Source organism: Agelaius tricolor, unplaced genomic scaffold (assembly GCF_023055355.1).
Source record: "Agelaius tricolor isolate 1412-34295 unplaced genomic scaffold, bAgeTri1.0.p SCAF_34, whole genome shotgun sequence".
Taxonomy (NCBI): Eukaryota; Metazoa; Chordata; class Aves; order Passeriformes; family Icteridae; genus Agelaius; species Agelaius tricolor.
In genome coordinates this window covers 1,369,273-1,942,513 of record NW_027269294.1, presented here as the reverse complement: position 1 = coordinate 1,942,513, position 573,241 = coordinate 1,369,273, and the positions used below count along the sequence as shown (strand labels likewise).

The 573,241-nt window shown below is 45.0% G+C and overlaps 11 protein-coding genes and 10 long non-coding RNA genes across 76 annotated transcripts; 9 read left to right on the top strand and 12 right to left on the bottom strand.

Moving 5' to 3' along the window:
* Nucleotides 1-4,487: 4,487 nt before the first annotated feature.
* LOC139602462 (atherin-like) lies at nt 4,488-5,054 on the bottom strand. The gene has a single exon (XM_071452330.1). It carries the CDS (start codon nt 5,052-5,054, stop codon nt 4,488-4,490), a length of 567 nt encoding a protein of 188 aa, XP_071308431.1.
* On the top strand, nt 4,827-51,935 carry TBC1D9 (TBC1 domain family member 9). 4 transcript variants are annotated; one of them, XM_071452439.1, is made up of 21 exons: nt 4,827-5,258; nt 19,029-19,139; nt 23,872-23,990; nt 25,606-25,834; nt 26,821-27,082; nt 28,176-28,383; nt 31,195-31,401; nt 32,794-32,964; nt 33,416-33,566; nt 34,924-35,138; nt 36,552-36,669; nt 37,591-37,876; nt 38,589-38,718; nt 41,616-41,714; nt 41,834-41,902; nt 43,178-43,418; nt 46,588-46,653; nt 47,460-47,546; nt 48,439-48,513; nt 48,654-48,754; nt 49,689-51,935. In XM_071452439.1, the coding sequence occupies exons 1-21, from the start codon at nt 5,132-5,134 to the stop codon at nt 50,406-50,408; spliced, it is 3,792 nt and encodes a 1,263-aa protein (XP_071308540.1). In that variant the 5' UTR covers nt 4,827-5,131; the 3' UTR covers nt 50,409-51,935. The 4 variants fall into 4 exon arrangements, with proteins under 4 accessions (XP_071308540.1, XP_071308539.1, XP_071308542.1 ...); XM_071452438.1 differs by having other exon boundaries at nt 48,651-48,754; XM_071452440.1 differs by lacking the exon at nt 4,827-5,258 and adding an exon at nt 18,638-18,701 and having other exon boundaries at nt 48,651-48,754.
* A 4,540-nt stretch (nt 51,936-56,475) lies between these two features.
* ELMOD2 (ELMO domain containing 2) lies at nt 56,476-63,730 on the bottom strand. The gene is made up of 8 exons (XM_071452442.1): nt 63,471-63,730; nt 62,328-62,356; nt 61,602-61,696; nt 61,000-61,129; nt 60,043-60,176; nt 59,415-59,483; nt 58,225-58,358; nt 56,476-57,867 (listed from the first exon to the last, which is right to left on the bottom strand). The coding sequence occupies exons 1-8, from the start codon at nt 63,613-63,615 to the stop codon at nt 57,710-57,712; spliced, it is 894 nt and encodes a 297-aa protein (XP_071308543.1). The 5' UTR covers nt 63,616-63,730; the 3' UTR covers nt 56,476-57,709.
* LOC139602530 (uncharacterized) lies at nt 63,715-69,155 on the top strand. Its single transcript, XR_011683284.1, has 4 exons — nt 63,715-64,622; nt 66,090-66,171; nt 66,871-66,955; nt 68,933-69,155. It is a non-coding gene; the product is annotated as an uncharacterized lncRNA (long non-coding RNA).
* Nucleotides 69,156-73,507: 4,352 nt separating this feature from the next.
* Nucleotides 73,508-78,583, top strand: LOC139602479 (uncharacterized). 2 transcript variants are annotated; one of them, XR_011683247.1, is made up of 5 exons: nt 73,508-74,807; nt 75,427-75,490; nt 76,130-76,205; nt 76,987-77,108; nt 77,532-78,583. It is a non-coding gene; the product is annotated as an uncharacterized lncRNA (long non-coding RNA). The 2 variants fall into 2 exon arrangements; XR_011683246.1 differs by lacking the exon at nt 77,532-78,583 and having other exon boundaries at nt 76,987-77,295.
* A 3,256-nt stretch (nt 78,584-81,839) lies between these two features.
* LOC139602537 (uncharacterized) lies at nt 81,840-96,647 on the top strand. 5 transcript variants are annotated; one of them, XM_071452444.1, is made up of 20 exons: nt 81,840-85,402; nt 86,273-86,470; nt 89,557-90,219; nt 90,294-90,321; nt 90,557-90,597; nt 90,676-90,761; nt 90,843-91,937; nt 92,016-92,043; nt 92,131-92,144; nt 92,258-92,298; nt 92,382-92,462; nt 92,535-92,590; nt 93,582-93,644; nt 93,721-93,762; nt 93,861-93,904; nt 94,005-94,048; nt 94,130-94,170; nt 94,252-94,388; nt 95,551-95,663; nt 96,218-96,647. In XM_071452444.1, the coding sequence occupies exons 7-20, from the start codon at nt 91,790-91,792 to the stop codon at nt 96,281-96,283; spliced, it is 918 nt and encodes a 305-aa protein (XP_071308545.1). In that variant the 5' UTR covers nt 81,840-85,402; nt 86,273-86,470; nt 89,557-90,219; nt 90,294-90,321; nt 90,557-90,597; nt 90,676-90,761; nt 90,843-91,789; the 3' UTR covers nt 96,284-96,647. The 5 variants fall into 5 exon arrangements, 3 of the variants coding, with proteins under 3 accessions (XP_071308545.1, XP_071308546.1, XP_071308547.1); XR_011683292.1 differs by having other exon boundaries at nt 90,843-92,043; nt 94,252-94,452; nt 95,551-95,643; XR_011683293.1 differs by having other exon boundaries at nt 90,843-92,043; nt 94,252-94,452.
* A 19,818-nt stretch (nt 96,648-116,465) lies between these two features.
* On the top strand, nt 116,466-119,301 carry LOC139602426 (uncharacterized). The gene is made up of 2 exons (XR_011683202.1): nt 116,466-117,370; nt 117,619-119,301. It is a non-coding gene; the product is annotated as an uncharacterized lncRNA (long non-coding RNA).
* A 7,144-nt stretch (nt 119,302-126,445) lies between these two features.
* Nucleotides 126,446-137,212, top strand: LOC139602427 (uncharacterized). 2 transcript variants are annotated; one of them, XR_011683204.1, is made up of 3 exons: nt 126,446-128,802; nt 129,759-129,816; nt 130,907-137,212. It is a non-coding gene; the product is annotated as an uncharacterized lncRNA (long non-coding RNA). The 2 variants fall into 2 exon arrangements; XR_011683203.1 differs by having other exon boundaries at nt 130,806-137,212.
* Nucleotides 137,213-137,831: 619 nt separating this feature from the next.
* MAML3 (mastermind like transcriptional coactivator 3) lies at nt 137,832-366,978 on the bottom strand. Of its 3 annotated transcripts, none has more exons than XM_071452371.1 (5): nt 365,078-366,978; nt 218,913-220,394; nt 146,616-146,852; nt 144,813-144,900; nt 137,832-141,793 (listed from the first exon to the last, which is right to left on the bottom strand). In XM_071452371.1, the coding sequence occupies exons 1-5, from the start codon at nt 365,516-365,518 to the stop codon at nt 140,802-140,804; spliced, it is 3,240 nt and encodes a 1,079-aa protein (XP_071308472.1). In that variant the 5' UTR covers nt 365,519-366,978; the 3' UTR covers nt 137,832-140,801. The 3 variants fall into 3 exon arrangements, with proteins under 3 accessions (XP_071308472.1, XP_071308473.1, XP_071308474.1); XM_071452372.1 differs by having other exon boundaries at nt 144,813-144,897; XM_071452373.1 differs by lacking the exon at nt 365,078-366,978 and adding an exon at nt 341,007-341,144.
* A 48,631-nt stretch (nt 366,979-415,609) lies between these two features.
* SCOC (short coiled-coil protein) lies at nt 415,610-419,475 on the top strand. 2 transcript variants are annotated; one of them, XM_071452514.1, is made up of 4 exons: nt 415,610-415,755; nt 416,411-416,482; nt 416,583-416,666; nt 417,236-419,475. In XM_071452514.1, the coding sequence occupies exons 2-4, from the start codon at nt 416,461-416,463 to the stop codon at nt 417,376-417,378; spliced, it is 249 nt and encodes an 82-aa protein (XP_071308615.1). In that variant the 5' UTR covers nt 415,610-415,755; nt 416,411-416,460; the 3' UTR covers nt 417,379-419,475. The 2 variants fall into 2 exon arrangements, with proteins under 2 accessions (XP_071308615.1, XP_071308614.1); XM_071452513.1 differs by having other exon boundaries at nt 415,657-415,755; nt 416,408-416,482.
* A 1,713-nt stretch (nt 419,476-421,188) lies between these two features.
* On the bottom strand, nt 421,189-443,069 carry CLGN (calmegin). 5 transcript variants are annotated; one of them, XM_071452509.1, is made up of 16 exons: nt 442,843-443,069; nt 438,430-438,600; nt 437,882-437,952; nt 436,075-436,133; nt 435,184-435,325; nt 434,916-434,997; nt 433,996-434,188; nt 432,009-432,198; nt 431,316-431,429; nt 430,588-430,744; nt 429,508-429,723; nt 428,004-428,123; nt 427,688-427,826; nt 425,755-425,835; nt 423,501-423,628; nt 421,189-422,254 (listed from the first exon to the last, which is right to left on the bottom strand). In XM_071452509.1, the coding sequence occupies exons 2-16, from the start codon at nt 438,589-438,591 to the stop codon at nt 422,180-422,182; spliced, it is 1,929 nt and encodes a 642-aa protein (XP_071308610.1). In that variant the 5' UTR covers nt 438,592-438,600; nt 442,843-443,069; the 3' UTR covers nt 421,189-422,179. The 5 variants fall into 5 exon arrangements, with proteins under 5 accessions (XP_071308610.1, XP_071308608.1, XP_071308611.1 ...); XM_071452507.1 differs by lacking the exon at nt 442,843-443,069 and adding an exon at nt 439,237-439,367; XM_071452510.1 differs by lacking the exon at nt 442,843-443,069 and adding an exon at nt 439,237-439,367 and having other exon boundaries at nt 421,189-422,251.
* Nucleotides 443,070-447,434: 4,365 nt separating this feature from the next.
* MGAT4D (MGAT4 family member D) lies at nt 447,435-478,837 on the bottom strand. The gene is made up of 16 exons (XM_071452437.1): nt 478,747-478,837; nt 469,291-469,452; nt 468,896-468,900; nt 467,923-468,052; nt 466,166-466,299; nt 464,530-464,576; nt 462,579-462,692; nt 461,302-461,377; nt 456,407-456,518; nt 455,734-455,864; nt 451,684-451,791; nt 450,663-450,856; nt 448,877-448,955; nt 448,691-448,769; nt 447,979-448,091; nt 447,435-447,461 (listed from the first exon to the last, which is right to left on the bottom strand). The coding sequence occupies exons 1-16, from the start codon at nt 478,835-478,837 to the stop codon at nt 447,435-447,437; spliced, it is 1,602 nt and encodes a 533-aa protein (XP_071308538.1).
* Nucleotides 478,838-479,877: 1,040 nt separating this feature from the next.
* LOC139602425 (uncharacterized) lies at nt 479,878-486,062 on the bottom strand. Its single transcript, XR_011683201.1, has 4 exons — nt 485,250-486,062; nt 483,701-483,782; nt 482,919-483,003; nt 479,878-480,927 (listed from the first exon to the last, which is right to left on the bottom strand). It is a non-coding gene; the product is annotated as an uncharacterized lncRNA (long non-coding RNA).
* Nucleotides 486,063-486,094: 32 nt separating this feature from the next.
* LOC139602423 (ELMO domain-containing protein 2-like) lies at nt 486,095-501,651 on the top strand. Of its 10 annotated transcripts, XR_011683198.1 has the most exons (10): nt 486,095-486,397; nt 487,518-487,546; nt 488,181-488,275; nt 489,039-489,168; nt 489,991-490,124; nt 490,683-490,751; nt 496,420-496,544; nt 497,709-497,786; nt 497,889-498,014; nt 498,631-498,891. XR_011683198.1 is itself a non-coding variant. In XM_071452266.1 (9 exons), the coding sequence occupies exons 1-8, from the start codon at nt 486,253-486,255 to the stop codon at nt 500,618-500,620; spliced, it is 831 nt and encodes a 276-aa protein (XP_071308367.1). In that variant the 5' UTR covers nt 486,096-486,252; the 3' UTR covers nt 500,621-500,642; nt 501,013-501,651. The 10 variants fall into 10 exon arrangements, 7 of the variants coding, with proteins under 7 accessions (XP_071308367.1, XP_071308366.1, XP_071308369.1 ...); XM_071452266.1 differs by lacking the exons at nt 497,709-497,786; nt 497,889-498,014; nt 498,631-498,891 and adding exons at nt 500,517-500,642; nt 501,013-501,651 and having other exon boundaries at nt 486,096-486,397; XM_071452265.1 differs by lacking the exons at nt 497,709-497,786; nt 497,889-498,014; nt 498,631-498,891 and adding exons at nt 500,517-500,642; nt 500,980-501,651 and having other exon boundaries at nt 486,096-486,397.
* LOC139602424 (uncharacterized) lies at nt 494,893-502,759 on the bottom strand. The gene is made up of 3 exons (XR_011683200.1): nt 501,873-502,759; nt 500,565-501,624; nt 494,893-499,994 (listed from the first exon to the last, which is right to left on the bottom strand). It is a non-coding gene; the product is annotated as an uncharacterized lncRNA (long non-coding RNA).
* An 8,253-nt stretch (nt 502,760-511,012) lies between these two features.
* On the bottom strand, nt 511,013-518,381 carry LOC139602453 (uncharacterized). Of its 10 annotated transcripts, none has more exons than XM_071452317.1 (7): nt 517,430-518,381; nt 516,843-516,907; nt 516,160-516,223; nt 515,842-515,868; nt 515,409-515,484; nt 514,512-514,633; nt 511,013-513,382 (listed from the first exon to the last, which is right to left on the bottom strand). In XM_071452317.1, exons 1-6 carry the CDS (start codon nt 517,829-517,831, stop codon nt 514,566-514,568), a joined length of 702 nt encoding a protein of 233 aa, XP_071308418.1. In that variant the 5' UTR covers nt 517,832-518,381; the 3' UTR covers nt 511,013-513,382; nt 514,512-514,565. The 10 variants fall into 10 exon arrangements, 9 of the variants coding, with proteins under 9 accessions (XP_071308418.1, XP_071308423.1, XP_071308415.1 ...); XM_071452314.1 differs by lacking the exon at nt 511,013-513,382 and adding an exon at nt 513,476-514,103 and having other exon boundaries at nt 517,430-518,380; XM_071452315.1 differs by lacking the exon at nt 511,013-513,382 and adding an exon at nt 513,476-513,971 and having other exon boundaries at nt 517,430-518,380.
* A 2,666-nt stretch (nt 518,382-521,047) lies between these two features.
* On the bottom strand, nt 521,048-526,893 carry LOC139602473 (uncharacterized). 12 transcript variants are annotated; one of them, XR_011683240.1, is made up of 13 exons: nt 525,879-526,893; nt 525,773-525,800; nt 525,672-525,685; nt 525,518-525,558; nt 525,354-525,434; nt 525,226-525,281; nt 524,192-524,254; nt 524,074-524,115; nt 523,925-523,984; nt 523,797-523,840; nt 523,504-523,715; nt 521,838-522,341; nt 521,048-521,666 (listed from the first exon to the last, which is right to left on the bottom strand). XR_011683240.1 is itself a non-coding variant. In XM_071452353.1 (13 exons), exons 1-13 carry the CDS (start codon nt 526,024-526,026, stop codon nt 521,651-521,653), a joined length of 918 nt encoding a protein of 305 aa, XP_071308454.1. In that variant the 5' UTR covers nt 526,027-526,893; the 3' UTR covers nt 521,048-521,650. The 12 variants fall into 12 exon arrangements, 10 of the variants coding, with proteins under 10 accessions (XP_071308454.1, XP_071308452.1, XP_071308451.1 ...); XM_071452353.1 differs by having other exon boundaries at nt 522,229-522,341; XM_071452351.1 differs by having other exon boundaries at nt 522,249-522,341.
* Nucleotides 526,894-526,910: 17 nt separating this feature from the next.
* On the bottom strand, nt 526,911-528,153 carry LOC139602476 (uncharacterized). Its single transcript, XR_011683242.1, has 5 exons — nt 527,596-528,153; nt 527,494-527,521; nt 527,218-527,258; nt 527,054-527,139; nt 526,911-526,973 (listed from the first exon to the last, which is right to left on the bottom strand). It is a non-coding gene; the product is annotated as an uncharacterized lncRNA (long non-coding RNA).
* Nucleotides 528,154-536,824: 8,671 nt separating this feature from the next.
* LOC139602533 (uncharacterized) lies at nt 536,825-537,496 on the top strand. The gene is made up of 2 exons (XR_011683288.1): nt 536,825-536,978; nt 537,252-537,496. It is a non-coding gene; the product is annotated as an uncharacterized lncRNA (long non-coding RNA).
* Nucleotides 537,497-546,892: 9,396 nt separating this feature from the next.
* LOC139602439 (uncharacterized) lies at nt 546,893-552,043 on the bottom strand. Of its 9 annotated transcripts, none has more exons than XR_011683209.1 (6): nt 550,226-552,043; nt 549,544-549,607; nt 549,271-549,297; nt 548,838-548,913; nt 547,928-548,049; nt 546,893-547,520 (listed from the first exon to the last, which is right to left on the bottom strand). It is a non-coding gene; the product is annotated as an uncharacterized lncRNA (long non-coding RNA). The 9 variants fall into 9 exon arrangements; XR_011683210.1 differs by lacking the exon at nt 549,271-549,297 and having other exon boundaries at nt 550,226-550,290; nt 550,817-552,043; XR_011683208.1 differs by lacking the exon at nt 549,271-549,297.
* Nucleotides 552,044-554,226: 2,183 nt separating this feature from the next.
* On the bottom strand, nt 554,227-558,763 carry LOC139602440 (uncharacterized). 3 transcript variants are annotated; one of them, XR_011683218.1, is made up of 3 exons: nt 556,275-558,728; nt 554,932-555,890; nt 554,227-554,861 (listed from the first exon to the last, which is right to left on the bottom strand). It is a non-coding gene; the product is annotated as an uncharacterized lncRNA (long non-coding RNA). The 3 variants fall into 3 exon arrangements; XR_011683216.1 differs by lacking the exon at nt 554,227-554,861 and having other exon boundaries at nt 555,344-555,890; nt 556,275-558,763; XR_011683217.1 differs by lacking the exon at nt 554,227-554,861 and having other exon boundaries at nt 555,344-555,890; nt 557,750-558,763.
* Between the last annotated feature and the right edge of the window lie 14,478 nt (nt 558,764-573,241).

Sequence of the window (573,241 nt, the reverse complement as noted above, 5' to 3'; positions counted from 1 at the left end):
CCTGTAGCTATGGTCGTGTAACCACTGGGTTGCATCAGCAGGACTTCTCCATCATCAGAAACAGTACTGGGAGAGGTTTTCTCCTGAGGCGGGAGAACAAGGTAGGAAGGACTAAAACTGCGCTGATTATAAGCAGAACAAAAAGACAGAGACGTCTTGGGGATGGTGCATTATCCCCTGTCATTTTGGAGGGGTTTGTTTTGGTTTTGTTTTTGCCCAGGGTGGTGGCTTTGGCACTGTGATGGGGCTTGCCAGCTGTTTTCTCCAGTGCTCTGCTGTTGGGAAGCCCAGAGCCCGTGCTTGCTGTGCTGGCACCTGTGAACACCCTCATTCCCTGCCAGAGGCTGCAGCTCTGACATCTCAGACACTTAAAATAAACTGGGTAAAATGAAAAAAAAAAAACTAACAGCAGAATAACTTGTGAAATACTTAAGGTAATGATTATTCAACTATACCCCATTTGTCCCTATAAATAACTGCAAATTGACTGAGTTCTGTCAATCCTTTAATACACAAATGTTTAAGTGGACAGACCAGTATCTTGGCTTTTACTTGTTTTAGCAAGTAGGTTTATTCCTCATTTTTCATGGAGTGTTGCTTCTCTAAATTATTTCACATCAGATGTGCACTCTGTTTTAGGATAGCACAGACAAAATCAGAAAAGCAAGGGACATCATGAGAGGGTAAACAAAATTTATTCTGAATTTAAGGATAAACAAACCCAACTACATTATGAGTGGGCAATGTTAATTAAGTCTTATGACACATATCAAAGTATTTAAATTCAGGTACTTGGCATAAGTAATTAATGAAGGGATTCTGGGGTAAGTAGTTACTGAATATTAATACTCTTAAAGCCAAATTAAGTCCAGCTTTTCTCAGTTGTCCAACATAACTTAGGTTGTTCCTCAAGAAATCTGTCATCTCCAACAGGAGCATGTAATGGAACCATCAAAATCTTTGAAAGCAACTTCATTCCTTGCCAGTATTTGTTTTCAAACATTCTCACTCATGTTGTGCTAAAAACAGTGCCAAGGAAGCTGTTGGCTGAACTGGTTTGGTGACTTCTCATCTGCCTGGTTGCTGGTGGCTCCAGAAGGTGCCAAGAGGAAGGTGCAAGATGGATTTGGATCACTGAATTGCAGAAAAAGGGCCAATTCTGCTGGTACCAAGATGTATACCTCCTTTTTTCTTTTCTTTTTTTTTTTTTTTCCTAGCATCACACTGAAGCATGGTAGTTGGGCCTTTTTTAGGGCACTGCTACATTAAAATATCAGCTGCCATCAAATGTTTATTGGCTTTCCATGTATGTTAGTGACTGGCTCAGCTGCATGTAGTCTCCTAAGGCATGTTCAAAGAGCTGTTTTTCTTTTCAGCTTTATCATTGTCAGCTTTGTTATCAGAGGAAATTTATTAGCTTCTTTGGAGTTTTCATTCTTAAACCTTTTCTGTTTTCATTCCCCTGGAATATAGCAGATGTTGGAATTCATACATTTATCTGTATAGTGATGCAGTTTGCACATGTGAAAGCAAGCAGCTCTATTAATTAGCTAGTTAGACTTAACTATGGACTGGTTAGTCTATCACTGAACTTTGTTACAATAACAGAATAATTAATCTGCCACAGTGTTAACAAATACTTCCAGGGTGAGAATATAATTGTTCTTGCACAGTCTTGTGGAAGTAGGTCCTGTCAAACAAAGCTTGCTTCTGTTTTGGCAGGGTGAAAGCTTTGGTCAATAGAAATAGTAGGGTTGATATCATATGTCTGAATTTTGCCAAAGAAGTTTTATTTGTAACAACAGATTGTACAAAAAATTAACTTGGTCATAACGTTTGGGTGTAAAACCAACCCACGGAGATATTGGAGAATAAGGGGATAATAGTTTGCAGGAATGCTGGTAGGAGTTCCTGTATAATTTTAATATTCCACATGATCAATTCTGTGCTAAAGAAACTTGATGACAATTTTTCTGAATGACATAGGGATTGACAAGATAAATAGTGATGTAAGGTCACTGCTATATCAGGACTAGGGTCACTCTACTGGAGTTAAATACAGGGAAACGCTTTTTACCAACCACTAATAAATTCTCCATTTCTCATGAAAGAACGGCAGAACTTCGCACCAAAAAAAAGCCTAAGAAAGCTGCCATTCACAGTAAGAGAAAAAGTGGTGAGTGGCATACTGTAGAACAGTCATAGAGAATTTTTTTAAAAGTGCATTGCAGAAGATGAAACTGTTTTATTTAAGCTTCCTTGGAAAGGTAGATTCCTCATCTAGACTGAAAGCTTGCAGCCAGTCTGTTTCTCCTGAATATATACACCTGTTTTTCCCACCTAAGTAAGCTGTACATTTCTCAAAGATAATCTTTCAAAATTTTGATATTTTAACTTTGCCCCTAGTCAACTGAATGGCTGTCTTGAACCACTAGCAAATGCTAGTTGGCTGTGACTAATGAAGAGGTCTATGGTAAGAAGGTCTTCTGGGGAATAAATTATAAAACGTCTGCTTTATTTAATCTTTTTCCCGCTTAAGTAATGTTAATATTCGTTAGTATGATGATATTAGACAGAATGGTTGTTCTTCTAGAAGCATGTTTATTTTCTTCCTCAGTTTGTATTGATATCTGCTCCTGATTTCTTTATTTTTCAAAAATGAATGACTATATTATAAACTATAATGTTTATAGTCATTCATAGTCATTCATTTTTCAAAAATGAATGACTATATAAAACTATAATGCCACTACATTATAGTTCTAAATGTAGTGGCACAGAGAACTTTAAACAGCCCCATTCAGTGTTAAAAGCACACTGATGTTCCAACTTTGTACATTTTTTTCAACAAAATATCATAAAACACGCAGGCGAAAAAATTCTTTTATTTGCATTTCAGATTTTTCTAAATCCCGATCATAATTCAGGGGACTGACCAGAAGTTCATTCTTTTGTCCTGTCATGGTTTGACACTGGCCAAATGCCAGGCACCCATGAAAGCCACTCATTCACCCTCCCCTGCCACAGCTGGACAGAGGAGAGAAAAAAACAAATCAACGATGGGGTCATGAGCTGAGGTAAGGGAGAAAATACTCCAAGGGTAAAACAGGCTCATTTTAGAGGTACAAAGTGAATTTGTTACTAACAGAGTGAGAGGAGGATAATGAGAAGTAAAATAAGCCCTTAAAAAACCACCTTTTTTCTCCAACCCCTCCCTCCTTCCCACCAACAGCCCAGGGCACAGGGAGGTGGGGGTTTTGGTCAGTTCATCAGTGGAGCTGCTCTTCCACTGCTCTGGCAAAGAGTGAGGAGGCTCTTATGCATTCCCACCAAAGGTGCAGCTGCCCTCTTCCATGATGAACGTTCTCCATGGTGCAGAGGAATGGAGAGCAGAGCTGGCCATTTTTAATTGCACATCAGGGACAGTCACCTCCCCCTCCTGAACTCTTTACCTAGCCAGTAACAACCCCATGACTGCTCCCTCAGACCAGGAGTCACTGCTCCCAGGACCGTGCTTCTGTCCTCACATGATGGACACTGCCTAGCAGCTCCATGCCAGCACCAGCTGATGAAAGGCTGGGCTCCACTATAAAGTACAGCCTGCATGAGCAGTTTGTGCCCAGAACGTGGCTTTGTGTTGTGTTTGGGGCTTAATTTAGCCTTATCAACATCTTTAATAAAACAATGATACATATCTGATTGGAAAGTAACAATTTTATACCTCAGGGGAGGTCAGTGTGTACAATCCTTTCCTGACAACTTAGAAGCCAAATGGCATTCAGAGCTACAAGGGTAGAAAATGTGTTATCAATACACACTAGTGTTCCCTTTGAGTATGCTTTGTTCTAGGGCTCTTCACCTTCTCAGAAATTACCCCCAACTTTAGCAGTAGGCACACGGTGGTCTTCAGCAGCAGAGGTGAATTTGAAAAAGAGTGTGGGGCATGGCAGAGAACAGGTACAGAAAAGGGCTGTGGCAGGAGGGCAGTGTCACCTCCTCTGGTGAATGGCTTCCTTCTGGTTGAGACCAGAGCCTGCTCTTCCTTTTTCCATCAGTTTCACAGACTTCTCCGAGCCACACGGTGAGAAGGCCGAATCTTTCAAGGCAGGCAGTGAAAAGGGGAATCTTAGAACGGTTTGGGTCGGACAGCAGCTTAAAGATCATCTCATTTCAAGCCCCTGCCATGGGCAGGAACACCTCCCACTGGAGCAGCACCGTGCCAGCCTGGCCTTGAACGCTTTGAGGGACGAGGTATCCACAGCTTCTCTGGGCAACCCGTGCCCACTGTCCATTGCTCCTCCACCCTCCTACGGAAGGATTTCTTCCTGGTACCTAATATACACCTACCCTCCTGCAGTCTGAAGCCATCACTCCTTGTCCAGTCAAAAAGTCCCTCTGCCCCTCTCTGGTAGCCCGTTCAGGTACTGAAAGGTGCTATAATGTCTCCATGAGTCTTTTCTTCTCCAGGATGAACAACCAGAACTCTCTCAGACTGTCTGCAGAGGAGGCTGGGACTCCGGCGCTGAGTGCAGCACTTCAGGCGGGGTCTCGCCAGAGCGGAGGGGCAGCATCCCTTTCCTCACCTGCCGCCCACTATGGATGCGCCCAGGACACGTTGGGCTTTCTGGGCGGCGAGCTCGCCTTGCCGGCTCGGGCTCACCTTGCGCTCTGCGGCCAGGGCGGCTCTCGGTGCGCGGCTCCCGCCCGCAGCGTCCCTGCGGAGCGATGCCGGGCGCGGCCCCGCCGCGGGCGTGCCCGTGCCCGTGCCCAGGTGCGCGGAGCGCGCTCCCCACGGGGCGGGAGGAGCGATCGGCGGCGCGCACGGCGCGGGCGCGCGCCGGTCCCGCGGGTTTTGTGCGAGAGGCAGCGCGGAGGGGCCGGGCCGGCGTTGATGTCACCGCTGCGGCGGGAGCTGCCGCCGCCCCCGGCCGCAGCAGCCGCCCCTCCGCGCCCGGTGGAGCGCGGGTAGGCGGCGGGGGCCATGCGGCTGCTGCCTCCGCCCGGTGCCCACCGGTGCCCGCGGGGCTGCGCCGTCCGCCGCGGCGGCCGGGCATGGTGGCGCCTGATGCGGGCGGTGCGTGCGTGAGGCAGCCCCCAGCCCGCCGGGCCTGCTTTTGTCCGCGCCGGGAGCATGTGGGTGAACCCCGAGGAGGTGCTGCTGGCGAACGCGCTGTGGGTGACGGAGCGGGCCAACCCCTACTTCATCCTGCAGAGGAGGAAGGGGCACGGCGGCGATGGCGGCGGCGGGGGACTGGCGGGTAAGGGCGGCGGCGGCGGCGGGGCCGGGCGGGGCCCTCGGTGGCTCCCGGGGCGCGGGGTCCCTCCGGGGCCGGGGCGCGGCGCTCCCCGATCCCGCCGGCCTAAGCCCGAGCTCGGGAATGCGCCAAGGCTGCCACGCGGATTCGGTACGGGAGCCCACCGGTGACCCGTGGCTCCGGACACCAGGGTGGGACTTGCCCCACGTTCTGGGAGAATTTCCTTGCCGAACCTTTAGCGCACGTTCCGTAAAATAAGACAGTGTTGTAATTGAGAAATTTACGAAGAAAACAGATTTGCTTCGGCTTGTCCGTCTTTTTCAGATGTCCTTGTGAAGTATGTTGCCCAAATGCTTTGTTTCCGATTGCTGGCAGCTGGAGACGCTTTAGTAGAGGTTTGGGTCATGCTCATCTAGATCTTAATAATACTGTGCGTGTATGTTCATCGAGGTCTTCCACCCTTTCTTAGGCAATGCATATGTATTTATATGAGATTGGAGATACAGAACCCAATGGTGCTTCCACTGGTACTTCTTGAATTGGTACAGAATAATCAAGCTACTTCTCCTGAAACCTGTGCTCTCTTCTTTGCGCACTTCCATGATGATTAGTACTTCAGGCTAAGCAAAATAAACATACGGACTGCATCTGTGTTTGCTTCAAGGTCCTGTACATGTTTACTGTGAGATTAAGTGTTTCTTCAGACCTCCAATGCTCTATGGACTTGTAAACAGTTCATAATGTAAACTAAGGCACTGCTGTGAGGTGTGTTTTCATTGCAGACTGCTGAGGTCTTCGGTCAGTGTTGTGTGTTGATATATTGCCTCGTTCCTGTGTGGGAAATGACCAGCAGCCGCTCCACATTGGCCGTAGATTTCTACATTTTTTTTAACAATCTTTTGAAGTGTGGACAGGATTGACAAACCCATAAAAAACCTGTTTTGCCTCAGAAGTTCACCCTTGCTCTGCTTACTGAAAAAAATTTTTGCAGGCTCTCCTTTCACGGATTGCCCCCTGGCCTCTCAAGGTCTGAGAAGACATTCTTCTACCTTTCTGACTTCATTATCTTTGAATTAGAGATGGTTTTAGGTAGCCATCAGTTTTCCAGGCATTTCTCAGGTATTGTGGAAACAGGTTGAGAGTTTGGGCTTCTGTTCTTCAACCTGCTTGCCCAGTGCATGCATACCTAAGTCTTCTTGCAGCTGTATGTATAATAATTTGATTGGTGATACCACTTTACAGATGGAGAAAAGACTTCTGAAAGATCTTGTCCTTGTGTGGAAGTAGGATTCATAAATGTGCACTCTTTTTTTAAATTTTTTCTGTGGAGGCCAGAATAAGCCTGTAGCATTTGTTAGAAGTTGAGAATGGGGAAATAGTTATTTGTTTCTGCCTTAACCCCCTGCCTCTTGGAATTTAAATATTGTGTGTGTATCCATTATACAGTGTGCTGTATCCATTATTTTAGTATGTGAATGAAGTCTGTATAGCCTGTATATGAGTATTATTTAGAAGGCGAAGTTCTCCATATATTTTGAAATCTGCTGTCAATGCTCTTAGCTCTTACCTAGTGCCTGTGCTTTGCTGGAATTGCAGCTGCTGTGGCATTGAAGTAGTAGCAACAAGTCCATTTCCAGGGGTTTTGTTTGTTTGTACAGAAAAGGGCTGGTAAAAAGTTGTAGCTTTTTTCAGTATGTTGCCAACACCATAACCAATCAAACCCCTGTAACTGACTAATTTGTTAGAGCCAGCAGTATTCAGAGGAACCTATGGGAAACTTCCCAGACCTCGTGCTGAAATGACAAGGGTTTGTGACACAGTGGCCAACAAAAGGTGGGAGAGGAGGGGAGGGAGGGATGGATGTAGTCTCCAAGCCACTCCCAACGTGACAGGCACAGTAATAAGTGGAACTTAGGTTTATTTTTTTTTTTTTCGTGGAAATGCTGGAATTTTCTGCTGGTTCTGTTAACAGCTGTTCTGCCAGTTGAGAGACAAGGAAGGTGGAGAAAGCCAGTGGATTGTTCTTGGTAGGAAAGACTGATTAAAAGCAAGGTATTGAGGGACCTAGCTGATCATGAGACAAAGAATGAAGCTGCTGACATAGTAAACAGGATGCATAATTTGTAGTAGTCATAGCATTTAGGATGACCCTTTGGAAGCTCCCTAGATGATACTGACCTTGTGACAAGGGTGGAGCTTACCTGGTCAAAAGTAAACAGGGAAAAAAAGAACTTTTGGTGTTGTAGGTTGGATTTTTTTTCTCCTTTATTAGCGACATAATACTGAAATTTGCTCAGATATAATCTAATAAGTTAGCCACCCATGAATATGGTATAAAATTTGGCTTAGTTGCTCTGTGGGAAACTAACTTACATGTCCTTGAAGTTGACTAGAAATATTGTATACAAGATTTTTAACTGTGCTAGGGATGATCTCAATTCCTATTTGCAAGAGAGGATGTAAATACAGCTGTCCTGTTTTTTTGTGATCTAACTTTTGCTGACTTATACTCCCTCATTATTGACTCTTGAAGTCATTTGTCTTGAATTGTGGAGTGAGAATTGACTTTCAAATTGATGGGACTGTGGGTAAGATGACATTAGATGGCTTCACCGTGTAACTTAAGCAGTGGCTAGACAATGAGAAGCATTGATTCTCTGGCACTGCCCTCAAATCTAGGTTTGCCATGAAACTGTCATCACCAGACTGATCAGGGTTAAGTGCAATGCCCTTCTCTCCATCTGTGAACATGGCAAACTTCTTTTGGCACGTCAGTCTAAAGCCAAGTATTTTATGTAGCCTTGGGGGTGGGTGCAAGTACTTCTTGTTGGCTTTATGTTGGAGCAGAAGAACAGTACTGGAGTTACCTGTTCTCCTGGATCCACTCTGAGTGCCTCAGTGCTCTGCAGGAAAAGGAGTATCAGTCACTTTTGGGGGAAGGGGTGAAAAATCTGGTTTTCTCCTCTTGGCCTTGGTTTATGTAGCAGTTGAACAGAGAAACTCTTATTTAAATACTTGTTTGGACATTGGAGACATTTTCTCCACTATGTTGTATTGTAACAAGTTAGGAGAATGATGATGGTGATCTTTTAATGCATTAGGGCAGTGCTGATTAGTGAGTCCATAGAAGTCATCTCTGCTAACAAGGTGTGTTAGATCAATGGTTTACTTCAGAGATGGAGCTTTTCTAGTAAGCACTGTGGATCCATTTTTATACTGAATAAAATCTGGACTCATTTAAGTTATTGTGTCACTGTCATTGCCAGTCACATCAGTGGGGCTTTTCTTCCTAAGCGTGCCTTAATTGAAGGGCTGTTGGGATTTTATTTTCCTTTTTAACAAGAAGAAAATAGAAAAGATTTTAAATTGGATTTTAAATTGGATTTGCATAGCTGTTCTGCAAACTCACATTATCTTGCATCACTGCATTAATCTTCCAGGACAAGACCAAAAAATGTACTTTTCTGCTTTAAAGGTATTTGATGGTTGATGAGCTTTCTCTGTAATTAAATTGTTTCATGCCTTGCACATAATGCCATGCCCATATTTTGCTTCTGTGTGACCCTTGGTCAGGAGTTTCATCTTCCTTTTGTTCACCAACAGGGAAAAAAAGTATTTTCTTTCCTCATATTCTTCTTGCTTCTCTGGGCAGCCGGGTCGTTTGGCCTGTATGACATAATTCCTTCTTCGGAGGAATGTGGTGTATTTATTTCCACAGCAGCCTGCATCATCTGTTGTTGTATGCAGTCTGTAGCAGAGGCATTTGGACAGAACATGAACCCAGATCTCTGCCATCATTTGGGCACTTTGCCCTCTAGGACAGTATTACTTTTATGGATGTAAAGATCTTGAACGTGTCATAAACTTTTCAAACAATCAAAAGGTCATGTTATTAAGTGTATCTTGCATTCAGATGCAACAAATAGGTTTAAAAATGCCTCTTAACTGCTTTCTGCTCTACTGTGATAATGTTTGCCAAACTCTTATAGTTCAAGATATTATAGTAAGGAATTATTGTACCTGGTAATGGATGGCAGAGCAGTGAATTCACTTGGAGCTTACAGGAGGAGAGACTGAGGTGTGGTACAGTGAGCTGGTGGCTACTGTGCTCCTTTTGCCTGTGTACATTTGTGTGTGTGAAGCAGAGATTAAACACTAAGTGACTTTGTTGAAAATGTTATTGTGAGATCTCTGAATCCCAGGGGAAGTAAGTTGTTCTTAGCAAGAACTGCTTTCAGAAGTGAATTATTTTGCAAGTAGGGTATATGTACTTACAGCTGGGACAGTGCCTGTGTGAGAGATGCAGTAGGAGTTGTAAGTCCGTGCCATGTGGCCAAGAATGATTCAAATGTTTAAGCAGAAGAGAGCAGATGGAAATGTGCTGACTTCTGGTGATAAAAGGATCTGATGAAATACTACTTCTCCCCAGATATTTTTGCAAAAGGAGTTGTCATTTAATTTCCACACTGGAAAGGCAAAAAGGAGAGGTTCTGAGCTCGGCTGGCTGATATGACATATCAATGTCAGATCTAATATAATTTTTAATGCTGTGACAGTGTTCTAAATTGAAAAGCTTTTCTGCAGCCTTGCTGGACAACACAATTAGTATTTCTCATTTGGAGCTAAGATTCTGTCTTGCTCACAGCCTCTCAGTTCAGAGAGTTGAGGAAGAGATTGCTTGAAAACTTGTTTATGCTTAAGACTTAGAAAAGCTTTTGGCCAGTTGATCATCTGCCTGAACAAAGTATGGTCCATGTTTTAACAAACCTGACACTTTCTGCCTTTGCTGACTCAAGCAGTTGGGATTTTGCATGTCAGACTTGAGTACAAAGCATGTGCTTTCTGATACTTGAAACACAGTGTTTATCAAAATGGATGCAATTAGCATAATGGATAGGGGTGGTCTGCCTGTCCATCAGCTTTCCATGAGTGTTTTGGCACACAGAGTGGAAGCTGGTCTCTCCTGCTCTGCTGTCATTTGTCGGTACCTCAAATCTACTCTGGTTCCATGAGCTGCTCCTTAGGATCTGCTCTGGGTGTGTTTGCTTCTCCACGCCAGTCCACTTCCACTTCAAGGAACCTGCACATGTCTAGGGCTGAATTGGTGTTTGATTCCCCAGACTGACTCACAGTCTTTCTGTTCAATTCCCAGATGCTTTTCCTAGTTCCTCACTTCCTGCCTGGTACTTCTCTGCATCTCCAGCTCTCCTGTTGGCTCTAGAGACAAGATCTCTAGTGCCTGAGATGTTGCTCGTAGCTTTGCTTCTCCCTCTAATATTTCTTGGTCCAAGACTTTCCTTGCATGATAATTTACCTCTGCTGACACTGTGAGTAGTGTGGCCTCTCCAGGCTGCTGAGCTGAGCTGCCTTTTGCCATTTTTGCCCTTGAAATAATGTTACTGTTTGACACGTGGAATTCCGGGGTGGCCTGCTCATTTTCCTGAGATCTCTGTAGGAAACTCTGTTGGGAATGTTGCACAGGATCACAAGATAGTAAGCAGTCAGTCAGTCTAGGCCACTTAGTGATTTTCTGCATTATAGCAGAGTTTGTATTGCTTACAGGGTTTTTGTTATTGTTCTTTGGTCCTGAAAGGTGTACATGTAGCACTTCTCCACATCAGTTTCCATATTTCCATCACTCCACCGTCCAGTCCTGCATCCTTGTAAGAATGTGTCATATTTCACAGAGGTTTGGGCCCTTGATAATTTCCATTAGATTCCTGCACACCTGAAAAGGGTTCCACGAAGCATGCTGCCATATACTCAGATGGCTTTGGAACTCAATTTGAACGTGTATTCTCATACACTATCTCTTCTTGTATTTGATCCAGGCAGAATCTCCTTGTTTTTATCCTTCACAGTATCACACTTCCTATGGCTTTTCCACAGACAGGAGTTGTCTCTGCCATTGATTTTGCTATAGTATGATGATACCATGTGTATAAAGAGCTGTGAGCATTTGACTGAAATCTTACTTTTCTTTTTAACATTGACCACTAATCATACTTCTGTTGTCTGATCAATGTTGATATTCAGAAATTACATTTGCATTTTGACTTTAAATCTGGTGCTTAGGTGATCTTAGCTTCTAGAGGACTTCTTGCAAATCCTCCCATTTGTTTTCTTTCCAAAAGAAAGGTTGTATTTTCTATGCTGGTTTTGTGATATTTTTTTTTCCCTGAAGTTTCCAGATAGGGGTGTTTGAATTTCTATCCCAGCAGTAATCTTGGATTCAGCCAGTACATGTTTAATGTTTTGGATTTTATTGTTCTTTCCTTATAATCTGTCTTGTTCTTCCCCTCTGTTTTTTCCAGTATTTTATCAGCCAGAGTTATTGGGATCTTCTGTTCAGCATTGCTCATTTCCCTGGTCAAGTGCCTTCTCTGAAAGCTATTGAAATCTATTTGCAGGTGTCCAATCAGAACTATGAACATTTAAAATTCTCTTTTTCTGAAGCTATTGCTTCTTTTCAGATTTAGCTTGTATTTCAACATGCTTCAGGACTGCTCCTTCTGAGTTCAAGCTGAGTTTACTGTGCCCCCTTCAGTCCTCAAACTAGATTCAGTTTACGCTATTTTTTCTTAGGTTAGGAGTGATGTTTGGAGGTTTTTTCTGTTTTCTTGTTGTTTTTTTTTTTTCTTAATTTGCTCATACTTACTTGATTTGTTCTTTCATCTTACACAGTTTATCTGAATCTTATGTTGGTGCAGATTCAGATTTAAATTTTCCTGTTGGATGAAATTTATTAAATTTGCTTATGCTACTCTGACAGAATGGGATACTTTAAAATAATTAGTTGTGAGTGAAGTTCAGTGACTTCTCTGCTGTTTTGGCCTGTGGTACTTGATTATGCTTTTCCTAAGTGTTTTTTACAAACTTATGAGTAATTGTTTATATCACACCTAGAAGGCATTTGATAACTTCATCTCTGTTTTTCTCACCGTTTTCCCATAATTTCATGCAGTCTGGTGTGATTGATATGTAGTATAAATTTTTTTTCAGTAGTGTGAGATAAGTTGTTTGGGGTTTTGTCAAAATATCAGTTTTCTCTGTGATGTGAGCCTTCACATACTTGTAACTGTGGCATGTCGTGTCAGTGCTCATCTCTTTCTCTGAGCTTCAGCTTAGCAGAAGTTACATAAAGCTGAAAAAGCTGAAACCCAACCAGATTTAGCTTCAAGTTAAGGTACAGATTTTTTACAGGGTTGGTCATGAGTTGTTTGGACACCTTAACAAGCACAGCTGATACCTTTCTTTTAAATTACCATGTTTGGAGATAAGCTGATTCAATCACAATTGTTAAACCTGAAGGGTGGATGAAAGCTTTATTGTTTCTTGCTGCTTTATCCCTTGGTAATCAGGCCAGATATCACACTGGCCCCTCCCAAGCTTTTTCTTTAAATATTAGTGGTTGGTTTTTCAGTCTTCTCTCATTTGTGTTCATCAGCTTGAAGACAGAGAAAGTAACTACTGGTTTTGCTGCTTTTCTTACTAAATGTCAGTAGAGTGACAGTTCTTCCTCAGAAGCAGTCTCGCTGAACATGTTTGAAAACTCCTGTGCAAATAAAAGGGTGGCTGGACAAATCTGTGGTCTGTAGAACTGTCTTAGTAGGAAGAGAGAGCAGCAAAGGCAGACATTGGAGAAAACTTAACCAATCCTATTAATTCCATTCTTAATTATTTAAGAGATATATATATTTAAGAAATATATGTAATTATTAATTTATTATTTAATTAAAGAATATTAATTGTTCTAAGTCCAGAGGAAGAATTTTGTTTTCTTGATGCTACATTAGATACCCATATAAGCCACATGGGAAGTCAGTTAGAAAATAAGTCTTTAGAGGTCATTAAACCTTCATTTATATGAATGAACACCTATTAAAAAAGTGTAGCCCTTCATGAAGTTTTAAGGGCAGTGTTCACAATGAAGAGATTATATTCTTACTTTTGTGGGTATTATTGCCAGTATTGGAAGTTTAAGACTCAATTATTTTTGTGTGGTCTATAATATTTTCAATTTACATAGGCATTTCTGTGAAATTAAATCAAGTAGCATTGACCCTCCCTTTAAAAAGGATTTGTCTATGGTATTGCCCATGGAGTTCAGGTTGTTGCTCTAGGTTGAGTTTTGACAGACAAGTAATGGGATGATCTCATCCTGTAATAGCAAATGAGAGAGCTAATCACATAAATTGCCTTGAGAAAGAGTGGAAGAGTGAGGATTCATTATCCTTACTATGAAAAACAATACCTAGTGCTGTATGCTTCAGCTAGGTGTTGTTAGGAGTTGTTTTTATAGCTCAGGAGGCAACACTCGAATTTTACGAAGAGTTTATTCATTGTCCATTAAATCAATATAAAACTGAATGCTCAGGGTGTAAATATGATTTAAATCAGCCCTATTGATTGAAGCTTTCTTAAAGATCAGCTGACATCCACAATCTAAAGAGGTGCCGTGGGTGTTTCAGGTTTGTGACCAGAGCTCATTATGTGTCCATCTTACTTTACTGGAAAGAGGAGTCATCAGCATGCTTTAAATACTGAGGACCTTTCAAGCAGTATGTTTTTGATTCAGTGTTGGAATGTCACAGTGCCCGTTCTGAAAAGTTCTTGCTTGTGACACATGTGACGTTGCAAGTTTTCCTGGTTGTGGTGTTGGGCTCCTACACAAACAGGCTGCTGACATTCATGAGACTCTTTGAGTGACAGCTCATCAGCCTGACTCTGAGAGCCACAGTCTGACCTGTATTATACCTCAGCTCTTTTGCAGGGTATTATTTTGTATTTACTCCAAACAAAAGGTGTTTTGAGGTACGGATTCGTGTCGACCTGGCAGGAGGATGAGTCAGGGCAGGGCTCCTCTCGCTGTGAAGAGCCACGTGAATGGTGTATGTTGGCACACTGGGGGAAGGGAGGGCACAGCAGTCAGTGGCACCAGCTGCAGGGCGATGTCCTTCAGCTCGAGGCACAGTGTGACACAAGTTGCCAGTGTCACTGAAGAATGGATGTGTCACAGGTCCCTGGTGTGTGCTGAAAGCACTTCTACTCTGAGGTTGGAGATTACTAGGGAGCACCACTGTCTGTAACTATCCCAGGCTTTTTGGTGCTTGCTGTGCAACAAAGCCGTGGCTGCTGGTGGTTCTTGAGCTTTGAAGTGTCATTATTTATTATCATTCGTTGGCTTCAGTGTTTTGATAAGGCACACTAGAGGTAATGTATAATCCAGAGCCTCACTTCTGAATATGTAATCCAATTTCATTTGAACAGGTAAAACACAAAAGCTCTCAATTATAATACTGCTGTGAGGGGGACTGTAGAAGGGTGATAAAGACTACTCAGTCTTTGTGGTTTTAAATGAAAACGTGGCTTTCTGTAGAAAAGGGTTACTGTTTGTCATAAGAAAATCCTTTGCTAATAAAGAGTTTGTTCATGTGTACAGTGCATAAACTTGCTTTTCCTTTAAAAACCCGGGTAACTGATGTGTTACAAAGACACTTGCAAGTTATTATGCAAGATAAAAGAAAGAAAAGAAAGAGAGAGAAGTATTCCTGCAGCAAAGATGTGTGCCATGAATATCCAAATAGTCACAGATATTGTGACTTAGGGCAGGTGTTCGAGTCATGTACTCTGAGGTGTGCATGCTTAAAATGTACCAGCTTGATTCTCCAGGGCATCACTTGCTTTCATTGCTGTCTGTGGGCAGTTTGTAATCAGTCTGGACTGTAAGTCATCTGAAATCCTGGTCTCTAAGGAGCAAGGACCGCAGTGGTGCTTGGAAGAATCTCAACTGGCTGAAGCTATTGGCTTAGTTTTCAAACCAAGATGACCTATCTTTCTGAAAAATACCCTTTGGTGAGATAGGAATAATTTGTGAAGGGGGTCTGTGTTATGGAGGAGGTCAGGCTTCATGTGGTCATAATCCCTTCTAGAAAAAACAACAGGTTGAAAATTGGTTGCTGTTGTAAGGACGCGAGTAGAGCACATCATACATTAATTAATGAATATAAACTACTAATCTGTCCTTTCTGCAAGGGTTACAGGCTCCCCCCTCCAGCTTATGACTAAATGTGAGCCACCACTGAATGTGGTCAGGTAAGTAAAATGTAGTGTGATTTCTTCCTTCAGCACAAAGTGCATTGGGTAACTGAACCTCTTTTCCAGTAATTCCCTCTAGTGCATTGTATGTCCTTCCAGTAACATGATGCAAGAGCAATTGCCCAGGCCCTCAGCCAATTGTGGCTTTGTATTCCCTGGTTCCAAATACTACATATCATTATTTTTCCTCTGCTAATGCCTGTGTTTTACAGAAAAGAATGAGAGTACTGATCAATCTTCTGGACCTTTGCTTTAGAATTCAAGTTTTCAAAAGAGGAACCTGACTTTATTAAAAAGTTGTATCAAGCAAAGTGAAGGCATTACGCCTCCCTTTTCCCCTCCTGCCCCATGGACAGGTATGGTTGCTGTAGAAATTTGGCACGTGTGTGTGAGGGGACTGTTTGTCCCCTTGTGGTTACTCATGCTTGAGTGCCTTCAGAATTGGGTCTCCCATCAGTTAGTAGATGCTAATCTTACAAATTACACCATGTGCTTTAAATAAAACTTGTCTCATGAAAACCTCTTGCTTCAACAAGGGCTTGTGGATATAGTATTCTTACTTTGGAAATTTCTCCCCTTATTTCATTATGCAGTCAGAAACCTGATGAAATAATGGGAAAGAATTTGCAGTCAGTATAGTCATGTGATTTGATGCCTGGGTAATTCACTGGCTCTTGCCCAAGGGCCAGTCTAATATAAGGAATATGATTCTTGGTTGCCTGTTCTGTTTCTATAGAAACTCAGTTACTTAATCATGTCTGAAAGGGTACTTGCTCCGTGAAGAATTCATGAGCTAATGAACAGTATTAAAATTCTCTTTCTCTTAATTTTTTTTTTTTTTTTTTTTTTTTAATTTTTATTTTCATTTCTACTTCATGTAGAAAATCCTCAAATAGATTATCTGTATGAGCTGCTGTGATTTCATTCTGGTTGCATCACATGTCTGCATTGCAAAAAAAACCCAACCAGACAACAAATACCCAAACCCAAAACAACCAACACTGACCTAACAACACGAAAAGGAACAGTTCATGAAGGAGAGCAAGCAGGCCCAGCTGCATGATTGCACGAGTTTCCATGTGATAAAAACACATGCTTTTTTTTAATATCACACGTATCATCTGTCCAAACAGCTATTGCATGATACAAGTAAATATTACTGATAAACTGTCAGTCGCAGTTAACTTGCTAAGCTCGGATTTGAATTTCCCTGCGATGTTCTGGAATTCTGTCAGATTTCTTCTTTTGACCTCACTACATGGTTATTTTTGTCAATTTGTTTATTGAAAAACCACTGAACAGCTCCTACTTACTGCACCATTGGAAAGTAGTCTTTGTTTTCTTTTCTTTTCCTACCTGCCATCTGCTGTTTCAGTCACTGCTGGCTTCTCTCTTTTGTTGGTGTTTTTTTTTTTTTTTCGTAGTGCTCTTCATATTTCTTAAATACATTGCTCTTTCTTACAGTGTCTGGTGGCACAGGGGGATGTTCCTCTCCTGTCTACCATATCCAGGGGAGAAGAAAGTAGGATGGGAAGTTCCTTTGAAACTGATGTTGCTCTAGAAGTCAGTTAGTTTATTCTGATTTTCTAGTCTTACCTGCCTATCCCAGTTTTTACAGCACTCCAAGAACTAGGGGCAGAATTGTTTGGCAGGACCACTCACATGCTAATGAATTTGGAAATACAGCAGGAGGAAAGAAACAAGCATGTTTTTAAGAATACAGGGAATGAGCAGTGTTTCTGTATCTCAGAGAAGATTGCATTTGGCCAGCATACAACTTTATTTAGATATTACATCATGCCTGTTGCATATTTATTACTGTCAGTAGTCATGTGAAGCTGAAAAGCAAAGAGAAAATATTCCTGCTGTATTTGCAGCAAACCCAGATAATGAACAGTGTGTGGTGTCTGGCTTGGTCCCCACTTTAGTTGAGCAGTACTGGCAGCTTTATGCTGTACCTTGGTTGAGGTGACATGTGCTTTCTGGGCCAGGGCCATACTGCATTTGTGAAGCTCAGATGGAGAGGAAAAAAAAACAATTATAGGTACAATTTAACCTGCTTCATTCTCCTGAGTTTGACCGGAGCCAGGGTGTATCTAGAAGGGCTGGTGGAGAATTGTTCAGAGGAAGCTTGTACAGCCCGTAAGCAAAATGTGTGAGAGATGAGGGGCAGCTGAAGCTAGAGAGACTAATGTACATGGGGATATTTTACATTCATGTTTTGTGTTTGTATCCTGTAATTGCCAGATAGCTTTGTAGCACACCTTACTACTAATGGCCTGATGTGCCCAGACTTGTTTCTCACGTCTTGCGTAATTCTTGGATTAACAAGTGGTGCATGTTAACTCATTGAGCAGAAAGAGATTACAGTTGATCCAACATGAGAAGATCTGTATATAACAAAATACAAAGAAAGGAGATACAATGGGAGAAATACAAAATCACTGCTAGGTGGGGTATTTCTTAGTGTCAGTTTCAGATCACATTTGGGGAATCTACTGAGATGGAAAAAGGGTACTGCTTTTATATCTTTATGATGCACAGTACCATAAAGGTGGAACAGCACCACAGAAGGAACAGCAAGGGAAGCAGTATTGCATATACCAGTTTCAGCAGAGAAAAAGGAGGAACTAATAAAAACTATGACAATAAAAGAGACTTGAAAGGACAAGAGAACTTCTAACAGGAGAGTTTTAAAATGCTTTTGGTGCATGCAGTTTATTTCAGCTGTTTGAAAAAAACCTCTAATTTCTGCCCTAATAAATTATTTTCACAAAAAAATCTCTGAAAGTTCATCCATTTGTTGTTTATATATTTCAAATTTTTTTTCCCAAACAATTTTCTGAGAACTTCAGCATGAAAATTTAAATCTGACATTGCTGCAGGGGAGATGAAAATTCGTTTTGGAGATGAAAAATGGGAAAACTTTTACATAGTTTAAAAATAAACTATGTAAAAAGAACTTCTCTTCTTGCAGAGAGTTTGGGAGGGTAGAGTTTTGTTTTATGTGTAGTTTATTTTAAAAATAGGATCTAGAAATTTTGGAAATAGAGTTAGGCATTATTGGTAGCTGTTGGTATGCGATTGTTGGTGGCTCTCTCGGTAGCAAAGAATTTTCAAAGCTATTTCTGGAAAACAGTATGGCTTTGTCTTTGCTCAGTATCCTTTCATCTGAAAACCAGCTTGACTCTTAAGGCATTTTAATCCTTCCTACCCTAAATAATCAGACTGTTAAGTAGCACAATTATTTTTGCTGGAAGTTTTACCAAGCTGACATTCAAGTTTTGAACCCTTAGAGGATGTATTGTCTGGGATTTCTTGTTGCTGTTGGAGGAGGCTTTGTAGTTGGTAGGTTTTTTACTGCTCAGGGTTCCAGCAGTGCATGAAACACAGGAGAGAACTAAAGAATGTTTAAACATGAATTTATAACACAACTACCCTCTGCTTTTCTTCAATTTGCCTGTCTTTATGCTAGCATTTATGTACATTAAAGAGTTGAAGTCTTGTTTGAGCTGACGATGTTTCCCTGTTAAATCATTCTTCCTCTTTACAGCCTGAGACATCAAGTGTGAGGATGAATATGCAGGTCTGCGTTTTGCTGTGGAGGGTGAAATGGAATGGGCGGGGGCTGCAGAGCCCTCTCCTGTGATTTCATCAGGATTTCCTCTCCTACAGGTCTCCTTGTGGGTACTCTTGATGTTGTGTTGGACTCCAGTGCCAGAGTGGCACCATATCGAATCCTCTACCAAGCACCGGACTCCTTGGTCTACTGGACCATTGCCTGTGGTAAGGACAAATGCACTGATGTGGATTTTTATTCTTCCTGGACACTGTGTCACATAACTTAGTAAGAGAGCATCCTTCCTGCTGAGCACAGTCATGTCAGGACAAATAAATGGGTCAGAAGGAAAACTTGCTGTAGTGCTAAAATTCGGTGGCACTGGAGTTTCTGCTAGTCAGACTTGGAATGCCAGCATGGAGGGGAGCACAATGACTGAATGGAAACAGAAATGGAGCAGGGATGAAACATCTATTTTTTCCCCCACTTTTCTTCTCCCAAAGGTGATCCCAGCAGTACCCATTCCTCCGCCTTGCATGCTCTTCTCCATGCCCGGGGCTCACTCCTAGAGCACTTCTAAAGTGCAGCATTCCTGGGTGATGTGGTGGGAGGAGTAGCTGGGTTATAGCACCCCAGTTACCCAGACAGGGCACCTGGCTTCCCTTGCAATGGTAACCAGGAAGAAAATGCAGCAGCAGCACTCACATAAATACTGAATAGCAAACAGTGACACATTTCCTGTGTCCTCCAGGATAAATACCATCTACATCCCAGGGATGCCCTGCCTCCTGGATGTTTATTTCAGACAGTGTGTGGTCTTTCTATGTATGATGTACTTAGAACTCAGCAAGATGCTAGCTAGGTTAAAGTTAACTATAGAACTGTATGTTCTTACACAGATGCAACAACCTTTAAGAGTTTTGGTCTTTAATGCTCCAACTTGGACAGATCTAGCAGTAAGACTGTTCCTTTTGTCATTATAGTAGTGAAAACAATTGAGTTGATATTTTTTGTGCATTAAATAGGATTTTTGCATGTATCAGATCCTGTACTAAATGCTTATTTCTGTGGTCAGGTACCTATTGCAAGTAACATAAAACAGAATGGAGTTAGTCTCTGGTTTTGTCTGCTGTCCCTGAAAATAGTGTCTGGCGTTCAATGCAGAAGATGCAGGTCATTTAGCTTTGATTTCAGTCTTAGCAAATGAAAACTTTTCAGTGCAGCTCCTCCAGCTCAAAAGTTTCACTGGCAACAAAGTTTTTTGCACCAGCCAAAACTCCATTAATTTGGAAGAGAATTGAGAAGAGAGAACAGACAAGTGCCTACATGCCTATCATCTTTTTAATGGCCTGGTAACCTCCAGCACCCCCACTGCTGCCTGACATTCAAAAATACTGGTTAATGATGCTGTAGGCTTCTTCTCAACTAACTGTGCCACTTCATTAGTGCCCATTCTCCCACTGAATTTTGACATTTAGATTATTTGGATGACTTTTCTTCCAGACAAATACCCTCTTGGGCAGGAAAGAGAAGGAAGAACAGATGAAGGTGTGCTGTAGGTCTAATTATTTTAGTTCAGACCAGGCTCTGTTTTTAGGAGGATATGATTTCTGTGTCTGGCAAAGGTGATATCAAAGCTGTGTCACCTTCTGAATCCAAAAGGAAGTTTTGCTAATAGCTCTTATTAGCACAAGTATTTCTTACTATTTTTGATAGTATCAGACCTGAAAGAAAGCATCAGTTCAAACAACCTTTTTCCCCTCTACACCCTTTTGTACTGACTCCCTGAAGATTTTAAAATTCATATACCATAATTTACCTTTGCTGGCAGCTAATACTAATACCAGATATTAAAAAAGTTGTCAATGTTATGAAGGTTGTTCCCAAATCTTCATTTAACAGCTTTTTACTGTCATCTACTCTGTTGTGACCATAAGTCATGCATGTCAGCTTTCCATGGATCCCAGAAGAGAAAGAATGGTGCCAGTACTTGCCTGTATGTTTATTTTTTTTCACCCAGATGTCAGTGCACAGCTGTTGCCACTTATCACAGTACTCTGTGAATTAACCAGCCCCTGGGTTGGCTGCCAGGGGCCTTGCCCCATCACATCTCTCCTAAGGCTGCAGGTATTTCACTGGCCAGAGGCTGAAGGATTGTAGGGGTCAGACTAATGACAATATCCAGACCAGATTTTTCAAATGCCCTTTATAAGGGAAGGGCTTGAGAATAAGCTCTGCCTGTTGCCACATGAAGATCTGAGTGAGTGGTCTCTTGGTCTCCAACTTACTCTGCCCCCCAAAGTCAACATTACACACAGCAATTAGTAACCACCTCCATCCCATAAACTTGAAAGGGGGCAGCTGAGGACACAAGTTTTCTTGCTATTTGCAGACTCCCTTTCAAAGTAAATAGCATATCACAAAGTAGTGTTTCTTCAAAGACCCTTATACTGTGCATGTATTCAGAAATTATTTTTAAGTCTTTGGAAATAGGCCATGTGACTTCAGGTTTTTTTGCATGACACCTATAGATAATGACTGTAATTTTATACCCACACTGTGTCCTCAAGATAAGCAGGGGCATAAAATGGAAGGAATAGTTATGAGTTATGGTCCCATAATAAATAAATGCACCATACAGGTAGAAATGTATGGTGCTGCTGAACTGTGAGAATTTTGTTTTTCTTTTGAGAAAGATATTATGGATTTTATGCCAAAGTACTCTGTCTTCATTTAAGCTAGTATTAATCAACATGCTCTTCAATTATGAATCTTAGCCCTAGTTGAAATTGCTGGTGTAGTTAATTTATATATCTGTGATTTCTGTTTGTGGAGTATTTCTTAAATGTTTAGTCCCCTAATACCTGGTTGATAGTTTAGTTGTTTTGATCAAATTAAAAGACTGCATTAGTGTAGTCTTGTCACTTGACTTGAGGGGAATAGTGTGGATCTTGCAGGGAGATAAAATTTTACAGAGAGCAAATAATTCATCTATTCAACCTTGAAGCTGAGCAGCCCAGAGTTCCCTAAGGCTCTGTGCTGTGGTTATTTTATGAATTTGCAACTAAAGCAATTCTTTCTGAGCTGATCAAGGGTTGTTAAAGTTATACAGGTTACTAAGGGCTTTGGCTGCTTTTAGCTATGCAACTCTAATTTGTTCTGCACTGTTCTCTAAGGGTAGACTGCTGGTTATTTGGTACTTGTAATCTGTTTTTACAGAAATTTGCCTTTTTCTCCTGCCTTCAGTAAAGAAATAATCTCCATCTTCAGTAAGTAGCTGTACAGAGTGACTTGAAGAAATGCAATTGTTTTGTGATCTGTTTGTGACATTTGGTCTTGCTCAGTGCAAGAGTATTCTGAGGATGAAAGTAATCCAGGGGGGTTTGTCTGCTCTAAAATGACTGTTTGGACAGATTTGGATGTGAAATGTCTTGGATATTAACACTACTGATCTAGGCCCTGTGAGGATTCTGGCTGGTGAATCTGCAGCCTTATGGCTCTGGAGAGAAGCCTTGTGAACAGCCCTTTCTCCAGTGCAGGGTTAAGTTAAAGGTGTCACAGCTTAGAGTTCTGTTTATTGAATTATATAGGAGAATTTTTATTTACTTTTCAAGAACAGTTGATGGTCTAGGAATGCAAAATGCTGTACACAATCTTTGATATTGTAGTAGCACTTCTGTGTCCCATGCCAGTGTCCCTCCCAGTGTGCTGTGCTCAGTTTAAGGTGAAAATGGTGCTATATCTAAATTCTGTTTGGAAGTGAACAACTTTTTTAGATCCTTCTCCACCTATAAAGTCAATTCTTCTAACAGTGGCTTGGTGTGTTTTTCAGTTATAGAACTGTTGTAGGATTTTTGTGATAATGGTAACTATATGCGTTTTCATGCAAGTTGCTATGTTGTAGCTATTTTCATTTTTATTTTCTGCCAGTCTTGAGGGCTCTGTATTTTGAAGTGCAGTTTTTTAACTGTTAAATTTGGTTTTAACTGTTAAATTTGGTTTCTTCCCCTTTCCTGAGAGTCGGAGTTATTGATTAATTTACCTAAAAGGCTAATGTTGGTTAAATGGTGAATACTTTTAATATGCTAAGATAGGTAAAAACTTTCCAGTAATAGTGATAAAATAACCTGTAATTTAAAACATTGCAGCAAGTATGTATTTTAGCCCTGAACAAAGCAAAGAGAAAGACCTAGCCTGTCATTATGAATTGTTGAGAACTGGGGTGCAGGTTTTGGGGCTGATTGTGTGATCTGCTGCAGGGGAGACTGGGAGAGTAAATAGTGAGATGATGGAGACAAAAAGCAGTGGGGAAAAAAAGAGATGTGTTGTTACAGGTTGAGAGTTATCAGCCAAAGCAGTTTCAGAAGAAGTGAGGAAAAATAATTGAGGAACCACAAACCAGAAAGAGACAGCTTTAAGAAACAGTTCATCATGATGGTGTGTCTGCACTGCTTGTCACTGCTCTTACAAGCTAAGCAATTTTTCTGATGACAGTTTAGTTTTGTATACATAGCTCATGCATTTAATCATTGCTTTTTACAGCAGTGTTGTAGCCAAGAGGAGATAAAATAGTGTTCAGACCACCTCCTGAGTTCTAGAAAGGTCTGGTTGCATCCAGTAGTTTTAAGGAGAAGCAGCAGTGGTGATCATTTGTGATTCTAAAATATTGATAACATACCTAGGCTGTTCTGCAGCATGATTTATGTATCTGTACTAGAACCAGAATTGTGACATTCCCCTGGAGGTTGCAGAGAATGTTGTGTTCTCTTGCCTTCATTGGAGCTGTTAAGTTAAATACAAATGGGAGAAAATTTTGGAATTTCCAGAAGTACAGCATCTAATGAAATATTGCATCTCCACTTACTGGCAAGTTTTCTTAGAGTTTTTTGTTTGTGATTAAAGGGACATTGACGCTAGTGAATTATTTATTTTGTGACTTTTGGTTTGTTTTTTATATAGGTTGCTCGAGGAAGGAAATCACTGAACACTGGGAATGGCTGGAACAGAATTTGTTGCAAACTCTTTCCATCTTTGAAAATGAGAATGACATAAATACATTTGTCAGAGGAAAAATACAGGTAGTGTGTTAATTACTGCAAATGTTGTTAGTGATAAATATGACTGGGGAAAGAAAAGTGATATGAATTTGAAATAAATTGGAGGTGGTAGTTCCCAGGCTGCTCTGCCTTTTTGAAGGACTACCAGATGCTAAGCAGCAACATGTGTGTAAAAATCAGGGAAACTGGGAATAGTGCATGCAGCTTAGAACAGTGTGATTTTTAAAAAAAACATATAAATATATAGGCAGGTCTTAAGGCATTGTAAGTTCTAAAATTAATTGCACTGTCTTAAACTTTGACAGTTGTCTGTGCTACTGTTTTTCCATTGCAAGGCTTAATTTTAATTTTATTCATGCACTCATAATGTCTCCTCCCCCCCTTCTATGTAGTTAAGTCCTGCAGTATTGGCATTTGCACTTCCTATAGGTGTTAGGGTTGCTGGTTCATTGATTTGTTTCCTTGGTGGCAAGTGGGAGTGTTGGTTTTCTCAGAATTTCTTTTTCCTCTTTATAGGTCAGATAATAACTATACTGGCAAAAAGTACTTTTTTTGTGCTAAGAATTATCTAAAAATACATACTTTTCTCAAAGATTGTAAGAAGAATTGCTGTATTGATTGGTGTCTGTTCAAAGTATTGGCTCTGTCTCATTCCTCTTTTAACATTTTGTATCCTAAGTCAGCTCTCTTACAAATCCCACCGTTGCTTGTGTTTCCCAAGTGAATCAGGTATGAGTGCCATAGATGGTCATGGAAATACCTTCTATGTGTGTTTTGAAATATAATCCTTAAGGAAATTGTTGCTCCTTACATTTGGATGAATACTAAATGTGAATGATGTTTCTCTCTTATACTCTGCTCTTCACCTAAATATGGAGCAAGTTGAAGGCAAAAAGTCACAAAAAAGGCAAAAATTTTTTAACTTTTATATAAAAGACAATAGAGATTCAGAAAACAAGCAAATAAAACAGAGCTTCAGTATAGAACAGAAGGAACTGTAGTCTTTAAAAATATCAAAAAACATCTTTTGACCTGTTGCCTCTTCAAATTTCATGAGGGTCACCTGCACCTGAAAGTGGGAATTTTTTTTCCACTCTATTAGTAAATCTAATTGAAGATTTTTTTTCTTCTTTCTCCCCCTCCCCCCCCCACCCCCACCCTTTTTGCTCTTTTATGCTCAAGGTCCAATGAGAGGGGTCATAGAAGTAATATAAAATTTTCTGTAAAGAAGAACAGTTCCTTTTTTTTCTTCCCTTCAGAAGAATTTGATGTGAAATCCTATGTGTGTCTCCCCAGGAAGGAAGAGGAAAATACTGCAGGCCATAGGTGCCTCATAGGGGCTGTTAGGAGTGTTGGAGTTAGGTTGGTTAATTTAAAACAAGGTGCTGGCAAGGGGTTGGTGTTTGGCTGCTTTTGACATGGGCACAGCAGGGAGTAAGGTCATCAGAAAGAAAGCCTTGAATAAAGTAAACAACTCCATAAGCCAAAGAGTGAGCAGAAGAGTAAGAGCTCACTGAACAACCTCCTTGGCATTGCAATAACCATTGTGCCCTGTGGCCTGGATAGCAATGGGAATTAGGATATCCAATAGCCCATGGCCACTAACAGGATGTGTTCTGTTTTTATTCCCTGCCAGGGCATCATTGCTGAGTACAACAAGATCAATGGCATCAAAGAGGATGACGACACTGAAAAATTCAAGGAAGCCATAGTGAAATTTCACAAGCTGTTTGGGATGCCAGAGGAAGAGAAATTAGTGAATTACTACTCCTGCAGTTACTGGAAGGGAAAGGTTCCCCGTCAGGGCTGGGTGTATCTCAGCATTAATCACCTTTGCTTTTACTCTTTTCTCATGGGGAGGGAAGGTATGTTTTCAGTGGAATGGTAATTTGTGCATCTCAGAAGGGTTAGGAAATGTCCTGTAGCTTGTTTCTTTTCACATACTGATCACTGAGGGTACAAAGACACTACTGAGGAAAAGAGAAGCAGGGAGCAATTCCCTGATTTGTCACACTGCTGAACTGTGTGCTTGTTCCCTTGTTTGTTTGGTCTTTTCAAAGTAGTTCTCTGTGAAACAGTACTTGGCATTGTCTAGGGACATGGCTCACCTCAGGAGCTATGCCCAAAAGGAAATAGGGACAAGATCACACCAGTTCTGACTTTCCCTTCTGCTCTTACACAATCCTCAAGTACTACTCTGGCAGACTTTGCAACCTTAAATGACACATCTACATTTGTTCAACACCAGAACATCAAAAAGGTTTCAGAGGAGACCCAGAATAGAGAACTGCATAGTGTGGATGCAACCAGTCTGCTCCACAGGGAGTTAATTCAAGGCACAGTGGAGTTGAGCAATTCAGCACTATTTGGTTATGGGCAATGGATCAGTCTTGGGATTTAGCCCCTGCTTTAAGGACACCACCTGTGTTGGTCTTGGGAGAAAAGCTTAGGTTGTGTTGTGGCTGTACTATTTGAAACTTTTTGCTGTATAAAAATAAGACAAGCCTGTCTGATGTGTTTGGACTGTGTTTCTTTTCTTCCATAGGAAAAGAGGACAGCAGAGTCTGAGCTAGTGCAGTGACAATGATAAGTCACGTTAGCTTACCTGGCTTTGTAATGCTTGTGTGGTGTTCTGTAAATAAAGTAAATGATATTTAAACTCTTTTTATCTCCTGTTTGTCAGGTGACAGTGGTTTGTCTGTACAAACTTGATCTATTTATGCTGTACTCCCAACTTTTCAGGGTGCTAGAAAAAGTCAGTTGAATGCATTTTATAGGAAGAGGAAGCTAAAAGCTCCTGAATATGCTCATTTTTGTACTGAATCTTGTTTTTTTGTTTGCTCCTGTTCAGCAAAGTTAGTTATCCGTTGGGTTGATATCACTCAGCTTGAGAAGAATGCAACGCTGCTCTTCCCTGATATGATCAAAGTGAGCACAAGGTCAAGTGAACATTTCTTCTCAGTATTCCTTAATATCAGTGAGACATTTAAATTAATGGAACAGCTTGCCAACATAGCTATGCGACAGCTTTTGGACAATGAAGGATTTGAGCAAGACAGGTCACTACCCAAACTGAAAAAGAAATCCCCCAAAAAAGTGTCTGCTCTAAAACGGTAGGTAGCATTGGCTCTCACTCATTTGTTCCTCCTCAGTCCTTTTACTTGCAGGATTTTGTCCAAAAGTTTTCTAATGTTGTGGCCATTTACTGCTACTCCAAAAGGAATGATTGATTCCAACAGTGGCAAAATGTGAATAATTATTTAAATATAATTACTTGGTATCTTGTTGAAACAGGAGTATGAGCATGTTGCAGAAATAAGCTTTCTTGAGCCAAATGCTTATTTGGCTCTTTAGTGTATCTCCTGATACTGGCCACATTTTGGTATCTGTTGTAAGGCCATTTTATGTCTGTATGGGAAGGTAATAAAGTGATTAATGTGCTATTAAGAACTATGCCTAGCATTCATACTTGGTCTTATCGCTGGAATTGAGAACTTAGAGTCTAGATTATTAATTCTGTCTGGAATATAGTTTAGGTAACAGCAATCCAAAAATTGACATAAAACTCTAAGGGATGAAAAGTTATCTGGAAAACATTTCTTCTTCTTTTATATCACACTTCAGCTTGTTAATTTCTTTTTCATTTTTTCTTTATATGTCATTCATGTTAGTGTACCATGCAGAATTATAGCCAGTGCTTGTTTATATTTCTCATTATTCAGTGACGTCTGACACGCATTATATCGCTTTTGTTTGTCCTTACTGTTGAGTGTTTTGCACTGAATGCATTATCAAGAGTAAGTCTTGAAATTGTTACCGAACTTGAACCTTAAGGATTCCATAATGTTCATAAAAAAGCCTCAAAGAAGCATTTTTTATTACTATTAGCAAAAAACTGGATTCACTGTATATGTTCTCAGAAAGTGCGGCTGAATATGGAAAGCTCACTCAGACTTTCCTCTCTGAGAAGTGAGAATGAATGTCTGAGTCACTCATGGCAGACTTTTTTTCAAGTAGTTTTAGAACCTTCCAAAAGTGAAGACTGTATCTCCACTATAGGCAAATTATTTCCAGCTTTTTGCTGTACACTCCTTGCTTAGCTGAGTTATGTGTTGCAGGTAACTTGCAATGATTTGCATAAAATACATCTTAAAATATATGAATACATTCCCTAAACCAAGGAAATCTTTCTGTGGGTTTTTTTAGAGATCTTGATGCCAGAGCAAAGAGTGAGAGATACCGTGCATTGTTCCGACTCCCCAAGGATGAGAAATTAGATGGACACACAGACTGTACTCTTTGGACTCCTTTCAACAAAATGCATATTTTGGGTCAGATGTTTGTTTCTACAAACTACATTTGCTTTACTAGTAAAGAAGAGAACTTGTGCAGCCTTATTATCCCTCTTCGAGAGGTAAATACTTGTATTTTTTAATTTATTTGGCAATATAAATAAGCAGTGTCTTATTAGATATTTCACCCTAGCTTTGATTTTTTTTTTATTTTGGTGGGGTTTTTTTACATTTTTTTTAATTCTTTTTGGAGAAAAGCCTCTTTTCATCCTTTTTATCTCTTGTGAGCGTGCCATACTGATGTGTTCTAGGTAATATTTAATGACTGCCTATCTTAGTTCATGGTTCCTGCTACTGAAGCTCACATGGAATTTTTTCTATCAGTTTTCATAACCCTTGTGAATTCTTCCTCTCTCATAACTTGTATTCTGATTTGCAGCCCAATTTTACATTTTTTGTGCCTCATGGGGAGGAGTGGAGGGTGAAACTTCCTAGAGTGGATAAGTGGAAATTCTGTTAAAGAATCTGTCAGATAAGATTTACTTTTGTCAGATGTAAAAAGATTCATAAAATCCTAAAGTTTTGAGTTGCCTCTTCACACAGACTTGCAATTTTTTATTCTTGTATGTGGAAAATATTTTGTCTGTGTTTTTCAAGTTGGTGTGTTTCCCTTTTTAAAGCTGGTTACTTAAAGCAGATCATCAGTAAGAAGAGTTTGTTTGATGCAATAAAAAAATAATTATGTTGGGGAGTTTTTTTATGGTTGACTTGATTTGTGGGTTAATGGAAAATTGTGGTAAGTAAGTTTTGGAAGTAGTAGCAAAGCTGATGTTACCAAGGACAGTTTGGCTTGACTGAAGAACCCTGGAATGTTTCGAGGCACTGTTTTCCCCTGCAAATCATAAAGAGTAAAACGAGTACATCTTCAGAAACTTTTGAAGTACGGCTTCTCAGCAGCTTGTTGCAACAACTTTGGTTGTTTGGGATGAGACATTCAATTATGATTTCACTGTTTGTCTGAAAATCGAAGGGAATGGCAGTCCTGCAGATAAAGTGGTGGAGGAGGAGTCAAAGTCTTCATTTAACAGGTCCTCTTTTCCTGAATGCAGATTCAGCAACTGCTTTTGATAGCCACAGTCACAGAAGCACAGGATTCAGGGCAGCTCTAAAGCTTTGAGAGACAGAAGTAGGTGAAGGAATAAATGCTTCTGTTTGAACAGCTTTGAGTCTCAGCACCAGCAAGGAGAGCAGTAAACCAGGGGGGTAGTGCCAGTCCTCAGAACATCTGATCAGTACCGTAGTAATTAAAGGAAACCTTTCTATCTAATGAAAGCTTTGGGTTAAACTGTAAGTTAATTCCAGTGTTCTGTAATACCCTGGAGGTGTTTTGACAGATGAGACAATAGCAAAGCATTGATTCAGAAATTATGAAGGGGAAAGATGTTTTCCAGGAGCTGATTGCACTGCTCACTGCACCTTCAGCAGGTGCCCTCTCTAAGACAAAGCACTTCAGATATGTGCGTGTCTCTGTTGAATAGGAAATAAGTGGATATCAGCTCTCATTATAGCAGAGCTATAATTAGGCTTGCTTTAGTAATGTCTGTCCTGTGCCTTTAGAACTTGTCTGTATTGTGTGCTAATTGCACTCAAACAGCTTTTAAGTGGAACAGGAAACATAGGGAAGACTTTTTAGCTAACTTCAATATGCTGTTAGTGAAGTCTTTTAAGTTAACAAGTAACTAGTAGATTTGTAGTTAACAGAAAAATAAAAGGAGGTGGGGAGAACAGAGAAGTGGTTTAGCCCCTGAGCAGTGCACTGCAGTCTTTAAGTCTTCAAAGAGAATGCATGAAAAATGGTTACCCTATCCATTTAGCTAGAGCTATTAATATTGTAGTACTCATGTCTTACCATTGATTTCTGTTTCTAAAAAGGTTAAAGGAGCAAGAGTCCAAGTCCTAGCAAAATTAAATGTCCTGCTTTCTATTCTGAAGGCAGTAAGTCAGTTTTCATTAAGAAATCATCTAAAGTAATAAAAGCAGTAGTTAAAAATATTTATAATTGTGATTTGTGTTTTGTTCAGTGTATAAACTACACAAACTTGATGGACTGATATGTTTATAAGGTAATAGTTGGTAATGTTTAGGACACACAACTCTTACATAATTCATCAACGGTCTATGTATGACTTATCCCTGAGATTTCTTTGTGTTAATGTGCCTTACCAAAACCTCAGGGAGCTCATTCCCTGTATTCAGTAGATGGTGGTATGAGTACTGTTTACAGGTTGGAGTTCAGTTAGATGAGTGATTGTTTCTCTAACAGCTGAAGGCCATTCAGAAACCTCCACCTCACAGGGCTGGATATTTTCCTTTGTAAGGGAAGACATAGGGCTAATTTCCCTTGGTTGCAAGTTCCTGTGTACTGTGAAAATGCATTTAAAATACCACTATGCAACTGTATTCACAGAATGCAGCTATAGCACAGTTGTACAGGAGCATCATCTCAAAAATAGTTTATTCACATGTATTGGCAGTAAAAGGTAGGCCAAGGTTTCTGTGACCTGTGCTGACGATGTTAGGAAGCAGGAGAGGGATTTGGAAGTCCTGCAAAAAAGCTGATAGGTTTGTATCCCACAGATGAAATTTTGTTTTACTGATTCTTTTAAAATATGGTCTGAGGAAAATCAGCTAAGTGTAGCGCAGGGGAGTTTTGATGGAAAATGTACTGAAACCAGTTGTTTAAAGGGATTACAGCCTTTATCTTTCAGGCTTGTAAGCCCTTGTATGCAAACCATGTTTTCTGGCAAAGGTGTGTCCATTGGGATTTGATGTAAGGGTGGAAGGAGCATGGGTTTGTTGTATTAAGATTGTTTCTTAAACCAAGCAGCTTGCTTAACTAAAGATCTTAAACTGTAGCAACTGTTTGTTCCTAGGTGACAATAGTGGAAAAGGCAGACAGCTCCAGTGTGCTGCCCAGCCCACTGTCAATCAGCACAAAAAACAGAATGACATTCCTCTTTGCCAACTTGAAAGACAGGGACTTCCTTGTACAGAGGATCTCAGACTTTCTGCAACAAACCACTTCAAAAATATACCTGGATAAAAATATTTCTGGAAGCTATATCAGCTCGGATGATGAGGTATGTGAAAGAACATGAATAATTTACTAGAAAAGGATTTTAACTGGTGTGGGGAGAGGAAACACCTTTACATTTTTGTACAGCTAAACCCTTAGGCACAGAATTGTGACCTCTTTTTTGTTAATGCCTTTGAGCTGAAGTGTTAAAATTTGTCAGTTAGGATATCTCTCTTTTTCATGTTAACCTAAGAGAAGTGTCATAGTTAATTAACTGGTTAATTGAATAGTACTTTTAATATCTATTTACTTGTCCAACTGAAATGTAATTCTGGAAATTTAATAATTTGAAGAAATTATCAGTTGGCATGAAAGTCCTTTTATTCAAGACTTTAGCTGCTAAATCCCATCTTTTGATTCTTCTGAAAGCAATGCCTGAGCTGAGCTGGTTTGTATGTGCACTGCTAGTGAACTTTGGAACATTTGACCTAACAGGAAAAAAACAGCTCTGTCCTGAGCATCAAATGACCCTATTCTGAACCACCTCCTTAGATATGTGTGCAATGTAAATAGTTCTTAAAAGTTATGAGTAGATATACTTCTTTAGGTGCTTTGAATGTCAAGCCTTCTGCTGAATTCCAGCTTTTATGTATGAAATTCAGATCATATAACAACCTCATCAGTTCTGTTAAACCCAGCAAAGTATAATAATTCAGATCTCAGAGTAGAAGAGGCTTTTGTGGTGTATCATTTTGGTATTATGTTGGTGTATCTCACATTCCAAGTCTGTCCTAAGCCATACCTTAGTACTGTCCTGTGGAGCCCTACCCTGTTTGCAATGTGTGTCTGAAAAGAATTTTTCTACTTGCTTTGTTGAGGGTGAGGTATAATTACTTTGTTGTATAGCAGAGCATGTAGGCATGTATAGTGCTGGAACTTTTACTGTAAATGGATCTAAGTGTTCTACCTACTGAATTATAAACACAAATTAAGTGTAAGCATTTACTACAATTTGTAATATGACTACATAGCTAGAGATGCATGACTGACTTGCGATTTCAGGCATTTGGTGTGAACTGCTCCATGAGATTTTACTATGATACAGTTTCAAAGCTGTTTGAGAAGTCAGAAAATCCTTTTTCTTCAAAATACTTTTCTTCCAAATCACAATCTAGTATCCTATGATGTTGACAGATCAAGGGAGCTGGTTCAATTGTCCAGGGCTACTTAGGGGTAACATTACCCTAGCCATTCTAGTTCTAGAATTTGGTTGTGCTTCAGGAGAGCTGTTGAGAAACTGGAAGCTATTTCATTATTCTCTCTCTACTGGTCTAATTTCTGCTGGCTTATGTTTTTGTTAACCGTTAGCATGTATACATTGCAAAGTAAAGTGAAGTAAAAAGTCCAGATACTGGCTCATCTTTGTGCCTGTACTGCTTGTGACTGCTTTCTACAGGTGTTTACAAGGTCAAGTAGTTTAATTTCTGCCAGCCCTCACAAAAGCCTGAGCTCTGAGTCGGAGGGAGAGCGACAATTCAACCTCAATGATAACGGTATTCCAACAGCAACTCAAGCTTTAATGACCATGTATCGGCGCAGGTCACCTGAGGAGTTCAACCCTAAGCTGGTAAAGTACACTTCTGAGTGCTCCACCTGTCTGAAAAGGCTGTCTAATGGTGTTTGCTTTAAAACCCATGTTGCTGACCCAGAAGAGTTTCATTCTGCCAGACAGTTAAGTAGGGGCAGTATTTTTCACAGAAGTAAAGGCTTGAACATACTGTTGTTTTACCAGTACAAATAACTTCACTACATAAAAGCAAACTTGGATGTAATTCAAGGGGATGTTGTATTCCTGCTCTTAAGTATAACTGCTTCTCTTAGCAGCAAGGTCTACTGGCATAGAAACTCAGGAATGGGAGGAGGCAGCCCATTAAGAAGCTAACTGGACTGCAGCCAAGTTATTTCTTGCTCACTTGGAAGGCTAGGATATTGCAGGCTTTTTAGCACTCAAGATTTTAGTGGGTCAGAGTGTTAGAAAGAGAAGCTGCATCTTTCTGCCTGCCTTCCTTTGCTTTTAGGCCAAGGAGTTCCTGAAGGAGCAGGCCTGGAAGATTCACTTCGCTGAATATGGCCAAGGGGTCTGTATGTATCGTACAGAGAAAACAAGAGACCTTGTGCTAAAGGGCATTCCAGAAAGCATGAGAGGGGAACTTTGGCTGCTCTTTTCAGGTAGGTTTCCCTTTGAATGTGTCTGTGGGATATAAGCAAAAGCATGAGGGAAGAAGGGAATTCAAAGGTGATTAAAGGTGCACATAATAAGTGAAAATATTTGGAGTAAGTAAGGCTGTGATTGTTAGAGGGTACCAGACAAGTTTAGACAAGATTTCTGTTAGCAAATGCCCTTTCTCAAACAGGCTCACATAATTAAGGAAGAATACATGAAAAGCAGAACACATGCTTGGTAACCAGAAGCCAGCAGTTTAGAGACCTTCTAGATGTTCAGCAACCACCAGCAAGCCTAATTCCCATTTATTTAATAATTTCTGGATCCACTTAAGCTTTTAGCTTTCACAGCAATTTTAGCAAGGAGTTCCAAAGTTTAGGCCTGTTGCATGGAACCACACTCTTTTTTTTTGTTGTTGATATTAAAAAAAAAGCTACTCTAACATTTTATTAGGTGCTTCCATTATGTGAAAAAATGGTATGAAAATATTTGTCTGGGATTCTGTGCCATAAACGATTCTCTAGCTATGTGTCCACTTAAAGTTGGGGTTTTTTTGAAGTTGAAGAATTTTATTACTAGTTATATGGAAATCCATCCTACTTCAGGCATTAATTTGCATTTTCTCTTTGCTGCTGGGCACTAGAGGAATGTTTTTGGAAGATAGCCACAGCAATGCAGAGCTCTGTTTTGTGTCCTATTAACAGCTAGTTTGGACTAATGCTCACTGTGTATCTATAACTCATATTTTCTGTGTGGATTACTTTGTGCTACTGACACTTGAATTTGTTTCCAGAGAAGTTGTAAAGTCAGTAGTGAAATCTCATAGCAACTCTGTGAGCATGTAGTGGTGTCCCTAAGGCTGAGTGCCCTGCCCAAGATAACAGCGTCATTTTCACAAGTAGGAATAGAACTCCTGAGTTTTTGTCTCGTGCTTTTGGCTGACATGTCATACCCTCTGCAACCAGACATTAATCTACTCTGTTTCCAGGGCAAGTAGCTTTCTCAGAGACAAGTTTTGAGTTATTTAGGATAACCAAACCCACAGCCAGCTGCAGAGGGAGCTCATGATACCATGTGACTGCACAGTTGGTTTGTTCTTCACACCTCCTGTTGTGTTCTGGCTGAGAGGGATTTTAACCTCCTTATAAAAATGCCTGTAGAGAAGACAGGAAGGGCTGATAATCACCAAAGCACATACTTTGAAATTTTTTAATCACCTTTAAAGAAATAATATTTTCATATTTGCTTTCAAAGTTCTTGGTGACACTCGGAATGGAAGGGGAGCAGATTATCATGTTCAAGTACTGTACCTGCTAAACCTTCCATTTTCTCCTGGTTTTAATACTGTTCTCCTACTCCTAGGAGCCATTAATGAAATGACCACTCATCCTGGCTATTATGAGGACCTAGTGGAGAAATCTATGGGAAAATACAATCTTGCTACAGAAGAGATAGAGAGGGATCTGCACCGCTCCCTTCCAGAACACCCTGCATTCCAGAATGAGATGGGTATTGCTGCTTTAAGGAGAGTCTTGACAGCTTATGCTTTCAGAAATCCAAACATAGGCTATTGTCAGGTAATGGAAATACCCTGCTCTCCTTCAGTTTCTGGAATTCCAGTTCTTTCCTTGCAGTGCTGTTCCTTCAGTCATGCACGTGAGGGTTTGGCTGTGTGAAGCACACTGAGGCGTGGATGGTGCTGTGAGCTCAGTGCTGCAGAAAGGCAGGGATGCTGAGGCCAGAGGGATGTCACACAAGGACCTGCTCTAACAGCAGTATTAGCAGCACACATTGAGAGATTTTCTGTAGGCATAATTTCTGCTCATAAATCTAGAAACTGGACAGATGATAACAGAGCTGTCTACAGAAAATGACAATGTAAACTGAAGAAAGGTTATTTTCATATTAACAAAAAATCCCCTCAAAACCAAAACACATTGTGTTCAGCCTTAAATTTTTATCTATTTTTATCTGTCCATCTTATAATGACATGTTATTGAATGTATTAGTTATAACCCTCTAGAACCTTCTTTCCTCTTTCAATGATGCCATGTCATCATTCAAAACAATGAAAAGAAAGAAAACCAGAAAACAACCGAAAAACCAAGCAAAACACCCCCAAACACTTTGCAAAAAAAATAAAGTATCCTAGGAGATATCACTGGGAGTCCTAACCATATATCTGTGGAGTTAATGCTGACCCCAGTGCATGGTTTTGAGGTTCTTATGCCCATAATTCAAGTCACGTTAGTTTCTGGTCCTAAATAATTCTTTCATACTATATAATTTTGATTTATCACTGGGGCCTTTTTTTACCTTCCTACATACTTTTGCAAAGAAGAAACTTAGATTTTTTAGTATTAAGAAGCCTTATTAATGTCTAACTTTTAAGACTTCCAGATGCAACTTGAGTAAGTGCAAGCAGTTGTAACAAGATACCATCATATATTATTTAATAGCACATGAGGTACTAAGTAATACCTACAACATTTTTAAAGATTATTTAACAGAGAAGCAGTAGAAAGACATTTCAGTTGTGGTCCCTAAAACTGTCACAGTAATTAATAACCTTGAGATTTGGTTCATCTACAGTGAGAATTCAGGCACCTCACTAGTGCTGTGGGAGGTGTTTTGTCTGCACCAGACCCAGATTCCCCAAGAGCACCTATGGCAGAATATCAGTAGCAGTGTAACAGATGCTTGCAGACCTGGGTCAGCCTTCTTAAAAAACAAAATCTGCAACACAAAACAAACAACCCAAAAAAACCCACCAAAAAGCCCCAGTGAATCAACAACAAAATGAAAGAAAAGCCTTACAATTTTCTGTGATTTGAAGTTTTCTGAAGAGCACTGGGGAAACACTTCTGTTTTTACAGGGAAGTACTTGAACAGTTTGGGATCTGCAGGGAGAGATGTAGCTCATTTCCTAACCACTTTTCTGCCCAGGTACAGTGCTAGATTTTAAATCATTGTATTTCCCTTTCTTTTAGGCTATGAATATTGTCACTTCAGTGCTCCTCCTTTATGCAAAAGAGGAGGAAGCTTTCTGGCTGCTGGTGGCTCTGTGTGAGCGTATGCTGCCTGACTACTACAACACAAGAGTTGTTGGTATGCTTTGGGGACATTTTTGAAATGACAGTATAAAACCTAACCAAATTGACTGGTGTTATTTGTACTGAAACAAATAGATGGGTAGATGCATCTGTGCATGCTAGTGAGGAGCCAGCTTGCTCAGGAGAATAAAGGCAATTTCCTAAAGAGGTGATGTTATTGTTAATAGCTTATCACCTACTTAGGATCAGGTGACATTCTAAATTGGGGTTAAGTAAAGTAGATTGTTAAGAAAAGATGGGAGGCTAAAATTTGAGTTTGAAATGATCCAAGTAGCTGATTAAGGTAAGGTGGAAACAGGAGCTTTAGGAGTTTGCAGTAGAAGTCTTGGTGGCTGTACCTCTGATGTGAAAGGGCACAAGTATCAGAAAGCTGTTGTTGTCAGATGAGCTTCCTTGTGTATGTCAAAGACAGTGACTTCAATTTATCATGGAATCTGTTTTTACCATATCTCACAAATACTTGAGATACTCAGCCTTAGAAATTCTTCTTCCTGGCCTGCTTAAAACACTGATGTTGTGGCATGGGAATGTATAATACAGGGTTCTCTTGAAGTAAATCTGAGCCCTCAGCATCACCCTGGCCTCATTCAACAGGTGATGCTGAGGTCTTGCTCCAATTAGGAATGGTAATATAAAGCCACTATGTAACTTCTCCTAGTGCTAGACCAAATTACTCTGTTCTTATTTATAATGAAGTGTATTATTAAAACAGAAAAAAACTTATTACAGTTCAATTTGTGTAGTGTAATGGAGTCTGTTACTCATTTGAAAGTGAGAAAATGTGCATAAGCACCGTGCAAAATATTCTTAGGTTTTTTTATTTATACACATAAAATATATAGGAGTTTTTTTCCTCCCCTAAATGGCCATGTATCAGTTGCTCCTGAATTAATTCAACCTTATTTATCTTCAACAGGAGCATTGGTGGATCAGGGTGTCTTTGAAGAGCTGGCTCGTGACTACATTCCACAGCTTTATGACTGCATGCAGGATTTGGGTGTCATCTCCACCATCTCCCTGTCCTGGTTCCTCACTCTTTTCCTCAGTGTAATGCCATTTGAAAGTGCAGTGGTAGTTGTGGATTGTTTCTTCTGTGAAGGAATAAAGGTGATATTTCAGTTAGCACTCGCTGTCCTCGAAGCTAATGTAGACAAGTTGCTTAACTGTAAAGATGATGGAGAAGCCATGACAGTCTTGGGAAGGTATTTATTACAGAAAATTAAGTATCTTCGTGTTTGTGGTTTTGTTTGGTTTTTTTGCCTGCTTTTCTGATTTGTATTCTATGTTGAAATACTAAATTTAAACCAGTATCATATATGTAAATCTTTTACCTACTTGTAGTCTCCTTTCATCCATGTAAGGTACTCCTTATATTATTTTAAAATAATGCTAACTGACCAACAAGATACAAATTCTTCTTTCAAGACATTTGAATAAACTTCCCAAACCTAGTTATAGAAATTTAACTTGATTCATTATTTTAGTGAATTACATGGGTTTTGTGACTTCAGCCTGCTACCTTTTAAGTATTAAGAAAAAGCCTTGGTGTTAAGGAAAATTGTTTTGGGAATAGACTAACTTGGACTCAGAAGAATTAGGTAGGATCTTGAAAAAATAGATTTCAGTGGCTTGAGTCATTTCATCAGAGCTAGTGCTGCTGAGTGTAACCTCTGATTTTCTTGGGCTTGGTAGTGGTGTTGAGTTTTCCATATGCTTCTGGAACTTTGGAATTTTTTCATAATAAATTTCAGTAGTATAACCTTAAAGCCATTCTCTTGCTAGAGAATGGCTTTATCACTTCTACATGTAATAATCAATATGTAACCTGTATGCTGTTAACCCTCAGGAGGGAGGGCATACAAATTTATCTTGAATTTCTCATTTCTCTTTTTTTTTTTTTTTTTTCCCCACCAGATACTTGGACAGTGTAACTAATAAGGACAGTACTCTTCCTCCCATTCCTCATCTTCACTCCCTGCTCAGTGATGATGTAGAGCCTTATCCTGAGGTGGATATCTTCAGGCTAATCAGGTCTTCCTATGAGGTAGGATAAGACTTCTTAACGGGAACTTACCAACTAACACAATTTCTGCTTCACAGAGGAATTTGATAGTCTAGTTTGGCTTTGCTTGAAACAGAAAGAACATAAAAGAAATGCAGACTCATCTGAGAAGCCTGAAATTGAGCAAGGAAGAGGAGTTAGACTTTCTTCTTCTTTTAACCAAGACTTTTAATTGGAGCTGTTTTCAGAGAAGTGTGAGGCCTCAAAGAGAGCAGCCCACAACCAAAAAGTGATTTACAAACAAAAGGCTCAACTTTTAATTTGAAAGGAGTTAATTCTCATTTAAGCTTTTTTGTGCTTTTCCAAACTGAAACAATAGTGAAATCTGTATGATTTCAGAAGACCTTTCTTTTATCAGTGAAACTTTGTTTCTTTTGCCTTTCATTTACTTAAAAGTGCTGATTGTGACCATGGGCCACTATCTTCTCTACTATCACCAAAGCTAAAAGAAAATCCAAGTGAAAGGAGCTGCTAATAACTAATATCTATTAAAGGACAGGACAAAGCCTGCAAAACCAGCTAAAATCTGCAGACTGGTTTAATTGTCCTTAAATTAAAAAAAAAAAAAAAAGCCATCAGTTAATATATGTCTGGTTACACTGATATACCCATATTTTATAAAAATCAAGGAAAACTGTAACATTTTTTTCTCTTTAAGTTCCATTATTCCCTTCCATTGACATGGAGTTGATTTCTATAATATAAACTAAATGAGCATCTTTTTGGTAATTTTTAGAAATTAAATTGCTAAGAGTCCTTGCTGGTGTGACCATCTATTCTTAATATTGTAGACATTTATAATTTAAAAATAATAGGAAGACCTACAGCTGAGGAAAACATGGGGTTTTTGAGACCTTTGCCTTCCCTCAAGCATACACACACCATCCCCAAGGAGAGGGGAAGACCTTGTCTCTTCCAGATGGTCCTGTGTGATATTTGTCATGGAAATGTGATGAGTCTGAGAACTTGATGGCTCTGGCCAAGTCACAATGCATGAATTGTTTTATGAACATCATGCTCTGACACTGTCCAGCTCTTAGGTAATCGTGTCAGATGCATCTATGAGAGGTCTCCAGTGAAAGTTGAAAGGATGCAGAAGAATTGCTTGGTAATAAGTGATTAGCCCCCCTCTCTGATGATATTGAGCAGACTTTCTACTTTCAAAGCAGAAATTGTCTTTAAAGAAGAGAATATACATAACAAGGGCATTTTATACTGCCAGTAATTTCTTAATTTACTGAAAATAGTTTTCAGTAAGAAATCTCTTATCCTTTCATTCAATTTGCATGTAATTCAGAAGCCATAGATCCTGGTTTCATAATAATTATAGTAGAAGTGACTGAAATAATGCATAATAACTGCAGTTTTAAAAGCCTGTGCACAGCTCACTAGCTGTCTGTGGAGTGTAGACTCATAATCAGAGCTGTTACATGTTTAACTCATTTAATTTGTGTGTTAGCTAGTTAGCTAGGAAAAAAAATTGGCCTTCAACATTTCAGCTGTGTGTGGAGTGGTATCTGGCCATACTAACTAAAGAACTGACACTGGAAGGTCTGTGCTGTGGAAAGGTTTGATACAGTTTTGACTTTGAACAGGTGACATCTTTGCAACAACTCCTTGTACAATTTGAAATTTAGCACGGACAAAGGACCATTCCCAGAAGGCAATCATCTGCAACCTTCCTCTTTTGAAGGCTACATGAGTTTTAGTTTTATGGATGTGGACAGACCATCTTATTTGGCCTTCCAGTCCAGTAAATAAACTGATTACTGGAATAGGTGTGGCCTCAGAAGATCTGTCCTTCTAAGGTTTTGTGAATACCTGAAATGCCTCTTTGATGCCTGATATTCATGAATATCTACATTCTACATGTTTATCTCCATTCTATTTTTGTCAAAAGACTTGTTTATCTGCAACATGCTCACAAGTACATAAAGCATATTTTTACTCCCTAGGTACATGATAAAGATGAACACCTTTATAGATAAATGAAGCTTTAGCATTAATTTCATTTTACAAGGATATGCCAGCATATTATGACCTGCTTATGTAAATGCACTTGCACTGGAAATATAAATACATCTTGTATGAAAGTGTGTCCTGCCAGCCCTTTATGCGTTAGATGTGGTGTAGTTGATATTTGGCATTGTTGTTCCTGCTGATCATCTGTGCATTCCTAGGTGTGTGAATTTTGGATGGCAAGAAATTTCTGCTTATAATACTTGTGCAAAAATGAATCTTAGGGATTAGGCATTCCTCTGCATATGAAAACATGGAATATTATTCCTAATAGGTTTTCCCCCTATGATGCTTTTGTAGTATGTGCAGGAGCTCCCTGACACTGTTCTGTGCATTATGGAAAAAACTTCTGAAAATAAGACTTGGGTATTAAAGAGCCTATTTTCCTAGTGGAAATTGCATTCTTGCAACTTTGTTTCAGATCCTCAGAGGGTAAGGACTGCTGTACTGTCTCAGCCATTAGAGATCCCCAGTTAGTTTAATATTCTCTTTCTGTTGGGATTATGAGACATTCCAGGACAAGCTGAAATATAACTCTGCAGGAGGACTTATGAAACAATCTATTCACAGAGATTTGCCAAGCAAGAAGTTTCTACGTACTGAGATTACAGTTTGAAATGAGAGAGTTTGAAATTGAATAAAGACCTTTCAAATTAAAATAAGTTATTGGGAAAAATAAAATCTAGTGATATACTCCTAAAGTCTTTGTAATTTTGTAATGTGTTTGAAAAACGCGTTAACAGCAGTTTCATTTGTGGTGCATCATATAATTAAATTAATTTTTCTAATAAATTAAAGGCAAGCTGAATATTCTGAATATTAATACACAGACAATCATGTACTGCTTTTTCTCTTTCAAGAAATTTGGAAGTATCCGGGCAGATTTAATTGAACAAATGAGATTCAAACAAAGACTGAAAGTCATCCAAACCCTCGAAGATACGACAAAGCGCAATGTGGTCAGTACTGAAATAATGTTCTCTGCACATAATAAGTTGAGTCAGTTTCTGAACTTAACTTAGCTTTTCAGTGAAACATGAATTTCAAATCTGTAACTGTTAATGTTGTGTTTCAAAAGGTACGGACTATTGTGACAGAGACTTCTTTTACTATCGATGAACTGGAGGAACTCTATGCGCTTTTCAAGGTAAAGCTGAGTGAAGATAACATCATGTGCCTCTAGGAAGTGTAAATGTTCATTTTTGCTGTGGGACTCTGTCTTTTCTAAGCACCAAGTCAAGTCTGTCAGTTATTATTTGGTATCTTGATGCAAACTTGAATTAGCTGCTGTATTGCTGATATACAAAGAAATCCTAAACTCAAGCAGTTTTTAAAACATTGAGAAAGGTTTAGTTCACTAATTGATTTCTCCATGGAAAAAAAAACATATACTGGTAAAAAAATAAAATGAAAAACTGGATAGAGGCTTTTGATCAGTCATTAGAAACTAAACATGTGTCTCTCTAGCTGACCCAAGTTTTGGAATTTATCACAATTATTCTGTTATCTCAGATAGTTAATACTTTTGTGTAGCAGTAGCTGATTTTTGCCATTGTTAATGCTTTAATGCATTAAATGGGAATTTAATGCCACAAAGTGATGTGTTTTTGTAATTTGGTTGTACAGCAGTGCCATTAGATCCACAGATTTAAAGGTGAGCATTTAAATGTGTTAGCTTCACTTTCATGCACATCTTAAATTACTTTCTTCCTCTGTTTTAACTGGAGATTTTTTTTAATATCATGAAGAATTTATGTCCTGTAATTTCCCATCTGTAACAAGAAGTCCAAATTGTCCAAATCCTGCAGTGCCTTCTTTCAGTCTTCCATGAAATCAGTGAGACCAAGTCTGACAGTCTTCCCTGGTTAATCACTGTGCAGTGCTGGCATCTTTTTCTTTAAGCTTCTGAGTTGTTTTGAGTTAGATTCTGGCAAAATCAGCCCCAGAACCTCCACTGACTTCAGTAAGACTGAAAGAACAGTACATTATTCACAGTTTTTGAGAATCTACAAAAAAATATTTCAAATAAACAGCTATTTTAATATGAGTAGAGATTAAATAAAGATTTCATGAGCCTTCTGACTTAGCCGCATGATGAGGGTGACCAAGTACAACAAGCCTGGGAAGTCACAGTTCTGGCCAAAACAGGTATTTCATGTTTCATCTACCTGAAGGCAGAAAAAGTTTTGCTTTATCTTCTTTTTTCCTTTTTTTTTTTAAATAGAGGGGATGTTTTTTTATGCTGTTTAGAGGAGAAACCCCTTCCAAAAGCAGAAGGGCTGGATAAATTGAAATGCATCTGTTATCTCGCACTGTTTTAAGAATGCATGTGGAAGAGTTGTTTGGCATTGTTTTTATCCTGGAGAGGGATGAGTTGTGTCTAGAGGTGCTGACCGTGTCGTGGTGTTTACCTTGTGTTCAGGCAGAGCACCTGACGAGCTGCTACTGGGGAGGGAACAGCAATGCCACGGAGCGGCACGACCCCAGCCTGCCTTACCTGGAGCAGTACCGCATTGACTTCGAGCAGTTCAAGGGCATGTTTGCCCTCCTCTTCCCCTGGGCCTGTGGCACTCACTCAGACACGCTGGCTGCACGCTTGTTCAGGCTTCTGGATGAAAATGGAGATCTGCTCATCAACTTCCGTGAATTCGTCTCTGGACTGAGTAAGGAGGATCCGCGGCGCTTTCAGACTAACGTGACAGACCAGTTTGTTTCTGTTCAGCTCATTTTATCGTGCCTGTGACAGTGGTTCCTTCAGACCTTAGTAGGTGAAGCTGCCTTAGGCAGTGGTGTATCACACTGGGAGAAGGACAATACATGAACAGATCCATAAGGATCTGAGGATTCCACCGACTGCTAACTCTCAACACAAAATCTAACTGAAACACAGGTGCTTAACGTCGGTGTATTTCCCCTAGGCATTACTTAGAGTGGGAGGTACTGCCTCTCTTGCTTCTGAAATCAGTAACCAAAACTGCAGAGAGCAGTTAGGAAGTCCCCTGAAAAGGAGAAAATGGAGGTGCAGGTCAGAGAGGGAGGCTGAATGTTTTTAGTCTTGAAGAAGCAAGATTTCAGGACATGAAAACCGACATTGCAAGCCCCAGGATTAGTGTGAGGAAGCCAAGATGAGGCAGGAGCTGGCCCCTCCTTTTTTAAATATAGCAGGAGTTGTTTGCTGTAAGTGACCAACATCTCACCACCTACCATGTGTCATTTCAGGGCAATGTGGAATTTCTGCCAGCTCTATATTTTGATTCTTTTTGAGAGTGAAAAGGTTTCCTCGTCTGGCTTTCAGCAACTCTTTGTTAATTAACACTATGTTTAAGCATTAGGGCTCCAAATGCAGCCTTGCATTAAAACCTCTGTGCAGGAGTAGTAGCACTAGTTCTCTTGTAAGTGCAAAACAGCTCTGACAATAAAACTGGCTGCACACCTCCCTTTCACACTACCCCAAAAATCCCAGTGTTTCCTGTGATGCAGTGATTTGTATTTGAGGCACTGTTCCATGTAACACACTGGGGCCTTTTGACGACCCAGAAATTAACTACTCTTCCAGTTTACAGGATGCTGTCAGGAACAGTCAACCAGCTATTGATGGAGACAGCAAATTTTGGAACCAATAATAAGTAATAAGAACAAGGGCCAGTATTGAGCACTGTGAACAGAAATGTATGTAAAATGCACAGATGTGGCTATAAGCCAACATGACTGAACTGAAATTTTCAATGGGCAAAAGAATCAAATATGCTCATTCTGAAATCTCGTATTTTTCAGAAACTAAGCCCACTGTGGTGTAATTTAAAAACCTTCTGTTTTTTTCCCCCTAAAAAGTAAATCAACCCTGCTGACACCTTTTTCAGTTGAGAAGCACATGAGTGGTAAGAAGGACAACACAGTCAACAAAAGAACAATGGGACCTGTTTGAGCATATTTCACCCTGCCCCAGGACTTTTAATCATTCAGTTTCTTTTTCATTGTCCCTTCAAAAAATAGCTCAAGAACCTCCTACTTCAGGTGCCTCTAGGGCCTCAGCTGAGCAAAAATGGAATAACTTCGTGTATTCTTTATGTTTACTGTCATGCTATAATCCAGTTAACAGTGCCCTCTTAAAATAATATAGTCCAAATATAGGAGTGGTTTGCCCCATGAGTTGTGCTGCTCAGAAGAGGTTTTCAGCCTTGGTTAGGAGCTCTTTAAGTTATTCACTCTTGAAAAAGCTCCCTTGCCCCCCTGTAACACACTGGATTATAGCATGACAGCTGTTGACTGCACATCCAAGTAAGCTACAGAGATCTCTACATGGATTCCAAGTGGCCTCCTGCCTCCCATCATGTTTTTGCAGTACTCCCTTCTCAGAGCACACAGCTCCCCATTCCCCAGTGGCTGCTGCTGACTGCAGTACTTGGCACAGCCTCCTGTCCAAGTCAGCACCCTGAAAGCTGTGTCTTGCAAGGACTACTTGAGTGTATTTTTTTTTTTTAATTTTTTGCAAGCAGGGTTTTTTCAACCACAGAATGCAGGAGGATACTCAAAAAGCAGAGTGGTAACCTCACCACTCCTCCGTGCCTTTCAGAGGCAGGATCACCTCCCTTGACCTGCTGGCAATACTCTTCCTAATTTTGAGCAAAAAGGAAAAGGGATGCATGTAGGAGGAAGGAAGAGTGTGCATCAGGAAGCACATACAGATTTTTCTCCAACTGTAGCTATGGAGATTTTCAGTTCTCTACAAATCTGGGGACAGAGAGAGCAACCAGCCTACACGTGTCACCCTGTGCCCTGAATCCTATTTTGCAGTTCCCTGTTGATGGAGGAGGCAGAAGTGCAGCCCGTTCTGTCCTTTGGTTATGTCACGTTGCCTTTACCAGAAGAGAATGCATTATCTGCATGGTGTGATAACACCAGATGGGAACATCATGAGGTTCTGTGCTTTAAAAGGACCATGTTGAAAGCAAAATGGCTAATGTAGTTGTGCTCAACTTGGTTTTGGCCTAACATCTGTATTTATTGGAGTGTTAAGCTTTACAAGAGACTGTGATTGTTAGTACTTGCCACACCACACTCTGTAGTTTGCATAGCAGAGGTACACTGACACGGTCACCTATAAGGTCAAATAAATCTCTGCACAATCTAATTAGTAGAAGTTAGTTCATTTATTTATGGATGGCATGTCACAACAAGTAAGATGTATGAAAAAGTCTAATTATCTATTATTTAGTTACTTGAAAATTAACTACTGTCCATTTAATTAATTGGAAGGAGGGGCTTCAATAGACCTCTTGGATTTCATACAGCTAATTCTAGTGTAGACCAGAAACAAGTAAGGGGTTGATGTGGAAAAATCACTAGAAAGCATTGCCTGAGCATCAATTTAGCCCATGGCTAAGCTATGATCAATGCTGTTTATTTGAATTTATCTCTTTTTTTTTTTTTTTTTTTTTTTTGGTAAATATCTTACTGCTCTGAGACATGTGATGTTGTTATTAGATCCTCAGATCAGAAAGTTTGAATTCAACACAAAAAAGGTCTTGTTAAGTTCCAGCTGGAGGCCTTTCTGAGTGATAATGCCATAACCATAGACAGAGTTTTATGAAATAGGCATTTAAAAAAGGACCCAAGATTCAAGTATGAAATTCAGGGTAGATTGGTAGATTGGTCTGTGTTCTCTTACTGTTTTTACTGTATGAAGTCGAGTGACTGCCTTATGATCTTGAGCTTGAAAGGGTAAAGTAGTACAGTACTTCCCAGAGTGAATGTAGCAGCTGTTATTGTGCAATAACAAATAAAATGGTACAGAATGCTGACTAGTAACACACTGCATTTAATGTTGTTCAGGTGCAGCATGCCATGGAGATCTTACAGAGAAGCTGAAGCTACTGTATAAAATGCATGTTTTGCCTGGTAAGTAAATCATATTAAAATAGCTCTTGTTTAGCTGAGAACAGGAATTTGGAGCAGAGTTGTTTATGACTGGCTTTCCCAATTAAAAATTAATTTGTGGGAATTACTGTATCTGTTTATGCAGCAGTAAAGTAAGGGAAAGCTAAAGTAAAGAAAGCTTCTACTCTAACCAGACAGATTTGGAAAGTCTGAAAGCACCCTCACAGCCCTCAATTGCTCCCTCCACAAGCATATAAATGTGCACATCTACATGCTGTGGTAAACATATCTAAAAACTTTGAGAGGACATTCCCATTTGTCTACTTTGAACATGGCTGATTGCTCCCAGCTGGTTTTGCTTGGAGGTAGGCCTGAGTGATTCAGTAATTTAATTGGGAAAAAATACTTCAAATACTTTCTAAAAATACTTAAAATTAAAAAAGACATTGAACTATTACCAAAAATACCTGGTGTTAAGAATGCAGTTTCTCATATCTGGGGACTGGCAAGCTCATTCCAAATGATGACAGGTTGTTTCAAGGTAGGAAAGAGGGCAAACCCTGCAGTAAGTAATGGAAGTTTGCATGGGAAGATGGGTAAGCCAGCCTCTAGAAGCAAACACTCCTTGTGGTACAGTATTGGATGTTGGGAAGGAGACAATTCAGGTGCAGTTGTTCATCTCCTATGAGCTGAAAAGAGATGATTCTTAGCACATCACACCCTCGTACTTCTAGAAATCTACATTCGAAATGTATTAATGGAAATATCTCTCAGTTTTTAATTAAAGAGTGAAATTTTTAATGAAAGAATCTTGCTATGTTGCTTAGATCCATCCCCTGAGCAAGAAGAGCCAGACTCTGCTTTTGAAGCTACTCAGTACTTTTTTGAGGACATCACACCAGACTGTACACATGGTAGGCATCTTTTGTCTCGGGCATGAGAAGATGAGGTGATGCATTTCAATCAGCATGTCTTTTTAGGGAGCTACTTTTTAATGGGATTAAACTTTGTTAGCAAAGTATTCTCTGTGAAAAGTGTTATGGAGCATTTGTGTATGTGTTGCCATCTTGAGAGGTGCAGGTATGTGTACACTCAGAGCCCCCCTGAATTGTGCATTGCAGAAGTACTTGTAGAATAACTCAGTGTGTTGTAGTAGAAGTAATTTTGTGAAGAACAAGAATAAATAGATTGGCTTTCAAGATGTATTTGCATCAGAACTTAAAACATTCTAAAACACCAAGAGCAAAAGATACATCAAAATGTAGTTCAGCAGTTTGAAATCTCATGTGCCCTAATGAGAGCCAGGGTCTCATCACTTCTGCTTTATTGACTTTCTCTTTCTTGTTGTACTTGATGTGAAGTTTCTTTTTGATTCAAGAAAAATATAACCCATCCTTCAGGTTATGAGTGGGAGGAAAGTTGTTTGAAAATACAGGTAAGAGTTAATAGTCTAGAAATGGCAATTTCAAGTCCTGAGAGGCAAAAGAGGATGCACTTGTATAATCACCAAACATGTATCATGCTAGGAGGTGTGTTGTGTCAGCATGGGTTAATCATTGTACCATGTGGACAAAACCTAAGGTTGTCCCAGCCTAAGTAGTGATAGTATAAATTAAATGGAATTTATGGGCAGGTTTAAGGGTAAACAAAGCCATAATTTATACCTGTAATTTTTACTCTGCTTTTTTTTTGCAGAGCTTGTAAATATTTGTAAACATTTTGTTATTTTGCACTGTACACGTGAAAACAATGTGTGTATCTAAACCCACACTGATCTCTCTCTCCCCCTGCCCCTCCACTTCCTAGTTGTTGGCCTAGACAGCAGGAACAAACATGGAGTAGATGATGGGTTTGTTACAGTGAGTCTGAAAACAGACAAAGGTATGCTTGGTCTCTCCTTGTGAGTTACATCTTTTCATTTCATGTAAAGATGCTCCTTTTGAAAATGGGGAATAAAGGTAATAATTTGAGGTTTCTTCATGGACTTTTTCCTCCACCTCTGGGTAATTTGTTGGCAATAGGCAAGAAGAGCTCACAAGAGAATCGAAATTACCTGAGAATGTGGAGCCAAGAGAATAAATCCAAAGCAAAAAACACAAAGGACTTACCCAAGCTGAATCAGGTACTTCCGCTGCCACTTTTCATTAAATTTAAACTTTCTTCACGTATCTATAAATATTCAATGTATTAACACTGAACAGAGGTTTTATTTTGAACAGATGCTTTTTTACCAGAGTAGCCATCAGCTGATTGCAGAAGTTTATTGTTTACAAAATACTTTTAACTGGCATTCAGCTCCCAAAACATCCCAAAAATGAGATACACACATACAGGAATGGTAAAACATATTATTTTGATCTTTAGACAAAGGATGTGATGCTGAATATCACTAGCCAGCTCTTAATGTCTAATAAGCATAACCTGAAAGTAGTATTTTATGTTTTGTAATTTGTACTGCTAATCTCATTCCCCTTAGATCCACAGCTGCTGAGGAGGAGGAGACCCATTGGGATAGCTCTTTCCTCCAGAGCATGTAGGGAAGGTTTATTTCCTGTACAACAGTGATTCTTACTTAAGGTAGCCCTGAGCAAATCTTCCCATCTAATTTATCAGTTTTGAATTTCAAATACTTGTATCCAACTAAGTTACTCCTGTCAGCTAAGTGCTGCAGGACTTCATTTTTCATTACTTCTCATCAGTTTTAGCAAACCCTTAGTTATACTTAGCATCGTTCCTACAAGAAAATCCACCAAAATCAATGCAAAGTGTCTCACTGCTCACCCTCTGTTGCCCTCCTGTGGCTGCAGAGAAGTGTATTTGTGGTATGTTGGACAAAACATCCAATAATTTATTCTAAATACCTTTTAGAGATGCAACATATGTGACTGCCCAGTCATAGAATATGCTTCGTAGACTGCGCCTGCATTATGTAAAATTTCGCTTTAGTCACGTAAACTCTTGTGTCCTGCCTCAATCCCAGTGTTTTAAAACTGCTTTGGAAGATGTCAGCGCAATTTTTTCCTGCTCTTGTTAATGCTCCTTCCCCCTGCGTTTAGGGGCAGTTCATTGAGCTGTGCAAGACCATGTACAACATGTTCAGTGAAGACCCCAACGAGCAGGACCTGTACCACGCTACAGCTGCCGTGACCAGCTTGCTCCTGGAGATCGGGGAGGTTGGCAAGCTCTTCAGCATGCAGCCCCCCAGCGACACAGACAGCAGCAACTGCAGCAAAGCCGTTCAGGGCGAGCTGTTCCAGAAGAAGGAGCACCACCAGTATCCCCTGGAGCAGCACAAGGCCTTCCGGGGCAGCCTGGTGGCCGGCGAGGAGGAGGCCGCTGGCACCGACAGCGCCCTGGGCATGCAGATGGAAGACATTAAGCTGGAAGACTCTTCCCCCAGGGACAACGGGGCCTGCTCTTCCATGCTCATTTCCGACGACGACACCAAGGACGACAGTTCCATGTCCTCGTACTCGGTGCTGAGCGCGGGCTCGCACGAGGAGGAGAAGCTGCACTGCGAGGACATCGGGGAGGACACGGTGCTGGTGCGCAGCCACCACAGCCCTGCCCTGCGCAGGAGCACCAGCATCGACAGGGACTGGGCCATCACCTTCGAACAGTTTCTGGCCTCCCTCTTGACTGAGCCAGCGCTGGTCAGGTACTTTGACAAGCCTGTGTCCATGATGGCCAGGATCACTAATGCTAAAAACATCAGGATGAGGGGTAAGCCAATAACCTCGGCCAGTGACTATGAAATCTCTACTATGTCGGGATAAAAGGCAGTCGGGTTTTTTATTTCATTTTTTCTTTTTATTCTCTATTTATTGGTACCTGGCAGAGGCCCTGGTATTTTCAAAACGTAGTTGTTTTCACTAATGTGAAAATGTTGGGGTGCAGACATAATTATCTTCAAGTATAATCACTCTTTCTGTGGGAAATGTTACACATGCAAATTTTATTCAAAATACAGAAAAAAAATGCTTGTCAGTGAAGTGTGTGTATTATTAATATTGCTGTCCGTGTATAATGGTAAAGATTAGTTCTTAATTTCTAAATGTAAACTTAATGCCAATATTTATGAGCATTTTTAAAATAGGCATATATAGAGATGGGGGAAAAAAACCCCAACAAAATGGGAATAACCTAAAATTTAAAGGGACGCTGTCAACCTGAAAAGGACCTCAGGTGAAAATAAGTTCCAGGCAACATTCTTGAATCATAATTTTATTTAGTATTCTTTTTGGTTTTTTTCCAAAGAGGAATGCTTTGATTTTACTTTTCTGAATATATGAAAGACCACTTCAGTGACACCTGCCTGGCTCCTAACTTCCTGTGCCTGAGACTGGTATGCTCAGGTGAAAGTGAGAAGTCCATCCCAACCTAGCCGCCAAATCAGGCAAATGTGGGTAAATATGATGGTTTCTGCCCGTTTGCCTTTCCCTGGGTTCAGCAGAGACAAAGCCCTTTCCCAGCTGGGGCCACCAAAGGAAGATCTCCAGCATGAGCCTGCCCAGGGCTGTATTCCTCACCAGTGCACTGGGAAGCTTTGCTGGTGTTCTCCAAAGACAGTGTATGCAGGTCCCAGAACAGATTGGTAGAGTCTCTTTTCAAAATTTGAAGTCTGTTTTTAAAAGCTTAGGAAAAAAAAAAAAAAGTATATATATATATCTGCTTCTAAGGCTGGATCTACAGCACATATAGCTTAGTTCTTAAAACTAACCTTTACCACCAACCTATCATATCCTTGTTAGATTAAGAAAATAAAAGCCTGTATTGCATAAGTCTTTATTTACTACAGTGTAAAGCAGCAGTAATGAAACAAAATCTGCAAGATAATGTAACTGAATGTTTAAATCTTACTGAGAACACTGTCACTTTATATGAAATTAATAGTATCCTGTATTGACTTACTGAAAAATGTGTTAAAATGAAAACTGGAGCACCTGCACTTTGAATCCTTGCTTTTTTATACAGGTATTTGGGATTTTTTTTTAGATTTTGTTAGCTGTTTTTTAATTCATATTTGTTTATTTCAGGATCATGCCTACATGCCTAATCTTTATTTGCTGTTTTGAGAATATTTTCTGTAGAATACTGTTGATTTTTATACTCCTGTAAAATACTGCATCCACGTAACTTGCAGATTTTTTTAGCACAAGCTATGTTCAATTATTTTGTTTTAAAAGAATGCTTTTAAACTGTCAGATGAAGTGGTTTTTAACCACGAATAGGTAATGTGAACAAATAAAGTACACTCTGCACAGATTTGATTTTTAACTATTAAAGTCATGCTAGAGGGAAAATGAGGTGGTTGTGCTTTATTACACAGACAAATGTTAGTATGTCTACTGTTGATTTATTTAATGACAAAGCCAGAAACTGGCCTGACATCAAATAATAACAAAAATATGCAGTGAACATTACTCTGGAAAATGGTTAATAATAGAACATGGCAACATGTGCTGATAGCAGCAGCACTGCTGTGCAAGAGTGGTTGAGAGCTGGGAATACAAGCTGTGAAATACAGCTTAGTCATGTCCTAACAGCAGTGCAAGATGTTCCTCATAAATGGTGGCAGATAGCTCAGAAGTATGTCACTTCAAAAGACAATTAATATTTGGTTCTTCTCTTTCCTGTGGTGCTCAGTATCTCAGTTTAAATTTCCTGAATAGCTGCCTGCTTGTCCTATTTTCTAAAAGAACACATTTGCATAACTGATCAATCTGACATTCGGAGCTTGGGATGTTGCTGTAGTGGCAAGGCCTCTTCTGTGCTTCTGCAGAAATAAAAAACCACTATGGATGAGATCTTGTAGCTCTCATGGAATGGCACTTCAGGACATTAATAGAAGCATTTGCTCTTCAGAATTCAGGAGGAGAAATAAAGGCTGCCTGAGAGATACAAATAAACTAAAAAAACCCGAGCAAATTATTTAACAGAGCTTGTATGAAGGCATGCCAGAAGATACGGAGTCTGAAAAAAAAACCAACCAACCAGCAACAGCTGAGGGTTTCTATCTCTAGAGCTGTTCTCCAGCTTTTAAATTGTGTTCCTCCTGAGCAAAAATGCTCAGATGTTGAGTTGCCTCTGAGAGTTAACTTCCAGGTCCTTCAAATAAAGTCATTGTTGTGGGGTTTTGGGGGGGTTTGGGTTTGGTAGGGGCTTTTTTTGTGTTGTGGATTTGTTTTAAATTTATTTTTTTTAAGCTTGAGACAGGGCTTCTTTTCAAGTGAAGATTTTAAAAGCAACTGGAACGAAGCAGTCATGACCCTCTACCACTTGCAGCAGAGTACAGCAGCCATCTGCGAAACAGGATTGAGAACCAAGGACCTCTTAGCAAGCTGGAGGCAAGTTAAGAGGATGGGGGCAAGAACAAACTAGGATAAAGCTTTCACTCATATCCCAGTGCAGGTGCATGAAACTGAAAATTGTTCCATTTTCTAGCAGGCCAAAGACACGACTGCTGACAATATTTTGGACTAACCCGTTCTTTATTTGCTACCATTGTAAACATCTCTATTACACAGACATCACAGTATACATTATTGCTTTTGTATTGTGGTAAACAGGAATTCCTATTAGTATGCAGCTGTCTAAGCACAGTGTCAAAAGAAGAAAATGCCCCCAAGTTGTCTTGGGCTGGGTTGTTGTCAGTTCCCTAGGGAAAGACAGTATCTAGAATGGCACAAGAACCATCAGTCCAAAGATGGGTCACCATGGTACTACAGCAACACAAACTAGAACGACAGGGGGAAACCACAGGCTACGTCCTCACCACACATCACTAGCAGTATTATTGTCAAGGATGCTGATTGCTCAGCTCCCACCTAACTAAACACAAACTTTTTCAGTATAATTCCTAAAAAAAGGCTGTTATTTCTCCTGTGAAATTTTATTTAAATTAGGACGGAAAATCCAGAAAACCAGTGGAGCTACGTGTGTGTTTAATTTTTCTTGCATTTTTCGAAGATTGTTTCGTTTGATGTTGCATTTTTGTTTTGTTTTTCAAAGACTGAAAGTCTGAAACTATTTACCTGGGGTGTTTAAATTGGCCCCTTTTACTATTGCCCTTTAGGACAAAATGCCCTATTCTTTACACGGCTGTATCAGCTGACTGAAGCACGGCCAGTTTAAAAAGATTCTTTCTTTCTTCCTATGTAACACTGTCTTCACATGGCTTTCCAATCAAGTTCCTTACCTCTGGAACACTATGTTTACTTAGTGAAAGACCAGATTTTACATTTGCTTGTAGTAAACTTCTGCTTATCTCCAGATTAATTTGTTCATAGAGTGGCACCATGTTTCAAGCATACACTAAACAACAAAAGTGAAGGTAGTCTGTTAAAACATTTGCTACAGGAACAACAACAAATTTAGAAAACCACCTTTTCTCCAGTTTTAATTTTTTTTTACTACTATTGCATAAAAGCTTTCACATAGTGAATGTTTTAAAGAGGCAGCAAGTTAGAAAACTAACAGCACTTGCAAGTTCTAATAAGATAATCTGTATTTAAAACATGATGGTTAATAAAAAATAATTTACCGAGTTTTTAAGACTCTTAGAATAACCTGTGAGCAACAAATTCTGATGTTCAAGATTATACCAACTTGCAGAAAAGTGGCCTACCTCCATTTCCAGTCTTCCATAACCTTAGGATTGTCACGTTACAACAGAGTTAGCACAAAATAGCACTGACTAGTAAAGCCTTGTCCTTGCCTTCTCTAAGCACAATCTGACCTATTTCAATACATTTTCTAGCTACCACCATAACACAGTTAACCTACCAGGGGTGCAAACAGGGAGAGCCAGTATTAGTCTACATATAGTGAGTGACTCCTAGACAGAATTACTGGGCTAGCTGATCATACAAAACCACATGCAAATAAATTCTAACTGTTTCCTGGGAAGGTGCACTGGAGTCTAAGCTAAACATTCACCTTAATTACTACATGCAAACTAATGCATTCCCTTATGTCTCACTCACCTGATGATGGTTGGGTTTACTGCCACAGTTTACTTCCCAGATCAACCATTGATTTAACAAAAAAAAACTAGCAAAGATGCATTTTATTAAAAGCTTGAACTACTACTACATCTCAGGTGTGTGATAGAAACCCTGAGACTCGATGGTTGGGCTTTAGAAGCCTCAGCAATAATTAAATGTCAGTCTCCCAGAGAACAGGAGCCCAGTGAAAGTTTCAGTGCTGGTAAGACAAGGGTGTAGATGAATTTTGCAACTGTAGGAGAAAACAGAAAAAAAAAGCTTGCAGATGTAGCTCAGGGGAGCCTTTAGAGATGGCTCAAACCATTTTGTAACTAGCTAGCAGGCAGATGATGATAACAAATAGCATCTCCTTGGCTGCTACTGCCAAACAATTGGGATCACTTCTGGAATTCAAAAAGTCAGTTGTGTTTTGCTTGCAAAGGAGATCTACAAGCAGTAGAGAAAGTTACTAATGCAGACGAACTCAATAGAAGATGGGGCTAGAAAGTAACCACCTGGGCTGCTTTCCACTTCCTTCCTTGAATTTTTGGCATGTCCAGGGTCTGCAAAGCTCAGAGAAACAGAGCTACGCCCCAGGACCCGAATCCCAGAATGCTCTCCACAGGAGCTCAGCTCTTCATTGGCGAGTATTCCAGGACCCACATCCAGGGGAGCAACAAATAACTATAGCAGAGGTGGCCTTTGAGTCCTAGCAAAATGCATGTATTGTACCTGAATATCTGTATAGAGGCTTTGCCCTGGTTGTCCTTGATGGGCTGCAGCTGTGACCAATGGAGATAACTGGGATAAAAGGGGGGGGGGGGGGGGGGGGGGGGGGGGGGGGGTGGGTTGGCCTAACAGGGAGAGCCTTGGAGGAGCCCTGAATTGAGAGGGAGCTGCATGCAGAAGAAGCAGTCTGTGCTGTCAAGATCTGCAGCCATGAGAACACACCAAGGAGGTATGGGATTTTAGAGATCTGATAGCAACAGTGTGGGACTCTAGAAATAGAACAACATCAAATAACTGGGTCTCCCACTGTCAGTTTGGATCTAATCTGGTCAGTTCAGCTGTTCAGTTCACAAGCCAGGACAAACCATAAATACTCTCCCTGTGTACATCTTCACAGTGCTGGTGTTGTTGGTTTTGGGGTTTTTTTCTATTGGTAGAGCAGCATCACCCCAGCAGAGGTGAGACTGAGCCCTTCCCCACCCTGAACACACTCAGCTTGTCTGACTCTGGTCTGTATCTCAGGTACCATAAAAAGACAAGAGAACTGTGGGCCCCCATAGACGTGTCCTGTGTACCCTGGTCAGGAGCTTCCCCACAAGCAAGAGCTGCCTGCATTTAAGGGACTGGGAGCACAAGGGTGGATGCAGTGCAAGGAGTCACTACTTACACAACACAGACTCACAGGATTACTGGGGTAGGAAGGCACCTCTGGCGATCACCAAGCCCAGCCCCTTGCCTAAAGCACGGCCCCTCAAAGGAGGCTGCTTAGGGCTATGTCCAGGTGGGATTTGATGATCTCCAAGAAATGCAGTATTACATATTATATTTCATACTTATCTAGTGTAATAACACTCATTACAAAGAGGAGGTTGTCTTTTCTTTTTTGTTTTTCCTCGTGCTTCCTTTCATTGTGTTCAATGCTTATATTCTTCAGGAATCTCTTCTGGAGTAGTCATTGACTAGAAATTAACTAGTTTACCTGAGATGATTAAAAAAAATACATGAAAGCTTGTATAACATACAAATTTTGTGCCACTGTGAACCATTTATAAGGTGAAAAAAATCTTTCTCAAATTACTCAAGTTTCTAAGGCTGTGATCTAGTTAGAAGACTGAAAATAAAAAGCTGATTGAAAACAGCAGAAGGCACTTATTTAATAGAAGGTCTTAGAAAACAAAGTGATGGTCATACCAAATCCATTTCAAGTTGCTCTGAGCAATAATTAGTCAGAATACAGACATGAAGTTCTATCTATTAGATTGTCTGAGGATGGCAAGATTAAGGAATACATCCAAGTTGCATCCCTTCCATGGAAAATACATCTTTTTTAGACTTGTACTCAGATGTGAAGTTATTTTTACAAAATAAGGATTGTAGCTGCAATAAAGGGGGTTTTTTTTAATTTCTAAAAGGGCTAAAGTAAATCTGTTGTACCTCCCACTAGGAATGCCCCCTTAGCTGCTAAAAGAAAGGGCTGACAACAGATTCTGAGTCAATCATTCTCATCATTTGAAGTCAGATTAGAAAGAATCAAAAGTTTTTGCAATAGGAATACTTTTAAAAGAGTAGCTTTAGCCTGAGGATCTTATCCTCATGCTGATGACACGTGGTTCTTTTTGTTTGTTTGGAAACTAAACTTGTTTCAAGCATAGGAATTGGCTGGTACAAATCCATAGATAAATTTCCTTTTCCAGAAGTAATTTCTAGTAAGTACTAGAATACAAGTAAGTACAATATGCTGATGGATGAAGCCCCTTTTCCAAAATTATAAACAAATAATACATCTCCTTTGAGGACCTCTTAATTACAAAGAAATTTAACATTGTTGAGTGGAATGATCAATGACATATAAAAGAACAAGAGCACAAAAAAATCTAAAACCACAATAATTTCAACTAAAAGCTGAACCTCAACCATTACGTTCGAAGGTTGGAATTTAAATTCAAATTTGAAAAGCACAACTTAAACTGTCTTTTAAAAGACCGTTAACAGTCAAACCCATTCATAGAAAATAGGATGCAGCATAAATATCTGCTTCACGTTTCTGCACCAAGAAGTATAAAAGAAAATGTAAAAGTAAGCAATCCAGAGGTTCTTGAGATTTGTGGTTTGTTTTTTTGTGTTGGTTTGTTGGTTGGGTTTTGTTTCGTTTTCAAAAAGCTGCCCTTTGGAGAATAGCATAAAAATTCCTGTAAACAGAGGTTGATTGTCCAAGCTTCCCTAACTGAATTTTGCTAATTTTCTTTTTCTTAATGTAAAAAAAAAAGTTCTATTGTTAGACAGTTTTTGGTGAAACACAGAAAATTTCCATCCAAATGCATCACTCAATTTTTAATACAGAACCTCATAATACTGCAGAGGAATTAAGGTTTCTTTGTATCTTGTAAGGTCAGTACCACATTGTAATCCAGCAGAAGTCCCTTAATTTTTTCATGGAATTTCTCTCTGTACTGGTTGAAGTGCATAATGCTTTCTGGTTCCTCTTCAAACCAGAACTTGTCAAACTCATAAACTAGATAACCTGTGAAGAAAATAAAATACAGCCAGTCCTAGAGTGCTCCTTTAGACTCTGTTCAACCCCTGAAAACAAGGACTGTCCCATCCTGATGTACAGCAAGCTTTTGGATGCTTTAATAATAAATAAAAAAATCTGCAAACACTGAGTTTTCAGACTGGAATATCTAAAATATAGGAAGCCCCAGAAATTATCCTTAAATGTACATTGCTGCAGCACAATGTTTAGGCAACAGGTGCATTTCCAATACAGAAGACAAACAGCTTGCTCTGGCTCATGAGGAAAGAGTGGAAATGCACTCCAAGGAGCCCAGACTCCGTGTTGTGGCCAGCCCTGAGTGCCAGAGCAGCTACAGGTACTTACAGTAAAACTGATGGAAGTGCTCCATCTGTGGCAACCCAGAGACCAAGTTGTAGAGATGACCCTTCAAAGCACCATTCTTGAGCAAGCTGTATGCCATCTCTGTCAGATTGATCCCAACTATGGCATAGGAGTATCTGCAACACAAATCATGGGTTTGCATTATGGACTGGGAGACTTAAAAGGTTCCCTGGCACACTCTGCTCTAGCATAGCTCTGACAGTCCACAATTTTCCTGTAATACTTGTAAAAGTTACTGTGAGATTGAGATGGCAAAGCTAATCAACTGACTTCAACTTACTCATTTGAAATCCTCAGATCTGCTGGAATATTAAAAATTGGATGTGAAAAATTGCTGCAGTGTAAATGGAATGTCTACTTCAACCTGCTGCTCAAGCTGAAAGAATCTGATTTTCTGTTGCATGGTATAAAAAGTATTATAATAGAAATTCTTAAACAACAAGTGTTTGTAGAGGAAGAAAAAGTAAAAATTAATTTATTTCTACCAATTATATACTCACTTAATTGAGCAAAAAGTCTCACATAAGCTGTTCATGACAGAGTTGCACAGGGTAATGTTATTTACAATTCAAGTCGTGAAGGGCTCCTGTTTTTTGGTAGGTCATCAAGTTAACAACGAGCTAGACAGATCACATTATTATATCTGACTGGTTTGAGAGCATATTTCTCTGTAAAAACAGCTAAATGCTTAAATATGCCAAGTTTTTGAAAACAAATTTAAACAAACAAGCCACCTGTTTGTAAATACTTATTACACAGCAGAAACCTAAAGGGAAAAAAAGGACCTTAAGGGTAATCTTAAACTATCCCAACACAGGATCAGTAAGAAGGTGAAAAACAAGTATGAATTTCTAAATCTAATCGAAGTCCACTATAAATAAAACTAACTACAACGTTAAAGGCATTTACTATGTTAAGTAAAGATGATATTTTGCAACATTTTTGCCCCAACAAATCTGTTCTGGGGGAAAAAAAAAAGCTGCACTTAGTTCCCAGCTAGAAATTGCTTTCTGTGTTTGGTTTCTCACACCTTTCTATTTTGACCCTTTTTTTCATTCTTTAATGGAAAAAGCCCACATGTATTTTTCTCTTTACCTTCTGGACACATGTTTAACAGTCTTCACTTAAGTTCTTACATAGAAGCAGCCAGGAAAAATTCTGGAGTGACTTACCCCAGCTTTGGGTGGTTTGACCGAGAAAGGATCTGACGAGCTTCATTGGTGTAATGCTTACTGAAATACCTGGAGGTGTAAAATGTTATTTTAAATTCTTTGGAAAAAAAAATACTGTGCTCATGTCAGCATTAAAATCTGTACCTTTAAACTAAAGGTGAAAATTAGCTTTGAATTGGAAAATGGCACAAAATGAAAACCATGGAAAAGGCAGCAAAATAAACTATATTCAGCGTGAACTAATACTGTAAAAAAAAAATCATTGTGATCTGAACATCAAATATGAAGTTCAACCTAGTCCAGAAAGTTAGCTTAGCAAAGATTTGTAAACTTGTCTATTGTTCATTACAGCAGGAATTTTTAAAGCTTTTGACAAGTTCAGTACAACCTACCGACTCTATCATAAGGCAACAACAAAACAAGGTGTCTTGGGCAGATTTCTGTCCCTCCCCTCATTTCTTACCTTACCCAAGCCCATCACATGTTTACAAAGTGCAGCCCCTAGAGATGTTGAACATGATACTTTCTATTTGCCTCTGCTCAGTTTTTATTGGAAATAGCATTAACGAGAGGAAAGACAGACACTGAAAATGAGTTACCAAGAGAAAGAAATGCCTCTTTCACTTACAGCAGATTGAGCAAGCCCAGCAGCCCCATTCCTCTGAAGTCTGTTTTAGGATCCTCGCCCTGGAAGCCGATGTCGCACCACTGCTTGCTGATTCTGGCCCTCAGGTTCTCGTGAGGCATCAGCAGGTTCCAGAGCTGCACAAACACACTGCCCTGTCAGGCTGCCCAAGTGTTCCAGGGACAGAAGGCAGAGCCCTTGCTGTGCTGCTGCAGCCTGGAACCATTCCCCAGGCACTGAGCAGGGCACAGGCTGCAAGCTGCTTTGTTCCCTTGGTGCAACCTGGGCTCTGCTACAATGGCTCACTTCAGCAGTCATGGAAGTTATTGTATTTAAGATTAAGTGGGGTATTTTCCCTTCACAGACAAAGATGCTGTGTGGATACCAAAGAAACAAAGACTTGTTTCACTGCAGAAATGAACTCATGCATTATTTTGTAATAGGACAGCTATAAACTGAAATATAGATTCTCAATGAATACTCATTTAACATGTCAGTGCTGGGGCTTCCATAGCAAGCTGAGATAATTATCAAGTTTTATCTTCCAGCACCAAACTACCTTCCTTGATATTGACTGGGATGCAGTAATAAGAAAAAATTAGTGTCTTTTTTATTTAGTAATTAGTGGTTTACAAAATTAGACATGTGCATAAGGTTATAAATCTTTTTAGTAGTGATTCTTCAGTGATGCATCACAAACTCATTTTTCTACATATATATTGTTGTGTCTGATTTCACACAAAATAACTCCACTGCATGTAGCTCTAGTTTTTTTCTCTGAGGTTTTATTTCAATGTGTCATTTCTGCAGTTTGCAGTTCTGCTTTGCAGTTTGTGAGTAGAAAAGAGCTTTAAACAGGCCAGCTGGTAAGAATGCTACCAATAAGTTCTTTCAAGGTGTTGGACTTAGAAGGGGGGGGAAACCAAACAAACAGGACATGTATTTTAAAAATTATTTCACCTCAATTAACTGTTCCTCGTGTTCTTCATTCTCTGAATCATATGGGACCTTCCTTAGGTTCTCCACAGCCAAATACAATTTTTTATAACCTGATATCTGTAGCAAGGATATTTGCAAGTTTGTCTTAAACCTGAAACAATGACAAAACACCATAGAGGAGATTTAAATAGGCCTACTCAGCCATAAATTCTAGCTTGAATTACAAAATAAGACCTTTCTTATGTAAACACCAGAATTAGGAAGTGCTTTGTGTGTACCTTTACAAACTACAGCCTTTATGTGCATCTTTACAAGCTGCAGCATACTGTAGTTAAGTGCACTTACATACTTTAAACATCTCTAGCTTATTCCAGTGCTGCAGTCAGACACTATTGCCTTCACACTTATGGGGAAGAAAAAAAAAGAAAAGAAAGGCAAAAAAAAAAGCTAAAATCAACTCCATAGATCATCCTGACCACTGTACCTTCACCCACCCCCAAACTTATTGTAACTCTTTGCAAATTTCATTCTGAGTACTTGTGTTGAATATAAACATGGCACCAGGTTAAGCAGCTGGAAGAACATGGAAACAAGTGAGAACAGAGAAAGGTCTCCAAACACACCTTGTGTCCTTCTGTCCAATCTTCTTTTCTTTCATTACATCTCTGACACACTTCTCCACTTCAGCTTCTTCAACGTGCACAGCATTTCTTAAAACCTGGGCAGTTAACACAGCAGAGGACTTCATGAGGAATGAAGACTTTATTATAATAATCAAGTCTAATAAATTATCTACTTTATTATTACTGCTCAGCCTCTCTGTGTCTGTTGTGTGTATTATTTGCTCCAAGAGGAGAAGGGTCTGTTCAAGGCAATTGCTTACAATGCACTGCCTCAAACTGCATCTAAAAGATCTGCAATAATTACATGAGAGGGTGATTTGTACTTTGTCAGGCTGTAAACAGCAATGTTTACATAGGAGCTGCACAAAGAATAAATACAAAGCTGGAGAGTTGCTTGCTCTAGGTTCCTGCTTGCTTTCAGCTGCTGAATTATGTTTTCCTAATCCAACTGAAACAAGTGCAGCCAAGAAAATGTTCCTGAATTAGAAGACAGGTAGCTAACAAAGCTGAGATTTCACTGAAACAAATGTTGGAAGGGCCATGGGATTATTGTTGAGAAACCTTAAATAAACCCAGCACACAGAACACAAAATTCCAAGTTCTCTTCCCTCTGTCCTTTACACATCTTCAGTTTGCCCCTCTCAAAAAGTGAATGCATGTGTTATTTTTCTGGGATCTGTCTCTGAAAAAAGGTTTTATTACACTTTCATCTCTGCTATCTCTTACCTTATTTTTGGATGATTCCAGTGAATGTTCTGCAATATGGAAAAAAGTAGATTTCAATGTTAAATTGAACTGGTTTAAATAATTGTCAGTAAGTGTTCTTGCAGTATGTAACGATTATAAAATTCTGCATCCCTTTTATACATGTTATAAAAAATTAACCTTAAAATGAACAGTTTATCAGGTAACAGAATGTCTTAATTTACAGAGATTTTTCTTTGTAACTCTTCAGTACAACGCTGAAAGTAGATTTGGATTTTTTAAAGCATCAATTACATGTACAAAACAAAGACAAATTTGAAAAGGTGTCAGGAGAGAAATATGTCAATTGATATCTTGCTGTTTCGTGTTTATTACTGAAGAGTAAGGAAGCACGGTCACTTCCTTAGTTTATTGTAAAACCACAAAAATGTTCAGCAGTTTCTTCAACTGCTATTTTTGATCAAAATTCTGCATCAAGCACAGCTGTAAGTTAAATCACTCTTCCTCACCTCCAAGAAAATCCATTTATGTCTATACAATGTCAATTTTTTTAGTAAAGGAAGGTAAAAACATATACCCAAAGTGATGGGAGGACTCTAGTGAAGTATGATTTCTGATTTGCTTTTTGATGGCACTGGAATTCCCTCAGCAAGGAGACAAGGACGCTGGTGCTGGCACTGATTTAGAGTTCTCACAGGCTAGCTGGGCTGGCAGGAAGGTGACAATACAATTCTGGGGATGCACGCCAGGTACCGGTGTGCAAGCAGGCGGCTCAGGGGGGCTGGATCGCTCCCCACAACACCTGCGATGGGGCAGGAGGGGGCCGATCCCTTCTGCCGGGTGACAGGAGGACAGGGAACGTCCTCGGGTGGTGCCAGGGGAGGTTCAGGTTGGATATGAGGGCAAATGCCAGCACCGACAGGGCTGTCAAGCACTGAACAGGCTGCCCGGGGCAGTGGTTCAGTCACCACCATTCCCGGAGAGATTTAAAGCACGGGTGCATGCGGCACTGGGAGACACGGTTTAACGCTGGGTTTGTTCGGCAGTGCCGGGTTAATGGCCGGAATCGATGATCACGGGGGTCTTTCCCAGGCTAAACGATGCCGCCACTGCTGCCGCACCCGCCGCTCCCGAGGCGCTCCCGCGGCCCCGGCCCCTCCTTACCTACGCTCAGCGTCCTTCGCGCGCCCGCCTCCGCGCCGCCCAGGAGGCGCTGCAGCTCGCACTTGCCCGTCAGCAGCCGCAGGACCCACTTGAGCCAGAACCGAAAGTAGTTGCTGTACAGGAACCCCCAGACGTGCGCCCACATCTTCCGCGGGGCCGGCGGGGCCCGAGCGCGGCCCGGCCCCGGCCGCGGCCCCCGCGCGCTGCCCCCTCGCGGCGGGGCCGCCGCGGCCCTCAGAGCGCGGCGGGCAGCGAGCGGGGCCCGGCCGCGGCCCGCGTCCCGCCGGAAGCCGGATCCCGACCTGGAAGCGATCGCGGGCACGGCGGGCGGCGGAAGTGGCGCCTGGGAGGAGGCTTCCCTTGGGAAGGGGCTTCCCTTGGGAAGGGGCTTCCCTTTCGCCGCGGCCCTCAGCGGCTCCGGGCGCGGCTGCTCCCTCGCCCGCTGCCCGCCCGCCTCCTGCCCGCCGCGCCGGGCAGCGCTGTCACTGCTGCCCGCAGATCCGGGCTGGGCTGAGCCGACCGTGAGAGAGAGACATCGAGTGCCCGTTTCAGAGTTGCACAACCCTGGGTGCTTCATCCACAGATAATCCACAGATCAAGCGCTCCAGCTATCAGAACTTTTTCCTATTTGTACATTTTAGCAAACAAAGGGATTGCTGTTCGTTGGCTGCAAGTTACACAGTTCTTGCAATACTAATCGGTATTCTGTCTGCTGCTGGTTAATGGTCCTCTCACCTCTGTGCTCATTAACCCCGGGCTCCGTCTCCCTCCTGTGTGGCCGGTGCTCTGTGAGGCGGTCGGGATCTGCCCCTGCCGCAATTCCCTGTTACCCAGTGGGAGCCGATTTCAGCACAATTACTGAGTTACCTGCATTTGTTTCTTCCTCACCTTGGGAGCTCTGCCCGATGTCCCTGTGGCCCCTAAATTCTGCATTTATTGTGGGCACTATGGGCACCCGCTTTGTCCACAGCAGTGCCTCCTTCTTCCCAAGCTTTGTTAACCTCCCCTGGCTCGGGGAACATTGAAGCCTGTCCAGCCCTAAACCTTAACAAGACAATTCCACCAACGAATAATTTTTGGTAGAACACCTGGACATCACCTAGAGCTTGTTGGATGCTCTCTGTTTCACGACTTAAATCTCCCCTCTTGCTGGTTAGTCTTGAAAGTAGATAAAGCTCAAAACACCAAAGGATATTCTTTCTGAAGAAAATTTTTACATATTCCACATCTTGCAACAGTTGGGCTGGATGATTTCAAGGAGTGTGTTACCATGGATCTTGCCTTGCCTTTGCTGAATGAAGGTTCAGCCTGAGTGTTCCATTTAGTTTCAGTCACTACTGCCATTGTATTACAATTTATTGTTTCAGTAAACATGGGTTGAACACTGAATTGTATGCAAAATTTGGAGTGTTGTAAGGGAGCTGGCAGACGTGCTTGACTGCATTCTGATCTATTTTTTGATGTGTGGAAATTGAACTTACTTTTACACTAAATCAAAAGGCACACAGCAGGTCTGATGGCCTATGTCCCACAGAGGATTTCAGAGCACAGACCAGCTTGCTTGGCATCCTCTCTCTGGGTTCTGCACTCACAGGGGTGCAAGGTTTCATGTGGGGAAGCCACTGGCATGTGAACTTCAATTGTTTGCATGTCTTATTCCTACACTTAAAACCTGTGAGGAGAGCTGGTGCCTGTTGCATGTTCAGAGGCAATGTAACTGCTTAGTTGTAATGCAATCTGACTTTCAAAGCATTGGGGCATTGTGTGGAAATAAGCTGGAAAGTATTTATCTCTGTTTAAAAGTATTCTTGGTGACAAGAGACATCACGATTTTATCACATTACCTCTGTATAAGTTGTTCCAAGCCAAACCTCAGGAAACATGTAATTAAAAAATTAAAGATCCAGTGCCTAAGAACTGGTAACAGAAACTAGAGGAAAGAAATTTGTCTGTATGGCAGGACCTGGGTGTAAACTATAGCTTTTCCCACCTAGTTTGTAGATGAAACAATTCTGAGCAAACCCTCAGGGAGGAGAAGATTGTGCTGTCCCTGCCATCTGAGAGCTGGGCAGCTGCTGTGATGTTCAAACAGAGCTGGGCTGAGCCCCTCTTGTCAGAGGAGCCCTGGCTACCCCAGCAGCTGAAGGGCATCCCTTGGGTGTTGGAAGGCAGAGGAATTGCAGCCATGTGAAGAAATGTCGGGGTGGTCAGGTCCTGACACAAGGATTTCACTGAGGAGTTCATTAAAGTGTGAGCTACTGACATTTTAGCAAGTCCAGCAGGTGCATCCCTGAAGTGTGGGTGTGAACAAATAACACAGGGAAATTTCCAGCTGATGAGACTTTTCTTGATTTTTAATACCAAAATTAAACTGTGCTGCTGATTCAAGGGTTTTACTTTCCATGGGATCTTTTAAGAGATTAAATAGCTTCATACCAATATGAATATTTTTTATTATATTTATGCTTAAACAGAAATTACACTTCGTGTAGAATGTTAAGAACCAAAGTAACTTTTACTATAATTTTTGGAATTTGTTCCACTTTCTATTGTGATTTACTGTAACAATACATACACACAGTACAGGATTATTGTTTTATCAGTTCTTTTTGCTTCCAGTCTCCAGGACTGATGTGGAGAATATCTGGTATTGACAGAACATTGCACAACACTTCTCTGTGACATAATTAGATTTGTTGAGGTAAGCATGGCAGATTTTAAGGTCTTGGTTTAAATTAAGCCCTTCTGAAATGTGAGTTTAAAAGATGCAAGCTTTAGTCTTACACTTATTTTTGCTTATATGATGTTTCCTTCACTTGAAATCTGTATTTTAAAGTAAAATCTGTTACCAATTAATGATTTAAAAATATTATAGCATGCTTTTTTGACTGGATTTTTTTCACAGCTTTTTGTAAATTGCAAGACAGCAAGCATGTTTGATTTTGTACAAATGTTAGCACTTGAATCATGCAAGATGCTTCTGTATCATCATGTGCAGTCAGTTAATAAATTATATTAAGACAGTAAAAAATACCATGCAGTAGCTTAAAAAAAAATCCACCTTCCTCTTGTATTCAGTATTTGCCTTCAGGTTTTGCCTTCACAGAGATTTTGGTTGAAGTAAAGATCATAACCTGTTTACTTTTCTAAATCCCATATCTTGGGTGACCAGCAGGGCAAATATCCAGCAGCTGGATCCCCCTCTCTGGTCAGAAAACTTTCCATGGCAGCAGCCATTACCTGTTATTACTGGTGGTTATTCTTTGCTCCTGTACCTTTGCAGATGAAGGACATGGAAAATAATCTACTGCTTGGCTCAGCCAGAAGCCTGGATAATGTCAAATATTTATTTAATGTTTCTTTTATCTACCCTTGCTTACACATGGATGTGTGAAAACAGTATAAAAACGTGGAGCAATCATCTGAGCAGGAAGAGACGTTCACTTCCCAAGCACAAGGACCAGCTTAGGAGCTCTCTCTTGCAGGTGAGGAGAGCCAGCCCACTGAATCACTTGCTTGGTGTTAAGAATTACAGGTTATTCAGCAAGGTGTCCTTCTCTGGAGTCTTTGTAAAGATAATCCATGTGCAGAGATGCAGGAGGGCTGCTGATGGGAGGGGAAATTGCTCTGAAACAATTGGCAGCCCCAGAGCCCCAGCACAACTTACTCCAGTTATACACAGCTCCTGAGCATGTGAAATGAGGTATGGAGGGAGCCCTGGGAGGGAGACACTGTGGAAGCATGAAGCAGATAAGGGACCCTGTTTGCCAGTAGGTCCAAGTGCTGTGGAAATTCATGGCAGTTTCACTCATGAGATTTCTGATTTGTTTTTTTGAGGAACACTTAATGCACGACCTCATTGAAAGTTAATGACCTGGTCCATGGAGTGAGCATCAAGTAAATGATCCCCACAGCTCAGCATGGCTGAGGAACTGTATCTGCTGCCTTCATAAACAACATCAAATGCAGTCAAGGGCAGCCTCCAGGGACCTTCCCCCCACACTGTGTCACTTGGTTATTAGTTTCTGGAAATACATCACGGTCTCATCTTTTTTTTTTTCCCCTTACTTGCTCTGAACATAAGCTAAAATGAAATGTGTGTTAGATTTCTGTTAATCCTATCTTCAGCAGCCCTCCTGCTTGACCACATCATTTACATGTTCGTTTTAGCTTTATTACAGATAGAACACCAACCAATAAAGATATTTTATTCATTACTTGGGGGGTGTTTAATGCTCATTTGTTCTTTTTAGTTCTTAATCTCTATTTTCCTGCAAATGTGCCAAAATCTACATTGACCCCCCATCAAAATTTGTGCCCTGAGCTTTTAGTTTATTAAGTGGGAGAGGGGAATGGTGATGGGGAGGCAGTAAAGAGGATTGTGTTGTGATTGCACTGCATCTTATTAGCCAATTATAAATGCATTTCCAAAGTGTCATTTAAAGAAGATTTCTCAGTAAAATATTTCCATGACACAGAAACAGAAGGTAGGGGGAAGTTCCTAAGAAATGGAATAGGACAGGAATAATGAGGTCTTACTCAAGGCTTCACAGCAATTCATGGAGCCACACTGAGATTTTTAGTTCACGTATATACTGACACAGTTTACTAGCAGTCTCCTGCATTTTTAATGAATAATAACATTTATAATTCAAAGTAATTAGTAAACAGAGATATAGACCCATCCATATCACAATTCAAACACAGGAAGGTCATGCTAACCTTGCCAGAGCAGCAATATTCAATTTGTGAGGTCTAAAATTTCCAGAACGGACATAGTTCTACTGTTGTTAGTATAAAGAGTGGCATATAAAGGCAGCATTGATATTAGGACTCCAGCACACCTGTGTCAGGACACATCTGTTGTAGGATTTGGCATTGCTTTGCACCACACCATTCATTCTGCACACAAAATGATTTGGGGGTTTGGTACAAAATGAGGTAAATTGTTAAGTAAGCAAATGGAGAAAGGGAAGGAAGAGATGCTGTATTAATAATACAAGCATATTTTTAGAAAACAAATTGTCTAGATTACCATCTCCTCTGGGTAAGCAAGGTAATGAATTATATATGCATTAAGAAGTAGATAACAGTTTAGATAGCAAAGAGCTTTCTGCTTTTGAGAGCCGCCCAAGCCCAGTCTGATTTCTGAAGCTGTCCTTTGCATGTTTGCAGCACAGAGCAGGAAAGCATGTTTTCTTGGTCACAGCTGTAGAATGAAAGGTAGATTTGTGAGCAGGTAGAGAACATGGCAAAGCAAAAGCCACTAAACACCTGCTCATCAGGTATGAGAAGGAGGAACCATTTGTCTATAAAACATGGGTGGTTTATTTAGAACTGTGTTGCTGTAAGTGGTTCCAGGAACCTTGGTAAACGAGGTATTGTTCCCTTTATAAACTATTGTTGTAGGAGATGTATTCTAAGCAGTGACTATTCTTTTGTTTTCTTATGGATTGCTGAAGACCCAAAAAGGCAACAGGTGTGTGTGTGCCTGAATGGAAATGCCCATGTGTGGAGCAAGGTACAATGGCTGCAGGATAATGCTGTTATCAAGGGAGAGGTACCAGTGCACCATTAGACTTGGATCCGCTGGGATTTTGCACCTGCTCGCCCTCCTTGCTCTCCAAAGGTGAACTGAAAAGCTTGGTTTATTTACCTGATTCTGTGACTGTGCTAAATGCATGTATTAATTGGACACAGCTTGGCTTCCTGATACTACTCAAGCTTCTTATTCATAACATTATGACTCCGGCTAAACAGCACCTGCCCAAGTGCCGGTCCGAGACGTTTTTGTCGCGGGCAGTCGATCCTTGCGGCAGCCTTGGGGTTTTTCGGTGCGGCTCCGAGCCTCGGGAGAGCGGAGGGCAGGCGGGGAGGGCCCTGCCAGGGGCTCCGCAGCGGGCACTGCCGTGGGCACGGGGCCGGTGCTGTGTCCCGGGCAAGGCCGGGCGGCGGGAGGAGCGGCTGCCCGTGCGCAGGGACTCGCGAAGCGCCCGCGCCCCGGGGAGCGCCGGTGTGCGGCGGGAGGGCTCGGAGCTTGGCTTTGTTTGCTGCAGGTGTAAACACAGAGATGTGGTAGGGCTAGCTGGGCTGCTGGAGTTTTGGGTGTTAATTTATGAGATGGCTTTTGTTCAATGCAGTTTTGAATTGTTGAAAGGGTTTTTAATGTAGTGGTTTTAAGGCGGTTTTTAAGAATTGTTTGTATGGTTTCACGTTGTTTGTAGTTGGTGTATGATCAGGGATATGGTGGAACTTCTTGAACGTTCTGGTTTTAGTGTTCCTAAGTTCCGATTTCTTTCTGGTTTGGTTTTTTTTTTTTTTAGTTTTATTTTTAGAGACAGGGGCATGTATATGGTGGGTTTTTATACAATATGTTTCTAAATTAGGGTAGTGATATTTTTTAGTATTTTAGTAGTTTAGATTTTTTGTTTTCATGCTTTTATTTATTTTTTTAATTTTTAAAATAATTTTTATACATTATTGGTTATTATTTGTGAGTTAGCATAAAGGTAGAGCTTTGGAGGCTTTTTTAGTAATGTTTAGGGTCAGTTGTAGGGTTTTGAGTTTAGTGAGTTGGTTGGATTTAATTTTTAATGGGTGTTTGTTTTTACTAGCAGTTCTGTCATTTTCCATGTGTATCTGAGTTTTTTGGGTTTCTGAGCCATTGGTTTAGGAGGAAGTTTATGATGAGAATGTACAGAGCTTTTGGGCTAGTTATAGTGGGATTTAAAGTTTCTTTACAGTTCGGTTGGTTTGAGTTTTCCTTAGGGTTAAATGTCGTGGGGTCTTTGTTCTGTTAGTCCTAGAAATAGGTTTGGTTTGGATATGCTGCGATGGGATGAGCGTGGGCTGCGTACCGGTGCTGACGAAGGTGCAGGATTTGTGTGGTTCTGATGCGTTGGGTTAATGAATTGATATGGTCTAATATATAGATTAATTAAAGTAGAAATAAATATAAAAATAAATATAAAATGATAGTGGTAAACATTAATATAGAAAACAAATACATAAACACCTAAAACTATAATATATAGTATATTATTGTAACATATCCTAATATATAGAAATGATAGTCTATTTTATATATATATATATACAAAGATATATAAAGATAGGTTGTAAATATAAAAATATTTAGATAGAGTTAAAATAAGTTGGGGATTTTTTTGGTTTTTATTAGGTCATAGGCTGGGGTTTTTTTCATAAATAGAAATAATATAAAAATAAAAATCCAGATATACAAATATATAATACATATACCGATATCTATAAATATTTAATATAAATAAATAGAAGTAAAAGAATATATAGGATATAAAAATAATATATCTATTATTATATTGAAAGGGTATTCTCTCTAATATATATATACAAATATAATAAATAAAAATTATAAATCTAAATGTGAATAGAACTATGAAAAATAAAATTATTTTTAGAATTTTAAATATGGTTTAAATCAAGGGGTGTCTTTGGTTTTTATTTGGTTAAAGGCAGGGATTTTATTTGAAATAATAGAAGTATTAGAGAAATGTGAATCTTAAGATGGAAATCTATAATAAATATAGAAAGAGAAATTACAAAACTATGGATATAAATTTAAATCTAAATCTATGTCAGTAATATGAAGAGTTGTAGTATAGAATAGAAATGACCTTATGTGGCAATATAAATGATAAATGGGAATAGAAATAGAAAAATATGTAAATATAATTTGAAAGAAAGGGAATTTTTTGGCTTTTATTCTAGTAGAGGCAGGGGTTTTATTTTAAATAATACAAGTGTTACAGAAGTGAAAATCTTAACACAGAAATAGATAATCAATAAATCAAAATATGTATAAAATATAGAAATAAGTCCTCGGAATAGATGTAATATAGAGTATAAATTTATTTATAATTTGACATTTATAAAGATAAATGTATAAGTAAGCAATACACATTGATCTACATATAAAAATAAATGTAATTATAAATAGGAAATCATAGGGGTAAAATCTATTTAAATATTGTCTAGAAGAAAGGGTTGGGGTTTTTTTTGGTTCTTATTGGGTTAGAGGCAGAGTTTTTATTTTAAATAATATGAATATAGATATTACTCTTACCTGTTTTGAAAAATTGAGATAGATAATCAAGATATAAATACATATATAAATATAAAATATAAGTAAATATAAATAATAGGAAGAGATGTAATATAGAATGCAAATAACAGTATACATCGATATACATTTTAAATGTAAATGTGAATATGAACCTGAAAAATACAATTTAAAAAAAGATTGAAATAGAGTTGAAAAGAAAGGGGTTCTTTTTGGCTTGAATTTGGGTAGAGGCAGGGGTTTTATTTTAAATAATGTAAGCGTTACAGAAGTAAAAATCCTAACACAGAAATATATATTAAATATAGAAAGATATGAATAAAAAGATATAAATAAATAGAAGAAATAGGAACAGATGTAAAATAGAATATAAATTTATAAATAAATCGGAAATTATAAATGTAAAAATAAACATTATACATCAATATACATTTGAAATATGAATGTGGATATACATATGAAAAAAATTATTTTTTTACAAATTTAAATACAGTCGAAATTAAAGGGGTTCTTTTTGGCTTTCATACGGGTAGAGGCAGGGGAATTATTTTAAATACTGTAAGCATTACAGAAGCAAAAGTCCTAACAAATATATACTTACTATGTAAAAATATGTATAAAAATATATAAATACATTTAAGTACTAGGGATAGATGTAATATCGAATATAAATTTATTTATAAATAGACATGTATAAATATAAATCAATATAGATCAATATAGATTATAAATAGAAAGGTGAATATCAATATGAAAAAATATTTTTTAAAATATTTAAATATTTTTTAAAAGAAATTGTTGGGTTTGGGTTTGGTTTTTTTTTATACTATTAGGTTAGAGGCAGGAGGTTTTTTTTCTTCTTCCTGGTTGTTTTGGGGCATTTATTTCAGAGCAGTTTTTTGGGGGGGATCGCCCCTGTTCTTTTTTGCCGCCTTGGCCGCCCGCAGCCCCGAGGCGCGCGGCGCCCCCGGCTGGGGTGGGCGGCAGTGCTGCCACCCTGTGGGCAGAGCGCGGTACTGCAGCCCGCCGCCGCCAGGCAGCCCTCTTGGGCGTGGCGCGTGGCAGACTTTGTTTGACCGTCTCAACAACGCGGAGAAAAGGGCGGGAAAATAGAGGACCCCCGGCGGATTAATCGGAATGCCTGCACGGAACACCGACGCGGGCGCGGCCCCGGCGGGATTTTCTGTGGCGTTTCAATTGCGGTGGTGGCATTCCGGTTCGCCTGAAGGGTTCGGCGTCGCGGGAAATCGTTTCTAGGGCTCGAGGTGGGTGTCGGCATTTTGATCAGGCAGCTGGCAAAACAGCTACGCCTTGGGGTCTTTCCAAGGGGCGCTGGGGGCGTGTCCAAGGCGGGGCGGGGCGCCGGGTGACGGGGTGACTTCATTACGCGGCACTCTGCCTGCAGTTCGCCGGTGCAGACGGCAGGGGGCGCTGTGCCTGCAGTGCGCCCATGCAGACGGCAGGGGGCGATTTATAAACAGAGTATAAACTATACAGAAGAAGAAGTAAAAGCTCTACGTCACCTGCAGCTGTAGAAAATTTCAGGCTCCCGTAGAGGAAACAGTTTTCCTAAAATCATTACCGTTTTGGGGTTTTTTGCACTCCCAGGTAGCCTGAACGTTTCTACTGCTGCTTTTTTATTCTAAAGCTAGAATGGAAAGCCAAGATTAGAAATACAGGGAAAGAAAGAAAAGAAAAGAAAACGAAAGAAAGAAAGAAAAGAAAAGAAAACGAAAGAAAGAAAGAAAGAAAGAAAAAGAAAATTGAAAAAGGAAAACGGTGAGAGTGAAAAAGGAAGAGTGAGAGTGTAAAAGGGGGTGAAAAACAGAGTGAAAAAAAGAAGAAAGAGTTGGAGTGGAAAAGAAAGGACATTCGGGAGGGGCGGTGCTGCCTAAGGTGCTTCCGCGCCCGGGAGCGAAGGAGCCGCTGGATCCCCTGGCGGGAGCGCAGCTCCCGGTGGCGGAAAACGGAGCGGTGGCTGTCAGCCTGAGACTCCAACTCCCAGCAGGCCCTGCGGCCGTAAAGCGCGGCGTCTGACGCAACGGCCGACGCGCCGTAGGAGTGGCTGGCGGCCCGAGGCGGCCGCGCGCCGGGGGAGCGGGCTGGGCGCGGGGAGCTCCCGGCGCCTGTCCCACGCGGGACGGAGCCGAGCGGCGCGGAAGGGGCGTCCGCCCGGCGCCTCGGCCTCGCTCAGCGGTCCCGGTGGCGGGGGCTCAGCTCGGGCGGGGCGCGCTGCCGCCCGCCGATGGCGGAGCGCCGGGCGGTGCTTTGCTGCCGCGGGCCGGGAGCTGCAGGAGCCGCCCCGGGCGAGCGGCGCCGGGCGCTGCCGCGGTCACTGTGCGGCGGCTGCCCTCGGGCTGGCGGAGGCGCGGGAGCCGCCGAGCTGCAGCGTCTCCCTCGGGCCGCTGCCGCTGCTGCGGGCGGGGGCGGACGAGCGGCTGCGGAGGCGGCTCCGCGGCGGGCTCAGCCTTGCGAGCAGAGAGCGCTCGACATCGCTGGCATGACACGGCTGCTGAGTGCCTCAGTGCTCGTGGCTCTTCCTTCCACGCAAACGGATGGAGCGGCATCGCTGAGCAGTAAAACACAGCGATGGCCCGGAGAATGGCGAGCGCAAGGAGCGCCGGGCAGGATCCTTCTGATGGCACAGGTGCGATCGGCAAACTCAGCCCCTTGTGCCCCTGCCCTCCCGACCCCCAGGGGAAATGCTCTCCAGCCTCGAGCTGCTGAGAGACAAAACGTGTGATTTGACACTAGGGTCCGGAAAAGGTTTCCGTTTAGATTAGCAAATGCCTCAATTGTTCTTGGTTACATCCTAGGATCGGTTTTAGGCAGTGACTTTCTACCGCTTGTCGGATTTTCTTGTGCAATGGTAAGAAAACAGGCAGGTCTGATACTGGTTTCGCTTTTTTTCTACTTCATGTTCCATGAGCTGCTTTTATCCAAGCAATTGTTTTAAAGTTCTACTGTAGGCGTTTATGGTTCACTTTTTTTTTTCTTTGCAGCACCCGTGACTTTTTTTTTTCTCTAAATCGGCAGTAAATGTAGCTGAGTAAAATTACCTTGGTTTTCTTCCTTCTTTTTTAACTGAAATGTTTTTATTGATAATCCTATTTGAATATGCAGAACAAGTGGGTATGTCCTGTAATATAGCCTAGCTTTTCTTGTTTACAGGGTACTCAGAAAATATTTTTCCCTTAGAGTCCCACTGAAACATTCTCAGTGCAATCTCCATTAAGGTATGGATTTACAAATAAGCCACCATCAGTTGAGATATTTGCCTGTGTACCTTTTCCTGTAATTCAGAGCTTGCGTTCTGTGGTTTTTATGACAAACCTATCAAACCTGTAATAACTGTTTTGCAAGTCTTAATCGTTGAAGGCAGCAAGAAGTGGTTTTAAAGCCTGTTCTTGACCAGACAAAGGGAAAAAGTGTGAATTTGATGCTGAACTTGTCATTTTTCATTTGACTTGCCTTGAATTATTTAGGAAGAGAGAGAACTAGAAAAAGAGAGAAATAGAATTGGTTCTTGAGCCCTCCTAAAATGCTCCCCGTGATTCTGTGTGGAGCCCAAGTGAAGGGTGATGGAACAGAGCCCTGTGCTTTAGAAGGAAATCAATTTCAACCTGATCTCCACCCTGAGTCTCCCTAATTTCTGTTTTTAAAATGCAAACTCAGTTTAGGAAGTGTTGGGAGTCAGTATTTTGGGGGAGAAATGGCAGTTGCACAAACCGTTCCATTTCCCAGAGGCTCTGGGAAGGATTCATTTTGTAAGCGCTGTAACTGCCATCGGTTGGTGGTTCGGGGTTGGAATGTGCACTTGCCCTCCTATAAAGCACTCGTTCATTTGTATTTCAGTGCCAGGAGTCTGGAGAAACTGGAGAAGAGCCCAAGAGACATTTTTCATCCTGAGATACAAAAGGTAGGAAGTGACTTTTCTTTGTTTGGTTCTTTTTCTTTATGATTTCCTGGAAATAGAAGTAATTAAGTATAGATACTACTGGTTTGTTTCTTCCAGTAGCTAATAAGAATAATAATAATAATCTAATACTACTTAAACTGTCTCTTTATCCATTGAACTGGCCATTTCAAATGTAAACTTCTAAACACAAATAAAACCATCATCCTTGTAGAATCTTTAAGAGGACGGGGCTAAAGATGCTGTTTTTGTTGACAGGATTTATTGGTTCTTGAAGGGCAAGAGGTGAGTACAAGCCTGACTACTTCTTGCTCACAGACCCGTCCAGTGAATACAGCTTTGTATTTTGATGGGCTTTTGATGACTTGGAAATCAATTGCTCGTTACAGTAAAAAGAAGTCATGTTTTTTTGAACCTGACAGCAAAAATAACTTGAAGCACCAACTTAATAATAATAGAGCACCAATATAAGTTAATGATTTTATGCTATACTATCAAAGTTTAAAGGTAAATCATTATGTATTAGGAGATGGTATAAAATGTATGTTCTAATGTGTAGGATGTATGCAAAGATTACAGGAAACAAATTTTTATGTCTTCTGTTTGACTGTTTACCAAATAATATTTGGTTTTATTTTCCAGGGATCGGTGAATTTTAAATTTGGAGTCCTCTATGCTAAGGATGGTCAGCTTACAGGTGATGAAATGTTCAGTCATGGTCAGTTTTCCACCTTCTCCTTAATTGTTTTGCTCATCTGAAAAAAAAAAAAGGCAAGGTAAAAAAAAAAGGTATGTTTATTATTTGTTACCCTGTTCTGTTCATTTCCTCAGTATTTGCTGGAGCTCTGCTTACCCAAGCTTTGGGTAAAACAAGCTTTGGGTTCCTTCTGTCCCACTGGGAGTTGCCCAGTTTGGTTGCATCTGGTGAAATTCACCCTGAGCCCTTACAGAACCAGCTCAAACCAGGTGAGAGCCATTCGCAGCTCTCTCAGGACACCCGGAGGAGGATGGGTGACGTTTCTGAGCATCTGGCAAGTGCACTTCTATCAAAACCCGGCCTGTGACATTGCTGGGGAAAACCCTTCTGTATCCTGAAGGGTTCCTCAAACTCTGTTGAGGATCCAGTTAGCAGTTGCTCACCTGGATGGTTCCAGCTCCTCAAGCTAACACTTGTACTCTTGCCCTGTAGTTTAGATCTATTGTAGTTTTGGTATTTTGCAAGATTTGACGTCTTGGGACAATAATGTGCATTTCACTCTTTGGAACCTCTGGGATCATTCCTTGGTGCAGCAGCACCTAATGGGACACTTGGCTGCTGTGCTGAAGGGCTTGGTTACTGGAATTGTAAATCCCGGAGAGTTTGTCAGTCTTCTGTCCCCAGGGAGGTGTCACGCTTTGTTCACCGTTGCTCTGTTTGTCGGGTGCTGCTTCTCGTCGGAGGTATTAACTTCAAACTGCCCTGTTCTTTTTTGAACTTTTTTTCCTGGTTCTCTCCATAGGGCAGGGAAGGACTCTCGTATCCCGGTCGTCAGACTCAGCGCTGCCCAAGAAGATACAGAGACTGTAAAAATCATAAGGAGCAAATATGACTGCAGAGGAAACAAACTGGAGAGAACAAAAGGTGATATTGTTCTCCTTAGCCTGGATTAGAAACATCCACTGCGCTTTGATGCCGGTGGCTGCCAGGGGCTCGTTAGGTCTCTTTAGGCAGGTGTAGGTGTTCACTTGTAGGTTCTATTTTTTGGCAAAGGACCACGAGAGAAGTTTATTTATAGATCCAAATAAACATTCATCTTATCTGAACATAACCTGTCATCCCATTTCTGACGTTAAGGACTCCTGTATAAATACTTGGGGAGGTTTTCTCTGTCATTTCTGAATGGTTCCATTTTGGTTCCATCTACCTGCCGGATACTTGAACAAGTCTGAGGTGGTTTAATTGCAGACTGCTTCCTTGAAATTCTGTTGGTCTCTGCTTGGAACCCTTCTTGTACTGCTTAATGAAAGACTTCTGATGGTGTTTTCTTGCCTGTTTGTGTTCAAGGTCGTGCTCTGATGCATTTACAGAAGCCATGGCAGGAGAGAGTCAGCTGCTGGAGAAGAGGAGACAGTACTATCCCTGTGCAGCACAGAACTGTGCTACTGCTGTGTCATCAGCTGTGTCTGCACTGAAAGTAGCCACCTTCACCTGTAGGCAGCTCCTTGGTGCTTTAGGACACACTGAGGGATTTATTCCTTTTGGGATCCACGATGAGAATTCCCAAGAGAGGTAGTAATAAGGTATGAGACTGGAAAAAAGCCTGTGTCCTTGGAATGTTGTTGTTGTCGTCCAAAGTTAATTTTTCCTTCTTTCTTAGCCAGTAGTCAGCTTTTTGCTTTATTTTTTGTGATATCAGTATTTGATTGTTTAAAAAATTGCTTCAAAATAACTGCAGTGGCTGGCCACCAGGACCTTGTTCAGATTTGCCTATTTGCTTGTAGCTAAAACGTTTCCATATTGTTTATCATTCTATTGAAGAAACTGCTGCCCAGTCAACTAAGAACTGAACATCTCTCTGTCTGGGACATGGGGAGAGGATTTAGGTCATGTCTTTGTTTCCAGAAAAAAGTTCCAGTGTAGTTTCTAACTAGAGGAAAAGGGGGGGTGCAGACTCGGGGCTCTGATGCCGTTGGGGGCACCCCGAGGTGCCCAGGAGAGGGAGCCCCACTGCGGTGCAGGAGCAGGTATGTTATCACGTACTAGAGAGCAAATTATAAATGGAAATATGAAAATTATAAATATAAAAATATTTTTTAAGTCATTAAATAAAGCGGTTTTTTTTACTTGTCAATAGGCAGGGTTTTGATGATAAAAATTATAAATACAAAGAATATGAAGGTAGAAATCTAAGTCTAGAAATATATCATAAATACATACAGATATATATAGAATTTAAAAATATAAGAAAAAATTAGTTGTAGCAGTAGATACGATACAGAATATAATTAAGCTTTTAAATATATTTTTCGAATTTTATATATATTATATATAATTATTTATATAATGCATCAAAGAAACTATAAATAAAAATGTGGATATAATTATGCAAAGTATAAATTAAAATATTTCGGTATCGTTTAAAAGAAGGCTTTTATTGTATTTATTTGGTTAGAGATGGGGTTTTTATTTGGAATAATAGAAGTATTCTAGAAATATAAATCTAACTATAGAAAGATACAATCGATAGAGGAGGATATTTCCAAAACCACAACCGAACGCCGCCGCCTTCGGGGGAATCGCACGAGCTCGGCCGAAGCAAGGCGAGAGCGGCCGACCCTGACGGCCTCGAGCGAACCGAGGCGAGGCTTCCGAGGCTGCCTGAAGCGAAGCGAGCCGAGCTCAGGCGAAGAGGCGAAGGCAGGCGACAAGAGCCGACAGTAGCCGAGTTTGGCCGACAATAGGCGAGTTTAGCCGACAAGAGCCGACTCGAGCCGAGCGTCTCCGGAGCGAGCCGAGCTCCGCCGAGCGCAGCGTCCCGTGCAGGGCGAGGCGCCGGGCCGGGCTCGGGCTGCAGCCGAGGCTCTGGGAGGCTTCCCCGCCTGTCCCTCTCTCTAGCCCTCCTTCCTTCTCCCCGTATTCGCCTTCTCTCGCTCCCTTTCCCCCATTCCCTCTCCCCCCACAAACCCGGCTCCTTCCTGTCCTGTCCCTAGCCCGCTACTCCCTTCTGTTCCCCCTCTCTCCTTCCTCTGCCCAACCTCCCTGTACCCTCGTCCCGGGCTTTCCCTTCCCGTGCCGCTTTCCTGCACAGCCCGAGCTCCCTCGCCGCCCTTTGTCATGCCCTGCTCTCGCTCCTCTCTTCCCGTGCCCCCTTTCCTTCTTTGCCCCGCAGCCGCGGGGCTCGGGCTGCCGGAGAATAAAGCCCCGAGGGCCGGAGCCCGGCGCCCCTGGGCCCTTGCGGGAGTCCCCGCGCGGGGCCGGAGGCTCTCGGCGGATCCCCCCGTGCCGCTCAAGCAGCGCGGCCGACAGCGCCGGAGCTGCGGCTTTGCCGGCATCGCGCTGAGAGCGGCCCCCGCTCCGTGCCGGGCCGTCCCCGCCGTCCGTGCCGCTCCCTCTCTCGCTGCCCCTGGCCCGTGACAGCGAGGCTGGGCAGGAACCTCAAGCCTTCTGGGGGCTGCCCCCCCTTTCTTGTTGCAGCAGAATCCCTTGCTGGGGCCATGCACGTGTGGGAAGGGCTTGGGGGAAGCGCTGCGCTGCTGTCCAGGGCAGTCGGACTCGTTCTGAGCCTTCTTTGGGGGTCAGGAAAAGGGGGGGTGAAGGCTCGGTGCTCTGATGCCGTTGGGGGCAGCCCAAGGTGCCCAGGAGAGGGAGCCCCACTGCGGTGCAGGAGCCGGTGGGGGGCGGGCGAGGGGCGGGGGTCACGCTGGGTGCCGTCCCCCAGAGGGACCCAAAGCTGCCACCAAATGCACAGGGAGGGGTGAGTGGGTGTAGGATGCTAAAACCTGGCAAGGCATTCGGTTTTCTAGGTATTGCTAAAGAATAGGAATTGGTCTCTAAACTCAGCTGGGGAGAAACCCTCTCTCTGCACTCATTTGTTTACAGGAATGTAGAAGGTTCCGACTGGAGATGGGTTGTAGTTCTGAAGATATTGCCGTGAGGTTTTGATCTAGGAACGGACCGAGCTGTGCCCTGGAACCCTCAGAACAGCTGCAGGGGCTGAAGGCGATAGAAAGGGCTCTCTGGCACCTTTTGCCTCCGTTCTCTGCCAGCGCCCAAAGCGTGTCGCAGTCCCGGAAGAGGCGCTTGTCATCCCGAGAGCCAAAAGGAAGACGTGTCAAATCCCAGCTCTGCCTTGTGTTTCGTGTGGGTTTTTTACTTCGTATTGATGTCATTCCAGAGAGCAAGGAAATCAGAAATGTGACCGGCTCCCACTATTGCTGTGTGAAGGCTTTTTTGAAAGGCTGCTGTATTTATATTGTCTTTTCCCACTCCAAGCTTGACTTTTGCCCTCGTTTTTCGAGCTCTGCTGCATTGGGTGTCCCAAGGAGGGCGGGGTTCCTCAGCAGGGCTCTTAGGAGGTGGCGCTGATTCTGCTTTTTCTGAAGGCGTCTCAAAGCGTGCTACCAGAATGACAGTTTTGTGCCCTGGAAAGCTTTCCCTCAATGCCATCAGCGCACGTCCGTGTCTGAATTGTGGAAGCAGATGGACTAAGAACAGCCAGCACCCGGAGCAGATTTCTGTTGGCTCTGTGTCTGTGAGAAGCGGGCTGTGTGCTGGACGGGGAGAGGCGCTGTTGGAGAGTGGCATCAGCGCCAGGTGTGAGCTGTGAGGATGATGGGGGGCTCGGAGCAGCCCCAGGTGTGAGCTGTGAGGATGATGAGGGGCCGGCTCCTGCCGGGGGTGGGGGCGAGGCTGTTTTAGGGGGAGGCTTTGCCCCAGCTGCCTTTTGCATGGAGCTGCTGAGTAGAGGGGTTCATGGGGGGCTCCCGGGGCTGTCTCATGGAAGGACTGCGAGAGCTGCTGGCAGCGTCTGGGCGAACACCTGGATACGCGCTTGGATCCGCGGAGCATCGCTTCAAGGAGGTGCCGAGGGACGAATCTTTGTGCCGGGAAGCAGCAGCTGAACGGGTGAGCGCGTGTGGATTTGGAGCGGGGACTTTGGTCCTTTCCCTTTTCAATTGGATCTTGGCAGTCCCCCCTCCCCGGTTCCCCAGGAACAAAAACGGAGCTTGTGAAGACAAAAGAAATGAAGGAGAGGCAAGCAGCTACTCTCCTAATATTGTCTGTGTTTGAACTGGGAGGGATCCGCCTTCGCCTGCGGTTCGAAGGGTGTTGATTGAAGGAAAAGCTGCCTTTTCCCGGCTGTTAGGGGTATCCCAGGGGTGACAGGGAATCCCTGCGTTCCATTTGAACTGGAATGGGCAAAGTATTGTTGTCATCGGATGGCTTTGATTTGAAGGTAGCCAGCCCATTTTCATCATCCTAAGGTTTAAATGGAGGGGACAGCGCTGGTGTCCCTCCTTTGCAAGGGTTTGAATGGAGGTCAAAATTCCCCTTTGCACATGGCTTGAAGGATTTCATTGGAGGAAAGCCCCTTCTTTTCTGCTCTCCTAGGGGATGAACTTGAAGGGGAGAAGCCATTTCTTTGCCCTTGTTGAAGCGAGGTGAGCGCCGCCCGCGGCGTCAGTTTCGGGGTTGAGTTGCGGGCAGCCGCAGCTCTGGCGGCGTTTGCAGGGCTGCAGTCGGGCTGTGCCGCTGCATTTGAGGGCGCTTCTTGTGGCCGCGGCCCGGCCCGGAGCGTTGCCGCTCGGGAGCGCTGCCGGCCCGGGCCGGGCGGGTGCCGAGGCGCCCGGGGAATTTGGCGCGGCAGCGGCGGAGCCGCTTTGCCGGTGCAGCCGCCGTGCGGAGCCGAGGGCAGCTGGCGCCGGGCCGGCCAAGGGCGGCAGAGGCGGCGCGGGCGCTGCTGCGCCGGCCCGGCCGGTGCCGGCCGCTCTGTCCGCTCCGGGCGCGGGGCTCGGGCGCCGCCGGGGCCCCCCGGGCAGGGGGAGCGGGCGGGGGCGGGGGGGTCTCCGGGGCGGCGCCGCCCCTGCGCGCCGGAGCAGCCGCCGGAGGAGCCGCTTTGCCGCCGGGAGCCGCGCTCCGTCCGGGGCCGGCAGCGCGGGGTTGGGCTGCCGCAAGTTCTGGGGTGTCGTGGTTCGGAGGTGGCTTTGTAGGGATCGATCGCACGGGTTTGTTCTGGTCGCAGTGGGTGTGCGCTAAGGGCTATGGCGTTCTTCCTGACCGGTACGGTTCTCGGTTCGGGTGGTGACGATAAAGGTTTGGTTTGAATCGAGTTCTGTACTCGGATATTTTTTTTGCCGGGCTCTTCTGTTTTTAAAGGCGTGCAATGGTTTCTACGGGTCGTTGCGTGAAGCAGCGGCTCGGATTTTAATTCTGTCGCGGTGGCTTTTATTAGCGTGGGCGTGTAGCGTTTGTTTCGGTGGGTTCGAGGTGGCGTCGTGTCGTTAATAGCAGCGGGGTTTTTAAAATCTCTCTAATTGCGTTTGTGTTTCTCGTCTTCCAGGGCTTTTATTTATTTGGTTGTTTGATTGTAGTGTATGTTTTATTGTTACGGATCATTTGGGAGATCTTGTGAATGGTTACGTTTCTCTTTCGGCTTTGTGTTTATTTCTGGGTGGTATTTTTATTTTGACAGAATGAGGCTCTATGCGTTTATTCTGCAGTTGGGAATAATTTTTTGTTGTAAATTAAAGTTGATTTGGTTTGGGGGATTTTTTTTTTACAAAAGTGTTTTCTTTTCTTTTTTTTTTTTTTCCTTTTTTTTTTGTCCTTTGACGTATTTGGTGGTTGTTGATCAGTTTTATTTTTGGGAACGTGGGTATTTATATGGTGGGTCTTTTTAAGTAGTTTTTTAAATTTGGGTAGTTATTTTCTTATTTTTTAGTGGTTGAGTTTTTTTTTTTTTCTATTTCGTTCATTAGTTTGCTTTCTAAAGTTCTTTTGACAGAGTATTGCTTATTCTTTGAGTTAGTGTAGATGTAGAATTTTGGTTATTTTTTTTTAATAACGTTCAGGGTCAGTGGCACTGTTCGGAGTTGAGTGAGTTGGTTTGGTTTTTTTTAGAGGTTTTTGTGATTTGCTGCGTGTGTTTCTCAAGGGTTTTCTTTTCGTTTGGTTCCATTTTTCTGATGTGATGAGAACTGTTAGTGAAAAGAGTGTTGTGTGTTTTTTTCGCTGGCAGCTGTTTGGCTGGTGGAGGTATCTTGATGGTTTTGGAAGACATTGGTGGGAATTCGATGCTGTTTGTTTTGTCATTGCATTTAGGAATTGGATTTTAAACGTGAAATTCTAAAGATAGCTATATTTAAACAAAACAAGTAGGTGTGTAGGAATGGGAATAAACTTTTATTTTGATCTATTCGATCTATATTTAAAATTTAACAGGTAACATAAGTCGTGATATATTCCAATAAGACATTGTATTTTTTAAAAGAGTATTGTATGTGTTTATAGATATATCAATAGAGATGATAAATATAAACACAACTCAAAGGAAATTTTAAATATAGAAATGTATTCCGATTCTATGCAGTTATAGATATAAAATTATTAAACGATTGTAAATATAAAGTGACATAAATCCATACAACACGTAATACAAGTGATACTGTATATATCTTCCTATAATATATTATAGGAAGTACCTATAAAATAGTTATAAATATAGTACATCACTATGATATAATATATAAAACATTATAGATATGGTAAATATAAATACAACAATATTATTAAAAGTAGTTTAAAAGAAAGGATGGTTTTGGTTTTTATTTGCCAAAAGCAGGGGTTTTATTATAAAAACTACAAATACAAATAATAGGAAGGTAGAAATCTAATTGTAAAAATATCTCATGAATACATCAAGCTTGATATAAAAATTGAAAATATTAGAAAAAATAAGTTGTAGCAGTAGATATGGTACATGATAAAAATAATAATGTATCTATATGATGTGAATAATATATATGTGATATGTAATTATGAATAGAATGCATCAGTATAAACTGTGAATATAAATGTGAATATAATTATGCAAACTATAAATATAAAAATATTTCAATATAGTTTAAAAGAAGGGTTTTTTGGTATTTGTTTGGTTAGAGATGGGATTTTCATTTGGAATAATAAAAGTATGATAGAAATCTAAATCGAAGTATAGAAATATACAATCAATATATAATGATATTGATAAAACCACAAAATATGAATAAATACAGATAATAGGAATAGACATAATAGATTGTATAAATGACGTAACACATCGATGTCCGGTATAAATATACGTGTGAATAGAACTAGGAAAACTAGAAATATAAAATTTATTTACAGAAGGCTTGAAAGAAAGGGGGCTTGTTTGGTTCTTGTTTGGTAAGAGGCAGGTTTTTGGCATTTATTTTTAGAGGAGTTTTTTGGGGGGGATCGCCCCTGTTCTTTTTTGCCGCCTTGGCCGCTCGCAGCCCCGAGGCGCGCGGCGCCCCCGGCTGGGGTGGGCGGCAGTGCTGCCGCCTTGTGGGCAGAGCGCGGTACTGCAGCCCGCCGCCGCCAGGCAGCCCTCTTGGGCGTGGCGTGTGGCGGAGTTTGTTTGACCTTCTGAAAATGGCGGCCAAAAGGGCGGGAAAACGGAGGACCCCGATCTGTCTTTATGGACTGCCTGCACGGAACACCAACGCCGGCGCGGCCCTGGTGGGATTTTCTCTTGCGTTTCAGGTGTACCCGACACGGGCTGTGGGCACAGCGGCGCCTTGGGCGGGCGTATTTCGGCGGGTTCCTGACCGGCATCTGAATAACCGCCTCTCTCGGCCGAGGGGGGGGGGGGGGGGGTGTTCTCTCTCGCCTGCCATGTTGGGAGTGGCGCGTCGCCAATGTCGAGGAGTTTGTTTGACATTCTCAAAATGGTGGCCAAAAGGGCGGGAAAATCGCGGACCCGGGAGTCTGCCGCCCTGTGGCCAGAGAGCGGTACTGCAGCCCCCCGAGCCAGCGCCCTGCCCCTCGCCGCTGGCTGCCGGGGGCGGGGCAAGGACGCGGCTGCCGAGCGAGGCAAGGGCGAGGGGCGGGAGCGAGCGGCGGGCGGAGCGGGCTCGGTAAATGGCCGGGAGGGGTGAAAGACGTTCAGGAGTGCAAAAGGGACACGATGGCTGAGAAGAATGGCCGGGGAGGGGGGCGGCCCGGCGGGGCCGCTTTCGGCGGGCGGCGGAGGCGCGGTCGCAGCGCTCCGCGGGCCGGGGGCAGCGAGCGGGGGCGGGCGAGCGCCGTCGGAACAGGGCTGCAGCCCCCCGAGCCCGCGCACGCCCCTCTCCAGGCGGCGGAAGCGACGGCAGGCCGGAAAATCCCGGCGGGGCGGCGGCGCTGCCCGCCCTCTGTGCCGCCAACTTTGCAAGGTAAGACCGCCCGCCCCGCCCCGTCCCGCTGCCTCCCGGTGTCTGTAAACTTCTCTCTGGCTTCGCAGGTCCGTGCTGGAGAGTGGGAGAAAGGTCCCTGCTGGTTGCCGTGTCCTCGGTGGGCAGAGAGCTCTGACCTTGGCCGGATGGGCTGCTGAGGATTGGATCCATGGGGATGTGCTTTGATGCATTTAGTGACCTTTACAGATTTCTTTCCCCGCTTTTTTCAGTTCACAGACTCATGGAATAATTCAGGTTGGAAGGGGCTCTAAAGATCACCTCATTCCAAGGCTGCTGCCGCCGTGGGCAGGGACGTGCTTCCATCGAGCAGCTTGCTCAGAGCCTCATCCCAGAGCACCGACGGGCCTTGAACACTTGCAGCGATGGGGCAGCCCCAGCACCTCTGAGCAACCTGTGCCCTGTGCCAGCCAGGTGCCAGAGGAGGAAGGAAGCCCTTCCCACCTGGAGCAGAGGCTGCTGCAGCTTGGCGTAGCCTTGTGTCACCGAGCGTGTGAGACAGAAAGGCCCTTCCTTTCTGGAGGGGTAACAACACTCAAAGCTCTTTCTCGGGACAAGCAGAGCAATGGAAGGCCAAAGTAGCCTTCAGTTCTTCCAGCAGCTTTGGGAACAACTTGAAGGAGGAGCAGAGCTGGCCTGGTGCCTGCCGGCTCTGCAGGCAGTGGGCATGGCGAAGCTGCAATTATCTGTCTTCTTGGCTGTAGTTCCTTTTCAGGCATGACGTGCAAGTTGCCCCTAGAAGTCCAAAGGCAGCTGTTTTCTTAGCAGAAGGAAGTCAGGAGGAGGCAAAGCTATCAGGTAAGTCTGGATAAAAAACTTGGCTAACCTCTTTTCCCCCCCTCCTCCAAACAGGCAATTGTGAAGCACTCAGCAGAGATCTGCCCGGGAGGAAAAGCAGAGCCAATCTCTGAGAAGAAGGGACGTGCGAGCTCTGGCGAGGACGGCTGCTCCCCCTGGCCTTGGTGTGGGACCTCCTGAGCTGCCATTCCTGTGGTGGGAGTGTTTCTCCTCTCCTCCAGCCAAGCCAGAGACCGCCTAGGGAAGGAGCAGGTAAGGTTGAAGCACTGAGATCTCCCAGGTAAGAAGTGACACGGCAAAAGGAAATGGCCTCAACTTGCAGCAGGGAAGGCTTAGATTGGATTGGAGGGAAAATTTCTTCCCTGAAAGGGTGCTCAGGCATAGGAGCAGGCTGCCCAGGGAAGTCCCCATGCCTGGAGACATGTCAAGGATGTCAAGATGTGGTGTTTAGGGACCTGATTTGGGGGGGCAGCTTGGCAGTGCTGGGGCAGCAGCTGGGCTCGATGACCTTAGAAGGCTTTTCCAACCGCAAGAATCCTCTGGTTCTGGAAAGCCTTGACCCCTCTGGCTCTAGCACAGCACCTGGATGCTGACAAAATGAGGCTGGTCCTAGAGCCTGGAGGTCCCTGTGCCACAGGGAGAGGACAAGCCGGTGTCACCTGCAGGGAGGGTCTCGTCCCCAGAGAGCAGTCAGTGACTCCGTCCCTGCCCGGGGCTCTGGGTGCACCCTCAGGGTGGGGGGGACACACCTGCCCTCCTTGCTGCTCTCGTCCTTATCCCATATGGATTTAGCAGCAATCTTCTGTCTTTGCTTTCAAACTGTCCTTGGGAGAGTTCCAAGAGAGGGTCATCAGTTATTTCAAAGCCTACATCTTTTACCTATTGGCACTGAAGAGAAAAGACACAAACCTGCTTTGCATCCTTCTGCCTGGAAGTCATTGTGACGCAGGGAAGGGAGGAAGGGGCTGGCCGGGGTCAGCCTCTGCTGAGCCTCAGCTCTGGCTGCTCCTGCTCACAGGGTAAACCCAAAAGCTGTCGTGATCAAAAACGCAGGCACCCTTCTGACCTGAGTCACAGGGGCCGTTTCTTCTGAATGACTCAAGATGGGAAATCATTCTTGGAGCTTCAGAAGAAAAAAAACCCCAAAACCATAGGTACATTTGTAAGAGTGTGTATGTACGTACATTTCCTTCGATGAAGAAGAAAATCTTAGAAATATCATGTCACGTCTGGCTTCCTAGAGAAGATCCTGAACTCTGGGCTTCTGAAAGCAAATGGCTGTGCATTTATAGGAGTGTTTCCCTTCTTTTTATATGCCTCCCCCAGTAATCTTCTACCCTTGCCCACGGCAAGGAGAGTGCGGTGATTTGGCTGCTCCGCTCTGCCGAGGTTGTTGCAGGCTGTGTAGCAGGGAGTGAGGCCTTTGTGGCTGCTCATCAGACATTTTCCTACAGCATTCTCCCTGCAATGATAAAATTAGACTTGTGTTAGTGAGCAGTCAAGTAGAGCAGGTAACATTAGAAAAGAATTGTTTCTGAGCTGCTGTTCACTAGCACGTGTTTCCCCTTTCCGGCAGAGCGCGCATCATTGCGGGCTTGGGATCGATTGAAATGCGCTAAGGAAACCAGCTCTGGGGAGGGAGGGAGGGAGGGAAATGCTCTCTTAACATGTGCCAATGCTTCTGTCAAACTCATCAGGGCAGGACAGCGTTCAGACTGAAAGTGTAAGAAGATGTGGAGGGAGACAGAGAATCTGACAGGAGCACCGGACTCACAAGTGCACGAATTTTGCTTTTGGCTTGGATTGAAACTCAGAAGTTGTAAGGAATTTGGGAAGGAGAAGGGACATTTCAGAAGGAGAAGAAGAAAAACAAATGGTTGTTGTTACAGCCCTGGCAAAATCTTTGGTTCAAGCGAATAAAGGAAGTTAGTTGAAATAAAAAAAAGAAAGAAACGTGGGTTTTTTCCCTCGCTGTTGTATTCGTTGGTGGTATATGGTGTGTTGTTTTATTTCTTGGTCTTATTAACTCTGTGTAAATAGGTTTTTTGAGTGAAGCTCACTTTCTGGACGGGTTGGTTTGTATTTGAGGTAGGAATAATTTCAAGAGGTTTCTTTCCTAGACTTCTGACAGGTATTCCTGGGATTTTGGTTTTTTGTTTACTGTATGTATCAACAGAGAGATTTGGTAGGGCCAGCTGGGCTGCTGGAGTTTTGGGTGTTAATTTATTAGATGGCTTTTGTTAAACACAGAATAATTATGTAAGTTAACAGCAAATTACCCAATTTATCGTATGCTACCTAAACACAATGCTTTATGTCTTACCATTTTTCTGTTGTTCTGCTCCAAGTAGTTGTGTCAAAAGAGAAAGCTCCGTTATTTTTCTGAAGAGCTTTCTTCTATAACAAGGCCTTTACCCCCTTTGAATTTGAGTCAGAGGAGCCAAACAGCTGCAGCTGCTCTGAGGGCTTTTCTATTCAGTGGGATTCGCCCCCTCCCTTTTCCCAGGCATCATGGGAATGGGAGGCGGGCACCATCAGGGGTATATTAACCCCAGCCTTTGCTGAGGGGTTTCATTCCCTCTCTGGGATGTGCGGGGGTAAGGGCTCTCCTGTCATTTCAGTGAAGAGCCTCTTTCAGCTTATCTCAGCTTGCTTTCAGCAGGTGTTTCTGGGCATCTAAAGGAATAGAGGCTTGGGAGATCCTGTGAAGAAAATGGCATGGAATACAGGGAGTATTTTAGTTGACGATTTTGGGTTTTGTGTTTAGGGGTGGTAAAGCGCATTTGCAATTTCTGGTTTTGTTCTTGTTTTGTGTTTTTATTGTTTTTAGGAGGTGCACAGCTTCCAGAGATGCCAGGTTGTGTCAAGCACAGCACTTCTTTCAGCAGATGGATCATGTCACAGGAGGCATCTGCCCAGTGTCAAAAATGATGTTTGAGATGGAGGCTTCAGGTGAGTTGAGGGTTGTGACTGGGAGAGGGAGGGTGAGCAGGTGTCCAGTTAGGAGTTATTGGGGGGCAGGGGGGTTTGCAGGCAGCAGGGTGAGAAAGGGTGTTTATTTGAGGGCCCGCCCACACAGGGCTTTTCAGAAGCACAGCAGAGGCATTCCCATGTCTTCCTCACACAAGGTCATCCACTGCACTCACAGGAATGCCATTTAACTTTGCTTTTCTCTAACCCAGGTGTCACTCATAATAATGCCCACAGCCTTGGAATCAGGATGAAGGTGGAGCCTGAAGGAGCCAGGCACACTCAGGAGAGGGCAAGTAGCTGACTTGCTGGGATTTGGCCCACATAACTCTGAACTCATACATTGGTTTTGGTTTTCTTTATTGTAGCTGACCAAGAGGCTAACAGGTGATCACGGGGCCCTCCGAGGCAGACTCATTTCAGGTGCAACGTGGATTCACATCGCTGATCATCCAAAAGATAAGTCTGGGTCACGGCCTGGAGAAGGGAGAGCAGCGGGTTGGGAGTTCCTGGGACAGATTGAAAAATTAGCAGAGGGAAAAGCAATCTTCTCCAAGGGGCCTCTTAGGAGAGCTAAAGGGAGAGACTCCACATTTGATGGCAGCGTGCAGGCGGGCAGGGCAGAGCAGTTCCGGTCCGCGTCGTGTTGTCGGGTGTACCGTGTTACCTACTGTGTCTTTGGGGTCCCTTTTGCCTTTTCCCCTCGAGGCCCTCACCACAAGCATCATGTGTCGTGTTTAACGTCCCCCCGTTGGTCACGTTCTGTGTCATGGGTGTCTGCACATGTTTGTGCCGGAGCTGCTCTGCCCTGCCGCAGAGGCTGCTGCAACAGGACAATGCTCAGGGACACGCAGTTTGTGGGGTGTGGCCGGACTCTAGATGATATTCCTAGATAGACAGAAGATGTTTGGAGCTGTGAAGATATCCTGCAGCCCTTTGACGTTTGTCCTCGCTTTCTTTCAGACGCAGAAGGATAAAATCCAGGGCAAAATCCATCCACCCATCCCGAGTGAGGAGGTTCCCCCGAGCAGGTCAGTCACTGTTTGTCTCTGCAGGGAGAGTGTCAAGTGTGACTCTGTTACAGCTCTGTTCTTTTTCTTTTTAGGAAGTAAAGCCGGACATCAGCAGTCAAGGTGAGCTGGGCAAGGTGAGCATTGAGTAGCGTACAGAAGCAGTTGTTATTGCTCCAGTCTCACTTTGTGGTGCAGCTCTAAGCATCTGTTCCTGTTTCTGCGCTTTAGGCAATCCACTCGGAGTAGGCCAAGCCCCAGTCACCAACCGGCCGACGCGCCGGGTTTGCCGCTCTCCCGAGCCCTGGGGAAGAATCCCAGGACTCGGCGATGAAGCCTCTGCCTTTTCTGTTTAAAGGTGTCACCAGGGCAGCCTTCAGCAATGGCCGAGGAGTTGCGGTGAGTCAGGGAAGTAGGGAGGAGGAGCGAGGCTCCGCTCAGGTTTCAGCAGCGCCACATCACCTCGTCTCCTCTTAGCCCAGGCGTGCCCCACGACGATGGCGTCAGCCTCCGAGTGCGGCTGAAGCGTGCGGCCCCAGGAGCCGGGCGTTCTTGGGAAAAGAGTGAGTGGCAGAATTTGTTGGGTTTTGGCCAATGTGCTGCTGAGGTTATGCATTGATATTTTGTTTTCTTTATTGGAGCAGACGAAGAAACAACAGGAAGTTGTTTAACAAGAGTGCCAGCAGGACCTTCCCAGCTGTCGAGGCAGCCTTCCCTTGCACCTGACACAGACCGGCATCCCGAGATGTCTGAGAGATAAGTAGAGGGCTACGACCCACAGAGGGGATGAAACCAGGGCGCAGGGCAGGGACCCACCGGGAGGGGTTTTTGAATCCACTTTGGAGACGGGGGTGTGCACGAAGCGGCCCCTTAGGCCTGGGGGGGAAATAAAAGCAAAGTCTCACTTTTGATCACAGTGCTGAGGTGCGCAGGGCAGAGCAGTGCCGGTGTGTACTGTGTCATTTGTCTATTGTGTGTTCTGTGTGGTTGCATGTGTCATGTCCTTTACCTTAGGCCTTTGAGGAGCCTAGCAGAAACCCTGGCATCATTGTTAGCATCTGTAATCTCTGCATTCTTTGGCCTGGTACCCAGGCCATTGAACTTTTGACTCGGGAGCTCCGACAGGCATCAGAATTGCATCTCTCTTTGGAAGCATCCAGTCAGGTGGCTTTTCAGGTCTTGTTCTGAGCTGCACGGACAGCCGTGCTCCTCAGTGCTCCATTTCAACGGATTAGGCTTTGTAAGAATGCGAGGTTAGGGAGAGGATTCTGACCGTAGGATTCTTTGCAGTTCATGGAATAAATCCTTCAGCCAGCATCTTCCTCCAGGGTTCACTGAGCCTCATCAGTTTGCCATCTGTCTCACTTCGGTCATCTCCTTTTGCGTTCTCTCAGTCCATGCAGCCATTTTCCTTGCCAGGAGATTTCTGTTCCTGTTGTGTCCCCCCTGTCTGTCATGTCCTGTCTGTCCTGTGTCACGGGTGTGTGCACACATTTGTGCCGGAGCTGCTCTGCCCTGCTGCATAGCCTGGTGCCCTAGGAGAAGTCCCAGGGACATGGCGTTTGTAATGTGGAGTGTAGTTGGACTCTAGATGGGATTTGTAGATGGACACAAGATATCTGGAGCTCTGAAGTTATCCTGCAACAGTTTGACTCTTGCCCTAACTTTTTTTTCAGATTCAGATGGATTAAATGTGTGCCAGAGGGCCCCATCCCGGGTGAGGGGTTTCCCCCAAGCAGGTGAGGCACCGTTTGTCTCTGCAGCAGAAGTGTATATGGTGACTCTGTTACAGCACTGTTCTTTGTCTTTCTTTTTAGGAAGTAAATGTGGATACCAGCTGTCAAGGTGAGCAGTGGAGAGAAGTAGTTGTTATTGCTCAGGTCTCAATTTCTGGTGCAGCTCTAAGCTTCCATTCTCGTTTGTGTACTTTAGGCAATCCACTCAGAGTATGCCAAGCCCCCGTCACCAACCGGCCGATGCTCTGGGTTTCCTGCAAATGTGAGCCCTGTGGATGCATTACAGGACTTGGTGATGAAGCCCTGAACTTTCCTATTTAAAGGTGCCATCCAGGTGGCCTTCGGCAGCTGCCCAGGAGTTGCAGTGAGTCGGGGAAGTAGGGGGGAGGAGCGAGGGTCCACTCAGGTTTCAGCCGTGCCAAATCACCTCATCTCCTCTGAACCCAGGCGTCCCCTGTGGCAACGGCCTCGGTCTCTGAGTGTGCCCAAAGCGTGCGGCCCGAGCAGCTGAGCGTTCTTAGGAGCACGGTGAGTAGCAGACTTGTGGGGTTTTGGCCGAGGGGCTGCCAAGACCAGGTACTGATGTTTGGTTCTCTTTAGTACAGCTGTCTAAGAGACAACAGCCTGGTGCCAGCAGGAGCTTCCCAGCTGACGAGGTGGCCTTTCTTTGCACCTGAGACCGGCATCCCCAGATGTCTGAGAGAGAAGTAGAGGGCCATGACCCCCAGGGGGGATGAAAGCAGGGTGCTGGTTTGGGAATTACTGGGAGGGGGGCTTTGAGTCCTCTTTGGAGGTGAGTAGCTTTGGAGGTGAGGAGTGTCCATGAAGTGGCCCCTTAGGCCCCATAAAAGCAAAATCTCACTTTTGATCCCAGTGCTGAGGTGAGCAGGGCAGAGCAGTCCCAGTGTGTATTGTGTCCCTTGTCTTTTGTGTATTATGTGTTGTTGGATATCTCATGTCTCTTATCATAGCCCTTTGAGGGGTCAAAGGTCAGAAACCTTGGCACCAGTCTTAGCATCTGTACTCTCAGCGTTCCTTGCCCTGGCACCGATGCCATGGAACTTTTAACTCAGCAGCTCAGACAGGTATCAGAATGGCAACTCTTCTTCGAAGCATCCGGCCAGATGTCGTTTCAGGTCTTGTTCTGAGCTGTACGGACAGCTGCACCCTGCAAGGTTCTGTTATGATGGATTAGGACTTGTAAGAATGTGGGGACAGGTAGAGGCTTCTGACCGTAGGATTCTCGGGCATCCATCTTTGCAGTTCTTGGAATAAATCATTCAGTTAGCATCTTGTTCCTCCAGGGTTCTCTGAACTTCATCAGCCCGCCATCAGTTTCACCTCGGTCTTCTAATTTTGCATCCTCTCGGTCCTTGCTGTCATTTTCCTTACCCAGAGATTTCTGTTCCTGTTGTGTCCCCGTTGTTTGTCCCGTCCTGTCCTGTGTCACGGGTGTCTGCACACATTTGTGCCAGAGCTGCTCTGCCCTGCCGCATAGCCTGGTGCCCTAGGAGAAGTCCCGGGGACTCGATGTTTGTAATGTGGGGTGTAGTTGGACTCTAGGTGGGATGTGTAGATGGACACAAGATATCTGGAGCTCTGAAGTTATCCTGCAGCTCTTTGACTTTTGTCCTAACTTTCTTTCAGGTGCAGAAGGATAAAATCCAGGGCAGAGCCCCTCATCCCGGGTGAGGGGATTCCCCCGGGCAGGTCAGTCACTGTTTGTCTCTGCGGAGGGAGCATAAATGATGGCTGTTAGAGCAGTCTTCTTTGTCTCTCTTTTTAGGAAGTCAAGGCTGAGAGCAGCAGTCAAGGCCGAGTGGGCAAGGTGAGCATTGAGTAGTGTACAGAAGCAGTTGTTTTTGCTGATATCTCAGTTTCTGGTGCAGCTCTAAGCATCTCCACTTTTTTTTTTTTTTATTCTAGGTGGTCCGCTTGCCATCTATCCTGGCCGAGCATGCCCATTCCAGGTGTGTGCAGCTTAAGGTATCAGTGTGGCATCCTTGTCAGGTTAGGGAGGTTGTGTTTTCACAGTATCTCAGCATGCTTTTCTGCTTTGTTTCTTTGCAGGTGCTGTCGCTGCCCTAGGCATGCCAAGGAACGGAGGAGGGCAGGTGAGTCGGTGTTTAGGCAGGCTGACTCACAGGTGAGTGTTACACAGCAGCATGCTAAGTGTGTACCTTTTCTCTTTGCAGGTATCTTCTGGGCACCCTCTGGAGTCAAATCAAGATTTGAGGTGAGCTGGGGCAGGGGTGCGGAGGAGCCCTGGGGGTTACTGTTTTTGAGGGCAATAGTCACCTTTTCTGTTTTGTCTTAGGTACCCTGAGGAGCCTCGTAGCCAAAGGCTGGAAAGGACAGCACCGAGGCACACATGGAGCACATTTCAACATCCACGTCCGACCGAGGATGGATTTTGTCTGCTCCTTTTCCAAAAGCGAAGTGTCGGGGCCAGTGGTTGGGAGAAGGGGAAAAACCTTTACTATCACAGGAGGCAATCAGTTGTCAGCTTAGCAGAGAGGTCGGTAGTGGGGTGGGCTCTCTGGAAGTAAAGGGAGAGGGTTTCCCCTCAGCCTCGCCAGGGCCTTTGCCGGGCAGGGCAGTTCTGACCCATCTCCACATTTTTGTGTACTTTGCATCGTCCGCCTTCCTCGACTCAACACCGTCACGGATGTTTCCCCCGAGGAGCTCGCCTTCACGTCCGGAGCTACAGCCACGGTCACCTGGCCGTCGGCTTCCTTCTCTAGGCTCGCTGAGCCTCTCGAGCATCCTCTTAACTGCTTTGGCACTAACTTCTTTTAATGAGTTACATTTCATCATCACGTGCTATCATCATAGGGCTTCCTCTCCTTTGGCATCATCAGCCTCTGGCTCATCTTGCGCTAGGCATCTCTGGTCCCTAAGGGGACAGTGCCAGGCAGTTGCCACTTGTCTCTGTGTTATGTCGCCTGTGTCTGTGTTATGTTGTCCGTGTCTGTGTCCGTTGTCTTCCACGTCATAGGCCTTTGTTACGTCTCGATGCTTTATCGGCACTATTCTGTGCCATCTAGGCCGTATTCTACTCACGTTCCTTTCTGGATATCCCGTATTCTGGCATCTTTACATTTTTACTCTTTGAGACAGGAATGTCTCAAAGGGAGAAGATGTTCTCATCCATCTTCCTTCTCACTACCAGCTTTGGTAGTGCCTTTTTTTCCATGCCCTTCTCTTGGACTGCTAGAGGGAGTGTCTTACACCCTCCTCATGTGACTGCAGTACTTCTATAGGTTCCATCTTCTCAAGGGTATAGGACTCAAGAATTCATCTTCCAGTGAGTTATCTCAAGTCCTGGCTTTTATATTGTGTGTACCTGTGCTGGCTTATACTGTATGTACCTACCCTCTATGTACACTTGCACTGTATGCATCGACTTACATTGTTGTGTGTACTTATATTGTACCACTTATGGTTGGAGCTGCCCTGCCTGGGCACGTAGTCACAGTTAGGTAGAACAGTTATAAAAACTTTACTGTTCGTCTGTCTTTTATGGGATTTTGGGTAGAAAACTTATTGGTCCAGAGTGGAGACAAGTCCTAGCTGTCAGATAGCCACTCGTTGACCGCTTCCTGTCGTCTCACAGGTCCCCGAGGCTACCGATTTCCCCAGAACCTACCAACTGATGTCAAGGAGCGCAGCCGGAAGATGTGTGGCAGCACGTTCTTCAGCGTCTCGAGTAAGGGCCGCAGCGAGTGTGTAAGTGGGAAGAGCGTGTGAGCGTGTGTGAGAGCACGTGTCTGTGTCTGTCTGCGTCTGCTCGTCTCTGCGTGTGTCAGCGCATGCCGACTGGATTTAACCTTGTGTGTGTGACTTTTGCTTTTCAAGTTTTTCAACTCATTTTTAAATTTAGAATAAAAAATCCCCAGCTGGGTTTCCCCCCCCCACCCCCCCAGCTGTTTTTTTTTTCCTCGGTCCCGGTCGGTCTGTGAGGTGACGTTCATCACCAGAGTTTGGGCGCGGACTGTCCAGGGACCGGGGTTTTTGTCAGGCAGGAGGATTTTTTTGAGGCTCCCGGGAACCACGTTCCCAAGGACCAGTGATTGCTGGGGTGTAATTTAGCAGTTGTGATGAGAGGGATGGTGACTTCGTGTGTCATCTGAAGGGGGTGTTAATGGTAGATGAGTGTTGTTTTTTGTGTGCTTTTGTTGTTTTGGGTTTCCTATAACAATAAATCCACATGTAATGAAAATAGAACAAGGTTCTCATCTTGTGTTAATATGTGTATTGTGTTGTATTGCTCTGTATTACAGGGTGAGCACAGGGTGAACTCTCTCCTCCTTGCTGTGACACCTGGGCTGGCAGGGATGACACAGTGACCTCAGCCGGCCCATGCTGCCTGTGCCATCACCTGGCACTGACGTGTTTGATGAAAATCCTTTTGCTGGGATTTTTCTCCTGAGAAGCCTCAGAACAGAAATGGAACCAGTAACAATCTGCTGGCTGTGGAGTGTGGGCTGGAGATGGTTTAGCAACAGGGGCATCTTGGATTGGTCTCCTGTGCAGTTTCTACTTGATGACCAATCATGGTCCAGCTGCGTCGGGGCTGTGAGCAGTCCCAGGTTTTTATTATTCATTCCTTTCCAGCCTTCTGATGTCTCCTTGCTCTTTTAGTATAGTTCTACTATCTCATTTTCTTTTAATGTAATAGAGATCATAAAATAATATTTCAGCCTTCTGAAAGGTGGAGTCAAGATTCTCGTCTCTTCCCCTTCCCTCGTCCTGGGGACCCTCAAACACCGCCACAATCAGCGGCCGAGCGGGTTTGTGCGAGCCTCTCAGTAACCCTCGGCCAGTCCTGAGTCGTCAGACACCGGGGGGCAGCCCTGACACGGCCGAGAGCGGGGAGACACTGTCTGTGCCCCGAGGGTGCTGAGGGCACCTGGGCTGGGGGGAGACACTGTCTCTGCCCCGAGGGTACTGAGGGCACCTGCGCTGGGGGGAGACACTCTCTGTGTGTGCCCCGAGGGAACTGAGGGCACCTGGGCTGGGGGGAGACACTCTCTGTGCCCCGAGGGTGCTGAGGGCACCTGGCCTGGGGGCAGACACTGTCTGTGCCCCGAGGGTGCTGAGGGCACCTGGGCTGGGGGGAGACACTGTCTGTGCCCCGAGGGTGCTGAGGGCACCTGGGCTGGGGGGAGACACTCTCTGTGCCCTGAGGGTGCTGAGGGCACCTGGGCTGGGGGGAGACACTCTCTGTGCCCCGAGGGTGCTGAGGGCACCTGGGCTGGGCCCCTGTGCAGCACAAGAGACACCAGAGACAGCGGTAGAAGATAAAGGGCTGACTCTTAGCAGGGGTTAATCCAAGGTTTTATTAGGAGTCCCAAAGGAGCTCCTGCACCTCAGGGGCCTCCTGCCACGAGCCCCAGGGAGATGTGCCAAGGTCACATTTAAAGGGAGGTGGAAACCCAAAGTAGATAACATTTTACCAACCATTAAGTGACCCTAAGGGATGGGTGCTGGGGGACAGACATACAGGACAGCGTATGGGGCAAGGCTTGGGGGGCTGACCCCTGGCCTCTGGCTGATCACTGGACGACTTGGACCGAAACTTCTGCATGGAGGGGATGGGAGGCTGAGTGATTGACAGAGAGCCAGGGTGGGGGTTTGGGGATGATCTCATCCCGGGAGAGGGATAACACAGGGAGAAGGAGGGGGGTACAGTTTGGGATAAACCATTTGGGAAAAATATGGGGATACAAAACAGAACTACTTCAAAGTATTACAAAGTATAAAAATGCTCTACAGCAGGTTTGGGCAGCACCAAATAAAATGTAATAAAATGCTTTAAAAATAGAAAAATTAAAAATAAAAATTAAATAAAATTAAAAAAACAAAATTAATTTAAAATAAATGAAAAACCAAATAAAAACTGTAAAATGCTGTAAAGTTCTGTAAGAGTTCCAGAAAAGGTAGTGCCGTAATGCAAGACCCTCAAACACCACCACAATCACCAGCTTGAGTTGGTCTGGGCAGCACTAAATAAACAAAACCAAAAACCTTTAAAAATAGATAAATTAAAAATAAAAAATAAAAAATTAAAAAATTAAATAAAAACTTTAAAAATAGAAAAATTAAAAATAAAAAATAAATAAAAAATAAAATTAGAAAAATAAAATAAAAGCTTTAAAATAGGAAAATAAAAAATAAAATTACAAAATAAAATAAATGCTTTAAAAATAGAAAAATTAAAAATTAAATAAAAATAAAATTAGGAAAATAAAATAAAAGCTTTAAAGGTAGAAAAAAAACCTTAAAAAATAAAATTAAAGCTCTAAAAATAAAAAAATTAAAAATAAAAATTAAATAAAAAATAAAAATAAAAAAATAAATGCTTTAAAAATAGATAAATTTAAACTTAAAAAAATTAAAAAAAAAAAATATTTAGAAATAGAAAAATTAAAAATAGAAATAAAAAATAAAAAGCTTTAAAAATAGAAAAATAAAAATAAGTAATAAAAAATAAAGTTAAAAAATAAAATAACAATGCTTTAAAAATAGAAAAATTGAAAATAAAAATTAAATAACATTAAAAAAACAAAATTAATTTAAAATAAATGAAAAACAAAATAAAAACTATAAAGTGCTGTAAAGTGCTGTAAGAATTCCATAAAAGGTAGTGCCGTAATGCAAGACCCTCAAACACCACCAGAATCACCAGCTTGAGTTGGTCTGGGCAGCACTAAATAAAAAAAAAATAAAATCCTTTAAAAATAGAAAAATTAAAAATAAAAAATAAAATTAAAAAAATTAAATAAAAACTTTAAAAATAGAAAAATTAAAAATAAAAAATTAATAAAAAAAAAAAAAATAAACGCTTTAAAAATAGAAAAATTAAAAATAAGAATAAAATTAAAAATAAAATTAGAAAAATAAAATAAAAGCTTTAAAAAATGAACAATAAAAAATAAAATTAAAAAATAAAATTAAAGCACTAAAAATACAAAAATTAAAAATAAAAATTAAATGAAAAATAAAAATAAAAAATAAATGCTTTAAAAATAGAAAAAACTTAAATAAAAAATAAAATTAAAATAAAAAGCTTTAGAAATAGAAAAATTAAAAATAGTAAATAAAAAATAAAATTAAAAAAATAAAATAAAAAGCTTTAAATATAGAAAAATTAAAACTAATAAGTAAATAAAAAATAGAAAAATAAAATAAAAGCTTTAAAAATAGAAAAATTAAAAATAGAAATTAAATTAAAAATTAAATTAAAAAATGAAATAAAAAGCTTTAAAAATAGAAAAATTAAAAATAAGTAAATAAAAAAAATTTAAAAAATAAAATAACGTGCTTTAAAAATAAAAAAATCAAAATTAAATAAAATTCCAAAAACAAAATTAATTTAAAATATATGAAAAACAAAATAAAAACTGTAAATTGCTGTAAAGTGCTGTAAGAGTTCCAGAAAAGGTAGTGCCGTAATGCAAGACCTCAAACACCACCACAATCACCAGCTTGAGTTGGTCTTGGCAGCACTAAATAAAAAAAAAAACCTATAAAAATTGAAAAATTAAAATAAAAATTTAATAAAAAATAAAATTAAAAAATAAAATAAAGCTCTAAAAATAGAAAAATTAAAAAGAAAAATTAAATTAAAAATAAAATGGTTTAAAAATAGAAAACTTAAAAATTAAATAAAAAATAAAATTTAAAAAATAAAATAAAAAGCTTTTGAAATAGAAAAATTAAAAATTATAAGTAAATAAAACTTAAAAAATAAAATAAAAGCTTTAAAAATAGAAAAATTAAAAATTATAAGTAAATAAAACTTAAAAAATAAAATAAAAAGCTTTAAAAAAGAAAAATTAAAAATAAACATTAAGTAAAAAAAAATTTAAAAAATAAAATAAATTAAAAATAAATGAAAAACAAAATAAAAACCGTAAAGTGCTGTAAAGTGCCATAAAAGTTCCATAAAAGGGTAATGCCATAAAGCACGACTGTCGTAAAAGGTGCCGTAAAGCGCGACTGCCGCAAAAGGTGCCGTAAAGCGCGACTGTCGCAAAAGGCGCCGTAAAGCGCGACTGTCGCAAAAGGTGCCGTAAAGCGCGACTGTCGTAAAAGGTGCCGTAAAGCGCGGCTGTCGCAAAAGGTGCCGTGAAGCGCGACTGTCGCAAAACGTGTCGTAACGCGCGACTGTCGTAAAACTGCCGTAAAGCGCGACTGTCGCAAAAGGTGCCGTAAAGCGCAAATGCAGTAAAACTGCCGTAAGGCGCGACTGCCATAAAATTGTGCCGTACAGGCTGGCGGCGCCCTGGCCGACACGGGGTGCCGTACAACATGGCAGCGCCGCGGCCGTCGCGGAATGCCGTACAAGATGGCGACGGCCGCCCGAGTGGGCGTGTCCGGGGCGGGGCGCCGTGTCGACGGGCTGACGTCATTACGCGGCACTCTGCCTGCAGTGCGCCGATGCAGACGGCAGGGGGCGCTGTGCCTGCAGTTCGCCGGTGCAGACGGCAGGGGGCGCTGTGCCTGCAGTTCGCCGATGCAGACGGCAGGGGGCGCTGTGCCTGCAGTGCGCCCACGCAGACGGCAGGGGGCGCTGTATAAATACAGTATAAAGTATAAACTATACAGAAGAAGAAATAAAAGCTCTATGTCATCTGCAGCTGTAGAAAATTTGAGGCTCCCATGGAGGAAATAGTTTTCCTAAAATCATTACCGTTTGGGGGTTTTTTGCACTCCCCGGTAGCCTGAACGTTTCTACTGCTGCTTTTTCATTCTAAAGCTAGAATGGAAAGCCAAGATTAGAAATACAGGGAAAGAAAGAGAGAAAGAATTAAAGGAGAAAGAAAGAAAGAGAGACAGAGAGAAAGAGAGAGAGACAGAAAGAAAAAGAGAGAGACAGAAAGAAAGAGAGAGAAAGAAAGAAAAAAAGAAAGAGAGACAGAAAGAGAGCGAGAGAAAGAAAGAGAGAGAAAGAGAGACAGAGACAGAGAGTGAGAGAACGAAAGAGAGAGAGAGAGAGAGAGAGAGAAAGAAATAGAGAGACAGACAGAAAGAGAGAGAAAGAGAGCGAGAGAAAGAGAGAGAGAGAGACAGAAAGAAAGAGAGACAGAAAGAGAGCGAGAGAAAGAAAGAGAGAAAGAAATAGAGAGAAACAGAAAGAGAGCGAGAGTAAGAAAAAAGAGAGAGAGAGAGAAAGAAATAGAGAGACAGACAGAAAGAGAGAGACAGAGAGCGAGAGAAAGAAAGAAAGAGAGAGAGAAATAAAGAGAGACAGAAAGAAAAAGACAGAAAGAGAGCGAGAGAAAGAGAGAGAGACAGAAAGAAAGAGAGACAGAAAGAAAGAGAGAGAGACAGAAAGAGAGAAAGAGAGAGCAAAAGAAAAGGAAAAAGGAAAGGAAGAAAAAAAAAGAAGGAAGAGAAAGGAAGAAAAAAAAAAGAAAAAGGAAAAGGGTGAGAGTGAAAAAGAAAGAGCGAAAGTGGAAAAGGGGGTGAAAAACAGAGTGAAAAAAAGAAAAAAGAGTTGGAGTGGAAAAGAAAGGACATTCGGGAGGGGCGGTGCTGCCTAAGGTGCTTCCGCGCCCAGGAGCGAAGGAGCCGTTTGATGCCCTGGCGGGAGCGCAGCTCCCGGTGGCGGCAAACGGAGCGGTGGCTGTCAGTCCGAGACTCCAACTCCCGGCAGGCCCTGCGGCCGTAAAGCGCGGCGTCTGACGCAACGGCCGACGCGCCGTAGGAGTGGCTGGCGGCCCGAGGCGGCCGCGCGCCGGGGGAGCGGGCTGGGCGCGGGGAGCTCCCGGCGCCTGTCCCGCGCGGGACGGAGCCGCGGCAGCGACGCTGGAGGGGCGAAGCCTCCGTCCGGCCGCCCGCACGGAGCCGAGCGCCGCGGAAGGGGCGTCCGCCCGGTGCCTCGGCCTCGCTCAGCGGTCCCGGTGGCGGGGGCTGAGCTCGGGCGGGGCGCGCTGCCGCCCGCCGATGGCGGAGCGCCGGGCGGTGCTTTGCTGCCGCGGGCCGGGAGCTGCAGGAGCCGCCCCGGGCGAGCGGCGCCGGGCGCTGCCGCGGTCACTGTGCGGCGGCTGCCCTCGGGCTGGCGGAGGCGCGGGAGCCGCCGAGCTGCAGCGTCTCCCTCGGGCCGCTGCCGCTGCTGCGGGCGGGGGCGGACGAGCGGCTGCGGAGGCGGCTCCGCGGCGGGCTCAGCCTTGCGAGCAAAGAGCGCTCGACATCGCTGGCATGACACGGCTGCTGAGTGCCTCAGTGCTCGTGGCTCTTCCTTCCACGCAAACAGATGGAGCGGCATCGCTGAGCAGTAAAACACAGCGATGGCCCGGAGAATGGCGAGCGCAAGGAGCGCCGGGCTGGATCCTTCTGATGGCACAGGTGCGATCGGCAAACTCAGCCCCTTGTGCCCCTGCCCTCCCGACCCCCAGGGGAAATGCTCTCCAGCCTCGAGCTGCTGAGAGACAAAACGTGTGATTTGACACTAGGGTCCGGAAAAGGTTTCCGTTTAGATTAGCAAATGCCTCAATTGTTCTTGGTTACATCCTAGGATCGGTTTTAGGCAGTGACTTTCTACCGCTTGTCGGATTTTCTTGTGCAATGGTAAGAAAACAGGCAGGTCTGATACTGGTTTCGCTTTTTTTCTACTTCATGTTCCATGAGCTGCTTTTATCCGAGCAATTGTTTTAAAGTTCTACTGTAGGCGTTTATGGTTCACTTTTTTTTTTTCTTTGCAGCACCCGTGACTTTTTTTTTTCTCTAAATCGGCAGTAAATGTAGCTGAGTAAAATTACCTTGGTTTTCTTCCTTCTTTTTTAACTGAAATGTTTTTATTGATAATCCTATTTGAATATGCAGAACAAGTGGGTATGTCCTGTAATATATCCCAGCTTTTCTTGTTTACAGGGTACTCAGGAAATATTTTTCCCTTAGAGTCCCACTGAAACATTCTCAGTGCAATCTCCATTAAGGTATGGATTGACAAATAAGCCACCATCAGTTGAGATATTTGCCTGTGTACCTTTTCCTGTAATTCAGAGCTTGCGTTCTGTGGTTTTTATGACAAACCTATCAAACCTGTAATAACTGTTTTGCAAGTCATAATCGTTGAAGGCAGCAAGAAGTGGTTTTAAAGCCTGTTCTTGAGCAGTCAAAGGGAAAAAGTGTGAATTTGATGCTGAACTTGTCATTTTTCATTTGACTTACCTTGAATTATTTAGGAAGAGAGAGAACTAGAAAAAGAGAGAAATAGAGTTGGTTCTTGAGCCCTCCTAAAATGCTCCCCGTGATTCTGTGTGGAGCCCAAGTGAAGGGTGATGGAACAGAGCCCTGTGCTTTAGAAGGAAATCAATTTCAACCTGATCTCCACCCTGAGTCTCCCTAATTTCTGTTTTTAAAATGCAAACTCAGTTTAGGAAGTGTTGGGAGTCAGTATTTTGGGGAAGAAATGGCAGTTGCACAAACCGTTCCATTTCCCAGAGGCTCTGGGAAGGATTCATTTTGTAAGCGCTGTAACTGCCATCGGTTGGGGGTTCGGGGTTGGAATGTGCACTTGCCCTCCTATAAAGCACTCGTTCATTTGCATTTCAGTGCCAGGAGTCTGGAGAAACTGGAGAAGAGCCCAAGAGACATTTTTCATCCTGAGATACAAAAGGTAGGAAGGGACTTTTCTTTGTTTGGTTCTTTTTCTTTATGATTTCCTGGAAATAGAAGTAATTAAGTATAGATACCACTGGTTTGTTTCTTCCAGTAGCTGATAATAATAATAATAATAATAATAATAATCTAATACTACTTAAACTGTCTCTTTATCCATTGAACTGGCCATTTCAAATGTAAACTTCTAAACACAAATAAAACCATCATCCTTGTAGAATCTTTAATAGGAGGGGGCTAAAGATGCTGTTTTTGTTGACAGGATTTATTGGTTCTGGAAGGGCAAGAGGTGAGTACAAGCCTGACTACTTCTTGCTCACAGACCCGTCCAGTGAATACAGCTTTTTATTTTGATGGGCTTTTGATGACTTCTAAATCAATTGCTCGTTACAGTAAAAATAAGTCATGTTTTTTTGAACATGACAGCAAAAATAACTTTAAGCACCAACTTAACAATAATAGAGCAACAATTTAAGTTCATGATTTGATGCTATACTCTCAAAGTTTAAAGGTAAATTATTATGTATTGGGAGATGGTATAAAATGTATGTTCTAATGTGTAGCATGTATACAAAGATACGTACATACGTGAAAGTCCTTGGAGGAAACAAATTCTTACGTCTTCTTTTTGACTGTTTATCATACAATATTTGGTTTGATTTCCCAGGGATTGGTGAATTTTCAATTTGGAGTCCTCTATGCTAAGGATGGTCAGCTTACAGGTGATGAAATGTTCAGTCATGGTCAGTTTTTCACCTTCTCCTTAATTGTTTTGCTCACCTACATTAAAAAAAAAACAAGTATGTTTATTATTTGTTACCCTGTTCTGTCCGTTTCCTCAGTATTTGCTGGAGCTCTGCTTACCCAAGCTTTGGGTAAAACAAGCTTTGGGTTCCTTCTGTCCCACTGGGTGTTGCCCAGTTTGGTTGCATCTGGTGAAATTCACCCTGAGCCCTTACAGAACCAGCTCAAACCACGTGAGAGCCATTCGCAGCTCTCTCAGGACACCCGGAGGAGGATGGGTGACGTTTCTGAGCATCTGGCAAGTGCACTTCTATCAAAACTCGGCCTGTGACATTGCTGGGGAAAACCCTTCTGTATCCTGAAGGGTTCCTCAAACTCTGTTGAGGATCCAGTTAGCAGTTGCTCACCTGGATGGTTCCAGCTCCTCAAGTTAACACTTGTACTCTTGCCATGTAGTTTAGATCTATTGTAGTTTTGGTATTTTGCAAGATTTTACGTCTTGGGACAATAATGTGCACTCTTTGGAACCTCTGGGATCATTCCTTGGTGCAGCAGCACCTAATGGGACACTTGGCTGCTGTGCTGAAGGGCTTGGTTACTGGAATTGTAAATCCCGGAGAGTTTGTCAGTCTTCTGTCCCCAGGGAGGTGTCACGCTTTGTTCACCGTTGCTCTGTTTGTCGGGTGCTGCTTCTCGTCGGAGGTATTAACTTCAAACTGCCCTGTTCTTTTTTGAACTTTTTTTCCTGGTTCTCTCCATAGGGCAGGGAAGGACTCTCGTATCCCGGTCGTCAGACTCAGCGCTGCCCGAGAAGATACAGAGACTGTAAAAATCATAAGGAGCAAATGTGACTGCAGAGGAAACAAACTGGAGAGAACAAAAGGTGACATTGTTCTCCTTAGCCTGGATTAGAAACATCCACTGCGCTTTGATGCCGGTGGCTGCCAGGGGCTCGTTAGGTCTCTTTAGGCAGGTGTAGGTGTTCACTTGTAGGTTCTATTTTTTGGCAAAGGACCACGAGAGAAGTTTATTTATAGATCCAAATAAACATTCATCTTATCTGAACATAACCTGTCATCCCCTTTCTGACATTAAGGACTCCTGTATAAATACTTGGGGAGGTTTTCTCTGTCATTTCTGAATGGTTCCATTTTGGTTCCATCTACCTGCCGGATACTTGAACGAGTCTGAGGGGGTTTAATTGCAGACTGCTTCCTTGAAATTCTGTTGGTCTCTGCTTGGAACCCTTCTTGTACTGCTTAATGAAAGACTTCTGATGGTGTTTTCTTGCCTGTTTGTGTTCAAGGTCGTGCTCTGATGCATTTACAGAAGCCATGGCAGGAGAGAGTCAGCTGCTGGAGAAGAGGAGACAGTACTATCCCTGTGCAGCACAGAACTGTGCTACTGCTGTGTCATCAGCTGTGTCTGCACTGAAAGTAGCCACCTTCACCTGTAGGCAGCTACTTTGTGCTTTAGGACACTCTGAGGGATTTATTCCTTTTGGGATCCACGATGAGAATTCCCAAGAGAGGTAGTAGTAATAAGGTATGAGACTGGAAAAAAGCCTGTGTCCTTGGAATGTTGTTGTTGTCGTCAAAAGTTAATTTTTCCTTCTTCCTTAGCCAGTAGTCAGCTTTTTGCTTTATTTTTTGTGATATCAGTATTTGATTGTTTAAAAAATTGCTTCAGAAGAACTGCAGTGGCTGGCCACCAGGACCTTGTTCAGATTTGCCTATTTGCTTGTAGCTAAAACGTTTCCATATTGTTTATCATTCTATTGAAGAAACTGCTGCCCAGTCAACTAAGAACTGAACATCTCTCTGTCTGGGACATGGGGAGAGGATTTAGGTCATGTCTTTGTTTCCAGAAAAAAGTTCCAGTGTAGTTTCTAACTAGAGGAAAAGTGGGGGGGTGAAGACTCGGGGCTCTGATGCCGTTGGGGGCACCCCGAGGTGCCCAGGAGAGGGAGCCCCACTGCGGTGCAGGAGCAGGTATGTTATCACGTACTAGAGAGCAAATTATAAACAGAAATATGAAAATTATAAATATAAAAATATTTTTACAGTCATTAAATAAAGCGGGTTTTTTTACTTGTAAATACGCAGGGTTTTGATGATAAAAATTATAAATACAAACAATATGAAGGTAAAAATCGAAGTCTAGAAATATATCATAAATACATACAGATATATATAGAATTTAAAAATATAAGAAAAAATTAGTTGTAGCAGTAGATACGATACAAAATATAAATAAGCTTTTAAATATATTTTTCGAATTTTATATATATTATATATAATTATTTATATAATGCATCAAAGAAACTATAAATAAAAATGTGAATATAATTATGCAAAGTATAAATTAAAATATTTCGATATCGTTTAAAAGAAGGCTTTTATTGTATTTATTTGGTTAGAGATGGGGTTTATATTTGGAATAACAGTATTCTAGAAATATAAATCTAACTATAGAAAGATCCAATCGATAGAGGAGGATATTTCTAAAACCACAACCGAACGCCGCCGCCTTCGGGGGAATCGCACGAGCTCGGCCGAAGCAAGGCGAGAGCGGCCGACCCTGACGGCCTCGAGCGAACCGAGGCGAGGCTTCCGAGGCTGCCTGAAGCGAAGCGAGCCGAGCTCAGGCGAAGCGAGCCTGCTGCTCTCGTGCGCGCTGCTTAGCGCCAGTGCGCTCCCAGCCTAATGAGCTCCTGCCCGAGCCCGCGCTCCCGGTCGTGTCCGCGCCATGGCCGGGCCGCCCGCGGGACGCGGCAGCGGGAGAGCCCCGAGCCGGGCGAGCTGAACGGGAGGCGGCGGCGCTTGCCCGCCCGCCCTCAGGGAGCCGAGGCGAGGCGAGCGGAGCCGAGGCGCGCCGAAGGCACAGAGCGGCTGGGAGTTGGGCCGAAGCGAGGCGAGCTCGGCCGAAGAGGCGAATGCAGGCGCCAAGAGCCGAGTTGAGGCGACAGTAGCCGAATTTAGCCGACAAGAGCCGACTCGAGCCGAGCGTCTCCGGAGCGAGCCGAGCTCCGCCGAGCGCCGCAGCATCCCGGGCAGGGCGAGGCGCCGGGCCGGGCTCGGGGTGCAGCCGGGGCTCTGGGAGGCTTCCCCGCCTGTCCCTCTCTCTAGCCCTCCTTCCTTCTCCCCGTATTCGCCTTCTCTTGCTCCCTTTCCCCCATTCCCTCTCCTCCCACAAACCCGGCTCCTTCCTGTCCTGTCCCTACCCCGCTACTCCCTTCTGTTCCCCCTCTCTCCTTCCTCTGCCCAGCCTCCCTGTACCCTCGTCCCGGGCTTTCCCTTCCCGTGCCGCTTTCCTGCACAGCCCGAGCTGCCTCGCCGCCCTTTCTCGTGCCCTGCTCTCGCTCCTCTCTTCCCGTGCCCCCTTTCCTTCTTTGCCCCGCAGCCGCGGGGCTCGGGCTGCCGGAGAATAAAGCCCCGAGGGCCGGAGCCCGGCGCCCCTGGGCCCTTGCGGGAGTCCCCGCGCGGGGCCGGAGGCTCTCGGCGGATCCCCCCGTGCCGCTCAAGCAGCGCGGCCGACAGCGCCGGAGCTGCGGCTTTGCCGGCATCGCGCTGAGAGCGGCCCCCGCTCCGTGCCGGGCCGTCCCCGCCGCCTGTGCCGCTCCCTCTCTCGCTGCCCCTGGCCCGGGACAGCGAGGCTGGGCAGGAACCTCAAGCCTTCTGGGGGCTGCCCCCCCTTTCTTGTTGCAGCAGAATCCCTTGCTGGGGCCATGCACGTGTGGGAAGGGCTTGGTTTAGTTTAAAAAATAAAAAAGAAAAAAAAAGTGGGTTTTCTTCCTTCACTGTTCTATTTGTTGGTGGTAGATGGTGTGTTGTTTTATTTCTTGGTCTTATTAATTTCTTGGTCTGTGTAAATAGTTTTTTGAGTGAAGCTCACTTTCTGCACGGGTTGGTTTGTATTTGAGGGAGGATTAATTTCAAGAGGTTTCTTTCCTAGACTTCTGATAGGTATTCCTGGGATTTTGGTTTTGTTTACTGCATGTATCAACAGAGAGATTTGGTAGGGCCAGCTGGGCTGCTGGAGTTTTGGGTGTTAATTTATGAGATGGCTTTTGTTCAATGCAGTTTTGAATTGTTGAAAGGGTTTTTAATTGTAGTTGTTTTAAGGCAGTTTTTAAGAATTGTTTGTATTGTTTCATGTTGTTTGTAGTCGGTGTATGATCAGGGATATGGTGGAACTTCTTGAACGTTCTGGTTTTAGCGTTCCTAAGTTCCGATTTCTTTCTGGTTTGTTTTTTGTTTTAGTTTTAGTTTTAGAGACAGGGGCATTTATATGGTGGGTTTTTATAGGCAATATGTTTCTAAATTAGGGTAGTGATATTTTTTAGTATTTTAGTAGTTTAGATTTTTTATTTTCATGCTTTTATTTATTTTTTAAAATAATTTTTATAGATTATTGGTTATTATTTGTGAGTTAGCATAAAGGTAGACCTTTGGAGGCTTTTTCAGCAATGTTTAGGGTCAGTTGTAGGGTTTTGAGTTTAGTGAGTTGGTTGGATTTAATTTTTAATGGGTGTTTGTTTTTACTAGCAGTTCTGTCATTTTCCATGTGTATCTGAGTTTTTTGGGGTTTTGAGCCATTGCTTTAGGAGGAAGTTTATGATGAGAATGTACGGAGCTTTTGGGCTAGTTATAGTGGGGTTTAAAGTTTCTTTATAGTTAGGTTGGTTTGAGTTTTTCTTAGGGTTAAATGTCGTGGGGTCTTTGTTCTGTTAGTCCTAGAAATAGGTTTGGTTTGGATACGCTGCGATGGGATGAGCGTGGGCTGCGTACCGGTGCTGACGAAGGTGCAGGATTTTTGTGGTTCTGATGTGTTGGGTTAATGAATTGATACGGTCTAATATATAGATTAAAGTAGAAATAAATACAAATATAAAAATAAATATAAAATGATAGTGGTAAACATAAATATAGAAAACAGATAGATAAATATAAAAAACTATAATATATAGTATATTATTGTAACACACCATAATATATATAAATGATGGTCTATTATATATATATATCTAAAGATATATAAATATAGATTGTAAATATAAAAATATTTAAATATAGTTAAAATAAATTGGGGTTTTTTGGATTTGATTTGGTTATAGGCTGGGTTTTTTTATAAATAATATAAATAATATAAAAATAGAAATACAACTATACAACTATATATTATATATACTGATATCTATAAATATTTATTATAAATAAATATAAGAAATATACAATATAAAAATGATATATCTATTTTTATATTATTTATTAAAAACCCCCCTTCTCTGTGCAGTCTGTCACAGTTGCCCACAGTCTGTTGTGCTGCTTACAGAAGTGCCAAAAGCCAAAACCTTGAGGAACAGACCTTAATGTGACTCTATAAATGGCTTTAACAATCCCCTCCTTTCTTGTTTTCTTTTGGAGGCAATCCTGATTGCCTTTGGTTTTCTCCAGCCAGAGTTAATCCAAAATCTGTCTCTTCAGGCCCCTTTCTGGCCTTGCCTAGAGCACAGCACACTTTGTTCCCCCTTGAATGTTTCTCCTGGCTGGTGAGGCCATGAAAGGAGTGGGAGATGATGTGAGAGGAGCTCAGTGCGGGGCAATTGCAGAGTTCCTCGCTCTCCCCTGTGCAATAAGGAGGGGAGCAGTGCCCAGCAGGCAGACGATGGAACGAGTGGAGATGCCTTGTGAGGAAGGCAGAAGGAATTAATGTCTGCAGGAGCCCAGGGAGCGCTGGGGCTGTAACTGGGAGATGCACAGCAGACATTCTCCCCACACAGGGCAGGGCCGGTTTCTCCTGTTTCTGGGCAATGCCGGGGTGGCTGTCACTGCTGCTGCCACTGGAACTCTCAGCCCAGGGCTCAGGCCATCATCGCCAGCAATCATCTCTGCCAGCTCATGGGCATTGCTGAATGTCTCCTGTGCTGCTCAGTGACGCTCAGCAGCCTCAGTTCTGGTCAAAATCATTTCAGTGGGAGCTATGAGGCACAAAAATGCTGAGACCGATTTCACAGAGCCACCTGTCCCTCGTGAGTGCAGGGTGCAATCCCAGCAGAGCAGGGGCAGCTCTCCCTGGCTGTGCTTTCTCTCAGCACCTGAATGACCCTCAGTGGTTGGCAGGAAAGGGGCTCCAGTAAAGTGCCTCCTTTCTCCTCTTCCTGGAGTCCCAGCTGCAGAAAGAACTGAGCAGTGGGGTGCAATCCTTGTTTGAAATGGCTGAGAATGAACCTCGATCCCAGCCTCAGAACTGAGCCCCGATCGTTGCGTTTGCCTTCTCCTGGGTGCGCTGCAGTCGCTGCCGTGCCCCAGGGCAGGGATTTGTGTGCCAGCCTTAGCAGGCTGAAGTGTTGGAGATCTCTGGGTGGGCAGGAAATGGAATGGGCTGCCTTGGCCGCACCTGCTCCTGCCAGCTGGATCCAATATCCATGGGGGCCTTTGCAGGCACCGCGTGCGTCAGTCCCGCTCCTTAGGACAGGCTCCCAGCTCTGCCCTGGCACTGATCCGGGAGCTCTGGGACACCAAAGGTTTGGAGCGGCCCCTGAGCCTCGGCAATGCCTGCAGGGCTGGAGGCTTCCCTGGGCCAGGGCAGGGAATCCCTGCTCGTTCCCAGGCGGGAATGCCCGGGCTGGAGCAGCTGGGAGGCGTGGCCCATGGAAAGGGACGCGAGCTAAAGGCCGAGAGCTCCGGGGAAAGCAGCGGCTGCCGAGGGAGCTGAGCCAGAGGCAGCCCGGGCAGGGCAGAGGATGGGAATCCTGAAAGGTGAACGTGCCCAGGCCGGCAGAGGGCAGAAAGCAAAAGTCCAAGCCAGCAAAAGACAACGTAAACCGTGGAGATAAAAAGACTCTTGAATTTGCCTTTTCATAATGAAATAAATCCAGCTGGAACAACAGAAATAAAAGCAGTGGGAAGGATCATACCAACAGGTGGGGTTTTGCTCAGCTCTGCTTTGCTTTGATTCCACTACAAAAGATCAAGGCTTCTCAGGAAGATGGAAATGAACACATAGGTTGATCCAAGAGCAGTGAAAAGTGGGAATCAGGCACTTTTAGCCCCAGGAATGGCTCTGCCCTTGTGAGCTAAGAGAGCTTCAGCAGCAATTCCCGCTTTGGTGACATTTTCCAACAACGTGGATTTTCTACAGGGGCAGACTTGGAAAAGAGCAGCTCCACATTGAGATCATGTTGAGAGCTGCTCCTGAGTGTCACAGCTGCAGCTCCCCAGAAGCTGAACTGTTCACTGCAGAAAGAAGGAGAGGCAATTTGTTTTGCCATTCTCAGTGTGCTAACAATGTGTGCCATGCAAAGGTCACGAGCAGAGATGGCAGCAGGCTTTGCTCTGAGAAGCAGAACAGGTTGGATTTAGGGCATCCTAAGGAGATTGGAGTGAGACAAAAGCTCAGCTGCTAGGAGCAGAGGAGCACGTGGATCCATCCAGGGATTTCTGTCATGGAAAGCTAAATAGGCAAAGATCTGGCATCAGCTTTAATTGATGGCTGTCAGCTTTCCGCTTTTGAGACCTAGTCAGTGGCACGGTATTGGCCAGAGTTTTAAACAGAAAATGGCATCAGGTGTTATGAATCTTAGCTAGGTGTGATTGCGTAAAGAAGGAAAGGAGAACAGCGCTGTTTCTCTTTGTTTTGGAGCCTGCAGCCATGGTGGCTGCTTTGCACAGTGCACGTTGGTAGCGGTCGGTGTGCGAGAGTCTGTCAAATGAATATGAAAGCTTCTGGCCATGCCTTGATCCCGCGCAAGGAGCACAGAGCGAGTTCTCCCCTCAGGAGCAGCCCTGTCGGCCGGCAGTGCCGGCTCCTCCCGGGCACTGCCATGCGCCTCCTCCTCCTGGCGGAGCCCGAGCAGAGAGCCCGCGTCCCCGAGTCCCCGGGCGGGATGCGAGTCCCGGGCTCGGGCCCGTCCCTCTGCTCCCGCTCAGTGCAAGGGGCTCGGTGCCGGCTGCTGCCGAGCCCCGGCCGCTGGGGCTCCGCTTCCTCTGCCAAAGCTGCCGCTGTCCCTGAGCGAGGCGGGGCAGCTGCCGTGGCCCGGGAGCGCGGCCATCCTTGGCGAGCTGCTCCTTCCCGGCGGCGGCAGCTGGGAGCTGCCTCAGCCTGAGCTCAGGAGCCGGGCAGGAGCGCCCGGATCGTCACCCGCTGCTGCCCGCTCCGGCCCGGGCACCGGGCACCCCTTCGCTTCCCCCGGGCCGAGCGGATCCGGGGCTGTTCCCCGCGCCGCGGCAGCGCCTGGAGCCACGAGCGGCATCGCTCCGTGAGCCGGAGGCGGAGCAACAAACCCGGCTGGGGATAATGGGATATCGCAGTGCTGGGATAACGCGGTATTGCAGACAGGCTGCATTTGATGGCATCCTTTCAGGGCAGGCTTCCTACCTTCTAATGCCACGGGTGGGTTTTTTGCTAGCCTGAAGCAGTTCTCCCAGGAGAATCAAATGTGTGAGAGGTCCATTCCCTGTGACCATCTGTGGGGATGTCCGCAGTCAATTCCACGACCCTGGGAACTGAGACTAATAAATTGGGCATTTTTCTCGTCTCAGAATCGAAGTCTTAAGTCCTGTGAGTTGTTTGGGTTTTTTTTTTTTTGGTTTTTTTTTGTTTGTTTGTTTGGTTGGTTTTTTTTTTGTGGTGGTGAAGGTGAGGAGGGCTCAGGGACAAAGTCCTCCGCTGCTGGCACTTGGACCCAGTCGCAGCTGGCCAGGCCGAGGGCTGTGAAGCCGGGACTTGAGCCCTGTGTTTCGGGGGTGCAGAACGAGGCTCGCCCAGGCCTCGAGCAGAGGCCGAGTCCTGCATTTTGGGGCCCGGGGCCAGAGCCCAAATGCTGCGTGCGAGTGCTCGGAAGGCGGAGCCCCGGCCCGGCGCTGTCCGGGCCCGGCCCCGGCCTGACGGGGGCGGCTTCGGGGCTGAGAGAAGCGCTCAGGCGCTCCCTCGTGGCGCTCGGCAGCGGAGGCCGAGCTCCGGCCGAGGCTCTTCCCGGAGCCGGGACACTCGTGGGGCCTCTCCCCGGTGCCGATGGGCGGGGGGTGAGGAGCCGGGAGCGCGGCGTTGCGGAGCCCGTGGGGCCGGCGTTCGGGGGCTCGGGCCCAGCCCCCGCCGCGGTCTCGGGTGCCGGAGGCCCCGGGGCCGTTGCCGGGCGGGCGGGGAGGTGCCGGGGGCAGGAGGCGGGGCGGGAGCCGCGGTGTCCCCGGGCCTGGGCGGGTCCCGGCCGGGGCTCGGCGAGCCCGGGCCCGACGGAGCGGGACGGGAAGGCGCGGCCGGCGGTTGCCGCTCCCTGCCCGCCACTCCCGCCCGCGGCGCCGGGACACGGAAGGTGACACCGGGACGGGGCTCTGCGGGCTCAGGAGAGCCAGGCCCCTCCCGCCCCACAGCGATGCCAGTCCCGATGGCGACGGGGGAGAGGCGGCACCGCCCAGGGCTCCCCGGCAGAGCCGGGCAGCGCTCGGCCCCCGCAGCCCGGGCCACGGTCACGGCCCCGCCGCAGCGGCCCGGGCTCCGAGCGGTCCCCGGCGGGAGCAGCCGTCGGGCGGGGCTCGCACAGCGCCGAGCGAGGCTCCCGAGCGATGGCCCCGGGCCCGGGGAAGACAGTGGGGCGGGGCCGTCACAGGTGTGAGGGGCGGGGCCACGGAGCGCGGGCACGGGGCGATGCGACGGTGCCACCGCCACCGTGGCCGGGGGTGGGGGGCAGAGCGCCGCTGGGGTGTGCCGGGCGGTGCCGCCTCTCCCCCGTCGGGCGGATGGAAGCGGCATCGGGCCCGGGACCGGTCTGGGGCCCGGGATGGCCGCGGGCACGGGGCGCTGCCGGGTGCGGGATCGCGGCCGTTCCCCGGTGCGGAGCCGCCGTGTGGGGCCGGGACCCCGCAGGGCGCCCTCTGGCGGACACGGAGCGCGGTGCGAGCGCGGCGCCCCCGCCTGGCGGGGGACAGCGGTGCGGGGGGCGAGGCCTGAAAACAGGGGGCGGGGACAGGGGCGGAACCGGGCGGCACAAGGGACGGGGCCTGAGAGAACGGGGGCGGGGCCAGGCGGCACAAAGGGCGGGACCAGGGGCGGGGCCGGCTCAGGTGTGCACGGCGAGCGCGGCTCAGGTGTGCGGGGCCCCAGAGCGGCTGCGCGGGGCGGGGCCGAGGTGTTTTAAACCCCGGAAATCGCTTCGGCCGCCATTTGCTCACTCAGAGCACGGTGCGGACGGGAGCTCCGTGTGCGGGCTCCGCAGGTAAGGCGCAGAGGCTTCGGCCTCCCTTTCTGTCCCTCTCTCTACCCCTCCTTCCTTACCCGCGTATTCCCTTTCTTCTTCCCCCTTTCCTCTCGCCCTAAAACGCTCCTTTCCTCTCCTCCCAAACCCGACTCCCCCCACTCGTTCCTGTCGTGTCCCTTCCCGCTACTCCCTTCTATTCCTCCTCTTTCCACCGTCCCTCTTGTCCCCCCTCGGCCTTTCCCTTCCTGTCCCGCTTCCCTCGTCACTCCGACCCCTCTCCCTCCCCGTCCTCACCACCCCCATCTCTCCTGTCTCCCCGTCCTCCCCTCTCCTCCTTTTCTCGCAGGCGCGGGGCTCGGGGTGCCGGGCAATAATAAAGCCCTGAGGGCCGGAGCCCGGCGCCCCCGGCCTCGCTGGGGTCCCCACACGGGGCCGGAGCCGCTCTGCGGATCCCCCCATTGCAGTCGAACACACCGCCCGACACTGCCGGGGCTCCGGCTTTCCCAACATCACACTGGGGGGGTCCTGGGGTGGGGGGCCCGAGTTACAGGGGCCCCCTCATTAGGAGGGGGTCCCAGGGGGGAGGGGGGGTTAGGAGGGGCCCCCTCATTAGGAGGGGGTCCCAGGGGGGAGGGGGGGGTTAGGAGGGGCCCCCTCATTAGGGGGGGGTCCCAGGGGGGAGGGGGGGTTAGGAGGGGCCCCCTCCGGAGGAGGGGGTCCCTGGGGGGGGTCGGGGAGGGCCCCCTCCGGAGGAGGGGGTCCAGGGGAGGGGGCGGGGCCTGGGGGGGCAATTCCCCCTCCAGGCTCCGCCCCCTTCCCCGGACCCCCTCCTCCGGACGGGGTCCCACCCCGGCCCCCTCCAGGGACCCCCTCCTCCGGACCGGGGCCCGGGAGGGGGGGCGGGCGGGTGGGGTGGGGGGGAAGCAGGGGGGGGGGCACGTCACTCTGCAGCGTGAACACACGTTAAAAAAAAAAAAAAACAAATTGCCAGACACACGACCGTCCGCTGCGGTCCTGTCCCCGCCCGCCCCACCCTCCCCCCCTCCCGGACCCCGGTCCGGAGGAGGGGGTCCCTGGAGGGGGCCGGGGCGGGACCCCGTCCGGAGGAGGGGGTCCGGGGAAGGGGGCGGAGCCTGGAGGGGGAATTACCCCCCCAGGCCCCGCCCCCTCCCCTGGACCCCCTCCTCCGGAGGGGGCCCTCCCCCACCCCCCCCCCAGGGACCCCCTCCTCCGGAGGGGGCCCCTCCTAACCCCCCTCCCCCCTGGGACCCCCCTCCTAATGAGGGGGCCCCTCCTAACCCCCCCTCCCCCCTGGGACCCCCTCCTAATGAGGGGGCCTCTCCTAACCCCCCCTCCCCCCTGGGACCCCCTCCTAATGAGGGGGCCCCTGTAACTCGGACCCCCACCCCAGGACCCCCCCAGTGTGATGTTGGGAAAGCCGGAGCCCCGGCAGTGTCGGGCGGTGTGTTCGACTGCAATGGGGGGACCCGCAGAGCGGCTCCGGCCCCGTGTGGGGACCCCAGCGAGGCCGGGGGCGCCGGGCTCCGGCCCTCAGGGCTTTATTATTGCCCGGCACCCCGAGCCCCGCGCCTGCGAGAAAAGGAGGAGAGCGGGGAATGGAAAACAAGAACAGGGGAACGGAGAAGAAGGTGGGGAGAGATCGGGGTGTGCAGGACAGCAGAGGACGGGGCTGGGGGGAAGGCAGGCTGGAAGAAGGAGCGGGATTGAGGGCGGGTGGGGAGCGACTGGTGGGGGGGAAGGGGGAGCTGGGAGCGGGGTCAGGGGGGAGTCAGGCTGGGGAGGGAAGGCAGAGGATGGGAAAGTAGGGTAGGGTAGGTAGGGTAGAGAATGAGAGAGGGGCGGCCGCAGGGGGGGAGGGAGGGGAGGGCTAGGGGGGAGAGGGAGGGGGGGGGTTTGGGGGGGGGGAGGGTGTAGGGGGTGGGGGAGGGGTGGAAGGGAGGGTAGAAAGGAGAAATACACAGAAATACAACACAACAGAAACGCAGGAAAAAAGAAACGCAGAGAAAAAGACATATAGGGCCCCGGCCAGCAGCAACCTCCCTCACCCAACGCCGAGGAGCAAATGGCTCCACCGTGCCCTCCCCGCGCCTTAAATCCCCCAAGGCCCCGCCCCGCGCAGCCGCACTGGGGTCCCTCACACCTGTGCAGGCCCCGCCCCTCGCACCTGTGCAGGCCCCGCCCCCGGGGCCCCGCCTGCCCCCCGCCCCCCGCCCGCCCATAAATCCCGGCGGATCGACGCCTGTCCCGTTTCCTACGGGGGATGCTCATCTCGGGAAGCGGCGGGAGCGTCGGTCGGAGCGCTGTGCGGAGATCCGGATCGGGAGTTGCTGCTGGTGCTGCGCGGGATCCAAGCTGCTCGGGTGGGACCGGGACCGGCACGGGGATCTAGGCTTGCGTGTTCGCATCCTGGTCCTGCCGGTATTTCCTGTGGTAGCTGGGCCAAGCTGCTTCTTCCTTGGCGAGCAGGGTATGGGTGCCGAGACCGGAGGATCGAGGTAGGATTGGGGCTGGGATCGGGACCACTATCGTTGCGGTCGGGAAAAGCCGCTTCAGGACAGGCGCTGCCGCTCCGGTTGCGGCCAGCGCGGGGCTGGGTCTCGCCGGGGCTCCAGGCACGCTCCGGCTGCGGCGGTAGGGAGCCGGTGCTGTGCCGCTGCCATGCTCGCCAGGAGGACGACGCTTCCCCGGAGCAGCCTCTGGATCACGGCTGGCAGCGGGAAGGACACCGAGACCGCCCGTACCGGCCCCGGGACCCCATGGGCATCGCCGCTCGCTCAGCGCCGCCGCCCGCCCCGCGGGGCGCCCCCTGGCGGTCACGGCGCCGCCCCGCAGCCCCCCCGGCCCGGTAACGCCACGAGCGCCGCGCTCCCCTACGAGCCCCAGCGCCCGCAGCCCCTGCTCCGTGCCCGCAGCCCCTGCTGGGGGCTGCAGCTTCCCAGCCACGAGCAGCCGCTCTGGGACGGCCGCTGGGGCCGAGGCGTTGCTGCTCCCGCTCCCATTGTGCCTGGGGTGGGACTGGAGCCCCAGGGAAATGCTAGGAAAAACCCCATGGGTTAAAAAAACCAGTGCAAACGATTTGTTCTTTATTTCCAGAGCCGTGAGAATCATCAAGTCAAATGTGAGAAGTGACTGGCCCAGCTGTGCATCAAACCCAGAATTTTGACCTTCTCAGCACCCTGCTCCAAACACCTGAGCCAATCCCAGGGCTGTTCCAAAGGCCCTGTGTGGGATGGGAATGACTGCTGCCACTAAGAGAACTCCTCTGCAAATGCAGCTCCTTCCCTTCTGCTACTGCTGCTTTGCACAGCAGCCCCTGCAATGGCTGTGGGGCAGAACTGGCTGGCACTCAACATGGCAGCACCAAACTCTTCCCCATAGCCCTAATTGTTCTGCCCTTGCCAGGATTTCCCCAGCAGCTGTAAATGTGCTCCCACAATGTCCCTTTGTTTCCCCAGGAAGAAGCCAACAAGACAAGCCCTGAGGGTTACCTTGCTCCGTGGCCAAAGCTCTTCTGGAGAGTGCCGGGGGGCGTTGCCTGCAGGTGAGTGTTGCCAGCTCCAAACCATGCTGGCTGCTGAGGCCAGGGCTGTTTTTCTGGCCCAGGGGCCTCGGTGTCTCCTGCTGGCTGCCAGCCATGCTCCTTGGTGTTCCCTGGCTGTGTCCCAGCTGGCTGGGAGCGCAGGGCAGGAGGAGGCCAGGAGCTCCTGAAAGGCAGCAGCACCTCGTGTCTTTGGCATCTGCAGGGGAGGAGCTGTGCCTGCACCGTGGCTCCTGGGCCAGGGGCTGCTCTGAGCAGGCCCCTGGAAATGCTTCAGCCCGGACAGAGACCACCAGCAGCCCAGCAGGACCCCAAGGAGCAGCTGGCATTGCTGGGAATGGAGGCACGGGCCCTTTGCAGAGGGGCTCAGCAGCAACTCCTGGCTCAGAGCTCCCACACAGCTGCCAGCTGTGGCCCAGCCACCCCAAATCCCTTCTCTCCTCCCCAGCCTGAGGCCATTGGCCATCAGCAGCATTAAAGCCAAGGCCATCTTCCCCCACAGGTGTGCAATCCCAGGCAGCAGCCCTCAGAGGTACCTGAAAATCAGTGGGATGGAGTTTAGAGTTTTCCAGGGATCCAGCTGGAAGTGCAGAAGTGATGGAAAGCTTTCCCAGGTAGGTGCCACTGGAGGTGTGCTGAAGACAAAGCTGTGCATCCCTTTCCTGAGAGAAAAGAATTTGTAGAGGCCCCTGCTGAGGCTCTGAAAGGAGCTGAGCTTCTGCAGGGAGAGATGTCCCCCCCTGGGCACAGGGGCTGCCTCAGCTCAGGCCGGGAGCACATCTGGCCACTGCCTTCTCCTGCTCTAAACCATCCACTGGATCTTCTCCATCCTGGAGCTCAGGGGGGTGAAATGGGCTCCATTCCAGGCAGCTCTGGCCAGTGAGCCCAGGGACACCATTGGGCTGAGGGTTCTCAACAGCCACTTCTATGGAATAGAACCCTGGCCTTGGCCCTGTGCTGCTGAGCTTCCTTGGAAGCTCTGCTGGCTCCTGACACAGCTGCTGTCCAAGGCAGCAGCTCTGCATGGGAATGCCCCCACTCCATGGGGCACTGGGAGGTTACTGCAGTGGGAATGGAGCAGGGAATTTGGGGCTATGGGTAGAATTCATCAGAACTGGCACAGCTGACAGGGAACCCCAAATCTGGGCACCACACAGAGAACAATCTTTGTCCTGCCCTGTCAGCTCCAACCCCTGGGCTGAGAAGTTTTGGGAATTAAATGGATGGAATGATACAAACCACAGCAAGTGGCATCACCCAGAGGGACAATCCAGGTCCCAGACAAGTGCTCCACAATCCACTATGGGGGAAAACACCCTGTGCCTGCCAGGAGCTCTGACTCTGCTTCTCTACCAGCTCCTGAGCAGTGTCAGAGCCACCATGAGGGCCTTAAAATCCAAACAAACCCCCTATCCCACACAGTGAATAATCCAAATAAAGAAATGCATTCTTGTCATCAAAGCTCCAAACTGTGTCAGGAGCTCTGCCAACAAGTTAATGGGATTCCCAGGAATCTCATTAATGCTCTTGGTTTCATTTTTATGTATTTTTAGTCCCTCAGTGGGCAGCCTGTACATCTTACCCTGGGATTTAGAGACTGAGCAGGGCTGGCTTTGGGTTGACCCCCACCTCTGGCCCCAGCCTGTGCAAACACACCTTGTGCCAGGCTGGGTGAACTCCTCACCTCAGCGTTTCCCTCCTAAATATCCCCTCCTTATCTCTCTGGAGATTCACTGACATTTTGCCCAAACCATGCACTCCTCACCTCCATGTGGCCTCCAAGTGTCCATTCTGTTCCTCACAGGTGCCCTGGTGCCACCGTGTTGGTCCCTTGGCCTTTCTCCAGCCCGAGGCTGCTCCTCTGCTCGCTCTCTGCAGTCTCATCCCACAGGGATCCTCTTCTCCCTTCCCTGCTGGCTGCTGCCAAGGAAGGAGGCCACAGGGAGTCTCCAGTGCTGCCCCCTCAGCCCTGGAGAGTCCTGGCTGTGGGCCCGAGGAGCCTGGGATTTCCCAGGGAAATTGTCTGCTGGTCTCTCTTCAATGACCTCAGCAATTCCCTCCAAAATGCCACCTCACTGCCCCTGACATCCCCTCACATTCCATTGCCCTACACAAACAGTTCTTGGATCCCCTCTAGATCACACCAGGTTTTCAGCCACATGAATGGCATCACCTGTGCCCACTGCTGGTTAGTGACTCAACCAAAATCAAGAGCAAATGTTGGTTGGGCTTTAATAACAACTTGAAATAACTTTACAGCAAAATAACTCACCTTTTTTTTTCTGGGTTTTTTTTCCCTTCAGCTGCTGGGCTTCCCTGTGAGGATGTGTGCTGAGCTCTGGGTGGAGGGGACTGTCAGGCTGAAGGGCTGTGGGTTTGTGTTCTTCTCCCTGGGCATCAGCCACTGCCCCAATCCCTTTGCCCAGGCTGTTCCCTGTGCCTGTGCTCAGGCTGGGGCAGCACAGGCAGACGCAGCTCTCAGCACTCCCTGCTCCAAACACAGCTCTGGCCTCCACTGCAATCTGGCTCTGCTGGGAGGTTTGCTCCTAGAGAAATCCAAGAATTGCTCATGGCAATGTGGAGAATCAATCTCCACAAAGGGAGGTAAGGAATAAAATCCTGCTCTGGGAGCCCTTGGGATCTGCAGGGCTGCTGAGGGAAGGGGACATTCCCTGCCTGCAGTGCACACAGCCCCACCTGCAGCAGCCAGCCCAGCCTGCCAGCTGGGCTCTGCCAGCCCCTCTCTGAGCACCCTCCCTGTGCTGCTCCCTCTCGGTGCCTTTGGCAATCCCAGCCTGAGCCTGAGCAACCCAAAGCTCTGGCTGGCAGCCCAGGGACAAAGGGACGCTCCCAGGGATGGGGCACATTCCCAGCAAACGCTCCCAGTAGGGCCCAGAGGCACCCCTGGAGCTCCTGGCTGGGGCTGGCAGGAGGGCACAGCCCCCAGCTGGGCTGGCAGTGACAGCAGTGACAGCAGCCAAGTGCCACGCTCTGGTGGCACAGCACAGACACCCAGGCCAGCACTGCCCGTGGGAGGGGCACAATGAATGCTGCTCCCTGTGCTGCCCCATGCCAGCAGGAAAGCTCCAGGGGCATGGAAACTCCTGCCCCTTCCCCCCAGCCCAGATGAGCACTCCTCAGTTCCCAACACCCAGTTCTCACCTCCAGCCTGCTCCCGGGGCTGCTGCCACATTCCTGACAAGGTGCCAAAGGCCCCTGGGCACAGGGCTCCCTCTGTGTCTCAGGGCTTGGGCACGGCAGGGACCAGGCTGCTCCAGCAAGGACAGCCTGGAAGCAGAGCAGATGTCCCAGGGCTGGCAACGGGCTGGGGACAGCAGTTCTGAAACCCAGAGTGCTGAAAACAGCCCCCAAAGTGTTCTATGGTCACACCTTGAACATGGCTCCAAAGGGCAGCAGCTCTGGTGCCAGAGCAGCACCTGCACCATTCCCTGTGCCAGCCCTGGCTCACTGAAAAACAAAACAAATCAACCACACCCAGGCCTTGTTTGCACAATTCCTGATCCAAACCTTCACCTTTGCTGCCCAGCACTGAGGCAAATCTGACACAGCATTGAGAAGTGACCTTTGCTGAGAGCAGCCATCATCCCAGTCCTCCAGCCTTGGCAAGATTGTGCAGTGAATGGACCTCAGCTCTACTCCTAAACCTCAATTTCTGTCAGTTTTTGTTAGAAAGATACTGGACAGGAAATCATGCAGCAGAATTTGCAAATTGCACAAGGAATAACAAGGCCCAGAGCAAAGCCAACCACCCCCATCACTGCTGCAGCCCAATTCTGGGCGAAATGCTGATCTCATTTCTAAATACTGCCCTTCCCTCCCACTCAGTCCTTCCCTGCACATCCCTGCAGAGCATGGACTCCATCTTTTGCTGCCAACAGCACCTCTCCAGCCCAGAGCCCACTGCTCACAGACACAAACTGAGCAAGCCTAAGGCAATGTTCCCAGCAGCAGATGCAATTCCTGAACTCCCTTTTCCCTGGATTCTGAGCCCTTGCAGGAAACTCAGCTCAGCCCAGAGTCTGTTCTGCTTTCCCAGAGGGAAATACAGCCTGATGGGCCCCAGCTCTGGCACCACATTGCCCTTGTTCCTGCTGCCCTGGAAAGGCACAGGCAAAGCCAGTCCCTCAGAGCCCATCCCTGGGCCCCAGGAGAGCTGGAGCTGCTCCCAGATGCCAGGGCCCTGCAGGGCTGTGCTGACACGAGCACAGGCTGACCCCTGTGCCCAGCACCACCCCTCACTCTGCTCCCACGGCTCCCAAATGCTGCCAGCCCTGCCCCTGCCCCTGTGCCAGGGCCGTGCCTGCCCCCAGCCCCAGCAGAGGCTGTCACCCAGCCCTGCAGCGGCTGCCAGCCCTGGCAGAGCTGGGCATGCACTGAGAGCTCCCCAAGGAAGGCCCAGAGCAGCCCTGGGCTGCACAGACAATGCCCAAGCTGCCCTCAGGGCACAGCCAGCACCACAGCTCCAGCAGCCCCAGGCAACTCTGGCACTGCCTCTGCACCTCTGCCCTTCTCCAGCAGGCACAGCTGGGGCTGGGCTGGCAGCAATGGCATTGCCATGGCAGCTCATGCCAGCAGAGAGGAAAAGGGGAGCCCTGTGTCCCTCTGACTCACCCCACAGCGTGGGCAGGACCAGAGCCCTCCAGCGCAGAGCCCTGCTGCTGAAGCCTCTTGCCTTTGGCTGCTCCAACACCAAAGCTTCGGGCAAACGTGGGAGGAGTTGGATGATTTTTCCTGCCCTGAAAGAGAGGAGAAAAGAAAATTAAGTCCACTGTGGAAGTCCAAGGATCCCAGCTCTCATAGCTCTGCTCTGCTGGCTCACTATGGGGTTTTACCCAGGAGAGGTGACACCAATTCAAACACAAACGTGTCCTTTGCCAGCACTTTTATTCCTGACTATTTCAGACAATGAAAGGATGCTCATTTTTCATCTTGCATTCTCTGCCTCATTTGAACAGAACCATTTTTATCCCAGAGCCCACGTGGCAGCCATTCCATCCTTTCCCATTGGACTTGGCACAAAGGAAGGGACACCCGGGATGCTGCACCACAAGAAATCCCAAAGAGAATCCCCTCCAAAACCTCCCAGGGAAAGGTTTTTTGCTTTTGGGACACAAGAAAGGCCTTGGGCCATTTGCACCCACATGGAAAGCCCACACTGAGCACTTGCTTTTAAAGATGTTGCACTTGAAGTTACAGACACGGAATTGCTTTGGGATTTGGCATTTCCTGCACCCACACAAACACATTCAAGGAATTAAGCGCAGAGTCCTGAAGTTTGGTTATTCCAGTGCTGTTTTGGTAGTGCCACTTGACACACCAAAATCCACAGCAACACTTCAAAAAATGCAAAGCAACTTTCACCCCCACAGCCCCCTTCCTTTCCATTTTGCAGTTTTGGGCTCCTCTTAAGAACAGGTTAAAGAAAAGAAGAGAAAAGCCCAGGACCTGCTCCCAGCCAGTGCCCCAGCCACCTGTTTGCCAGAGATTCTCCTTACAGCTGATGGCTTTTCTAAGAAAGCTCCAGCTCAGCCTTATCACAATGCCCTGGCAGCCCTCACCATCAGCCCCAAAGGCCAGGGCACATCTGTGTGCTGCCTCAGGAAGCTCAGGGGCTCTCTGGGGGACAAAACCTGGTTTGGGCCCCAGAGCTGACTCTGCTCCCTGCTGGCTGAACTGTGCAGCTGTGGGATGCAGCTGGGTGCTGCAGGGCAGAGTGTGTCACCCTCTGTGCCAGCCAGGCTCCAAAGGCAGCCCTTGGTGCCCCAGCAGCGCTGCTGGAAGCGCTGGCAGCGCTTGGCACGGATGGGATGGAGCCTTCCCACAGCTCTGTGCCCTGGCACCGAGGCTGGCACAGCAGAGAGGCCGATGGCAGCAGAACAAACCCAGCTGGCTTTCCATGGGCACTGATGGGACTGAGAGCCCCAGGCCAGAGCTGCTCCCTGCCCAGCCCAGGAGCTCCCAGTGCTGCTGCAGGGCACGGGCTCTGAGGGAACCCTGCAGCTGGGACAGGAACGCAGCAGCGACAATTCCCAGGCACAAAGAGATCCCCACCTGCTCCAGCAACTGAACCTCTGGGGCTCAGCCCCACGGGCTGTCCCTGCTCCAGGCAGGAGGAGCCACACAGCCCCCGAGGCTGGGCTCACCCCCTGCCCTGCCAGCAGGAAACAAGGGCTTCATGAAGCTCTGGGGACACCTTCTGTCCCCAGAGGGCTCTGACACAACATCCAGCAGTGTGGATCTTTAATAAAGACACCTCGGACCTATCCTTGCCACACACTCGCCTTTGTTATTGCCTCACAGTCTCTGCTTTAAAATGTTTTGCTATTACAAGTGTTTAAACAAGACTGACCGTGAGCCCTGCACCCTTGCCGTGCTCCAAGCCCTAAGGCAGAGCTGGATATCCTCACACTCCTCCAGCCTGAGGGAGCTGCTGCAGCATTTAAAACATTTACAAACCACCCCTGCCCTGAGGCTGTGCAGCCCTGGGAGGTGCCTGGGTGCCAGCCCAGCATTAGAGATGGGACATCAGGAGAGCGAGCAGACAACGCCCACTGCAGCCTCTGCACTCTCGGCGCTGCAGCTGCACGATCCTCACTGCTCAGCGACTCTCAGCTCTGATTCCAGGACTCCCGCCAGGAAACTGAGGGCCCTTTCCAGATGCAAATCCCCACAGAGCCACTGCTCTCCTCTCCACCCACCCTCCTGCTCCACCTTTTACCCCTTTGGTAGCCACCACCCCACCCAGGACACAGAGGAGGCTCTCGGGTGCCAACTGAGACCCAAATCGATCCAGGTGCCTCAGGAAATAAATACAAACAAACTCGTCCCTTCTAGGCTAACAAAATGTCCCGGTGCCCAGTTCCTGTTTCCTAAGGCAAAACCCACGGATCAGGGGAAAATGGCAAGTCCCAAACCCAACCAAACCTGCTTTGGCATCGGTTTCCATCAGGACCGTTCAGGTTTCCCAGTGCCCCTCAGCTGCAGCCACAGGAGCAGCTTCTCTCTGGGACCCAGGGGGGTGGGCACAGGGACACCCATCCCGCTGCTTCCCGGCAAACAGAGCTCAGCCCAGCCCAGAATGGAACAGAACAAATGCAGTTCTTGCCCTTGCCATTTATGTCTGAGCTCTGGCACGGTGTTATTGAGCACAAAACTCCCGAGAGGGGACAGTCTGTAACTACTGCTCTGGATCAAGGATCATCTGTCAGTTCGTGTATGCACTGCACAGCTTTCATAAACAGCACTGTAACAGATACTATTTTAGACTGTAATACTATAATAGACTATAATAGAGACTGTGAAATGTTCAAATGCTGTTACATGTAAGGAACTCAGAAAATGGTGTCAGATAATGAGGTGATTTCCCACAGCTGGGGACAATCTTATCTGAAACACAAGATAACAGAAACAGAAACCAGAGCACTGAAAAAAAAAGGAAAAATTTACTGACCCTCGTTATCAAATAACGAGGGAGTGAAAATAAAACAGGATGGCACCACAGGAAGAAATAAAGTATATTGGTTTAATCCACAAGATGGCACGAAGGTTCAAACCAAGCAAAAGAACATCTAAACTGAAAGGACTCTTTGAATATGTATAAACTCTAATGAATATGCACACCCCACTGCAATGGAACAGAATCTAGAGAACACGGTTTAAGGGAACCGGGTGCTCCTGGCAAACAGCCAAGCACCCCAGCGCTGCCTTTTATCCCTTAACAAACGTGTAAAAATTCTAGAGAGTGAACTCTGTTTCTCACCCAATAAAACGCTGTTCCCGCAGCTGGGACGAGCCCCAGCTTTGTTCCACGGCACACGATCCCAGAGAGCCGCAAGGCCCGGGACAGAGCCGTGCCACCCGCAGCGGGTCCCACGCAGCAGCGCCCAAAGCAGCCCCGGCCCCCTGTGGGTGCCCCCGGCCCCGGTGCCCCCGGCCCAGCTCCCTCCCCTCCGGCCGCTCACCTGAGGGCACCGCCCGCTGCCTCCCGGCGCTGCTGCCGAGCCGAGGGCATTGTCCCCGCTCCTGGCCCAAAGGCCGCGTTCTGCGCTGCAGGGCGCGCTCCGGGGGACGCGGGGCCGGGCAGGGACAGGGTGAGCTGGGCTGAGGCGGCTGTCGCAGCGCTCTGTCCCCTCCCGGGGCTCAGGCCGGGGAGCGGGGCCCTGCCAGCGGCCGCCATTGCAGCGCGGAGCAGAGTCAGGTAGGGCCGAGTGGAGCCCAGTGTGGCCGAGTGGAGCCGACAACAGCCGAGTGTGGCCGAGTGGAGCCGACAACAGCCGAGTGTGGCCGAGTGGAGCCGACAACAGCCGAGTGTGGCCGAGTGGAGCCGACAACAGCCGAGTCTGGCCGAGTGAAGCCGACAACAACCGAGTCTGGCCGACAGCAGCCGACAACAGCCGAGCCTACCCGAACGGCCGACTCTGGCCGCGATTTGCCGAATCCATCCGAGTTTAGCTGAGGTGAACGGAACGGAACGCGACGGAACCGCGTTCAGCCCAACCGAACTAGATAAGCCCGACCGAACTAGATAAGCCCGACCGAACTAGATAAGCCGAACCAACGCGAGATCAGCCGAACCCACCTGAACATTACGGCGTCGCTCACTCACCCATCTCTCAGTGTGGGCAGGCACCCTCAGCTCCAAGGAGCCGTGCAGAGCGAGCGCTCCGTCCCTTGGGAAGCACGGAGTGATCAGCCCCAGGGACAGGAAAGTACAGACAAATGCCGTGGTCAGCCCTGAGGATTCAGGAGGATTCCGAGCCAGTGGCCCAGAACCTGCCACAATTCTATCTACATTTGCAATGTAATTACGGTGGGACAGTGCAAGGCTGGAGTTCAGAGAGCTCAGCCGTTCCACCGGGGCTGGGGACATGACTGAGGGGGTTTTGTGTCAGTCTGATGGGCCTGAGCAGCACCAAGAACCAAAAGGAAATTTTACAGAAATGTTTTGAGACGGATTGTCCCAAAAACTTGGGCTGCTTCTAGGGGGACAAAAGATTGAAAAAGCTTTCTGTTGAATTCCTGTCAGAAAGTCCAGACCCACTGGTTCAGCTATGGAAGGGATGGATATGATGCACCACAGAAAGAGACAAAAGCAGAAAGGTAAAAAGGTCTATCTCCCATCCTTCCCCAAACACGCTCCAAGGAAAAAGTTTCAGACCATGAAATAACAAAGAACTGGTTCCTACCTCTGGAGTTCAGTCCTACATTTTGTCCTTCCTTGGAAGGCAGAGACAGGAGAACATTGCCCTCCATCTTCTCTGCAGCTGCCCTCCATACTCGTGCAGCCCCTGCTGGGGCACTTGGGCTCTCCATTCCAGGCAGGCTGGAGCTCCCGTGCAAACCCAGCACTCGCCGGGTCCCCTCTAGGATGGAATGGCAAGGAAAGGACACAGCACTGCGTAGAAAACGTGAACTTTACTCTTGACTACTTGAACTTAACTTGACTACTTGCAAAATCTACAACACAGGGTGACTAGAAGACTGCGGGGTAAGAAACTTCTGCCTAAAATACTTTGAGAAAGGGAACGCCGAGGGAAATGTCAACTTCTTGTGGAAAGGTGTCGGGGAATGCTATGACTGAGGACGGGGTGTCTCGAACTCCTGTGATGGGGATGTCGCAGTGCCCGGGCTGGGCACTGGTCACACATTCCCGCAAGGCTCCGCACCGTGCTGGGGCTGGAGGTCAGCGCTGAGCGAGGCCGGGATCTCCTTACTCTCTCACCGGGCCCTGGTGCTGAGCGAGGCTGGGATCTCCTTAATCTCTCACCGGGCCCTGGTGCTGGGCGAGGCCGGAGTCTGCTCCTCTCTCACCGGGCCCTGGTGCTGAGCGAGGCCGGAGTCTGCTCCTCTGTCACCGGGCCCTGGTGCTGAGCAAGGCCAGAGTCTGCTCCTCTCTCACCGGGCCCTGGTGCTGAGCGAGGCCGGAGTCTGCTCCTCTGTCACCGGGCCCTGGTGCTGAGCGAGGCCGGAGTCTGCTCCTCTCTCACCGGGCCCTGGTGCTGAGCGAGGCCGGAGTCTGCTCCTCTGTCACCCGGCCCCCAGTGCTGCTCTCCTGGCTCTGGGTCTCTGCCGAGGGCGGTGCCGCAGGCAGAGCCGCAGCAGGGCGCGGTTTTGCCTCAGCAGCTGGAGCAGCTTCCCGGGACAGCCGCGGCCCCGGCGGCAGCAGCAGCGGCGGGGCCCTGCCCGGGCCGAGCGGCTCCGGAGCTTCTCCTGCAAGGCAAAACGCGGGGGTCCCGATGGGAGGGGCGGAGCGGGGCCAAGGCCTCTGCCAGAGAGGCTGGGCCCGGCCGGGCTGCCCGGGGCAGAGGCTGCACCGAGCAGAGCTGCGGCCGCCCGTGCCCGGTGCCGTCCCTGGGCTCAGCCTTAGGCCCCGTTCCTGCCCGGAGGCTCCGCTCCCCTCCGCCGCGGGGCCTTGGCCAAGCGGCTGCCCAGGAGGCCCAGCAGCCTCGGGGTCTGTGCCGTCCTGCCCCTTTCCCTCACCTCTCTCCAGCGTCTCCAGCGTCTCCAGAGCCTTCTGCCAAGGTAGCATCCCAGGACAATGCCCATGATCAGCAGCTCCAGCAGGAAGCACGTCCAGGACGCCAGCGCAAGTCCACCCACGGGGCAGCCTCAGGGTCCATGTCCTGCAGCTCCAGCTCCTCGGGAAGCAGACCCAAGGTGCCCAGGTCCCGCTCAGGACGGCTGGAAGGGTCGAGTGGATGGACCAGAAGCATCAGCAGGTACACCTGCAGCGTCCAGGAGAAGCCCTGGCCAGCCATGGTGCTTTCTTCCTTTTGCTCCTCACTTCACTTTTCTATTTCTATCTGAATTTCCATCTGTCTCTAACCCTTTGTTTCTGTTTCTCACTCTTTCTGACACTGTGTCTCTGCTTCTGTAACTCTGTTTCCATCGGCTTCCTTTTTTCTGTTTGTCCATTTCACTATTTCTTTCTGACTGTATTTATTTTTCTCTCTTTTGTCCATACTTTGAACCTTATTTCTTTTTCTTTATAACTTTGACCCTCACTCTTCTTGCTTCTTTTTCTCCCTGTTCTCCTTTTCCTTGGTTTGTCTTTTTTGCTCTTAGTCTTTTCCTTTTTCACTCTACCCCTAAGTTTTCACTTTAAGTCTAATCCTAACCACTTTCTTTTCCCTCTAACTCCTGTCCTTCTTCAGTTTTCCCACCCTCCTTTTCTTCTCTGTCTCCTGTTCTGTTGAAGAAACCTAACCGCCAACACTAGCAAATGCCAAAAAAAAAAATTTTAATTAAGTAACATCACAATGATGACCATAAGAAATCTAAAATGGACACATTTTCAAAATTATCTAAAATGCTTTTGTTTCCTTTTGAACATTCCTAAATCATGAATAATGCTGAATGTACAATGTAATGCTGAAACTGTACAACCCGAAGTACATTCTGATATTCTCTGTCCATGGTCACACTGTGCTTATTTCAGGTTACAAGTGTTTTATAACACTGCTTATTCAGTCATGCCCATGGATAGTAATGCACCCATGCTCTATCCACCAGGGCAACTAAGCACAATTTATATGTTGATGCACTTGCAAGTTAAGATAGTTAATAGGAAATGCTACTTACCGATCTGCATTTCCAGATTTTGTCAGATAGGCATTCCCCCACCAATTTATTTATTTATTGCTCTATTTATTTTCTCCAGTCATTTTTCTTTTAGATTACCTGAGCAAGGCTTCCTAAAGGAACAGTACCTATCAGAGAAAATCAACCAAAAGGTGAGCCTTAGTCCTTCTCTAGGGGAACAATGGGTTACAAATCTTTAGGGGGTCTGTCACCTATTTGGAGAGCAGCATGTAAATTTGCCATTGGCACACTTCTGGTTCTTTTTATCTTGGTCCTTTCTAAAAGAGACATTGACAAATAAAGTGTTGTCATGTCTCAAGTGCCATGGGCAAGGACTCCACGTGAAAGCACCAATAAGCAGAGGAGAGCAAGGACAGGAGCACTTTACACATGTTGCTGATTGCACAGAGAAGAACCAGGCCACTGAGATCCAGGACTGTGAAATGTGTAAGGCTGGTTAGGCACAGGCAGAAATGGGACATTCTATTTCATATGGATAGAACACATAATAATAACAACAACAACAATGCAGTTTTCCACACGCATCCTCTTACTCCTCAGGAAAATAACTAATGGATTTTGCAAGATGAGGGGCTTTTTTACTGTCAGAGGAAAGAGTGGAATGGAAGGAAATATGATTGCTGTGTACAGCAGGGAAAAGTGCTGCACCCTCATCTTAGAGGCCCCAGATCTCAGTGGAAGACACTTATGACTCTGTCTCTGAAGAAGATGAAAGTAGCTCTTATGCTGAGAAAGGGAACAAAAAGCCTTACCTAAAAATAAATATCTCAACTCAATGCCACCTATTTCTACATTCCCTGTTTCAGAGCTGGCTAGATTAACTATATCAAGAAACATTTGGCTTGTTTATAGAGTAATAAGGCCTTTCTGCAACTGGAATGGCTTTTACCCTAAAATCTGATAATTTATCAGCAGTTTTCTGTACTCTGCAATATCATCTCTCTCTGAGTTGAGAAAGGCAAGTCAGCCAGCACAATATGTTGGCTGATTCAGACAGGGACCGAGGTGAGGACAGGGAAATTGCACTCCCTTGTTTCATGGTTTAATTCTTGGGAGCATCCACATGAGACTTAGCAGGTTATGAGTTGAACTGATACTGCTCCAATTCTGTTTCCACCAGAAAACAGAGAGGGATTTTCAAGATGAATAAGTCTGAAAACTACCCCTGGCCTGGCTATGCTCATCCAAGGATTTCAAAGCACTCTTCAAATCTCTTTTCAGAGTTTCACAAAACTCCTGATTTGCAAGGTATGGAACCCAACCAGCATCCAGCACGTCCACGGCCACTGCTGAGTAGGTGGAACTGGGAAACTCTCTCAGATCTCTGTTTGCCTCTGGAGCAGTCTGTGCTTAGAAAGGGCACAGGGTAAAAGGAACAAAAACCCACAAAGAATGTACTTTTCTCCTGGTTGGTGTAGATTCAGGAGAGAAATGGCTGACAGCGGGTCATTACTGCAGATCTCTTTTATTCTGGTTTGATTTCAGAGAACTCCCTCTTAAACAACTTACCTGCCTAGGCGAAGTGTGCCTGATTTGGAGCTTGTTTTCTTTCTCTGAGGAACAGCAGGTCCACAGTCTCCTTTCTCTACTGGTGCAATCTCACAGAAATGCAAGATGCCCCTTCCTTGTAGCTATGTAGTACCTCAGAACTGAGCCTTAATTTCTGTAAAGGACTTCATTTCAAGGCCTTTCAAAGGTCTTAATTCCATAAAGCCATTTGAAAAAGGCTGTCCTCAATAAGGCTGGTTGTGGGAAGATCTTTAAATGGATTCAGGATCACCCCCTAACTGCTTTTAGGCTGAGATTTGCAGCTGTCTCTACTCAGTATGAAGATAAGTGGGTGGATGTCGTGCAGGCAATATGCTGCAGAGCTGTGGTCAGAAAGCATCTCTGCATCCAATTCCAACTATTATAAATACACAAGCAATAACTCAATATACTGTCTGAGTGGCGTGGTAACAAACGGACTCTGTGTGACAGTCACTTGCTGAACAAAACCACAAATCTCGCTTGCCAGCCAGGCATCCAGAGCTCCCAAAGCAGTAATTTCATAGGATAAAGGAGAGGAAATCCCGAGAGTTCCCGTGGCAGAAGGCCACACCAGTAGTTCTGGCATGCCCCAGCAGAGGGCAATGGCAGATGTACATCTGAGTCTGGCACTGCAAAGCACCCCTACAATAGAAAACTAAGTTTTCCCTTGCCTTCCAGACCTTGTCACAAAGGGAATAAATCCTACCTAGGGCTGAATCAAGGCCCAGTAGAAAACCTGGCAGTGTGTAATTAGCCAGCAGCATGTGTGAAGCTCTCCAGATCTGGCCTGAGTGACTACAGTTTGTTAAGTAAAGAAAGGTCTCAGCAGCATTTTCACTGCAAGATCAGAAAACACTTGGGGTCTGGCTTTCTTACTGTGCTTCTCTTTTGGAGAAAAGGGATAAGGGAAGCTGTGTGTCTTCTTTGGTGCACCCACAAATGCAGACCAGAAAGACTGAGCTGGAAGTGGTGAGTGTGGAGGAGGAAATGGCAAACAGGAAACACCCTGGCAGCTTTATCTCTGTTAATGGAAGCATTTTTGTTCTGAAATCTCGGTGTTAGACCCAGGGTCCTCCTGAAGGGGACAGCAAGTCATTCAGAACAGCCTTTTTTAGGCATATGTGCACCTAGACAGGAGAAGCACAATTTGAGGTGGTTAAGGCAGACTTGCTTACACTGTATTTTTCCACTTCTGAATGTAAAACCTTGTATGTCTCAATTTGGGGCTGAAAAATAGAAACACTCAGAACCAGGAACCACTTTAAAAAACCACCAATAAAACTGTATGTCACTTACACTGAAATGCAGTGACCATCCATTAATTATGTAGGCATGCTACAAAAGCATAAAATGATATCTGTTTTGACCGTGGAAGGAAGTGAAGAAATGTTTACAAATCCTTTCAGGACAATAACCATAAATAACAAGTAAACAGCGACAGGAACAAGTGCTTCAGTAATATTGCTGTCATTTGTTGTGCCTGCATCAGCAGACACTGCAAGGGAAAATGGTGTTGGAGGAGAGAGAAAGAGGTTGCCAAGCAACACCAGACCCCATCCAGGGCACCCCCTCCCCTGCTCAGGAGCAGACAAAGCTTCCTGGTCCAGCTGCTCTGGAAGCTGAGCTGGCATCCATCAGGGGAAAGTGGGCATGTTGTGGGGTGAGAGAACAGCAAAGGGGCAGGGGGCAGAGCTTCTAGCTGGCAAGGTGAGGCTGTGGAGACCCAGGGAAGAAATGCCAGTTGTGCCAAGGGTGGGGGTGAAGGAAAGAGCCGAGGACAGACAGGATAGACAGAAGCCAATCCAGGATGAAGTGGTCAACCTGGGAATTGTGGCTGCTTCAGAAGCACTTGGATCCAACCCTGCTCCAGTGTGCAAGGGCTGAACGTGAGTGGGGCTTTCCTGGCTGGAGAGAGAGATGGAGGAGCATGGTATAGAAGGACTCTGGAGAGGTTTTATTGTTTTTAAAACATGTCCATGTAAATATGGCACTCACAACATCAGCTACTTGGGTTATTTTTCTCAAGGAGATGACATCTATGCCTTGCATGCTCTGCAGCCTGCCTGATAGCAGCATGAGAGTACTGGATGGAACATCATGAGCCAATTCTTTGCTGTCTCATATACAATATTGATGGAGGTGACACAAGGCTGCAGAAGGTGCAGTTCAGGGAAAAATCCAAACCTCTGTCTACTACTGTATTTAATCCTTCTGAATTTGCTCTGCTGCTGCCATCATGCACGAGTTCATCATCCCCAGAGGATGGGGATGACAAATGAGATCAGTTGTGGTAACACTGCCACAAAGCAGGGACTCTGGACAGCTAGACCTTAAACTGAACTGGATAAAATGGACTATTTGTCCTTCCTCTGAAACCCCACACAAAGTACATATGAAAAAACACCAGATATGGATTACAAATGGTATTTAGGGGGCAGAAAGAGGGAACAATTGAAGGAATAAGCATATTTTCTTCCTCTTTTACTTGTCTTATAGTTCTGATAAATTTAAAGCTGAGTATGATCCAGTGCCACACAGACCCATGTTCTTGGTAATGTATTGCTGAAAAGCAAAGTAAAGTAATAAACTGCAGAGCCCACTACTGTTACTACTGTAGCTGGACTGATTTTGTCACACAAGCCAGCCTCATACATTGTAATGCATTGATTTACCCTATAAACATTTCCAGTGAAATACATGAGAGTTCAGGTATGTTTTCCCTTCCACCCAGAGTAGCCTCTCTGTTCTTCAGAGCCTGACTTCTAGGAGGTGTTGAAGAATAAAAGATGCTGCACTGCCACTTGTGGCTGATCTTCAACAAGTTGCACCCCAGCACAGGCTGAGCATTGCCCTTTGCAAAGCTCTTTTCAGCTCTTCCAGAGTCAAAACCTGGACAGCTCTGGCAGAGTAATTCCATTAGAAGTGCTTATTTGATCAGTCTGGTTTGATGCTTAGAATGCTTTTGGTCTCACCACCCCAGCCATCTGCTCTGTCATGACAGCAGCTCCTCCTGAGAGAAGAGCCAGCCTCTTTGGCACAGTCACCAAGAGGCAGTGAAATAGTGCCCTTTGCAAACAGGACAGACTTACATTGGCTCAGACACCACCAGTGTCTCTGAATTACATGACACTTCACTGCTCAGAACCTCTGTTCCTGCCTCCTTTTATGTCCATCTTTGCTGGATTTTATCTCTTTCACCATCTTGAAATTGGCATCTTCTGAATGAAGTCAGAAAAAAAAATACATCTTCAATGTCATCTGGCCTTAAATTGTTTAGCCCTTGTGTTTTTAACTTTTCAAATGACCAGCTCTGTTAGAGTTTTCCTTCACATTTATCTGTCAGTAAGGTGACAATGCTTGGAACACTTGTGCTCCAGCTCCTAAAAATCACAGAGACTGTGTGGTCAGAAAGTCAATCCATACTACACCAAGAACTGCAATTAAGAGGCTTAAATCAGCAATTAAAGAGTTACTAAGTACAAACATCAAACTTCTGTTATTACAGTATATCTACTCCTCCAATCTTTAGAAAGAACAATATTAACACCCAAGAAAGTAAAATTTGCCAAGGTAAAATAACTTCTTTAAAGTTTTTTTTACGTTAGCCCTTAAAATTAGCCAGTTTGGTGAAAGGCAATGCAATATCTCACTTTAACATCAGCTGTAGGAAGTCAAAATAAACATTATATTGGTTTTGTTCTAGTGGTCTTATGGGATAGTAAAGGCTAATGGCATTAAGACTTCTGTTAGCTAGGTGATGAAAAAATGTCCCTTTAGAGAAGCTCATGCCTAGCCTCAAAACCAGGCTATAAGCTACAGGTAGTGTGTTCCAGGCAGTAGGGTGAGGGGAGGCATTCCTTTCTCTCTTTACCCCTTGTTTTACCCTCTGGACCATTCTGAGCAGTTCCTTTCTGCAGGCTGACTGCTCCTGTCTCTCGTGCTGCCCATCAGAGCCGACATCCTGCACGCCCAGCAGAACCTGCAAATCAAGAGTAAATCAAGAGTGGGGACAGCACAAAGCTCTGCTCCTCCCTCCGTGTCCCACACCAGCTGCTTCTGACAGCACTGCTGGTGATGGACACAGACCCTTTACAAAAACAGAACAAAAAGGCTTTGCTCCCAAGGAGGCTGCGACTGAAATCTAAAGATAAAGGAGCAGCTGAATCCACAGAGGCAAGAAAGGCTGGTTTTGTTCTTTCTGTGCTTTCAAACAGGCAAGAAGTAGGCAGGGCTCAACTTTTCCAGGAACAAAACGTGGCTGTAATCTTGCACTCCTGTTTGGAGAAGCTGGTCTGTTTTATTTCCGGGGCAGGCCTTTGTTGCAATGCTGGACAGCACTCGAAGGCCCCCAGCTGTTGTTTCACCTTATTGCTCGCTGAAGAGCTCTCTCCCATGCACACATCCTGTTGGCACACACAAACTGCTGGGAACATGGCTGGTGATTGAGTTCTGCTCTCAGCTGGCAGCTGTCCCTCTTCTTTCCACCTTCCAGCAATGTAAGAAAGAGCTGTGGGCTGCATGACTGGGGTTTGGGGAGGTTTCCACTGGTTCTGAAGAATGGGAATTATTTTATGATCAACTGGTTGCTCTACAACTTGAATTTCTGAGAAATCCTAAAAGTTTTCTCACCAGAGCATTGTTTACTCTCTCTGCAGTCTGAGAGGGATTTGGCTCAGTGGGACAGATTACTTTTCCCTGTTGGATAAACAAATTTGTTTTCAATTCTCTTTTGTTTGTTGACTTCTTGGAACCATGCTATTATCAGAGCTTCTAACTAGCTGTAAAGTTATCCCAAAGCCATGTTGTGTCTTGATTTGAATTGTATTTAGGCACCTACACAACTGAAAACCTCAAAAATGAGAGTAAATCTGTGAAATCAAATACACCAGTATTGGACTGAAAGTGCTGTAAAAAAATGTTTCCAGTAACAAAGTCACATACTCAGTATCTGAAATGAAATAAGAAAGCAAATCTTTACATCAGGCAACAAGATTATCAGATATTGCATCTTAAGTTCTCATCATTACAGTTCTTTAAGAGGTAAATGAGCTTATTTTATGCCCTGCTGATATACCTCTGAGAATCAAGGAACAGGCTGCCCAGGGAAGTGGTGGAACACTTCCATCCCTGGAAGTGTTCAAAAGGCACGTGGATGTGGCTCTTGGGGATATGGCTTAGTGGTGACCATGGCAGTGCTGCCTTGAGGGTTGTACTCAAGGATCTCAGAGGTCTTTTCCTCCCTCAGTGCTTCTGTTACTAGAAGGGGGCTAGTCTGAGAAGGTCCTTTTGCTGTGCAGCAGTCAAAAACTGCAGTACAATTTTTTAATGCTTGACATTATTTTCTTTGAAATATGTTGATTCGTATCATTTTGTTTACACCAGGGAACAAGACACATTTTGAAGGCATTTGTGCTATACTAGCTTGAGATTTAGAGCAAGTTAAAAATAATTACTCTGCCTTTTTTCTGAGATAGCACTGCCACCTTATCTAGCAACCCATCGATGTGGCTTGATTATTTTTTTGTTTGTTGTCAAAGCCTCAGCTACTGAAAAAAACATTTGTACCCAGCAGAAAGAAAAAGTTTGAGAATGTGACCCATCCAGTTGAAAAAACCCAAAACAACACAACAGAAGGCAAATAAAAAGCACTGAAAAATCACATCCTCTTTCTCTGTCATCAGATCAGCTCCAATATACCCTGTGATCTTAATGTTTCTGTCTGGTGGTAATGCTTATCATCAGCTTCTGAGAAAGTGTATATATATGTATATACATATATATACATACATATCTATATATGAGTGTGTGTGTATATATATATGTATGTATGTATGTATATTCTAGTAAATAAGTCTTATTCCTTTTGCCATATCTTTGCCTAAAACCCCTGTAATTTCCAAGTTATAATAATTTGTAGGGATAATTAAGTTATAATAATTTGTAGGGGGTAATATTTTCCTTTCCAAGGGAGGTTTCCCCCTTCCTTGGCGGACACCTTTCTTCCAAACCTACAGACAGAGGCAGCAAGAAACACTGCAGCCAGAACCAAAACCAAGACAAAGCTCCAAACAATGTAACAGAGTCAAAATACAGACTAGAGGAGGTCCAAAGCCCACCTACTGATTCAAATAGGTCTTTCTTTGACTCTGAAATTATTCCAAGCTTACCTGTTATAGTGCTTTGATGTTTTACCTTCTCTTCTCTCTTCTTGATGTTTTCTCTTCTCTTCTCTCTTCTCTTCTCTCCTCTCTCTTCCTCACCTTCCCTCCCTTGCTCTCCCCATGTATGGACAGCCAATACACGTCCAACACATGCACGTTCCTAAAGGCTTCTGACAAGACAATTCTCACGCTGTTGTAGTGGTGGGTGATAGGGAATTCCCTAAGCCTGTGTCTTGATCCTTCTCCAGTTTTCCTGTTTTCTCCAACTTTTATGTCCAGCTACACGTTTCCCTTCTCCCTCCCCCAGCTTGTCTCCATCTTGTCTCCTGCCCTGGAAGCACTTCCCCACTCCCTATTTCTGCTGATTCCGACCTGCCTGCAGCTCCCCTCCCCTCCATGGAAGAATGCTCACTGAGGCGCAAGTGGGGCAAGACATGATCCATATACACCAGGTATATGACTCATAGAACCATCTTTTATTGGTTTGGTTGGTTTTTTTGTTTTGTTTTGTTTGTTCTTCTTTTGTTTCTTTTTCTTTAAAAGCAACATCAGGTATTTTTCTACGTTTTCAGACTCTGTACAGGTCTTAAAAGGAAATAAGCAATGCTTAATGTACAAAGTAAAACCAGAAAACTAGAAAAATCTGAATAAAATGGAGCAAGTTGCTGTCAGGAATACAGTACAAATTAGTAATTGGATGTCATCTGAAGTGCAATACCACTGCAGTAAGGATGAGTCAAGGAATGAAATAAAAATACTCTATTTTAAACAAACAGTATATATATATATATATATATTTATATATATATATTTATATGTATATATTTTACAGATAGTAGACCCAGTGATATCTGTAGAATTGTAAAAACATATTTACAAGTGACTTTTTTTAAAACATTACATGTACATCAGCACCATTGTAAGAAAGAAAAAAAAAACCAAAAACCCCAATCAACCCAAATCTAAGAAAATCTGTTCTCTAGTACTTGATCCCAGTATGGAGTATTTGGAGGAAGCTTCACAAAGACAACAGAGGCTCACCTTGACCACCATGTATGACCCAGGCCTGCATCTCCGCAGTGCACACCAGCTTGCACTGGCTGCTGTGTGGTGGCTGTGTGTGTCTCAGCTCCCCTTTGCCCGCTCTGTGCCGAGTCCTGGTGGCTCTCAGCCCAGGTGTGGGTGCTGTGCTGTCCCCAGCACTGTGCCCTGCCCAGCAGCAGGATGGCTGCCCTGCACCCTGTCACAGCTCTGGCACACACGTGTGTGCCCCGTGCTCGCACCGACACACATGGAGCCACAGCCCCCTGCTCCCCTCAGGGCCCTGCCTGTCCCTTCCAGCCTGCCCAAGAGATGCTGACCCACAGGATCAACCAAAAACTTGGGCTGGTGCTCCCTTTCACTGAATTAGGGCCCAACCTGGCTCCTACTGAAGCAGCAGGCATGCTAATCGTGCTCATCATCCTCAGCAGGAGCTGGAATTGGCCCTTGTGCTGTGTTTTATAAAGGGGCCAGCTAAAAGAGATGAGATTAAAGCCATTTTAAAAAATGTAGCAGTCAGGGCAGGTAGGATTGATGGCTCCCCTTTAACACATTAAAAATGCAGCTTGTCCTGCTGCATCGCAGCATTTAGAACAGGTAATTCCCCCCACTAGGCAAGCCCAGCAAGGGAAATTGCTCAAAAGGGAGCCTCAAGGGGGCACAGAGATGGTCCCAGACTCACTTGCTCTCCCTCTTTAATGTGATGCCTGTCTGTGCTCCACGGGGAAAGGCAGGACATGAAAGTGCCAAGGCCCTCAGCCTCCTTGGAATTCAGGGGCTCAGCACTTGGCATCACTGGGCCCAGGGAGAACAGCACAAAAGGAGGTGACCAGGAGCTGGGGAATTGGGCCTGGCACTAGTACACTGCTGCAGAGCACAGCTCATGGCTCTCAGAGGCCAGCACTAGGCCAGAGGGTGCTACAGCTCTGGACTGTGGGTGATGTTAACATTTTTTATGTGCACAACTATATAACCTGATAAGCAGCCCTCAGCTGAAAACACTAAAGAGGTAATAGGTTCCAGAAAACAGCCTCCAAGTGCAATTTGGGAACCCTGCTGTACACACTCAGAATGGCTGGTGACTTCAGTGTTGTGTGAGATCTATCACAACTTCATCACAGGTCCAAACAGTGGAGATAGTGATACACCCCTATTATCTAAAACCTTATTGGGGCAGATCCCATGTTTGCCATATCAATTATTTTACCCACTCATGAATGTTCTTTACAGTAGTCCCTCACTGACTCCTGTTCTTGAAATACTGCAGTGAATTTTATCCCAGCAAACCAGAGAGATTAGACCCAACACCTGTTTAAAACTGAATGTATCACATCGAGAGCCCAGACACCCTGGGGTAATACTACCTGCCAAACCTGGGCTTTTCAAGAGGGGAGGAGAAGGTCTTCCTGTGTGCCAAACCCTCACTGGATGTTTTCTCACTCCTGTTATATCCTGCCCTGCCTGGCCCTCTGTGGCTTGCCTGAAAAAAAAAAAGTGCAGCCAGCTCAGCTTGCTTCACACTGAAGGAACAGGAGGGGAAGGGAGTGAACTGAGAACACCCTGGGGAGGAAGGAGAGGGAGGGACCAGCTGAGGAGCTCTGCTCATGTCTCTTGGTACCTCTCAGCCCTTCAACAGCCCAGACAGCTGGGCCATGCCAAGTGCTCTGACTTGGGAAGCACAATTTCAAGTCCCAAGGGGACTAAGCAGTTCATTAAGTTAACCCACCACTAGGCTGTCTCCAGCAGCAGTCACATAATCAATCTGCCCTCACAACACTGCCAAATTTATGTTCTTCTGCACTTGTAGTGGGGTTTATCACTCTGCAGTGAAAACTGTGACCTCCCTGTGATGGTTTAGGTTTGCCATGTGAGTGCTGTGCATTCCCTCAGGACAGCCCACAGCCAGCCCCCTCGGCCTGGCCATGGCTCCCCCAGACCTGCTTGCCCCGGGGTTAAGCCCATTTCTGACCAGGGCTGTGCCATCACCCCTGAGTATCTGTGGGCTTGGCTCCCAGCTCTTCCCTCTGCTTCCCTGGAAGCTGCAATGTGCACAGTCATAAGAGGTGGGACATACCAGGACCATCCCTCACCACTGTGCAATGAAGCCTTGTTGTAACTGGGGGAGAACGAATCTTCCCAGCAACAAAGATTCCTTGGTGACAGTTTTGGGATGTTGATGTTTTCATCGTCCCCTGAATCTTCCAAAGTTGGCTACAGATCGGCTTGGTTTGCACAATTAAAAACAAAAAAAAAAAACCCAAAATAACCCCAAACCAAACCAACACAAAAACCAACGATCCAGGGATGGGGAGAACATCTGACTTCCTCTTTGCTTGTTCAAACGTAACAAAACATAACCCAAGCTCCAGACTATACAACACCATTCACTGGGGGTTTCCAAACAACTCATCCAGTTCTTGAATCCACTCATCCCCTGGTCCGCTTTTAATAATGGAGTCCACAAGGTCTGTGCCCTCTGCTAAACTGGAGAACGACCCCCCTGCTCCTCCATTACTGTAGTTGTAAGAAATGTCCTGAGTGGGATTCCTCTCATAGGCCTGGCCTTGGCTGCTCTGAGCAAAGGTGCCACCTGGCATTTGCTGCGTTGGGGGCTGACTGAAGCCCGCCATGGCAGGGACCCCTTGGCCCATTGCTGGCATCACCACGGGCCTGGCCTGGCCGCCTGCCTGTTGCCCAGGCAGTGGCTGCAGCAGCTGCCTGCCCAGCGCTGGGTTGACGGCTCTCGCCGTGCCAGCCGTGTCCACAGCTGTCTGACTGAGGCCCTGGGGGAAGTGCTGCTTGGACAGCCGGGGCTGCCCAGCTGGCACGGCGTAGGTGGTGCCGTTGTTGAAGGGCCCCATTTCGCCACTAGTCCTTCCAGGTATGCCTGGCAGGCCTCGCTGCTGCCAGTTTGGTGTTCCCTGAGGGACAGTCCCCATCAGGTTTTGAAGTCGTGGCGCTTGTGGCCTTGGCAAGACCTGGCCCACAGGTCCTTTCATCTGCTGCTGATGCTGGGGAAGAGCAGAGTTTACCAGCATGTTCTGACCAAAATTGCCAACCATTCCCACTGCTTGTCCGGAGGCAGGCTGCCTTGTTCCCTGGCCCGTGCTCTGTGCCAGGTTCATGCCACTTTGGTTTGGGTGCTGCAACATTTGGCTGATGCCCGTGCTGATGCTGTACATTCCTGGCTGGCTGGAGGAGGCATTGCTGTAAGGAGTCATGCCCATATCTGGCTGGCCTGCAGTGCTGAGCAGCGTGCTCGAGTTCTGGGAGGGACCCATGGCCATCATGCTCGCGTTCTGGGCCATCATTCGCGATGTTCTCATGCTCTGCAGTGCTACCTGGTTCCTCACAGCCACTATATCCTGGGGTGAACCTGCACCAAAAAGGGAGGAAGGTAAGAAAAAGCCCACAAACCTGCAAATCTTCATTAACACACTTTTGCATAAGAGACAATCTGTAGGAGCATCCTGAGCAGCACTTATCTTCTTCAGCTTCACCTAATTCAGCTTCTAGTAAGCAAACAGAAAAACTTACACTGGTCTTCTTTGTTAGCAGCAAAGCAGCCGAACTTCAGTTTATCATTTGAAGCTTTCCTTTAAATATCTCCATTGTCTTTCAAAAGTAAGCCTTGAAAATGGAAATGTCAGTCTCAGAAGGCCAATCAATTTTTTTAATAGCTCAGGAGGCATTAATGAATGGATTTTCTATAGCATAGCTACTGATTAATTCTATGGAAAGAAGAAAAATCGGGTTTTTGTGGACATTTAAAGCAGGGAGAGTGTATTAGTGAATCAATACTATAAGCACATTTTACTTCACCTTAGGCCAGTGATGGGAAACCAGAAAATCCTAGCCTTGTTAAATTCCACACTGTGACAGATAACTTAACCATGCTTGTGTCTTACTTTCAGGGGTAGGGGAGAGCTATTGATTTCCGGGAAGCCAATATGCTTCTATATTTACTACCTTTAAATAAAGACAGTTACCTGGAGCTCAGATTATGCCATGGGTTCATTGTGGATTTGAGTCACTACCTAATACACCGGTCAGAGTCACTAACTAAATAGTCAGATTCTGCAGATTTGAGTCACTGACTAAATACAACACTCGGCAGGTGAAGCTCAGAGTCTATGAGGCATACCACTGTTCCAGGCTCAAGTGTTATTAAATGCCAGGAGTAAATATAAAATCATTGCTTAAGAGTTCAGAACCGTACAACAGAATCTCAATGTTCTTAAACCTGCTCCTATTTGTTGGCCCTCAGTGGCAGACAACATCCCTGAACATCCGTGGGGAGAGGAGAGCACTGGTCCCTGTTATTGATGGTGGCTTGGTTTCCATGAGAAACAGCTGGATAAAGGAAGGACCATTTCTATACGTGTAATTCTATTATCTAAGGCAGAGGTTGGCTACAACTCCATTTTCTGCAGCACCACAAGCTTCTGGTGGATGCTTTGAGCTCCAGCACACAGCTGGAAATGAAACATTTTGTAGCATGAAGTGAGACCATCTGGATCTCACTGGAACAGGCCACATGTAGTGGCAGCTTTTACTTTATTCGTGCCATCACACTGTGTTGTTGTTCAATTTCTGGAGTCCCATACTGCTGTTATCAGATCTCTAAAGTCCCATACCTCCTTGGTGTGTTCTTATGGCTGCAGATCTCCACAGCACAGACTCCTTCTTCTGCATGTTGCTCTCTCTCAGATCAGGACTCCTCCAAGGCTCTCCCTGACTGGCCAGCCCACCCCCTTTTATCCCAGTCATCTTCAATGGTCACAGCTGCAGCCCAATGAAGGACATGGCAGCTGCAGCCCATCAAGGACAACCAGGATGTCCCGGGACAAAGCCTATATACAGATATTCAAGTACAATACATGCATTTTTCCAGGACTCAAAGGCCACCTCTACTATAACACTGCTTTCTTAATGATTGGCACTGGGGTTCCCTTGATTTTTCTTAACTTAGATCAGCTCCTTTCATGATTAGAAACAGTCTTTTTATGATGACTCGAGCAAGTGCTTAAGAAACAGATAATGTTAAAATCTTAATGCATCTTTAGCTATTTTTTAATTGAGAATGGCAGGTGAAAACCTCCAAAAGAGTCACTAACAGCAAGTAGCTCACATACTACTTTTGTTAACTACTGTACGTGGCATAAGTGACAGGAGATCAGACAAGGAGTAGTTAAAAGAGAGATGCAACAGATTTCAAGGTTTTAGGCCACCTTCTGGTCTCATTTACACATAACCTACTGCACTGGATTACATTCATGTGACTAAAAAGGTGAACTATTTAAATTAGTTCATTTATGAAAATGAATTCATTGCTCTGTCAGATTAGCCTAAACTCTTCTCTCTTTATTTTAAATAATACATACCAAGGCAGTGTTTCAAAGAAGCATGAATGCAGAGAGATTGTATGCGTGCATCTCAGTGCATGGCTGTGCACACACACCTCTTGATTTTGGAAATGAATTATTGGGGGAAAAAGTAATTCCATACAGAACTTATGGTGCCAAAGATAAAAATGAGGAGGTGATTAGAAGAAGCCCCCCTGATATATGCCAGCAGAAGATGTGGCTGCCTGTTCACATCCTGGGAACCAGGATGGCACTGTGGAATGTCCAGAACTGCCTCCCTTGTTTTCTGCTGCATCTATATGGTATTATCATGAATATGCAGCACAAGTGTGTGTTCATTTAATGTCTATATAGAAATCATGGTTAGTGAAGACTTCAGCTGATGCTTTTCACCTAAAAAAGCTCAGAGTTAACTTCTTTTCCTAAGCCAAAATGAGTGCACTTACATTCTTCAGTACCTGGAAGCACATCAAAATAATATTTGTGCTTTTTTTGAGATCATTAAAAAAACCTCTATTTACATCTCACATATTTTACTGTGTTTCCCACACCTGACATTTATCAGTCCCTTCTCTAGATAAGGATGACCTCTCTTAAATTCTCTGCTCATCCAATTAGATAAAGTGGGGAATGAAGGAAGGGCAAAACCAAGATACAGTCAGAAATGCTAGCAGAAAAAAAAAACTCATAAGAGTAGAGGTCAACAAGATAAATCTATGAATGAAGTGATGACATCTGGATGTTAAAGAGGCAAAACAAATGTCATTTAAAAAAAGGAGAAAAAAAAGGGAAAAAAAAAAGAAAAAGCAAGCAGTTTTCACTGAAGAGAGCAGAAAGGAAAATACAAACTTAACTGAATAGGCAAACTTGGGCATTTGTCTTTGGTAAAATATGTGGTGTGTGCAACAGCCTGTATTCCTCTTTTGGTACACTGCTTTAAACCAAGTAGTCACAAACTGCACAAGCTTTCACACATTTGCTACCTTTAGGGCATTGACTCCAAAACTGGAAAAACAATTGGATTTTTACCTTGGAATTGGTTGACCTGTTGCACCGGATATGGGCTTCGCTGTTGATGCAGATGCTGCCGAGGCAAATGTGGCTGCTGCTGCATCTGCTGAAAATGAAGGACAGAAAGAAAGCAGAAGAGAAAGAGATGATTAATTCATTAACAGGCTGGTGGCAAAACTGCAGAACCTGCAGTGGTTATTTGGTGAGGTGTTCTGGAGAGACAGGCAGAGTCATCTGGAGAGTCCTCCTCAGAGCACTTGGGCTGCTCAGCACTCAGACTCTTTGTGGCTCAAAAAGGAACATGCGCTGAGGCCAACATCATCATCACTCCTTGCTTACAGCCATTTCTCCCTGACCTCTACAGCATGAGCTGAACTGTCTTCAGGCAGAAAGAAGAGGGAGGGATGTGGACTAACTTTGCCCATCTAGGTCTAAGGGCAGCTGTAGCCACAAACACACTTTCTTTCCCTCAGTCCTGCCAAGGTCCAGAGGTTTATGCTCCTGGTGCAAGACTTTGCTCCAGGTCTGCACTTATAACACTCAGCTGCGAGGATTACTGCATCCTGACCCAAGCACTGCAGCCTTGGAGCATTCCTGAGCCAAAACAGAAATATGGATTACTAAGGCACATTTCCTCTTGTGCTTCACTGAATGATATTTGGGGAGTGGTGACTGCAAAATGCTCCCTTGATCCAGACCACGTTGATCCTCTGTGGTTGTTTTCTATGAATACTTGTGAATATTTTAAAACAGAATCAAGGGCTGGTTATAAAAACAGAGCTTTCAGATGCCACAGTGTACTCAGCTAAGGGCTGAAAGGGCATGTCTGGGAGCATCACCTGCAGCTGTACAAATATTGTGTCCAAAACCAATGATGTGTAACAAAGGTAGGAGAATGGCAGAGATAGGAAAGAAGGAAGTACTAATCACTGCATTCATAACTATGTGTTACACACTCTCAAAAAGAAAGAGGGACTCTTGTTAGGCACAAACTACCCCAAAGCTGGGAGCCTGAGGAATGTGACTTTACTGTTTTTCATCTCTGAAAGGTGTGTCAACACACCTGAAGCCTCAGCTTGGTGGCCTTTTAACACTTTTAGGCTTGCCTTCAGCATCCAAGTGGCTCTTGGCTCTTACTGGCTCTTGGCTTTATGCATGTGAATTGGCCCAATCCATGGGATGCATTACTGCATCCTCACTCTCAGGGACTTGTTCACGCTTGAATCAGCTCAGGCTTCTTTATCCTAAATATTTCTAGGAGCATCCTTCCTGTTCACTGAGAGTAACTTTTTCTGTTTCTCAGGGGCAGCAAGAGAAAGGGGGGATTTCTGTGGTTACATGGCATGCATGTGTTCTAACACAAATTTAAGCAGAGGGACTTAAGCTGTTTTTCCTTAGCAAGAGAGGAGAAGAGGAGCTTAAAGGAACTGCTGACCTACCAGAGCATTATCTAAATAACAATAGGGAGCTGCAACTTTAAAATGTAAAACCACAATCAGAGCTAGGGGAGAGGACCTGTGACTGTACCTGCAGCTGAGTCTGCTTCTGCTGGACTAAATGCACCATTAGACACCAGGTCAAGAGCTAACTTTTCCAGTGCCTAAAATCCAACGTGACTATTAAGTGCACCATTGGAAACACGGGTAATATTTGCCAAGCTAATGGTAGGACTGATTGCTGCCTCTTTGACGACCATTGCTGAAATACCCTGACAGGACCCACAGAGAGAGAATTCCCAAATCTAGAAGGAAGGGCTGGTGCTGCACTGCCTGCAGTGCTCATGCCCATCCCAGATGCACTGGAGACAGATGGATACTGTACCTGCTCCGCTAGGATCTGCTGCTGCTGCCTCTGCTCCCGGAGAAACTGCTGTTTCTGCTGCTCCATCACGTGGAGCTGCGCCCTCTGCTCCATCAGCATCTGCTTCATGATGGCTGCCTGGGGCTGGCTGCCCAGGAAGTGTCCCCCGGAGCTGGTGCCTGTGGCCATGCTGCTGGAGCCTGCCGGGACAGACGGCGGCATGGGCCCTGCGGGCCGTGACAGGCCCACCTGGTGCTCCTGTGCAGAGAGACAGGAATGCCTTGTTACTGCCTGCTTCACAGGCAGGGAATGCACCTCACCAGGCTGAGGGGGCACAGAGCATCCCACCTGGTGCTCCTGTGCAGAGAGACAGGAATGCCTTGTTACTGCCTGCTTCACAGGCAGGGAATGCAGCTCACCAGGCTGAGGGGGCACAGAGGCACAGTGCATCCCACCTGGTGCTCCTGTGCACAGAGACAGGAATGCCTTGTTACTGCCTGCTCCACAGGCAGGGAATGCACCTCACCAGGCTGAGGGGGCACAGAGGCACAGTGCATCCCACCTGGTGCTCCTGTGCAGAGAGACAGGAATGCCTGGTTACTGCCTGCTTCACAGGCAGGGAATGCACCTCACCAGGCTGAGGGGGCACAGAGCATCCCACCTGGTGCTCCTGTGCAGAGAGACAGGAATGCCTTGTTACTGCCTGCTTCACAGGCAGGGAATGCAGCTCACCAGGCTGAGGGGGCACAGAGGCACAGTGCATCCCACCTGGTGCTCCTGTGCACAGAGACAGGAATGCCTTGTTACTGCCTGCTCCACAGGCAGGGAATGCACCTCACCAGGCTGAGGGGGCACAGAGGCACAGTGCATCCCACCTGGTGCTCCTGTGCACAGAGACAGGAATGCCTTGTTACTGCCTGCTCCACAGGCAGGGAATGCAGCTCACCAGGCTGAGGGGGCACAGTGCATCCCACCTGGTGCTCCTGTGCAGAGAGACAGGAATGCCTTGTTACTGCCTGCTCCACAGGCCGGGAATGCACCTCACCAGGCTGAGGGGGCACAGAGGCTGTGCGTGAAGCCTGGAGCTTGGAGAAAGACGGAGCCTTGGACTGCTCCCCAGAGGGAATAGGTTCCCCTTTTCTCCTGGAATTCAAAGCCCCTCAAGTAAAGCAGGAGCACTTTTATAATTAATTACTAGTGAAATAATGAAGTTGTGAGCTAAGTTTTTTTCCTGCTTCAGAGTAATGTTTTTCTAAACTTTTTCTCCCTTCAAGAGAGACAAGTATATGTTCTCTTCCTTTCTGTTTCCCTCTCTTCATTTAACATAGCAATTTACCATAGCCCCCTGGATTGAGGAGCCAAGGTGTTAGGTGCACGCAACAAATACTGGGAGCTGGCAGCACTAATTCTTCTCCAGAACCTCAGGATTTAACTCCATTATGTCTTTATAAAAGATTTCCATCCTGCAGCACTGCACCAGTGTGTGTGGCTGGAAGGAATCAGGGCAAACGCCTTCCCTGCACACACCCCATTCTCTCTTTGTGTTCTAAATCCAATTTGCTGCCCTTTAGTGCTGGGAAAAGCACCGAGGAAAGGTCGGGAGGGAAATCCTGCAGGTGTCCCGGTGGAAGGAAGTGAAGGAAGGGAAGGGAAGGGAAGGGAAGGGAAGGGAAGGGAAGGGAAGGGAAGGGAAGGGAAGGGAAGGGAAGGGAAGGGAAGGGAAGGGAAGGGAAGGGAAGGGAAGGGAAGGGAAGGGAAGGGAAGGGAAGGGAAGGGAAGGGAAGGGAAGGGAAGGGAAGGGAAGGGAAGGGAAGGGAAGGGAAGGACGGGATGAGGGCCCGGCTGACGGAGCGGTCCCGGCGCTGCCGGCAGGCGGCGCTGCTGACCCGCGGCCCTGCCCGGGCGGAGCCGAGCGGCGCCCGCCGCTTCCCGGCCCTCGGGAGCATTCCCGGAACTCGGTGCCCCCCCGCGCAGCCCCAGGCTGTCCCGGGCCCTCAGAAGCATTCCCGGGACTCTCCGAGCCGCCCTCGCCCAGCCCCAGGCTGGCTGTCCCAGGCTGGCGGCCCGGGCAATCCGGCCTCACCGGCAGCGCTCCCTGGGGGCCCGGCTCGGCACCACGCCGCTCTCGGTGCTGAATTTGAAAACTGCGTGCCCGGTCCCTATCTCGGGTGATAAGAGCCCCTAGAACCTCTTTAACCGATGAATAGAGAGGGCAGGTACTTATTCAAAACCACCAACTTGATGGAAAGGACCTGTGTCGCTTTAGCATCCTTTGTGTAAGGCCTGCCAGGGTGAGGTTGGGATTCACCTGCCTCACTGGGCGTTTGAGTTCTGTCATCACTTTGTAATCTGGGCATACAGAAAGGGGATCTTGCAGCACCCACGCCCACCCAGTCAGGGAAAGGGTTAAGTTCAATGCTGGAGTGTAGCTTGGGAAATAAGGATCAGCCTTTCTGCATGAAGGTCGGGTTTTCAAGGACCCTCCCGTGGAAATAACAAATACAATTTGTCCACATCTCTGCTTTTCACAGATACTCCCTGAAGGGCTCTGCTGAAAGGCAGCTCTCCAATGTTTAGGTTCTTTCTCCTTTTAACATCTGTATTGGCTTGAAAGTTCTCTCCCTGTTCCTCTTTCCACTTCTCCCCCAGTCCCATCTCCCACTGCACTTTGCACTTTACAACCTGGTCAAGCATGGTCCCTGCAGCACCCTAAGGGCCAGGGCTGCAGCAGTGGCTTGGTCTCCCCCAAGCTGGGGTCAAGGAATCACTAAGGATCCCTCAGCTGCTCCCAAACCCTTCACCCACCACCCCTGTCACTGAGCTCCTGCTTTCTTTCCTTTGGGGGGACACACACACTTATTGGCTGTCTCCAGCAGAGCTGATGGCAAAAGCCTTTTCCTACCACCCCTGGCCCTCCCCCGGCTTCTGATGAAGTAATCAAGCTACCAGTTGCATAACTGATGCACAGGACTATCCTGTGTTATACTGGGATAATGGCCAACTGCTTCCATTTATAGACAGAAGCAAGGCCAAATAATGGAGGCTTTGCTACAAGGTGAAGAAGAAGGAGGGGGAAAAGCCCAGGAGCCGAGGGGCATGCTGTGACATCCCTTGGAGCTTCCTCTGCGAGCTTCAGTGCACAGCTGCCTTTGGGGCTGCAGCCCAAGTCCTCACTGAATTGCCTTAAAAAAAAAATCTTCCTACAGAACTCCTGTCCTGGCTCCTACTGCACACACAGGTATAGCTGAGGGACAGCTTACCCCACACAGAAAGCACTCCATTCTCTGATGTTATAAATTAATTCTGGAGGTTAAAAGGAAGAAAGTTTTGAAAGGAGCCCCACCAGCTGACATGAGCCCGGTGAACTGTGCAGCAGCTGAAGGAAATAGAAGATTAGCACACAGGTGTCACTTCCAGTGTTGTGTGTTTAGTCATTTTGAGGTACATCATGAAAACTTCCTGTTGCTCTCAAAGCCAGGCCTTCTTCATCTAGACCACCCTCCTGCCTAGAACATTTCTTCTCCTTTCCTTTTTTTTCTTGGCAAAACTCTTCCCAACTGATGATGAAAGGCCCTTCTGAGATCACTGGGAGCAGCTCTGGGTTGTGTGTCCTGAAAATAAGAGCACAGCCCAGGCATGAAGTGTCTGTAGGAAAATGCCCCCTGGCACCTGGGAGCTTTGGCCCTGCAGCTGGCACTGCTGCTGTTGTGCTCTGTGTGGAGATGACACCTGGCAGTGTGGCAGGGCACTGGGCATGGAGGAACAACTCTGGACTCTACAGGGCTGCCTCCTCCAAGCCACGGCAGCTCCAGACCCAGGTGCAGTCCCACCACAGGGGTGAACACCAAGCCAAACAACTCAGGCCCAAGTGCAGCACTTTTACATTGACAGAGCTTAAAAACCAAACTAATGCAAGCTTCACTGACAGCCCTCTTTGCTCCTGCTCTGCCTGACTGTTCCCTCATCCTCCTACGGCACCCTGAGCCTTCCTGCTCCTCCTCCTCCTCATTCCTTGCTATCCCTTTCTCCTTCCTACACCCTCTGCTTTTTCTTTCCTCTGCATTTTCCTCTCTCCACCAACTGGCACTGCTGCCTCTTGCTTCACTCTCCAGACACCCCCATCAGCTCCCAGCCTGTGGATACATCTCACCCCTCTGATCTCCCTGTGGCCCACGCACACAGCTTGGCTCACCCTGTAACTGCAGGGATCTGCAGCAGCAAGGGCACTGCCCAGCTCCTTCCCCCAGTGCTCATATGTGCCCAGGGCTGCTCTGTGGGCAGGTCATGCCTGAGGAGAGTGACAAGATGCCCTGGAAGGGGAAACACAGATTGTATTCTCAGGTTGTGATATCTGGGAAAATGGTACAATGTGGTTTCTCACTTGTCACTCTGGCTCTTTTTAACACCACTCCAAGCCGCTGTGTGCTGCTCTCAGGCTGCAAACAGCTCTCTCCTGCTCACAGTGGCTCCAGCAGAGCCACAGGCATTCCAGTCGGGAACAGTGGTGCTGCAGCGCCACTGCAGGGTCCTCACCCAGGCACAGGTGAGGCCAAGAGCTGCTGACATAAAGGGAGAATGGTGCCAAGGCCCCTCAGCTGTGACACGGAGCAAGCTCAAACACAGGCTGGCCCTACATCAGCCTCCTGGGAGCCCTCCTGCCCCTGCAGCCTCAGCTGTCCACTTTTAAGGCAGCCCGGGACAGAATTAAGAGTTTGGCCCCTGGGAACAGAAGCAGGTACTGAAGGAGCCAAAGAGCTGCCTGTTCACAGAGCTGAAATGTGACCAAATGGTCAGCACAACACACCTGGACAGGCTTGTAGGTTTGGACAGGTGAGGTGCAGGGCACTGGGTGAGATGAACTTGTGCAGGGATCTGACTGCTTACTTAATGCCTCCACAGGAGCTGCCCCCTGTGGATAATCCAATCCTTAGTTAAGCAACAGGAAGATAAATCCTGTGTCCTCCCAGTGTATTTCCAGGGCTCTGCTGGAGTGATGGAATACTCTGCAGGAGCTCAGAGTAACATGTGTGATATGTACAGTTATGCACAGTAAAATGATAACAAAGGGGAGTGGAAATGAGATTTTCCTCTTTGTCTCAAATCTTACGTGCCTCTTCCTTATCATGCAGTGATTTATTCCCTGCACATGTCATTCAATCCCCCAACTGCAGCTAAAAGCAATCACACAATTTCCCTTCAGAACAAGCAGAACGACCACCAGCTGAAGCCCCAAGAACCAGCTGGGGACACCCAAGCCTGCCCATTATCCATCCCTCTGTGCACACAGGCTGATGCATTTGGAGGAGCCAGCTCTGCTCCTGCTGAAGGCCAGGGGGCCAAAGAGGCACCTCAGGGAAATGGGGGCTGTTCCAGGCAACTGCTGGCAGGAATCAACAGAGGATGGGCATTCCACGTCTCGGAGCAAAGCACTGCCCAACAAGCTGCAAGAAACATAGACTGGAAAGCAGGGTTGGGAATGTGTAAAACAGACAAACAAACATCATTTTCTGTGCTGTTCTGTGTCATGTGAGCAAATGGATATTGAATATAAAAAGCAAATAGAAGCCAGGAGGTAGCTTATCCTGCACACTGCATCAGAAGAATGACACTCGAAAAATGTATGCAATCAGACATCTACATTTTAGAGTCAGAGCAGAAAAAGTAGACAAAAAAAAAAAAACCGATTTGTGGCAGAAAATGCCTGCCAGCGAGTGACTTAAAGAGCTCAATCCATTTAGCTTACCACAAAAAGAACGGAGAGATGCTTTTGACCATGGTGGATAAAAATACCTTCGTGAGGGAAGAAATTCCTTAAAGAGCTCTTTTTATCCAGCGAAGAAGGCAAAACCAGATACAAGGACTGGAAGCTGAAGACAGATTCAAATCAGAAAGAAGAATCCCATTTTTACCCTCTGATTCTATTACCCATCAGAAATGGCAGATCTGCACCATTTGAAGGATGCATGCCCTCCTGGATAAGCACGGCAGCCGTGCAATGGGGTGGGTGTGATGCACAAGGGGGTGTGCAGTGCTGCTGAACAGCCCTGCCTGCCCTCAGCTCTGCACAGCCCTGGGCTGCTGCTGGGCACACAGGCACTGCCTGCATGTCCCTGTGTGTGCATGGGGCTCTCTGATAAGGAGGGGGATCTCCAGCCTATTGCTGGGATCAAAAATATGACTCCATTTCCATACACTAGGTCACAGTAAAACATCATCACTACCCAGTGTTTTCAGAGCAGCCTGAAAGCACATTCCTGTACTCCCTCAGAAATATTCCTATTGAATTCTTTGTAATGTTGTGACTTATTGTGTCTCACAGGGATCTTAATCCTCTCTCTAAATCAGACTGCCCTTAGCAAAGCCACCTTTCTCAGAATGGTACCATCTGACAGACTAAGGAAATTACAAATCCATTCATTTCAGACTTCTGGGGGTGTTTTTTGCCTCAGAAACAATGGTGTGCAGGAAGAAGGGATGGAATCCGCTGGTTCCCAGCTCCAGCAGCAGGCTCAGCAGAGCAGATTGCTTCACCTATTTCCTCTGCCATCCAGCCTCAGGGAGGGGCTGCAAACCTCTCCTCCCCCCCAGGCCGCCGGTTGCCATGGTCTCTCATACAGTATCTGAGCAAACAAGATCCCTCTGATGTTTGACACCAGATCTCTGCATGCAGCTCATTTGTTTTCCTTTCACCTCTCTTCACCTGCATCTCTCCTCCCTGTGCTTTCCATACAGTTTATTCTGCCCACAGAACACACAGGATCTGTCACACTTTGGTGTAGTTTTTTTTTTTTTCTTCTAGGAATTTTCCAGTGTCTTCATTTCTGGTGATGAAGTAGGTAACAAAGGGCTCTAAAAGGGGCAACTGTTTTTCTAACACTGTTTAAGAGCTAAAGGCCAGCAGAAGTCCTTCTCCAAGCCTGTGAGGAGAAGGGGCTTTGCTGGCACCTCCCCACACACCCACTTCTGCTCCAGCCCAGGGGTTTCACTCCACAAACCCTGAGCACAACCGATGGGATTCAGGAATGACGGATTCAGGAATGTAGCATTTCAACAGAATGCGACTAAACTTCAACCAGCTTGATAAAACCAGCTTCATTTTCTCTTTTACAAACAATAGCTCTGGTGATCTCTCCCTTCTCTCAAGAAAGAAACCTTTGCAGGGGAAATCAGTCCTACTTTCAGTTTTGTTTACCCCCAGTTTCACCAGCACACCATAAGACCATGGTATGGAGTGTAAGGATATAACGGGTGGGTTTGTGCACTGACAAGTATTCATTTATTTTCCTTGCAATTGCAATTTTAATTGGTATTATTTTTTTTAAGAGGGGAAAAAAAAAGTGGATCAGCCCAAATTCAAACCAAAATACCCTCCTTACATCCATATCTTAAAAAAAAAGGAAAAGAAAAAGAAAGAAGCACTGGCCTTCAGGCAAGGCTGGTGGCAGGGAAGAGGGCGAGGATTTGAAGAAACACTCAAGTGCCCAACCTTATATTTTAGGCCTATTGTGAAGGCTGTAATTACTCCACTCAAAGGGTGCTGTGTGAAGCTGTGCCACCATGGCATTCCACAGTGTGGTCTAGCACTCAGAAAGCAAGAGGGAACCTTCAGGGAGCAAAAGGCAGGGGAAGGGAGTTGAAAACCTGGCCCATGCCAAAGCTTTTCCACGCCACATCCCTGCTGCCTTCTCCCAGAGCTGAGGGCTTCCAAGGATACAAACCAACCCCTCCAGAGGAGCTGTGACTTGGCATTTCAGTGTCTTAGGAGATGTCCTGGGACTTTGGAAACTGATCCTGGAGAAAAACGAAAAGTGAGAGCTGAGCTCATGGAAGCCACTGGACCCTGAAGCTGGTGCCTGACAGAAATTTTCCTGCTGCAGGTTTTAGCTTTAATCAATGCCTCCTTCAAGCCCGTCCTGGAGCAGGAGGGAGAAAAGCTAATGTGAATTGTAAGGATAATCACAGCTAGAGAGCTCCTGGAAAGAGGGAGAGAAGAAAAATGGAAGATGAAAGCAGGCAAATGGTTTAAACAAACACTCACACAGGGCCAATGAAAAGGGGGAAGAGAGGCAAAATGGCACAATAAAAATAAATGATGTAAGAGAAAGAAAAGCTTCTAAGCACACACAGGGAAAAATATGGGGCTTGGAAAAAGCAAAAGTGTAAGAAAAAGATGCTCTAATGGAGCTCTCTAGAAGTTAACATTCTACATTATCAGGCAGCCCCTTCCCTTCTAATGGCCCGAGCCTGTACCACATTATCACCTTGGACCCCGTGGAGCTCCCTGGTTGCTGAGGTATTTTGAAGAGCCTGGCTCTAGCTCATGCCTGGCACAAGCTGCCTCAAGTCTCCTGTGGATGACTGCAGAGAGTTTTTTTTTTTTACTCTAGCTGCAAATTTTTTAAACTTCCTCTTGGTTGTTTTGTTTGAGCATAAACAAAAGGTATTTTTTCACACTTAAAGGTGGTTTTCAGATCATTTTCTCTGTGCTGTGATGAATTAAATCTTGCATTTTTAGAAATTCCAACTTGGCACTTGTGTTGCTCCTCAGCAAGCAGTGTGTAATTTGCCAAGCCTGAAAGAATCCTGGCTGAGAAATAAACACACTGTGGGCCATATGCTCTCCTTCCCCTATGCAGAAGGCACCTTACCTCAGAAATTGGGAAGAAGCTGCACTACTCACCCCCATGGTGTTGCTTCTGCCAAGGCAAAAAAAAAAAAACAACCCCACAGAAAAATGGCAAAAGGCAAAAAAAATGGCAAATGGGTACACAGTGACTCAGAGCCCTGGTGGCCTTCAGCAGATTATGATAAAGGCTAAAGGCATTGGTGCTTATGAAGAATGTTCATCTGTATCTATTTGTGCATAAATTCCATGATCTTCCTTGGCCTGACAGTGACTTCAAAGAGCTGGAATAACTCCCTTGCCTTGTTTGCCATGTGCTTGTGTGTGCAGCCCCTCTGGAGGTGGGACTCCCATCTCAAATCAAGAGCCAAATATTTCCATAAGGTAGCTGGCAGGCCCAAGGGAAGTGGTCCAGGTGCCTGGCAAAGCAACAGGATCTTTGCTGTGGTTTCACATGACTAACTGCTGATAAAGCAGGCTGGTTGGGATGGCACAACCAGGTGTAGGGTTTCATTAGCTAGTTCTTTTAGCACCCTTGAATCCAAGCAACCCAGACCACCTGGTTCCAGCACCTGAAACTCTTGATTTCTCTGCCCTCTTGGGTGTTGTTTTTGTGTTTCCTTTAGCCACCTGGCCTTTACTTTGACACAGTCATCTTAGCCTTACTGAAAACTGAATTAAGCATTCTGATTTGGGCTATGCCTAGCTCGTCTTTAAGGTCTTTAACCTCAATATGTCCAGTAATGTATGGCTCCCTCTATTTATACAAGTAAGGAAAACCTCACCATTGAATTCATTTCCTTTGCAAGGCCTAACTCAGTTCAAGTTTTAGAAGAACTGACTTTATCCCAGCACAACCCCAGTGTTGGACTCACTTCTGAAGCCCTGCCTTCGCTGGACTTTGCACAGGATTGTGCTGATCTCTCCCATAAGAGACTTAGAGCAAGCCATGATCTCCCTCTGCTCCCACTTCCCGTCCTGCCCAGCTCCCTGCTCCTGCCCACAGAAGAGGTGGCCTCATCAGTGGTCCCCAGCCCTTATTCTTGTCCTACAACATCACTGGGCCCTCTCTTCTCATTTCTCTTGCCCCCATCTGCCTTCTCCTTTTGTATCTCTCTCTCTCCTCTTGCTCTTTCCCATTGCAGCACAAACAGGCTTTATCTTCATGTGTAAAACAAAATCCAAACAACCTTTGACTCCTAGTGGCTCTCCAGCTCTCTATTTCTTCTCACTGTCAGCTCTAAGGTTATTGAGTCTGCTGCTGCTGATTTATATGATTTAGACTGAATTTAGGCTCCATCTCCAACAGATTCTTTCTCAAACGGGCTTTCACATCTCTCCTGTCACAGAAGCAGAATCAGAGAGTTTCTAATTTTCTTTGTCTGGCTGCAGCTCTGCACTACACCAGGCTCTCTGTCATAGCCTGTCAGCTCCTTCTGGAAACCTGGTCCTCCTTTCCCAGTGCTCCTACTTGACTCCAGCACCTTCCTTTGCTTGCTCAGGGTTACTCAGACTAGTTTGTCACTGCTCACCCTCCCCCCTGCTGCTGTTCTTTGCCTCTGTGTCCTCCTTCCTTGTCTCCTTTCCTTCTCCCTTGTGTCTCAGAGCGAGTTCTCCCTGTGCACACTCAGGAACCTTCTCTGCCCCAGTGACTCGCCGTCCTGCCTCTTGTGGATATCTGTCAGCTCAAGCTCAAAGTAGGCTCTCATTTTACTCCCTGGGCCCGCTGTCCTTCCTGTCCTTCATTCCCCACGGCCTGGCTGTCACTCAGTCCGTGGCCTGGCTGTTACCTGTGCCCCCATGCTCTGTGCAGTGCCACAGCCAGGCTCCTGCTGCCCTCACACCCTGACACTTGCAATCCCACCCTGCTTGTAGACTGCCCAAGTTCTGCTGTCCTGCTCCTGGTTTTGGCCTGTCATCCTGCTTGTGCTATCTCTCTCCTTGTGGCCCTCTCCTGGATTCCCTTCACTCTGGATTTCCACACCCTCCCTTGCTCTCAAATTCAGCTGCAGCATATGCCACCTCACACATCATCTCTCTTTCACTGCTGAGACTCTCTGTCACCCCATCACAACCCACTCTTTTCCACAAGTTACATTTGAGCTGTAAGTGCCTTCATGCTTTCCTCCCTGCTGGATGTCATTCTAGGGAGGAGAGTCTCCAAACCACCCAAATCTGACCCTGAACTGTGCCCCAGTCTAGTTATATTTGTAGAAGTTTCTGTCTCCACGATGTCCAGAAGTCTTCTGTTTCCTTGTACTCCCTGGTGTGTTTGTCTCCCTGCATTATCTCTTATCTTGCTCTTAGGTTAGACGTATTTGTGGGGAAGGAAACATATTTACATCCTGCATCTGCAGAGAGCCCAGAACAATGAGACTCCTAAACTGGGACTACAGCTCAGAGGTGCACTAAATAGTGTAACAAATCCAACTTCAATCTGCATACAGCCAAATACACTATTTTATATTCTGTAGGTGTAAAAATACCATTATTTCACTGTGCCCTTGTTTCACTACTTCTTCTCTTAAAGAACACAATATAAGGATGAGCTATCATGTGCTGAAAAAGCCAGGAAATGTTAAGTTACAGTTCCCATGGCAATTGCAACTCAGCCCCCTCCAGTGCTGTACAAAGGTTATCACCACGTACAATAACAGGGGATGCTGAACACATGCAAAGTGACCAAATTACTGTTGTGGCAGATAACCAGGTCTTTGAACTTCTGTGCAGGTAAAATCTTAGGCATTTACTGGGCTTTTAGCATTTAAGTCTGAAAATGTGAAGTCCAATAGGCTATAAATACAAGTCAGAATTATGTTGGATAGCAATAGCTGGTGCTGGCTTGGAGTCCTCCTTGAAAAGACACAGCTAATGGCAATAAGAAATATTTTCATTACTTTATGAGCTCTGGTAGCTGTCAGCTGAGAGAGGGATCTGCCGATCAGAGAAATCTGGGGAGACATCAGTGTGTCAGCACAAGTGAAAAGACTTGACACAGAAGGCACATTTTTGTTGAGCAATTTGCATTAGCACTTCTGGACAAATTCTACATTTCACATGCAATTCACAAACCAACAGCAGCATTGCTAATTGGTGCAGTTGCCAGTCAACTCTGGTGCCTTGTTTGAGCTATCACTAACGGGAATGAAGAGTACAGTCTTTCTTTAGAAAAAAATGCAGCAATTATTTTCCAGACTTTGAGTTGCGTTCCCCCTGCCCCCACTTTTCATCCTTGTAATTTCATTATCTCAGTAACTTAAAAAGGACGTGGAATAGAAAAATGCAAATCTCAGAAAAGTCCTGCTGGAGTTATTAATTAAAACCACCACTGTTTGCAAAGAATGATGCCCTTCATTAATACAACCTGCCATCACTGTGAATTTGACCATGTCTCAGAGTCCCAATGCAAAGCTGTTTGTGTATGTGAAAAAAACCCCAGGAAGTGGCAGAGCACTGGTGACTCAAATCCCAGTCACCAAACCAAGGCCGGGCTCTGCGAAAATCTAAAATGCTGATGGAATGACAGAATCTCTCTGCTCCCTCTTAGGTGATATTAGAAATTATTTAACTGAAAACAGAGCAGATCTCCCATCCATCATTCTTTATCCCTTGTAAAGTTCAGTCTCCCGAGAAAAGGAAAAAGCATCCATAATGCAGCTATTACCACTGCTCAGAATGCTCAGGCAGCTGCAGCTCAGCTGAAGGAAGGTTTGGCTGACTCATTTTTGTAAGTTAGATGGCTATTTTTAGGGAACATTTCCTTTAGGTCCCTACAGTGCAAAATCCAAAGGAGCTAATGACATTGGCAGGTGCCTAGGTTGTTAGTGACCTCCTCTAGCTGAGCATTCACATTTCCTTACTACTTTTTTTCATAATGTATAGTGAAAAAGGGAACAACCTACAATTAAAGATCTTCCAAAGCAGCTTCAATACCTTTTCTATTCAAATGCTCAATGAGGGACCAATGTGCAATAGCAAAAAATGGAACAGCACAAGAAAAACTCATGTACAGAAAAACAGATATACCTCAAGCTAAATAGACCTAATTCTGAAGAAAGTGGTGCTAATGGAGTATTTTGATTGCTTCTCTATGGATGAATAAGTGTCTGTAATGCCCTTGCATTCTGACCCTGATCTTTCTGCAGCTGCAAGAGCCCCATCCCCTTTCTTGTTTCCCTTGAGACCTTCTTGGCCTCACCCTAAGGTCCAGCCTGGCTGTTGTGGGAGTCACTAGCAAAATCCACATCTTATCCACATCTCCCAGCTGTGCTCTCCTCAGAAGGAATAAGAAAAGCTACAGTAAAGCCAGGAACTCCCAATCCTGATCGTGAGAGGTCTGTCCTGGACACTGCTTTATTTTCTGCTTTATTTTCTGCAGTGAGGCACAAAGCAGGTTGTTGGGCAGACTCCTGTAGTACAACTTTCTGGTGTAAGTACCTCTCCTTGGGCTTCCTTCTGCTACACCCTGGGTTACTGGCACAGCAGCCACCTTTCCCTGTGACTAAATCCTCATTTGGAGGCCCAATTGTTTTGAGTCTGACTGCAGAGTTTTCTTGGCAATCAGTGCTATGCACACCCCCTGCTCCCCAGGCTGAATCAGTTGGTATTTGTGGAAACAGGGGCTGGCTGGGAGCTCTGTTTGTGCCCTGTCCCAAACACAGGTCCCTCTCTGAGCATCCCACCTGGTGAGCCATGGAAAAAGGGAGGCTCTGAAATCCCCAGTGATATGGCTTGCCTCCTTCCTTCCAGCTACTTTGTCCTTTGTCTGTATTCAAAACAGACAAAGGATGAAGTAGCTGATGCCTCAAACCTTTCACAAAGCAAAGCCCAAGTGGCTTTGTGAAACCATGGGCTGTACTTCCCAATCATAGAGCAGGGCTCCAATTTACCAACACATGGTGTGGCTGTCAGCTGTGAGTCTACAAATACTACAGAAGATAGCTTTGGACCTCTTAATACCTTATTTCTGATATGTGGAGGGACTGGGAAGTTTGCAGCTTCCCACCTGCTTAAATATAATTCACTATAAAATATCAAAGAGATGCATTCAGCCTTTTGTAGACATACCACTACCTTATGTGTTCATGTAACACACATCTGTAGCATATTGGCAATGCACCTAGTTGATGTGTGGGAGACTCCTAGGTTCAAAGTCTCCAGTGCTTCTTTTGCTCTCTAATGAATCCTTCTTTTGTTTAGCTCCACCTCCCCTTAGGTTTTAGCTGTAACTCTCTCATTAGCATCTGAGTTTTTTTTTTTTCCTCCAACACTACCTACAACACTGCAATAGACTGGGCACCTGGTAGGAAACACCTAAATGAATCACAATTCTCACTTCAGACAGGTTTAACAGGTCTGGGTCACTTTTTAGCAGTACTGTTGCTCCATTAGCAAAGTTATTAACCAAATATTCCCCCTAACACCATGTGAGGTGAGATTCCTGTGCTATATTCTAGCTGGTAAGCTGAATTCATAATGTTTCAAATAAAAGATGCAGTCATCACTACTAGGAGTGTCACAATTTTTGTGAGTTTCTGAAGACTCTCATCTGCTTCTTAGTGTCCAAAAATCAAAGCACTCAGACATCTCCACAGTAGCTCCTGAAAATGTTGACCTGTATCCTTTGGGTGCAAACATTTTGTTGAATTTTCACTGGATTTCATCCTCCCACACCTGATTTTCTAGCTATTATGTATGAAAACACGTGTAAGACTGAGATATCTCTGGCACACAGACTGGCAACTGTGATGTCCATCACAATCACCATCCATCCTGGTGCTGGCATCTTTCTTGGCTTCACCAAAATCTACCAGCAAGCTCTGGGAAATAAGCAGCTGAAGATGCTGCTACGGATTTGCTACCACAGACAGGCACAAAGACAGAAAGTGTTCACCCATTTGGCTGTGAATGAAATGCAGTGGGGGTTTTGCTTTCAGAAAAATGCCAAGTTTATATCCACTGAGTTACTGTGCTGACTCAGTGGGCTGACTCCAGGTTTTGCCAAAGTTGCCAGGCCTCTTCTCCAAGACATCCTAGGAGATGCCAAGGCTCAGGAGTGAGCTGGGGCATTTCCTCTGTGAGCAATGCAGCAGTCAGGCAGGAGGGCCACACCACTGGCACAAGTGTTGGGACTCTCCAGTGCTGTGCTGCTTTCACGTGTCCTGGACATCTCTGGCACTCAGAGCTTGCACTTCCTTGTGCTGCAGCCAGAATACCTGAGCACCCTCGAAAGGCAGGCCAGCTGCACAAAAAGGATGGGGATTTTAGCATGATGGCACATGTCTAACTTTGCCAGACATCTCCAAATTGTAACAGAGCCATCAGACTTCAGCGTTCAGTTTGTCACTGCAAAACCATCATCTCTTTAACAAGCACAACACATCAGCAATGTGCATTGTTGCCCTATACTCATCAACCACAAGTATTATTTTTATTTAACTATAAGTGGCATGTTTTCTTTGCTGGCTTCCTTCCAAATGATTCTGTTACTCTGAGCTGAGGTAGTAGTGCGTGTTTTCACTGCTTACAATGAGACATTTCTCTTTTAAGAGATATAAACACACCATTGCCAGAAAAAGGCATGGTGACAATGATCAGGAAAAAAACCCCCAAGCATAAGTAAACCTCATTCTTCCTCTCCCTAACAATCCTGCAGCAAACTCCAGCTGCTTTGGCTAGCCACTAAAATCAGCAAAGATGCAAGTCAAGGCAGAGCCACAAGCCTTCAAAAGCTGCTGGGGGAAGTGGTACAGGAAGCTTGTGGAGTGGCTCTGTATTCCTGCTGTTTGTCCTCACAGCACACTGTGAACCTCTGTCCTGTAGCTCTCCACGGTGACTGTAAGTGCAGTGACAGCCATAGCTGTCACCTGGAAGCACCCTTCCCTTGGAAAACCAAACAGCTCTACACTCACACAGACCAAAAGCCAAATGCAAATGCAGAGGGGGAAAGCTGCTGCGTCTTCAGTAGGTGCTGGGCACGGACACAGCTGTTTGCAGGAGAAAATGACTGGAGATTTATAATGGCAAAATCAAGGTGCACAACCTGAAGGACTAATTAGCTCTGTTTGATTCCCTCAAAATATTTCCTTATGATCTAAGCTGTGTGGCAGCGATTCGGCAGTTTGGTGACTGTATGTGAAACAAACCAGTGTTGTCTGTCTCATTTCCAGGTTTTTACTGTTATTATCCCTCAGTAAACTTGGACTGCTTCAAAATTTATTTTCTCAACTTTCCTTAAGGCTGTGGCCTTATACAAGTGAAAACCTACAGCACTGTTTTGCAGCCAAAATCCGCCTGGAGGGTGAAAACCTTCATCTGCAATGGTCACACGGCATTTTCTAGAGGTGTACAAACAAGATAAACACAGAGAGGTCCAAAGATTGGTTAAATACCAAAACAAATTATTTGCCTAATTAATTGAACTAGGCAGCACCTCCTCCAGAATGATTCATCCCTTTCAGCACTGGAAAAGGCTGATGTTGACACTGCCCCTGTTTGTCTGGCTGCATATCAGCTCAGGAAAGTATATTTAGCTCCAGTGCACTTGCAGGATTGCATCTCACAGCTCCACAGGAAATCTCTGGAGTCAGAGCTAAAGATATCACTGCACACTTGGAAATTCATGGCCAGCTGTAAAAGTGGGGCTTCAGTGGTGGTCAGAGCGCTCAACAGCCTCCTTTCAAATGAGCGAGGAGGCCGAATAAAACACTTCACTGTGCTGGGTTCACGGCAGGCAGGGTGCACCCTGGAGCCCGAAATAGCAACAGCTATCTCTTGCTGGGATAAGGCTGAATTGATGCATCCTGTTCCCAATCCCATGCCCATGAGTAGATGGGAGGGGGAGAGGTCTGAGGAGAGAGAACTAGAGACTAGTGCTGAATAAGCACACAGAGACCTCTTCCTCCTCCTCTGAAGCTTTCAGAAATGTTAAGAGTTGTCAGATCCATTTCAAGAGAGAGAAATCATAAAAGAGAACACACATCTAAGATAGGCTTTCTTTTCCATAAAGAGTATCTGCACATGGGTTGTGGTACCAATTCCAGGGCAAGTGAACAGACAGAGAATCCCATCAAATCCTTGTCCCTGATGTTTTTAGATGGCATTTTGCCCAATGCTCTCATGGCTCCTGTGCAACCACTCCAGCACAGGGCACCTTGGCCACAACCTCACCTACTGCCTTTGTCTTGGAGAAGGATCAGGGCCCTTCACTTCATGAAAACAACACAGAATCTTTTCCTCCTGAGATAATGAAAAAGCAGGATGCAAAACCAGCTCCTGTTTTCTGTTAATAAGTGCTTTCTTTATGTTATATTTTTTTCTCAAGTGGCAGCTAGCTGACTGCATTTCATCTCAGCTTTGGGAATGCTCTGTACTGTCCAAGTAATTCCAGTCAGCCAGAGCACACCTCTCTTTGCTCAGGGACAGGACAGCTCTGTGTGCTTATGAAGCAAGATCAAAAAGGACTAAATGTAAACAAGTTGTGCCTCTTTGAAGAGCTCCTTGGGATCCAGAGCATTCTGTCAATAGCAATGTAAGGAAGTACTGTGGCCTTAGGGTCCTGCATGCGGTTGATACGGGGGGAAAAAAGGAACTTATTTCAGAATCTTATTTGGATCAACCTGTTTTCTTTCAGGCAAAAAGCCTGGGGTGCCACCTTGCCTATAGCTAACTGGTCTCCCAAGAGCAGATACATTTCTTTGCTTCCAGACAGGTCATTAGCTGGTGGAAAGGGTACAGGTGGGTGTATGCAGCTCTAGGAAGTGTGCAGGATATGTTTTTATTAACCCTACACAGGAGAAGATGTTGTAAGACTGGGTTTTGGCAGCCTGATACATTCACAGTGCAGATTTTGGACAAATCACTACTGTGCCTGATGCCTTAGCATCTCCACCCCTACACAACAGTGACAGTTCCTCCGATTCCAGCAAACTGCCCCAGCCCCAGCAAGGCAACAGGATCCAGGGAGCTACAGTGCCTGCATGCTTTAGTTACATTCTCAGATAAAACATTTTCTCCAAATTAAAGCCCAGAATTGTATTTCTCGTCTTCATGCACCTAGACAAATCAACTGACAAAAAAGCCTTCCTCAAGACTCAAGGAAGAAAATAAATTTCTCTATCCTATGTGCTTTCCATTTCCTTTGAGCAATGTCACAAAAAACATAGGTTAAGGAGCAGGCAGGAGAAGGACAACAGGATTCTTGGCTAAAACTGCGGGATTTCCTGTGGCCCAGCAGTGGGCCACAAGCACCTCCGTATATCTGCCAGGGTGAGATGGAGCAGCAGAGCGCCACGAATCCATCATGGCTGTAGGGAGCTGACAGCTGCGTGCTCCCCCTCCAGCAAACTGCTTCCCCTTTGTCAGGTGTCACCTGAGTGCTGCACGCCACCAGGCACGCACCTGGCCCCTCCTCAGGGCCACCCCTGCCATGCCACAGCAAGGCCCAGTGGCTGTCAGGAGATTCAAGGGAGATGTGAAGAGGAGGGCCAGGGCTGGCCATGGCTGCTGCTCTGGGCTGCTTTCAGCAGTGCTGCTGGTGTCTCTCGGGCTGTGCTACACCACCAGCACCCACTCCCAGCTGTGTCCACTGGAAGCAAAGTTTAGTGAACAGGAGATCCCCCCAAGCAGGGAGTAACCCCAGAGGTCACCCACGAGTGGAAGAGCTGAGGAAGGGATGGAGCCCTTCTGCACCAAGGCTCTGGTCCAGCTGCCAGAGCGTGTTCCAGGGTATGATGCTGCTCAGCAGCCTGCTCTCCTGGGGCGGCTCTTCAGCGTGGTGACAGCTCTCTGCAGAGCAAGGCACCATGCTCTCACAGGGCTGCCATGCCAAGCCACAACCTGAGTGGCAGACAATGGGAGCTGAGCCACAGTCCCCTGAGTACCACCACATGCTTAGACTGCAAAACCCCTGCTTTGGTTAAGCCGTCTGCACCTTCTATTATGTGATTTGCTTTGAACTAGAAAGCCTTTCCTTGCATAATCCCAGCATTTCAGACCTGTACTGCCAGCAGTGCTCTCTAAGGGCAGTGTTTAGAGAAGTGTCACACACAAACGACATGGAATCACAGAAGGCAGTGATGGAGAAGATCAGCTAGCTCATCTCCCAGCTCCCATGAGGACTTTTTAGTCCAACACACTGGAATTACTGTAACGAGACCATCTTGCAGCACATCAATGCTCCTTAACAAACAATAAAAGGCCTGGGAAGAGGAGGTGATCAAGAAGTTTGTGATATGTGCCCATTAGCAGACAGGTCCTTCTAGAGACGGCCTGGGGAGTGCTCTTGTTCAAAGCCAATTGGATGAGTGACATTAAAAAAAAAAAGGATACATGTGTCACTTTTCCACAGCTTCCCCCTGGATCAGTTCAGACAATTATGGCATAACCACCAGGGCTAAGTTGAAGCTTTCCACTGTGTCAGAGTACAAGAGAGGGACACTGTCAACTTCTTTGGGTGTTGAAATCTCATTTGCAGGAAGGGAAGGCATCCTCTGCCAGCTCTTTCTTTCACGTCTGAAAGAGGAAAGGCCAAGTGGGTACAAAGGAAAAACGTGGTGGGTGTTTTTTCCCAAGCAGCCTTTTCCTGTGGTCTTTCATTCGCATGGCTGCTGGGACAGGAGCCTCCTCAGAGGCTCTCTGGAGTAAAACTGCCTCGCCATCTCACAATAGGGAATGCTGTCTTCCCTACAAGCCTCCTTCTGATGAGCTTCATCAGAAGCTTTCCAACATGCCCCAAGCTTGCTGGGTCCCAGCCCAATGAGGGGGGCACATGCCAGCGGGTACAGGCAGGAGGTGCCAGGAGAAGCTGCACAGCTCAAAGCCCTGTTGCAGTTCTGGGCTCATCTGAAGTAATAATCTCACTCATAATTCAGGTTTGTCAACATCCTTAATCGCTGGGTACAGCAGTAAACCTCTCAATAAGTACCTGTGTCAGGAAACAGAACTGTGCTTGTGTTCAGGTCCAGGCTACTGAGAGTTTCAGCAGCCAGATTGGTTAGGAAAAGAATCCCACCAGGATCTATTTACAGATCCACGTACCCACCAGCTGGATTTTATTTTCATCCACAGTGGGATCTTCCATCTATATAGCCTTTGAAATGTGAATCTCAAACTTTATGCTGGAGGGCAGAATTCAAAATCATTTGTTACCCAGTGTCATGCTCTTGAGTTTATTTCAACTATTTTTCCTTAACTGTGCTAAAATAATGAATAATAAATACTGGTGGCAGTGGCAGCAAGAGCAGATGAACCAAAGAGCAGATCCAAACCAAATCCAAGCTACAAAAGGAAACAAGTAATAAAATTTCTCTCCTTCTCCTTTACTTTCTTTTCCCATTTTTTTCTAAATATTCTACTGTCATTATTGTACATTTAATCTTTTGGTTTCCCTGCTCCTTTCTGCCAAGGGCTGTGAAGGACTGTAAGAGGTCAGAGGATTTCACATCAGTCCTCCACTTATTTTAGGTACTGACTGCTCCTGGAATATGTATTTAAATCCTAACAACTGGGTAAGAAGAAGATGGCCCTATCAAACTTTGCTCTGAAATACTAAATCTGTGAAATACTAAATCTGTGACTTTCATACAAGGTGCAGGAAGTGTCCTGTTGGATCTCTGTGCCAGGCTGGTTTCTGGATCCTCCTTCCCTAGAACAGCCACAGTAACATTCTATGAGCTCTCTAAGATGTCCTGGTTAATGTACTGTTCACTATGTAAATGTAATGATTTTGTTTCCTTAAAGGATACCAAGAATGAAACAAGCAGTCCTGACAAGCCATCCATGAGTGATCATGGGTCTGCTGAGGGACAAAAAGTGCCCTATGAGCACTGCAGGTCTGACCATCTGCCTCTGCCCAATAACAAATGGTTTGGGAAGGACTCTACACAAATTAGGGGGGAATGAGAACAAAAACTGAGGAAGTTCAAAGAGGGACTCCATGAAAAAGAAAAGCATTTGCTGAGGAAGGACAACTGAGAGGGACATCTGCTGGGATGTCCTGAAAAATCTGCTGGAGGTATCATCTGCTGGGTAGGCAGGTGTGCATGGGCACCGCCGATTTAAAATATTTTTAATCACAGGGACTGTCCCTCCTGTTAATAAAGAAAACTTGGTTTGCCACTGGCCATGTGCTGCAAGAGGAAGTCAAAGAGATTTGTCCAAACTCAGGCCAGCTGACCACAAGTTAGTACTTGCAGCCTTCAGCCCAGTGCAGGAGCAGGAAGCTGTCAGACGTGAGACTGGGGAAAGGGAACAACTCTGTGGCCAAGCCTTGGAAGGCAGACATGAGAGTGTCCAGGAAGGAAACAGAGGAGTTCCTAGTTCTGTCACTGTTGCCAGTCTTGCTTGAGATTTGGAAGCTTCAGAGAGTTAACTTTCATTACAGTCTTCCACTCAGTAAATGTACAAGAATCAGTGTGAGGGATCTGGAGGAAGGGAGATGCCAGTTGTCAGCCGGGGCACATCAGGGAACCAGAGCCCTTCCTTAGCCATTGTGTGTGGCTTTCTTTGCACATTAGTGTCTAAGGTCACAATGTAAGATGGAACACAAAAAAACCAAACCAAACCAAACCCCCCCCCAAAAAAAACAAAAACCAAAACAAACAAACAAACAAAAAAACCCCCAAAAACCAAAAAACAAAAACCAAAACACCAAAAACAAACAAAAAACCCACAAAAACAAACAGAAACCAAATCGAAACAACAACAAAAACCACCCAACCTCCCCCCCAGGAACAACAAAGAAACCCACAAAACCAACAAAACAAACAAAAAAGTATTCCATCATCATCTCCATAAGCTGTTAAAACCAAGTGGGGAAGTGTTCTTTATCTCTTCCATGACTCATCCCTGATAGCTCGAGGGGATATCTTGTGCTAATGGGCCCTCAAAGTCTCACTGCATGACTCTTAAAATTACACCATCCCACTGGGAGATGCTCTGCCCAGAGGGAGGAGCCAAGCATTGCTACCTGGATATAGCCTGAGATTTGGAGCTCCACAAGCAGCCTTATCTATTGGATTCCCAGAGGACAAGAGCCACATAAACACCACTGGACATTGAGAGGAAGACCAGGCCTTGCTCCAGGATCACGGCTCCAACCTGTGACTACAGGAGGGCTGCAGCCACCATTCAATGGGACTGCTGCCAACACCCTGACCCACAGGGTGTCAGGTCTCTCTGTCAGGTTGAGCCAGTGAGGTTTTTTTGCATTTATTTTCATTTTCCTATTAAATTGTAGTTCTGACTTGGAGTCTCCCACTGGTTTGCTTTCAATTAGGTACAATTAGGAAGGCTGACAAGAGCAGCTTTACTGGTGAGTTGTATTTTTTTTACCATGACAGTAGTTTGGAATCAAGTTACCCTCTGAAGCTGGCAAATACAGACAATGAAAATACATGTTCTGCTGCCCCTTGCTCTCTCACAAGTGCTTTTCTCTATAGACAAACAGACGCATTTAAAAATTAGGCAAGAAAAATTGTCCTACATTTGAATTTTATAATCATCAAGCTAGGGGACTTGTGCAAGGGCATTTTGTTTATCAGAACTAGATTGTTGACAGGAAAATGCTGTAGCTGATTGGTTTCTTTAAAAAAAAAAAAAGAAAGAAGAAAGTAACATGCAGAAATTATAGAGGGAGTCCTTCAGAGCAGGCATCAAGAGAGCTGGCAGTTTTCTCTGGCTGTGTAGCTCAGTGTGACTAACAGGACCAAATGTCAACACATGCTCCCTAAACCCTCAACCAGCCTAATCCAGCAGGGACTGTCCTCGGCAATGAGGAGCTCCTTAAATCAAGGATCCAAGCATCGGCGTGATGGATGCGCCGCTCCAAGCGATGCGGAGCACGGCCACGCTGGGTGAGCTGACAAAGAGCCACCCAGGGCTGATGAGACCTGCCTGCTCCTCTCTGGCACGGCTGCAGTGCTGTATCCAGGGCTCACAGCACAGAAACGTGCTGCGGAGCCCAAGCCTGCGCTGGACCCCTCCTCCTGCCTGAAGTGAAGGGCTGTGAGAACCACTTGGCCTCCTCATTTGCAGTCAGGCTCTGCTCTCCCCTGCTGAACACCTACGTCCCTGCCTCCCAGCTCTCCGTGATGGGACAGCCCAAACTGACAGGCTGCTCTGCAATCAGCACAGAGGGGGGCAGCTCTCAGCTGCCACTTGCTGCAACTGCCAGGGAGTGTTTGTTGGGGTGGCTGGTGGCAGACCTCTGCATAACTGGGAGTGAATGTGCCTTTCATGCCTTTGTGTACAAGTGAAGTGTGGGACAATGAGAATGGAAACATTTTTCCTGTTCTTGACATCCAACTGCCTCCTGGAGGATACAGTCTCCACCAGACAGATGGCTAATTTCTTTACCCTAACCTCCTCCTCCAGCACTCCAGTGTTAGTACGATGTTCTGCCCTGGAGTGAAGCCCTAATTGCTGTCAAACGTTCAGAGACAAAAGTGCTTGTCTATGTATCATTCATGCAAGTGTTGTTACCAGGGTGTGAATTAAACAGCAGAAGCCACTTGTCAATTGACTCCAACCTGAGCCATTTTGCTCAAAACCTGGCTTGTGTTTTAAAGGATCAAGGACGATTTTTATTTCAGTGCAGGCAGGGACCAGAAGATGCCGCACCATTCACTGAAGGACCCTCAGCTGCTCTGCCTTCATTAGGCTTACAAAGGACATGGGGTGCTCTTTCCCCTGATCATTCAGAAATCCTCCCATGGCAGAAAAACGTTCATTTTCCTTTGTCCTCACCAGCTAAACCCAAGGGGCTGTTCAGCATGAAATGCACACTGAGCACAAAGCCAAGACGTAGAGTTCCTCATTTGTCTCGCTCACATATAAGACGTATTTTTGGGACCAACAAAGTTCTTGTTTCCCGAAGCTGCAGCTACCATTGAACAGACAGGTAATACTAATGGCCAGACAGTGACAGTCAGCTATTGGGAGGCTGATTAGATGCACATTTATTGTCTAATTATGTTGTGTGACAGCACAGGCTGCTGAACACCATTTTAACATGCAGAGTAACACCTCAGGAGGCTCTTCATTATGCATTCAGTGGGCTATTTTCAGACTAAACAGCATGTCAGTGGCTGTGTTTATCCTTTTCCACCTGGGCAGAGGAAACAGTTCAATGTTCCTCCAGGGAATTAATACATATTACAACCCACACGTTCATTTTCCTCAACAGACAGAAATGGCCAGGCATATTACATGTTTCCAGAAAATACTGAGGTCCTGACAAAGAGGGATTGCTGGGGGAAAAAATGAGTTTGAGCAGAGATCCTGAATTTAAAGGAAGCCAAATTCCCCAGGATCAGCACAAAACCCTGCCTGCTTTCCCCCCCATGCTGAGGTGCATATGCACAAGTGGAACATGGGCATGCAGAGCCTCTTGTGTAACAGCTTCTGACAGCACTGTGAGAGGGGAATGCTTTTCCTGGGTCTGAACGTGGTGGTGGGAGTCCTGCGAGCCAAACCACATCAGTGTCTGCCCTGGAATGCTGCTGGGCTGAGAAGGCAGCATCTGCAATGGGGCTCATGGGGGCCTTCCCCCTCTCCCTGTCTCTTTCCCACCATGATTTACTTCCACTTGCTGAGAATACTTCATCTCATACCCTTTAACAAATTCTGCCAGTGGCTTCCTGGGAATGGATTCATTCCCATGCCTGTAATTCCACAGCAGTGGCTGAAAAATGAACAAATCAGTATTCTTCCTCTTCTTTTTCTTCCCTTAACCCAAACAGCTTTGATAAAAAATGGTACCTGCACGAAGCTACACTCCCCAAACCTTGGATAAGCCTTATGGCAAGAGAGTGGTACTGAGGGCAAGTCTTCTTGGGGAGATCATGGCCTGGCACAGACTGGGAGGTGCAAACAGGAACCTGAGCCCTGAAGGCAACACCCAGGTCTCAGCCCACCTTGTCAAACTCCCAGCAGGGATTCAAGCCAAGATGCTGACTCTGCCATTTTTTTATTCCCAGATTTTTAAGTGGCTGCTCTACAGTACTTAAAGAGTTTGGCACAGTCTGGGCTCAAAGCAGCATGAGATCCAAACGGAGCCACTGCTAATTATACACCTCTAATTAAACACAGAGACATGGTGGGTGGTGCTTGAAGTCCCTGAGATGAAGACCACTGAAAGCTCAGAGAGTCTCTTGGGGAAAGCTCTTTTCATTGCCCTCTCATGGCCTCACATTGCTCCCAAGGCATTGGCTTCCACGCACTGTCCAGGATGGGATGCTGGGTTGGGATGCCAGGTCCATGGGCTCAGGCTGGTCCCTTGTCAGGTGCTTAATGTCATTCCCTCCTGCCCCCCCCAAAACCCCATTTTCAGGACACAGGAGGGCAGCAAAGAAGGAAGCAACATGTATTCTGTGAGCAGCTCTGACATGGGAGACTGCAAGGTCAGCGGCTCCTCCTCTCCACCAATAAAACCTAAACCCAGCTTGAAATGAAAGAGTGTTTATTAAAATTGACATTTCTATGGTGTCTGCCCAGCTGATTAGAAGTAACAGCTGTGAAGCCAGCAGTGAGGAGGCCCAATATCCCAGAAGCTTCAAAACCACTTTATATCCTGCTTTATTACTGATTTAACAGCTACCTGAAGAGATTTAGAGTCAAGTTTCTGCAGACTGAGAGGAGCACACAGCTCCCCGTAAGCACCTGCAGCACCTCTCTGGGGCTGGGACACACACCAGGAATGGTCATGCGAGCATCCATGGGACCTAGGAGGGTCTGCTAGCACCTGCAGAAGGTGGAGGTGATTCCCAGCTGCTCCAGGTTGGGCAGTGAAGGATGGAGGTGCTGCTGGCAGTGCCTCAGAGGCAGGTATGCTCCTCCTCAAAGTGATGGCAAAGCACATTTGGGAAGGTTTTCTGTGGCAGAGGAATATTGGATTCATTATGCTTCAGGGAAAAACTCAGAGGTTAAAATGAAATGGCAGCAGGTGCACCTAATAAGATTACAAGGTTCCCCTGGGATGCACTGGGAGAGCAGTTTCACTGCGTATTTCAAACAAAGCTATACTGTTGAAATCAACAGGATTTCAGTTGCAAAAGGCAAGCTAATTGGGAATTCAGTTCCTAATTATTCAGGTATAAGGCATAACACAGCCAGAGATGTGCTCAAATAAAATCTGCTTGATCCAAGTTAGGAAGAACAAAGTGGATGTACCTCCTGAGTACAAACGTATGAGACCTGAGTATGGAGATACAGGTGGAAAGTACACCTTGCAGAGATTTCTGTACTGTCATTAAAAAGACATTACAGTGAAAACAGAATGAAATAGATCATGCTAAAATACCATTTAGATTCTGAGCCTCTCTGCTTTAATACCTTGCACAGCCTCAGAGGAGGGGCCAGATATGCCAGCATATCACCCTGAACTAACCAAGCAGTTTCCAGATCTGTAGCTTACAGAAAACCTTATGCAATGAACTGAAATAAACCTTGGACATTATTCTACCATATCTGTAAAAAAATTAGAACAAACTGTAATTCTGCCACGCTGCATCTAAGCAGAACCTGTACAGCCACCTTTCTGATGTGCTTATAAGGCAGAACTGACAGCCTGAATGGAAGAGATGCTCTGAAGATCCTATAGAACCCTCAAATAAATCTCTGAATTTCTATTTGTGCCAATCAATCTGGCTTTCCAGGTGTCAGCTGGTAACACATCTGTCAGCATCCAAGTGCTGCAGTTACAGGGTAAGCTGCATTCACAGCTGGAAACTTAGTTTAGTGATTGCTTACACTTGAGTGAAAGATAACCCTGGATTATGCATTTCACACCATAGGGGTTAAAAACAGGACTGGGGTTTGTGTTCATGTCAGTACAATGTTTCTCTCTGACCCCAAGCACATGTAATAATGTTTTCCCTCAGTTCCACCCTCTGTGCTGTCCAGGAAAAATAAGGGAGAGCTCTCACTGCAACAAAGGGACTCACCTGCACAGCTTGTAGCTCCAAAAGGAGATAGCTTAAACTGTAAAAAATCCTATCCTATTCTCTGTGGGAAGCTTCCAGCTTTGGTCTGAGAGCATACATTTGCTTACCTTTATATCACACATTGGCTTGCATGCTGAGAGCTGCTATTGATATCAACACAAGGCATCCAAGCACCCCTGGGATCCTACCAGCCCTCATGAGCCCATAGGGCTCAGGCTAGGAGAGCATCTCTGAATGTTCTACCTGACAAGAGGGCAGTGAAGTGGACATGTCAGCTAGCTAAGTAGAAATCAGAGCCCTAGTAAAGTCTTCAGGAAGAGACAAAGATTATTTTAAAATCCAGCAAGTAAGGAAACAACTTTACCATGACTCAGAAGCACTTGAAGGGGTTACAATGCATCAGTTAACAGGAATGATCACACATTTAACTGTAAAAGAGATGTAGATTATTCTACACTTTCAGTGAAGGTGTCCCAGAGCTTTATTCACAAAGGAGCACTCTTTAGCTCTCTGGGAGGTACCTGGGAGGTAAGTGCAGCAGCCTGGGTCTATGGGGGAATCTAGCCCAGTTTTCTGGACAGCCATCCTGTGAAGCAGCATCCCTGCATTCAGCAGTGTAACCAATGAAACACCTGGCAGCTGGCCCTGGGATGGCTTCTGGAACTGCTAGGAGAAAGAGACAGGCCCTCTCTCCAGGCTGTCCTCCTTTTCCCTCTGACTGGGAGCTCCCACAGTGCCTCACCCTCTGTCTCTCCCCCAGAGAGACTGGAACCACTCTCTCACCATCAGGGAGAGCTGCCAGTGACTCAGTGCAGCTCCCAGTGAGGCTGTCCAGAGGCTGGAGCAGGGAGCAGGCACAGTTCACCCCCTCTCCCATGCCAGCCCTCAGCATCACTGAGCCTGGCTGCAAGGGTGGGATGGTGGCCCCCGAGGTGACAGTCCTCACTAAGTGACACAAGGGGTTTCATCACGTCTGTCCTAAGGGCTGCAGGGTAGGAAATCAGCCCTTCCCCATCACACCACATGGGAACTGCCAGTTTTTCCACCCAGTCAGCAGCTTCCTTAGAACTGCGACCCACCATGAAACAGAATGTGGGTGCAGATATTTGAACACCATTTTATGATTTCTAACAGCTTCACCTCAAAGGCAAGGTGCTTTTTAATTCTGGTTCATTTTTAAACAGCAGGAAATGTAGTTTAATACATTTTACACAAGTGGTAAGAACAGAAAAGAAAAATGTAAGCAATTGGGAGAATAAATGGAACAGGAAACTGAATGCTGTACCTGCAAGACAGTATGTACTTTTCATGCAGAACTGATTAGAATGAAGCAGAGGGTTTAAGAAAGCAAGAAGTGTGTACTAGAGAAATAGTAGGATGCCACTGCTGACACAGAGATCTTTATCCCAAACTACTTCACTCTTGGCTCTTTACCTCTTTGTGTCCCAGTTTTCCTAAAAGGGAAACCAACTCCTTCCTTTCTGATAATTAGGAGGATAACCCCATCACTAACTGGTGCTGTTGGCACAACCAGTGGTGATGACAGAGGGGGGCTGTGCCAGGAGGGCTCCCCAGGCTTGGCCCAGCGTGTGTGGGAAGCAGGCTAAAATCCCTGCACTCTGCTGCAGCAGGCAAGCTCGCTCACTCCCCTTCCCTCTGCCAGTGAGCTCTCCAGCACTGACTGATGAGCCTGGGGCTGTGTCCATCCCACTACACTCCCCACCTGTGTGACAGGGAGAGCTTCATTGCTGGAAAAGCCTCTCCTGCACGGCTGCAGCCCATTAAGGCCAACTGCAGTCTGTGCCAGTTCACCTTAATGTGCTGGGCTGTGAGCTATGGCTGCTCAGGAGCTGATTCAAAAATGATTAAGTGGCTCTTGCTCCAAGGGCAGCTACTTTGGGATCAGGGATGGATGACAGCCGGGCACAGCAACTTCCTCTGCTGCTGCACATTAACTCACACACGTTTCCAGGCCAAGGCCCTCCTCAGAAGGAGGGAGGGTGGCTGAGGTTCTTAGCACAGTCTGCTTCAATACAGACCCTGTCAGGTATGCACATGTGTGTAACACACACACACACGTGTAAGGCCATGTGCCAAACCTTTGCAGTTGTTCTCCCACACACCTTGACTCATTCCCACTCACAAACAATTTCCCCCCCATAAACTAATTTTTTTTCTCTCTGTTGCAAGTACCTGTGTGTTTTTAAAGAGAGAGAGGAGTGCCTGAAGGGCATGGAAGTGGCAACCCAAAAAGTGGGGCATGCTACGGGCTCTGAGGGCCATTCCCAGAGCTTGGCACTTGTGGCACCTGGGAATGAGCAGCAGGGGAATGTACAGTGAGCACATCTTTGTCCCCTCTTCTCAGCCCAGAGACTGTGCTGGGAACAGCACAAGCAACCTGTCTGGGAGCCTGACTCCAGCTGCCAGTCAGCCATGCTGGCTGCACTCCTTTGTTCCTCAGCCTTTCTCTTCGGGCCCTGCTCAGAGAGAGACTGCAGCATGCGCTCAGCAGCTGGGCTCCATGCCCACACAAAAGGAAGGGAATGAGATGTCTGACACACTGGCAGAGCAGCTTGTTTGTGGCAAGGAAAAGAGGCCATGGCAGCTCTGGCTCTGCTCTAGGAATGGCAGTGGGCTTCCCCTGTGGAGATCAGCAGAACAAGCGGGTGCCACAGAACCAATTGGCGCAGGTTGTATTTTCAAGCTAAACTGCTGAACAGCAATACTCACCTGCAAGGCAGCAGGCTCACACAGAGAAGCAGCAGCACACTTATGAGATGCTGAAAGCCAGCATGTCACTGCTCCCACAGCAGTGGCTCTTGTGCCACCATGCAACTCTGCTGCCCAGCTCACATATCCCTCCCATAACCCAGAGGCTGCTCCAGGAGGGCTCCAAGGGGTGGTGGGCTCAGGGGAGGGGAGTCTGGTCCAGTGGCAGAAGAGGAACATAAGCCAGACCTCCAGGCTCCCACTCTGGTCCTCATGCCTGTCACCTTTAGCTCCCTTGTTCATATGAACTGACTCTATTTTATATATAATTTACTTTTTTATTCTTAGCCACAGCTATGCCTCCAACACTACTCAGACCACTGGGGCTTGACAAACGCTTAAGAAAAGCTCATTTTGCAGCAGCAGTTGCAGATTTAGACTAAATATGATAACAACTACACCCCGCTGCTTCTACCGTGAAAGCGAAGGATTGCATCGAGCAATGCCCTTTTTTGTGGAGTTTGTGGCCGGTGGCCACTCCTGTAGTGCTGCTTCACATCCCTGTTATTTTATTATCCCCATCTTTAAGAGTTCCCAGGGAAAGTGCAATCACAGCTCTGCGGCTTCCTGGAGCAGCTGTCCCCCTGCACTGCTGCAGCCAAAAAAGCTGACACCAGAGCCTGGCGCTCTGCTTTTTATTGCCGTTCTACTCCTAATTGGAGCAACAAGGAGCATGCAGAGTCATGTACCAACCCAAGGAGATATTAGCTAATTGAAATTGTGCCCCACTGCACTAAACGCCAGCCACTTAAATCAATCTCTTCCTTCTTCCTCTCACCTCCATCTCATTCTCTCCACCTTCCCCGCGCCTTCATCCTTCCCTCCCCCTCTCCTTCTCAGCCCCTCCTTCCCCAAATCCTCCCCCACCGCCTGACTTCTAATCCCTCTAGGGCAATTAGAAGCAGGACCAACAACAAAGGGAAGGCAGCAGGAAGCCCTATCATTCATCCTCGGGTGTGCGGCACCCACCCACCCACCCTGCTGCAGGGTCCCCCGTTCCAGCCGGGGTACCTGCGGCGCCGTGCAGCGGCTGCGGGCGGGCGCCTTCCCCCCGCCCTGCGCCCAAGAGCCGCTCGTCTTTCTCAGAGCAATTACCACACATGATTTATGTGGCCAGTCAAGAGGGCCTGCCAGGGTTCTTATTTCATCTCTGAGAAAAGGAACTCTGCTGGAATTTTATCAGGGAGCTTGGATTAAATTGACAGCTGCCTTTTGTTTTGTTTTTAAAGACCTTTCCTTCAGAGCACAGCATTCTGCCTGGATTTCGGCGGGGGGAGGAAATCCAACACCATGCAAGGGTACAAGCCCCTCCTTTAAGAGAAAAATCCATTTACTTCACTCCATATATATTTTAAGTGAGGCCATTTTTAAGGACCTGACATCTGCAAAGCGATCCCCACTCCCACTGACTTGAAGCGGCGCTTTATTTCCCTTCGCTGAAGCCACGAAGGCAACAGCTTTTCCTCCCCGGTGCAAGTGTCAGGCAGGCTGACAGAGGGAAACGACGGAGTCCTCAGCTCACCACGAGCACAGTCATCTTCAAATGCCGCCAGCCCCGCCGCACACAACGCATCCCGCATCCCCTCCCACGGCCAGGCAAGCGAGGCACAGGGAGAGCTGCGCTCAGGCAGCCGGGGACAGCCGCAGGAGCACAGGGAGGCAGGTCCCGGCAGGCTGCAGAGCCCAGGAAGAGACACAGCAGAGCAGAGCCCATGCAGGCAGGGACACAGCAGAGCAGAGCCCATGCGGGCAGGGACACAGCAGAGCAGAGCCCATGCGGGCAGGGACACAGCAGAGCAGAGCCCATGCGGGCAGGGACACAGCAGAGCAGAGCCCATGCAGGGACACAGCAGAGCAGAGCCCATGCGGGCAGGGACACAGCAGAGCAGAGCCCATGCATGCAGATATGCAGGGACACAGCAGAGCAGAGCCCATGCAGACAGACATGCTGAGACACTGTGACAGTGTTCACAGGGGTTCTTGGATGAGGGAAGAGGCGAGGATCTGACTCCATGTTTCAGAAGGCTTGATTTATTATTTTATGATATATGTTTGTTAGAACTATACTAAAAGAATAGAAGAAAGGATTTCCTCAGAAGGCTGGCTAAGAATAGAATAGGAAAGAATGACAACAAAGGTTTGTGGCTCGGACTCTCTGCCTGAGCCAGCTGGATGTGATTGGCCATTAATTACAAACATCCAACATGGGCCAATCCCAGATCCACCTGTTGCATTCCACAACAGCAGATAATCAATGTTTACATTTTGTTCCTGAGGCCTCTCAGCTTCCCAGGAGGAAAAACCCTAAGGAAAGGCTTTTCCATCAAAGATGTCTGTGACAGGACACACGGAGCAGAGCCCGTGCCGAGCAGGCAGGCACAGCACCCGAGCCCTGCGCGCAGGCGGGAGCCGTGCCAGCAGACAGGCAGCTACACACAAACCATCCCAACTGGGTGTGCCCAAAAGGGCACATGCATGGGCAGAAGGCATAGAGAGACACACAGACAGAGCTGATTGCAACTCCAGGCACTGCCAACAGCAAGAAGTATTAACAAATATTTAACCAAGTCAGCTGCCTCTTGCCTTCCTTGCTTTAGTGGCTGGTTCTTCCACACCCTTTGAACAGATTTGAAAGCATTTGTTCTCTAGATAACACAATTTGGGCTTTGTATATATATATTTGGGAGGCAAAGTCTAACACAAGGACATAAAATTATTGAGGATGCCAGCAGAGATTACAGCATTAGTGCTAAGAAGTCTAGATGCATATTTATTGCCTTAAAAACAATTCTCAGTTTGGTACAAAGCAGCAGTCTTTCTCTGTACTGCAGGGTGGTAGGGAGGAGGAGAAGGGTATGTTAATTCTGTATTAAAAGAATACAAAATAGAGATGGCAGTCTAATAACAATGCTAAAAAGGTGCAGAAAGAGGATGCAGGGTGGTAAGGTTCACACAAAGGAAAGGCATATCTCATGGCAAAGGACTCTGTCAACCTGAAATCCAGGCATTTCACAGACATAAGCTACAGTATTTTCAATAAATTTACCTACCCAGATGCCTGCTCTCACTTCTGGTTTTTTGCTATTGATGTTTTCATACTTTCAGATGATTCTCTGCCTGCCACCACTTTGCACAAGAGCTAAATAAGCATTTGGGGGATAGAAAGAGCTTGGACACCAATGACATGTGTGCTGCTCAGTGCACCAAGACATTTGATAGGGGAAAAAAATAAAACCACTGGTTTGCCTCATACTTTTCCTCTTGGCACTTTAGATTTTCCTAACATCAATAGTAACCCTAACTGATTTCAGAAGAAGAAACATTTAAAAGCCAGCTGGCATCCTTTTAAAACCTTTAAGCTACATGTGTTTTTTTGCTACTCCATCCACAGGACCTGCATTCAAAAAATGCTATTTCATTTATTACAAAATGGCCACATTTTCTTACTCCCTCCTGCCTCCCATCACTGCTTTTTCTCTAAGTGAGCATACAGAGACTTGAGGACTTCCAGCCTCAATATCCCAGGAAAATGATGCCCTTGGTACAGGCTATAGCTGCTCTCCTCAAGGCAGGGCAGAATGCTTCGGTGTTCAAGGGCCAAGCTGGCAGCATCCTCACCCCCAATCTCTTATAAAGATTGCACCAAGACCAGTCACTGCTCCCTGCCTCTGGTCACATCACTTGGATAAAAGAGGAGAGCTGAGTACTCTGTTAAACAAAGAGGGTTATGCTAATTTTATGCTAATTAGGTGTATCAATGCAGCCCTGCTATAGAATTGCTTCCCTCTGCCCAGGCCTTCTTCAGCTGCAGAAAGGATGACAGGGGGAGCTGACAAGGCACAGCAAGGATGAATGCAATGCAGAGAGTCCAGCTGCACTCAGAAAAAGAAAAAAACTCTGTTACTTTTGGTGGGTTTACTCTCTTTGTGGCTCCATTCCCTTCCAATGCAACCCTTGGCAAGGCTGCCAAGCTCTCAGCCCCAGAAATAGCATGTCAAGTAGCAGAAAAACCAGAGGGGAGGGGGAGATGCAGATAAAAATAGAGAGAAATGTTGATTGCATTGTTACTGCTTCAATTAAGCTCAGACACTTCAGCCTGATGAGTCAACAGCAATGACAAGAGGGCACAGACAACAAGAGCAACTGCAGTGCAAACCAGTTAATCAGTGCAACTAATGTGGAGAGCACTGAACTCCCAAACCAGTCCCTGTGCTAGGGAAAGGAGGAAGTGCTCCAACATTGTCCTTCCTGCCCCAGTCTGGCCACAGCAGCAGAGGCCACAGAAAGGGGGTGAGTTAATAATGACTGGGCAGGAGAGCTGATGGCTTGGAGCAGAGCAGCCCTCCCCAGCCCAGCACGCAGCACCACAAGTGGGGCTCTGGAAGCCAACTTGGCTTGCTCAAATTGCAGCCATTGTCTTCTCCAGGGGCTTAAATCACACTTGTGATCCTTTGTGTGTTTCAGCAGCACCGGCAGAGACGGGGAAGTAACAGATGGGTATAATTGCAGGGACCAAGCCACAGTCCCTTCTCCATCACTCCATGTGATGCACATTTTCTCTATGAGAATAGACTGCCTCGCACCCCCCCATGAGTGGGGGTGATCCAACTTCCTCCTCCTTCCACCTCTGCTGTTGGGAACTGACAGAGCAGGGATTTTGGTCAGGGCAGCAGTGCAAATACAACAGATGCTGAGTGAGAGGGAGGACCAGTAGCACTACAGAGTGGGAAGCTGGGTGGGAGCAGCCACCAAGCTGCCTCTGTCAGTCCCTCCCTGAGTCAGTGAGTTCTCCCTCAGAGGACAGGCATGGGCCTGAGGCAGGAGGCAGCGGGGTGGAGGGTGGGCAAAACCTCTCAAATAAGCTTTGGTTGGGGTTGTCTGTGGTTGTCTGTGTCACCCACTATGTAAAGTCACCTCTGAAAAGAAAGGAAGAGATGCAGTTGGTCCTAACTTCAAACAGTCTGTCTCTCAGCCCTGCCACACCAGTCCCTGGGAAATGTTCACCTCTCCCTGTGAAGTAGTTTACAACACATATAACATCAGCATTTATTGCACCATCTGCCAGCACTCCTCCTTTTACCAACCCCATCAAAGGAATGCTGAGGAAGTCATGCATGGAACCACTTATGACCAGCAGCAGTGCCATAAAGCTCTGCTCTGCAGCCTGGGCTATCCCACCATGTTCCAGTTCATTCCAACCTTGTCCTGCCAGTGCAACATCATGTTCTTACACTCAGAGGTTTTGTTAGCCCAGTGTCCCGTCTCTGACAGCAGCCAGCCACAAATTCTTAGGAAAAGGGTAAAAGGAGCAAGGAGGGATGCACAGTAAGCTGGCCCCTGGGATCCCTCCCAGCATCAAGCAATTGGGATTAAGAGCATCCTGTGCTGGTGACTGTATACATCCCAACACCCTTGTTCTTACCTGCAAAGCTCTCCTTGGTGCATTTAAACAATTCCTTTTACATACAATCTCTGCAGCAGTGTGCAGCAGGGAATTCTGCATATTGTTGTGCTGTGCATCAGTTGATGCTGTGCAGAAAAACAAACAAAACAACCCCAAAACATTCTTCTGCTTTAAACCTCCTACCCATTTCTGTGCTGCTGAAATGCTCCAGAGACATTACATTATCATGCTCTTTTTCCTTGACAGTGGGGAAATCACACATTTGGGACAGTTCCCTGGGTACCCAGCTGTCTCCTGAAGTTCCACCCATGTCTCCCTTAAGGAACAGCTTTTCAAGTGATTCCCACCTGTTTGTCACTGACTGGCCAGCCACAATCATGGCAAGGATATACAATTTTAGGATGATGCTATGCCTAGGTTAAGAAAGTCCCTTTTGAACCTAGAGGCCCATCAATCTGCATGGTTTGGGCTTGCTGTGCCTGCTGCTATTGGAGAAAGAAACGGTGCCAAGCCTCTGTCTCCTTTGTCCAGGAGGGGAGGAGCCCAGTTCCATGGGGTGGCTCACTGGGGTGGCACTTGGCAGGAGTATGGAAACAGGCTCTCTGGCATAGCCTGGCACAGCCTGGCACTCCACTACCAGTCCCTCCCAGGCCACAACTCACAGGGAGTACAGGGTAACACCAGAGTTTGCTGAGCAGGGCTAACACCACTGTGGGAGAAAGGAAATGCCATGGTGAGCAAGGGGGCTCACCATGGGAATAGCAAGTGCACCTGGGAATGGCTCTGGACCTTCTCAAGTGGGGCGGCATGAAAGGAAAATAAGCACACGTGGAAATACTCGGTAGCACCTGAGGTGAAAACCTGCACAGCCCACTGCACAGGGCAAACACAGTTATGTGCTCCTGAGACATGGATCAGTCAGAGAGGAAAGGGGCTGGCACAGGATTAGAGAGAGCAACATTTGAAAGTCCTCAGATCCTGTGTTTGCACACAGGCGGGGCCACATCCAAGGTTCACAGTCTTGCTGGTAGCTATTCATCAAAACATTTGCACTGCCAATTTGGACAACATTTGTTAAAAAAAATCTATGTTCGGTTCACAAGGCTTGCACCAGACTGTCCAAACAAATGACTGAATAATCTCCTTTGTTAATGTTATCTCCCAGTATTTAGGATTACTTCGTGCCAGATACGGCACTGACGGAGGGAGGAGGGGAGAGGGGGCGGCTCAGGGGAAGAGCCCAGCCGATATTCATTCTGCTTCTGTTCCATTCCCCTGTGAGAGCCTCTCCACCACACTACTGAGCACAACACAATTAGTGAAAAGGGCCCATTTTTCCTCCAGGAGCCAAGGTCCCAAAAAGGTACAGCTTCAACATCATTAGCAGTTCATCTTCTTAAACCTCCGGGCAGCCCCTAGGCAGATCCCCTCATGCAAACCCCACACCCCTCCCCCTTTTTGGTGTCTGCTTATCAAACTAATGAAGCACATCTACACGGGAAGGTCTTGAGGTAGAAGACAGCAGCTTAACCATGATTCAGTACATGTCCTTTCCCCTCCTCCTCTTTATCAAATAAAGCAAGCAGAATTTCCTACACTTAAATGGAAAGGAGGAGGAAGGAAGGAGGGCAAGGGGAGGGAGACATTTGTCTAATAATTCCCAGCAGAAGGAGATGTCCGTTTACTTTCTTTGACTAAGCACTTGCATATTAAAAAGGCTCAGTTCCTTAGTGGACAGGATTTATCAGTGCCACATTTTCTACTTAATAGGCCAGGGCTGGCAATGCCTGCTCCAGGTAGCTGGAGACAGAAACAACTTTGTGTGACCTCCCCTTGCCCTTCTGTGAGTCTCCTCTGCACAGGGGAGCCAGCAGAGGATGCAGAGGGAGCTGAGAGCCGAGGGCCATGTGCTGGGGAAGGGATGCTTGGTGTGCCTTAGTGCTTAAGCAAGAAGACCACTGCAAAAACAGTGAAAACACAAGGCTCCATTAGCTTTTTTCCATTCAGTGATATCCGGAAAGGCAATTTCCAGCTTTAGATAAAAGCACATAAACATCTTTCATCATGTCACTGACCTAAATATAGATGATTACTTCAAGGCAAGAGAAATAAAAAAAAAAAAAAAAAAAGGAAAGAAAGCCCTATTCTTATACCTTCAGAAGCTATGAAGCCCTACAAGCAAACTGCAGTAAAGAGGAGCAATAGATAAGCAGTCAGATGTAAAGAGAGCGAGAAAGGAACACGTGTTCTCGAGTGACTGTCCTGATGGAGCAGTGTCCTGGGCCCAGCTTTCACCTGCCCTGTGACACAGGCTTTGTCCATGTCCTCCTGGAAGGAACCTTGGCTGTCTCCTGGGCTGCCTCCTCCCAGCACCCAGAGCCTTTCCCTGCAGCACAGTACAGCAAGCAGCACCTGTGCTTTGCTACAGAGCCTCTGGAGTTCGGATTCACATTAATCCCACCTTAACCAGGCCATTATGCTGCCCTCAAGGGTCAGGCCATGTTTTTCAAAGGGACATAAGGCTATCCTTGGGCCTAGGGACACACTTTGAAACATGTCAAATCTGCACAGGAACCAAAGTAGTGCCAGACTCCAGCAGCACTTGAGCATGAACCTAGGACTGCTTGATTGTGTTTCCTCCAGGGTCAGCCCCACATCACACAGTAAGGCTGCACTGCTCTTGTGAAGGATAAGTGGTTTTGCTCTCATATCATATTGCCAGGGACTCACCATTAGCAAGCTAGGGGGTGCCTGCTGCTTCCAGGGTGGGTGCTGCTGTGTCCCAGTAACACACACCCTGGAAGCACAGGGATTTGCAGGAAAGCTCTTTCCACTAACACAACCCAACATTAAACATCAGTGACAAGTCAAGATGATCCATATTTAATGCATGTCCTACCATTCAGAACCACAGAATCCCATTTTATGACTCTCACTGGTATGTGCTGGGGACAGAATTGGGTGCTTAACTGCTCCCTGCCTCAGTTTACCCCATCTGTAAATGGTACATTGTCAGAGTATGCAGAAAAAGTACCACCTTAGGATGCTGTGTAAACTGTCACAGGTAATTGCAAAGACAGATGTGCATTAGGTGATCAGCTGCTGTTTTTTTTCAAATCAAGTAACATGCACTTAAATCCTATATGCAGCCTTCCAGTACATTATAGCACCCTGCAGTAGCTAAGTAAGGGAGAGCCCACAGAGAGCTGGACAGGGACACTTTACAAGGGCACATAGTGACAGGACAACAGGGAATGGCTTCACTGACAGAGGGTCAGTTTAGATTGGACATTAGGAACAAATTCTTTTCTGTGAGGGGGGTGAGGCACTGGCACAGGTTGCCCAGGGAAGCTGTGGATGCCCCACCCCTGGGAATGTTCAAGGCCAGGCTGGATGGGGCTCTGAGCAGCTTGGTCTAGTGGAAGGTGTCCCTGCCCATGGCAGGATCATTGGAATGAAATGATCTTTGGGGTTCCTTCCAATGCAAACCATTCTGTGATTCTGTGATAGCTGATGTCACGGTTTCAACTCAGTCTTCCTTCTGCTGGGTCAGGGGGAGCTTTGCCTGAGAAAGGGCTTTGGGAGCATGAAAGCGGTTGTTTAGACAGTAAAAAAAAAAGCCATTCTTGTCAAATAAACTGTATACTATTTTTAAAAGAGTTCAGTAGGGATAGTTCATTGTCATAAGCACTTGCTGCTGTACAGTGTCTTCTGAAGTGTTGTGCAATTGTCACTACCAGGGATTGACACACCACTGCCAGAAACTGCCAATGTTTAGACCCAAACAGAAACTCCCTCTTTCTCCCTAACGAGACCAACCTGCACTTGCAGCAATAGGTTTGGTTCTTCTGAGACAAGGCAAAAGCTCAACCAATCCATTGTACCTGCTTTGCAATTTTACTGTATTGCCAAGACATAACAAACCTCAAGTTTTGCCTCTTGAAAGGCAGGGACCAGATGAAACCAGCCACAAATACCATGCAAGTATCAACTTCACTGCAGACCAACCATGCAGAGTACAATGTTGACTGAAACCCAAGGAACCCACAGGACCTTTTTTATTAAATAAGTTTGAAAAATCATAACCAATGACTATTTTTTCCCTCCCAATAATGTGGGTTAAGAGTGCTTTCCACTAATGCAGGTGAGACAAGTGTCAAAAGGAAAAAAAATATAAACAGAAAGGAAGGAGCTGGAAGCAGATAGCTCAGGAAAGTCCTCCTTGGGGAACATAAGGTTTGCAGAGAACCAGCACTGACAGAAGTCCATGGAAGTGTTACTGCTGATGTGAATGGCTCTGCCAGACATGCATGGCCACCCCAACTGGCAGATCTTGGGGTCAGTGGGTTTAGTGAGGTCATGGGCCCCAGCTACACCCATGTGCCTTGCTCCCTTCACTAATTGCCAGGCAGAAATAAGCCTTGGCCAGAAATAGCTGCACAACAAAACTGTGACAAAGCTCTGTACTTCTTGCCTCATAAAATACCTACTACTTAAACTGTCAGAGGAAACCAAAAGCTACACTCTCAACTCCATAGCATAATTTGCTTTATTTTTTCCTCCCTGTGGAAATGCACACACTTGCACTAAAGGCTACTTCTCATGTCTCATTATATGGTCTTTGACTCAAAGAAATCTGCATGACCGTGTTTGTAAAATTTGCTGCTGGTCTGATAAGACTCAGAAGCCTTTTCTAGCACTGTCAGTCCTGTGCACATACCCAGATGAGCTGAAAGACTACTGGAAAAGCTCTGGTGCCCTCCATGATGGATACTTGCAGTTCTGTGTTTCCTGACTTTCAGGCCAGCATGGGGATTGCTCAGTGCATGTGTCCACACAAGTGAAAAGAGCTTTGTGGCAGGGTAGAGAAACCCACTGCATGATGATTTGCTTTCAAGGGTAGGCACCAGCTGGGTTATTATTTCTCTCTTGTGTTTCACTATGGCTATTCTGAGAGGTACCCATGAAGCTGCAGCCCAATCCCAAATTTTTGTGTCCTTTAAAATCTTTAATCAACCACCCCATGGGCTGAAGATGGCAGCAGGCCAATGCCTTATCCACAAATCAGCAGAGGATTGTTTTGGGTTATGATACTGTTCTCTAGTTTCCACACATCCAGTGTATTTACACACTTCACTGTGCTATTTTGCCTCTTTACCATTGTAGCTCGAGGTAAAAAACTTAGTCCTCCACGAAAGAGCTGCTTTTTGCCATCATCACTGAATGTATCTCAGCACTATTAGCACTCTGAAGAGGCGCAATTCGAAGTTAAGCTTGCTGAGTGAAAGCCAGGGAAACTAATGGGACACTTCTCATCAAAACTGCCCTGGGGAAACAATGTGTCTCTTCAGGAAATTTGTGTGAAAATAAACCACAAGTGCACGCAAGCACACACACACAGAGGCAGAAGGACTACCTGCATGATTTGCCTATAAGCGCTCTGACACACAAACACTGACAATAGCCAGAAGCATCAAAAACACACACATACCAAAAAGTGTTTGCTCTACATCTCCTTCCTGTTTGTGCCACCAGGAGGTTTCTGCTGATAGGAACTGGTGCCTGGTCACGGTGTTGAGCTCTAAGTGAAGCCAAGTTCAGCATTAGAGGCCGAGAGCCAGGCTGGCCCTGTGGGTCTCTGTGCCCCCTGCCTTGGTGTGGAGCACTGGCAGGAAACCCTCAGCAGCAGCAGCTGAAGCAGCACCACTGGAGAGCTGCCAGCGCTCAGATGCACAGCGTTCAGGAGCTAAAGGAATGGAAAACCTGGATGGATATAGCCTGAAAGTATGTATCAATAATGTTAAGGGAGAAAATTCCTTCAACTGTAGAATCATAGAATGGTTTTGGGTTGGAAGAGACCTTAAATATCATCTCATTCCAACCCTCCACATACAGGGACACCTTCCACTAGATAAATTAAATGTATCCATTTTCTGTACTTGGCAGAGACAAGAATGCTCTGCAAAATGAGCAGGTTCTGGTTTTGCTCCTTTTAAGTTTGTACTGGTGGTTGGATTGCAGTTCCTATCTGAGTCAGATGGGCACCTTTCTGAGAGTGGCTGTGTTTGTTGTCAGCTTGTGTGCATTATCACATTGTAACCAATCCAACAGTCTATCTCTTATGTAAAATATAAATACTAATTTGAGGGCTCAGGGAGAACAGCTATTTTAGTTTCAGTTAAAGAAAGAAGAAAAAAGAAAGGAGGAGGCTGGGCATCATAACAGTAATTTATGATTTTACTGGTGTATTATCATCGGGTAATAAGAGCAACTTGAAACTGCCAATTATCTCATAAGAGGGGTATCACCTTTTCCATTTTGAATGACTCCATCGACAAGTGCAGGCTGTGCTTGCTAACAATCCATCACATCATCAGGGGCCGTGCAGCGGGACAGACCGCACGAGCGAGGGAGGCAAAGCAACCTGCACGCACACACACACACACACACACACACACACACACCCACAAACACTGGCTGTGAGTGAGAGCCAGGGCAGGGCGAGACTGGGGCTGGGGGGAAGCGCCTGCAGCAGGCGGCAGGTCACACACACACAGCAAACTCCGTTTACAAAGAGACATCTGTTCCATTACTTCCATGCATTGTGGCTAATTACATCCTGGCCCATCTGTGAAATGACAGCCACTTATTCTCCAGTGAACCATAAAATCTGTACATGTTCGGTGTGGGCAGTGGGGAGTGAGAGGAGGGCAGGGGAGTAGGGGAGGGGGGAGGATGGAGAGGGGAGAACAGGAGAGTGGCACCAGGGCGAAGCACCAAGAAAACACCATATCTCTCACTCCTGTCTGGTGTCAGCCAGGAAAGAGGGAACTCTGGAAGAAAGCACTGCCATTTTGATGCAGAGCTGCAAAACTTGCTCTAACCCAAAGCTCCTCACTCTCCCCACTTTTGCATGTGTAGGAGAATGAGATGTGCCAGCAGCCAAAATTATTCCAGACCTCCATCCCTGTGCTTTACATGAGGATTTCTACAGTGTTTCTGCCATTGCTGCTTATATCATCTCTACCTGCTGGTCACACAGCTTTGTTAGAGGCTATTCTCCTGTACATAAATTAAGGTTTAGGCTCAGAGGAATTAAAACCAAGGACTTATCTCCCACCATCTCCAAGAGATTTTTAGAAAAATGAAAGAGACTGCAAGAAAATGAATCTCACCTCAACTTTTCTACACGTAACAAAAAGAACCTTGCACTCAGGCATGACTGCAAGCCCCCAAGTTACATAAGACAAGGCACATCCTATTTCCATACCTAGAGTAGATAAGCCAAAGTATGGCATTCAGCACCATACCAGCTAAGAAGAGTTAAATCCTGATCCTGGTAAGTCTGTCAGGAAACCTGCAAACTTTTCAGTAAAGTTGTGTCAGATCTCGGCCGAAGGCTGCAAAGATTTGACAGCAAGTTTTGTTAGGGGAACGGCAGCTTGGCTTGAGGCTAGCACAGATCCCTCACAGCAGCAGCTCCACCAGCAGCTGTCAACAATTGGTGACTTCTGATCTCACACCCAGCCACAATCCCCACAATCCTGCTGCACAAACTTCTGCAAAATTCCCTCTTTTGGTGCCTCTGGTGAACAGGGCTCCAGGGTGATGGAAGCAGCCAAACTATTACAAGGCAATTAAAAAATGGCTGTGGGGTTAAGGGCAGGACACAGACTAGAAACAGAGCTGGGTTACTCAGTGCTAGCTTGGTAAATGGGGGCACTGCTTTTGTTCCAGCATTTCTGGTGTAAAAGCATCACTTCCCCAATAACTGTGTGGGTTTGGGCAGAATTTGCTCAGTCTGATGAACTGCTCACCCCCAAAATATCAGCAAAACTAAGCACAAAAGGAAGGAGGGTAAGGAGGATTGCTCATATCATCTACAAGCCAAAGCTGTGGAAATCTGATGGAGTCTAAAAGCAGTATTGCAAAAGCCAAACTAAAGAAAGCTAGGATGCTTTGGGATGGGATTTCTTGCATTTGGCCATGGGCTAAAGGAAGATATTAATCCATGTGAATCCCTGACTGAACCATATCCTGCAGGTGTTACAGCTACTCAAGATAGCCAGGTCTAGAGAGGAAGAAAAATACAATTAATCTAGGTTCACTCAATGATACACAAACAGATGAAAAAAAAGGGAAGCACTACAGGAGGCTGGCTTGTGTTCACAGCCTAAAGCAAATCCATCTGAGGCTGAAACATCAGGATAAATAGTGAGAACTTGGTTGTTTTGCTCCAGCTTTAAAACTGGCCTCAGTAGCTGTTGACAAACCAATATAATAGGGATGAAAATGGATCAGGACCAGAAAAATGGAGAAAGCACAGATAGATGCAGAAAGCCCCTCCACCCTTGAGCTCTGCTGGTGGTTAGCATATGCCACAGTTTGTGAATCTTAAAGGTGAAGCACAGCTCTTCTGGAACACTTGCTTTGGCTGACAGATTTGAAGCAAGTGGCTCCATCTTACTCTACTTGACAAAACCTGCAAAACTACTGAAAGGCAAAAACTACTGAGTGGTGTCAGTCTAATTTAGAATGGATTTTACATCCATGTTACCAATTTCACCGCACAACAGGCAGTCAGAGAAGGCAGACCAAGGGGAAGGAGAGGGCTGACTGAGCTGAATTCAATCTTGCAGTGGGTTCTACTGCTGGAACAGCTGGTGCTTAGTCTATGGATAAATACAGGATTTAATTTTCCATGGACATCAGGCTGCCTTTCCTCACCAGTGCTAAACTCAGCCCCACAAAAGAAAAGATTAACAGAAAAAGAAGCTCACAGTGTGAAACTCTACAAAGAGCTTACAGGAAGGATTTGTAGTAAATTAATATCACTAGCAACCATACAGTTCCAGAAGCTCACAAGCTTTTGGTATAAACTGTGGTTTAGTTGGCTCACATGTTAGGTGTAGGATCCAGCAACCTCAGTTGCACAGAGGGACCTCCTTTCACACTGCCTTAACAAGGAGCTTGGTCTCAGCCAAGGTTTTGTTGGATGTATTGACCTGTCACTTCTGATCATGCATCTGGGAGTGATGGCCAGCACAGCATCTTAGCCTGCCCTCAGACCTGAAGCATTAATGTTTTACAGTAGGTTCCCACAGAAGCAACTTAATGAGCATCAAGTAAATGTACCAGGTGTGGATCCTGACCATTCTGATCTGGAAAGATTAAAAGAGATATCCCCTCTCCTCTATTTTATTTTTCCCTTACTTCTGACATTGATTATGGACACCCAAGGTGAGTTTCTCCTCTCTTCTCCAGCAAAAGCTATGACAACTAGAGAAGAGAAAATGGGTGACATCACAGGAGTCACAAGTGAAAAATTAAGCAATGGCAGAAGGCAAGATTTTTAATAATTCCATTTAAAATGCTGCTTCCCCCTGAGTTTGTGTGGCATCAATTCTTCCTCACATCTATTTCAATAAGAGCTGAAGAATTTGCAACAAAGGACATCTGTTCTGTAAATGTAAAACTTGCAGCTTTTCAATAAAGATGAAAAAAATGTCTTTGAGACTTTCAGGAGTTTCTCTGTCAGAAAGCAGAGATATCCTTGAGGCCCATACAGCAAAGTGAAAGCTACCTGCTCTCTTTCAGAATCCACCCCTTCTCCCCCCAGCTGTTGCCTGTTGTGAAATTCTTTTCAAGTCATTTTCTCCACCTGTAAAACAAAGGTGACCAGTTGCAGTGTTTCAAAGATAGGGATCTATGCTTCCTCTTTACCCTCTGAAGGGTAAATTCTTTTAAGGCAAGGGAGGTATGACTTTGCAAAAGCTGAAAGCATTCCCAACCAGCAGCTGGAAAGAATAAAGTGCTAAATTCCTCCCCTGAGAACTCTGCCTGTTCACAGAGAGATGCCACCTTTCTGAGCCTTCCTGGTTGGAAACACCCCCCACACTTCCTGAGCTGATGATGCTTATCTCTAAGGCAGGGCCGACGTAGGCACTGATTTTTCTTATGGAAGGAGACAGCAAGCCAGCTGCTAGTTATTCCCCCATTACCTAGTTACAGTCCTGCTGCCAGGGTGATTAGAAAACAATGCATGAAGAAGCCAGTTGAAAATAACTAAACAATCATTTTGCCTGAACAGGAAAGACTGGAGGGGCACATATTTGTCTACATTTGAAGGCTGACACAAGCAACACGTGAACTGGCTTTAAAATATTAGTTGCTAACCTCTTATGCTGGCAGAAAGCTGGTTACTTCAGTATAAAAAGGATAGAGGACGAGAGAAAACTTTGGGAATATGTATTAATTAACAAGTCAGCAGGGGAAGGGTTTTTGGTAAATGAATGCCATGTTCACTAAGGGAAAAAAACCTGGAAGAGGCATTAAGAATATTTGTGCACATAGACAAAATATGCAACAGGGCTGCTAGGTGCATCACTGCTTGGGGCCCTGCAGTCAAATGCTGGGTGTTCTGTTCACAAATGCCACCTGTAAGTAAATCTGGATAGGGGCTGCTTCTGAAAATGTAGAGCAAGGCAAATGACACGTACTTTACAGCTGCACACAAAAATCACAAGTTCCAGATGCTTCACAAAAGCCATCCCAGGGAACAAATGAAACACAGGCACAAGCCCTAGTGGAAAAACCTCTTCACATGTGAGCTTGCATGAGAGGGGAAGAGGGAAGGAGAGGGGCTATATTTTGGCAGAGGACAGGCTCAGCTTTCCTTTTCCTAAGTACACATAAACCCAAACTTCAAATAAAACACCTGTCACACAGAGCTGACTTGTGCTTGCAGCCACATGGCATAAAGTGATGCCATACACTCAGATTTATTTCCCCAGCAGCAAGGGTGCCAAGCGGTCTAACAGGAAGAGCTTACCCATTTCGAAAGCCAGTCCTTGGAAAGCATAATTTCAAGGAATACAGAGCATTTAATGCTATTCAAATAAGCCTACTGTGAGTGTGGTAGCTTGGAGGAAAAGGCTGTGTCTAATTGTGAGGAGCACACTGGGAAGCGATAGCACAGCTGGGCTGCCCAGGATGTCTGAAGAAGAGCTCTGCCTCCCAGTCCTTGGCCACTGAGCTTGGAGTTTCAGCTTCCAGAGTGTAACACTCAGCTACTGGAATGGCATAGTAAAAATCACAAGCTCAAGTCCCTCAGTGAGTCTGCTGTACAGCAGCTGCCAGTGCTGATTCCTGGAGATGGAGGAATATGCAGCTGGATCTGGAGTGCAGGGGGCTGCTGAGGACACGGATCCCAGGACAGCAGCCCAGCCAGGCACAACTAGCAGTGTTGGACAGTGAGAGACCCAAGCCATTAGCTGGCATGGAAACTTAATCACCTGTCCACTCTAACAGAAGGGATGGTCCCTACAGGAGAAGGGCTGGTGGCTGGGATCACTCAGGGGAGAGAGTCTGTTCTCTAAGTGGTGTCCTATGAATAAATCAACGTCCAAATCCCAGGGCTTCTCAGCCTCTCCAAACAAAACCACTCCGAAAGCATATACATTAAAAACCTATTCTGAATAAAAATGCTCCTGAGCCCCAGCTTTCCATTACCATCTCCCTGCTTAACCCTTCCCTGCCCAGACTGCCCTGAATGTCTCTGTTTTGTCGTTCCCCTATGTCCTGGGGTGACTTCATGATGCTCGTATCCCTATTCATCTGTGTAGCCCAGAAATAAGTTTTGCACCTGGTTCTGAGAGTGAAAGGGTGGGGTTGGGGGGAAGAAGGAGCACAGAGTTTCTTATCAGAAACTGCACTCCCTCCTCCACATTCCCTCTCCTGGACTGTCTGCGGACGGATGGACAGATGGCAGGACAGAGCTCTCCTTTGCTTTTAGTTAGTTTTTAGCTAGCTGAGACAGAGAGGTTCCCTGGACTTCAGTTTTCCTTTTCCTTGGAGCTGTTTAACCCTGCTCTGGACTGAACACCCAGCAGAGCACGGGCAGCTGCACCTGTGGCCATCACGGCGTTTCCAGCCCTGAGGGACTGATAACAAACTGATAACAAACTGATAACAGAGTGAGTGAGCTGAGCTACAGCCCACCAAGGGCACCTCCTGAGTTCCTCATCTCTTCAGAGTGGCAAGAAGTTTTATTGTTTCGTATTGCTCATTTTTTTGTGCTGGTGAATGCTGCTTTGCCTGTTAGATAAACAGGGGTTTTTTCCACTTTTCTCCAAGGAAATCTTTTCCTGAACTGGTTGGGGGAGGGGCTGCTTGAATCTGCTTTTTAGAGGAACCCCTTCGGAGGTTCTCTCCCAAATTTGCCCTAAACCAGGACACCATAGTACATTATTTGTTGAAATAAATATGGAGATAAGTCTGAGCAAGACAGCCAAGACAGCCAGACTGAAATAAATTCATCACTCACGGGCTCTCAAGGGAAGAAAACCATGCATTTTTTCTAAATGATTATTTCTGAAGCGCTGAAGGAATGGCTATATCACTAATGAGGCCAGTGCTCCATGACTGCTGATTATAAATGACCTAAAAAGAGACAAGGGGATGGTGTATGTGTGTACAGGGGGATGGGAAAGGGGATGGATTGTTCTTCCTTCGAGTGTGGAATTGACTCCCTGGGCTTCTCAAAAGTCTGAGAGCATTTGTAGTTCACCACAAAGGCAGGCCTGGCATATTTACTGCCACACAAGGAAGTTTGGACTGCAGTGCTGGGCTATTCTAACAAGTAGACACACAATTCCTCTCCTCCCATGATAGGTCACCATCTACTCACTGCAATAATAATTAAAAAGGAAAACAAGCTTTCTCAGTCCCCCACAGGTCTAAATTATAGGGCCTGCAGGTTGATGCAGGCAGACTTGAGGCTAAAGCAAGGAATAAGATTGACTTATGTCTTCTCTCACTCACTAATTCCCATGGAAACAAGAAACTCTTGACAAATGACTCAAATATGCTTGCAAAAAATCTTACTCCTATGTTTGGTTGGCTACCTTCCCCCATGCTTTCAGGCTGAATGATTACAGGTGCATTACACATGCAGCAATCCCAGGGCAGCTGGTGGTGGAACAGAGCAGGATGGCTGCATGTTAAGGAGGGCCGGATGCCAGCCACGAGCAGGAAAATTAGTAATGTGAATTCAGAGAATTGTATCACAGTTTGGCCATAAAAATCTTCAGCTTTCAGATTCCTAGCAGTATTATTTATATCACATGGTATGTAGAAGTGAGAGCACTTAGAAATAAAAGATACCTAAGGAACAGCCCCGATATAAAATCTGACTTGAGGGTGCTGAGAAGATGGGGATTACTTATTTATTTAATGGCTTGGTTTATACACAGAAATTACTCAGGAGACCATGGAGAGAAGAGATCTGAAAATGATCTTCTGCAGAAGCTCAGACAAAGGAGCCCTGACAAATATTAAATGGATTCTAGTCACATGCCACTGCCAGAGGTTTCCTAGTTCTTTGTGAAGACTGTCCCCTTTTTGCAGGCAGCAACATCCTCTTGCCTCACCTGACAGAATTTGGTCGGTGCAGCTTTGTTTCCACACAAAACTGTTCCAAGGTGTGTGTGTGGATCTAGGGTAGCAAATGGGAATATTCTCAGTGCAGATGCTCAGATCAGGGCCCTGACAATTGCCTAGAGTCTCTATTTTAGGTGACTCAGGCAGCTCATCACTAATACTTATTGCAGTCTCCATGGGGAATTCCAGAAGGGTTTCTCCCCCCCTTGGGAGATGCCCTTTCCTGGGAGCTTAGGATCACTCACTGAGCTCCTCACAGATACCCATCTTTACAAAGATGGAAAGCCTGCACAGACTTAGCACAGCTGCTAAATCTAGGGGTGGAGGCAGGGAAGAAAAGTTTAACTAAGTTTCCCTCCTTCACATAGGTCTTTTGTCACAACCCTTTATAGCTAATAACCCTTCTGTAAAATTTATAAGCCAATTACAGAACAGGGAAATAATTCACTAATAGCCTATATAAGATGGTTTAGAAATCTTGTAGGAAAAAAACTCCAATATATTAAATGCCACAGGTTTCGGAAGCAAATGCTGTAGGTGACACTCTTTTCAAGACTTTTCAGTTCAGGAGTCCCAAATCAATGCAAGATCTGTTTGAGCCTAGCCAGTGCCACAGCTCTTTCCTCAGAAGCATCACTGCTGGGTGCTGGGGCCACCAGCCAGCTGCACACAACCTGTGCTGGAGCCTGTTTCCTTTCCATCTCTCAAGGTCTGCAGACAGAGTTACCTTCCCTATCTCTAAGTCATCCTACAGATAAATGAAGCACCTCGTTTGCTTTTCCAACAGTCACTATTTCACCACAGAAAATAAATCTGACAAGCAAGTGAAGATCATCCACTGGGCTACACTGTCTCTCTCCCTCTTGCTTGGAGCAGAGAGCATGAAGAAATCAGCCCAGATGCTGTATCACTATAATTACAGATGTTCTCTAATGAATCTGAGCCCAGGTTGGAGCTTTAAAAGACTGCAGTGGTGTGTCAGCATAAACAGCCAAAACTAGTGTCATGTCAAGTGGTGACAAGGCCACTTCTGTTTTTACAAGCACCATGCACTCAGCAGATAAAAATTAGCATCCTATCCAAGCCAGCACAAGTCACCCTTATCACTGGCAAGGAGAAGCAATGTCCCTGCATGACTGCTGCTACTTGGGGCCACTGAGAGCAAGTCCAATTCCTTACAAGCTCTCCCTTAGTATGATGCAGGGACAAATAGCCACCAAACAGGGGGTTTTATCTTTTCTTTTTCCTCTTCTCGGTCCCCTGGCATGGACCTGCTAATAGCTTTCTGGGGCTCCTTTAAACAAACACAACTAATGACCCTGCACAATGATACCGTGGCTCACAGATAACTCATTACATCATGGAGGGCTTCCTTAACACGTACGTTTCTTTGCAGAGGGCCACGTCTAACACCAAGCCAATTAATTCAGCCTTTATGCTATCAGCTGGTACAAAAATGACACTGAGTACAGGGCAGATCTAGATCCCACAACTTCAGCAGGCAAGCTCTCCCAGGAGGCTGAAAAACAGCACATGGAGTGCCCATATTCCAGAGCATGTGTGGCTGCAAGCCTCCTGTGGCACCATGGCACAGACTGGCACTGTTGTGTAAATAAAGCTCTGCTTCTCTTCACTCGTGGTTGCTCTATGTTGCACAGACAATCACCACTTGCTCTGCCTTCTGCCCTGACTGCATGCCTTGCTGGAGGAATAATGGAAATCCGAGGCCAAAAAAAAAAAAAGAGCACACAGAACTGAACAGATGGGCAATGTGAAAGAAGAAAAGATACATTGGGAAACTGTTCAACTAGCTAGAGATGAAGAAAAAGACAAGTTAAGTGACTCACTGTATGTTATGTGGACAGCTGTGTGTTAGAGGCTGGAAACAAACTTAGGATTTCCTGACACCCACTCCCTGCTTAGACAGGGATAGCACCAAACCAAAACAAATTTTTTAAAAATAGACTTTGCAGACAGATATCTAACTAACAATACAGGTTCATGTCAAATTATTCAAAGTGGATGTGACTGAATGCCTTTTTGTGCTCCTGCAAACCTAAAAAGACTTTGCTCTTGAAAGCAAGATGCTGGGTGAGAGGATTTTTAAGGTGTGCAGCCCCCTTCCTTCCCACTCCCTGCAGAAACAGCAAATGAAAGCATTTGATTTGCAAGCATTTCTGGACAGCCACACTGTACAACGCAGTAACTCCTTCTCTTCAGGGACAATATCCTGAAAGGATGAAGCAAGGACACCTCACAAACCACACTCATAATGATCCTTAGCATTAACAAGAGTTATATGCATAAAAAGCAGCATATATCTTATTAAGCAGGTGACAGTGGCAGATGAACTGATAGAGGAGGGCAGAATACCTTATCCACAGCTATTAGCTGACTGGTCAAAACACCTGAGTAGAAATGTATGTTCAATTACACATGTGTTCAACTTTTGGACATGTATCATGACCACCTACACCTCCACGAAGAACATGGCCCTTAACTTGCTGTTTGAGGCATTTGAGTCAATGGTCTTCATAAGAGAATGACAGCCTTGACAAAGGGGCTTCAAAAATCTCATCAAAGATGTTTCCTGCCATTCTCTAAGGCTCTGCCTTTCCCTTCACACAAGAGAATGATTTTTACAGGGAGCAAACTGAAGCTTGCTGTAGAACTGCAGCAGAAACAGGAGACAGAGATTTCTCAGGGACCAGGCTGACCTTGGTGAGCAGCTCCAGATGAAAGCTACAGAGCTTGGTCTCCCACTATGAGTTTCAGAGGTGGGTCACTTCACTTGTATCTCTCCCTGTAGCTCTAGCAGAGATGACAGCTCTAGCAGAGATGACACACTCTCAGAGGGCTCCCCTTCACAAAAGAAACCATTAGAAGATGACAGGACAGGCACAGAGAACTCTGACCTGAAAGTCAGGAAAAAACCCACATGAATGAGACAAAGAACAAGGCTGCACCATGAGCTGGGTTCCTCAACACGCCCCTGCAGCATGATGCCATGAAGATGGGATCTCCTGCTGTAGGCCACAAGACTTTAGGTAGAAAGTGGCCAAACCAACCTGGTGAGAGCTGTGAAATGTCAGGCACAAGGAGGTTCTTCGTTACAGTTATCATCACTCACCTCCATTTTGTGCTGCCCAACTCTGATAACTCAAGGGACAACAAAAGGAGAATGGAATCTGGACAAGCTGATTAAAGCATGGAAAAACATGCCAGTCCTGAAATAGAACTTCTGCTCAGAGCCACCTTCTCTTTCTTTAAGCCTCTGATTTTCAGAACAATTTAAAGGAAACTTTATGTACCTCCACAGCAGCAATACCCATGACCTAGTTAGTGACTCCCAAAGGAAATGCTCAAGTTTCTTACAGCACTTTTGTTACTCTTATGCAAGGGAGATTAAAAGACCATCACAGAACAGCCAACCCTGAACTTTTAAAAATCAGGAAGCAAATCTCCAAAATCATAGAATATCCTGAGTTGGAAAGGACCCACAAGGATCATAGAGTCCAACTCCTGGCCCTGCACAGGATATCCTAGGAGTCACACATGAGAGCACACTCCATGGACTCTGTCAGGCTCAGTGCTGTGACCACTGCCCTGTGGAGTCTGTTCCAGGCTCAACCATCCTTGGGGTGAAAAACTTTATCCTGACACTGAACCTCCCTGACTCAGCTTCAGGCCATTCCCTCAGGTATTGTCTCTGGTCACCAGAGAAAAGAAACCAGACCTCACTATTTCTTCTTGGTATCATGTTTTGTCCTTTTCTCCTTTGCCCATTATTGCATGTGTCTGGTTCAAACTTTCCTTTCCTAGAAGATGCTCTTCCTAAAACACAAAAATGAAGTTGCACGATCTGAGACCTTCCAATGAAGACACCAAATAAAAACTCCATGTTAAAATGTAAGCTGGAGAACATGGATTGCCTTCTGACAAAGCATGGTTCTCACTCATCAACCTTTCTGAGACACAGGAATAGGCAAGAGTCACATGGGACTTTTCAAATGAAATCCCATTGCTTGAGTCCCCAAGGCCAGTGACTGCATGTGGAAAAAAGGGGAGAATAAACAATTTCATGCAGTCTGATACCCTACTCCTGCTCTACCCACCCTGTGTTAACCTACCCATTGAAGTTATTGGGGTAGCAAATCATGTAACACATGGATCTTTAGCTGTTTTAAGTGAGTATAGGATTCATATATGCATTTTCCCTCCAAAGAATGAAGCTGTAGAGGGCACAGCAAGGCACATTTTGTTCTGTGAAAGCAGTCTGGAAGTGGTGAGGAGAACCTTTGCCTTCTGACATTACAGACAGAGGCATGAAAGGAGAGCAGGCTCCTGGTGCCTCCACACGTGCAGGTGACCCTGAGTGAGTGCAGAGATCCACGCTCTGATCACAAGGCAGCACTGAAGGATGCCAAAACTGCCAAAGAGCCCCACGCCTGCAGGCAAGCAGTGATTTCCCTCTGCCTTTAGGACTCACGTCTTCAAAGGGATAGCCCAAAGAGGAGTCCAAAAATGAGCAACACACTAAAACTTTCTTCCACAAAGGGGAAATCATCTTCCAATGGCTTGACTGTGTCTGAACCAGAGATCACCTCCTGTGTGCAGCTGCCCAGGGAAACCAAATTCCCCAGAGGATGCAGTTCCACACGGGTGAATGGCATATGTGGTGCTACTGACAGGCAGCCTGAAAATTTGGCATTTTTTCCACGTTTTAATCCCTCAAGCTTTAGCACTGTGGGATTCATACTTCAGAAGCCATGATTCTTGGCAACAGCATTTAATTTACAAAGGGGCTCTGCACCTTTCCTCTTCCCTTTCTCTTCTGGATTTTTATACAGGATTTTAATTCTTTTCCTTCCCTTCCCCTCCCACCCCCAGCTGCTTTAAGTTGATACAGGAGAAAGTAGAGGTCACAGGAAGAGTGAAGACACATAATCTAATTTTCATTTTGTCCATTAATCATGCATGATTTCAGCCAGCCATTTAACAAGGTGGAACTCTAAAGTGATCACTCTCTGGAGTGATGGGGGAAAATTCACTCTAATTCCCATTGCTGCTCCACACTCCTGATCATGCTGCACAGAACCGCCTCTCCTTCTCACAGAGAAAAATGGATCTACATGTCCCAAAAAACATATGCTGTCCTGGAAATCTTCTTAAGAGCTTTTTACTATATTTAAAAGTGTCAAGCTGAAGCTGTTGGTGCTTCATTTGTGGGTGGCTGGATTTTGTGGAGGTGTGGCTCAAAGCAAATCAAATAGGAGGCTTTCTATTTTAGTACATTTTGCTATGGAGTTGTAACTATTGTTACACATTATTCTAGCCCCCAAGTCAGAAAGCCTAGAAGCAGCTCTGTGTCTGCACCCCTTATATACTCTCTGCTATGTCTCAGACTCCCAGCTAGTCAGGATCAGATCTCCTAAAGTGAGACAATTGTGGAAATTACAGAGATGTGCACTAAGGAGATGGGATCTATCGGGCCCTGCACGTTCCACAGGTGAGGCAGAGAAAGGCACCTCCTTTCTCTGCTGGACTTGGATGAGTACTGCAACAATTGCCATCTTGCAAGATGATATCTCAGCCCCTCTCTTTATCTCACCTTTGTTTAATTCTTTGGCAAAGTGACTGCAGTGTGCAGAGGGGAAGAAATCCCTCTCTGGTTTAAGAACAGTCCTTAGCAGCTGTGTTGGGAGTGGGGACTGAAGAACCCAAGGAGAACTGCAGCAAGGCACAGCTCTCAGTGAGTGTCTGTCTGCAGGCAGGAGGGACCTGGCCTTCTCTCCATGCCCACGGATGAGCTCTGGACGTCCCAGTTACTCCATAGCCAAGGAAGGTTCTGTATTTCAGAAGGTTTCTATGCCAGCTGTGAATGCCCCAGTCTCCCTCCACTCACTGTGATTTTGTCAGAGAAAGAGAGCTTATCCTGAACTTTGAGGTACCCAAGGACACTCCCTCGGACGGGGGGGGGGTAAAAAACGGGTTTTCTATACCAAAAAGGTGATAAGCCTGAGAAGTGTTATCTTTCTCAGAGGCCACTCAAGGGCATCATTCAACAGAAAGTAAGCATCAGCAGTACATTCCTTTGCCCTTTCAAGGTTCCAAAGAAACAGTGGGATGTTTAAAGGAAGAGGAGTGCAGGTACACAGAAGCAGGATGAGATTTGAGTATGCCAAAGACTGAGTTGCTGACAAGCACTGTTTTGGAGGGACCCTAAGCAGTTCAGCTCTGCAATGGAAAAGGCATTTGCCAAGGCAGCATTGCCACTCTGGAGTCTTCTGCTCTACTCTGATGACAAAGGGATGCTCATTGGTTCTAGGGAAAAAAAACCACCTGTGTCCTGCAGGTGGCTGCCCATCTTTCTCCAAAAAATTGCAACCTTGTTTCTAGGAGGTCTCTCTATAAAGATCAGTGACTCAAGTAAAGGGGCTGTGATTCCTAAGCCAAATTGTTATGTCCCCAGAACTACAGGGATTTCCCAAAATGCCAATTTGGGAATCATCCCTGACACAGGCTATGGAGAGGTGTCATGGGGACCAAAAGCCCCTTTAGGGCAACTCTGATAGAAAAAGGGTGACAAAGAGGTGAAATGAAAGATTTGTTACATTTTGTTTCCCAGTTCTTAAGGGCTAACAGCTAATGCCTGTGAAACCAGGAACACGGGAAGGGTAGGAGAGGTTATATTTATCTGTCAGTGTTTCTAATCAAATTTACCAACTGTGGAAGATGTTTGGGCATTCTTGTCTAGTCAAACCAAAATGATAAAGATAAAGAGAGAAATTTTTAAAAGAAGAAATGAGAATTAGAGACTCAATCACATAACTGCACTCAGTTTCTGTGGGATTTGGGAGCATCACTGCCTTTGTGAAAACTTCCCTTGGCATGTGAAGAACACAGCTGGGTGAACTGAAATACTGCACCTGCTGTCAAGAGTATGGAACAAGAACAGGCAGACTGGCTTGGTGCTTATGATTCTACTAACTCAAGTTTTAGTACTCCAAAATACAATTACCATGAAGTTCAGGAGCAATTATGTGTAACAATTAAAAGAATTTTCATAATACCATTACTGAGCAAGCCCTCTGTATTACAAGCAACTTTATTAGCTGCTGAGCTAACACGTATTTCACAAGGCAAAAACCTGATCAGGCCACATTTGCCAGGTGAGTATTATGTAGTGTTTCCTTTCCAGGGACTTGATCTGAGAGCAGCAGCACAGGGTTGAAATTTTGTTTGCTTGGTTTGATTTTTGCTATGTATGTTTTCAGTTTTTTTCAAGCAACTCCTGGATGCACAACCCCACCTCTCCTAACAGCTTTTCTACTCTGACAGGGACACTCAACAGCATGAAATAATCCCCTGCAATTTACAAAAGAAGCTCCCAGTCTCTGAGTTTTAAACTATTAGTGATCCATCACTTGCAACAAAACCCCACATGGATACTCTATGAACAGCCTGCATTTAAAATATTTGCTATTGACTGTGTGCAGGAATGACTGACTGTGCTCTGGCTTCCAGGGACACCGTCAAAAACAAGAGGGGATTGTGTAAGTGGACTATTTCCTGGTTTAAGTATTTAAATCAGTTCCCTCTTTTCCCCCATCACACATTATTCTAAGCAAGAGGATATAACTCTGCCTGCAGGAGGAAAACAAGAAGCAGATGATGCAACAGAAAAGCAGAGACAGATATGCATAGAGGCCCATTAATTTTTTTTAATTACACCACCATTTGAATGCAAAATGCAAAGAGAAATGACACTAAACACCCAAGCTTGCTTCTAAAGTAATGAATAAGCCCAAAAATCCTTCAAAAAGATTGTATTGAAAAAAAATCTGGCACATGCCTTTAATTAGATAAAGCAGTTCAACTTTGGAGTGACTGAAACACAGCTTATCATAACCTAGATTTTGTACTTGGATCCAGATACTATGACAGAAAATATTTGATAGCAAATAGAAAAAAAATACAACAGGTCCCCATTCCTGAACAATAATGATACAAAATATGTGCATAGGATTTGAAGAACAACATCAACAAATTCTTTAAATCCTTGTGTATCTTCTGCAACTGAGTCAGGACATTTTCCAAAATAAGCCTGAAAAAGGTTTTTAACTTTTTAATCATGTGTTGCCTTTAGACATTTTAAATTTGTGTTTCTCTCCTATACCCAAATACTTCATTTGAGGGAAAGCAAAAGTAAACATACAAAAGAAATTGAATGAGCACGGTAAAAAGTCAGTGATATCATCTTTTTTGTGGATACTGGGAACATTGTGCCATTTTAAAAATCAAGCCTAACTGAATGCTGCTAAGGCATCCAAAACTGCACCAAAAAAATTATGGTCCTACCCTATTAATTTGTGTTTTCCAAGGATTGCTGCTGATATAATGTATTGGAAGACATGACCTAGTTCCTGTATTTTCAGAGAATACAAATAAGGAAGATCTCATTGCTAAATATATTTTAAAACCAGAAGAAAGAGAGGGGAGTCACAAGAAGTAGGGCAGAGAGGTGGGCTTGAGGGAGGTAGAGGCATTTTGCCAGAGAAGACAAAACCTTCCTGGTTTTCGCTACTGATCAGGACTTTTTTTAACAAGGGCGCAGCACTTACATAAATGCCAAGCCACTGGCAATAAGAGAATGGCATCATGTGTTCTCCCCTGTCTGGTCTGGAAGAAGAACATGCCTTGGCACAGTGCTTGGCCACCTGAAGCTGCTCCCAAACTCTGCTGGCCAGGGGCTGCCTGTGCCGGGGCTCGAGGGACCCACGGCTGCACTCCAAGCCTTGGGATTTGCTTCTGTCATTAAAGGATATCAGACTCCTGTGAGCAGGGGTGGCTCTGGAGCAAACCTGAGGCTTAGTTTGCTGTAGGCTACCTCCTGGGGTCCCCATGTGAAAAAGGCTCCCAAACATCCCTTGGGTACTGACTGCTGCTGCCTCTGCTCTCCAAGTCAGCACTTGTTCCCCCATTTAAAAGCCCCACAGCTCTGAAGCAGTGTATGACCTGTTTCTGCAGTAATGGACATGAACTGCTCAGAACTATTTATCAGAGGCAGTATACACCTTCTCCACAAATCCATCTGAACACTCAAGCTTTACTAAATACACTCTGTTCCCTGGCCAAGCTACATGGGCCTGGTTTTCCTGCACAGGATGAGGTAGGATCTTGCCGCTACCAAAGCTGAAAGCCCCAAATGCAACATGACTAAGAACTGAATTGCCCTGTTTCCAGAGCTAAGGCAGGCTCCACATGCTAATTCTCTGCTAAGCCAAAGCATGGGGCTTTGATTTCCTAACCTCAGAATGTTATCTGGCTCTGGTGTAGGATTACCATTAGCTCTGTGCATCTGTCCTTACAGTAGGGTCACTGTCACACCATATGTCACTTGAACAACCTTTATTTTTTCTAGATTTTTGTCTTTTTAAAATCAGTGTTCATCTGGAAGAGCCTGGATTCCCTTGGCTTTCAAAATCTGCTTTGCATTGCTAATGCATGAAGCTGTAGGCAAAGTTGCATTAGTGAGACAGAGAAAGACACAGAGAGAGATACTAAAAACCTGCTAAGACAAAATGTTTTCAGGTTGCTCTTCTCTTCAATACTAACAAAACAGAACTCCAACCGCCCAAACAAAACATCAGAGCAGGTTTATTCCATTTCCATTTACCAAACTAATGACCACATTTTTTTTTCTGAAATGCTTCTGCATAAGTTCATTATCCAATGAATATTCCTGACTTGCAGCAGAGTAACAAGAGAGAGTCTGACCTAGAAAGAGCAGGGCAGGCTCCACATGGAAGCCATCACAGGGTGGGAAGTCACAGCCTCAGTACATGCAAGGTGTGCCAATCTTTTGATGCAGCAGGAAAAAACTCCTGCAAAATTCATGGACAATTAATTCTCCCTCTCTCCTCTCTAGTACTGTGCTAAGAGAAAGGGTCATCAGCCTCTAGATTGTCACTCTCTCAGAGGAACAACAAAAGAAAGAAATCAGGGGATCTGGAGGGAGAAATTAAATGGGTCTTCCAAGATCAATGGCCAGCCTTGTGGGGCCTGATGAGGATTTTACACTTCTAGAGGAGCTTTCATCCCGCAGGAACTCAAACACCTCTCAAAATGACATCCTGATCTCACATGAAGGCTGCAGGCAGTGAAAGGCAGCAGAGAAAACCATGTCTGTGCAGGTGGTCACAGGACAGCTCCTGTGCTGGAAGGAGCACAGGAACACCTACAGGGGTTTAATCAGCCTGGACCCCACCATGGAACACAGACCTGTGCAAGGCAGTGTAGGGGAAAAGAAGATTTCCAAAACACAGGGAGACCAGCAGGAAAGAGAAAAGCCATCCATAGCTTGCTTCAGAGGGGAAAGACATCAAGTCAAACCACATCTATAAGAAGCAAATGGAAAGACTCCTCAGCCACTCAGAAACAAAAGCGAGACCTGAAGAATTGTACTGAAGCTGGAAGGGAGATCCAGGGCACATTCCTGTTGTAGAGGAAGACAACAGGGCTTTTCCTACCAGCTTAAGAATGAGCAAATCACAGCAGAGTTCAGAGTCAAGATGAAGACACTGAAGAGACTGTCTCTCACTGAAACCCACAAAGGTTCCCTGCCTCACTTCTATGCCTCATCTTCGACTGCTTTTCCAATGACAAAGTTCACCATGGAATGCAGACAGAAGAGCAGCGTTAGCTCCAACCCTCCCCGGGTACCCAGTGGATTAAAGGTGCTCCCAGTGGATTAAAGGTGCTCCTGCAGCCCAGGCTCAAGCTGGGCAGATCAAAAGCTTCATTGGAGAGCTCATGCAAAGAGTTTTCAAACAAATTGAGCTACACTCAGTCGCAAGGATACATCAAGTATAATCTGGTAGTGTTCCACCCAGAGTAAATCCTCACCTAAGCCTCAATTGTTAAAAATTAGTCTAAACTGTTCATCCTCCTGTGCCCCTTGTATTTCCTATCTCCTTGCAGTCTGGGGCATCCAGGTGTGACTGTGATCATCCCCATGAGGGGATGGTAAGATGCAAATGACAGAGGAAGAGACTACAGGTTGACCTCATTGTCAGATAAAATCCATTATGTGTGATTAAAACTTAACAAAATGCAGTCACATTAAAAATTACTATCATGAAGCGCACCGTGATTTACTGACTAAAAGAATGAGAAATTTATCTGAATAAAATAGTCTTAGCCCTCCTGCATTGGCAATGCATGATAAATTGCTGATTGTGAGAAGATCATTGCTTGCTGTTGGATGACTTACACACATTGATTTTTCCTAATAACACTAATTATCATAATAGTTTCTCCACATATATTACATAAAGTTTCCTCTCAGCAAGCAAAAATTTTTTCAGGTCTTCAAGTCCCAGATTGCAAAGAATAAAGATTGGAAAGGAAGGATTTACAAACTACCTCCTTGCCTTTTATTATGCAGATCAAAGGTCCAACCCACTGGATCTTACTTAATCTTGAAGAGATGGGAACAACATTCAAGAAAGCACAGGCATTGTGCAACGAAGCTGTGATCACAGTGGGTTGTTTTTTGCAAAGTTGTGATCTAATTTTGTGAGGCCAAAAAAAGTCTTTGAGAAAGGAGAACGCAATTCCAAAGAACAAGGGGGGAAAAACCCCCACAATTTCTCCAATTTCATTAAGATGCACAGGGGCAGACTGTGCAGTCCTTATGTAAGTGCTCCCATTGACTAAGGTTGTGTAGGTGAGAAATCTCTCGCTAAGTTGAAAAGGAAAAGCACAGTCTATTAATAGGAAATTAAAAGTGGTGGAATAGATAAGAAAAATGGAGGAGAGAAAGAGAGACCACGTATTGTATTCTCAATTAACTGAAAATCAATCACAATAATCCATGTTCTTTTCTTTGAGAAATCTAAGAGGTGGTAAAACACCACCTTGAAAAAAACCCAATGTCCTGCCATTCAGTGTCCTCTCCAGTACCTGCATTTCAGACTCACCCATGAGGGTTTTCCAGAAGTCCATGATTTTTACAGAGGAATGTGCTGCTCAGGAGCATGAATAATGACACTATGGTTTTGGGTTTTGTGACCCAGTACACTGTATCTAAAGCAGAGAGCCTGGGCAGGAGCAGACACATCAGCAGCCTTTGCTGAAAGAGCAATGCCAGAGTACACCCAGGAGAGCTCCCAGTCCGTGCTGGCCACTCCACAGCTGCTGTCTGCTGTAGGAAGCACAAAGCTGGGAGCTGTGCTTAAGTTACAGCCCTGACATTTCCCCTCCACTCTGCCCTGTGCTGCCCAGAAGCCAGAGGCCTCTCTGGCACAGTGCTTGCCAAGTAGCTGGGAAGCAGAGCAGGCAAGCAGGATGCTTCAGACAGGTGAGTGGATAATAAGGCATAAGGGTTCTGTTGGTGTTTATTGCCCTTTCCCAGGCCAGCTGCAGTGGGGAACAATGCAGGATTGCTGCAACAATGCTGTACTGCTGTGCATGGTGTGAGCACTGCAGCTTTTACTGAAAGGCAGAAAGGCTTGGGGGCCCTGTTCTTTCCACAGGCTGCTTTCTCCTCAAGGGCTGCACTGGTACCTCTGGTTTTCCCCCTCCCTGACCCCCAGTCCTTGCCAAACTGGGGCCTTTTCCACTGCTCCATGAGCACAAAAATCCCAGGCTGTCGGTGCATCTATCCAGCCAAAGCAGGCTCTGTGCAAGTGTGCCTGCAGGTGACACCCGTGTCCCTTTCAGCAGGGCACTTGGACAACAGCCCACCCCTTATGTAACCTGAGTCAAGGATTTTTTTTTTTTGTTTTGGGCAGCAGTTTTCACTCCTATCTGCACCTTGGGAAGGACTGGGGGTGTAACCCCTGTGCTATTTGCAGAGCGGGTGCAGGGATGGGTAAGTGCAGAGGGGAATTTCTAGAGCGGCACAGCTGGAGACTTCTCCTGTGTCACGGCGAGAAACCTCAGACATCTCCCACTGACACCCAGAGCTTCACCACTGCAGACACACAAGCTTCTTGGTACATACAGTTTCCCCATTGTGCTTCTTTTACCTGGGGGGATGTGAGCAGGTGTTTGGGGAAACACAGAAATGATTCTCCTTGATTCTTGACTAGCAGCCCCCATGGAGTCAGATAAATAAAGTGAATGCATCTTCACACTGACCACATACACTAAATTTGACAACACATCCATGTGCATTGTGGGGTTTGTGATACATGCAGTAATTATTCCAGAAATGCCTTAAAAGGCTTTAAATGTTTCTGTTCTATGCACGTCTGTGAGAACAGAGAAGTTGTCTTCAAGTGATGGGACCAGCTTCGCATGATATGAAGGGTTTAAAAGTTACTCTCCCAAAAAAACCGCTTCAAATTGCTTCTCCATCTGCAAGACTGCAAGGGTTTGTAACCCTCACTTACTGCATTCTCCTGCCATAGACAAATCCTCTAGGGTGTGCACGTCCCATGCCACTTAGCAATATAAAATTCCTACCTATTTCGTTTTGTTTTAGCCATCTGTGATAAGGGCACACTGCAAATAATCTTGATCCAGTGAAGCTGTTCCATAGTCTGGAACACTGCAATTCTGGCTGAGATGGATTAGCAGTCAGACTGCAGGTGTAGAGGCCAAATTCATCTCATGGACGGTGCTACAACATTAGTGAGATTATAGCTGAGATTGCCCAGTTCTTCACCTGTCCCATGAGTGGTTAAAAAACCATTTATTATGACAACAAATATTTCATACTATTTCCATCTGCCAGAGGTATACAGACCACAGAAAGCCATGGTGTCTGCAGTAATTTCCTGTGAACTGTGACAGTACCAAAAAAAGGTCCTGTGCTACTAAAGGGGTAAGAAGGGGAAGCAGAGAGATAAAAGCTGGATGAGGAGAAACAGGAGGTAAACTTCAGCAGGGAACTTAGAGAGAGAGAAAGAAAAATGCCTTATGGAGTAGTGGGAGAGAGAAAAGAAGCAGACAAATAATATAGGACAGATTAAAACCAAAAAAACAACAGAAATAAAAAATCCCCCCCAACCTGCTGGATTCAGAGGGAAATAAGTACACACTGGAAAAATAATTCCCTGGAAAGTGCATGTTGGGCAGGCTCAGGAATCTTGCTTTCTCTAGGCAATACTATGGACAAAAATGATTTTAAAATTCAGATTCTTTTGAGGATGTTTACTCTTCAAGGAATGTCATGTCACAAAAGGAGGAGTCATCTCAGGACAGACCCTACACTCCCTTTAGGTAGACACTTTCAAATTTTTTTCTTTCTGTTTTTCAGACACTGACTTTTCTCCAGTTTCTCCAAACACCATATGCAAACAAAAGGCATTTTACACGTTTACCTGTTTTTCAAACCAGAGTTTAACCAGAAGTGAGAGATCTGACAGAACAGATACTACAGAAGGGTGCTAGCATGAGCCAAAGACAAAGCCTCTGGAGTGAGTAATCAGCTTTAATACTGCCCAAGTGTGAAAGAGAAGTGAAAAGGAGACAGAGGAAACCTGATTTTGTGGCAATGCTGCTAAACTTGGGCTTGCTTTCTCCTGAGGTACTTGGTCCTCTCTAGGCAGCTCCTCTCTTACTGTAGAGGAAGAGCTGCTAACAAGCTCCCACCGGGTGTAAATGAGGGAGCACCTCTTTGGAAGATGTGTTGCCACAGAATGGGTGGTTTTGTCCCAGTGTGTAAGATATGCTTGCAGGCTAATGCATGCAAAATGTTCCTCTCACACATGAAAAAGGGGCTGAGTGTGAGTGGGAGGACTCCAGAATGCAGCAAGAGAACAAAGAACGTAGGGAGCGACAGATCTGTTCCTCTCCTTATTAACAAATTTGGCTGTTGCAGACAACACTAAGCTGCTGAACATGAACATAGAGAGGGCAAGCTTCCCATTGCCCATGAGGAATGAAATCCTTGCTGAGAGAGCAGAAGCCACATTCTTTAGCAAATTAGATGCATCAGCTGGGATTTGGCAGAACCTCCTGAGCAAAGGACTCCAAATCTGCACTTAACCACTTACTTGGACAGCCTTTCAAGAGATCTTAAGTGTTCCTCCTATGGGCACACACACGCTGCAACATTGGGAAATCTTTCTAGACGGAATACACATCCCAATAACCTAATGCTTCTAGGTAGCATAAGGCTTGACTATTTAGAAATGTTTTGGAAAGCATCAGAAATAGGATCCACATGGATAAAATGAAAGACAAAGTAGGAAGTCAGAAGTGGGAGGTACACCTTGCTGCTGATCTGGAACATCCTAGCCATCCAGGGAGTATAGGCTGACCATCAGAGAGCACTCCTTCACACAGACACAGCTCAGGTGGAGCTGAGCTCAGAGCTTTGAACGGATGCTGACACTGGTCCTGGTATCACTGCTCTGGGATCAGGTGGCCAAGCCCTCTGGTGAGGCACAACCAGGCTGTAAGTCATACTAGAGAAGGGATAAAAACCCCTCCTGCTAAGATGTGTCCAAAGAGCAGTACTAGCTACCAAGGAGTATGGAAACACGAGTTTAAAAGGGCTGTTGGGGTCCACATGGAACTCCAGAAAACACAGTGATGTTCAGAACACTCCTGAGCTACGGTCATGAAGTGCAGTAAAGAAAGGTGAGCAAAACTGAGCCCTTAAAGATGGGACTACTACTTTTCCTTGGAAAATATGAGCTTTACTTGGTCCTAAGTTCCTGCCTGGAACATTAGTCAGTACTTAATGATGTTCTCCTCAAGCAAAAGAGCTGGGAGATGCTCCTGGGAGAAACAAACTTTCAGGGCCATCAAAATGTTCTTGGGGGGCAGGTGGGTGGAGGAAGGACATGTAAGGAACACATTTAAGGATTACAACAGAGCAGGGGATTTTCTCTTTCTGGCAGTGCTTAGTCTGCAGACTTCTCTTGGTGTCTTTCTTCCTCCTTTGCCCTTCTCGCACCTTATGGAGCAGCACAGATAATTGTGGACACGCCAATTGTGGCATTTCTGATTGTCAGACCTCCTCACAGTGCTACCCAAAATGAAGCTGTCACTGTGTGGACTCTACTTAGCTGCAACACCCCTGAGGTGGGCACTCCCTCTTCTCACATGTGGCTCGGACACCCTCCACAGCAGCAACACCTGGATTTCCTTCCCTCACAACATTGCTTCTTTTTAGCAGTGGATCAGGTGCACAGGACTGCCTGAAGGAGCAGCTGGGAAAGGATGGCCATGCATTCCCCCATTCCCAAAGGAGCCCTTTTCCCAGTTACACTGGTCACTGGTGATGGGTACATGGGGAGAGGAGCCCTGCAGTTTGCCCTGCTCCCTGGGCTGGCTCCTGATGTGCACCAGCCCTTCTGGCCTGCCCTCCACAAAAGCCAGTGCCATTCCCAGCTGGCCTGCAAACAGGAAAGGGGAGGTGATACAGGAGACAGCATAGAAGGATGTGGACAGCATGGGGAACAATGAGCAATCTAGTTCAAAGCAGTATTTTTAATTAGAGGATACCCTATAACCTTTATCCTTATCAATTGATTATTTGACAAGTTTTCTTTGCTGCAAGCTCCTTAACAGAGAGAAATCAGAGCAGAGGGAGAATGCAGAGAAAGAAAAGGAGGTCCCTGGCAGAGCAGGCTGGCTCATCACTGTGGAGCAGAAACTACATGAAACCAATTTAAGTGAGTTAAACAGCAAAGGCATTCCATCCTTCATGCAGTAAAGAGAGCACAAGGGAGGATACTGCTCGTGCAAGAACAACTCCTGTTGCAAGAATATTTCTATATGTACAATTAAACTCTTCTTGAAATACTACTGAAAAATCTAAATTTCAGGTTGGCTTGGAATTAAATCTCAGCTTGCATATGCCCCTACTATGGAGGGAGACAAAAAGAGATGGAAAGAGTTAATTTTTAATCCAGTTTCTTGTTCCCTTTACAAAGAGTGGGAAAGACAATGACACTATGCTTAAATTGAAAAATAAACTCCCAGCCTACCCAGCAAAGGCTTTCCTAGCAAAGGGATTTGCTAACAATTTGTTTCCTGCAGAACAGAATAGTCAAAAGGCAATTTTCAATCTAATGTCGGCAGAGATACATGAAATGGCACTGAGGCTTAGAAATGCTGCTCAGGGTGGAAATGCAGCCTGAAAGGAGACAGTTTGTTTCATCTCTTATAATCAGTACAGAGAGCAGTAGGGGCCCCAGATCTCAATAATCTCAAGTTCATTGTTATATGCCTGATGAAGGCAGATGATTCATTGATTATTGACTTTATATTCAGATCTTTAGAAACTATAAGGACACCCCCACCCCCCCTTTAAATGGCTATTCTGTTGAAATAAGATAGGTCTGAGTGTGTTCAGATCCAAAACAGAGCCAGAGAAAAGGGGTGGACAACTGCAAAGCCTTCCTTTGGCCTTTCCAGCAAAGCCTATTCTCTTCCAAAATGGGCTGCAAGGCTTGCCTGGCTCCCACTGCCAGCAAGGGAAAGCTGACCACCAATCTCATTGGCTGGCCTGAGACCTGGGAGATGGGCAGAGAAGGGAGATCTTGCCTGTCCCTCCGAAAAAGAGATGAAGTAGAGAGATCTTCCTGGCCCTGGATGCATGCTGTTGAATCCAGCCAGGACCTGCTGCTGATTCTATCACTGCTGCAAAGTACAGGGCCCAGGAAATCCACTGCTCTCACAGCCTTCTTGCTGTGGCAGATGAAGGTTGAGCAATTACTTCACCTGTGTATTCAGTATGGACTGCACCTTGGAAGCAATGTCATTTCCTTTTGTGATGTGTACTTTCTAAAAGGACTATGTCACGCCACAGAAATACAAACACAGCCAAAGGGGAGCGTCCAAGGAGGAGGTCTGGAGTTGCACCAGAACCTTGAGGGTACATTTGTGTAAAAGAACAGGTTGGGTTGGAATGGTGGTAATGAAAATCCCCAGCATTACATGATCTTATCATTACAAGATTCATAATTTCACATGTTTTCCCTTCACTTTAATATTCTGAAGCCAAAAGTGGAAGGAAAAATCAAAGCTTTACTCTAAAAAGCAAACTCCTGTTCCAGATGGATAAAGACCAGCTGGAAGTCAAGAATCCTAGGAGTTCAGAAAACAGGAAGATAACTACTGCCTTATCCCCAATATGTATTAATTTTATGAGCTCATGATTTCAAAGCAATTTTAGAATTTCTGAGTATTTCCAACCAGCAGTGTTGTGAGGCACAAATTGACCTTTGTTTTAGGCATTTCAGACTTCTATATTTATGAACTTAAACACAGGAATATACATTCCTGTAAAATTAAGGTCTGATTAATGTTTTTGAGATGTTGAGAAGCAAATTGTCAAACCTAGGAATTGTAGAAGGGAAATGAATAAATACAGGGGGTGTCCTGGTTTGATAAGGAAGTGAGTTTTTTGGGAGGTTGTGGTCAAAGCAATTGGTGCTCAGATTTGAATATTGGCACCTGAGTTCTATGTGTGTTTCTTTTACATATTGTAAGTTAATAAAGTTGGGTTTTTTTCTTTATTCCTAGGTTGGAGCCTGCTTTGCTCTATTTCTGGTCACATCTCACAGCAGACACTAGGGAGAATGCATTTTCATGGGGGCACTGGCATTGTGCCAGCATCAAACTATGATAAGGGACAAGAAGAATTCTAAGTGTCTACACTCCAGGAAAAGGTAAAGATATGGACTTACAAAATTTACAAAAGGACAAATCTAAAACTCAAATATTGTCTAAGGGCAAGCTATGATTCAATGTGCATCATGGCTGGGTATTGCAAGATCCCAGACTGGAGAAAAAGGAACCAGAGCAAATCAAACCAAAATGCTCAGACAAGAGCTCTGTGAGTTCTGGCAACCAGGAGTGAGGTACCAAAGGCTAAGCAGACAAAGTGCTTTCAAGGATAGGAACCTTACTCTTTCCAAGAAGTAAGAAGACTTGGAATAAGTCTTCTCTCAAAATAAAAATGGAAAAAAACAAAATCCAACTTATGACCTGAACTCACTGTCTACATGAAAACAGGACAGTTTATTGGTTTGCAGTGAACACAGAGAGCTACAAAGGCCCATGGACAATAAGAAGTTGGTTATGGCTGGTGTTGCTGGAAGCAGGTAGAATGGGCTACGAGATTGGAAAGCTAAAACTGATGATGCTAACTCGCACTTTCAGGAAAAAAAAGGCACAAAAAATCACCAGGAAAGGGTAGCACTCTATGTAAAAATATGCTGCTACTGGCTGCAGACATTCAAAACCACAGTGCTTCACAACTGCAGGTGTAATGAATAAAACTGAAGGAGAGTTGATTGGCATTGAATCATTGAACTATTGGAACTATTGAACTGTTGGATCTTACTCAATAACAGGACAAACTGCTCTTCACATAGCAACCTAGATCACGTAGGAAGGAAAAGTGTAAGGAAAAGAAGTAAAATAGAGGACATTTAATATACAATTTGTGCAGTCAGTAACACAAAGTATCTGCTTCTAAAAAAAACATAGGACATTTTCTTTACAGATGTGAATAATACACACTATAAGTCTTCAGGAAACTTGACAAGAAGAAAATCACACAACACTATATTTTTATAAATCTTAAACAAATGGAGAAGTTTCTATGAATCAAAGAGTTACCACTACAACTGTGTTTTATAAAGTGGAAAAGACCAGTTATTCTGACAGACTCTCTAGCAAAGCAATGGAACAACTGGTTTGCAGCTCTCTACCAGCAGGAACTTGGAGGATTTAGCAGTGAATACTCATCAGCATGGTTTCAGGACAGTAGGTTTCACCAAAGAAATTCATAGGACCATAGGGTTATTTCGGCTGGAAAAGAACTCTAAGATCACCGAGTGCAGCCTTTAACTCAACATTGCCCTTAGGGCCACACATGTGAATGTCTTTTAAACACCCCCAGGGCTGGTGAATCAACCACTTGCCTGGGCAGTCTGTTCCCATTTCCTTAAAACAGGATGAGTGGTTTAGCTGGGACATGGGAGCAATGCTCTTAGACTTGGATTTTGCAAGGTCTTGGCTGGAGAGAAAAAACATTGGTATGGAAGAGAAAACATTGCCAAATGAAAGGAACAAAGTCTGTATTACATTAATAACTACACACCCACAGGTCACAAAATGAGGAAACACCAACAAAATTGGTTTTTAGGATTATGCCATGGAGATCTTAGCCAAATGCTATCCAGTGTTTGTTTCTAGTGATTTATGCTAACATGGCCTCCTTTACAACACAATGGGCAGATGCCAGCAGGCATGGTAAGAAGGCTAGACCATGCTCACAAATTGCCTAGTAAGATGGTCAGAATCCATCTGAGTGTGGTTTGTTAACCCATCTGTCCTTGAAAGTCTACTGGAGACTGATTTCCAAGGAGCACCTTGGGACTTCTGTAAAAGGCAGGCATAGCCTCTAAACCCCAAGTCAAAGCTTTTGTGGAAAGCAGCGTCTGCAAGTCAAACATAACACAGACAGGCATTCACCAGAGCTCTGTAGGCTGCTCAGCAAGTCATCCTCACTACCTCCTTCATTATTTCCATTCCAGCCTGTGTCCCCTAAAATCTGCTAAGACAGGTGTTTCTCTGGCACACTTTCATGCAGCGAATACAAATCTTTCTTATTTACTTCCAGGCAGGCTTTTTAAAAAGGCCAAATTCCAGAACATCAACAGTCTCTTTGTCTTACTATCTCAAAGATAACCTTCAAACAAGTGTACAATCTCTTTTACCATTTCAGAGAGAAGCACACCCTTTCACTTCTAAAGGGCAATGATAATTATGTTTTGGAAGTTCTCAGGACACAGCTCCCCCTTTATCTTTGGCATGCAAAACCAGACTGAGCAGATGATGCATCTTGATTGCATTAGATAAAAACAAAGGACAGATAATTAAATATGAAATATGCTTGCAGGATGGTGTCATTTCTCTCCTTCATTCACATCTCTACAATTTTAAGCAAAATAAGTAGTGGTTTCATTAGGAAATAATTGCAGCATTCTCACAGTCCCATGCAGGCAAATAGCTGCAGTCTAGTTTTACTTTTCTTATGCCCACAGAGAATTCTGTTTTGTTTTGACCTCTCATTACTTTCCCTCGCACACTTGGCTCCAAACATCAAATTCTGCCTCAGCCATTCAACGGTTATTCCTTTGGGCTGCTTTTTTTCCTTACCATTATGCATTCATATAGAACAGCTGGAACTAAGAAAAAGCACAATTAATTATTCCTAAATTTCCCAAAGAAAACCTTTTTACTTTTCCTCAGTTTGAAATTACTTTTTGGTTTGAGGAACAAGAGAAAAACTGCCTCCCATAAAACCTTGCATAGATCTCAAAAACTTAATGGAACATTTTAGCCTAAAAAACAGTGTAATTTTTGAGAAGGAGGTGGGTTCAGGTTTTCTTCCTTTTATTTCTAAAATTGTATAAAAAGTCCTAACAAAGCGATTGTTGCATTTTGGGGGGGAACTGATTTCTTTTATTATGACATGAGAGCCAGAAGAGAAGAGAATCTCTACCCCTCAAATATCAAGCAGGTTACCAGCCCTGTGAAAATCTACTTGCTGGATTAGCCTATGAGCCCCAGCCAAACAAGAATGGAAGAACTGCACAGAAAAAACAAGAGCAAAAACGGGCAACACCTGCCACATACTCACAAACTAACAAATGGTTATAGGGCAGACCTCTGAAAAAATCCCTGCCTCAAAAACCCAAACCAGTATCTGCTTTGTGTAAAAACACCCCAACCGGTGCTCCTGAGAAGAGAAACAAGGTATAAAATAAGATACAGGACTTAATGGTTCAGGGCACATGGGTCCTTCAGCAAGGGTGTGCTGAGGGCTACAGTGCCAGTACCAGTCCTGAACGTCCACAGAAAGATACATTCACTTTACATTCAGAAATGTACTTCAAACACAAGAGTGCAATATTCTTATTTTTCCTCTGTGACTATCAGCATGTAGTAAGTTGTAGAACCAGATAATCTGCATCAGTCTGCATTTAACCTAACAATACCAATATTTTTACCACTTTTGCAAAAACACTAAGTTCTATCAAGCACATCTTGCCATCATAGGCTTTCTACCTTTCCACAGGAAAATGCTTTTCAGGGAAGCAGGAGAAAAAGAAGAAATTGATTGCAGTTAGAAACTTATTACTTCAACCTTTCTCATCAAAATAAATCCCTTCAATGTAGGCAAGTGAGTTCCACAAGTAGTAAAGGGACCTTTTGATGTCTACACAAAAGCAAGAAGTCCCTCATCCTGGATGGATCAATACATGGGTATTGCACATAATATATAACAAACTATGTATGGCTCTGCCTTAAGTTTCTTCTTTGTATGTCACAGAAATGACTTAATATCTGGACTTGTTTATGAAAGAACATCTAATTCTATCCAAATATCTAGCTTTTCCTACACTTAAAAAAAAAAGGAACTGAATGAGATAAGTGAAACCTTGGCTACCCATTCATATTGTGGAATTGCAGAGAGATATTAACATGAATTTCTCGACTTAGGAAATGGAGGAGATGGCATTAACTCTTTCCCACAGGCAGATCATCCTCTCAGCTCTTTGATGGGTCTTTGAGTTCAGCGGATTTAACAAAAGCAAAAGCAAGAAACAATAAAGCATTGGCAGTATGACCAAGCATCCTCTGCCTCTTAGTTACAAAATGGCAAATCTGTAGCTACAATTACAGTCTGAGTTCTAAGTCATTATTGCAATATATCTCTAGATAAGCCTTTCCCAAAAGAAGAGGCTTTAGTTCACCTATGTCTAATAAAATAGGCAAGCAGAATTAATATAAAAATATGAACCTTTGAGCTGTCACCATACATCCTGAACCAAAACCAGGAGGCAGATGAACATTTCTTTTTGTTTTGCAATTAACCTTAAATAATATGTGATGTGGTCTGACCTGGTAAAGCTCCTTCTTCTCCTTATTGGCTGATCCCCAAACTCCATAAGCTGAAGGAATAACAAAATTTGCTGTATTTCCACATGCATTACAGTGTGAGTCACAGTTAAACCATGCTCAGAATGAAGCATTCCCTGTAGGTGGTGTGGAAACAGCTGATTTGGTGAAAAGCTGTTATGCTAAAATGATCAACCAACAATTCTATTTGTGTATTGTACACTATTAGTGTGTATCAGACTTCTTGACATGTTTTGGTGGCACATAACTTCTGCGAAGGCATCACTTACTTTGAGAATTGATTATTAACTTCAATCCATTTTAAAACTCTCAATACAACATCTAGAAAATTTGTTCTTGAACCTCTCCATGACACCGGTGGGCAGATCTTTACAAGGGCTGCCCAACTAAGAATACCCTGCTGACCCAGGAGGTGAGAGGGCATTAATGTAACCACTATTCCAACTGGTTATTAACTCATTACAGAGTATTCCCCAGGCCTGGCGACTGCTGCACCAGAGCTTAGCACGGAATACTCATGAGACGGTGATACCAAGGCTCTGAAGCCAACATGGCTTTAGCCTCTTGCTGAAAGACAAAATACTTGGTGTTGCTAAAGACTGCTTGAAAGTCCCAGAATAAACCATGTCATCATCATGGCCCAAGCACCATTAAAAGCATTCTGTTATTCTTATTTTTCCCAGTTAAAACCAAAGACACTCAGAACCCAAATGTTCTACCTTTGCCTCCAGAGCCAAAATGCCAAAAAATGCTGTTTAAAGGTGGCTTGTTCTCTGCCCCAAGAAGAAGGGACCAAGTGCTCCATCTTTTCGTTACAATGCTAACTACAATGTGGTAAACTAAGCCATGCAGTGGTTTGGGATCCACAACCGCCAAGTCTCGCATTATGAAAAAAAACGAAATAAACCCTCCAAGGAAGAGTGACTTCTAACTCAAAATTTCCCAGAGTGGCCCCAAGCACTCATCAGAAGCGGCACAGGGAAAGAGCAGTGAATCAACAACAGATCTGAAGTATAATGCAACATAATTTCAGTTGTTGCTTAAAATAATCAGGCTCCAATACCACATGAAAAATCCAAGAAGCATCTGCAACAACATTCCATACTTTCCAGGACAAAGAGGAGGCGAATGGAGGAGACTGGACAAAGAGATGTCAGCCTCTGTAGAGCCCAATACAAGAGGCTCACTGTACAGAGCCTTTGTATCGGCCTCTTGTGTAATGCACTCACACTTACCTGAGCGAGGGCAGGGAGTGCTGCATATCCCATGGGCTGATTCATCATTCCTTTCTGCTTCATGATGAGCATGCGCTTCTGCTCCTCGCTCAGGTGGCCCACCTGAGCCGGCATCTGCGCCTGCTGGGCCTGCTGCTGCTGCTGCATGTACGGCATCATGGTGTTCTTCCCGGGGTTTGCCATGGCCGGGGCCATCATCTGACCCAGCTCAGAGTTGAAATGGGTCAGAGGTTTGGTGTTGCCATAAGAAAGCATGTTGGGCTGTTTGCCCAAGGAGTTTGTGACCAAATTATTTGGCTGCTGACTGATCATGTTCATGTGATTTTGAGGGAGGTAGTTATTAATTGTGGTCTTCTGGGGATTGTTTGCCATAGGAGGCACTACAGGGTTTTGGTTGTTAAAGGCTTGAGAGTACATCATGGGACTATTTGGTTTGTCTGCACTGAAGGGTCCTCCGTAGGGACTAGATGGAGGCCCCCCTGGTGACCAGCTTGAGGGCTGATTGGGATGCTGCTGCTGCTTCTGCTGCATGAGCTTGGCCCTTTGCTGCTGCTGGGCTGCCATCTGCTTGAGCTGCTCAGCTGGGGACAGGTCAGCGCTGGGCAGGGCCCCCGGCCCCGATCCTGCCACGGCCGATGCTGGGTTCATCAGGAAGCCGTTCCCGGAGCGCCCCTGCGTCTGCCCGGGCGTGTGAGCCTGGCTGGGAGTCTGAGGGGACTGCACAACACAGTTTGCTGGTGATCCAGCAGGGACTGGGGCCAGCGGTGCGCTGGACGCAGAAGCAATGCTGGAGCCTGAGGAGATGTTGGAAAATGGAGGACCGGAAGAAGATGGTCTGACCTGGGGAGAGCCTAATGGGACATGAGCAAATGGAGAATGGGATGGATCGCTTTTTACACTCGCACTCTCCTGAGCCTCTGTGGCAGGCCTGGGAAATTCGGGCTCCTTCTTCTCTTCAAAGTCTTCATTGAACAAATCCTGTATATCGTCTTCTGGGACAGTGTTCGCCAGCTCATCTATGAGCTCCTGCCACTCCTGATCATTTAGGTTAATGTCTGAGAAGAGCTTGTTCTGATTGGAAAGAGATGTTTCAGAGGTGTCTATGCAGTTGGAGTCATCCAGAGGCTCTTGCTTTAGCTCCTTGCTGTGCAGGATGTTAAAACCATCATCCAGCTCGCTGCAGCCGTTAACAGGGAGCTTTATCTCAGAAAGGCCACCATTTTCACCCAAGTCTTCTAGACCACTCCTGTGAGTTCCACTGTTCTGCAGGAGCAGAGGAGCTTTCATGTCAAGCTGGTGAAGAGGAGACACAGCAGGCAAAGGCAAATTAATGGGCAAGCTGTTGATTGCCTCGATGCCTGGCACATCCTTGCGTGTCCGCTTGCTGGTTGGAGAAAAGTTCCCATCACAAACTCCATTCTGCTGTTCTCCATTGAGAGGTGAACGTGCGCCTTCCAACTTCCTTTTGACTGTCTCTTGAAGCTTAAAGAAAACAAGAGAAAAGAAAAAAAATTAACCATTTGCAGATGCAAAAGAAGTTCTCATGGGCACTGTGACAAGAGACTCCTCATCGAGCCAGTGACAATCAGTTTTAAAACTGCTTAGGAAGTTTCTCTGATTTCATTCTTATGCCTTGATCAATTTGAAAACACAGTCTAAAAACCCCCAACCAACCAAACACCTCCCACTGCCGCAAACCAAACCTTCCCTCGACTAGGAAAGCAGAACTGTAAAATATGTCTGTGCTTTCCAAGCTGAATCTGTGCTAACTTCCAAGAAATTTAGGGAACAAGTTGACTCATTTGACATTTTAGTGCCTAATACAAAGATAAGATTTAAACAGCATGCCTAACACAGTGAGGAGTCTTAAAATGGAATTTAAAAAAAGACAAAAAAGGAATCACTAAAACTTACTAGTCACTCCAATTTTTTTTCTGAAAGCTTCTATAAGCTTTTTTAAAAAATAACTGCAATATAATTGATTGACTACTTATATTGAAATGTGTTGTTGACAAAAAAAATTACATAGTTTCATTTGCTTAGCCCTGTGTTCTTGGCTAACACATTGAGAATCACTTTTAAGGGAGAAAAAAAAATCCACCCTAGAAAACAGAAGGTGCTTTGCATAACTTTAACTCAATCAAATAATGAAAAAAAAAAGAAATCAACTATGTGCTAAGAGCTAACATAAAACATAAATAGCTAACAGAAATAATGGCTAGACAAGTCTACAGAAAAGCAAATAAATTGGAATATAAGAATTTTAGGAAAAAATGGTGTATTAACATCAGTTTTAAGTCAGGTTGTAGCAGCAGAGCAAAGAACTGTAGCAAGCAGCAGTCCTCCCCACTCGCGCCCAAGCCGAGTCCTTTACTTATGTACGAGGCTAAAAAAAGCATCTCTCTTCACCAAGGCAAAAAACAATAGTGGGGAGGGGAGGAAGCAAAGAGGTCACAGCTCTAGCAAACGCCTTCAGGACACACTTGCATCCTTGATACTAGAACAATAGAAGACAAAATACTGAAAGATTTTATCAGTTTTTAAAGTATTCTTACTGGTAGGAAAGTCCCAGATATGCAACTCCCACCCCTTCCCTAACCTAGAGGTCCTCAACCTTCTTTCTTCTCATAATCCAGATCCCATTTATTTCTCCCATCCCAGAGGGCTGGTTCCCCTTTCATCCCATGTGTAAGACAGGCAAGCAAATCCGTATCTCGCCCGGGTTTTGGAGGGAGTGGTTCTGGGAGGGCTGGGCCCTTCTCCTGCCCCTCAGGCCAGCCTGGCCTCTTTCAGCACACAATGCAGAGGGATGTGGCCAGCACAGGCATTGCTGCAGCCACAGTTCAGCATGCCTGGGACACCAAGCTACTGGGAGGCTGCTCTTCTGCAGAGAACCAAGCAGAAAGGCACTGCCATGAGTCTAAACAGACCATCAACCCCTCGATTTTCACTGGAGCAGAACAGCTTTTTAATGTGGGAAAACAATTAAAATGTGATTAAGAGTCCCCAGTGGGTCACTGTTGGCATAAGTGGCCGAGACTTTGCTGCCTGTTCCACCCTGCACAAAGCCAGAGTGTGCCAGGCCTCCCGCAGGCAGAAATTCCTCCACCTTGTGGCTCCTGTGGTGCCACACAGACCAGCTGCTCTGTAGGCACAGCCTCTGCCCCATGGCTGGGCTCCTTTTCCGGTCTCTGCTCTTAAAACCCTGAATTTGGAGAGCTGTGCATGTTCACCTTGGAGATGAGAAAGTTCTGGGCAGACCTTTATAGCGCCTTCCAGTACCCAGAGGGCCTACAAGAAAAGGACTTCTATAAGTGATAGGACAAGGGGTAATGGATTCAAACTGACAGAGGGTGGGTTTAGGTTAGATATTAGTAAGAAATTCTTCCCAGTGAGGACGGTGAGGTGTTAGCACAGATTGCCCAGGGAAGCTGTGGGTGTCCCATCCCTGGAAGAGTTCAAGGCCAGGCTAGATGAGGCTCTGAGCAGCCTGGTCTAGTGGAAGGTCCCTGCCCACGGCAAGGGGGTTAGAACTAGAAGGTTTTTAAGGTCCCTTCCAACCCTTCCTAAATTCTGTGAATTTATGCCTATGCAGCTCTGTAGCAGCTGTCCACACCCTGAGTCTCTTCCCAGTTTCTGGAGATAAGGGAACAGGCACAGCCAGTGGTTTGCACCAAGAAGTTCCTCTCCCTGTGTTGCAGGTTGTGATTTGGAACCCCTTTTTTTAAGGCCTCCCTATCAAGTCTCTGTCACTCCATTCCCACTCCTTTCTCAAGCGCAGCAGCTCTTGTCCCCATGAGCTGCACAGGTGCAGGTGGGAATGCACACTGTGCCACTCTCTCTGCATTAGAGCCTGGCACAGTCGCGCTCAGCAACCACAGCCTGCAGGGGGAACCCGCCAGGCCGCAGAGCACAGAGCCCTGCAGGAGAGGATCGCCTTCTGTCCACCCCTTCTCATCTCTCTGTGCCACGGCAGCAGAGCTCTGCCAGCCACAGGGGCTTGCCCAGAGGTGGCAATTGCCTCAGTCTGTGCCAGTGGGCAGCCATGTGGAAAGGGAGTCCAGGACTAGGGGCAAGGATCAAAATTGGATTCCACGAGGACACTTAGGTACGGCTCTCACCTCTGCTGCCTCCCTCCCCTAAAAACCCATGTTAAGCTGAAATTGGTGTGCGGCATTACAGCTCCCTGATGCTCTGTGAGTCCTGTATCTGCTGTGCTGCAGATTCCTACAGCTGAGTTGGTTCCACTGATCTTGCTATAACCCTGGATCAGACCCTGGAGACAGGAAAGGATGGTACAGATGTGGTAACGGTGCCGCTTCACAAGTACAACAGCACAGCTCCAGGGCAAGGCAAGAAAGAGCACAAGCTGGCCTCAAGTGCAGGTGGTCAGTTGATGTAATGGGTTAAAATAGCATATTTATGTCAATATAAAAATAGCATATTTAAATACTGCCCTTCATGGGCCACTCCCACAATTTGCAGCTGAAATCACCCATTTCAACTCCTAAGCCATCACACTGCCAAGTCCCTATTGCCACACCAGAAAAACATTGTCCCAACAGCAAGTGACTCAAGACCAAGCTCAATGGGAATGCACTGGCAAAACCAGGATTTGAAGAAGTGTTCAAAATGTGTCATGGCCCTTCACCCCAGGTTCATATTGACCAATGCTGGGCTAAAGTAAGAACAGGACATGGTGGCAGGCTTCTCATCATGAGGTAAAGTTCCATAAGGAAAAGATGGGAAAAAAATTTGCCTTAATGACAAGGCAGGGACCAGTGAGAGTCATTATCTCCTGAGGAATATAAGTGAACTGACTCCATACATTTTGCAAGTTTGAATGAATACTTGACAAAAATATTGGTGAAAGTGATATACTTTTACATGATTTCACACCTTCAGGTTTTAAAACATTTACCATTTCATCCTGAATCTATCACCTTATTTGTATATGAATGTTTACCAAAATAATCACAATTATCTAGTGGCAAATAACCAGCCCTAAAAATATCAGTTCCTAAAGTTTCATCATGTGCTGGAACTTGGATGTCCCCGTGTACAAATAGACAGTGACTTTAGCCCAGTATATAAATATTCATAATCATGTTTATTATGCATTACAACAAAAAGCAGCTTGACGTGAAAACTATTTTCTATGAAATATGAAACATACCGAAGTTGCGCCTCATTGCAAAAAGAAATTAAATTAAATCTATTCTAAGTCTGTTTATCCACATCGTTCTCCTTGAGAAACTTTAGGATTTGGGGGGCTAACAGGCACTAATATTTTTGTCTTCTTTGTTTGCTCATTGAAAAACTGTAGGTAGACAGAGACTTAACATGAAAGGTTTGTTAGAAGGCAACGTGCTGGGTACAACCTTGGCAGGTGGGGAAGCCTCTTGATTGCAGCATTTTGGGGGAGCTGGGAACCATAACAATAAATGCATCTCCTTTTTTTGAGGTACAACACAGATATAATCTCATCAAATTATTTCAATGAAAAATTTCCTTTTCCTATCTTGATTTAATTCCCAATCACCATATTAACTCTTGAATGGTTTGGATATCCTACACTGAGCATACATGGGCAAACAGTTCACCACAATCAGGATTCCAGAGTGTCTCAGAGTAAAACCCCAGCACTTCCCCTTCCCTCTATAAACACAACCCCTGAAGTAAAATAGTACCTTTTAAAGTACCCTCCCTCTCCTTCTTAGTACAAGTACACAGTCTGTGGATGTTTTATGGCATGCATTGTGAAGATATTAGCAGGAGCTGATAGATTTATGTCTAGGAACAGAAGATTGTTGACAGATAGAATAAAAATAAAAGGAAAATATCAAAACCAAAGGAAAATATTGAAATAAAACAACCTCCTTTCAGCTTCATAAGTTTTTAGCTTTATTCACACAAAATATTTGGCTGATGAATCTTCATTGCACTGCAGTTTTCTACCCCAAATCACAAGAGGGTGAAGCAGGACTCTTGATTCTTTATATGCCTTGGAAAAAAACTCCAGTTGCAGAGTGAGAAAAGGTCAGATTTTGGCAGGTTGACTTTTTAAATGACTTGCAGTCGGAGGAGAGGCCGGGGGACAGCGTGCGCGCACGCAAACGCGCACCGAGCCCAACGGTGGGATCCAACCATGCCCAAATCCTCGGCAGAGCCGCTCGGACAGGCCGTGACAGACCCAAGGGATCAACGGGAGCGTGGGGAGGCTGCTGGCAGGGCTTTCATCTGGGAGGAGGAGGAGCTGCTCCGCTTCATCTCACCAGCAGCGATTCATTTTCCAGGAGGAAGGAGACAGAGGTGCTGTTGTTATAGCAACAGCCGAGCGCTCCAGCCCATCCTCCACCGTGGAGCTGCCTTGGGTGGGCGGCTGCTCCGGTCCCCGGGCACGGCAGCGACTGAGGCTGCGGCAGCACGGCATCCTTGGCTTGCTCCTTCAAAGAACAGCACAAAAACCAGGGGGAGGTGGGGAAGCCGAGAGGCCAAATTCTCTCTGTGCCAGTGGAAGCCGTTCACAGGGCCTAGCACAGGTCCACTGCTCCTCTGAGCCCCCAGAAAAGGAGGCTGATGTCACTTGGTCACTTCTGCAGATGTTTTTGTGTACCAGCTGCATGTAGCCACTGACTTTCCTCCGCCTAGGGCACCTCCAGCCGCATCAGTACAAGACAAGGGCAACAATTCTGAGAGGCTTGGTCCGCTTGGCTCCCCAGCTCTGCTGGAATGTGCCCTGCTCTGGAGTTATCTTTGCTCCCTGTGGGAAAAAAGAGAAACTAGCCAAAGCCCAAAGTCCATCTTACTCAGAGGGTATCCATGCTTACAAAAAACAAGGGTTATCATCTTCTCCACATGCTCTTCTGTGACTCTTTCTGTTAAAAACTGATCTCCTCAGTTCTTCATGTTGAATCAGTCTGGCCCACCAGTAACCATGACCTTCAGTTCCTTTCCATGAAACGAATTCAAGTCTTGGGCCTTCCTCTAGGGTTTCTACTCTTCCTTCCACCAGTGTGCCTGCTCCTGACTTTGCCCCCTCTTTCTTCTCCCTTCTTCTCCTAGAGCTTCTATACAAAGATCTTGATACTTCTTACCTCCAACAGGGAGTAGTTACCATGAGCTCTGCCAAATCAGCAGTCTCCAGCCTGCACCCTAAAGACTGAGTAAAGTTTGCTACTTAACTTCTTGTGCTGCGCTTAAATCCTATCAACAATTCAGCAAGTGTCCCAGGGGTGGCTATGAAGTGACACTAAGCAAGTGGATTTGACATGACAGCATCTAAGATCAGTAAGGAATAATCAGCATTGCCATTTGCATGCCAAAAAAATCAGCTTCAGCCTTTGAAAGCATTTTTTGCACACACGTCCTTGCTGTACCACCTCTGACACTGCCATTCAAAAGCCAAAGTTGCCAGAGTGCCACTGCCTGAGGTACAGCCACATCTTGTCACCAGTCTACTGGGAGATCAAGCAGAGCACAGGGAAGAAGGCTAACAAAAAAAGGCACTGCACAAGAGCAAAATAGCAACAGCACTGGGGAAGTCAAACCAGGTAAACGCAGTGACTCCACCTGCCCTCAGTCAGCCAGGTAAGGATGCTGGTGTGTGCTAAAGCAGCTTGAGAAAAGCTGAGTGCAAAGACACTGCACAGCAAGTTAAACTGAACTTTGGAGCATAAACTATTTCATGGATGGAATGCTGTTATCACTGTCAAAGAGCCTTCCTGCCCCAGTCTGTGATCTACATGGTTCACTCCTCTTCAGAGCTATCTCATTTCATCCTGCTTTGGCCCACTGGGGTAAACACTGGCAAAGCAGTAACCTCACTGCAGTGCCAGCACTGCTCCATTTGTGCAAAAGTCTCAGGCAGGTGTAGGAGCCTGTAAGCTGAACTACTGAGCTGGCAGTACCTATTCCTGCCTCTCACACCCAGCAGCTGAGATCTGCTCTCTCTGAAATTGTCCTTGCAGATGGCATGAGCTGCATCTTCAGGGTGTGTTATGAGAATTTAGTGTTAAGAGAATTTAGCCTCCAATTGACTTGTCTGGGAGTTGTTCTGCTGAGTCTTCACCTTTTCCAATCTGCTTTGTATCTGGACAGAAGAGACGGTAATGATAAAAAGCAGACACTGGAGATTATTAAAGCTGTGCCTCCCAAAGAACCACAAATCAGGATTGAAAAAATGCAGGAACCTCTTGTGTTTTAAACTAAGAAGAAGCAAAACAACACACCTAGTGCTGTTGCACATGCACCATAGCTACTCTTTAAACTGTGCATGTGACACTAGGAATGGTTTCCTGGGAAAAATCTTGTCCCAGTTCATCCCTGGATGAGCACAAGTTGTAGCAGGCTAGTGAAGTATGTTGATGGCATCCTGCCTGCCTAGCAAAGGGCTATGTGGGACATGAAAGCCTTCCTGTCCTCTGCAAAGGAGGAGCAGCTCTGTGACACAGGCTCTGTTTCCCTCATCATTAAGGCACCAGTAGCATGTGAGCTCTGTTCCTGACTTGAGAACTGACAGACTAAAACCTTGTCTAACTGATGTAAGGGAAAAGCCCTTCCTGTGCTTAGGGCAAGCAAATTATCTTCCAGCTGCTTGCAAAACACTGCCATGGCACAATCTACATACATAATATATTAGTCCAGACTATTCTCAGAGAAACTCTGAAGGAAGAGCCAGAAGAGACGGCGGAGGCACGACAGCAATCCCCCAATGACACCACAGATTTCCATGGACTACTGTGAGTTCCTACTGGATCTCTTGTCCTACTGAAGCCTGTCTAGTGCATGATCTCTGGAAGACAGACAGCAAGCTGGCACAAGGCTGAAATCAGAAATGGCACCCTCGGCTTCCGTTCCTATCGCCGGTGTTCACTCCCAACACACATCCCCTCGTGGCAACATCTGGCAGCACCTGCCAGCTCCTCAAATCACTGTGGGCTAAGTGATTCCAGGGGTTCTTGCACATGGCTGAGTTCAGGTTAATGCTTTCTGAAGCAATGAGTTTCATACAATTGGAAAGGGAAGGAAATGAGAGCCACAGAGTCTACACACTGTACCTGTTCAAGCCCACACGTTTTAGTCACCTTCTTGAGGTAACATCATAAATGAAGCTTCCATTTGAAAATAATTTAAATATCAGATTAACAGATTTCCACAACTAACACATGAAAAGAAAAATCTTGTGACTAAGTCATACTGTGCTGCAAACAAAATGGTAAATTTAGCCTCCTTTTTCCCATCTGTTCCCTGAATAGGCAGCTTGGCCGAGGACATAGGTCAGCTGAAGATTTCCCTGCAAGGACAAATACCTTTAAAGGAGTACAGGTGATCTAAGTACAGCTTGAACAATTAACAATACAGTAAGAATTCCAAAGGAAACCCAAGCATGGCGGAAGGAGAGGGAAATGAATGCTTTGCATGGTAATTAATTATCATATTTTTTCCACATTTTCATTGTTTGCATAGTAATGAGACGTGTCTTTTGGGGAAAGGAAAAAAAATCCAGCATGGGACAGATGAGTTTGGAAATAAATTTGTGCTAAGCTACTGACCATTTTAAAAAAAGAATAAAATCAAATAACTGAAAATCCCAAAATAGAAAAGCTAACAGAAAGGTCTGGGTTGGAAGGGACCTTAGAGGGCATCCTGTTCCAACACCCCAGACCACCTTATTCAGGACCCCATCCAGCCTAGCCTTGAACACACTCAGGGTGAATCCCATTAAGTTCACCAGGAATTAGGGGTGCATTGATAAGGCCGTTTGTTCTGCATCCACATTTCTTCAGAGATAGACACTATGTCTGATGGAACAACTCCTCTTTACATTCATTCCTTGATTTCAATACAAGTTATAGCCAGTACTGGGAAAAAAAAAAAAAAAAAAAAAAAAAGCAGGATCATTGAAGATCTGTGAAGACTCGAGGAATCCAAGGACTGTATAGGATGCCCCAGACATGTTCTGCATTATTCTGAGCACAGTTTGGGAACTATTTGCCATGGGCTGAAGGCCAGACAGCACTGAACAGCAGACTGGCCCTAAACATGGCCAAGTAAACCATACAAACTTGAGCTCTTTGTGGCCTCAGCACCTTCACGTCAAGCTGATCTCAGGTCTCACAAAGGCACAGAGCACAAGTCATGGAAAAGCACATCTGGTCTCCCAGCTCCCAGCAATTACCAGAGTCACAGACACCCAAGACTGGACCTGCTGTGTGGTGTGAACTGCAAATGTACCATTTAAGTCTACTGATGAAGTGTAAAGAAAAAGATTTTAAGCGAATGAAGGCCCTGATTCAGCACAATATTTAACACGTGGTTCACCTTGAGTGTACTAAGCAACCCAAAATACAAAGGATGGTTTATCCAATAAATGACAACATCAGACCAAGACCTTTGTCCAGGTCTTACCTTCTTCATTTCATCCACAGCAGCTGTCTTCATCCCAGGATAAGCCTCATCCTCTCTCCCATCCTACTATGAATATACATACAGTGTAGTGCTGGACTCATGGCAGCAGTGGCAGGAAGATTCCCAAATCCCACAGGTGTGTAAGGCTTGGAGATCTCTCCCCACAAACCAGACAGATTACCAGGAGAAGGGTGGGCAGTGTTCTGCCAAACAGGTTACATTCCCAGCCAGCTCTGGGTGTGCAGCACGTTACAACCAGGCACTTTTATCTATTTGTGTATTTTGAAAACAGCCCTTCAAGGGAAGGAATTGCAACTCATAATGCTGTACATGTCTGTACATTCCCAGTGTACACAACACAGTTTTTTCCTTATTTTTTTCCTTTTGCTGTCAGAAAAAAAGTCTGTGGTTTTTCCACACAAGTGCACACACACACACGTAGTCACTGCCCACTCGCATGGGTTTTCATCTCAGCCATCTATGCATGCTAAGCATATATTAGCAGCTAATTAAAATTAAATTTAGACTTCAAGTCCCATTCACCACTGAAAGCTTGTGCCCTTAACAGTGCTAAACAAGCAAAAGGTAATAAAGCACGTGTTGGTGTAGGTAAAGACCAAGTCACAGAGAACAGCACAGTTCTTTCCTAAAGCCCTTGAAGGTCTGAAGCACTCATCATTGTTTACTGTGAGATAAGGCATGGAAATGCATTATAAACCAGAGTGAATTCATGACATGGACTTCCTCTAATCTTATGTTTCTTTTTAAAGGACTTCTTCTCTCCTTTTTCTCCTATTGTAGGAATGATAAGCCACCTAGTACTCAGTGGTTTTAATTTGTTAGTCTGAGGACACAATACCCTTGGTCTGCTGCCATAATTATGTGGATTTTGGTCTCAGAAAAAAACCTAAGTGAGATGAATCTAAAAAGAAAAACAAACTTAATTGTGTGTCAACCCCTCCCCTCCCTCCGTCATTTATGACATGATATCATTCAGATGCAAACATACATAAAATCTCTAAATTCACTTCAGAAAACAGAGCAGGGAGCTGCCTAAAGCTGCATATTAAGTCAGTGGCAGGGTTAGAAATGGACTCAGATCTCCCAAATCCTGTTCCCAGCCAATGGGAATACAAAATTCTTTATATCTTGTCAAATCAATGTGCCTTCATGTCTCCTTTTTTGTTATTCAGGAAAAACAAGGGCTGTGAGCAGGGAGCTATGAACAGGAGTCTGGGAATCCAGGAGTAGGCACCATAAGAAAGGTGCAGGCAAAACCAGGTCAAGTCAGTGCAGTCCTAAGAAAGCAATTCATACCCCCTACACCAGGCCAAGATGGGATGAGATAAATCACGCTCCAGAAAGTGTCTTTTTCTTTTCCCTGACCTTAAAGGGAGCCTTGGTAACTAGCAGAAAAAGACACATGCACAGTCAGAGCCTCCATCTGGACCCTCCCCAAGCCACCATTATTTGCCCAGTCACAATTAGGGCACTAATTACATGCTACTGCTGTTGACATCTGTGTTTAATAAAGATTTCTGTCTGTGTGGGTTGGGTCTTCCCCCCAATTTCATTTCCAGAGGCTTCAGTTTTGTTCCACTAAACTCTAAGAAAATAAGCTGGAAATCTTCATAGTTTGGCCTATAATAATGATACCACATTTACTCTTTGCAACTTCCTTGCTTCGCCAAGGAAAAGAAGGCTTTGCAGCTCCAGGTCCTTGCTTGCTAACTAACTTGCACGTTCAATCACTGCTGGGTTATTTAAGAGAGGCAAGGAGAGGGGAGAGCTAGCAGGAGGAGCTTCCCTTGAAATCCCAGATAAACAGTGAGTAGTGTTACAACCATGATGGTCTAAGCAAAGCCTGTAGTGGGGGGGAAAAAAAAATCATTTTTAATTAGACACACAGGGAACCACAGACAAGCTTTGGGGTAAGCACCCACCTCCTCCTTCTTGAATGACAGTTATAATAACCTTAGTAACAACTGTAACAATGAACAAACATGCTAAAGAAATTATATAAAATCACATTGACATTGCACATATAGGATTGGGTGCAAATCTGCTGAGTGATAAGTTTCACGCAGCACAAAATTTTGTTTTTAAAGGAAATTACATGGGCAGCAGGTTGAGGTTTTTCCTAGGGCTATTTCTAAAACTCCTTTATTTTTCCTCCTTTCTTCTAAGCTTTTCAAAACAGTCAAATGAAAATAAAAGCCTGGCAATTAGCATATTTCAGAATTACAGTAAGGGCCCAGCTTTAAAAGGCACAGCTGCCTGAGACTGACTTTTTTTCAGTGCCAGGTGGATGATATGAGGCCAAGAACAACCTTGAACAGTGTGGGTCCTGATGGCTGCAGGATTTGCAGGGAATCATGATTTCAGTGTATCTGGGGACATAAGTCACTACTGTTTTCTTTCCTTTTTTTCCCCAAAACCCAAAAGCTTTCTGATATTGCCAAACTCCAAATTCAGACCTGCAAAATGATATTAGAAACATTCAAGGCTGCAAACAGAGGATTTTCCTGACTCATCAGTAAAGTAGTGGCAGCCTTCTCCTCTCCCTGCTAATGAGGAAGGACTGCAGTGCCTGGAACTAAAGCAGGGATTTTCCCCATGGAGTGTTCCCAACATCTCTCTACAGCAGCGTAACCTACCAAACAAAGCTTTCTCTCCATGGGGCATGGAAATGCTACCAAACAGGGAACTACCAAGCAGGCCCCGCGTAAAAGGCTCCCAAAGGGGCTGTGGGGGAGCACAGCAGGGCACAGCACCCTGCTTGGGAGTGCTGTCTTCCCAGGTAGCTACTGGATTCAGCTTCATAGGGATTCAGAAGTGCAGAGATTCTCCTCTTGGTCCCAGCACAGCAGGGCTGCAGCCAGCCTGGGTGCTCTGGCATTGCTGGCTCCAAGCTCTCCCAGCAAAGGCCAGAGGCAGGAATCCCCCCTGGGGATAGGGCTGCTCTTGTGCTGCTGCCTCAGAGCCACAGCTGGTGCCTGCCTCCTCTGCTGTCCCAGAGCCCTGCTGGAGCTCTCACAAGGGGGGCAGCAGCGATTGATCAGAGGAGGCTTTGGCTATCGAGTGGCAAAGGGTCTGTGCAGTGATGGGGGGCTGCAGGGAGCTGGGTAGGACATGTGCATCAGGCAGGTGGGGAACATTTGCTCCCCCCTTGCACAGTCCCACCTTTTTCCCTCTCCTGTTCCAGCTCAGATCTCACAGCCTCAGAGCGTGAGCCTTGCGCAGCCTCACAAGGCAAGGCAGCCTTAGGACACGAGCCCTCACTGGGACACCGAGGGGCCTCTGCTTGCCTGCTGCACACTCCTATTCTTCAAACCCCTTCTCCCCACCTTTCCAGCTGCTGGTATTCTTCAAGCCCCTTCTCCCCACCTTTCCAACTGCTGGTATTCTTCAAACCACTTCTCCCCACCTTTCCAATTGCCTTTTTTCCCCAGCTCTGCTGGTGTTTATGGTCTTGAATAAAGCCACGAGGAAAACTGACCTCATTAGCAGTTTCCTCAAAAGGTGAATTGGAGCAGGGCATTCATCTCCTCCAGCAATTTTCAAACTCACATGAAAAGCATGAAAGGAGACAAAGCCTAGGGTTGCTCCAGGAATTCCATCTACTGCCCTGATGAGAGGAATTTGCATAACATGCCCCCCATGTGCAGTGCAAACAAGAAGCTTCTGCTACAGCTGCTTTCTTGGCTTTCCTCATTTCACCCCACTCTTCAGGAACAAGAAGAAACCTTCTTCACACGTGCAGGGGGCTGTGTACAGATGGGCTCAGCAAGAGGTTTTCAGACCTGGCACAGCTGAAAGATGTGCCAGGGAAGGCTGACTGTGTGCCTGCTCTCTTTCTCACACTCCACTTGCCTACTGAGAGGACACTGGGCTAAATTGCCCTTTGAGATGACCCAGTACAACTGCTCCTGTACCCAAGTGCCTGCAGAAGAAATGCTACTTAAAAGGTTTTCACTGAAATAAAACAAACAGAACCCTCCCTCTATGAGGCTTTCAATGTCCTCTTATGAAGCATTTTGATGGTAATACATGACTTTATAAAGCAGCAGCTATACAACGCAATGTGGTAGAAACTCATTTCCAGCAGCCCCTAAATAAAGACAAACTGGTGCAAAATAACAAGCTTAATCCCTTGCTTTAGTGCTTTTTGAACAGGGACTGAATGCCAGATTGTGCTCATCCAGTCAGAAGATAACCAATTGACCATACTTTCTCCTCTTCCCCTGTTCATCCCCCACCTCCACCCAAACTTGCAGCTCCAACACAACCAAAACCTACCTATCTGATTTTGGATTTTGAAAGACTGTTCTTACAATTTGGAAGAAGGAAGGACTGCAATGACTACCAGATTAAACATGAGGAGGCATAAATAAGCAATTTTAGGTGTTAGGAACTCAACATCCTTCCTAAAGAGAACTCCTCTCGCTAATATCCAGTGCATACAATGTAATTAAAAGCTATTTTTTTCATATATACAGAGTATCTCTTTCACATGGAAAGTGAAAGCCAGAGATGACCAAGAGCCTTGAGGCCAAAATCCTCAAAGTGCTGAGGCCCCTGAAATAAATGGTGATGTCCTGTTGAAAAATTAGGTTTTGCTAGAGAACAGACCAGTCACATCACAGATAAAAAGTCACAGAACTGATAAAAGTCACTTAAGGAAATGTGAATTGTCATGATACTCAAAACACATTTTCTCTGCCTTGTATGATGGGATCCTCCCTGAAAATGAAATCTAATAGAATTTAGTTAAACCATAAGCTCCTTGAATTTTTGACAACATAGAAGAAGAAAAATATGGTGATCCTAGAAAGGCAAAGAGACTATTTTTTTCTTTTTCCTAGGTTTCCTTGCTTTTCACATATGATGTTGTGACTCAAATTAACTCCACATAAATTCTGAATATAAAAAGATCACCAAATTAATTTTTTAATAGGGAAGGAAAAAAAATCAACCTCGTTGGCAGAACTTGAACTCCATTCCTCAGAATAATTAGTTTGGCCACTGGAGGGCTCCAATATTGTTTCATAAAACCAAAAAGAAAGTTTACTAGGAAGGATAAACACATAACAAATAGCCCGGGCAATAAAATTCAAACACAACACACAGTTTGAACCAAGATCTATGGGCTTGAGAGCATTTTGTAAGAGTCAGGACTAATTTTACTGTTGCTTTGCTCTTGTGGCTTAAAAGGATTTGAAGAAGAATGATTTTCCTACGGTTTGGCCATAAACGTCTCCTTCAATGCACCGCCTACTAAAAAGGTTTTTGTGTGCAATTGCAGAATGGTTAGATGTCTGCAGGAAAGCAAAACCCGTAGGTTTTCCTAGGACGTGCTTGTAACACACTTGTTTACGAAAGCCCGGGGCTGCAGAGCACAAAAGAAGCACATTCTCTGTCCCTGTCATGACTCCAGTGTTCCCAATGGAAGTTTACAGAGATAAATCAGGCAAGCCAGCAACTGGGAGCACAGCGGGGTGCTCCCACTGCATAAAGTCCTGGAGGGCTCTTCTTTGGCCAAGCCATTGTTGAGAGCTGCCTTTTATTTTTCAAGGCGATTTCTATGTTCAGGTACAGGAAGTCAGGGAATACCTGGCTCTAAAACTGATGGGTCTTTTCCCATAACATGGCAGTCAAGATCCTATCAGAAAAATGTCATGTGGTCCTGCAGAAGCAAGTGCAGGCACTGATGTCAGTTGATAAGCTAATGACTGCAGCTTATCAGCTGATAAGCTAATGACTGCAGCGCTCCAGTTAAGGATAAAACAAAAGCTATTTCAATATAGGAGCATGAGAAAAGGTATTTTGGACATCATTCTACCTACAAACTTATGGGAGGGGAAAAAAAGTCTAAGTACCCCCTGGACTCACTAATCCTTCTAGTTGGGGGTGGGGAGGACTAATCCTGGGCTGAGACGCTGAAAGTTGGAGGTTTCACACTGAGCCAAACTTTACAATTGACTTGAACAGTGCTGAAAATAAAGGAGGTTTATTGGAAATACTAAAAGATGCTAGTGGGTGCTATGATAAGCCCAACTGAGCACTGTTCTTGTTTGATGAAGTGCACTGTATTGGGCTGATGCACAAAATATCATGGTTTGCTGGCACTCTCTATTTTTTTTTTTCTGCTTCTTCAATGTAAAGGAAAAAGGAAAGAAAAAAACTCCTCTTGCTTAAAATATCTCTGCTGCTCTCCTGCAGCCCCTTCCTCCAGCACATCACACATTAGTGCCAATCTTCTGGGAGACCGCAATTGGAACATAATGAGATAGTAATGAGCTTTGCACATGTCCCCAGATCCGAGCGTTCCCCCCTCCGCAGCTCATTTCTCACAAACCTACCGAGATGTTTCGCTTGTTTTCCTGACGCTGCAGTTGTGGCTCGCCCATGCTGCCCCCCTCCCGGCCAACCCCCGCTGCACCCTTCCCCTCAGGCTGCCAGCTCTGAAGAGCACCAAATGGGCTGGCACTGTCTTGTTTCCTGGGCTAATGGATGCTTGTTTAAACACTGGAGCTGTTTGCATTGCTGCGGCTCGCTGCATGTTAAACACCGTCCTCTGAAACCCTATGCCAATCCAATAAAGGGAGCAGCAGTTCAGCGTGGGGAGGCAATTACTGCAAAGTCCCAAGCGTGCCTTCTAAGCTCAGGGAAGGGAAATTTGATTGAACAACTAAAAGCAAAAGCTGATTTCGGTTCAGCATCGCTAGGAAGACACAAGGTTTCACCGAAGCCAGGCCTGCGGAGGGCAGGAGGAAGTCAATGGGTGAGCTGGGGAGAGCAACTGCACCTTGTTCAGAGGGCCTGGTAGCAATGCTCTCCTACCCCCAGAGAGCTCCTTTCCTCTCCATCTGCATACCCACTTGTGCTCTCTTTCCTCCCTGCCCCCACCTTTCATTCTTTTTTTTTAATTTTAAATTATATGCTGCCAATTTTGTTTCATCCTTCATCGATTCTTGAAACAATTCTTCCTCTGGTAAAGGTCCTTTCCTCTGTACAAACTCATTGTCATATCAAAGTGGAAGTGTTACACAGGAGCAGCTATGATAGAGGGCTGATGGTAACCAAAAAAAGATCTGTGCTTCATTGAGAGATGAAAAAAATCCAAATCTCAGACTAATGATAGTCAATAATTCAATGGACCTGCTCTTTACCTGGCTGAGGGCAGAAAGTCAAGAGAGAAAGAAGATGCATTTCAGTTCATTTAATACACAGAAACAAAGCTGCTTTCAAGTGTTCTACTTCCTTTACTTTTAAGTGAAAGAGAAGGAGAGGAGGTAGCAAGGGAATGTTTTCTTTTTATCCTCTATATTTTTTCTTTAGTTTTAAGCAGACTTTTTAAGATGACTTCACTCTGACAGCGGCTTTGCAAATGATATGGAAAGTTTTCCAAGCCTTTCTTGTGGCCACAGCTACCCTCAGGAACCTAGGAAAAGGGCATTTGCCACACCAGCTGAGGCCAGCAAGCCAGGAAGCTGGGCATCCTGCCCCTAGCTGTGCTCCACAGCCCCAGGGCTGTGCGGGGCTAAAACTTTGCTCTTCCCTCCATGCTGCTGGGAAGGGATTCTGTGTACAGCTGGGAATCAGGAGAAAAATCCTTGAGGGTGAACCTGTCTGCCTCAGTACTGGGGGCCAAGTCTGCCCTGTAGGAGGGCACGAGCAGCAGAACACAGCTGGCACCAGCCCATTCCCAGAGCTCCTGACCAGTGCCCTGCCAGGGCTGGCATCTGGCTGATAGGCTTAAGGACCAAGCTGGCCCTACACAGCCACGTTCTCACAGGTCAAAACCCCAGTGTGATGCTAACAAGTGTTGCAGGCTGAAAAGCAAAGAGTTGTGCCAATTAGCTGATTACTGAGGGATGACCATCATCCCACTGCCATCCCTGCCACTGTCAGGGAGAAACTGCCATTCTCCACACTGCAGCAAGGAGGACAGGGAAAAGAAGCACTGGCTAGCTTTGGAAAGGCTATCAGCAGGGGACACTACTTATTTATTTGTTTTCTTACCATTTAGGAAAACAACTTTTGGGAGCAGGATGGAGTGAATCCCCAAATCTCACCCTTCCTGCTTTAGAATTAGTCTTAGAGCTGCAACCCCTCTGTGGACCCCAAACTCAGGGCAAGCAACAGGATGCCACAGGCAGCCTGAGTACAGCTAGCTAGAGAGTGATGCCTGATGGCTGCTTTGACAGAAATGAGGAGCTTTAAACCAAGAGGGTAAAAGTATTGGGAAATGTTTGTTTATTAAAAAAAAAAAAAAAAAAGAAAAAGCACAGTAACTTCCTTGTTTTCAGTTTTACAGCAAAACACAAACAAACAAACAGCACTTGTTTTTGCTGGTATTCCTTGCCAGAGCTGGGGCAGGGAGGAGGATGAGCTGGAGACATCATGTCTAGGTAAAGGGGGAATCCTTCCACACACTGCTCTGCACTTCAGGCTTGTAATTCAGAGATTTACTTTCCACACCTTAGAACAGGAATTGTTACTAAGAAGAATGGGCAAAGAGCACCATTGTCCCGGGGGATCAATGCAGCAGCCAGAGCCTGACCAATACCCAAAACAAAAACCAGGCTGTCTTGAAAGCATCACAGCCAGAGATCCCCAAGAGGATTGTCATATTATATATTGTCTATTCTCTAGAATCTATTATATCTAGAATGTCTCTAGAATATATTATATATATTATTGTCTCTAGAACATATTCTATATATTCTATATATAGAACTCCTTGCCTCTCTTGAAGCTGAGAACACAGTTCATGTGAGGCCTTGAGAAACCCACTCACCTACTCACCAGTGGCAAGTGGAATGATTCCCTGATGAGACTAGGGACAGATGTGGCTCTTAAAATCATCACCTGCTGCAGAAGCTAGGCTTTAGTCTAAACAAAACAACACAACAAGACCAAAACCCGCGGCCCATGTGATTGCACAGATAACTTGTCAAACATGACCACCGATGTGCTCGTGTTTCTGAGTCTGCAGACAGGCTCCTGCTGTTCCCGAGAAGCTGCACGGTGAAATCAATAAGGCTCATTAAGGATAATCAGTACCCTATGGGCAGCAGCAAGAAGCCGGCCAGTTTTGTCCTTCTACTGTTACTGGGAAGCTCTGATGGACAAGAAAGGCCCATTTCCCTCTTGCTTACATTCAGCAGGGAGAGGAAGCTGCAGATGCAGTCCTGAGGGAAGGGCTAGCCACAGCATCCCACAAGGAACAGCAGCATTTGCTCCAGTCAGAGAAGGGCTTGGCAATCTCACCATCACCTACACATGTGTGTCATCCCTCTGCAACGTGGGATGAGACTGCTATCTCCTTTTGCATCCTGGTATTCTGCTTTTCCTTCAACTCCTCAACAAGCTTTCCTGCCTCCTGCCACCCCACCATGCTGGTGAGCTGATAACCTTCATTTCCCCAGCTCTGAGATGCACAGGGTAGCATGACAGACAGACTAGGCTGTCAAATAACACAAGGTGTGCTGGAGGTTATATTCATTCTCTTAACTCTAGCACTGCAACTGGAGGATCTGCCACCCATTGTCCTCCCATGAGCCACTGAGGAGATATCCTGGGACTCAAGGGAGGGACCCAGCGCTCCCTTCAGCTTGGTCAGGGTCTGCCTCTCCTCAGCTCCCATCTCATTTCAGTGACTTCCAGTTTTCACTTGTTCCCTGCAGCCTAGAACGTCCTTGGGCACTGAGCTGGCCCTGGACCACAGAACATGCTCTCTGACACACACTAGCACAAGTGACAAAACAGGTGTGTAGGAAGGGTCACTGAAGATTAATCCCCAAGGAGATTTTAATTTCAGAATGAAATTACTACCAACTTTTAAAGATTCAGTTACTTTAAGGCATACATTAAATACCTGTTACTTGTTTAACACATATTCCACTATTTGATTTGAAATGGTACCTCTGAAGGGTCTGACTGGTTTCCTTCTTTGAGACATGACTCCAGGAAATGCACAAAGAACACAAAGTTTAAAGCAAGCATTTCCTCCTTCCCATCCCCTTTTACTAAAACGCACCATGACAGCATAGTTATACATTTACAGTGTAAATTGATCATTCCTCAGAATAAAATAGCTTTCTCCAGGAACCTAGAACCTAGCTTTACACAACAGAGAGAGTTTCCTATTAATCAATACTGCGGAAGAAAAGTGTAATAAATTGCTTTACATCCAATGTCTGTAATCTGTTCAGATAAAAAACCCAAACACTCTTATAATTCACACTTTCAAGGGAAATAAATGGAAGGATTGACAGAAACCACATTTGTCAGGAGAAAAACCATGGGGAAAGAAAAACATCCCCTGAGTGCTCCTCAAGCATAGTATCATCCCATCAGAAGATGCACAGGGTGACGCTGAGGTAGAGGAAATTGAGAAGATTCCATTTCCTGCTTCATTTCCTGCAGGGAGAACCTGGAGGTAGGTTTCATCACTACAGATCCAAACCACCACAGGCAGGCCAAATGCTTTGTTTACAGTCCCAGGCCTCCAAGGTAAGCACCTGGTTCCAAGTGAGAGTGGTTGGGCTCTGCTGCTGTGAAGTGGAAAGGCAGCAAGAGAAAGGGGAGGTGTAAAGAGTAAGGAATGGGGGCTGTCACTTCCCATCTTGGTTTCTAGGTCCTGAGCAGGGTAAGTACAAGCTCCACTACAGAAGATATACTTAACTGGCCTGGGAAAACGAATTTCATGTTGTCAGTTACAGAAACAAGAGATGAAACAAACCCCAAAACACCAAAAGCAACCACCTACATTTTCATTTCCAGAACAGTTCAAATAGGAAATGTGTTTCAGCTACACATATAGAGGAGCCAGGTTTTGAAAAACCACATTTCTGAACATGAGACTTTTGCACACCAGCACCTTTGAACAGGTACCCCAGAAGTGAAAGACGTTTCTGGAACTTTTTTTGTTCCTGCCAGTTCACATCAGTAGTCACTGCCTCGAAATCAGCAACTGGCACTCAATGTCACTAACCACACAAAAACCAGCCACCTAACAGTGCACAAAAATGGCAAGTCATCACTTGTACTTCACTAAAGGTACCTAATGAGAAAGTTATGATATGGCAAGCATTAATAAATTTACACCAGGAACTGCTGACTACATGTGATTTTGGCTGGGCTCTTAAGAAGCCTGAAGAATGGAGACAAATTAGATGCTATCGGAAAGCACTTGGCAGAGCACCCTGAGAGTGGCCCACGGGGCAGAATTTGGAAAGCACACTAGGGATTGATGGGCTTTGTGTTACAGACAGACAAGGGAGGCTGGTTTGGTTTCAACCAGCTGAAAACATCCCCACTTTTCATCATGTCTCACACTGGAACCTTTGGTGTTGTACCTCAACCATCTCCTCAGATTCCTGCAACTCATAGTACAGCATTTAAAGCAAACTGAAAACAGTAGCAGGTCCACCTTAAAACGCTTCACTGCAATAATTTCTGAAGTGGATTCTGGTACCTCCCCAAATAAAGCCTGTGACAGAGCCCAAGTGTTTCACTTGCAGTGATGCTTGTTTAAAACATATTTTAAAGGACTGGGCATGGCCAGACTTTGCCATAAGGACTGGATCTGGCCTCTGCAAGGTGCTTTTTCTTGGTGCCCATGTCAGCAGGGCAAACCAATGACCATTTTCAGCATGTTTCTGGTGTCCTGAGCACTGCCAGCAGATTGAAAGGATTTGCACTCGTAAAAAGGATTGCAGCGGATCAGGGCACCAGGCCTTGTTCTACCAACCCAATGGAACAACTGCCTTCTTTGGCCTGAGACACCAGATTTCTAGATCCTACCATGTAGATTTAAGGGCATCCAGTAGTGTATACTTTCTCTTTTCTCTGTGGCATATTTAGATAATCAGAGGAATGGTTATTAGTGGTAACAACAAAGCAAATAAAGCAATACATCAGAATAATGCAATTCCAGTAACTGGCAAGGATAACTTAGGGATCAAAATTCAGATGTCAACCTAAAACTCAGATTTCAAAGGCATTTTTCAGAAGCCATGCTATTCATAAACAATTAATACTGATGCCTACAGGAAACCTAGGCCAGCTGTGGGACAGATATCCCGTCTCCTCCAAGTCACTCCAGCTCCACAGTGGCCACAGAACTCCAGCTTACACCTCTTTGGACATGCTGTGAGAGTGCTCTTATACAGGCAACACCTTCACACACCCCCTTTCCTGTAACAGCTTCCCTCCTCTCTCTGAGCTCACAGGGGCGTGTGCTGACGTGGATGCATGGCCATGCATGAGAAAGTTCACTACACATTTCAGCTCCCAGTTAATTACCCAGTTGGCCCATGTTCCACTGTACTTCTGCCTTGCATCTGTTTCACCCAAGGAAATCCTGTAGAAAGCTTTGAGGATGGGGGAAAAAAAAAAAATCCAGGCAAATCTAATGTTTCTCTTGGCACTTCTGCATTAGTGGCCAGGCTGATAGTTCTGCCTATGGAAGTGACAAAATTTGCATTGTTTGGCCTTCATTTCTCCTTCAGAAGAAAGCACAGAAACTATCAGTGGCAATGTTGTACAGACTGAAAGAAACAATATAAACCTGTCCAAAGCCTTCCCTGGAAGCTCTTCCAATAAAAGTTGAGGGGCTGAGGGATTATTTGCTTGCAGTTTGAACAAGTGATCACTCCAAACCAGAGTTCGCAGAATTTAAGTAGTCTTGTATAAAATATATATACATATTATATATATAACATATATAATAATATATAATATATATTATATATAATATATATATATAATAAAATACATAATATAATTCTGGATTGTGAGCTACACTTCACATAAATCCCCTACGTGAGTAACAGCTGCAAATCAAAACCACCACAGACATCATGGCTAGGCCAAGTAAATGATTTTGGCAGCCAATACCTGCAGAAGCTTCTGTCTTCCTGCTCCTTGCTGGGCAGAATGACCTCAGGATGGGAAGCTGGCAGATTCTGCAAGTAACACACGGTGCTGAAGACTCAGATCCACTGGGGGCCAAGTCCCTTGTGTTGGCTGCAACCCAGCTGTGAACACCACAAAGTTAGGGAGTACTTGAGTTGCACTTTTCCTGCACTCTGCCCTCCTCCACCCTGCCTCATTTTGATTACTTTGTCTTCATTCAAGCTTACAAAGCATCTCCGGCTGGTGGACTGACCAAAAGAGAGCCAGTAACAAAGCAGCCTAATATTGACTTAGTTTTCTAATTTTGTAATTGAAAATTTGCTAATTTTCAATTAGAAAATTCTCCTCAGAAGAATAAGTGACAGGAGGGAAGCCCCATGGGGCACCAAGGCTGTGCTGATGTTAGCTCTGCATCTCCAGCTCCTGTTGGTGTTTATTCCTGAAGCGTGTCAGTAACGACAGGAACATCAGCCAGCACTGATTTGAAGAAGGGAGAGAACGCAGAATGCCATTTTTCTTCTCTCCCTCATTCAGCTGCCATGTCCAGCCCCTGCTGGACCAGCTCTCTGTGTCTGGGGCTCGGCCAAGAGGCTGTGCCCTGGCTCAGGGCAGGGAATACCCTGCATGGCTGTCCTGGCATTTGCTGGCCTTTTGCCCAGCTATTGGTGCCTTACCCCATCATATATTACATATTACACACTCCATGATGTTTACAGGCTGGACAGCTACATATTTGCCTGATCTGGTTTACCCAATCCAACTTTGGGTCTGATAATTTATTTAGTAACAGGTGACTCTTGACCCTTTGGGGCTTCCTGCTTCTAGAGGTCCATGATGGGTGTGTTGTGAAACCAGAGCCTGGCTGTCACTGCACTGGGGGCTGGGAAGAGAAGGTGACAGAGAGCTACTTCTAAGCCAGACCTGCCATAATTTTTGTCTCAGCTGGGAAGATTTACACGCCAGACTGAAGCTTCCAGCACTACCATTTATAGGAGGAAGGAGCCAGACAGAGCTCCATTCTCTCCAGTGCTTCCCTGCTTCTCCCTTGCACCCATCTACACTTCCCAGGGGAGCTGGAGAACACAAGGTCTCAGGGCGTCTCTTTTCCTCTTGGCCATTCCTGCTAGACCAAGCCTGAGGTGCCAGGAGTACATTGAGGAGAGAAAGAACAGCATTAACACAGCTCTCCTTAAAGGACCATACTGGTACCTTAACTAGGAGTAAGGAGATAAAAAAAATTCATCACTTAATTAAGTGTCCTCACTTGAAACTACCTCTGAAGCAGGACCTTGAAAGAGATGGGATTGAGAGAGACCAAAAATACTCTGTGTATGAAGCCCTCTGCCTAGTCTGCTTCAGTAAGTCAGTACTTCTCAGCAGAAAGCAGTCAAATTCATGCAAGTGCCTTCATGGAAATAGAACAGCCTATAGCAAAGAAACTCTGCTTTATCATTCACCTAATGACCTTGGGAAGGTATTAGTCAAAACATTTATTCTATGAAGCTCCATTAAATCAACAGTTTCAATCCCTTCTTCTCCAAAAGCTTTGGTCTGTGTGGAAGAGCTTTTCTCTACACATTCCACAGAAAGACAGGACAACCAGTCTCCTCTTTTCTTCACAAATATTCTGTTAATCCTTACTAGTTTATTATTTTTATCTCTAACAATCAGATTGTTACGCAATTCCTAACAGCAGCAAGAACTGTATAAAGACCAATGCCTAGATCTCACTGACAAAGGATTCTAACATCTTAGAGTATGTTTAAAGAAACATAAGCACAACAGAGTACTTCTAAGCAAAATATTCATTCTACCTTCCCAGATGACGCTTAGAATAGATAAGGAAAGAACTGGAATGTCAAAATATGGCCTGTAATTAATAAATTCATGTCAACAATTTCTTTCCTTCACAGTGTCAAGTATTGCTTGAGCCAAGAATCCCACATCACAGGGAAAGCAGGGACAAGTGAGGTTTTATTTGTTCAACTTTCAGATAGCAGCGCTACTCAGGCAAGTTTCTAGAAACTGAGGGACCTTCAGGATTTCAAAAAAGGAGGAAACTTTCCATCCTTTCTATAGGAGATGAGCACACTCCTCACAGGAAGGCAGCTGTGATACTCTTAAAGCCATGAAACGCAGCACACAGGCAAAATAGCACCTCCTGATCCTGAATTATTTAACCCATGCCCAGCCTTTGGGGTTGCTCATTATTGTAGCAGTAATTTTCTAGTCAGGTGCTGGAATGTCTTTGAGAATGTCTTTGGCTCTGGCTAAATTCAAAATGTTTTCAATTATTATTATTTCCAAGTAGAGTCTCTCTCTTTTGGGATTTTGCAAGTGGCACCTGTATACACTTTCTGCTCATTGGGTAAGCAGTCTCAGGAGAATCCTTACATCATGTCGGAGTCTCATGGGAACAGCAAATAGTTTACCCTAGATAGATGAATTCATATCGTTACATTATAAAAGCTTTCGCACAAAGAATACTTGCTAGCAGGTGTCAAGCTTCTGTACTGTGTAGTCTATCATCAAATCTCAAAGACATCTGGCCAATTATTTTATTTTCCTTTTAAAAATCAAGGAGGGGAAATAAAAGCAAATTTAACATTTACATTACTATTTGTGGAAGTGAAAATAATGTTTTTTCCAGCAGGTTACGTCCTATTTACTTTTTAGTGCAACATGTTGGCAAATTAAATATTTTAGAGAAAAATTCTCTTACCATTTAAAAATGGGGATTTTTCCACTTTATGACAGCTTTAATCAATGTTAAAATAAAATTTTTAAAAAGGTGGGCAAACACTGCTCACTTGGAATTACTTCGTTTCCTTGGGGAATCTTTTCCTAGGTGCAGACTGGATATGGACTTTCAAATTCCTTTGTTTGACCAGACAGGTCAGCATACCTTGGCCCTGCTTCATTCCCCCAGCATGTGACTGGTGCTGAGCACCAAAACCTTCTCCTGCCATAGCATGGGAACAGCAGCAATGCAGATTTCATGGACTAACTCCAATGGGAACTCAGGCCTGCACTTGCATTTGAGTGTAATTCAGGCTGTAATCCTTACCCTCAGCAACAGGCAGGACCATGCAAATGGTGCTGTCCAAGGAAGAAACACGGATCCCTCCACACAGCTCTGTTTGGGGAGAGGTCACGTTCTTTATGCTGCTTAAACTCAAACTCTTTGCTGCCACAAGTTACCTTGCATGCACACACAGCTCAAGGAGACAGGTAACAACTCCTCTGCATGAGGGAAAGAGTCCTTCAGAAACCACAAACACAAACCACCCACTCCTCATTTTCCCTGACCCTTCCTTGTTTCCTATTTTCTAAACATTTTTCTCTGCAGCCTTAAGATCTTTGCTGTCCACGTCCAAAATCCATTCACAGCACCCAACACTACTCCCTGCAGCAAAGCATGCTAACCTCTGCAAAATGCACCCCAATTCCATGATTAGGACAAAAGACTCCTTAGAGCTTGGCAATTCTTGTAGGCAAATGGCAGCTAGCTCTTAAGGCAGGGAGGTTAAATCATGTGCCTCTTTTCATTGCTTTTGGATGCAAAACTTGCTAAACTTACCAGTTCTGCAATCCTCTAGCAGCTACCTATTCATAAGCAGCAAATAGAGATCCATATTAAAAATCTGAGCAGATCAATTGCAGTGTAATGAAAAAGTGAATTGCAAGTTGCAGGAAGGGGGAAAAAGTAAAAAGGAAGGAAAAAAAAAGCAACAAAGCAACAGCAACCAGCGACAACTTCCTCCTGACATTGATTAATTTCAGCTGGTGAGAAGTTCCACGCTGGGAACCACACAGATACTATTGCTGGTTTTGTCAGAGAATCCTTCTCAAGTTTCACCTAACCCATTTAAACTCCTGCTGCTGTTGCAAAAGCATCATAAAAATAGCAGCAAAACTGTGCTTTCTGAAGCAAGCAGTGCAGAAAAATATCCTTCACAAAAGCAAAGTTTGCAGCACGCTGTAATTAAGCTCCCATCCTGACAGTGGGAGCATGGAGTTTCATTCTAAATATAGCAGAAGGCTCTCCAATGTACAGCCCCATTTCTAATGCAGGATTTACAAAATCAGTCAGTACATGCCAGCCTCCTCCAGGAATTCCTGAAGAAATATTTGGGGTTCCAGTGCAGGGAACTTTACAGCAGGGATTCAGTGGAGTCTTTGGTGTCACTAATTTGGGTGGGTTTATTCCTTGCCTACAGAGTGCTTGGATCAGGGCATCCCCTACTCACAGGCAGGAAGGGCAGCCTCTGCCAGGCCTGTTGGCTCACACACAACACAAAGACAAATCCCCCAAACCCTTCACTTTCCCCCTAATATTGATCTCTATCCAGCTTCCAGCAACTGCTTCTCATGGCCTTTTACCTGGAGCTGGGAAGGCAGTAAGGACTCTGTCAGCTTTGGATTGTCTTTCTTTAATTCGGTGTAAAGCAGAGATTTAGGCCAGCTTGGACTGGCTCATACTAAAATGCAGCATGACTAACAGGCATGAAAAAGACCACACCAAATGATGGTTTGGAAACCATCTTCTTAATGAGATATTCCTGATGTCAGGAAAATAATCCATGATGTCAGAAGTTTATGTCCAAAAAGGAGACAGTGGAGTCCTGTAACTTTATTACAGGAATAAAAGGAGAGGCCATGGGGCATCACCCTGGGGTCTCTCAAATTGCTAGAGGATGCAGCTTCCTTTTTATCCTAATTTCCCAGCCATGTCTCCCTCTCTCTTTCCCTATTGGTGAGGTACTTGGGAGGTGCAGACTTCCCAAATGGCCTAACACAGACCCCCTCCCTCCAATGTGCATTCCCCCCCTCCCTCCCTTCTTTTTCTTTTTGTCTCTGTTCTTTTTCTCCAAGCCCAGGAATTTAGCACAGCCTTGGGTGAGCAACAGTCTGTGTCAATTAGTGCAGTTCCTATGGAATTCATGGAATTTATGGTTAGCCCTATTGCTTTTTTCAAATATCATCATCTGGGTTTATCTACCTGCAGGCTCACAGTTTGTTTGTAAAGACACCTCTCTCTCATTCCGTTCATTAGTATAGATCAGCTCCGAATCCTGACTGCACAATCTGATGGCAGAATAACTAATAACTTCCACTAAAACTGTCTTTTAACTCTGGAGAAATGGGACTCTGGCCTGTGTTTTGTCTGTGTTTCTGGTCCAGCTTTCAGGTCTTCTCATCTGCATCTTGTACCATTTCTGGGGCAAACGAAAAAGGGAGGAAGCTCTGGGCCAAGCCTCCATGGCAGTGCCCAGGTTGTTGGAACTTCTTGGGGGTGGCTAAGTGGCCATGGGTGACAGCATCTGAAGAGGTGGGCCCAGCTCTGAGGTTTGACAACACCAGGCAGGATGAGTGTTTGCAAGAAGGCGTGCACTATGACTGCTTTGGACAGCTGGAATGGCTCCAAAGCAGCTGGGTAAACTGTAAAAATAGCCATGTGCTCCCAGCAAAATCCATTTTTGATGGAGTCCAGCCTGCTCCTCCCTGAACTCTGTAAGCTGAGCCCAGGTGCTGGCAATGTGCAGCTCAAAGCTGGGCTCTGGGCTTTGTGGCCAATTCCATGGACCTGTAGAGCACCTAAGCAAGCTCAGCAGAAACAGAATCCAGCTCCTCAGCTCCTTCCCTGATGGCTAACTATGCTAGGACTACAGGAGCATGGGGATACCCTGGACATACTACCAAGATACCAACACACATTTCAAAGTCCATACCACCTACAAGAGAAGCATGTTGCCCCAGTCTATGCTGCCCTGGATCAGCACCTTGTTCTGCCCTCCCTTTCCCAGCATTTAATCTGTGCCAAGTTCAGGCCTGCTGCAGTGCACAGCATTTAAAGCTGATCTGCACACTACATCATTCACCTTCCTGAAGGTGGGCACAACAGTGACAGCACAGAGCATCAGAGCCTGGGACATCCCAAGCTGTCTTGTGGATGGATGGATGGATGGCCAAATTTCCTGACACAAAACCCAGGACCCACGTGCCCATGGCTGCTGTTCTTCTTGGAAGTCTTAATATTTCTGCTGTTCCATACAGCACCTTGCAGGATGAACCCCTCTCCTACTGCATGTACCCAAAGTCACGTGGAAAAGCGAGCAGTGTCACAGTCTGTATCAATGCCCTTCAAAAACTGAATTTAGGAAGAGGCTACACAGGCTCTGTGTGGAAGCTGTGAACATTTAACAGTGAGCAAATCCACTGTTTACCCAAGGCTGTTTTCCTTGTGGTTGTTTCTTTTTTTCAGCAGCATGCATGCATGCCCTTGGTGTTTAATGTCAGCAATTTTCAATATGCTGACATGGCTAAAGTGACCACAAAGCCAAAGCAAGCAGGCAAAGAGGATAAGCACAAGTAGAACTGTCAGGAGGCGCAGACTCTGACTTTGCAGTCCTGCAGAGCTAAGGACCAAGGCTCTCAGGGAGAAGAGCTGGATCCCTTTGTCACAGTGCTCAGAACTCGTGTCGGGGAGGAAAGAGCACAGCAGGGCAGATGCCAGCCCCTCCCTGTCCTCTGAGGCTGTGTCTGGAGAATCAATAGCTTTGCCAAGCAGGGTCTGACATGCCAGCCCACAGGATCAATTCAGAGCCACGATTTCACAGCTACTCTGCTGCAGACTCCCTGCAATCCCAGCAGTGATTTCAGAGCTGTCCTGAGAGCAGAGCCATGATCTCTCCTTACTGGAGGCAAGATGTGAGTTCCCTCAAAGTGACCCTCAGCCTGTCTTCTTCCTGGGCTGTGGCACAACCACCACCTTCTGCTTACAGATACAGCTTCAGATGCAACAACACAAACTAATTCCACCATGGAATTAAAGGGGCAAGGGGAGGCCTTCAAAAAATACCTGGACCTGATAAAATAGCTGCCCCCAGCAAATATTTGGCCCATACAGCACCCTGATACAAGTGCTGGAGGATTAGAAACAAGCTTGTGTTCGTTCATTTAAAAAAAACATTTATTTTCCAAGGCCAGTCATTGTATGAAATTTTTCAGGTTTAAATTTTTCCACCCTCACAGCTGTTTTCAGTCCAAGATATCAAAAAGATAGACATAACTATGATTAACATTGTCCATTTTCCTTTGTCCAACGACTTGCAGATTTGGAGCAACTTCTGTGCACACATGTGCCAGAGGAGCAAAAAATGATTTTTATTAATGTCCTCCATAATTATGGAGAGCAGAATTATTTATGGAGCAAAACATGACCACGAATTCTATGAAAATACACAGAGAATCTCTTACTTTTTGAGGAACATCTGCATCAATGGCAAAGAGAAAGAAAAATGAGAAATGCTGGGTTCATGAAGACTTCCCAGTATTACTTCAGGCATTAGTCCAGTCAAGTATAGTGAATATAGCCCACTTGGTAGTGGACAGGGATAGGAGCCTCTAACTTAGTTCCTGCTCCAGAAATGCCTCTGGCAGCCATGAAAACAACCAGGATCTACCTGGTTTGGACTGATCAGCACAGCAGCGGTGTTCTGCACTGCTTTGTCGCTCAGTCTCTTTCTTAGCCCTTCCTAAACTGCAGTAAAAACATTTCCCCAAACTGAAGCCAGCAGGGCAACACAATTACGATAAGACTCGCAAAATATAATCATTTGCATATCCGTGACTGACACAGAAGATCATTAATTAGGCATTCTGAGTATATGTATATATGTATAAATTAGCATCTATTCATCATTTAGACTGTAATAGGTTTTTTTATATCTGAATATTAACTATGTAGGAAAATTACTAAGTTTTCCATGGAAGGGCATCCAACAAGAAATTTCATCAGCAAAAATAAAACGAGAACTACAAAAATAATCAAAATAGTGGAGTGAACACTGAAGAATCTGACCTTGGTAGTGCGTGTCCCTGCTCTGTTCCACCTCACTTGTTGCAAGCTCTCTGCTACCCAAGCACATGCATCCCCAACAATTCTTTGTGGTAGGAGCATTTTCAGCAGCGCTATTTTGGACTGAATTTAAAAGGCAATGTAGAAACCTTCAGGATTTCACACATCTGCTATCCACAATCCCTACACCTCATTAAGATGAAAGAGGACACAGACTGAGAGCAGAGCTTCTAACTTCACCGCCAGCTAGCAGAGCTCCCAAAGACACACATCTTGCACCAGTGCAGACTAATTCTAACTGGGGAGCATAATTAGAAGCAAACGGAACTTTTAAATTTTTTAAAAAGCTGGATGTAACCTCTTTGCAGGGAGTAAAAGACACTTCAAAGACTGCACTTTCGCAAGTGAAAGAAATCTGGTGACTTTGGAAGTGTGAGATGACAGCTTGAAAATTACCAAAGCTTACAGCTCTTGAACAGAAATAAACAAGGCAGCAATGTTGGTAGCATTTATAGGCAAGACAGAAACTAATGAAGATATAACTGTCAATGATAATATTAATAAAGTTTGCTCAGGGCTATAAAATGCACAAAAGGGAGACCAAAAAAAACATAACAAGGGGGTATCAGGTGGCAAAAGCAGAAGCAGCTGCTTTGCTCTGCTGCTTTACCCTTTCCAAGCACCAGGCCAGCACTTTTAAGAACACTGATGCTTACAGTCAAGCAGTGGAATTGAAAACCAATTGAGAAATGCAAAATGAACAGAAACAGCATCCTCCAAAGGGTAGCTATTTATCTAGCAGAAAATGAAGATGAACTTCATAACATGGAAGTTTTTACTGGGCTACCCACATGGGATCATATTAGTAAACACAGGAAATGGAAAGCACACTAGCAAAAGAACAAAGTGGGAAACCTCTGTTTTGTTATTTTTCTGCTTCCCAAGTAGGGATCACTGACTGTTCCCTGTCCATCACAGTGGTGGCTCCTATGTGTAACAGTTAGGAGCTGCCATCCCAGCATCTTCTGCATTGGTAGAGATGGAAAATCCATTATCACATTATGTAATTTAGTTCTGTGTGATATCATTGAGAGCAGTGCAACTGTGGGACTGATACTTAAGTTATTTAAGCTGGACAATGAAATTGATATCTGTGGGGAGGGGGGAGAAGGAAAAAAAAAAGAAAGAAATTTAAAGACTATCTGATTTTCTTTTTTTTTTAATGCAGGTTTGTGATTCAAGTTTCCTGAATTCAGCTAAATTTAGATTCAGGGAGAGCAAGCACAAAGTATGTACTCTTACAAGCCCTCCTCATGCCTCCTACTCTTTGACCTCATCAGTGTGCATGCCCACTGACCTTAGTCAGCATCTCTGCCCCACCCTATTATTACTATGGTATCACCTTTAAAATATCCATATACAGAACTCATTTCAATATTGTAAACTCACTGAAGCACATACACACACACATCCAAAAGAAGCACAACTGGTAGCAGCATTTAGTGGTCTAGGTTTCTTCTCTTCAACATAAAAAGACAAAAAACTAAATGTAGGAAGGAAACCCTGGCTTGATTTTCTGCCTTTCTGCAAATGCCAAACTGTCTGTCATACATCATCTCTGCATCTTGGGGTTGTTTTCAGCTCTCAAGCTCCAGGTCTGATCTAGACAGTGGTGGAGCACTAGCAGTTCCCACTAAACACACACAAGAACGACTCCAGCTTTGCCAGAATGAAGCAGGGGATGGGTACAACTTCCTAAAGGCCCTTCAAAACAAACAGAAGGAACTTGTGATTTTCTGCATGCCAGCTTTCGAGTGCGTGCCTGCTGAGCACGATCCCTAAAATTGCATGGCTCATGAAAGCAGGGACAAGACAGGTCACAGCTACGTCCTGGGGTCACACAAAGCTGCACTGAGTGATGTGTGGATGAAGGTCATAGAGTATCATAGAGAAATAACATATAGACAAGCAAAGATCATTCCTCCTGTTGTTAAGGCATCAATTTTAACCATCAAAACTAAGAAGATCATTTACTGTGCCAAGAAAATCCACCCACCAATCCAGACTAATACCTACCAGGCAACAAGCCATAGGAACCACACAAATAAACCAGAAAATTCAACTACGTAGCAAAGTGAAAACTGATGAGGCAAACAGGCGTAACTTGGACCAGGTGGGTCTTTTCAAATGCCGTGCTTAAATATGAACAGAACATGTAAGGGTAGTCTACAGCACCCAGTGCTCAAAGTCGATTTAGAGAAGTGGAAGGTTCCTGTTTCAGCCTTTAATGAAAGAGCAAAGGCAAGTCCAGCTCATGGCCTTGCAGATTTTATCACAAGAACCTGCTCTGCTGTGCTTAAGAAGCTGCTAATGATCTGGTGGAATGGGCGTGAATCCCTGAAGGAAGGATCCTTCAAAGATAGAACGAAAATCTTTGAGGCTTTGACAAAAATAAAGTGCCTTCTGAGAGTTTGGGACAAAACCATCTCTGAAAGCTGAACATAATTAAGGCACTTATTTCAAACTCTTGTATCATCCACTGGCTATAGCAAAGGGATTGATTTCTTGAGAAAGACTGTTCTGGCAAGAGGATGAGTGCCAAAAGGGTAAAAAAGCTCTATCAGCATTTACATGGAAGAAATATACCACCCGTGGTGTGCCAGGCCACGGTTTCTCCTTTTTTTTTCCCCTTTTCTTTTTGGACAATGCTCTCAGGCCCATGATTGTTTTGGTTGTCCTGTCCAAGGCTTGGAGTTAAGACTTGATCCTTGTGGGTCCCTTCCAATTCAGGACATTGTACAATTCCCTGATTTTCTTCAGGGGCTATTAAACCGTTCTCACTGCTGCAGCAAGCCTCCTTCAAGAGTTTGGGACAGACTCTGCTCCAAGCCAAAGGAGCGGTCTCAGTGGCCCAGCACAACCCAGACCTCATTCCCAGCAGAAAGCCTACGGTGCATGAACCCTTCTAGGAGACATCATCCTGAGAAAGAAAACATACTGAAAGAAAAGAAAAGGGAACCACCTCCAAGGGCCCAGTGGCATCAGAGGGGAAGCTAACTCAAAGTCTGAAAAAAGAAGAAACAACCCGTCTGTCTGATTGCTTGCTGGCTCTTGCCAAGTACCCTTTTGTGAGCCTCAAAAACCCAAATTTACCAGAATCCTGCTCTAGCTAAAGCAACACTAGTTATACAACTTGATCTTAATTGAAATATTTGGTGCCTGCTGATATGTTCAAACAAATTCACCAGATCTTGATTATGCGCTGGCAATTAAAGCCATTAAGTCAGTAGACAGACAGCAGGTTATTTCATTGCTATTTGACAAAGCCAGCCAACGTTCTCTCCCCCTGTCTCTGTGACAGCACTGTAATTAGCAGTAATCAAATACTATTTGTGTGAGGTGTTGGGAGTCTGCTTCCTTAGCTAGCAAGATACCTCTGCCAGTTGCAGAAGGCAGAAACCTACCTCTGGTCAGGCCAGAGAGAGAAAGAGGGGAAGAAAACAATGAAACAGGATAAACAAAGGATTATTGCTTATTTCAGGCTGAGGGAGTCCTTGAAAGCAAGATTAAAAATTAAGAACTTGCTTTTTATTCCTGCAAGCCATATATTAAAAAAAGGTAAGCTAAATTACAAACCCATGATCAAGGAATATTGCAAAACACAATAATAATTAAAATTATATTTAGCATTTCTGTGTTCCCTGCTTGAGGAATGCATGCAACTTCTATTAGATTAATGGGTGTTCCACTCATGCATCAAGCAGAGACTAAAGCCTAATAGTGCATTACATTTTCAAAGTGCTCTACAAACATTAACTAATTAATCCTCATCACCACCCTGCATGGTAGGTAAGTGATACATGAAGTGGATGTCTGAGCAAGCCCAAGAGCAAGACAGCACCACTCTGTGCTCTTCAACACAGACCGGAAATTAATCCCATTTCTGCTGCACCAAATTCAGATGCATTCTACACGAGCAGGAGAAGGACCCATGGTGAGCCAAGTTCACTGAAGCCAGCAAGAAAAGAAGCCAATTAGAGCTCTCTCTCTTCTCCCTGCTTCCCTGGCTCTGGTGGGCCACTCACTATTAATGCCCACTGCTTCCCATTTAAATTTCTGCTGGGGGAGAGAGCTCTTGAACCCTGGGAAGAGAAAGGAAAAGATCCATAGGAGCCTCATCACTGCAGACTTCTCCTCTGTCACTATCACTCCCTTTGATATCTTGATCTTCCCTGCTTTCTGCTACTATTCTTCCTAGCAGGCTTTCTGCCTTCAAACCTTTAGCTGAGTCTGTGTATCAAAGCTGCACAGGACCTCAGGAGGAGAAGCTCAGCCCACAATTTGGGTATTCCAATTACAACACCTGAGTGATTTCTCTTTCCATGGTAATCTAGCAGTGAACATCCTTCATCTTTCCCTGGTGAAGAGACACTGCATTCTGAACACCCATTCTCAACAGGCCTTAGGCTGGTCTAACTTGACCAGCAGAAACCTACTTGAATGCCATGTAAAACAGTCCCAGGACACATATGCTCACAGAGCATTTTATAAGTCTAACAAGACTACACAGCAGCACATTGTGAGAGGGAGGTGTGCACTTGGGGACACAGGTCAGCAATGAACACAGCAGTGCTATATTAACAACTAGAGTCAATGATCTTAGAGATCTTGTCAAACCTTACTGATTCTATGACAAATGTTCAATCAGTAGGGATTGCCATTTACAAGCCCAGAGCAGATGGGCGCTCAGGGAGAAGCATGAGGAGGAACAAAAACTCACATGCAAGAAAGATGCTCTTAAAACTGTGCTTTATCACCTTTCAGTGTCATATCAAACACATGAACAGACGGTATGAAATATGAGAAATTTTCTTTCAAGAATGATCTGATCTTTGTTTAAAAGTCATTCACATCAATTATAATTCATATGACAAATCTTCAGCTAGAGGTGGTGCTCCAAACTGGCTCACCCTGACTGCTTTAGCATGTAGGGTTTGGGGCTTGGATGGCAATGGGAACTGTGGATGGCTCAGTTGGTGTGTTTGGTCTTTAAAGACAGAAACACATTTGAAACATTCTGTTTGCATTTGCCACAGGCTGCCTAGAAAGTTTACAGACACACATCCCAAGTACATATGTACTTGCATCACGTCACCATATCAACGGAGTTTCAACAAAACCATGTGTAAATCTGCTTAGAAAATCAACTTTCATGCGCCCTACAGCTTCCTGGACAACAAATGGACCACGGCACAAGGAACAAACAGTAGTGACAACAGGGAAGCTCCTGATGCTTGGGATGGAATATGATATGAATGTTGGTTTGAACAACTGAAAATTGAATTGAACTTTGTGGGTAGTGTTTCTCTGTTTGTAAAAATCGGGTTAAGACTTCACAAATTTGTGTGTTCTCAGCTACAGACAGTTGAACCCAATGTGGATTACAGCTGACTTTAATAAATGTGATTCAGAATCCTCTGTGGTAGCAAACACAGCCTTTGGCTCAGATGTGTGCCCCAGCACTGGCCAGTTCCACCTCCGGTGATGGAGCAGTGCCCCTCCCAACATAGGCAAGCATGAGTCCGCAGGAGGTAACATTAACTTTGTTCTGCATTGGAACTAACAACTTCTGCATTATTTTTAGCTGGTTGTCTTTCAAGGAGGAAAAGATTTTGCCAAGATCTTGGTGAGGCATCCCCCCTAAGCACAGGGAACAGAAGGGCAGCCTCCTAACCCTGGAAGCTTTACTACATGCTCAAAAGCTTGCTGTGAGCTCTGCCCTTAGAGCTCTCAGTTTTAGGGACAAGTGTTTGCCCTAAAAGCAGCTTACCCCAGCCAGGCCAGGGGATCCACCTTCCCTCTCCTGAGTAAATGCAAGCCCTGAAACAATCCCCGCACACAACTCCTGCCACGCCAGCTTCACACTGCCCCGTCTTGGCAAAATCAAGGCAGCTAACAGAAATCTCTTGCACACCTTCCCTAAACCTGTTGTTAGATATGGAGAGAGAGAGAACAGCACAGAGAAATGAGGCTGTGAGAAACTGATCTCATTTCAAAGAAGCCCTCCCTCTCGGCTAGCAAATATTCAGCAAATATTGTGACCATTTAATTTCTATTCTCTCTCTTCCCCCCTCAGTCAATAACGATATAATTTCCATAGATGTTGAGGAAATATTCTCTGATCAGCTGAAATTCAGTATAGACAAATGCAAGGTAATGTGCATAAAGAACTGTGGTTTCCTCGTGCCTGCTGATGGATGTTATCTTAACTCCAACTGCCCTGGAAAATTCTTCAGCATCACTGCAGGCAGCTGGATGAAAACACCTGCTCTACACAGAAGGACAAAGAAGCAGCAAAGAAACAAAACAAGAGGATGGCAGAATGTGTTAATACAAGGAAATTGGGAAAAAAAGTAAAGGGGTAAGTAAAGCTCTCATGAACACTCTCCACTCAAATGCTTGCTGCCCATTTCAAAAAGGATATATGTTACTACAGGCATGGAGAAGTTTCCATCTGAGGAAGGATTTTAGAGATTGTAACTATCAGTTGAAAGAGGATTCAGGTCAGGACTGACATGATAAAAACTATGTCCAATAATACATGCTTTAAGGAAAGTCTAGCTCCCTTTTCCTTAATATTTTCCTGAACAGAAATAAAGACAGACCCTGACATTTAATGAAAATACATCTAAAGTGCAGTATGATTAAAAAATAATATTCAATGTCCTGTTGAGACATAGTCTTAAAGATTAAAAGAAATATCACACGCTTACAGATAGGGAGATTTATAATTTTGCTCCAAGTTTCCATAGGTTGCCTGCCCTATGGAAACTTGAGTCACAGGACAACTGCATCAGTCACAGGACAACTGAGATAACCAAGGAAAGGAAGAAATTCCTCCTTAAAGGTGTGTTGATTTGGCACAGCCTGGCTTCTCTAGTCAGAGAGGGGAGGAGGAAGTGAGGACACGAGAGGGAAAACAACATGGCAGCACCAAGGGCAGTGGGAAAAAGGATGGGGAAGGAGGTGCTCCAAGAGTTGGAGCCAAGGCTCCTCTCCGACCATGGTGAAACCACCTGTCCCCCTGTAATGCATGAGGAGGTTCATGGGAGATGCAGAGATCCACTGGCAGCCCATGGGCAAAGCGCTCACACCAGAGCGAGTGGGTGCCAGAGAAAGCTGTGACCCAGGGGGAGACCCCAATGGAAAGAGAGGCTTGCCGAGACAGAGGAGGAGGGCCAAATTAGAGCAGCCTGTCCTTGGAGGACTGCATCCCATGGAGAAATGACCCACACAGCACCAGTTTTGGGAAGACTGGTAACCCATGGGAGAGACTCAAGGGATCGCAGAGAAAAGACTCTTTGCCCTGAGTGAACAAAACAAGATCTCAGGTGACAAACTGAGTCTCCCCGTGCTGTTTATAGGAGAAAGGGAAGGGCTGGGTGGGGAAAAGAGTGTTTTAAAGGCTTGCTTTACTTGTCATTGTCCTCTTCTGACTCTGTTAACAATAAATTTACTTTTATACGTGTAAATTGGAACCCTTTTTGTCCTTAGAGTGTTTTCTCCCAGTCCTCATGTCAATTCACACACCCCTTGTTAATTTTTTTCCGCTCTCCTCTGCCCAGCTGATAGCAAGAGAGGGTGAGCAAAAGGCTTTTGTGGGTGCCTGGTGTTTGGCCAGTGTCAAACTAGGACAGAAGACCTCACTATAGCATCTCTTGGGACTTCCAAAGTGCCTATGCAAGCTGAGCACCCAGCTCCTTCTGAAATCCACGGCAATCACGTGCTGAGATCCCACAGTGCTGTTGAGCACAAACCCACATCCTCAAACATCTACAGCTATGCCTTTATAGAGTCAGGGAAAAGCAGCAACAAGAGTCTGGGGAACCAGACAGCTCTGAAAGCAGGAGAGTCCAGCTCAGCATGGGCTCTGTGGATGGTCAGTGGAGGAGAGGAGGGACAAGTCTCTGCCTCAGGCCACTGTACAGAATAAACTTGGCTGGATCCCCTCAGCAAATGCTGTTCCAGGGCTCTGCCCACTACTGGAATGGCTGGAAAGCCAGGGGCCCCAGCCCAGCTCCAAGGACAGCCCTCTTCTTTGGTATGTCACACAGCTTCTGTTGGGGATGAATGTGGCACATCCATGTCCCCAGGCTCACAAGCCACATGACAGGCTTCCAATCAAAGCCAGGATGGAGTTGCATCAGATATGACTCTGACTTGGTTTTCAAAAAGGCCTAATTCTGCTCTCACTTGAACTTTTCACTAATGCAAATGAATTAACTCCAGCTATATGCTAATACCGCTAAGAATACAATTCAGAAATCACAGAAGGCTATTTTCAGGATTTTCTTTTATTTCATCAAAGACCCTTAACTCCCCTAGTCTTTCAAAGTAAGCCAAAACATTCAGATGTTGCTGGTACAAACTGCGTCATGCAAGACACAGACATAAAGAGGGAAACAAGCGCTGTAATTTAACATTCAAGCAGTCACTGCACAGCCCCCATGTATTGTTGCAAATGAACAAAAGTTTAGAATTGACTACTCTTTCCAGAGCAAAGGACAGCCCTGCACCTCCCCAACACGCCCCCCCTACCCCCCTGGCTTTCTGTCCTGTTTTTGTTTTTCAAATTGCATAAACCAGTCTCATGGTTTGTGCAATTACAACAAGAATGGATAAATGGAGCTGCTTGGCCTAGGGAATTTCTCCTACCACAAACAAGCCCAAACCACTGATACTTGCCTGTTTGTTTGCTTTCCATGCTACTGATGGCTTCCTGTCACAAACCCTTGCTATCTTTTGCCCAATTACTCATGTACAGAGCTCCCCAGCTCCCCTCTGAGCTCCACTTGAGCACTTTCAGGTCTGAGCTGACCACAGGAACACAGGCAGGACGGTCCCATTCTGCCAAGTCAGTGACCCTTGGCCATCAGTCAAGGCTGCTCCGGCCAAGCTGAGCACCCTGCAGGCCTGCCCTTCTAGCTCGGGTTCTACAGTCAACCAAAACCTTCCCTTCTTTTCGTAAAGGATTCCACAAAGATGGAAGTCCAAGTTCAGTTCTCTGAGGAAAGAAGCCAATTTACCCTCCTCCCAGTGGACAGAAAGCAGGCTAGCAGACTTGGGCTCCCTGGCTGCAGTGCCTGGGCACGTACAAGGGAGGGAAACTCATCTCCTGTCCCTGTGCGTGACATGTGCCTCATCAGGAGTGCCCAAACTGCCCAGAACAGCCCTCCCCATGCACACTGAGGGCATCTCAGGAGCATGCAGGAGCAATGCACACAGTCCACAGGGGACTCTGAAAGCATCTCTATAGGTTGCCTGAGGAGAAGGAGAGGTGATGCTGCCACCAGCACACACCAAATTCTCCTTGAGGCCCAAGACCGTGTTGTGGGGACAGAGGCTTCCCTTACTGCAAGAAGCACAAGAGTGATTCTTCTGCTGTGACAATATCCTGTCCTGAGTGACTGCAGCCACTGTGCTTTTCTTCCCCTTGCACTGGGAGTGAGAGCAGCCCGTGTTGCTCACTGTTCCCCAGGATTTGCAAGCAGAAAATGCCAAGCACTCTCTTTTTCTCCCCCTGCCTTCCCACCTCCCTGCCTCCCTTGCATTTACACACACAGGGCAGCCATCCCCTCCTCCTTTGCATTTATCCTGGGTGCCTGCATGGAGCTGGGGAGCACATCTGCACCGCAAGCCACACCTGCTCATCACACCAGGCTCTGCTCTGACTCACGGCAGAAAAAGTTTCAGTTCAGGGCGTGGGAGGTGAAGAGATGAAAAATATTTGGCAAAGTAATGGGATTACCATGATTAACATCAGCAGTACTGTGTAAATCATTGTCTTGCAGGTGTCTTTTTCTACTCACACCAGCTTACAGTAATAAACCAAAGCATGAACAAGACAGCTCCCCCAGCACGAGTTACATTGCAGTAACACAACTCCCATGGTAGCCCCAGCATCAGTCTCTTCCTGTCCTAATGCAGAGTTGCAAAATTTTACTCATCCACTCAGGGCAAGTCATATTCTGATGGACAAGTGAAATAAGTAGGTTTTTCATTATGTGTCCCACTGAAAGGCTGACAAATCTTCCTACAGTTATCTTCCATAGTATTTTTTCTGCTCAGTGTCAGGAATATTTATCAGGTATTTAAATGCATTTGTTTGTGTTCATATAGAATTGCCTTTTTGCACAACAATGAAAAGTCCAAGTTTTTGTCTCAGATGTACTTCATCTACTGATGTGTCCTATTTAGGAAGAGCAAACTTATTCCAAAGGCAAGTAATGGGACAGTATCAGTGAAACCACCAACATTTCTTAGAACACCCTGCATTCATCTGCTCTTCTGCTGGAAAATAAAAAAAAAGGTGGGGGGGAACTGCTATCAAAGAAAAACAAGCGACTGTGTTCTCACTTCTCTATCTCCAGTGTGCATTTGGAATTCACAAAGATCACCGTACAACACTGCTCACGAGAAACTTTAAAAGGCACGCCCACTACTTACATAAATGAATTTGTCATTTCCAGCAAAATACATCCTAATGACTGAAATTTTTTTATTGGTCATGCTGTAGAACAAAAATATTTCTGCAAGGTTCTTCAGTTTTCTGTGCCTTCCTGTTTATAGACAGACAAAACTCTTTCAGAGCTGGAACACAGTAGATTACTGCTTCTGATACTGTGATTTTCCTCTGCTCCCAGGTATGCACCTTAATATCAGCTGTAACCTAGGTGTAGTCAGATTCCAAAGGCCTACTTCCTTTTAGAATCTGAAATGCAGGGTTTTTTCACTTAAAAATAAAAATCCATCTATCCAATTTGATTCTCTAGGATTCTCTAGTCCTGCCATCCAAGTACATATTTTGCTACCAAAACAGAATTAGTCAAAATAACCTTCTGCTCCAGTGGTTTACTACCATGCAAAGATTCTTTTTTTATCCAGCTGCTTGAGAGAATAAAGAGTATAAAGAGGATTTAAGCACAAAACAAGCATAGTCTCCCTGGTTCATCCTCAGCCCGTTCCCTGGTCAGCCTGCATGGCCAAATTTAACCTGCCTTCACCGCGCGCTCGGAAAAGGAGAAACTGAATAAAAACAATACAGGATTGTGCTGCCTCCATTTCGAGAGCATCCTATCAGACTGAACTTAAGAAAAACTCCCCCGGGACTGCTCAGAGTAGGGAGAACATGCTGTTTCCAGTGAACTGCCTTCATTGCATTGATTATCACACTTTACTGCCAATATAGAAGCGTTCAGTCCCTCTCACACCTGGCCAGCAGGCCAAGTAAATGTTACAAACTGAAACACCATTGCAAACATGGCTTTACTAGGCAGGTCTTAAATGAGCCTGAGATAAAAGAAGCTCTATTTTGTTACTAGACTTGAGCTGAGGGTTAATTGTAGGGAGGTATAATGTCTCTAATGCCACCGTTTATCGCTCATTTACATGTATAGTGTAAACATCCAGCCTCTGACCTGGGTGCAAAGATACAAATTTCAGTGCTTAACTGCAGGCATGTGAAAAGCATGTTAAAAATGCCCTTCTCTTTCTTGTTCCCTCGGCTCTTGGGTTAAAAGAAGTGATTGCAAGGACTGATTAGTTATATTAATTTGAGTTACATGCCAAGATGCTCTGTTCGAAATTCTGCATTGCTTTAATTCCCTACGATTTTAAAAGTAACTGCTTTAGACAAAGTCAATGAATATCTTTTCTGCCTGTATTAAGATGTTCTGTTCCTGGAAGGCCCCTAATTTGTATCACAGACTCATGGCTAAGAGTGAGCCTGATGGGGCTACAACCAGTAATGACTTAAATGCTTTGGATGTTCGAAGTCCCTAAACTGCAAGGCAATTCTCACATAAAAACTCAGGAAAGCGCGCAGGTTTAGATTAGAAGTTAGGAAGAAATTCTTTGCTGTGAAGGTGATGAGCAGAACAACAGTTTGCCCAGAGAAGCTGGGGATGTCCCACCCCTGGAAGTGTTGAAGGCCAGGTTGGATGGGGCTGGAGCAACCTGGCCTAGTGGGAAGTGTTCCTGCCCGTGACAGGAGTGTTGGTGGTCTTTAAGGCCCCTGCTAATCCAAACCATTCTAGGATTCCATGAATGACAGGGCCCTGGGGCTTCACCCCTGCCACTGCTGCCTGGCAGAGGAAGAAGCTGGCTGAGCTGATAAGTGACTCATGACCTGCATCTCTCCTCCCTTTGCCTCCTGCAGCCTGCAATGCCGGCTGCCCTGCTCCCTTGCAGGCCATGTTCACACATTCAAACTGCTCCAAGAAAGGAAAACCCTGTGCGTTGGTAAAGAAAAGTTTGCCCTGTCCCTCACACCTCTGTTCTTGTGAAGATCACAGCTGCAATATAAAACACATGATTTTTAACTGTTCGGGGATTATTCTGCCAGGGCTGGCTGCAAATAAATTAAAGGAGAGCTTGAAAGAATGAAGAAAAGCCTTCTCTTCCTTAGAGCCTGCAGCTGAAGCAAAAGAAGAAAGACTGCTCCTTCTTCCCCCCATTTCCAGCATACACATTCCTGTCTCTACAGTTCCTAGGATGTGATGCTCATGTTCCAGTAATGAAGATCACACACCATCAGGGACTGAAATGTTTCATGCCCTAAACATGGTTATGAAGGCGTTTTGCCCATTATAGCAAAAACTGCATAAAGAAGCCACAACCACAGAAGCCCACCCCTCCTTAAAGATTCCTGACTAGAACTTTGGCCTGTGAGTTAAGCCACCAAGATAAGATAAAGGCAACACTATTGTTCAATCATCTCAGGTCTAGGGAGAAATAAACAAGGCTGAAGGAAAGGAATGCATCCACAAGAAAGCCAAACACAGCAGAGAATCATCCCTGGCTGTGTTTGGGATGGAGGAGACCACAGCCCACAGAGGCCAAATTTGCACAGATAACCCCACCCCCCCAAATCCCCCTCCCCTCCCCGCTACCAAGGGTGGGGGGAGGAGGTTTCAGATGTACGTGTGGCATAACCTCTGGTCAGAGCACCCACCCTCCCTTACACAGATCAGCCCAGCTGTGAAACACCCAGCCCCTCAGGCCACATCCATGGGCAGCTGATGGGGTGTCCTAATCTACCACAGACCACCAGAGCACTCCCCAGACTCATTGCTGAGGCCTTGCACCACAGCACTGCACATGATGCAAAGCGATGCACACAACCCAGAGTCTGCTGCAAGAGACTCCCAAACTGCTTTCCTGCCCTACCCGCCTGGGCAAGGTACCTGGACATTCCCACCTGGCTTGAGCATGTATCAATCCATTTATGCTCCTCAGAAGACCCTCAGCACTAAGAAGACTAGCTGGAGAGCATCATCAGGATGTCAGTGGGATCCATGGAGTGGTGATGTTTTCTTTATTCTGTCTCTGTTCCTCCTCTCTTTCTGTCCCCCCACCTCTTTTGGTTTTTTTTTTTCTCTTCCTTCTCTCTCTCACCCTCTCATATTTTCTATTAAATAAAATCCATACAATTGACTTTGGCATATGGTCTCTTTTGCACCTTAATTTAGACATAGGCATTTTAACAGCTTAACAAACCGGACTGTTACCACGCATGTCTTCATGGCAAGCACTGCCCCAGGAGCTGATGTGGACTTAAGTGATGTACATCCACAAAAGCATTCTGACTGATGAGCCTTTTTCTCATGAAAAGCTTCAGCCAGTGAGGAGCCCAGCAGCACTGAAGCTGCCTTCACATCGTCATGCCACTGCTGCAAACCCTAAAGCCGAGGCCATGGAAGAGTTAGGAACATGCAGTCCCACCCAAGGGAAGCTATACTGCAGCTGGCACCGATGCCACCCAATGGGGTGGTGCCAAGGCCTCTGAAGCCATGTACCAACACACCTTGTCCCACAGCAGCAGTAATGCTCATGGAGCTGCTCAATGGACTGCAGCAGAGTGCTCCTTGATTTGAACTCACTGTCCCCCAAAACAGGGAAGTTTTCAGCTGAACTGCTCCCGAGTCTCATCTCGTGAATGACAAGCAGTGGGAATTACAGCCAAGGGCAGGACATGCGTACAGGTGCCCATCTCACTTGCCCATAGCCTCAAGCTGGGTATGAGCAACTGGAACAACCTTGACCTTAGCATGCTCTTTGCCCCAGTACTTCAAGTATCAAACACAACAAATTCCTACCATTAGCTTTGTTTAGAAACCACACAGCTCATTGCCAAAAGAAGAACTTCATCCTCACGGTCACACTGGGTTGGGTCCTGTGGTATTATTTAAAGATAAATGACACAAACCAGCAGCTCAGCTCTGGGTCAAATTACAAAACTGAGTTCCTGAAATTGTGTTTGGTCATTGTTTTTTTTGTTTTTTTCTTAAAGGCAGCAGGCATCTGCAGAGCCTCCCTGAGGGCACTGAACTGTGTACAAGTGCCTCACCAGCCAAGGACAGTTTCTTCTCTTGCCCTCCTTCCACAAGCAGTCTCACTTGGTATAAGTGGAATTATTTGTTCAACTGCAGAGAATGCTCTTGGACAACAAATGGCTCCTTCAGTGTCAAAAAATCCCAAAACTGAAATGTATGACCTGAAGAGCTCGTAGGGAATTCTCTCCTAACAACGAAGTGGTGCATGGCACAAACAGGGAGATTTGACATGAAGATGTCTGCCTATGATTTGAAAGGCATTTTCCAAGACTGGCACTAGACCAATTCCTGTGTGGATCAGGATCATTCCTGACTTAAGTTCCAGACTAGGAGCCTCTGATACATTTCAAGTTCCTTCTTATTCAGGACAGTAAATTCACTGCATGGTTAAATAAACGTGCACAGAGGCAGAGGACTGAGCAGGTTATAGCAAGAGACTACCTCATTTCATCTTTAAGAAATTACCTTGATCAAGGTCAAAACTCCTGGAAACACAGAGAAAAAACACAGTGTCAATGCCCCTATAGTGCCAGTTCTATGAATAAAGGACTCCAGTGTTCAGTGCTGTCATTTCTGTAGCAGTTATGAATACCAAAAATCTCAACTTATAAATAAAATGCCCAAAGATGCCATAAGAATCCTCAAGTCTCTTAACAGTTCAAACAATTAAATACTACCTTAACTTTAAAGGCTGTAATTGACTACTGGTTATTTAAAATTTGTCTTCAAGCTCTGCTTTTAAAAAAATGGTTTTTCCTGCAAAAAATCAATAACTCCATCCAAATCAAACACATGTTAAGAGACCTTGCTCCCACTGCAGTGCATTAGCAGAGATCCAGGTTGGCTTCCTCCCCCTTTTCTGCTCATTACCATCAGTTTTGAGAACTGATTAGCTGTGGTTGTTATTCATTAGTCACATCTCCAAAATCTGAATTATAAACATCCCTGTGAGGTCTTATCCTAATCAACCTATTTTGAGTCTTGCAATTAATACTAACACCAGAAAAATAATTGAACAGTGTACATTTAAAGACACCATCCCCCTTCCCACAAAAATCCAGGCTTAGATATGCATGAAAAGGAAGCCTAAGCTGAGACCTACAAAGTGCCATGGCTGCTGTAAACCCCTCTTCCACACTGACTGCAGCCAGTTCAGCTGGTTAACACAGGTGACATAACGGGTACACAGTAAACAGGAGGCAGCCATCAGTGCTTTTGCTGAGACCTACAAAGTGCCATGGCTGCTGTAAACCCCTCTTCCACACTGACTGCAGCCAGTTCAGCTGGTTAACACAGGTGACATAACGGGTACACAGTAAACAGGAGGCAGCCATCAGTGCTTTTGCTGATGGGGTCAGGGGTTACACAGCTGATGGATCTCAGGAGGACAAGAGCATGCAGGCATGCCAGATGAGGTGACTGCCATTGGCTGTGTGCTTCCTCTGAACGCTCAGCCATGGGTGCTGATCAATTACTCGGGGTGCTGATGATACTGATCAATGCACTTGGCACTCTGCAGCTCCAGGGCTGGCACCCTGACACCACACACAACAGGGGACAAGAGGCTGCTGCCAGGAAAATGATCCTCAAAGGCAACAAGCAAAGCAGCTTCTTCCTGCTTTGCCACCCAGCTCAAAATGATAGAATCAATACTTGCTCAGGACTAAGTGTGGTCTTTCCCATGAAACAACACAGCTTGGAAATGCTATGGCAATCTGCAGGGCCAGCAGTTGATGTGGAGGGAGCCCACACTGCTTCAGGGATGAGCTGTGACAGGAAATGAAGTGCACAGCCACTGGGGACATTGCCTTCCCGAGGGGTGTGGAACAGCTCACTGTCTCCTGACATTACTTCCCAGGCTTCACCTAGGATTCAGGGTCCTTCGGCCTCCTCATCACCATCATCAGCTCAAGATGTTGATCTCTTCCCAACTTTCACAGTTAGGGGAAGCAAAAAATTTGCCACAGCTTTCAGAGGAGTGTAAGACTAGGGCAAACATTTCTTGGGCTGTCTCAGGCATCCTAAACCACAACTCCTTTTAAGGGTTAGGACAGGGGTGAAGGTTTGGGGTTTGGATTTTGATTTCCAGATAACTAAGACCTTGTTCTACTGCTTTAACTGTAGAGGTTATTTATTCCCTATTCCTATATAGAAAAAGAATTCATTTCACAGAGATGTAATGCCATGTTAGGAATAACTAAAATGATACCCTTAATTTTATGGGACTACACCATCCCTTTAAGGAGCTAAACCAAAAGTAATGCTCTGACAGAGGAAATCAGCTCTCTAATTGGCAATAAAAGCAGTATGTTAGACCAGACCTCATGTCCTGGATGGTCCTTTTCCCTCAGAACAGGAATTCAGCATTTGAAACCAAATTTCCATCCCTTGAGAACCAGCCTTCCTTCTGTTTTAGGGCAGACAGTCCCACAGCAGCAGGGACTGACCATATGGATCTGTTAGCAAAATGGAACATACTCAAAAATGTCTTTACAACTGCAATGTACTTCATCACGACAAGAAAAATAAATTTTGAAGAAATTACCAAAAAGAACCATCTGAGGAGACTTTGTAGCAGCTTGTTCTGCAGATAATTCTGTACTCCCTAGGAATCCTCTCCCGGAATGCAGAAAATTAACTGCAGAAAACGTCTTACTTTTCAAGTAATTATAAACCATCAAACTAATAGAGTGCAGATCTGTACCACTGAGCTGTTTTTGCAAACTGGGTGCCAAGATTCCTCCTCATCTGTTCTGGGGCTACCTCATCAGCGAGCAGCAGCCTGGGACATAGGGCCGTGTATTCCAAACCTGCTTGAACAGTAGGAGGGAGTTTCAACAGGCACAAGGATTTTTAGCTAGAATTTGCTCATTGTGCAGAGAATGAAAAGAAGAATCCACGCCACAATGCACAGTGAGGAGAACTCTTAAGAAAGAAGCTTGTACTAAGAGCCCTGCTTAGGTAGTAATTACTCATTACCAAAAAGGCCAAGTATGCCAGCAATGGCAGTTAATCCCTTCCTTCCCTCTCTTCTTCCTGCAGAAAGTGGCACAGCAATCCTTCACAAGTTTAGTTCTAGGGCTCAAGATAACCAAGAAGGGCTATCTTTTTTCCAGAAGGGAAAAAGCTGTCTCCAAATGTTCCAGCCTTCCAGTAAGTGCTGTCTGAGGCCAACAAGTCCAAGACATCAAGCCAGTCTGCTGGGGAAAATCAAACTTGGTCTGCACAAAATGACCTTGTGCAGCAGCAGGTTCAGCACAGGGCACCTACAGCTCAAACCATCACATCCCTCCCTGCCCACTACTGCCCACAATAGTGACAGCAAAAGGGGCTTGCCTTAGAAATCATAGGCCAAAGGGAGATTTTCTTGCTGCCTTCAAGGAAGGGGAAGGTGTAGTCAGTCACTTAGAGGACCACACAGTGGTAGACAGAAGGGCAAGACATGAATTTCAACACAGGCAATTGCAATTACGTATCAGCTGAAAGGTTTCCAGTGTGAGTGGAGCCAAACACCGGCGCAGGCTCCCCAGAGAAACTGTGCAGTCTCCATCGTTGGGGATGCCCCAAGGCCAAGTGAATACACCCCTCCACAAGCCCAAGCAGCTGGCACAGCTGTCAACAGTGCCTGGGCTGGATGACCTCCCAGAGCTCCAACTACTCCACCCTTATTCCACAATAGCAGCTTTAAGGAAAGAACCTACATAGCTCTGGGCATTTAGTCATGGAATACAGCAGGATAGCACAGCACTGGAAGGTGAAAACAGAGAAACAAGCTCTCTCATCACATCAATTAATGATTTCAGTTGAGAATAATGAAGGCACAAGGGTATATTTTTTTCTGCTACATCTGGACTGCGCAGGTGTGGATACCTTCAGTTGTTACAGTGGATCCTGATATGTGCTTAGGGTTCACAGGCACTCCCAAATGAAGCATGAGCTTGTGCCAGCCTGAAGGATGTTAGTCAGGTGCTTTTTACTAACACAGAACGCACTCACTCCAACATAGGCTGTCACACACATTCAAGGAAAACAAAAAACAAAACGCCAAACAAACAACTCTGTGCTCAATTAAAGTCTATTAAAAGGCAAAAATCAGGGAAACAAATCCTATCCTTGTGAGAAGGCATTAAACCAATGAGGAATGATTTCCCAGTGAGCCTGTTGGCCACAAAATTCTGAGAACACACCAGAGAGGCAGCTACTTTAATGCAACTTGCTAATGACATGCATTAAGTGATTCTTGTTCTTACTGCCTGCTCCATCTCAGGGGTCCTTTCAGCCAATTACTAGTAACCTGCTATTGCATTCCATTAAACAATTCAACTCTCAAAAAAATGCAATAAACTAACCCTTTCCTGTAACAGGTTCAGTCTGCTCTTTCTCCTTGCTACTACACACACCCAGGAAATATACAATATGAGAAACATCAGCATTTTCTCCATAGTATTAGGTGTATATAGTATAGAGATGCCTATGTCAGAGCCTGATATGCCACAAATATTATCTTTGATAAACTGGTATTTTGAGCAAACATTTCAGAAATAATTCCTGTAATTTTAAGTCCTCCAGAATATTCAGTTCACCAGGTCATTGCAATTCTCTGTTCCCTCATTCATCTGGATGCTCAAATGCAGCTCTCAGAAACGTGCCCCTCTTATCTTTCCCTGGGACTAGAACACTGGTTTTGCATATTGAATCATGATTTGTTTCCATGGATGTCTCTGGGTTCCTCTGACAGCTTTATCTTATCCATGAGGATAGGTGTTTTTCCAAAAGCTACTGCCAGACTGCCCTTACTCCCAGACATCAGAGGATGGAGTTGGCACAATCTGTCAGATATCACTCACATGGTCTGAGGGTCTGAAAGTCACAATTGGTCATTTTGCAAACACAATTGATACACAACAGCTTTGTGTAGGTCCACTTCACCGCCAGCACACAATCCCTTCCTGCCTTTTCCCTTCTCCTGGTCGCCATGGGAATTATTAATTTGAAAAACAAATTAGAAAGCAGCAGTGACATGACTTCTACATTTCTAAAAATGAGATTGCTTTTCTTCTTCAGATTCTGCCACTACTCATGTCTAGAAACTTTTTGAAGCATAAAGGAAACAAACTATTTAATTATTAGTTAATTATTTAAAGTTTAACTGGAAGCTTGTCATGGTTTGGGGCTTCCACAGAGACTGCTTATGCTGGCATCAAAATCTGACTCTAGAATGTTCACTACCAGCCACAAAGCCTGTGTGTAGGCCCATGCACACACATATAAGGCAGCATAGCTAAGCCTTGCTACCACACTTGGTCTCAGGAGTGAGAAGATCAAGTGGCTGTGGCACTTGACAATTGTCCAGGGTATCCTTTCTAGCAAAGATAAATACAGTGCTCACATCAAACCTGTGCTGCTGGGAACTGCACACTGACTGACACCAGTACATTAAGCTTATGTGTTCTCTAAGGCGCTGTCTAAACAACTCTTTTCTAAAAAGAATTAAGCAAAATTATTCAAAAAGCCTTCTTTCAGGTGTTTTCAAGCAGTAGAAGTGCTCATGTGCACACTTGTGAGCAGTGTGCCTGCAGTTTTGGCATTACTGGGCAGCACTTTTGAACTGGAGAAGAAAACTCCCTCCATTTATAATTTATAGCCTTTGCTGAGGTTCATCTCAAATGTAGCACCATGCAGGGATGTACACCCAGCCAGAACACAGAGCCTCTTGCTCCCAACAAACACCAACACCAAAGCAATCAAAACTGCAAACTGAGAAGCTGTTTCTCTTCTTGCATTGCCAGGAGTGCTTTCTGAAGCCTGTTTCAGATCAGGCCAGCGTCCCTGAAACACACACAACCTGCTCAGGCCGGTCTGTGGCTGCCCCAAGGCTCAGGAGCCCCACAGCAGCTATGGCACACACTGGAGTGTTCCTGTGCTTCAGGGATCTCTGGAGATGGCCAGAACTGTCAGCCCATCCAGCATCATCCGCACGTGCCACTCTCCTGATGGAAGCAGCCACGATCCAAGCCTGGTTCCTCCCAAGTGCTGCCCAAGACACAGGGGCCAGGCTGGGTGCTTCACCCACCTCCCTGCAGGCAGGGTGGCTGAGAGAGAGCAGGGCACACACCCATCCCTGGCTGCAGCTCCCAAAGGGTCTGCCAGTGAGAGAGAGACACCAAGCTGGCCTTGCAAACAAGCAATTACTGCTGCCTCAGGACCTTAGTCTGCAGAAGGTTACTTGGCACGGCTGCAGCTTCAGAGGCATTTTTCAATAGGCCATTATGGGATGCAGCCAGATCTTTAGAGGGTCCTGTCATTTCAATAATGAAATTAAAACCATAACTTAGCAGTTGTGGGACCAAAGGAAAAGAGATGTGGGGCTAAGTAACGCCTGCTCACATTTCTTCTTTATGACATCTCTCAATCTGCTAAATAAAAATCACACAATTCTTCATGATCAAGAATGCAAATCACAAACCCAGCCTCTTGATAAGGCAGCAAGCATAAAACTGGGAATCTTAAAGGGTTATACATGGCTAAACAGAAAACATACCTTGTTCTAGAAAAATGACCTGAATGGACTAATTTCATGAATCTAGTGTTTGCCATGCTGAGTGGATTGGGTCTGGTGTATTTAAACCAGCTAGAATCCACAGAAACATTTTAAACAAAAATAACCAAAGTTAAAAAGCTATTTAAATATTAGACAGAACATTTTGGCCCCAGACAAGACTAGGATTCTTTTGAGAGGTCTGGGAATATACACTGGTTAGGACCTCATTTCCACTGAACAGAAAAACAGAGAAACAGGGAAGAAGGCCCTTCCTGCCTTATGTGATGCTGAAAAACCTTCCCTTGAATCACACATAAATTCCGTGGAGGCCAAGTCTTAAGATCAGCTTTTCATGCATGGGGTTTATATGGAGGGCAAATTCTACGTATTCCAAAGACCTGAGAAACCAGGACTCATAGGAAATCATAACATATCTGGCCCCAACTCAGCTTTGCCATCAACCATAATTTAAATGTTAATGCAAAGAGTCAAAGTTCGTCATTAAGAAGTCCAACTTCTTAATTTCTAAATTCCAACTAATATGAATTTTAACTACTGATTTATAATCCCACGTGTCCCTTCAATGAACAGGAGTGAAGAATGAAAACCAGATCAGCACCAAAGCCTTGCACAGAAAGAAAGCTGGAAATGGCTGCGATACAGTCACAAATGATATTACTAATGTGGTCTGCCAGTTTGACTTGAGTCCCACAGCTGAGGCCTAATCACATCTTCGACACAGCTAAATTGCTAGGATACCATGGGCCCTGTAGCTAATGGCATTAGTACAAACAACAAACAAACCAACAAACAGACTCCTGTATTCCTAAAGTGATTATAAGGAACTCCCATCTATTTTACATGACCTGCATCTGCTTAACCTGTTCTGAGGCAACATCACCAGTGACCAGCCTGTTTTATGTCTTTATGGTGGGAAGGGATCAGGCAGCGCTTCGCAGCAGGCACTTTCTGCTGCTCTCAAATGCTCTCTTGGTTTACACTGCTATTTAACACAACAGCAGCAGAGAGCAGGAAGATTTTGTTCTTATTTTTAACAAGAGAAAACAAGGTAGTCTAGGGAGCACCATCACAGCTAGCAGTGAGGACAGGGGCTGATAAAAAAGAAGCAGACTTAAGCACTGTGCCTAGCTTCCAAACTGGTGTCACAGAAACTCTTAAGCCCAAACTCCATCACTCAGTGCTGGAGAACTGCATCCCAGAGTGGCCAGGCTCAGGGAGGTTCCAGCTGTCTGGCATCTCCCCTGGCACCATCCTATCCAGGCGACCCCTGGTCTGCGAGCTCCAGGACCTTTTTCTCTTTAAACCACTCACCCTTAGGAAATACAGAACACTTAATTAACTGAAGCCAACTGATTATTAACTCAAGTGAGGGTTCCTGAGCTCAGCTCAGTCAATTCCATCAGGACCTGGCAGCCCTTGGGAGCCAACCAGGCAAGGAGGCATTGCCAGGAGCACCCCAAGGAGATGTAGGTGTCTCCAGGAAGTGTGGTGAGCAGGAACAAGCCAAAAAGGCACGACAGGTCAGAAAGGTAGGGCTCAGAATTTAGAGACTCACTCATCACCTAGCAGTGTGGAAGAGGGCTAACCACGGTTTCAAATGGTCAGAAGGAAGGTGATGACCCAGACAGCTCACACATCAACATGCAGCTGTCCAGGTGTCCAGCTGCAGTGAGTGCCTGAGCTTGTCACCTATGCTGGAGGGCAGCATCTGCTCAAGGTGTCAACAGGGGAACCACCTGCTCAGCCTGGTGGCACAGCTGGAGGAAGAGGTGGAGAGGCCAAAGAGTATCAGGGAGTACAAGAGGGGTAGCTCACTGTGATCTGCAGCTGGTGTGCCCTGCTGAACAGATTCCACACCCTGCAGAAACAGGGTGCCAAGCTGCAGGGGACAGAGAAAAGACTGAGAGGGATCGTGGGGGCTGACAGGGAATTGGTCAGCTGGTTGCAGCCCCTCTGGTGGGGAACCACAGCCTGCTGAGGACAGGCCAAAAATTCATATCCCAGCACACACAGAGGGGAGGGAAGGCATGAACACTGGGGCTTGGGAAGTGGCGTGGGGGGAAAAGCCTCCAACAACAAAAGGAAGAGGAAAGAAACTAACAAAAGGAAGGGACTTCCTTCCCAGCCAGACATTCCCACCCAGCTGGACATGCCCACTCAGTACCACTGCATAGCTCTGCAGGCTAACGAGGCAACACCCACCCACTGAAAGAACAGCCAGAGCTAAGCAGAACAGCCCAACCTGCTCCACAAATACAGACATTAACAGCTAGTTTAACCAAGAAAAGGCAGTGAATGATAAGAGTGAGTGATTAAGAGGTCCAGGGGCTGTCGGTTCCAGCCTGAGCTATGCTAAATGGAAGCGTGCTGCCTTCCAGGAGCCTGGATTAGGGATGTTACTGGCCCCTCTGACAAAGAAGGAAAAAACCATCTTGGGTCAGGAACTTGCTGTACTGGTGAAGGGGCTTTAAACCAGATTTGTCAGGGTATCTATCCATCCCAATCCTGCCAGTCAGATGCCAAAAGTTGCAATGGATGCCTGGAACAGTACAAAGGGAGCCCAGACGCTTCAGCGTCCTGGGTTACAGCAGGAGAGCGTTAATGTGGGGTGTAAGTAAACTGTGCGCTCTGCTCCCCTCCACTGCCACTCCTGACAAACTGTTAACCAGGGCTCACCTGCAGCAGCTGTGCCCAGCGCACCCCTGACACCTCAGGCTACAAACCCTGCGTGAAATGAAACAAACAAGAGGCAAACTCTGTGAGGTGGGGTCTTCACAAATGACTCAGCCATGCTAACACCCTCAGGGAAGCACCAGCACCGTTAGACCCATCCTGAGGGTGTCGAGTCTGCTCATGGGCCATAATGGCTCCAGCATAGGGGCCAGATGTACCTTACACTATAGAGAACTCCCAAAAAGTGACTCACACAAGTCAATCACTCCATTGTGAAACTCCCCATCCCAGGGAAGGTATAGAGCATTCCCACATGACCTTATATAACTGGGCACTTGGGACACCACCACCATCACCATTTGATGACTTGGGAGGAGGACCAGAACTTCCACAGCCCCACTGGTTTTGACATGGCTGCAACCATCACTTCAACAAGACTGCAACCACTGCCTAATCAGACTGGGACCATCAGAGTGCTGGGTTGTACTCTGTGGATTTAAGCCACTTTTCTGTGTACTGTTGCATTTATTGTAATATTTTTATTAAACTATAACTCTGACCTGAAATCTCTTGCAAGGCCATTGTGTTGAGTTCGTTTATCCTGCTGGTTTACTTTCAAACCAGTACATCCAGGCATCAGGCTGGCTTGACCCAGGACCTGGCTCAGATGCCTGTACACAAACCCACATGGTATGGGGAACAAACAAGAGGAACTAGAGGTGTGCACACACCTGCAGGGCAATGGTATCAATGGCATCACAGAGACACGGTGGGATGGCTCCTCTGACTACAACGCTGGAACTGAGGTTTTAGGTTTTCTAGCAAAGACAGGCTAGGGACATGAGGAGAGGATGTAGCCCCTCTGTCAATGATCAGCTGCCAAGTATGGAACTCTGCATGGGGAAGGATGAGGAGCCAGCCAAGTGCCTGTGGGTCAAGACTCTTTTGTGACAACCTTGCCTCCACCACGAAGCCTACGCTGCGCATCTGAAGGCGCAAGCACTGTCTGAACCATTTTCTAGACCAAGTCTCACTTGACCTTATCCACTTCTGAGCAGCACTCAGGTTAGGTGGCACACACCCCTCTTCTTACCACCCACCCTGCAGAGTCATGCTAGACAATGAGGATGAGCTCCTGGCACTAAGGACATCACATAAGCACCACAACTCACTTAGGTGGGACCAGGGTTTTCCCCCAGGTTAGATCAGTTTCTTTCTTCCTTAAATTAAGGCTTGTACTAAAAGACCTATGTCAAACTAGTATTTTGGTTGCATCCATTAAAGTGACAATTCTTAATTTCAGATGATACTTCTTTTCTATTTCTGAATTTTAATTAAAAATACTTGACTAAAGGGAGTCTATCTGATCCAATCAATGTCACTGTAAACCCAGAACCTTCTCCTCATTATTAATCAGGGAGACATCAGACTTCACATGTATGTCAAAAAGAGCTCATTTCAATGCATTTCAGACGACACAGGTATTTCACAATGGGTTTACGGTTGTGTTCTTTTCTTTATTAACCATAGCACGTAAAGTAAATGCACAAAAGCAGCTCTCAAAAAGAAAAATCACAGAATGCTTTTGGGGAAAAAAAATACCCAAACAACTGCTGTTCTCTAATGTGTTACTAAAGACACCATCATCCCTCATCCCTCCAGAAGTGCCCTTAATTAAATAAGAATCTATTAAAAATACAGTGTCCCTCTGTGTAAACTCCCACCCACGCCCTTCTCTTTCAATTTTAAAAGTGATCTATTTTGCCTTCTCCCTGCCTAGAAGCTCATTAGAAACAGCCCTTTCTGCACATATGCACCACATAACAGAGATTTGGAGCAAGACTGACAGAAGGAAGGGAGAGAAAGAATTTAGAAAGTGAATTAAAATAGTAGACCTGCAAGACAAGAAAGCCACTGCAGACAAAGAACACCTTGTACTCACAAGGGAACAGTCTCTGAAGGCTGAGACATGAATGCTGGTACCATGGGATTGAAACAGAAGCTGTTGCTTAACTGCAACAGGGATGCAGTGCTGCTCTAACTAAATTCAATTACCAACAATAACCAAGGCAAATCAGACAGGTCTATCACTTCTCTTTCTCTGGGTGGCAGGAGGTTCCCATTAAATACACCTTAACCTTCAAATGGAGGCACCAAGTGTGGGCAGGACTGTCACACACTCAGTACCTGCTGAGGGCAAGGTAATGCCCATGGGATCATTCCCTGCTGCTCTCCTTCCTCAGTCCCCAGTTTCCAACATTAACCACTTCATCTGTTTTCTGAATACTCCAAGCTGGTCAGTCGAAAAGGAACAATAACCTGTTCCCTCTCTGAGAGCTAAAGAGCTACCCAAACCAGCAACCCACTGGCAGCCACTTTTCTGTCCATTTTCTATCAAAGAGCTTCATTTGAGGAAGTAACTCCTAACAATTCGCCTCAAAAATGACTTCTGCATCTTGCAAGAATTGTTCCCACCTTATGTCAGACACTCCAAGGAGCAACACGGTATTTGTTAATGGGCAAGCTACTCCAACACCAAGCTCCCTTTGAGCTTTAGTCCATGGTGGCATAAATGATAAAGTACTGAGTAGAAGAGAGCTGGAGAGGGACTTGTTAAAAGGGCATGCAGTGACAGGGCAAGAGGGAGTGGCTTCACTCTGACAGAGGGCAGGTTTATGTGAGCTATTAGGAAGAAATGATTTACTGTGAGGGTCATGAGGTACTGGCACAGGCTGCCCAGGGCAGCTGTGGACGCCCCATCCACCCCTGGAAGTGTTCAAGTCCAGGCTGGATGGGGCTTTGAGCAACATGCTCAGAGGTGTCTCTGGGAGCCCTAGCAGGGGGGTGAAAACAAGGGGATCATCATGATCCCTTCCAGCCCAAACCACTCTGATTATGTAGTATTTCCTCAACATCTCTGACACCAGAAGGGAAGAGACATCACGTGAGCTCTGGGGTGGAGACAAATTGAAAATCCAGTAAAATATTACCTTCTGGGATGGACACAAATTCAAAATGCAGTAAATTTGGCTGCCTTAACAAGAGGAAGGGCTGAGAATTCATATCTAACCTTCATCCATTGCTTAAAACATCTGCAAAGAACACTTTGAATTCCAGGCTTAACCAGGACCTTTTAAACCACTCTCCAGATACACCTGCCTAAAAGGTGGCTTTACCCTCCAGATAGATTCCACTTGTCCTGCACTGATCTCTGAACATAAACCTGCTCCTGCTGATACCTGAACCGTAAAATTATAGAAGCCAAAGAAAGGCTTTTTTTGGTTTTTATTTCTTTAAGTACATAGTTGTTTCTGCAATGGATTTTTAAGCAACTTCATAGAGCTGCCCAGCCAAGTTGCCTGGCAGTCCCTCCCACCCTCTTGCCTGCCTCTTGTCAGGCTGTGCTAGAAGGGACCAAGAGAGGGGATCCAAAATGAAGCCCACACCAAGGAGTGACTGCGGTGGTTTTTATTTTGGAAAGTTCTACTAGATTTACTCCTTCAAACATTGGGGATCTATCCTTCACCTAAATTAAGATGAAGTTTGCTCCAACACAAATTTTCATTATCAGACATGCCTGTCCAAGACCAGTGCCTTCAGATGATGCAGTGTTTCATTCAGGGAGACTCCTAGGAATTTCTTTGCCTATGCATGTAGAAAAAAAGGAATGAAGCCTGACAAAATGTTTTACTGACCTGAAAAAAAAAAAAAGAGTATCCAGAAAAGATCTTTTCCTCTCCCCAAAAAATAAATTAAAAATAGTTCACCTTATCCTGTTGCTGTAGTTGCAGAGTCACTTCCTTGCTGAATTTTCCCTTTCTTGTGGGAGCTTTGCTCTTTATGACTGTAAGGCTCACGCTTGTGAGAGGGGACAGGCAGCAAAAGCTCAAAACCAGATGCAGGAACCCGCAGTCACACCAAAGAGCAACTTGCTTTAGATTTGTAATAATGCCAACATATTAAGCACAACTGTGACAAGAAGAACAGACTCAAAGCAGTCAAGGAGGTAGCTAGAGTTTTAACACATCCTTTCCCCATCTGAAAAGTTGGAATGTGAGATTACCTACATGATTCCAGCAAGTAAAACTGAGACAGGAGCTTGGAAATCAGATGTGTTATGTTACTGGACTACTGCTGGGAAACCACATGGAAAGAGTGGTTTAGTATTTTAAAATTTAACTAGTCAGGTCTTGGTTTCTCACGTCTTGTCCTGGAAAGCATTTAAAAATGGCAGTAAATAAAAAAAAGACCATAGCAGGTAAATGTAGGAAGCAACCCCAAGCTTTGCATTTAGAGCTATGGGATCTAAGGCTACAGAACACCTCACACTTTGCACACAACACACAGTTGTTTCAAACTGGAGGTTATACACCAGCAGCTCACTTTGAGCCTTTTTGCCTGAGACAGGCTGGGCTGGAAGCACAGCACTGCTGGCAGTGTGCATTCCCAGAGCACCCTGGCAGGTTCTATGCCTTCTCCAGCTCAGCTGGGCGCTTGAGGGAAGGGACTGCCCTGTCCCCGACCCCATCTCCTCCCCACGGAGACTCCCTGGCACTCAGCTGTACCATCAAATGACAGCTCACACTGCCATCTGACCATGCTTTTATCTGGAGCTGGGAAATGGCACAATTCCTCATCTCTCCACTCCTTGCTCTGGGCCTGCACTGACTGCTTTCTGTTCTGGGCTCAGATGGAGCTATGGGAAGCAAATGTCTTTGTGACTAACACAGCCCTATGCCTAACAGCTACAGAGCAAGTCTCCTTGTGAAAGAAACGCTGCACCATCAGAAGCTGTCAGTAAAGCAAAATATTTTGTTTAGTCCTTAGTAATGAGGAAGAATAAAGAAAAGGAAAGAAAAAGAGTCAGAAAGTATAAAATTATTAAAAGCAACTAATATGTGAAATTTTATCAATGCTTACAAGACAAATAAAATTTTATCAGCAGCTTAAAGGAGACACTGTTTCCAATGAAGATTTTTACCACTATCTTCAATAGGAAGGAAATAAAAAGAAAAGAAGAAATGAAAGCAAAAAAAAAAAAAAGCCTTTAAAGACAAGTTTTGCCCTTTGACATGCAGACCTGTTACTGCACTAATGGAATTTCTATCACAGAACCACAGAACATGCAAAGTTGGGAGGGATCCATTAGGATGATCGAGTCCAACTCCTGGCCCTGCATAGGACACCCCAAGAATCCCACCCTGTGCCCGAGAGCACTGTACAAACACTTCTTGACCTCTGTCAGGCTTGGTTCTGTGGCACTTCCCAGGGGAGCCAGTTCAACCTGCTCAACCATTCTCTGACTGAAGCAAATTTTCCTGACATCCACCCTAAACCTCCCCTGACACAGCTCCAGGCTGTTTCCTTCTGGAGCTGAGTCCTGTCACTGCTCACTTGAGAGAAGAGATCAGAGCCTGCCCTGCTGCTTCCCCTCCTGATGAAGTTTTAACCGCAGTGAGGTCTCCCCTCAGTCTCCTCCTCTCCGGGCTGAACAGGCCAAGTGACCTCAGGCACCCCTCACACAACTTCCCCTCCAGGCCCTTCCCCATCCTCGTGGCCTCCTTTGCACACTCTCCAATGGCTCCATGCCTTGTTTCCATCGTGGCACCCCACAGTGCCCCCAGCCCTCGGGGTGAGGCCGCCCCGGCGCGGAGCAGAGCAGGACAATCCCCTCCCTTGCCCAGCTGGCCGTGCTGTGCCCGATGCCCCCAGGACACAGCTGCCCTCCTGGCTGCCAGGGCACTGCTGACTCACACCCAGCTTTGCATGGAGCAGCACCCCCAGGGCCCTTGGCACAGCGCTGCTCTCCAGCCTCTCATTCCCCACTCTGCCCCTGCAGCCAGGGCTGCCCCATCCCAGATGCACAATCTGGCCCTTCACCTGCTGAGCTGTCCACAACTGATGATTGCCCATCTCTCTAATTAGGTCTGGGTAGAAATCAGGACATTCACTCTGGATGAATGCTTCAAGTACTAAAGCCCTAGCAGGAGATGCTGTTCTTACTCTTTGTTATGGATATAAACTGTGTCTTTCCTATGAAGAAAGGCATCTTACAGTTATTTGAGTAATTACAATCCAATTACTGCCCCAGGACACACCTGCTTCTTTGCAGGAATAGATCTGTAAATTTCCATACATTCAGACTGAAGATAACAGAAATCATCTTGCCCAGATACAGAACAATCCTGCTTCCAACCTACCCGGCCTGTCAATGGACCTAAGCAGGATATCCAAGGGTGCACTGTGAATCCTGCTTGGAGGTGCAGGTGAAGAGAAACACCGTGACAGCACAAGGGCTACCCAGCTTCCACTCAAGGCCAAGGCAGAACAATTCAGCACTGTCTGTGTGTGCACTAAAGTAAATATTAATGTGCAAGATAGTCACTGGAACCTTTACTATTTAAATTACTTGTTTCTGTGTTATAGTGAAGGTGAAGTGACAGAAATAAAACATTATTTCTCCTGATACTCTCTACTTAAATTGCAGAAATAAATATTTTTAAGTGTTGTCAAATCTGAAGTACAGGTTCATCCCTCCAGATTGTCCATCATGCTAACTTCTTATCTTCCATTTCATTATGAGCTTTCATAAATAAACTGGGAGCTACCTCTCTGCTGGGCTGGCTATTTCCAGAATTTGTTTACATAAGAATTCCTGTTCCTCTGTCTTCCCACACAAGAAATAGCTTTATTTTTGCTGAAAGCAAACTAACTCCATGGACCTGCCCTAGGATCTGTTCAGTAGCTATAAGGATTCAACTTTCTTGCATTTCACAACTTTAAATGAGATGTAAAGAACGTTTTTCACATACTTAGAGAACACGCATCTCTTGCAACTCACCTTTCAAATCAACGCCCTTCCTTTTTCCAGAAGAGAAATAATGACAGATTGAAAAACTAAATTTCTAATTTCCTAATCAAAAGAGAATGAAACCAAACTGATTTTCAACCAAGTCTGAGAAAGGACTCAAGCAATAACTGAAAAACATGCTTTCACTGATGTGCAAAGGCTGTGATAACCTAATGTGATTTCCCTTTGAAAACTCTCCATTGCTGTGAGTCACAAATGTCTTTGACAGTGCTTTGCTGACCATCTCCCATAAGCTGGTTGTCCCAAAGACACACACAGCTTGTCCAGCAAAGTGCTAAACCTCAGCATTTTGCAACCCCCCCAGCCTATTTAGCAATTATACTTGCTAAAAAACAACAACAAAAAAGCTGCCGTTTGCTCAAAAATATTTCCAATCATTTCAGCTATTCCTGGGTGTGAATACAAGAACAGAATGCCCTGGCATAGACAGCAGCTAAAAGCAATGGGCAGCTCTGTTTTCTGGTTGATGCATGTATTGCTGACAAACGAGATGCTGTTTGGTAACTAAATACATAAAAGATTGATATAGGCCTTTACTTCTGTTTCCTGATTTAAGTTTTCTTTCAGAACATCACTGCTTTGGCTTGCACACTTTGTCTTCCAGTAAAGCACAGCACGCACTTGCAAACACAGAGGGAGTCAACGGCTTTTTCCCAAGCACCCAAATGGTGATTAAAAAATGATCCTGTATCCTCAACTGCAGGTCTGAACCTGAGGAGTAGCACACAGGCTGGAGAAAGAAGGCAGTTAGGGGTGAGAAAGGGAACTGGTTCACGGAGCACAGAGAGATCTATTGTCTATTTAATTACTTTTTTTGTGGTTTGCGTGGGCTGAAGAGAGTCCAACTGAAACTATCGCAGGTTTGGAGCACGCAGGAGTCCATAAGGATGCACTTGTCCAGGCAGTGACACAAACCCAAATCACATCTCAGGGACCAGCTGGTTTGTGAAGTTTTCCCTGAGATGCTGCCTGCTCACGGCACAAAGGGTACAGAGCAGCACAGCTGTGAAGCTGGCAGCACCGCAGAACAGCTCAGCTCTGGATACCTCTGCTTCAGCAACAGAAGACAAAAATAGACGCAAGTTTTACAACTTGCAAACCCAGCTCCTCATTCTTTTCTTCCAAACCTCTTCCTACACCTTTAGATCTTTCTGAGATGTTTACTCATCTCCCCCACCCCCAAGACCTTGCCTGCAGCATAGCAGTATATGGATTTGCCTGGCAACCTGACATAAATATCCAACCAACCAGCAAACAAAGCCTGGCATGCTCTTAGCTGCACTGTTTCTGTGCACAGCCTTACAACAAATCAGAGCTGGCCACCAGGCAAGGAATCAACCCACCTTCTTTAGCTCAGTTTGTAATCTAAAGTTTGTGGGCAAAGGTGAGCATTTACCTTCCTTTATTTTACTTCTATGCAATGTTCAGAACTCAGCTCTAGACGTGTCTCTTTTCCCAGAAAACACAGAGCACTGTATCTTCCCTACCCCTAAACTGGTTAGGTAATAACTCTGCTGGGGTGAGGTGAGATAAAGCACAGGGAAAGGTGAGGTGTGAGTGAGGGGAGATGAGCTGTTGGACTGACTCAGCCTGAGGTTCCGTGGGTGACCAGCACCCAGCTCTCCTCACTGAAACCCACTGCGAGACCTGAGCTGTGCCTGATGCTGAGGGCATCCCCCCAAAGAATGGCACTGGATGGCACCATTTCAGAATCAGCACATCACAAAAGGGATTGGGTATGGGGCAGTAATCTGTATAAAACATGGCAACCTTCATCAAGATTTTGGCTAATGCCAGTCTTGATGGAGCCGTGAGTTGGCTGGGGGAAGAGAGGACTACCTGCCCTGAGCGGCTCCTTGTCTCCCAGGTGGGAGCTGATGGCTCTTCCCAGCAGCTCCAGCAGATAATGGGAGCTGCACCCTGTGCAGAGAGGGGTGCTGCACACGAACACTGCATCTTTGTCCCTCCCTTCTCTGGGCACATGCAACACACAATGAGTGCTTCAGAAATCAGTGGGGCCTCTGGGCCCAAACCAGCCAACTTAAAAATACATACAATACAAAAAAATTCCCACTTCATTTCTTTAAACTTACCAACATGGAACAAATGACACTCATACCCTCTACCAGCTACAGCAGAGTTGACAGGAAGGTAAGATGGTGTGGCATTAACAGTTCCAGCATAACTGAACCCTTACGTTCCATCCTGCCCCACAAAACACATTACTTGAAACTGGAACACAAAATACAGCACCAAGTCAAGTCAGAAACCAAGTTCCACTCCATCCATTTCTGCCCCTGCAAATGCACCAGCCTGCACAAAGTTTGAGTCACTGCTGAGCACATCAAGTCTTCCCCATTGCTTCTGCCCTTTGTATGTGTTATAAAGAGCTCAAATAAGAGCTCCTCTGTAACAGAAGACGAGCAAGGCTGACATCTGTGTCGTGCTTTGTCACATCACAGAAGTATTTTTTACCCTTTGTTTAATAGAAGGCATTGCAGCCCAGAAATATCAGACCCTGGTTTGTGGAATGGAGGCAAACTGAAGTGGCAACAGGCCTTGTAAAAAATGCCAGCAGGCTGTTCCACATGCACTGTTCAGCAGAGGGGCATGGCCCTCTGGCTGGAGTGAGGGATGAATATAAAGCCTTAACTTCCACTTGGCTGCTGTTTCCCCAGTCCCCTTGCTAACTAAATGGTTAGCAAGAGAGCACATCAACAGAGCAAGGTCAGGACAGAGCCAGACAAATTAAAGGTAAAATTATTTCTTGCAACTGCTATTGCAGACTTGGAAATTCTGAGCACAGAGACAGCTTGGCTCTGCCCTCACTGCTCAGCTCTGACTCTCAGGGTCGGGTCCTTCATGTGCAGCTGGTACCACCTAACGCTGACCGGGCTGGCTGCTCCCCATCACTGCTACAGCACACACTGCAGGAGGCAGTACTCACACAACCCTCGCTACTGCTTCAGCTACCTGACAATGCACCTCTTGGCCAAGGCTCTCAACACACAGCTCTGGTCACCTGAAAAAAATGAGAGCAACCTGTTGGCTACAACAAATGCCTTCAAGTTCTGTATTTCCCCACAGGAAACAGTGGGAGCAGGGTCAAGCTTCAAAAGAGTTGGCAAAGCTCCTGCAGAGCAGAGGCAGGGAATAGCAGAGACTCATCCAGCACCCCCATTTCTAGAGACAGAAGAATGCAAATAGACAACACCTTCTGTGGTAAACCATCTTCCTCTGCCCTCAAGAGCTTCATTTTACACACGATGGTTTTAGACACAATATGACTTGTACTACTCGGGAAGGCTCACACTGAATGTTTGGAAGAATCAGTCTGTGTACCAACTGACATTTGGATTCTTATTTTCATAACCCAAGGAACATAAACATGCTTTCCAGTTTTTATTTTACTTTCTAAAACAAAAGCCTGCATTGAGACAGATCCTGGAAGACTTGGGAAAGAGGCTGGTAACACAGAATAGCCCTGAGGTACAAAAAGGGTAGATTTATTTATTATTTTTAACAAAAGAGAGGAAAAGCTAATCCAAACAAGCCATATGCATTCTCTTTTGTTGGTCAGGTATGGAGAAATCGCACCCACATTATACACTATGTCTTTGGAAATTAGTTTGTCTGATTATGCTCATTTTACAGCTTCACTGGATAAACCAAAGAAATTAATGCTTCAGGCAGTTACCCAACAATAATAATTGCCAAGACCCCCATCATTAAAATCAGGTTGCAAAACTGGCTAAAAGCAACACCTGTTGGGATCAGACCCCACAGCAATGCAATGCTCATCATCAGCCTGTACAGTCACGCATTGTGCCCAAAATCAGGTTTTCCTTTATTGCTGTCCTGAAACGACGTGACTACTCCGTCATGAGCACGGGCACCGTGATGCAAACAGGGTGTAACATTTCAGCTGGGGGTCCAAATGGCAGCACACAACAGACAAAAAGGGACAGAAACCAACAAGTCTGACCTCTACACAACTATTTCAAAATGTGCTTTAAAATGTTTAAATACAACTAAAAATCATTAACACCATGACAAAGAGAAACACATGTATTTAATTCTGCTGATTGTAGTAAACCTCTCATTCTACAGTCAAAGCTTCTTACTCCAGATACCTCAGAAACAGACTGCTGTTCAAGCTGTTGAACATGTTGATGCTATGGCAGGTACTACTCAGTATTATCTCAGTTACTACTGCAAGGATATCTATCTTTTTAGCGCTCATGCTTGATCTTTTTCCCCCAGAGAAAAGCAGAAGTGGAACATTTAAAGCATAGGCATGAAACACAACATTTTTGAAGTGGCATCACTGACAGTAGCAGGAGTGCTGGCAGCATGTTAGCATTTGGCTAATTGAGCCATTCAGGTTAATGAGCTTCACAGTTATGAGGATCAACTGGAAAAAATTTTTTTCTTTTTTTTAAGACCATAAGCATTGAGAGCTTGCTCATCCAAGTTTCCAGAAGAATCCTATTTGTATCAAGGAGGAATAAAGACACAAATCAGGGAGTGCAAAGAGCCCCTCCCACAGCCCCACATACCCCCCAAGAAAACAGGACTCTCCCAGACACCCCCTATTTGAGATGCCAAAGTGGAACGCCAAAACAAGCCCCTTACTGACAGCAAATTGTGCAGACTCTCCAACTCCTTCCTTCCAGCAGAATAATTAACAATGCCGGCAAGTACATTATCATAAACTCCAGTGTTAACACCCCCACTGCAAAGAACAAAAGCAGCTCACATCCCTCCCAAGCTCCTGCTGCAAACTGGGTGCTGATTCTGACAAGTTGCTCTGTGCTAATTTAGATTCCTTTCACATTTGGAAGGTTCTGTTCTTAACCACAAGCTAGAGAATACTTTTTGAAGTGATGCTGGAAAGCATGGAAAACAGTGCTCTGAAACCTACAGGCCAGCCTGCATCACCTCCTGGTCTGCTCTCTGCCTTCGAGCAGAACGCAAACAAATCGTTTGGCACAATCACACTGTGTGTACGCTTTATCCCAAAGGGTCCTAAAGCTCTGCAGGACTGAGACTGGATCTTGCGTGCTTTCTACCAGTCACCCTTTCCCTGCATGGCCCTACAGGCTGCTAGAAGCCAGCTATCTGTACAAGTAGGTGCTAAACGCTTCCATCAAGAGGCTTTTCCCCACTTGGGATACACGGTAAGCAGCTGACAGCACGCAGCGACATTTCAGCACTGGGCAAAACTTCAGCCTTGGCTAATGCACAGAGGCTGAGAGCCACTGTGCCCTGGGAGAACGAGGTGGTGACACCCGTGTTAGCTGCCCAGCTGGATCCTGCTCGCCTGGTTATCACCACTCCTTAGTAAAGCCCACAGCTTGAAAATCAACTAAGGTGCCAAGTCATTGTGAAGGCCTATTGCAACACAAAAGCAAAAAGAGAGCTTTACTACTCATGTCTGGTGGCTGCACAGCTTTCATGTGGGTACAGTCCACCCCCAGGAATGTTGAGATTAGTACAATACACTCAGTAAGGTGTTTCAGGTCCTTCACAACAGATACTGTGAGGTATTACAGCTCTAAAAGGATATGCAAATGGATTCTCTGCTATTTCTGATCCAGGGAGCCAAGAGCAGACCCCAGGTTCCTACACTTGGGTTTTATTTATCAACCCCAACTGGGCTGAGTGCTGCCCTAACCCAAGCATTGTCCTTTTGCATGCATCAAATTTCTATTCCATGAAGGTGGAGGTTTATAACAGAGCAATATAAAACAGCCTTGAGGATGGGGCTCTGTCAAGCATTTCTCTTTCTTGTCTGCCCCATAGACAGGGCAACGTCTCTGGCAGTAGAGAGGTCGGCACTTGGTTTCTTTAAGAGGTAGTTAGACAAGAAATAGGGAACAGTTACTTTGTTCTTTGTTACTTTTTAAAATAGATTCTACTGAGCAAGACTGGATTTCTAGCAGAAAACCAACAGCACCAGAGAGGTATGTCTTCAGTGTGCTCAAATAAGTAATCAAAAAAAAAAACCAACCCAATCCCAGGTGCTTCACTACAGATACTTTGTGGCTGTCAATCTATTCAGCACAATTCTCTTTGAAACAGATGTCACAAACTCTCCAAGTGTGACAACAAAAGGTAACATTTCCAGGAGGCAAGTGATGTCAAAGTGCAGCAACCTTATCCATGAGATAACAAAACAGAAGATTATCATGCACTGGGAAAATTAATTATCCATAAAGAAACAACCGCAGTGTGAAAGTAAACCGAGCAAGATTCCAACCAAACCAAAGCAGGCCATCCCTCACCTATTCTGCCCCTTCCAAATTCCTCTGCTTGCTAGCATCTGGGGTGAACTGTGGCACAGGGGGTTCCCACTTTATCCAATATTTATATACAGCCTCTCTGCAGAGCAACCCTCAAGAACTGAGAAACATAGGGTTCCTGCACCTTTTACAAAAAAGCAAAGTCCCTCTCACAGGGACAAGCAAACCTGTTTTTCACCTGACCTTTGTCAGCTGAGGATGCTGCACTGCCTTTGGACATAGTGCAGTAAGGCCTGTGCTATCTCAGCCATGGCCACTGCACTAGGCAACATTTCCCAGCACAAGCAGCTTCATACAAACACCAGCCCAACCTCTGTTAAGGACAGGGCATGCCAGGCACAAAAGGAGTTAAAGGCATTTCCATGTTGTTGTTTAGAAGAACCATGGTGGTAAAATAAAAGGCGAGGAAAACTATAAATCCATATTTGTAGAAAACTCGGCCATTTATCAGCCACAGAATGCTTACTTTCATCTTCAAGAAACACAGATTTCACCTTTGGAGGTGACTTCTGGGTTTGTCTCACAAATAAATAACTACTACTCAGCAGACAAAGAAACAGTCGTGCCCAGTCTGTGGGGATTCATCTTTTCAGTTTCTCAGACACAGTGGAAATTTTGTTATCTGCTGCCATGGAGAGGGAAAGCTAGCACAAGTTTTATTGCAGCACATTCTCAGGATTCTAAACATACCATATCACATACACAAGGTAATGAGTTTTATTTTAACTGCTTTTGGAGATTGCTTTAGTGGACACTGAAATTGAATAATCAGCTCTGCTCACCAAATGAAAGGAAAACCGTAACAGGATACATAAAAGGTGTCTCATTATTTTACAGAGGGCCTCGCACATAACCCAGACAGGAGGGATGCAGTGGCCATCATACAAGTACTCTCCTCCTTGTGTGTTTAAAAACAACTAAAAGAGACCAAAAGCTCCACAAACGCCCTAAATCCCACATGATCATGGGCCCATCATGTGCAGGTATGTATCCCTCACCAGGGTGATGCAGAGGTGCCATGGCTACCAGCTGGCTAGGCACACACCAGCACCAAGGGAGCTCCCCACCCTGCAACACTGCCATGTCCTGACTGGCAGGCAGCTGCCTCTCAAGTTGACATTCAAAGTTCCCTCCTCCTCTAAATGCTCTGCTCTACTCTGCTCTCCCACCTATAACCCCTCCTTGACAACTCTGGTCTGGGGAATTGATGCGTGGGGAAAACTCTTCTGCTCACTCTGAAGCAGAAGGGGGAACGGGTGTTCTTCACATCTTGGGGAAACCAAGTCCCATTTTCCACATTTACTGTACCAAGGTAAGTGCATCGCTACTTGGATTTCAAATGCTGACCTGTGTCTCAACTTTATTTGTTCTACCTCACATAAATGAGTTATCTACCCATTAATACAACCTATAGTGACCTGTCTTGCCCAAACTTCTTTCTGTCCCTGCCTTCTAAAGGCAATTTGGCTTCAATCAGACTTTCAGTGGAAATTTTCATTTCCATTTTCTTCCGTGAGAGCAAAAAGGTGCACCAGGTGCCTGATCCTCGTATGTCCACACAGTTACTAAGAAATAAGCCTGTAGGTGAAACCAATCCAAAAAAAGGCATTACAGAAAACAAATCCTATTGACTCTAAGTTTTTCTGTGCAATTTTGCAATTAAGAAGAAAATATATTTTAGAACAACTCTTTTCACAGATCATAGGTTCCACTACATATGAAACACTGCTTTTACTGACTGCCCCAAGCTTGCCTCATTCTCTGTGTTGGTTCATGTCCAATATTTCACTAAGAGACCTCTAAGCTAATGCTTGATGTTGGCAGCTCTGAGATGTTACCAGTTTTGCAGTTCAAAGCAAAGAACCTGAGACACTGCCAGTATTTGGAAACATTCCCCACCAATGACAAGGAAGAGCACAAGTCACACTAACAAATTATTTCAACATCGAAAAATGGAAATACATTGGTGTTATGCTGCATGTACTTTGTCCCAACTTCTGAAGATTTTCCATCCTCCTTACAGACATAATGCAGGAAGCCATTGCCCCACAAAGTTTGTACCTCAAACCATTTCACTATAAGGACAAATGTTTCTTTGCAGACATTATGAGCTTGTTCAGCTCCATTCTCTCCATCAGTTTAATGTTTGGATGCTGTTTCCATTTGTTCAGATAAAATAAAAAGCACGTAACAATTGACAGCTACCCCACCCTATGCACAAGAACACAAATAAAAGATGCAAGGGGAAAAAGATTTTGTGAGATAAAAGACCACTAAGTGGTAACACTCCTCCATCAGAATTCACTGAGAGCCAAGAAACTCTTTTTTGGGCAGAAGTCCCCAGAATTTTTTAAAGAATATTCTGCAGTATCAGAAGTACAGGCTATGGATACCTGACAGTATTTGTAGTCATTGCCTGACAGATGTTCGAAGAGCTTCCTCAGCAGATCATAAAGCACGTGAAAAGAGATACCAGCTGCCCTTAAACCACCAGGAAAATACTAACAAAATTTCCAGATGTTACAGATCCAGACAACCCTTTAGGTAATGCTGGGCATTACCAGCTCCCAAAGCAGTTTTTTCTAGCAGTTCTCCAGCCTGTATAATGCCTTCTTCCTTCAGCTGGTCTCACACTCCTTCAGTATTCATTTACCCTTACTTTGCACGTGCAAAGAACTTGGAGTGTCCAAAACCTGGGGAGAGCTGAGTGGCAGAACTTGCACAAGGGCAGTCACTTGTCTGAAGAAGACCTTTTGCAGAGGAGTACAGCACTGCTGTGCCCACAGGTTCTCACTCCCTGCTCCTCCTCCTTCCCTGGACTTCATTAGCACTTGAGTGTACACGATGTGATTACATTTCTATTTCTTATCGCTTGCACTCTTTATCACCACTGTCTCCTGTCTCTCACTACCAAGACTTGCTACACTACTATTACTAATCCACGACACAGTGCACTGCCTCCCCCAGCCCTTTTCCTCTCTCTCTCTGCAGCCTTCATTCCCTCCTGCTGGTTCCCCTCAGCCAGCTGCACTTCCACCCACCTGCCTTGCCCAGCAAGCTGCAACTCAGGGTTGCTTCTGTACACTGCCCAGGACTCCCAGCCAGGGACAGGGCTCCCAGGGCACAACACCATAGAAGTGTGTCACAGCATGCCCCCAGGAATGCTCTTGGTCAGCAGCCGGCAATGGAAAGGAGTTATTTAAGAAAAAAAATTTAAAAAAAAAGGGTTCAGAAGCAAAAATATGTAGGAAAGGAAAGAACCTAAAGAGAATGAGAGAACTGCTCAGTATTACATTAGCAAACCTAAACTATTTATAAGCACTACATCTATCACTTCAATAACATGTTTCTAAATGAGGCTGAAGCAAGATATCCATAATTATTACTGAAATGCCATTTTTACATTAGCCCAACAGTTGTGCACGTTCCTTACAAAATGTAATAAGCAAACCACTAATTTATTTTTTTCCTGTAAATTAGAGATAAATTAATCTAAATCCCTCTTTTGCAATAGATTTGATTTTTAACCCAGAATTTCTATTTCCTTGGAACAGCAGAAGTCACACAAAGCGTCCTTTTCCCTTCTATCTCCTCTTTTAGGGAGGTTTTTCCTGCCCTATTCTGTTTAGTCCATGGATGCTCAGAGGAAGATGTGACATTACAAAGGCTTGTTTAACTCACTTGATGAGACTGTGTTATTCCTTACTCCTCTTCCCCCTTTTTCTTCCATTTGTCCTTTGGTGAAGCCCTTCCTTCCAGCTCCTAACGCTACCTGCTCCACTCTCCTCTTTTCTGTCGCTTTTCCTCTTGCTTCCTTATCTGTGAGGAACACTGGAGGGGATGTGTGCAGCCCAGGGATAGGTGTCCTTCGCCTGCAGAGAGCAGGAGCTGCCCGGCCCCGGCCCTCACAGCCCCAGAGCTGGTCATGCTGCACATCTGGGGGCTCACCCCAAGTCAGCATAGGGTCTGGGACCACTGTACTGTGGTCTTTGACCCCTCCATTCTCCCATCTGTGCACCCCCTGTGCTCAGGGATTTGTCATCCTGGCCTCTCTCTCTCTCTCACTCATTTCTCTCCTTTGCTAGTGCAACCAGCTTTATCTCCAGGCTTCCTTTCCTTGCTCATGACTGCTGGAAACATTATTCCATTCCCATAAAAACAGAGAGCCTCACAAACCACAAACTCTGTCTTAAGACAGAGGAAATGGAGGCATGAGGTGGCTGAAGGGGAGGCTGTGGATGTTGTCTACTCAGCCTTCAGTACAGCCTTTGACACTGTTTCCCACAGCATTCTCCTGGAGAAAAGGGCTGCTCATGGCTAGGGAAGTGCACTCTTCACTAGGTTAAAAACAGCTGGGTGCCAAACCCAAAGAGTGGTGGCGAATGGAGATCAATCCAGCTGGAGGCCAGTTACCAGCAGGGGTTCCCCAAGGCTCAGTTTTTGGGCCAGATTAATATCTTTATAAATGATCTAGACAAAGGGATCAAGCACACTCTCAGTCATTTTGCAGCCACCAGCAAGCCAGGCGAGAGTGTTGATCTGCAAGAGGGCAGGAAGGCCCTGCAGAGGGATCCGGATCAATGGGACAAGGCCAATGGTGCGAGGCTGAACAAGGCCAAGCTCTGGGTCCTGCTCCTGGGCTGCAACAGCCCCAGGCAGCAACACAGGCTGGGGCAGAGGGGCTGGAAAACTGCCCAGAGAAAAGGAGCTGGGAGTGCTGGTCAACAGCAGCTGAGCACAAGCCAGCTGTGCCCACAGGGCCAAGAAGGGCAGGGCATCCTGGCCTGGAGCAGCTGGATCAGCCACCAGGAGCAGGGCAGGGACTGTCCCTCTCTATGAGCACCAGTGAACCTGCACCCCAAGGCCTGTGTCCAGTTCTGGGCCCCTCAGTTCAGGAAGGACACTGAGGTGCTGGCGCGTGTCCAGAGAAGGGCAATGGAGCTGGAGACAAGTCTGGAGCACAAGTCCAGCAAGGAGGGGCTGAGGGAGGTGTGGATGTTCTGTGTGGAGAACCCGAGGACCAGGAGGTTGTGGCCACTTGGGAGTTGGTCTCTTTTCCCCATGAATGCGCAAACAGGACAAGAGGAAAGAGTCTCAGGTCATTGCAGTGGAGGTTTAGGTTGGATATTAGGGAACATTGTTACTGGAAGGGGGGTCAGGCACAAGAACAGACTGCTCAGGGAACTGGTGGAGTCACCATGCCTGGATGTATGTGAAAGATGTGTAGATATGGCACCTGGGACATGGCTTAGGAGTGGCCTTGGCAGTGGCTGGGTTAATGCTGAGCTCAATGATCTTAGAGGACTTGTCCTACCTTAATAATTCTGTGGTTCTTGAAGAGGTGAGACACATTTTCCAAGATGAAGCAGCCCTCACTGAGCAGGCCTGAGCACAGATCCTTTAGAGGTGCTGATTTACTACTGCATATTTTAGTTTGCAAGAGAGGTAATGGTAGTCTAAATATTTGCTTCCACCATATATAATTTCCCTGCCTGTGAAGAGAAAGATTTAGGCCACATGCAAACTAACATCTTTTCTAGGACAAACTTTTACTTTTTTTTCCAAATTAAATTGTTACAGCAACAGAACTTGTTTGGAATGGCTGGTCAGAGGCCCCCATAGATACTCCCTGCTATCACTTATTTTTTATCAGTCTCCACACAAGGAACAATAAATCCTTGTATCAGATGACTGATGACTTCTTACCCAAAAAAAAAAAAAGCATTAAAACTAATGATAAAAATTGATAGTTGCAACACAAGCCCTGTTTTTCTTTCTGCCCTCATCTCATGCCATTCTACTTTGAAGATGTGCCTGTGCTTTTTGTCCTATTGCCAAGATCATGCTCAAAATCTTCACTCTGACCTGGCTTTCAGGAGCTTGTCTGGATTCTAAAGTTTGCTCCACTGTAACCACAAACACTTTCAATACCCCACTTTGTATCCATCCTCTTTGACTCTGTTGAGGTACCAGGCTGTATTGTTAGAGGGGTGCCAGTCCTACAACTATCCTCATTTTCCATTTGCTTACTGCCATTTCTGCCTAGACAATTGGTGGAGGTTAGGATTTTTTTTCTTTTTCTTTTTTTCTTTGCTGACTGCAATTTTAGCCTTGGCCCAAACTGTCCTTTTCCTTACCCAGGAGTACACTTATTGCATCTTGGGTTGCATCTCTCAATAAAATATAGTTTTTAAGAGACAGCTCATTTCTTTACCTTTAGGGAATGCCTGGGAAGACTTTGCATTAAAATGCTAATAGAACCAATAAAGTTAAACACCAAATTTCCCCCACTTGAGCTTGACAGCACATGTTTTGGTCTAATTCTGATCAGACTAGTGTCTATTTTATCATTAAAGTTTTATTCTGATGTATTTATTATTGAGGAACCAACGAGGAGCTGCATTATATTCAAGAATGAACTGAAGTGAACTTGGAAGCATGAAACAAAGCCCACTAAGCAAGGCAGTGAACTGCTTTGGAAATCTAGAGATGAGGCCTGCTGCATTTTTAAGAGGTTTGTCACCACAATCTACCAGTACTTTGTTGTTCTTGGAGATACTAACTGTACAAGTGCACTTTGGTCCTTTTTGTCCACTTTGAGTATGCATTAAACAACAAAGCATTAACACTGAGCATGCACATTCATGATGTTTCCTAGACCAGCTCTCGTTTCATCTACATACTAACGTTTAATCTACATACTAATGCAAGAGGACAATTCAGTAACACAAACAAGCCCTTGTGTCATGCTGAGTTCCATGTTCTCTGGCTTTTCCCTTCTGTGTAGGAGGTGCAGATTCTCTACAGAGCTACTGCTACTCAAAAAACAGAGCCAGAACATATCCAGCATCCATCATCCTTGTCAGTCAGTAGGAAGCAAGGATGAAAGAAATGCTTAACTTAAAACTTGTCTTTTTCAAATCAGATGTAGATCAACCCTGCCCAGTACTTCTCTTACTTCACTACTGCAGCAGCTCAGAGATATAATCCAGACCAGCCATGCAGAGTCAAGTACAAGATGAGATTTAAAGACAATTCAGTGCTCCAAGGCACTTTCCCTTGGCTCCACTCATCCTTCTTGGAGTGTTCTTTAGGAGCATTGGCTTACACCCTCTCAACAACCAAACACCTGGAGAAGCTGCAATCCATGTACACAGCCATGTCATTTTCTCATGGAAACCCTCTCCTTTTCCCCTGGTCTTCTCCCTTCCTCCATTTGGATTACAGCCTCCCAGTGACAGAGCCCCAGATCTTCACCTGTGCAGTCCCCTCTAGTAAGGAGGCAGAATATACAGGTAAAGAACAAAAAAGGAACAGACCACACATACTTTTCATTTTGTATATGAAAAGGAATCTACATTCTCCTGTGTCATCTGCCCTTATTTGAGAAATTTCTTTTCTTCTGGTTCTCATTATGGTTTTAATGAAGCAAGGAAAGCTTATTTAAAATAATGCTGCTACAGATGATCTGACATGAAAAAAAAAAATTAATGCATTACTAAAAGTGAGATTCCTAGCCAACTCTCTAAGAGCACGTTTTTCCAGAATCCATGGGGAAGACAGTACCAGGAAGGCAGATCTGGGCTTCCAGGAGAACACTAAAGAGGAGCTGACAGGGGCACCTTGCTTCTGCCATGCTGGAGCAAGAGGAAGGCAGCTCTGCATGGTGACAGCCCAAGGAGTGAAGGGCTGGGGGAACAGTGCTGGCGCTGCAGAGGATGGGATACGCAGGAGAAGAGAGTAACCCCACATGGCTCCACTCCCAGCCCACCCCACACAGGGCCTCTGGCCTTCCTGCCTTCTGTCCTGGTCATTGATTCTTATCACTTCTCATGTTCTCCTCAGCCTCCTTAACCAAAACACGATTGCTTGGCATATCTCTCCTCTCCTTTTGCAGTCCAGCCACTGGCAGAAGGACTCACAGACCAAGAGCAGCAGCACCACAGGCTCTGGGTGCTGAGGTACATGGACTGGCCACAGGGCAGACAGGCTGTGCTCCAGAGCCCATGATCGCTTCCCAGGCTGAGAGAGAAGGAATTTTAGCTTGTACATTGATGCTGTAAAAACAGAGAATGTTCCCAATGCACCGAAAGCTAGGTCTGAAAGAGAGTTGTACACCTGTTCTCCCTTAGTCCAGAAAATTACCTTTGCATTTCAAACAAACATCTCAAAAATTAAATTGTTAACTACAAAGAAAAGAACCAAACCACTTCCCATCTCAATTACTGCACAAACATTCCTTCAAATTTCTTAGAAAGAAAGAAAGATGAAAGGAAAACAAGCACAAAAACCATTTGAATAATGCCTGCATCTAGGGGTTACTTTGTAAATAGCACATAGCCCAGCACTTTCGAATCCCAAGGCTCATTCAGGTAAAGTCTCCAGAACACCGTCTGTTAACACCTCAGGATGACTCAATTTGCTTTTAGCCCTCCACACCCACTTAAGGGCAAAACACTAACACCATGACCCAAAATCAGCACAGGGGCTGCCTGGTTTACAGAAGCTCCAAGGTATTCTGAACTGAGCTTTTACCCAAGAACCCCAATCTCTTTAGTAGTTTAACAAAACCTCAGCTTGAGGAGGCCTGTGACCCTGCTGGGGAGAGAACAAAAGTGATGCCCTGGAGAGATGCACCCTAGGCTCCGGGCATTACTCAGAGCTCAGGGTGAGGAAAGCAGCTTCCCCCAGGGTGCTCTGCAGCACTTGGTTCATCTGTCCCACTTCTGTCCTCACCCACTGGCCTTCCCTACCCCTTTTACTCTTGTATGTTCATGTTGTAGGAAGTTCTCCCTTCCCTGTTTTCCCATGGGTTTGTGTAACCCTGCCCATCCACCCTGGCACTCCCTATTGGTCCCTTTGCTGTGTACCACCCCTGAGCCCTCAGACCATTGGGTCCTGATGCTCTCTCTCCTCCACCCTCTCTTGCCCTCTATTTATAGCCTGGACCCTCCTTTGTCTTGGTGTTTGGCCCCTGGACCCCTTCAGCATGGTGTGGAATAAAGCACGCTGGAACTCCATGCCTGGACCCTGCCGTGTCTTCACTGCTGAGCTGCTCTGTGAGTGTCTGTGTGTCTGTCCGTCTCTGTGTGTCTGTGCTGGTGCTCTCCTGGCTCCCAGCCACTGGCACAGGACACTCTGGGGGAAGGTTGTGTCCAGCACCACCGCAGACCGCAACATCAGCTGGCACCGACCAGACATCATCTTACAAGGGTCCTTTGTCTCTGCCTGAAATTTTGGAGTATATAGCAGCACTCTTAGCTGTGATAATTGGTTTGGCTGTCCATTCCATCCATCAGGTGATAGAAAATATCCATCAGACTAAATGCAGTGTGAGAGAATTCTCTTTAGCCAATTAGCTGGTAATGAGAACATTAGCCACAGTATCTTCTGCAGAGGGCACCTTAGCAATTCCAGCGAAGCCCACAAAGATGACAGTTCTATCTGTGTGATTAATAGCCAGTGTATGACACTATATGAATTCCACACAGTTGTGTAAAATTAGGGAGGAATGATCCACTTTATGCTGTTAAATATTTTAAGAGCCACTGATGATTTTATGTTACATTCTAAGACATACACTTATTTTGTATTTTGAAATTAACTCTCCTGAACCAAGGATGGTTTTTAAAGCATTTGGACTTCTCGACACAAGAGGAATTAAACAAATTCAAGCACTTAGAGCAGTTACAGAATGATAAGATTCTCTCTTGCACAGTGTGGTTTTGAACATCAGGAAAGCAAAACTATGTCAGCCTCTTTCTCCACTTTCACCTCAAGTACATTCTTCTGACTCTATAGACAGTGGCTTAACTTCCAACCTGGCAGGTCAAAAACAACCACCTGTGTAACGTGAAAAGCCAGGCCAAGTCAATATTTGTTCTTACCCATGAGATTTTTAGTACAGAGTGTGTTTTCTGTGTGAGCACGTGCACACATGCCAAGGTACACCCAGGCCTCAAAGGGATCACACCCCAGAGTCCTTCAGGGGCAACACAAAGCAAAGGGGTGGCTGTGTACCCACAGCTGAGCTGCGCACCAGAGACAGGGGGGTTTGAGGATCAGCACACCCAGACCTGTGCCCCCAGCCACAAGCACCCAGGAGCTGTCCCTAAAACACTGTGAGCCACCTGCCAGCAACCTGGACTGACCAACCAAACCATCTGATGGGGAGGTTCAAACCCCACATCTCTACTGCTGGACTCTGGAGCACAAAGAGAAACAAAACAGCTATACTGGCACGTGAATAGATTCACTTACACCAGTGAAACATCTTTAAATGGGCACACTGCAAAGCTGTAACCCAGATTAGCCTAATTGGATTTAACTGCCAAAAGAAATAAACAATTTGTGTTTACTGTAATACCAGAAGGGTGCTTGTAAGAGAAGTCTAAAATGGTGCAGCTACTGATACATCAACTTATTTACACTGCAAGATTGCCTAACACAGACAAAGCCTGGGTGAGCTGTGTGGGGGCAGAAAAAGAGGGGAAAGGCAGAGGAGATTAGTGAATGGTGCAGTTATGGGAAGTGACAGAGCAATCAATAATCTCCAGGTTCAGAGGATAAATTGAACTGACAAAAGTCAGCCCTAGTTTGCATACCAAAATTTCATTTGTATAAATCCTCTGTGGAGGAGGAAGGAATAATGTAACAACCAGGATAATTTGAACATATTTTTCTTCTTTAACTGCTCTTCCAAAGTGTCATTTCTTCCTCAGTCCAGGCCTTTCTCTTACTGGAGCTTTGTTAAGCTTGAAATACACAGCAAATTTCAGATGGAACATATTAAAAAGTGCTTAGATACCATGGCAATAAGCACACTGGGAGCACCACTCAACACAAAAGTCGAGATAGACAAATGGATTTGTACGCAGTGAATTTTAGACAAGAGAACTACAAAAAATCTGCAGAAGGTGACAGGTACCAGGTGCCTGCCCTGCACCAGCTCGTGCAGCACCATGCAGGCAGGGGCAGCAAGGAACAGGCAGAGGAGGAGCAGGGCTGCAGACAGAGTGCTTGAGCTCAGGTGCCAAGCTGCACAAGGGAGAGGGACCCCTTATGGAACAGGACTCCCCCAGCCCCGGCCACAGGCTCAGGGGCCTGTAATACCCTTCACTACCTGCTGAGACCTTGCACCAAGGAACAAAGATAATTCTGAGAGTGGAGACACAAATGAGACTTCATCCTGAGTTGTTCACTTTTCTTTAAACCTATGGATCAGAACAATTTTTTTATCGAGCACAATTCTATGCTTTTATGCAATTTTTTTTTTTAATTTAAGGACAGTGAATCTGGTAATAATGCAAAGGGAGTTCAAAACTGAAAATTACCTTCAATTGATTGCAGATTGACAATGTGTCATCTGTTAATTACAAGTGACAACTGTAACATTATATTTCATTGTGCAATGCAAAATCATTGACTGTGGCAAGCCCTTCCAAGTTCTATCACTCTTTTACAGTCGTCAGCCGGGCTAAGGAGGCGAGCACAGGATTAGCTCTACAAAGCACTAAACAAGATTGCCACATGCAGCTGGCCTCTGCTGGCCTGAAAGGACTGGTATTGTGGCTGTGCTCGGTGGCACAGTGGCAGCTGGGACATGTCACAGCAAGTGACACCAGTGACTTACATGGCACAGGACTAGAAAAGCACAGCAACCTTTTGTTTCAAGGGACGTCCAGGGAAGCACTGCTGAGCTTATGTTAAACTATTGCATCACTTGGATTCACCCCAATTTCAGGCTGCTCTTCCTTAGCAGAGAGAACAATCTTTGTCCCCAAAGCCTTGCCTGGACATTGACATCCTCCCCAAAGCCCAGCCTGCCCTCAGTTCTCCCCTGCAGGAGGAGACTCTGCAGCACAGGGAAAGCACAGCTCTGCCTTGCTCCAGCCTGAGTGATCCATTGCATTCCCTGCATTCTGGGGGTTCCATTGTACAACCCAATTCCCTGTGGACTTCACTGCTCATCATCTTCTGGGGGCAGCTGGAGCAGACAGACATCTGTGCTGACGCTTTCAGATTATCACAGGAAATCCCCCACTGCTACTGCTCAGAGGCATAAATAAACTCTTAGCAATCATGATGTGGCTTAAGTGGATCAATTGTCATTTATGCGTAAAATTTTCCTAAAAAATCTAATTTCTTTAATGGAGTATTTGAGTTTCACAAGTTGACCCTGCTCATCAGGTCCAACCACCAGTTCTGAGGGGGATTTAATCCCACCAAGCACTGTCTCTCTGTAGATACCTTTCATCTGCCCACCATTTGCCTTCAGGTTTGCAGCTGGGAAACCCTGGTGGCTGTGACATGCTAACAATGATATTGGACACGCTGCTCTCATTCACACTTAGAAAGAAGGTTATGCCTTCTCCTTCCAGATGCAGAACTAGCTGCAGTCATTCACACTGCTGCTTGGAGGCAAGGTGTGTGCTATATTCCTCACATAACACCAGCAGACTCAATCCAGCCATAGGGCAAACACAAGTACTTGTGGCACTGGCACTGATGATTTACAGATAAAATCCATTCATTTCTTTGCTGTGCCTAAAAACCTGTGCTCAAGAAGCAAACATCTTTAAACAGGAACAACTTCATATTACAAAACAACCCACATGAGGTTCCCACTGAACATTAGGCTACCAAGCACATGCTCTATCTTACCACTTGAATCACAAAAATCCTGTGCTGCACTTGTGACAGGGAGCCCAAACAAATTTCTTTTTAACAAAATACGACTAGAAAAGGGCCAATTCCCATAGCTATTGACCATGTGGCTGTGTGCTTACTGGGACTACAGCCACCACACAAGTGTCTGCAGTGTGCTGAGCAGCTCCTCTTCCCAAAAACTCCTGAAGGAGAGCAGGGAAACAATAGCTGTAAGGTGATAATTGTGTCATGACTAGGGACAGGAAGGCTAAAGCCCTGCTCAGTGTTTCTCTGGTGGAGGCAAAGATGAGCCTTGGAATATATTGCAGTGTCAGTGATTAGGAGATTAACAGCTACAAAAAGCACAGCAAAATAACTTGATAGTGTTAATTCATTTCCTAATCACAGCTTGGAGCTCCCAGTACAAGGAAAATCCTGTTTGTCTCTGTGTGTGTGTGTATAAATACAAAGGAGGGTAAGATACCATTTCTTTCCCCACGTATTACTGCCTGTACCGCCAGAACACGAGTGGCTATTATGAATTATCTCCACCAGCCTGTATTCTCCCTCTGCCCTCCCCACTTCCCTGTGAAAGGGGGGGTGAGAGGAGAGCAAAGCAAAGATGGCATCTGTTAGATTCCCTTTCTTCAGCTTTTAGCAGCCTTCAGAGGTCAGGATGCTATTGGCTCTGCTCTGTGTGTGAGCTGGAGCTGTTCACTTAGCAACAGCAAGCAGGAGCAGCAGACAGCAAAACTCTCTGGCAACGTGTGTGTGCACCCGAGAGAGAGAGAGAGGAGGAGACAGGGACTGGGAGGATGGCTCAGAGGATGTTCTCTGCCCCTGCTTGCACAGGGTCTGCTCTGCACCAGTGCAGTCTGCCCCAGGGGGGGCAGCAACAGGTGCTGGTGCCCGCTGGAAGCAGCTTGGGAGCTCAGCATATTCCATTTGTAGTATAGGAGCTTCTTTAGAGCCTACAACCAGCAACAACAGCAGCCAATCTCAATAAAGCCTGTATTTAATGCAGGTCATAAAGCACAGGTTCTGTGTCTGAAATAACATGGATGCAAGATGTGATGTGCTAGAAGGAAAAAGATGGGGAAGGAAGAAAGCCAGAGCTAAGATTATGCAGAAAGAGCAAACAAGTTTACCTTCATCTACTTTTTCTCCTGCTATCTATCAGCAAAAAACCCAAGACTTAACCAACTGCAGGAAGACACTGTCTGTACCATTATTCAACCTCCAGAAGCATGAGCTTGTGTCTCAGCTACTTCTGAATAACAGTTTCTTCAAGAGCAGGGAAAGGAATAGCAGAGGAAGGTGTTAAGACAGAGAAAATATGTATTTTGCAGATCTTAGTTCCTTTATGAAACACAGGAGGCTTGTGCTGAGAGATGACTGATTATTTCAAGCTGCTGTTCAGAGCACCGTAAGAGATTCCATGCAGATCATGCCACAGGGAACAGAGAGCCTGCAACCCTCCCATGCAACTGGCATCAGATGCTTTCCTTCCTGCCACTGTTCAAGAAGAGCTCTGAGCACCCACCAGGGAAAGCATAATTTTCTCATATGTAAGAGAAAATATGTCTCCCTCCTCTCCATCCATCCCCAAATGAAGTAATTGTAAAGCAAATGTCACTGACCCTATTCTTTCTCCCAATTGCCTTACATTGCTGTATATCTAATTTTTTTTAATTTTAAAACTAAATGTAAGTCCCTCTACATGTGGAGTGCATCACTGCTGGTCTTTCCAACTTTGAACACATAATCCTGCAAGTCAGGCCTACTGAAATGCAGCAGCTGAACAGCTCTAAACACATCAGCCCAAAAAAAAAAAAAATCCCCAACCAGGAGCTTCTTTCTACTCAGAATGAGGAGCTTAAAAGCAACCAAGGGTGTTGTTTTATCCTTTGCACCTCTTTTGTGTGACAAATCTATTACATTTTCCTTACATTCAACAATACAATGGATATGTAATAAAAGAAAGGAAATGGTACTTCCCTAGATTCAATACATCCAAAACATCTATGTAATTGTTAAAGAGGAACCTGTATTTTTGGAGGAACAGGTCCACAGCATGGGTTTCAGGCCTCTTCTCCTTTTACTTCCTCCATAGAAGGAGTTCACCTTGCCAACAAAAATCTACAGATTACAGGAACTGAGCAGAGGTAGAAAAAGTTGCTATCAAGAGTAGTCCACTGGTACTATGAGAAACAATGAGCGTAAAGAAAAAGAAAAAAGAAGAAAGAAAAGAGGAAGGGGAAAAAACCAACCTAAGAAGATGTTTACCTGGCTGAGCGTGGCCATAGAGACTGAAAGTGCCTAAGAGAAGCAAGGCCCTGGTGTGGTCACCTTTGCTGTGCTTCAGGCCAACTCTTACTAAAGCCAGTGGGAATATGAGTGCTCTCTTACTGAAAATCCTTCAGATTTTGTAATTTAAAGAAGTAATGATGGTTTTCACCAGTAGTATGAAAGTATCACATAGAAGGCAGCCACCTTGATGGTCTGTGATGGTGTACGCATCTAAAATTTGAGTTCTGCTGGTGAATGTGGTGACCTGCATTGAAGGGACACCACAAGAGCCTTATTGCCTTTGCTCAGCCTCTGCCAGAGCCTTACTTTGGCATTACCTAAAGCATGGGCTGCAGTCTGCCATTGTCCCCCCAGCTGCCATGGCACCTGGTGACTTGCCCAGGGCTTGGCCTGGCTTGCCCCCTGCTCTGGCAATGCCTGAATGTGTGCCACTAAGGACAGAGGTGCCCAGCTCCAACTGAGCAGGGATTTGAGGGCTGCACAAAGTCTGCCTGGGAGTTGGTGCACTTTTTAGAAGGTGCCTTTCCACACTTTTGGCAGGGAGGTTATTTGAGGCATTTGAATTCACAGTCATCTTCTACAAGGGCTTAAAGAACTTACTGAAAATGTAAACTTGGGTATTAGATAGCTTTGAGGATTCCCATTGGGATATATTCATAACTGTAAATGAAGTTCATGGTCATGGTTATTACCTCATGAATGTGAGATCTGTTTGCAGTATCAATACAGTACATGGAAAGGAAAGCCCAGACCCAATAATATATTTTGGGTTCTGACAGCCCATTTTCATGTGTCTGCACATTGCATTTTAAATGGAGAATAAAATACGATACCAAGGCTCTGAGCACAGAGGCACTGGCACCCTCCACCTGTGAGTAAACTCTGAGGCCTTTTTTCCTCTTCTCTCATCTCTCTGCAGCATCAAGGAGCTGAAATGAGCATTTTTGTCAGAGACCCAGTGCCCACCTCATGTGGAGCACTGAAGTCCTGGGGGCTGTCAGCCAACAGCAGGAGCGCTGCAGAGAGCAGGGACTCGGTTCTGCTCTGAAGGCATCATCTCCTGCTCATTGCTGAGCTCAGGAAAACTTGGAAGCCAAGACAGATGAGCATCTCTCAAGGCAGCCTGTCCTGTGCTTGCAGCAAGTATGGGACTGATTGTACAGAATCATGGAACAGTTGGGGTTAAAATTAATGTTAAACATCGTCTTGCTCCTCTTGCCCAGAATTGAAAGAAACTTTCCAAACAATATTAGAGGTGATAACAAAGAGCAGCTCTTGAATGAAAGCATTCAGGTGCACAAAATATAGATGTGCACACCAATGGTATCAGGTTATCAGAATTGTGATAAGTTTAATTGATTAGTATATCTAGCATGTACATCAAATAGGAGAATGGTTGTCCTGGTGACCCAGCCACGGGCCTTCCCCTTGGAGTCTTCAGGAGGTTCTTTGCCCTATTTCTTGTTAAGTCCTCCAAATGCTAGTGCAAAATAAGATGTCCCTATTAGAAATCCTTTTCTTGAAAATAAGACTAAATAGAATTTCAAGAGTGTGACAATGTGTGAGAGACTTAGCCACTGTCCTAAAGTCTGAGAAAGGGTAAGGAAGTGCTGGAAACTATACCACTACATATTATAAACCTAAAAAGCTACAAATACATGAAAAAGCTAAAAATCCTTAGGCATCACTCCAGCTCCATGCCATGAGCAGGGTCACCTTCTACTTTTTGTAGGTTACTCAAAGTAACCTATGTAACCTAACCTATGTAACCTAACCCCAGTCTCCAAATTACACATACACAGTTTAAAAGCTCTTATTTGAGGGACTGATTTGCATGCCCACCTCTGAATTGGTATGATCGGAGAAAGAACAATGCCTGTTAACAGCCCATCTTTTAATTTGTACCTTAAGTTACTGGAATAAGAAGGGAGAAGGAGAATAATTAAGCATTGGGGTTTTTTTAAACACCACAAACATCACATTTCCTTTATGCTTCAGCAATTTCACTGTAGGAGACAAATCAATACTCCTCTCTGTGGAGTTAAAAGATTCTCATTTGCTAAGGGAAATGGGGAATTTACCTTAAGGAAAACAATACTTAATTCTTTAGAATTAAAAAAAAAAACCAAAAAACAAAGCAAGCCTTTTTTGTCTAGTTTCTGTTTTGCTAATGAAAATTAAAAACACTTACAGGGAAGAGTTTTTCTGTATAGACAGGATTTTCATAAACACACTTGCTCCTTCCAACACATGGAAGGAAAAAGCAGAAAAAAAATGCCTAAAGGAGAAAAACGTTTTGGAAGTGGTCTGGATCTCTCTCTCAACAGCCAGCTACCTAAACAGCCATGGAGGAATAGTTGAGGAGAATAGAATAAAGCAATAACCAAAGAACACGTCCTCAGTCTACGCACACGATTCAGTTTTGGCTGTGTTTTGGGAGGGGATTTTTTGGGATGGTGGTGGTGGGGGTATCACTCTTCACCCCATCTCTAGTCCCATTCGTGCCCCTACCATGTTGCAACTACAATTGCTGTGACAAACACAAACACTAAGCCCCCACGTTACCATGCCACTCCTTTTAGCCTTAGGTTTTGTAGCCTAAATGGAAAAGTTTACATGTAGGAGTTTTCTTAATGTAAATCATCTGGAATTCCCAGTAGTCAAAGGAGTTCCCCACTGCTTCTAAAATGATGGTTTAGTTCTATTTTATATCAATCATTTTTAAGCAACAGCTTGTTATTCAAATGTCCATTCTGGCTGAGAGAACAGAGATTAAGGCAAGAACAGAATGAGGGTGTTTTGCTGATGGACAAACATCCAGAATGCAGAACACCACGATGTGACCTTGCTAACTGGTGCACTCCATGCACTGTCTCTGAGGTCTCCTCAGTAAACATGACCTGGCACTAAACTACAAAAGCCTCTTGGATTTTGTAATGGATTCTCTGCTTCATGTGGGAGGCCCTCATTTTATCGGAGCAACTTCAGACATTTCAGTGGGCTCACACCTTTCTTGCCCAGAGGAGTCACCAGATCCTACTCAGCCCGAAACATTTTACTGCTTAACCAATTCTCACTGCACACTTAGAGCATGTCCAGGGCAGTGAATGGAGAAGGATACACACTCCCTTTCCTTCTACAGATGAGAACTGAGGCAGCTCACATAACTGCTCCATCACACAGCAGTATGTCAATACCAGCATGACAATGAAAAGCTCAAGTAGTCAATTCCTGGGCTTAAATTTTTTCTGACTGCATCATTAATTGACTCTTTAAGAAAAGTCTTACAAAATTACAATAAAAACGCATTTCTAAACAATCATGGCCTTTTTGGCAAAGCTGCTGCTTGATGTTACTTGCATCACTGGTAACAGAAAGCCAGCTGAGAAGCTTGCTGTTGGTGTCAGGTAGTGCCACCAAAAACCAGGCTTCTTGTACAAAACTTGAGTGGAATGATGGCTTTTATCACGGAAAGAGAGTTTCACCAGGCAGAAGAATAATGGTGAAATGCTCTGTGAGTGGCAGAATGCAATCCAGTTCCACAGGCAGTCAGGAAGGCAGCACCGGTGGGTGGTTATCAAGACAGTTTCATCAGACAGTCCAAGGCCATGCAAAGCTTCATAAATCAGCATCAAGTGTTTACAACTGACACACCACTGAACACAGAACACTAAAGACTCCTCCTGTTCTGAAAAGCTCATTTTTGGCAGCAGCCTTCCCGCAGCTTGTAGATTTTACTTGCAAGACTTAAATGGTGGAGGCAGATAGAATCAAATAACCCAGTCCCAAACTCAAGAAAGCATGAACTGAAATCTGTCTCCATGACAGAGAAGTTATCTGTCACTGATAATATTCCTCAGATAATAAAAGTCAGGATGTGAAACAGCCCAAGTACTTCAGGGGAACCAAAACAATAAATCAGGGTGCTAGACAAGTGTGACATCCTCTGCTACCTGACAGACAATTGTGTCTCCCAGAGGCTGCACTACCCTGACAGGTCCTACACCCTGGGACCAGAGGGATCTGGCCATAGATGCAGGTACCCCAGGCAGCCCTGGGGCTCTGACACCCACAGCAGTAGCAAGGAGTGCTCCTCAAACCAACTTCACATGGAGCAAAACAGCACCTGCAAATGACAGCCCAAAGTCTCACCAGGAGATGAGCATGGCGTCTTCCTGCACGCTCAGCATGCGATTCTAGTGACAACTCCAACAAGGCAATTGTCAGCTTTTGAGCTTGGAAAGGAAAGAATTTACTAGGGCACCAAAACAGGACGTACAATTACACGTCACTAGTCTAAGTCTAAAATTACTGAGTAGTAATTGAAACTGGAAAAACCTAAAGCAACTGATCAATGGAAAAGCATGCAGGAACAGCCATATTCCATATTCTACACTAGAACAAATGACCTGAACATTAGTCACCACACCACCAAACCACATCACAGTCACTGAAGAGGAAAACAACTTCTCTGCCATTTTTTATCAAGTGGAGAGAACACCAAGGCACAAGAGGGCCACCAGAAATCCACACAGACTAGGGATACAAGAAGTACAGATGGGCTCTAACACCTTGCGTACACATCACTGGCTGAAAACTACCCCAAGTATCAACGGGGCTGGACTCCACTGTCCAACAGAAATACAATGAAGGAAAAGGAACAACTATCCAGGTAACACTTATATATCCATTTTAGCAATACAGGCAAAACCTTCCATTAATAAATCCCCAAGGAGAAGTTCACAAACTGCTTTTCCACCTAAAATTCAAAAACTATTCCTCTTCAAACAATAAAGCATGTTTTGAACATCCCTTTGAAATATTTTCCTGGGGGGGAAAAGAAGGGAGAGAGATATTGAAGAGAGAGACAAGAGACAGTTCTCATTGTAATAAACTGATTCTTGGAAAGTCTGACCCACCAGAGAAGATAATTAGCAGCCAGGCTGGTAATTCTCCTCAGCCATGAAAGGACAGCTGTTAACTCTTTCTGTTAACAGCTGAGATATGAAATAACTGCAGTGTGGATTTTCTAAGTGATGTTCCAGCAGCTCAACATTTTCTTCTTAAGTTTGATACGTCCTTCTGCAACCAGCTGATGACATCATGTAAAATTTAAGATGTCATCTACATGAAAAGAAATGAAAATGAAGAATACAACAATTATGGGGGAAAGTCCATAAGACGCAAGATGTGCAAAATGTTTGAAATCACAAATATAACAAATTCCTCTGTATAGCAAATCCTTAGTACAGTTTGGAAGTGAAACACAACAGATATTCACCTTAATGCGCACATGACACCAAGGAACAGAGACACTGCAATAGCAAATCTAGGATAAAACCATGAGAAATCCAAAAGAAAATCTGAAATAGGACTGAGAGGGCAATACATGGCCAAAATTAAGAGAATTATTCTGAACTGAGCACCAAATGGAGCAATTTACATTACAGGGAGATATAAGAGGAGCATCCTACCTAAGCAGCAGAGATTTATGAGCAGACATCAGTGGGAGTATGTTTTGGGTCTTATAAACCACCTTTTCACCATTTAAAAAGCATTGTGGATTTCACAGCGACCTGGAACATGCTCAGGGCCAGAGTGAGCCAATGCTGATTTACATCTCTCAGGATAATGGTGTACAATGCTGAGGAAGCCAGAGCCGTTTCTGCCAGCCAATGCCATGCTCCAGTGACTTGGAAGGAGCTCTGTTAAGTCTAGGCCACTTGAGAGGCTTCTTCCCCTCTCCATTCTCCCCACCTCTGGACCCTGGAACCTCCCTGGACACCACAGCTCATGGTCCAACAGGAGGTCATACACTGAAAGAAGAAAGCCAGCAGACTCCTCTTTTCAGCACTCAAACTCATCTCCACCCACCTTGTCTGGGTGGGTCCACTTCAGGGTCCAAACTTGGTCCAGTGAAATTAACACAGGCTTCTGGTAACAAAACTATGGAACTTTTTTCATTAGATGGAAAAAAACAACTCGTAAAACACACCAACAGAAGCAGCTATAACACGAGGACATTAATGACTGCATGATGGAACCATTTGTTTAGTGGCTACTTTGGACCTTGGCATACAGTGCAACCTCAATAACACATTCCACACAGTGATTTTGTGTTTCATTAGCAAGCCTGTTTATTTTAAATCCTTTTAGAGCTACATGTCCTTTCCAGTACTGTTTTGCTACCTAAGAGCATCTTGTCTGAATTGCTGGATGAAATCTAGAAGAAATGCATTACAACCCAAAGCCATCACCATCTGGTGACTGTTCAACATCCTGTATGGACACTAGCCTGTGTCCAGCAATGGGTGAACAGGTGTCCACATCATAGCAGCCATCTCAGTTGTCACTGGATTGTAATCCCATTTCCCAACTTGGCACTCGGGCAGAACACTAAAAGCCTGTCACCCTCCAGCTGATCCTTCCCAGTGTGCTTGGGAAGAACCCCCTCTGCCCTGCTCCTCTGCCCGACATGGCTGAGGGGCTGGTGGTGAATTCTGTGCTGGATTTCATTCACTAACACCTCCACTCTTGATCATTTGAAAGGAACAAGCAAACAGCATTAACAAAGAGAAATGCCCTTGGAAATGCAGTGTTGTGCAAGGGACTAAGACCACTGTCTTTGCCCTTGAGGCTCCAGAAACTCTCGCTCTCCCCACAAAACGTGATCCTGTCCCTTGGGCAGCAGTGGAACCAGCTGTTCTTCATGCCCAGTAGTAAAAGCATTCCATGAACCTCTGGAAAAAGAGGGAGGCTACACAGAAGCACACTGTGGCACAGCACACCGACCACCAACTGCAATGTTCCATCTACAGTAGCAGCATGACACACGTTATCATGACATGTGATAAAACCATACACACGATACCATGACAGTGATAAAAACACACCTAAGGATATACAAGTTATGTCATGCTGTCTGCAGTCTCTGCAGGCCCAGTAACTAAGCAACACCTAAACCTCTGCATTCCTCATTAGGGTAGTACCAATCTATTAACTTGGCCTGGACCAACAAGGGTCAGAATTTAACCCATGATTTCTGAGCTGGCTTTTTCCCCCCAGTGCCGACAGAAGTCACACATTGTTATCCCCCACAGGGTACCAACAGCCAGTTAAACACCCAGAGGAACCATGATTAATGACCCAGCTCTTCATGCCTCCCAGCCTATGGGAACTGAAATAGTTTGATCTTTGTTTTTTATGTTAAAAAAAAGAAGTTGATTTTCATTCACACCTCTGCCATTTCCCTGGCTATTTCACCTGCAGCACCCTTTTGCTTTCTCTCCCTGCCCCGTGCCACTGGGGCTATGTCTGCACGACTCCCTCCAATCCACTAAACAAAAAATGGAATCAAAACAAAGCAACACTGAAATGGGAGCAGCAAAATGCTTTCCAGGCATGCCCAGGTGTTTCACTAATATAATACACACCTTGCCTTCAGTTTTTCTAGTTCAGCCTCATTCAACTGAGCATCCCTATTAGGATACAATCCAAAGAAGTGCTTAAATGCCTATTTAAATACAGATGGTTTAAACACTTTTCTGAATTAAAATCCTTTAACTGTCAGATCTTCAGAACAGAAAGAATGCTTTAATTTTGGCTTACAGAGAATTGAAAAATCAGATAGAAGAATGCTCTTCTTGGCTGCATTGGTGGCTTGCTGACAACATACACAAAATCAGAAATATCATCTCACCTCCTCTTAACTTTGTGCATTGGATCTTAGAGAAGATGCAGACAACAGAAACCACTTACAAATCTCATCAGACAGACCACTAGGCATGTGCTCAGGGAAAATCCATGGAGCTGCCATTTCTGGGAGAGAATTACCATCATTCAATGCCAGAGTTTTCACTTGTACAACAGGAAAAGCGCTGCTCAATTCATTCTAAGAGACATTAATATGATTTGTTGCTCATCCAGTGCTCTGAGATAAAGGGTCCTTTTACTCCAATATTAAAATAACCAGGATCTCTTCTTTCCCCCCAAATCTGCAAGTCTCTTTTTGTGGGTGGACCACCTCATCCTGACAATAGCTGAATGCAGCTTCCACCAGTGTCTGTGAGCAGCACTCCTATAGAAGGCAAAAGGGACACCATGAAACAACCACATGTGATCCACAAGGGCTTCATGGACCCTGCAGTGCTTCCAAGCCTCCCTGCTTTTAAGAGGTGGTGTGCCCAGCTCAGCATTTTCTGAGTTAGGAGTAGCATTTTCCCTCCCTTTCCTTTCCATCATTTAATTAAAACTTTCATGAAACAATAACAAACAACGACACCCTCCCACACTCTCATGCTCCATTTGCATGGCAGAAAGCACAGCACCTTTTGCTCAGGCAGCCTCCTCCCTCCCAGCTGTGCACCAAGTGAACTGAAACCCATGGATGTGGCAAGGCCACAGGGAATATGTGACTATCATGCAGTCTCAAGCACACCCAGGACTCTGGTTGTGGCAGCATGTTTTGTGTAATGTTAATGACGCACAGCCCTGCCAGCTTCCCCCCTCCCCACCTCCCAAAGCTTCACGTAGGAGGCAGAGTTATATAATAAAATTTCTGCTTCTGCAGCACTTGCCCCATACCAACACAGAAATGCAGGCTTCATTATTCTTCCCAACTGGCAGGCGCTCAAGTACAAGTGTTTTAACCCTCTTTGCACTAAACCCTCCAACTGATTTCTGACTCAAAACAGTGGGAAAAACAGCCACTGATCATTTCTGCTCTCTCCACTTGTGAGGCTGATTCTTGGCCTTGGAGATCATTTTCATCAGCTCATAAACACCTGCTTATTAAAGATCAAATTTACTTCCTGGGGAATCTTCTACTCCCCCTGCTTTAGTTGCATCCAGGACTAACGTGGCTCAGCCTTAGGACAGAGCTACTTGACCTGGTTTTACATCATGCCTGCATTGAGAAAGATGGAGCTCGTGCTGCAAAAGGGCAGAGGTACAACTGAGGGGTGCCTTGGGCTGCTCTGCCAGTCACAGGCTCTCTGTAAAGCCAGGACTGCACAAATGTGATGAGTACTGAAAAGGGAACCACCTTTGATATCTTGACCACATGCTGGCAGGACACATCCCCCCTCGCAACAAGGAGCTGAGTTTCTAGTCTAATAATTTCTGAATGCAAGGCCACCAATTTGCTTTTCAGGATGCTGCTTTCTGTTACTCAGGTGTGCAGGCATTTTGGAAACGCTGTTAAGCCAAACGAGGACTGAAACCTCACTGAGAGACAATTAACTGGCCAACACAGCTTACTGGTGTCTCCTGCACCAAGGCAAGGAGGAGCCTGTCTGTTGTGCAAGAGTCACCCACACCAAGAGAGCAAGACCACGATCACCCAGAAAAACAAGGCCTCTTACATTCCCAGAATCACACTTTTCCAGCCAAAGCATTCAAGACACTAAGAGGAAGGTTTCTGAAGCAGATGCCATTCAGCTTACACGGGAGCGTTCTGAATAGGGAAGCATTTACAGTTCATTAAGCAATCACCACCAGATGATTTGGAAAGGGATCAGGTACTTGGGAACGTGCACACTACTGGCACAGCCCCAAGCAGGAGCACGTCCTGTCATGTCCTCTAGTGCCTGGCACCAGGGACCAAAGCAGAGCCCAGGAGAGCTGGGCAAGGAAGCCCCTGGGTGCTCAGCACAGCTTCCCTCCCCATGCCACAGAGCAGAGCCTTTGGCAGCACGTCCTGGAGCCCAACTCTTCCATGATTAGTAAAGGAAATGGCCACCTGAGCTGCATCACACCTGACACCCACACTTGCACATCTCCTTCCTACATGGTGCAGACTCCCAGGGCCTTCCCTCCACCTTTCCTTGTTGTGGCAATTCTGCCAGGTCAGGGAGCAAGGGGAGCAGGGCTTGGTCCCTCAACGAGGTACTTCAGCAGAGAATATGAGCCACAGCAGGGGCATGCCCAGGAACAGAACCTCAATTCTGCAGGCTTCAGATCAGCATTAAGCCCTAGCGTTGAGCATCTGTGTATCATTCCCACAATGACAATTCTCAGCAGCTTTCTCACCAGAGAACACAGCTGTCACCACTTGAACTGTATTCGTTCATCAGCACTGACTGACCTTCATTCACTACCTCCCTGAGCACGTATTTCCACCCAGCAGCCTAATTCTGGGACACAGATAGCTCTCGAGCCATTGACTCACACGGAGCTGTGAACACCATACATCATCTTTCCAATAACCTGCACTGAGTAAGGCCTGCTGAGTCACTACCTTGGTTTTTCTGTAGGCATAAATTCTCACAGCCCACCACGAGTGCAGTGTAAGCAGCTCCAGAGCAGTGCAGGCCAAAAGGATAATCTTAACACAAAGGAACGGGGGGTGCTTTATCATCATGACCTGGCTCCCTCGAACAAGGGGTAATTGAAGATAAAACCATGTTCCCCCACCCACGCTGAGTGATGTGGTCAGAGTCGCTGCCTCCACTCCCTGTTCTCCAGGAGGGCTAATGGGGAGCACGATCCCTTGTGGGTTAGTCATGTCCCAGGCCATTTGTGCTGCTGGTTCATGGAGCTGTCATCTGCTCATCCTGGATCCTGTGCTATAAACGCACCTAGTGCTTTTGTCAGCAACCTAAGCTAACAAAGCTTTTCCACAGCACAGAATTCCAAGAAATTCTGCATTCTTAAATAAAGTTATAGGTGGAGTTGCAAAACCTTCTGCTCACCTCTAATGATTTGGTTTGGTTACCTAAAAATGTTTAATTAGGGAAAGGAAACATGTTGAAAATTATGAAGATTAACTCTGCCGTTTCTCATTCCACAGCTTCCCTTAAAAACACACATTTAAATAAAAGGTGTTGGGGATTTTTCCTCCCTGAGTCGTGCCACAAGAAACAGCGTGAATCTGGGGAACAGACAGCAGAAGAAATGATGATCTGACCTTTGCCTATAGAACAGCTTGGGAGGCAGGGGGGGAAGTTCAAGAAGGTTTTTCCTCCTGTGAAGCATCAGGCAGCCACAGGAATGTACCTCTAGGAACAGGCTGGGAGATAGACTGGAGAGAACAAGTTCAGAGCAGTGCCGCAGCTTGCTCTGCCTCCACGTCAGGAGGTGAGAGGGAGAGCAAGGGAGAGTCTGGGGCACAGAGAATTTGGGGTAGCAGGAGATGTGGGGCTGCTGCATTGCACCCTCCCCATCAGCAGGACAGTGATGGGGCTGGCCAAGGAAGGGGCACAGCTGCACAGAGCAGTGTCACGGTTTGTTTTGGTAGCTGCTGCATCTCAAATCTGCGTGCTGGAGTTTTTTGCTGCCAAGGCTTGGCTGTGATCAGGAAGGAGCTTGGGTAGGGCTGGGATCAGGCTGAGACATGAAGCTGTGTCCCTCAGCAAGCAGGGCTGGGAGAGCAACATTTGCACTTTCTAATGATAAGCCTCATGAACTCTGGGTAACAGCAAGATCACTGTGTGGGTGGATTGATGTTGAAATTAACTCATGTTTAATCACATACAGCACATAGCTGGTTTTCTGTCTGCTTTACCAGGGTCTGTTTCCTCTGAGGACAGTACTTGCCTGGACTTGAACAATAATTCAGATTAAGGTAGGATGCCAAACTAAAGCACAGCTGTTGATCCTGAAGAACTGCAACTGTGGGTATCCCCCTGTGGAACAAAAACACCTTGATCCCATAAAAGGATGACACCAAAAGTCACACTTCTGAGTGGTCCCCAAAACCATCAATTGGCTAAATTCTTATTAACAGATCTAATTTCTGTCATCTACAGTTAATTAAATCAGATTTTTTTTTTTTCATTTTGAAGCAGTCTTTTAAAAAGACTTGGCTACTCTAACATTTTACTGTAGCTGTTCTGATTTAGTTTGGGGGGAAGTGTTTGGTTTGGTTTTTGGGGGTTTTGGTTTTTGTTTTTTTTTGCTGTTGTTTTTTCGTTTTTAGGGTTTTTTTGATTGTTGTTGATTTTACATGCATGAGGGTTGTTTTAGCTGGAGAACTTGTGAATGCAGTTGAAGCTGCCAAGAGGATTCAGTTGCTGTGGAGTTGGGCCAGGGCTGGGACCACGGTGCAGGGACAGCAGCTGAGATGCACAACTCTCTCCTGAGATGTCAAAGCTCAGCACTACGTGGCCAGGGCAAACTGCAGGCATGCACTGCCAACAAGCAGCGTTCTGTGAGGTGCTCTGTGGCACAGAGCCCGCTCCAGAACACGGGCTGGACCCCACCATAACTCCCACAGAGGCCACATGGTCAGGAAACAGAGCAAGAGCCATGTGAACCAAACCCAGCAGTTCTTGGATGGAGCCCACTGCGGGATGGTTTTGCCTCTCAGTCCTGCTAGAGAGACTCTGGAGCACCCCTGCCCAACAGGCCCCTGCAGAGATGGACTTACACTGGTGCTAGTGACTTCCAGCTTGATCCAGATGCTTAACACACCCTCCAGGAAGATACATTGACATTCATTCTACAGATCCCACTGACAACACCACCTGATGCACCAAGAACCTACATGACATGTCCAAACATATAAAAGGCAGCAGAGAGAAGGTAAGGAATACTGAGTCTCTTACAGAAGAGCGGAGACATTATCTGAACTTTCTATACTGCTGTGCTTTTTATATGGGATATGCATAGAAGAGACAAACAAACAGAATATATTATCTTAGCTCTTCCTGTGCTGAAAGCAAATCTAGTAGTTCAAATATTTTTTCTTTCAATTTACAAATGTTTAAGATCTGATAAAATAGCATATATGTGTAGTTGTAAGCAATACATATTTTTTTCTTTAAAAAGGATGACAATGTTTTCTATTGTAAACATATTTGTGTGCAAATACATTTATCCTTCCATAGTTAATCTACAGGAAAGAAGAAGGGAACATATGTAATAAACACAACTGTAATCAGCATAAAATCAAGGGCAGAAAAATAAAAGCGCCTTGAAAATGCTGCTGGTAACAGTGTGCTCTTACAGATTTTTCCATGCTTTTCTTGCAGGTTAGATTATAATTGTTCTCTCAGTATATTCAAAAAGCCTGGACCCAACTCTCCCTCTGTATAATTCCACTTGGACTCATCAGGAGGAATTTAGCCTAGTGCTTCAAAATCACAGTTGGTTTCTTTCTCAGATAAAGCAGAACATTACGAAAATGAGGAATAAGAGCATAACTAAGGGACTCAAAAAACAAAGCATCTCATCTTTCTGGCTTTATTCAGGCTGAACTCTAACATAGTTGTAACCTCAAGGTAGTGAGCTTTTCCCCTTTTTAAGGCCCATGCTGTATGCTTTTTTTCCTGTTTAACACTTGCTATTCTTGCAATTAACATTTTTAAGCTCTATAAGGGAAACGCATTAGAGAAGAAAAATTTGTGGCTGTTTGCCACAGTGGAGTTGTTGATTCCCAACTTTTCTAACTGCAGCCACAGTGCACAGAGACCCCCAGCCACAGCGCAGTGACACTACAGAACACAAACTGGCTGGCAACTTGGGGCAGGTGCTGCCTCCACAACAGCTTTTACTACTTATTATCACTATTTCTTTTTCAAAACACAGCTCACAAGTTCTCATGTCAACTACGTCCTCTCTAAAGACTGTGCTTTTCACCTTGTTTATCTTCTCTTTTTGTCTTATTTATTTAACATGCTCTGGCTTCACTTTTTCTATAACCATAGAATCATTTAGGTCAGAAAAAGGTCATCTTACAGAGTTGGAATTTACTAATTTACCCGAACTGCAAAAACTTAAAAAGCCTATAAGTATTAGAACTATCTTTGCAGTTGTGTGAAGATAACCTACTGACAGGAATGTGTTTAAAACTTGAACAGAAAATAAAAAATCAAAATAATAAAAAGCAAAGCAACAAAATCCCCAAACCACTCATTAAATATCTTACAGACTTCAAAAGAATTGTTCAATTAAAAATAGAAAGGTGCCCCAGACCCTTTATTTTTTAAATAGTGCCTGATGTACAACCAGATAATTAAAAAACTTAAACACGAAAGATAGCTATCAGGTTTTTAAGAAGTGATAGTGAAATAAACATCTCTTCTGAAAACTTCTTTCCCCAATTTATTTCTTTTCAGCACAAAGTAATATTTTCCCTTTCTACCGTGAAAAGAAAACACACCCGTTCAAACTCAGACATAAATATTCTCCGTGTGGGAATCCCGATGAGAACTGAGCCCGCAGGAGGAGAGCAGTGCCCCAGAGGGAGCGACAGAGCAAAGGCCTTGGGGCCATGACTGCTCTCTGCCACCTTGTAAACAGGTGGGTCCTTGCTCCGAGGCCACGTTTCTCTTCTGGCCTGGGTGGAGAAAGCCACACATCCACACAAACATCTGCTCTGACAGACAGCAGGGCCGAGAGGAGCCAGCTCTGCCTTGGGCACATGCCCGCCCTGCCAGGGCAAAGCTCAGCAGCAAGGGGATTAACACCGCAGTGCTTCTGGCTCGGTGCAAGTACACAGCGAATGCTGGCAGCTCAGATTTCAGCACCGCTCCAGTACACAGGGCTTGTGTTGGCCATCTCGCCCACACAGAAGCCTACAGCACACAGCAACGCATTCTGCAGCCCCAGGGGTGGGCAGCTGGCCCTTCCCTCCCACTTTAGTGAACAGAGCATATCACGAGCATAAAAAGCCTTCTGGAACAGGGCTCAACTTTGTTTCATCTATCACTCTTGCAAACAGAAATTACATTTCCCACACTAACCTTCCCCTAGTTTACTGCCACGTGCCTTTCTGGAACAAGGGAAGTTAGGCTTTGAGGAGCTGCTCCGAAAAATCTAAGGGGGAAATCAAGTTGCAGCAGAAGCCATCCTCAACAAAGGGCTCAACTGAAGTGACTGCTCCCATAGGAAAACAAGCAGCCTGAGAGCAGCTGTCCAATGAGGTTTGCTGCACAAGCATAAGGAACAGGCCAGAAAGCTGCAGAACACAAAGAATTCCTGCTGGGTTTCCCCCAGTGTCGGCCCTTTAAATTCAAGAGTGTGCATGAGAAGAAGTCTCTGAAGGCATCGGCTTTTCACATCCGGAGGCGTGGCTTCAGTCGTGCATTAGCCCACACCTCTCCACTCCTTAACTAAAGAAAAAAAGGGTATCCAGAGGCATGCAGGTATCCAGGGGAGCCCCACAATTAAAGGGAAAATGATGCATGTGCACTTCCAGATAGAATCTGACTACAGGCTTTCAGCATCCTGCATGTTTTCTTGAGAACTACTCAGAAGCTGTAACAATTCTCTAGTTTTTGGAACAACTCTTTTCTACATGAGAATGTGCAACGCAGAGGAGTATGGATGAGTATTTAGATGAGATGTGAAGCCATGCTTAGGGCACAAAACCCCTTAACTCACAGACACCAAAAAGAAGAGCTCCCATATCCCCTTTGCACCTACTGTCTCTCACTACTCCCAGCCACAAAGATTCCTGTGTGTTGCCCCGATCCTGGTCATATCTGCCAATGAACCATTTTAATCTGTTCAAAGGCTACAAAGCAGAGGGGGTGGGCAGCAGGAAGGCTACCTGTATTTCCAGTGGTTTAGGAGTTGAAATAAACAAAATCAACAAAAATAACCTCCTGAGACAGCCTAACAATTGACAAAACAGTGAGGAAGTAGACACCAGGAGCTGAGAACTGTGGGTAGTACAAGTCACACACAGAAAAGTATTTCTTCTCTTTCCAGGTTTTGCAGCAAGCTATCTCTGAGCCTTTTGGCAAGGGTTTGAGACCAACAGGAAAAAGCTGCTTGCTGTGCAACTGCAGCAAACTGGGCACCTGTGGGTGCAGACCGAAACTAGCAACGGGCTCAACCAGGGATTAAAACAAGTGCATAGACTGTAGATTCCTTTTGCTGTCTTTAGAATTGTTTCTAAACATGAAAGTCTTCAGTTGAGGAATTTCCTTGGCCACTGATTATCAGAAACTGGAATGCTTAGAGGCAAGACATAGGGAGCACTGCTCTCTGCCCTCTTGGGATCTGCTAATGCTTGCTACCAAAAATCAGAAGGTGTTAAATACAACTTGGCACCAAACCATCCCAGAAGACACTGCCTTGACCTGGTTCTGGCCCAACCAGTAAGGCCAGGCCTGCATCAGCCAACTTGTTCTGTTTCCAGAACATGGCTGTTTGCCAAGCATGGGTTAAGGCTGGACACAACCCCTGCTGACCTCTTCATGCAAAGTTGACTATTTCACCACTGAGCCTCTTTCACGTGACCATGCCACAAGCACTTGGACCTATTATCAAATGTTTATTATATGCCCAGGTTTGTGTTCTCTTTGGGCACCACCAAAGTCCTTAGGCTCCAGGAGAGGTTTCCTCACACCAAGGGCTCAGCTGGACTAAGCACTTGGAAAGCTCCTCTTGGAAGGCTTCCCTGTCCATCTGTGTACACTTGATTGACCAAACCCATGTTGTATCCTTCTAAGGGGTGGTGATCAAGCTGCTTGGCCTCTCTCCTGGACCATCAGTAATGTCATCATTCCGTACAGCAGCATGACCCCCGAGGTGCTCTGCTCTTAACATTCTCCTGCTACGACAAACCAGCCTTTTCCCCTGGTACCAATTTGCAATGTCTCTGCTTCCTATTTAAGACACTTATTAAGCTGCAGTGTGACTAGAAGACTCACCCCTTGATTACCAGCTTTCCGTAACAGCCTCCTCTGAAAAACTTCACAAAAGCCTTTTAGGAGTGTAAATAAGTTACAGTAAATCTAACCTTTTTTTCCATTGTGCACTACCTTAACTTTTTGAAAGAATTTGAATATGCTAGAGGAAGTTTACACTTAGACAAAGTTATGCTGGTTTGCACCTCAGGTACTTGATAATGACATCTATAATGACTTCTCAACAATTTTCCTAGGCACTTAAATGAGGGTCATGAGTTTATAATTCCCTGGATCACCCTTATCATCTCTCCCACCTTAATAAAAAGAGCACTGGCAATCTTCCAGATTCTTATTATAGCTGTAACGATAAATTAAAATCACATTTATTTTGGGGTTGTTTTTTCCTAGGAGGTATTGCAGCTAATGCTAAAGAAATAACTGCTGACTTAATAGATGAACAGAGTTCAAATATTATAGTATTAATATTCTCTATCTTTTCATGCACATGTCAGTCAATCTCAAACTGCTGTAACAACAAAGCCACGACCTTTATCTCCATTTAGAAGACCAGGAAGATGAAGCACAGACAAGGGCATTACAGGGCAAAGTTAGAGGCAGAGTCCAAGTCTCATATTTGTATCACTGCCTGCTAAATCATGAGATTCAATGAGGGTTTATTAAGTAGAAAAGTATCTCTACTCCTGCCAACTCTTTACCAAAAGGTAAATGTTAAGCGCACCAGGTATTCCAGTGTAAAAAGTATTTTATATTCTAATTTTCTCTTCTTAATTGCCCCCTAGGCCTCCAGAGCTCTTCAGGCTCATCAGCTCTCTAGTGGATTTCTAATATAATTCTGGAAGAAAATTACTCATTCTATATATATATATATATTTGTCCTTTTAACTTCCTTTCATTCATCTTGGTCTCTAGCTTTCCTACAAAAGCATACACTTCACTACTTGCATGACTCATACTGAGCTTATTTTCCCTTCACCAACAATTTCTCTGCTCTACATTAATATTTGATTCTTATGATTTAAGCCTCTTTTTCCTTTCCTTGTACCCCTTTCTCTCCCATTACACTATAAAAATAAGCATCATCATTCTGTTTGACTCTTCTATTTGTATAAGCATCTAATGACATTCAGTAGTACCAAGCTGATGGATTCAGAGACACCCTGCAGCCATCAGTTCCACGCAGTAAACAATTGGGTTTTTAATTTTTTTCAGGACCAGATCCTCAGAATGGGCTAAAGTGGAGGTGTTCAGTGCAGCCAAAGCCTAGGAGCGACATCTGTCTCCCTGTACTAAGTCAAAGGAGTACTCCACCTTGTTTCAGGCTCTTTTTAATTGGTTTCCTCAGTCTTCTTTTCTGATGACAACCCGATGATTCTTTCCTTCCTCTTTGCTGCAAAAAGCACTTCGTTGGTGCTAGGTATCCCATTAACATGACTAACTTCAGCGTACATAGTGTGTGTGACCTAAAAGAATCCCAAGGAGCTTTGGAAACCCTACACAGTCTCATTTGACTGAAGGAACTCATCCATGAATGGGAGGAGGAAGTGCAGCAGCTGTTTATCAGCACAAGGAAACACGGAGCACAACAGGAAGAACGTTGCAGATGGACAGTGTAGTGAGAAGTTAGGTGACCAAAATATAACTCTCTCACCTGGTATTGGGTTAGACATTACTGTTGACACCCTTTTTTTAGGAAAAGTATCATGTGATAACTACTAAAAACATTCTTCAAATTCTGAATTAAACACTTCATCCAAAATACAACAGGTGAAATTTTGGCTCTTGCTTCAGTATTTGTGTACTGAAAAAGGAACAGGGAAGGGAAGCTCGACTCGAAAGCTCCCATGGTATGGCAAAAATGAGAGCTAGCTCTACAGGTAAGTTCATCGTCTTCCTTGGAAAAGTTTCCAAGCAGCAATATAGAATCAGGGAATCATGATGGTTGGGAAAAACCTTTTAGATAATTGAGTTCAGTCATCAAACCAGCACCCTCACCACGTTCACCATTAAACCCTGCCCTCAAGTGCCATATCTCAACATTTCTTGAAAACTTCCAGAGATGGTGATTCCACCGCCTCTCTGGGCAGCCTGATCCAATGCTTTACAACTCCTTCTGTGAAGAAATTGTTCCTACATTCAACCTAAACCCCTCCTGGCACAACTTGAGGCCATTTCTCATGATCCTTTCATGTGTTACCTGGGAGAAGAAGCCACCCCTCACCTGGCTCCAGCCTCCTTTCAGGGAGTTGTTGAGCATGGTAAGGTCTTTCCCTGAGCCTCCTTTTCTCCAGACTAAACACCCCTGGCTCCCTCAGCTGCTCGTCACAGGACTTGTGTTCCAGACCTCTCTCCAGCTCCACTGCCCTTCTCTGGACACCCTCCAGCACCTCAGTGTCTTTCTTGCAGTGAGGGGCCCAGAACTGGACACAGCACTCGAGGTGTGGCCTCACCAGTGCAAAGGGACAATCCCTGCCCTGCTCCTGCTGGCCACACTATGGCTGATCCAGGCCAGGATGCCACTGGCCTTCTTGGCCACCTGGGCACAGCTGGGATCACGTTAGGCAGCAGCATGAAACAAGCATCCCCAGAAGTACATTTCAGTGGGCCCCTGTCAGACAGGGCTGCAGAGCTGCCATGGGCAATGCACAGGATCCCAGGGCATACACTTGTAGATGCCAGCCTGGTTGGGGAGAGACAAACAGCAAGCCCTGCTCACAGTGCCTTGTGAGAACTCTAGGGAGTTGTGGCCCTGTGATAACTTGTTAGCAAAAACAATCTGCAGGTGGTGTTCCTCCACTTTGTTTTCCTGTTCTTTTCAAAAACAGTGTGTGAGAAGATGTTTTTTATTACCTAGCCAATCAACTGCAATGTAAGCTATCAGTCTGTATAAACCAAAGAATCCTTCGTAGTAAAAGCCTCTTTTTCTGCTCTTGCACTCAGGTCTCCTGTCTGTTCTTGTGTCATTCCTGGCTCAAGGGTGACATACACTTTTGGTTTACTTGGGACATCTGACCAAATCATGTGTCCCATGGACAGCTGTGTATCTTATAGCCAACCCTGGCTTGTAACAACCTCCCCATTCGTAGGTTGGCAGACACCAGATTCAGTCTTCCCAAGACATCAGGCTGCAAACCATGGATTCAAAAGCTACCAGGAGAGCTCTGCCACCTAGACAGAGGAAGTCAGCAGGTAGCTCAGGGTGATATCCCCACCAGTTACCCTAATGTAAGTCACCTCTACTCATGTGTCAGACCACTAGGGTGTGTAAGTAACACTGCTCAAGTTTTTCCAAGCTGCAGATCACCCTAGATCAGGAGCATGCAAGAGCAGTTCTGTTCTGCTCCATCCTGTACCTTGCTTAAAAGCAGACATTTCATGTAAGCTATCTTTTCCCTCAACACTTCATCATGCAGCTAACAATACCTGGGCATGGAATCAAGGCATTTAAGCTGCAGGTACCTCAGTGTCACACTTCGCAGGAGTCATACTTCTCAGGAAAATTAACACCTTTTCCTCTCCCTCTACAATTAGGCATATTAGTGTCTCCCACCAAACAATTACCTGCCCAGTCCAGTAACTTAAAACATGAGAGAGCATTTCAGAGCACAGTGCAACCACATGCTTTTAGGAGGATAACTACTGGAAGACATAAAACAAGCTGCTAAAAGGGGCCAGATATATTTAATCCTAGAAAGAAAACAGCTTTCCTCTTGAATATTTTAGAAAACTAAAACCAACCCCATTTGAAAACATTGTTTGTCCTTACCCACTCCTACGAGCCATGTCCTCTGTCATTTACAACCTGTTTACATTAGTGGGCAGATGGAGCCATTACTGCCCTTCTGGCTGATTTTCCCAGGTCTTTAAACTCTTCTTGAGCTGCTGCACTTGCTGTCACTGCTTTGATCCAGAGACTGACAGCACACTACTTACTGCTGCACTAAGTAGCCATCTATCCTGGATTTTTACAATCTATCCTGGAATTTTTATTCCTGCCATTTCTCTACTTTATGGGCCTTCAAGCTGAAACAGTCTGCAAAGGAGCTCCTGGAATCTTTTATGTAATGCATTACCTCTCCATGGGCAAAAGCAACCTGTGTTTTCTCTGGAGTTTGTTACCTGTCAGCATTACAATATTCATTGTCAGCATTACAATATTCATTCACTGTGCCTCAGACATGCCAGGCCAGTCTGTGCTGTCACAGCATCAAGAGCTGACTCTTTGGACTCCCTTCTCCTCAGTCTTTAAAATGTAGAAGAAGGAAGTTCCAGCTGTCCCTTACAAATGTTCTTGAATTAACTACTTTCACCGACTAATACTGCAAGTCAGGGTGCAAAGTTGTGTTTTCCACCAACAACAAGGAAGCCCAGTCAGAGTCTTGCAAACTACAGCTAGTGTTGAATTTCAAGCTGTAAAAAATAATTTTAAAATTAAGGATAAATTTTGTATAGAATGAAAAATATCTATTCAGTATAATAAATGTGTATATTACCCATCCATTTAAGTTATTGCTACCAGTATTTTCTTCAGATGTGAAGGAAGTGCGTAGTCCCCTAAGCTGGTCAGTGTAAAACGTACCTTTTTAATTTGTAAGTTCATCAGGAATGCTAAATCCTATTTCCAACTCACAGCTAATATTACATCTAGCTTGTATTACGCCTCTCCTTGCAGCTTCTACCTTAAAAAAAAAGGCAGCTAGTCAATCTTGGGAGACGACACAACAAACGAGACACATTTCACTAGGATTTAACAATAAGCAGCCACCTCAACACAGAGGAGCCTTCCCCCGCCTCCCCACTAGAACAGCATCAGACAAGAAACGGAGTGAGACGTGTTAACAGAGAAGCATTCCAATTAACGTGTTACATCTCCTCTAAAGCACTGACCAAAGGCGGCTGCTGCTGCTGGGGATGCAGAACAATGATTGTCACTGAAGCACTTCCCTCCCTGCAGCCAGCGCCCTCCCAGCCGGGTTTATCCCTGGCCAATTATTTCTGTCATGAGTGTTTCAGCGTGTGCCATCGGCAGCCAGGGCACAGGCACCAGCCTTGGTGACACTCAGCAAGGCCAAGCCATTGCTCGGGCCGCTGATGCCACACCGTGTCCTTGGGGACACCGTGTCTGTCGCCGGCCAGGGGCTGTGCACAAAGCACAAACGGGACAGGGCTGCTGTGGAACTGCCTTGAGCTGTTAGATTTTCCAGCGTCACTCTCATTACACGGCTATGACAATGGGAAGATGCCAGCAGCTCACATCCCAGGCAGCAGACACAGAGCTTCGTGTCACAAGTCACTTAATAAGTTTTTTGACCAACCACACATAGGAAAGCACATTGACAGTGGTTCCATCCAACCACTATAAGCACACATACCTTTGGTTAAACCATGCTTGCTTATTTCAAATACAATACCTGCTTGTGAGCCTTAAAACACAACGCACAGAGCTTCACTATTAAGCTTCAAACTTCCTAATATCTTGCTAGATAAACTTTTCTGTAGCTTAGAGAGTTATTCTAGACAAGTGTTAATACACAGACCATTGTTGTATTTGTCCTTGCTTTTCTACAGTTTAAGTAATTTTTCTGCTGATCAACCTCATGGCTGCTGCTTAGCTCTAATCCCAGTTCCGCCACCTCTGGGGCCTGCCTTTTGCAGCTTCCCCAAACCCCTCTGATTTTGTGGATTCCCAGAACTCCCCCTCTCCGTTCACTCAGGGAACCACCACGGCCAGGGATGGGAAGGACATCCCAAGCCCAGCTGAGAGCCTGCAGGAGGCCACAGAGGAGTTTTTCAGGAGGAGCTCAGGCATGAAGGACACACACTGGATACCAATGGTACACGTTTTCTGATGCATCTCCTGATATTCCATCATCCCCAGCTGCATTTTCTAATCCAAATCCACTTGCACTCCAAAGCTGCACAGCAGGCAGAGTTGGTGTGCTTTAGTATGACTATTCTTTAGTTCTTCACACAGAATGGTAAAGTTGGAGAGGACCACTGGAGGTCTAGTCCAACCTCCCTGCTTGAGCAGGCTCCCCAAAAACGCATTAACTCAGGGTAGTGTCCAAATGAATCTTTAGTATCTCCTGTGAAGGAGATCCCATAACCTCTCTGGCAGTCTGTTCCAGAGCTTGGTCACATACACAGTAAAGAACCTCTCCTCATGTTCAGGTGGAACTTGCTGGGTTTTTTGGTTTTTTTTTTTTTCCCCACCTTCTTTTACTGCTCTCTTGCCTCTCATCCTACTGCCCAGCACCACCAAGAAGAGCCTGGTCCATCCTCTTGACACACCCCCTCTTCAGATATTTATAGACATTGCTAAGATCCCTTCCTCAGTCTTGTCCAGGTTAAACTGGCCCAGTTCCCTCAGCCTTTCCTCCAGAAGAGGAATGCTCCAGCCCCATAATCACCTCCACAGCCCTTCAGGAGCCCCATTTCTCTGGTGCTAAGGTCCCAAAAACTGACCCCAGTACTCCATGCGAGGTCTCACCACGGTGTGAGCACAGAGCACCAGCATTTGTACTCCTGTAGCACCTACACCCAGGAGCTGCACCTTGGGGCCCACAGTGCTGCGTGTTTACACCTGGGCACTTGAGCAGGTGGAAGACATTGGATTGGTCCAGGAGGAACACGGATAAAACAAGGATTCTCAGCTTCTCACTAGGGAATGGGCACAACACATACTGGTGGTGTGCCATCACCTGACTGCCCAGAGCTGGGAGGGGACGCCAGAGGGCCTGGGAGGACTGTGGGAAAGCTGGAATTCCAGAGGACAACTGCTGCTCTGTGGAGGTGAGATGAAAACAGAGCACCTACAGCTGCTCACTTACTGCTTTGCTTCCTAAACAGTGCAGCTAAGACAATAAAACATCAAAGTTCATCATTACTTAATGGATTCCCTTCATTGAAGGTTGAAGCCTGCCTATTTGCCAAGTATCACAACAAAAATTTACCACCAGTTTTAGAGGCGTATCCGCTCTTTAAACAATCCATTTGCTTAATAGTATTTGGAGCTCAGGGATCACTCTTCCTTGCTGACAGAAAAGGCTGTGGTGCCTGCATTTGTCAGCCTGCTCTGTGACATCTCATCACCACACGAGGGGCAGCAGAGACCTCTGAGAGGGAAGAGCTGCTCCAGCTAGATCTAATTCAACACAGCCTCTGCCACTGAAAAGAGTATTTCTTCTGATACCTGCAGTCAAAAAGCATCAGGGGTACAGAACCATCAGTTTTATTTACTGACAGGATGCATTTCCATGGGTTTTTCCATGAAGGAACAAATTTTTAAAAATTCTGTGGGCCACTCAGACTGTCAAGCCCATTGCCCAAACAGAGTGGGATACAAACAGCCACCAAGTGTGGAACAAACGTCACCTCCTACTTAGGAGCGTGCCAGGGAAAGGTTGTTTGTCACTGATGACCTGCAATCAGAGGCTATGAACCATCCTTAGCATATCTGAGAAGCATGCTTCATGCTAACCAAGGAAAACCAGAGATCAAGTGAAACCAAAACAAAACACACTGCTTGCCTTTTCTTCTTAGCTAGCCACCAGCAAAGGATTCGAAGACCAGAGTTTGCTGGGACACCTGGATTGCGCCTTCAAGTTTAAAAAAGCACCTGCACCTAAAGCTCACACAGAGCTTATTTTCCCCTGCCATCACAGCCTCTCTCATTGGAAAAAAAAATAAAGGACGTTTAAACCAATAAGCTAAAGCAGCTTCTACAAAGTGGGCAGAGACTAGACTACAGTTAATTGAAGGCCAACAGAAGAGTAATTTGCCCTTTTTTTTGTTTCTTTCTAATTGTTTCTAATTGGGCTTTTTTGGCTGGGTATTTGAAATCCTCTGTATTAATAAGCTGATCAGTTACTGGCTCTCTATCTGCTAACCTGAGCCAGAAAACCTGCTCCTTTCTCTTTTGTCTCCAAGCCAGAAGAATTTAGTACAGGAAATAAGGCTTCTCCCTCTCCCTGCACTGAGTCGCAACACAATGGTAATTTGAAAACCTTCTATTTAATCACCAGGAACAAAAACTAAGCCAGATAGCAAAGAAGGGTTTGAAACAGGGTCCCCAGAACAAAAATTCCCACCCCTACAGTCCACACAACTATTGACTCAGGCATTCTGCACAGACAGGGCAAATCCTTCTGTTTCAGTTCATACTGGCTTGACTGGCCTCATGGGTTCCTCTAATTCTATATTATTCATGGTTTTTTCCTGCTACAAAAAAAAAACAGCCTTTTGTTACTCGGCTTACCAATCTGGCTCTGCCAACTCAAAACCTGCATTTACAAGGTAGGCATTTTTCCTGCACTTCTCAAAGTGGAACAGTGATCCAGGCATTGAATATGTTAGGTTGGGAAGAAGTTCCACAGAGGGAATTTCTTCTGACAAGCTGAATGACAGCTGGGGAAGAATGGTCTGCTGGAATCCTCTGGAATGAATTCACTGACTGTTACTGCTTCTTCAAGTGACACAGCAAGGACAGTAGCTAAAGACTGAGGGTGGCTCCTTAGTGTTGAAACTCAGGAGAGATGACTTCCCAAATGCCCCACCTCAAGTTTATTCTGTTAACCCTGCCTTCAAAGGCTCTTGGCCATGGAGGGCTCGGCAGAGCAGCTGAATTGGTGCCTATTTGTGGAAGCCTTGGTCACGATTTTATGGAGCTTTGACTAAAACCTGCTGCTGCAGGTGCCTCATTTCTGTGTCCCTGTCACAAACTGAACAATGTACCTGCTCCCATCCTCCACAGAGATGCTGCTTCCTCAAGAACACACATTATCTGCACTCTGTGTACCAGCAGGTATGTAAGCACTCTCCACATGTAATTTTCTAGAAGGGTGTCTCAGTTTGAGACAAGTCAGGAGGAAATGTCCTGAAATCTCCTGAACATCTCCTCTAAAAAAGGCAGGTTTTGTTACTTCCCCACTAATACAAAAAGAATTCCTCAGAAGAAAGTAAAAAACCCTATTTATTTAACAAGTAGAGTGCATGCAGTATACAGGCAAGAACAAAAGAAAAAACCACTTGTATATAATATTTGAACCTTCTTGCTGCAGAGAAAGCTGGTGGATTTTAGAGTCCTGCTGGGCTCCTCCCAAGGTCCAGAGCTGGGATCTGGCATCCCAGGGCTTCCCTGCTGGGCTGCAGCATGGGGCTCCTGGTGATGCTCTGGTGCTTGGACTGGAGCAAAGCTGAACAGCTCCAGAAGAAGAAGCAGCCACAGTCTTGGGAAAAACTACAAAGACTGCCAAAAGTATTTGCCCAGCTTCCCCTGGGCCTAACTTCAAGTTACAGGACCCATTTTTGGGCATAAAGCAGACCACAGGGGAATCAAGTATCCTAACATCACCCTAGGACAAATCAATTTAGGTCTTGTCTAGCTCACTGTTTCAGTGATCATCACCAGCACCCTCACATGCCCAGTACCCTTTCATACTGAATTTTGACAGAATTATGCTATCTGAACACCAGAGAGAATCAACAAGAGACAACAATAGGCTGACTGATTGGGTTGGGACTGTACATTGGGCTTTCCCAGCTGTGATAGACCAGAACCTTGGGCTGAGTGGCAGTAATTGTTTGAAGGGTTAAACTACAAGAGGCAAGAAAAACTGCACTGAAATCCTGGACCACTTTGAAACAGGGCACAGAGTACACCAGCTTCTTCTCTGCCTGCCCCACGTCCCCAGGCAAATACAATGAGTCCAAGAGTATGAAAAAACAGCTCTAAGATTAATAGTGCATACAGTCATCCAGAGGGTCTCAGTAAGGAAAGCACAGGCAGAACTGCAACAAATAGCTGCATTTGTTCTTTAACCCACAGAGGACAAAAAAACTTCTTTTTTGGGACTGAGATTCAGTGTTTCATCAGAGGCAGAGCTCTCTTGTGCATGCACATGCATATATCATACAGAACAGCTGAGAGTGTATAAATTTCAGGTTCTCTCCTAAGGGTCAGTCAGTTTAATTAACAGCAACCTTTAATTGCTACAGCAGGCAGAAGTAACCTGGCTATAATTTACATCTTGACAACAAGCCTTCAAGGCAGACTTCCAGAGGCCAACAGCACCCAGTGATCTCAGAACTTAACTGAAGTTTGGGTGCTTGGCTTTGCAATCAGGACTGGTGATGTCTTTTGCCCTCTTTCTTGCTCTCCTTTTCATCTGATCCCTGCACGTTGATATCTGCTGTACGTTTATATAGTAGGGCAGGGATAAATGCATCCATTTCCATGCCAAGAGTGTCATTTACTAATAAAACTCTTGAGTCTTTGTGGATCCCCTGGCTTCTGTTCTTCCTTCCAATCATGAGCATTTATGCATCTTGTGTGCTCGCTCCCCTTAAAGGTGTGACATCCCATTTTTGGTGTCACAGACAGGATGCTGTGGTTGAGAGAATTTGTTTGGGATACCATCACTCTACCCCTGAGTTCTGGCCAGGGCATGCTGGAAGTGCTGCTGTTGTTAGCAGCCAGGAGGGATCCAAGCAGCTGCAAGACTGTCCTAGAAATGTCAGTGCTTGACTGCTCCCTGATTCTGGAAAAGCTGAGACTGTAATGCCTTCCCAATTCCTCTGGGCACAGCATAGCCTAATGAAAACCGGTGTAATCCTGACATGGTGGTTAAATGCATAAACGTGGTGTTAAGAGGACAAAAGGTAAAAAAGAGGAAAGGTCAAGCAATTGGATGTGCAGTTTTGGGAGCGGCTCTTAGTGCTGCCCAAAAGGAAAGGTATACCAACAAAGGAGTAGAGGGGAAAAACAACTGGATGACTGCAGGATCTGGTGACAAGACGGCAGGACCAGTTAAATGACAAGAGAGAAAACAGGCTTTGGGAGAAAAACGTTGCTTTTTACTGAGTTGTGAGCATACTAGGAAGCTTCAGGTGGAGCTTTGGGACTATTACAGGAGGATTGCAGGATTCAGAATTTGGACCATTTGCAGCAACACCATCTCATATCACTGATTTTTTTGTAAACAGTAGAGAAGTTGGAAGACAGTACAGACAGGCCTGTTTTTCTGATAAAGCAAGATGTAACACTTGCATTGTCATCTGATGTTGAGCAAGTCACATTAGGACCCCTAATTAAAACTGAAACCACAGACAATGGGCAGGGTCAGCAAACTGCTACCCCAACAGTGCTGTACACATAGATACCAGAGTTCCAGAAAACACACAGCAGAGTTGCATGGCATGGAAATGTATGGGCTGATCCTGACAACACCGAGCAGGGGAAAGATGATGCTTTATCTCCAAAAGCCTGAGCCTACCAGACCCCAACCCAGGATAGAGAGGGAAAAAAAAAATAATCACACAAAAAATGACCCTTTCCCCTCTCCCCTCCCTTTTGTTTGATTCAGGTGGCTGATTTGCCAAGAGCGTGATGGCCACAAGCCAGATGAGATGGAAATCCAGCAAGGGGAATCCTATTGCAGTGCATACATTGAGATTCCAGTAGGTTCTTGTCAACAAATAATAACATTTCCAATAGTAACTCAAATTCAGAGAGCATCCCATTCAAGGAGGCAACTTGAACCACAGGAGACCCTCCCAAAAAGGTGGGGGAAGCAGCAACAGCTGTACAGCAAGCACTTCAAGAAGTACAAGTTGAGATCCCACCTGAGCAATGTCAAGGCCAAACTGGCCCTGACAGACCAAAGAGATCTTTACAACTCAACTCAACTACACTCAAAGAGACAGATACTCTGAGTGGAGAAAAATAATGTTGTCACCAGCTTGAGCTGCTGAACAACTTCAGCCACTCAACGCTCGAGCCACAACTTGAGCCACGCACAAACCCCAGCAGGACTTATATTATTTTCTCATCCCAGGAACAACACCAGGAATCCTGTCAGCATACCCCCACTGAAGATCAAGTTAACTATGGAAGGACTGCTTATCCTTCTTGCAGGAGCAATGACTGCCAGCAGGAACCAAATTTGGTTCACACATCAACAGGCAGAACCCACAGAGTGGAGATTCTGTTCTTTACTTACGGTAACAACAGTACATTCTGCACCACACATTTCTCAGCTGTGGGGCCAATTTGCTGTGGCATTTAAAAGAAAGGAGATCAAAGTCATTTATCCACTGAAATTCAAAAGGTAGCCTGGGACAATGCAACCATATTTAAAAGGGAATTCCACCCTTGGTGGTCACTAATTCATTTCACTTACAACTCCACCAAGAGTAAAGCCAACATTTTTGTTTTAACAATATGCAGTGCTTTTTACATACTGCATACCCAATCCTTGTGTCAAGATGAAACCCCAACAGAGCTGTACTCTATTCCCTGGAGCAGAGAGTAAGGGCCCAATGGAATGGATGTGTCTGCAAAAGAGCCCCTTGGGATTTTATTGTTGTAGACACAAGTAATCACTCACATTTTGTCTGTAACTGGGTTGAAATTATGGCATCTGATTTTAGTTATTGAGCTTCTGTTATATCCTATCAACTGTTATGATTTAACACTGATGTAAGGCCTACACCCTAGCCCTGTTGGAATAAATCTCAGCTTGGTAAAGCTGCTACTGAAGCAAGCACAAGAACATGGACACAAGACTGATTACTGCTCCTCATGATGTAAAAGAAATCCAGGTGATGGAATGGGTGAAAAAAGATGGGAGCAACATTGGTGGGACATGTTATTTGGATGGCTGCCAGCAGCAGCAGGAGTTTGTAACAAGGTGTTGCATCCTGTGATTGTTCTTTTAATAGTAACCTTTCTGCCTTTCCTCTTGATAATTGCATTTTACATCAAGTTGTGAAGGATTATAGAGAGATGACCCCCAAAGAGTTGAGATAGAGGGGGAAAGGCATTCTATCAGCTTGCTCATCTTTTCCCTTTGCAAGGAATGGTTCACCAAGTCCGTATGGACGTTTGTGCCACGGTGTGGTGTAGAACCCCAGAAGACAAGGGGCTCATGTGTAAGTCTCAAATACCAACAGCTGGATGGTGGCAGAGCTGACCAAGGATTGTCGCTAATGACACACCATGAAGCAGAACATGATGAGGCTGGAGAATGGGCCCATGCAGAGGCAGGGCAGCCCTTTTCCAGGAGAAGCATCCTTGTTCTAGCTCCTGGAGATAAGCACAACATGGCGCTGCACAAGCGCAGGAATGAGGTTGAGAAAAGGACATGGAGCATATGTCAGGGACTGAAATGGTTCATGCCTCAAACATTGTTATCAAGTTTCACCCATTATGGCAAAAACTGCATCAAGAAGCTACAAGCACAGAAGCCTCCCTGAAGAGCTTTGGTCTGTGAGTTAAGCTGCCAGGATAAGATAAAGAGCACACTATTATTTCATCACCTCAGCTCTAGGGATTCACAAACAAAGCTGAAGGAGAGCAGTGTGTCCACAAGAGAACCAAACACAGCAGAGATTCTTCCCTGGCTAAATGTGGGGAGTGAGAGAGCACAACCCACAGAAGCCAGGCTTACTGCCCCCAAAATGAGGAGGGGAGGAGATGTCAGGTGTAACCTCTGGTCGGAGGCAGTGAGCACCCATCCTCCCTCACACAGCTCAGCCCAGCTGTGAAACCCCCAATCCACGGCCACATCCATGGGACACTCACAGGACAGGGGATGGGTTAACCCATCAAAGGCTCCCCAGAGCACTCCCCCGAGGCCTCACAGGCACAGCCCTGACTGCAGGGATGCCACAAACCCAGAGGCTGTGTAAGGGACAAGGGCAAACTCCCCCCAGGGAGGTGCCCGGGTTTTCCTGCCTGGCCTGAGCAGATATTAACCCACCAGATTCTGTGCTTTTGGGGGGACCTTCACCACCAAGAAGCCCAGCTGGACAAGATCAAGGGAGCATTGTCAGGATCCATGGATGGTGATATTTTCCTTATTCCATGTCACTCTCTTTCTGTACCCTCCACCTCTTTCTCCTGTTTCTTTCTCTTCCTTTTCCTCTCCTTAGCATCTCTCATCCTCTCATATTAAATTTTGAATTAAACCCATGCTGTTGTCACTGGCATATGGTCTCATTTGCACCTTAATTTGGGCAGAGGCATTTCTAAGAACTGTAATGACTGGATTGTGACAGTGGTGGGGGAGGAAGATGGGAAGGGGGTCAAGACCACCCAAGAACCCAAAGCCCCCCAGCTCATTTCCAGGAAGGATAGAGGAATGCACTGCACATGGTAACTAACTTGCATAAAAAGGCATCTCCATCAAGCCTGGGCAAGTTCTGGTCCCTCACTGCAAAGGTGCTCAGTTCAAGCAGTACTTTACTACATAGAGGACATAAAACACTTCTTCTGTCTCAATAGTTAAAGAATACTAATAAATGAATGAGAGATGCCTTCATAACTCCAAATCCCATCAGCAAAGAAGTTCTCCACTGTACACTGTAAACTCTAATAAAAGAAAATTAAGGATGTAAAGTCAAACCATGGAAAAGGATGAAAAAGGCAATTTTTTTGCCAGTTGGTACAGTACTTGGCTACCAAATCTGTGAAGTAGTAATAGCACCATGTACACCTCTTTAAAGCTCTTGTTTCTCCCAAATGTACAACTAATTAGAGAATGCTCCTGCTTATCCTCTTCTTCCCTTTCCAAAAGGTACTCAGGAAAATTATTTTTTCCTAGCAAACAGAAGTTGATAAGAACTTCCAAATCAACCATACACACTACCCCGCTTGCTTTTATTACAGAAGAACAACTCCAGCACTGATATACAACTAGATTTCATTCAGTAATTTTCAAACCTGCAGGTCTGAAGGTTTGCTTCCATAAGTTGCCAGAAGGGTACTTCAGAACTTAAAAGAAGCTATATGGACGGAAAAAATATCCTCCACTTTAGAAGTGGGGAGAGGCAACCACGAGCAGCACTCCTTTGTCCTGCCTTGGCAAACAGGCATCATCACCACCCCCATCCTTAGAGCACTGCAAAGGGGCTGTGTTAGGTTCTGATGGCTTCACTGCCTCACAGATGACATGCACTTCCCCAGGAAGCTGCTTCTCTTCACATTCAAGGTTCCTCATGGCCTCTCTTTGTCTCTTCCCAATCACATTGCGACTTCCACCACTGATCAGCCCATGGCACACACCAACCCCTCTCTATTAGTTAAACTGTCAAACAAATTTCTTCATGCTCCCCATCAACTCTCATAACTGCCCAATTCCTCCAATGCTGGGATGGACAATCTAGTGAGAAACCACTGCTATCATCATGTTAGTTAATATCTAGTCACAGCCATTTTGCTTTCTGCCTGCTGTCCATTTGGGATCTGCTCTTATACCTGGAACACAACCTTCTGGCAGCACAGCACCTGACCAAAGAGAGCTGCGGGCTTTGGCTGAGCTCTTGCGACTCTGGGACACAAGAAAGTAAAGAGCATCAGCAACAGGGACACTGCAGAAAGGTTTAATAGATTTGACCACTTGCAGGACTAACCCATGGGAGCACATACCAGTCCCTTCACATGTGCTGACCTCCATCAAAAATAGCTGCACAAAAGCTTCATAAATCACCAGTATCAACACCACCTCCTCTGCTCCTTGGGCAGAGGCTTCTTTACCTATCTTTGCTTTAGCAACAGGATGAGAGGACACAGCCTTAAGCTGCCCCAAGGGAGGTTTAGGCTGCAAGTTAAAAACATTTTCCTCACAGAAAGGGTGAGCATTGGAATGCACTGCCCAGGGAGGCACTGGAACCACTGTCCCTGGAGGTGTTTAAGCAAGGACTGGACCTGGCAGTCAGCACCATGGCCTAGTGGACAAGGCGGTGGTACATCTTAGGTTGGACACTATCATCTCAGAGGTCTTTTCCAATCCAATTGATTCTGTCAGTCTTCCATTACTGCTAGAAGGAATCAGAAAACCCCCTGCTGCTGGAGCTCTTTACCCTGGCCCCTGAAGGCAGGCATGTTTTCTTGTTCAGCATATTGATTATTGTCTCTACTGTGCACGGGCATTTCCAGGCAGACAGAGAGGAAGAGTTGCTCTCAGCAGCACATCTAGCAATCTAAGGGCACCTGGAGTACCCATCAAGCTGGTGTGACAGGCACGGCCTGATACAGCCCAAGCTTTGGGATGTGCTTCCAAAGAGAGTTGAAACTCTGAGACACAGAATGCCTGTCAGTCCTGAAAATGGACTATGCAATATTCCTTCTTCACTGCAATTTTCACCCATCCTAAAGACACTATTAATCACCACAGCTACGGCTTCTTGCTAACACGTGAAAAGTTTTGGCTTTTTTCTGTCTGTTCCAGGCACATGTTGATCAGCCAAACGATGCTCATGTGAGAGCACAAGCTCTGGTCCCCTTTGTTTTGTGCCACAGCTGTACTCCAACTGAGAGCATGTCAGTGTTGGCATCACAGGCAGAACAAAGGAGACAAAGGCTGACACAGGAGAGGGAGACTGTTAGGCTCCTAGAGAGCAGCAATATTACAAAAGAAAAATTGAATAAAAAGCAAACTCTAGGAACAGACAGACCAGGACCAGAAGCAATTTTTAAAGGAGGAAGCTCTGCCCATCTGCCATGTGTGGAGGGCTCACCATCCATAAACCCAGCCCTTCCTTACAGTTTTGTGCAAGAGAGCAGGGATCTGGTGAGCAGAGGGATCCAGAGAGCTATTTCCCATGCCACTACAGCCATAGCACTGTCTTATCTCTTGGCCTGCACTGCCTTATCTCTTGGTAAGCAAGCTAAACGAGGCTGGGCTAAGTGTGCAGGAAAGCACACTAACCCTGAGTGGATTTGAGGCTCCTGGCACCAGGCACAGCCACTCGGTTGAAGTGGCACGTGGCTCAGGGCTAAGGCTCACGCTAAGCGGCTGCAAATGGATGTGGCAGGCGCCGAGTTCAAGGCAGGAAATGGTGTGAGCTCCAGCACTGTAACATAGGAAATCTGAGAGCTGAAAATGCACCCTGGGGAATGAAATCCCTGCTCCTCGCCCCCATCTGCAACTCAGGAGTGCCCGGAGGGGCCTTTGTGTAGCCTCACCTCCAAACATGCCCTGGTCTGCGCTTATTTCCAGTCCAGGCAAGGGACATGGCCAGGGACACAAAAGGCTGTGCCTCCATCCCAAGCAGCTCACAAACTAAGGATGATATCCAGAGGGGACACAAAAGGTTGTGCCTCCATCCCAGGCAGCTCACAAACTAAGGATGATATCCAGAGAGGACACAAAAGGCTGTGCCTCCATCCCAGGCAGCTCACAAACTAAGGATGATATCCAGAGAGGACACAAAAGGCTGTGCCTCCATCCCAGGCAGCTCACAAACTAAGGATGATATCCAGCGGGGACAGATGTGCCACTTCACTCTCTCCCCTGGCACAGCTTGAGAGCCCAAACTTCCTCCTACTCACCCCGTTAAAAGAAGTGCATTGCTGCATTTATTTGTTAGTGCAGCATGAGCCATCGCTGTGAGCAGCACTGAAGCTGTGCAAGTGACTCTTGCAGATGCCATTGTTCTTAGACATAGGATTTCACTCCATAAAGCCTGCCCACCGAGAGATGCGTTGGGAAGGGGGGACAGGAAGGAGGGGGAGGGAGGAAAGGGGGGAGCCTTTTACCAGAGAGGGGAAAAGAAACCCTCAGAGATCCAAAATAAACGATTCTTGAAACACAGCTCACACCCAAACAGAGACACTCCTCTGTGGCAGACAAGCATCCTGATGGTTGTTGGCTTTGTTGTTCCAACAGGAAACTCCCCCGCCCCGCTTTGTGGATTCTCGGAGGCACCTTCCAGCCCTCGCCTTTCGCTGCTCCCTTTCCTGCAGGAGCAGGAGGAGCTGAAATGGGAAACGCCCCGGCACGCAGCATCCTTCAGCTCGCCCAACAAATAACCTGCTCTAACTCCAAGGGCTGGCAGCGAACAAGGCTTTGCAGAAACATATTTCCTGTGCGTTCGCAAACGGCACGGTACGAAACTCAGGATACGCCACCGTATGGCTCCTGCCATATTATTTTGGTTAATCACGTAAAACAACATGCACCGTGGTAGCTGCGACAACCACAACGCCACTACAGCCTGTTTGTGCCAGGATTAAAGTGGTTTCTTATTAATTATTTAGGCATAGCTTTGTACTTTAAAAACCCTGAGGATAGAATAACATGATTCTTATTTAGTTATTTTTCACCTAGGGTATGATTAAACTGTTCAAAAGTCCAAAGTCCCAATTTTTTCAGAAAAACTGGGAAAAACATCACTCACCCAAAAAAGCAGTAAGCATTATTTTCAGCAGCCTAGTAAAAATACCTGCTAAAAGGCATGGGTTTATAGCAAGCAGGAGCTGAGCAACTATTCTGAGCTGTAAAAATGAGACAGAACCAGAGAGCTCTGTCCTGCTGTGATGAGCTGCAAACTTAATCAGGATCCATACTGGCTTGAAATGTGTAATCTGTATTGTCCATTTCCCTCCTCCCCTGTGTGTGTGTACAGATGGTCAAAACCTTAGAGCTAACCCTGAGACACGGATAATGAGGTAATAACGCCTCCCAGCCTCCAGCCTCCCTGGTTAGCTCCAAATCCACATCCCAACTGCATGGTGCAATGCACACCAGCAGAAACAAGAGCCTGGTTCACCAGTCAGACCCACTTGTTAGTCAGGAAATGGTCAGAGCAGCGACACTCCTGTACCTATTTCTGCTCTTTGAAATTGTGTACGGCTGCTGTAAACATCAAACCTCCTCTGTGTTCCAGCTTCAAGAGAAAAAGAACAACAACCAAAACACACTGGGAAAAAACCCCAGCCTCCTCCTACCCAGACCCGTCCTGAATACTAATGCTAAAACTATTACAAAATGCTAATTTGGTACCAGCAACCTATGATTAAAAAAACAATGAAGCACCTCAAGCACATGAATTAAGGCATCATCTTAAACATGTTTTTTTCATCTTAAGCTAGAGAACCTTTATATACACACATCTGGGCCTTTTCTGGCTCTTGATGATCTCAAAGCTATATTAGAGATGCAAATCTTGATGTAAGCTAGTCTAATGCATTTGGGGTCTGGATGAAGCTGAAGACACCACAGTACTTTTAAAGGCAACCCCAAATGAAACCAAAATCTCAGCCAAGATTGTGTTCTGTCAGTGAACACCCCCTGAAGGCAATTGTCATGGATTGCTGGGATGCCTATGGAGTTGCTTGAGGACCACTACCTGGCATTGGGTATCTGGTATAGAGCATCACTACATGCTTTCACACTTCACATACTTCAGCAGCCAGCAGTGAAGATGCAATTCCACAACACTTCTGAGGCAAGAGTCGCCAAGTTTTACTAACACTCACAATTAATCTTTACAGTTTCAGGCGTAGGAAGTGCTCATTTCCTTCCCTGTGGCTGCACTGCTCACCAACAGCAAACCTTGACACGGAAACCTCAGCGCTCAGCTTCGTGTGTTCCAACCATCTGACACTATTCCCTCACTACTACACCGAGCTTTTTTACTCTCACCTTGCCTTTGTGCCTAGCATCTAACTCACCTAATGCCTTCCATCCATAGACTGACAAAGTAGGCACATCTCCCAAAATTCTTGTAAATGTACTGGCCATTTAAGAGAAGGAAGGACAGATGGCTTGGCCAGGACCAACCATTTAACTGCAGGACCTTTCTCACTCCATCCTTCACTTTTTGTCTAAAACACTGCAATGTTCGGAACAGGGATAAAGACCTAACCTGGATCAAAGCTTGGTCAAAAACTAGCAAAAAACCCCAGAGACACAAAATAGAATGAATCCACAAAGTCCTCCACTCTCACCCAGATCAAAACCGCCCTTTATACAATGTGTCTTCACCAGACTGTATAAAGGTGTTAATTACACACATTGAATAAAGATGTTAATTTTGCTAATTCATTATAAACATTCAATAACTCCCTACATCAATAGTATCCTTGACAGATCCATAAGTAACTACTTGACTCTAGCTAAACGTTCCATAGGGAACTGATGAAAACAAAAGTTCCTCCTACTAGCAATAAAATATTTGTGTCACCTACAAACCCTGAAATACACAAAACCAAAACATGTGCTACTGGGTTCCGGAGTGCAGAGAAACTGAATATCAGATTAGAAAGCACTAAGCCAGGAAACTAAAAAAATAATTGTATTCATTTCATTTTTTTCTATTCACAATTTTAGCCACATTTTTTCTACTTATAAATTTTAGCCACAAAATTTGGCATAAAGGTGCAATTAAAGTTTGCAAGAGGTAAGCAAGTCTCCCATAGGCTCTTCCAGAAGTAGAAAAAGTACTGCAGGAAGCAAACACTCCACATTTGACAAGAATAGAAGTTCATTTTTGCACTATGACTTTCACTCTTGTCTTTGCAAAGAAAAGAGAGATTAGAGAGGGAAGGCAGTTCAATAGCCAGTACAAGGCAAGGGGGACTTGCCAAAATGACACAGATGAATTTCAGTGTCAGAAACCACTGTAAATCTCAGAGGTTTGAAAGGCACCATCAGCTGCAAAGGGGAGGGGATGAGGGTCAGAACCCATTTGCAATGTCACAGAATGTAGGCCTCAAACCCATGAGAGAGAACAGCTCTGGAAAAGAAATTACTTGACAGCAAATCTAACCAACATTTTCTATAAGATGCCCTGACTTTGAGGTGCTATTTCACAAATGAAGTTATTTAAACATCTCTAAATCTGGACAACTTTCTGTTAGCAGTTCTGAGGTACAGTAGAGAACCATCATCTTTTCCTCTGTTCTTGTTGGGTTCTAGAGTCCACTCCAGCTCCCACCTAAAACTATTTGCCATTGTTCCCATTTCTTTTCCAGCTCAGCCTAACACCACCAACATTTTGAGTGTGAGAAAGCAGCAAAAACATAATCATGATGTATATTTGTATGTATTTACCCCCTTTAAAACCGATTTTGCTCATATGAAGGCATAAACAAGGTGAAGAAGCATCCCTGAGCCATCCACAGCTTCCACAAAAAGCTGCCTTTAAACCCATCTCGTTCTCCTCCACCTGATCCTGTAAGCACTGCTGGCAATTTTCCCCCCCATGCCCGTACCATATTTTCACTTAGCAGCAGTTTGATGTATAAGATCTGACAGGCAGGCAGTTACAGGCCACCTGCATCACTGTCACCATGACAACAGGCAAAGACAATCCATGATCCCATGCCCTGGTCACACGTTTCAATACAGCTTATCTGCCCAGAGCCACTGAGCCTAATGGAAGAGAGTAATTACAACCTTCCACTCATTGTCAAAATCCTCACCATATAATGCTCCTCGAAATTATTTTATTCCTCTCTCATGGCTGCTTTGCAAAAAAAAAAAAAAAAAAAAGGGAAACAAACCCCAAAAGAAACCATAAGTGGGTTTGGAAGGGAAAGAGTGAAAAGCATGTCTGTGCCTGATAGGAAAATGCAGCAGTGTGAGCAAACTGGCTATTCACAGCGCTGAAGGACTAATCAGAAGCAGGGGAATGTACCAACCACCAAGAGGGATAAGGAAAATTGCTCTTCTATTTGTAGAGCATCACTTCAGGTCCTTTTGGTTTTGCACTGGAGGTGAAGAGAGGATATTAGCTGCCCTCTTTTCCCCTCCCCTTCCTGACAAACTTCTTCCCATCCAAATGAGCAAGCCCCATGCAGCAGCAGCCTCAGGAAGCAGCATGAGTCTTGAGACGACTGAAGGGAGAGGGAGCTCCGTGTCTGAGAGAGCAGAGCAGCAGCTCCGCCTCTGCACCCTCTGTAACAGACCAGCTCTCAGTTTGTCATTTTTAAAGCACAACTGCAGGGCAATGCTTCAGGATTTCACCCTTTCTGGTCATTGTCCCTAAAGGATCGCTGCAATCCCTCCACCTCTGGCAGAAAAAGCCAAAACGCTGTTCCTTTGTGTGTGGCCACAGCCATAATTGGGATGGAGATCAGGATGAAATGATTACTCAGGGACACAACTTCCCTGGCTTGCAGGGCACTGAGAGGACAGAGGGAACCCAGCCATGACACAGAGCAGCAGAAATTATTTTGAAGTATGGCAAAAGCTGGACAGTGAGTGCTTGCACTCTCACCCTGCAGTAGGTACAAACACAACACCTTCTGGCACAGAATTTGGTGCGAGAGGATTAGGTCACATCCATAATAAATGAAAACCTTTGCTTTCTGCTTCCTACTCCTTGTCCCAATCCTTCCTTCTTCCCCAAGCACCTTCATGCACATCAGTCAGCACACCAAAGCTCCAATTTATTAGGCACCTAATAAATACCTCTTGAATCAGTGAAATGTGATAAATGTGCACAGACAAAAAGATACAGTAATTTATTAAAATGCTTCATCCACCCATGTCCAAACCACAACAGCAAATAAAAGGTCAGATGACTGCCCGTTTTAGAGACATATTTTTAGTTGACTGCTTTTGGCCACAGCAGTGGCACCAGGAAATGAAAGCTTCATTCACAGCACATTTCTTGCATTTGCCATGCAGGGTTCCCCCGGCTCAGCTGGCACAGTAACCCCACTGTAGCTCTGGCCCCAGAGCCCTCACTCTCAGCTCCCAAACCACAAGGTAAATAAAAAGTCAGTCTTTTTTGGGCTGTACTTACAGGAACACAAACAGGGCTGAGGACCCTCAGTCCTGATCTAGTTCAAGCACGCATTTGGAATAACCTTCGGCATTCATGGCAGAATTACTTTAAGAGAAGCAACGCTGCGATTTAATGACCGCCTTTTAACACGTCAGCCAAACCAAATGTTCCAACCAACAAAGGTAATGGTATCTTTACTAGCAGCATCCTGCGGGACTGCCGGTGCCAGCGCAGCGTTTCCTGCGGCACAGACCCGCGGGGATGCGCTGCGAGGGCAGCGGGCACGGCCCGCAGGGGCCCCGCGGATGGCGCAGCACAGCTGCAAAAGCTCCGCTGGGGACACGGAGGCAGCCCCGGCGCTTCCCGGGACGGGACGGGCCTTGCAGCCGGGGGAAGCAGCCCCGGCAGGGCTGTGCGGCCGGAACCGGCCGGGCCCGGCTCTCCGCACCCCGCTCCGAGTGCCCCCAGCTCCCCCTGCCTCTGGCACGGGTTCAGCAGCATCGCAAAGGGAAGGGTGCCACCTACAGCACCGCGCACAGCGCTTCCTCCGGCACCAGGGCTCGCCTCGGGCTCCCCCAGCCAGGAATCACCCGCGCCAGCCCCCTCGCAGGGAGGCTTGGCCGCCCTTCCATGACAGAGACAGGCAGCGTCCTCTAAGGCGTCTCTTATTCATCATCTGCTCTAGGTAGAGTGTCTCAAATAGATTCCTTGCCTTCATTTCTTTGGTGTCCTACTGCTGCACTCTCCTACTGCACCTCTATGTCAGAACCATCAAAACCACTGCACTCACTTCTACCTTATTTTTTAAAGCTATCTTCAGAGGGTCAAACATTATTTACTTCAGAACTTCTTCAGAGAAGATTTGGTTCCCGCTCCCTCAGATTTATACACTTATTTCCTTTCCATGGGAAAGATCAGTTCAAATAACATTTTCTGTCTTGTACTAGCTACATCTTTTGGAGTTCCTCTGTGTGCAACACCCAACCTCTGGAAAGGAATTCGAGTTGAGGTCCCTCTTCCTGTTTTTAATCTTACCAAATTACTACTAATTCATACAAGGGAGGCATAGCCAATAGATAGAGTCTGCAAACCAGTCCTTGCTTTTGTGGAAGAGTGCTGGCTCTGTTTGTCAATGCTAATCTGAGATAAATGCCCCTATGCAGAACACATCACACACACACACACACAGAGTCCAGAAGGAAGACAAAGAAACTGAATAAGTCTGACAGAGCCCACCTGCCACTGGTGATGAAACAGTCAGAAAATGAAGGGTATCCCATAGCCACTGCAAGAACTAAAAGCATCATCCTGTAAACCAGAGTAACCGTTTAGCTAAATATGAGGATTAGGTTCTCCTCTTTTCTTTATGCTCTGGCTTTTATTATGCAACAATCTTTCTAATTATTACAAACTTGCCATGAAAAGCAAGCTCTAGTCAGAGCATTGAGACTCTACCAAGTTAGGAAATAGGAAAAATTGGAATTAATAACTCTTCAATAGACTGTTTCATCCATAACTGGCCAAGCGTCCTCCCTGCTTGGGGTGACTCCAGCAATGACCCCAGGGAGCCAAAGGCCACAACAGCATGCCTCACTGGACATGAAGAGGTCAGAAGGCATCTGCTCTAGCAAATTCTGGGCAGCATGAGGTGACACCTGCCACAAAGTGCCTCTCCACATCCAGGGGCCTGAGCTGTGCCCAGGCACAAAGCAGCCCCAGGGAATAGCCACAGCCCAGCACCACACAGGATCTCTGCTGGCACTGCATGCAACTCATCTGGAGTGACAAACTGTACGGGAAGCAGGCCAGAGCAGTGTCACAGGTGTGCCTCTGCACTCATCCAGCCCCCTTGGGTGCTCTGTGCCTCTGGTGCAGTGCAGCTGCCAGAGGAACAGCAGCTGGGAAGCTCCTCCACAGCATCCCTGCCTTGCACACACCCACATCCAAACCCGGGCTCCTCCATGGGGATGGCATCTTATTCCCCCCAAGCCTCCCTCATATCTAGAGCTGCTGCAAGGATGTCCTTGCTTATCACAAGTGGCACAGGGTCACAGGGAACAGGACAGAAGGCCACACTGCTTGTGCTGGATCCTGTGCAGAGCATCACTGAAGGCCTCCCAGCAATGAGCCAGCTGGGAAAGGCCAGCTGGAGAGGTGAGTCGGGTGGCCTGGCAGCAGGAAGCCGGTGCAAAAACATGGAGTTACAAATCCAGGTGCCCTAGATCAGAACTCTGCTGTTCTGAGGCACTGGGTCTGTTAATGCTCTTACTGCTGTGACTGAGAGCCATCCAAAACCTTGAACCTACGTGGGAACCACTGTGACCCAAAGAGTCTTCAGCATTCAGAAGGGCAAAATGCTACCACTGACATGGGCCAGAAAATCTGAGATACAGCCTCATCTACCTGAATTTATATATACCTCATAATATTTATAGCTATTTATAGATAAATAAAGACTACTAGAAGCCAAAACATAATGAGCACAATAGGCAGTAGAAAAGAACCCCAAACAACTGAACAGAACCACAAACAGAAAAGTGAATCACACCTGAAAGGGAGAGGAAGCATCAAAGAGCAGTGTGACCAGAGGGATGTGCACCTATGCATCACATGCTTCCCCATCTGCCATGCATCTCCTCCCAAAGCAGCAGTGTCTCCTGCAGGCCAGGGCTGCAGCTGGCAGCATGCTGAAGAGAAGAGGGGCAATACTCCACAGCTGCTCTGTCAGCTGGGGTGTTCTCAGACAGACACACCAGAGACACATGTCCCTACATGTACAGATGTACATACAGCACTTCCAGAAGTGACTGCTTCTGCATTTATGAGCCAGCATGTTCACAAACAACAATTCTCATGTTCAACTGGACATGTCGGGCACCTCCAGCTTCATTGTCACTGCATGTGTTAGCGTCTAACTGCATTTTCGTTCTGGTATTTATTTATTTATCCTCTCAGGCTTAATTTATTTGCATTTAATTTTCATACAGATACAGTAAATGCAGAATCTTGCACTCAGAACAACACCTGTCTGATAGGCTTTGCAACCACCCAAAGGCATGCCTAACTTGTGTTGTCCAAGACCTACTGCCCAGGACATGATTTCCCCTACATTTCAACTCTTGTCTTGCAGGTTCTTGGAGTTTCAGAAACTCACCTGAAGTCTAAGGATGGCAAAGACTTGCCAGATGGACAGAAGATGAAGAATGGGACTAATCTCACCAATACCTTCCCAGTTTCCTTCCAACACAAGCAAATGCTTTTCCCGTACCGACCTCCTGCTGGAGCCAAGAAACCCGGCTACTCCAACAAGAACTGCTCTAATACAGCTCCACAGACAGACACAGGAGCGAAATCCCCTTTCACTTCTTGGCCAAATGTGTAAGGATGGCTTGGCTGATGGAAAGAAGTGCACCCATTTAACTAGTGCTTGGTAGAACTAGTATTTGTACCTAGCCTGGTGAGCATCCAACCCAACTAACTTGGAATCAGTGCTCAGTCTTTCCTCAGGAATAAACACAAGAAATCCCCTACCAGATCTGGCCCTTCCTGAAAGGCAAACGGCCACAAACAAGCCACAGCATTCCTCCCTCCGTATCAGTCCCCTATCTCCCTACAGCACATACAGACTAATCCTAAAGAATATGTGCAGCACATTTACTTTTCTGTGATACAACAACTAAGAGATTTTCCAGACGAAACCAGAAAATATGTCATGAATGGAAATTGCCATATGTCAACAAGTAAACTGGTATTAGCTGCAAAGAAAGTCACAAATCAATCGACCATTTCTCCTAAGTGAAGCCTGACTAAAGAGAAACATCCACAACGTGAGCCTGGATGCCTTTGCTAATGAGTAATGAGAGGTGTTAAATTACAGGCAGCCACAGGCACTTCCCCTGAAAAAACCCAGCTCTTAGGGAAGGTGAGGACTTGCACAACAAGCAACTAACTACACAGAAACCGAGAGAACCCTTTCGGTGACTCCAAACTCAGCTTGAAATGTGCAGTGTACTTTTAGTGAGCCCGATTGGTAACACTGTGACCATACTTAATGAACAGTTGGGCACTATTGACATCACTGCCATTTCCACCACCTTTTCTCCTCATCAAGCCCTCCTAATGAGTTTTCTTATATCTCATTAACATTTATTATATTCAGCCCTACACCCACCCGCAGGTGTGTGTACTCAATCTGATCTCTGTCTGGAACACACTGCACTTATCCATCCTGTCTGTTCCAGGCCCCTGCAGTCCTCAGACCACATCATCTGCCTGCCAGGAGCTACAAAAAATGTTACATTTGACTGAGGTTTCAAGCTGCAGAAAAAGCATTGTCTAGAAAATAGCAGAATAATCTCCCACCAAAAGGGGCAAGGGTAGTGACTTTGGTACTGTTTCTCAATTTTACTAATTAAGGAAAAATAATTAGTATTAGAGTATAGATTATTTACTCCAGCATAACTGAGGGCCTGGTCTCACCTTCACAGAATGGTTCAAAGACTTGACCAGTCAGATTTGGGCCAAGCACCCCAGATATCATTAAATACAGAAATAAACTCTGCAGGTATTTATTGATTAACAACTGTGATGCATGGCAGATAATTTCTACTCTTGTAGCACTTCATTAAGTACCCATTTTTATTCCTACAATATAACCAGATACCTCATTTTTCCAGACTTCATTACATACAGAACTTTAGTGCCAAGCATGTCTGCAAAGAAGTGATATAGGTCTATCTGTCTACACTCTAACACAAACATACCTGGGAAAAGCAGATCAAGCCACAGAAATGTTTCTGCATTAATTTTTTTCCGTGTAATTCCTTTGCCATTCTCCCCAGAGACCGATTACTGAAAATCTATTTTTCGTCTATCAGAATTTTATCTTTTTCCCAGGTCAGAAAGGTAAGGTTGGTCACAGTCAAGATTTGCTGATGGTTTCCTAATCACAGAATCCGTGGGGGAAGACAAGTATGCAGATATGTTTTATGACCCTGCACTCAATATCTAACTCCAAAGAGCACAAGAGAGGTGGGTTCTCCCTTACATGCATATCTACAAATTAAGAGAAGATCATGATATTCCAGCTAACTCCAGCTAAGCATTTTCCAATATGGTCATCCAGGTCACAGCTGACAAGCCACACTCAAATTATTCCCAAGATAAGAAGGCTGTAGTTTTCTACAACATTTACTGGATTTGCCAGATCTGCATGGACTGCTTAATTGGCAACAGGCTCAATTATATTTTCAATAGGTAAACACAGACTTAGATGAGCATTTTTGGCAAAACTACATGTCATTCTGTGTATATATATATACACATACACACACAGAGTCTTGAACTGCTCACGTCAGTCAACTGTAATCATGACAACCTCAAAATTTCTTTTTGGACTTTGCCCATCTCCACAACGAAGGAAACTTAGTTACAAAACCCCAGTGAACCCCAGTGCCTATTGCCTCTGATCAGGGGTACATCGCAAGTGTGCCAGGTACTTCCCAAACATAGGCACAGCCTTCTTGCTCTAATGAATTACCAGGACAGGTTAAAAACCTCCCCTTCACTTTCTACTGTGGCAGGATCTGTACAATCAGAAAAGTAAAACACCTGCCAAACAAATAAATAAAGATAAACCCAGATTAAACCCATTTCCTTTAGGAATTTCACTACCCATCACCCTCATATTTCCTATCCATATTCTTCTAAGAGCTATCAAGATCAGGTCTCCAGCAAATCCAACACAAACTTAGAACTCACTGGTGAGGGCAACATGTCCCAGTCTGCTGTGATTTGATTGCAATCTATAAATAATGCTGAGGAGGGAAGTACATAAAAAGACTCATTCCAACCAGCCAGGCTAACAGAACAATACAGCTTGAACTCATATCCACATTCTAACTTGTTGGATTACATTTGATTCCTTCCCTTTGAAGAAGAGGAAGACAAGCCATTTAACAATGTAGACAGCCAAACTTAGATGCTGGAGGTGATTATCAGCATTCCACAGCCCTCAAGCTCATCTCCTCAATGTTGTGGCGTGAAATGTGGTGCATTAGCCTTCAATTTAAACACAAATCCATCTCTTGTCACCATCTCTGCTCACTCGTTTCCAGCAGGGAGAGGAAGGAGGTGGTGATGTGCTCTTCCAAACCTTCCATCACAGCACCTTTGCACTTCTGCTTGCACCTGGATCAAGAGACCCCTAGCTCACTACTCAACTACTCTACATCTTCTGTCTTTTACTTGAACACGTTGTTCTTCCTCAGTGTTTTTGACACTAAAATGACAAATGACTCCAAAATAGCCGTTGATGTGTCAAAAAAACTTCTCATGATGATATACCATAAATCATAACTAATTGAAGTAAATAAAAGCAATCCATTCACCCTAGTGAGTAGAACAGTGCATTTATGAGATCTCATCACCCTGAAGACACCTTCACCACCTGGAAGATGAGCACAGATAAAGTCCATCTGATCTGGAGACTTAAGCTGAAAAGGTACCATTTTCTCCTGTCATTTCAAGGTACAGGAAAAGACACAGGGAGGGCCAGATGTCCTTAGTTAAGAAAGAGAAAAAAAACAAACCCAAACTCATCAAGATGTCACTGAATTTTAGCCCCGTAAAAAACAAACAAAACTGAAAATGGTAAAACCAAAATACATTAGCTGTTGATAAACAAGGTTCATTATGATACAAAATATTTACTGGTCACAAACATCTGTAGAAATTACACATTTGTGCTGCATTATCATCTCAATTACACTGCTAAACTACTCAACCCCTTCCTTATTCTGATATAAGTATTAAAAAAACCACACACAAAGGAACATGTTTGAACTGATGAGCACAGCAAAGGAAGTGCCGGTAGATAGTCAAACCATGAAAGCAACTTCAAATTGGAGGATGGAATGAGTGTAAACCCAAATGGCAAAGAGACTCAGCCCCAGCACATTCTCACTTCATTCAAGGCAGAATGGCTGATGTTAATCAAAGTGATCGAAATTGCTGAATTTAAACAGGATTTAAACTATCAAGCAGGAAATCCTGATATGAACAAATCAGTTTGGGAGCATGGCTGGACTCACACTAAATTTTCTAAGGAAGGGTCAATTCTTACTGATAGGTAACTATTAAAATATGTTACTTGACAACTCCATATGTCCTCTGCATGAACACACAAACTACTCTGTATTAACTCAGCAAAACACTGTTTCTAATTGATCTATAAAAACACCTTCAGTGCACTGGTCTTTTATGCAATAAAAGTTAATCAAATAGGGGTTTAGCTATATTTACAAATATTTAAAAATCAGTAGATACTTGGGCTTTCACCTTACGGGAAGCAGAAATCTCCTCCAGCTGTGTCCACACTCAGTTTTCAGCCCTGAACTTAATCTACTAAACTGAGGAAGAGCCCAGGGCAATATCAGCACAGAAGGCTTCTATTGCCTTGATCAGAATTTTAAGACCCTCTTGTTCCAGAATACTTCCTAAATGTCACCCTTTGCTGGTTCAATTTCCTTCAAAATTTCAGTATAAATATGGTGCTCAGTTGCCTTTTTTTTCCAATGGTTGGATTATTTTAACAGGTGACAGCAAGTTTAGGCATAAGCTATCCTATTTTCACATCTGATTTGTGTTTTGAAAATTAATTTTAACTGTACTAATAGGGCTCATAAATCTGGATTAAGGACTAGGAAAAAAAACCAGTGTTTCAGGTGGAGAGAGAGTGTGTGCGCATCTACTTAAAAAAATATCAAATCACACCCCAAACAAGCGCCTCAGCAGAGACAAGGAAATCAACACATAGGACAAACAACTCATGAAACACTAACTCCAGCTGACACATGTTAAAAAAAAAAAAAAACAAACACCCTCATCCATCAGTTTAACCTGGTTAATTTTGAATTATCTTTTTTTGAACAGGACTGCAAATAACCAGAGGACAATAGCACAAGGTTGGATGGGGCTTTGAGCAGCTTGGTCTGGTGCAAAGTCTGCCTGTCAGTGGCAAGGGGGCTGCAAGTAAATGATCTTTAAGATCCCTTCCAACCCATTCTGTGACTCCATAACCACCTCAAAACCTGGGAGAGAAAGGGTTCTTTAGGGCCCTGAGGAAAAGAAGCATTAGGACATGATATTCTAAATATCCACGGTCTTGTTCCAAAACTTCTTGTCTTACTGTTCTAATGCCACTGAAGCAGGTGAGTGACATGAAAACCCAGATGAAGTGCATGTGAGGGGTAGGGGACTGCTATCAGTGTTTTTTCACCATGACAGGAACCATGCTATGGGAAATCTGAGAGAAACCCTTCAGTCTGCTCCGTAGTGAACAGCAGATACAGCTGAATTTTAGGCTCCCTGTATCCTCCTGCAGCTTGCAGAAAGCAGCATCACTGTCTGCAGAAAGTTGTACCTTTCACCAGACTAACCTGTTTTACTAAGTATGGCAGCAGTTCCTGAGAAAGGCACCAAGAACTGCTCCTTTTGCCAGGACAACCCACCTTGGGGTTCTTGCTTCTGTCTTAGAGAATTCCCCCCTTGCTGCCTTGGGCAGCTTTCTGGGGCACTCAGGAATACATCCACATCAAACTGCTCAAAGCTACAGTGAATCTGTGAGTGTTGCTCGCACATCAGTCCATGCCAAAAATAGGAAAAGCTAAGGCAGAAATACTACGTTTGTTTTAAAGCTCTTGTCAAATCTTTTCCCCTCTGCACAAAGTGAGCAAGAGAAACTGAACAATGTGCATTGGAAGAAACCATTGCAGAAAAACATCAAATGAAAAAACTTAAATTGAAAAACAGAATATGAGAGGTGGACTATGAAAGGGGCACACATTTTTGACAGTATCTTTTTAAAAATATTTTTATGAGCCACCAAAAGCATTCACCTAACAGCTGGGTTTGGCCCCAGAAGTGCTCTGGCCATTGCTGACCAGCACACCCCACAGTGAGCAGGAGTGCCCATCTCCTGCCTCCTAAGCTCCCTGCACAGCCTGGACAGCTGGCTATTTTTATGTCCAGGATAGCGTGTGAGCCCAAAGCTTACTACCAAGGGCTTCCCCCTGCACACAGGAGTCATGCCAAGGATTCTTTTGCTTTTTGAATTGTGGGGCTGGGCTCTGCATACTGTCCAGCTTACAACACCTTACACTTTGTGAGAGATTTAAGTAACATACATGCTTCCCCTTAACTTGTGTTGTAAGAGCAGACTTAATTTCAGCATTAATAATTGTTTTGCTTCATTCTTTGAAGTACCTAATGTACTTGCTCATAAGAATGTATTAAACTAGTAAATGCTTTTAATATTAAACATGGAAATCATCATCTTTTGATGCTCTTGTTTATCCTCCAAAAAAAATCCGCAAACCCTGAAATCACAGGAGTGAAGGGATGAACATAGAGCTCAGCACATCCTGACCAGGCCCCAGGAGGTTCTGCCTCTCTGCAGTACTTTTCCTAAGTTTGACCAGCAAACAGAGGAGCTCAGAGGGATCCAACAGGACACCAGGGAACAAGTCAGCAGTGTGGCCTTATTTCCTGGACTAACACACACAGGTATAACTATGCCAAAAACACATCACCTTGAGAACAGGTGCTGAAATGAAAATCAATTTTATTTTTGCCCATCGGGGTCTCCAGGCTGTGTGGAATTAGCCCTTCCAAGCCACTGGCTATTGGCTACTAAAACAAAAGATGGATGCATTTTCTTGGCTGTGCTGAGGAAAACCTGCAGCCTTGGTCACTGTACAGGCCAGAACCTATTTCTAACACGGCACTAAACGAAAATAGTTTCACATACCAGCCCTGGGAAAGACCTTGCCACTTGTCCATTCCCACACACCCAGCTCCATGAGAGGAGCAGATTACAACTCAGTTTTCTTAAAAGCAGCGGTCTACACCTGACAGAAGGTTCAGCCAGAAAGAATAAAGTCAACACTAAACAAATTTTAAAGATGACCTAGTTCTGAAACTTATCTGCTTTATGTGACCGAGCCATTATTGAGATGAACCAGCATGCAATCATGGGGGGGGCACTGAGCTGAAGCAGCCAGTAAAACCCCACTGCAGAAACAGAGTCTTGTTGTGAGCTTTCACTCACACACACTTCCCTTGGAGGAATTAAAGTAACTTAACTGTGCCAGGATCAAAGGCCTTTGCAGAAAAATGATTTTGGAGGAAATTAGGCCTTTTCCCAATCACATAATTTTCTTGAAGTGTCAGAACCCTCCAATTCTTCCAAACTCCCACCTTACAAACGGAAATTAAAAGCACAGTCACAGTTGTCCAAACACACATTGGCCATAAATAAACCCATTCCTCACTGTGAGGTTCTCTCTCTGCTAATTACACTGTCTCATGAGCAATTCCAGCAGGAGCCCACTGAGCTGCTAAGGCTTCCTGGTGTGGCTCTGCCCTGACACTTCAACTACTGCAACATCCCTTGCTACAGAGAGTGACAGAGCAGCAGAACATGCTGATCATGCCAGAGAACTCTTGAAAGGACCTTTTCCTAGAAAAACAAGCCATCAGTGGCCATCACCTATGCTGAACAAAAGCCATCATACACTGACTGCACTTAAATATCCACACATGTATGAAATGTACACGTTTACTGTGAGCAATTGCTGTGCTTTTACATCAGCTGTACCAAATAACCCTCAAACAGTAAAAACTCAGAACACTTGTCTCTTCCCTTTCAAGGACTGACATGAGCCCCTGCCACAGAAAGAAAACTAAAAGGGAGAAAGAAAAAGTGGTGGAAAAAAGGTGGGAGGAGAAAAGGCAGGGAGAGAAAAGGGGAAGGAAGAAAGAAAAATCCAAACAAGAAACAAGAAGGAAACAAGGAAAAGGGAAAAAAGACAAAAGAAAAAATAAGAGGAAAAAAAATTCTGTTTTTTATCTTCTTCCTTTCAGTCATGGGCCCAGCCAACACACTTGAACAATCATTTGATTCTCATATCTCCTAAACTTGCAAAGATATCTTGCACTTGACATGTGGCTCTTAAGGTCAGTATTAGTTTTTAATAGCTTACAGTTTGTGGATTCTTAGCTTTCAGGGAGGGAGGTTCTTCCCTGGCAGAGAGGCAGAGGACTTGCAGCAATTTCGTAAACACAAACTGTTTTTTTAAACTGTGAGAAATGACAGCTCTGGTTTTCTAAACTCCACAGGTTTAGAAATAAAACTTATATATAGGGAGTACTGGAAAAGAGGGCCCGGAAGTGCTGATGTGTGACAGAAAAAAGGTTATTAATAAAATCATCCTTATAAACAGCTCAAATGTAAGCACTAAGCTGGGGATTCCTGTACTATCTTATTTTCCCCACAGCTTGCCAAAAGTCAGTTTCTTACAGGAATTAGGAGAGTTCTTTATGCATGTATTGGATAAAGATACTGCACAATTCTAGTATGCAGCAGACAGTTACTGTCAGCAGTAGCTTTCCAAGATATACCCCCAAATTGGTTCCAAGTATTACCAGTAAGATTTCACCTCTGCCACCACAGGCATCTTGCAATTTGTCTATGTTCTTACATGTTCTGTGTCCCAAAGATGAACTAAATTGAAGCTATAGGACACCTTTTATATCTCATTATACAAACAATCCATTTACAACATAACAAAGATGGAGAGATTGACTCATATTGATATTTACAGAACAACAGAAGCAACACAAAACCACAGCAGTCAATAATGAGAGAGGAAAATAAGAATATTATTACATATAAATACAAAACTTTGTTCTGGCAACTCCCCAAACATGTTAAGTCTGCAAAATGCAGACTTTTGGATCACACAAAGCATACTACAAAACACTGTGAGGAGCTCTTGATTCTTGTGGAAAAACCCAACTCTTTGGTCTCAGACAGTAATGGCCCACATAGGTGTGATGAAAACCAGCACTGATTTTCAAGCTCACCTGCTGAAGGACATGCAAATCACCCCAAATAGCTGAAGCACCAACTTCACACAATAAGGCACAGCGAGGACCGCTTGGACAAGAGGACAAGACCATAACTGTGGCTTATTAAACTGGCAATCTTCCAAAAATCCTGGCTGTTTGGTGCTGCATTTTGACCTCAGGAACAGAAGCTTATTCCTTCCCTTCCCAAAATATGAGCCAGTACCACCCAAGGGAAAGGAAATCTCTCATAGCTGTTGAGTGTGCCTGCAGCACGCTGCTGAGCACTTCTCCCTGTCCATCAGAAAACAGGATCACAGGCAGCCACTCAAACACTGTCCCTGAACCACCTCAAATACCTTCCACTTCTTCCTCTGCTTTGAGAAGGAACCCTTGCCTTCTACCTGCCACAGGAATCACCTCTAAAAACTGACTTATGGTAGCAGTGGACATATGCATGGGGGGAGGGGGGAGAAGTGCATTGAAATGCAGCTTGTTTTAGTAAAACAAAGCTAATTCATCAGGAGGAAAAAAACAAAACCACAGCGCTTCCTAAACCAACTTTAAAAGCGTGCAAACAGGATTTGGACATAAAGGATTTAAAATATACACATGTGTCCATTACTAATGTGTAGGAAGGTACCCAGGCACTGGTTTCCACATCAACTTCCAGGGAATATGCCGCAAGTACCTAAGAAGAGCAAGTCTGCTGTGCAGAGGCTTACATTTGCTGAATGAGTGCCATACATATGTCACTGCAAAGTGTTGAGAATCCCTGAAATCTGAGCAAAACAAAGGCCACCACCCAGCTAACAGCAGCGCAGAAAATCAGCTAGCAGAGCACACTGTAATGTTCTGATGGACACAGCACCTGGAAAACCAAGAGAACCAGAGTAACTAATGCAGCTGGAACCAGAGTAACTAATGCAGCTGGAACCAGAGTAACTAATGCAGCTGGAACATGCAGCTGACCTTGAGCATGGCCCTGTGAAGTGCCCCAACACCAAACTCCAGCTACTCCAGGCTGCAAAAGCTGGGCTCCTTCCAACTCCCTGTGCTCTCACTGACTTGGTGAAGCCCAGGTGCCAAGTTCTGCTCTTCAGACTGGTTCCACAAATCCAACAACCTTGTCCCTATTTCTATCCTTCTGTTACAGCTGAACTCCACTCTCTCTACCCCAGTCTGTGTCCCATCCATCCATCCCACACTTGTTTCCTGTCCTCCCATCTGCTTCCTCAGGTGTCTGCATTTCAGAAGCACCACCTTGCTTCTCCTTGCAGACCACAGAACCAGCCAACCAAAAGCCATCAAAGAATAGAAGAACCCTCGCCACCTCACAAAACCCCCAACTAATCAAACCAAGGTTAAAAGGCAAGAAATATATCCTATGAAATTAACCCTTGCAAAAACGCGTATTGGAAATGCACACGTGGAAAAAATATGGGGGTCTAATGTTACAAAATATGCCTGACATCACTTTAATAGAAGTTTTGTACAACTGTAGGCATTGAGTTTTTTCCCTTTACAATAAGAAAGACATTTCATCCTCAGTTTAAATACTAAATCTTGAATCATATAAGAACCATGTATTTATAAACAAAAAGCATCACTGAAAAGGATGAGATATTTTATGAGTCTGTTTGTGCTACATTTCTCACAGAGCCCAGTGCATATGACTCAGGCATTGTTTTTCACTTACTGGCCTCAGTTATCAGTTATCTTTCTACATTTACAAGTGTCTAAGTTTAAAGATGAAAATCTTAGAAAATCATCTCTTAAAAAAAAAAAAGAAAAGCCATACTGTAAAAGTAGGAAAAAAGCCCATGAGGTGAAGTACTTTGGTCAAAATTTGTTACATGTTCTACTGTTGTTTCAGACAGGCAGAACCATTTGCTCCTGCCATTAGATTTAGGGACAAGCCAGCAAGTCCAAAGCTGCTCCCATAAACCCTTGACTTGGCTTTGTGACACATCTGCACCATGCAGTCACCACCCACAGGAGATAAGTCACTAGTGAAAACACAGGGAACACACTGCACTAGAAATACCAATATTGCTAATGCTTTTATCTACCTATTGTGCTAACAGCTTGGATTCTAGCAAATGAACTAATTCTCAAATAACACATCTGAAAAGGTAGGTCAAAAATAAGCAAAAAAATACCCCCCCCCCCAAAAAAAAAACCCAACACACTGAACTTTTTAATCACTAATTGTACAATTATTATCATATTGCCCAGATTTGGATTCAGATAGAGGAAAATAGAACTACATGTGAGTGTCTGTCTTGGACACAGCCCCCTGCTTCAGTGTTACCTCAAGTTCCATCTGCAAGGCAAGACATCACAAGGGTGATAACTTTTTATGTGGGCCTTTCATAATGGCTTAACCCAGTTATTGTCCTACATGGAATTAAAATGACCACAACACATTGAGCAGCCAAAACAAAAATGCAATCATCACACTGCAAAGATCAAGCAGAACTATTTTTTCCCTTCTTTTATCAAGAGACCAAGTAGATCAATTTCCAGAAGGAAACCAGCAAACAAAAAAACAAGAACACAATCCTCATCCCTTTTTCTTTCCTCACAGGAAGGCCAGTTTCCACCTACCTGATACAAATCTAGGCTGTGGCCAGCTGATGTCTTCTTTGGACTAGATGGAATTGAAAAGAGACTCTCTTTATCATCCTTTACACTTTGGATCATGCCCTTGCCCTTAAGGGTCACTACAGCAGTGCTCCTGAAGGCCCTTCCAATAATGTTCTGCCTGATGGTCCATAAACTGTCCAAGGATTTCACTCCCAAATGAACTCCAGCCATGCACCACAACCACCAGGCTTGCAGCTGGAGGGCTGGAAAGGACCCTGAGGATCATGAGTCCGACCATTCAGCCAGCACTGGCCAAGCCCACCACTAAACCTTAAGTGCCACATCTACATTTCCTACATATGTCAAGGGATGTCAACTCCAGCACTCCACTGGGCAGCGTGAAGCTTTTCCTAATATCCAGAAGGGGTTGGCCCATGGAAATGCACAGCTGGATCTCCCTGCATGAATCCTGGGAGGAAAACTGCTGTCTTGGCAGAGCTGTGAAGGACAGCAGCTGCAGAATGACAGGAGACATTTTCAAATGCTGATCAACTTGATAGCTCAAGTTTAAAGCCAACTACATGGGACCTTCTGCCTCCCCTTTCCTCCAGTCCATCTTCCCTGTGGGGCACTGTGTGCCTTCACTTGACACTAAAAACCCCCTGTGCTCCTCCTGCAGAGCTCATTCCCCTCCTACACTGGGGCCACGGGCACACTGGATGGGTGTAGGACTGCAGCCCTGAGACCACCCTGCTCCATGGCAGCAAAACATGAATTGGCTCCAGCTGCTCCATCTAATTAACCCCAAGGCAGGACCATGTGAGGACACCATTAAGTGGAAAAGAACACAGTCCATGCCTAACCTCCTAGAACCCCTGTCTGGCTCTAAGTAAATGGACACTTGACCACTACGATACATGAAATTTTCAAAAATAGACAAAATTAATTTCATTTTTTCTGTTCTACATTCACAAGTCTTCATTCCCCTTACCCATTGCTGACATTGTCCACAGCACAAGTGTTACTGACAAGGGCAGTAAACCTTTCTGTGACCATAAAATGGTTTTGTTTTGTTGTAAATGAAACAGTGGGGAAGAAAAAAAAAAATGGGATTTTTTTGGTTTGTTTTACATGATATAGAATACATATTAAAACGGGTTAGAAAAAATAACCTCCAGGAAAATCCTATGGGGCGAAATAAAAGTGAAGTCAAATCCTCTGCAGAAATTTTTCAAAATTGCAGCAATCCAGCCTTTAAAGCTTTCAGTGTACAAACTACCTGGCATGAATTAGGTGGGGAGGGGAAAAAGAGAGAGCACTGCAACCTCAGCATCACATCTCTACTTTTACTGGAAGGCCAAGGCTGCAAGCTCAGCCCAGAAACACGCAATAATAGAAGGGCCTACAGACTACTTTAAACCACTGCTTCATATTCAGCCATGGGTTACATACCAGAGCGCTTCAGTCGGTTTCAAACATCGTGACCCCCACTCAGTTACAGAAACCTACAGTCTTCTGCACAAGCCCACTAAGGCCTTCAAAGCCACATTACCTGCTTTGATGACAACTAAAACATCTATAATCAATAGCAACACTGCTTGCCAAAAACACTGTTAAAAATTGGTTATTTACTGTCAACAGCAGTTTTCCCTCCAGTTGTGCACCAGAATGCAATGCAGAGAAATCAGAACAACAGCAACCAGTTCTGAAGACAAAAAGGAACAGCAGCACAGATCACCACTGAAATGGAACAACCCATTCAGCAGCCCAAAGGCAACCAGTGTGAGGTGAGGCAAACAGATTTAAAGTCACTTCTGCAGATGCTAGCGAGTCTCAATACAATATTCTGCATAAACAGAATGGGCAGGCAACACAACAATTTCTTTTTTGGCAAAGTGCTGATCTATCCTCCTCAATGGAAGGAATTATCTTAGATGATTCAACAACTCTTATACTTTTCAGAACTCTCCTACAATCTCCTTTGCCATAGCCACCTTCCTTCCTCCTTTAGATGAAACACAATCCAGAAGTGCCAGAACATCACAGAAAATTAGACATGAGCTAAAAGAAAGAGAATGCAAATACAGAAAATGGGTATGTATCAGTGACCCTTAAATTTGTTGGACTATTACAATATCTTTCACCACCAAAACTGACCATAAATCCCTTGACCTTGCCTTGGAGTACAGTTAAAAACCAGTGTGTAAATACAGGTACAAACACACATACATAGGCATCCTGGCTTCTTGGTTGTGATGCTGCCCAGGGTCAGACTAAGGTTAGAAACCAATTCTCTGCTCTTTTCCAAAATACACAATACCCAAGGACTTCCTGAATTGGCCCAGGATTTCCACAAGCATTATAAAGACGATGCAGGAAAACTCCACCTTCACTGCAGCACTGAACAATTGTTCCTCTGAATCTCAAGAGCAGAGGAAAATGAAGTTGATTTGTTCCATTAGACCTGAAGTGTTACTGTATGGCACATGGTAAAAGTGATGTAGGGAAGAAACAGAAAAGTGTAGACAGGAAGGGGGAAGAGGCACAGCCCCACCTTCCATCAGTGAAAGCACAACTCCACCAAGCTTCAGGTGATGGGAGCTGAGAACTTGTAAGGCACTACAGAGCCCTGCATGAAACCCTTACACAAAGTCATAAAAACAAAAAAAAAAAAGGGAAAAATAAATACTTGACCTGTTGATCTTTCTGTTTATTCCCTTAGTTATTCTGAAAGTCATAAATTCAAACCTCTTTCCTGCTCTCTGTGAGCTGTGGTTGTGAAGAACTGACAGCAAGCAAACAGCAATAGATCATCTGTGCTGCCAACAGCACTGCAGCATTAGCTTTAGCACTTCCACAAACTTCTAGAAAATGCAAAGTTCCTATGGGTGGACACACTTCCCTTTAGGTCAGCAAAACAATGAATTATTCTTATCTCCTCACCAATTCTAATGGCCTGTGGAGGCAAACAAAATCAGTCTGAAAGAGGGAAGTCTTGAAAGAAGGCAGCTCTTCCTGTAAGCTACAGAATTTCAGCAGCTGCAAGCTTATTAACTACTGCAAGCTTCAAAAGACATTTTCCCTTAAGCCCTACAAACTGAGTTTCAACTACTCAGAAAGCAAACAGGAGCAGTTTGTAGGACTTTTAAGCTACAAACATTGGGAAACTAAAACAAGTAACAGCAAAGCAAAAGAGCAACCAAAGTTACATGACTCTGTCACTCACCAGCTTAGACAAACTAGGAAAATATATATTCCAGATTGTTAAGGCTCCCAAATGGCCACTGAACGTACAAGCATGCTGCTTATCTGAACAGCCTGTAAGATCCCAGACTGATCACAGGTTGGCAACTCCACTCAGAGGCTGTGTTACCTTACATATCAAGCATTTTCTTATCACGATAGCACAAGGATCCCATATCATCAGAGTTTCCTACCTCATCGATGCTCCTCGCAGGCAGCTCCTCCAAGCACTGAGTGTCCCGGGGCCTTGCAGCAGCCAAATAACTCCAGATCCCCCCAATCCACTCTTTTATACCACTGCTCTTATTGGCCACAGGTGTGGCCTGTTAACATCACACCTGCTCCTGATCTTCAGTAATTGGTTCAGCTGCAGCTCGTTGGGGGATAAGATTTCATTCTCTACCATCTTCATCATTTACCCACCCTGTATCCCCCTACAGGGCTGTCCCTCACATTTCAATTCACAAAACAGCACACCTGGAGGGCTCCAGGCAGCAGCTACTGGCTGTCAGGCCTGTTCTTAAACCTCTGCTAATTCCAGCACATCTCCCACATGAATTATACATTCTGCAGTGATATGCAACCAAATGTCTTAGACATGCAAGTGTTTCAATAAAAAATGAGCCCTGGCTCCTGTGCTCCCCACAGCTGGCCCCGTTTCAGTGGCTGTGCTCAGGAGCAGAGCTGTGCGCCGACACCAGGTGTGACTCAGCTGAGGTTCAGTGTGTGCCACCAGGTAAGCACGGCTGAACTAAGAGCTCCCAGATGTTTAGCCTGGGAGAAGGGCTGGATTTCACGAGAGGATTAAGATGTGGTAATGATGGAAAGGCAAGGAGCGTGTCTGCCCTCACCCTGCCCGGGGAACACGGGGCTGCCCAAGCCAGAGCCGCCTCAGCAAAGGCAGCGACACGGCCCCACAGGAGAGCAAAGAGGAGAAAGGCTTCCTCAGCGCTGGCAGCTCGGCTCACACCAGCTTGTGAGGCCATTTGTGAGGCCTCAAGCTTCAGGGCAAGTTACTGTAAACTGAGCTTAATCTAAGCACAACCAATTGTCCTAACACAATCACATGCCAATATTTTTGACGTGTTCCAGACAAAGCTGCTCTTCCTGAACTTAACAATGCCTAGAATTTCACTGCAGGACTTTCAACACTTTCTGTTTGGGTCAACTTGAAGCTGAGATTTCACTACCACTGGATACCCTATGTCAAAATACAACTTGCCCTGCTCCAGCTCCAGCTTGTAATAACCCGAGCCACTGTCTTTGGAAGGGACACACTTTCCATCAGAGCATTAAAGGTCATCAGAGGCTAGCAGTGCTTGAAGTGAAGAGTCTCTTCATTCCTTTCAGTTTGCTAAACTGAAACCTATTGTGCTGACTAGCTGCAAAAGGAGGTCAGCACAAAAACTCCTTGTCCTAAGGACAGTACTCACACAGGCGCATCGAGCCCCAGTTGGTATGAAAAGGAGAAAACAAATGGGAGAGGCCTGTGGAGTAAGAAAGACACAGAGATCCACCCTTAGAGGAAAAGGAAAATAAAAAGGATTACACAATGACTCCTTCTATGATGCTTACGAAAGAGAAAGAGCACTGCTGGCCTGGGATTTAATTCTGGTATCATCCCTGTTGTGTATTTACTACTGACTTTACCCCTGTGTGAGCAAGATCAGACATAGCTTATTAACTGAAGAGATGCTTAATCCTACTTAGTCATCAGGCATGAGTAAGGGCTACAAGTATTTGACTTCTTGTGGAAAACAAAACAAAATATCTAAAAAATTATCTTCCTCTTCCAACTTCGCAATGCCAGAGCAATAGACTTTTCCTAAAACATCTGTAAAGTTGAATAACAATATTACACAAGAAAGAACACAAGAAATGTGCTCAGGTTTGTGAACACATGCACAAGTACATATGAAATGCAGCAGGTGTAAGCTTTAACAAACCCCTCACAAGCCTGACAACATTCTGTGGCACTCAGTGCCAGTACTGGCATCATCCATGAATCACTAAGACAAATGAAGATGTTCCACTTTTCACTCTGGACACCTTTTTCAAGAAAAATAAGAGACTCAGGTGGAGGAAGGAACGACTTCTCTGTGGTGGAATATCTACCAACAAGGAAGACATAGAACCAGATTTGTGTAATTCTGGACATGTCATTCTGTGCCTGCACAGAGAAAGCTGAAAGGAGTGGCCTGCCCATTTTCCTTCCCTCAGGTTCAAGTGCAGTGTGATCCTTAACTCCTGGAAGGCAGGGCCTTAGCCCAGAAGGGGTAAAGAGCAGGACTGGAAAATACTGATGTTTCCAGCCGTGTTTTCTCTGACTTTAACTAATTCTGAATTGGCATAGCCTACTTCAGCAGTGGAACAGATGATCTAATAGGTTATTTGACTTCTGTCACTAGTTCCTCTGATCTAAATAACATTTTAAGTTTAGGTGTTTAACACACAATTTCCTAAGTACTGGGTTTAGAGAAGGAAACAGAGAGTAAGACAGTGACTATCAAACCCACAACAATGCTAAATTAAAAAAAAAAAAAAAAGTCTTGAAGGGCCTTAAAATAGGAAAAAGTAGCTCCAGCCTCTTTATAGTTTACAAAAGAGCTCAGATGTAAACAAATGTGTACTGGAAGACCAGTGTGATAATTACACATGCCACTGGACACAGAATGCATGGTAAGAACAACAGTCACAGGGATCAGAAAAATAAGTGATATAATTTGCAGTTATTATTATGTATTTGGCTATTATATACTAAATATATGATTTATTCTCTATATAATGTATGTGTATACACACACCTACAACCTCTGAACCCCACACATAACATGGATGCAGAGCCAAGAAGACTCTTGCACCGAAAGAAGCAAACAAGAAAGCAGAATAGTTCACAAAGAACCAAAGAACTGATATAATGTGTTGATATTTCCTGGAACCGATCCAAAGATGAACAGCAGAGTTTTGGATGAATTGCAAATTTTCCCAGTACTTCCTCTGAAAGCCAGGCTGGTACAGCATTTTAATAATCCAACCCAAAATCACAGAAAACAACTTTGGTTTGTGCCGGGTTGAACTGGGGAAGGGGGAAAGGTCCACAAAGACATTTATAAACTATTTTAATTTCTGTGCACACCCCAGTCCATGCCTGTGTATGAGCAAACTAGTTCTGTAATAACCCACTGTTCTCCTCAACAGAAAAGGCTGAGGTACTTATAAATGCAGGTATTTCAAAATTCAGCAAGTGAAACCTTTCTCTCCAACAAGATGCAGACTCAGGGTAGATCAGCAGCTCATGAAATAGAGCCCAGCCGATGCTCCCACGCTGCACTTGGACAAAAGGCTCCCACTGATAACCTCTTGTCAGCTGACAGGGAATCCTGAACAGCGCAAACTGCACAGAGCCTTCCCTGAACTCGGGCAGGGAGGGAGGGAGGGAGCAAATTGTGGGGGAGGTCACAAGAATCACTGCACAAACTTGTGCTCCATCCAGTGAAGACAATAAGAGTGCATGTCTTTAAATAATCGTGTTCTAAAGCCGTTTTTGGGGTTTTTACCCAGCTTGTGTCAGTACCTGGGAGCTTCTGGGAGGGTTTGTGGGGTGACTCGCTGCCTGGATTAAGCACACCTCCCCTCCCTTCTCAGCATCTCTCAGTTTGGAGGACACATACACACACACGGAGATTATATTTTCCTTTAATTTGCTTTTATTAAAAAAAAAAAAAAATAGAAAAAGCATTTCTTGCTGTCCTCATTGGGTTTCTTGTCATTTAATCCAAACAGCTTCTTTTCAAAATCATGCAGTTTAATAATATGAGTGAAAAATCTAATAATGATTTTTGTGTAAAAAGAAGAGTCAAGTAGTAACAGATTCTCAGCAGACTGTTCCAGTGTAAAAGTTTACACTGCAGTTAAATAAAAATTATGGTGTACATAAGCACTTAAACTTACCATACTGGTATGATGGCTAGAAACGAAGAAGTTTGGAAGTTTGCATTTGGTTTTACTGCAAAAAGCATAAATGTCTAAAAGAAAATAATTTTCAACTGCTTAAAAAAGAATAATCCCTTGGGTTTTAAGTACTGCTTTCATGTTCCCATGGATGCTCCCCAGTGTCCTCAGACATTAGTCAAAAATCATAATTAACACTTTACAAGTGAAACAAAGCAGATGATGTCTCTAGATTTTTTTGGCAACATTTGTGTATTAAAAAAAAAACCAAACGGAAATGGGTCTTTTTTTGTAATAAGGCAGTAGAATTTATGTTTTTAAGATTAAAGGCATCGGGCACATTGAGTATATTCAAATAACATGAAGATCATAGCCCAGGAATTGAGTTATGATAAATTTCATAATAAACTACCTCTTAATTAGGCTCCTCTTAGCTCCTCAAATGTCCCAGCCAGAAAGGATCTAGTAACAGTGAGAGCTGAAACTGCCCTTCCTCCTTTTATTTTTTCCTTTTTCCAACTTTCACATTATAGCTTTGGCTTTCTGTCCCACACCTTTACGGGAAGACCAATTACCCGCTTATCAAAAAATCGTGCCTTTAATGCCTCAGCGCCGGGGCTTGGGAATAAGGGGAGAGGACAGCCCGCCGCCAGCCGAGGCCCGAAAGCAGCCGGAGCGCTCTGGAGCTGGACGGGCACACAGCACATCGCACCGCTGACACGGAAACCACCCTGAGAGTGTCCCCTGAGCGTCCAGCCCCTCTCCTGTACCTTGTGGAAAACACAGGAGGTGCGAAAAGGGATTTGAGGACAGCCGGGTGACGAAAACACGGTCCCTGCTGCCGGGGCTTAGGGAGTGACTCCGTTCCTGCCCCGGGATAGGCGCAAGCCGAGGCCGAGTACGCGATGAGGCGCGTGTTTAAAAGCCCCGCTGCTGAGGAAGAGCGCCAGAGAGAGGGACGAGAAGCACGGTTGTGCCTCGCTGCTGACATCAGGAAAGCAGCAAGATGCCAGCGAGGTCCTTCTGCTTCCCGTTGGCCAAGGGCACCGCACGCACTCCGCCGCCCCCGCCCGCCGCTTTGTGCGGGCCGCCCGGCCCCGCTCCCTGCGCATCCCCGCCTCCCGCCGGCCTCGCCGGGAGACGCCGCGCTCCCAGCCGGGGAGGCGGGGGCAGCGCTCGGCGCTGAGCTTTTGTTCGCCGCTCCCGAAGCGATCGCCGCCGTCGGGGAGCGGGGCTGCGGGCGGCGGGGCGGTGCTGCCCGCCCGCCGGGGAAGCGCTGCCCGGCACTCGCGGCCGGGGTTGGGCAGGCTCGGCGCGGCCCCGGAGAAACACAAGAGGCGCGGAGAGGGGGAGGGCGAGAGGCAGCCCCGCCACCCGGCCGCTTTGTCACAGAGCCCTCCCCCGGAGGCCGGCGGCAGCTGCCGCCCCGCCGGACCCTCCCGCCCGGCCGCGCCTCCGCGCAGGGCGGCGACAGGGAGGGACGTGCGGGCCTTGTAAAGCGCACGCTGCCATCGCACCTCCCTCCTCCCGCCGCCCATTGTGCCCCGGCCGACGGGAGCGCCCCGCTGCTGCCCGGTGCCCGCCCCCGAGCCCGGGCGCCCCCGCCCCGCCGCGGGGACACGTCAGGACACACACACACACACAGAGGCATGTGCCCCGCGGCTGAGCCGCCCGCCTGCCCCCGTCTGCCGGGACGAGCACCAGCAGCGGCCCCGCAGAAGCGGCCGTAAAGGAGGCTCGGCCGGAGCGCAGGGCCCGGCTCCCCCCACACCTCTGATTATTCATCGGCGCAGCCTGGCAGTGGGAAACTCCGCTTCCTACTTGCCGCTACGCTTCTACCGGCTCAGCCCCCGCCCCTTCCCCCCCCTCCTCTCCTCGCTAAGCTCCTTAAATCCCGAGAAAACTTTGGGAAGCGATTCAGCTCGCGTGGGGAGCCGGGCTGCTGCACGCCGGGGCAGCCCAAGCGAGAAACCTGCCCAACTTTTCCTGCAGCCGGCAGCGCAGCCTGCGGAGTCACCGTGCGCCTCCCTCCGCGGCGGGATTTAAAGGCGGCCAGCCCCCCGCACGGAGCAGCCGTGGCCAAACACACAGACACACACACACACACACAAAAAACCCTCCCCCGGCTCTCGGCAAGGCGCACGCCTGGCACCGCTCCTTCCCCCTTAGCCCAGAGCACTTCTACCCTTCAGAAGGGGACCGGGGAAAAAAAAAATAAATTCTCCGCTCCCTCCACCCCAGCTGGCGAGAAGTTGCGAAGCGTCCCGCCAGAGACCCTGCCAAAGTTGAGCCGAGCCCCGTTCCCCCTTGACAAGCTACGGGGCCGACCTGCAGCTCATCCCGGCCAGCGACGCGGAGCGGACCGGCCACCCCTGCGCCCCCGGGCCGCATCCCCTTACCATGATCAGCGTGTGGTTCCTCTGCTCCGCCGTGGCGGGCTCAGCATCTTGCTGCTGTTTGCTCTGGTGCTGTTGCTTGCTGATGCTGCTGCCGCCGGTGCCCGTTTTCTTGGCCCTCTGCTCCAGGGTCCGCTGGTAGAGGCTCACCGTGTCCCTGCGCTCCAGCTCCAGCTGCTCCGCCTGGGCTTGCTGGTACCTGCTCTCGCAGTTGACATGGTGCCGCCGGCAGCCCTCGATGCGCTGCCTCAGCCGCTCCACCACCGTGCTGTGCTTGGGAATGCCGCCGCTACCGGCGGTATTGTTACCGGGAGCGGCGGCAGGAGGGCCGTGGGGAGAGCTGCTAACCCCGACACCGGCCCCGCTGAGGCTGCTCTTCAGGTTATTGTTGATGCAAATACTGCTGCCATTCGCGGCGGCAGCGGGGGCTGCGAAATCCCCCATCCTCGTCCCCGTGCACACTATTTTGGAAGAACTTTTTATCCTACACTTCACACATACAGTCTCCTCTGGGGTCCTGATGGGATACTTTTTAGAGAACCGGCGAGGGGGGGGGGAAGGGGCACCATCATGTATCAGGGAAACAGCGATCCCAAGCAAATGTTTCTCTTTTCCCCCAGCCAATCCCTCTCGAGAAGCTCCAAAACATTAAAAAGAGAGAGGGAAGGGGGGAGGGAAATAGAGAAGGTGCTAAAAGGTTATCGCCAGCAACACAACCAACACACACAAACACACACACACACACACACACACACAGAGACACGCACACAAAAAGCACAACAAACTAAGCAGCAGCAGTTCGGGTTAGCAAACTCCAGGAGATATCAGACCAGTTCCTTTCCTCCTCTTTCTTTTTTATAATCCATTATTTCAAAACAGATTCCATGAGATTTCCGGAGATTTTGCCAAAAGCCTTCTCTCCCCATGGATAAGGAGAAACACGCGCCCCTCCACATGCACACACATACACACCCGTTCACACGCACGTTCGCACACACACATCCAAGCACAGGCACACGCTGGGTACACACGGCACACTCACTCGCACTCCACGGCATCAAAAGACAGGCAAAAAGCCGCTTGCTTATTGTATTTTCCTTCTAGAAAAAAGTTTTGGTGTTTATGCCGCACCGTGTTCGCAAAGTACTTTGGCTGCTCAGTTGCATTTCAACAGGAACCTAAATAGCAAATCCTCGGGCTGGGGGAAGTAAACACATGAACAATCCGGACCGAGCTGGAGAGGAAAAAAAAAAAAAAAGAAAAAAAAAAAGAAAAAAAAAAAAAAAGTAGCGCTCTGAAGTCTCTGCCAAACGCGGAGCTGATACAGCCTAGCGCTTTGCTCTGTCGTGCCGGCTGCTGCTCCTCCTGCCACCATCACAATGATCAAATGCTCTCCTCCTCCACCTCCTCCTCCTCCATGCCAGCGGAGTGATACCAGGACAGGAGCGCTCAGCAAACACCGCAGCGGCGGCGGCGGCGGCTCCTCCGGGCCGTGAGGCAGGCCCGGGGACAAGGTGCAAAACCCGGCACGGACGCGGCCCGCCAGGAGCGGACATGGCGCTTCCCCAGCGGCGGCGGCGGCGGCGCGGGGCGGGCGGCAGCGAGCGGGGCCCGACACCTGCCGGCCCCGCGGCCTCCCCGCACCGCGGGCGCGGGCGGAGCCTCCCGGCCGGCGCTCGGGGCCCGGCGGCGGCCGCAGCGAGGGCCAGGGCAGCGGCGGGGCCTGGCGGAGCCCGCGGGCGAGCGGCGTGTGCCGCCTTCCCCTCCCGCGGCAACTGTTGCATAATGGATGGGAGCGGAGCGCCGAGCCCTGCGCCTCCCCGGCACGGGGCTGAACTTTCTATTTTAAACAACACGAGAAACACGACACGCCGGGCAGCAGCAGCGCTTGTCCGAGCGAACGGCGGCTGCCTCCATGCAGAGCGCGGGTGATTAATGCAGCAAGAATAACCTCCCGGGAAGCTAGTTTTATTCCGTTTTGCAGACAAAGCTATTGCGCCCACAATTGTCGTTGAGTGTTATTTTCTATCTAGCCCTGTGAGAAATGCACTTCCAGTTTTTTAATACATCTGTATAGAACAGAATTATCTCAGAGAGACACCCGTGTTCTCTAACATGCAGCTGATTTAACGAAAATTGGCAACTCATGCATTGGTAATGTAATCTGATTTAAACCATCTTCATCTTTGCCGTTGCAGATTAGCATAGGATACTATTTCTAAGATACAGTAATAAAGAGCACTCTTTGTCTTATTTAAGTGCTCAGCAGTATGAAATTTGGGGTTGATTTCATGCCTATTGCCACAATTCATGACTGTGTTGAGATGGAACATAATAGTGGACAAATAAAAATAGCAATTAGTACCTGTCCTACGCTGGGATTAACAAACAGATATTCTCCCCAGAAAAGAAAACTTTTCTGTGGTATCAGTTTGAGAACCACAGTGAATTCACTTGAAGTTCTTCATGATCATTGAATACTTACTACATTATCACGGAACCAGCACGGGGAAATTACAGCTCTGCTCAGAAGCAGCGTAAGAACGTGGGGAAACTGCAGTCCTGAGTCAATTACAGAGATTTGTAATTGACTCTCTTAATTTGAAGACGGGGTAGGGGGAATGTGTTGTAATTTCTCTAGTAACTGAATTTCTCTGGTGACTGAATAGTTAAGATTCGATGTAAGAATAGAAAGAGGAGGAAAAAAGAAGGAGGGGAAGGAATTTCAGGACTAACAATTATAATTACAATATATAATAATAATAATAATAATAATAATAATAATAATAATAATAATAATAATAATAATAATAATATAATAATAATATAATAATAATAATAATAATAATAATAATAATAATAATAATAATAATAATAATAATAATAATAATAATAATAATAAATAATGGAAACTGTGATGAGGCCAGGGAGGGAGAGGGCTGTGCAGAAGGTTTACCCTGGAGCCAGCGCTTTTTGGATTCCTCAGCAGTGCCCCCTGCAGCCCGCAGCTCGTGTGCGGAGCACTCGAGTCCAGCAAAGGAAGCGTTTATTACACCCACCGGGCAGAAAACACGTGTAAAAGCAGCGGTCTTCTTACAGGCTGCTTTTCCCGTGCATTTTACACAAGTTGTCTTCTTTCCTACGGCTGCAATTAATAGCATTTGTCAGTCTCTACGAAGTCACACAAACACACCTTAACTCCCAGCATATCACTTTGGCAGCTGTCAACGTGGTCATTTTTAAGTGTAAGCTGTGTTAAAAATGTAGGAATTTTTTCATCTCTCGGCTACGTACCTTGGTTCTGCCAGGCTGCACGGCCCAAGGGTGATGATTTGAGTAAAAGAAATGTCGGAGTAACCAGTGCTTGGTGTCAGAAATTTTGCAAACAAATCACCAGTTTTGTGGAAATAAAATACCGACCAACCAAAGAAAGGAAGAAACAAAACACAGAACTCCCCCAATAAAACCCCTCCGTCTGAATACATTCAGAACCCATTTGGTTCTGACTAAAAGATTTTTTTTATTGGCTGAAGTTAAAGCAAAGCTGAACAAATATATATTTATTTCCCCAGTCATTTTAACAGCACAGTGGTGATTCTTGTATTATTCTACAGAACAATCTTTTATAAGATAAGGCACTCCCTTCCTATATCTAAAGACAATCAATGGAATCAGAATTTTCATTTCATTAAACAATGGCAGTTGTCCTCTGTTACTTTCCAGCACCTAAGAGCTAACTAAAAATTTTCTTCTCGTGGAAGGTTTTTCTTTTAAGCCAAGTATTGAGTGGCAATGGTAAAATAGCATAATAGAGATAAGATTTCACAGTTGATTTTTGCATCATTTCTTTTAAGGACACTTACATAAACAATTACCAGCTTCTAAAAAGCTAAAGTAAAATAAGCTATTTAGTGAACTATTTAAATCCAATTTTTGAGAAGGACAACACTTCTGCTAAGTCTCTGAGACTGAAAAAACAAAAGCAAGAAACAAATTCCTTGTATTATAGCCCGAGCAATACAAGAAATAGAGAGATCTCAATTTTGTTCTGACTACTGATTATTGTCATTAAAACAGATGCTCTTCACAGCCTTGAGCACACAGCTCTGTTCTGTAGTCAGACACAGTCACAGACTCACTCATGATTGTGTGTGCTCTTACTTTTGTGACCCTGGACTTACCAACAAACACCTCTTCTGTGGAAATTCCCTTTGCACTCACAAATGTGTCTATTTGCTCTATAACCTTTTTTCCCCTGTTTGCACATCAGCTTTGGAATACCACCTTCCCAAGTGGAATTTGAAAGGAATCAAATCTACCAGAATTCAAAATGATCTAAGATGAACTTGCTGATGGCAGCAGATGAACAGTAATGCCTACTGGTATCAGCTGACAGGACACTAATTACCAGCTCCAGGAGATGATTGCCTGGTGAGAGATCTATTCAGTGACTTAGGAGTTTGAAAAATGATAAAACAGGCCTGATCTGTGAAAAGATAACGCAGTATGAAAATACAGCATACGTTCTCGAGATGATTATCGTGACAGAGATCTGTCTAATTAGGAAGGAACTATTTTAATGCTAAGATATGAAAGAGCCCAGCTGGGAGAGGAATTTAGAGGAAGACACAGAAACATGACTGTTAAGCTGACAGCAAGTGCAGTCTAAGCATGTTCCAATGACAGCTTCTAAAAAAAAATTCATCTCAGCATTTAATCAATAGTGGTTTCAGAACAAGCACAGCCTTACAGATAATCTAGCTAGTCATATTAGTGGGAGGGGCTCCATAAAAATACATTAAATATGCCTTTGCAGAGCACTGCAGTTGGTCAACTGAGCTAGACAGTTATTCAGGGGATGGGCAACATGAAAAATACCACTGTGAGCTCAGACAAATGGGGGTCCCACTCTATTAGAAACCACACTTCAGTGCCTGGCACTGCCAGTCAGCTTGGAAACTCCAATCATTGTGACAGCAAGTTGCCAACCATCCTGGGCAAGAGATTAACCTTCAGAGTGGCCGCCTGGGCAGGTTTTTTATTAAAAAGTTTTTTATTAAAAACCTTTCTGAAAGCTCCTACTAGAATTAAATGGTTTATGTCTAAATCACATGGTGAAATGGGCGTCTGCTGGAAGGCAAACCTAGGGCAGCCACACCGTGTGTTCACTGAGTAACTTTGAACTTGCTGGGTCTGCAAGGAGCAGCTTTCTTATATATTGAAGAGGGTTTCAGAGGACTTCTGCTGAAGGTTCTCTTGGACACAGTGCTACCTAACAGCAAATCAAATGTGCTTCTGTTGCTACCACAAGCTACTGAAGTGCATGTTGCCTAATGCATCCATCGCCTAATAATAATAATAATAATAATAATAATAATAATAATAATAATGTCATTTGGAGAACAGTAAAAGCAAAGCTGTATATTGAGGGTCCACTGAAATCTAAAAACCCCACAACCTCCATGAATGAATGTATGTGTGAAATCCCACTACAGCATGGCAAAAATTCTCATGACAGTTGGGGTGGGTACAAGCTACAGCTGTTAGAACATCCAGAAACGTAGGGATTCTTCAAGGGATGAACTGAGTCTGGAGCAAAAAAAAGTTGCTCTAAATAGTTAAGGAAAAAGTCATCAAAGCTTCAGAGGAACATAAGGACAAAACAATAAAGGGAGGAAGGGGAAGGAACAAAGAAAGCAAGTTCAAATTGCAAAAGGCAGAGATTCAGAGGCACTGCAGGAACTGGAGTGATCACTCTGTGAAAATACATACAAAACCAAAACACCCTCAAGACAAATTTTCCAGCTTGTACACGTCAAGCTGTAGAACATGGGGAATCCAAATCAGAATTTTTACATAATCTTTCCAGTTGTGACCAATACTGAAACCCCAATTCAGCAGTTATTATAACAGGACAGGCAAATGGATTGAGATACACACGCACCTAAGCACTCTGCTGAATGAGGACTGGAAAAATATGGGGAAGGAATGCAAAATGTGGACTTGTTCCGTCCTGTTCTGATTACAGATATGCCACAATAAGAACACAAAGAAGAAAAGTAAATGCCATGAATGGGCATTGTTGTCCACACACTACCCTGTCAGGTGAGTATTATTACCATACATCTCAGTTGAGGAAGAACTCATAGAATGAATTCTGATATGCCACAGTTATGTCCTTCTGTTAATTTGAAGGTCTAGTTTTGATGCTAAGAGCTGTAGGAGACACCCATGAAGGCAGCTAGCAGAGAGCTTGGAGGGGAAAGCAAAGTCATCACTCAGGCACAGGCCCCATCTCAGCCTTTGATCTGTCACACTGATCTCAAGAGAGTAACTGAGGGAGGCAGGGGAGTGGAGAGGATGCTGACAAGAAAAGACACTAGGAAAAATCTCAGAGAGACGATTCTCGAAGATCCTTGAAGCTTTCACCAGAAATATACATTAAGAAACTTAAATTTCTTAAAACTTCAAGTCATTCTTAAACTGAGTAGCCCACTGCTTCTCAGTAATGACTGCCTCATTTCAAATGAATAGCCTGAATTCACAGGGCAACAAGCACAAAATCCCCTACCACTGAAATCAAATGCCCAGCTTTGGTAATGAGGAAGCAGTCAGGGGATTTTTTTTTTTAATTTTTTTTTTTCTCCAAGGCAATTCCTGTATAGATACCAGCCATTTATTAGACTTCCAATGTGAACATGATCACTTTGAATTTTTTGAGCCAGGAGACAGACTGAAGCTACTGAAAACTATCATTCTTGCTCCTCCATATGGGAAACTGAAAATTGTTCTGCAATCCTTGGCATAACCAATCGAGTTCAACATTCAAATAGGAACACTTTTACAAATTCTTAAATTACAGGGAAGTAGGAATAAAGGGTAATTTTCCATAGTGGTAATTTTTTGTAAGCTCCGTCTTCAAGAAAAAGAAATACAGTATTTTCTTCCCTGGGCCAATGTGCTGACTGACAACAGCGTTGTTTCATTCAAACTGCTAGACTTTCCAACCTACAAATAAACCTCTATATCACGTACATTTGCAAACCTGTATTGAAAGTCCATCACTGAGCTTGTAGCCTTGCAATGAGTTTAAAACCACCAAAATCAAAGCACTTGTGCAATCCTTGCACAATCCACAGCACCATGAAGTCTCCAAATGCATTGTTACACACTGGTTTTCCACAGGATGTTTGTTTTATTCTGTACAAAGAATCTCAGTGTTCACCAGTGAGGAGCATATTTAATAATTTTTTTTCCCTTGTTAGATCCTCATATCACCTCATGGGTTTTCATTAATTTAAGCCCTGCTCACAGACATTCATCTCCTAAGAATGGCTATCACTCCTGCTCCAATGTTTAACTGGTACCAACAAACTGATTTCCACAATTGATGGCACGTGAGAAGACAATGTTCCTTCATTGGAGAGTGGAGACCGAGCACAAGGAAATGAAGCTTAAGAGGTTTTGCTAAATGCCCTAAATGAGCTGATTTTTCATAAAGGCTTACACAACTCAGAGCACACCATGTTTTATAAAAGCAGCCCACATCAACTTCAGTTGAGTCTGTAGGTGCTTAGCATTTCTGCCAGGCAGAACCCTGTTGTCAAATCAGGTCCCTGGAGAATGGGAAATGCAATTAATGATCATTTGCAAGAAGCAGAGTTTGCTTGAACTGAGCAGCATCATGTAAGAAAGTGCAAACATTTCATCTCAAACACATACAGTTCAGTGAATTACAGGCAAAACCAGAATGAGACCTTCCAGGAAAGAAAATACTACATGCTGGTTTTCAGTAATATTTTAAAAGAAATCTTTTGGTTCCACTTTTTCTGTAGACACACCTTTCAAATAGGTTTTGCTGCAGCTAGCTCAAAACATGCTGTGTTTATAAAGTACTGCTCAGGGAAAGCTTACCTGAAGCCAGAAGATGCTAAAGAGATAAGACATTAGAATAACAAGAAAAACAGTAAAAGGATATAGAAATAATCCCTGACCACGCTCGGTCATGTTAACCAAGCTAAAAAACAAGTAACTGTGAGCTACATTAAAAACCAAGCCTGTGTTCAGGCTATTTCCAGAGTCATGGAAGTTACTGGAAAACATTCTTCACAAGTCTAGGACACCTCCAGTCTTAGCTCAGGCTTGCAGCTAAGGGTTTGCAGAAAACAACAGCTGATTAGATTCCAGTTAGACAGGGAAAAAATCCTTCTCATAGTATGAATAGTGAGACTTACATAGATTACTTAGGAGGCCATTGAGTCTCCATCATTGAAAGCTTTAGGAACTGGTAAGACAAATTTGTCACTAAGGACACCAGAGTAATTGATTTTTCCACGGAACAAAGTGGTGGATTAGGTTCTTAAAGTTCCTAAATTTTCATAACAGTAGCCATGGGAGTGGACATTCAGGAAAAAACAGAACAGTGTGAGGACACCCTGCCTCACAGCCTTCAAATATTTTCAGGTCAGATTATGTGATTTATCTAGTTAGTGGACTCTACAGCATCTCTTCCAAAGTTTTTTTCCAGTCTCCCTGTGCCTCTTTACAAATTCCTTGACCCAGGAAGTCATTTAAGGAGTACCACCACAGATCCACTTCCTCTGGTTTGTTTTGAATGAAGATCTTACTGTCTTCCAATAGCCTTCATGCTTGCATTAGAAGAGCCAGGAAAAAGTGAATCCCACTCTGCTTTTCTCCAGAGCTCTCAGTGTTGCAAACCCCTTCTCACCTTCACCCCTCATGTTTAATGGATATTCAATGGATGGGTTCCTTGCACATTGTAATGGCAATCACAATATACCTCTGACCATCCTTGGTCATCTCCAAATAATTTCAGTTCTGTATCCTGTCCTAGAGAAATGGACCAGAACCCTGGATTTTTACAGGGTTTTTACCATAATGCAAAGGTCTTGTTCCTGAAGACCTTTGGGTCAGCTTAGAAATTATCCAAGATGTGAGGATAGGATTATTCTTGCCCAAATGTACCAATCCACAATTATCTCTACTGAATTGCACCTTGCTTTTTCTACAGTTAATCTTGCTGTAGGCTGTGCAGTCTTCCTCATCCTCACTGCCTTGCATAACCTCCTATAGGCAGCAAAGCCTTGTCACCTTGCTGATAACCTCCCTTCTTCAGGACATTTGAGAATATATGGAATAGTATGGAATTCTGCCTGTGCTCTCCCTCCTGTGCAAGAACTGACCATTTTCTTCCATCCAGTGATGGTCTATCTTATGATCCCATTTTTTAAATCATATTCTTATCCATTTCAGCACCTTCCTTCTTATGCCAGTGACTGTTTTGTGTTGCTTGATTTTCCTAAAACACCTTAATTAAAAAGTTCTGTCAGATGTCTTTTAAAAACCTGAGTTGACTGTATCAGTCAGATGATCCTCATTTATATCTCTCTGACCCCATTAGAAGAACTCTGAGAGCTTTATTAAATCTCACTGATAATATTTACTCAGGTAGATGCTAATTCTCTCTCTTACATTATCTAGTCATTCACCTGGAACAGATGTCAGTTTTAAGTTGCTGGATACCCTTGAACCATTCTTAATGATGGACATCACGTTTGACACCTGATTTTCATGTGCTGAGGAACAGTGAAGAGACATGTTACATGCTGCTTTTAGCAGATATTTCATCCCTGAGTTTTCTTAGAATTCATGGGTAAATCCTTCTCATCTGGATTCACCTGCTTTTTGTACCATTACACCTTCCAGGTATTTCAGTTTTAGAGACAGTCTCTGCCAAGTTCTCTGAATACCCCCAAAGGACTCTGGAAGGATAAATTCCCTGATTTCTTTGTGCTGGCTTTGTGTGTCCAGATTTTGGTAGAAGGGGAGGGCTACAGTGGTGGCTTCTGTGACAAGCTGCCAGAAGGTTCCCCTGTGTCTGATGGAGTCAATGCCAAGCAGCTTCAAGATGGCCCCACCAGTGGCCAAGGCTGAGCTCATCAGTGATGGTGGCAATGCCTTTGGGCTCATGTGTTTAGGAAGGAAAGGGAAACCACAAACCCTGCACAACTGCAGCCACAGAGAGGAGTGAAAATACGTGAGAGAAACAGCTCTGCAAACACCAAGGCCAGTGCAGGAGGACAGGGAGGACTCTACTTCTGCACCAGAAGAGCTCTCAGGACTGCCCCTGAGTATAGCAGGTGGCTCTGGATCTCAAACATGCCCTGCAGTTTGCCAAGGCCATCAGGATTGTCCCACCTGTTACCATGAATTCCACGGTGCTGCTTGGAATCAAAAAGTAATCAGCCTGTTCCCAAGACAGTGAGGAAGAGTGCAAGTGCTTCTTTTTCATGAGGGAGCCCAACCTGAACAATAAAAAATACAAATAAAAACCTAAAAATACACATGAAAGTGAAAAAAACTAGAAAAGGATTAAAAGAAGAGTGAGAGAAAAGCGAAGAATGGCAACCCCTCATCTGTCAACCCTGTTCTCAGTTGCTTTGGGTGACTAAGAGGAACCTCCCATCCAAAATTAACCCAGGTGACACTCACTGAGCTACCCCAGGCCAGTGAGGAGCCTTTTGACTCTGTACATACAAATGCTTTGTGATGAGTTTTTCTCCTTATGTATAATTGTTATTTTCTTTGACAAATGCTAAACTTTGTAGAGCCTTAGAATCCTTTGAAAGCAACCACACGATGCACTGTCATTTCAAGGTGTAAATGGGACTGACAAAAGGTGATATAAATCAAGACATGCCTGATGCAGATGGTTGCAGATACACCTTCAAAAAGGAACTGCATCCTTACATTGGGTTAAACAACATCTGCCTTAAAAGGATATGGATTCTAACTTGGAGCCTGTGGTGTAAATACTGTAAAACTCACCTATAGTTTTGAGTCACTGCTTTGTCTAAAAATAAAGAGCCAAAGTGAAAAAAAGATAGAGAAACACAAGAGATTGATTGGCTTAATAGAAATATAAGCTGCAACTATTTCTGTATGATTTAACTGATTTACTTCACTAAAAAGAGTAAAAGATGCTCAGAAAGTGATGTCCCAAGCACCCATCACCTTTGCAGCTCTTCAGATTGTGTTTAACACTCCTCAGTCATCCTGTTATGTGGGGAATGCTCCAAATAAAACTCTAGGAAATCTAGAGCAAGGAAACTCTTGCTGTTTCCATCCAAATACTTGGATAGAACTGAAAAAAATCCAAATGTGCAAACCTGTCCGTTTCACGGCATAATTCTACCTGTTGTTTACCAAATTTACAGTACAACCACCTGCCTCCTTGCACAATCTCTCACAATTTTTCCATTGTAGAAAAGTCAGGCTGGTGTTAGTGTACTTTCCCCCTCTGGATTCTTGGACAATGTGGTCCTCCCTTAGGAAGAAACAGTGTCACTACCACGAGGAAAGAAATGCCCTGTCACACTGCTAGGTTGTAAAATAAAGGCAGTCTTTCAGTTCACCTCTCACTTTCCCAATACCACTTCAGGAAATGTAATTTTACAAAAAAAGAAAAATTAAACAAAGAGGAATGGCAGCAAATCTATTTTAACCATCCTTTGACATTAGAACCTTACCCACTACAGTCTTATTTAAAAATGGGTGGCTGAAAGGTGCTGCAGGATTTATAAGAAGAAAAAAGACTGTCTTGGAGGCTGATGCCAAATAACTCATTGCCTGAGTTATCACTCTTCAGTCAAAATGTACACGAAGAAACTGCAGCAACCAGCACGGAATTATCTCATGTCACTGATGGAACAGCCAAATTCTCTGGCAGTGGTGAGTTATTCCTTTTATCACTGGCAGAACTGCCTAAAGATTCATCAAGGCTACAAGTGTGGAAAACATGAGGCCTCTCCAAATTTAGAGTGATAAAATACCAACTGTTTTATTACTTTAATCGTTATCATTTATGTTCGGGAAAAAAAATAACAACTCCACAATGTCATCTACAGTTAGGCAACAATGGGATTCATTTAAACTCAGCATTTAATTCCTGTAAGGAAGCTTTTCTTCCAGACCATGATCTTTGCCATTCCCACCTTTGCCTGCCCCCAGTCTCTCTCATGACTAAAGACATATCTTTCAGCCCTGACAAAGCCAGTATAAAGTGCTGGGTGTTTTATTACAGGTTGTAATTCAGTCACTTCGGAGGTGATTTTCCTTCTCTAGTAATGAATTAGTGGAGGAAGCTGGTAATTTTTTTGTTGCACTACAACACTGCTAGAGAGGTCACATACTGTGAGAGAATAGGTGTTTAGAAATATTTCTCTGCCTGCCCTGATTGCCTTTAAACATCCTAAAGAAAGTGAAAGTATATTCATTCTCTTGTGTAATTTTAAGTATTTGTTTTAAAAACCTAGCACGATCTCAAGAAAAAACAAGTTTTGTGGGCATGATTTCAATGAGCAGAGCTTCAGTTAATTATGCAGCACACATAAACCCTCTTTTAAAAGTTCATAATATTACAGTGAAGACAGAATTGCTAAAGAACTTTGTTAATTTTTCTCCCTATTAAATCAGTGTTACAGACTTCCAGCAGATGTCTTTAACAGATATTTTTAATAAAAGAAGTATTGTATAAACTAAGTTCAGACCATTTCAGCAGTATCATCTTCTCCCACCATTAAGAGCAGAACTTCTCTTATATCTTCAAATTATTTCATTAATGCCTGACGCAAAGAAATAGTAATTCATCTCCAAACCCTATAAACCTCTGTCAGCATCCATACTGTTCCTACATTTAAAAAACTGTGACTGCTCCCATTTACTCCTTATTTGTACAGGTTTAAAAGCTGCTCTTAAGAATGCGTTCTACTAGAAATTTTAGTCCATGAGCGTCTTAATTTTAAGCTGAGAAAAAAAAAATCCATCTGCTTTTTAAGCTGTCAGGTGCCAAAGAGGTTTTGTAGTGTCAGGTGTTTTTCTGAGCAATGTATAGCTAATAAAGGTACCTTTGAATGTTTAACTGTCTGGGAAATGTTATTAAATATAACAAGTTTTTCAAGGCAAAAGTCCCACCAAAGGCAATGTCCCCGGGTCAAACAGTCTATGATACTACATGCCTGAGATAAGTCCTGCCATAAAATAAGCTGTGTTGCTCTGATGTGAAGGTGCAGTTCTTGGTCTCCAACAACTAGGCTGTTTATTCACCTGAGTAAACACAGGTTTATGAGCTACAGATCCCTATTTCCCTCCCATCTGTGCAGGTAACCCAATGAGATATAAAGTGCAAGAGTTTTCCTAGGTCTTGACCAAATCTTGTCTTTATGTTGGTATCAGCTTTTCCCCTCTACAGCCTGATTTCCACAGAAACCTAATGCCTAGTAAGATGGGAATAGCAACAAGTTCTTGGTTTGGGTAAGTAGGAGCCAGGATCTAGGAAAACCTTAACAAACATCTGGAGACACTTGGGAGAGGCATTGGAGGTGGGATTCTCTGGGGTAATTCTACTGAAAGCTGTGAGGTTACTCCTTTACCATATGTAAAAAATACGTGTATTTAGAGTGGGTAAATTAAAGTAGACTTTGGTCCATTAAAGGTACCTAATACTCTTTCTTACACACTTGTGTGAAGTGAGAGACAGAAGGAAGCAATGGCCTAAGTTTGGTTAAACCCACCTCCCCATCACAGACCTCTAAATGCTCAATTCACAATTACATGCTCTCAATAAGAAGCCTTTAAGGCTTTCAAACAGCAAAGTTCACCTGAGAAGCCTGTCCAGAGCATCCCAGTTGTAATATCCTCCACTGTACTCTGGTAGTAAAGCAGCCATCACAACCCTGAGCCACCCCCCAGTCCCAAGCTTAGCTGTACTTCCCTACAAACACGGAGGATCCACACCCAGCACAGCCATTGCTTGAAAGAGCTGCTGACGTGACTAGGCAACCCTTGGTGATGGAGGATAACTCACCTGGATGGCCTCAAGAAGTTTGTCACATCTGAGAAAAAGACAAAATCTCAAGCATATGCAAGTCACAGTTCTGCTGCACCCCTAAATATAATCTCACACAGTGGGTAGCTTTGCCCACCTTTTCTCTATGCACCTGGGCTGCTTCATCTGGTACAAACAAAAATCACACTTGCCTGGAGAGGCCAAAATCTGGAGGGATGCCACCACACACCAGGGAGTGGGTGAATGACTCTAACATCTGAGAATAGCTCCAAGTGAGCTGCTGCTTTTCTATCATGAGTGGGATACTATTTTCCCCCTCTAGGTAGACCCATTTCATAGCAATATATTCTGTTGCTATTTAGGATTCACTGGCCACTTCCATTACAAATGTTCTGACCCTTATAACCAGAGCTTTTGTTACAATGTCCACTGCCAGACAAAATGTGCCTCATTCTGGGTTTCACTGCAAAACCAGCACCTTCACCGAGCCACCTTCATTGGAACTTTTGCAATTCTTTTGGCAAACTTGAGGTGATGTAAAAACAATAGATAGCTTAAGGTCTAGTGTCAGCAAAAAAATCTCAAATACAAATTGATTTGGCTGTTTAAAAATCAAAAAATGATGAATCCTCTGTATTCAAAGAAGAAACAGCACTGAGTGGAGGGTTTAATCCAATGATAGAAAGCAAAGCAAATGATTGTGTGAACCCCAGTGAGAACCAAAATAGCAGCATTTTACACTGCTCTATTTATAACTCCATAATTTTAAATGGTAAGACCAAAAATAGTCATTGCAATATGTTAGCTCAATGTAATTTTTTCTTTCCAAAAGAGATAAATTAGCCTATTTTTTTTTTTTTTGGTAGAGAGTAGCAAAATAAATAACAAATATCTTTCCAGAGAGTTTTAGAGGGTGTTTTTTTGTTTCAGAAGTTTTAATCTTTTGTGGCATGAGTTCTTGGCATCTGAATGTGGTCCTTCCTTCATCTGATTTCATTTAGGAGCTCCATCTATCAAGGGACTTTCAGAAATATGTAATGATTTAACAGGGCAGCTAGTTTAAATGGGGAATAATCAGGCTTTCCCCCTCCCCTTCGCTCTGTGCCACCGTTTTTTACTCTCTCCATCTCCGGAGAGCCCTCGGGAGCGGCGGATCTGCAGCCAAGCATTGCCGTGTGTCATTACAAGCAGCTGCCAAGGGCTGCGGAGAGCAGGGCAAGGAGCAGCGCCCTGCCCTGAGCTAGGCCCAGCCCCGGGATGCCCCAGGGTCTGGGAACCCACGGGCTTTGCCACAGGGACACCCACAAGGACGTTCCTACTCCATGGCAGCACAAGTTAAAGAGAGAGCAACATTCCTAGGAAGCAATGGCCTAAGTTTGGTTAAACCCACCTCGCCATCACAGACCTCTAAATGCTCCACTCACGACAACATGTTTCTCAATAAGAAACCTTCAAGGCTTTCACACAGCAAAGTTCACCTCCAGGATGGCCTTCAGAGATACTCTGAGGACTGGCTAGTTCAGCCTCCCTGCCCGAAATCCATCTGTTTAAAGGACAAAAGGCCTCCCTGCCTAGATCGGGTGCTGCTCGGAGTGACCTTCCCGAGCCGCTCCCTCCCTCCCTGGCTGCCCGCAGAGCGCTGTGCCGGGGGCTGTGCATCCCGCAGGGACAGGAGCTGCAGATCAGCGCCCTGCCTGAATGCTGGCTCCTGTCAACTTCACTGGCACTGCAGGACTTTTATTTTCTAAACAGCAAAAGCACAGCTGCCAGTCACCAAAGTTCATGCTAAACCTCGATGGTGTCCTGAGGCGTGTGAGCAAAGTGTGAAGTAGCAGGGGAGGCCGTGTGGGCACAGATACACACCTGGACTGGCTACTTCTTTGTTCTGCCTTTTCAATTCAATTTCTGATAACCTCTGAAAATTAATTCCCTATTAGTATTCCTGAAGATGAATGCAAATTTCCAATTGGCCACCTTCAAGGATGGACCTCAAAATTCTAATCTTGACCTGCTGGGAGGAGCAAGCTCATCTGACTTCTGCATTTGAAGCAATTTGTGATTCCCAGTGACTTAGCTATAGGATTTGCTAAAGGACATTTCTTAGGCTTCCAACTCTGAGCAGATTTAAATGAACAAAAATGTTTAGGGTCTCCTGGACCTCATGATGTTAGTTACAAAGCAGTAACAATAGATTGTGTGAGCTCAAGAGGATGCTGTCATGTACTGACCACTGTTAGTGCCACATACGTCCTTTGCCAGTTGAATCAGAATAGCTGAGGTTAGGAGTCACTTCCAGAGATTGTCTGCTCCAAGTCCCCTGCTCCAAGCCACCAGCTCAGAGGTGTGCTGACTTTTGTGACAGTTTTTTTGCGATAATTTTTGACTATCACCAAAGATGGAGACTCCACAACCTTTCTGGGCAACCTGCGCCACAGCTTGGTCATTAGAGACAATCTTTTATTTCTATCTGTACATCTTTGAAAAATAATAACTATTATAACAGCATTTTTACAATTTTCCTTCAGAAAAAAACCTGCAATTTCAGGCAGGTTAACCATGAAAAAGTCACTTTTGTAAAAGTTACTCTCAAGAAAATGAACTTAAGGTGGAAGTGCAATAAATAGTGCAAAAAATCCTTATAAGCCTACAGACCAAAGCAGAAGAGGTGTAAGACTGTAAAGACACAAGCTAGTCATGGATAGCTGCTCTGATTAAAGGACAAAGCATTAGGAAAGAACAAGCATGTTAGAGACATCAATACTAAAGAGTGACTGGAATTACTTAGAGTGCTTCAAGGTAATAAATCTTCAGCAAAAGGAATGTACTTAAGAAAGGAGAAATTTAGGTCAAATTGCAGGAAAAGACTCCTAATGGTAAAATACAGAAAGTTATGGAGTATTTGCCTGAAGGAATGTGCATGGCATATCCCTGAGGACTTTTAAAACGACACTGGAAAAAGCACTGAGGTGGTTGGTACACAATAATCCTACAGCAGGAAGGAGAAAGGCTGGATTATGTAACAGGGCTTTTCCATCTCTGCTTTCTGTGATTCAGGGGTAATTCCACTGGCCAAATTCCAGTTTCAAATACAAAAATCCAACATCAACTGTAAGCACCCCCTGTTAAAAGCAAATGTTATAGAAGAACTTATCCCTTCACTCCAGCACAGAATGCAGTGCTCTTCAGAAATCAAAACAGATCCCATGTTTTTTAAGTTAGTTTTATTCGACTATGTCTACATTGTGATGAAAACATTAAAACTGTGAACACTCATTGTGTTTGTACTTAGAACAGGGTTCAGATTTGTTCAACTTGGGAAATCACACTGAAATTTCCAAATTTTGAATAGAAATGATACACATACTGTTTAATTTTGGTGGATTCTGTAGGTAGTTATAATGTTGCTCAGCACGAGGAAGAGGGATATATCTGAAATTCTGTGAACTTTCAAAGGCAGGCTTGCACTTTTCTTACTTGCTGCCTTTTTTTTTTGTTTTGTTTTAAGCTGTTGCTGAGGAATAAAGGGGGAAAAAAGGCAGTGTACTTTACACAGAGTCATCTAAAAATCTTACTCTTTTCACTTTAAATAACCACTATGTGGTCTTGATCTCAGGTTTGGAAAGAGATGCAGGTATCTGCATTCCAAAATCCACAAAGGCCCATGCTGTTCTTGGAAAGCCCTTGTTCTATCCCAGCTGATCACAGGTGATTAGCAAGCACTGGGGCAGCAGTCCTGCTAAACTTCATGGAATAGATGAATTACATCCACAGTACTAAAAGCAAGTAAGCATTGTAGGTCTGATGATAAAAAATATGCAGAGTGCCTTGGCACTACTGTTTCATTTTGTATGAGGAGTGTGCTTTTGAAGAGATTTGTCCTGATAGTTTCATCCTGGCTTGCTCAATCCATGGAGCTGTTTGAAGCTGGATTAATTTCAAATGAAGCAAAACTGGAAGATGTGTTCCAGCCATTACTGGACATTCAGTCCGCTGCTCCAGACCAGAGCCAGCACAAAGTGAAGTATCCTGAAAAGCACATAGCATGGTCAAGCAGCACCAGCAAGATTCACTGTACAGATCCACTCCCGCTGCATCCCACTGCTGCCTAACACACATACAGCCTCCTGCCACTGACAGCCCTCTTCCCAAAGCTGATGGCCTGACTAACAACACTGCGAGGAAATTCATGGAGAACACCGCGCACAAGTCTGGCTCATCAGCGACTCCTTGATTCTGATCTCTTTCCTGAATCCAGCCTTTTGGATTATTTTATCCCTTGCACCAAGTGAAGGGTAAATCCTGCGGGACGGGCGTGCTCTCCAAAGCGCGGAGCAGGAGCCCTGAGGCCTTTCCAGCCTCCGCACAGCACCCAAAGCGCGGAGCAGGAGCACTGAGGCCTCTCCAGCCTCCGCACAGCACCCAAAGCGCGGAGCAGGAGCACTGAGGCCTCTCCAGCCTCCGCACAGCACCCAAAGCGCGGAGCAGGAGCACTGAGGCCTTTCCAGCCTCCCATCACCAGCAGGCCCTTTCCAGATCCGCTCCCGCTCCACCACCGCTCGCTCCGCTGCACAGGCGCTGGCTGCGGCCGGAGGGAGCGCCCGGCGGGACGGGACGAGCCCTGGGAATGCCGTCCCTGATGTCCCTGGCGGGCCGGGCAGCGCTCCCGCCGTGTGCCGGCAGCGGGCACGCCCGGCCCGGGATGCCCTTTAACCAGCGGCGCAGCGCCGAGCCCGGGCTCCAGGGAAACGAGCCCTGAGGAGCACACGCCGGGAGCCTCAGCCAAGCTGCGGGGTGGATGTTCCCGGAGCAGCCCGCACGCCGTGTGCCGGGCCCCTGGGGCTGTCCCCGAGGAGCGGCAGCGCCGCCGGCCCGGCCCGGTCCAGCCCCGCCCGCCGCTCTGCCGGCGCTGCGCCCGGCGGGCCCCGCTGCAGGGGCGCCACCTGGGGGCCGGCGGCGGCACCGCGGCTGGGGAGCGGCTTCCCTGAGGGAATGGCCGGCACCGACGGCACGGAGAGGACAGGGAATGGCCGGCACCGACGGGCACGGAGAGGGCAGGCCCGCAGGGAATGGCCGGCACCGATGGCACGGACAGGGCAAGCCCGCGGGAAATGGCCGGCACCGACGGCACGGAGAGGGCAGGCCCGGGGAGAGCGGCTGTAGCACGGCCCCTGCAATGGATTCAGCAAGGATTCGGGATTTTCAGCAATGGAATACACCACATATTAATGAGAGCATTCGCTTTCATTTGAGTAAGACGTCACATAGAATGTTTTGAGTGAAAACTCTGAAGATAAATGGGGAATAAAGGAAAATACAACACCTGTTTATCACCTGCCAGATGCTGCAGATAATTATTTGCTCTTTTTTCGCAGTGACCCCAGCCCAGGAAAACAGCAGTCAAACACACAATGTCCTGTCACTGACAGCACTCAAGACACAGGAGGAGATCAAAATGCCTTGGCTTCCAGGGCCTTGTGAAAGTAACAAGGGACAGGGCTGCTCTTTGCACAGGTATCTACACCATGGAGAATGTTCTGCTATGAGAACAAGTGAACCTTGGATGGTGACAAACATCCCAGAATGGTGTAGGCAAGAAAAACCTTACATTTGAAGAATGTGTAGAGGTAGATATTTGATGATGGTGATGGCTGCAGTAATGATGGCTTAGGTGGACCCCGTGCTTTATGTTCCTGTGAGCTCTGTCTGTCCAGTCTGGAAGAGATGAAGACAGCCTGATTCTAAAACTGCAAACCAAACATCTTGTGACAAGTGCAAGGTGGGCACACAGAGGCCAGGCTGGGACCGGAGTGGTAGGAAAGCCTTTCCACAGAAAAACAGGTCTCCAGCTCAGGACAAGCAGTGCCAAGTCACTCTTGGGGGGAAAAGGCAAACATATTTGCTGTGCAACAGGAAATGGCTGTGAGACAAGTGAAGTAATCCTTCTGCTGTATTCATCACTAAAAAGGCATCGGGCTTGAGGGCAGCACCTTGGTTTGGGCACGCGTCAGGAATGTTGTTAACTGCAAAGAGCAGCAGGGAGCAAAGAGAGTGATCAGAGGGTTAGAAAATACTGCCTACAATGAAAGATCAAAAGAACTGCAACTGTTTTATCTCCAGATGGGAAGGCTGAGGAGGAGTAGGGCCACCGCTTTCAAAGCAAAGGAGTAATTTGTTCTGCCTGCCCATTGTGAACCAGGATTAATAGATTTAAATTGCAGCAAACTTTTCTAGTGATAAGCGCAGGGAGACACAGAAACATATATTGCCTGGAGAGGTTGTGATGTATTTGTCACTAGGGAACAAATTAAACAAACATATTTTGAGACTGATTTTAAAAAGAAATCAGAACTCTTACTGGGGGTTACAAAAAAAAAATTAATTGTATTATTTTATGAGAGGAAAAGACACCTTTTTGACTTGAAACACAATAAGAATTTTTAAAAGGGGAACAATATTTTCATTTTTGAACTAGCTCACGGAATGAATTGAAAAAACATGAGTATTTTTGTATCTCAGCCCCCTGTCAATGAAATGGAGGTAGCAATAGACAATTTATGATACTGTGAGTCTGTAATGCATTATTGCAACTTTGTGGATGCTGGGAAAGGATGTGACATACAAATGCAAGATATCTCCAGACACCCTCAGTTTTTTCATACTTGCACTGCTTTAAATGCTGCAGTTTGTTTTCCTTTCTTCTCTAAGAGTTCACAGTACACTGGGAACTCTCCTAGTGACTAAGGTACACCTCTTCCCAAAGAGGAACAAACCAGAGCTCATGTGGTTTAATAGAACATAGCAGTTGAGAAATACCTCTGGATTAAAAACCCACAAACCCCAACCATTAAATTTCATACCACTACAAGTTTCTTTTATTGTGTAAACTGCATCAGAAGAAATTTCTAATTCAGGAACAGCGATCCTTTCCTCTCACTTAGAACATCCACTGAACAAAATCTACTTCCCCAAAACAAGTAGTGAACATGTACAGCCAACACTGACAGTGACTGTTTGAAAGGGCCATCAAACCAAAGCAGAGCTGAAGTTCCTCATTATACTTCCCCTCCAAAATGCAACAATGGGACTAGATTCACTAGAACTTTAAAATATTCTTTGTTGTTAATGAAGTTTCTATTTAAAGAAAAACAAATCAGGTGAATATGGCATACTGTATAATCCAAACAGATAACTGCAGATCCACTAAAAACATTGATCCCAAGCTAAAACCATTTTTAGCAGCCTTGTTCAGAAAATTCTTTCTAATCATCTTACAGCAAATGCTTTCTTTTTGCAGATTTCTGCCATGATATCCCAAATAAACCCTGCCCCTTCTCGCCACACCAGTGTCCTGCTCTCCTGTCAGCTTGGCAGCCGTTCCTCCAAGAAACCACTGCAGACTTCCAGAACCCAGTTTCAGAGCCAGCACTGTGACTGTGACAGGGCAGTGGCACTGTTCAGGAGGGAAACTGCATGAGGAGAGCAATAGTCACACTGCTGGAGATGGAAATGCAGCTGTGGCACACATCAATGCAAGGCCTGTCAGAAAACATGGGCAAGTTCTCCTTGATCCTCAGCAGAAACTTAATCCTCACTCCTGTTGTTTCCTCCACAGAACAGCATTTTCATGTCCAGATCTGACATCCATTTTTCCTGAGCATCTGTATAAATTTATCACATACTAAAGTGACTGGGATTATTTATACACACCATGTTCCTCATGTGTGCACCTATATTTAAATATTTAAGAACACAATCCTGGAAAAGTAATTGGAAAAGTAATTTCCTTTTTGCATACCAGCTGCTGAGATGATTAAGTCACTACTTATACAGTACTTTTTAAGTTCCCCAGCTCTCCAGAGACCTCTTACATTTGGCATTATTTGTAGAAGTACAAAATACCAAATTCCCCTCTAGCTTTACTTAAAAGTTGCAATCAATTTATCTTAAAAAAATATATTATTCTTACAAAGACAACATGTCAGAACTTCTGCTATGTTCCACTGCTCCTTTTTTTCTTTTTTCCTGCACTGCTTTTAAACTGATTACTTGTCCTTTATTACTCTAGATGTGGCCCTTAGGGACATTGCTTAGTGGTGAACTTGGTAGTGCTGGGTTCATGGTTGGACTTGATGATTTTCCAGGTTAGAGGTCTTTTCCAACCAAAATGATTCTATGGAGACAAGTATAACAAAGTACATTTCAAAGCATATTTAAAATATTTTAATAACTCTAGTTCAACATGGGAGTTGTTTTACTCTGCTTTATATCGATATATTGAAAGATGCAGGGAGAATTTTGGCACAGATGGGAACAGCAATCAAATGCCTCTAGCATACAGCATGTCAATGAAAGTCAGACAAGTTTACCCTCACTTGTGCTTATCAAAAGCCTTCTCTCCAAGATGTATCATGTGGCTTTTTCTATTAAAAAAATCACAATGATAAGCAGAAATTGAGAGAGATGATCAAATATATCATTAGTGGAACTGCTCAATAGTTAGTCCTATACATTATTTTTAATCTTTGCTTTCTGCAACTCGCTAAGATTTCAAGAGGAAGCAGTGTCACTGCCATCTGTACTTGGGGAAATGCTTCAACATTCTTCAAGACCTTTCAGTGGGCAAATTTGTGAGAGTCAAGAGTCAGTTCTCAGTTAGGTAATACAGTTTATTGACTCGGCTACAGAAGGGTCAAGAGTAAGGCCTGGACCCCTGCAGTTCTGAAAAAAGACCTCATGTGGGGATAGAGTCCATCTGAAAACTGGAATAGGGAAGGAAGCAGAGGAATTCTCCTGACAAGGAGCGTAGGAATATGAATCGAGGAGGGAAGCTAAGGATGATGAAGAAGGAACTGATTCATTGAGGTACCACAGTAAATGAAGATGACCTGCAAACCAGGGGGCACTTGAGTTTTGATGTGATGAGATGCCTGAATACCTAGGAGAGCTACTCTGGTGTACGAGGACCAAGAAGCGACAGAAGAAAAGGGAAGACCCAGACTTTGACAAAATGTCTAAATAAAGGAGATGGGATTAAAAAAAGGGCATAGTCTGAGTAAGTGTCCCTGTAACCCTCACACCACTGTCCCTGTAACCCTCACACCAGTGCCACTATAACCTGGAGTTTCCAGGTGACAGACTTCTGTTTTGTTACACAGACTTGTTTCCATTGACACCAGCCTTGCTAGACACTGAGACAAATCATTAGGGAAAAAAAAACCAAACCCAAACCAACAGAATACAATGATATTCAAATTGTACGTCACGAAGCAAAATACAAAAAGGAGAAAACTTAATAGGCTAAATACAGGGTGTTAATTATGACAACCCACAATTTTAAATACTTGACTTTGCAGTCACAATAATGTTATTACAAATTATTTGTGTGCGGGCAGAGTATAGACAGAAATATAAATTATTCTCATAAATGAGTGTCTATTGAGACACTATGAGCAATATATGATTTAAAAATATTTAAACAATAAATTAAGTACATTTAGATCTTTATATTTTATTTTGGAAAAATGGAAAAGCCATTGTTCCAATATATGCCACAATTCAAGACTAACACCATCTACTTGATATAACTTCCATGGTGGTATAAGAGACACTATTTACAGCACAATATGAATAGTTTCTATTCAAATTTGGGTGCAGCTTTTTTGATGGAATGTGCTTGAACAGCTACAGAGGAGCTACTGAACAGTCCGTCCAGCCTGAGCTGTTTGTAGGTCAGGAACTTCCTTGAGCTAAAGGCAGAGATTAAATAGGTCTCAGTCTTTTGTGCTTTGAAAATGTGTCCACTAACCTTGCTGGCAGACTTTCTGAAGAGTACAGCACAGCATGATAATGCAAAATAAATGGTGCATAGTTTCATGCCAAGTTTCAGGATTGATACATTCTGTGATGCAGAACAGGTGAATTTTTGAAGCAGGATTAGATAAATTACTTAATTAAGCAAGTTCAGATTCCTTCGGAAAGATACTGGGGTTAAAACAGAGTGAAGAATTCTGAAATAGTAGAAATAGACATGCAGAGTGACAAGTACTAGAATTAGCAGAAAAGGTGAAAAAGCAGGGTTTTTTCTCTCTCAGAATAATCCATCCAGATCTAGGAAATTGTGATTAATTTTAGCAAATGACAGAAATGTCAATAACTTTGGATAGAAAGCAGATTTTAAAAATTCCAAAATCTACTCTATCCCTTCTGAGAAGCTAAAGGCATCCAATGGAAATGAAACTGCTATAATGCCTGCCACCCACCCTACAGCATATTAGATATCTAAGGAAGTTTTTGGGATGCACAATTCTATAAAGTCTGTGCAAAACCAGATGAGAACTGTAGCTCCTTTTCAGTATATCAAGGCAGTAAGATTTGGCACTTGTGATGGCTGCCTTGTATTTCAGAGCACTTTTACTTCAGAGCTGCTCTGCTGGGCGCCTTGCAAGTGGGAGTTATCACTGCATTCAGAATTTGCCCAACACACACGAAAATGCACTTCCAATGTAAGATTAGCCAGCAGATTACCTGTGTTTCATGCACAAGTACCATGGACTAAGATTGGAGGAAGAAATTGAAAGTAGAATAGGGAATAGATTAATGAAAGGGGAAAGGGGCTAATTTTGGAAGACAGTTAAGGATTGGGTTAGGTAGCTCACAAGAGAACCCTGAAAGGAAGTAAATATGTGATAAATAAGAACTAGAAAGTCATTTTCTTGGAGAACACCAGTTGTTTTGTATAAGAAATGTTTTACAAAAACTGCAAGACAAATTCTGTTTTAACTTACAGCAACATGGAATCATGCATATGTGCAGCTTCCCTAGAAACCTGTCTGCAGGTCATTTTCTCCAGAGAAGTTAGCTCACAAAATTTCTGCTGCTTTTAGCTGCTGCAAATTTGGAGCACAGAATATTATTCTCTTAGTGATTAAATAATTTTATTGGAATCCCATTGTTATTTAATCTTTATTTCAGTTTGTATTTTAGCTCAAGTTCAAGACCCTACGTTATTCTAAGGTAAAGAACAGCATGCTCCAGACATTTCAAGCCCTGCTACTGCGTGGTGTGGCTCCCTGAGGCAGATGCCACTGGACCCAAAGAATGGATGCTTTTGAACTGGGAGACATGTACTACTTTTATTATTCAATTAACAGAGCTCCATGAAATACACTTGGCTGTCTATAAACACCAATGTGCTGTCACAGCTCAGGGATCCCAACTGTTGACATTAAAAAAGAGGGGATATCAGTTATTTCATTCTCATAAGCGGGAATGTAAGTAATTTAGAGAATGGACCATATGGGGAAATTCAGCATCTGCCTATAGTTTCATATGTTCCAAACAGGAGTCACTTTTAGTTACAGAGCCATTTCTAGTAAATGCCCCAAGTTATGCTCCAGAAAGACTCCCTCCTCAGAAAGGAAGTGTGGCCACAGTAGCTCTGGGGGTAGGAAGGACAGGCAAGAAGATCCAACCACTGGAATATTTCAGACCAAAGAAAAGTACCTTCCTGTGGAAAGAGCCATGTTAAGCAGCTGTAACCCATCAGGTAAGACAAGGAAATGGAAGGGAAAAAAGACTGATACCTCCAACAAGATGAAGCTTAGTTTGGCTAAATGAATTGATGGGCATGTAGTGAAGCAGAAGAGTAACAGAAGCAACAGGCTGCACTAGGTTGTTAAGGTATTTCTGCAAAAATACTTCTGTGATTTAATTTGATGAGTAAGACGTGAGAGGGAAGGGAACAAATTGCACATGAAGGAAATTTAAAATGCCTGAAATATGGGAGCAGGTACTGAGTTTGTTAATAAAATAGAAAAAAAAAAACACATCAGTAAAACAATTTTCTCTCATTCACAACCTGAATGTTTTCTTCCTTAAAAATATTCATAGTCTTGAAGAAATGGAAAAAAGCTACAAATAAGAGAAAAGTTAAATAATCAACAGAGTTGTTTTCATATTCACAGTATTGCTTTACTCATTCAAGAGTAATCAAATAGTAAAACAGAATTTTTCTTTACCTCAAAAAACTCTGTAAAGATGATGTAAGGAGAATTTATGAGTAGATTTTTGAAGAAAAAAAACCAAAAAACAGATGGGTCTGGTTTTGAATTTCTGTGTTGATCAAGGAGTTAAATGACTGGAAAATGGACAGTGCACAAGAAATTCTTCATTATAAAATAAATTGTTTACATGGATTTCACTTATTTGTGAGGAGTGAAATGTCTGGGGGGGGATCTCCTTTTTACCCAAGAATTTTACAGACTACCTCTAATATAAACTGATGTGTAGACAAGAAAGAATTTAGAAGGAATAGCCAAACTTTATTGATTGAAGGCATGGGATAAATCCTGACAATGCTCACTCTCCAAGAGTACTCAAGGTTGCAGTTGTGAAGTGATGGCATTAGTAAAACAAATTCAAATTACTGCAGATTCAGAGAAATAAGCCAAGGGAAGCTGGGTAATTAAAGCCACTGTTGCCCCTTCACCCTGGACCAAACCCCCACAGTACACTGACCCCTTCAAAGGGCTACTACAAAAACAATGCTGAGCATTTCTTTGGCAAGATAAGGTTTCTCTTCTAAAAATACAGATAAAATTGTGTTTTTCTGAATGTGCTAGGGACAAAGAGCTGGCATTCAGAAATCCCAGCCTGCCTTTTAGCCAGTCCTGTGCTTTAAGGAGCTGTCTCTCTTGCCTCTCAAACAACCTACACTTAGAAATGCCTTCAAATCCACATCAGGCAGCAGCAGCAGGGAAATCCTCAGCTCCTGAGCTGGCTTTTCCACAGTCCTTCTCCATGCAGACCATGCTACCACAGGCAATGGCTTCTAGTGTTTCACTGTCCTTACTGCTAAAAGCACCTAATTCCATTAAGCCCCAAGAAAACCTGGTTTTGCAGGCCAGATGATTTCATCATTAACTGACACACTTCCCAAATGTCAGGTCTAAGTCCAGCAAGAATTAGGCAACTCAACAACTGACTTAAAGTTTTATCACTTTTATCTCAGCATTTTCATGACATAAACCCAAAATGATTTCCATCTTGTCCATGTCACTCTACAGCTTTTTATCCCCTTCTCTCCCAAATTTCTTCTAGCAAATCAGCAAAGGGTATTTCTAGTTCAGAATGGCAGGTGTAGAACACGAACATTTTGTTCTAATTCATTGCTAGAAACTAAAATTGCAAGTCATACATTATTCTAGCATCATGGAAGCTTTCAACTGCAACAGAGGCTAATTCTGGTCTCTGTGTTCCTTCTTCCAGGGGACAGAGATATTTCTACTGCTGACAAGCAAGGAGGAAAAATGACAAGTGTGCTTTCCTTGCAGCAGTCACATTTTTTACTGAACAGTCACTTCCCTGCTCCCCACCATGGAAAAACCACCTGCAACACTGTCTACAGACACCAGCAGCAGGATTTCGTCAATGAGTTAAAAGCATTGAACTTAAAAGCAGCAGCAACATCAAAATAGTAATTTTTGTATTATCAGGAAGATAATCCCAAGTCCCCATGAGAGTGATGCACTTCATCTCCTGCCTATAACCTTTCTTTCTTATAGATACCAGTGGAAAAGTTGTGTAAGTTTCATCACTGATGTAAATTTCAGACAGTGCAACTCATTTCTCCATGGAGAGTTCAGATCTCTCCTGTAGCAAGCCAGCAGCATCATCCCTGTTCTGTGTCAGACAGAAAGTTCTAATAGTGGTGCTCAGCATCAGAGGGACTCTGAGACGTGGCTGAGTTGGAAAGTGCTGAAAAATGTCAAATCATCGATTAACTGGATTCATTGATTCCTGGATTCATTTCCTTTTCACACCCAGCCTATGCAGGGATGGGGAATATGGTTATGCATACCAATAAACCTTCTGCCATGGCAATGGAGCCCCTTAAAAATCTGCAGGCCAGTGAGTTTTGGGGGAAGTTAGATAATTCTGCAGAATTTCCAGCCTCCCTACTCCCTATTCCTCCAAGCCAATTCTTGTCTCACTGCTTATGCTGGAAGTGGTTTCTCTCTTTACAGAACTTCCATTGCTTTCGCTTTAATTAAGATTGGTAGCCTTCAGGTAATTCTTAACAATGTCTGAGAGCATTGACTCCTTTTCAGGGGTTTGGTAAGCACCAAGACATCTTCTAGGTCTTACAAGTCTCTGTGAAGCTCTGAAGCACCAACAAATCTATTTCCTCATCTTTTAAAATTATTTGATTTTCATCAAATTTTTTCATTCTCCACTGAGAATCTAATGCTGGTAATTTTCCCCAACTATGTGCAAGACCCAAGAAATGGCCAACAGTGCAGTTAGATTATTCTGACAGATTTCCCCAAGGATCTGGGAAGCTTCTGCCCCCTTTGAAACTGCTTGATGAGCCAGTGCATACTCCACACATGCATTTGGTGCAGGACCAGTATAACAGAACTTGACAATCAAAATCCTAGGCAGAAATTCTCAGATCACTCTGCTCCACCCAATTTGAACATAAAGCACAGTGCTGAAATGCTCTAAGCAGAATGTGGGCTATCCCCTGGCGAGCATTTTCGTGTCAGCTGGTTCTGGCTCTGCTGGCTCACACTTGCTGAAGTCAACCATCACGATTATTTTGTGCAGAGCAGGAATATTCAGCAGCTGAACATGGGCACACTGTCCTTCAGACCCACAGGAACTTCAGCAGGTGCAATCTCTGCAGGGATTTGCTCTTAAAATTACTCTGGCTATGAGATGAGTGTGACTGCTGAGCTTTGAGCTCAAGTTCTGCCTGTCCTGTCAGGTGGAAGCAGCACACCATAACAATCAAAACATTTACCATGGGCAACCCTGTGCATTTAAGAATTCTCCTTCTCCTCATACATTCTCCATTCTCCAATTATCAATGGTTTTTTCTGCTTCACTTCATTCCAAACATTTTCATACAGAAACACGTGATGTACTCCTTAGTCCTTTCAGAGATTGCCCTCAATTGTGTTTTATTTCTTGTGCTTTTAAATAGAGTTTTCCTTCATTGCAGTATAAAGATTTTGAGAATCCCTCTGGTTTTAGAGAGGGTATGAGAAACTTTTTATTCAAGTTTTAAGAACTACACTATTCCATAAATTTTGCTCTTCATATTCCAAAATGACAAGAGTAAGTGAAGTTACATCATGTGAATTATGAAGTGATAATGTCTTTAGTTCTGCCCCAATCAGAAGTGTAACTGTTTAAAGCTTGTAATAATCATGTTCAAACATATTCAGATTATAATTACTTTTCTTCTGATAATGATACCCTGTCTGATTGGATGATTACCTGTTTGACTTTGATAAGTCCCAAGGTCAAAGAAGATAATTACAGACATCTGTTTTCTAAGAAAAGTAAACTCTTGAAAAATACTGTTTAAAGTGACATCTGCAAATAAGCATTTTAGAACCATGCTGTTAATGTCAAAGTCACAGGCAAGCAAATAAAACAACAAAAGCAAACTTTGAAGCTACCAAGTGATCACGCTTCATTTGTAAATGTGCATATTTCCTTTTGTTGCTTATATAAGCATAAATAACTTCAGTCTGATCAGAACATTTTAAAGTAAATGTTAAACACAAAAATAAATGAAACTCAAGTAATGCATATTCCATTCATTTTAAACCATTCCTGTAGGCAACATCTGTTTGAAAAAGAGAATTGTTTGTTTCACCACTAAGTGGGCAGCAGGTTATGTACCCCCTACCTGTCGCTGTTTCTAAGGAAAGAGAGGGAATTGCATTCTGCAAAAATAAGCCAAAGCACCTCAGTTCCTAGCATACAGTGATCAGAATGGACTCACCTCTGCTTTTCAGCTGTCATGCTCCCCAGGGCCCTGATCCACAGTCAGAACTAAGGCTGTGGAACACTGAAGCATTAATTACTGGCAAACAAACAAATCTGGAGCAAAAGGCACGTGTGTTTGTTTCTGGAGGAGGAAGAGGCAGGGGAAGACTTAAAATTTTCTAGGACTTAAATTTTCTATAAAACAAATATAGTTCACTTGGATGCTTTGCCTTTGCCTTGTGCTATCTATAGCAGTTTTCTCTTCAGGCAAGTGAGCACAAAAATGCTGTCAAACCAAGACACTCTGCTCAAATTAATGACAACTTCACTAGCCCCAGTCTTAACCCATTTCTCCTATTTCTTCTGCATCAACAAAATTCTGTAGTTTCAGCTTTTTCCCAGCAGACACTCAAACAGAGACTTTAAAAGAAATGTCTGCACTCCTTGCTCATCTACAAGAATGTAGATTTAAATTTGTATTTTTTAAAGGTCAACAATTATACTTGAGAGCTTTCTGGATGCTCCCCAGTGATGCAGATCTAATTTATGTAGTTCAACAAAAAACAGAAGTCACCATAACCTACTAAAACAATCTTCTGACAAAAGAAACATTCTCCTCCTGTTCTTTGTAATACCAAGCCATAATAGGATCAGCTTCAATATAATTACTTCAAATATTCTGTTAGATCTGGACACACAACCACCCATTTATGCTGATCTGTAACCTTTCCAGTTTTGGGCAACTTCACTTTGCAGTAAATTCCTAATTCTTATGCTTGGAATATGACTACTGCAAAGAAATCAAGATAATGCAACTTATTCTAGGGAGATCATCAGCAAGAAGAGATTCAGGATGCAGTCAGCTAGCCCATGTACTTGGAAAAGCAGCTAGATGGGTTTAGATTTTGTGCACTGAAATATTAAATCAAAAGATCAGGGGCCTGAAAACTTCGAATCTATTCCCCAAAAGAATAACCACACAGCTCAATTTAAAGTAAAGTACCAAAAAAGGTCCTGATCTAAAGTTATGCAAATGGAAAATATGAAGAGTAGATGGGTTTTTCTATATTCCTTGAAAATCTAAAAATCCTGACAGTCACACAGTAGTGACTAAATCTTTTGAGGTAAAGTCTGATTTACAGGATTGTGCTATAGCACTAATTATTATAGTAGACACCTCTCTTGTGAAACAAAATCTGCTTTCAATTGCCAAGGAAACGAGATGTTGAGGACAATTGCATTCAAACTTCACTAATCAAAAATTTAAATCTTCACTAGAAAACTGAAAGGTTTTTTTTAAAACAAGTGCAAGTAAGTATTTGCCAAGTACTGGAACAGGAAGAGCAACTGAACACCAAATGAGAACAGAGATGACTAATGTGATAAATTAACCCCAACTAAAATTGGTATTGTTCAAATATAAAATAACAAAGAGTTCTCCAGAGCAGGGCAAACAGTCTAAACAGATGAGCCAGAGAGATCATAGGAGAAGAGATATTCCCAAATGAGAAAAAGGGAGAAGAGCACCAGACCTTGCCCAAACTTATCCTAGACATTTATTATCAGTGATGCCGTTTGAATTTCTGTCTTCTGATTTTCTAGTGTCTCAGTCTCTAAGAACCATTACTCTTTCTCTGCTTGCACAGTAGCACAGATGAAAAGAAAATGTCCCCCTCAGTGCAAGACCCCCTACAAACTTAGGGACCATTTCAATAAACAAACACACTGATGCTTTAGTTTCTTATGTGTAGTGGTTCTCAAGGACTGGAACGTGCACTTGGCACATAAAACATGTCATCTTTCCAGCCACAACATCCAAAGAAGAGAGGTACAAAAAATGCAGAGATCCAATACACCAAGTATTTTAACTGGCAATAAAACAACACATATTTACAAAATATAGTTAGGAAATTTTGAACTTTAAGTTAAAACATAACAAACCTCTGGCAATGAACAATAAATGTGAAATTCTTGATCCTGATGTAGATGCATGTTGCCATAATTTCACAAAAGGGAAGCTGTAATTCAAGTACATTTAATTGTAATTGTGATTCCTATTGATATTTTTATGGAAATAGGAGAGCCAGGTATAAAATGACCCCCAGATAACACAAGAGTTAAGTGTTATTCAAGTCTCTCAAGTGGCATTGAACCTATGGGTGAAATTAAGGTGCCACTCAAGAAGCAAGGATTATATCAGCCGATCAAACATTATTTCACCTCATGGATATTAGATTTTTTTCTTCCATAAGCAGCCTAAGAAAAGAACAGATTTCTGGGATCCTCAAAGATTATTCAGGAGAACATATTCTTCTGCTGCAACACAATTGACAGGAAAAGAATTTTCATTTCTCTAATTATTGCAGAAGACCTTGTCTGCCTCCTTGGATTGTGAAATCTTAAGACAGTGTTAGCAGAGAAGAGGTATCATGTCATCTACCACTTTGCATGACAGGTTACACGATTTTTGATCTTCTTTGTATTCCTTCCTCTTCTTACACCACCTATTGCTCTTCAGGAACAGAAGGAGCAAAGCAATTACTCAGAAATGTAAATCTGGCTTCCCCTTGTAATAAATGTATTGCACTTTTGGGGCTTTTTCCCTCAAGTAGCAAAGTCACTCTACCTAATGGGTTCCCAGGTCTCAGCACTGTTCTCCTGTATTTCTAAAATCTCACAACATGCAACTGCAGCTTTTGTGAATTCAGAACTTCTTTTCATCACCTAACCGAGAAAAAAGGAGCAGCTATCAAAATATTTGCTTGTTTGGAGCAATCTTTCCCTCATATTCTCAACAAGATTTCACAGGGAAATATTCCAAGGAAGTTCTCTGAGCTACAAGCTATCTTTCACATGAACTCATAATTATTGCATAGAAAAGATTGTTTGGGGACCATATGAGAAAGATCCTGATTAACAGAATATAGTAATGACTCACTAGGACTCAGTGCTTTGTATCTGTCAAGTGTAATACTGAGACAGAATTATGTATCTTTTTAACAACATAAATCAATTGACATTAAAGCTTTATTCCATGGATTGAATGTCAGAAGAAGAAAAGGCCCAATTACCACCCTGGGATATTCCAGAGAGCAGAAAATTCTGTGATCACTTCTTTGCCAGACTCTGTCTGTAGCCTTAACTAACAAATAAGCTGGTTTGGTTGTGCATGAACTGGGAGAAAATGATGTACTTGTTACCCCAGCCAAGAGCATTTCCAGTAAATCACACTGAAAAGAACCCAAACGTTATGAAGTAAGGAGGGAGGATCAAATCAAACTTCATTAGGAAAGTGGTTACTGTCAGCAAAACACAGGGCTGGGGAAAAGCCATAAATCAAGGCTTGGTTAATAATTGAAGCCCAGTTAAGTTGCTCTGCTGGAGCTTGAGGCAGAGGTGTATCTATTAAGTCCTGCAGGCTTGATGGTTCAGTTTAGCTCATGAGAATCACCACCTCTAAGGGTGGATGCACAACACTCCTTCAAATTTATAGCACCAAGGCTGCTGATTTGAGGAAACAATGAAATAATGAAGAAAAAGACCAGCTCTCACCTTATGATCAGATATATGCCACCAGCCTCTGGCTGTGGTATGGTGACATATGAAAGCAGTGCTGGAAACCTTCTTACAGTTTATTCTTTCCCTCTTTCATCTGCCTTTTCACCCTTCCTCCCACTTCCTCTGAAATTAACAGTTAGACAACTGTTTTAATAAACACCTGCTTGAGGCAGATGACCTGCACTTTCCATTACAAGTGTCTTGTATGTGCTTACTGGATAACAAATCTAAGCCATCACTTTTCTTACCCATCCACATAGCTGAAACTCCGATTCTCATCTTGATTACCACAACATCCTTCTTCTGGGCCTTGGCAGATGCAGTCTTGTCTGTCCTATTTCATTCAAAATACCACCATTATGCAAAGGTAATTTCTCTTGGCTCTTTTTTTCCTTCTTTCTTTTTTTTTTTTTTTTTTTTTTTTTTTGACTGGGCTATCTCTCTCTCCTTATAGTTTTCAAACAGTAGCTGCTTCTCTTCTACAAACTCAACTCATTTTGATTGCTCAGACGTCTCAGTTCTCCTCTTCCCTCACCTTCTTGTGCCTTACTGAGATGCTTCACTCTGATCACACTGCCATGCAAGCTCGGATGCTTCATTGTTACATTCCCCTTAATTGTTCTATGTTAGCAATTCCCTAAAGATAGTTGCAACACATGGACAATACTGCCCAATTACCTTTCTCCACAGGTTTCCTTTGATGCCCTAAAGACAACTTTGACTACAGTCAGATTGTGAGTGTGCTGAAAGTACTGCCTGGCATAAAGCCAACATTATCCCACTGGCTCTTCATGTTTCCACCTCTTTTTGGTTTCTCTTAATTGCAGCCTCTTTGGAGCAGTGATCCTTGTGTTCTGCATTTGTACAGCGTCAAACACAGTGAACTCTCTATCTGCACTAAGTATCAGGTACACAACACAAATAAAAACAATAATCAAATTAAAGAGGGGCACAGTTTCTCTGAGAAAATACTGCAGGGCAGAGCCTGAGGAGCTGCCAGTAAAGCTCAAGTCATATTTGTTATGGAGGACTACACTTAGATAAATTTTCCTGGCACACTCTTTCATTTCTATAGCAAATTGTTTTGTTTCTAGGTGGCATTTCTGGCAAAATTTTTTTTAAAATATATTCTGTCAGAAATCAAAAACACTTCAGAGCTAAAAAAATTAAGAAAAAGCATTTTTGCAGGGCTTTTGGCACAGCTGTAAGCAAGAATTTCACAAATTTACATTAAATTCTGAGCTAAGTTTTGCTGTGAAGGCAAGTATGGGACAGGGAAACTCAGCATTACAAATGGGGCTATGCTTATTGAGCCACCAAAAGACCTTGAATTCCTAACATGTATTTATGTGTTCAAAGGACAAACTTTTAAAACCTGTATGCACAGATGTCCCGGTTTAGGGCAAATTTGGGAGAAAACCTCCAAAGGAGTTTCTCTAGAAAGCAGATCCAAGCAGCCCCTCCCCCAGCTGGTTTGGGAAAAGATTTCCTTGGAGAAAAGTGGAAGAAACCCTGTTTATCTAACAGGCAAAGCAGCATTCACTAATACAGAAAATGAGCAATATGAAACAATGAAACTTGTTGCCACTCTGAAGAGATGAGGAGCTCAGGAGGTGCCCTTGGTGGGCTGTAGCTCAGCTCACTCACTCTGTTATCAGTTTGTTATCAGTCCCTCAGCGCTGGAAATGCCGTGATGGCCACAGGTGCAGCTGTGTCTCTGGGGTGAAACACCACAGTGCCACTGGTTAAAGGTGCAAAACTTATTTCTGGGCTACACAGACCAATGGGGATACAATTCAGCATCATCAAGTCACCCCAGGACAAGAGGTGACAACTGCATCACTTAAGTGAGCCTCATCACACAAAACTGATTTAACTTAGGGACATGTACTGTGGATTTAAGATTCACAGCATAAAAGTGCTAAAATTAGGGGGGAACAACAACAAAAGGCAAAACCAGAAATGCTGAGGTTTGATTTCCTTGCTCTATGTGTGTAAGAATTCGCTGCTGAGTTTTGTTACTCTGGCACTCCAAGAATCAAGCAAACATTCCCACCAAAACAGGAGCCTTTATAGATTTGTTTAGTTCCACTTTCTAGTCCGCTCAGAAATACATTCTGTAAAAAAAAAAAAACCAAATGAACTAAAAAGAACCAAACACTTACAAGAACTGCATATAAACGTTGGGTACATTTAGCAGAATGAAATGCAAATTAACTACCCTTGGACTTGCCAGGTTAGTCTGTAGTAACTGATGACAGATGCATTCCTACTGTGCTACAAGCACTCAGTCTATGTTAGTCCAGCTCACCCTGGTGAACTGCTTTGTGAGCTTTGTGAGCATATGAGAATGCTCATGGTCTCATCCGTAATTTAAAATCAATGACACTGTATCAAGGCAATGATTGAGTAAAATCTATTTCTCCGTTAGTTACTGGTAATTGGAAGCTGACCTTGCACTCTGCTGACCCAAGTAACAACTGTCACAGCAACTTCAATTAAAAAAAAAGACTTTTTCAAACAAATTGAAGCCCTTCCTTTCAAAAAAAAAAAAAAAAAAAAAAAAAAAAAAAAAAAAAAAGAAAACATTGCCCTCCTTTGGATCAGATATCAATGCTCTCCAGTTCAGAATACAGCAAGAATATCCCTTCTGGAGGAGTCAAGTCTGGTAGTGCATCCTTTAGCTGATTCCCATGGGTCCATCTTTGGAATTTAATCAAAAGAATCATGATTTAAAATCTTCTCTGAAAAATACAACCCTGAAATGCCACACATCTCATGCCATGCTTGCTATGGACCTGGAGAGGGGAATATTTATTAAATTTAACATTATGTGCAGCAGTCCTTCAAACTGGCTTCAATCTAAATGAAAGGGGCCCACTTCCAGACACTTATTTAGGGACATTACAAAATGGCTTGGAAATATCTTCCCTACTTTCATTTGAGAGGATAATTTGCATACAAAGCAATGGATTTCAGAAAACTCTCAGCTAATCAAACAAATAGCTGTAGAGATGTGAGGGCCATACACATGCAAAGCATACAATACACAGAGCATGAATAATTAGCATTAATGAATGTCAGACTCATCACTGAAGCCTGGCTGTTGACTCACAACACTGCTGGAGAGTGGAACTACTGCTCCACTGGGAACTACTACAAGGAAAGGGACTGAGGTCCACTGGGAAAGCCAAAGATGAAGGGGACCTTCTGTGGAAAAGACTATCAAGAAAAAAGATTACTCCTTTTCCCTTTGTATGGCAAATATATCTTCTTACAGTTTGGTCTGACTAATGAGAAAGGTACTGTAAAGAGTCACATCCTGAGAGGATGCTTAGGTGGGCTTGTTTGTTTGCTTCTTAACCACAGTTTTCCTCAGAGTTTGTTAAAGGAAAAGCCACGGCTGTATCTTAGGATCTGCCTCTTCATACACTAGATGAGGAAAACTAATAAGCCTTTTTTTTTTATTTTTGCAGAGAATCCATGGAACTTAGGAAAGCTCTTCACTCATTAATTTCTTGTACGCGCAGACATCTTCACTTTCTGCCTGAAACTGTTCCAGTAGAACATCCCTAAAGTTACTGCATTTCATTTCCAAAGGCCAAAACCCCTGATAATTATAAAGCAATCTTAACTTTGCCCTCTGAAGGTATCATCTCACATTCAGTTGTTCAGTGTAGTGTTCCTAAAAATAAGGCCAGCTTTCCCAGCCATCCCTCTCCCAGGTACTAGGATCTTGCCTTATGTTTATGATCAAAGCCTAGGAAGCTGTGAAGCACAGCACAAAGGTGAGTGAAGGGCTTTCAATTCCTCCCCATATTTACAGAAATTTCAGCTGAGGCAGAGACCCAGGAAAGCTTCTTGCTGCTCCTTCACCTGCTCCATTTTTTGGCCCATGCCAGGCAATTCCATCTTTAGACTTGCAACTTCTGAGAGCCACTTTTCTGTTTGCTGACTTTTGATGAATGCTTTTTTGGCAGCAGCCATTCACATAGAATGTGTACTGGTACTGTTGCACAGGCCTTGCAGCTGGTTCTCACAATGTGAGGTATCATGACAACTCTTAACATTTGATGGACTGTGTCCAAATAATGGTGTATTTCCTCCTGTATCTTGAACTGACACACTTTCATAGCATCTTCGCTTTGATGCCCTATAAAAACCCAAAATTTTTTTGGGCCCAAAGAGGTGTTAGAAGTATTAATGCCCATGGCTAAAGAGCACAAAGGTTAAAACAATCCGAATACTATTCTTTCAGGTTGAACTACTTAGGGACCAGCATTTTTGAATGTTGAAGGTTGGCATTTCCATCACAGCTTCATTGCTTCCTTTTTGAACAGTTTGCTTGGTTTGGAACTTGAGCTTCATTTTTTTCTTACTGTTTTCTCCCTTGTCTTAGGTGACAATGCAAGATGTAACCAAAAGTACGTATTCTGTCACCATCCATGTAAACTGTTAAAAGGAGGTGGGACAGTGGGTTATACCTCTTCCATGACTCATCCCTGCTAACTCCAGGGGATATCTTCTATCTTACACCATCCCACTGGGAGATGCTCTGCCCAGGGGGAGGAACCAGACTTTCCTACCTGGATATAATCTGAGGGTTTGCAACACCACAAGCAGCCTTATCCACCGAATTCCCAGAGGACAAGAGCTACAGAACCACCACTGGACATTCAGAGGAAGACCAGGCCTTTCTACAGGATCACTGCTCCAACAGAGCCACAGCTGTCACTGCAGGAGGGCTGCAGCCACCATTCCATGGGACTGCTGCCAACACCCTGACCCACAGGGTGTCAGGTCATACCCTGACTCTGTCACCTTAAACCAGTGTTTCTCTATTATTGCCTTTGTCCTAATTTTCCTATTAAATTGGAATTGTGACTTGGGATCTCCCACTGGTTTGCTTTCAAACTAGTACACCCATCTACTTTCAGCTTTTCCAAATCAAAACTGAAAACCTTTTCTTCAAGATGATACAATTCCCACCCAGGGAATTTGGTGAGCAAAGTTACTCAACCACGAGTACAAGGGATAGCACCTTGTAACCACTACCACAGTCTCAAAAAAAAGAAAAAACCTTAAACTTCTAAAAAAAAACCCCTTGCCTTGATAGAATATTTTCAGAGTGAAGCATGGGAACAAAGTGAGTATTCCACCATTTAAATGCTGTGACTCATGGATTTAGATTTAAAATACCAGAAATTCTCCTTAATACATTAAGATACTTCACATTTGTGTTCAGTTTCTGTCACGGTTCACAAGTATCCTTTTTAACTTTCATTCCTTTTCACAAGTCATGCATTTTAAAAATAAAACCCATGAAGATTCTCATATAATTTCAGGGGTTTTTTTTAAGGAAACACCATTTTAAGATTCATGAATAAACTAAGATCTATACACAATTCCACTAAAGTCACTGGGAAATAGCCCATTTTGTAGGGGAAAGAATATGTCCAAAGACCAGTTCCTTCTCCAGAAATTGCTTTCATCATATCTGAAAAGATCTTTCGCTTTCAACTGAGATTTTCCTGCTATTGTATTGTTATGTGCACTATTGATCATCAAGTCCATTAAATGCATTAGTCACATTAAATAATTAATCTCTCCAGACCAGCTTTGGCCACAGATGCCATCAACAATAACCCTCCAGGAGACCTGTACTAAAGGAAAGCCAGCATAGCTGCAGCTCAAACAGACAACATCCAGAAATGAGCAAGAAACAAATGACTGAGCAAATGTGTTACATGATTTCACTCCACTGGAGATTCCTCTAGAAATCAGATGTGTGACAACAGGAGACTTGAGATCTTTAAATGGGGCATCTGCATGCAAGTGACAATAATATTTACTAAAGTATGGGCCTTTGAACAAATAGATATACATGCATGAACTTTGTCATTCTTTGACACACCCCTTATTCTGCAGAGTGCTCCAAGTGAGGAGCAGCAGGCTGCCTATGTGCTTTGGTCACTTTGGTCAGAGAAAATGACAAATGCCATATTTGTTTCAGCTAATAAGTCATCAGGGGCTTGGAGTTCTGCCAGGTACTCTGGACCCAGTCCTCTTCACCAGTTGCACATTACAGGGCCACGAACAAGCCAAAGTCCTCCCTTGGTACACACTCCAAGTACCCAAGACCAGCAGATGCAGCAGCCACACAACCCTCTCCTTCAAAGCCTGCAACAACAGCAGGCTTACCTAGTAAGAGTATCCAATGACACTGTTTTAAAATGCTGTGGTTTATATACACATGATGTGTTGGATGCATTTTAGAATGCTTTGTGTAAGAAAAATAATTCCAAATACTGCTCTTTGCACAGTGCTTACTGTCTTGGAAAAAAATAAAAACCAAAAGGAGTATTTTTGGGTTTGTTTTTAAATGTGCCAACTAAAAGCAGAAGAATGCACTTCCTAAGAATCTAAAACACAGCTTTCTTACTTCAGAATCTTTTAGTGGCTTACTTACTACACTGCATTGCTTACATCACACTCATCCACGTTTGGAAAACTTGTGTTCAAGTTAGACTCTTGATACAACCACCACAGAACAAAAGCAGAACACAGTAGGAGTGCACAGACCAACCTGATGGAAGATCAGCCACTACAACTGCATTGCAACAGGGATCTTACCTACCATCCGTGCTCTGATTTTGCCCCAATGTTCTCTGAAAGCAACAGTAATGTCCTCTTACTTGAGTGTTTTCCTGACTTAGAGAATCCCCAAACTTTTATATTATTGATACACAGAAAGTACCAGAGCAACAGCAGGCACATCTAGAGGATTACACCCTTGTGAGAAGGAGTCAGTGAGGTTTTGCCAAGTGGTGTAGACAGCAAAAATGTCTCTCAAATGACTAAACTCTTCCCTTTTTGAAACAGTCACTGAAAATTGTTTCCAAAAAGCACCCCATCTGTGGACTCCCAGAGCTAAGAAATGAGCACTGTAATAGGAAAGAAATGAAGCAGGTGAAGAGGGCTGTTGAACATTTTGATGCTGCAGCTCAGTTTGTAAATGCAAGGCTGAACCCTAAATAAAGGAGTGGCATTGAAGTCTGCCTCAGCCGTGCTGCTGGAAGCACTGCTACACTGTTGGTATAAACAGGAGCCATAGCACATGCTGAGGTTTCACTAAAATCCTCCATAAATCCATACTTAACTCAGAGCCAGCTTCCTTTTCAGCTCACTATTGAAACACTTTGATTAGAAAACAGTTACACAGTACTTACAGTAATGGAAATGGAAACCTACTACCAGGGAGGTTTAGCTATGGTGTTTTAAATCTAGGGATCTCCACCCTTCTGCAATTGTGTCCTTGACACAGATCAACCTCAAAACCTTGGGCTTCATTTCAGTACCAAGCCTGAAGGCATTCTTGGTCATTTATCTCTTGCTTCCATGGCCATCATAACCGGACAGTGATCTGCTGATGTGCTTGTTATTTACACTCATCAAAACCGGGCCAGCACGTGGCTACATGAACTGATGTTACTGCTATGAAGTCAAACAAAAGGCTCAGGAGCAGCTGGACAAGATGCTGTCCCCATACCCTCAACCTCCTCTGCCAGCTCCTGCTTTAAAAGGCAGCCAGACAGCTGCTCAGCATTCCACAACCTCTGCTCAACTTGGTAATGAAGCCCTCAGAAAGATGAACTGGTATTTTCTAACCAAATTCACTTTTACATAATGTCCATTACTCCAGTGAAAATAATTCACGTGTGGAAATAACTAAACTCCTTTTGCTTTGATGGTTAATTCCATTATATAGCTTTCTTTTAAGCTTTTTTCTACCTCTGTCTGCTGCTGTTCCTTTGTGTTCCTCTTTTTAAATGAAACATGGTGACAGCAAGAAATGGGTACTTGTACTTTAACATGGCATCTCCTGTCCAAAGATGTTTTTTCACCAGTAAAATATCAAGACACCATGAGATAAAGGGTTTTTTTAAACATTGAAATGGACTGCCCAGGGAGGTGATGGAGTCACCATCCCTGAAGGTGTTCAAGAAACAACTGGATGTGGCACTCACTGCCATGGTCTGGCTGACACAGTGGTGAACAGTCAAAGGTTGGACTTGATGGTCTCAGAGGTCTTTTCCAGCCTAATTAATTCTGTGTCATCTGTGCTTTGTCCTGCAAAGTTATATGCATTTTCTTGGTACATAAAGGCTGTCTCAGAAGTCCAAGATTGCATCCAAAAGTGTGAAAGGCAAACTTTAAATCCAGAGAATTCTCATTCAATAGTTGGTCAGTGCTTGACAAAACTAGAATTTGATTTTTAGGGAGACTTTAGAAAGGCTCTGAATTACAATTAAGAAAAAAAAAGTATTTGTCAACACCCTTAATTTAGAGTCTTTTTCTGAATAGGAAATTTAAAAAAATAAAGGACAGGTAGATTCTGATCCAACACCCTGAAAATAGTGATTCCACTATTCACTATTCTGTCTTCAATCAAGCCCATTTTATATTTTCTAATTAATTGCAAGAAAAAACATTGTGTTCCAGGAGTACAAACAAAAGATATTCTTTAAGATATTCTTAAAGTAAGTAGTTTGAGGTGAATTTTTAATTTGTATGTTCAAATTATGTCCAGCATTCTTTAAGAAGCAAAATAAGATGACTGAAGGGGGGCTTTCTTTGATTTCTCTTCATTACTCCTGTAAGGAGTCAGAACTTAGTCCTGTAAGTTCTGTAGTCTTCTAGTACAGAACATCTGACACTCACTTATACACCTTCGCTTTTTCACATTACCTAATTGGTTTTGATGCAGCTGTTTCATGTAAATAAAATCACTCACATTCCTAAGTATTTGAAGATGGTATTTGAACATTGCTGCTCTCAGGTCTGTCCCTCGTAAGCAACGTTTCTTGAACACTAAGTTACTTTTGCCCTTTTCTCTATCCAAAACCCCTGCAAGAAAATCCCTTGTGCAGCCTTAGAGAAAATAAAGGAGAATGATAACAAAAAGCCAGCCAGGATGGACACAACTGTGTTACAGAAAGAACTTGCAGTAGCAGGGTTTGCTCAGCATGTGTTTGCCAAAGCAGTGAGAAGTCAGAAAGTTTCCAGCGGAACGATTTCCGCCCAAGAGCTCAAGGTTCAGAGGAGACGGCGCGCAGAGCAAGCCGTGTGCAGCTGCCACCACCACCTGTGCTGGACTCATTAAAGATTTAACCAGAGAAGTCACGTGTGCACCCAGACATGGCTGACAACTGCCAGGCTTAACACACATCCCAGCAACTCTGGGCAAAGGCAGAAAAATGGAGCTCCCTTTGGACGAGGAGGATGGCACGTTCACCAACATTTCTCTGGCAGATGAGTCAGGTAAGAGACTGTGGTACTCTACTGACACCATGCAAACTCCACAGGCTGCATTACAGCACTGGGAGAGCAGGCAAGATGGTCCTGGTTACCAGCTACAAGGGATTTCTGGCAAATAGCCTCAAACAAACTCTTTAAAGTGGTGTGCTTTGAATAAGCCTTGTGATGAGCTGAGAATTGAGGGTTTGGGGACATGCAGGCTACGAGGCTACCGCAGTTTTCATATATTAGCCCTGGGTAATATCCACTCCTCATGTGAGCACAGAGAGCCTTTCACTGGTTAGGGAGACAGTGTTACAGAAGTATTTACTCAGTAGTTACTACTGTCAAATAAAATACAGATAATGCTGCATACAGAATAATAAACATAGTCTGACATACTCTAATGAAAACTCATAAGAAATGATGCAAGTTAATTGGTAATGGAAATAAGGTGATATTTTAAATCCTCACTGTTAAGCATTTAATTGTTTTGAAAGAAACTACAAAAGCAAAGACTGCCTATCCTTCCACCATCCTTCTCTCCACTTATAGAATAAAATTACTTGGAAGAGGAAGTAGGAGAGTCCTCCATAGTGGAAAAATGAAGTGAGTTAATATGAATTAATAATAAATTATTTAGAAAGGTCTGGCCAGAGTATCAACTTGATTATGTCAGCATGGCTGCCAAAGAGCTGTGCTAATTCACACTACTAGGGTTCTGGAGGAGGGCTTATGTTTGAACAATACGAGCTACATTTCCTTCCCTTCCTTTTTCTTTTTTTTTTTTTTTTTTTTAAGAATGTTATTGTTCATGCTGTATTTACCTCCTATATTTTAAAAAACCCCAGATTCCACTAACCTAATCTTATTTTTAGAAGCTAATTTTCTATCAGCAGTTCCATATTAGTGTGAATGGGGCTGAGCTGGATGTTTGAACACTGACACCAAGATGTGGTTGGCCCAAACTATTCTCCAAAAGACAATTAGTCAGAGCTTGGTCCAAGCTGTACAATAATGAGGGCTTCTCCTGACAATGAATCTCACTCTTTTCCAGAGGCAGGGTGTAGAAGAGTAGAGAAAAGGTGTCATACAGGACACAGCTTTGTGACCTGCTGCACAGCTGGTAACAACATATCAAGAACAGATGAGGGGCGGCACTCAGTGGCATGTTCATCTTGTCCTTGCAAAGCCTCCAGAAGAAGCTGAGTTAGGGATGAGTGAATGCTGCATGGGTTTCAATCTGCTCTGTCTCACAGGGGGTGTTTTTGCCAGATGGCTCTCTTAGTCTTTCATGAGATGTCAAGTCTCTTTCTTCAGAGGGCAAACACCCACCAGCCTCCTCTCCTGCTCTCACCTCAGCACCCTGCAGCCTGGAATTTGTTAATACCCATGAGAAAACAGAGCAAGGTTAAAAACCCTCTTATCCAAGCACCAACTGCCACTGGGTTTCCAAGTCAATCTTGGTATTTGGGGCTTGACACTCAAAGCTAAGCCCTGACAGATGTCACTGCTGTAAAAGAGAGCTCCACAGAAACACAGCAAATAAGACTGTACTGCACCTCAAAAACTGAGCACTTCAAATCTGCTGGACTCTTGACTGAAGCAGAACACCCAGAGTCAGAGAAAGCTCATATTCACAATACAGAGGCTTCTTTGTTAAAGATCTGCTACCAGAATTACAGCATTTCCCCTGGTAGTGAAGAGGTGGGGACTGCCAGTCCGAAAGTAGAAGTAAAATCAGAATAACTGAAAATAAGTGACATTTTCAGGCAAGCTTATAGCTTGAAGGCACAGAGGATAAATATAGTATGATTCATGGTGAGCACATTAACCCTGATCCATTTCTTCTGGCAACACTTGGAGGTTAGAAAGTAGAAGAAAATTCCTAACCTGTAACAGGAAGAGACTACACTTTGTAGGAAACAGTCTTCCCCCAGCAGAAGTTAACACTAATTACAGTAACTCTGGGGCATTGAAGCTAGCAGAGACAGTGAGCCTTATGGCTTTAACAGTGAGCCTGGAGATTGACAGCAATTCCAGTAGAGCAGGGAACCTAAAGTTCTGCCCAGTGAGAGAGAGAAAAAGATTCCCCAGGATGGACAGCAGCAAGTTCAAGCAAGGAACAAGGAAACGAGGCTTGCAATATGCAGATCCCAAGTGGACTTTGTCTGAGAATGACCATGTTTATTGTCTTGCTTTGAAAAGACAGGTGTTTGCTAAGGAAGGCAGGAGCCTCCCTTGAAATGCAAATGTTGGTTCTGTGGCAGTATCCGTAGTTTCTGGGGCCATGTCAAGTTCTGGGGCAGCATCCCTGGTCTCTGGGGTAGTGTCAGGGTGGGTTATCCAAGTCCATCTCCCCTCACCTCTGAATGCTAACTAGCACAGGCCTATCAGCAACACCAGCCACTCACTGCATGAGATCATTAGTATTTACAGAAGGTTTGAACCCTTTGAGAACTGGTGGGGTAGGTGCAAAGAGCTGGGTGAAGGGTTGGGAGAAAATTTCCCCTGGGGTCATTTCCTCACAATAAGCACCATTATTAAAGTAACCCCAAAAACATACAGTTAGTGTGTGATAACTCTGAACCAATGGGCCCACCTTCCAGAGGAAGGTAAAAATCCATTAATTCCTCACCTTATTAACATCCCCAGCCACATCTTGCATTTGCAACCTTAGGCAAAATTCAAATCTTAAAATGAAAATATTAAAATATTTAAATATTTAAAAAGTTCACAAAGGTGCACTGGTTTTAGTGAACTTAAGCACATCTGTTACTGCATAAGGTTTCCCCCCCAGTACTTAAAACATACTGGAAAGATACTAAACAGGCAAAGTAGAACAACATGCTATGTATGTATAATCAGAATACAGCTTTCATATCAAAGTTTCCATGGGACAGTGAAAAGCCACTGTGTCAAAGCAACAGGGGTTACTGAGCCTCCCTAACCAAGCACAAGCTGTGAATATTTAATAGCTATTGCTCTTTCAAAACAGCACTATCTTTCTATTTGTTAAGTATGCAGGTATTAAAAATAAAACATGTAAATTAAGACAAACATAAAATGGTAGCAAGATAGAAACTTTCTGGAAAGTATTTTTATAGCAATATTAACAGCACATGAAATCAAATAAAACACATGAAAATATTTTCACCTTTAATGAAAGAAATATCTTTCATTTTAGAAACCCAAAGCACTAGATAAAGTTCCCTCAAAAAATGACCAACCCAAACAAAAGCACAGAGCAAATCAAACCAAAACAAAACACTGAAATGTTGTCCAACAGCTGCAAAAATTTCTTTACTGTACTTCCAATTGATGTTGAATAAGCAGAATCAAGGCCCTCTTTACTCATTGAAGAGTACCTAGAAATTATCTTACTCTTTTTTCAAATATGCTTTACAGAAAACCAACATTAGTGACTATGTTTCTCATGTAAACCCCTCCTTTTAAAAGCAGATACAAACCCTTATCTTATAGAAAGACAAAACAATTTTTCATCTAATTAAGTTAGCAGTAAAGCTTTATGGAACCTTGCTAAATATCCTTGCACAAAACCCAGTGGCAAACCCATAGCTGATGATTACAAGGAGGATCAAACAGTTCAGAGGACAATGTTATGTAATATATGTTGGTATTCACAGCCCAAAGCAGCAAAGTGTTCAGTTCCTCAGCCTATTTAAAAATGCATTTTTGTGGAGTCAGTAGAAAGGAGAGCTTTTGCACTCCTGCTCAGTCTTGCAAAGGACAGGCTGAAGCTGCATGCTGCCTATATATCTGTATGTAGCTACATGAAGGCAGACCTCTTCAGGGATATAAAGAAATGATGGCCTCCTGAGGCTTGCTTTTTGTAGCCTTTCTAAAGAGAGGGCACTTTTTCATTCCCACTGTATGCTCACAGGTTACATCATCTGATGGGGTCCCATTCTCACTCAGACCTAAGGCAAAACCAGGCCATTAAATATTTGGCTTACATTCTTCTAACTCATCTTACAATAAGTAAGGACACAGATGAGTTAGAAGAATGTAAGAGAAATATTTGCTCGTTTTGTATAAATTGATTTAGTTGGCAAAAGCAAAATCTAAGAAGTACTCAAATTCTGCATTTAACAGAAGACCCCCATTGGTTATTTGCTCAAGAATATGCACTAGGATACAAAAGCTTTTTGAGGTTATTCTAAAAGAGTAATAAGAATTGCAGAGAATTTGGTGTAAAGAAACATTACATGAAAAAAACCAACTCTCCTCAGAGTCTGTTATTTCTTCAAAGCTACAAAGGAATGAAGATTTGATGTAAAAGGTCTCACCAGTTAGCAACGCAAGGAAAAAAACTTAAGCCACTTGTGTTCCTTTGTGTCTTTTTCTTTGTGGCAGTAATTAGTCAAAGGAGCAAAGGGTAGAGTGGCGATAGCAAAGCCGTGTCAGCCATACTCACAATGCCGCCTCCCGGTGTTAGTGAAGGAAAGGATGCATTCCTACTGCAGCGGTGAACAGCGGCGCCCCTGTCATCGGCCAGAGCTTCTGCAGGCGCGCCTCTGCTGCCTGGAACGCCGCCACAAGGGAAGGCACAGGCCTGGTGGCTTGCACTGGGTGCCATGGGAAAAACAGGATGTACAAGTGAGTTGCAGAAATAAAATGTCTGAAAATGTTTGTCATTAGCAGCAATGACTGAGAGTCTGAGTGCAGAGCAATAAAATCCTCTCCTCTCAGTTTGTAACTTTCCCTGTATATGAATTCAGGTAAACTATTAATGATGCATTTTATCCTAGGGAGGTTGTTTTATTTCAAACAAAAATTGCTCTTTCAGTGAAACTGAACAAGTTGATTCCTTTTGCCAGTGACATCAGCTACTCTTAGAAACTCTAACTAGAACTTAGGCCACAAGTAAGTATAGATAGCTGCATTTGTAAACTGAAGCTTGTTGCTATAAATTTAATATAATGACAATATCATGAATTACTCCTCTGATTTAACTAAATGCCTTAGAAAATATTCTGTGGCACTGCCTGGGTTTGTTGTGACCCAAGTGCAGGACCTGCCAGATCAACACTCCCACCCAGCTTGGTGTCATAATATGCATAGGTGCCTTCCCTGGGACACATTCTGTGTTATGAAAGAAATCTGATTGTTGGGGATGCTTCCAAAGCCCCTAAAGCTTTACATTTAAAGTGCACACAATTTTTAATAGATTATGCAATGCAACACAGGTGAGGTAAGGAATTTTAAAAAGCAGTAGGTAAATCGTGATAATGTTAAGCTTCTGGTTTCTTGGTTGATTTCTCATACAAGAATACTTTGGGCTGTGGACCTTTATTTTGTGATATATTTGGTTTGGGCATTTTTGCACTTGTGTTTTGGGGTTTTTGAGCATGTGCATGTTTTTTGGTGTTTGTTTGTTTAGAAGTAGTGGCGCACTGGATATTTAGAATTCTGGAGTTGCCTCCTTTGCACTGGAAAACAGAGGAAGGGTTAGGAATGCAAGCCTTTCTAGGGGAACACAGGATGATCTGGGCATTCTCCCTGTGGAATTTGCACCCAGCAGTATCAATCCAAACCTTTTGGGCCCTGGGCTGTTCAGAGCTAACCTCATAACCCACAGCACTCTGAGCCTAGGCATGTCATCTGCTCTCTGCTGATAACCCCTCTGCCACACCAACAGTGGGAGCTCAGAACAACAGCTTTCTCTATAGGAAAACCAAAAAAACCTCTCCCAGAGGCTGATTTCTGCAAAGGTGTTCATCCTGCTGCTCGTGGTCAGAGTTCAGAATCAAAAGAAAGTAGTACAGTGAGAAACCACAGCCAGGCAAAGTAGAGTGAACCCCAACGGTACACATACCAAAAAGGAAACAGGAGGTAAACCAGCAGCTCTTGAAATTACTACTGCTTTAACTACAGCAGCACAGCAGCCACTATGTCTGGTTTCCATTCTGTCCTCTCATTTAACATCAAGGATTTCCCCATTTTGCTCATTTTGGGACAGTTTTGACAATAATCTGCAACTGTAATGCAGCAAGAAAAGTGCAATTTCTGCAGCAGAGAGGTGCATTTCCTCAAGATCAGCCCACAATAATTTTTCCCCCTCTTACAGTATAAAAACACAGCACATCCTTCCCCAGGTAAGCAGAGTCTCCATCCATTTGTACACACCTGGAGAATCTGGCCATAATGTTCTCCCCTGTTAATGCAAGTGCTGGAGATTGTCTCATTAGAAAGAATTAGGAGAACCTGTTGATTGCAAGGTTTGCCAGTGCAGCAAGCAAGACTGAAACAGTGCAAGCATCTGGCATTTAAAAAACAGCCATCAAGGAAACTTTCCAACAAGCTCCTAAACCCAGCCACCACCTGAGAGGACTGCTTGCAAGAAATAAGGACGATTGCTGTGTTAAAATGCCTGCCCTTTGTAGAGACGTTTAAGTAAACTAGCTAATGGAACTGGAAATAGGTTCATTTTCCACTACAGATGGATAGCAAGTCTCTAATTGCAGTACATTTTCAGACCTTGAAAAGCATTCAGTCTAATCTGAATTTATCTGATTGTAAGGTTAAAAAAAGTCATTGACACAATAATAGCGTGGAGGCAGCCAAAAGATGATGTTAGGAATATACACTTTCTGAAGTGTATTTAAAAATACAGTAGAGGGCTCACTTCCCAAATGCCTTTATCTTCCTGAGTGTCTGCACAGCACTGAATTATTTATTTACAACTAGATATATTACTGCAATTTACAGATACAATATGAATATATTTCAGTGCAACATATGGTTCAAACTACCTGATACTACAAGTTATGCAGTGCACTCACTTCAGTGAAGCCACCAAAATTAGCTCAGGTCATGAATGTTTTCCATTCCTTTGCTGTGGCTCACAGACTGTGCCGTGACAATAAAGTGAGGATCCTGCGCAGCGTGTTCTGCAAGGATTATTCCCTCCAGGGAGCCAGGGAAAGAACAATGACACAGGAGTGTTGTTTTGGAGCTACCGAGCCATTAGATGAGAGCGACTCCGCCAAGTTACTGAGCTTCTTGTGTGATGTGATCTCAGCGCTGTGAGGCCCAGAGGCACTGAGCTAAGCCACAAGTTTCTTCCTCTGGACACTGCTGTGGAAAAGGCTTCTGACGGGCCCGACTGGAAGCAGCTGGGCCGGGTGTACACGGACTGAGGGGCGGCAGGGAAAACTCGCTGGACTCCGTCTGGGAGGCTCCTTTCTCCCAGAGCTCCTCACAAAAGTACCTGGGAGTTGACGGCAGCCACCCACACGCTGTTTCCTCGGACCTTCCTCAGGCTCTGCCAAGCCCTAAATCTGAAGGGGTTCCACACCAGGGAACAAATGCCTTTTCTTAACCTCTTCTGAACACTACGCAGAGCGACCAACCATTGAGGACCACTGCTCTCCACACTGGCGGCCCATGAGCACAGAAGGAATGGATCAGAACCATCGTATCTTACTTGCCGCCCAGCGGGATGTGCCGTGAGGGGGCCGGTGTGGCCGCAGGAGCCCGTGAGGGGGCACGGCCGGCCCATGAGCACAGAAGGAACGGATCAGAACCATTGAATCTCACTTGCCGCCCAGCGGGATGTGCCGTGAGGGGGCCGGTATGGCCGCAGGAGCCCGTGAGGGGGCACGGCCGGCCAATGAGCGCAGAAGGAATGGATCAGAACCATTGAATCTCACTTGCCGCCCAGCGGGATGTGCCGTGAGGGGGTCGGTATGGCCGCAAGAGCCCGTGAAGGGGCACGGTCGGCCCATGAGCGTAGAAAGAATGGATCAGAACCATTGAATCTCGCTTGCCCAGCGGGATGTGCCGGGAGGAGCCCGTGAGGGGGCACGGCCGGCCCATGAGCACAGAAGAAATGGACCAGAACCATTATATCTTACTTGCCGCCCAGCGGGATGTGCCGGGAGGGGCCGATATGGCCGCAGGAGCCCGTGAGGGGGCACGGCCGGCCCATGAGCGCAGAAGGAATGGATCAGACCCATTGTATCTCACTTGCCGCCCAGCGGGATGTGCCGTGAGGAGCCCGTGAGGGGGCACGGCCGGCCCGCCCCGGGGGCGGGGCCATGGCGCTCCCGCCCCGCCCCGCGCGAGGCGCAGGCGCGTTGGCGGCGCAGAGCGGAGCGGGCCGGGCCGGGCCGAGCCGGGGCAGAGCCCGCGGGAGGCGGCGGCAGCGGGGCAGGTGCGGGGCAGGAGCGGGGCGGCCGCGCCGGGCGGGAGCGAGGGGGAGCGGGGCCGAGCCAGGCTGGGAGCGCATGATGGGATGTGCGGGCGGGGCCGGGCGGCTGGCGGCCGGGTCCTGCGGGGACGCCCCTCTGCAGTGCTGCCAGCCCCCGGCCGGCGCCTGCCGGGGCGCGGGTGCGGCTGTTCCCGTACCGGCCCCGTCCCGCAGTTCGAGGCGGGGATGGGAGCGGGCCGTGCGGGGATGCCAGGCCCCGAGGCGAACACCCCCGTCTCGCAGGCCCGTGCACTGGCCAGGGGTGGCGGGGGTACAGGGCAGAGCCATTGCGCTTCGGCCTTCGGGAATGGCCAGTCTGGAATAACCCATTCCAGAACGATCCCAGCTGAGAAGGCGGCGATTACATCATTGAAACGGCGGTAATTCATGCTTTGCAGTAATCTAGATCAGTTATTTTTGTAAACAGAAGCATAGTTACTCATCGAACCATAGGTAGGTACAGCATGAGGCCTAGGAAAAATAATTCAAGAATGGTAAAAAAGGTTGCTCTGACTTAGGCTAAAGCACTGACCCTTCAGAATTAGAAAAATACACCTGAAATTCAAATATAACGGAAGTTCCAATAATTGCTGCCTCCTTTTTTTTTTTCTTTAAGCAGAGTACTGCTCAAGAAAACGCTCTTCAAAAGTGGAAAGAGCCCCTACCACAATGATGAACGCCGATATGGATGGTATAAATTCCTAATGTTCTTGTCCTTCCTTGGTATTCTATTTAGTATAATTTCTAATTGTTACCACAGGTTGCACTGAAACTCTTGTGCTTTATTGCAGCTGTTGAGGCTGAGAATCAGGTGGAATTAGAAGAGAAAACACGGCTTATTAATCAAGTTTTGGAACTGCAACACACGCTTGAAGGTTAGCAGCTTGACATATCAGATCTTTTACAAGTACACAGAAATAAGCAAAAGAAGAGAACCTGCCTGCTCTGCTCTTAGTCGCAGTGTCCAGAATTATGTCACTTAATGCAGTTGAAGATACAAAACCAAGGTCTTGGAAATAGTTTTTTTCCTCCCTCTTTGTGCAACATTACATTTGCTCAACCTTGGTAGTACACAGCAAGTAGAAGAGGTGATGCATCTAATGTGTCTGTGCTTATTAGAAGACACATATCTGAGGCTGCTCATCACTGAGCTCTTGTTTCCAAGTAATTTAGTTTGCAATAGCTTAATTCAAAAATTCAAGAAAGTAATAAACTTACAGACTAGCATTCAGTTTAACAAGTGGGTCAAAATACTGTACTACAAAATAATACAGGAAAAATGCCCTTTAGGTAAAACATGACTAGGAAAATGTTTTATAACATAATACCCTCTGGTAATGCCTTCTGGATTAAAGGTGTGACTAGTCTGATGTAGGCCTGTAGAACATATTCATTATTGTTCACAACACTGTCTAACGTTTTTCTTCTAATATCACCTTTGCAGATCTCTCAGCACGAGTAGATGCTGTTAAGGAAGAAAACTTGAAACTGAAATCAGAAAACCAAGTTCTTGGACAGTATATAGAAAATCTGATGTCAGCATCTAGTGTTTTCCAAACAACTGACACAAAAAGCAAAAGGAAGTAAGGGTTGGCTCAGATTATGTCATTGTATTGCTGCTGTTTTTTTTTTTGTTTTGTTTTAACTGGCATAGGCTACATAAGCTAAAATACTTTAGTTTGTGGCTTACTGGATCCTCAGAGATTATAGACTTGGATAATAAACGGAATTAAGAGCATTATCATGAACAGGAGACAGAAGATTGTGTATTAAGATTGAGCAATGTGCAAATGCAGTGTAGATAATTACAAAATTTTTGTATTTGTTTTAAAAATTACCATATCTTGTTCAAAAGAAGATTCGTTGGTCAGGTTAAACCAAGGTCTGTTGGTACTCTGAGGTCTTAGGGTAGATTTCTTGACTATATTGTGTTACAATATTGTGTTGAAACCCCATTTGATAAAAATATTCCGAGTTTATTGCATCACTTTTTTGCACCTGAGATGTGTTTACTGCGTAGTACTGTTTGTAGTTCTGCAAAACAAAACAAAAACCTATAAACCAGTTAAGCATTTCTGTGAAGTAGGAACAGTATGCCATTGTTTGCAGGGCTTACTTACAGAGAAACACCTCAGATGTTTTTGGGAAGGGGGAAGGTAAGAGGAGCAACAAGGGTAAGCAACTTATCAGGGAAATAGCAAACTGATGCAGTATCAGATGTAATCTGTATGCTTGAAACCATTGCTACTTTCCCATTTCCCTGAAGAATGCCCAGACACATCATCACAATGTGTGATCTTCCTGAAGTTCTTCTGTTGTAAAAACCTGAGTGATAAACCTTGCAAGAAGAGGCCAGCAATGCTCCTCATGCTTGTGAACAGTGCAGTGAGGAACTGAGAACAAGTCTTGTCCTTCCTGCCTCTTACTGTCCTCCTGCAGTGCCAAACTTGTCTTTGCTTCAGGCCTCAGAGCAGCTCTTTTCCTGCCTCACAGCTACACTTGCTAAGTGCTTCTTGTGGCACTGCATAGAAACATCTGAAGTGGAACAGGGGTGGATTTTACCTTACAAAACTGTGCTGCTCTGGGCAGTGGCTGGTGTCAAGGTGCTGGTTTTTCCTGTCTTGGCTGTTAGGTTTTGTTAGGGGAGCTCGGCCCAGATGATGGGTCAGAGCACTTCCCACAGAAGCAGCAGGTCCAGCACAGTCAGTATTAAGGGAGAGCAGAAGCTGAAACACAACCAACTGTGTAAATTTTAGCAGTTGCATCTGTTTCATCTTGCCCTACAGCAGCACTGCAGACTTACTTAGGGATGGTGGCTAGGACTGAGTTGTTGCTTCAGTAATGAAGCCATTTTGCTTGACCTTTTAAAAGGAAATCTCTAGTTCAACGATCTCCCTCAAGCATGGTGTGAATGAGTCAGTGTAATAGAATAATAAATCCCTCTCAAATACCAAGTTTCTTACTAGGCACTGCTGTGTCTCAAAGGCTAAGTTGACATCGTGAGGTTCCCCCCTCCCAAAGGTGAGGCTGCCCATTTCTCCCCATTTAAAATATTTGTACAGTGCTCACCCGAGTCAGAAGACTCTAAACAAACTCACAAGACTACAAACAAAGCACTAATAGTACAGTCTTGAGGGCTGGCTAAAAGTCTGGGTCAAGAAACCCAATGAATAAAAGTGGAGGATAGCATTTGTGTCACGGGGTCCTTGTCAACACCTAAAATTAGTTCTCATCTTCTATGGACTACTTTCTCACATGACTGGAACTCTGAATTAATCCAAGAATTGCTAGCAGGTAGAGTAGATGACATGGCTAGTGCAGAGATTGAGCATTAAAGGAAGAGAAGTCACAGCAAGCACTTGACTTGTGAAGATTGCATCGCATTGCAGCCATTGTAGCTTTACAGCCACACCACTGCCATCTCCATCTGCACTGTGGATCACCTGCTAACACAGCATGCGCTTCTTAAACTTCAGCAATTCCCAATAGAAGGTCCTTTTAAAATCATGGTTTTGTATTGTAGATTGGATAGTGATATTTTATCCATCACTGTGTATACAGCACTTATTTCATCTCCATGCCGTTTTACATCCCACTACTGTGGCCTTCATTTAACTTATGAACATTTTAAAGATGTTGTATTTCTGACTTTACACCAAATAAAAACTTTTGATTTGTCTCAAATAGTTTGGTTTAACATTTGTAAACCCTAAAACGTCTCATAAATATCTGTAGTCAAAAGGTTAAAAAGCTGTAGGGTTAGTAATCTTCAAGGTTTCAACATAGCTGAATTGACTGAAAAACCAGATGTATTTGATATTAAACCTGAGTTAATGAATCTAGTTTTAACAAAGCTTCAGTTCCTGACTCACTTGCTATTTTCAGCCATCAATCTTCAATTTCTGTCCACTTTTCTGTTCTTGTTAAAGGACTGGCAGACTGCATCCAAGTTGGAAAAAAGTTACAACTTGCACTTCTCCATGTGGGAGACTGCTAAGCCAAGTTAGAAAAGTTACTTGGTCCTACACTTTCAGTGAGCTTCACATTAGACAGAATCTACAATTATTACTTCATCATGCCTTCATGAATGTAGATGCCAACTGAAGAGCAGCTTCAACTGTAACTCAGTCAAAGGGCCTCAGTACTACTTGGCCTTCCCTGCATATCAAGTGTTCAGTCTGGGATCTGCCATCCTCACTAAGAGCTCTTTTACCAAGCTGCAACAGAGTCAGAGGGAGTGCGGGCTGTAGAGGTCTTGCTACTCACAGAGTTCCAAAGATGACTGACAGTTTTAATAGCAAGACATGCTGGAACTGAAAATCATTATTTTGTTAATTTTAAAGATCTTTCAAGCAACCATGATAGCAAGATGAACCATGTTTCCTGAAATACCTGCTCAGATAAAAATGGACAGTGCACAGGAAGTGTGTGAAATCTCATTGTTGCATTGCATCAATGGACAGGGGTTGGTTGCCCTTTTGCTTGGCTTCCTACCTTTAGAGCCTTAAATCTTCAACAGCTCTGGTATTTCTGCTCTAATTACCAGCATAAATCTAGATCCAAGTAAGCTGATGTGCAGAAGGATGTATGCTGTCTCTAGATTCTAGGTGATAAAAGCTGATGGGGCATCAATCAAGACTTTATGGGAACTTGAAATTCAAAACCCTAAGGGAAGATGAGCATCCCCCACGGGGTGACCAATCCTGGACTAACTAAATCACATCAAAGAAAAGATAGTAACTATCACATATCAGAAAAAAAACCCTCCAAAACCCCTGAGAAAACAAACAAACCAGACCCCCAGGACACCCAAATGCTGCGACAATTCCAAAGGACTTGTATCACACTCAGCCATAATTCATTGAAAAGGTGAGCTGAAATGATACAATTCATGCAAAAGGTAAGTGAGCCCTGGACAGCTCCCAGGAACTGCTGTCAGCAGGGTTCTACACTGCTAAGGGCTCCTGTCTACTGCTGAGGAGTAACCTGGAGTCTTCACATCCTACCTTTTGCATGGAGGCCCTAAATAAAGAGGTGGGAACTTGCAATAAACTTAAAAAAAGACACAAAAAGCCCCAAATTAAACCAAAACCTCGAGACATTTCCATATAATTCACACCAAATAGAAGTCCAGTATAATGAACTTTTGAACACTTCAAAACAAGCACTTGAGGACAGTGGCTTCTTCATTAGGGTTAAGCATTTCTTAGAGACTTCTGTGGAATCTGCTGTGAAAATAATTCTTCTTAAAGCAGACAACTTTTATGACAGGAACAAGACAATCTGTTAGATTCCTTATGCATTAATGTATTTCTACTTTGTTTGTAATGTAGGACTACTTTTGCTAGCATTTACACATTCTACTACTACTACAAGCAGCTGCCAAGCAGCAAGAGGTTTCTGGTGACTGAAATTTTATTGTTTAATATACAGCTGAACTTCAATGAAACAATGTTTCTTTACAATAAGCAGTTTATTTAAACTATGAGAATACCCAAGTTACTCACATCATAAAAAACTTAATCCATCAAAAATTCTTATCTATATTAATAAATTTCATATTAAGCAAGAATTAATAAATATTTTTAGGTGACAATATACACTTAGCAAGTATTCTATAAACAGGTTATACCACTCTGGTTTGGAACATGGGATCTATAAAAGTTTGAGAAAATCATCTGTATACGACCTGCAGATTTTATACCTGCATTCTAGAGTAAGAGAGATCACATCAATTACCACTTGCATTCTATTTTAAAATACATCTTGAAAATAAATTACTGCAACCAATGCCTAAAGTGAACAGGTGACTACCCATGTAACAAGATCAACTAAAATAAATAATTCACAATAAAAATCGTTCCTAGCACAAAATCATCATACAAAAACAATTATTGCATTTAGCTCTGCACAGGAAATCCTACCTTTTCTCATAGCAATGTCAACTGCTATAGATGCTACATCTATACTATCATCTTCTTGAAGCTGGAAACTGTAAACGGCTTATTCTGTGCTAGAGCTACAAAAGTATTATAATGCATTTATTTAAAAAAATATTTAGAGTAACTTTATCTCCAACTAATACTAATGTCTAAGAAATTTCAAATCTTCTTAAGAATCTTCACCTAAAAATCAGTTGGTCAGCTTGTAATTTCCCTTTTACTTGGAATTTGAAATACCAGCTAACTCTTCACAGACAGCGTTTATCCTTAAAAAAGGGGAATTGAGGAAGTTTGGGATGGCTGACAGAGAACTAAAAGAGGAGGTTGTACAGCACTGAGCCCCTCCTTTTCCCATCCAAGCTGAGCAATTGTCCAGGCCCACTGAAGCGGCACACCAACAGTTACCGTCACTGTCCCTAGAGCTGCAAACAGCAGCTGCAAATAACTCAGTCCTTGCGTACTCTTCTCTTGCGCACCGATTTCAGTGGACCATCTCCCATTCCTTCATCAGCTTCTCTCTTCTGGGAAAAAACAAATTCAGCATTAACATTTTCAACTTATTTTAATTATTCAAACTGGCACACTGTTATTCCTCTTCCTGAATTCCCCAGTCATTTTATCCCTAAATGCAGTGCTTAAGTGATGGGACATCTCTTCCACACTACTAGTGTAATGATTAATAAAGTGAGTAGAGAATTTTCATTTCTATATTCAGAAAAGAGCTGTCTGTTTAAACTGATGTCAGAGATTTCACTTTGCCTGTGTCTTTGCTGGTTTAAAAGCAGTGACTTCTAAATTAATTTACCAACTTCCTAAAAGAGAACCTTTTGCTAATGTTATTTCCACTTCTGAAGCAAGATGAATTTAAAGCATTTTAACTGTTCCCTTTGTAGAGCTACAAATAGAGCAAACTGTCCTTAAATCGTATGTGGTGTACAAGGAAAAGAAAACTTCTTACAGGAACGAGATAAAGTACAGAATGAGGGGTCATTAACAAAGACTTTCAGTGCTGAAACAACACAACCTCATGCAAGATACAGTTTCCTACAAGAGTTGTACATCAAAAGGAGTTACCATGACATTAAACAACTTCCTTAACCTGGACAGTGACTCCTTTAAGGAGTGACAAGCACAAAATGATGAATGGGTGGATCTAAAGTGTTTCAGACATGAGCAGTTTCTAAATGAAGGAATAATGAGTAGCTGACAAACAAGAAAAGCATAAATTCCATTACACAATGATGTTTTATGAAAATAATTTTGTAGACTACCTGGCTGACTGGATTAATCTGCACAAGAAAAATGAAACTGCAGATGCTGTGTTCAAAACCAGTATTGTCATTTTGCTTAACACCTTATTTTGGAATAAAAAACCCCAAAATGTAACTGAAAAGCTTAAGGTTTTTCTAGGTCTTGGGAAAAGGCTATTCAGTTGTAAGCATGTTCCATCAGTTGAGAAGCACAATGAAAACTGACCAATCTGCTGCAACATCCAAATTTTCAAGACTTGCAATTAATTTAATAATCTGTTAAAAGCTACATTCCTGTAAAAATATTTCACATTTTAGGTAGCTGCCTGACCACTTCTATACCATACCTGTACTTATGCAGAGCATTTGAGGTGTCAAACTCAAAGAAAAGCAGATTTCTACCTCACAATTTGTTTTATGGCTCAACAGAAGAAAAACATCTGTAGATAGCTGAGTTTAGTTGGAAGTACAATGTCAGACAATGGCAAGGAGAAAGCAGGGAAAAACGCAAACTTACCTCATCTTCTGAATCAGATTTATTTGACCAATCACCTTCTTGACTTCCGTCTGGAACTTGATTTTCTTGTCCATCTGGAACTCCATTTTCTTCTTCATCATCATAAATATCTTCACCACCTTCACCTTCTGCGGAAGAGGTTAATTCAACTTCATAAACAGAACCATATTACTATAATATACTACATCCAGGCATACCAGTAAGGGAAATAAGACAATTTCAGTCCTAGAATCAACTGCTTGTTGACAATAACCCATAAAACCATCTCTGGGATACAGAGTACAATTCTCATGAATTAGTACAAAGTGATAACTGCCAGATTTAATAACCAATTTTAACAGCTCCAACTTGGCCTCTTGTCATAATAGTCCATACTGTCTTCAGACTTGTTACTGACTTGAAAAGACTTGATTTACTTTACTTTAAAACTAGCTATTGTATTGGACAGTTTTGAGAGCAGAGTCCAAAACAGAGCAACTGACAAAATTCTGATTTAGATGGGGAAGTAAAATACTGCATTTACCAGTCATGCAGCATGGGAGACACCTACATCCTAAGGGTTACTTGCCCTTTTCAGCAGGGAATTCTTCGGACATACTGTTGGGTTTGAGGGATAAGCAGCTTTTTATTTCCACCCTGCTTGTGCGTTTTTGCAATGCAGAACCTCATCAGAAAAGCACTGTATTCCCCTCAGCTCATTCAAACTATGTCCAGCTTGCACTACACTACTAGTATTCTGTATACTATCAAGAGTAAACAAATCTTAAATCTGACAGAAAGGATATTCTTTGGCATTTTGCAACTTAACAGCCTGCCAGTGGCCTATTTAAAAACAGCAGTGAAGCAGTGCTCAATTCTGCCCTTGTCAGGCCACACCCACATGTCATAAGCACTGCTTAGGTGTGAAAAAAATAGGAAAAAACCGAAAACAAATACCGAATATCTGTACCCACACCCAATTCTTACTGTCGCATCTGAATTAAACTGAAATAAAAGTGTCCAGACAAATTAAGAATGTAGTCACATACCAGACATCGCTCTCCTCATTCTTGGTGACAAAAAGCTAGAAATGCCTAATTTGTTAAAATATTGGAGACTTCTGTCTCAAGTTGAGCAAGTCGAATCTTTGTACTGCACGAGTCCCAAGAACTTTGTCTGCAATACAGCTATGAATTGAGCCAAACAGAGCTTCACTAATTGTTGTGAACTAAGAAGTTAGTTTTGTTATATGTCAGTATACCTGGTTCATGTGTCCTACGTCTCTTTCTATTATCAAAAGGAGAAATATGACCCAATAATGAAGATGATGTTTCAGAAAGATGCAGACAAAGATCTCAGTCCTAAAAATCAGCCCTTAATAGAAGAGCTTGGCAGAAATTCACAAAGCCTTTGGTCATATTCTAATCAAGAGATTGGAAAGGATAAATGATGCAAATCCAGCTCCTCCCACAAGTGTGAATTTCAATACAAGTGAAAAAACCTTCTCAAAAAAGTACTTCAGGCATCAGAAGCTATAGAACCCAGAACTGGAAAACTATACTACTTAAAATTATTATTTTTAATTGAACCATATAGCAATTGAAGAATTATTTCACAAAAATAAATGTAGAACTTGACAAATAAGGTTCAGACTGTGCCCCTGAAATTCCGTTCTGTGGCAACATTTTTTGACTTCCTGCAATATCTTTCTACAGGTCAAAGAAAGTAAGGAGACAAAGCAGACAAATGGACAATGCCACAAAAATTAACACAGAACAAAATAAAGCAGTGAAGCCCACGGACAATGCCCTCCAAGAAATACTCTGCCAGCAACTCATTGTTGCTGGTGTTAAAGAAACTGTCAAGTGTTTCTAAAATTTGCTGTTGTGCTGCACTTCCTTTTGCTTTCTTTTTTAAATGGTCCCAAAATACAATGTGGATTTCGAGTCACTCAGTATTCCACAGCTCAAAACCCCATTGCCTTCAACTCCAAAAAAAAAAAAAAAAAAAAAATCAGAGGAGGAGGTAATGACTATGAAGGAACAAAACCATAAAAAATGGTAAAAAACCTAAGGAAACAAAGATACTAGTAGAAAATATTTATGACTATGGATACCACAGAGAGAAATCTCAGAGGAAACTTGCATCTGGATCTGATGGAAGCTGGCATCCACCAGCCTGAAGTTCTACCATCAACAAGGAAGCAGAGGGAAGAAAACAGATAGGAGAGACCCACTTGCAAGTCCTAGCCCAAATTGCTTCCCTTTGCCAGTACCTGAAACAGAAGCCTCCCTTCCCATCTTCTCTGTATTATCCTTTATAAGTTCTCTTTTTGTCTCCTCCATTTCTCTTCTCTCTGTAGCAAAAACAATGAGGAAAAGGAGGCAGAAGACAAATTCTCTAATGCTTTCTGACACCAAGAGGCAAAAGAACAATAGAAAAAAAAAGGGAAGATTTCAACTAGCAAATGTAAAAGGTGGCAGGAAGCTGAGGGAAGCTAAGCAATTCTTCTTCAAGCCAGAAACAATGAAGACATATGACAGCAAAGTGTAATCCTTCCCTCTGAAGCCTAGAATTGATTTGAAAACCCTGGATTAGTCACAAAAAAGCGAGCTAGGTTAGTTTTACTGTGTGTTCTGTTTAGTAACTGAAAGTAACAGTCTAAAATAGAACCTACCTTTGCAACACCATGAACAGCTGTTCCAAGTACAATTTAAGAAAGCTGTAGGAGCTGAACAGTGTTCCTCTGCAATTGCCCGGGCCTTATTTCTAACATTGAAACACACATTTTTAAGGTATTATTTATTAAGTGATGTGTTGTAATTCAATAAATTAACTGAATATTAGAACTGAGGAATGGCAGCCTTGCAACTGCAGAATATTATGTACAAACTGTGATTCGCATCAAGACTGGGTAGAATAAAACAGAGTCTGCAATTCAGGAGCAAAGAACAGGTTGAGTAGAGTAAGATTAAAAGGAAAATGTAGGAAGATAGAATACTGAAATCACATACCTACAATTTAATGTAGGTATTTAATTTTAAGTAAAGAATGTATGTAGCATTACCAGAATAATTAAGTGCCTTGATAAGGCTCTCCAATAGCAAGGCAAATGGACTAAGTTTGGTGTGGCAAACACGTACCCAATTCTGTCAGGAATGGCATGGGAAGTGCTGATGATGAGTGATGTCTTCTGCACACACAGAAGCCATCTACACTCATGGAACATGGTACAAAGACAGACAAAACCCACCAAATTCCAGTCAGCAATACAAAGTGATGTCAGCACCAAGACAAAGACCCCACCAAAACATCAATGTCTGCTATGTCCTTAGCCATGCTAGTCCCTTGTCACTTACTTGGTTCTCACCAAGGCAGACTGAACTAAGAGGCAGAATCTTACAGAACTCTGCAGCTAAAAATTTTCTCATCAAAGTAACACATTGCAAGTCAGGTGCTTTGATTTTTATTCTCTATATAGACTCAGGGAAATGCTAACAGCACCTCAAAGCTATAGCTGAGTAGCAGCCAGTAATCTTTGATATAGTAACATGGGATGATTTTATCCTTGGATGCCGGAGTACAGCTCAACCTACTGAGCCATCAATTTCTCCCTGGGCAGCAGGACACACCTCTGCAGGTGTGCAAATAGGTCACTAAAAAGGAACATAAAGGAAGCTGCAGACTTCAGTATTTCAAGCCTACTGTATTCTCAAGTTTTAACAAGAATAACTCAAATCAGTGACCAACAGAATAGTAGAACCCTCCCAAAGAGGTGTAAGCAGGTTTATGTTAGAAGACTTAAAGCTATTCCAGACACACATTAAAGAATAAAGTGACTTGAACTGCTTCAGGTACTTTTATCTGCATAATTAAAATGTGTTTAATATATGCAATATTTTGAAATATGTAGAAGGAAAAAGATACGTATCACTGTCTACAAAGATAAAAAGGTGTTGGAAGCATGTTAATTTCTTCAAAGTGAAGAAATGCTGAGTAGAGCCTTACTTTCTGAGTATATTTATCAGACCTATTAGCCACAGGATGCCACTCGCTGCGAGTTAGCAAAGACAAAAAAAGGCTCAGAGCAAGGCACATGTCACATAGTCTAAGAGAACAGATGGTGATTATTGGCAATGCAATCCATGAACTAGCTCTATTCATGTCTTTAACCCAACTGCAAGCTGACACACTCTTACTCATCTTACCATCTTCATCAGTATCTTCATTTTCTTTTTCCTCTTCTAGTTCATCATCTTCAAACTCCTCTGTCTCTTCTTTTAGTTTTCCCTTTGTAATTTGCTTAGAGACATCAGGCTTTCTGAAGGCAATATATTCATCTGATTTCTACAACAAATGAAAAATCTATTTACATTTCAACTCCAGTTAAGAATTAAACAGGCACTGTAAGCTAAGTCATAGCAATAGCATATTAAAAGGGCACATTATTGCACAGATGCTCAAGAGTTTCCAAATAAAGTATTAAGAATAAAAGCAAATAAAAATATAGTAAATCTCACTAACCTTTCCTGGCCAGCAGAACAACACCGTTAGACCAACAGGGAGAGCTAAAGTCAAGATGTAAAGAACCCAGAGCCATGGGTGTTCTTCTGCAGCAGTCACCAACTGACTAAACATACCAGGCTGTGTTTTAAAAAAAATTAAATTAATAGAAGTGCATTTCTATCCCTCTCTACACTTAACTAAGTTTATGAAGTGTACTGTATACATTTATATTGTCCAAAACCCTTCTTCACCTTTGCTTTTTAATGACTACAGCACTAATGCATTTCAGTACTGGTAAAGCAACAACTCTACAAATTGCAAATAAATGGCAGGTGTTGAGTAAGAAGGAACAGATGTAGAACTCAAAACACACCAGACCAGCCACAACTCAGCTTTGTAAAGTAATACCTGCACACTGCACCAACTCAGCTGAAAGCTCCCAAAGCATCAACAGCCTGAGGGCAGCAGGTCCTGAGGAGAAATGCTGGCTCCACTTGTACTATGACCTTCTCTCCATTGAGAGGCAATTATTCAGGGAGTAAGCTGTCCTCCCAGTACAGATCTGATTTACAGAGACTCTCAGATAAGTGCCTGGTGCATCTCTGTAAGAGGTGCATCAGCAACTAAGGAAGTTGGAGAGGCACAACGCAACAAGGGGACTCAAAGCAATTTCTTTTGCCATTGTGCATACAGGTAGGGATACAGGTTCAGACACAACCCCAATATTTTGGCAAAGGGCAAGGTTGCCTGAAGAGACAGCTTTGCTGCCTGCATGGACAGATATGCTGCTGCTACTTGCTCACTCTGACAAACACAAGCTGTAAGGAATTGGCCACATTTGCCACCAGCCCATTGTTTCTCCCCAGAACAGTAGGCTGCTGTTGCCATTGAATTCAAGAGAACAGAGGCCTGTTAAACAGAGACAGGAGTGCAGGCAGGGCCCATGATCCCATAGGGCAGGGCAGATCCAGCCCACAGCACAGGGAAGCAGAGAGCAAAGCTGTCACAGTGCACTTGGACACCAACAAAATGTGCAGACACACACAGAAACACACACCTCAACAGCCAAAGGCCTAAAGTGACTGAACAGAAACCAACACTAGACTACTCATTCCTCATGGGAAGGAAGCATCAAAAGAATGAATACATATCATGGATTTAACTCTAAGGGAAAACAGGGGGCAAGGGGCAGGAGTTACTTGGAATATAACTAACTCAGCCTTCATTCTTTCACTTGCTGTCAGGTACTGGATTTTTAATATCACTGTCAACAGCAGAAGGCTTCAGAGGAAGTCAATTTCTCACTAGGTGTTTAAGTAAAATGCAGTACCCTTTTAACCTCAAGAACATATTCACCTGGGAAAGCTAAGAGGCCAAACTACAAGACAGAAAACCCATCAGTTACTCAGCAAAATTATTAACTGCAGACAAATTAATACTCTGTCAGCATGGACAGAAAATTCCTCCAACAGCACAGCTTCCTTACTACTTTCTACTATCAAGAACATAGCAAAGTTTATACCTCATTAGCACTTGCTACTAATTTCTTCAAGCCCCAGCTATCAGCTGCCCAGCGATCTGCTACTTCTTTTTCTGAACAGATGATGAAGTTATCAAAGTAGATATCAGATGTCATAGACCAGAGTTCTAAACCAATAGCACTGACAGCAGTCATCTTGAATGGGTGAAGATCTTCAAAATAGTCTGGGTTTGGTATTTTCCGAGGGCTCCAGATTCCCTGTTAATGGAAACAAACATAAGCACGTTACCTATAACTCACCAAAGGGACAACTTCTGAAAGAGATTTCCAAATACTAAGAACTTTTCTTTCAAAGGACAAGCAGGAGACTTTAATCTATCTAAGAGAAAACTGGAAATAGCCTGTAGGATTTCAGCAAATGGGTCTCAATTTTCATGGCTTAGGGAAGACCTCCTAAATAGTTTTTTCTTTTTTACTGTAGGGGTTACAGTAATAACTGACTCTAACCAGAAGCATTAGAGAAAACGTTAGGAAAGGAAAATTCAGCCTTATGGTACCTGTGCAAATTAGAGCCAATTCTGTTTGCAAACCTGCTTAGGATCTTACCCTCTGAGACATCAATTTCAAGTACTCCCATAACTAATACAAACTAACTCTCTTTAATATCCAGTTGATTACCTCTTATATTTGGAGGGGAGGACAGGACTTCAATTATCCAAAATGGAAGCTTCCTTGAACTAGTAAGGCAATCTGCTTGCTGAAAGGCTTCATTTGTTAATATTAAAAAAAAAAAAAACTAATTCAACAGACTCACATTTAAAACCCTAATGTAATTCACAACACCGTTCTGAGCACCATACTAAATAAATGGTAGCAATGAAAATTGTACAAAGGGCAACTTTAAACATCTAAGTTGTTTTAATACAAGAAGCATTACTGTTTCCCAGTATACTTCAAGGAAAAAAAAGTAAATTGAAAGCAAAAAAACCTCAAATAAGTGAGGGTATTCAGACTAATTCCAAAATATAAACACACTGCAGAAAAGCCTAAGTAAACATAGTACTTTGACTTAACTCTGCTGACTCTGTATCTTTTAGCCACAACCAACAATTGGCCTATTACCTGATAGTTAGGATTGTCTATCATAGGTGCTCTCCATTTTCCTTTATACTTGGGGTTATTCTTCATGGGACGCACCCACTCTCCACAACCAGGTGCAGTCTCACATTTGGCATTACGGATCTGAGGGGCTTCCCACTCCCCATCCATTTCTTCATCCCTAGAGGGAAGAACAAACCCCAAACACCTGCTTCAAGATCAGCCAGGTATCAAACACTGGCAGTCTCAAGTTAGGGTCTACGTGTACTGTTGTAACAACCTCAGAACTCTGACCAGCTCAAAGAACTTCACCCAACAGTACAAACTTTTTTTTTTTAAGGGGTGTTACACATTTTTACTTAAAGGTCACATGTTTATAACTACCACAGCATTTCTGACTTCAATGACATGACTGCCTCTGCAGACAGCTTGAACGACTTCTACCCAGGATGCTTAGAGATCCCTTGAAGACTTACATTATGATTTTAAGTTATCCACTTAAACTGTAGCAAACTCTTTCAAAGGGGACCTTCATATTCTGTTATCACTTACGAATCTTCAGAAAACAAAAGGCAATTACAAGTTCATGTTTTTATAGAAGCAGTCCCCCACACCAAAAAACATTTGGCCATTCCTTACACATTCCAACTTACTACCTCAAGAGACAATGAGATTTGAACTGACTTCCACAACTAATGATCTGCCACAGAGAACAGCCTTATCTGCAAAACACATCACCAATCTGCACTTACCAGTCCTTTGGCTTTTTTGCATTAGGGTCTGGAACATACTGCGGTTCATCATCAAGCCACCCCTCAGGCTTAACAGCATCAGGATCTTCTATTTTGGCAGGTTCATCTTCATCCCTTCAATGACAGACTTATGTTAGAAAATACAGCAGCCTCGCTTGGGACCAATGCTCTGTTCCGAGGACTGCAACTGGCATCAAAGGGATGATTTGCAAAAACATGACAGAATTGGACTCGCTGATCATGAGCATTACCCATACAAGTATCTGCTTAGAAATATCTGGATTATATTGACATTGTTTTATAGTGCTATTTAGTCCACAAATTGCTGGTATCAAGTGGCAGGTGTCAGTCAGGTCTTCCCATTGAGGTTTACCTATTCTTCCTGAGTTGTCATAAGAACAGTAGCTCACACAGAAGTAGAAATTCATTGTAAATTAGGACTATAGGGTAGAAAAAACTTCTTATTCATGTGTAGCAAGCTTAATTACTACTTGCAACCATGCAGGGCACAAAACCAGCAAATAATATTATTTGTTTCCTTATGCCCACCTCAAATATGTTTCCAAACTTGAGTGCTTTTAGTGAAATGTATTCCAATTGTCATTAGCAAACCTCAAAATAAAACCAGTCAAATCTTTCAAGTACACAACCTGCGTGTAAAAGACATTGTAAAAATGAAAATGTTCTCCTTACCAGTCATCTGGTTTGACAGCATTTGGATCAGGTATTTTTGGTCTCTCATCCCAATCATCAGGCTTTTTATCAGTAGGATCCTCTATTTCTTTGGAAGGATTTACTGGAGGAACCATATTCTCAAGAAGACTTCCTTTACTGACAACCGTTTGGTCGATCAATATTTCAAACGTATCATCTGGTTTTAGCACTAAATTGAAGACATTGATATTGAAGAAATAAGGTAGCCATTGAATTTTACAGATACATTTAACCAAAACTATAGAGTAAGCACAGACTCAGTCAAATAAGAGCAAACAGGATCATCACTAGCAGAGGAGACAGACTCCTCCCTCAGGCACTGCATCTGGACACAAAACATTGCCCTTGAGGGGATGCAGGACCAGCATCAGGCCCCCAGAGATCAAATTTGAAGAAAACTCAATTGCTGAAACACACCCAAACACATTCTAAGAGATTTTTCAAAAACCTACCAACTTGTCCAAAATTCTGAGGTTTTACTTCCAAAGCACAGGCAGTGAAAAAAGAAACCCAAAAGGCATCTCTGCTACTAAATTATAACCTCACACTTGAAAGCATGGGAACACAAGAACTGTACCAGTAACATAGCAGAAGGATCAAAACAGCATTTTCTATCAGGTTCTAACCTCTCTAAGCCATTTTCCTCAAATGTCACACTGCAAGAGCTTACACAGTTGAAGAGGATTTCCTGGATGTTAGCAAGTGTGAGGAACTGAGAAGCCAAGGTCAAGAACTGAGCACTGTCACACTCAGTACCCAGATGCATCCTGATCTATTCCTAATAAGCACCTCTAAGTGTGCTCACTGGTTAAATAGCAGATTCAACTGCCCATTTACATAATGAAGATTACTAAGTAAAAATAATTACTACTCTACTTTTATGACAGTTTTCTAAAAACAGGTTAAGAAAACCACAATAACAGTCCTGTAACAGTTTGATAATATCTAATGATGGCCCTGAAATTTTCAACAGCATTAAAATATCCATAAATGCAAAAATGAAACTCCCATATCACCTTTAGATAAAAGACAAAGAACTAATTTTTAAACACCTGTTAACAGTCACATAAATGCACTGGAATCACATAGCTCTATGGAGTCTCTTTGAACAAGTACAACACAATAAATGCAATTCAAGTTTAAGGACCTTGATTCATAATTTCTAACAAACAATCCAAATACAGGAATGCATGCATTCCTTTCTTATGAGACTCCCACTACCTAAAAGTGTAAGTTTGCTGTGGCATACTACAGCAACCTATTTTAGAAACCACTAAATTATTTTCCTATGGCACAGCACTTGAACACGCCTTCTTTATTACTACTCAGTGCAAGCTCCTAAGTACAGTCAATTTGGCTGGATTTGCAGCATGCCATGCGTTAGCCCATTCTCTGACTGCTGTTCTTCCTCAAAAGTCAGAAAAAGGGGATAAAAATTAACTTGTATTTCTCTGTACAGTTCACTGGTACAAGAAGAGCTGTCCCATGAATTAAAACCAGCCCATGCCCATTCACTTCAGAGTCTGTGCTGACCAGTTTGTGCACACTGCTTCAGATGCAGGGGTTGGGGAGAACTCTTAACATGTGGAAGAGAGATTTAACTGAATTCTTCTGACACCTTCCCAAAACATTGGACAGTTGTACACTTTACTATCTTTCCCAGTAAAAACAGTTTTATTATAATAACTACTGAGGGCATTTCTTAGTACAAGTTAGTCAAGGCTGCTAAGTTTTTCCTGTATCTGAATATTAAGCAGTAGCATCTGAAAGCTGCTTTATGTCCTGCAGTTAAGCCCTGTCATTAAACCCTTTAACCCAAATCATTAAGCAACCACCACTCAGAATTAACAAGCTATAACCAACAAACAATGACTCAGTTACAAAGCTTCAGCAGACAAAACCACATTTTTAATCTCTCCTTTCCAATAAAAGAACTGAAATTCCATTTTAAAGATGTGAACAATACCAAGAGTATATAGATGTGTCTTCTTGTCCAAATAGAATTTTTTCAGGTCTACATCAGGACGTTGAGCATGCTTTTCATCATATTCTCCAGTTTTAGGATTCTTATGTCTGAAGATAAAGTGTAGCTTGTAATCTTCTCCACATTTATCTGGTCCAAACATAATTGTGTAAGGTGTTTTGTCAAAAAAGTACTCCTGTAGAAGCAAGAAAGCTGAGCATGTGATATACTGGACATTTTATTATGTCACTTTTGGTCCTTCTTTTTCTTGGTGCAGAGCATAGTCACCTCTCTGTAAAAGGTAAATGAAAAGTGGTAGGGTAAATCATGAAAGGAATTCAAGTCCTCTGGAGTTCTCTATTTCCAGGGAATGGAATCTCAGTCTCTTCAAGGAAGATGAAGACATTTATATTTACACTTCATCCTTATGTTAAGTAGGAATGCCTGTTACAAATCAAAACACGAAGTATCTCTTCCCCTCGACAAACACTACACTAAAAGATGGAAGGGAACTAGTTACTGTTCTTCATAACTATTTTCTTTTTCAATAAAGATAAACCCCAGGATATTAACATCTAGTGTTTAATTAGTACCTTTTTCTCTCTACATCAAGTAACAGCAACAAACAACCCTGAAAATATCAGATATAGTTCTCCTTCAGAGTATGGTGCATTACAAAGTTATGTCAGCATCTTGAAACTACCTATGTTTTCTGTGTTTGGAATACACAGTAATATGCATGTGCTGAGCAGTAAAATTGTTGCACAAGTTAGGAGTTAAGATCCTCTGCCTTCTATTAATTCACCAAGTCATACTACATGTACACAGACGTCCTCTGTCCTGCATATCAGACACCACCCATGCAGAACCAAGCTGTCCCTCCAATGAACAACTGATGGCAAATATTAAGCAAGAGGACATACCAGATTCAAGTCATTGCTACTGGAGAGAAGTTTAATATATGCACCACCACAGTCAATGCCTTTTTGAAAATTGACTTCGTATCTGGGCAAAGAGAAAGTGAGAAAAACTTTGAGTAGCAGAAAAATATGAAGTAACTGCTCATCTGCAGGTCTAATTATGAATATATTCAGACTGCACATTAGTACCTACTGTCAAAACACTTGTATGTTAGCAAAATGTTTTACCTTAGTAATAAACACCAAATAAAAAATCTGAAGGAATACTTACTGAACAATTAAAGGCTTATCATCAAAAACAAATGCTTTTGTTAGCATTGCTGATATTGCATGATACTTGGCCACTGATTTTAACACTAATCCTCTGTCTCCAGGCATTGCATTTTCCTTCAGCTCTTCTACTTCCCATCTTCCTAAAACACACATGCACAAAGTCTTTGAAAACATGCAGTCTGAATAAACAAATCACAGCCTTGCTCAAAGTAAAGAGTTAGTACCAAATAAAGCCTAGCTGTCAAAATAGGGCAGAAATCTTGCCATCTGATGACAAAGATGTTATTTCTTGTTATTGTCAATTTTACAAAAATCAATAAGTAAACTTGATTACTGTAGATCTCTATCTTTAGGTTGTGGTACAAGAACCACTTAAGAGCCCTACATTCAAGCACAGGCCATCTGAAAAAGAATTTAAAAAAATCTGCTGTTTAAATTTGCTTGTTTCAGAGGCTATACCAAGAGAGCAATCCATGAATCACTAGTAGGACAGATGGAGGAAAAAGGAACCCAATGCTTTAGAAAACTAATAACGGCAATTGAAGTGGTAAGTCTCTCTCCCACAGGATTTCAGAGAAGACAGTTCTAAACAAACAGTACTCATAAAAAAACAGGATTACATATTCACTTAGCAAAGGGTATTCTGCTATCATCCATGGCAATACATTGTTGGAATGATAACTTTTTTTTATCTTCACACTAAATAACCCAATGAGCAACATTTAACAGTTTCAGGATAACAGTCATTATACAAACTAACATTTTTGACCTATGCCACCTATACATTCAAAGACAAGTTTCTGTGTTACTTCTCAAAGAAATATGATTTCTCCAAAAGGAACAGAACATCATAAACCACCCAGTGGAGGTAAATATTAAAGTTGCTTACCATCATATTTAGCAACATTATCATCCATGTCTTCTTTCAGAGTTACAGACAACACCCACCTAAAAAAAAAATTGTACTGGTCATTGATCTATCTAGGCAAAGCTGTATTATTTAACAAACAAAGGAAAAAAAGCTTTTGTTTCTAGGCTGTGAACCTGTAATACTCATTTTGAGTCAGCATCATGGAACTGCATGTAGCTCTAAGAACATGCAAAGAAAAATTAAGGGAGAATAGTCTAATAAAGCATTTCAAAATACTTCCTAAACATGTAAATGAATAGACAATTAGAAGTCTAAAGTAATTAAATTCCTGAATTAGTTAATTCCGAATAAACTTCAGTTTTATCTACAAGTTCAGTTTGGCAGAATCTAATATGCATTTAATGTAAAAAATGCACTGAAAACAGCAAGTTTCAAGTATAATACCTTCAATAGAGGAAATAACACCTTTCAATAGGAAAGAAAAAGAAAGGAGCCACATGAACCTTAACTTGATCTGAGAGTACCAGTACCCACACAGAGCAGAGGACAAAAGGGACAAATGCAGGATGCCAAGTGTACTGCACACAGGAGACCCGACAGGGCACACACAGGCCTGATCTGGATTCTGTGAGCAAGACACACTTGGCCATCTCATCAAGGCTATCACAACATGGGCACAGTCCCCACACAAGGTACTCCTCTGCAAAGGGAACAAAGCAAAGGGCAGTCCCCCCTCATCTGCACAGACAGCAGCTCTGTCTGGAGCCATGCACAGGAATATGCTCAAGTCTTTATTCCATCAGCCACAAGAATAGATTCTAACAATTCATTCTGCAAAGAACTGTTCTCATTCTTTCTTAACTTTCCTCTGCCTAGAGTGAATCAGGGATGAACACCTTCTCTTTTCTGCTTGCATTGCAGTCCCATTTGTTCACTGTTAACAGAGATGCTGGAAAAGCTTCACAGTATAAAGAGCAAACTAGATCCTTGGCCTACCAGGAAGAGAGACCAGTGAGGACATGAAACATCTCTACAAGCCACGTGAAAAAAATTTGAAGGCCCATTCTCAAAAAAGCTACTCTGTTCTTACCTAGTCAGTTTATATATAGTCTTTTCCACACTTCAGGGAAGAAAGGCAGCTTGCCTTCTCATCAATCTTTCTTTCATACTCCTTAGTCTTATGTAAATTATGCAAAGCTAGACCAAAAAATACCAGGCATTGTAGCTAAAACTTTGAACATGAGATTTAGTAGGAAGACAAACTAATCTTGGAACAGTTCTCAAAAAACCTAGAAACTTGGATGAATGATAGCATTCAAGCATCCCAGTTAAATCTTTGCATCTGTTAATCAAGGATTTCAGTGGTTTGTTGGTTTGGTTTTTTTAACAACCATTATCACCTCTTCTATCTAATATTTTTTTCTGTCATCACAGGTGCTGTTTTTGCACTTAACATTTAGAACAGACACATACCTAAGATCATGTGGAAATAAAGAGTTTGCTACTGAAATGTAACGGAACTTGACCTCTCAGCTAGTCAAACCCCACTGGCTAAATCTTTAGATTACTTTTCTTCATGTCCACAAATCCAGAGTTGATTAAAATCTTCCTTAAAACACACAAAGAGTAATAAACCTGAGATCTTAAGTGTCCAGCTTAACATTATGATGTATTTGGAGCAAGGCTTAATAGTCTTCCCAATTCTAATCCCCATAAAAATAATTTTTATAACAATAGTAGCAGAAAAACGAATACAAAATAAGTCCTGCCAGTGTAAGTGAAACTGCTGAAAGTACAAGTGTATCATTTTAAGACATCAACTTACCCCGACAATCCTTCATCAAAGGTTTCTGTAAAATACACTTCCCCAGTTGGCTTTGGAGTCTGGTACACAACCTAAGATATATGTACAGATACACATCCCAACATCAATTACAACTGAAACACACTCCTATCTCCAGAAGTAATCCACCCAGGCAGAACAACAGATATTGTTCATTAGAAATACCTAGCAGCACAAAACGACTTCTCCCCCAGCCACATTTCAATAGTTTGTGTGCATCCCTCCAACATTGAGCAGTTCCGTATCTCTGAACTTGAAAAATTGCTTCCTCTGTTCAAAGCTCATAACTAAAGCTTTGGTACATCTTCTGTGAAACAAAACCCCAAAAATTTTTCTGAACCTGCACCAAACCTGCTTCTCCGTGTTGCTCTCTTTGTATGTTTTCCATTCCTCTGTTTTGCCATCTGTGCAAAAACTCAGACTGCCATACCTGAGACGCACTCAGTTGTCAAACCCAGATTAACTTGCTCTAGTTATAACTATGCATCTCATACTTAAGCAGCTTGAACTAAAGACTTGTGTCATTTTACCTCTAGAGAAGATTTATCTCTGTCAACATCAGCTTCTTGGGACTGCTTGTCAAAATTCTCCACTTCAACATCTGCATCCAGATTTTCTTCATTTTCCATTCCTGCAGTCACTGAGCTAATTATCAGGACACCCAAGCACAGCCAGTCCCACTGGAAGTGCATCTTGGTTATCTGCAGAATTGAAAGTTTCAGAATTTAAACATAATTTCAATGATATTATCAGTATTATTTCAATTTTACCCCAGACTTGATCTAAAAGAGAAAAAAAACATTACAATAATGAGAAATAACTATCAAAAAGTGTTGTCACTATAATTTTGTCTTAAATTGCTTTTTTCAAGTTTTTTTTATTACTGAGCCCTGACTCAGACTCACTTCCCCCTCCTGTTTTCCCTATGGAAGTGCTCATAGCCTGTTCCTTTCCCTGGCCAAACCTAGCATGAATCTAACTGCAATATGTATGCTTTCTAACAACTAAGCAAGACTGCTTTTATTTTCCTCATTCATAAACAACCTGAACAAGTAATTAAAATCAGTCTCTATAATGCAGCAATAATGAATATCCCTTTCATTAGGAAAAATTAAATAATAGATTTAGAATGCATTATTATCTGCTGCCAGAACTGCATTTGCCCCTACTTCCAATGACTACGTTTAGACAAGTGCAGAGTGTGTCCTGGCTCCAGCTCTAAGTGCCACAAGACAGTGTAAGATAGTTTCAGAAAACATTTTCTGTTCCAAATTATTATCCAGTAATTTCCAAGTTTAAGTTAGGTAGAGCAAGAGTTTAAGCTTAAATGCAAATACCTTCCTAATTTCAGGGAAACCTGAAAACCTTTCGGCTGTAGAAGAAGAAATGTCAATAGCAGACAATTGCCCCAGCCTCTCAATCTGATCTGCTGTGAAAGGATTGTTGCCCAATATTTTTTGCTTCACATCTGGAAGAGAGACAAATCCAATTGTATGTCAGAGCAGCCAGTGGTTTGAGGAAGCGCAGTGTCAAAAATGCCTACGCAAGTTTCCTCAAAGGTCTTGCAAAAAATGCTGTTTTTTAAGATTTTTGTCTAAATTGGTAAACAGTATGAAGACAGATTCTAGACACCTCTGCACAGATATTTATCACTTGTTTCTTACTAATTTATATTCACAGTAAGCTTAAATAACTGCTGGTATTTATTTTGCTATTTTAAGTCATGTTCAAGCCTTGCATTACTTGCAGGCACTACAAGTTATATTCAAAGCTCTGGTGCTGAGGTGCCTTTTGCACCTGAGAGAGCAGCCACCCTCTCAGTTACATCATCACTCCCTAGAGATTAGATTGTTTACCACTACAACTCCAAATGGCCCAGCAATTATAGATACCATCTTATACTCAAAGTCTGAGTCTCTTTCTTTCCTTACTTCTTCCTGGCTTTATCAAATGTGGTAAGCTATTCAAACACTGGAACTGCACCAATAATTACTTCATCATTCATTTTTTAACACTTGCAAGTGTTAAAAATCAAGCAACACATATAGAGATCAAACAGTATCAGGGCTTTATTTCTTTTACAATCTATTAATTTAACATTAACTGCATTGATTATACCTAGAGCCAGGACATACATAAACCACAAGATTACCATAAACAACTGTTTCACACACCACTACTATGTCAATACTAGGAAATAATCAAAAGCTCTTTTTTTTTGGGACTAACACCTATTTTCCACAAAACTACATTAATCATGTTACCATTCTTTTTTTTCTCCTCCACTACTATCCACAATTCCTGCTGTTCTCTGTGGGACTTTACAACCTTCTTGAAGATGGTGAGTCTGTGGTTCCTCAGGTGATACATTTCACTAGTCATCTGCCAATTTTACTAGTGTTTTGTATTTGCCTTTTTTAAATTATTTTTAGGTTAAAACTAGAGATATTGTTAGTTCATAGACCTCCTTAGCAGTTCTAGAACTTAAAATAACCCCACCCTGAAGATTTAAAGTCACTGAGTTTATCAGAGGTGAACATTTAATCTTACGGTGTATTTTTGAACACCTTTGTCTGAGGAGTCTCAGTTTTACCAACCCCATTTTCTTGTTCCTTAACCACCATATTAGGACAAGCACTCAAAGAATTCCATATCAATACCTTCTGGGCTCCTCAGCTCCTAGCTAAAGAGTTAAATACTAACCAAGTATCAGACCTGCATTTTTAGCATGCAGCTTGCCTACCTTACCTTCGCTAGCTCATCATGCACGTGGTCTCTGCTTCTCCTGAAGCAGAATGAGGGGTACAGCTTTCTCTTCCAGTACATCCAGGTGTGTTCGTGTATGATCCAAAATGCTTTGCCCTTACACAGCTGTAATTTTACTGTAATTAGCCCCATTCACTTCTGTGCCATACACAGACTAACATGGGCATCCAAGAGACACACTAGTACTCACCTTTGCAAACAGCTCCCTTCCAGAATTTCTGATGATTTCACTTTGGTCCCACTGAATCTTACCATTACTCCCTGATCCTACCTAGGCCTCCCCTAATTTGCTTCAACTTGCAATTGGATCTCTTACTTCTTCCTTCAAGAAGAGAAGGCGCATTTTAACCTTCGACCTTTTGATATACTTTTAAAACAATCCCAGAAATGCAGAAATGCGTTATCAAGACCAACTACAGTTACCACTCAGCTGCCAGGCAAACATGGTTTTAACCAGCCCATGACATTTTTCATTTTTATGAACTCTGCTACACTTAAGTCCTAGAATATAAAATCAATCTTTCAGCTAAGCCAAGGAGATCCTGGTCTCAAAACAGAAGTTCACACTACACATTTATTTATCTTTAAAACCTACTGAATTTTCCTAATTAACACATGAAGACCATGAGAAACTTTTCTTACTCTATTTACAAGGTGGCAATGAAAATAAGCCAAAAGGACGCTCACTGTTATCACTTCCTCAGCAAACCAACGCAAACCGGAAGAGCCTGTGGCTCTCACAAAACACCAGACATCTTTACTAGCAGTCTTGTCAACGTACCTAAGTTCAGACTGTAATTTTAAACATAGATTTTGCATAACTTGGTCACTTTCTGCCATGGGTAACAGCTGCACATCAGCAGGACATTTAAGCCAGCAGTACTATTGCAAAGCATGCTCCAGGGACCAGCAACGGTGCTGCAACATCAGCACAACATTGCACCTAAAGCAACAGGCTGCTTTTCCTGAGACACAGACTAGCATCTATAAAAGACAAGGGCATAAGCTGTAAATATGGTCTAACTGGGTATCACAATGTTTTTCCCCACGAGGACAGGCAAGCACCGACACAGGCTGCCTAGCCTCAGTCCCCGGGGTTTTCAAAGACTGTCCCAAAAAAAACCTGAAGCAAGCTGGACCAGCCTCAGGGCTGCCCCTGTTGTGAGCAGCAGGTCAGGAGAGACCTCCTGGCATCCCTTCCCACCCGAATGATTTGATTTGGGTTGCATGGTGCTGACGTGCCCACCTTTGCACGTCTGTACCACGGTGTTCTGCACACTGTGTCCGTGCCAGTAAGTTACTGGCATCATTATTCCAACTGCCACAGAACTAACTGAGAGGTCAGGATCTTCCAGATTACTAACATCGATCTGGACTTTTAAAATGGCCATGCCTTTTCCATCTAACTCTGGGAGTTCTGGATTCTCAAGCAGAAAGGGAATAATAAGACAGCCGTTCTCACTCTGAAGTCGAAAGCTCCTGCATCCAGTACCAACACATGGGCTTTTCACAGGGCCAAATATCAATTCAATCCAGGGCCACAAAAAGTGGAGGATTTTTTCACACACCCCTTTTTCCACCTGTACCCATGAGCTGCTTGATTCCTCCCCGTTCTCCTACATTGGCATCAACCTGACAGAAGACAACATTCAGCTGTAACTGCTCCATGAAACACATGCAAGAACACTTACACAACTAGAAATTTTTCCTTTATTGGGTATGAAAACTGTACCTGCCTCCCTTTACCTGCGATGCTGAGCACCCAGCGCGGGCATGGATGCCGAACGTGGAGTTCAGCAGGTGCTCCAGCCGCAATGCTGCACTCCCACAGGCGCCTCGAGGTATTCTGCTGCTACAGCGAGCTCCACTAAACCCTTCAGGACGACCTCATTTCCCGATTTTAAACCAACAGACCTTAGGGCCAAACGGCCACCCGGCCTTCTGCAGCACCCAACGTGAACCTGCTTTGGGGGATACCGCCAAGGGAGAACGAAGGCCGCGACGCCGCTTCTCCCGCCCGCTTCGGGGACGGGGCGAGCTCCCGGACCCTCCCCGGCGGCGCCTCCTCCCAGCTCCCCACGCCACCCTCGGGACCCGCCGCCCCCGGGGACGGAGCACAGCGAGGCGGAGCAGGGCAGCCACCCTCCCCTCCCCGCGCCCCCGGGACCCACACGCACCTCCCGCCGCTACAGCGGGGCAGGGGGGCCGCCGCTTCCCCCGGCCTGGTTACCAAGCACCGCGACGCCGCTCCTCCCACGGCGGGCGTTTATCGGCGGCGGTCCCGGCGCTGCCCGGCCCGCGGCGGGCGGTTACCGGCGGCGGGAGCCGGAGCCGGGCCCGGCCGCTGGTCCCGGCGCATCCCCGGCCGCGCACGCGCACGGCGCCCCCGCCGCTACCCGGGAGTGCGGGAGCAGGTGCCGCAGCTCGTGCCGCGCCGGCCAATCACGGCGCTGCGCGCGCGGCCCGGCACGGCCGAGCGGAGCCGCCGAGGAGCGTGTGAGGGCGAGGGAGATGGGCAGCGAGCTGCGCCAATCGGAGGTGCCCGAACTGAGGCAAGAGCCAATGCGCGGCTTGATCGCGGCTGTCGGCCCGCCCCGCTAGGGGCGCCTCAGCCAATCGCCCGCCGCCGCTGGCCGGCCCCACCCCTCGGCATTCGGCGCGGCTGTCAGGGGCTGTGCTGGTATGGCCGCGGGACTGGGACGGCGCCTATCGCCCATCCCCACACAGCTGCAGCCAGGGAGCCGCCAGGGTAAGAATTTTCCAACCTGTAACCTAGAGTTAACGAAACCATTAGTTACAGCGGGATACTCACCCTGACGCTTGAACATACGTGCCACGAAACAAAGCCAAATAAAAGCATTTTAAATAAGTTACTAAAGCCAAGTTCATATCTGCCTCTTGTACTGAAGACAAGTGTTGGCATGCCCCTTTCAAAAGTCCCTAAAAAGACGTAAGATGAAAACAGAGACACGTGATGCAGAGAATTGACTAACTCTGCTACAGTGAAAAATCAAAACTGTTTGAATAGAACATTGTTAATATTGAACTGTTGAAAGTCATATGTTTCTTAACAAATTTTTAATTAACTGTTTTCATGAATTGTAAGCAATGCCTGCTTCTAGCCAGCACTAGTTTTCTTCACAGACTCTTACTGCGATCCTTAAATCAGTAAAACCTTAAGTTTGCTAAAACAAACCTGACACACTTCAATAAACAGAGCCAAAGGGAACTAAAGATTGGACAATTGGGATCTTAAGTGTGTGGCCCTTCAAGGACATTGAAGTAACCAGAAGATAGAGAGGGGATTAATGCCTGAAAAACTGGGAACTTATTATCTGAGAAAAATGTTGCTGCTCTACTTCTAGAGGTCCCATACTGTTGTTATCAGATCTCTAAAGTCCCATACCGCCTTGGTGTGGTCTCATGGCTGCAGATCTTCACAGCACAGACTGCTTCTTCTGCATGCGGCACCCTCACAGCCTAGGGCTCCCAGGTTGGCCAACCCGCCCCCTTTTATCTCAGTCATCTTCATTGGTCACAGCTGCAGCCCAATTAAGGGCATTGCAGCTGCAGCCCATCAAGGGCAACCAGGACCTCTGGGGCAAAGCCTATACACAGATATTCAAATACAATGCATTTCCTCTACTATATTTCCCCCTTTTACTTGTTACCAGTTGTACAGATATTCAAGTACAATACTTCAAGTACAACACATGTATTTCCCCATGACTCAAAGGCCATGTACAACACACATAGCTCCTTGCTCAAAGGCCATACTCTTTCACAGCTCCCTGACCCAAAGGCTATGATCTCTTGCAGCTCTTGTCTGTCTTATCTTCTACCAACTATCACCTCGGGGTCACCGATTGTTGTTGTTCTATTTCTAGAGTCCCATACTGTGGTGATCAGATCTCTAGAGTCCATAGAAAAAGATGATAAAAGGACTAAAAAAATGTGGATGAAATTAGCATGAAGAGCATGAAACCAAGAGAGGATAGAATACTAATTAATGAAGAGAATTGTGTAACTTGGAACAATTCCTTTCTTTGCTAAAAATGTATAAATAAGCGAGGAAGTTTTGTATCTGTGCCAGCACAGAAGTTCAAACTGTCAGCTGCACACACCTCTTGGCCAAGAATAAAGTAATGCCTTACTACCTAACAGTAAAAAGCTGAGTGTTGAGGGAGTCTTATTTTTCCCAGTGTTTTCAGAGGATTTTTGGTAACAGACCTAGCTTGAAAATTGTGGTTTCTTACCACACAGACATTTAACATGATTAAGTACATGTGCTACGAGCCTGAGGTAGACCTTATTTTGGACATTTATGTTTTAAACTGCATGAACTTGCTGTAGTAAAAGTCCCCACTCAGTGAGCCTGGTGATCTGGTTTGTAATCTGAAACTCTTTTCCGAGTTATTTTCTTTACTTGCGGTTTACCGCCTTTGGTTCTGTAAGTGACAGTCACAGTGCCTAGACTTCAAAACCAGTCACTCATAAAGTTAGAGGAAGATCCTTATTCCCTGGACCTGAGCTATCCAGCCTTTGATCTGGCCTTGGAGCCGTGGCGTGTGAAGGTTCAGCGCACAGATTATTACATGGGAAACCACAGGTGAGACCTTGCTGGCAGGGTGGAGAGGAAGCTGCAGGTGTTCTGCAGGCCCTCCTGGTGAGCAAACCCAGCTCCTTCCCTCGCTGTGGTGGCTGCTGCCAATGGCCCACAGAAGGATTCAGCTGCTGCTCAAGTATCGTGCCACTGCACTCCCTTGTGGTAAACTTCCTGGGGCTGGGATACTTGCTTTTCCTCCATTGCTTCTTCAGTGGAAATCCAGAATTCCTCTTAGGAGGTTCCTTTGATCTTACAGTGGAGCTGTGGTTCTGTGCAAGAAACCTCTGTGCAACAAACCTCTGCAGACTGTGCAAGAAAGCTCTGCTCTTGCGAAAGCACGGGGTAGAATTAATGGTTCTTGTGAAGCATTCATTATTGACAGCATCAGAGTGATGAGAAGGGTATTCTCTCATTTACAGTTGTGTAAAATATGTAAACACAGAAATGAGGAATGAAGCACCAAGCTGGCAGCACAGAATGGAAAATTTCATTCAATTTTTTTAAGTCCAGTCATTTGCTAATACAATTTCAAGTATTCTGATAAGCTTTTCAGCTTGAAAATACGCTTCAACAGCTAGAGAGAAATCTCATTTTACTGTGAAAATGAGATGTTTTGGGAGCAAAATCTATTATTTTAGTATATTCTGTGTTTTCACTGATTTAAATAATTGCTGTGGAGTTTCCCCCTCGGTGACACTGCCCTGTAACAAGTGAATGTAAGGCACCCTGAGTGCTGACACTACTCCCAACAGCCAATCTGTTGCAGTTAGAGCAATGGCAAAGTGAGGTTTTGTGTTTTCCTGTGAGTGCTGAGGAACAAAGGTGCCCCTCAGTGCACCTCTAGGCATGCTGAATTACTGTACCCATTTTTAGCTGGCATTGAACTCCTAACCTAATGAAGGCTGCAGCATCTGTTCCAATGTATGTATGTACATACATCTGCACGCACTTACATATAGCACCACAGTGCCTAAACTATCCAGTACATAAAAGCCTAAATAAAGTAAAATAAATAAACAATAGACCTCTAAACAATATTACTAGAGGTTGTTTGTGAAAAAAAAACCACTCTCCTGAACTGTTTTAATGCAAAAAAACCCAACTAATTCCATCTCATTCTAAATGAAAAACACTGTGGCATTAGGAAGACGACTCTACGTTAATGTAACCTATTCAGTTACAAATCCACATATTGCAGTTTATTTCCTGCTGTCAGGATGCAATGCCTGTGCAGGGGAATGAGGGTGCAGCCGTGCTTCATGTGCTAAGGAAGTGATCTGGAATTCTGACCATTAACAGGTAGATGTCCAAGGTAGATTGTCATTTCCCAAAAACTTTTCAAAATGAGACTGCTGTGGTTTACTCTTTATTTTCAAACTTATGTTGAATTTGAACTTGTGACAAGAATTGAAATATCAGTACACACTGATTATCTAATTCCAGGATCCAAAATTTTATTTAAATAGATTTTCTTTTTACAAAAATATAGTTATACATAATACCCTTATTTCCTGTAATTAATTCAATGCACGATTCACTGAAAAGTTATACAATCTTCCAAAAAATACCTGTTTAAGTTTCAAGTTATTTAAATGATAATTTGTAGGCAATTTTCATTAAAAAATACTTAATATAAATGTGTTTCAGCCTTAATGTAACATAAGTTTGAGATCAGTTTTCATAACATTAAGGTGTTCCTGTGAACTACTTTAAATACTTGCAACTTTTCCTCCAGTTCTAATTTCCCTACAAAATTGACCAGTGTTTTTAATAGAGTTGAACACCATGCCCTGAATATTTTTCAAAACTGCCTGTATTTTTATTTCTGGTGAAACTTCTGGCACTTTTATGCTTTAGTCCCTGAGGCAGGCTGTAATGCCTTATCAATTGTTCCTAATAATATCTATTTAATGTTGCCAAACTAAGGTGATATTTTTATATATGACACATTTCTCAAGAACATGTTCTAGAACTTACTAACATTCTTTTCATATACCTTGTTATATACAGACCTAAGATTTATCTCAACTCTTTCCTAATACAGAGCATTAATAACTAAATGTGTATGGAATTGATCTTTTGACACAGTCTTGTGTTTTGTTGAACTCCGCCTCGTTTTCAAGAAATACATAACAAGTGACACATCAAAAATGTAATTTTTTTTCAGTTTTCAGATGTCTTGATAAGTACCTGGAAAAAAACAAAACCTATTATTTTCCAAAATCTGCAGGAGCTTTGCATACAACATTAGTTCTTTCCCTTCTTCCAGCTATGGCTAAGGTTTAAGGCTGCAGTAATTCTCTTCAGTGACTTCTGCTAAAGATTTCTATTTATGACTTACTGACATTTAAACACTTGAAGAATTAAAAGAAGAAGAATTAAAAATCAGAGGCTCCTCTGAAAATGCTGACATAATGTAATTAATGTCAAAGATGGTGACTGAAAAGAGCTTTGTTTGTCAAAACCCAAGTCCTAGCCACTACAGTCACAGCACTGCAAAACTGGAGAATCATCCTGTATGAGCATTTCCAGCATTTTCAATGAAGTATGTTTAATTTCTCTCCTGAAAATAATTAACATAATTCTTCACTTGTGTTTTTCCACACAAAATTCTATTCCAAATGAAATAAAACGAATAGTATACAATTGGAAGAAGCAAAATTCATTTACTAATGAAAAATAAAAGTGCTTTAATTGCCATGCTTACCTCACTCAGTATTGCCCAGACTGCAGAATCAGAGCTGACTGATAAACGGATGGCCTCTATTCTTCCTATGGCCTGACTGATGCTGCCTTCTGCTGTGCCATTTTCAAAAGCCCCTGAAAAAAAACCCACAGGACCCATGTGACTGAAAGCACTTCCAAGCAAACCTGGTGAAAAAGCTCTTAATTACAAACTATACATTAAATCCAGGAATACGTGAGGGAAAGAAATGTTTTGGAAAGGACTTGTGGGTTGAAATAAGGACAAGGAGACATCAATCAGTCACAAATTACTGTCATGGGCAAGCCAGACGTGACCTGGGGGGAAAAAAGTATTCATATCAAAGTAGGGTAATGAGAAATAAAATCAAATCTTAAGAACACCTTCCCCCAACCTTCCCTTCTTCTTGGGCCAAACTTGACTCTTGATTTTCTCTACCTCCTCATGCCCAGGTGTGCAGGGGGACAGGGAATGGGGGTCATTAGTTCTCCTTCTAATTAGAGGTCTTGGCTTTTGCCACTGCTGATATTTAAATCAGAATGGGGGAGTCATTGATCAGACACCATACCCTACAATAATGCAAAGGGCTTCTTTTCCTTACTAGTTCACCTTGGAATGCTGACTTTATCAAAGAGTTAATGACATCCCTAAGAGCAGAAACATTTTATATGTAGGAACAAAATGACTGGTTTTGAAGTAACAATAAATAATTTACCTATTTTTAAATATCCATCTTTGGTTGCTGGGTAGTTAAATTTACTTCCATTATCAACCAATTCTTTCCTTAGCATTTTCTGTAAAAAATAAAACAAGAACATTTCAAGAAGTATTTTCTAGGTTATGACATTTTATGCTGAATATCATTCTGAAAATGAAGTATGGTTCTAAATGAGAGACTTACATCAGCTGGCAACACTTCCACAGTAGTGTTAAACAGTTTATCGCCAGGGTGCTCCAGGTTTCCACTTCTGAACAAGTACCTGATGATAAAGGTGTATTATTTCCAGGCATTTTATACTTTAGGAGAGTTCTAGGGAAGTAATTCTTTCCAGTTTGGAAGGAAAGTTTCAGATACCTTTTCTTTATATATTTTGGGCTATATAGAGAACACAAATAGGCCTTGAAACTATAAACCAAACCATAATATAGGATTTTTATTTTAAACAGAACAAATATTTAAACCATCTTTCTCTGGGACCACAAGGGCAAGTGTTGCCCATTTTTACTGCTCAAGTCCCAAATAAATTAACTTCCCATGTTTAAATGGCTCAGGAAGATCTGCCCTCTGATCTGTTCCTGTAATTGTAATAAGACTGAAGTGGAATGGGCTTCTGGAAGGTGAGTGGCAGCAAAAATTTCTGTTTCTATTAGGCCATATGCTACATGCCAGGAGAATTCCCCATTTTTATCAATACTGGTCAACTCAGGTGCTTCTAAAGAATTTCCTTTATAGCCAGTAACCAAGAGCATTGACCAAACAACAATGCAAGCAAAACCATCTAAGAATAAAAATCCCCGTTTGGTTTTAAATTTCTGGCATTAAGAGTTCTTAGGGTTTTAGATTCAAAAAGAACTAGGAGAAGTTAAATCATCAAACTCTCTCCTCTGATATCAAATATTCAAGGCTTAAACCCACCAAATATTACAGGATTTACCATACATTTCACAGACTAGCAATGTAACGGGGCTGGGACTGATGCCTTAAGTTTTAGCTGTCATATTTTCCAGATTCTGTAGTGCATTAGTATATAACTGAATCACATATAAAGTGTTAGCAAGTTCTCCTCACAGTTTAGTGAGACAAAACAATCCTTTTCCAGCCTGAGAACCAAGGACACATTTGCAGTTTCAGGCCCAAAAAAAAGTGTAAACAACAGCAAATTGAGGAGAGCAATCTGGGAGGATGGGACGTCATAACCTGAAGCTGTAATTAATTGGGCAATTAACCCCAACTTGTAAAAGGACCCAAAAGTGTGAAAATTCATGACCCATCATCCATCTTGGGTGTAGCCTTGGCCGGGCTCTTGCACTGCCCAAGGTGTGTATCCTTTGAAGGCCTTTCAATAAATCCCTACTTTATTCCCTTAGCTCTGTCTAGCCTCTGTTGCAGGCAGACTCTCAAGGCATCAGGACCACCATTAGACACTGCCAGATGTGAGTTAGCCTCATCCAGGGCAGCTGCACAATGACAGCACATGCCAAACTACAGCCTACCCAAGTTTGATAAAGCATGAACCAGTTAATGGGTACAGAACACCAGTGTTTATTGTAACAGTGTCATTCCCTGCAGCTCACTAGGTGGAGATACAGACCTGACATCAGGCAAACAGCCTTGCTGTTGGCAACCACACAAATAAAGCTTTCCCTGACACCACTGATGAAATCCATCAGTTAGAAACTAATTCCTTTGAGAATTGTAGTGTAAAATATTTACCTGAAGAAATAAATAATACTATTTACCTGAAGAAATAAAAGGAAAAAAAAATCAGAGGCTCTTTAACTACCAATGAAGACATGTATTTCAGGAGGGGATCTGCTCAAGAAGAGCAGATAAATAGTAAATCATGGGAGTTTTTTTAGTAACAAGGTTTATGCAAACAGTTGAGCACCAATAACTGCAAACACAATCAAACATTTCCAAACTGGATATATGTAAGCTTCCATGTTCCATATCATGTAATACTTACTTTTCAACTTCTAGTGGATTTAAAAATGTGAACCTGATGTAGTCACCTGCCACTGGAGCTAAGGCCCAAAAACAGTCTTGTCCTTTGTAAACTTTTTCCAAGGTATATTGCTCATATATTTTTAGGCTCGTGTCCACTTTTGCAGGTGGATTATTATGTGCTTTATGTAGCAAGATTTTTCCAAAATCTTTATCCTGTTGATATAAAGAAATTTATGTAATTTCACTCATACAATGGAAAAAAAGTGCATTGATATCTGTAATTAGTACAGGAAACTATTCCAGAAAATAATCACCTCGGTGTCAAAAAATGCACCATCTATTTTTAATACATATAGAATATTAATTTCACTGTAATCACTGGGACTCAATGTTACGATTTGTTGACAGAGCTGTACTGATTGTTTCTTAGCTGCCAAGATTTAAAAATAAAAATCTTCACAGGAGGCCATTTCATAGCTGTCTGGGATGCCTTGTGCCAGAACGTGTGATTGCTGGGCTCTGCTAAGGGCTACGTGAATCTCTGCTCTGATCCAAGTGAGAAATCTTGTCACTAGTCCAGATGGCACCGTCAGGAGATCCCTGGAGTCTGGTTCATCACTGCTCATGTGCTTATCAGACATGTGGTTTGCCCTCCAAACTCTCCCTAAAAATCCCTGGCCATCAAGTTAGGCACACCTTTGTCCTACCTTCCTAATTGTCCCTCTTACTGGGAATGCGAACTGCTCAGGCAAAACAAATTGTCATGGCTTTGTTAGCATGGAGCAGAGCATCTGACACCTTGTGCTGTGAAGAGGGTTCCTACAGGCCAGGAAATGCAGTTCAGATGAGAGCTTCAAAGGTGTTTGTGCCCCTGTAGCTTACATGCCAGGTCAAAATTCTCTACCAAACCTGTAGAACATGATTGGAGATTGAAATGCCATATAATGCCAAATGGCATGTGGTCCTTGAAATTCACTTGAGAAACAAGTCAGAACACGAGCATATAATATAAAAACATGGCATTAACTTCTTGTTCTTACTTTCAAATTCTGGATCTTCCCGGCCAAGGATGAGAAAGTTCCCATATGCTGAAAGAGAGATGGCTTAGCACGGATGCGCAGCTTTGACTTTTCCTTCTCACAGTGTGTCTAGAAGGAAAGCAAAAGGGAGTGAAGGATTATTTAACCAAGGAGAGACAAGCTATGTTCCATAAGGCAATTTCATTATGTAGCTAGGAGTATGGGTTCAGATTTTTTATCCATTTTTAAATGAGTAATCCTTAAATTACTTCTGTCACATACACTGTTTCTAGACCAAAACTCATAATTCCACTTATGCTGTTATTGAGATTTGAAGGCTCAGTCAGCAGGAATTCATGGATTTCTGCATAGTATGTGATGAATCAATCTCAGGGTGACAAAAATTGACTCACATCTGATTTCTTTGCTGTTTCTGGCAAACCTTTTAGTCTTGCCAAATCATTCTAATTAAACTATTTTGACCAAAACTGACCTTCTCAAGAAGGATTCTGGTTACATTTCAATATTCATACTTTTGCCTCTTTCTGTTGTGTTTGGCAGGCTTTAATGTATTCTAAGTTATGGATCTTGTATCACATAGTAAGAAAAAAAGCCCATGATTTTCTGGTTTACTACACCTGGGACATGACATATATCAAGGAATCAAATAACTATAATTGGTACTAATCTTGTAGTTTCTTGATATTTGAATGATAGCAAACTACTTCTTTAAAAATAATTTTTTTTCTTTGTATATATAGAGCATTGTAGTCTGATACAATGACACAAATGTGCCACAGTAATTAATATGACAATGAAGCATAAGGCAAGGAACAAAGCAAAGAGCTAAAATGAGACTGCCTGGGTTGTACTCTTGGTGCTGCCACAGAATTATTACATGAGTTTGGAAGATCGTTTAACTTTTCTGTATTCCAGGTCTCAGACCTTAAAATTTGAGAGGATAATGTGCTTACCTCTTCCATCAAGTGCTTTCAGTTCCATAAAAGAAAAATGTTACATTAAATATACCAATGCCTTCTAAAGCCAGAAGTGATTAAGTCTTCACTCAGCTGGCTTAAAACCATCAAAACTCATGAGGGATTTATGCTTTCCACAGGAGTACTAATTACAAGTTCAAAATGCCCTGGAAATCTATTAAAAAAACTAAGCTTTTTTTTTTTGGTCCACAGCAGATGTTCAGCAAAACAATGTAAAACCACAATACATTGTGTGCAAATTGATTTACTGGCATGTGTTTCTCTAAAAGGCACTAGACTTGAGTAAAGAAGAAACATTTTTGAGAAAATAAATTTGTGATCTCTCTACGGACAGGGTTTGCAATTCATCCCCTGCAATACTGCAGGCTCTAGAATGCCTTGTTTTGTGCCCTGGCAGCACTACCAGGAGAGCTGCTCCTGGCAGCAGCTCAGGGTAATCAGTGGCACGGTTATTGTGTGTCTGAGCGCGGCTGTGGTCATGTCTGCAGGAGCTGAGATAAGGCTGCTTGTGGAGGCAGGGCTGCCACCCTTGCACCTGCAGTTCCCCCTGCATGTGACGGGCGCAGGCCATTGCACAAACCCACAGAATGGCTGGCTTCAAAGCAGCCTGCAGAGATCCTCTTGTTCCGACTTCCCTGCCATGGACAGGCTAAGCCAGGCTGCTCAGAGCCCCAGGCAGCCTGGGCACAGACAGTGGATGTGGCATCTACACCTCCCCTGGGCAACCTGTGCCACTCACTTACCACCCTAACCATAAAAAATGTTATCCTCATATCTAATCTAAACATACCCCCTTTCAGTTTAGGACTGTTGCCCCTTGTCTCATCATAACACAGAAAAAGACTTTCTCCCTCTTTCCTACAAGCTCCCTTTAGATACTGCAAGGTGCTAAATGGTCTCCCCTGAAGCCTTCTCTTCTTCAAGCTGAAGAGCTCTGACTCTTTCAGCCTGTCTCCAGCCCTCTGCTCCTCTCTGTGGCCTCTCCACCTGCTCTAACAGGTCCATAGCTTTTTTTTTGGACTGGGAACCCCAGCAGTGATGATGGTCCACAGGAGGCAAGCAGGACAAAGTTTCTGAACCATGCAGAGATCTGATGGCTCTGATCATCACAAACTGTCTTTTCTTGGTGAGCAGATGCAGCTGAACCTTGATGTATTAATGGTCAGTCCAGGCTGAAAATTTGGACAAGGTTGAGAAGTGGGCCCATGGGAATATCACAGGGTTTAACAAGACCAAGTGCTGGTGCTGCACCTGGGTTGGAGCAACCTCCAGCATCAATCCAGGCTGGGGATGAACAGATTGAGGGCAGCCCTGCCCAGAAGGACTTGGGGGTGCTGGTGGAGGAGAGGCTGGACGTGCCCTGGCCATGGCACTCACAGCTCAGAGAGCCACATATATCCTGGGATATGCTGGGCTCGTGCAGAGGGCAGCAGGGGAGGAGGGGATTGTGCCCCTCTGCTCTGCTCTGCTCTGCTGAGAGCCCAGCTGCAGTGCTGCATCCAGCTCTGGGCAGGACAGGAAGGACATGGACCTGTCCTGCTGAATCCAGAGGAGTCCACCAAGGTGATCAGGTGGCTGGAGCACCCCTCCTGTGAGGAAAGGCTGTGAGAATTGAGATTGTTCAGCTTGGAGAAAAGAAGGCTTTGGAATTGCAGCCTTTCAGTGCCTGAAGGGATCCTGCAAGGAACACAGAGAGAGGCTTTTTGCAAGTGCCTGGGGTGAGAGGAGGAAGGAATGGATTCCAGCTACAAGAGAGTAGGTTTGGATTCGCTGTGAGGAGCAAGTTCTTCCCTGTGAGGATGGTGAGGCACAGAAGCAGGTTGGCCAGGGAAGCTGTGGATGCCCCACCCCTGGAGATGCTCAAGGCCAGGCTGGATGGGGCTCTGAGCAACCTGGTCTAGTGGAAGGTGTCCCTCCCCAAGATCATTCATGGTTGGAATGAAATGATCTTTAAGGTCTTTTCCAACCCAAACAATTCTATGATTCTGTGCAAACACATGCCAAACATCCTTCACCACAGGATGTCACAGAGAAACCACAAACCAGTGCTCTGCTGAGCCTCCTGTGTAGCACAGTGTGTGATCACTCTTGGTTGGCTGGAAAGGAGGGAAAGTGTGAGGAGCTGCCAGCTTGCCCTCTCTGGTGCCTATAGGGAAGTTCACTGCTTTAACCTGTCAAACAGAGAAGGTACCACAGCTGGGAGCCCCAGCCTCCTCCCCGTCCCCATGTTCTGCATTCTCATGAACAGTCCCAGCAGGTCATGCCACTGGTCACTGCCCCCAAGGGCCATGTGACACTGATTTGTCTCAGCAGCTTTTCTCTACCCACAGCAATTGAAATTGCAAATGCAGAAGTGAAACTCAGTAGAAGCTTGGGGACACCACTCTGCTTTGGCTTGATCAGAGCAGACTTCCACAAGCTGCCTGCCTGCCTGCCTTTTGGGAACACACCTTTATTTTAGGTAGGAATCAGGTCTTAGAAGATGGAACAGCCATAAATAAAGCACTTTGTCTATTGCATGGAAGTTGGCACATGTTAGATCTGGAATAAGTGATGTCAGCATAACAGCATCTGGCTTTTAATCCCTTTTCACGGGCAGGCAAGAACTGAAATTAGTTTCTTGAGGCACACTCTAACTCCTGTGAGCTGGCCTAACGCACACAGCAGGATTTAAAAGCTTGCTCCTGTCTGTATGAAGTGGGTCTGGAGACTCTGCAGTGCATTACTAAGTCTAAAACCAGGGACCTTCTGCTATCCCCAGAAGTCACTTACGCTACAGGGTAAAACTTGAGGCTTGCTTGTTCTGTTCCCCTTAATCTCCTGCTCTGCACAACCCCTGTCTGTTTCTTCCTGCTCCTTTATCAACACATAAGGAACACGTGCAAATCCTGGAGCAGGAACTGGCTGCACCAGTTAAAACTCCTGCATCCTAAAACCCAAGAAGAAGCAGAAACTCTGGTCAGTCCAAAGAAAGTCCAGTTTGAGAGATTTATATTCCACTTTTTGAAAATGAATTTTGTCACTGAGAGTGTTTGAATGTTACTCATCTTCATAAGCTCACAGTTATACTTACTGCATCCTTTTCCGGATTGCACACTTTAACCCAGAGCAGGTGGTCTATGAGCCAGTCTATAGGCTTATCCTTATAGAACATGAGAAAAAATTCCACTATGAGTGGTAAGTCTTCTGATTTAAACAATTTTCCTGAAAACAAGACAAGAAGGCATCTTTTTATTGCTATACAAAAATCACCAGCTTTATGTTTAAATGTAGTTTATTTAAATAAACATTTAAGTATCACACCAGCCTTGCACACATGAATGAAATTATGGTATTTCATGAAAAACTTCACATAGAATCTGGCTTTGAAGAGTTCTGATCATCCAGCCCTTGGATATGGGATGCATATTCTCCTCCACAAATAAAAGGAAGTTTTTGGGTTTTTTTTATAGACTGTTCCAATTCCCTTCTTGAAAAGAGAACTACACATCATAGTTCCCTGAGGTGGAACAATTTCCTCCTTATGGGAACTCAGTTACAGATTCTATGCTGAAGAGACTCTGTGTTAACAAGGCAGTTTTAAAGAGAACAAAAAGTAAACTACTTTCAGAGGGCTGTTTCCTGAAGAACCAAGGAAGTTTTGATATGCAGGTTCTTCCATGCTTTGAGATGTGATTCTCACTGAGACCTTTTTGATCTACACAGCTCAAAATGCAGTTCATCCTGCTCAAGGTCTTAATACTTACCAATAAATCCAAGCTGTGAGAACTCAAGAACCATCCAATCTTGGGACTGTTGAGCAGCAAAGCTTTTTATACTCTCAATAAAATCAGGTTTGGCTATAATATCATCTTCCAGCTGGGAGGGGGGGGAAATGCAACAGAAAAAGAGAAGGCAAGCAATGATTTTATTGTTTGCAGAGAGGGTGGTGACATTGCCACAAGCAAGTGAAAACTGTGCTGTGTTTAACTGCTGTACCACACGTACTGAAGCTGTGCCAAACTACAGTGGATTGGCATTTAGTTTCTACATACATCTCTGGTTTAGTGTCACTCATTAAGTCATTACCTAGAGGAGTGAACATCACACCATGGCTGCTTCTCCCTTGTTTGATGAAGGACTCCCTGCCTTAAAGAGATCTCACTTGGAAGCAAGCATTAAGCAAACAGACAGGAGGTTCAGGAAGACAACAATAAGCAGTTTGTTCTTAGGTTGTATAAGCACTGAGAAGTGAGAAGAGCAAGCTGTCTGAGAGGAAAGGTGTCTGAAAGCTCCTGTGCAGCCTTTGTCACTGAAGCAAGGTGACTGAGAAGCACCGTGGATGGTTCCTGAGATGCCTGCAGGAAGCAGGCTGTCCCAGGGGACACTGGAAATGAAGGGCTGTGCTCTGTGAATCGCCCTGAAGGACAGGGATATGCAGAGCTTGCAGGATGGTGTAAGGGCCAGCACAGAGAACAGCAGCACAGCCAGCTGAAGGGTTCTTGGAAGAGGAGACTGACATCCATCAAGGAAATGGCAAAGGCATTGCCTTCATTTCTGCCTGGCTTTCAGACAAGAACTGGGCATCTGAAAAGCCAGAAGCTGTCCCTGCTGCTGAACCTCACAGTCATGAACCCAAACAAGGAGGTTGGAGGCAATGACACAAAGGAAATAAATGTACTCCAGGTATAATTAAGGAGCAAGTAATTGATGGTTTGAATTCAGTATGGGTGTGAAAACACAGGAAGAGAAGGCAAAGACTGCAGGAAAATATTGCTGGGGTGTAGTATAATCATACAGTAATTTATTCCAACTGCTGCACTTCACTGGCCCTGCTGCACGTGCTGGAACTGGCTTCAGAAAGCTAAACAGCTAGAAAATTCATCCTTTGGGGAAAAAAGCCCCAGCCAAGCCAAACATGATTTCCTGCTGGTTTTGGGTCTTCAAGTGATGCAGCAGGATCATCATCAAGAGCTTGAGAGATCAGGCCCAGAGGTTTTAGCTGAATTTCTGCATCGCTACAAGTGTAGGGCTGGCTGACAAGAAATGTGTTGGCAACGGTGAACCCAAATCAATAGAATGAAGTTAGAAATCAATAGAATGAAGTTAGAAAATTGAGATTAAGAGATCTGGTTTGACCCTGGCAGCTTTTGCTGATGGTAAGATAAAAAATGTATAGATAGAGACCAACTGATCAAGATGAATGCTTCCTAACAGATTCTGAGATCTGGGGATGGAGCTGAGCTGACAGTTGGGCAGAAGAGAACAAGAACAACAACCGAAAAAAACCCCCCAAACATCAATTTACAAGAAATCTGGCATAAAATTAAATGAGCTTAAAGCATTAGCCAGGAGCAAGATGTAAAGGGAGAAGAGCAAAGAATCAAAGAAGGTTTTAGGGAATCCTTACAGAGAAATTGAGGGGCACCAAAAAAGGATAAAAAGCAGACTGGAGTATCTCAAAAAGCTAGGGAGGGCACCATATGGAGAAACACCACAGTGCAAAAGCAGTGAAGATTAAAAGCACAGAGGCTGTGATGTCAAGTGACTGTGACTGTGGTTCTGAACAGAAAGTAATTTTGAAGTCTGAGATGGTCTTTCCTGAAGCTGACAGTGATTATTAGATGATGTAGTTTGATATCCCATGTAGCACGAGCCATTCAAGTTATTTATTTAACCCTGTAATTTGTGTTCAACTAAAGCACATCTTGGAGAACCTCTCTTATTGCTTAGAGATTCCAGTATCCATTCTTTTCAATATGTTATACAACATTTTATTATCCTGCATATTTAATACTTTGCACCCAAATCCAAATTTGATTTTTTTTCTGCCTTCAGCTTACAGCCACTTGTTTTCTCATATGCTCTTATCTAACAAAGGAGGTGGTGCAGCTGCACACAGCTGGAATAGGAAATTTAAGATATGAACTGCCTAATCCACTTGCCCCATTGCCATGGGAAGGCCAGCAAAATACATAATCACAGCTAACTTCACTCATCAGCACGTTTGAATGAAAAAATATACATCCACTACAGCAAGACTATGAAAATTTCCTACTGATAGGTACCAAAATGGGTTTCCTTTCATTTTTCTTATGCAGGTTGTCTGTCTGAGAGAAGTCAAAATGAAATAGTAACAAAAAAATTGGAAAAATACAATGAAAGTTTAGGCATCAGATAGGAAGGGTCTTCCTTTCTGAATTTTATTAGAGTATTTTTGTCTCACGGACATTGTGTCTCACTGACAATGAATTGTGAAAACTGTGGAACTCCTCTGAGGAGCTCTACCAAATAGCAGGCATAACCTAGAGTCTAGTGAGGGGAAGAAAAAAAAAAGTCCACCTAAAGAGTACCAGTGAACTTACTGAGATACTGCTCAGGCTTTAAATCCATTAGAGAAGTGCTGCTGTGAGTGAATATTACAAGTGTGTGTGTATATATATATATATTTATATATATACATATATATAATAAATAAATGCACAAAGCTTTCCCAGGCTCCACATGAGGTAAGAAAAATCATAGCAGTACTTCAGGAAACTACTATTAGAAAGTTCAAGTTGGAACTTGATAAGAGATTTTATCTGAAGAAGCTAAGATTTATTTAATGGTTCATTTTTGTTTCATCTCAGTGCTAATAGGAAACACTTAAAAACTGCTGTATCTGTGTTGCATTCAGATTTGAAATGTTTGATTCCTGCAGTGAACTAAGTCTACATGGGCAAGAAATTGGTTGGATTGGTTGGATTGCCTGCTTTTATGGCAGTGTTCTCATCCCATTATTGTAAGTGCTTCAAGGGTCCCTGGTGCCTGCCAGGAGGTTTTAGTGAAAGTGGAAACAAGGACCTCAAAGTTCTCTTGGGCTGGGGGGGGAAAAAAAGCTTTAAGTAGACAAGTTGATCAGTGGGTAATCAGTGGGTAAGGTTCATGCCCAGTGTAAGCCTGTTAGCTCCAATGGACTTGACAAAGAGACTTGAATCCTGGTTCAGCAGGATGCTGGAACAAGTGTTTATTCAGCAAAGATCCTGTCTGACTCATGACATCAACTGTTCTGTAGACAGTCAAGACTAATTATGTGTGCTTATCTTCTTTCAAGGTTTGGGAGTTAGTGTCAGCCACTCAATCCATTCCATTCCTGACTAAACTAAATCAAAATCTAACCTAGCTCAAGTTTTGCTTATGAGTACTGAAGTAAATATTGTACCAGTTTAAGGAAAAGTAAAGAAAAAGTTTTAAGCTGTTTGCTTTCCTTTAATACAAGACTTCTAAATAGAGGAGAACATGACTAAGTTTGTGGCAGCAAGTGCTTTTCACCAAAGCACTCTACAGAGCAGCTTTTGGGCAGAGCAGCACCTGTGCTGCAGGAGCAGCTGCAGGCTGGGCATAGAAACCAAGAATGGGATATAGCAGGAGCAGGATGAAGAATGGTATGAGGAAAGTATAGTTGCTGTTTGAGAAAATTCCAAAGCAGACATAGCTCTCACCAGACCACCACCATCCAGGCTCTGTCCTTAATAACACAGTTCAGCTGTTATGTAATGTCTCAGATAAGAAACCACATGTCCTCAATTCCTTTAGGAATACAAATACATAGATAAGTCATTGTGGTGCAAATATGAATCCTTGGAGAGCTTGGTAACAGGAAGGGACATCAAGTGTCTGGCAGCATCTTAATGTTTCACTTCACTGGGTTTCCTACACCTTGATGCTCTAGTGCACTCAGTAAACTTGGAAAATGTTCTTAAAAATATACAAAAGCCACAGGAAAATACTTCATTTTCTATTAAACCATAATTGTTCAACACACAGCATTTTTGTTTGTCCACCTGCATCCTGAGCACCTATGCCACATTTGAGAACAGAGCGTGGGGACTCTTAAGCAGCCCAGCTAAAATGTGATTTTGTTGAATCCTGAGAAAAACTGTAGGAGATGCCAGGTCCTGCAGTCTTCTGCCTCCAGGAAACCTGTGATGTCCTTATGGAATACCAACTCTGAGGCAAAATGCTCTTCTGAGCTTTTTAAAAAACTGTTGAAATTATTGAGATAGGTGACATTTTAGAGACCTGCTCCATGATTAAGCAGCTCTTACAAATTTTGGAATCTGTGGTGGTGGTTAAGATCTTTATGGAGTGCAAATGAGCACAAATCTTGAATGATGGTTAAAGCTAAGCTTAAACGCACGGGCATCTTCCTGAAGGCTAACACAAAATCTTGTGGAGAATTAAGGATCTGTGCCAACCTGTAGTTGACCTTATCTCAAGTATCACTCTACTGGTATCACCCTGTCTGAAATATTTCACTTCATTGCCATCTGGGCTATAACACCTGAACCTACCACTACTCTTTTACCTGGCTGCAGTGAGTAAAAAGACACTAAAGCCTGACTTTCTTAACCTAATCAAATGAGGGTTTCATGGTTCATTTACCTTGCTCTTCAACCTCACAAATGACAGGAAGGTAGAGATGGTTTTAATCAAACAGTACCTGGCTGCAAGATGTAGATAAATACAGAAATATGTGGATGCTTGTAAGGAGCATAGGCAAAATACACAGAAATTGACATGAGTTTGCTGGTTTTATGGAGGCCTTTGAAATGAAAATTGCCAAAACTAATCATCAGTACAGAGGTATTGCTGCTACTTAATGATACTATGGACATACCTGTAAATAAAATGTTCCCTTAGGCTGAGCATATAGCATTAAAATGCTATAATCCAAATTCTGTTTAGTTCTCCACCTAAACATAAGCAGCAAATTCTGATAAGCTTTTTGAGGGGGTTGCAAGAGTTATTTCTATAATAAGAGAACTTCTAATGCTCTGCATTTTTTGTCTCTACAATAAAATTTTAAGGTTGTATATTCGAACCCATTGTCAAGTGCAAAAGCATTCACCTACAATCAATGTAAACATTTGTAAATAATTTTATTTTCCTGTAAAAGTTAACATTAAATAAACAAAAAAAATTGATATCTGTCAATGGAGCTTGAAACAAAATGTCTAACAAGTTATTAATATCAAATGACTTATAATAATCTACTAATTATTTCATGAAGAGTAAAAATAAAGACACATAGATTATTTATAGATGAAAAAGTAAATGCTTTCACATATGAACAGCACAAGAGCAGGTTGATAACCATAATTTTCAGGTATAATTATCAACACATATTTTGTACAGTCTCTCATTTTACCAGGGGACGACAATGATGTTTGATAATCAACACTGAAAGACTACAGAGTAATTTATTGGTAGTTAATTAACATAAAAGTATAACTGATCCAAATCAAATCATATCTCAAACTAAATTATAAGTAAGTAAACTTGTTTATGGTCTATGGTATGAGCACATAAGGTTTATCTATAAAGCCAATATTCACACAGACATATATGTAAATATACTAGCTGATTTCCTCCAGCCTGAACTCTTAGTACTGCAACACTCTTGCTGCATTGTTGCAGTGGCTTCTGATAAATTAGTAATTGTTGATGAAGAAAATTTCTTTCCTCCAATACCTATATATTTTTTTAAGGTTATAATCTCTGTCTTACTGAATTTGGGGCGTGGGAGTGAATGAAATCACCATGGGCTGTGTGTTCACAGAGACTCTCCCTCATCAGTCACATTAAAGATTTTTCTATTTTTTCCTCTATGACAGATCATATAGCCTATTACTTGTTGGCATTATCCATCTGCTTTAAAACCTCTTGGATGCCCAGAGTCAAGACCTAAAGGAGCTGCTTTGGCTCTCACCCTGAAGCTGATGTGCAGCAAAGCATTTCCCAAGATCCCCTTGTAAATTTTTTTTTACCAATACAAATGAGGTCCTTTAGCTCTGAAACACAAAAATATTATCAGCTCAAACAATGCTGACTTTTTCTGAATTTTCCATTTCACACTCTTAGCAAAAGTTGTTAGGTTTTACTCAGCAATCTTACCTTACTCGATCCTCAGAATCTCCGAGTGTTTTCTCCAGATGGGAAAGATCTGGGTAATAGGAAGCAGGAGGAGCAATGACCTCTAGGACTCCGGACTGGACTTCTCTGGGGAAGCTGGGAAGAGAATCCTAGTGAGACCCTCTTCCTCAAAAAGACTTTTGAGGGCAACCACAGCCAGCAGCTGCCCTAAGTTAGGCCTGCTCCTCCAGAAGTGGAATTCTCCACTCTAGCCAAGGAACTGACTGCAAATTTGGAACCACGAAGGGGTCCTTAACAACCATCAGAACAGACAGGCCAGGAACTCAGCCCAGCCTCAGAAAACACTGGAGAGAAGTGCCTCTCAGAAACCCTGCCCCTCCTGCAGCTGTAGATGCTCACCAGCAATGCAGAGAAGGCTGCCACAGCGCAGCAGTGATTCACTACCAAACCCACTGCCCAGAACAACACACAACTGTTTCCCCTCGCAGGAGAGCTCCCAGTTTCCTTCCCATTGCTCCAACTCTAACTCTACTTTCTAAGCAAAATTACACAAAATTAACTCCCACAGCAGGAGTGCAGAACAGGGAGTCTGGATCTAGTCTCTGCACCAAGAATTAAATTTTCCATTTAAAGAGACATTGAAAAAAGGTGTAACCTACTTTGGGAGCCAAACCTGGAAGTCAAATTTCCCCTTTCCTCCAAAATAGGAACTAATTCCTCCACAAAGCAACTGATCAAAAAATCTAAACAAAAACCACCAACCTAACAGATCACCCAACAAAAACAAACAATCAGGCCTCATCTGCATAAATTGCATCACCCCAACACAAAACAGGTAGAGTAGTGGTTTCAAAACTGAGTTTCCCATTTCCTATGATTAGTAAACAAAAGATAACACTAAAAATTAAACACATCAGAGTACCACCATTATGGGAAAAAATATCAATCTGACTGTGTAACCCTGACAAAGCAAATACTCTGCATAATTTTTTCAAAAGTCACAAAGCAGTAATTAAAATTATCTGAGTGTTTAAGTTGCTGTAGGTATTGTACCTTGGCAGTGCCAAGAAGGAAAGTACAATACCTACAGCAATTTAAACACTCAGATTTAAATTGCCTCTTCCCCTTGTCCTCCCAGCTGAGCTAAATCCTCTGAAGGCAGGAAATGATGAATATTACTTTGCTAACAGCCTCACTATGAGGAGTTTGCTGGGGGAAACCCACACACAAAACACAGTCTGGGAAACCCTTGAGTGAAGGAGGGTGTGCAGGAACCCTGAAATGAGGAAGAAAAGGGATCCTCCAGGGATCTTGTTCTAGGAAGATAAGAGCAAGCAGAACTGCAGTGGGAACCAAGCTTGCATTTGGCAGGGCAGAGACCACCCATCTCATGTTGCCCATCGTGTTGTAGCATTTAGGATTATAAATGTAATCCCACTGCTGTCCCAAGTGTATTGCCTTCCTGAAAAACAGTAAAACAAAAAAAAAAGGAAACAAAGACCCCTGGGAAAACATGGCTGTGTTGTGGCACTAGGGGACACAGTTCAGTGGTGGCAGTGCTGGGCTAATGAACTCTGTTGTTCTTAGAGGGTTTTTCCAAGCTAAGGAATTCTGTGATTCCGTGACAGATGCCAGATTACACTGCAGGGTTGTGTAGTCAGTGGGGAACTCATGCATGCAACCTCAGGTGCATCAACTGCATCACTGATCTCATGGAGAAAAGACTTAGGCCCGAGTAAGTATTTATCAGAGATTTAAGCTGAGACCTTGGCTGGTTAGTTAAAGCATCTTTATCAAATAAGAAATGAGAAATAAATTGATATACATACATCTACTCTCAATCTCACAGTGGGTTATGGCATACATATTGAGAGTGCACCTTTGCCTCAGTTGCACTGCAATGTTGAAATGTTCTAGTTCTTTCCAAAAAAGCTCCAAATACAGTCACACTGGTGGTGAGTGTAGGACTTACCTGGTTTTAACACTTTCTGCAACACTCTTAACATACTCTGCATCCACCTAAAGAAAAGAAGGGAGGGTTTCATTAAAAGTCACTCATTTTTGTATTAAACAACACTTTGTAGGGAATATGTATATATGCAAACACTTAATTTTTTTTTTCCTTCCAAACAAATGTGGTATGTTACAGCAGCATCTCTAGTAAGGAACACCATGGGCTTTTCAAGCCAGTCAAACTTTCACTATAGCTCACTTTTGTTTCCAACTATCTCCAGCTGCCATTTCTGGCACTGTTTTTCACTGCTTTTGCAGAAGACCAGGCTGTTTCCTGGCTAAAATTGTGTTCTGCCATGCCAGTAAAGCACAGCCATAAAACTATCAGGAAAAAAAACTGGTTTGGGTTAGTAATCCAGAAATCACAAAAGATGCCTAAGGCTGATGAGAAAAATCACCTAAGCAAAATATTCTAAAGCCAGCAATACTTAAAATTATTATTTAATGTCTTCCTAATAAAACAAACTTACAGCTCTATGTTTGGAAATTTTGAGACATTCATTATTGCTGTTTCACAAAAGTAACAATGTTAGTGTGCCAAACATATCTGTTAACTACATTTAGAGTGAAAACTTTCATTTCTAAAGCAACACAATAACTGTCTTAGGAGTTCAGATTTTTTCTTTAAATAAACAAATTCTTTAATATATAAGTGTTACCAATTATATATTTAACTTGTGCTAGGTAAAAAAAAAAAAGTGACATACAGAACTGTGGTAAGAAAAAAAAAAATACCCAGAACTTAAAACTCACTCTCAGTCAGTGAGTTACTCAAGCTTAACCCATCATGTGAACATTCACCTTGATCTTTTGAAACTTTGTGGGGAAAAAGGAAGGTGTGGATTCATGACCACTGAACACACCTGCCCTCCTCTCATAACAAAATGTTCTTATCAGCTCTCAGATCAGCATGGTTATCTGCTCCAATTTATTAATATGAATTCTGAATAATTGCAGAGTCATTTTACCTGCTAGAAGCTATTACTAGCTAATTCCATTCTGCAGCTTTTTTTTTTTTTTTTTCTGATGTAATCAAGGTATTTTTGAGTGAGGAAAAAAAAAGCATTTATCCTTAATATCTTACCTTGAGCACTGTTTACTTTCCCAAACATGTTCAAGGCTCTGAACAGTTTTCTTTTGCATGGGAAATGCCAAAACACACATTGGAGAAAGCTCCAATATGTCAAGATGCTTTGCAAGATACATGTTATCAAAACAGCAGATAAATAATTTGAACATTTGTTAGACTAAGTTTACTTTCTTCAGGTTCTAGGGCACTTTGCTGTGGAGGACTTAGATTTCATTCTGGAAGCAGAAAACCTTACTTTCAGAGATAAACAATGAGTTCATATGGTTTTGATGGAAAATCTGATCCAAGGACTGTGTTGGTAAATGTAATAAGACTTTTTACCCTTAGATCACCTGCGTAACAGGGTTCTTTTTTCACATATGAACACTGAGGCACTAACTGCTCACCATCTCCTCCAGCCCTGAAGAAATCCCTCCCAAAGGCTAACAGTATTTTGCACGATTACATTTAGACACAAATCTCCATATTTTCTATCAGCATCCTGCACCTTGCCATGCACACTCACCTCTGCTACAAAGATGATTATCACACAGTCCTTCTTTTGCTCCTCAGATAGCTGGGACAGCAGGGAATGCAGCGTATCAATCAGGTAACTTTGTTTTTCCCTTTTCACTGTAGGGATACCCATCACCAGGGAGACTGCAAAGAGAGAATGCCTCAAGCCATGCGACTTCTTAAAGGGAAATTGAAATAATATTGTAATTTTGATTTGATGTGGCCATGAAACTTGGTGACAGTTAATATTTCCTTAGCACTGAGACAGCATTTGCTCTGCTGCCTGGAAGGGGAGATACCTCCAGCTATGTTTAGTTCAGAGACACCTGTGTCTCTGCCATAAACACCAGGTCTACACTTGAGAACTTGGAGATGCCACTCCCTCTGTACTGAGATTCAAAAGTGAGTGTTGCACTGCTCTAGTGAGCAGGTTCTCTCTCATAGGGAGTGAACACTGTGCATTTCAGAAAGGAATCCAATTCAAAAATCCTTCTGAGCAGTTTAATTGACATGCATCAATGGTTCTCATAGCATCAATAAGAATAAAAGAACTAAGAGGTTCCTGTTATTAAAAACGAAGGAACTGAAACTGTCTCTGGCAAGGACTCCACTAGCAGCACACCTATGCTGTGGTACATCCTCAGAACATAAGCAGCATGTCTCTTTTTTCATTATTCATCATTCATTTCTATTCACCACCATCCCAGCAGGCTGGCGAGGAAGCAACAGCTTGAAATCAAACAGTAGGTGCAGTTAGTGACTTGCTCCTGACTTGCACTTCCATGCCAATGTCAGCTCAAAAACCCAAGTGCCAGTGTTTGAGGTTTGTTTCATTTTACACGCTGAAGGTCAGCCTGTACTTATGAAACTGCAGTCTGGCTATTGTGATTTTCCTGTACAAATAAAAGAAGGTCAAATATGGAGTATTCTTTTATTAGTGGCACTCATCTGTGGGCACTCTAGTGAGAGCTCCAACACTAGATCACATTGCTACAACTACACCTACTAATAAGTAGCCTGTAGAAAGTTATCCATTGTCATGAGCATGGCCCAGGGTTTGGGGATTTTTTTAGTTAAATTAAAAACACTGCCAATGTTTCTTCATATAAAATCACCCTAGGTGATTTTACCTTTTTTGAAAAGTAAAAATTTCAACAAAATACAAAATTCAGCAAAATGGTTGACTAGTTTCTTCTTTACTTTCTGTTTTTGTATACTCCTTTTACCTGTCACATGACAGTTAGGAAAATGCATTTAAAATTTGTATTATAGTTCACTGGAATTCATGATGATTTCTACAGGTGCCAGCTGATTTCTCATGTGGATAAAAAAAGCTACATTGAAGATATATTAATATCCTTTAAATGATCACATCACCTTTCCCTTTGCTTCTCATATTGGCAAACTGAATGCATTGCAAATTTGCCTTGGCTTCCTCGCCCATACTCATTTTGTGGGGGGAAAATGTCAGCTACTGCATCTTAGCCATATGAATATATGATTAAAACAAAAAATAATCTTGTTTTTCGATTAAGATTATTTTTATTGCTATTTCCAAAGGTTTTCAGAATACTTTAAGATAAAGACCTGGAATAGGGGGTGGGCATTTTAAAAGTATTTTGGCTATTGCTATTAAAATTCATTCAGTTTGGCAACATTAGAAAGTTAAGGGAGAAAATCTATTCAAACTTTTGATTACGTTTCATTGCTAGAAATTAATAAAAAATACAAACATGTAGCAAATAGAAGCCAAACTTTATTTCCTACCTCCAGTTCTCTGCTGCCCAAAAATAACATTTGGGAAAATTGCATCTTCATATTCTCGAAGGTGGGGGAGATAGTAGTAGATATTTGTAAGATGCATGGGGAGTTTTCTGGGGAGGTTTAACTCTTTCCACTTTAATTCACCTTAAAGACACAACAAACACAGAGATCCACATAAAATAAAAAGCAGGCAGAGAAGCCTATTTCTTCATTTCCTCACCTGTTTTGCTCAACTGAACACTGTCAGATTACCACACACGAGGTTATTCAATCAGAACTATTCCTCAGAAATTATTATATGGCATATATATATTACATGACGTCAAATTGAGAATTTCCCAGAACTTCCCATTTAGGTGGTGATGCAGAGCTCCAAGCCTGAACATCCTGGGATACCACCTGTATTTCCCTGGGCTGCACACTTGCAGGACTGACTCATCTTAAAACACAGTGAGTAGTTACTTTAAAGGCAACACTAAAAACTGTTTGGTTTGGGGATTTTTTTTTTTTTTACATGCTTGGGAAACAATTTTTAAATGAAAAGAAACACAGATTCTGAATAATAACATTCTTAACTACTAATGAACTTAAATGCTTTCCCCAAAAGGTAACACGTGGTGGTTTTCACAGCTCAAGCAAAAGTTCTCAGTTTACAAAAAGCCCTATGGTAAAAAGAATGACCACATACAGGCCTTTAAAAACTATTCAAGAAACAAAAGGCTGTAGCAGTTAAGAGAAAAGTAGGGATTTTATTTTTCTTTACTGCTTTAAAATAAAGATGAAAGCAACAGAACATTTATTGACTGGGATGGAAAGTTACTTTTTCCAAGGAATGCATCTAAAATAACTCCCAAAATTTACCATCCTCCCAAGTTACATACATGTATCACAAAAACCATCATCAGTTTTACTCACTCAGCTTAGAGAGGCTTACTGAATGGGCAATATTTTAAGTTCTACAACTTCCAAAAGGTACTCCCGCTGAAAATTAGGTCTAAAAGGAGATTTCCTACCCTACAGAAAATACTTTTAAAAACCCTGGAGCAACCATATATACCTGCCCAGAGATTTGTGTATGAGAGAGACCCACAAGTCCTTCCACACTGTTAAGCCATTAAATATACTGGAATTTTGCTGCACAGAAACCACCTTCACAACTTTTCAAGGGCTTTCCTTCTTTATTTGGAAGTGGCACCTATCAAATATTGGGCAAGGGAGTTCAGTGTCATTGACTACAATGAACCTTTCAATTTTGGTTGTATAATAAAACACGGCGGAATGGCAAGCAGAAGGGTACGTAAAAATACAAGGAAAATTATTTTAAGAAATTTCTGCAGAAATTTCTATTTAAAGAAAACCCTACACACCTACCTGTGTGATTTTTTGTCATGTTCATTCTTCTTGCAACTATATTTTTGATTTCATCTAGGGCACTGCTCAGTTCATGTGATCTTTTTTTATTTTCCATATCAGCATACAACAGTCTTTGCTGAAGTTCCAGCAAGTGGTGTTCGTACATATCTAACTCATTTCCTGCAATAGGAACAGAATTCATTTTCTAAAAGGTGATTTATGATGGAATGAAGTTGAAAAATAGGAGATGGTCCAGACGATCACATCACCAAACTGCATAAACAATAATAAAGTTTAGTCAGGAGAAGAAGTAGTCTGGAAGAATATTAAGAAGGTAGAGTTTAGGGAGCACAGCTGGGTAAAGGTAAATTGAAGACAAAACCAAGAAGACAAAATCCATTATAAGGAAAAAGTCAGTGAAAGACTGTGAGTTGCAGGGCAAGGTGCTCCTTTCTTCACCAAATAACAAATCATGATGGCCCTTCTAACACTGAAAAGTATAATCATGTAATGGCTTGTCCTGTGTTTCAAACACTAGTAAGAATAAAACAGAGATATTAAAAGCATTCAGTCTATGAGTTACAGTCTTCATCTATGAGTATGTTAAGAACTGTTACTAAAGATGGTTAATATAAAGCAATACTTCAATAACATCACCCCTTTGCAACAGAGAGTAAAGAAAGTAGAAGAGGGCTTCTGCCTCATTTTAAAATGGTTTATAATGCTGCTTCTTTTATTGGTTTTGTTGTGGTTGAGTTGGTTTGGCTTGGTTTTTTTCCTAGTTAAATGCTGTTATTTAGATAACATATTATCCCATTCTATTTGTGGGCTGTGCTAGATTTTATCTGTGGCAGCTCTCATTTTCCAGAACCCACCACTGTCTCTCTGGAAAAGTGAATTCCCAGGGATTCTCACCTGTAAAAGACACTACGAGCAAAATACAGAGGTAACTAAACTGGAATTAGTTTGCATTTTGGATAAACGGGGTTTTATTTGCATTAAACACAAGTCCTTAATTTAATCAACAAATGTGTGATTGGAAGACTGAAGTTTAACACACCTAGGAAGAAAGTGGGTAGAAAAAAAAGAAGTAAACATGTGATCTGCATTATCATTATTTACCTCATTAAAATTCTAAAGGATGTTTAATAAAATCCCATTAATATAAAATAGATAAAATAGATTAAAATAGATTTCAAATTAAAAAATCTGTCACAAGGCATCAAGCTACAGAGCTAGAACCCCAAACAAGCTAAACTTTTTGGCACACCTAAGGAAGATCCCTTCATCAGCTACCATGTATGAATACACTTTCTTGTTTATGCTTTTCTTTTGCAGCTGTGTTTCCAATGCCATAATCCAATCTTTAGGTTTCTTCCTTTAGAATGTATGTGAATAAAGTGAGAACAAAAGGTTTAAGCTGATGTAGGTGACTGACAGATAATCATCACACCATTTTCATGGCAAGAAAGTGATTCCAGATGGAACACACGTAACCATGGTGGAGATTTACCCTGCATTTCCTAGACAACTTCAGGAGTATCAACTAAAGATATGGTCATGGGCATGAGTTTTTCTTTAAATTCCAATTTAGGGAAGGAATTGGTACAGAAATTGCAGATGAGTTATAACATCATAGTCCCTCTCCTCATAGTTCTCTCAGCTATGCAGTGTCAGTGTGACTCCAAGTGACCAGAGCCACCTCTGGGCTGACATTTTGGCAAGCACCAAGCAATGGCACCTGTATTTGCTTAGTGACAGAGGAGCCTTCCAAAGGGTCACAAGGGCCTCTTGGAAATAAAATGCCAGCACTCAACTGTCCTTGAGTGCAGCCAGAGAAGCTGGCATTTGTAATCGGCCTCATCTATTTCTTCAGAAACAGAAGAGGGAAAGTACATTTTTCAGTCTTTTCAAATTGAACCTTCTCTTCAGTCAGCAGAACATGATTCTTAGTAATCACTTATCTCATTTGTTTTTGATGGCTCAGGAAGAAAGGGTTTGACACAAGGAACAAAATATTCACTCACCTTGGGTGAAGAATTAATTTATTATAAAAATATAGAGTTTGAAATAGAACATTAAATGTTCTAAATTTTACTAGAGCACATTAACTAGAGCACATTTACTAGGCAACATTAACTATTACTAAACTTTTGTCGAAAAAATGTGTGTTTAGAAAGCATTTTATGAAGCTAAATACTCGAAATATTTCAACAGGCATTGAGTTTAAATAGTCTCGTGTGTGTGAGTGTGTGGAAAATGTTCTTTCAGCATCTCATGACCCACAGAGAACTAAAACAGCTGCTTGCAACAGATTGCTTAGAAAGACACGGGGCATTTTTACAAGTGCAGTGCTTTCTGACAAGGAGGGCCAGGGAGATGGAGCCTGGGGGACAGCAATAGCCTGTGATTTGACTTGGCAATGCCCTGTCCAACAATGGCTCCATCAGCAGCGAGGAGCGTCAGAATAAAACCAGAAAAGAGCAAGATGAGGGCCTATGGTGAAACTACAGAAAGCAAATGAAGGTAAAGGAGGCCTGCAGAGAGACCCCAACAAATCAGGGCTGGGCAATCACCAACCCCAGGGAGTTCAACAAGGGCAGGTGCCAGATTGTGCATCTGGGATGGGGCAGCCCTGGCTGCAGGGGCAGTGCTGGGGGCACTGTGGGGTGCCACAATGTAAAAAAGACACGGAGCCATTAGAGAGTGTGCAAAGGAGGCCACGAGGATGGGGAAGGGCCTGGAGGGGAAGTTGTGTGAGGGGTGCCTGAGGTCACTTGGCCTGTTCAGCCTGGAGAGGAGGAGACTGAGGGGAGACCTCACTGCGGTTAAAACTTCATCAGGAGGGGAAGCAGCAGGGCAGGCTCTGATCTCTTCTCTGCGGTGACAAGAGCCAAGGAAATGGCATGAAGCTGTGTCAGGAGAGGTTTAGGTTGGATAACAGGAAAAGGTTCTTCACCCAAAGGATGGTTGGGCACTGGAACAGGCTTCCCAGGGCAGTGGTCACATCGCCAAGCCTGGCTGAGTTCAAGAAGCTTTTGAACAACACTCTCAGGAACATGGTGTGACCGTGTGCAAGGCCAGGAGTTGGACTCAATTATCCTTGTGTGTCCCTTCCATCTAAGCATATTCTGGGATTCTGTGTAAAGGCTTCTTCTCCCCTTGGTGAGCTGAAGATGAATCTCTCTGATGGGTTTGGAGTGGTTCACTGAATTTTCCTTCTAAGAAAAGGCACTGGGACTACCAGCCACAAGCCATAGGAGCAAAAAAAGACCCAGCTGCCTCCCAGACACAGTGATGGCACTTAAAAGCCTTTGCAGTGGATTTTCAGCTCTACTGTAGCTTTCCTCTGACTGCGAACTACACACTGGCATTTATACCTATGGATACTGTAACCATAAGACAGCAACATTTAAAATGGTTTAAAATGCTCTCTTGTGTTATCTCCTAATAGATAGATTTTATATATATAAAAATTCCTGCACTGCATAGTGAAACTTATTGTTTAGAAACAATACCAATCTCTCAAGCAAACGCTCATTCTCAAATCCACCCGATTATATCTCTTAGCTCCATACACACATGCTTCCTGTATGATCATAAATGCTTCCAGTCTCTTTAACGACTTCTGGCAGTATCTAAGAGCTGTGGAACAATTCATCACTATCTCACCGCAGCACTCAAACAGAAAAGAAAATAAAAGGAGAATTTGGAGTGGCAGAAAGGAGGGAAGAAAACACTTCCAAGTCTAGCAGTGAATCTTGTTCCTATTTGTTGATTACAAGCTAAATTGCTTATCATACCTAAAGACTGATTCTTTTAGAAACTGAAATTTGGTTAATGGACTCCTTAAAAGAAAACCATATAAGCACACTAACTGCAAAAGATCTTGTCATACTGTGTGCTTGGAGCCACTGCTCACTGCTCAGGTTATTGAGGCACATTAAACCACCGAGGCATGCAGTGCACTAATAACTGGCAGTTTATTATCTCTCCATAACTGCTCTAATACCAGATACCTTTCTGAATCTCGTTACACGCTTTGCATGCTCAGGTTGTGTGCTCTCTGAGTAAGGAAGGAAAAAAATCCCCAAACAATGCCCCCATGTCAGGTCAGAACAGCGAGTTCTTAGGCAAACATTTAAATTCAACAATGTGCATTACCTTAACCATGCTGTTTAGAGTCTTACAGCACAGTATTATTTGTGTCTCCCAAAATGTTAGAGACATCGACTTGCCTTTGACAGTGTCCACATCAGGAGCTGCAAGGCAGCAGAGGGACTTTGCCCTAACGCAGGCACATCAAAGAACAGCAACTTGGAGCAGGGGAGATGGGGTTCCTCCATGCCCCACACAGGCCGTACTGGGAAGAGGATCAGAATGCTTTCAATCTTAAAACAAACACGCACCTGACAGAGTTGAAGGCAGATCAAAGTTAATAAGCGGATTTTAAAAACTCACAGTATTGTCTAATGAACAGGGACTCAGTCTTGAGTTTGGCACAGAATACTTTTGCTGAACAATACTGTCTCTAACTGAAAATAAATAAGCAAACTTGTATCAAAGAAAATACAACTTAAGCTCTAACAATATTTTCTTAAATGCTGGCAAACAATCTTCATTTTAGACTCAAGTCTTTTCCTGTATTAGAATGTAGTGAAAAGTGATCGTGAAACATTCAGTCAGAACATCACCATATAGGAAAGCAATATTATTAAAATAAATGAAAAATATAGAAATTGAATGGATAGTGTATGGTGTTTGGCCATAATTGGTATAGTTTGGTTTTAAGGTAGTACTCACTCACTTCAAGCAATTGCTACTGCTTTGTTCTGGTTGGTATTTTAAATATTTAAATATTTTACTTCTCTTCCGGAGGTAGCAACAACCACCAAATTATACACACGTTCAGTTAAATGCCTAGCCATCAGCTAAGGTATTTCTAGACAAAACTCTGTTCCTCAAGGCTCAGTGTGCAACACTAGGAAAGCAGAAGCTCATGTGGTTACCCTTGCCCAAGGTTATGACAAGACACTGTACAGCGAACAGAGAGAGGTCTGAAAGGCTCCCTTATCCCTTTCTCTACAAAACCCAACAATTTCTGGCCTCCTGTTGTACCACAAGATTTATGGCTAAGTCCCTCTACTCTCTAGGCACAGTCCTGCCTGAAGAAACAGTAAGAAGCAGCACAATCTTTGTTTAATAGATTGCACATGTTGAAGCCAGTGAAACTACATGGCTTTTCTAAGTCTTGGATATGAATTTTGATATAAAATTTTGGATCAGTAAATACTGAGCTTTAAGTGGACCCTTTGAGGGCTGCTGTATGTTGGAGGGTTTTTAAAATGCCAAATGCAGAACCACACAAAGAAACCGAGTAAGCAACTGATGGACTGAAAAACTCTTTCCTTATCACACTGTGCATGTCAGCCACATCCCAAGTGCACGTTGAGGCAAAACCTGAATGTGCAACAGCCTTTGTTTGCTCTCAGTGTCACTGGAAGGAAATGTACACACGAAGGGAAGATGTGGCCTAGCAGTCACCTGGGACAGCTGGGAAAAGGGGTGGTTAAACACAGCCAAGCTGTCCCACAGAAGACAGGAGGATTGGCTTCTGCACGTGGGGAAATCTAGATAAGCTGCATTGCCTGAAGTGAGAGCAGGGTAATTCAAGACTTCCTTATCAAATCTGTCAATTTGCCACCATTTCATTGAACCTTTGAGACAGAGAATGCCAGTTGGGACTGGACAGGAAACCTGCAAAGAACTCCATCACAAATGGCAGAACCTCCTGGGGACCTGCACTTGGCTGCACAGCTGAAACAAAGCAGAACACCATAGGCAGAAGATTACTGGAAATACCCCCCACCAAATTTGTGGAACAAATTCAAAATGCAGATTTAAAAAGAAATCGATGATCCTTACATACACTTCTGTGAATGTAATTGTACAATTGTATGAGCAGTTTCTCTCTTGTTCATCCCACCTCAAAGGAATAACTAAAGAATTTCAGGTTTCACCATGTTTGACACAATGTGTACATGCCTAGATCCTTGTGACATCATATTTCAGCATCAACTTCTCCTAATTTCCAGGCAAAGCTCACTTTTAATTTTCTTGGACAAAGTATCCCACAAATTTAGGTGAAGAGGTCAGCAACACATGACAAACCAATGCAAAGAGATTTAATCTTGTAACCCCTGAGAGCAACATGAAGTACTGCCAAAATAGATGATCTGATTTATGTCGTTGCTGTGACTTACAAAAATTTCACTGTTGTTCAGCAAAAAGACATCAAAACTTCTTTTTATCCATGAATACTGTTTCCTCTGAAGAAACTTTATGTAGGTTCATAATGAGTTTATAATATGGTTTTGCCTTCTGTTTTTCAAGTGGCAATAACATTACTGCCTCCTTACATTTACTTTCTTGTTTTTATATATGGGTGGTTTTTTTTTAATGCATTAGTATTTACATGGAAAACAATAACTAATACTGTGTGAGAAAAGCACTACATATATTGTAGGTTGGATACTATTTCTCAGAACTCCCAACCTATATGAAGAGTGTTTTGGTGAGAGCAGACAGTTTTGGTCAGGTGAATTAACAAGTGAGTTGCAACTATGCCAGTGTGAGTTAAGCGTACTTGATTTTGGTCTCACATGTCCAACTCAATACTCAGGCTGCACATAATAGCCAGCAGCAGCACCAAGGAGCCAATTATTTACTGCTGTCTTGATAGTAAATACATTCCAGCTCAAATCTCTCAAGCCACCTTTATTATAAGGTGTTTAGAGGTCACTTTAGCTTAAAGGTGACTTATGGTACTGATTTTTATTTGCACAGAATTTGGGACAGAGCCAATATCTGATTCAAACTTATAATACTCAAGGGCTGAAAGGCTCTGAGACTGCAGACAAACTGAAGGATATTTTACAGATTTTTGTATTATAGAAGTACTTAAGACCACTAGTCTTGAGCTTGGGTGCCCTGTCCTCGTTTTACAAAGCTTATTTACTATCCCAAAATCACGGCTTTCCAAGAAACAATTAACAGAAGAAACCAGAACAATTAATAGACAGACACCAGAGGGAATACTACTGACTACTGCTGCTTAGTGTGATAGACTGTAGTCAAAAAAATCAAGAGCAGCCCAAACATTTCAACGGGCAGAGCAGAGAAGTTAACAAAAGTTAGGGGAGATTTAACAAATGCATGAAAGAAAATGAGTAGAAAAGGTTTGACAAATGAGGGAAAGAGACGGGAGCTGCCAAGCTACAACGGTGCTCACAGAAACTGGTGGGCCAAGTGAAAAGGGCGTTAGGAAAGAAAATACACATGGTGGTTTGAGGGGCACCAAAAGCGGGAATTCCTATAGTGCCCTAAGCACGACAATGGAGGGCCAATTCAGCAGTGCAGAAGGACAAAACCAGAGGTTGAACAACATCTAAGCAGAGACATCTGCCTGTTTTCATAGCAAAATATTAATTACAAACCATTTGCTTAAACAAATACCCTGTGACAACGACAGGGCATTAGTGATTTTGCTCCCAATAGTTGTCTCTCTGCAGAAAAAGGTAACAACCTTTGTTATTGTTACCTATGGCTGGCTGTTCTTAAGGCTTTCTGGATGGGTAGAAGGCTTGTCCTCTAACACCCCTTGGGAGCACAGACTATACTTTCAGTAAAATAAATATAATACAAAGCTATTCACCACGTACTGCTACTTCCTCCTTTAGTAACTAATATTAACTATTTTATTTACACATTTGTGAGATTTACCAAGCGTGTGAGAGTCTAAAGACTAGGTATTCACAGATGCAATGACCAAAAGGTTGCTAAAAACCAGTCACAAATAACAGTAATTAGGAAAATTATACCATCCGAGAGGAATTAGTTACTCAGTTTACTGTGGAGGAGGAGCCAGCTCGGGAAAGAGAAGTTAAGACAACACATGTACACCACAACACATTATCCCTCTTGCCCAAAACAAACAAACAAAACACAAACAAAATCCCAAAGCAAAGCAGCCCAGTATGGAATGTCATCAGAGAAACGTCAAAAAGAAAATGAAATGAAAATGTAATGTCAGTAATGGGGAGCCTCAAAACATGAACCACAAGACAACACAATGGTAACTGCAGATTGGACAAACACTTGCATTCTGACCTCTCCTGGATTTCAGTCTCCTAAGATTTTTCCTCATTTTTCCTTCCCCACTCCTCACTGGAGTGCCACTGAAGGAAACATAAAATGTTGTAAGGTAAACAACCATGTAGTTGACCTAAAAGGCAGGAGGATCAGCACTGTCTCCACTCTATTCACTATGTGGTTGTGGGGCCAAGATCTCTACACCACTTTTATTTGTTACAGGAATAATTAATATAAACAAATTATCTGCTACCTGGAGTTGTGTTCATCCCAGAAATTACTAAGTGGTTTATTCCAATTCTCCTGCACCTGTAACACCAAACCTCTTGTAAAGGGTGTGTGTAGGAAACACTCAAAGATCCACTCTCTTTCCCTCACCCCAAACCAACCAGCCCCTCACCCATAACACTCATGAGGTCTCAGAGATACTATTGGGAAAGACCACCTCATTTCTTTCTGGAAAGTGCCATCAGTTTTATCTTTCCTACATTGGTTCAGAGAATTTTAGACATGGCTCTATGAAGATCTATTTGGCATGTGCCACCTACATAACCTACTAAAAAGGTAGTGTATCATTTTAAAGTTTAGAGATAAAATATAAAAATTCGGGGGTTTTTCCTCTGCATTCTGGTCCTGGAAATATGCACAGGAAAAAGTGACGGTACTTGAGGTCCAAATGCAATTACAGGATGGATAATGCTACTTTTATCCTCCACAACAACAAAATCAAAACTGCTTTAAAAGCGACAGCCACGGCAATCACGTTTAGATTTTTCTTCCCATCTCAATGCAAGATGCTTGTTAGAAAAAGAGTTAAAAAAACAAAAGAGGGGAAAAAGAGGGGGGGAAAAAAGGTAAGAAGAAACTTTTATTGTTTCTTAAGTTTAGGGTTGTGTTTTTAATAGGGCAAGCATGGCCCAAGGCTGTTTGGCAAGGCTGTGCTGGGCGCAGCTAAGCCCGGCCGGGGGAGCGGGCGAGCCCCGCATGCCCGGCCTCACACGCGGCCAAGCCCCGGGCCCGCGCACGTTCCGCATGTGCCCACAGAGAGCCCATGGGCCCCGGAGCCCTGGCAGGGCACGGGGGCCCCGCCGCGCTCCCGGCCGTGCCCTGCCCGGCGGCACGGAGCCCAGCACGGCCGGGGCGTCCCCCGAACCCCGACGCTGCCCCCGGTACCGCCGGGCGGGCTGCGGGGGCACCAGGCAGGAGCCAGCGCCCACCGCCTCACGGCCCGGCCGGGGTCAGGGCCGGCGCCGCCGCCGCGCCCCCCGCCCTTCGCGCCCGCACCGACGGCACGGACGGGGCGCCCCCGCCGCCCGCTCTCACCTCGGCTGCCCTGCCACAGCGCGTACCACAACAGGGGGAAGGCGGCGCCGAGGCACAGCGCCGGCAGCACCTGCCTGAGCCGCAGCCGCATCTCCCGCGGGCGCTGCCCGCAACGCCACCGGCACCGGCAGCGCCCGGGCACCGCGGGCCGGGCGGGTTCGCGCTGCCCTGCCCACCCCCTGCTCACGGGGCCGGGACGCGTCCTGCCCCGCCGGTGGCCGGGCGGGGCTCCGAGCCCTCCCGCCGCACACCGGCGCTCCCCGGGGCGCGGGCGCTTCGCGAGTCCCTGCGCACGGGCAGCCGCTCCTCCCGCCGCCCGGCCTTGCCCGGGACACAGCACCGGCCCCGTGCCCACGGCAGTGCCCGCTGCGGAGCCCCTGGCAGGGCCCTCCCCTGCCCGCCCTCCGCTCTCCCGAGGCTCGGAGCCGCACCGAAAAACCCCAAGGCTGCCGCAAGGATCGACTGCCCGCCCAAAAACGTCTCGGACCGGCACTTGGGCAGGTGCTGTTTAGCCGGAGTCATAATGTTATGAATAAGAAGCTTGACTAGGTCAGTATTCAAGCAGCAATCAATTTATTATTTAATATGGTAAAGTATGAGCAATACAGCGCTGGGTACAGTGGGGGAAGTTTTCCCTCCAACTGCACACCGATAATTGAGGGTAACAGGTATTTATAGGGGTACTCATCAGCTTTTTCAGCAGTGTCTATTTCTAATTTTTACTCATCAGCAATTTTTATTCCAAATGATTACATCACAATTCTATACACTATTGTGATTTGAATTTCTCAGGATGTATTTTCAAAGGAGTATCCCCAGATGGTGATGGTCCAGTTTCCAAAAGAAGAAAGACGAATCCCATCTGGTGGAGTCCAGTTCCCCAGATGTGTGCCCACCTTTTAATTGCAGAGACTATCAATCTCATAACAGTGATGTCCAGCTTCCCTTTGGTCGAAACCATAAATCCTTGAGGTGATGTTCATCTTCCTTTCTCAAACTGTTTTTCTCTGCTTCCATAAGGCGTGAGATAAGCATATTTCCTTTATATATATTCCAAAGCTATAGTTTCAAGGATACAAGTAATATTCTAAAGTTATACTTCAAAAGGTTATTATTGCAGAGCTCTTTATGGATTAAATGCAAGCAAAAAGCAACATCTTTAACACCTTAATTCCAATGCTCCTAAATCAACCAGGGTTAATTGCAAACAAAAGATAGGTTCAAAGGCCTTTTTCCATGCTTTATTTTCATCAGTTATTATTAGAATTCACAGCTCTCCCATTGTCGGGGTCCACACACTTCACATTCACAAATACACACGTCGCCTGTTTGTACCTGACACGGAACACAGCTTTGTATTTCACAATAACATTGAAAGGAATAAGATGAATGTGTCTCTACAAACAGGTGCTGTGAATCTGCTGGTAGCTAGGGCCAGAGACTTGTAGATAAGGAAGTAACGAGAGCAACTACCAGTTTCAGAAAATGTTACTCATTGACAGGGACTACTGCTCAGCCAAGGTCATGCTTAATTCCCAAACTTCGAGGAAAAGAATAAAGATTGATAGAACTATATTATGCAAGGGGTGGTGCGTGTGTGTGTGCACACAAAGGGGGACATGTACTGGGTGAATTGGGAAGTCTATACCTTCCAGGTACCTCAACCAATGGGGAAAGCAAGAGGGTGATGCAGCTGGGAAAATCAGGATAATAAGGGGGCTGTGTCCTCCAACAATTGGAGAGACCCCATGGGAAATGCCTCATGGCCTCTCCCTTTGTTCATGAATAAAGTTACAGAACTCCTCTGTCTCCTTTTTGAACATAAACCTTTCGTGATGTGAATTTTTTCTGCACAACATTGTAATGGTGAACATTATTTGACTCGCTCAAAACCAATGGGGCATTTGTTTTTATATTGCTTGCGAGATTGTATCAGGAAGCCAAGCTGTGTCCAATTAATACATGCATTTAGCACAGTCACAGAATCAGGTAAATAAACCAAGCTTTTCAGTTCACCTTTGGAGAGCAAGGAGGGCGAGCAGGTGCAAAATCCCAGCGGATCAAAGTCTAATGGTGCACTGGTACCTCTCCCTTGATAACAGCATTGTCCTGCAGCCATTGTACCTGGCTCCACACATGGGCCTTTCCATTCAGGCACACACACCTGTTGCCTTTTTGGGTCTTCAGCAATCCATAAGAAAACAAAAGAATAGTCACTGCTTAGAATACATCTCCTACAACAATAGTTTATAAAGGGAACAATACCTCGTTTACCAAGGTTCCTGGAACCACTTACAGCAACACAGTTCTAAATAAACCACCCATGTTTTATAGACAAATGGTTCCTCCTTCTCATACCTGATGAGCAGGTGTTTAGTGGCTTTTGCTTTGCCATGTTCTCTACCTGCTCACAAATCTACCTTTCATTCTACAGCTGTGACAAAGAAAACATGCTTTCCTGCTCTGTGCTGCAAACATGCAAAGGACAGCTTCAGAAATCAGACTGGGCTTGGGTGGCTCTCAAAAGAGTAAGCTCTTTGCTATCTACACTGTTATCTACTTCTTAATGTATTACTAGCATATATAATTCATTACCTTGCCTACCCAGAGGACACAGTAATCTAGACAATTTGTTTTCTAAAAATATGCTTGTATTATTAATACAGCATCTCTTCCTTCCCTTTCTCCCTTTGCTTACTTAACAATTTACCTCATTTTGTACCAAATTTTGTACCCCCAAATCATTTTGTGTGCAGAATGAATGGTGTGGTGCAAAGCAATGCCAAATCCTACAACAGATGTGTCCAGACACAGGTGTGCTGGAGTCCTAATATCAATGCTGCCTTATATGCCACTCTTTATACTAACAACAGTAGAACTATGTCCATTCTGGAAACGTTAGACCTCACAAATTGAATATTGCTGCTCTGGCAAGGTTAGCATGACCTTCCTGTGTTTGAATTATGATATGGATGGGTCTATATCTCTGTTTACTAATTACTTTGAATTATAAATGTTATTATTCATTAAAAATGCAGGAGACTGCTAGTAACCTGCGTCAGTATATGCATGAACTGAAAATCTCAGTGTGGCTCCATGATTTGCTGTGAAGCCTTGAGTAAGACCTCATTATTCCTGTCCTATTCCATTTCTTAGGAACTTCCCCCTACCTTCTGTTTCTGTGCCATTGAAATATTTTACTGAGAAATCTTCTTTAAATGACACTTTGGAAATGCATTTATAATTGGCTAATAAGATGCAGTGCAATCACAACACAATCCTCTTTACTGCCTCCCCATCACCATTCCCCTCTCCCACTTAATAAACTAAAAGCTCAGGGCACAAATTTTGATGGGGGGTCAATGTAGATTTTGGCACATTTGCAGTAAAATAGAGATTAAGAACTAAAAAGAACAAATGAGTATTAAACACCCCCCAAGTAATGAATAAAATATCTTTATTGGTTGGTGTTCTATCTGTAATAAAGCTAAAACGAACATGTAAATGATGTGGTCAAGCAGGAGGGCTGCTGAAGATAGGATTAACAGAAATCTAACACACATTTCATTTTAGCTTATGTTCAGAGCAAGTAAGGGAAAAAAAAAAAAGATGAGACCATGATGTATTTCCAGAAACTAAAAACCAAGTGACACAGTGTGGGGGGAAGGTCCCTGGAGGCTGCCCTTGACTGCATTTGATGTTGTTTATGAAGGCAGCAGATACAGTTCCTCGGCCATGCTGAGCTGTGGGGATCATTTACTTGATGCTCACTCCATGGACCAGGTCATTAACTTTCAATGAGGTCGTGCATTAAGTGTTCCTCAAAAACACAAATCAGAAATCTCATGAGTGAAACTGTCATGAACTTCCACAACACTTGGACCTACTGGCAAACAGGGTCCCTTATCTGCTTCATGCTTCCACAGTGTCTCCCTCCCAGGGCTCCCTCCATACCTCATTTCACATGCTCAGGAGCTGTGTATAACTGGAGTAAGTTGTGCTGGGGCTCTGGGGCTGCCAATTGTTTCAGAGCAATTTCCCCTCCCATCAGCAGCCCTCCTGCATCTCTGCACATGGATTATCTTTACAAAGACTCCAGAGAAGGACACCTTGCTGAATAACCTGTAATTCTTAACACCAAGCAAGTGATTCAGTGGGCTGGCTCTCCTCACCTGCAAGAGAGAGCTCCTAAGCTGGTCCTTGTGCTTGGGAAGTGAACGTCTCTTCCTGCTCAGATGATTGCTCCACGTTTTTATACTGTTTTCACACATCCATGTGTAAGCAAGGGTAGATAAAAGAAACATTAAATAAATATTTGACATTATCCAGGCTTCTGGCTGAGCCAAGCAGTAGATTATTTTCCATGTCCTTCATCTGCAAAGGTACAGGAGCAAAGAATAACCACCAGTAATAACAGGTAATGGCTGCTGCTGCCATGGAAAGTTTTCTGACCAGAGAGGGATCCAGCTGCTGGATATTTGCCCTGCTGGTCACCCAAGATATGGGATTTAAAAAGTAAACAGGTTATGATCTTTACTTCAACCAAAATCTCTGTGAAGGTAAAACTTGAAGGCAAATACTGAATACAAGAGGAAGGTGGATTTTTTTTAAGCTACTGCATGGTATTTTTTACTGTCTTAATATAATTTATTAACTGACTGCACATGATGATACAGAAGCATCTTGCATGATTCAAGTGCTAACATTTGTACAAAATCAAACATGCTTGCTATCTTGCAATTTACAAAAAGCTGTGGAAAAAAACAGTCAAAAAAGCATGCTATAATATTTTTAAATCATTAATTGGTTACAGATTTTACTTTAAAAGACAGATTTCAAGTGAAGGAAACATCATATAAGCAAAAATAAGTGTAAGACTAAAGCTTGCATCTTTTAAACTCACATTTCAGAAGGGCTTAATTTAAACCAAGACCTTAAAATCTGCCAAGCTTACCTCAAAAAATCTAATTATGTCACAGAGAAGTGTTGTGCAATGTTCTGTCAACACCAGATATTCTCCACATCAGTCCTGGAGACTGGAAGCAAAAAGAACTGATAAAACAATAATCCTGTACTGTGTGTATGTATTGTTACAGTAAATCACAATAGAAAATGGAACAAATTCAAAAAATTATAGTAAAAGTTACTTTGGTTCTTAACATTCCACACAAAATGTAATTTCTGTTTAAGCATAAATATAATAAAAATATTCATATTGGTATGAAGCTATTTAATCTCTTAAAAGATCCCATGGAAAGTAAAACCTTTGAATCAGCAGCACAGTTTAATTTTGGTATTAAAAAATCAAGAAAAGTCTCATCAGCTGGAAATTTCCCTGTGTTATTTGTTCACACCACCACTTCAGGGATGCACCTGCTGGACTTGCTAAAATGTCAGTAGCTCACACTTGAATGAACTCCTCAGTGAAATCCGGGTGTCAGGACCTGACCACCCCGACATTTCTTCACATGGCTGCAATTCCTCTGCCTTCCAACATCCAAGGGATGCCCTTCAGCTGCTGGGGTAGCCAGGGCTCCTCTGACAAGATGGGCTCAGCCCAGCTCTGTTTGAACATCACAGCAGCTGCCCAGCTCTCAGATGGCAGGGACAGCACAATCTTCTCCTCCCTGAGGGTTTGCTCAGAATTGTTTCATCTACAAACTAGGTGGGAAAAGCTATAGTTTACACCCAGGTCCTGCCATACAGACAAATTTCTTTCCTCTAGTTTCTGTTACCAGTTCTTAGGCACTGGATCTTTAATTTTTTAATTACATGTTTCCTGAGGTTTGGCTTAGAACAACTTATACAGAGGTAATGTGATAAAATCGTGATGTCTCTTGTCACCAAGAATACTTTTAAACAGAGATAAATACTTTCCAGCTTCTTTTCACACAATGCCCCAATGCTTTGAAAGTCAGACTGCATTACAACTAAGCAGTTACATTGCCTCTGAACATGCAACAGGCACCAGCTCTCCTCACAGGTTTTAAGTGTAGGAATAAGACATGCAAACAATTGAAGTTCACATGCCAGTGGCTTCCCCACATGAAACCTTGCACCCCTGTGAGTGCAGAACCCAGAGAGAGGATGCCAAGCAAGCTGGTCTGTGCTCTGAAATCCTCTGTGGGACATAGGCCATCAGACCTGCTGTGTGCCTTTTGATTTAGTGTAAAAGTAAGTTCAATTTCCACACATCAAAAAATAGATCAGAATGCAGTCAAGCAAGTCTGCCAGCTCCCTTACAACACTCCAAATTTTGCATACAATTCAGTATTCAACCCATGTTTACTGAAACAATAAACTGTAATACAATGGCAGTAGTGACTGAAACTAAATGGAACACTCAGGCTGAACCTTCATTCAGCAAAGGCAAGGCAAGATCCACGGTAACACACTCCTTGAAATCATCCAGCCCAACTATTGCAAGATGTGGAATATGTAAAAATTTTCTTCAGAAAGAATATCCTTTGGTGTTTTGATCTTTATCTACTTTCAAGACTAACCAGCAAGAGGGGAGATTTAAGTCGTGAAACAGAGAGCATCCAACAAGCTCTAGGTGATGTCCACGTGTTCTACCAAAAATTATTCGTGGGTGGAATTGTCTTGTTAAGGTTTAGGGCTGGACAGGCTTCAATGTTCCCCGAGCCAGGGGAGGTTAACAAGGCTTGGGAAGGAGGAGGCACCGCTGTGGACAAAGTGGGTGCCCATAGTGCCCACAATAAATGCAGAATTTAGGGGCCACAGGGACATCGGGCAGAGCTCCCAAGGTGAGGAAGAAACAAATGAAGGTAATTAAGTAATTGTGCTGAAATCGGCTCCCACTGGGTAACAGGGAATTGCGGCAGGGGCAGATCCCGACCGCCTCACAGAGCACCGGCCACACAGGAGGGAGACGGAGCCCGGGGTTAATGAGCACAGAGGTGAGAGGACCATTAACCAGCAGAAGACAGAATACCGATTAGTATTAAAAGAACTGTGTAGCTTGCAGCCAACGAACAGCAATCCCTGTTTGCTAAAATGTACAAATAGGAAAAAGTTCTGATAGCTGGAGCGCTTGATCTGTGGATTATCTGTGGATGAAGCACCCAGGGTTGTGCAACTCTGAAACGGGCACTCGATGTCTCTCTCACGGTCGGCTCAGCCCAGCCCGGATCTGCGGGCGGCAGTGACAGCGCTGCCCGGCGCGGCGGGCAGGAGGCGGGCGGGCAGCGGGCGAGGGAGCAGCCGCGCCCGGAGCCGCTGAGGGCCGCGGCGAAAGGGAAGCCCCTTCCCAAGGGAAGCCCCTTCCCAAGGGAAGCCCCCTCCCAGGCGCCACTTCCGCCGCCCGCCGTGCCCGCGATCGCTTCCAGGTCGGGATCCGGCTTCCGGCGGGACGCGGGCCGCGGCCGGGCCCCGCTCGCTGCCCGCCGCGCTCTGAGGGCCGCGGCGGCCCGGCCGCGAGGGGGCAGCGCGCGGGGGCCGCGGCCGGGGCCGGGCCGCGCTCGGGCCCCGCCGGCCCCGCGGAAGATGTGGGCGCACGTCTGGGGGTTCCTGTACAGCAACTACTTTCGGTTCTGGCTCAAGTGGGTCCTGCGGCTGCTGACGGGCAAGTGCGAGCTGCAGCGCCTCCTGGGCGGCGCGGAGGCGGGCGCGCGAAGGACGCTGAGCGTAGGTAATGGAGGGGCCGGGGCCGCGGGAGCGCCTCGGGAGCGGCGGGTGCGGCAGCAGTGGCGGCATCGTTTAGCCTGGGAAAGACCCCCGTGATCATCGATTCCGGCCATTAACCCGGCACTGCCGAACAGACCCAGCGTTAAACCGTGTCTCCCAGTGCCGCATGCACCCGTGCTTTAAATCTCTCCGGGAATGGTGGTGACTGAACCACTGCCCCGGGCAGCCTGTTCAGTGCTTGACAGCCCTGTCGGTGCTGGCATTTGCCCTCATATCCAACCTGAACCTCCCCTGGCACCACCCGAGGACGTTCCCTGTCCTCCTGTCACCCGGCAGAAGGGATCGGCCCCCTCCTGCTCCTTCGCAGGGGTTGTGGGGAGCGATCCAGCCCCCCTGAGCCTCCTGCTTGCACACCAGAACCTGGCGTGCATCCCCAGAATTGTATTGTCACCTTCCTGCCAGCCCAGCTAGCCTGTGAGAGCTCTAAATCAGTGCCAGCACCAGCGTCCTTGTCTCCTTGCTGAGGGAATTCCAGTGCCATCAAAAAGCGAATCAGAAGTCATACTTCACTAGAGTCCTCCCATCACTTTGGGTATATGTTTTTACCTTCCTTTACTAAAAAAATTGACATTGTATAGACATAAATGGATTTTCTTGGAGGTGAGGAAGAGTGATTTAACTTACAGTTGTGCTTGATGCAGAATTTTGATCAAAAATAGCAATTGAAGAAACTGCTGAACATTTTTGTGGTTTTACAATAAACTAAGGAAGTGACCGTGCTTCCTTACTCTTCAGTAATAAACACGAAACAGCAAGATATCAATTGACATATTTCTCTCCTGACACCTTTTCAAATTTGTTTTTGTTTTGTACATGTAATTGATGCTTTAAAAAATCCAAATCTACTTTCAGCGTTGTACTGAAGAGTTAGAAAAAAAAAATCTGTGTAAATTAAGACATTCTGTTACCTGATAAACTGTTCATTTTAAGGTTGATTAATTTTTTATAACATGTATAAAAGGGATGCAGAATTTTATAATGGTTACATACTGCAAGAACACTTACTGACAATTATTTAAAACAGTTCCATTTAACAGTGAAATCTACTTTTTTCCATATTGCAGAACATTCACTGGAATCGTCAAAAAATAAGGTAAGAGATAGCAGAGATGAAAGTGTAATAAAACCTTTTTTCAGAGACAGATCCCAGAAAAATAACACATGCATTCACTTTTTGAGAGGGGCAAACTGAAGATGAGTAAAGGACAGAGGGAAGAGAACTTGGAATTTTGTGTTCTGTGTGCTGGGTTTATTTAAGGTTTCTCAACAATAATGCCATGGCCCTTCCAACATTTGTTTCAGTGAAATCTCAGCTTTGTTAGCTACCTGTCCTCTAATTCAGAAACATTTTCTTGGCTGCACTTGTTTCAGTTGGATTAGGAAAAACATAATTCAGCAGCTGAAAGCAAGCAGGAACCTAGAGCAAGCAACTCTCCAGCTTTGTATTTATTCTTTGTGCAGCTCCTATGTAACATTGCTGTTTACAGCCTGACAAAGTACAAATCACAGTCTCATGTAATTATTGCAGATCTTTTAGATGCAGTTTGAGGCAGTGCATTGTAAGCAATTGCCTTGAACAGACCCTTCTCCTCTTGGAGCAAATAATACACACAACAGACACAGAGAGGCTGAGCAGTAATAATAATAAAGTAGATAATTTATTAGACTTGATTATTATAATAAAGTCTTCATTCCTCATGAAGTCCTCTGCTGTGTTAACTGGCCAGGTTTTAAGAGATGCTGTGCACGTTGAAGAAGCTGAAGTGGAGAAGTGTGTCAGAGATGTAATGAAAGAAAAGAAGATTGGACAGAAGGACACAAGGTGTGTTTGGAGACCTTTCTCTGTTCTCACTTGTTTCCATGTTCTTCCAGCTGCTTAACCTGGTGCCATGTTTATATTCAACACAAGTATTCAGAATGAAATCTGAAAATGAAGTGTGATTATGTTGTCATCAGTTCTAGAAAACAATTTGCCAAGTTTAATTCATGTGGATTTGGCATTACTGTCTGTCTGCTTTGCAAGTCCCTTCTGTTACTCCGTGTTTCTAACTGGGATGATCATTGCATAAGTTGATTACAAGAACTGTATAATTCCTTAGATATATTTGAGAGAATATAGTGATGCCTGATTAATTTGCATTCATCTGCATAAGTAATTAGTGAGTGACAGGGAATGATCAAAATTTCTTCTTTTTCTCGTTTTTTTTGCATCTTAGACTTACAATAAGTTTGGGGGTGGGTGAAGGTACAGTGGTCAGGATGATCTATGCAGTTGATTTGAGCTTTTATTTTTTTGCCTTTTTTTTTTCTTTTTTTTTTTCTTCCCCATAAGTGTGAAGGCAATAGTGTCTGACTGCAGCACTGGAATAAGCTAGAGATGTTTAAAGTATGTAAGTGCACTTAACTACAGTATGCTGTAGCTTGTAAAGATGCACATAAAGGCTGTAGTTTGTAAAGGTACACACAAAGCACTTCCTAATTCTGGTATTTACATAAGAAAGGTCTTATTTTGTAATTCAAGCTAGAATTTATGGCTGAGTAGGCCTATTTAAATCTCCTCTATGGAGATTTTGTCATTGTTTCAGGTTTAAGACAAACTTGCAAATATCCTTGCTACAGATATCAGGTTATAAAAAATTGTATTTGGCTGTGGAGAACCTAAGGAAGGTCCCATATGATTCAGAGAATGAAGAACACGAGGAACAGTTAATTGAGGTGAAATAATTTTTAAAATACATGTCCTGTTTGTTTGGTTTCCCCCCCCTTCTAAGTCCAACACCTTGAAAGAACTTATTGGTAGCATTCTTGCCAGCTGGCCCGTTTAAAGCTCTTTTCTACTCACAAACTGCAAAGCAGAACTGCAAACTGCAGAAATGACACATTGAAATAAAACCTCAGAGAAAAAAACTAGAGCTACATGCAGTGGAGTTATTTTGTGTGAAATCAGACATAACAATACATATGTAGAAAAATGAGTTTGTGATGCATCACTGAAGAATCACTACTAAAAAGATTTATAACCTTATGCACATGTCTAACTTTGTAAACCACTAATTACTAAATAAAAAAGACACTAATTTTTTCTTATTACTGCATCCCAGTCAATATCAAGGAAGGTAGTTTGGTGCTGGAAGATAAAACTTCATAATTATCTCAGCTTGCTATGGAAGCCCCAGCACTGACATGTTAAATGAGTATTCATTGAGAATCTATATTTCAGTTTATAGCTGTCCTATTACAAAATAATGCATGAGTTCATTTCTGCAGTGAAACAAGTCTTTGTTTCTTTGGTATCCACACAGCATCTTTGTCTGTGAAGGGAAAATACCCCACTTAATCTTAATACAATAACTTCCATGACTGCTGAAGTGAGCCATTGTAGCAGAGCCCAGGTTGCACCAAGGGAACAAAGCAGCTTGCAGCCTGTGCCCTGCTCAGTGCCTGGGGAATGGTTCCAGGCTGCAGCAGCACAGCAAGGGCTCTGCCTTCTGTCCCTGGAACACTGGGGCAGCCTGACAGGGCAGTGTGTTTGTGCAGCTCTGGAACCTGCTGATGCCTCACGAGAACCTGAGGGCCAGAATCAGCAAGCAGTGGTGCGACATCGGCTTCCAGGGCGAGGATCCTAAAACAGACTTCAGAGGAATGGGGCTGCTGGGCTTGCTCAATCTGCTGTAAGTGAAAGAAGCATTTCTTTCTCTTGGTAACTCATTTTCAGTGTCTGTCTTTACTCTCATTAATGCTATTTCCAATAAAAACTGAGCAGAGGCAAATAGAAAGTATCATGTTCAACATCTCTAGGGGCTGCACTTTGTAAACATGTGATGGGCTTGGGTAAGGTAAGAAATGAGGGGAGGGACAGAAATCTGCCCAAGACACCTTGTTTTGTTGTTGCCTTATGATAGAGTCAGGAGGTTGTACCTAACTTGTCAAAAGCTTTAAAAGTTCCTGCTGTAATGAAAACTAGACAAGTTTACAAATCTTTGCTAAGCTAACTTTCTGGACTAGGTTGAACTTCATATTTGATGTTCAGATCACAATGATTTTTTTTTTACAGTATTAGTTCACGCTGAATATAGTTTATTTTGCTGCCTTTTCCGTGGTTTTCATTTTGTGCCATTTTCCAATTAAAAGATAATTTTCACCTTTAGTTTAAAGGTACAGATTTTAATGCTGACATGAGCACAGTATTTTTTTTTCAAAGAATTTAAAATAACATTTTACACCTCCAGGTATTTCAGTAAGCATTACACCAATGAAGCTCGTCAGATCCTTTCTCGGTCAAACCACCCAAAGCTGGGGTAAGTCACTCCAGAATTTTTTCTGGCTGCTTCTATGTAAGAACTTAAGTGAAGACTGTTAAACATGTGTCCAGAAGGTAAAGAGGAAAATACATGTGGGCTTTTTCCATTAAAGAATGAAAAAAAGGGTCAAAATAGAAAGGTGTGAGAAACCAAACACAGAAAGCAATTTCTAGCTGGGAACTAAGTGCAGCTTTTTTTTTTTTCCCCAGAACAGATTTGTTGGGGCAAAAATGTTGCAAAATATCATCTTTACTTAACATAGTAAATGCCTTTAATGGTGTAGTTAGTTTTATTTATAGTGGACTTAGATTAGATTTAGAAATTCATACTTGTTTTTCACCTTCTTACTGATCCTGTGTTGGGATAGTTTAAGATTACCCTTAAGGTCCTTTTTTTCCCTTTAGGTTTCTGCTGTGTAATAAGTATTTACAAACAGGTGGCTTGTTTGTTTAAATTTGTTTTCAAAAACTTTGCATATTTAAGCATTTAGCTGTTTTTACAGAGAAATATGCTCTCAAACCAGTCAGATATAATAATCTCATCTGTCTAGCTCATTGTTAACTATCTCGGTCCTTCTGGTAGCCTCTCAGGAACCCTGGGCCAGTCCCGAGTCAGCAGACACCGGGGTGGGGGGGCAGCCTCGACACGGCCGAGAGCGGGGAGACACTGTCTGTGCCCCGAGGGTGCTGAGGGCACCTGAGCTGAGGGGAGACACTCTCTGTGCCCCGAGGGTGCTGAGGGCACCTGGGCTGGGGGGAGACACTCTCTGTGCCCCGAGGGTGCTGAGGGCACCTGGGCTGGGCCCCTGTGTAGCACAAGAGACACCAGAGACAGCGGTAGAAGAGAAAGGCCCGACTCTTAGCAGGGGTTAATCCAAGGTTTTATTAGGATCCCGAAGGAGCTCCTGCACCTCAGGGGCCTCCTGCCAAGAGCCCCAGGGAGATGTGCCAAGGTTACATTTAAAGGGAGGTGGAAACCGAAAGCAGATAACATCTTACCAACCACTAAGTGACCCTAAGTGATGGAGGCTGGGGGACAGACATACAGGACAGGGTATGGGGCAAGGCTTGGGGGGCTGACCCCTGGCCTCTGGCTGATCACTGGACGACTTGGACCGAAACTTCTGCATGGAGGGGATGGGAGGCTGAGTGATTGACAGAGAGCCAGGGTGGGGGTTTGGGGATGATCTCATCCCGGGAGAGGAATAACACAGGTAAAGGGAGGGGGGTACAGTCTGGGATAAACCATTTGGGAAAAATATGGGGCTACAAAACAAAATGACTTCAAAGTATTACAAAATATAAAAACACACTACAACAGGACTGAACTCCAGAGGTAGGAACCAGTTCTTTGTTATTTCATTGTCTGAAACTTTTTCCTTGGAGCGTGTTTGGGGAAGGATGGGAGATAGATCTTTTTACCCTTCTGGTTTTGTCTCTTTCTGTGGTGCATCATATCCATCCCTTCCATAGCTGAACCAGTGGGTCTGGACTTTCTGACAGGAATTCAACAGAAAGCTTTTTCAATCTTTTGTCCCCCTAGAAGCAGCCCAAGGTTTTGGGGCAATCCATCTCAAAACAATTCTGTCAAATTTCCTTTTGGTTCTCGATGCTGCTCAGGCCCATCAGACTGACACAAAACCCCCTCAGTCATGTCCCCAGCCCCGGTGGAACGGCTGAGCTCTCTGAACTCCAGCCTTGCACTGTCCCACCGTAATTACATTGCAATTGTAGATAGAATTGTGGCAGGTTCTGGGCCACTGGCTCGGAATCCTCCTGAATCCTCAGGGCTGACCACGGCATTTGTCTGTACTTTCCTGTCCCTGGGGCTGATCACTCCGTGCTTCCCAAGGGACGGAGCGCTCGCTCTGCACGGCTCCTTGGAGCTGAGGGTGCCTGCCCACACTGAGAGATGGGTGAGTGAGCGACGCCGTAATGTTCAGGTGGGTTCGGCTGATCTCGCGTTGGTTCGGCTTATCTAGTTCGGTCGGGCTTATCTAGTTCGGTCGGGCTGAACGCAGTTCCGTCGCGTTCCGTTCCGTTCACCTCAGCTAAGCTCGGATGGATTCGGCAAATCGCGGCCAGAGTCGGCCGTTCGGGTAGGCTCGGCTGTTGTCGGCCACACTCGGCTGTCGCCGGCTCCACTCGGCCACACTCGGCTGTCGCCGGCTCCACTCGGCCACACTCGGCTCCACTCGGCCCTTCCTCACTCTGCTCCGCGCTGCAATGGCGGCCGCTGGCAGGGCCCCGCTCCCCGGCCTGAGCTCCGTGAGGGGACAGAGCGCTGGGACAGCCGCCTCAGCCCGGCTCACCCTGTCCCTGCCCGGCCCCGCGTCCCCCGGAGCGCGCCCTGCAGCGCAGAACGCGGCCTTTGGGCCAGGAGCGGGGACAATGCCCTCGGCTCGGCAGCAGCGCCGGGAGGCAGCGGGCGGTGCCCTCAGGTGAGCGGCCGGAGGGGAGGGAGCTGGGCCGGGGGCACCGGGGCCGGGGGCACCCACAGGGGGCCGGGGCTGCTTTGGGCGCTGCTGCGTGGGACCCGCTGCGGGTGGCACGGCTCTGTCCCGGGCCTTGCGGCTCTCTGGGATCGTGTGCCGTGGAATAAAGCTGGGGCTCGTCCCAGCTGCGGGAACAGCGTTTTATTGGGTGAGAAACAGAGTTCGCTCTTTAGAATTTTTACACGTTTGTTAAGGGATAAAAGGCAGCGCTGGGGTGCTTGGCTGTTTGCCAGGACCACCCGGTTCCCTTAAACCGTGTTCTCTAGATTCTGTTCCAATGCAGTGGTGTGTGCATATTCATTAGAGTTTATACATATTCAAAGAGTCCTTTTCAGTTTAGATGTTCTTTTGCTTGGTTTGAACCTTCGTGCCATCTTGTGGATTAAACCAATATACTTTATTTCTTCCCGTAGTGCCATCCTGTTTTATTTTCACTCCCTCGTTATTTGATAACGAGGGTCAGTAAATTTTTCCTTTTTTTTTCAGTGCTCTGGTTTCTGTTTCTGTTATCTTGTGTTTCAGATAAGATTGTCCCCAGCTGTGGGAAATCACCTCATTATCTGACACCATTTTCTGAGTTCCTTACGTGTAAAAGCATTTGAACATTTCACAGTCTCTATTATAGTCTATTATAGTATTACAGTCTAAAATAGTATCTGTTACAGTGCTGTTTATGAAAGCTGTGCAGTGCATACACGAACTGACAGATGATCCTTGATCCAGAGCAGTAGTTACAGACTGTCCCCTCTCGGGAGTTTTGTGCTCAATAACACCGTGCCAGAGCTCAGACATAAATGGCAAGGCAAGAACTGCATTTGTTCTGTTCCATTCTGGGCTGGGCTGAGCTCTGTTTGCCGGGAAGCAGCGGGATGGGTGTCCCTGTGCCCACCCCCCTGGGTCCCAGAGAGAAGCTGCTCCTGTGGCTGCAGCTGAGGGGCACTGGGAAACCTGAACGGTCCTGATGGAAACCGATGCCAAAGCAGGTTTGGTTGGGTTTGGGACTTGCCATTTTCCCCTGATCCGTGGGTTTTGCCTTAGGAAACAGGAACTGGGCACCAGGACATTTTGTTAGCCTAGAAGGGAGGAGTTGGTTTGTATTTATTTCCTGAGGCACCTGGATCGATTTGGGTCTCAGTTGGCACCCGAGAGCCTCCTCTGTGTCCTGGGTGGGGTGGTGGCTACCAGAGGGGTAAAAGGTGGAGCAGGAGGGTGGGTGGAGAGGAGAGCAGTGGCTCTGTGGGGATTTGCATCTGGAAAGGGCCCTCAGTTTCCTGGCGGGAGTCCTGGAATCAGAGCTGAGAGTCGCTGAGCAGTGAGGATCGTGCAGCTGCAGCGCCGAGAGTGCAGAGGCTGCAGTGGGCGTTGTCTGCTCGCTCTCCTGATGTCCCATCTCTAATGCTGGGCTGGCACCCAGGCACCTCCCAGGGCTGCACAGCCTCAGGGCAGGGGTGGTTTGTAAATGTTTTAAATGCTGCAGCAGCTCCCTCAGGCTGGATGAGTGTGAGGATATCCAGCTCTGCCTTCGGGCTTGGAGCACGGCAAGGGTGCAGGGCTCACGGTCAGTCTTGTTTAAACACTTGTAATAGCAAAACATTTTAAAGCAGAGACTGTGAGGCAATAACAAAGGCGAGTGTGTGGCAAGGATAGGTCCGAGGTGTCTTTATTAAAGATCCACACTGCTGGATGTTGTGTCAGAGCCCTCTGGGGACAGAAGGTGTCCCCAGAGCTTCATGAAGCCCTTGTTTCCTGCTGGCAGGGCAGGGGGTGAGCCCAGCCTCGGGGGCTGTGTGGCTCCTCCTGCCTGGAGCAGGGACAGCCCGTGGGGCTGAGCCCCAGAGGTTCAGTTGCTGGAGCAGGTGGGGATCTCTTTGTGCCTGGGAATTGTCGCTGCTGCGTTCCTGTCCCAGCTGCAGGGTTCCCTCAGAGCCCGTGCCCTGCAGCAGCACTGGGAGCTCCTGGGCTGGGCAGGGAGCAGCTCTGGCCTGGGGCTCTCAGTCCCATCAGTGCCCATGGAAAGCCAGCTGGGTTTGTTCTGCTGCCATCGGCCTCTCTGCTGTGCCAGCCTCGGTGCCAGGGCACAGAGCTGTGGGAAGGCTCCATCCCATCTGTGCCAAGCGCTGCCAGCGCTTCCAGCAGCGCTGCTGGGGCACCAAGGGCTGCCTTTGGAGCCTGGCTGGCACAGAGGGTGACACACTCTGCCCTGCAGCACCCAGCTGCATCCCACAGCTGCACAGTTCAGCCAGCAGGGAGCAGAGTCAGCTCTGGGGCCCAAACCAGGTTTTGTCCCCCAGAGAGCCCCTGAGCTTCCTGAGGCAGCACACAGATGTGCCCTGGCCTTTGGGGCTCATGGTGAGGGCTGCCAGGGGATTGTGATAAGGCTGAGCTGGAGCTTTCTTAGAAAAGCCATCAGCTGTAAGGAGAATCTCTGGCAAACAGGTGGCTGGGGCACTGGCTGGGAGCAGGTCCTGGCCTTTTCTCTTCTTTTCTTTAACCTGTTCTTAAGAGGAGCCCAAAACTGCAAAATGGAAAGGAAGGGGGCTGTGGGGGTGAAAGTTGCTTTGCATTTTTTGAAGTGTTGCTGTGGATTTTGGTGTGTCAAGTGGCACTACCAAAACAGCACTGGAATAACCAAACTTCAGGACTCTGCACTTAATTCCTTGAATGTGTTTGTGTGGGTGCAGGAAATGCCAAATCCCAAAGCAATTCCATGTCTGTAACTTCAAGTGCAACATCTTTAAAAGCAAGTGCTCAGTGTGGGCTTTCCATGTGGGTGCAAATGGCCCAAGGCCTTTCTTGTGTCCCAAAAGCAAAGAACCTTTCCCTGGGAGGTTTTGGAGGGGATTCTCTTTGGGATTTCTTGTGGTGCAGCATCCCGGGTGTCCCTTCCTTTGTGCAAAGTCCAATGGGAAAGGATGGAATGGCTGCCACGTGGGCTCTGGGATAAAAATGGTTCTGTTCAAATGAGGCAGAGAATGCAAGATGAAAAATGAGCATCCTTTTATTGTCTGAAATAGTCAGGAATAAAAGTGCTGGCAAAGGACACGTTTGTGTTTGAATTGGTGTCACCTCTCCTGGGTAAAACCCCATAGTGAGCCAGCAGAGCAGAGCTATGAGAGCTGGGATCCTTGGACTTGCACAGTGGACTTAATTTTCTTTTCTCCTCTCTTTCAGGGCAGGAAAAATCATCCAACTCCTGCCATGTTTGCCCGAAGCTTTGGTGTTGGAGCAGCCAAAGGCAAGAGGCTTCAGCAGCAGGGCTCTGCGCTGGAGGGCTCTGGTCCTGCCCACGCTGTGGGGTGAGTCAGAGGGACACAGGGCTCCCCTTTTCCTCTCTGCTGGCATGAGCTGCCATGGCAATGCCATTGCTGCCAGCCCAGCCCCAGCTGTGCCTGCTGGAGAAGGGCAGAGGTGCAGAGGCAGTGCCAGAGTTGCCTGGGGCTGCTGGAGCTGTGGTGCTGGCTGTGCCCTGAGGGCAGCTTGGGCATTGTCTGTGCAGCCCAGGGCTGCTCTGGGCCTTCCTTGGGGAGCTCTCAGTGCATGCCCAGCTCTGCCAGGGCTGGCAGCCGCTGCAGGGCTGGGTGACAGCCTCTGCTGGGGCTGGGGGCAGGCACGGCCCTGGCACAGGGGCAGGGGCAGGGCTGGCAGCATTTGGGAGCCGTGGGAGCAGAGTGAGGGGTGGTGCTGGGCACAGGGGTCAGCCTGTGCTCGTGTCAGCACAGCCCTGCAGGGCCCTGGCATCTGGGAGCAGCTCCAGCTCTCCTGGGGCCCAGGGATGGGCTCTGAGGGACTGGCTTTGCCTGTGCCTTTCCAGGGCAGCAGGAACAAGGGCAATGTGGTGCCAGAGCTGGGGCCCATCAGGCTGTATTTCCCTCTGGGAAAGCAGAACAGACTCTGGGCTGAGCTGAGTTTCCTGCAAGGGCTCAGAATCCAGGGAAAAGGGAGTTCAGGAATTGCATCTGCTGCTGGGAACATTGCCTTAGGCTTGCTCAGTTTGTGTCTGTGAGCAGTGGGCTCTGGGCTGGAGAGGTGCTGTTGGCAGCAAAAGATGGAGTCCATGCTCTGCAGGGATGTGCAGGGAAGGACTGAGTGGGAGGGAAGGGCAGTATTTAGAAATGAGATCAGCATTTCTCCCAGAATTGGGGTGCAGCAGTGATGGGGGTGGTTGGCTTTGCTCTGGGCCTTGTTATTCCTTGTGCAATTTGCAAATTCTGCTGCATGATTTCCTGTCCAGTATCTCTCTAACAAAAACTGACAGAAATTGAGGTTTAGGAGTAGAGCTGAGGTCCATTCACTGCACAATCTTGCCAAGGCTGGAGGACTGGGATGATGGCTGCTCTCAGCAAAGGTCACTTCTCAATGCTGTGTCAGATTTGCCTCAGTGCTGGGCAGGAAAGGTGAGGGTTTGGATCAGGAATTGTGCAAACAAGGCCTGGGTGTGGTTGATTTGTTTTGTTTTTCAGTGAGCCAGGGCTGGCACAGGGAATGGTGCAGGTGCTGCTCTGGCACCAGAGCTGCTGCCCTTTGGAGCCATGTTCAAGGTGTGACCATAGAACACTTTGGGGGCTGTTTTCAGCACTCTGGGTTTCAGAACTGCTGTCCCCAGCCCGTTGCCAGCCCTGGGACATCTGCTCTGCTTCCAGGCTGTCCTTGCTGGAGCAGCCTGGTCCCTGCCGTGCCCAAGCCCTGAGACACAGAGGGAGCCCTGTGCCCAGGGGCCTTTGGCACCTTGTCAGGAAGGTGGCAGCAGCCCCGGGAGCAGGCTGGAGGTGAGAACTGGGTGTTGGGAGCTGAGGAGTGCTCATCTGGGCTGGGGGGAAGGGGCAGGAGTTTCCATGCCCCTGGAGCTTTCCTGCTGGCATGGGGCAGCACAGGGAGCAGCATTCATTGTGCCCCTCCCACGGGCAGTGCTGGCCTGGGTGTCTGTGCTGTGCCACCAGAGCGTGGCACTTGGCTGCTGTCACTGCTGTCACTGCCAGCCCAGCTGGGGGCTGTGCCCTCCTGCCAGCCCCAGCCAGGAGCTCCAGGGGTGCCTCTGGGCCCTGCTGGGAGCGTTTGCTGGGAATGTGCCCCATCCCTGGGAGCGTCCCTTTGTCCCTGGGCTGCCAGCCAGAGCTTTGGGCTGCTCAGGCTCAGGCTGGGATTGCCAAAGGCACCGAGAGGGAGCAGCACAGGGAGGGTGCTCAGAGAGGGGCTGGCAGAGCCCAGCTGGCAGGCTGGGCTGGCTGCTGCAGGTGGGGCTGTGTGCACTGCAGGCAGGGAATGTCCCCTTCCCTCAGCAGCCCTGCAGATCCCAAGGGCTCCCAGAGCAGGATTTTATTCCTTACCTCCCTTTGTGGAGATTGCTTCTCCACATTGCCATGAGCAATTCTTGGATTTCTCTAGGAGCAAACCTCCCAGCAGAGCCAGATTGCAGCGGAGGCCAGAGCTGTGTTTGGAGCAGGGAGTGCTGAGAGCTGCGTCTGCCTGTGCTGCCCCAGCCTGAGCACAGGCACAGGGAACAGCCTGGGCAAAGGGATTGGGGCAGTGGCTGATGCCCAGGGAGAAGAACACAAACCCACAGCCCTTCAGCCTGACAGTCCCCTCCACCCAGAGCTCAGCACACATCCTCACAGGGAAGCCCAGCAGCTGAAGGGAAAAAAAACCCACAGAAGAAAAAGGTGATTTATTTTGCTGTAAAGTTCTTTCAAGTTGTTATTAAAGCCCAACCAACATTTGCTCTTGATTTTGGTTGGGTGAATAAGGAGCAGTGGGCACAGGTGATGCCATTCATGTGGCTGAAAACCTGGTGTGATCTAGAGGGGATCCAAGAACTGTTTGTGTAGGGCAATGGAATGTGAGGGGATGTCAGGGGCAGTGAGGTGGCATTTTGGAGGGAATTGCTGAGGTCATTGAAGGGAGACCAGCAGACAATTTCCCTGGGAAATCCCAGGCCCCTCAGGCCCACAGCCAGGACTCTCCAGGGCTGAGGGGGCAGCACTGGAGACTCCCTGTGGCCTCCTTCCTTGGCAGCAGCCAGCAGGGAAGGGAGAAGAGGATCCCTGTGGGATGAGACTGCAGAGAGCGAGCAGAGGAGCAGCCTCGGGCTGGAGAAAGGCCAAGGGACCAACACGGTGGCACCAGGGCACCTGTGAGGAACAGAATGGACACTTGGAGGCCACATGGAGGTGAGGAGTGCATGGTTTGGGGCAAAATGTCAGTGAATCTCCAGAGAGATAAGGAGGGGATATTTAGGAGGGAAACGCTGAGGTGAGGAGTTCACCCAGCCTGGCACAAGGTGTGTTTGCACAGGCTGGGGCCACAGGTGGGGGTCAACCCAAAGCCAGCCCTGCTCAGTCTCTAAATCCCAGGATAAGTTGTACAGGCTGCCCACTGAGGGACTAAAAATACATAAAAATGAAACCAAGAGCATTAATGAGATTCCTGGGAATCTCATTAACTTGTTGGCAGAGCTCCTGACACAGTTTGGAGCTTTGATGACAAGAATGCATTTCTTTATTTGGATTATTCACTGTGTGGGATAGGGGGTTTGTTTGGATTTTAAGGCCCTCATGGTGGCCCTGACACTGCTCAGGAGCTGGTAGAGAAGCAGAGTCAGAGCTCCTGGCAGGCACAGGGTGTTTTCCCCCATAGTGGATTGTGGAGCACTTGTCTGGGACCTGGATTGTCCCTCTGGGTGATGCCACTTGCTGTGGTTTGTATCATTCCATCCATTTAATTCCCAAAACTTCTCAGCCCAGGGGTTGGAGCTGACAGGGCAGGACAAAGATTGTTCTCTGTGTGGTGCCCAGATTTGGGGTTCCCTGTCAGCTGTGCCAGTTCTGATGAATTCTACCCAGAGCCCCAAATTCCCTGCTCCATTCCCACTGCAGTAACCTCCCAGTGCCCCATGGAGTGTGGGCATTCCCATGCAGAGCTGCTGCCTTGGACAGCAGCTGTGTCAGGAGCCAGCAGAGCTTCCAAGGAAGCTCAGCAGCACAGGGCCAAGGCCAGGGTTCTATTCCATAGAAGTGGCTGTTGAGAACCCTCAGCCCAATGGTGTCCCTGGGCTCACTGGCCAGAGCTGCCTGGAATGGAGCCCATTTCACCCCCCTGAGCTCCAGGATGGAGAAGATCCAGTGGATGGTTGAGAGCAGGAGAAGGCAGTGGCCAGATGTGCTCCCAGCCTGAGCTGAGGCAGCCCCTGTGCCCAGGGGGGGACATCTCTCCCTGCAGAAGCTCAGCTCCTTTCAGAGCCTCAGCAGGGGCCTCTACAAATTCTTTTCTCTCAGGAAAGGGATGCACAGCTTTGTCTTCAGCACACCTCCAGTGGCACCTACCTGGGAAAGCTTTCCATCACTTCTGCACTTCCAGCTGGATCCCTGGAAAACTCTAAACTCCATCCCACTGATTTTCAGGTACCTCTGAGGGCTGCTGCCTGGGATTGAACACCTGTGGGGGAAGATGGCCTTGGCTTTGATGCTGCTGATGGCCGATGGCCTCAGGCTGGGGAGGAGGGAAGGGATTTGGGGTGGCTGGGCCACAGCTGGCAGCTGTGTGGGAGCTCTGAGCCAGGAGTTGCTGCTGAGCCCCTCTGCAAAGGGCCCGTGCCTCCATTCCCAGCAATGCCAGCTGCTCCTTGGGGTCCTGCTGGGCTGCTGGTGCTCTCTGTCCGGGCTGAAGCATTTCCAGGGGCCTGCTCAGAGCAGCCCCTGGCCCAGGAGCCACGGTGCAGGCACAGCTCCTCCCCTGCAGATGCCAAAGACACGAGGTGCTGCTGCCTTTCAGGAGCTCCTGGCCTCCTCCTGCCCTGCGCTCCCAGCCAGCTGGGACACAGCCAGGGAACACCAAGGAGCATGGCTGGCAGCCAGCAGGAGACACCGAGGCCCCTGGGCCAGAAAAACAGCCCTGGCCTCAGCAGCCAGCATGGTTTGGAGCTGGCAACACTCACCTGCAGGCAACGCCCCCCGGCACTCTCCTGAAGAGCTTTGGCCATGGAGCAAGGTAACCCTCAGGGCTTGTCTTGTTGGCTTCTTCCTGGGGAAACAAAGGGACATTGTGGGAGCACATTTACAGCTGCTGGGGAAATCCTGGCAAGGGCAGAACAATCAGGGCTATGGGGAAGAGTTTGGTGCTGCCATGTTGAGTGCCAGCCAGTTCTGCCCCACAGCCATTGCAGGGGCTGCTGTGCCAAGCCGCAGTAGCAGAAGGGAAGGAGCTGCATTTGCAGAGGAGTTCTCTTAGTGGCAGCAGTCATTCCCATCCCACACAGGGCCTTTGGAACAGCCCTGGGATTGGCTCAGGTGTTTGGAGCAGGGTGCTGAGAAGGTCAAAATTCTGGGTTTGATGCACAGCTGGGCCAGTCACTTCTCAGCATTTGACTTGATGATTCTCACGGCTCTGGAAATAAAGAACAAATCGTTTGCACTGGTTTTTTTAACCCATGGGGTTTTTCCTAGCATTTCCCTGGGGCTCCAGTCCCACCCCAGGCACAATGGGAGCGGGAGCAGCAACGCCTCGGCCCCAGCGGCCGTCCCAGAGCGGCTGCTCGTGGCTGGGAAGCTGCAGCCCCCAGCAGGGGCTGCGGGCACGGAGCAGGGGCTGCGGGCGCTGGGGCTCGTAGGGGAGCGCGGCGCTCGTGGCGTTACCGGGCCGGGGGCGCTGCGGGGCGGCGCCGTGTCCGCCAGGGGGCGCCCCGCGGGGCGGGCGGCGGCGCTGAGCGAGCGGCGATGCCCATGGGGTCCCGGGGCCGGTACGGGCGGTCTCGGTGTCCTTCCCGCTGCCAGCCGCGATCCAGAGGCTGCTCCGGGGAAGCGTCGTTCTCCTGGCGAGCATGGGAACGGCACAGCACCGGCTCCCTACCGCCGCAGCCGGAGCGTGCCTGGAGCCCTGGCGAGACCCAGCCCCGCACTGGCCGCAACCGGAGCGGCAGCACCTGTCCTGAAGCGGCTTTTCCCGACCGCAGCGATAGTGGTCCCGATCCCAGCCCCAATCCTACCTCGATCCTCCGGTCCCGGCACCCATACCCTGCTCGCCAAGGAAGAAGCAGCTTGGCCCAGCTGCCACAGGAAATACCGGCAGGACCAGGATGCGAACACGCAAGCCTAGATCCCCATCCCGGTCCCGGTCCCACCCGAGCAGCTTGGATCCCGCGCAGCACCAGCAGCAACTCCCGATCCGGATCTTCGCACAGCGCTCCGACCGACGCTCCCGCCGCTTCCCGAGATGAGCATCCCCCGTAGGAAACGGGACAGGCGTCGATCCGCCGGGATTTATGGGCGGGCGGGGGGCGGGGGGCAGGCGGGGCCCCGGGGGCGGGGCCTGCACAGGTGCGAGGGGCGGGGCCTGCACAGGTGTGAGGGACCCCAGTGCGGCTGCGCGGGGCGGGGCCTTAGGGGATTTAAGGCGCGGGGAGGTCACAGCGGAGCCATTTGCTCCTCAGCGTTGGGTGAGGGAGGTTGCTGCCGGCCGGGGCCCTATATTTCTTTTTCTCTGCGTTTCTTTTCTCCTGCGTTTCTGTTGTGTTGTATTTCTGTGTATTTCTCCTTTCTACCCTCCCTTCCACCCCTCCCCCACCCCCTACACCCTCCCCCCCCCAAACCCCCCCCCTCCCTCTCCCCCCTAGCCCTCCCCTCCCTCCCCCCCTGCGGCCGCCCCTCTCTCATTCTCTACCCTACCTACCCTACCCTACTTTCCCATCCTCTGCCTTTCCTCCCCAGCCGGACTCCCCCCTGACCCCGCTCCCAGCTCCCCCTTCCCCCCCACCAGTCGCTCCCCACCCGCCCTCAATCCCGCTCCTTCCTCCAGCCTGCCTTCCCCCCAGCCCCGTCCCCTGCTGTCCTGCACACCCCGATCTCTCCCCACCTTCTTCTCCGTTCCCCTGTTCTTGTTTTCCATTCCCCACTCTCCTCCTTTTCTCGCAGCCGCGGGGCTCGGGGTGCCGGGCAATAATAAAGCCCTGAGGGCCGGAGCCCGGCGCCCCCGGCCTCGCTGGGGTCCCCACACGGGGCCGGAGCCGCTCTGCGGGTCCCCCCATTGCAGTCCAACACACCGCCCGACACCGCCGGGGCTCCGGCTTTCCCAACATCACACTGGGGGGGTCCTGGGGTGGGGGGCCCGAGTTACAGGGGCCCCCTCATTAGGAGGGGGTCCCAGGGGGGAGGGGGGGGTTAGGAGGGGCCCCCTCATTAGGAGGGGGTCCCAGGGGGGAGGGGGGGGTTAGGAGGGGCCCCCTCCGGAGGAGGGGGTCCCTGGGGGGGGGGTGGGGGAGGGCCCCCTCCGGAGGAGGGGGTCCAGGGGCGGGGCCTGGGGGGGGTAATTCCCCCTCCAGGCTCCGCCCCCTTCCCCGGACCCCCTCCTCCGGACGGGGTCCCGCCCCGGCCCCCTTCAGGGACCCCCTCCTCCGGACCGGGGCCCGGGAGGGGGGGGGGAGGGTGGGGCGGGCGGGGACAGGACCGCCGCGGACGGTCGTGTGTCTGGCAATTTGTTTTTTTTTTTTTTTAACGTGTGGTCACGCTGCAGAGTGACGTGCCCCCCCCTGCTTCCCCCCCACCCCACCCGCCCTCCCCCCCTCCCGGGCCCCGGTCCGGAGGAGGGGGTCCCTGGAGGGGGCCGGGGCGGGACCCCGTCCGGAGGAGGGGGTCCGGGGAAGGGGGTGGAGCCTGGAGGGGGAATTACCCCCCCAGGCCCCGCCCCCTCCCCTGGACCCCCTCCTCCGGAGGGGGGCCCTCCCCCACCCCCCCCCAGGGACCCCCTCCTCCGGAGGGGGCCCCTCCTAACCCCCCCTCCCCCCTGGGACCCCCTCCTAATGAGGGGGCCCCTGTAACTCGGGCCCCCCACCCCAGGACCCCCCCAGTGTGATGTTGGGAAAGCCGGAGCTCCGGCGGTGTCGGGCGGTGTGTTGGACTGCAATGGGGGGACCCGCAGAGCGGCTCCGGCCCCGTGTGGGGACCCCAGCGAGGCCGGGGGCGCCGGGCTCCGGCCCTCAGGGCTTTATTATTGCCCGGCACCCCGAGCCCCGCGGCTGCGAGAAAAGGAGGAGAGGGGAGGACGGGGAGACAGGAGAGATGGGGGTGGTGAGGACGGGGAGGGAGAGGGGTCGGAGTGACGAGGGAAGCGGGACAGGAAGGGAAAGGCCGAGGGGGGACAAGAGGGACGGTGGAAAGAGGAGGAATAGAAGGGAGTAGCGGGAAGGGACACGACAGGAACGAGTGGGGGGAGTCGGGTTTGGGAGGAGAGGAAAGGAGCGGTTTAGGGCGAGAGGAAAGGGGGAAGAAGAAAGGGAATACGCGGGGAAGGAAGGAGGGCTAGAGAGAGGGACAGAAAGGGAGGCCGAAGCCTCCGCGCCTTACCTGCGGAGCCCGCACACGGAGCTCCCGCCCGCACCGTGCTCTGAGTGAGCAAATGGCGGCCGAGGTGATTTCCGGGGTTTAAAACACCTCGGCCCCGCCCCGCGCAGCCGCTCTGGGGCCCCGCACACTTGAGCCGCGCTCGCCGTGCACACCTGAGCCGGCCCCGCCCCTGGTCCCGCCCTTTCTGCCGCCTGGCCCCGCCCCCGTTCTCTCAGGCCCCGTCCCTTGTGCCGCCCGGTTCCGCCCCTGTCCCCGCCCCCTGTTTTCAGGCTCCGCCCCCCGCACCGCGTTCCCCCGCCAGGCGGGGGCGCCGCGCTCGCACCGCGCTCCGTGTCCGCCAGAGGGCGCCCTGCGGGGTCCCGGCCCCACACGGCGGCTCCGCACCGGGGAACGGCCGCGATCCCGCACCCGGCAGCGCCCCGTGCCCGCGGCCATCCCGGGCCCCAGACCGGTCCCGGGCCCGCTGCCGCTTCCATCCGCCCGACGGGGGAGAGGCGGCACCGCCCGGCACACCCCAGCGGCGCTCTGCCCGCCACCCCCGGCCTCGGTGGCGGTGGCACCGTCGCATCGCCCCGTGCCCGCGCTCCGTGGCCCCGCCCCTCACACCTGTGCCGGCCCCGCCCCACTGTCTTCCCCGGGCCCGGGGCCATCGCTCGGGAGCCTCGCTCGGCGCTGTGCGAGCCCCGCCCGACGGCTGCTCCCGCCGGGGACCGCTCGGAGCCCGGGCCGCTGCGGCGGGGCCGTGACCGTGGCCCGGGCTGCGGGGGCCGAGCTGCCTGGCTCTGCCGGGGGGCCCCGGGCGGTGCCGCCTCTCCCCCGTCGCCATCGGGACTAGCATCGCTATGGGGCGGGAGGGGCCTGGCTCTCCTGAGCCCGCAGAGCCCCGTCCCGGTGTCACCTTCCGTGTCCCGGCGCCGCGGGCGGGAGTGGCGGGCAGGGAGCGGCAACCGCCGGCCCCGCCTTCCCGTCCCGCTCCGTCGGGCCCGGGCTCGCCGAGCACCGGCCGGGACCCGCCCAGGCCCGGGGACACCGCGGCTCCCGCCCCGCCTCCTGCCCCCGGCACCTCCCCGCCCGCCCGGCAACGGCCCCGGCGCCTCCGGCACCCGAGACCGCGGCGGGGGCTGGGCCCGAGCCCCCGAACGCCGGCCCCACGGGCCCCGCAACGCCGCGCTCCCGGCTCCTCACCCCCCGCCCATCGGCACCGGGGAGAGGCCCCACGAGTGTCCCGGCTCCGGGAAGAGCCTCGGCCGGAGCTCGGCCTCCGCTGCCGAGCGCCACGAGGGAGCGCCTGAGCGCTTCTCTCAGCCCCGAAGCCGCCCCCGTCAGGCCGGGGCCGGGCCCGGACAGCGCCGGGCCGGGGCTCTGCCTTCCGAGCGCTCGCACGCAGCATTCGGGCTCTGGCCCCGGGCCCCAAAATGCAGGACTCGGCCTCTGCTCGAGGCCTGGGCGAGCCTCGTTCTGCACCCCCGAAACACAGGGCTCAAGTCCCGGCTTCACAGCCCTCGGCCTGCCCAGCTGCGACTGGGTCCAAGTGCCAGCAGCGGAGGACTTTGTCCCTGAGCCCTCCTCACCTTCACCACCACAAAAAAACCAAACAAACAAACAAAAAAAAAAAAAACCAAAAAAAAACCCAAACAACTCACAGGACTTAAGACTTCGATTCTGAGACGAGAAAAATGCCCAATTTATTAGTCTCAGTTCACAGGGTCGTGGAATTGACTGCGGACATCCCCACAGATGGTCACAGGGAATGGACCTCTCACACATTTGATTCTCTAGTGAGAACTGCTCCAGGCTAGCAGAAAACCCACCCGTGGCATTAGAAGGTAGGAAGCCTGCCCTGAAAGGATGCCATCAAATGCAGCCTGTCTGCAATACCGCGTTATCCCAGCACTGCGATATCCCATTATCCCCAGCCGGGTTTGTTGCGCCGCCTCCGGCTCACGGAGCGATGCCGCTCGTGGCTCCGGGCGCTGCCGCGGCGCGGGGAACAGCCCCGGATCCGCTCGGCCCGGGGGAAGCGAAGGGGTGCCCGGTGGCCGGGCCGGAGCGGGCAGCAGCGGGTGACGATCCGGGCGCTCCTGCCCGGCTCCTGAGCTCAGGCTGAGGCAGCTCCCAGCTGCCGCCGCCGGGAAGGAGCAGCTCGCCAAGGATGGCCGCGCTCCCGGGCCATGGCAGCTGCCCCGCCTCGCTCAGGGACAGCGGCAGCTTGGGCAGAGGAAGCGGAGCCCCAGCGGCCGGGGCTCGGCAGCAGCCGGCACCGAGCCCCTTGCACTGAGCGGGAGCAGAGGGACGGGCCCGAGCCCGGGACTCGCATCCCGCCCGGGCACTCGGGGACGCGGGCTCTCTGCTCGGGCTCCGCCAGGAGGAGGAGGCGCATGGCAGTGCCCGGGAGGAGCCGGCACTGCCGGCCGACAGGGCTGCTCCTGAGGGGAGAACTCGCTCTGTGCTCCTTGCGCGGGATCAAGGCATGGCCAGAAGCTTTCATATTCATTTGACAGACTCTCGCACACCGACCGCTACCAACGTGCACTGTGCAAAGCAGCCACCATGGCTGCAGGCTCCAAAACAAAGAGAAACAGCGCTGTTCTCCTTTCCTTCTTTACGCAATCACACCCAGCTAAGATTCATAACACCTGATGCCATTTTCTGTTTAAAACTCTGGCCAATACCATGCCACTGACTAGGTCTCAAAAGCGGAAAGATGACAGCCATCAATTAAAGCTGATGCCAGATCTTTGCCTATTTAGCTTTCCATGACAGAAATCCCTGGATGGATCCACGTGCTCCTCTGCTCCTAGCAGCTGAGCTTTTGTCTCACTCCAATCTCATTAGGATGCCCTAAATCCAACCTGTTCTGCTTCTCAGAGCAAAGCCTGCTGCCATCTCTGCTTGTGACCTTTGCATGGCACACATTGTTACCACACTGAGAATGGCAAAACAAATTGCCTCTCCTTCTTTCTGCAGTGAACAGTTCAGCTTCTGGGGAGCTGCAGCTGTGACAATCATGAGCAGCTCTCAACATGATCTCAACGTGGAGCTGCTCTTTTCCAAGTCTGCCCCTGTAGAAAATCCACGTTGTTGGAAAATGTCACCAAAGCGGGAATTGCTGCTGAAGCTCTCTTAGTGCACAAGGGAAGAGCCATTCCTGGGGATAAAAGTGCCTGATTCCCACTTTTCACTGCTCTTGGATCAACCTATGTGTTCATTTCCATCTTCCTGAGAAGCCTTGATCTTTTGTAGTGGAATCAAAGCAAAGCAGAGCTGAGCAAAACCCCACCTGTTGCTATGATCCTTCCCACTGCTTTTATTTCTGTTGTTCCAGCTGGATTTATTTCATTAAGAAAAGGCAAATTTAAGAGTCTTTTTATCTCCACGGTTTACGTTGTCTTTTGCTGGCTTGGACTTTTGCTTTCTGCCCTTTGCCGGCCTGGGCACGTTCACCTTTCAGGATTCCCATCCTCTGCCCTGCCCGGGCTGCCTCTGGCTCAGCTCCCTCGGCAGCCGCTGCTTTCCCCGGAGCTCTCGGCCTTTAGCTCGCGTCCCTTTCCATGGGCCACGCCTCCCAGCTGCTCCAGCCCGGGCATTCCCGCCTGGGAACGAGCAGGGATTCCCTGCCCTGGCCCAGGGAAGCCTCCAGCCCTGCAGGCATTGCCGAGGCTCAGGGGCCGCTCCAAACCCTTGGTGTCCCAGAGCTCCCGGATCAGTGCCAGGGCAGAGCTGGAGCCTGTCCTAAGGAGCGGGACTGACGCACGCGGTGCCTGCAAAGGCCCCCATGGATATTGGATCCAGCTGGCAGGAGCAGGTGCGGCCAAGGCAGCCCATTCCATTTCCTGCCCACCCAGAGATCTCCAACACTTCAGCCTGCTAAGGCTGGCACACAAATCCCTGCCCTGTGGCACGGCAGCGACTGCAGCGCACCCAGGAGAAGGCAAACGCAACGATCGGGGCTCAGTTCTGAGGCTGGGATCGAGGTTCATTCTCAGCCATTTCAAACAAGGATTGCACCCCACTGCTCAGTTCTTTCTGCAGCTGGGACTCCAGGAAGAGGAGAAAGGAGGCACTTTACTGGAGCCCCTTTCCTGCCAACCACTGAGGGTCATTCAGGTGCTGAGAGAAAGCACAGCCAGGGAGAGCTGCCCCTGCTCTGCTGGGATTGCACCCTGCACTCACGGGGGACAGGTGGCTCTGTGAAATCGGTCTCAGCATTTTTGTGCCTCATAGCTCCCACTGAAATGATTTTGACCAGAACTGAGACTGCTGAGCGTCACTGAGCAGCACAGGAGACATTCAGCAATGCCCATGAGCTGGCAGCAATGCCATCATTGCTGGTGATGATGGCCTGAGCCCTGGGCTGAGAGTTCCAGTGGCAGCAGCAGTGACAGCCACCCCGGCATTGCCCAGAAACAGGAGAAACCGGCCCTGCCCTGTGTGGGGAGAATGTCTGCTGTGCATCTCCCAGTTACAGCCCCAGCGCTCCCTGGGCTCCTGCAGACATTAATTCCTTCTGCCTTCCTCACAAGGCATCTCCGCTCGTTCCATCGTCTGCCTGCTGGGCACTGCTCCCCTCCTTATTGCACAGGGGAGAGCGAGGAACTCTGCAATTGCCCCGCACTGAGCTCCTCTCACATCATCTCCCACTCCTTTCATGGCCTCACCAGCCAGGAGAAACATTCAAGGGGGAACAAAGTGTGCTGTGCTCTAGGCAAGGCCAGAAAGGGGCCTGAAGAGACAGATTTTGGATTAACTCTGGCTGGAGAAAACCAAAGGCAATCAGGATTGCCTCCAAAAGAAAACAAGAAAGGAGGGGATTGTTAAAGCCATTTATAGAGTCACATTAAGGTCTGTTCCTCAAGGTTTTGGCTCTTGGCACTTCTGTAAGCAGCACGACAGACTGTGGGCAACTGTGACAGACTGCACAGAGAAGGGGGGTTTTTAATAAATAATATAAAAATAGATATATCATTTTTATATTGTATATTTCTTATATTTATTTATAATAAATATTTATAGATACGGGTGTATATAATATATATTTGTATATTCGTATTTCTATTTTTATATTATTTATATTATTTATAAAAAAACCCAGCCTAAAACCAAATAAAATCAAAAAATCCCCAATTTATTTTAACTATATTTAAATATTTTTATATTTACAATCTATATTTATATATCTTTGGATATATATATAAAATAGACTATCATTTATATATATTATGGTATGTTACAATAACATACTATATATTATAGTTTTTTATATTTATCTATCTGTTTTCTATATTTATGTTTACCACTATCATTTTATATTTATTTTTGTATTTGTATTTATTTCTACTTTAATCTATATATTAGACCGTATCAATTCATTAACCCAACACATCAGAACCACACAAATACCGCACCTTCGGCAGCACCGGTACGCAGCCCACGCTCATCCATCGCAGCGTATCCAAACCAAACCTATTTCTAGGACTAACAGAACAAAGACCCCACGACATTTAACCCTAAGGAAAACTCAAACCAACCTAACTGTAAAGAAACTTTAAATCCCACTATAACTAGCCCAAAAGCTCCGTACATTCTCATCATAAACTTCCTCCTAAAGCAATGGCTCAAAACCCCAAAAAACTCAGATACACATGGAAAATGACAGAACTGCTAGTCAAAACAAACACCCATTAAAAATTCAATCCAACCAACTCACTAAACTCAAACCCCTACAACTGACCCTAAACATTACTAAAAAAGCCTCCAAAGGTCTACCTTTATGCTAACTCACAAATAATAACCAATGATCTATAAAAATTATTTTTAAAAATTAAAAAAATAAATAAAAGCATGAAAATAAAAAATCTAAACTATTAAAATAGTAAAAAATATCACTACCCAAATTTAGAAACATATTGCCTATAAAAACCCACCATATAAATGCCCCTGTCTCAAAAAATAAAACTAAAAAAAAAACCAAACCAGAAAGAAATCGGAATTTAGGAACACTAAAACCAGAACGTTCAAGAAGTTCCACCATATCCCTGATCATACACCAACTACAAACAACATGAAACCATACAAACAATTCTTAAAAACCACCTTAAAACCACTACATTAAAAACCCTTTCAACAATTCAAAACTGCATTGAACAAAAGCCATCTCATAAATTAACACCCAAAACTCCAGCAGCCCAGCTGGCCCTACCAAATCTCTCTGTTGATACATGCAGTAAACAAAACCAAAATCCCAGGAATACCTATCAGAAGTCTAGGAAAGAAACCTCTTGAAATTAATCCTACCTCAAATACAAACCAACCCGTGCAGAAAGTGACTTTCACTCAAAAAACTATTTACACAGACCAAGAAATTAATAAGACCAAGAAATAAAACAACACACCATCTACCACCAACAAATAGAACAGTGAAGGAAGAAAACCCACTTTTTTTTCTTTTTTATTTTTTAAACTAAACCAAGCCCTTCCCACACGTGCATGGCCCCAGCAAGGGATTCTGCTGCAACAAGAAAGGGGGGGCAGCCCCCAGAAGGGTTGAGGTTCCTGCCCAGCCTCGCTGTCCCGGGCCAGGGGCAGCGAGAGAGGGAGCGGCACAGACGGCGGGGACGGCCCGGCACGGAGCGGGGGCCGCTCTCAGCGCGATGCCGGCAAAGCCGCAGCTCCGGCGCTGTCGGCCGCGCTGCTTGAGCGGCACGGGGGGATCCGCCGAGAGCCTCCGGCCCCGCGCGGGGACTCCCGCAAGGGCCCAGGGGCGCCGGGCTCCGGCCCTCGGGGCTTTATTCTCCGGCAGCCCGAGCCCCGCGGCTGCGGGGCAAAGAAGGAAAGGGGGCACGGGAAGAGAGGAGCGAGAGCAGGGCATGACAAAGGGCGGCGAGGCAGCTCGGGCTGTGCAGGAAAGCGGCACGGGAAGGGAAAGCCCGGGACGAGGGTACACGGAGGCTGGGCACAGGAAGGAGAGAGGGGGAACAGAAGGGAGTAGCGGGGTAGGGACAGGACAGGAAGGAGCCGGGTTTGTGGGAGGAGAGGGAATGGGGGAAAGGGAGCGAGAGAAGGCGAATACGGGGAGAAGGAAGGAGGGCTAGAGAGAGGGACAGGCGGGGAAGCCTCCCAGAGCCCCGGCTGCACCCCGAGCCCGGCCCGGCGCCTCGCCCTGCCCGGGATGCTGCGGCGCTCGGCGGAGCTCGGCTCGCTCCGGAGACGCTCGGCTCCAGTCGGCTCTTGTCGCCTCAACTCGCCTATTGTCGCCTCAACTCGGCTCTTGGCGCCTGCATTCGCCTCTTCGGCCGAGCTCGCCTCGCTTCGGCCCAACTCCCAGCCGCTCTGTGCCTTCGGCGCGCCTCGGCTCCGCTCGCCTCGGCTCGGCTCCCTGAGGGCGGGCAAGCGCCGCCGCCTCCCGTTCAGCTCGCCCGGCTCGGGGCTCTCCCGCTGCCGCGTCCCGCGGGCGGCCCGGCCACGGCGCGGACACGACCGGGAGCGCGGGCTCGGGCAGGAGCTCATTAGGCTGGGAGCGCACTGGCGCTAAGCAGCGCGCACGAGAGCAGCAGGCTCGCTTCGCCTGAGCTCGGCTCGCTTCGCTTCAGGCAGCCTCGGAAGCCTCGCCTCGGTTCGCTCGAGGCCGTCAGGGTCGGCCGCTCTCGCCTTGCTTCGGCCGAGCTCGTGCGATTCCCCCGAAGGCGGCGGCGTTCGGTTGTGGTTTTAGAAATATCCTCCTCTATCGATTGTATCTTTCTATAGTTAGATTTATATTTCTAGAATACTTCTATTAATCCAAATAAAAACCCCATCTCTAACCAAATAAATACAAAAAACCACCTTCTTTTAAACGATATCGAAATATTTTTATACTTTGTATAATTATATTCACATTTATATTTATAGTTTCTTTGGATGCAATCTATTAATAATTATATATAATATCTATAAAATTCTAGACATCTATTTAATATTATGTATTCTATCTACTGCTGCAACTGATTTTTTCTTCTAGTTTTAAACTTTCTGTATGTATTTATGATCTATTTCTAGACTTAGATTTCTACCTTTATATTGTTTGTATTTATAATTTTTATCATCAAAACCCTGCCTATTGACAAGTAAAAAAACCCGCTTTCTTTAACTATTTAAAAATATTTTTATATTTATAATTTTCATATTTCTATTTATAATTTGCTCTCTAGTACGTGATAACATACCTGCTCCTGCACCGCAGTGGGGCTCCCTCTCCTGGGCACCTCTGGGTGCCCCCAACGGCATCAGAGCCCTGAGTCTTCACCCCCCCCCCTTTTCCTCTAGTTAGAAACTACACTGGAACTTTTTTCTGGAAACAAAGACATGACCTAAATCCTCTCCCCATGTCCCAGACAGAGAGATGTTCAGTTCTTAGTTGACTGGGCAGCAGTTTCTTCAATAGAATGATAAACAATATGGAAACGTTTTAGCTACAAGCAAATAGGCAAATCTGAACAAGGTCCTGGTGGCCAGCCACTGCAGTTCTTCTGAAGCAATTTTTTAAACAATCCAATACTGATACCACAAAAATAAAGCAAAAAGCTGACTACTGACTAAGAAAGAAGGAAAAATTAACTTTTGACGACAACAACAACATTCCAAGGACACAGGCTTTTTTCCAATCTCATACCTTATTATTACCTCTCTTGGGAATTCTCATCGTGGATCCCAAAAGGAATAAATCCCTCAGAGTGTCCTAAAGCACAAAGTAGCACGCTGGAGCTCCTCACACTCCCAGGAGGGCAGCACAGCGTGCACCGAGTCTGACACAAATTCTGCTCAGTGAGGGTCTGCAAACAAAGTTTCCAGTGATGAACTGAACTCATTTTCAAGGGACGCTTTCTAAGCACAGAAGCACAACAAAGAACAAGCAGAAACAATCCTTACAAACACCTGCGAGTTTTATTTAGCATGGATGCGACTGATTGCCACCCTATGGCTTCTCCCTTGGGTTTGTCTGTAGGTTCAGGAGGATGATGATGCACACTCTGCCTTCCCTGAACCCCCACAGCAGCCGAGCGCTGCCCAGCGCGTTCAGACCATCGGGAACTGGGTCACGCACACCCGGATGGGCCGGAGCTGCTCTGCTGGAGATTGGGGAGACGAGAGCAGAGAGGCGCTGGCCCAGGCGTGGTCCCAGTTCTGTTGCTGTGTGCCGAGAAGGAGTTTGCTCCCAACAGCTGCAGCCACCCTCAGCTCGCTCCCGTGGTGAGTATCAATGGCACACAGAGGCAGCCTGAGGAAATAATGGGCTGGGCTCTAAGGGCTGGGACAGGCTCTGATTTTTTGTTTTGTATTTGCACGATGATCGGCACAACAGGGCTCTGATGGATGACTCGGCAGCACACAATTAAAAACTCCTCCGTAGGATTACATGGACTTGTAGGAAAAGACAAAAGCCCATCACCCTTCTGAAATCTCCTCTGAATCCCAAGCACGTGGATTGTCACTGTACTGCAGCTTCCAGGTTTTCAAAGCAGCTTACTTCTGAAGGCCAGGAAACATTTATTCCTACAGAAACAATGGGCAGCACCCAGGCTAATCTAAGCACTCCTGTTGGATAGGGGATCTGCCAGTGTGCCAGGCCAGCCTAAGGTGTGCTTTATTACAGTCTAACACCCCCACAAAATTCTTCTCATATCTCCCAACCCTGAAATCTTATTTTTCCCTAAAGCTTCTCATCATTAGCAAATTCAAAGTAACATGGTTTTTTTTACAACATTCAAAAATGCCATGCTGGACTGAACTAGAGAGTAATTTTCCAATATAAGCTTAGCAAAGTCTGAATTGACTTGTCCAGACAGAAAACCTACAAGTGAACACCTACACCTGCCTAGAGAGACCTAACGAGCCCCTGGCAGCCACCGGCATCAAAGCGCAGTGGATGTTTCTAATCCAGGCTAAGGAGAACAATGTCACCTTTTGTTCTCTCCAGTTTGTTTCCTCTGCAGTCACATTTGCTCCTTATGATTTTTACAGTCTCTGTATCTTCTCGGGCAGCGCTGAGTCTGACGACCGGGATACGAGAGTCCTTCCCTGCCCTACGGAGAGAACCAGGAAAAAAAGTTCAAAAAAGAACAGGGCAGTTTGAAGTTAATACCTCCGACGAGAAGCAGCACCCGACAAACAGAGCAACGGTGAACAGAGCGTGACACCTCCCTGGGGACAGAAGACTGACAAACTCTCCGGGATTTACAATTCCAGTAACCAAGCCCTTCAGCACAGCAGCCAAGTGTCCCATTAGGTGGTGCTGCACCAAAGAATGATCCAAGAGGTTCCAAAGAGTGAAATGCACGTTATTGTCCAAAGACGTCAAATCTTGCAAAATAACAAAACTACAATAGATCTAAACTACAGGGCAAGAGTACAAGTGTTAACTTGAGGAGCTGGAACCATCCAGGTGAGCAACTGCTAACTGGATCCTCAACAGACTTTGAGGAACCCTTCAGGATACAGAAGGGTTTTCCCCAGCAATGTCACAGGCCGAGTTTTGATAGAAGTGCACTTGCCAGATGCTCAGAAACGTCACCCATCCTCCTCTGGGTGTCCTGAGAGAGCTGCGAATGGCTCTCACCTGGTTTGAGCTGGTTCTGTAAGGGCTCAGGGTGAATTCACCAGATGCAACCAAACTGGGCAACTCCCAGTGGGACAGAAGGAACCCAAAGCTTGTTTTACCCAAAGCTTGGGTAAGCAGAGCTCCAGCAAATACTGAGGAAACGGACAGAACAGGGTAACAAATAATAAACATACTCTTTTTTTTTTTTTTTTTTTTTTTTCAGATGAGCAAAACAATTAAGGAGAAGGTGAAAACCTCACCATGACTGAACATTTCATCACCTGTAAGCTGACCATCCTTAGCATAGAGGACTCCAAATTTAAAATTCACCGATCCCTGGAAAATAAAACCAAATATTATTTGGTAAACAGTCAAAAAGAAGACATAAAAATTTGTTTCCTCTAATCTTTGCATACATCCTACACATTAGAACATACATTTTATACCATCTCCTAATACATAATGATTTACCTTTAAACTTTGATAGTATAGCATAAAATCATTAACTTATATTGGTGATCTATTATTATTAAGTTGGTGCTTCAAGTTATTTTTGCTGTCAGGTTCAAAAAAACATTACTTCTTTTTACTGTAACGAGCAATTGATTTCCAAGTCATCAAAAGCCCATCAAAATACAAAGCCGTATTCACCGGACGGGTCTGTGAGCAAGAAGTAGTCAGGCTTGTACTCACCTCTTGCCCTTCAAGAACCAATAAATCCTGTCAACAGAAACAGCATCTTTAGCCCCCTCCTATTAAAGATTCTACAAGGATGATGGTTTTATTTGTGTTTACAAGTTTGGATTTGAAATGGCCAGTTCAATGGATAAAGAGACAGTTTAAGTAGTATTAAATTATTATTATTATTATTATTATTATTATTATTATTATTATCATTATTATTATTATCTGCTACTGGAAGAGACAAACCAGTGGTATCTATACTTAATTACTTCTATTTCCAGGAAATCATAAAGAAAAAGAACCAAACCAAAAAAAGTCACTTCCTACCTTTTGTATCTCAGGATGAAAAATGTCTCTTGGGCTCTTCTCCAGTTTCTCCAGACTCCTGGCACTGAAATGCAAATGAACGAGTGCTTTATAGGAGGGCAAGTGCACATTCCAACCCCGAAGCACCAACCGATGGCAGTTACAGCGCTTACAAAATGAATCCTTCCCAGAGCCTCTGGGAAATGGAACGGTTTGTGCAACTGCCATTTCTTCCCCAAAATACTGACTCCCAACACTTCCTAAACTTAATTTGCATTTTAAAAACAGAAATTAGGGAGACTCAGGGTGGAGATCAGGTTGAAATTGATTTCCTTCTAAAGCACAGGGGCTCTGTTCCATCACCCTTCACTTGGGCTCCACACAGAATCACGGGGAGCATTTTAGGAGGGCTCAAGAACCAATTCTATTTCTCTCTTTTTCTAGTTCTCTCTCTTCCTAAATAATTCAAGGCAAGTCAAATGAAAAAGGACAAGTTCAGCATCAAATTCACACTTTTTCCCTTTGACTGCTCAAGAACAGGCTTTAAAACCACTTCTTGCTGCCTTCAACGGTTAAGACTTGCAAAACAGTTTCGCAAGTTTGATAGGTTTATCATAAAAACCACAGAACGCAAGCTCTGAATTACAGGAAAAGGTACACAGGCAAATATCTCAGCTGATGGTGGCTTATTTGCAAACACATACCTTAACGGAGATTGCACGGAGAATGTTTCAGTGGGACTCGAAGGGAAAAATATTTTCTGAGTACCCTGTAAACAAGAAAAGCTAGGATATATTACAGGACATACCCACGTGTTCAGCATATTCAAATAGGATTATCAATAAAAACATTTAAGAAGGAAGAAAACCAAGGTAATTTTACTCAGCTATATTTACTGCCGATTTAGAGGAAAAAAAAAAAGCCACGGGTGCTGCAAAGAAAAGAAAAAAAAACGCGAACCAGAAAGGCCTACAGTAGAACTTTAAAACAATTGCTTGGATAAAAGCAGCTCATGGAACATGAAGTAGAAAAAAAGCGAAACCAGTATCAGACCTGCCTGTTTTCTTACCATTGCACAAGAAATTCCGACAAGCGGTAGAAAGTCACTGCCTAAAACCGATCCTAGGATGTAACCAAGAGCAATTGAGGCATTTGCTAATCTAAACGGAAACCTTTTCCGGACCCTAGTGTCAAATCACACGTTTTGTCTCTCAGCAGCTCGAGGCTGGAGAGCATTTCCCCTGGGGGTCGGGAGGGCAGGGGCACAAGGGGCTGAGTTTGCCGATCGCACCTGTGCCATCAGAAGGATCCAGCCCGGCGCTCCTTGCGCTCGCCATTCTCCGGGCCATCGCTGTGTTTTACTGCTCAGCGATGCCGCTCCATCTGTTTGCGTGGAAGGAAGAGCCACGAGCACTGAGGCACTCAGCAGCCGTGTCATGCCAGCGATGTCGAGCGCTCTCTGCTCGCAAGGCTGAGCCCGCCGCGGAGCCGCCTCCGCAGCCGCTCGTCCGCCCCCGCCCGCAGCAGCGGCAGCGGCCCGAGGGAGACGCTGCAGCTCGGCGGCTCCCGCGCCTCCGCCAGCCCGAGGGCAGCCGCCGCACAGTGACCGCGGCAGCGCCCGGCGCCGCTCGCCCGGGGCGGCTCCTGCAGCTCCCGGCCCGCGGCAGCAAAGCACCGCCCGGCGCTCCGCCATCGGCGGGCGGCAGCGCGCCCCGCCCGAGCCGAGCCCCCGCCACCGGGACCGCTGAGCGAGGCCGAGGCGCCGGGCGGACGCCCCTTCCGCGCCGCTCGGCTCCGTGCGGGCGGCCGGACGGAGGCTTCGCCCCTCCAGCGTCGCTGCCGCGGCTCCGTCCCGCGCGGGACAGGCGCCGGGAGCTCCCCGCGCCCAGCCCGCTCCCCCGGCGCGCGGCCGCCTCGGGCCGCCAGCCACTCCTACGGCGCGTCGGCCGTTGCGTCAGACGCCGCGCTTTACGGCCGCAGGGCCTGCCGGGAGTTGGAGTCTCGGACTGACAGCCACCGCTCCGTTCTCCGCCACCGGGAGCTGCGCTCCCGCCAGGGGATCAAACGGCTCCTTCGCTCCTGGGCGCGGAAGCACCTTAGGCAGCACCGCCCCTCCCGAATGTCCTTTCTTTTCCACTCCAACTCTTTTTTCTTTTTTTCACTCTGTTTTTCACCCCCTTTTCCACTTTGGCTCTTTCTTTTTCACTCTCACCCTTTTCCTTTTTCATTTTTTTCTTCCTTTCTCTTCCTTCTTTTTTTTTTCTTCCTTTCCTTTTTCCTTTTCTTTCTTTCTCTCTTTCTTTCTTTCTGTCTTTCTCTATTTCTTTCTCTCTCTCTTTCTTTCTTTCTTTCTCTTGCTCTCTTCCCGTCTCTCTCTTTCTTTCTTTCTGTCTGTCTTCCTCTCTTTCTGTCTCTCTCTCTTTCTTTCTGTCTCTCTCTTTCTTTCTCTCGCTCTCTTTCTGTCTCTATCTTTCTTTCTGCCTCTCTTTATTTCTCTCTCTTTCTTTCTTTTTCTTGCTCTCTGTCTGTCTCTCTATTTCTTTCTCTCTCTCTCTCTTTCTTTCTTACTCTCGCTCTCTTTCTGTCTCTTTCTCTCTCTATTTCTTTCTGTCTCTATTTCTTTCTCTCTCTTTCTTTCTCTCTCTATTTCTTTCTCTCTCTTTCTTTCTTTCTTTCTTTCTTTCTCTCTCTTTCTGTCTCTCTCTTTTTCTTTCTGTCTCTCTCTCTTTCTCTCTGTCTCTCTTTCTGTCTCTCTTTCTTTCTTTCTTTCTCTCTTTAATTCTTTCTCTCTTTCTTTCCCTGTATTTCTAATCCTGGCTTTCCATTCTAGCTTTAGAATAAAAAAAAGCAGCAGTAGAAACGTTCAGGCTACCGGGGAGTGCAAAAAACCCCCAAACGGTAATGATTTTAGGAAAACTATTTCCTCCATGGGAGCCTGAAATTTTCTGCAGCTGCAGGTGACATAGAGCTTTTATTTCTTTTTCTGTATAGTTTATACTTAATACTCTATTTATACAGCGCCCCCTGCCGTCTGCATGGACGCACTGCAGGCACAGCGCCCCCTGCCGTCTGCTCTGGCGAACTGCAGGCCCAGCGCCCCCTGCCGTCTGCATCGGCGAACTGCAGGCAGAGTGCTGCGTAATGACGTCAGCCCGTCGACACGGCGCCCCGCCCCGGACACGCCCACTCGGGCGGCCGTCGCCATCTTGTAAAGCATTCCGCGACGGCCACGGTGCTGCCATGTTGTACGGCACCCCGTGTCGGCCAGGGCGCCGCCAGCCTGTACGGCACAATTTTATGGCAGTCGTGCCTTACGGCAGTTTTACGACATTTGTGCTTTGCAGCACCTTTTACGTCAGTCGCGCTTTACGACACCTTTTACGACAGTCGCGCTTTACGACGCCTTTTACGACAGTCACGCTTTACGGTAGCTTTTGCGACAGTCGCGCTTTACGACACTTTTTACGACAGTCGCGGTTTACGGTAGCTTTTGCGACAGTCGCGCTTTACGACGCCTTTTACGACAGTCGCGCTTTACGACGCCTTTTACGACAGTCGCGCTTTACTGCACCTTTTGCGACAGTCGCGCTTTACGACACTTTTTACGACAGTCGCGGTTTACGGTAGCTTTTGCGACAGTCGCGCTTTACGACTCCTTTTACGACAGTTGCGCTTTACGACGCCTTTTACGACAGTCGCGCTTTACGACGCCTTTTACGACAGTCGCGCTTTATGGCACCTTTTGCGACAGTCGCGCTTTACGGCGACTTTTACGACAATCGTGCATTACGGCATTACCCTTTTATGGAACTTTTATGGTACTTTACAGCACTTTACGGTTTTTATTTTGTTTTTCATTTTTTTTTTTTTTTTTTGACTTAATGTTTATTTTTAATTTTTCTATTTTAAAGCTTTTTATTTTATTTTTTAAATGTTATTTACTTATTATTTTTAATTTTTCTACTTTTAAAGCTTTTATTTTATTTTTCTAATTCTAGTTATTTACTTATTATTTTTAATTTTTCTATTTCTAAAGCTTTTTATTTTATTTTTAAAATTTTATTTTTTATTTATTTTTACTTTTTCTATTTTTAAAGCATTTTATTTTTAATTTTTATTTTTAATTTTTCTATTTTTAGAGCTTTAATTTTATTTTTTTATTTTATTTTTAATTAAATTTTTATTTTTAATTTTTCTATTTTTATAGTTTTTTTTTTTTTATTTAGTGCTGCCCAGACCAACTCAAGCTGGTGATTGAGTCTTGCATTACCGCACTACCTTTTATGCATATTGAGGTCTTGCATTACGGCACTACCTTTTATGGAACTCTTACAGCACTTCACAGTTTTTACTTTGATTTTCATTTATTTTAAATAAATTTTGTTTTTAGAATTTTATTTAATTTTTTTTAATTTTTAAAGCTTTTTTTTAATTTTATTTTTAAATATTTATTATTTTTAATTTTTCTATTCTTAAAGCTTTTTATTTTTTAATTTCATTTTTTATTTAATTTCTATTTTTAATTTTTCTATTTTTAAAGCTTTTATTTTTCTATTTTTTATTTACTTATTAGTTTTAATTTTTCTATATTTAAAGCTTTTTATTTTATTTTTTATTTACTATTTTTAATTTTTCTATTTCTAAAGCTTTTTAATTTAATTTTATTTTTTATTTAAGTTTTTTCTATTTTTAAAGCATTTATTTTTTTTTATTTTTCATTTAAGTTTTATTTTTAATTTTTCTATTTTGAGTGCTTTAATTTTATTTTTTAATTTTGATTTTTTATTGTTAATTTTTTAAAGCTTTTATTTTATTTTTCTAATTTTATTTTTAATTTTTATTTTTAATTTTTCTATTTTTAAAGCTTTTATTTTATTTTTATTTTTATTTTTTATTACATTTTTATTAATTTTTCTATTTTTAAAGTTTTTATTTAATTTTTTTTTTTTTTTTTTTTTTTTTTTTTTTAGTTTTTCTATTTTTAAAGGGTTTTTTTTTTTTTTTTATTTAGTCCTGCCCAGACCCACTCAAGCTGGTGATTGTGGTGGTGTTTGAGGGTCCCCAGGACGAGGGAAGAGACGAGAATCTTGACTCCACCTCTCAGAAGGCTGAAATATTATTTTATGATCTCTATTACATTAAAAGAAAATGAGATAGTAGAACTATACTAAAAGAGCAAGGAGACATCAGAAAGCTGGAAAAGAATGAATAATAAAAACCTGGGACTGCTCACAGCCCCGACGCAGCTGGACCATGATTGGTCATCAAGTAGAAACTGCACAGGAGACTAATCCAAGATGCCCCTGTTGCTAAACCATCTCCAGCCCACACTCCACAGCCAGCAGATTGTTACTGGTTCCATTTCTGTTCTGAGGCTTCTCAGGAGAAAAATCCCAGCAAAAGGATTTTCATCAAACACGTCAGTGCCAGGTGATGGCACAGGCAGCATCGGCTGGCCGAGGTCACTGTGTCATCCCTGGCAGCCCAGGTGTCACAGCAAGGAGCAGAGAGCTCACCCTGTGCTCACCCTGCAATACAGAGCAATACAACACAACACACATATTAACACAAGATGATAACCTTTTTCTATTTTCATTACATGTGGATTTATTGTTACAGGAAACCCAAAACAACAAAAGCACACAAAAAACAACACTCATCTACCATTAACACCCCCTTCAGATGACACACAAACTCACCATCCATCTCATCACAACTGCTAAATTACACCCCAGCAATCATTGGTCCTCGGGAACGTGGTTCCCGGGAGCCTCAAAAAAATCCTCCTGCCTGACAAAAACCCCGGTCCCTGGACAGTCCGCGCCCAAACTTGGGTGATGAACGTCACCTCACAGACCGACCGGGACCGAGGAAAAAAAAAAAAACAGCTGGGGGGGGGGGGGAAAACCCAGCTGGGGATTTTTTATTCTAAATTTAAAAATGAGTTGAAAAACTTGAAAAGCAAAAGTCACACACACAAGGTTAAATCCAGTAATCCAGTCGGCATGCGCTGACACACGCAGAGACGAGCAGACGCAGACAGACACAGACACGTGCTCTCACACATGCTCACACGCTCTTCCCACTTACACACTCGCTGCGGCCCTTACTCGAGACGCTGAAGAACGTGCTGCCACACATCTTCTGGCTGCGCTCCTTGACGTCAGTTGATAGGTTCTGGGGAAATCGGTAGCCTCGGGGACCTGTGAGACGACAGGAAGCGGTCAATGAGTGGCTATCTGACAGCTAGGACTTGTCTCCACTCTGGACCAGTAAGTTTTCTACCCAAAATCCCATAAAAGACAGATGAACAGTAAAGTTTTTATAACTCTTCTACCTAACTGTGACTACGTGCCCAGGCAGGGCAGCTCCAACCATAAGTGGTACAATATAAGTACACACAACAATCTAAGTTGATGCATACAGTGCAAGTGTACATAGAGGGTAGGTACATACAGTATAAGCCAGCACAGGTACACACAATATAAAAGCCAGGACTTGAGATAACTCACTGGAAGATGAATTCTTGAGTCCTATACCCTTGAGAAGATGGAACCTATAGAAGTACTGCAGTCACATGAGGAGGGTGTAAGACACTCCCTCTAGCAGTCCAAGAGAATGGCATGGAAAAAAAGGCACCACCAAAGCTGGTAGTGAGAAAGAAGATGGATGAGAACATCTTCTCCCTTTGAGACAGGAATGTCTCAAAGAGTAAAAATGTAAAGATGCCAGAATAAGGGATATCCAGAAAGGAATGTGAGTAGAATACGGCCTATATGGCACAGAATAGTGCCGATAAAGCATCGAGACGTAACAAAGGCCTATGACATGGAAGACAACGGACACAGACATGGACAACATAACATAGACACAGGTGACATAACACAGAGACAAGTGGCAACTGCCTGGCACTGTCCCCTTAGGCACCCGAGATACCTAGCGCAAGATGAGCCAGAGGCTGATGATGCCAAAGGAAAGGAAGCCCTATGATGATAGCACGTGATGATGAAATGTAACTCGTTAAAAGAAGTTAGTGCCAAAGCAGTTAAGAGGATGCTCGAGAGGCTCAGCGAGCCTAGAGAAGGAAGCCGACGGCCGGGTGACCGTGGCTGTAGCTCCGGACCTGAAGGCGAGCTCCTCGGGGGAAAGATCTGTGACGATGCTGAGTCGAGGAAGGCGGACGATGCAAAGTACACAAAAATGTGGAGATTGGTCAGAACTGCCCTGCCCGGCAAAGGCCCTGGCGAGGCTGAGGGGAAACCCTCTCCCTTTACTTCCAGAGAGCCCACCCCACTACCGACCTCTCTGCTAAGCTGACAACTGATTGCCTCCTGTGATAGTAAAGGTTTTTCCCCTTCTCCCAACCACTGGCCCCGACACTTCGCTTTTGGAAGATGAGAGGACAAAATCCATCCTCGGTCGGACGTGGATGTTGAAACGTGCTCCGTGTGCACCTCGGTGCTGTCCTTTCCAACCTTTGGCTACGAGGCTCCTCAGTAACCCCCAGGGCTCCTCCGCACCCCTGCCCCGGCTCACCTCAAATCTTGATTTGACTCCAGAGGGTGCCCAGAAGATACCTGCAAAAAGAATAGGTACACGCTTAGCATGCTGCTGTGTAACACTCACCTGTGAGTCAGCCTGCCTAAACACCGACTCACCTGCCCTCCTCTGTTCCTTGGCATGCCTAGGGCAGCGACAGCACCTGCAAAGAAACAAAGCAGAAAAGCATGCTGAGACACTGTGAAAACACAACCTCCCAAATCTGACAAGGATGCCACACTGATACCTTAAGCTGCACACACCTGGAATGGGCATGCTCGGCCAGGATAGATGGCAATCAGACCACCTAGAATAAAAAGTGGAGATGCTTAGAGCTGCACCAGAAACTGAGACATCAGCAAAAACAACTGCTTCTGTACACTACTCAATGCTCACCTCGCCCACTCGGCCTTGACTGCTGCTCTCAGCCTTGACTTCCTAAAAAGAGAGACAAAGAAGACTGCTCTAACAGCCATCATTTATGCTCCCTCCGCAGAGACAAACAGTGACTGACCTGCCCGGGGGAATCCCCTCACCCGGGATGGGGGGCTCTGCCCTGGATTTTATCCTTCTGCACCTGAAAGAAAGTTAGGACAAAAGTCAAAGAGCTGCAGGATAACTTAAGAGCTCCAGATATCTTGTGTCCATCTACACATCCCACCTAGAGTCCAACGACACCCCACATTACAAACATCAAGTCCCCGGGACTTCTCCTATTGCACCAGGCTATGCAGCAAGGCAGAGCAGCTCCGGCACAAATGTGTGCAGACACCCGTGACACAGGACAGGACAAACAACGGGGACACAACAGGAACAGAAATCTCTGGGTAAGGAAAATGACAGCGAGGACCGAGAGGATGCAAAATTAGAAGACCGAGGTGAAACTGATGGCGGGCTGATGAAGTTCAGAGAACCCTGGAGGAACAAGATGCTAACTGAATGATTTATTCCAAGAACTGCAAAGATGGATGCCCGAGAATCAGACCGGTCAGAAGCCTCTACCTGTCCCCACATTCTTACAAGTCCTAATCCATCATAACAGAACCTTGCAGGGTGCAGCTGTCCGTACAGCTCAGAACAAGACCTGAAAAGACATCTGACCGGATGCTTCGAAAAAGAGTTGCCATTCTGATACCTGTCTGAGCTGCCGAGTTAAAAGTTCCATGGCATCGGTGCCAGGGCAAGGAACGCTGAGAGTACAGATACTAAGACTGGTGCCAAGGTTTCTGACAGGCCCCTCAAAGGGCTATGATAAAAGACATGAGATATCCAACAACACATAATACACAAAAGACAAGGGACACGATACACACCGGGACTGCTCTGCCCTGCTCACCTCAGCACTGGGATCAAAAGTGAGATTTTGCTTTTATGGGGCCTAAGGGGCCGCTTCATGGACACTACTCACCTCCAAAGCGGACTCAAACCACCCCCCCTCCCAGTAATTCCCAAACCAGCACCCTGCTTTCATCCCCCCCGGGGGTCGTGGCCCTCTACTTCTCTCTCAGACATCTGGGGATGCCGGTCTCAGGTGCAAAGAAAGGCCACCTCCTCAGCTGGGAAGCTCCTGCTGGCACCGGGCCGTTGTCTCTTAGACAGCTGTACTAAAGAGAACCAAACATCAGTACCTGGTCTTGGCAGCCCCTCGGCCAAAACCCCACAAGTCTGCTACTCACCGTGCTCCTAAGAACGCTCAGCTGCTCGGGCCGCACGCTTCGGGCACGCTCAGAGACCGAGGCCGTTGCCACAGGGGACGCCTGGGTTCAGAGGAGATGAGGTGATTTGGCATGGCTGAAACCTGAGTGGACCCTCGCTCCTCCTCCCTACTTCCCCTACTCACCACAACTCCTGGGCAGCTGCCAAAGGCCACCCGGATGGCACCTTTAAATAGCAAAGTTCAGGGCTTCATCACCAAGTCCTGTAATGCATCCACAGGGCTCACATTTGCAGGAAACCCGGAGCATCGGCCGGTTGGTGACGGGGGCTTGGGATACTCCGAGTGGATTGCCTAAAGTACACAAACGAGAATGGAAGCTTAGAGCTGCACCAGAAACTGAGACCTAAGCAATAACAACTACTGCTCTCCACTGCTCACCTTGACTGCTGGTATCCACATTTACTTCCTAAAAAGAAAGACAAAGAACAGTGCTGTAACAGAGGCATCATTTACACTTCTGCTGCAGAGACAAACGGTGCCTCACCTGCGCGGGGGAAACCCCTCACCCGGAATGGGGCCCTCTGGCACACATTTAATCCATCTGAATCTGAAAAAAAAGTTAGGACAAGACTCAAACTGTTGCAGGATAACTTAGGAGCTCCAGACGTCTGGTGTCCATCTACAAATCCCATCTAGAGTCCCACTACACCCCACATTACAAACTCCCAGGGACTTCTCCTACTGCACCAGGCTATGCGGCAGGGCAGAGCAGCTCCGGCACAAATGTGTGTGCTGACACCCGTGACACGGGACGGGACGTGACAGACAGGGGGGACACAACAGGAACAGAAATCTCCTGGCAAGGAAAGTGGCTGCAAGGACTCAGAGAATGCAAAAGGAGATGACTGAGGTGAGACTGATGGCAAACTGATGAGGCTCAGAGAACCCTGGAGGAAGATGCTGGCTGAATGATTTATTCCAAGAACTGCAAAGATGGATACCCAGGAATCCTACGGTCAGAATCCTCTCCCTAACCTCGCATTCTTACAAAGCCTAATCCGTTGAAATGGAGCATTGCGGAGCACGGCTGTCCGTGCAGCTCAGAACAAGACCTGACAAGCCACCTGACTGGATGCTTCCAAAGAGAGATGCAGTTCTGATGCCTGTCGGAGCTCCCGAGTCAAAGGTTCCATGGCATGGCTGCCAGGCCGAGGAACGGTGAGATCACAGATGCTAACAATGATGCCAGGGTTTCTGCTAGGCTCCTCAAAGGCCTAAGGTAAAGGACATGACACATCCAACCACACAGAACACACAACAGACAAATGACACAATACAAACCGGCACTGCTCTGCCCTGCTCACCTCAGCACTGTGATCAAAAGTGAGACTTTGCTTTTATTTCCCCCCCAGGCCTAAGGGGCCGCTTCGTGCACACCCCCGTCTCCAAAGTGGACTCAAAAACCCCTCCCGGTGGGTCCCTGCCCTGCGCCCTGGTTTCATCCCCTCTGTGGGTCGTAGCCCTCTACTTATCTCTCAGACATCGGGGATGCCGGTCTGTGTCAGGTGCAAGGGAAGCCTCGACAGCTGGGAAGGTCCTGCGGGCACTGTTGTTAAACAACTTCCAGTTGTTTCTTCGTCTGCTCCAATAAAGAAAACAAAATATCAATGCATAACCTCAGCAGCACATTGGCCAAAACCCAACAATTCTGCCACTCACTCTTTTCCCAAGAACGCCCGGCTCCTGGGGCCGCACGCTTCAGCCGCACTCGGAGGCTGACGCCATCGTCGTGGGGCACGCCTGGGCTAAGAGGAGACGAGGTGATGTGGCGCTGCTGAAACCTGAGCGGAGCCTCGCTCCTCCTCCCTACTTCCCTGACTCACCGCAACTCCTCGGCCATTGCTGAAGGCTGCCCTGGTGACACCTTTAAACAGAAAAGGCAGAGGCTTTATTGCCGAGTCCCGTGATTCTTCCCCAGGGCTCAGGAGAGCGGCAAACCCGGCGCGTCGGCCGGTTGGTGACTGGGGCTTGGCCTACTCCGAGTGGATTGCCTGAAGCACAGAAACAGGAACAGATGCTTAGAGCTGCACCACAAAGTGAGACTGGAGCAATAACAACTGCTTCTGTACACTACTCAATGCTCACCTTGCCCACCTCACCCTGACTGCTGATGTCCAGCTTTACTTCCTAAAAAGAAAAAGAACAGAGCTGTAACAGAGTCACACTTGACACTCCCCCTGCAGAGACAAACGGTGACTGACCTGCTCAGGGGAACCTCCTCACTCGGGATGGGTGGATGGATTTTGCCCTGGATTTTATCCTTCTGCGTCTGAAAGAAAGCGAGGACAAACGTCAAAGGGCTGCAGGATATCTTCACAGCTCCAAACATCTTCTGTCTCTCTAGGAATATCATCTAGAGTCCGGCGACACCCCACAAACTGCGTGTCCCTGAGCATTGTCCTGTTGCAGCAGCCTCTGCGGCAGGGCAGAGCAGCTCCGGCACAAACATGTGCAGACACCCGTGACACAGAACGTGACCAACGGGGGGACGTTAAACACGACACATTATGCTTGTGGTGAGGGTCTCGAGGGGAAAAGGCAAAAGGGACCCCAAAGACACAGTAGGTAACACGGTACACCCGACAACACGACGTGGACCGGAACTGCTCTGCCCTGCCCGCCTGCACGCTGCCATCAAATGTGGAGTCTCTCCCTTTAGCTCTCCTAAGAGGCCCCTTGGAGAAGATTGCTTTTCCCTCTGCTAATTTTTCAATCTGTCCCAAGAACTCCCAACCCGCTGCTCTCCCATCTCCAGGCCGTGGCCCCCGACTTATCTTTTGGATGATCAGTGATGTGAATCCACGTTGCACCTGAAATGAGTCTGCCTCGGAGGGCCCCGTGATCGCCTGTTAGCCTCTCGGTCAGCTACAATAAAGAAAACCAAAACCAATGTATGAGTTCAGAGTTATGTGGGCCAAATCCCAGCAAGTCAGCTACTGGCCCTCTCCTGAGTGTGCCTGGCTCCTTCAGGCTCCACCTTCATCCTGATTCCAAGGCTGTGGGCATTATTATGAGTGGCACCTGGGTTAGAGAAAAGCAAAGTTCAATGGCATTCCTGTGAGTGCAGTGGATGACCTTGTGTGAGGAAGACATGGGAATGCCTCTGCTATGCTTCTGAAAAGCCCTGTGTGGGGGGCCCTCAAATAAACACCCTTTCTCACCCTGCTGCCTGCAAGGAAATGGACGTACATACACACTCTTACAAATGTACCTATGGTTTTGGGGTTTTTTTTCTTCTGAAGCTCCAAGAATGATTTCCCATCTTGAGTCATTCAGAAGAAACGGCCCCTGTGACTCAGGTCAGAAGGGCGCCTGCGTTTTTGATCACGACAGCTTTTGGCTTTACCCTGTGAGCAGGAGCAGCCAGAGCTGAGGCTCAGCAGAGGCTGACCCCGGCCAGCCCCTTCCTCCCTTCCCTGTGTCACAAGGACTTCCAGGCAGAAGGATGCAAAGCAGGTTTGTGTCTTTTCTCTTCAGTGCCAATAGGTAAAAGATGTAGGCTTTGAAATAACTAATGACCCTCTCTTGGAACTCTCCCAAGGACAGTTTGAAAGCAAAGACAGAAGATTGCTGCTAAATCCATATGGGATAAGGACGAGAGCAGCAAGGAGGGCAGGTGTGTCCCCCCCCCCCGAGGGTGCACCCAGAGCCCCGGGCAGGGACGGAGTCACTGACGGCTCTCTGGGGACGAGACCCTCCCTGCAGGTGACACCGGCTTGTCCTCTCCCTGTGGCACAGGGACCTCCAGGCTCTATGACCAGCCTCATTTTGTCAGCATCCAGGTGCTCTGCTAGAGCCAGAGGGGTCAAGGCTTTCCAGAACCAGAGGATCCCTGTGGTTGGAAAAGCCTTCTAAGGTCATCGAGCCCAGCTGCTGCCCCAGCACTGCCAAGCTGCCCCCCAAAATCAGGTCCCTAAACACCACATCTTGACATCCTTGACATGTCTCCAGGCATGGGGACTTCCCTGGGCAGCCTGCTCCTATGCCTGACCACCCTTTCAGTGAAGAAATTTTCCCTCCAATCCAATCTAAGCCTTCCCTGCTGCAAGTTGAGGCCATTTCCTTTGGCCGTGTCACTTCTTACCTGGGAGACCTCGGTACTTCAACCTTACCTGCTCCTTCCCTAGGCGGTCTCTGGCTTGGCTGGATGAGAGGAGAAACACTCCCACCACAGGAATGGCAGCTCAGGAGGTCCCACACCAAGGCCAGGGGGAGCAGCCGTCCTCGCCAGAGCTCGCACGTCCCTTCTTCTCAGAGATTGGCTCTGCTTTTCCTCCCGCGCAGATCTCTGCTGAGTGCTTCACAATTGCCTGTTTGGAGGAGGGGGGGAAAAGAGGTTAGCCAAGTTTTTTATCCAGACTTAGCTGCTGGCTTTGCCTCCTCCTGACTTCCTTCTGCTAAGAAAACAGCTGCCTTTGGACTTCTAGGGGCAACTTGCACGTCATGCCTGAAAAGGAACTACAGAAAAGCGCCTCATTTTTAAAGCCTCAGCCAAGAAGACAGATAATTGCATGTCCCGGTCTCTCTGCAAGCCTCTCAAGTCCCTGGGCCTTACCCGGGTCGGCAGAGAGTGGGGGGGGTAGCCCCACCACGGCCGACTGCAGGGAGACACTCTCTGTGCCCCGAGGGTGCTGAGGGCACTCAGGCTGGTTGCCTTTGCTGCAGCAGAGACGACCGAGACGTCGGTGGAAGAGGAAAGGGGCCGACTCCCAGCAGGGGGTATTCCAAGGTTTTATTAAGGAGTCCCGAGGGAGCTCCTATACCTCAGGGGGTTCCTGCCGAGAGCGCTGGGGGATGTTCGAAGCTCACATTTAAAGGGGGGAGGAAACTAACATAGATAAAATCCTACTGACCAATAGGTATCTCTGGGGGATGGGTGCTGGGGGGACAGACATACAAAACAGCGTATGGGGCAGGACTTGGGGGGTTGACCCTTGGCCCCTGGCTAATCACTCGACAACTTGGACCGAAACTTCTGGATAGGGGGCTGGGATGTCGAGGTGACTGACAGAGAGCCAGGGTGGGGGTTTTGGAGATCTTATCCCGGGAAAGGGATAACACAAGTAGAGGGAAAAGGAGGGGGGGGTACAGTCTGGGATAAACCATTTGGGAAAAACATGGGGATACAAAACAAACTACTTTAAAGTATTACAAAATATAAGAACGCACTACAACATCTCCCTCTTTTCGTTTAAATAAAAAAGGAAGAGGCACCTAAACATTAAATTTCAGCTCGGAGTGCTATCAAGCATCAGCAAACCAAGGCTGTTTTGTAAATTCTGCAGAGGTTTCTGTCCCTTCCTCAGAAGAGGTGGGAACAGTCACCTGATTGACCTCTAAAGGGGAAATAGCTTTCGAGATCAGTTTGGTCACAATGCTCTTGATGATCCCAAAACTGATCAAAATAACAAGAAGAACAAGCAAAACTAAACATACAGATTTCAAAATGGATTTGACCCAGCCCGAGAGTCCCCATCCCTGAAAGAGTCCATCCATCCAGTCCGCTGTTTCTTGCTTGATGTCTTGGACCATTTGTTGCATCTTCCCGATGATTTTGTGGACATTTTCAGCTTTGGATGACAGATTCAGGCAACAGAGACCTTCAAACTCCTCACAACGATGGTTATGTAGCAAGAGGAGAAAATCAATTGCAGCCCGATTTTGTAGGGTGGCTTGCCTTGTTGTTTCATCGTCTGCCAGGAGGTCCGAAAGTGCAGCTGATGTAATATTGGCCTGTTTAGCAACCCAACACTCTAGATGTGATAATTCGCCTAGAGCTTTAGCTGCAGACACCCATGGCAAAAACACGGTGATCGCAACCCCTTTTGGTTTGGACCAATGTACAATTTCAGAATCGCAATTTGGGTCCAGATTCCTCAAATCTCTCTTTTTGCGGGCCGAATTGCGGGTGCTGGTTTTGGTTCGCCAATCCATAATTTGGGTTTTGTTGGGTGTAAACAGGCTCAGCTTTCCAATGGTGCATGGACCTCCGATTAGACGAGAGGGGATGCCTGCCCATGCCCTGTCCCCGCAAATGAGGAAAAACCCCTTAGGAAGGGCACGGGGCTTATTATCAGGGGTAGAAGGTATTCCTACTTGGGAAATTTTCTTACACCAAATTTTTGCTGTATAATTCACTTTGAACTGTTTGACTTCATGGTACAAATCTACTTGATCTTTTGGTGTAAACGTAAACTGAACACAATAGAATGCCTTGGCAGAACCAAGGAGTTCAAATTCTTGGGGTTCTTTTTCTGCTACTGCTTGTCTATCAATTAATTTTGACCAAGGGGATAACGGATTATATACTGGGGGAAGGGGAGCAGCTAATGTTGGCGGAAATTCATCATATTTAGATGGGATCCCCACAAGTGGACATCGGGTCAGACACAGAAGAGGCTGACAGGCAAATGTGGTCTTGGTTGAGGACTCTGGCGAGGGTGGTCCACACATTTGCTTGGGGTTGTGGAACGATCCACATCTGACCTGGATGGACGGCTGTCAACAGAAGCAACGGAAGGATGGGGCTCATTCTGATGACACCAGGGCTGAGTTCAGATCAAAGGAAAACACTAAAACTGAAAATAAAAAATGTTAGGGATGAGGTCCAGGTAACAACAATTTAACTTTAAAGAGTCTGACGGCGCTTCCTCCTCCAGCAGGCACTGGCTACCTGTGTTGCAGCTTTGTCCTTTGACACCTTAGGAATGTACGGTCTCACCCACCTGGAGGGGATCCATCTCAAGCCTGAGGGAGTGGATACGCACGCATATCCCCTACCCCAGACTACGAGCTCATGGGGCCCCTCTATTTTCCAAGTTTCAGGGTCCTTTATGAGGACTGGCGGACAGACTTTTAATTTGTGCTGACTGTTCTCGTTAAAATGTCTTACAATAGGTGGGTTAAGGTTTTCATAGGTACAGTTCAAAAAGTTCAGTGTGAACAGTGCTTTGGACAGCTGGATTTGAGGGGTCTCTGTTTTCATTACTTCACGTTGTCGGTGTAGAACCTTTTTTAGGTTCTGATGGGCTCTCTCCACCACAGCTTGGCCTGTCGGGGAATAGGGGATGCCTGTTTTGTGTTCTATTCCCCATTGCTGCAGGAAGCTCTGAAGGTCTTTGGACTTGTACGCTGGGCCATTGTCTGTTTTGATGACCTTAGGGATTCCTAATGTGGAAAAGGCTTGCATGAAATGCTTCTTTACCTCACTGGCTTTCTCCCCTGTGTGGGCAGAAGCGTAGATGGCACCAGAAAAGGTGTCCACGGAGACGTGGACATATTTAAATCTGCCAAATGATGGGATGTGGGTTACATCTGTCTGCCACACTTCGCAGCTCTGCAAGCCCCTAGGGTTTGCACCTGCACTTAAGGTAGGTAGTGACTGATTTTGACAAGAAGGGCAGGTGGCTACGATGGCCTGGGCTTGTTTGTGCTAGGTGGAATTGCCGGACCAAGGCAGGTGCATTCTGATGAAAAAATTGATGACTGATCTTTGCTTGTTGGAATACCTCTGGGAGCGGGGCCATCTTGGCTGTAGCCGCAAGGGCATCAGCTTTCCGGTTTCCTTCTGCAATGAACCCCGGCAGGTCTGTGTGTGACCTAACATGCATCACATAAAATGGGTGTTCTTGGCCAGAAATAATTCTTACTAACTTAGAAAGTAATTCATATAAAGGAATGTTGGAAACTTCTTGCAACACAGCATTCTCTGCCCTAGACACTACACCTGCAACATAAGCTGAATCAGTAACTACATTTAAAGGCTCAGGAAACTTCTCAAAAGCTCTGACTACAGCGGCCAACTCAGCAATTTGGGGTGATCCTTCCACCTTGGCAATATCTGCCTCCCACTGTTGAGTTTGGGGATCTTTCCAAGTTACCACTGACTTGTGAGATGCACCAGACGCATCAGTAAAAACTGTCAGTGCTTTTAGAGGTGTCCTGCTCTGAATACTTGTCAGTGATAATGAAAACTGAACATCTGAATTGAAAATTTTGTGGGCCGGTCTGTGAATTGAAATTTGGCCTGTGTAGCTATCTAGGGCTAATTGCAAGGCTTCATTTTCTTGATAAAATTGCTCTAGCATTGCTTGAGACAAATGGCCTGATTTTAGGTTTAAAGAAATGTAAATGCAGTCAAAGTCACACCCTGCCAATTCTCTGATCCGTATCCTTGCTTTCCGGATCAATTCTGCCATCAGCTCTTGTGGCATTGTCATCCTTTTTGACCTGTTGTGACTGAGAAAGACCCACTCTATAATTAAGAGGGGATCTTTTTTGACCTGGTCCTTTTTCTTTGCCTGGACAGTTTCCCACTGAAAAATCATACCATGGAGGTGTGGCAGCTTGCCTAGAATGATAAATTTGAAGGGGAGACCCTGCTGGCACCTGTGGGCCTGCCTAGTAGACATGATTTCCTGAACTTTCTCCAGTGCGGTTTTCGCTTCCTGGGTGAGGGTCCTAGGAGCACTAAGGTCATCTCCCCCTTTTAACAAATTGAAAAGGGGGGCTAGGTCTTCGGTGGAAATGCCTAGCCAAGGTCTCACCCAATTTAAGGATCCACAGAGTTGATGGAGATCCGCTAAGGTTTTGATATCATGTTTGATAGTCAATTTTTGCGGCACAATGGTCCGCTTTCCAATTTCAAGGCCCAGGTACTTCCAAGGTGGCATCTTTTGAATCTTTTCTTCTTGGAGCTCGAAGCCTGCAGCAACCAATGCATTGATTGTCAGGTCAAGTGTGTGAGTAAGCATGTCATCACTTGGGGCACACACCAGGATGTCATCCATGTAGTGCAGGATGATGGAATCTCCTGCAGCTTCACGGACTGGAGACAACAAGGAAGAGACATACCTCTGGCAAATCACAGGACTGACTTTTAGTCCCTGAGGGAGGGTCGTCCAATGGTATCTCTTCATTGGGGCCTCCAGGTTAATGGTGGAAACCGAAAAGGCAAAACGCGGAGCATCGTCAGGATGTAGGGGAATGTGAAAAAAACGATCTTTGATGTCAATTACAGCTAAAGACCAATTTTGTGGAAGCATGCTTGGTGAGGGCATCCCTGGTTGTAGGGAGCCCATGTCCTCAATAACGTTGTTGATTTGACGGAGGTCATGGAGTAGTCTCCACTTGTCTTTGTTTGGTTTTTTAATGACAAAGACAGGCGAATTCCACGGCGACGTGGTCTCCACAATGTGACCTTTTTCTAACTGCTCTTGTACAAGTTCTTCAAGCGCCTTTAATTTGGTTTTATTGAGCGGCCACTGAACTACCCTTATTGGAGTATCAGTTTTCCAAATCAATTTTTGGGCATGGCGCACCTCAGCGACCGCTCCCCGAAAAACCTGCGGGTTTTCTGGGATGTCAATTGTGGTTCCCCATTGAACCATTAAATCTCTGCCCCAGAGGGGCTCTGTGTAATCTAAAACAAACGGGCGAATGGAAGCTATTTTGCCATTGGGTCCCTCAATTTGAACAACGTTTTTTGACTGTCTTGCCAATTGAATTCCCCCTACACCTTGCACGTGTCCTGCTACATTTTGCAATTCCCAGTGTGATGGCCACTCTTTAGATGGAATGATCGTGACATCTGCTCCGGTATCTAAAAGTCCTTGTATGGACTTGTACTCACCACCACGGTGTAACCCACATGATAGCTTGGGTTTTTCTCTTCCCAATACCTGAGTCCAGCAGACATTGGGATGGAGTTTACCTCTGAGGGTGTTTGCTTGCTCCTGGTCCCATGGAGGCTCAGGTACTGGGATGGCTTGGGCTATGATTTGGCCTTTGGGCAAGTACACGGGTGGATGAGTACAGTGAAGCCATATGACAAATTGTTTCGGGTCTGATGATATGAGACCCGGAGGAATAATAATTTCTTGGGGTGTGTGTTTTGTGTCCCCAAGGACGACATACTTACTGTGACGTTTCTGGCAAAGCTGTGTCCAAGTACCTGGTTGTTCAGGGTTAACAGATATGAAATGCCAGTTAGTGTCTCTGAGATGGAGAGGTTCGGTCAACACCAGCCTGTAAGGATTATGGGAAGAGTCAGTGGTTAAGATTGGTCTGGGATTATTCCAATGAAATGAATGTTCTGTTTTGTTCAAAGCCAGTGCCTCGCTTGGCACCGATACATCTTTTACACTAGATTTCTTTTCCCTCCCCCGTACTTGAATTGAGCCCACCCTATTTTTGTCATAGCGCTGGGGAAAGGAGCGCTCTTTACTCAGTTTTTTGAGAGGTGGTCCTTTGGGGAATTCTGGTTTTTAAGCATATTGTATTTAAAATCTAAAAACTGCTTTTTCAGAGGGCAGTCCGGCATCCAATGCCCCAACTTGCCACAAAGATGGCAAGGTCTATTAGAGCTGGAGATTCTCTCTTGTGGCATCGTGACATGCTGGAGCTGGCTGGTGAATGATGGCTCAGGGGTTTCCACTGCAGCAATCCTCCTCTGTGGTTTTGGTCTCTCGTCAGTGTCAGCGAGGGTAATGGTAACTTTCTTCTCACACACTTCAAGCATGGCCTGCAGCGTAGGCGTTGGGTCAAGAGGCAGGCTGAGGATAGCAGCTTTGCACTTCTCATTGGCATTTTCTTTAGCGATCTCGGTGAGGATTTCCATCCTGGCTCCTTCATTTTGAACTTGCAATTCAACAGCTTTTCTCAACCTTTCCACAAAACTCAAAAAGGACTCAGATGGAGATTATGTTATTTTCAAATAATTTTCAATTGGAATACTAGGACGGAGCCCAAAGAAAGCTTTCTCAGCTGCTCTAGCACCTTCTCTGAAAGCCCTTGTGGGAATGCTTTCTGCCTGGATCACGGCGTCTTCCCAACCCCCCTGTCCACAGAGGTGATCGAGGGATAACATGTTACCATAAACATCACGAGCAGTAGCTTCATCAGCCCACAGAGCTGGTAAAATTGCTCTCAATCCTTTTTGCCATGCAACATCCCACAAGAGATATTCAGAAGAGGATAACAGGCAGGAAAAAAGGTGTTTTATATCAGCAGGGGTTAGAATGTGAGCGAATAATGTAGCTTTAAGGAGCCCTCTAAAATATTCACTTGATCTCCCAAAATCTTTTTGGGCTTTGGCTAGTTCTTTAACAGAATCAACAGAAAGGGGGCTATAATTTGGCTGGAATGCCCCGGTGACATCTGGAATATATGAGACAGGGGCAGCAGAAAAGGACTGTGCTGTTTCCGGGTTCGGTCTCCCAGCAACAGCGTCTCTTGTTACACTGTCCTGAGCGCCGGAGGGCGGGCCGTGGGGGGGGCGGAGGGAGCCCGCGGCGGGCGGGCAGAGCTCTGAGGGGGCGGGGGCGGCCGGGGCCAGAGCGGGAGGAGCCGGAGGAGGGGCCGGGGCGGGAGGAGCCGGAGGAGGGGCCGGAGGGGCCGGAGGAGGAGAGGGGGGAAGGGCGGGAAGGCGGGTTTTGGGGGCGGGGTGCTCCGAGCAGAATGGGTTGTTGGGAGAGCGAAAGGAATTCTGGGAAAGAGAGGAAACCACCATTGCCACGTGGTGTCCGCCATTATGGTCCTGAGAAGTTACCGGGCGCGTCTCAGGGGTACCAAGGCGGGCACTAAGGTTGTGAGACACGGTATTATAACTTGTGGAAGCAGGGGGGAGGGTAAGATTTCGGGAATTCAGGGCAGAAGTGTCCGGGTTGGAGACAGGAAGCCTCGGGGGGGGAGCAGGGGTTTGTGCAGGGGCTAGGAGTGGGGGAAGGGGGGCGGGGGAAGGAGAACCGAACTCGGAGAGGGGTAGATCGGGTTTTTGGGAGACAGAGATATTGAAACTGTTGCCGGATGGCTGTTCTTGCATCTTTAAATTAAATTTTACAACATTTCTTATCTGCAGGGCTAAGAAAGCAAATTTTGACGGAGATATGTCTCCTGCTTTCCCTGCCTTCAATAATTCACTACCAATTTTGTCCCAAAAAGCCAAATCACTGAGATTTTCAGTGGACACGTCGGGGAAGTGAAGGAAAAGCCATCTGACGAACTGTTTAACATCTGTTTTTGAAAATCGGATTTTTTCACTCTTAAGAATGTTTAAAAGATGATAATAGACACCCTTGTGAGATACAGAAAGCCTAGCACCCATTTTGGCTCTGATTTTAAATTTGTATCTCAAATTTCAGCAACCCAGGTGGGGGGGGGGGAGAAAAAAGCCTACAGCTGGCAGTCTGCCCACAATAGAAAGAAAGGAAAAAAAAACTTCAGCCCTCCGCGGCGGGCCTGAGAACAAAGGGCAGGGAAACACCCCCTCCCAAAGAGGGGAGAAACAAGAGAAGGGTAAAACTTACCAATCCAACTGCAGGAGAGGGGAACGAAAAAGCCTGGGATGTTGATTTCCACCTGAAACTGACTTCTTGGGGTACTTCGAAGCTCCCAGTTTCGTCCACAGGAGAGCAACTCACTAAAACGGAGTTTTTTCTTTCCTGAGGTAGCTTGCCGGCCGAAGGCTTATCGAACAGACTGAAAGTATGTCCGAGCCCCTTTCCGTGGGCTCCTGGAATGGTCCCAGAGCCCCACGGCTGGGCGCCAAGCTGTCCCAGTCTCTCTGCAAGCCTCTCAAGTCCCTGGGCCTTACCCGGGTCGGCAGAGAGTGGGGGGGGTGACCCCACCACGGCCGACTGCAGGGAGACACTCTCTGTGCCCCGAGGGTGCTGAGGGCACTCAGGCTGGTTGCCTTCGTTGCAGCAGAGACGACCGAGACGTCGGTGGAAGAGGAAAGGGGCCGACTCCCAGCAGGGGGTATTCCAAGGTTTTATTAAGGAGTCCCGAGGGAGCTCCTATACCTCAGGGGGTTCCTGCCGAGAGCGCTGGGGGATGTTCGGAGCTCACATTTAAAGAGGGGAGGAAACTAACATAGATAAAATCCTACTGACCAATAGGTATCTCTGGGGGATGGGTGCTGGGGGGACAGACATACAAAACAGCGTATGGGGCAGGACCTGGGGGGGTTGACCCTTGGCCCCTGGCTAATCACTCGACAACTTGGACCGAAACTTCTAGGTAGGGGGCTGGGATGTCGAGGTGACTGGCAGAGAGCCAGGGTGGGGGTTTTGGAGATCTTATCCCGGGAAAGGGATAACACAAGTAGAGGGAAAAGGAGGGGGGGGGTACAGTCTGGGATAAACCATTTGGGAAAAACATGGGGATACAAAACAAACTACTTTAAAGTATTACAAAATATAAGAACGCACTACAACAATTGCAGCTTCTCCATGCCCACTGCCTGCAGAGCCGGCAGGCACCAGGCCAGCTCTGCTCCTCCTTCAAGTTGTTCCCAAAGCTGCTGGAAGAACTGAAGGCTACTTTGGCCTTCCATGGCTCTGCTTGTCCCGAGAAAGAGCTTTGAGTGTTGTTACCCCTCCAGAAAGGAAGGGCCTTTCTGTCTCACACGCTCGGTGACACAAGGCTACGCCAAGCTGCAGCAGCCTCTGCTCCAGGTGGGAAGGGCTTCCTTCCTCCTCTGGCACCTGGCTGGCACAGGGCACAGGTTGCTCAGAGGTGCTGGGGCTGCCCCATCGCTGCAAGTGCTCAAGGCCCGTTGGTGCTCTGGGATGAGGCTCTGAGCAAGCTGCTCTATGGAAGCACGTCCCTGCCCACCGTGGCAGCAGCCTTGGAATGAGGTGATCTTTAGAGCCCCTTCCAACCTGAATTATTCCATGATTCTGTGAACTGAAAAAAGCGGGGAAAGAAATCTGTAAAGGTCACTAAATGCATCAAAGCACATCCCCGTGGATCCAATCCTCAGCAGCCCATCCGGCCAAGGTCAGAGCTCTCTGCCCACCGAGGACACGGCAACCAGCAGGGACCTTTCTCCCACTCTCCAGCACAGACCTGCGAAGCCAGAGAGAAGTTTACAGACACCGGGAGGCGGCGGGACGGGACGGGGTGGGCGGTCTTACCTTGCAAAGCTGGCGGCACAAAGGGCGGGCAGCGCCACGACCCCGCTCCGTCTCCTGCACCGCCTGCCCGCTGCCGCCCCGCAGTGATTTTCCGGCCCGCCGTCGCTTCCAGCGCCTGGAGAGGCCCGGGCTCAGGGGGGTGCAGCCCTGTTCCGACGGCGCTCGCCCGCCCCCACTCGCTGCCCCTGGCCCGCGGAGCGCTGTGACCGCACCTCCGCTGCCCGCCGAAAGCGGCCCCGCCGGGCCATCCCTCCCCAGCCATTCTTCTCAGCCATCGTGTCCCTTTTGCACTCCTGAACGTCTTTCACCCCTCCCGGCCATTTACCGAGCCCGCCCCGCCCGCCGCTCGCTCCCGCCCCTCGCCTTTGCCTCGCTCGGCAGCCGCGTCCTTGCCCCGCCCCCGGCAGCCAGCGGCGAGGGGCAGGGCGCTGGCTCGGGGGGCTGCAGTACCGCGCTCTGGCCACAGGGCAGCAGACTCCCGGGTGCGCGATTTTCCCGCGCTTTTGGCCGCCATTTTGAGAAGGTCAAACAAACTCCGCCACGCGCCACGCCCAAGAGGGCTGCCTGGCGGCGGCGGGCTGCAGTACCGCGCTCTGCCCACAAGGCGGCAGCACTGCCGCCCACCCCAGCCGGGGGCACCGCGCGCCTTGGGGCTGCGGGCGGCCAAGGCGGCAAAAAAGAACAGGGGCGATCCCCCCCAAAAAACTCCTCTAAAAATAAATGCCAAAAACTTGCCTCTTACCCAACAAGAACCAAACAAGCCCCCTTTATTTCAAACCTTCTTTAAATAAATTTTATAGTTCTAGTTTTCCTAGTTCTATTCACACGCATATTTATGCCGGACATTGATGTGTTACGTCACTTATACAATCTACTATGTCTGTTCCTATTATCTGTATTTACTCATATTTTGTGGTTTTATCAATATCATTATATATGTATATAATGATATTGATAAATTATACAATTGATACAATTATACATATTGATATGTATAATTGTATATTTCTATATTTAGATTTAGATTTCTATCATACTTTTATTATTCCAAAAAAAAACCCCATCTCTAACCAAACAAATACCAAAAACCCTTCTTTTAAACTATATTGAAATAGTTTTATATTTAAAGCTTGCATAATTATATTCCCATTTATATTCACAGTTTATACTGATGCATTATATTCATAATTACATATCACATATATATTATTCACATAATATAGATAAATTATTATTTTTATCATGTACCATATCTACTGCTATAACTTATTTTTTCTAATTTTTTCAATTTTTATATCAAGCTTGATGTATTCATGAAATATTTTTACAAAAATTAAACTACTTTTAATAATATTGTTGTATTTATATTTACCATATCTATAATGTTTAATATATTATATCATAGTGATGTACTATATTTATAACTATTTTATAGCTACTTCCTATAATATATTATAAGAAGATATATACAGTATCACTTGTATTATGTGTTGTATGGATTTATCTCACTTTATATTTACAATTCTTTAATAATTTTATATATATATATCTGCATAGATTCGGAATACATTTCGATATTTAAAATTTCGTTTGAGTTGTGTTTATATTTATCATCTCTATTGATACATCTATAAACATACACAATACTCTATTAAAAAATACAATATCTCATTCGAATTTATCATGACTTATGTTACCTATTAATTTTTAAATAGAGATCGAATACATCAAAATAAAAGTTTATTCCCATTTCTACACACCTACTTGTTTTGTTTAAAGATAGCTATCCTTAGAATTTTACATTTAAAATCCAATTCCTAAATACAAGGACAAAACAAACAGCATCGAATTCCCACCAATGTCTTCCAAAACCATCAAGATACCTCCACCAGCCAAACGACTGCCAGCGAAAAAAACACACAACACTCTTTGCACTAACAGTTCTCATCACATCAGAAAAATGGAACCAAACGAAAAGAAAACCCTTGACAAACACACGCAGCAAATCACAAAAACCTCTAAAAAAACCCAAACCAACTCGCTCAACTCCAATCAGTGCCACTGACCCTGAACGTTATTAAAAAATAACCAAAATTCTACATCTACACTAACTCAAAGAATAAGCAATACTCTCTCAAAAGAACTTTAGAAAGCGAACTAATTAACGAAACAGGAAAAAAAAAATGTCAACCACTAAAAAATAAGAAAATAACTACCCAAATAAGAAAAAACTACTTTAAAAGACCCACCATATAAATACCCACGTTCCCAAAAATAAAACTGATCAACAACCACCAAATACGTCAAAGGACAACAAAAAATGAAAAAAAAAAAACCAAAAGAAAATACATTTGTAAAACAAAAGTCCCCCAAACCAAACCAACTTTAATTCTTTAATTTACAACAAAAAAATTATTCCCAACTGAAGAATAAACGCATAGAGCCTCATTCGATCAAAATAAAAATACCACCCAGAAATAAACACAAAGCCGAAAGAGAAACGTAACCATTAACAAGATCTCCCAAATGATCCGTAACAATAAAACATACACTACAATCACACAAACCAAAGAAATAAAAGCCCTGGAAGACGAGAAACACAAACGCAATTAGAGAGATTTTAAAAACCCCGCTGCTATTAACGACACGACGCCACCTCGAACCCACCGAAACAAACGCTACACGCCCACGCTAATAAAAGCCACCGCGACAGAATTAAAATCCGAGCCGCTGCTTCACGCAACGACCCGTAGAAACCATTGCACGCCTTTAAAAACAGAATAGCCCGGCAGAAAAAATATCCGACTACAGAACTCGATTCGAATCAAACCTTTATCGTCACCACCCGAACCGAGAACCGTACCGGTCAGGAAGAACGCCATAGCCCTTAGCGCACACCCACTGCGACCAGAACAAACCCGTGCGATCGATCCCTACAAAGCCACCTCCGAACCGCGACACCCAAGAACTTGCGGCAGCCCAACCCCGCGCTGCCGGCCCCGGACGGAGCGCGGCTCCCGGCGGCAAAGCGGCTCCTCCGGCGGCTGCTCCGGCGCGCAGGGGCGGCGCCGCCCCGGAGACCCCCCCGCCCCCGCCCGCTCCCCCTGCCCGGGGGGCCCCGGCGGCGCCCGAGCCCCGCGCCCGGAGCGGACAGAGCGGCCGGCACCGGCCGGGCCGGCGCAGCAGCGCCCGCGCCGCCTCTGCCGCCCTTGGCCGGCCCGGCGCCAGCTGCCCTCGGCTCCGCACGGCGGCTGCACCGGCAAAGCGGCTCCGCCGCTGCCGCGCCAAATTCCCCGTGCGCCTCGGCACCCGCCCGGCCCGGGCCGGCAGCGCTCCCGAGCGGCAACGCTCCGGGCCGGGCCGCGGCCACAAGAAGCGCCCTCAAATGCAGCGGCACAGCCCGACTGCAGCCCTGCAAACGCCGCCAGAGCTGCGGCTGCCCGCAACTCAACCCCGAAACTGACGCCGCGGGCGGCGCTCACCTCGCTTCAACAAGGGCAAAGAAATGGCTTCTCCCCTTCAAGTTCATCCCCTAGGAGAGCAGAAAAGAAGGGGCTTTCCTCCAATGAAATCCTTCAAGCCATGTGCAAAGGGGGATTTTGACCTCCATTCAAACCCTTGCAAAGGAGGGACACCAGCGCTGTCCCCTCCATTTAAACCTTAGGATGATGAAAATGGGCTGGCTGCCTTCAGATCAAAGCCATCCGATGACAACAATACTTTGCCCATTCCCGTTCAAATGGAACGCAGGGATTCCCTGTCACCCCTGGGATACCCCTAACAGCCGGGAAAAGGCAGCTTTTCCTTCAATCAACACCCTTCGAACCGCAGGCGAAGGCGGATCCCTCCCAGTTCAAACACAGACAATATTAGGAGAGTAGCTGCTTGCCTCTCCTTCATTTCTTTTGTCTTCACAAGCTCCGTTTTTGTTCCTGGGGAACCGGGGAGGGGGGACTGCCAAGATCCAATTGAAAAGGGAAAGGACCAAAGTCCCCGCTCCAAATCCACACGCGCTCACCCGTTCGGCTGCTGCTTCCCGGCACAAAGATTCGTCCCTCGGCACCTCCTTGAAGCGATGCTCCGCGGATCCAAGCGCGTATCCAGGTGTTCGCCCAGACGCTGCCAGCAGCTCTCGCAGTCCTTCCATGAGACAGCCCCGGGAGCCCCCCATGAACCCCTCTACTCAGCAGCTCCATGCAAAAGGCAGCTGGGGCAAAGCCTCCCCCTAAAACAGCCTCGCCCCCACCCCCGGCAGGAGCCGGCCCCTCATCATCCTCACAGCTCACACCTGGCGCTGCTCCGAGCCCCCCATCATCCTCACAGCTCACACCTGGCGCTGATGCCACTCTCCAACAGCGCCTCTCCCCGTCCAGCACACAGCCCGCTTCTCACAGACACAGAGCCAACAGAAATCTGCTCCGGGTGCTGGCTGTTCTTAGTCCGTCTGCTTCCACAATTCAGACACGGACGTGCGCTGATGGCACTGAGGGAAAGCTTTCCAGGGCACAAAACTGTCATTATGGTAGCACGCTTTGAGACGCCTTCAGAAAAAGCAGAATCAGCGCCGCCTCCTAAGAGCCCTGCTGAGGAACCCCGCCCTCCTTGGGACACCCAATGCAGCAGAGCTCGAAAAACGAGGGCAAAAGTCAAGCTTGGAGTGGAAAAAGACAATATAAATACAGCAGCCGTTCAAAAAAGCCTTCACACAGCAATAGTGGGACCCGGTCCCATTTCTTCTTTCCTTGCTCTCTGGAATGACATCAATACGAAGTAAAAAACCCACACGAAACACAAGGCAGAGCTGGGATTTCACACGTCTTCCTTTTGGCTCTCGGGATGACAAGCGCCTCTTCCGGGACTGCGACACGCTTTGGGCGCTGGCAGAGAACGGAGGCAAAAGGTGCCAGAGAGCCCTTTCTATCGCCTTCAGCCCCTGCAGCTGTTCTGAGGGTTCCAGGGCACAGCTCGGTCCGTTCCTAGATCAAAACCTCACGGCAATATCTTCAGAACTACTACCCATCTCCAGTCGGAACCTTCTACATTCCTGTAAACAAATGAGTGCATGGAGAGGGTTTCTCCCCAGTTGAATTTAGAGACCAATTCCTATTCTTTAGCAATACCTAGAAAACCGAATGCCTTGCCAGGTTTTAGCATCCTACACCCACTCACCCCTCCCTGTGCATTTGGTGGCAGCTTTGGGTCCCTCTGGGGGACGGCACCCAGCGTGACCCCCGCCCCTCGCCCGCCCCCCACCGGCTCCTGCACCGCCGTGGGGCTCCCTCTCCTGGGCACCTTGGGGTGCCCCCAACGGCATCAGAGCCCCGAGTCTTCACCCCGCCTTTCCCTGACCCCCAAAGAAGGCTCAGAACGAGTCCGACTGCCCTGGACAGCAGCGCAGCGCTTCCCCCAAGCCCTTCCCACACGTGCATGGCCCCAGCAAGGGATTCTGCTGCAACAAGAAAGGGGGGAGCCCCCAGAAGGCTTGAGGTTCCTGCCCAGCCTCGCTGTCACGGGCCAGGGGCAGCGAGAGAGGGAGCGGCACAGACGGCGGGGACGGCCCGGCACGGAGCGGGGGCCGCTCTCAGCGCGATGCCGGCAAAGCCGCAGCTCCGGCGCTGTCGGCCGCGCTGCTTGAGCGGCACGGGGGGATCCGCCGAGAGCCTCCGGCCCCGCGCGGGGACTCCCGCAAGGGCCCAGGGGCGCCGGGCTCCGGCCCTCGGGGCTTTATTCTCCGGCAGCCCGAGCCCCGCGGCTGCGGGGCAAAGAAGGAAAGGGGGCACGGGAAGAGAGGAGCGAGAGCAGGGCACGACAAAGGGCGGCGAGGGAGCTCGGGCTGTGCAGGAAAGCGGGACGGGAAGGGAAAGCCCGGGACGGGGGTACAGGGAGGCTGGGCAGAAGAGGGAGAGAGGGGGAACAGAAGGGAGTAGCGGGCTAGGGACAGGACAGGAAGGAGCCGGGTTTGTGGGGGGAGAGGGAATGGGGGAAAGGGAGCGAGAGAAGGCGAATACGGGGAGAAGGAAGGAGGGCTAGAGAGAGGGACAGGCGGGGAAGCCTCCCAGAGCCCCGGCTGCAGCCCGAGCCCGGCCCGGCGCCTCGCCCTGCCCGGGACGCTGCGCTCGGCGGAGCTCGGCTCGCTCCGGAGACACTCGGCTCGAGTCGGCTCTTGTCGGCTAAACTCGCCTATTGTCGGCCAACTCGGCTACTGTCGGCTCTTGTCGCCTGCATTCGCCTCTTCGCCTGAGCTCGGCTCGCTTCGCTTCGGGCAGCCTCGGAAGCCTCGCCTCGGTTCGCTCGAGGCCGTCAGGGTCGGCCGCTCTCGCCTTGCTTCGGCCGAGCTCGTGCGATTCCCCCGAAGGCGGCGTCGTTCGGTTGTGTTTTTAGAAATATCTTTCTCTATGGATTGTATCTTTCTATAGTTAGATTTGTATTTCTATGATACTTCTATTATTCCAAATAAAAGCCCCATCTCTAACCAAATAAATAAAAAAGCGCCTTCTTTTAAACGATATTGAAATATTTTTGTTTATACTTTGTAGAATTATATTCACATTTTTATTTATAGTTTCTTTAATGCATTATATTAATAATTATATATAATATATAAAAATCTAAAGATAGATGTAAATTATTATCTATATTTTGTATAATATCTACTGCTACAACTATTTTTTCTTATATTTTTAAACTTAATATATATCTGTATGTATTTATGATATATTTCTAGACTTAGATTTCTACCTTTATATTATTTGTATTTATAATTTTTATCATCAAAACCCTGCCTATTGACAAGTAAAAAAAAAAACCACTTTATTTAACGACTTAAAAAATATTTTTATATTTATAATTTTCATATTTCTGTTTATAATTTGCTCTCTAGTACGTGATAACATACCTGCTCCTGCACCGCAGTGGGGCTCCCTCTCCTGGGCACCTCGGGGTGCCCCCAACGGCATCAGAGCCCCGAGTCTGCACCCCCCCCTTTTCCTCTAGTTAGAAACTACACTGGAACTTTTTTCTGGAAACAAAGACATGACCTAAATCCTCTCCCCATGTCCCAGACAGAGAGATGTTCAGTTCTTAGTTGACTGGGCAGCAGTTTCTTCAATAGAATGATAAACAATATGGAAACGTTTTAGCTACAAGCAAATAGGCAAATCTGAACAAGGTCCTGGTGGCCAGCCACTGCAGTTCTTTTGAAGCAATTTTTTAAACAATCCAATACTGATACCACAAAAATAAAGCAAAAAGCTGACTACTGGCTAAGAAAAAATTAACTTTTGACAACAACAACATGCCAATGACACAGGCTTTTTCCCAGTGTCATACCTTATTACTACCTCTCTTGGGAATTCTCATCGTGGATCCCAAAAGGAATAAATCCCTCAGAGTGTCCTAAAGCACAAAGTAGCACGCTGGAGCTCCTCACACTCCCAGGAGGGCAGCACAGCGTGCACCGAGTCTGCAACAAATTCTGCTCAGTGAGGGTCTGCAAACAAAGTTTCCAGTGATGAACTGAACTCATTTTCAAGGGACGCTTCCTAAGCACAGAAGCACAACAAAGAACAAGCAGAAACAATCCTTACAAACACCTGCGAGTTTTATTTAGCATGGATGCGACTGATTGCCACCCTATGGCTTCTCCCTTGGGTTTGTCTGTAGGTTCAGGAGGATGATGATGCACACTCTGCCTTCCCTGAACCCCCACAGCAGCCGAGCGCTGCCCAGCGCGTTCAGACCATCGGGAACTGGGTCACGCACACCCGGATGGGCCGGAGCTGCTCTGCTGGAGATTGGGGAGACGAGAGCAGAGAGGCGCTGGCCCAGGCGTCGTCCCAGTTCTGTTGCTGTGTGCCGAGAAGGAGTTTGCTCCCAACAGCTGCAGCCACCCTCAGCTCGCTCCCGTGGTGAGTATCAATGGCACACAGAGGCAGCCTGAGGAAATAATGGGCTGGGCTCTAAGGGCTGGGACAGGCTCTGATTTTTTGTTTTGTATTTGCACGATGATCGGTACAACAGGGCTCTGATGGATGACTCGGCAGCACGCAATTAAAAACTCCTCCGTAGGATTACATGGACTGGTAGGAAAAGACAAAAGCCCATCACCCTTCTGAAATCTCCTCTGAATCCCAAGCACGTGGATTGTCACTGTACTGCAGCTTCCAGGTTTTCAAAGCAGCTTACTTCTGAAGGCCAGGAAACATTTATTCCTACAGAAACAATGGGCAGCACCCAGGCTAATCTAAGCACTCCTGTTTGATAGGGGATCTGCAAGTGTGCCAGTCCAGCTTAAAGCAGGCTTCACGCCAGTCTAACGTCTCCACTAAATTCTTCCCGTATCTCCTGACCCCAAAATCTTGTTTTTCCCAAAAGCTTCTCATCATTGGCGATTTCCAAGTAACATGGTTTTTTTACAACATTCAAAAATGCCATGCTGGACTGAACTAGAGAGTAATTTTCAAATGTAAGCTTAGCAAAGTCTGAATTGACTTGTCCAGACAGAAAACCTACAAGTGAACACCTACACCTGCCTAAAGAGACCTAACGAGCCCCTGGCAGCCACCGGCATCAAAGCGCAGTGGATGTTTCTAATCCAGGCTAAGGAGAACAATATCACCTTTTGTTCTCTCCAGTTTGTTTCCTCTGCAGTCACATTTGCTCCTTATGATTTTTACAGTCTCTGTATCTTCTCGGGCAGCGCTGAGTCTGACGACCGGGATACGAGAGTCCTTCCCTGCCCTACGGAGAGAACCAGGAAAAAAAGTTCAAAAAAGAACAGGGCAGTTTGAAGTTAATACCTCCGACGAGAAGCAGCACCCGACAAACAGAGCAACGGTGAACAAAGCGTGACACCTCCCTGGGGACAGAAGACTGACAAACTCTCCGGGATTTACAATTCCAGTAACCAAGCCCTTCAGCACAGCAGCCAAGTGTCCCATTAGGTGGTGCTGCACCAAGGAATGATCCCAGAGGTTCCAAAGAGTGAAATGCACGTTACTGTCCAAAGACGTAAAATCTTGCAAAATACCAAAACTACAATAGATCTAAACTACAGGGCAAGAGTACAAGTGTTAACTTGAGGAGCTGGAACCATCCAGGTGAGCAACTGCTAACTGGATCCTCAACAGAGTTTGAGGAACCCTTCAGGATACAGAAGGGTTTTCCCCAGCAATGTCACAGGCCGAGTTTTGATAGAAGTGCACTTGCCAGATGCTCAGAAACGTCACCCATCCTCCTCCGGGTGTCCTGAGAGAGCTGCGAATGGCTCTCACCTGGTTTGAGCTGGTTCTGTAAGGGCTCAGGGTGAATTTCACCAGATGCAACCAAACTGGGCAACTCCCAGTGGGACAGAAGGAACCCAAAGCTTGTTTTACCCAAAGCTTGGGTAAGCAGAGCTCCAGCAAATACTGAGGAAACGATCAGAACAGGGTAACAAATAATAAACATACCTTTTTTTTTTTTACCTTGCCTTTTTTTTTTTTTTTTTCAGATGAGCAAAACAATTAAGGAGAAGGTGGAAAACTCACCATGACTGAACATTTCATCACCTGTAAGCTGACCATCCTTAGCATAGAGGACTCCAAATTTAAAATTCACCGATCCCTGGAAAATAAAACCAAATATTATTTGGTAAACAGTCAAAAAGAAGACATAAAAATTTGTTTCCACTAATCTTTGCATACATCCTACACATTAGAACATACTTTTTATACCATCTCCTAATACATAATAATTTACCTTTAAACTTTGATAGTATAGCATAAAATCATGAACTTAAATTGGTGATCTATTATTATTTAGTTGGTGCTTCAAGTTATTTTTGCTGTCAGGTTCAAAAAAACATGACTTATTTTTACTGTAACGAGCAATTGATTTAGAAGTCATCAAAAGCCCATCCAAATACAAAGCTGTATTCACCGGACGGGTCTGTGAGCAAGAAGTAGTCAGGCTTGTACTCACCTCTTGCCCTTCAAGAACCAATAAATCCTGTCAACAAAAACAGCATCTTTAGCCCCCTCCTCTTAAAGATTCTACAAGGATGATGGTTTTATTTGTGTTTAGAAGTTTGGATTTGAAATGGCCAGTTCAATGGATAAAGAGACGGTTTAAGTAGTGTTAGATTATTATTATCAGCTACTGGAAGAAACAAACCAGTAGTATCTATACTTAATTACTTCTATTTCCAGGAAATCATAAAGAAAAAGAACCAAACCAAAAAAAGTCACTTCCTACCTTTTGTATCTCAGGATGAAAAATGTCTCTTGGGCTCTTCTCCAGTTTCTCCAGACTCCTGGCACTGAAATGCAAATGAACGAGTGCTTTATAGGAGGGCAAGTGCACATTCCAACCCCGAACCCCCAACCGATGGCAGTTACAGCGCTTACAAAATGAATCCTTCCCAGAGCCTCTGGGAAATGGAACGGTTTGTGCAACTGCCATTTCTTCCCCAAAATACTGACTCCCAACACTTCCTAAACTGAGTTTGCATTTTAAAAACAGAAATTATGGAGACTCAGGGTGGAGATCAGGTTGAAATGGATTTCCTTCTAAAGCACAGGGCTCTGTTCCATCACCCTTCACTTGGGCTCCACACAGAATCACGGGGAGCATTTTAGGAGGGCTCAAGAACCAATTCTATTTCTCTCTTTTTCTAGTTCTCTCTCTTCCTAAATAATTCAAGGCAAGTCAAATGAAAAATGACAAGTTCAGCATCAAATTCACACTTTTCCCCTTTGTCTGGTCAAGGACAGGCTTTAAAACCACTTCTTGCTGCCTTCAACGATTAAGACTTGCAAAACAGTTTCACAAGTTTGATAGGTTTATCAGAAAAACCACAGAACACAAGCTCTGAATTACAGGAAAAGGTACACAGGCAAATATCTCAACTGATGGTGGCTTATTTGTAAATCCATACCTTAATGGAGATTGCACTGAGAATGTTTCAGTGGGACTCTAAGGGAAAAATATTTTCTGAGTACCCTGTAAACAAGAAAAGCTGGGATATATTACAGGACATACCCACTTGTTCTGCATATTCAAATAGGATTATCAATAAAAACATTTCAGTTAAAAAAGAAGGAAGAAAACCAAGGTAATTTTACTCAGCTATATTTACTGCCGATTTAGAGGAAAAAAAAAAGTCACGGGTGCTGCAAAGAAAAAAAAAAAGTGAACCATAAACGCCTACAGTAGAACTTTAAACCAATTGCTTGGATAAAAGCAGCTCATGGAACATGAAGTAGAAAAAAAGCGAAACCAGTATCAGACCTGCCTATTTTCTTACCATTGCACAAGAAATTCCGACAAGCGGTATAAAGTCACTGCCTAAAACCGATCCTAGGATGTAACCGAGAACAATTGAGGCATTTGCTAATCTAAACGGAAACCTTTTCCGGACCCTAGTGTCAAATCACACGTTTTGTCTCTCAGCAGCTCGAGGCTGGAGAGCATTTCCCCTGGGGGTCGGGAGGGCAGGGGCACAAGGGGCTGAGTTTGCCGATCGCACCTGTGCCATCAGAAGGATCCTGCCCGGCGCTCCTTGCGCTCGCCATTCTCCGGGCCATCGCTGTGTTTTACTGCTCAGCGATGCCGCTCCATCCGTTTGCGTGGAAGGAAGAGCCACGAGCACTGAGGCACTCAGCAGCCGTGTCATGCCAGCGATGTCGAGCGCTCTCTGCTCGCAAGGCTGAGCCCGCCGCGGAGCCGCCTCCGCAGCCGCTCGTCCGCCCCCGCCCGCAGCAGCGGCAGCGGCCCGAGGGAGACGCTGCAGCTCGGCGGCTCCCGCGCCTCCGCCAGCCCGAGGGCAGCCGCCGCACAGTGACCGCGGCAGCGCCCGGCGCCGCTCGCCCAGGGCGGCTCCTGCAGCTCCCGGCCCGCGGCAGCAAAGCACCGCCCGGCGCTCCGCCATCGGCGGGTGGCAGCGCGCCCCGCCCGAGCCGAGCCCCGGCCACCGGGACCGCTGAGCGAGGCCGAGGCACCGGGCGGACGCCCCTTCCGCGCCGCTCGGCTCCGTGCGGGCGGCCGGACGGAGGCTTCGCCCCTCCAGCGTCGCTGCCGCGGCTCCGTCCCGCGCGGGACAGGCGCCGGGAGCTCCCCGCGCCCAGCCCGCTCCCCCGGCGCGCGGCCGCCTCGGGCCGCCAGCCACTCCTACGGCGCGTCGGCCGTTGCGTCAGACGCCGCGCTTTACGGCCGCAGGGCCTGCCGGGAGTTGGAGTCTCGGACTGACAGCCACCGCTCCGTTTGCCGCCACCGGGAGCTGCGCTCCCGCCAGGGCATCAAACGGCTCCTTCGCTCCTGGGCGCGGAAGCACCTTAGGCAGCACCGGCCGTCCGGAATGTCCTTTCTTTTCCACTCCAACTCTTTCTTCTTTTTTTCACTCTGTTTTTCACCCCCTTTTACACTCTCACTCCTCCTTTTTCACTCTCATCCTTTTTCCCTTTTCTTTCTTCCTTTCCTTTTTCTCTTTCTTTCTTTTTCTCTTTCTTTCTTTCTTTTTCTCTTTCTTTCTTTCTTTCTTTCTTTCTTTCTTTTTCTCTTTCTTTCTTTCTTTCTTTCTTTCTTTTTCTCTTTCTTTCTTTCTTTCTTTCTTTCTTTTTCTCTTTCTTTCTTTCTTTCTTTCTTTTTCTCTTTCTTTCTTTCTTTCTTTCTTTCTTTTTCTCTTTCTTTCTTTCTTTCTTTCTTTCTTTCTTTCTTTCTTTCTTTCTTTCTTTCTTTCTTTCTTTCTTTCTTTCTTTCTTTCTTTCTTTCTTTGTTTTTCTTGTCTTGCCTATATTTTTAATCTTGGCTTTCCATTCTAGCTTTAGAATAAAAAAGCAGCAGTAGAAACGTTCAGGCTACCGGGGAGTGCAAAAAACCCCCAAAGGGTAATGATTTTAGGAAAACTATTTCCTCCCTGGGAGCCTGAAATTTTCTACAGCTGCAGGTGACATAGAGCTTTTATTTCTTCTTCTGTATAGTTTATACTTTATTTATACCGCGCCCCCTGCCGTCTGCACCGGCGCACTGCAGGCACAGCGCCCCCTGCCGTCTCTATCGGCGAACTGCAGGCACAGCGCCCCCTGCCGTCTGCATCGGCGCACTGCAGGCAGGGTGCCGCGAAATGACGTCAGCCCGTCGACACGGCGCCCCGCCGCGGCCACGCGCATTCGGGCGGCCGTCGCCATCTTGTACGGCATTCCGCGACGGCCACGGCGCTGCCAGCCTGTACGGCACAATTTTACGGCAGTCGCGCCTTACGGCAGTTTTTACGGCATTTCCGCTTTACGGCACATTTTCCGACAGTCGTTCTTTACGGCACCTTTTGCGACAGTCATGCATTACGGCATTACCCTTTATGGAACTTTTATGGTACTTTACAGCACTTTACGGTTTTTATTTTGTTTTTCATTTATTTTTAATTTATTTTATTTTTTTAATTTTATTTTTTACTTAATGTGTTTTTTTATTTTTCTATTTTTAAAGCTTTTTATTTTATTTTTAAAATTTTATTTACTTATTATTTTTGATTTTTCTTTTTTTAAAGCTTTTATTTTTCTAATTTTATTTTTTATTTACTTATTATTTTTAATTTTTCCATTTTTAAAGCATTTTTTTTAATTTTATTTTTTATTTAATTTCTATTTTTAATTTTTCTAATTTTAAAGCTTTTATTTTTTTTTTATTTTTAATTTTTGTATTTTTAAAGCTTTTATTTTATTTTTCTATTTTTTATTTACTTATTGTTTTTAATTTTTCTATATTTAAAGCTTTTTTATTTTAATTTTTTTTATTTACTTACTATTTTTAATTTTTCTATTTCTAAAGCTTATTTTATTTTTTATTTTATTTTTTATTTAAGTTTTAATTCTTCTAATTTTAAAGCATTTATTTTTTATTTTTATTTTTTATTTAATTTTTATTTTAATTTTTTTTTTTTTTAGAGCTTTTATTTTATTTTTTAATTTTATTTTTTATTTTTCTATTTTTAAAGCTTTTATTTTATTTTTCTAATTTAATTTTTAGTAAATTTTTATTTTTAATTTTTCTATTTTTAAAGTTTTTATTAAATTTTTTAAATTTTATTTATTTTTAATTTTTCTATTTTTAAAGCTTTTATTTTATTTTTCTATTTTTTATTTACTTATTATTTTTAATTTTTCTATTTCTAAAGCTTGTTATTTTATTTTTTAAGTTTTAATTTTTTTTAAGCATTTATTTTTTATTTTTATTTTTTATTTAATTTTCATTTTTAATTTTTTTATTTTTAGAGCTTTAATTTTATTTTTTAATTTTATTTTTAATTTTTCTATTTTTAAAGCATTTATTTTATTTTTCTAATTTTATTTTTAATTTAATTTTTAATTTTTCTATTTTTAAAGCATTTATTTTTTATTTTATTTTTTATTAAATTTTTATTTTTAATTTTTCTATTTTTAAAGTTTTTATTTAATTTTTTTAATTTTATTTTTTATTTTTAGTTTTTCTATTTTTAAAGGTTTTTATTTTGCTTATTTAGTGCTGCCCAGACCAACTCAAGCTGGTGATTGTGGTGGTGTTTGATGGTCTTGCATTACGGCACTACCTTTAATGGAGCTCTTACAGCACTTTACAGCACTTTACAGTTTTTATTTTGTTTTTCATTTATTTTAAATTAATTTTGTTTTTTTCATTTGATTTAATTTTTATTTTTAATTTTTCTATTTTTAAAGCATTTTATTACATTTTATTTGGTGCTGCCCCAACCTGCTGTAGTGCATTTTTATACTTTGTAATACTTTGAAGTCATTTTGTTTTGTATCCCCATATTTTTCCCAAATGGTTTATCCCAAACTGTACCCACCTCCTTCTCCCTGTGTTATCCCTCTCCCAGGATGAGATCATCCCCAAACCCCCACCCTGGCTCTCTGTCAATCACTCAGCCTCCCATCCCCTCCCTGCAGAAGTTTCGGTCCAAGTCGTCCAGTGATCAGCCAGAGGCCAGGGGTCAGCCCCCCAAGCCTTGCCCCATACGCTGTCCTAAAGTCTATGGCCCAGCATCCATCCCTTAGGGTCACTTAATGGTTGGTAAGATGTTATCTACTTCGGGTTTCCACCTCCCTTTAAATGTGACCTTGGCACATCTCCCTGGGGCTCTCGGCAGGAGGCCCCTGAGGTGCAGGAGCTCCTTTCTTTGGGATCCTAATAAAACCTTGGATTAACCCCTGCTAAGAGTCGGCCCTTTATCTTCTACCGCTGTCTCTGGTGTCTCTTGTGCTGCACAGGGGCCCAGACCAGGTGCCCTCAGCACCCTTGGGGCACAGAGAGTGTCTCCCCCCAGCCCAGGTGCCCTCAGTACCCTCAGGGCACAGACAGTGTCTCCCCCCAGCCCAGGTGCCCTCAGCACCCTCGGGGCACAGACAGTGTCTGCCCGCTCTCGGCCGTGTCAGGGCTGCTCCCCCCGGTTGCTGCCGACTCGGGACTGGCCGAGGGTTACTGAGAGGCTCGCAGAGGGACCGAGACAGCAGGGCAGGGCTTTTAGCTGTTGTTTTATCTGCTGGTTTGATGTTTAACACATGAGGCAGAACCCCAAGCCCCTGCTCACCATGTCAGGCTAGGCTGCAGGGGAGCACATTGACAGCAACACAGTGGCTGCACCACAACCACCATCAATCAATCTGATAGAAAAAGGGTTTAAGGCCTCTGACAGCGCCATGGTGACTGAGCTGAGCCCAACCTGGGTCTAGCTTAATCCCTGATCTGTGTAAAGCCCTCTTCTGTGCTTTCCTCAGGCTGGGACAGCTGGAGAGGTTGCTCTCCATGAGCACAGGATGGCAGCTGTGGGCTGAAACTCACTGAGCTGCCTCCCCAGTAGGGGATGGGCTTGTGAGGGATTTAAAAGAAAAAACATTACCATGTCTTTGTCAGTCTGCCATGCTCGCTTAAGCTGGCTGTTGGTGATTTGTAGTATTTTATAAAATAAAAACCAAATGCTTTCCCTTTATAAGGAAATATGCTATGAAGAGGGCTTCAAAGGAAAGATGATTAGTTACTATCCAACTGTTGCTAAATTCATTGCTTGATGGTCCATATACTGCGTTTTTTAATGTCACTGATACCTGATACAGACCATTGCCAAGCTGTTTGATAATTATTTATCAGCCATCTGCATCAGCATCATCTGCATGACCAGTGATGGCCAAAAAGCAGGAAGGAGAGAAAGGGCTTAAGCTGTAGGCAGGAAAGGGAAGGCAGAAACCAAGCAGCAAACAATTGGCACCTGGGCTCCATTGAAGACTAAAAGTGGGAAAAAATGGCTTAATTGAAAAATCTGCCTATTGTGTGTGCAGTCTCCAAGGGGAAACAAACAAACCCATTCAAAGGAAGGGAAAAAAAGGCAAAGAATTAAAAAATCCTTGTGCTGTTATGCAGAATTGGGGGGTTTAACTCTTCCCAATCTCTTCCCAGTCTCAGGCAGAAATATTTCTATAACCAAACCATCTCCCTTTTTCAAGCATTTAGTTGGATTGAGTAATTTCTTAAGTCCTCCATCATCAGGACCAGTTTGGGTTTGGCAGCTCAAACACCTTGGCAAGGCCAGGACAACTTCAGTGGTTCTCCCTGTCCTGAAAGAGAGGAGAAAAGGGAAGTTAAGCTCACTGCAGAATCAAAGCCTCCTGCATTTCATCTTTTGGCTTAGATTGCTCACCATGGAGTATGAGCCATAAAAAAAGGGGAGGTGGCACCAAATTGAATTAAAAAGTGCCCTTTCCCAGTGCTTTTATTCCAGACATTCAAAGGAAGCTCATTTTTCTTCTAGCAGAACCATTCTCATCCCAGACCCCACTCAGCAGTTGTTCAATCTTTTGGCACTGGATCTGGACAAAGGAAGGGACACATCTGGGTCACAGGAAAGCACAGAGGGAAACCCTCCAAAACTGGCCAGAGAAAAATGAAATGCAGGAAGACAGAGCCTGCAGACAGAGAAAATGAAATGCAGGAAGACTTACCTGCAGCTGGATGCTCTTTGCACTGGGCTTCCTTTAAAGGAATGGATTTGCTGCTAAACACATCTCAGGCTCAGATGTGACCAGGGAGAAGGTGGGATGGAGATGAGGAGTCAGACAGGGAATAACCAGGGAGATGCAGGGCCCAGGAACATCAAGGATGGAGAAGAGAAGGAACAGGGATTGTTCTCCTTGTTTAGATCCATCAGTGCTGGGAGCTTGGGAAGCACATGAGGGTACTAGAGGGATGCTGGGCAGGAGCAGGATAACTCCAGGATAAGGGCAAGCTGCTCCCACTCCAGGGCTGGGCCAGGGAAGGAGGGGAATTATTTCTCTCCCCTTTCCAGTGGGATGCAGGTGCCACCCCATGCAGAGGTAGGAAAACTGCCTTGCAATCAAGTACAAAACCTCCCTGGCAAGCCCAGAATGCCAGCAGCCATTCCTCCTGGATTTCCTGCTTACAGGCATTTTAAGCTTGCTTTGTCTCAAAATGCCCTTTTTTGCCAAGGGCATTCCCATTTCTTTTGGATCCTGAACAGAGGTTTGGAAAGCTGACTTTGATGAGGGAACTGTTTCCTATTTTGATCCGTATTAACTTGGAGTTTCCCTTGGCACCAAAATCAGGGGGTGAACCCATCCCTTGAAGGGCCATAAGATCCTAACTATCCAATCCCCAATCCCCTCAGCATTGGCTTGTGGAACCTTCTCAGGGTTAATTTAGCAAACTTAAGGGTTTGGCAAGTTCAGGATCAAAACAACCAAAAAAATTCGTGAAAAAGAAACTGAACTGAGGCTGGCTAAAAGCTGAAGACTCATTACAACAATTCAGTGAAAAGGAAGCAGGATTGATCCTGTGAAAAACGCCAATCACTTGTTTTTACACTTTTAAAAGGTTAACAGTAATTAAATGGTTACAAAAACAATAATACAATTAGAGTAATAATAATTTGGACAAATTAAATTAGGACAATATGAGACAATAGAGACAAAGAGTTATGGACGTCCGGGTACCTTTTTCTGGGCAGCACAAGCCCGAAAAAGGACCCCTGTTAACAAAGGATTAACCCTTAAAAACAACAGCCTGTTGCATATTCATACATCTCATACATGATGCATAAATTCCATTCAAACACAAGATTCTGTCTGGTCATCATCAACTTCTTCCTCTGAATCCTAACAGCGCCTTCGAGGCAAGAAGAAGTTCATTTCTTCTAAAAAGAGAGCACTAAATTCTTTTGCTCTGAAAGATTTAGGTGTCCTGTGGCTGCTATCTCGCTGCGAGTCCTTTCTTTAAAAAAAGTCTCCAACATAGCATAGTTTCTATTTTAACATTTTGTTATAACCTAAAACTATATTTAACACGCTATTGAAGAGAATTAATACAGCATTACTTTCTAACACAACACATACCATATTCATTTTAATATTTGCGAAAAGCCACTCACAAAATACGCATTTTTCACATTTTCAATACTCACCAAGCCACCTGGCCAGAGTTCTGTGCCCACCGAGGACACAGCAACCAGCAGGGACCTTCCTCCCATTCTCCAGCACAGGCTTCTTCCCTCCACACGCAGGGAGCTGCAGCCACTCAGGGAACACCGACTTAGCCACAACAGGAGAGGCACAAGGATAATTTGGAACTCGTTGCGACCTCAATGCCGCCCAGACCCAGGAGAAAGCACTCTTACCATCAGCCGGAGCGGGGTATTTCCTGTACCGCCCTCTCTTCCCCTACCCAAGGCGCATGAGCACACTGCCGCCATCATTGGAAGGGCAAGTGAGTGCTGCCCTCAGCCGCCATCTTGGGTGTGACGTAAAAGTGACCCTTTTTTTGTCTCCCCTTTCCAGTTTTCACCCCCCTGCAGAGGCAGGAAAACTGCCTTGCAATCAAGTACAAAACCTGCCTGGCAAGCCCAGGATGGCAGCAGCCGTTTCTCCTGGATTTCCTCTCCGCAATCTTTGGTATTGGCAGAAGCCGCTCCCGGCCGAGCCGCCATCTTTGTTGTGGTATCCTTAAGCATCCCCCGCTCCTCACACAGGCGTTTCTCTTGCTGGCTGCCTCAACCCTGTCCCGACGCCGATCCCGCGCTCTCAGCGCCATTTTCTGCTGCTTTTCCCGGCGGGAGAAAACGGTTGGCGGGGTTAGCGGCACCGGAGCCCCGCGAACCGCGGTAGGGAGCGGCGGCGACGCCTCTGCCGGAGTCCTGCCGCGGCCGCCATCTTGAGTGCGGCTGGAGCCCGACCCGGCTCACGCAGGATCCTGGTACACGGGCGCTTCGCCGTCTTGAAACGGGAGCTCTGTCCCCTCCGCGCCTCCGCCGCCCGCCGAAACCGGCCCCGCCGCTCTCGTTCTTCCCAGCCACCGCCCCGCACGGCGGCCCCTCAAGCCCGGTCGCGCTCCTTTGCACTCCTCACTGTGCTTCACCGCTGCCCTCTGTGCACAGCACCGCTCTGTGCCCACAAGGTGGCAGCACCGCCCCCCTGCCCGGGCCGGGCTGGACGCGCCTTGGGGCAGGCAGGGAACGGAGACCGAAGCTGCCGGAGAGCCTTTTGTATTTATTCCCTTCAGCCTCAGCAGCTGTTCCTACGGTTTAAGGGCACTCGATTGGTTCATTCCTAGGTAACAACGTTATAACCTGGTTTCAAAACGACTACGCATCTCTAGTCAGAGTTTCCTGCATTCCTGTACACAATAGAATGGATAGATTATTTCCAAATTATTCTTTCCAAATGGTTTTAGAGATAAATTCCAATTCTTTGCCCATACCTATAAAAAAATGAAAAAGTTGACAGGTTTTGGTGTTCTACACCCACCCCTCCGTGTGAATTTTCTGGCAGCTTTTGGTCCCTCTGGGGCAGGGTAACCCAGCATGACCCCCCCTCATTCCCCACTCACCTGCTCCTCCATCAGCCTGGTGTGACCGTGTTCACAGGAGTCTGAGGATGAGGGAAGAGACAAGGAGTTGACTCCATGTTTCAGAAGGCTTGATTTATTATTTTATGATCTATATTCTATTAAAAGAATAGAAGAAAGGATTTCATCAGAAGGCTGGCTAAGAACAGAAAAAGAAAGAATGATTTCACAAAGGCTTGTGTCTCGGACAGAGAGTCCGAGCCAGCTGGATGTGCTTGGCCATGAATTAGAAACAACCAAATGAGACCAATCACAGAGTTATGAATAAGAAGCTTGACTAGGCCAATATTCAAGCAGCAATCAATTTATTATTTAATATGGTAAAGTATGAGCAATACAGAGCTGGGTACAGTGGGGGAAGTTTTCCCTCCAACTGCACACCGATAATTGAGGGTAACAGGTATTTATAGGGGTACTCATCAGCTTTTTCAGCAGTGTCTATTTCCAATTTTTACTCATCAGCAATTTTTATTCCAAATTATTACATCACAATTCTATACACTATTGTGATTTGAATTTCTCAGGATGTATTTTCAAAGGAGTATCCCCAGATGGTGATAGTCCAGTTTCCGAAAGAAGAAAGACGAATCCCATCTGGTGGAGTCCAGTTCCCCAGATGTGTGCCCATCTTTTAATTGCAGAGACTATCAATCTCATAACAGTGATGTCCAGCTTCCCTTTGGTCGAAACCATAAATCCTTGAGGTGATGTTCATCTTCCTTTCTCAAACTGTTTTTCTCTGCTTCCATAAGGTGTGAGATAAGCATATTTCCTTTATATATATTCCAAAGCTATAGTTTCAAGGATACAAGTAATATTCTAAAGTTATACTTCAAAAGGTTATTATTGCAGAGCTTTTTTATGGATTAAATGCAAGCAAAAAGCAACATCCTTAACACCTTAATTCCAATGCTCCTAAATCAACCAGGGTTAATTGCAAACAACAGATAGGTTCAAAGGCCTTTTTCCATGCTTTATTTTCATCAGTTATTATTAGAATTCGCAACTATCCCATTGTCGATGTCCACACATTTCGCATTCGCAAGTACACACTTGGCCTGTTTGTACGAGACACGAAACACAGCTTTGCATCTCACAACAGATCCCCCTTTTGCATTCCACAGCAGCAGATAATCATTGTTTACATTTTGTCCCTGAGGCCTCTCAGCTTCCCAGGAGGAAAAATCCTAAGGAAAGGATTTTCCAGAAAAGATGTCTGCGACAACCTCCCAGCTGCTGGTGGGCTGGAGCCTCACCAGGGTGGCCATGGCCAGGGTACCACACATGTGAGAGCGTGGGGAAAGGGAATTCCGCACCTTCCCTCTCTTCCCGGGGACGCCGTAACCCCAGGGAGGTGCAGGGCTGCGCCAAGGGGAAAGCGCTCGGCGGGAGGGAAAAGGATGTTACGGGGCTCTGGGTGTTTGTTGTTGCTGATGTTGTTGCTGATGTTGTTGCTGATGTTGTTGCTTCCTACTGTGAGAGACAACTGCTCACTTTGAAAATTTAAAAAGGTTTATTAAACCTTGACAAAAATACAACAAAGGACTACATAAGGAAAAAGCTGCAGCACTGGGAGCTGTCCCCTTGTGCACACCATGTGGCTGGTTCATGTTCAAGATGGATGCTCAGTCTTTTATACCCCTGGGGTTGGATCAGCCAGCCCTGGTCCCTCCCAAAGTCTGTCAGTCAGCTCTTCTGTGCCATTTATCAGTGCAGACTGCTTCCTTGTCACTGGATTGGAGCTCAGGTGTTGCCATGCCCACCCCCTGAGCACCCCCAAGCTTTTCCATTCCCAGCTGCCCCAGGTAAGGGACACCTGTGCAGCTTCTTTGTACCTGTCCTGGACAGCCCAGGCTGTCTGATGGCAACAGTACAGGGGGGAAAGGGAACTGTGGGGAGAACAGAGGACATCTAAACTACAATAACATAACTATCCATCACTAAAGCTTTTCTTAATATTCATACAATAGTTATCTTTTAATTGCAAGAGCCAATCATCTCATTATCCATTTATAACACTATATATACATATATATGCTGTTTGTCTTCATGTGTGTGTGTGTATATATATAGTAAAGAACTGTCATTCCTTTCCCCATATCTTTGCCTGAAAGCCCTGTAGTTTCAAGGTTATAATAATTTGGAGGGAGGGGGTCATCTTTTCCATTACAGGAAAGTTGCCACTTTCCTTGGCAGACAGCTGTCTTTTAAAACTAGGACAGCTAGCTTAGCATTATTTGAAGATTTCACCTGTTCAGATTTTACCTGTCACTTCAAATCCCACATTTCCCTGGAGAGCAGGGAGGGCCCAATTCTTTAATGGGCAATTAATATAAACCAAAAGGTTAATATTACAAACATTTGTCTATTTTGAAATTAAACCAATAATTCTACATGGAGAAAAATATTTTAATGGACTTTAAAATGCAAAAATTTAGTTTAAAAATAAATTAAGAATTGTGCTTTCTTGAAATAGTTTTCCTGCTAAAAGCACACTAGGGAAAGTATTAAAAACAGTGCTAAAAAAGCAGGTATTAATCATATTTCTTCATTAAATCTATGCTTTTTGTATTTTTGACTTTGTTCTATTAATTATATAAAAGTATCAAGGACGTAGTATTTATGAAAAATTGTGTCTTTCCAGATTATAAACTTTGAATAAGGTAATTTGTATAGAAAAGGTAATGGGATAAATTTTGGTTTATCAACCAAAATGTCGTGGTATCAACACAAGTCATGAATTCATGTCAGATCCATTTTCTTCTGAACTTCACGGACAACTTCTCTGTAACGGTTTAATTCAGTTCCTTTTTCTTCCCCATGATCCAAAACAATGTCAATGTGACAATGTTCAATACTCATTCTTTTGAGACCACCTGCCTTCTAAACAGAAATGGACAAGTTAGCATTTTTGGACAGCAGACATGCTGTTGAATATGTGATGTACTGGAAAAATCCATACATTGATTATTGTATTTTTTATAGTTGGCAAGACATTGAATTTAAGACAGCAAATAAATGAATACACCCCATTGCTTTCCCTCTTTCTCTTGCCTGTGGTTGCACATTTCAAGAATGAAGTGAGGCAAAAATTGGAGTTAAAAAAATGCACGTCTAAAGGAAAAACAAGGTAGTCGACTATAATCCAAATGAAACCATTACCTGACAGAACCTGGAATATTATTATTAGGGTGTTGAGCTGACCCTGCTTGAAAAGCACAAGAAGCCCTGCCTTTGGCTGGAAGGCCTTGGATACCTGCACAGCAGCACCACTCTCTAACTGAAACCAACAATCTCATCCCCTCAGGGCTCTGACATGGGACATGAATTTGCCACAGCTGCAGTTCATAAATTAGCATCAATATTATACAGTGATAAGAGAAGACGGCCACTTGGCATGCTCCCTCCCATTTAAAAGTGTTTATAACGCACAGAGAGGCTCCTTGTTTGATGCTAATGGACAGCATCTCTTTCTGCTAACTGAAATATCCATTTTGGCACCCAAGTAAGTACTTCCCATTGCTCTTTCCAGGCACAGGTTCTATTTCCTTGCTAATCTGAAGAGCTACTCTTGAGTCAAGTGAAGCAGTCCAAGCAAATCCTCTCCTGCTGTAAACCTCTGAGCCTATATTTAACATGGAAATGAATTGAATGAACCAAACAAGGAGCTAGAAGGAACCTGCCAGGAGAGACTCACAGAGGCTCCATGTGTGCTGTAGGTCTACACCTGTAGACTCACAGCTCCAGGTGTGCTGCTGGCCTGGGCTGGGGAGCCATGGAGTGAGAGTTCAAATCTGCTCCCCAGCTCCTTGTTTCCAGGAGGAAGGTCACCAGGCATTTTGTTTGCCTCTCTTGCACACTGGCTTCCAAATAACCCAGGTGGGGCCCAAGAGGCTGATTGCCAAGCGCTGACACTGCTGCACAGCCATCTCTGAAGCACCATTTAGTCACTGTTCCTGAGTTGTGCTCAGGCCTGCCCTCAGATGCATAGCTGCAGGGTTGGGAAAAGTGAGGAGATGCTCCTCAGCCTGCAGCTCTGCATGGGGCCAGTGCAGAGCCTATTCCCTGCATGCTTCTGCCAGAGTTGCTCCTTTTTATTTCATCCAGAGGGAGGCCTCAGGCTCACTGGCATCATTGATATTTACTAGTTCAACTGAAGGGACAGGGCTCATGCTTTCTAAAAATCAGACCTCCAATGCCCTCTGGTGACAGGAACTAATTAGATGCCACTGCTTCTCCTGACTCCAATTGCAAAACACTTAGGTAATTTTATTCCTATTAAATATTTCAGGCAAATACTGAGATTTAGCACAAACCAAAACCACTAGTTTGAATAAAACCCTCCTCTTGTAATTGCTATGGCACTTGCTAGGAGTTGAAAAATAAGCACCCTCCAGACACACCATAGCTTAGGGGATCTCCAAAGCTTATTAGGCTGAGCCCTTAAATACTTTAGTCCTGATCCTTACTGCAGAGAAGTACACTTGGGTGTGTGTGTGTGTGTGTGTGTGGCTGCATGGCTGCAGAAATGCCTTGTGACCTTCCCTGCCTAATCTCCTGGGATGGAAAAGCAGTGACCCCAAAAGACTTTAGGAAGACAGGTTGCTGAAATGGCCACAGCAGCTTGCGTGTGCTGGTGCGCAGCTTCTGTCCTCTGCCTGTCAGGGCTCGCGTGGGTGAAGGCACAAAGCAGCCAGGAAGCAAGAGGGAGGCCAGGGGGCAAGGCAGGGCACCTTAATTTGGTATTTGAAAGTCTGTCTGCCTCCTAAATGTGTGGACACTTTTCAAAGGACTTACTAGGAATGGCAACATGTGACAGCTTATGCTCAAGCTCGTTTTTTTCTCTGTAACCTGACTTTACTGATGCACCGTTGTGATATTAGGGAAGCAGGTAACAACACTGAAATGCACAGTAACTGGTTGGTGAAAAAATATCGAAAATAAGCATGTCAGTGACCTATGATCCTAGTGACCTTCTGAGTGTATCTTTTTTAATTGTTTCTTCTATTATTTGCAATCTCTCTTCTTCAAAAACAAACCCCATAGGAGGAATAGCACATGCTTTAAAAACAAAATGCTCCAAGACTGCTGCCATAGACTGAAAGCCTCCAGCTTAGTTACTAACCTATGATGAAGAGAGTTTGTAATTAAACCTACCAGCAGAGCCTTGATTACTGGGGGGATGTAGGTTCTGGTATAAGTTAATAAGGTCCTGGGGCAGGCAGATCTGCAGCCCTTAGTTAGTGTCTCCAGCAGCACAGAACACCTGTGCTGTACCTGGGCAGCCCCTCTGTGCCTGTAGCCGCACCAATTGCTGTTCACTCCTGCCTCTCACAGCAGCAAACCGTGTCAGTGCCACGGGGGATTGCAAAAGCACTCCCAGGATTGTGCTCCAGCCTCCACCCCGTGGGACACTGGCAGTGAGTGTGTGAATGTGGGGCAGCTGACCTTCTGCACCCTCATAAGGAGACCAGGAGCTCCAGAAGTGACACCAGCCTTCCTTGTTTCTGTTAGCAGAAGGCTCTGCCCAAGGCAGGTGCATCAAAGAACGTTTTCCTTAGCTGTATCAGAGCATGCGCAGAGGAAAGAGTGGCCAGAGCAAGCTGGCCTTTAGGGTGTGCACAGACTTACCCCTCCTGCATGGCTAGTGTTAGGAAAATTAATCCACAAACATCAGAGGTTTATGTCCAAAAAGGAGACAGAGGAGTCCTTTCACTTTGTTTGAATAAAGAGAGAGGTCATGAGGCATTCTCCCCATGGGTCTCTCAAATTTTTGGAGGACACAGCTTCCTTTTTATCCTAATTTTCTGGCCCCATTTTCCTTCTCTCTTTCCCCACTGGCTGAGGTGCTTGAGAGGTACAGACTCCCCATACACTGAAGATTTCCCTCTAATGTACAACCCTCCCTTTTAATTTTTAATCTTGTGGAATTTAGGGGGTTTTCTTCCCCATTGTTTCTTTCATCTTTCAATGTCCAATTTCATTTATCAGCAAACCTAAAGTTCATTTGTAAAAGCAAATCTCTTTTCCCATTCATCAGTCAATGGAATCCTTCCCATTGTTTCTTTTATCTCCCAGTGCTGGTTTTATCTACCAGCAGACCCACATCTTGTTTGGAAAGACAAATCTGCCATTCCTCTCAGTCAGGGTTTGCAATATCCCATATTTGTGCAGTGCCTTTCTAACAGAACTCTTACCTCCATGCCCCAGAATAGCTCCTTCCATGCCAAGAGAGCTCTCTTCCTGCTCCAGGGGTTATGAAGCCCGTTGCCTTGCATTCTGTGCATTAAATAGCCTTTTCCTGTAGCCATGCATCTGTCTAGCACTGGAACTTCCGAAATAAAGACAAGAGTTAGGCATTTTATGAGCTTTTTGGAGGAAGAAGATCCACCTTAAAATTGAACTGGGCATAAATAAGGAGCATGATATAAACCTGTGCAGATTACCTCATCCCTGAGCAATGGAAGTCAATCTTTTGGAAAAGATGGGTGTCTGTTTATTAGAAGCAATTACAAGCAATGGTCATAATCCTTTTAGGATATACATGGAGAGTGACTCAGATCATTTGATGAGTTTTACTGCTGGTTTTCCCTGATGCACTGGCCCAGCAGAATTACTAATGCTGGCCATAATCTCTCAGAACAGGAGGGTACTAGGGCAGCATTTGGTGGCAGGCAACTACTGTGTTGGGACAGACCGAGGTAAAACTGGCAGCATGGGAAAGCTCACAGAGGTTTGGATCTCCCTCAGAGGGCATCTGCCTACGCCATCCTTCTGTGCTCTTTTGGTAGGTCTGCAGAAAAAGCTGTGAGCTTCTAATGTTCTAGCAATGCTTCAAATTACGTGGCTCTCAATGCTTTACAGATATTAATTTATCTTCAAAGTAGGTATGTGAATGGGATCCCACATTTTCACATCTACAGCACATATGGGGTATGGAGAGAGAGAGAATAATAGTTTTCCAGTCAGTGAGAAACATGTCAAGCTCAAGACTTTGTTCAGGCTTGCAGGAGGGTTAAGCTCAGGCTTAACAGAAACACCAGAAGTGATTTACTTCTGCACAACTGGACACCAGTGGCAGTTTAGTAGACCTGAATCAGGGCAAAATGTTATGGAAAGCATTGCCTGAAATGCCCTGTAGCTGGCTCATCCAGGGGGTCTGTCACACAGCCTAGAATATATCCTTCATCAAAGGGGCATTTTGTCTGCCCTCAGGTCCAGTGATACCACCAACCTGGCATTTCAGAGGAAGAAATGTAGGATTTGCCATCTACATTTTTAATTAGAGTTAACCCAAATTTTGAGTTATTTTGAGCACTGTCTCTGTGCAGGTGGATGTGTGGATGTCCTTGCTAACAAGATAGGGGTACTCTAAGCAGAGGGCTTATTTTAATGTCTTTTCTTTGCAAGCCCCTGTGTGCAAACTGCTCAGAATGCAGCCCTTCTGTCAGCACTAGATGTGTACACAGAAAACATTTGGTGCTACACTGGCAGCAGCAGCATCTGGAAGCATCCCTATTAGGAACAAAGCAGGGGTGCTCTCAGCAGGCAGCATGCACAGCTGCTTCACAGCAGTGCCTTCAATTTGCTGCTGCTGCAGGGCATAGCTGACCTAACATTAGCTGTGGGTTTGCACCGTGTCAGGACAGCCCCGACAAGGCGGGAATGTTGCAGGAGAAAACCGGCAGGGAAAATTCTACCCAGGATGGATTGGTGTGAGGAAGTTTGCTCAAAGACCTCGGCTACCTCAAGGTGGGAACAATGGGAGGGCAGAAGCAGTTCCCACTTCAGTAAGATGACCAATAAATTGTGTGCTGTTGAGGCCTGTTTTCCACAGCAGCAGGGAGAGTTTAGGTGTGACAATTCTCCATGACTAGAACAAACAAATCCAGCTCTTTACATTGGCTCTGCGAACACAGCTGCAGCCATGCACTGTGGGGATTCTCAGCTGCAATTGGAACCCCCATATGGCAGTGCCTGTGTGTACATCAGACTTTCTTGTTCATTCTAGCACGGGTTTGTAGACCAAAGATTAAAAGGAAACTTACAGGCTCTTAGTTTCTTCTTGCCAGCACCATTTTAAATGCTAGCTACAAATATCTGGAATAAATTACTTTCTTTCTGTTGAGGTCTGAATAGCCTGTAAATCAGTGAATTGAAAGGATGTGATTAAGAGTGAGTTTTGCACTATACTGAACTTTGCCCTTCTTTCTCTTTTGTTAGCAAGCCAGACTGCCTTCTGTAAAGACTAGTCCTTTTGAAGGTCAGTGAAAAGGGAGGGAAATATGTAGAGATAAATAGCTTAAGACTGCACACTTGGATGCTGTGAAACTTAAACTTAGGTAGTGGCACAACCGAGTATACAACTTTTATCTATCATTAGCTGTCCTTAAAAGGATAGGGCTATGAAAATCTGATTTTCTGTAGGAATAGATGTTTGGGATGTTTCATGCACATACTTATGTCACATTACTTATAAAAATAAGAGATGCAACTACTAAGTGTCCCCATCTGCTTCCGAACTGAAACAGATTATTAAAAATCTCTGTGGTAGAGATAAGAGCTTACAAGTGTAGTATTCAGATGCTTGTACACATGTACAGATTAACCATGCCAGTTACTCATCCTGTGACATCAGGCTGTCATTCTGTTCCTTGCTGCAGTGTCTGTTGCCAGATGTGATTCCTTACACCCCACTCCACTCCATGGCCATGCACATACACAGCCACTGTTTCCCCTCCACGGTGTTGCTGTGCCACTGCAGACTGGTCAGCTGGGGCTCCAGAGGGCAAGCACTGTCTGGGCAAAGGGTTAACACAATCGAGTCAGACAAGATTTTGTCGCCCCCATCAGATCTTGACTGAGTTTGCCTTTATATGTTACACATACATCCGCAGGAAGGAGGAATCTTGTTTCTCTCTCCTCTCTCTTTTTCTCCACTGCCCTCTCAAACACCTGTGCATTGCCTTGTTTATTTTTACAACTGGTCCATGCAGTGACAGGCCAAGGATGAGAAAACCTCCCTGCGCCTGTAGCCTCATGGCCTCTGCACTGTGACACATCTTCTGAGAAACAGCAGGACGTTCAGTGCAAGGAGAGAGTTTGTCAGGGCTGCTAGCCAATCACATGTGCTGGCACCTTCAAAGGAGCATCAGTCTGTCTCTCCATTCTCATTGGCTCGTCCCAGAAGTACAAATCGTTCCCAGAAATGAGAATTGGTACCAGTTACTGAATCATGTTTTAATGGAAAGCTACAATTAACTCTGCACATCCCTCAGAGAGACCAGATTGCAAAACTGCAAGCAGACAGGAACTCGTCTTGCTGTTAACAAGTGTTAAAGTTTCTAACTGAAATTTAATCATGCTTTTTACAGTAGCTAAGTCCAGCGTTATTTGTGTGGATCAGCTTGGCTTCCTCTCAGGCTGACAAACATGCCTCCACAATTGAAATCAAAACCTCTGAGTAGCACAGGGGGGTCATAGATGAATGAGGTGATAAAAAAAATCACACAGCTCTGTGCAGCACACACACGCTAACGAAGGCTTTACAGGAAAACTTCTCATTTATCACAGCTTCTGAAATGAGATCCTTCTAGCAGACAGATCTAGCAGACTTTTAGCTTTACGTCTTCAGTCAGTGCTGAAAATTAATCTTCACTTTCAGATGGGCAAATAAATATTGGCAAGGGCATTGTAGAAACAAACAGCAAGGTCCTAGAGTCTCTTGGGCCTTTTTCCTTTACCAGGAAATTCTTCTGAATTCATCAGGGATTATTCCCTGAAATGCTGGGATTAAAGTCTAGCACAGTGTATCTGGAACTGTGATGCAGCCCTGTAAGCAGCTCAGGCCTTGGCTGAGCAGCAGGCAGGTGCTGTGCAGAAAAAGGGTCACACACAAAGCTGGAAGCCAGGAATGAAAATGGGCATATGCCTTATTCATCTTCCTTTAGCCTCCTGCTTCTAAAATGGCTCAAGATGAGTTGAATTAGGGCTAGGTAGGTTTGCCTCTGAAAGATCTATCTTTGGCATTGTAGCAGCCAGGAGTGCAGGTCAGTGGCTCCATCCCATCAGCAGCTATGTTCCCTGACACACACACTCTCTCTCTCTGTCTCAAGATCCTCAGTCATGGTTGTGGGACTGAAGGAACATGAAGGATAAGTTTTTGTCTGCAGTCACTGCTAAATAGATGAGAGTTGAGGAAAATAAGACAGCTGCAGTGGAAAGGAGGTTTTAAAACTTTTGTGTAATTTTTCCTGCCAGGAAGAAGGCCCCAGAGAGGGAAATGAAGTAAGAGTTCTGACTGTCAAGTGCTTTTGCATAACCATGTGTCTAAAGCTTGTCTGCCATATGAGTTCTAAGCCAAGGCTGTGGCATGTGCATGATTATTTCTTAAGTGCCAGACACTGCCTCGGGTTGGTGTAATATTTGCATGCATTTATCTCTCTGCTATTTTTTTAAATAAGAAATCTCAGGGGACCCTTAGGGTAATAGAGGGCAAACTCACGCACTGATATGCCAGCCAATGTCTTTGCAGACACCTGACACCAAACTCAGTGGTGTGCACAGTAACACAACCACCTTTCTAATCCTTAGTCTCTCCAGCCATAGGTGGGACTGGCAGTGACCTGAAGGCCTCCTGCCAGCTTTCACTGCACTACTGTCCAGAGGCTTGCAAAGGCTGCAAGACTGTCCAGGCTTGTGCAAATGGCACATCACTGGAAAACTAATGCAATGTTATTTTAGAGAGAAAATATCAAACCCCTACTCAGAGAAATGACATGAGAAACCACTATGTGGAGCCAGCCACTAATTATTTGGCAGATGAGAAAACTGGATTCAAACTAGTTGTCACTTGAATTTCAGGTGCCTGTGCTACCCCACAGGCTTTTGCTTTACCTCTCTCAGAAGTCTAGAGTGATACAATTTGCTGTAAATCAGATGCATAGAACCCCCAGTGAACTTAGTAAAGTGAGGCTGTGAAGACAAAAAGACACATCCTTTCCCTGTAATGGAGAGTGAAGTCTCCACCAGAGCTGCTATGCTTCCACCTACCTCATTTCTTATTTTACTGCCATCTAGTCTAAAGTCTTGTGGCCTGTGAAAAGAGCACTACAAGCTTCCTAGACTAAGCAAGGGAACAGAGTGTAGCTCAGATGTCATTACTGACAACATGCTGGGGTTTGGGGAGTTCATCCAGCAGAGGGAGAGTCTCTTCAGCCATTAGATTAGGATGGAATTCGATTTAGAAAACAGAATAGCTTCTAGGTAATGTGTACATGCAAAAGGCTGGGAAATATTATAAACTTCTTCAATCTCAGACATGGCAGGCAATTACAAACGTTACAGAAGAGGACAGTAAGAAATGCACATACCAAGCAAGCCTTATGTGTTACACAAGACTTTCTCCACAAATCAGCCATAAGAATTTATGGACTAAAAGTTCAAACTCTGTTTTGCACTGAAAACTTTTCTCACAGTTTGCTCCTGTCTTGGTTTGAAAAGATAGGTGTCTGCTAAGGCAGGCAGGAGCCTCTCTTGAAAGGGGAAACGTAAACCCCTTCCCTCCAAATTATTATAAATTTTGAAAATTAAGGGGCTATCAGGCAAAGATATGGGAGTAGGAATAACAGTTCTTTAGTAGGAAAATTAAAATCCAAATGCAATAGTACAAGAAAGCCACAGACAGAGTCAGAGTACGACCTGACACCCTGTGGGTCAGGGTGCTGGCAGCAGTCCCATGGAATGGTGGCTGCAGCCCTCCTGCAGTGACAGCTGTGGCTCTGTTGGGATCCTGTACAAGGATGGAGTTTTCCTCTCAAGGTCCAGTAGTGGTGTAGATGGGCCTAGTCTTTTTGTCCGAGAAATCGATCAAAAAGAATCCTCCCTGACACCACTTTTACTATGGGACGAGACAGCATTCTATGATCTTATGATGAAAGAACATGACAATATTTATGTACTTCTTCCAACAGCATGCCTTCTCTGGATTTCTCCATCTAAGCCTATTGACCACATAAATCCTTCAATTTTCTGAGCTCCGGCTGCTCATACAATTCTGACCTGCAAAAAGCATTCACTGCACCTGGTGAAGTACCTCAGGTAGCCAGTAAGGCTTGGAGGAGACAGGAGTTGTAAATTATCTGCAGAGAGGCTCAGGCTTCATGAATAATCAGCCCAACCTCCATAAACCCAGCTGTAAAGAAGTATCTTGAAAATTGGGCATGCAGATTGAAGCTTTGTCAGTCTATTAAGTGAAACATTGCCAAGGAAATAGTTCAGTGTTCACTCCAGATAAAAAACTGGTACAGTAGAAGAAAAGTATAGTACTTGAGTATCTGTATAGAGGCTTTGCTCCCAGAGGTCCCAGTTGTCCTTGATGGGCTGCAGCTGCCATGTCTTTAATTGGGCTGCAGCTGTGACCAATGAAGGTAACTGGGATAAAAGGGGGTGGGTTGGTCAGGCAGGGAAAGCCTTGGAGGAGCCCTGGGCAACATGCAGGGGGAGTTTGTGCTGTGAAGATCTGCAGCCGTAAGCACACACCGAGGAGGTATGGACTTTGGAAATCTGATAACAACAGCAGTACGGGACACTAGGAATAGAGCAACAATAATTAGTGATTTTGATGTGATAGTTAGCAGAAGATGAGACAGCTAAGAGTTGTGGCAGCCAAGAGCTGCAGCAATAGTTGGTAGAAGATAAGACAGCTAAGAGCTGCGAAAGAACATAGCCTTTGGGTTAAAGAGCTGTGAAAGAGTATGGCCTTTGAGCAAGGAGCTATGTGTGTTGTACATGGCCTGTGAGTCATGGGGAAATGGATGTCCTGTACTTGAAGTATTGTATGGAAAACCTGGTTCTCTAAGTAAAAGAAAAGGGGGAAATATAGTAGAGGAAACGTATTGTACTTGACTATTCATATGTAGGCTTTGTTTTGGCAGGTTTCAGTTGTTTTTGATGGGCTGCAGCTGTGACCAATGAAGATAACTGGGATACAAGGGGGTGGGTTAGCCATTCAGGGAGAGCCTTGGAGGAGCCCTGAACTGAGAGAGAGCAGCATGCAGAAGAAGGAGTCTGTGCTGTGGAGATCTGCAGCCATGAGAATACACCGAGGAGGTATGGACTCGAGAAATCTAGTAACAACACTATGGGACTCTAGAAATAGAACAACAACAAACTTGGACACACATTTTTCCCTTTCAGCCTTGCGTTTCCTAGGATTTGATAACAAAGTTCTTGACTTACCTCATCTCCGGGGTTTTAAAAGTGCAGGTTTGTGGCATTATTTGGCATAGTTCTGATCCTCCCACAGCAGAAAACTGGGAAATTTCTGTCCAGCTATGCAGTGGAACTGACAATCCCAAGGTGTTCATACCCAGACAGCCCTGAGGGCCTGACTGTCCCCAGCAGCCCTGAATTTGGGAGCCTCCTATCAAAACTGGAGATAAATGGCTGTCTCTACATGTGCTGATGTTGGGACTTTAATAATAGCACATCCATAATGCTGGAGCCTCTCAGCAGAGACCCAAGCTGTTACAGCCCTGGTCAGAGATATCAACGAGTCTGACAAAGGGGCAGGGATAACCAACTGCAGCAATAAGAATAAAATTACAGTGTTTTAAAAGTAAATTGGGTTAATCAATTATATTGCTGCTTTGTTACAGAGGTGAAAAAGTTCTTGGTGTGCGTGGGGCGGAACACCCATAAACCTCCAAGAAACCTATGGAAAAATGGCGTGCATCGAGCTATTTTTGTGTTAGAAATGTCTGAAGGAACAGGTCAGGAATAACCAAAGAACAATTCACTCTGCCTTGATTTAAGCCTTCAAGTACTGCCCTTCCATAAACGGACTACTTTCTAAACACTCTGCAAGTTAAATAAGCACTGGGTGGGAGTCTTGGGGTGTCCTGTGCAGGGCCAGGAGTTGCACTCGATCATCCTAATGGATCCCTCCCAGCTCCGCATATTCTGTGATTCTGTGGTGAGAGCAGCCGGTCAGCGGTCGCTCGTGTGGGACTGGAGGTGTCCTGGAGCTGCTGGGGACCCTGGGGCTTTGTGA

Coding starts and splice junctions, on each gene's coding strand:
- LOC139602462 (XM_071452330.1), bottom strand. CDS start 5,054: ATGCCCGGCCGCCGCGGCGGACGGCGCAGCCCCGCGGGCACCGGTGGG.
- TBC1D9 (XM_071452438.1), top strand. CDS start 5,132: ATGTGGGTGAACCCCGAGGAGGTGCTGCTGGCGAACGCGCTGTGGGTG. Junction 41,903..43,177: donor AACTCTATGCGCTTTTCAAG/GTAAAGCTGAGT, acceptor CCTTGTGTTCAG/GCAGAGCACCTGACGAGCTG. Junction 43,419..46,587: donor TGAATTCGTCTCTGGACTGA/GTAAGGAGGATC, acceptor AATGTTGTTCAG/GTGCAGCATGCCATGGAGAT.
- ELMOD2 (XM_071452442.1), bottom strand. CDS start 63,615: ATGTGGGCGCACGTCTGGGGGTTCCTGTACAGCAACTACTTTCGGTTC. Junction 61,130..61,601: donor ATTGGACAGAAGGACACAAG/GTGTGTTTGGAG, acceptor TCATTGTTTCAG/GTTTAAGACAAACTTGCAAA. Junction 57,868..58,224: donor GCACTTCCATCAGTTTTACT/GTAAGTACCTGT, acceptor TTTTCTTCACAG/GTTATCTAGTTTATGAGTTT.
- LOC139602537 (XM_071452444.1), top strand. CDS start 91,790: ATGGGATTTGTAGATGGACACAAGATATCTGGAGCTCTGAAGTTATCC. Junction 93,645..93,720: donor GAGGGGATTCCCCCGGGCAG/GTCAGTCACTGT, acceptor CTCTCTTTTTAG/GAAGTCAAGGCTGAGAGCAG. Junction 94,049..94,129: donor CAAGGAACGGAGGAGGGCAG/GTGAGTCGGTGT, acceptor TTCTCTTTGCAG/GTATCTTCTGGGCACCCTCT.
- MAML3 (XM_071452371.1), bottom strand. CDS start 365,518: ATGGGGGATTTCGCAGCCCCCGCTGCCGCCGCGAATGGCAGCAGTATT. Junction 146,853..218,912: donor CACTCCCTGCCCTCGCTCAG/GTAAGTGTGAGT, acceptor CTCTCTGCACAG/GAGCACCAGGTGGGCCTGTC. Junction 144,901..146,615: donor AGCAGATCCTAGCGGAGCAG/GTACAGTATCCA, acceptor CTTCATTTTCAG/CAGATGCAGCAGCAGCCACA.
- SCOC (XM_071452514.1), top strand. CDS start 416,461: ATGATGAACGCCGATATGGATG. Junction 416,483..416,582: donor GATGAACGCCGATATGGATG/GTATAAATTCCT, acceptor GCTTTATTGCAG/CTGTTGAGGCTGAGAATCAG. Junction 416,667..417,235: donor ACTGCAACACACGCTTGAAG/GTTAGCAGCTTG, acceptor TCACCTTTGCAG/ATCTCTCAGCACGAGTAGAT.
- CLGN (XM_071452509.1), bottom strand. CDS start 438,591: ATGCACTTCCAGTGGGACTGGCTGTGCTTGGGTGTCCTGATAATTAGC. Junction 434,998..435,183: donor GATAAGCCTTTAATTGTTCA/GTAAGTATTCCT, acceptor CTCTTTGCCCAG/ATACGAAGTCAATTTTCAAA. Junction 431,430..432,008: donor GCTGTCAAACCAGATGACTG/GTAAGGAGAACA, acceptor CTGTCATTGAAG/GGATGAAGATGAACCTGCCA.
- MGAT4D (XM_071452437.1), bottom strand. CDS start 478,837: ATGCGGCTGCGGCTCAGGCAGGTGCTGCCGGCGCTGTGCCTCGGCGCC. Junction 456,519..461,301: donor AGGGAACATTTTATTTACAG/GTATGTCCATAG, acceptor CCCCCCTCCCAG/CTGGAAGATGATATTATAGC. Junction 448,770..448,876: donor TGGAAGTGTTGCCAGCTGAT/GTAAGTCTCTCA, acceptor TATTTTTTACAG/AAAATGCTAAGGAAAGAATT.
- LOC139602423 (XM_071452262.1), top strand. CDS start 486,253: ATGTGGGCGCACGTCTGGGGGTTCCTGTACAGCAACTACTTTCGGTTC. Junction 486,398..487,517: donor GCGAAGGACGCTGAGCGTAG/GTAATGGAGGGG, acceptor TCCATATTGCAG/AACATTCACTGGAATCGTCA. Junction 487,547..488,180: donor TGGAATCGTCAAAAAATAAG/GTAAGAGATAGC, acceptor TTAACTGGCCAG/GTTTTAAGAGATGCTGTGCA.
- LOC139602453 (XM_071452317.1), bottom strand. CDS start 517,831: ATGGCGGAGCGCCGGGCGGTGCTTTGCTGCCGCGGGCCGGGAGCTGCA. Junction 516,908..517,429: donor GGATCCTTCTGATGGCACAG/GTGCGATCGGCA, acceptor TCTTGTTTACAG/GGTACTCAGAAAATATTTTT. Junction 514,634..515,408: donor TGATGAAATGTTCAGTCATG/GTGAGGTTTTCA, acceptor TTCTCTCCGTAG/GGCAGGGAAGGACTCTCGTA.
- LOC139602473 (XM_071452351.1), bottom strand. CDS start 526,026: ATGGGATTTGTAGATGGACACCAGACGTCTGGAGCTCCTAAGTTATCC. Junction 525,801..525,878: donor GAGGGGTTTCCCCCGCGCAG/GTGAGGCACCGT, acceptor CTTTCTTTTTAG/GAAGTAAATGTGGATACCAG. Junction 521,667..522,248: donor CACGTTCTTCAGCGTCTCGA/GTAAGGGCCGCA, acceptor TCTGTATTGCAG/GGTGAGCACAGGGTGAGCTC.